Here is a 519,737-nt window from a genome sequence, read left to right as displayed (position 1 = left end):
CACATGTGCTGGTCCGCACGGCACCAGCCGGGACGGTGGGATGGGGGTGGCCCTACACTCTAAAGTCTAAACTCTCAAAGGAAGGAAGGGAAGGGATGGTGCGGGAGACAGTGGCCCCGTGTGCTGAGCTGGCAATTAATTATCTAAGTGGCCGGTGTCACAAAAGGAGTCTTAAGGGTGTTCAAAGAGACCCTTGTTTTGCTCAGAATTGAAAAAGGAATAGAGACCTTACCTTTGTATTTCTTTACTTCGCACCTACGGCAGAGAATAGATGCTTGTGAAAGCAGGTTTCTAAATTAAAAGCGAAAACAAAACGTACTTATCACTCAGTACCAGCAGCCCAGCACCAGCAAAACCTAAGCCACCAACTGCACTTCTCTTTGTGTGCCAAGTCGCCTGCTTAATAATTTAGTAGCAGCGATGCATCCGGCTGTGTTCTAAGCTTGAGATGTGTTGGAGAATAAATCATCTTCCCTCCTCTGGTGGCTATGACATGCAGAGGGATAAGAATGGGCTAGCAGAAGGGAAGCAGCGCACACCACAGGCAAATTACTGGGACGTTAGACTAGATAGCGATGAAGGGGAAAGAAAGATATGGATAGCTGGAGCCCTCGTGTGTATCTGGCCCAGGTTATAGAATGAAATAATGTTGGACTGTGGAAGACGCCTCCTGCAGGTGGTCCTGAGGAGAGGGAGCTTAGCAGAGTATCTGGGAGAGATGGGGGCGGGGCAGACACTGAGGGGAAAGATAGCAGTTCACGTGGATTTGAACAGTGGCTTCCATAATCCGCTGCATCAGGAACCCCCACTGTAGAAGCAGAGAAGGAAACAAACTAGAGAAGCAGGTGGCACAAAGCAGGCTCACATCCCTGCACATGGAAGGGGCACTTGGAATCCCTCTGATTTTGAAGGGACCATTGATGGCTCCTAAGAGGTTGGGTATGTGAACAAAGAGTGATGGTGCCCCTGTCTCTCTTTTTCTCCATCTCATTGAACCTACAAGAATGTACCTTAATAGGCAATGGACCCCAGGTTAGTGCTGGTCTCCACCCTTTTCTTCTGATTCTTTCAACATACCCTCCTACAAAATTCCTTGGACATTGCTTCATGGACCACCCTTGCCAGCGTCTTCAGAAAATTGGGGTCCATTTTGACCTGTTCTTACCTCAATCTGGAAAATGTTTTGGTGTTGGGATCCATCTGTGGAGTCTGTACAGAGGGAGTTCTAAATGAACCACTGTCAACATATACTTCTTTAGGGTATTTCAAGATGGCTGTTCAAAGGGGCTGTGGACCTGGGATAGCTCTGAAAAGCTGTTCTTTGTGGGTAACTTGCATCTCTAATGAAAGTATAGGGTAGTTGCACAGGAACTTTTCACAGGAAGAGGGAGGCCAGGGTGACACCTGGCCCAGAGTAACTTTCTGATGACTGTCACTTGGGGGAATTTACTTACCAGTCAGAGAAACTAACTTCCTTTGGTACCTTTTGCTCTCTCCTTTACAGTGACCTTAAGCTTCAGTTTCTACTGGCCAGGAATGCTGTTTTAGCTTCCACTGCCTAGCCTCCTTATTCCGAGTCTTGCTCTGGGCAGATGGCTCATGTTTCAGCACATTAGTAAATTCATAAGCGTTTTCTTGCCAGCCTGTTTATCACTAGTTAATTTTGTCAGTCAAAATTGCTGAAGCTTCAGAGGGAAAAGAGAACACAAGACTTGTTGCGGCCCGAGTTGCCACACGTTTGGGGGCCGGACCGCTCTATCAGTGTTGGAACCCGCACTGCCAAAAGCCTTGGGGGCTAAGTTGTTAGAGCCTGCACTGCCCCAAGCTGCTCCAGTCTGCTGGTCGGGGTTCAGCAAGAGAGAGAGTGAGGACAGACTTGAGGAATGGAGACCAGACAGAGTGTGATTCAATCCTGTTTATTCTTCAGTCTTTCTTCTTCTCTCCAAGTCCCAAGTCTTGAGTTCCTAGTCCCTAGTTCCTAGTCCCTAGTGCCTCCAAGTTCCAAGTTCTTTCTCCAAGTGCTAAGTGTCTACTACCTAATAATCTGCTGCAAGTTGTACTGAACTCTTCTGCCTACCTCTCACCTTTTATATGTCTCACTTCTAAGCCATGCCCTTAAGCCACGCCCTTAAGTCACGCCCTTAAGTCACACCCTTAGGTCTTATCTTAAGTCTCGCTCTAAATCACAGCTTTAAGTCTCACACACCCAAAGGAAAATCCTGGGTATCTAAAACAAGACATTATCAGAGTGTGCTCAGCTGTTGTAGGCTGATGTAATCAAGTCTGTTGTCAGGGTATATGGCTCAAGATGGCTGCAAGGATGATAGCTACCTTCTGTCGGCTCCCCACAAACACTTCCCTGCAATGTCACGTTCTAAATTCCACTGTAAGTACTGAGGCTCTAGTAATAAACCTGACTACACCATGTTATTAGGACACATGACCAAATTGTGGGTGTGGGGGGATATGATAAGTAACAGAAATGGAAGTCCCCCAGGGATAGGGTAGTGTGATGCCTAGCCTTACTCCCTTGAATGCATTTTCTTCCTGCCTGGCAGGTTTGACTTACTACCTGGGGGCCGGTGGCCTAGAATGGCTACTCCTCTCAATGCATATTCTCAGGTCATGGTCATCAGCAGGGAACCAGCTAGGCAAGAAGTCATTTCTAATGACATTGTTTTCCCTTTGACTTGACCAAGCAGCCTTAGGTCTAGATGTGCTGTCCAGACTAACACCACAACTTTGTTTTCTTTTCCTTGTGTAGCAGGGCAGGTAGAGATGAATGCTATGGGCTCATAAAATGCCTGGAGAAAAAGTTTGCTTAAGCTGAATAATAATAATAATAATAATAATAATAATAATAATAATAATAATAATAATAATAGAGTCATTTTTAATTGTCTGTGATAATAAGGGGTGATATATAACCTTACTAATTATTCTTAGTTTTCATTCTTCGCTCTGTACACCCTCAGGAGACAGATAGAGATTGATTAGCTACATACATGTGGGACGTAAAACCATGTCAGGAAGTTTGGTAAGGTAAAGCAGGTCGAGACCCAGAGACTCAGTGAGCACACACCTGAGGCTTAGGTGACTCCCAGCTCCCTGCCAGACTCCTGACTTGGAATACCTGCCATGTTTCTCACATAAAAAAGATGTGATCTGTGGTCATGTAGGCTCAAGACAGAGTTCTCTATGCTAATGAGGTACCTAGAAGCCTGGAGAGCATAGCCAATAAGCTTTCCCCCACCCCAGTCATGTATGTACACTAAACTCTTAGGTACATATTCCATTAGTGAATTGTTATTTTTAGGCAACATGACTCATTTTTCAAGAACTGGCTTTCTGTCTTCATGTACCAGTTCTATTTATAACAATTTGATTTAGTTCCGTTTAAACTTGTTTCAGTTCTCACTCACAAAACAGTCATGTCGTTGCCATGCGTGATGTTTTGCTATTTCATTAGACCATAACTTAAAATAATTTCCCCTAACAGGACACGAAGGACTTGAATATTCTATGTGTTTGCATTTCTGAGAAAAAAAAATCTAATCTTGTTAAACACAAATTGTGAAATTGTGTGGAAATCTCATTGTTGGTTGTGGACTGTGACAGTGGGCCTCAGCATCCCTGAGTGACTGTCACTTTTCCCACCCAGAAGCCAGTTGTTCTCGCCTCTACTTAACTCTAGTCCAAATTCTGACTTGTTTGACCAAAAGAATTGGCAAAAGCCCTGTGGCTCTGTTGCTCGGGATTTTAAAGGTGTATGTGTTCCTATTGTTTGCTTCATGGGCCCAATGCCAGCTAAAAAGTCCCAAGATATTATGATAGTTGGTCTCCACAGTCTGCCTGGTGGGACATAGAATCATCTAGGAAACACCTAAGTGTATGTGTTAGAACGTTTTTGTTTGACAGGGGTAGGGCCTTCTCTGATTGGTTGGCACAATTCCATATCCCAGACTGAATAACAAGGAAAATGAGGGACATGAGTAGGGCACCAGCATTTCTCTCTCTCTCTGCTTCCTGACTGTTGACTGTGGGTGCAGTGACCAGCAAGTTCATGTGTCTGCCATGCCTTTCCTGCTGTGATGGATTGTATCCCTTCTTAAACTATTAGCCTGATTAATTCTTTTTTATTGAAGCTGTGTTTGTCATGCGCTCAATCACAGTGAAGAGAAAAGTCACTAAATGAGACAGGCTACTGAATGGTGGAACTGTGTGTGGAAAGAGAGCCCTGGACAGTTTCCAGCCATTCAACCAAGGGCTCAACCACCTTGGGTCCAGACCTAGCTGAGCTTCCAGCTGAATGCAGCTACAGCAGTGACTTCAGCTGTCACCACCTTGTGTACAAGAGTCACCAGCTGAGCCCTTCAAACCTACATAATGACCAAAAAAAAAAAAAAAATGAGCAATGGTTATTTTAAGCAACTAAAATACAGAGTAGTACACAGCAATACCACTGACATAATTATTTTTCAGAGCCCTGTAGATATCTCTTCATCATGGCTGTGATCTGAAAAGGATTCGAGTGTATCCACTAAAGATTCATGTTTGGAGTCTTGCGCTTCCTAAGAGCAATGTGGGGCAATGGATTCTAGAACCCTCGAGAGCTGGAGCATAGTGAGACTCAATGACTCAAAGGGAAATATAAGACTCTAGTTTTCTTTCTCAGTCCTGTGGGAATGAAGTGAATGGTTTGCTCTAAGATTTCCTACCTCATCACAGGCCCAGAAAAAAAACACTACCCTCCATCTAGAGGCAGGACCCAAGTGTACCCTTTTATCTGTATAATTACTTCAAGCATTTTGGTATACTGATGGTCCGATGCCCCATCCTCTTGGAAACCATAGTAGTTTTTGTAAGGGGGGGTCACCTCACTCAATAGCTTTACTATACATGAATGATTTACAATGTCCATTTAAAAAAAACCCCACAGATATCACTATTTGGTTCTTTATAAAAATGTTACTGATGTAGTCTACAGGAGATTGAACCTTTCATCTTTCCATCAAGAAGACCTGAGGGGCTTATGAGGCTCCGCCCCTCCCTGAGGATCTATAAGCAATTAATGGTTGCTGAGGGAGGAAGAGACATTTTTGTCAGTGATGTGGCCACTGATAAGCCTATGTGCCTGTAAGTTACTTAAATTCAACTCACTGGGACACACACACACACACACACACACACACACACACACACACACACACTTTGCTCACCTCTACATTAGGCTACATTTTCCCTATTCTTCCTCCTCCTCTCTTATTTTCTGGGCTTCAGAGTTTCTTTGATGCTAGGCAGATGTTCCGGCACTGAGCCACTCCTGGGACCCACACATAATTCTTAGATTATGTCACTTAATCTTTAGTAGGTGTCCTAACTTCCTGCCCCAGCTCTGCACTGCAGTGGCACCCATCAACGCCACCATTGGTCAGTTCCCCTCCTCATTGTGCTCCCTGCTTACCATTTGTCCAACCTTATTGTGACCTGTCTTCTCTTGGCTTCTAGGCCACCGCCATGCTCTGTGGATGTTCCTACCTCCCAGGGTGTTCTTTATTCTCCTTTGCTGGGTCTTCTTCTGCCACCAGACTGGAGCTGCCATCTCTCCACCTCCCCTAGACACCCCTGCTCTACTACCCTCTGTACGTATTCTTCCTGATTCTTCTTCACGTGACTTTAAGTGCCACCTCTACAGACACTTGCAGATCTATTACCCTAGCCTTGACCTGCTGCTGAGCACAAAGTCTCTGCATTTGATTATCATCTTTCAGCTGCACACTTGGAAACATGGCCTCTATTTTAATGTTTTCTCCTACAACGGTTTCTCCTTTGGGCTTCCTTGGTGCTCCTCTTAATTTTCTGTCTTTGGTTCATAAACACATCAGCAGCATCGGCCTATTCTCCCTACACAGTAGATAACAAATCTTCTTTTCTCCACATCCACTGCCACCTACCTAAGCCAAGCCATCAAGAATGTTCATCATCTCCAATCCCTAGCTGCAGTATCACTTCCGCTCTCTACTCCCACCCCCTGCAACCACCACGGTGGGGCTTTCTAATTGGAATATTGCAGCTACTCCTGTGTCCTGCTGGTCATTTTCCATACAGTTGGCAGATGATATACTCAGAAAGGAAATGCCATCAGGTCACTTGTTGCTCAAGAAATCCTCGTGATACACATGGCCCCCATGCTCTGGCCCATGTCTGGCCCTCTTTAACTTCACCCCTGCCACCCTTCCTCTCACCACTCTGCTTCCTGCTGTCTTCCTTCTCCATTCCTTGAGCACTCCAAGCAACCTCCAGCTCTTTCATCTGGGTGAAGTCCCTTACTCTATGCACGACGTGTCTGAGAATCTTCCAGGGGTGCCATGGTGATGATGAGATAGGCTCACAGGTGTTTTCGTTTGTATCTTCTCTGTTCAGTGATGCTTTGATGAGTTATAACGTTCTAGTATCCTAGTTGCAGTTTTCTAGTACTTTGTAAATGTCCTGTTGGCCCCTTTAGCCTAACACCGCTGTTGAGGAGCATGGTGTCAACGTGATCTGCTTTGGTAATCTAGAAGCTCATAAGACGCAGCCTGGGCTTCGGTGTCTTTAAATTCCACTGTGATGTGATTTAGACATATTCTTTGCCTCCTGAAGGGCCTCTGGACTCCTCTCCAGGCTCACTTCTCAGCTCATGTGGCTGTTGGCAGAAGGTCACTTCCTTGGGGCTGTGTGACTGACGTTGTTAAATGAGTTTACGCAAAAGGGTGTGGATCTAGAGCTTCCATAGCAAGGGAACACTTGTGGTTTTTTTCAGATGCTCCCAGGCAAGCAGTGGACTTGAAAGACTTCACAGTGAAAGGAAGGAAGAACCCATATGCAAGAGCCAGCCATGGTGGAGCTTGCTTCTATCTCAGCATTGAGGAGGTGGAGACAGGCAGATGTAGCTTGGCCAGTGAGAGGCACTGTGCTGAGGAAAGGCACCTGAGATTGGTCTCTGGCCTCCACACACACATGTGCCTGCACATATGAGCACATCCCGATCTCAAGCATTGAGTACTCATTTTTAAATTAAGATCATCATTTTTAAATTAATATCATCATTACATGAATAGTGGTGGCCAGAAACCCAGGATCTGTGCTGTTTTTTTTTTTTTTTTTTTTCCTGAAAGCTGAAATCATGAAGAATATTCTTCATGGGAAGATCACGTTCCCTGTCTTCAGAACATTTTTCCAAACAAGCGTGAAATTTCCCTCTTGTTACCACGGTTCGCATGCATTTTGCTCTCATGAACAGTATTAATAAAGTGATATTCATAGTCTCTGCCCGGTATATCAGTTTGTAGCATCATCTCCAAACATGGCTTTGGTTTCAGCTCTGAGGTCACTGTAGATGGGGGATGCCAAAGGTTTTCTACAGAGAAACTGATGCCTGGGCTGGGGCACAAGAAGAAGGTCTCCCCAGACTGGGAGAAGAGGCTGAGGTACAGCAGAGCTCACAGCAAGGAAGGGATTTGTATATCACTGTGTGATGAACAGTAGACAACACCACTCAAGGGATACAGAGGAGGGGGCTTGAGGGAGGCCAAGCATTTTCTAACTACCTTGGTGATAGAATTTTTCCTTCCTATTGTCTCCATTACCTACATACTTAATTTTATGGGTCATCCTGCCCTATGATCCAGATTCCCTGTTCTAGACCTTGTTCCTAGTTGACTCTGAGTACACCGTTAAATCACATTACCACTGTGGCAGGGGCTGTTTATGAGAATGCCTTGGAGTCACCTGGGATTCCTTCTCCTTCTCTGTGAATTGTCATTATTCCCATGATTCCTAAATTAGTGTATCATCAAAGCCCAAGGCATTTGTTTCTGCCCTATTTTGACTTTCCCCAAATCATGTGCTTTAAGCTTTTTTTTTTTTTTTTTTTAGCTTGCTGTACATTTGAACTCTTTTTAAAAGCAAAATGATGGCCGAAAGCATCTAACTGCTTCTCTTTCTCCTCTCTCCCTCCTTCTTTCCCTTTCTCTTTTCCCTTCCTTTTCTCCCCTCCTCTTGTTTGCACCCCCTTTCTCATTCTCTCCTTCTTTCTCCCCCCTTTTCTTCCATTTTTATTTTATCTTCTCTCACTTCTTTTCCTCTTTGATAGTATATATTACTTTCTTTTTTAGAAAAATAATTTTTCTTGCTAATAGAGGTTATTTACCATTAAAGATCTTCAGAAAGGCCTGTCCTTTCCATCACACTGCCTGCAGGGGTCCAGTCTCTCTATGAACATACACTTCCAGAGACTTCTCCATGTCTCAGATCAGCTTTATTCTAGAACTGCTAGGAACTAGATTAGGGCTTACCATTTTTTTTTTTTTTTATGTATTTTTCTTTATTCATTTTCTCCTAGACAGGCCTCTGAGAAACAAGTCCAGCTCTCCAATTACATTGCAGGGTGACTCTAACTAACAATAGTGCTTCATATATTTCAGAACATTGACGAGACAGGTTTTTAACTGTTTTACCACAAAGAGTAAGGATGTAGTAATTACATTGAGTTGGTCATTTCTGTGTACACACACTGGAACGTGTTGTATTCTGTAACTGTACAGTTATGTTGACTAAACATTTTTTAAAGATTTATTTATTTTATATATGTGAATAATTTTGTCACTGTCTTCAGACACACCAGAAGAGAGCGTTGAACCCAATTACAGATGGTTGTGAGTCCCCATATGGTTGCTGGGAATTGAACGCAGGACCTCTGGAATAGTCAGTGCTCTTAACTGCTGAGCCATCTTTCCAGCCTGACTAAACTTCTTAAAATGCTATACTTTTTTGAGGGCTCACTTTCAGAGTCTATGCATATCTGAAGCAAATTTGTTTTGCCCCCATGTTTGACATATATTTCAGCTAACTGACATTTTGCTACAAAAATACTTTTCATCTTCATTGGAAGGCGCCGCCCACCCTACATGAGTGTGTGATGCAGTCCTGAGTGAATGTGTTTGGCTAACATGAGCACAGCCATGTCAAAGATACTAATGCCCAAATCCATGGAAAAGGAAAGGCTTTCCCTGGGTCAGGCCACAGGAATTTCAGGGCCTACAGGAACGATGAGGCCTTTCCCTAGTCCCAACATGGATGTTGACAGTGTGTACAGCAGCAATCGTCAAGCATAGCTGCCTTCCTGTAGATGACTATAACCTGAGTCTGCTCCTCTACACAGATCCCCTACTGAGATTAGCTAACCTGCCTCTTCTTTTTGTATGTAGTAAACTTTCTAGGTTTCTGGGCTGCTGGCACCTTGCTGTCAGAATGCACAGCCCATATGACCTCAGCTTTTCTCAATGCATGTCTCTGGTTTCTTCATTTCCCCTAGAACCAGCCAGATCAGTCCTAAAGCTGTTCAGGTCTCAGCTGGGGAAAACAGATGACATGGGTCTTGAGATCCTTCTAATGGATTTTTTTTTTTTTTTTTTTTTTTTTTTGGCCTGGTGAAAGGTTTCTTCATTCTCCAAGTTTGAAGAGTCAATGGAATGTGTCTGACCTGGTCTCTCTGCCACTGCTTTGTTGTCCTGCCTCATCAATCTCTTCCCATTTGGGTCTTCACTGGGTTTAACTATAGGTTCAAATGTCCCAGGAGGCTGCCACAGACCTTTTTCCTGTAACAGATTACTTCTTGCAACTCTTTATTTTAAGGGATTTGGGGAGGGTAGAAAGAGAGAGTAAACTCGTGAAATTAGCTCATTGTTTAAGCTTTGCTTCCCCAAGCTCTCTACTTAAACAAAAAGAAGGCACTAGAAGACAAAGGGCTGAGAGAGCCCTTAAGTTGGGGACACACAATGGTTCCCTGTGGCTTAAACAAATAAAGGTGGCATCAGCTTGATTTCCATATGCTCTTCCCTTAAGCAAACAAAGACATCACTTTTCTAGTTGAATGAGAAAGATTTAGAATTCTCTAGTATCTTTTGGACCATTTAGGTCAGAGGATGAAGGGCAGAGAAATAGATGGGCAACTGTCTGTCTGTCTGTCTGTCTGTCTGTCTGTCTCTATCTATCTATCATCTATCTATCTACATATGTGTATGTGTATATGTATATATAACTCTGTATGACTCACAATATATCCAGGACATGCCTGATACTGATAGATGAACATAACTTACTGTTCTTACATTCCAGAACAATTTGTAGTTGATGTGTGAATTGTATCCTTAACTAAATGATGATATTAGTTATTTAAGTATACAATACAGGAAAAAAATCACCTTATACTTATTTTGGTCAGGCATCCACTGAGACTGAAATTTCTCATCAAGTCTCTGGCAGAATTCCAGAGGGTTCTTACTCTAGTTAGCTTTATTATCACCTTGACAGTCTAGAGACATCTGAGAGGAAAGCCTCGATTGAAGGAATTTCCTAGAGTGTATAGCTTGTGGGCATGTCTATGGGGATTGTCTTGAGGGCTGAACCCCAAGTGTATGGCACTATTCCCTTAGTCCTGAGCCACAGAAGAAAGCTAACTAGGAGTTTGCTGTGAGAGTGTCAGCAAGCAGAATTCTTCTAGGGTTTTTTTTTTTTTTTTTTTTTTTTTTCCTTCTCTTTTTGATTCTCTATTTCACAGGGTCTAAAATCTTGAGGCTAGGCAGCCTGTCCTATCTGGGATATAGGCAAGCAAAGGTGGGTTGGAAAGCTGTATTGGGAAAGGATTGTATGTCCAATACAGCTTTCCAGTCACCACTGTCAGGGCACTCAGCAAGCTCACAGGTCACAATCTCTTCTAGGGGTTTTGCTTGAGTTTCTGCCCTGACTTCCCTCAGTGATGAACCTTAGGCCAAAACCAAACCTTTTCCTTCCCTATGTTGCTTTTGGTCATGGTGGTTTTTATAGGAACAGAATAAAACTAGAATAGATAGTGTGTGTGTGTGTGTGTGTGTGTGTGTGTAGAGAGAGAGAGAGTGTGTATATGTGTGTAGTATGTGTGTAGAGTATTGTAGTGAGTGTATAGTGTCTGTGTGTGTATTTAGTGTGTGTGTATAGTCTCTGTGTGTGTATGTGTGTGTGTGTAGAGAGAGTATGTGTATGTGTGTAGTATGTGTGTAGAGTATTGTAGTGAGTGTATAGTGTCTGTGTGTGTATATAGTGTGTGTGTATAGTCTCTCTGTGTGTGTGTATGTGTGTGTGTGTAGAGAATGTGTGTGTAGTATGTGTGTAGAGTATTGTAGTGAGTGTATAGTGTCTCTGTGTGTGTATGTAGTGTGTGTGTGTGTATAGTCTCTGTGTGTGTGTGTGTGTGTGTGTGTTCAGATGCTTACTAGTGGACTTTTGTCTGGGCAATTCTAGATGCTACTTGGAATGGATCTGCCACAGACATGCTTTTAGAGGTAGCAAAATTTATAACTACTATTTGCCCTGTTGGTGCTGTGACCCAATTATGACACAATTACAATGTGTGCTATTTCCTCATGTTAGCTGAGAGTCATAAGTCTGTCTTGTAGTTAGGTAAAGTCAAAGTGCAGGGGCCCAGGTATTGATTCCTTTGGCATAGTTTCAGTGAAACCTCATGACTTAGCTCAGCAGATCTGTTTTTTTTGCACATATGTCTGTCTGTCTGCATGTGTGCCACATGTGTGTGGGTGCCCACAGTGGCCAGAAGGAGCCACTACAACTGGAGTTATAGGTGGTTGTAAGCTGCTGGGAAACAAGTTTGACCCTCTGGAAGAACAGCGAATGCTCTGAGCCACTGAGCCATTCCTCCAGCCCCGTACAGCTAACTGTTTTCTCTCACAATGCTGGAGGTCAGAAATCCACCATCAAAGATGACCTGTGACTTCTTGGGCTCTGAGTGTCCCACCCTTCCTTACTGGCAGCCGTCAGCATGTGGCAGCCCTCATGACAATCTACCTCCATAGTTGCTTGGCCTTCTCTCAGTATGACTGAGTCTAGGGCCACATTTCTCTTCCTCATATGTAAGTACTCCAGTCACTAGACCAGGAAATGCCCAATGAGACATCATCTCAACTTGATCATGTCTGCAAGACCCAATTTCCAAATAAAGTCACCTAGGAGAAAATTCTGAGATATCCTAAATCACATTACAGACCAGACTCAGGAGGGAGGAAATCTCTCGTGCAAGTCTATTTAAACTTGCAGTGTCCAGGTAAATGGACAAAGGGAAAGCCTGCTCCACATTCCTCCTTCACATCTTGCAATCTTAGAACCAGCCAACCAAAAAGCAGTGATGCCTTCTCTTCATCTCCCAGAACGTTGTAAACCTCTGAATCCCTATTTGGTGTGGGTTAGTGGGACTAGACATCATGGCATTGCATGTTAATGTGTGGTGCCTCATCCCTCCCATCTTTCACCATGTAGCTTCATTGTAAGGGATTTGTGTTTGTCCTCCAAATTTCCTTCTAGAACACCTTGACCCTTAGGTCCAGCAAGTATTTTTCTACCAGCTGACAGCTCAGGGCATTTGTCCTAGGGATGGCCCTTATCTTCTTGGCCAGTGTCTGTGTAGCTCAATAAAGGCCCTTGTTTCTTAGCCCTCTGGGCCTCAAAAAACAGACAGACAGACAGACAGACAAACAGACAGACAAACAAACAAAAACCCATTCACGTATATTCTTGAAGGCACACAGTTCAACCTTCAACAACTACCGAAGTAACTCAAAAGCTAACTAGAATAGTAGAACATGATAAGTCTAGAGCATGATAAATCTTATTATTCTTTGACCAAAAATGTTGTGAAGTTATCTTAAGCTCATCAATAGCCTCACCTTTATGAAATGCAGAAGGACTTAGATTGCTGAAAAGTGGGGATGAAATGCTCTCACCTCAATTACACTCCTAGTGAAAACTTCAGGAGAAAATAGTAAAAGCTGAACAACAAAAGGGAAAACGAAGATGGAGAAATCTGTCACATGAGTATGAAAAAGTATAGCTCTCATCGAAGGGGGCCGGAGTTGTCTTGCTTGCTTGCTTGTTTTCATGTTACATTTTTTTTCCTTTTAGAGACAACATCTCACTGTGTAGACCAGGCTGGCCTCGGTCTCATAATGATCTGCCTGGCTCTGCCTCAAGAGTATTGAGATTAAAGTCATACATTCCTGGCCTAGTGTTATTACATCTTTTAAGATTTAAAAAAAAAATTCCTTATTAGTAGAAAATAATATTTGGAGAACAAATCTCTACTCTTCTAATTCTTTCCTTTTCCTTTTTATTTTATTTTATTTTTTTAGTTTGAGAGGTCCAAAGAACAAAAGGTAAAAAATATAACTTGTGTCTCCCCGATACTTTTTAGTTTCATGTATATGTTGAACTTAGGCATCACGTGACTTTTAGTTCTGACAAATGAGGTGTAAATCTTGTATTTTAATCCAGTGAGATGTGACCTGTGATCACATTCAGGTTTTTCTGCTATACTTTCTTGAAACTCTGAATCAAACATAGATACTACCATGGAGAAGAAATAAATGTCTGCAGATATAAAGAATTTAGCTGCTGGCTCTGACCTGTGTGTGTGTGTGTGTGTGTGTGTGTGTGTGTGTGTGTGTGTATGTGTGTGTGGTGTGATAAAAGATTAAGCCTTAAGCCCAGGGCTTGTGCATGCTTGACAAGTGCTGTACTGGAGACTTCTTTTACCCACAGTTTTATTTCTTATTTTGAGACAGCATCTCACTAAGTTTCCCAGTCTGGCCTTAGACTCACATCCCATGCTGTGAGCTCGCCATCCTCCTGCCTCAGCCTCTCTAGTGCTAGAATTTACAGGGGTATGGACCACACTATCCAGCTCAAATTAACATCTTACAGTAGGCTTAGAGCACGTCAAAAAGAGGACATTTCAGCAAGATGAAGGGCATTTAATGAAACTTCCAGGAACCTACAGAAAGCTTGCCCAACTGTTGGGGCACACACAATGAATGATTTCCAGGTAAAACAACAAGAGGTCCATATAGCCAGCTAAAAAAAATCAGAGATAAGGCCCAGAGAGAGTTAGGGATAGCATTATGGGATACAGCTCAGCAGACCTACCCAAGGATTAGTGTGAGTTAGAGAAGCGAGCCTCTGATTTCCTGTATGGCCGTGAAAAGGGTCTTGGTTTTTGGTAGAAGCACTGGTTGGAAGTAGACCAGAGACCCTGCAAAAGATGGGCATCTATTCTGCCATGCTCCCAGAATCCAGCCTCCTAACACGTGGCGTGGAACTCCATTAACCTGCACCACTCGGTCACATAGGATCCAGCCCCTCCCAAAGAGCACAGGTGGAGGGCGTGACTACAGGCTTCAGCATCAAGAGATTTCCATATTTATGAGTTACCTAAGGGTCAGAGGGTGTAGCCAATTACGTATTACTTTCCTCAGACCCTCCTTCCTTCTCCCTCTCTATTTAAGTCAGGCCCACCCTGGCTTTAGTGGGGGGAGAATATCCAGATTCAACTACCATCCACCATATCAATAAAGATCTTGGAACCCTGGACTTTCTCATGTTATTGGGGCCTGCCACCTTGCTGCCGTCCTGGAAGACTTCCCTGCTTTCCAGCCACGGGTTCCCGCAATTCCCTGGTATTGGTTAAGGGCCTAGATAGCATGGCATAGCATGTTAACCTGTGGGTCTTATCTGAGAAGAGCCAGTCATGTCTATATTGAAGGTTGATGTGGACTGTACCTGTTTCCTGGAGCTCATTTATCATGGTCTCTATGGTAGAGATCTACAGATCCCAGCTTGTCAAATTTCTTCTGAAATGACATGTACTACTTTCCTGGGTTTCTTATAATGAACAGATCAATTATAGATGTATATACATTCCATTTTTATAGAGTCATTTATAAAGATGTAGTTGGACACTGTAGTTGGATACACTATTTGTTTTGACAGTTGATTATAAGGGGTGTTTATAAAAGCATCAAAAGTGTTTTCCTATGTCAGGCTATTGCTAGCACTTGGAGGAGAACACAGTGCAAGACCCCTTATGAATTTACTTTTTAGGATGTTTTTGTTATTTTTATACATGCACATATGTGTGTGTGTGTGTGTGTGTGTGTGTGTGTGTGTGTGTGTGCAGGCATGTGGTGTATGTTTGTGTGCCACTTGTGCAGTACCCATAGAGTTGAAAAGAAGGCATTAAATCCCCTAGAGCTGCAGTTATAGGTGGTTGTGAGCCACCTGACAGGAGTCCTGGGAACCTAACATAGGTCCTCAGGAAGAATTGCATGCCTATTTAACCACTGAGCTATCTTATACACCCATGTGTTGCTAGTCTGGGTGAGCAGAATAAAACTAAAATACCAGAACATAGTACCTCATTTGTTTTCACCTGATGATTTATGCAAAGGCTGTTCTGTAACAATGACCCCAGTAACTAGGAAAAACTCAAAAAAGCATGCCACACCAACTAATTCCTAGTCATTACGGTTTGTATTTGGCTTGGAGATGCAGAATAAGAAAAGGAGAGTTGAAGGTGGAGCCAAGAGTACTAAGAAGTCCCTGGAGAAGAAAAGCACAGAGTCTGGGAGTCTATCTGGGTATCATACCCAGCTTTTTGCTATGCCAACAGCTGTGACTGCATTGCTTCATAAGAAACACATAAGAAAACAGATTTCCGTCCTTGCTCACATCATTGGATTCTTATTGGATTTCATGATGTTCACAACTAGTGATGGTGAGAAGTGCCATGCCATAGGGTATAGTGACTACCCAGTGTTGGTGCTCTTGGGACCAGTCCTCTATTCCTCATGTCATGACTGTGCTTTGACTCCTATTGTCATCTAGCTGGGTCCCAATTGTTCTATCAGAATTAACAGCCTGAATGTCCTCCTGGAGGACCTGTCCCTACTTACCTCATAAAGACCTTCTCTCCTCCTTATTCTGTTTCCTGCCTTGTTTTGCTAAATGCCATGCCTGTCTTGAGTTAGTTTGTCATCCACCCACCCCTGGCTTAAAGTATCAAGCAGTACCTCTGATGTGTCCACATCTAAAGAAGGCAGTGGGAGGTCTTTGACAGTCAGGTGAGACCCACCATGAATTAGATCTTTACCTTTCAGCTAAATCCTGTGAACTGAAATTCCCAGGAAAAGACAAAAAAAAAAAAAAAAAAAAAAAAAAAAAAACTGTGCCAGTGTTAAATACTTTAGAAAGTCTGAGTGACTTTAGTTTTTGTGGGGGTTGGAATGTTCCAGCTCTAGAGTCAAATGATCTGTATCTTTACCTATTTATTAGGATGAGGAGATGTCTCAGTGGGTAAGGGCACTTGTTACAGAAGTGTGAACATCTGAGTTCAATGTCCATCACCCACATAGAAAGTTAACTGTGGCCAAGGTGTGTGCAATAGCACCTGCACTGTTGGGGTGGACAGAAGAGGGTCACTGGGCTTGCTGGTGGCCAGTGTAGCCAAAATGGCAAGTTCCAGGTTCAGAGAGAGTTCAGCAAGAATAAGGCAGAAGGATGACAGAGCAGGACAACCAGTGTCTTCTTGTGACCTCCACATGCTGTCATACAAATGTACATACCCACATAGCAGAAAAAAAAAAAGTCACATATTGTTTACCTCTGTTTTTAACTAAGCATCCTTGTGACTACCAGACAAATTCCTTTTGGAGTGTATAGACTCCTAGCTTCCACAGGCCCAGTGCCTAAGAGTATCATCAGATAGTACCTGAGGCCCATAGCCGAGCCTTCCCCACTTTGCTCTAGCCAGCCCAGTATCCACTAATGTGTTAAAGCACGTCTTAGTTAGGGTTTTACTGCTGTGAACAGACACCATGACCAAGGCAAATCTTATAAAAACAACATTTAATTGGGGCTGGCTTATAGGTTCAGAGGTTCAGTCCAGTATCATCAAGGTTGGAGCATGGCAGCATCCAGGCAGGCATGGTGCAGACAGAGCTGAAAGTTCTCCATCTTCATCTGAAGGCTGCTAGCAGAATACTGACTATCAGGCAGCTAGGATGAGGGTTTTATAGCCCATACCCACAGTGACACACCTACTCCAGCAAGGCCACACCTACTCCAACAAGGCCACACCTACTCCAACAAGGCCACACCTACTCCAACAGGGCTACACCTCCTAATAGTGCCACTCACTGGGCTGAGCATATACAAACCATCACAAAACACGCTGATTTTTTACTTTGTTGTATAAAACCTTCATGAAACTGTTAGTATACTAGAAAACCATATTTGGGGCATTTGTTAAATGCCAAATTTGGGTAAATTTAACATGGTCACTCGTACGTGGCTCCAGAATCAACTATTTCCTGTCTCTTTTGAGATGAAAGCTACGTTTTTAATGGTCACAATTCTCTATATTATCCCCTTTGACCCTGTAGACATGGAAGCTTGTGGGGATTCTTACCTTTTCCACTTCATCAATTCAGTCCCAGTTTTGAAAGGTTTCTCTGTGGTTCTGTGCCTGCCCACATTTGGTAATTTCAGCCATGTACACAGATGGCAGCATACAGGGACCTTGTGGGAAGGGCTGTGGCCACGAAGCAGAGAGCAGAGAGCTCCTGTGGCAGCAAGTCTCTGACCCGAGTGCTCATTACAAGTCATGTCGAGGTCTTCTTAGGGGTGTGGGCTCCGACTCAGGGTTGACCTAAGATGATGTATTTCCAACAAGGTCCTGAGATGCTGCTGCTGTTGCTGTTATAGGACCCCGTTTTGAGAATTGCTGTTCTTTGACATCCCCTGTATCTGAGAGCAGTCTCGTAATCTGGCCCTAAGATAGATAATTTTTTTTTTTTTTTGATTTTTAGAGACAGGGTTTCTCTGTGTAACCATAATTTTTAATGGTCAGAGCATGGGCCCTGGCAACTCTAACAAACTGGGCTCAGACACCTGTTCTTTATCTCCCAATTAAGGAGATAAGCTATGGTAAGAAGCAGAGAAAGAAGATGTATTTATTGTGCCAACACTGGGAAATGGAAAAAATAAGGAAACTCTGTGACTTCGCACATCCATCATCAGGTTATTGGCATGTGGTTTAGGTTTAAATAGAGGGCAAAAAATATGTGTAAATAAACAGTCCTGGGCACAGTGTGGCTCCCCCATTGCTGACCCACCATTGTCTTAGCTTCAGTCTGCCCTGCAAGCTGATCTGGTAAGTTGTCAGAATCATGTGAAATATCTTCTGGAACACAACTCCCTCCTTGGTTGGTACCAGGCCTCAGCTAGTCCCGTTTCCCAACGTAAGATTTCCAGAGAAAGTTTGATCGCTGATGTGTACTGCTTCGGTAGTCTGATTGCTAAGGGAGGGATGCAAGCATCTCTCTTGAGAGTATTCTCTCTCTTGTCGGGTTGGTTACAGGAGCAGGGCCTTCTCTACATTTTGGAAGAGATTCTATGGTCTCTGTTGACCAAGTGGACCTCTTTATGTCTGTTTTCCACTGACCCTGTCCAGTGTTGTAGCCACAAATCATATGCACCTCTTTTTAAAAAATTCAAAGTAAAGATAAACAAGTTTAAAATTTCTTCCTCAGTTGCATGAGCCACACTTCAAGTGACCAATAATCATATATATTCAGTGGTTGTCATATTGTATGGCAAAGCTACAGAATGTTCTCATTGCAGACAGCCCTTCTGGAAAGCACTTTGCTATAGGAATTCCCAAAATTAAAAGAGCATCTCCCTTCCTATTATCCCTTTCTTCATCCTTCCTTCTCTTTCACTTCCCTTTCCTTACACCTTTACAAGAGACTCCTAAAACATTAAAGGCTATCATTGTTGCCCTTGGTGGCCTCGAAGAGGTTAAAGGTAAGTCCCTATTGCTGAAGATGCCATCCACTTCAGACACAGGACCCAAAAGGATCCAAGATATATCTGACCTGAAAGCCTTCTTCCTGAGGTCTAGTTTTCATGGTGTGTTGAAAGTTTCCAAGGGAGGGAGGCAGCCAATTATCCTCCCCAGCTCTGATGTTTATGAACTATAGCAATGACTAGCAGGGCCAGATATCCATAAGGATGAAATAGTGGCACACATACCTTGGTGATAACCAAACAGCTCTCTAATTGGACTTAAGACCACTCAAAAAGAGAGAAATCATTCCTGATACTGAAATCCTAGCCAACTACCCAGAATTGCTTGAGCAGCCATGTTGATTTTATGGTGTAGCTTCTCTGACATGTCTAGAAGACACAATCTCACAGCAAACCTCCTTTTCCTCTGAACACTGCAATTAGTTATCCAATATCAAATGGTCAGCTCTGAAAGCATACATATGAGTATTATTATATGGACTTAAAAGTATTTTATATATTTTAATAAAATTATATTTTATAAAATTTATATGTTTTTATATATGAAAAATATAAAATGTTTAATAACAATTAAAAGGTCAGAGGCCATGAATTTGAGAGGCAGCAAGGAGAGGAGTTACATGGGAAGGGCTAGAAGAAGGAAAGCGCAGAGGGAAATGAAATAATTACATTTTAATTTTAAAAATTTAAAGGCTGAAGCTTTAAAATTTAGTGTTTTAAAATTTGAACAGATAGTAAGTAAAAGAAGTCTTCCCTATATATTCCTTAAGCACAGAGAGATCTTAGTTTTATTTTTGTTGTGATAAAATACTCAGACAAAAAACAACTCAGTTGAGAAAAGGGTTTTAGTTCATCTGATTATTCCAAGTCAATCTGTCATTGTGGAGAAGTTAAGGCAGTAACTTCAAAAAGTTACTGGTATCTAGTTGAAAGCAGAGAGAAATGAATGCATACAGTTTCACTTGCTAGTTTTCTTGTGCTTGGCTCTGTATCTCAACCCTTACACAATTCAGGACCTTATACCTAGGGAATGGTGCCACCCACAATGGACTGGGTCTTCCCACCTCAATTGACTTAATTAAGACAACCTCCCAGAGACATCCTCAAAGGCCAGCCCAATGTAAAGAAGTCCTCATTGAGGCTGTCTTCTCTGGTGATTCTGGGCTGTCATTTAGAGCTAATAACTATCATACCAGGCAAGCCGAGCTTCCTTTTGACAGTTCCTTTTTTTTGAAGGGCTCCTGATTCGCCACCTGCCTCATTTATAGGGCTCAAGTAGAAAAGGTAAAAATATTTTTATGTTAATATGCTACTTACATTCACCAATGCCCTCAAAAACACCCCCACTGCTGGAAAGTAACTAATGTTCAGGCCTGGAATCATGAAACCACTCAAACAGGTAAGTTGTGTCTCCGACTGGTTGCTTCTTGGATGTAGGTCATATACTAGGGCTACCTGGGAAGTTCTGAACTCTCGATGCTTGATGCATAAATTAAGAAAATACCTTTTGTGATCCAGACTTCCGGGTAAAATGGTAGTCTAGAAGCTATCTCCATCGGACTCAATGCATCAAGTCAGAATAAGAAAAAAATAAACTCGATCCAAAGCCAGAGAGGAGAGCATGAGAAATTCATAAAGGCAATGTCACCAGGATCTTACTTTGGTCACTCTTCAGCAACCTGGTCCCTGTGAGCTCTGCTGGAAGAACTCACATGAGAAAGATGGTGGTATGAAAGGTGGATCAGAATCAAAGGGACAGAGAGTAAAGTGAAGGACAGGCAGTGAGGAGGACAATCGCCAAACGACCTGAATATAGGTCAGATTGTGCTGCTGTAATAAAGGCATGTAAGGTATGCTTTATTTCAGTTCTCAAGTCTCTCCAACAGACAAGATCTTCCTGAAGAATGTTTGCCTACCCAGGTGACTGACAGGCCCATGTGTACTGACTCCTCAGGGTGGGGACTATAGCATGCCTTTGTTTTAGTGCCAGAATGCCTTTGTCTAGAGTCTAGACTTTAGCCTGAAATCTTACAATTAGCTGCTAGTTTAGAATGCTATGTCTAGACCCAGGGCCAAAAATATGACTCAGACTCCATTCTTTTGACTAGTAAAATCCTGCACTTTCAGTTCTTGGTTTTATAAGATGTTAATTATGAGGGATGGGTCCATTCTCAATGATTTTCCAGCCTGCTGTTATCTAACTAGTTACTTAATATGTTACCTGAAAAGAGCAGAGATAATGTGGTTATCCATGGAAAGCCAGCAAAGTCCAAAATAGCTCTAGTCATGTAGCTCCAAGATGTAGGAGAGGCTCTTCCAAAAAGAAAGCCAGGCAGCCCTGATGGAAGAACACTGAGAGTCCCACTTTCAGGACAAGCCCCACAGTTTTTTATACGCCTCAAAATGAGCTGTAGTTGGTGAGACAGTGATTTTGCTAGTGGGAAATTAGTAACAGAGAGGATCCCTGTTCTCTCAGTTCCTTTCACTACAAGGATAAAGGCAGGGCACCCTATTGAGAAGAAATCTAGTGTTTGAAACTGATCTATGCTGGGAGCTTGAGCACAGGAACAAGTACTAGACAGGGGGCCTGAATTTGATTGGGCATAGCCCTGGAACATGAGGCAGCCCAGGGAGGCGTCCGGGAAGAATGGAAGAACAGTGTGGTTTGAATATGAAATGTCTCTCCCAGGTTTATGTGTTTGAATCCTTTGTCCCCAGATGGTGAGGCTGTGTGGAAGGGTTGTAGCATTTTGGGGATGTGGAGTCTTGATGGATGAAGTGGACCATAGGGACAAGCCTTGAGGTTTTATAGCCAGGCCTCACCTGACCCTAGATGCAATGTGACTAACCAGCCTTCCGATTTTGCAGCCATGCCTTTCCTTTCGGGATGGAAGGCACCTCCTCAAATCATAGGCAAGAACAAACACCTTAGAGTGTTTTGTTTGCTTGTTTTTTACCTTGTTACTTAGGCATTTTGTAACAGCAATAAGTAACACAGAGGGCCTACAACCGATAAGCTAAAACCTGCAGGCAGCAGGAGAGAAAGCTAGCCCTGCAGGCAGGAGCAGAGCTAACCACTCTGAGAATAAACCTGGAGTCCGATATCCCTTGTGTAGGTGATATCAGTAGGTGGGTCAGCCTCTGGGGAGGGGTGTGGGGGGCGAGGGGGTGTTCATTGGGAACTCTGGAGCCCCAGGGGTGTATTTGATCTTTCGGCAGGCAGATAAACACTGAGGCGGCCCTGAGAAGATAGGTCCTCCAGTTGTTCAGGTCTCAGTGTTGTGGTTGTTTCTCACACTGTCTATGGAATTGGGAAACATGCTCCAGCTACCCCTGGATGGTATGAGCGGAGAGTCTAAGGGGGAGCCTGCCCAGGCCACAGGGTGCAAAGCTCAGAGTAGCCAGCAGGGGCCTCTGATACACAAAGCAGGGAAACTACTCAAGTGAGGACAGATCTGGCAGATCCTAGACCCTTGTCAGACACAGGCTCAATGCTAAAGTAAGCCAGAGGAAGGACAGGCGCACACGTTTAACTGACACCCGGACCCCCCAGCAGATACCAGCAGCCTGCAGTTTGAGGGTCTCCCAAAGGAAGCTGCTCCATCATTTCATCTCCACACACTCCACCCCCGGCCCTCTGCGCCCCACCCCTTTGGGTTTTTTCATTTCTTAAAAAAAAAGATTGTTATACTTATAGCAGCAGTTTTGTTTTTATTAAAGTTTTGTATTCTTAAAGACATTCCCCTTCACACATTCATCTAAGTTTGTCATGTGTTATGATTTCATGGTAGGGCAATATTTTAAATTTTCTTTTCTTTCCTCATTGCCTCTATGCCTTTCCTTTTATCTCTCTAATGAGCTCTGTATTTAAAAACATGCTTTATTTTTACCCCACTTTTGATTTATCTAATTTTGTTTTTAAACCTTATTATTGAGAAGTCAGTTTTATCCCCTATCCGTCTCTTTCTTTATCTCTTCTCCCTTTCTAGTCCTCTCTCCACCATCCTTCCTACTACTCTTCTGCTTTATCCCGGAATCATGCTTAAATGCATTTTCCTTTTCCTGTGCCCACTTCCTTTGTCTTATCTACTTACTGTTTCTACATTTACCCTGACAGGGTCTCTCTACATGGCCCTGGCTGTCCTGGAACTCTCCATGTAGACCAGCTGGCCTCAAACATACACAGATCTGCCTGCCTCTGCCTTCATGTGCCTGAATTAGAGGTGTGTGCCATTATACCCAGCCTAGATAATTTTAAATTTCATAGTATAGTCTACATTAGTTTTCCTATTTTCTGGTTTATGTCCATTGGTGTATTAGGTACCTCTTTATTCTGTGACAAAACACCATGATGAAGACAACTTGTAAACTAAAGCATATTAACTGGGCTGTGGTTTCAGAGGGTTAGAGTCTATGATTGTGGAGCAAAGCTGAGAGCTCATGTCTTGGTATGAAAGTAGGAAGGGAGGGAGAGAGTGGGGAGGAGGGAGAGCAAAGGAACACTGAGAAGAGCTCTAGTCTTTTGACTCCTCAAAGCCTGCCCCCAGGGACATAGTTCCTCCAAGGCCACACATCTTAATGTTTTCTAAACAGTTCAGTTAACTGGGGACTAAGTACTCAAACACTCGATGGCTCCTATGACTCAAACCACCACAATTGATCGTATGTTAGTATGTTCGAAAGGATTCAGTTTGTTTCTTTCTTCGTGTAAGTTCGACGTTGCTGTTATAACAGTTCACCTTGTACTCAGTGACCCTAGGATTGAGGATGTGAAAAAAGGCTGCTCGAGGAGAAGTTCCTCAAATAAAGCCAGAAGAGATATTCAAACCAACCAGTGTACAAATTGCATCCCAGAGACACAAGAAATATGAAATGCCAAGGCACTGTAGCATCTATAAAAGGCCAGAATTTTTTAGCTACTAAGTTCAAAGTTTCTCACTGCAGAAGGAAAAATGTAAGAAAGGAAACTGATGCAGCCACCATGGGCCTCAGCTAGAGCTTCTTCCAAAAATCAAAAAAAGAATTACCTGTATGACTCAACTACAGCACTTTGATTTATACTCTAAGAACTCAAAGTCAGCATACCACAGAGACACTTGCATACCCAGGTTATTGCTGTTCTAGTCTCAAAGCCAAGGAACAGGAGCAGCCCAGATGTCTATCCAAAAAAAAAAAAAAAATTGATAAAATGAAGTATATATATACAGTGACATTTTCTTTAGATGTTAAGAAAACTGAAATCATAACATATGTGGAGAAATGGATAAAACTGGAGAAAGTATGTTAAGAAAAATAAACTGAACTTAGATAAATACAATTCTCATATGCAGACTCTAGGTTTAGATCTCTCTCTCTCTCTCTCTCTCTCTCTCTCTCTGTGTGTGTGTGTGTGTGTGTGTGTGTGAGAGAGAGAGAGAGAGAGAGAGAGAGAGAGAGAGAGAGAGAGCTATCAAGGCAAAAAGGAGACTGTGAGAGGTGAGAGAGCTTTAGGATCGGGGATTTAAAAATGAGAAAGCATATAGAATACCTGTGACCTGAAAGCAGACTGCGGGGGGAGGGGGGGTATTTGGAAGGAAGGAAAGAACCCCAAGAGGGAATGCAGACAAGAAGTAGTGGAAAGGGATGGACAGGAAAAAGTCTAATGATGTATATGCATGAAAGTGTTACAACAAAATTCATTACTTTGTATGCTAATTTTAAAAATCCTTTAAATGGAGTCCTGGTGGCTTACACTTTTAATCTTAGCATTTGGGATGTGAATTTCAGGGCAGCCAGAGCTATATAGTGGAGAGACCCTGCCTCAATACAACAAAAAACCTTCTAAATGGGATATATTATATATATACATAAATATGTGTATATATATATATATATATATATATATATATATATATATATATATATATGTAAAACTTTCTGATTTCTATTTTTTTGTTTCCATAAGTGCATGCAGAAACATAGAGATGGGACAAAAGAACTCTTTAGAAACAGTAATTGTCATGCCCCTTAAAAAAAAAACCCAAAACCAAAGACACAAACAAACAAACACACCCTCATGCTAGGGGCTGGGGTGGGGGTGGATGTTGCTAAAACTCCTCTCCTGGAGAAGACAGAAGACTCACCTCTCCTCCCAAGCTTCCAACCATAAAGCGAGGTATGAGTCCACCAAAGGTCACTCCGGGAACCAGTGACTATATTGGGCTAGCTTTCAGAACTAGGGGTGGGTTGGTTACTTACAGGGGTGTGAGCACTTCTCCAACTGGCTTGATCTGAAAAGCCTCATCCCAAGTAAGGGCTTTTCAGACCTGCCTAGCCCTGGTTCTAGCCTTCCTCAGCCTCTATAAACTCCAGGCCTGCTAAAGCCACATGCAATGGTGACAGATAATAAGGGCAGCTGGATTCTCAGGCAAGGGGCTCCTGCCTTACTTCACTGTTCTATGTGGGGTAGAGCAGGGCGGGGCGGGGCAGGGCAGAGGTGGACTGGGTCAATGAACCAAGCTGGGATGATGCTTTGCAAAGAAGGTGGTGCCACTGAACTCCCACAGATGTTGGCTGCTTGGCTCTGGGACAGTCATTTAAAGCAAGGCATTTGGCCTCTGAAGTCATAAGTCAATGATATCCAGAAAGTAGAAATATATCCTGGCAGAGGTACTTAGAGGCAAGGCTTTGTGAGACTAGCATTTGAGAAAGCCATACTGGTAGAATGCTAGGGTGATAACCTATGCTGCCTTGAGATTTGCATAAAAAGAAAACCATTGCCTGATGCAAACTCAATACCTTGAACTCTCAAATTGTCAGCCAAAATAAACCTCTTCTCATAATACAGGAAGTCTGCCTCAAGTACTTCATTGCAATAATCAAAAATGCAGTAAGACAACACTAATTTACAAAAAAAAAAAAAAAATGTTGGCTTATGCTCCCAACAGAATTGACATTCAACACCCAACACCTGACACAGCCTTAGAGGTTCTTTTCTACCTCCCTATTTTCTTAAGCCCCTTCCATGAGCAGTTAAGCCATCTGTTACTTCAGAAATTTTTTTTCCTGTGGTTAGTTGGAAACATATCACTGACACAGTCTATTTACTATTTTACTCCTTCCTTATCAATCCAAAAGGAATGTCCAAGAAATATCCAGTTTCCATCAGCTTGAGTGACTTTCCATGATTTGTGTCTTAGTTACTTTTGTATTGCTGTGAAGAGATACCTCGACCAAGGCAATTTAATAACAGAAAGCATTTAATTGGGGGGGGGTTGCTTACAGTTTCAGAGGGTACATCATGACTGTCATGTCATTGTGACAGACCCCCAGACCTTACCACAACTGACTCCATGATGGAAGTACCATTTAGGCCATAAAACTCAGCACATAGACAGCACTACCTGCCAAAGTGAAAACAAAGTCCTAATCCATCAAAGCCCATAGTTCTGGGAAAGTCTCTAAATATAGTAACCTTGCTTTTTGGCTTCTGTAGTTCCACTTCTAGCTGACTGCTTGTTGACTGAAGTATGTCAATCCACGATACAGGTTTTGTGCTTAAAATATCACCCTGAGAAAGGCTTGGTGCTACACCCCGTGTAATCACTAGCCAGCTAATAAAGAGTTTATACTGGTTTAAACTTGTATCCAAGCAGTCTTCTCAGGTAAGTACTCCACTACAACACTGAGTGTGGCAGCAGGCAAGTAGACATGGCATTCAAACAGCAGCTGACAACTTACATGTTAAGGCAACAACAAGGAAAATAAGAAAAGAGAGACTCGCTGGAAATGGCATAGGTTTTTTTTTTTTAAACCTCAAAGCTAACCCTGACTGTCTGCCTCCAGCGAGGCCACACCTCTAAATTCTTCCCAAACAGTTTCCCCAACTGTAGACCAAGCATTCAAATCTATGAGCCTATGGGGGTCATTTTCATTCAAACCACTGCACCTGGTAAGTGTGGGTAGATCTTCTAAATTGTCTTCCTTTCACTGCTGTTTACCCATCAGGCCAAGCCAGTACAAGCATATGTGTATTTAAAAACTGCAGTGGGAGCTCATTACGAATCCATTGACAATATATTTTGAGAATATTCTACAGATTTTACTGCCAATGAGCAGGTTTTCTTTACAAGAAAAAAACTCGCTGAACTTGGAGTCATTGCTTTCCTTCAGGCCTGACTTTGCCTAGAGAGAACATGGATGCATAATTGATTGATGGATAGCCACTTCCTCAATCACAAGCCTCCCCTGGGTATTATTAAACAAATAGCTACATTAGCCATTTTTGTGTTGGTATGGATTCTAATTTCATCTTTGCATTATATCAAAACTAGTGAACTTTTAGTGTTATAAAAAAAACCCAAAAACAAACAATTCAGACATTTTGGTAGTCATGAGACAGGAGAGAAACCTTAGGAAAGCAAAAAACCTAAGGCAGGTATGGTGGCACATGCCTCTAACTCCAGGACTTCTGAGTCTGAGGCAGGAGATTTAGCATAGACTATGATGAGGCTTGGATTAAAAGAGGACCCATTTCCCCTAAACAAAAAGCATAGCAGCTACCGTCACACTACCATCTCCACTGTTACAACCGCCACATTTGTCATCACCGCTATCACCATCACATGCCACCACCAAACAGTAAGCTCTAAAAAGGATTCTGCTAATTTCTCTTCTCTGTATTTAATGAACATTTAAATACTCTTGTCCCTGACTTGACTTCCCTAGTCTGGGGAAATCAAGTAGATAAAGGAGTCCTGAACTTCTCTATGCCAGTGTAGCTCATGAGATTCATCACAGGTGGTTGGCTTCCTCTTTGAACCATCAGAGCTACAGGAAATCTCAACACGTGGTTGGCTGAGAGCTACTTGTCATGGTGTGACCCCTGTGGACTCTGTTAGCCCTGGCAGTCTCTGCCTCCTGTTTATCTTCTCATCTATTCTCCAGAAGATAGTCTCCTTGGAGATTCTGTTCTTCCCCTGTAGGGAAGATTCTGTTCTTTCCCTTAACTCATATACATGATCTTAGAAAGGATACATGCCTCTGTAGCTATTGCCAAGCAATAAGCATATACCTATGTCCTCTTTATAATGAATAAATTTAGGCCTAGGGGGTCTGCAGAATGATAGAAGTAACTAACACAGATTGGTTTCTTTTTTTCTCTGTTTATGTGTATATGGTATATGCATGAGTGTATTCATGTTTGTGAGGGTCTCACATGTATGTGCAGGTGGGTGTGCATGTTATACATGTGAACGTAGTCCTAGATTGCCTGAGGCCTAGGTTCAACTGCTAGCACCAGAAAAAACAAAACAAAACAAAACAAAACAAAACAAAAAAAACAACTGATTATTTTGACCCTGGAACTGTTAAATTTATTCCTAAGAATGACATGGGAGTAAGATCTTTAAATACATTAGCAAACCCAACAGTAATAAAGATGAATTCCAGGCACAGAGGAAGCAAACAATAATTTGTTATTCTCTTACATCAAAACTCATGGAAGCCTCACTGTCTTCACACAGTTTAATTTCTGGATAGAAACCACCATCCTCTCTCTCGTCAAATAGAACATTTGAGTAGGCAGTGACCACATGGTCTAAGGCCTTCATTTGGGTGGTGGGGAGGACAGGTCAGGATTCCTTCCTTTAGCCTATAGCCCACTGATTCTTTTGAATTACGGTTGTAAAGGAGGGGACTTATGGCCATGAAGGCTTCATCTAGAGTTGAAATTTATAGTAGAAATGGTCTTTGTTTTTATTTAATGCACATCATAGAGTCTGGGTGAATTGCAAACCTACCCATTCCTGTTTTGAGGTATCAGAGAAAGAGTTATCAATTTGAGTAAGAAGAAACCTTGAAAAACTTACCTGCAGGAAGCTGGGGAGATGGCTCAGAAGTTAAAGGCCTTTCAGTGCAAGCAGCATGTGTGAGGACCAGAACTTGGCCCCCCCAGAATCCATGTAAATGCTAGGTGGACACAGGACCTTGTCAGTAATTCCAGCACTTAGAAGGCAGCCATCAATGATCCCTGGATCAAGTTGGTTACCTATCCTAGCTGTACCAGTGAGCCCTGGGCTTAATTGAGAGACCCTGCCTCAATGAATATGATGAGAGCACTCAAAGACCCAATGTCAGAACTCTACATTCACATGTATAACATGCACACCCACCTGCACACACATGTGAGACCCTCACAAACATGAATACACTCACGCATATACCATATACACATAAACAGAGAAAAAAAGAAATCAATCTGTGTTAGTTACTTCTATCATTGTAATAAAATAGCAAAAGCAACATAAGGGATGGGCTCACGATTCAAGACTGTGACCTACTGTAGAAGGGAGGTGAAGGTGGCAGAAGTTTGAAGCATCTGGTCACATTGCTTCCACAGTCGGGAAGAAGAGAGCAAAGAATACTTATTCTCAGCTATCTTCCTCCTTTTTTTGCAGTCCAGGGTCAAGTCAAGCCTAGGAATGGAGCAGCCTTCTGTCCTTTAGGGTGGATCTTTTCATCTTAAGTAACTTCATCAAGATAATCCCTCACAGACACAGAGGCCAACACAATCTAAATAATCCTCCACAGGTGTATTTGGAGACTTGCTTCCTAGTATTCCAGAACAGAGTTCCCCCAAGATTGAAACACTCCACCTGAGGGCATTGCTCTTTAGGACATGATGTAAACAACTCCAAATAGCTTCAGGAAGTCCCTAAAACTAACCAGATTCACCAGGCCTTTCCCTTTCCAAGAGTATAGAAGCAGTAAAGACTGCTGAGAGTCACTCTCAAACAAGACAGGCTGCAAAGAAGACACCCAGACAAGCCCAGCCACCTGGAAGAAGCAGAGACCAGCCAAGATTTCCAGAACACTCTCAGACAAGCTGAATTTCCTGGAAGAGGCCAAGACCAACTGATCCACCAGAAAGAGACCCTCTCCAACCTGTTGAGCTGCTTACATGTTGTGCAGTGGGCTCCACATTTCCAGCTTTTGTGAGTTGTCACCAATGCCTTTGGTAATACAGTCATCTTTGAGTCATTTCTGTTCCTGTAAGTTAACTCCTCACCTATATTCCTGTACTTAACCTCAAAAAAACAAAAACAAAACAAAACAAAACAAAAACAAAACAAAACAAAAAAACCCTCACTGGTTCACCACGCTGGATTTTGTTGATATCTGTACTTTGATCTGTTGTCAGTTCCCCATCTGGTGTGAGTAGATGTTTGCTCACATCTTCCCCAGCAATAGTGTCACACAACATTTAGGTAAATCCAAAGCCTGTCAAGACAACAGTCAACGCTAACCATCACACCACCTCTGACCATTTCTAAGCCGATACAAGGGAGAAATCAAGTGATATTGTTTGTGTCATAGGAGAATCAGGACAGTGACTGGTGTGCAACAAGGGGGAAACCATGGACTATTTGGGACCTCATTACTTCCTGGACTACTGTCCCAGTCAGTTTTCATTGTCAACTTGACACAGCCTAGAGTTACCTGAGAGGAGAGGCCTCAACTGAGTACTTTTTTCTATCAGTCTGCAGGTAGTCTGTGGAGCATTTTCTTGATTGCTGATTGGTGTGGGAGGGTCGAGTCCTCTGTGGATGGTGTCCTCTCTAGGCAGATGGACCTGTATTGTATAAGAAAGAGAGCTGAGCAAGCCAAGTGAAGCAAGCCAGCGAGCATCACTTGTCAATGGTCTCTGTTTCACTTCCTGCCTCCAGTTGAGCTTCCTTGCCTTGAGTTCCTGTCTTGCATTTCCCAGATGATGACTATAAAGTATAAGATGAAATAAATCTTCCCCAAGTTGCTTTGGTTATGTCATTTATCACAGCAACAGAAAGCAAACTGGGACGATGTTTGTAGGGGCCCAAATCCCGTGGGTGGCACCATCCCTCTTAAGTGGTTCTGGGCTACATCAGAAAGCTAGCTAAGCACGAATCTGGAGTGAGCCTGTAGCAGCATTCCTCCATGGTTTTCTGGATGTGAGTGAGTTTCCCCATTGGAGTAACACTGTGTGGAATAGCACTCTTGCCTTCAGGCTTCTTCCCTTGACTTTCTGCCTTGATTTCCCTCGATGATGGACTATGAACCTGGAAGCATGAGCCAGATAAATTCTTTGCTTCCCTAAATTGCTTTTGATAAGACTTTTTACCACAGCAAGAGAAAGCAAACTCAAACAACCACCTGCTAATGGCCAGTCATCCTAGGAGCAACAGGCTGCACAGTTTGTAGCTTATATGGATGATGGGCAGGGGCAATCTGACAATTCATCCTACCAGGTTGGTTTGGCCCAGAAATTACACACATAAATTGTGGAACTTTCTATGTAGCCAGCCAACCCATGTTAAAACAGCAAGGGGACATAAGAACTTTCTAGAAAAAATAGAGTTGCAACTTGAGAGCTGTATTTAGTTCCCTTTGAGAGTAAATGCAAGCAATTTGGGTATCACGTTCATCCAAGGCACAGTGAGTTCTAGTGCCTCTAAGTCACTGATTTGCATATGTCTTAGAAATGAATAGATTTCCTGGCCTAGATCTCAAATTTTTGTTTCTTCCAGATCCTTGGTTTCCTCCTGAGAAGTGTTTTAGCGTTTAGTTGGCTGATTAAATTCTGTCAGAAGTATAAAGAGGGTTTTAAAAATAGGAAGGAGTACCTTAAATTCAATTATGTGGTGACATAGGCGGGTCTCAACAGCTCACAATGCTACCACAGGAACACGTCCCAGCCTAGAGATGCCACCTCCAGGGAGGGAGCTTCTTAGAGTGTGGAGCCATTGGGGGTGATGGAATATATTCTCATGCCTGTAGGATGATGTGGACCACACATGGTGTTCTACCGCTGAAGGGGAAGGCCTCATTCTTCCTCCTTGCACAGCCCACCCTGGATTATGCTTGCTAACCTTTAAATCCACTTCCTGACTAAAAGGAATATTTTCAGTGGGCCTGTAAAATGTGGCTTTTATATGGAAACACAGTATGTCCTTTGAGCCTTGTGGATTAGTCAAGAGCCCATGTCTGAGGAGAGTGCTTTCCACAGGCTCAACCCCTGTGTGTCTGTATCTTCCTTGGGAGCTTTGCTCATCTAACACTTGGAAGTCACCATCTGAGCCCAGAAGCTGTGTAGATGTATGCTTGGGTGCCTTCTGCTCTTGTGTTGCAGACAAGAACACAAAGGAGCATATATAGTGTCTAATACACTTACTAGTCTACTCTGGGACGAGCTTTTTATTTCCTTTTCTGAGACATGACATCTTTGCTAGATAAATTTAAATCAAAGTGACACATTCAGTGCCAGGCATACCTATAACCTCAGAACTTAAGGAATGGAGGCAGGAGAATTACAAGTTGAAGGCTAGCTTGGACCACATAGCCAGTCCTAATATCAAAACCCAAAAGCTAGGGAGATACCTCAGGGATAGAATGCTCGCCCAGCAGGTTCAAGGCCCTGTGTTTGATCCCTGAGTATTGCAAGAAACACACAAAAAACATTAAAAAAAAACAAAACCATAAACCAAACCAAAACCAAACCCAGAAGATAGCATATTTATATTGGTAATTTAGCTATCCATGATCATAATGTACAAATACAGAATACAGATTCCTGAGCATCCATAATCATAATGTACAAATACAGGAAAGTACTTTTCCTGTATTCTGTTTCTTTCCCTTTTCATTTGTGACTAACATTTTTTCACCTTGATTTTCTTGTCATTTGTGACTAACATCTTTTCACCTTGAATGACCTTGCCAGTCTCCATCCAGAATGGTGGTTTTATCTTCTTCTTAAGCCATTTTCTTTGATCTAAGTGGGTTCTAATTTAAAAGTTGTCCATGAGTTGTGAGAGGGAGAGACTTCAGGAAGATTAAACGGTACAGCTGACGAAGAGCTGGATGCACAGGTTCTTGTCTACTTTCAGCCACTGATAAAGCTCAGTGGAAGCAGAAGGAGAAGATAATATTGAAATGGTGAAAATACAACACACCCATCTCTGTGTATGTTTTCTGATACACTAATGATAGTGTTGGGGCTGGGGTAAGACAAACGTGCCATTATGGCCTACACTAGTTAGGGCAGTAGCTCCCAAAGTGGGTTCGATCCCAATAGCAATTAGTATCTGGGAGTTGTGAGAAATGAGAATTCTCGGGTTATTCACAGGCCTGCTGAAATGTTTATTTAGTAAGTCTTCAGGCAGTTCTGTAGTGTGTTAAAGGCTTGAAAACACTAATATAGATAACAAGGTGGACAAATGCAGGCAAACTGAGCTTTTTTTTTTAATAGATGGAAATTGTATAGACTATTTAAACAACTGATGGTGACTACTTGTGGTGACAGCAGGAATTAGGCAGTGGGGCTGACATACAAGAGACCCATATCTAGGAGAAAAAGGACATTTTAAGTCTGAGGCATGAGGCAATTTGGTCCACACCCACTGTGGTGAGAGCAGGACAGACCGAGGAGTACAGTTTTCCCAGTTCATGTCTCAAGAAATCTCCCTCCTCTATCATAGCAGGGAGGTGGAATGCCTACCTTATCTTAAGAAAGAGAGGCATGGCACTGAAGAGTGCTTTGATTGTTTTTTCTAAAATAAGTACAAAATGCCAATTTTAGGCAAAAGCATTTTCATACACAAGCGCATTCATTTTCAAGATGACCAATAGGCACAGGCCAGATGTAGCCAAAAGCGCCTGCAGAGACTCTGAAATTTCTCATTTCGTATTACTCCAAGATCTGTGTGTGGGTTTGCCAGAACTCTGGGGCCGTTTATCCTAACAGCCTAGATGCTGCAGCAGCGCCAAATCAGCTTTAGATAAGTAGAATAAGCTGTCACTTAAAATGAAACAAACAAACAAAACAAAACAAAACAGAAACAAAAAAGTCTCAAGTCTCCTAGGCTGGCATCACACTCATTATAGCTGAGGATGATTTAGAACTCTTAATCCTCTTGCCTCTACTTCCAAAGCTATAGAATCACAGGCTTGTATCATCATGCCTAGCTTAAGAAAAACAAATTTAATGTATCTGTAGATGCATATGTTTATGTAAATTAAGTAAAAAAAAAACACTCAGTGGCTTGCCAAATTGTAATTTAAATCTTCCCCCATTCTTCTCTCTGTTACAAAAACACAAGCCAAGAATAAAACAAAATGAGAATAAATACTCTGTTTAAAATTTCTAGCACTTGGTAAGAATGTTTGCTATATTGAGGTTGAGTAAAACTACTTAAATGACTAGGTGACTGAGTGGTTTATTAAGGATATAATTATTAAATATTATCCTGATCATAACATTTCACCTGAAAAATGTTGGTTGAATTTCTTGTCCTTTGCTCTGTGTTCAGAAGCTAAGTAAAAAGTGCAGTGTGAGATCAGTTCTGCCCATGGCATAATTTATCCTGTACACTGCTGGCCTCCTGTCTGCACCAGCTTGGCTCCTGGCCTTTTAAATATCATGGTAATGCCCACATCTTTCAATGATATTCAGTAAACACAGTTTTTCTTTTTTACTTATCAGAAACAAGTTTACTTAATTTTCTTTATGCCTGTAGTCTTATAAAAATAGTTTGCTATCTCAATCATTAAAAAACATCTATTGGACAGTTTTGGTATTAGGTAGGCTCCCCCTCCTCTGTGTTTTGTGTGTGTGTGTATGTACGTGTGTGTATGTTTATGTGTGTGTGTGTTTGTGTGCATATTTACAGTTGTGTCAGTGTGAAACTTAAATCCAATATGGAAGTGAACTAATTCTTACAAAATACTTAACTGAGATGGGTTGGAACCACTGTTGGAGCATCCTATCAATCAGATAACCATCCCATTTTGAAAAGATGAAAATAAATTTTGATTAAAAACATCTTGCTCACTATCAGTTTCCCACCTTTACTTTTTCCCACCAATTGAATGTTTGCGTGAACAACTTGGGTGGCTTTCAGGCTGCTCCACTGATGATCAGTAACTAGAACTAGAGAACTACATACTGTTTCTAGTTCATGCCAAGACTCAAAAACTGACCAGACTTTCCTGATATTGTCAGCTACCATCTTTTTTTTTTTTTAATGTTTAGATTTTTTGCCTTTGAGACTTGAGTGCTTAAAATCAGTTCCAACTTGGTTTGCAATAGATGAGTCTCAGATTCCTAGTATGTAAAATTATGACTGTGTATCACCAATGCCTTCAGCAAAATGCTTTTGGGAACGTCCACCTAACACCTTTATTCCACTCTCATCCTCACATCTCTCCTCCACTTTGGGCATGTGCATGTGTACTGAGTTTTTCCTTATTACTCTCCACCTTATCCTTTGAGACAGCATCGCAGACTGAACTGGAAGCTCGTTGACTACCGGAAGCTTGTCTTTTTCTCATGTGTATACTGGAGATTCAAACTCAGGTCCTGCTTGTGCATCTGAGCCATCTCCCTAGCCCAGATCATTACACCTTTTTTGAAGGTAAATATAAAACATGCATGTACCAAAGTGTATATCCTCCTGGAGGTAAGACTACCCCTTTCCTTATGATAGGGCAGATGCCATGTTTCCAGCATGACTAGAGTGGACTCCTATTTGGTTTCAGATACACCAAAAGGCCACATAGGAAACTTCTAATGAAGGCAGGCATGCTGGCAGTGACCATATACAAACAGAGGCCAGACTGGGAAGGAAAGGCAGGTGTCTTCAGGCACCTCCTTACGGGGCCAGACAGGATGTGTTCACGAGGGTGCGTAGGTTCTAGCATGCACCTTTCCTTCGTTGGTAGAGGCCATGAGATGACAGCCTCCACAGTTACCAGAACCAGTCACGCCAGAGCACTGCAGTGAGGGGCTCTGTTGAAACCGTTGACGACGTGAAGTGTTAGGAATTGAAAAGAAGTCCTCTTTTTGATCTTTCTCTGCCACCTCAGCCTCTCTCAAGCAGCAGTACTGTCAGGAATGTGAAAATAGTTAAGATCAGCAATTTTGCCTCACAGGACAGCAGACTCACTGGAAGCCACACTCTCAACGGACACTGCAAGAAATAATTGTGCATGGTTGGAATCCAGGCAGGAGTATGCTAAATTCTCATTTCAGAGTTTCTGTATTGGCAGTCCTCATGGCTTTCCTCATGGGAAGTGGCTCAGCCTAGGATGGATGGAAAGGTAAATGGGTTCTCCCCCTTTCATTTTGATTCAGGATCTCACTATACTGCTTAGGCTAGCCTAGAACTTACTTAGTAGTTCCGACTAGCCTTGATCTCTGCCTTCCCGATTGCCACCCAAGCTCTGGGATTACAGCTGTGAGCCACAGTACCACGGGTTTATCGGGGGACTTTGGCTTTGAGACATTGAGAACTGAACTGTAATTTCTAAAAATTTTCACACAATGTGTGTTTTGAATCAAGTTTCTGTGGGCTGGGGATGTAGCTCCGTGTGCTGGCCTACCACACAGGGTCCTGGATTTCATCATCAGCGCTGTGGAAGAGAGAAATAAGGTGAAGTAAAGATGATTGATCACATGTCTTTTTGTTGATGACTTGGAAAACTAATATTTTCAACACCAACAGGCATAAGAGAATAGTCTAACCCATATCCAAGGTGTATTCATGAGACACACAATTATGGTAGCCAGACATCTTCAGATGTAAATGCAAAAAACAAAGCCAGGTACCTTCTATATCCCTACCATGGGAATACACATTTTAAGCAGTTAAGTTGTTGCTATGACTCAGAAGCCATCTTTCTTCCAGTTCCTATATAAGTTGTGCTGATTTTCAGGCCCAACGGCAGATCCTTTGGATCAGAATATGGCTTGTAACTGTGTGCTATGGTCTCTTTTGAGGAACTGGCTTTGCCCGAGATATATACTGCTTGCTTTTTTTGAGGTGGAGTCTCTGTGTAGCCCTTGAATTCAGACCATCCTGCCTCAGTTCCCTGACAGCTTGAATTCCAGACAGCATGGCCAGCTCAGAAAGGGTTTAATTTTCATGACTGAAACCTTCTAACATCAGGATTGAGAACTTGGGACCTGTTAAATACATCAGGACTCTGATGATCTTCCGTTTACACCCAGCAACAAGAAGGGATCCCGACAGAACACAATTTCACATGTCCTCTACCACAGGTAGAATTCTAGAATTCTGTGACATGACACAGACCCAGAAATCCCTTCAAACTTTACATGGACCCATTATTTGCCAGTTCATACCCATTACTTCCTACACATACCAGTCTTGCAGCTAAGTCCAGTCAGAAGAAGTAGAGGCTACACTTACCCATCCCCATAGAACTTACAGTCACTTACCTTCTGTGTGCTCCCCTGTTATAGAACAATGCCAGTCTAGCTGAGAAAGCAATACACTGTGTTTGAGGGAGGATACAGAACAGAGAAGTTTATTTTACACCATTCATCCAAGAAAACAATCTCCATAAACCAGTGCAAAATGTGCAACCAAATCAGTAAGTGTGTCTTAGCTCCGAGAGCCCAAATTGGTGATTTCCACTCCTGGTCCTTGGTTGACGCTGCCCCTTGGCTTGCAGCTCAGACAGAAACATTCAACCAGTCTGTAGCAGGTTATTTTTTACAATTCAAACCAGGATGTGTACAAGGGACTGGGAAAACCATACCGAATGGATGATAAGTGATCAGTGCTTAACGTAAATACAGGGGAGAGCACGGGCGGGCAAGAATCCACAGTTTCAATAAATACAAGTGTAACAAGCATGGGTGTATCTCAACTTGGAGTTATTCTGCATAATAATTCAGCGTCATAGAAAATCTAGCAGGGCGGTTGAGCAGTGATTGGCGAAATGTTCACAATAACTTGTGCCCTTGAGCCAGTCTGAGGTGAACCCATTCTGTGGTTTTCAATGCAGCAGTTCTCTGCTTCCTCATTCCCTGGCTATCCCTCCGGGAGGGGAGGGGAGGGGTAAAACTGGCTAGCTTGTTGGTGGCATCCTGTGAGGAAGGACATTTACTCAAGAGCCAGCTGTCAGGGTCCAGTGTACTCGATACCAAGTGGCAAATTGGGACTTCATTGACGACATCTGTGCAAAATGTGCTTCTCCTCATTTTCCAAGAAACCAGTGTCTGTAACTTCTGTCCAGAGCACAGTGATGGCCTCTGGGATCACTCCCTGTCACCACAAATGCCAAGCAACAAGAGCACATTTCAAGGACTCACACGCTGGGGAAGTTTCTGTCGTTTACTGCCTGGTACCTGGTGTCCTTATGGACAGTTAGCCAGGGCCTCCCTGTCAAAGGCCTTAGGCAGGTGAGAACTATTGCTTGAAAAACCAGAAAGAACCTAGTGGGAAAGAGATGGTCATAGTGAACATGTGTGAAGCAGGTTTCTTCCTCTAACACCTTATGCCCCCCACCCCCAGGTGAAGCCTTCAGGACTTTAGTGATGTGTCCTTGGGCAGAAAAATGTCATGTCATGCATTTGTTCCTGGTGGTCTTGCTCAGTGGTTTCCCAACTAATTATTAAATTCCCATCGTGCCCTGGGATTCACCCCTCCACCCCAGGAGACACTCAATACAATCTGTGGATCAGCTATTAAGCCAGAGCCCAGTGAAAGAAGACGCGAGGGAATTTCTCTGTCTCTGAAAGAAAAGTGAAGAAACAAAAGAGCCCCCTCAAATTAAATGATTTCCCAAGCCCAGTAACCTAGGACTCACTCCCAAACAAAACAAACCCAACACTTCCTGCCACCAGTGGATCCTCTCCTGTTTCCTCAAAGTCTCTGGTCATAAATTAGGGTATCTTCTGTGAAATAACTTAAAAAAAGGAGGAGGGACTGGAGTAAGTTGTGCCTGGCTTGGGCCAGTTAGCAGCCAGTTTTGTTCTAGAATCTCAGTCACTGTTCAAAAAAATGAAGCTTGAAAATTCATGTGGATGTTGGACGTCTTCACACGGAAGAGGAGACAGGAATGGGGTGGGCAGGTGAGAGGGGCCGGCTGGGAGGTAGGACCAAGGAAGTTGGGGAGCAAAGGAGGTGGCAGGGAGAGCCTAGGCCACCAGGACAGGATCAGAGGCCTGTGGACAGCACGGGAGAGACGGACGCTGCGGCTGTTGAGGGGCAGCCTGACTCCTGACTCGGGTGCGGCCGGGTCTCGTATTGCACAGAAAAGAAGGACTTGGGCCTCGGCAGGTGGCCTGGCCAATCATTAGTCCCCACACATGGGCAAGTTCACAAAGGTGAACACGTTGAACTCCGTCATGATGGAGAAGCAGAGGAACACGCCATACAGGAAGAGACATCCACAGCCCAGCTTCTTGTCCAGCTGCCACTTGTTCAGGTGAACACCAAACACCTGTAACATACAGACCAGGTCAGGGGGTGCCTGCAGGGTGGCATGGGGGAAGGTTGATGGGGGACGGGTCTGGGCCTAAAACATCCCCGGGAAGTAGGAACGTTAAGGAGAGGAAGCTAGAACATGTAGGCAGTGGTCATCATGTTAACAAAATTGACAGGTCCAAAACCTCAGAGTAGCCTAGGTTCCTTCCTGGGCTCCAGCCCCATAGTCCTCTGTGTGTGGGACTTGAGATCAGCCTCTTTCATCTTTCTAAGCCCTAGCTAATGTCTGAGGACAACTTCTATATCCCTAAGTCTGCCCTAGCCAATCCTCTACTATCCATGAATCTCTTCTATTGCCATGAATGGAGGTGAGGAAGTTGTCCACAAACTGCTGTTTCCAAATAATTATTTCTCTCCTCCCCCAAAACCAAGAGTAAAATCTCTTATTTCCCAACTGGCGTGGTGCTGCCCTGGTCACCTCCGATCTCTCTAGTTTTGTGTCCTGGTTCATCCTTAGAGTCTGCCACTGTACACTTGCTGTCTCCACAGCAATTTCAGCACCCTCACAGAGGATCTTTGCAACACTCGGTCTTTGAGGCTCTTGCATTCTGCAGCAGTCACCTACTGAAGAATGAGTTCTCTGCTGCGCCTGTTAGCCACATGTGGCTATATTCATCTATATTAACATTTAGATGAACTAAGATACAAAATGCACCCTCTCAGTTGCATTGACTTCATGTTAGGTGGTTAATGCTGCACAACCAGTTGTTATCCTGTGGTACATGTACAGCTGTTTCATTTGGGACAGTGTCAGAACCTTGACTGTGTTACTACCAGTAGCAGAAACACCTAATACCTTGCTGTAAACATTCTTATATTCTTTCTGTTCTATCTTATTTCCATGGGCACCCAACTTCCACAACTTTGCATACTTCTAGGTTCTAAAATGTTCGGGCACAGTGTGATGGTTTGAATAAAAATGGCTCCCAAAGGCTCATGTATTTGAACACTTGGTCCTCAGTTGGTGGGACTCTTTAGGGAGGATTAGGGGGCGTGGCCCTGTTGGAGGAAGTATGTTACTACAGATGAGCTTTAAGGTGTCAAAAGTCTAGGCCATCCCCACTGTCTGGCTCTCTCTTTACTTTGTGCTTATTAATCAGATATAAGTTCTCAGCTATTACTTCAGCACCATGCCTGTCTGCCTGCTACTATATTCCTCATCATGATGGTCATATACTCTAACCCTCTGGAACTGTGAGCCCCCAGTTGAATGCTTTATTTTTATAAGTTGCCTTGGTCATGATGTTTTGTCTTAGCAATAGAAAAGTAACTAAGACAACCAGAGCCTCATGGGCTTTGCCCATCTTGTCTCTCTCCTCCCTCTGGATGTTCTTTTCATTACATCTGTTACAGCTTCGGGGAAAGTCTCTGGTTTCTCTTTCATTTGGCATCCTTGATTGCTTGGCTAATCCAGGATCCTTCAGTCCAAATCACATGTCCACTTGCTCGTTCTGGATACGCACAGCTGGCGAACAATGCCCAGCCACATTGATAAGTGCTCACTGACCTTAGGCTGGTGATTAATGCTTTCAAGCTATCACTCTGGCCTTCCTGGGTCCTCAGATGGCTATGTTATATCTCACCTCAGTTCTGTGACAATCCCATCCCTACCTTCACTCACTTGCACTGAGCGAGGATGCCCTCCTATCCCCATTCACAGCCATTTTCACACATACATTGGATCCCATCTGTCATAGTGCTTAAAGCTGTCTCTCTGGCAGTTTTCCTCTCTTTCACTGATTGCTATGTTCCCTTCTCCACTCCTGGATTATTTCAATTGGTTGAGGGGAGTGCAGTCATTGTACCCTTTACTAGAAAATCAATACTTTTTATAATTTTTCCATTTTTCAGCACCCTAAACCAATAATCTTAAAGACAATTTGAGTTATGAACACAAGGTATCTACCTCTCATTCCATTCTTCATAGCTTGTTCCCCTTAACTTGTCCCACTGCAAACTACACTCACCAATCACCAATGGGACAAACACTATATGTAACTTTAATGGCCGATATTTGGGGTGTGTCTTGTTCAGAACAGTTGATCACTCTTTTTATCTTGAGCCCTCGTGTCTACTTGGCTACCAAGATGCTATATCTAATGTTTTCTTTCTCACCCAATGACTATGCTTTCTCTGTTTCTTGATTTTTCTTCCCACATAGGGTCACATTAAGTAGTTTAGGTTGGCCTTAAACACTTGATCCTTTAGCCCCAGTTTCCTAAAAACTTTCTGTGCCACTTCCTCTGGTTCCTTATTTGTTTCTTTAAGTATTTTATACTTATCATTTTGTTCTCCTAGCGTCTGAGCCCTCCATGATTCCAACCATGGGTCTCTGGTGTCTTCTGACAACATTCACTGTCTTGAGGAATCTCACAAACAGCAGAGCTTCTAACTATATCTATACTAAATCACCCTATTTAGGACATCTCTGCTAAATTTAGATTTCTATCTCCACGACCTCTCTTACTCTTTCTTCTTGGAGGTCTATCAGACATTTCAAATGCAAGATGTTTGAAATTTTGTATTCTTTCCAAGACTATTTTTCTCTCATCCACTCCATTTCTGTATCTGAACAAGTGGTTATAAAGCCTCTGATAGCCTTGCACAACTACAGAATATCCTAAGAAGACAGAGAAGGCCTACACGCATGTACTGTACTTCCATCTAGTGTAATCTACCGTTTATGTGGCATCAATAACCATGGGTTATTTAACTTCTCTAGGCATTATCCTTCCTCTGTAGAATGGAGTAGTAATAGTGACACCAGGGGGAGCTCCATATGGGAAAACATGCAAAGGACTGAGCACAGTGTGTGGCTATTAAGAGCATCATGACTTGGCTAGACCTAGTAGTGTGGGCTTGTAATCCCAGCTACCCAGGAGGCCAAGACAAGAGGATCACAAGCTCCATCCGTACAACTTACTATGACCCCACTTTGAAATGTTAAGTAAAAATAGAACAGTTCAGTGACAGCCCTTGCCTAGCATGTGCAAAGGCTCTGGGCTCAGTTCATAGAAAAAGAACAAAGTATAACTCCAAGTCATCCCACAGATGAGAAACTTCCTAACTATGAAAGGCTCAATTCTGTAAATGAACACTTGTATGTAAGGCAGTGTTTACTTTTGTAAAATCTTGACATTAGACCCACATTCTAAATTACTGCTCTTTCTTCTTACCTGACCTTATGGATCCTCATTTCTTGGCATATGTGTGTTAAAAACACACCAGGTGAGGTGCAATGACTTGGAGCACAGAGGGAAAAAATACACTGTGTTTCAATACTTACTAAGGTAAAAATTCAGCAGCCTATTTGTATGCTAGTGAATACTTCAGGTGGAAATGTATTGCTGCCAAACAGAAAGTCTAGTTGAGAATATTGAATTACACAAACAGATGTATTGACCAAGATGGTGGGTGCAGCATCATTAGAAGAGCCTTGCAATAAAATACACTCCTTGTCTCTGAAAATTGGTCAAAGACAAAGAATTATGGGGGTGTTTTACAATCTAGAAGGATCGATAACAAGGAATCTAATTTAGTACAAAAGAGAGAACACCTTTGCTGTGTGTGTGTATATGTGTGTTCATATGTGTGCAAGCACACGTGTGCAGTGCGTTTGCAGGTCTGTGCCTGTGTAGAAGCAGTGGGTGTTGCTGGGATGTCTTCCTTGATTACTTCTCCACCATATTTTTTGAGACAAGGTCTCTCACTGAAACTAGTGCTCACAGTTCCTCAGCGGAGCTGATTGACCATAGAGGCACTTGGGCCTGTCTGCCTCTGTCTCATAGTGCCAGGATTACAGGCATATGTTGCAATGCCTGGCTTTTCCGTAAATTCCGAGGAACATGAACTCAGGTCTACATCCTTCCACAAAGCAATTGACCCACACAGTCATACTGCCAGCCCAACTCTTGGCTTTTTATTGTCTGGCTGAGGACCCAACCTAGGGCATTCTAGGCAAGTGCTCTATCACTGAGCTACACCTACAAACACTCTAAAAGATTTTAGATTTGACATGAAACAGGACCATGCTTCTAAGAGGCTAACTTGTTTTAGGAATGGAGGAGCAATTCCAGCTGGCTACTAGAATTTTTCTGTTTTTTAGAAGAAACAGCCAAGAGATGGAACATCTGGATGTCCACCCCATTTAATGAAGGTCACATATCTGTGTTCCAAAGTAAGCAAGAGGAGGGGTTGAACATAACACCTCAGAGTGGGAAGAAGCCACAAACCTACCGTGACAAAGACGGAGGCCAGGAGCAAGCCCACAGAGTAGATGAGTCCTCTGCTATTCAGCCGAATCTGGGAGGAAGGAAGAACAGTATTAGGCTTTCTGCATCAGGCACCTGCTAAGGGCCATTCAAGCAAGCCCAAGGAGCAGTGGTTCCAAGTTTCTCCTCTAGAATGGAAGCAGACAGTGGCAGGGCAGCTGCACCCTGTTCTTGGGACATTTCCCAGACACACACGGTTGTCTTTGCCAGCTCCCAGCCCAATCCCGTCCCAACTGCAAGGCAGGGTCACAACCACATCAGCCCACAAACATTCAGACTTTCCATCATGCTGTAACTCTTGTCAACCACACTGTCCTGTTGGCTTCTGGTGACTTTTAGTTTTCTCAGAGTCATACTATTTTTTAGGGTGAAAGTGATGGGAAAATATGGATAAAGCTTATTTTTTTATTTTTCACATCAATTTTTTTTGGAGAGAGATGCTATGTGATTTACAACTAGGTTCAGAGTTCAACTAAACATGGCAGTCTATGGCTGGACCGCCACTTGAAAGGGAATGCTTTTCCTTCTCAGCACTTGGCATCTTCTACCTGACAGATGTGAAGCCAAAGCCAATGGAGATACCACCAAGTGTAGACACTTCGGCGACAAAACTTGCTGTGAAATCATCTGATCCCTTAAAGTCTTAGGATTTCTACTGCTGTAAAGAGACACCATGGCCATGCCAACTCTTATCAAGGAAAAAAAAAAAACCCAGTAAACATGGTGCTGGAGAAGAAGCTGAGAGTTCTATATGAAAAATATAAATGATAAAGTATCTATGTAAAAAATTTTCTCTATGACATGAAGATAGAGGTGGGGTGATCTGAGCAACGAACGAGGAGCAGCAAGAATGTGGAGGTGGGTAAAAAAGAGGGTTTAGTCAGGTAAGCATGCTCACATTACATGGCATGCCTGAGGAAAATGTCCTTATGAAACTCACCACCACATGAAATCAATGCATATTCATATATGTAAATATAAAACTATGCCTGCCTGCCTGCCTGCCCGCCCGTCTGTCTGTCTGTCTGCCTGCCTGCCCGCCCGTCTGTCTGTCTGTCTGTCTGTCTGTCTGTCCGTCTGCCTGACTGCCTGCCTGCCTGTCTACCTGTCTCACTTACATCACCCAGGTAACTCAGGTAGCTTTCTTTGCAGGCAGGAGGACTAAACTTTGGGGACCTGTATGCTAGACAAAAGGATCAAATTCTTGTCATTTCTACATTAGCTTTGCAAAAGCCTTTAGGCTTCAACTTTGTACAGAGCTGAGTTCTGTCACTCCCCTGGCCCCGGCCTCACAGAAGCGAGGCCCGGCAAGTTCAAATGTGGAGTCTTCATGGCAAGGATGATCTGACTGTGTGAAGCCTGTTTCAGATTGTTCGGTTCCGAAGTTTAGGGCTGTTTTCATTCCTTGTCTTCAGAAACACTCAACTTCCTCTTCCAATTCCTTTTTTTTGGCAAGTTGTGAGAGAAGAAACAGAAATCTGGCCGATTCCAAAGTCAACAGGCACGCAGCCCACATACATGCATATTTTCTAGTGTGGATGCACACAGAGACTCATTCATCCCGAGTTTCATGCATTTATGTTGCACATAAAAACAGTTCCTGGAGCCTCATGGCATTCAGGGATCCAAGAACCCAAGTATAAAATGATTCCATTTTTCCCATACAGGGGCCAGGGCATCTTTCTTGATGGTCTGAAGTCTTCGGTACCTAATCCGAGAATTCTCTTAGAAAAATAATAAAGGCTTTGTTTGTTGCTAACTTAATTACTATTGGGAGCACATGTGGCATATTGTCACCCCACCCCCATTTCCTCCCTTGTTTTCTCAGACAGACTCTCACTATTTAGCTCAGGCTGGACTTGCCTCAGCCTCCCGAAGGCTCTGGGTTTCCTTAGTAGGCAGTTCTAACACTTGTTTGGTTTTCAGGTGTATGTTACTAACCCGGGCTTTATGCTGAATGACATTAATAGAGTGAGCGTGTCTTTTGCTGAAGAATTTACTGGGGTGAAAAAGCATACCAGCCCCAGAAAAGAAAAGTTATCATCAACTTGCCTTCTTACCTGCCCTTGTCTCTAAAGGGCAGCCGCAAACACAGTGTACAGTCATTCTAGGGATCTCTTCACAGGGTAAGTGGGGATTTTGATTCCTTATTTGAAGGTGAGCTAACTTAGCAGCTTACATCCACAGTGAAAGGTCAAGTCTGTTCTTGGGTTTGGGCCTTAGACTCTCGACTTCCCTCCACCTGTCAGGCCAAAGGGAAAAGCCAAGGTCTTCTCACCTATGACTCCTCAGAAATTGCTACTTGGCTTTTCTTGTCTATCGGTTTTCCAAGCCCTGAGTAAATGAATCACAGAAGCCACAACAGCAGGTGGAACTGGCATTTTCCATCACTATCACAAAATATCTGCGACTAGTCTATTTTTATAAAGAGTAGATGTTTGTTCTACTGTTCTGGAGGCTGGAAAGTCTAAAAGCATGGCATCAGCAGTTGCTTGGCATCTGGTAAGGGGGTATCTTTGCTGTATTATGGTGTCTGTGTATGTATGTGTGTGTGTGTGTGTGTGTGTGTGTGTGTGTGTGTGTGTTTGCACGCGTGTGCATGTGTGTGCACTTGTACCAGCCTCTGTGTGCAGGTCATCAGATGATGAGATAGGGCAACCATTTCCTCAAGTCTTCAACAAAGACTGTTCAAGTTTTCCTTCTTTTTCTTTCTTTAACATTTTTCATGTAGTTTTTGTGCGTATGGGCATTTTGCCTGTGTGTATGTCCATGCATCATGTGTATGCAGTGCCCACTGAAGACAGAATAGGGTTTCAGATCCCCTGAGATTGGAGTTACAGAAGGTTATAAGACACCATGTGGGTACTGGGAATCAAACAAGGGTCCTCTTGAAGATCAGCCAGTGCTCTTAACTACGGAACCACTTCTCCAGTCCCCTTCTTTTTCTTATAAAAGCTACAAAGGCCGTCATCTTCTTGAACTTACCTAGTCCCATTACCTCTGAAAGGTCCCACTTCCAAACACCATTACCATATGACTTTTAGGATTACATTTCTAATGATAAGCATGTGGGGAACACATTCAAACCACTGCACTGATCATACACACCCCATTCCTGATTTCTAGGTGAGGACCAGCTACCACCAACATCCAATGCCTGCTCTGCATCTGCAGACTTCTTCCTATACTAACTCCAAGGCAGCTAATGCCCACAGTGACTCTCAGGAACAGGTGCAACCTCAGCTTGCCTGCCCCTCGGATGGGTCATTTGAGACAGGGCTGTCCAGTTTCCTGGAGCTCCCTTGTTGTCTATCAATGTTGAAATTTTCTCTCCTGGAAGGAGGAGGGTACCCAGGAAGAAAGCAATACTTAGAAGTCTGGGAGTGCTAAAACTCAGAAGGATGATAAGGCGTCTTTCTTCAGTATTATATAAGCGTAGGGGTTGCTGGAGAGAGGAGACTCTTCAGCCTGTCCAACTGCATGCATGTTTGGAGAACTACAGGGCTATGGTTTTTGTGGTCCATCAGTGGACTTTCAGTGATGCAGCTGTCCTTGATTCATCCACGCCTCTGTAAGTATCCCCTCACCCACACTCCTGTAAGCAACCTCAATGACTCAGTGGCTCATCAAGTTGGACTTTGGTGCAATTGTTACTTTGGTCTGTCATTGCTATTCTATCTGGAGTGAATAGAGTCTCCCCAAGAAAGTCTCACACAATGTCCCTCTGTAGGGATGTAGCTTTAGTTGTCTGTGTGATAACTGGATTGTTAATACAGCTGCTGTTGGCCGCTGCCTCATCCTGTCTCACTTTCCCACTCCCACAGTGGCATTTCCTGGCCTTTCTGAAGCAGCTCATCAGAATCTTGCCTCAGGATTGCATCATCTCTGGGTCACTTAACCTAATGAAAAGTGAGACTCCAGCAGTTTTCCATGTCAGCCTTTCTACAGTAGGATCTCTAACCATTGTTCCTTTCCCCAAACATCACTGGTATTTTCTAACACAAAGCTGGAATCCAAGAACAAAATTTATAGGTATGAGCGATACTACTATAGCTCACAGGGCCTCTATTACAACAACTGTGACTCATGGCATCCATTAAAATGCCACCACACTATCTCCAAGTTGTCTGTCCAGGTCATGTGAAAATGCAGCCAGTCCCTACCAGTGGCTATCTTCCTTAGTTTGCTGAATTCTATGGTGGAAATGCATCCACCTCAGCCAACAGGGCATTTCTGCCAGTGGGTTGAAGAGCTGCAAGTAGGGGCTACTTTCAAGCTCCAAAGAGCCAGGTGGGGTGCTGCAGTGCTATAGGGGTTCGGTTAGGGGTTTTTAAGAATGGGAAGGCTGGTTCTAGCAAACAGAGTCAGGTTCCAGATATTGGTGATTAGAATAGGAGTACTTGCCGAGAAAGGCAGACAAGAGTGACAGAGGAAGACATCAAGAACTGACTGGATTACTGATCCATCCCATCTCTGACGGGAGAGAGATGTAGCTCCTGCCCTCCGCTGGAGAGCAAAGAGAAAACACATCAGAAATGTCAGTCCTAGACTCTTCTAGAAGACTTCTGGAGAAGGTGGGGGTGGGGTGACAACTGGCCTTGGGGACTTGGGAAAGAAAGGCCTGAGGCCGTCTTCTGGCTCTGCTGACTCACTTTCTGCAGCCCCCTCCTTTCAGGGTGACCACTCCTCACGCTCCTTTGCCCCATGATTTTTTTTTTCTACACATTACTAGGACACGGCTCTGGCTTTCTTCTCTATCCACATCTATTTCCTTTATTAGCTTCAGCCTCTAAAGGCTGGTTTACTTCTACTTCTGGCAACTTGCACATAGTCCCAGCCACAAAGGCCCTCTGTGAAATTTCCACAAACTCCACACCAATCCACTGCTTCACATTTCCATGAAGATGACACTGAAGCCCATCAAACTTGACCCATCTTGATGGGGAATCTGTCCCATATTTTGTCCTCCCTCTCCACGAAGGGCACCCCAAATAGATTGTTTCCTTCACCATAGAACTGTTAGAAAACTTAACCACCTCTTCCTTTAAAAATCTAATTTATTCCCATTTATATGACAACCATGTCAAATCACCAGCATCTCATCTTTACCTTCTTACTTGCCATCTTCCTCTCTTATATATATTCCCAAGCAGTATGAAATGAAACCTTAAAATTCAAAGTGAGCACTTAACGGTACTTAACGGTAAAACCCAAACCTTTATAACGGCTGACACAGCATTGAGTGACCATGCCCTTGTCTCTCCCGGCTCCCTATCACTAACACTCAAGGGCCGGTGTGCAGCGCTTCTGTGCCTTTGGCTTAGCATCTCCTATTCTCTAGCTTTACAACTGATACTGACTGAGCTATTGGTCTCCCACTCTCTCCCTTGCATTAGAGTTACAGGCACTTAACTTAGCCTCACAGTGGGCAGAAGCATTTCCTTACCTTTCTGGCTTGGGGTCTGCCTGGTGCCATGCTTTAGCCAACAGGACACGAGTAGGTCTGACTTGATAGAAGCATATTTTTGAAATGTGTTTGCAGAGTTTGGCATGACTTCTTGTGTTCTTGCTTTTCATCACAAAAATGCATCTTAGGAGGCCACTGGTCCAACTAGAGTGAGAGACACTTGGAGCAGAGTCCTCTGAAGCTTGGAGCCAGGGCCTGATCATCCAAACACTTGTCAGCACACCAGTGCATGGGTGAGGGATGTTTATGGACAGATTTGTGCTACTGACTTTCAGGGCCTTTGTTACACAGCATCACGCTATTTTGTCTCCAGTGCATCTGCCTATCTGTCTTGCTGCCACTACTTTTGTCTGGTTCCAATTCCTTCTCTGTGTAATCCCCATAATCTTATTTCTTTCTTTACCTTTTGCTTTTAGATGGAGTCACATTGTATAGCCCTGGGTGACCCGAAACTCACTATGTAGATCGTGCTGGCCTCAAACTCACAGAAGTCTGCCTGCTTCTCCCCCCTGAATGCTGGAACTCAAGGCAGGCACCACTATGCCCTGCTTATAATCAATCTTTCTGAATGGCAACATGATCACACCTTTACCTCTCAAGTACCCAGGATTCATTCTGTTACTATAGTTTACAATGTTCATTGCCACATGGCTGCTCTGTCTTTACCTCAGCCATAGGAGCTTCCCTGGGTAGTATGGGATTCACTAGTGTGTCAAGACTTCTCCCATCTTGGTTTTTTACAAGCTGGTTTGTTTTCCCCCTGCTTGGGGACGTCTCCTCAATATGCTTGTTCAGATAATCCTAGACTCAGAAGAAATGCTACTTTCATAAGGGTGTTTCAGGTCCTCTGGTCCTGCCTCACACAGCTGTGCATTCTGCACAATTACCCTCAGAAGGGCAAGCGCCCATGCTGTTTTGGATTTGTTTGGATTTACTTGGCCCCTCCCACAGGCTGTCATTTCTGAAGCACAGGAATGTCTGGCTTGCTTACAATCTCAGTGCATAGTAGGTGTTCAGTTAATGCTTGCTACAAGAAAGAATGAGGTAGCTAGAAGGTCTTTTTACTTCTGTGCATCCTGGAGTAAGCTCAACTCTTGCATGAGAAAAGAACAGACTCTCTTCCTTCTATCATTGCTTTTGATGCTTTATTTTACGTTTCTAAAACCCTCACTTGGGAACCTGAGTTCTGCTCTCATTTCCTGCAGTCTGACTGCAGATTCCCTTAATTCTGGTAAATTTCACACATGGCTGTTCATCACTATAATGGTACAAGAAGCACTTACTGCCCAAACCTTGATGCTTAGGGTTATTTATTCAGGGCACTTGGGTAACTAGCTGGCTTCTGAATAAGCCATAGCATATAAGAAATGTCAAAATCTGTTAAAGTGCATTCTTTCCTCACTGTCAAATGTGTGAATCTAATGTCAGGCACAGAACAGATGCCTGGATGGTAATTATCCCATAATTATGACTCGGAAATCCCATCTGGACAAGATGGAAAAATTGCTTCAGAATTGTCGGCAGGTCTCTCCAGAGGTTGGGAGAGGCCATTAAACCCACACAGGCTGCTCGCTTCTGATGTCAGAGATGTGGAAAGATGTCCTGGGGGTTACTGTCATCCTAAACAGAAGGAGGCTCTTGAGGGTTCTTTCTGAAATGAAGCCTCTCTCTTGGGGACAACTCCGGGTAGAGATGAGAGCAGACCACATGCTTGTAACAAGTAAGTCATAAGTTTGCCTTTCCATGAACCTGCCATATTCCAAGACTCCTGCATCTCAGCACAAAGCTATACAGTGATGCCCCGGAACAGATGGACTTGGGGTACTGGCCACTTAAGGAATCTTATGAAAGTTAGGAAAAGACAGTGATAGAAGAAAGAAATCTTCATCATGAAAGGACCCAGAATATTCCAATCCTGAGACAAAAACCTATGATAGCAGTGGTTCTCAACCTTCCTAGTGCTGCAGCCTTTTAATACAGTCTCTCATGTTGTGGTGGTCCCCAACCATAAGATTATTTTCATTGCTACTTCATAACTGAAATTTTGCTAATGTTATAAATTGTAATGTAAATATTTTTGGAGATACAGGTTTTCTAAAGAGGCCACGACCCACAGTTTGAAAACCATTATACTACAGATCTATCACTCACTTAGCCAGGGGAGACCGTGAAGACCATCGCCCCCATAGTGTCTGTGGTGCATTGAGAATTGAATCTAGCATCAGGAGTGTTCTTCCTTTCTAGTTCCTTCTCTCTTCACACTACATATATGAAGCCACCTTATGTTTAACTCCATTCTGTCTTTAACAAAGATTCAAACTTAGGGACGCTCTAGTTTAGACTTCCACACCCATCACTACACCCCTCTGACCATCGCTGTGGCGCTATGTGCTTTTGCAATGATGTCTTTCCAGATGTGGAACGTAGCTACCCTGATCTTGATTCTCTGGTCTGCAGAATGAGACCAGAACTGCACTCCCCTTAGTGTGACATCTAGGCCCTCTACCCAGCTTAGGTCACTGGTGTAGTACCTGTCTCCCTCATCCCACATTCCCACAACCTGGATTTCCTTCTCTTCTTGAGTATGAGCTCCCTCAGTGCCTTTGCAGTAGTGGTTTTTCTTTCCCTACTACTTCTCTCTTCTTGAATATGAGCTCCCTCAGTGCCTTTGCAGTAGTGGTTTTTCTTTCCCTACTACTTCCTCTCCTTCTCTAGATATCCAACACTTGTACAGCTAGATGCTGACGAGCATAGGAGTGACGACCGATTCAGGCTTGGGAGATCATCCTTAACACCTAAGCTGATACCTGCAGGAATACCCAGAAAATGAAAGAACAGAAGCTTCTGGGTAGGGGGTATTCTCTTGTAGACCCCAGGCTTCTAGGCAACACAAGACCTGGCTTAGTAGGGCCAAATGCTATACCATTATTTTGGTCAAGCATCACCGCACAGAATATGTACAAGCACGTTCTCTGTGTTTCCCACAAATGAAAGTCCTCCCTTATCAAGATGCTTATCTGCTTGCAATTTGAGACAGAGCCTAAACTGGAAGCTTGTTCTAGAGGACTGGAGATGCAATAACTCTTTTTTAAAAACTCAGGATCAGTTCCATGAACACAAAAGATTTTACACAGCCAGAATATGGCAAAGCTCTCAGGAGCTATCCCACACAAAAGAACTGCTTGTCGATTCAGCCAAGGATATAAAACTGTTCTCTATTTAAACAAGGAAAATTTCTTGCCATATGTAAAGTGCTGAGGTGGTGTGGGAGACACTAAACTCAGGCTCCAGCATGGCCAGTGCTGTACAAAAAGGAGAAAAGAGACCATGTATGGCATGAGGCTGAGTGGGCAGTATATGCTGACAGAGTGTTTTCTCCATGGGAACACTTAGGTACAATTTGGGCATTTTGTTCATGAGAATTCGTTTCTCATTAAATGTCTACTTAAACTGAAAGCAAATGATTTGAGGAAAATTAAAAGTAGCACATTAAGCTTGGACCTAGGAGCTAAGCCTGGCTTGGTGATGACTCTACTAATTCAGCTCACAGTTTTCCTGATCTTGTTTCTGTCCCATTTACTGTCTTGATCTGACTCCAGATGAAGACTTTGCCATCACGAATGCTATTTCACTGTTGCGGAAGAGAGTTTTCTGGGATACATACTTTAGACACTACACAACTATAGCTTCTAGATACTTTTACCTTGTCAATAATATTGAAAAAAATAAGCTTACCAGACTTCTTTTGAACTTTTAAAGTTCAAAGTAAATCTCATTTTCAGTAAGAAGTAACGGCATACCCAGATAACCTATGTCCAGAAGAGAATGAATATGAACCCCAGGTTCTCTATATATACAAAATAAAATCCTGGTTTCCCCATAGCACATGAACATGAGCTTTCAAAAGAGAGGTCTTTTGAAAGGCCTTTGGATGCATGTATCTCTGGAATTAAATGAAGGTTTTCCTTGTACTGGCTGCTGAGACAGCTGCTTTTGGGTGCAATGCAACGTGATGCACCTTCTACACTCTGCCCTGTGTGCCTGGCTGCTGTTCAGAGATGCATGGCTGGGCTGTGGTTTCTCCTCCACGTAAGAATGGAAGAGCTCTTCCCCTCAGCACCAGTCATGGTTGTACAGTTTAACATAATGGCCAAAGGGAACCAATTATGTCACCATTAGATGGAAAACCTGAGCTTGGGTCACAAGGTTTGTTTTTATGATGTCACTTTGTCACTAGGTGTTGAGACCCAGAAAAAGTATAGCTGTGTAGATGTGAGAATGTCTTATTGTCCATTCTCTACACTGCTGGGGGAGTGTCAGAAGGAGAGGGAAGGTGGGTGATGACTAGGGGTTATCTGTGGTAGACAGGCTGCCTGACTGAGTTGCAGTTTTCAGGCCTGATGTCCATGTTTGGTCAGGAAGACTTCAAGATGGGTAGAAGGATCTAGTTTACTTCTGGGAAGCACTAGAGTTTTTTTTTTTTTCTCTTTAAAGATTTATTTACTTATTTTATATAATTGAGTACACTGTCTCTCTCTTCAGACACACCAGAAGAGAGCATCAGATCCCATTACAGATGAGTATGGGCCACCATGTGGTTGCTGGGAATTGAACTCAAGACCTCAGGAAGAGCAGTCAGTGTTCTTAACTGCTGAGCCACCTCTCTAGCCAAATTAGAGCTGTCTTAAAGATTTTATCTTCCATGACCATACCCTGTTATCCCAGAAACAAAACAAAACAAAACAAAACAAAACAAAATTTTGGCTTTTTTTCCTCATCTTACTGGATATTTATTTGTTTTGTTGATGTTTTCTTTTGTTTTGCTCTGAGGCAGGGGCAGGAAGGGAATATGAGGGAGGGCCAGTGGGTATCTGGGAGAAAATGAGTGAGATGAAAACATGGTCAAAATATATTGTATAAAAACAACTATTAATTAAAAAATTAAACATAAACAACACCTCCCACCCACCCCCCCATCAGAGAATGCTATGGTTGCAATTCAGGCGGTGTTCCTCAGTAGTTCACATGTAAATGGGGTGGTGCTGATGGGAATGGGGTGGACCTTAAAGGGTGTGCCCACGGACTGTCCTTAGGTCACCTAAGGCATGCCTGTGGAGGGCACTCTGAGGCAAAAGAAACATTTTTTTTCTCCCTAAGTTAGTTGTCTCTAATAGTATAGTAATATCATATCATATTACAGTTATGCAAAGCTGATAAATACAGTGGATTTTACAAACACCATTCACTGAGTCACTTGATGGGGTAAAGGTTTAGTTTTCAAGAATTGATATATATATTTTTAAAGTTATGTGAAAGTTTTTACATACTTTCACTCTTTTACTTTTGAAGATAAATTTAAGATCTTTTAAGTCTTATGCCTCTTATAAGTCTAGGAGAATGTATTAAAGGCCCTAAATATATGTATTGTGTTATGCACAGATGCTTCTTATATACATGTTTATTTATACACGTATATACACATTTATACAGTAGTTTTATTTAACCAAATATAAAATGACTATTTAAAAAAAAAACCCTTAACCTTAGCAGCTATTTAAGTGAGTCCTGCCTAGTGCAGAGTAGGTAAACACCAAGCCAACTGAGATATACCCCATTAGTGCACACCTTTGATCCCAGCACTCAGGAGACAGAGGCAGGCGGATCTTTGTGAGTTTGAGGCTAGCCTGGTCTACAGAGCGAGTTCCAGGACAGCCCAAGGGCTACACAGAGAAACCCTGTCTTGAGAAACCAAAACCAATCTCCCCCAAAAGATAAGAAATTGATTTTTTTAAAGAGTCATTTAGAGCACAATTTCTTTTCTTGTGGTTGCCTGGACTTCCAGTTCTCCCGAGAGGAGACCACAAGCTGTTGGAATTCAGATAAAGGTCATTTCTGTTTTCTTTTGACTTCTTCATAACATTGATAAGAGGGAGAGGGAGAGTGAAAGAAAGCAGAGCAAACAGGGAGCGTTGCGAATGCACTGCAGTAGGCCCATGTAGCTGGTGCTCAGCTGGGCAAAGGCGTGCCTTTATTGCTTTTCTTGCCAAGGAAGATCAATTACCAGTACATAGCCACTAATTTTTTCCTATAGAAGTCAAGTCACGTTATCTGCAGCACCTCTTCTTCGAGCAGAGTGAGTCGTTTCGTTTCGAGGCCAGGGATTAAGTAAAGACTGAACGGCAGGAACAGAGAGGTCCCACATCCGAGAATCATCTTGAAAAATAAATATTGTGCGGGGAGCAGTGGCGTATGTCTTTATATCCCAGCACTTTGGAGGCAGAGACAAGTGGATTTCTATGTGTTGGATGCCAACCTGATCTACACATAGATTTCTGGGTAAGCCAGGGCTATATAATGAGACCCTGTTTCCAAACAAAGGTTGGGTCAATCCTTAGCTAGTGTCAGTTGGAAAGAGTAGCAAATGCTGAGCCCACCCAGACCTGAGGGGCCTGCTGTTCAGGAAAGGGAAGTGTTTGATGAAAGCAGATGCAAATTAAGAAGCTCTAGAGGGGCTCTACTGTGATTAACACCGCCCCCCGCCCCAAGTATGTGTCTGCCACCCCTGCTGTGCTCTGAGGAAGATGGATGTGTGAAAGGCAGCTCCTATGGTAAATATATGCAGGTGGCAGGAAGCTGCCTTTAAACCTCAGGTATGACATCTGACTAATTAAAATAGGAAAGAGAAGCCAGGAATGATGCTGTAGGCTGGTGCTTTAGGCACTTAAGAGGCATAGGTGGGAGGATTTGGGGTTCAAAGCCAGCTTGGGTTACACAGTGAGACACTGACTAAAAATACCAAGAATTAGAGATGCAGTCCAGGGTCGAGCCCTTACCTAGTATGTACAAGGCTCTGGGCTTACTCTCCAGTGCTGGAAGATAATAAAGGGCAATTATCTAGTTATTTAAAATTAAAGTGTAATTTACTTGGAAATGTCATTAAGGCTATATTATTGTTTTATATTATCAGACTTATGTGCAATGTTTACTGACCTCTAAACCTATAGGTTGATATATAAAGGCATCTGAGGCTCACTCAAAGCCATGATAGTTGTCCCTGAACAGTGACATGGCCAAGTGCTTTCTGGGGAATCCAGATGCTACAATTCTAGGCCGCCTTTGAGGATGAATCTAACAGGATTCGAAGCAAAATGTGTTTGTTCTAATAAAAAATAAGAAAGGGCAACACATGAAATATCTGTGCAGTGGATCTCAGCTGTCTAAGACAAACTAGAAGGAGACAATAAGCCAAAATGCTAACAGCGGTCTTCTCCCGGCTACACTGTGGATAATTTAAATTTCATCCTCTGGAACTGCAGTGTCCCACAGGCAGCTTTAAGATCCATCTGGCTATATAAATTTAAAATAATTCAGATGGAATAAAGCTGGAAAAAAAAAATCCTTTATTTGCACCAGCCTTCCACCAAGTGCCTCTGTGTCACACAGCCAGGGGCTACTGCAGCAGCCAGTGCTGCTGTGTGGCATTGCCAATGCTGAAGAAAGGTCTGTTGTGACCTTCTATAAATCACACACATTGTTCATTCTGAGAAGATAAAGCAAACAAGGAAGTGAAGGTTCAGGTGAGCCAGTTGTAGACAAACCCAAGGAGGTGTCTTCAGCATCTGCAGACCTTGCAGTTTCAGGAAGTGACAAGCCAGACATAGTGAGTTTAAATACAGACAATACTATTGCTCCCAGCAGGAGAACAAGAATGATGTTAAGAGGGGCCCTGGGCCCTGTGTCACTCAGAAAAGATGCGAGGGTGTGGGGTTGGGGGGTGGGAGTGGGGAATGTTCCAGGTGGTGGCTATTAGTTTCTCCTCTCCTTCCTGGACAGACAGCTAAACAAATGAATGAGACCCTTCCTGCAACTTGGTGGACAAATAAGATTTACTTGGACAAAGGGATGGGGGACAGACCTGACAGTAGCCATCTCTGTACACTGTTTCCTGTCCTCTTACTTTCCCTACACCAGAGAAGGTCTCAAAGGTAGCAGAGCCTCATGATGGAATTTGCCACACCCCCAGGGATTCCTTTTAGAAATATTCATAGGTGCTGTCAGAGTGGGAATGCCTGCTGTGGAATTTTAGTAGGGAATTAGCCATTGTGGGGCCACCCGAGGGAAGTTTTTGAATTGTCTGCAGTATATGAATAGTACCTAGAGATACAACAAACAAATAAAACAACAGATAAAAAGTAACAACAAATAAAAGAGTAACTTGACCTGGATAACAGATGTTAACACATCAGACCTCTCAGGAAGCCTCAGCCAATATCTGCTCTTGGTATGCTTCTGGTTGACTGTGTTTTGTTCATGAGGAATAAAGGGGCATGTTGGGTAATGAGGTCTAGTTATTACAGTTGTTCTCAGAGTAGAAACGAACCTGCCTCACCAGTCCTCCATAAATGCTGCAGATTCCAGGGCACTTCTCTGCATAAGATGCCTCACACATGTCCCTGTAGATCACTTCGTAGGGAAAACCCTGGAAGCCTGTACCAGAGCTCTCTGGACACTAGGCACACTTTATTTTTCCTGTTGTTTATTTTTTTTTTCTCTATATCTTTTGCTGTAATTATCTTAGCTGGAAGTATAATCTGTTCTTGGTTCTTGTCAGTATTCTGGTAGATCATCAGACTTAAAGATGTTCAGGGATCCCTGGCAGTATATCTCACATAAAGGTTTTCCTTCAGGAATACAGGGGAAAAGGAACATTCAAAACAAGTCTGCCTTCTGTTTGGTCCTTACGTATTTTCCTGGCATCTGTCAGTATTCTTTCTGGCTTATGCATCAAATGCTTGTGAATATGGTTGGTGTGGGTCAGTCATAGGAGCTGACTGACAGCAATCTTCCTCATTGACCTGAAGAATTTAGAAGTGCTATTTGGAATCCGAGACCACACACCATGAAAATATAAGCATTCAAATTTCAGTTTCAGAAAAGTTCTGTGGCTACTTTTCTGCTACATCAGCATAGGAGCTATGACAGAGGCCATCTTTCCTTCCACACCAGCCTATACTTAAGTCTTGTTTGAGACAGAAAGTTTGCTGACCTCTGCTCTAGAGTCTTGTATGTCTTGACATGTGTAACTTTGCAAAATATGTACAAGAAGAATTTGCTTCCCCCACAACATTAATATTTTCATATCCCCTTTGCCAGGAGACAACAGCTTCAGGCCAAGGCCACTGAAAACCCAGTCTGTTTAGTCTCAACTTGGGGAGACATTATGGAAGAAAGCACTCACGTAGGATCCGTAATCCACAGCCAGAGTCTGTAGAGCCCAGGGAAGACCGAGCCCAATCAAGATGTCGAAGACATTGCTCCCGATGGAATTGGACACAGCCATATCCCCCATCCCTGCAAGGACAAGAGGGCATTAGTGAGGAAGGGGATGTTAGCAGGAGGCGACCACAGGGGACTCTCCTGAGTCTTTGGTCTGGCAGCAGGTAATAGTTTTACAGGACCATGTTCTTGATTTTCTCTTAGTCCATCACTGATACAAAAAATAACAATATAATTCAGAGGACCCACATTCTACTGATTGCCAACTTCACTTCCAATATGATGACAGGGTAAGTGATTGGGAAAATAAAAAGTATCCACATTTGGCTCCAAGAATACAGGAAGATCTGAGGCACCCCTTTCAGCAGGAGGAAACCCCACAGCATACACATGGCTCCACAACTTTGCCAACTTACACATTATAGCACCGTTTCCATCTGTCCTAGGATGAGTTCACTGCTTCTTAAGAACTCCCATTGTTTAAAAAAAAAAAAAAAATGCCTTCCAATGTTCGCTAGGCACATGAAAGAGAGTCAGTGCTGGGAAGGATGTCACTGTCTGGAGTGTCCGGCTGGTCAGGTAAGCTTTTGGTTTTGAAATGGGGAAGCATCTGTCCTATGCTGACAACTGCCATTTTGAAGTTGCTATATTATGAGTGAGTTTAATTATGGGGGGGGGAGGTGTCTATCTTTTATAAGCCACAGTTTCCTTATCCATGAAACGGAAGTACAATTGTCCCTACCTCTTGGAGTTGTTCAGTGAATTAAGTGTTTCACTTAAAGGGCCTCACTCAGTTCAGGTTAGCTAGGGATTTTTTTTTTTTTTTGCTATATTTATTACTATTTTTACAATTAATTAATGATAATAATGACCTGAAGTGTCTATGGGTACCTGGGCAAGCATCTGTGTCTTACAAGGAGATACCTTCTGCCTCTTTCCCTTATTCCTCTGACCTCAGGAAGCCTTCTGGCCAACTTGGCACTGAGGTTGCCATCCCCCATCTCTCCTAAGCAGGATCTGCTGCCCCCTCAGTTGCCACAGGGGACAGCTCCCACCAGAGCTTCCTTCTCTCCCTCCCTATCCCCGGTGTCCCTGGAGATCCCACCTTGTCTGGCTACAATGAGGCTGGCCATGCAGTCGGGCACGCTGGTTCCGGCAGCCAGGAAGGTGATCCCCATGATGACATCAGGGATCCCTAGGGTGTAGCCGATGATGGTAACCTTGGAGGAAGCAGGAAGAGGCAGTGAGCCAAAGGACACTGTGAGACTCTGATCAAGATACAGAAAAGTCTTTAATTTGGGCCATCTTAGGGGTTGGGGGTGGGGTAGTGTCTTTTCTGAATTTAATCCAAGATGGCATGAACATCTGAGCATCATGTGGATGAGAGCTGGACTGCAGGTCTTAGGCAGATGCTTTGACAGAACCTGAACGTTAAGTCTATCATTTGTATTATATAACCTTTCTGGTGATAACCATATATAACCTTTCTGGTGGTACTTCCACATTGGAAAACTATATTTTAAGGACTAAGACAACATTGAAACAAAATATTTGATCTCAAGATGGCCCTGAATAATCCAGGCTGCCAGGCTGCACAAGGAGTGTGGGCAGCAGGCTCACAGATCTGCAATGGGAACTGACAAGTCCTGAAAAGGGGACGGCTTACACCTGGTCTTGCTGGGGAGATCAGGACAAGCGTTTTCTATCCTCATCCCCTGGGAGTTGGGGTGATAACTGATTTTTCTTGCCAACTTGACACACTTGCGAAGTGGAATCTTAATTGAGGAACTTGCCTCCATGAGATTGTCCTGTGGGGACATTTTCTTGACTGATAATATAGGAGGGTCTTGTTCACTAGTAGTTCCTAGTAGGTGGGCCCAGGATGTATAAGAAAAGTAGCTAAATACGGGCTTGGAAGCAAGGCAGCAAGCAGCATTCTTCCATGATTCTGGCCTCCAAGTCCTGCTGTGAGTTTCTACCTGACTTCCCTTACAGCTGAACTGTAGTCTGGAAATACAAGATGAAACAAATGCTTTCCTTCTCAAATTGACTTTGGTTATGGTTGTTTATCATAGCAACAGAAATAGAAGAACATTTGGTAACCGTCGTTGCGTTGTCAACATCAACTTCTTCACCATAATTGCTTTTTTTTTTTTTTGTACATAGGCAGTGGATTAAATGTTCAGTTTTAACTTTTTTAATTCTCACAACTACTCGGTCTGAGTGCTCTGCTATTTCCATTCCTCAGATGAGGAAACTGAGGAACGGAGCGGCATCTGCCCAAGTCCCATGCTGCTGGCAAGTGGCAGAGAGGGTTCTGTTACAGACGGGTGGGCTTCTCTGCAAGGCAAACGCTCAGTTTACATGGGGGACAGATTGCAAAGGGCGGGCTACCATCAGCTGAGACATTGCCTAGGGATGCAGATGACTCCATGATTGTCCCCAAATTTCAAGAAAGGAAAACTGAGTAACAGGGAAGAGAGACGGTGAAAGAGTCAGGGCCCATTGCCAAGTAGGTAGGAAAAGAGACCGATCCTTTGTATGATGTGCGCTAAAGAAAATGGGTCTTGTAATACCTGGAATTCTTAGGCCATCCTAAGTTACCACTGGAACATTTATACTTTCTACAAAATCTGAGAATATGCAAACCACAGGTCACAGGGAGTCCATCCTTCTCACAGCACTTCTAGGCTGGTGGTGAAAGGGTGTGTGTGTGTGTGTGTGTGTGTGTGTGTGTGTGTGTTTTCAGTCCATTCAGATGCAAACCAGGAAAGACCCTCATTTCCATTCAGTGTTCAACATAGGGTGGCCTCAGGCTTCTGATATCTGTCTCCAGGGAGGAAAGGAGGATGCTGCAACACATTTTCTATGTTGGTGTTCTTAAGAGTCTTTGTAAAACAAAGCTGCAAAAGCCTAGTCTAGCTTTAGGTCCCCACAGGAGTATGGCCTGGCTCCATGGCGATTGGCCCACTGCTTTTACTGTTGCTAGGATGCTTAAGGTCCAGCCTGGGGTTCTGGGGGAACTGATGGGCTCAGGAAGCCTCTCCCAGGACCCTGGCTTCTCCTTAGGTTGTCACTCACTATCATGGGTTGTGGAATTTAGACTTTAAGGGTCAGGGACAGCAATCCTATCTCCCAAACCTGGGCTGGGGATGATACTCTGTCAAAGTGTCAATGAGTGAGAAGCCCCTGGTCATAATACTTCCAGTTTTAAAACTCCATTTACCCATGAGGTTGATGCCGATGGTAAGGTTAACTGTGACTTTATCACGCCAACTTTACAAGTTTTCCATCACCTCCAAAATAACCTTTCCAGATTTTTTTTCTTTTTGAGCTGTATGTTGAATATAAACTCCTGAATTTATATTGCGCTTCTGTCTAACACCCAAGTGAGGTTAATTTGGATTTGCATAATTTGTCATGGCTTTTAATTTCTGCCCAACTCCGAGTCTAATGGATTAGGTTTGCTCCCCGGTTAAAGAATATATAAACGAACTGTCTGCATTTCCAAAAATGACTCTGGGGCAGAGTGCTTTTGAGGCACCATATTCTAGCCCAGTCATTGGATCATTATTTTAGCTTGGAAGGGACCCTGGAGGAGTCACCTGGTGTATAATGGCATCCTTTACCTGTGACTCTGCTGCTGTTCCCTCCACTAGAGCTGGGGAATTTATTTTCCTGCTCAGAGATGCTGGGCTTGGCCACAGCGTGTGGAAAAGATGGTCTGAGAGGCTGGCTCCAGTGAAGACCCCAGGAGGCACCTCAGGTTTCCACTTACCCATCTCAGGGTAGCACCAGCCCAAAGGAAGCAAGTCAACACTATAGAGCAGATATGACCGCACCCCCCCTGCACTCCCCCCACCCCCTGCCTCCTACTCATATCAAAGGGATTACAATTGGAGCTGTAGCAATGCTGTTGTGCTGGCCACAGGCAAGGGTAATTAAATCAAGTCAGCCTAAGGGTATGTGGGCAGAATGAACGCTCGTGATTTTTAAACCGCCAAGCTAAGGTGTGGGTTGTTATGGAACTGACTGTAGTGATAACTGTGTGACTCCAACTCTTGTTCATTCCTGGTTCAGTGTCCATTTCTCTCTAGAGAGACCCAGCAATGCACTGGGCCCCTTAGACACTCACCATCCACACCATCATGTAGGAGAAGGCTGCGATCCATAGCGTAGAGGACGCGAATGTCACCATAAACCACTTCTCCCAGTGGGGTTTGTTACAGTTGGGGACAGTGAAGTACAAGACAAAACTCAGTGGCCAGGTGAACGCCCATTTCACAGTTTCCAGTTTGCCAGCTTAGGGGAGGGGAGGTAAACATAAAAAGAAAGGGGGAAAATTAGCTTTATTTCTCCAGAACTAGAACTAATCATGTATCTCTTTTCATAGAATACTTAAATGGTTTCTCACTGACACCCAAGCCTGATACATAAAACCAAATGGAAAAAGAAGTTATATACTGCCCACCTGCGTGTTAGCTGTGGTAAATAACTGAGTCACTTCATGGATTACTGGTCTGGAGGAGGCAGGTGGGGAAAAAAAAAGGAGGGCACTCACAACAGAGTGGTATGTGTGTGGGTGTGTAGGTGTGGGGGCTGGGAAGACAACCATTTTGTATCTGTTCTTCACAATTCCCAAACAGTGAGAGCAGACATAGCGCCACCTAAGGGAAGCTCTTAGCATTGCACCATAAACTGATAAGGGTTAGCAAATGAGCACTCACATACTTAAAAGGACAAGGTGGCGGGTCTGTCAGTGATGCCTGTCTCTGCCATCCTGGGTTGTCTGATTACTTTCATGCCAGACACACCCAGAAATGCCCATTTGGTTGACTATTCTGCAAGTAACCTCAGATTTGACAAATATATTAACTCAAATCCTTTAGTTTTTCAACTGCTAATTGGCCTGTGGAAAGAAATACATAGGCAGGTGTGAGATATCCATGTCAACTGAGATACAAAACATCTTCATCTTCCAGAAAGTTCTCTGTGCGGCCTTGTAGTCAGCCTTCACCCTGACCACCACAGATCAGCGTTGTTCATTCCCATCTTCAGAGGAATTAAACGACCGAGTGACCTTTCCATTTGCTCACCAGATGTTTGTTTTGAGATTGATTAAAGTGCCGTTAGTTTATTCTTTTAATTGCTGGCAATATGCTGACTTTGCTTCTCCATTCTCCTGGGGTTGAGCATTGGGTAGTGGCCAGTTGTAGATCATTATAATTAGAGCTCCTGTCAATACCCTTGTACGGGTCTTCTGGGGATCATGGCTTTGGTTTGGCTGAAGACCTGCGGGGGGAAACTGCTGAGCCATGACGTAGGTGTTTACTTTTTACTTTTTACTTTTTAAGGAACTAAAAATAGTTTTCAGTTGAGAAAATGTTGGCAGGTCTGTGGAGCATTTTTCTGGTTGTTATTGATGGGGGAGGGTCCAGCGCACTGAGGGCAGTCCCCCCCTGGGAGAGGTGATACCGGGTGTATTAGTAGTAGTCTGAGCAAGCCCTGGGGACAAAGCAGTAAAAAATGAGCCCCTCCCCGCATGGCTTCTGCTTTCAGGTTCCTGCTTTGGTTTGCCTTAATGATGGACTCTGACATGATTGTGACACGAAGTCAGTTAAAGCCCTTCTACACCAAGTTGGTTTTGGTTACTATTTTATCACAGTGATAGAAACCAACCTTAGCACAGTTACTCCAACTCACCAAACATTACTTTTGTTACTTGTGAACTGTGTGTCCAGTAACACCGAGACCACGGAGTTGCTGGGAGCATTAAAGATGAAATGGTATTAGTGAGACAGATGTGGTCTCCCCTTTCCCTGGCAGTACCAGGCAGGTCTTAAACATTGTTAAATGTCTGTTAAGATGACTCTCAGTGTCTGTGAAGCTCCCATTGTAAGCTTTCTTTCTAGGGTGCATTTTCCTGTGCATAAGCAAAGACAGGAGACAGGACAAGACAACGCCCACTGGAGCTACTGGATTCTCTGTGCCACCCTGGCTGCCTTGGGCTCCCAGGGCAGGCAGCAGGCTGCATCAGTTATTCTGACAAACGAGACACCTTGAGAGAACTTACACAGTCGATTTTGCTTTAGCTCCTGAAGAGACAGCTTGCAGTGGGGCTATCTCAATAGTTTGCACAGACATTTTGCTATTAACAACCTCCCTGAACTTCAGATGATAATGTAGCCATTTCTACCCAGGCAAAAGGCCTGCCGTGACTGGGACTAGCACAAACCCTTCTAATTGCATGCACGTTGGGCTGTGTTTGGTGCAGGTCCTTCCATTTGTGTGGGAGGAATGCTGTGATTATCCTCTGGCTGTATAAACAGATGCTATGGCTCAGTGAGTTGGCTGGAAGATATTCTCCTATGTGCCCTCTCCTGCGAAAGGCTTCTCTTAAGGGATCTTTTTTTTTTTGCCTCTACTAAGTATCATGGGGTGAGCTGGTAACAGGAAGTGGGAGACAGCAGAGCTCCAGCAGGAGTGGCATTGGTAGTGGAGCAGTCAGCAGGGCAAGAGGCTGCTGGGCAGCTGAAGAGGAGGCAGCGGAAGACTCTGAGAGAACAGGGAACATGGGGCACAGTGGGGATAGAGAAAATAAGATCTGAGGCTGACGAGGGATAGGAAGCTGGAAAGAGTCAGAGAAGAAACTCAAGGTTGCAGAAGAGTCCCAGTAAGCTGTCAACCCTGTAAGGGCCACGAATCTCAGACACCCATGTTGGAAAACTGTAACATTGGCCGCTGCTAAGGGCTGAGAAATCCTGACACTGAGGCCCATATAAGAAAGTGTCAACACTAGAGGGCGCTACTTGCAACTGCTTCCACCTGCCTGGTGTTGCTGGTCGCTGCTGCCAAGCACTAAAGAAATACAACAAGAGCAGCCAAAGATTAACACTGAAACTCTTCTCCAGGACTACCCATGATTCCTAGTCAGGAAGAGCAAGAGGATCCAGCCAGCTGCTTGGTAACATTATGACAGGAGCAACTTGTTGGCAACTTGTTGGCAAGTACCCCTAGTCAAAATCCCATAAATTAATCCTGATTCTTTCATCCTGGGGCCCAAACTTGACACCTGCCCAGGGCATTTCCTCCATGGCCGACCCCCTGCCAGGTGGCCTGGCTTCATAAAGGGACTCCCACATTAATGCCTACCTGACCTCCATCTGTTTGCTCTTGCTGGCAAAGAGAGTTTTAAGAACAAAAGTAGAACATTCCCTTGGTGTCTACCATCTTTAGAGTAACACCACACCTCCATTCTGTGACCAATGAAACCTGGCCTGCTCTGACCCCATCTACCCATTTTTCAGACATCTTAAGCATTCTTCTGCCTCAAGTAAGCTAAAAATATTAATAATACTAGTAATGAATATTAGCAATATGACAATTCACAGTATAATCAGAAATGCTGAAAAGTGGTTTTAAGACTCTAAGCGTAGTCCACTAATGAAGACAAAATATTATTAAGAAAGAGGGTCCTTTTCTATTGGGTGCTATGCATCTCGTTGGACTTAACATGGAGAAGGTGAAGGGGCAATGAGACTAGAGCCTGGCTAGATTGTGCAGCAAGATGGCAGCTGCATAGGTTGTTTCATCATGATGGGCTTCAAGTATTACAGGATTCAGAATAAGGCCAGATCTTTGAATTTCATGTGAGCCCTTCAGTTGGGCAGAGAGAGAGAGAGAGAGAGAGAGAGAGAGAGAGAGAGAGAGAGAGAGAGAGAGAGAGAGAGAGAGGCTGAAGATAGACTCCCAATCAAGGGTTACAAAGAATAGGAAAAGAAATGACCTCAACTTGGATCTCTAATATTCCTCAGAATCTAAGAACGAGAAGGAAGATGAGGTCATGACACAGGACTCTGAGAGAGCAGGAGGATGGAACTGATTAAATAAAGCTGCGCACAGTGTGAGCTTGTGCCAGCAAGGGCTGAGTCCCTCTCCGCTATTCTCAGCTGCTTCGGTTTGGCACTGGATTAGGAAGCCAGTCTCACCACCATGAAATTGTACAGTCACAGTTTGCGCCCTTGTTTCTTAGTAACATCAGCCCTGAAGGTGGGACTACAGAGAGTAGTGCCTAGAGTATGACTCTAACCCAAGGTAAGAGATTTAATTTCTTGAGCAAAGTGAGCAACACAGAAAAGGGGCTTTGAAAACGACTTTGAGGAGCGAAGAAGGCCGGCGCACATTTCAGCTTTGATGTCTGTTTCTGTGTCAGGGGTGGGCTGTTTCTTCTCCCAAGTTGGCAGCATCTCTGGATGTTTTCTATATGTTGTTCTATCACCGTTTGTTCAGAATAGAGCCCCAGGGGGTGCGTTTATCTGTTCACTTAGAGCATATGTGTTGGGTGCTGTCTAAGTCATTTTGTGCCAGGCCAGGTCACAACTGTGAAGTAAGAAGATGATTTCTTCCTGTGGCCATGACAATGACAGGGAGGCACAGCAGGATGGCAAGTGTCAGGGTCCTTTCAAAGGACTTGCTTTGGAGTTCTTTGGAGGGAAAAAGCAATTGTGCAATATTTCAGATCTATAGGTAAGCATTCACATCCGTTCTCATTGCATAGAAAACAAAAGCATACGTTTACAATAGAAAAAACATACATCTAGAAAAATACAATTTTATTTTGGTGGACATCCTTCATGTGTGTGTGTGTTTATGGAAATGTGTTTACCTACAAACAAATCTCTGTTTGCAAGTAGTAATTGTTTCTTCACTCAAGAATATATGTGTATTTATATGTAAGTATATAGATAGGTGATTATATATATAATGCATAAGTATTTAATGCATACATAAATTCTATATGCATATATAAACAGTTATATTAAAACAAGTGTAGGCTCTATACACATGATGGTCTTGAGGATATACATCCTGAATTGCTGTACAGAAGGATGGCTCAGGCGGGGCAGAGCAAGATTAAGTGAGAACGGAGTTCCGTTTCAGAGTGGAGCTTGATTTCAAACCTATGAGCTCTTTCTGTTATTTCCCGTTTAATATTTTCAGGCTGTAGATGGTGGCTGTGGTTGACCGCAATTAACCCTGAGTGAGCGAAACCACAGAAAGTGAAACCACAGATGAGGGGGTGCATTTTTTTCCCTATGGAGATAATCTACTAACAAGTGGTAATTTAACTTTGGCAGATATACAGGAATCTGGATGGGCACCTCTTTAATTAGATTTGGTAAGTGCCCATCAATGCTCCTGTTTTAGGGAAGGAGTGGGGAATCAGGAACAGTGCAGGTGGGAATTGTCCTTGATGCCTGCACCTCCCCCTAGATATAGGGAGGACAAAGCTCAGCAAGGCCTGGCATCCGAAAATGGCACAGGCCTGGGAACTCCAATGGCATCTGCCACGAAATGAGCTTTCAGGTTGATCATACTATACTTGCTCAGCTCAGGGGAACTGCACACACTAGTTAAGACTCAAATGACTCTGACTGTGAATTGGACCAGAGCAGTCTTCGTGAAACCAACCAAAACATTCTGAAGGTCTAGCAAAGACAGAATTCTTTGGGCTTGGCCCTCTTGTTCTGCTAATGGGTGGGGGTGAGATACATGGTTATGGGAATATTAAACATACAGGCCTGAAAGCTTTTGTCTTGCCTCTTGCCTTTCAGCACGTCAGGGAGTGTCCCTGGCCAGGCCCATGAGGTAAGGCCCCAAGGACCAGTTTCTGCATGGCTCCGTGTCTCTTGTGGATGCTGCTATGCAAGGAGCAGGATACTGAAGATGTAGGTAGGGGGAGTGTGAACACAGGAAGCAGGGAGGTGTCCCCCACAGCCATCTTGTACTGGGTGTTTCCAGCCTCGAAGAAACACCAGTGAAGTGGCTCTGCCCATGGGCACCACACTGCTTGTTGACATGGGTCATGTGCATGTCTACCTGAGAACAAGAGGTCCTGAAGTGTGACTAAGAGGCTAAGGGGGGGGGGGGGGGCCTTCACCCTCCAAATGCATTTGGTAACAGTGCTCACATTTCAATTCCTGGCCACGTGCCTGCATCTTTAGACCTTTCACAGCAGAGCCCTGCCCACGGCAGACACTTCGTACAAATATGTTTCTGCTTATAGAGACCCTTTGGAATTATCCCCAGAAACCTCCCTTCCTAAGCCCAAATCAAGGACGTCTTACAGGGTGGGTCGAACGGCGTGTAGGGGCCTTCGTCGTCATCTTCATCCTCCTCCTCCTCTTCGTCATTCTCATTGTTCTCATTGTCTTCATTCTCATTCTCTGTCTCATTGTCAGCCTCAGCAACTATGTCGTCTCTCCGGGTTCCGTTCACACCCCTGTCAGGGGCACTGCTGGGCCCTGTTCCGTTCTCTACCGTGTGCTTAATGGGGATTTTGATGGCCACTTCAGATTCCCCATTGGTATAAGCCCTGCTGTTTATCAGTCTTTGTCTCTAAAAATAGAAAGCGATCTGTCACTACAGTCAGAGGGACGGAAATTACCCAAACCAAAACTAGACCAGGTATGTCTTCCTCAGCACTGACAAAGAGGTACGACCAGAGGACTCAGGGCAAAGGGTTAGGGAATTTCTCAAAGCAGTAACAGATTTGTAGGGGTTGGTCTGGTGTTGCTATGTATTCAAATGGCTAAGTACTGGCCCCCAAGATCTGGTAACCCCTACCCCACGAAGAGATCCTTATCTACACCAGCTTTTGTTGTGTAAACCTACACTCTTCCCCAAGTAATCCCTGATTGGTCAGTAAAGATGCCTATGGCTTGGGCTGGGCAGAAGAGAGAGAGGAGGAGTGAAGATTAGAGGGCCTGGGGTCTCAGGCAGGGACCATGAGGAGAATGAGGAGGAAGGAGGAGGAAGTTGCCATGGGGTAGCTTGGCTTGTGAGCACATGGCCATGAGGGCTGGCCTGACGGAGTTGGAACAGCCCAGGTGGAACATGACAAATGATATCTTGGGGAATTACCATGGGAAAGCAGAGAAAATAGCATAGAGGCTTGATATCTGCTCAGCTCTAGTGTGCTGAAGTCTTTTATAAATACAAAGGTTTCTGTGCCTTTTCTATGGGAGCAATATGGCTGCTCTGAAGTGGGGTAGAAACCCTTAAATAGATGTTTAAAGACAACAAGGGGGTATAGCAAACTGCCATGATGATAATAACCATAACACAGATTTAGATGATTTCCCTTTGGGAAGGAAAATTAACCTTTTATGATCTGCTGGAACGTCTCAAATTGGGAAAATTTCTACATCTGGGGTGTGCAGTTTTTTGACATCTGTGTGCTATGACATTCTTTTTTTCTCCAGACTGTGGAAACCCTTGTTCTATGTTCAAGAAAGCTACTGCCCTTGCTTGGACTACTGTGTTGGTGAGGCTGCCACTCCAGGAAAAGGCAAGAGCCTGGGCTTGTTTTAAATTATGGTGACTTTTATTTAGCAACTTTGATACAAGTTTATGAGGAGATTTATTCAAGTGGAAGAAATCAGGTCAGGGCTGGGGATACAGCTTAGCTGGTAGAGTACTTATCTAGCAAAACTGAGATGCTGGGTACTCCATAAACTGAAAACTTAGCACATGCTTGAAGTCCCAGCACTCAGAAGTTTAAGATACTCATTGGCTATGTAGAAAGCTTGAGGCCTGGGCTGTGTGAGACCCTGTCTCAAAAAAGGTCAGTAGAGGGGACTAAGCTGTGTCCCTCAGTATGCAGTGGGAAGTGGGGGTGGGGTGGGGCATAGATCGGCGGGCAAAGGTGCTGAGTAAGGGCTGAAGGACAGACTTAGTTAAACTCTCACCTGGGTGCTGCATCTTTAAAATCATGAAGTCTCCCCTCTCCTCCCTCCCCCCCTCATGCCCCACCCCTCTCTGCTCTGCCCCGCCCCACTCTGCCTCCTCCCTTCTCTTCTCCTCCCATTATCCACTATGCTTTCCCAGATACCTCATTGATCAACATGCGACTGGCCATGGAGAGCCGGGTCTTGGGAGGAAAGTGGCTTGTGATCATAATTCGAAGGCCAGCCTCAGAGAAAGAAAGCTGGTGTGGGTAGGCAGACAGCAGCTCATCCACCATGATCACTGACGCTTTGCGGTGGAAGTTGGCTAGGGAAATGTGAAAGAGAACACACAGTAGCATGGAGCCCAGGAGAGAGGCATGGGCCCATTCCTCTTCCTTTAGCTTCTCTCCACCTCACTCCTTCACATCTTCGTACCTACTCATCCATCTATCTATTGGTCCGTCCATCCATCCATCCATCCATCCATCCACTTACCTCCCCTTCCTTTCCTTCTCTTCCTCTCCCTCCCCCTTTCCCTTCCCATCATCCTTTCTTCCCCCTTTCCTTTCCTTCCTTCTATCTATCCATAGAAGTTTGCAAAGATCAAAATTAGGGATCATATTTAAGTCACGGGTCATGTTTAATAATTCATTTGAAATGACTTGGGATTATTCAAACACCACTCATCAATATGGCAAGAATGAGCAGGGTAAGAGAATTCCTTCTTGGCCTCAAAGAGTTATTTCCCCAGCACTAAGATCTGGGTCACAGGAAAGACCCTAATAACCTTTGGTAAGTATCGTGTGCATGCATGGCAACCCAACGCATTGGTCCATGCCATAGAGCTGACTTGTGTTCCAGCTGGAGGCTATGGTGTGCATGCATCCTGTGAGCAGAGTGGATGGGGGGGTGTGAGCTGTCCACATATAGAGGACTAGTGTTCAGGAGGAGGCTTGAGACACGCCTTACAAAATATGAAGCATTCCACTGAGGCCTGAGCCCTCTCTCTTTGGAATAGCACTGCATACAAATCCCTCACAGGTACTTGGCTATAGCCACTTGTAGTTCTCACTCCCATTTTCTAGGCCATGAAACCATGAAAAGGTCTATCTATTGTCATCATCGTTGTTGTCGTAGTCATTATCATCATCATCATCATCATCATCACCACCACCACCATCATCATCATCATCATCATCATCATCATCATCATCATCTCTGCTCTATGGCAGATACTCTGTGTACCAAGCCACCTCCTCAGGCCCAGCATTAATAGCATTCAGCTTTTTTTGTGCTCCCTGCCCCACCACACGTTATAAAGTTCTCAGAAGAGAGAAACTAAAGAAAATCCTCCCACAGGATGGGAACGGTACTAAATAGCATCGAAGTCTTCCATCAAGCACACATACAGTCCTTCAGAAAACTATATCAAGTATCTCATTTCAAAATACAATAAATTATTGAGAGAGTCTAAAGCTAGAGATACAGTTGACAATAACCTGTACAGCTTACAGTTAAAAGAGAAGAATTTCTAAAGTTAAATGAAAAAAGGAAATACGTTCACGGCAAAAATTACATGATATTTTTCTATGTCCCGTACAAATAATGTTATTTATCAGAGAGTACCATGCTGCTTCTTCTAGGATAATATAAATAGCATGATGGTTTTATAAGAGCCTATTAAATAGAAGAATTACTTTGAAAACAAAGGTAATTTTCTTGCTCCTTCTGCAGTTTGGAACCTGCGTTAATGCAGTCTGGAAGAGAATTTGGGTATATGTGATAATAACCAGCAATGCCGCTTGCTCTGAAGCATTGTCTTATGCCCTTCTGCGTAGTTAACTGACTTCCTCATTACAGAAATGATGCCCATCCATTAGGCTCAGAGTGGCTAAGTAACTTTTCATGGTGGCACAGCCTTAATCCACTACCCCCAAACCCATGTTCTTCTCTCCTGGCCCTGCTGGTCCTATCTTCCCATATCACCTTCACAGATTGGGTTTCCTGGGCATTTCAATGGATCCAGGGATGGCACAGGAGGCAGGGCAGGAGAGCTGGCTGTCTGTTTTCTCAGGGCTCGTTAGACAGACTCACACTGTGGCGCCCGCCCTGGACTCAGGATCTGCTAGTTACCTTTCTTGAGTAGCACCACAGTGGCGTCACAGTTGCTGCTGTCGTCAATTTCAGTGTTGTTGGCCAATCCATTGACCATGTTGCCGGCACCTTTCGTCCTCCTTTCGAAGCACTGGTGTATGCATGCATTGTATCTGAGCAAGCAGTAAGCAGAGAGAGTCTGTCAGCACCCTCGCTCTCCTCTGCCTGACTCCACAGCCTCCTTTCTTCCTTTCTGGACACACCTGGTAAGGCCCCATGACCGAGCCTCATGGTCTACACGATACAGCTGGCTGGTTATCTAGACCTGCCTGTCTTTGGCTTCTTGCAGTGAGACATTTTGTTGCTAGAATCTCTGTTACTCTGTACCCTCACTTCAGGTCCAGTTGGCTTGTGGCCTTATGACAACATTCTGTGCTCCAGTGCTCCAGAGGGATGATGAGGAGACACTAAGAAGTGCTTCTGGCATGCCCTAGTAGACTAGCATCCAAGCAAAGCAGCGTTTGCAGGCTGCTAGGATGTTTTTTCGCAGGAAAATACTCTGAAGTGTCGCAGAGGAGATCTCAAAACACCAAGGCTGAAGGCAGGGATAGGAACAAGAGCACCTTGGGCCACTACTGCATGTTTCTCACTCAAGATCTTAATGCTCACTGGCCCTGGTATAGCCTCCTGAAGCTGCACCTCCAGCCCCACACAGAAATTCAGGCTGGGCCAGAAACCACTTAACACCTGCTTCATCTCTTCCTCATTCTTTTTGCTTCCAGACAGGAGACACCCCCTCTCCACAGGCCCCTCCCACTGCATTCCTGTGCCTGGATTTTCAGTCAGTGCCTCGTGGGGGCATTAACCATGGGAACTTCCTAGCTACATGGTCCAGACAGGGCGTAGAGTGGGGATGGGTGTTCTGCGTTTGAACCTTCTCTTCCATGGACTTCATCCTGAACACTCTTGGAGCCTGTGGCTGTTCCTTTTTGGCAAAGAGAGAACAGGGAACTAGTCAAGAGTGATAGATGTAGGCTCTGAAAAGGCACAGACAGTGAATCCTGGGAGATTCTTGGGATTTCAAAGTGGGAAAGAATTTGAACATCACTATTTTGTAGCATGTGCAAAATAATGGCTCCAGATGTTGCGCACCAATGGCTGCCACCACCAGAGGGAAAGGTGACCTAGACATGCCTCCTGATGGTATAACTGACATAGTATCGCCTGATGCAAATCAAATGCAGACATATAGGACACACAGAGACCAAGGGAACTGGCTTTGATAGATCATGGACTTGGAATGCAGTAATAATTTCCAAACCATAGGCATCTCTGTAGGCTAACAACTAAATTCTGCTGCAGAATAAATTGCAAGAACACACACACACACACACACACACTCACATTCACACTGCATGCATACACACACACACACACTCACATTCACACTGCATGCATACACACACACACACTCACATTCACACTGCATACACATACACATTTACACTGCATGCACACATACACACACACTCACATTCACACTGCATGCACACACACTCACATTCACACTGCATGCATACACACACATTTACACTGCATGCACACACACACATACACACACTCACATTCACACTGATTACACACACACACTCACATTCACACTGCATGCACAAACACACATTTACACCGAATACACACACACACACACACACAAAGAGGCCAGAGGAGCAATGATAGGCAGAAAGAACTACAAAGCATGCTGCTCCCAAGAATGAATTTAAACATCATTCATTTTGATTATCATTTGAAAAACATTTACAATATTTATGAGACCCTTAAAAAAACCTGAAAAGTAGGACAGATTAACACTTTTGGAAGTTGAAATACTGAGTGGGTATTTGGAATATTGAATTAGCATTCATTTTAGACGATACAATAGTAATTGTGGCTAGGATAAAGATGAGTCCTTTTAGAAACACATGTTAAAATCTTCAAGGACAAACCATGAAATGATGCCTGAGGTTTAAAATATGTGGAGGGAGGGAAACAGATCTACGAGGAGCAAGGTTGGGCTGCTGGTTTGGAGGCTGAAGGTGAATACAACGGGCTTGTCATTCTGTCAACTTTTGTTTGTATTCAACATTCATCTAATACAAAGGTTCTCAGCTCTCCAGGTTCAGTACAAATACCTTTCCTTATGACAGGGACAAAATCTGTGGCTTTTTGTTTCTTTCTTTCAAGGTCTTACTATGAAGCCCCATGGTAATCTGGAACACACTACTCTGGATTTGCAATCCTCCTGTCTCAGAAGAAGCAGTGCTTGTGCTATTTTAACTCAGAAACTATTTTCCCCATGAAGGTACTGACTTACATAAGGGTTTGCACTCAAAGTATAACAGCATCTTATTAATTTATTGGTATTTTAATATCATCTAGTGAAGGCTTTTAAAAAATTTAGTGTCCAGTGATGGCTCTTTTGAAACTAGATATTACATTGATAACTGTTTACATTCTGCTCTAATAAAAATCTTTGAAAATAGGAAGTATTATTATTGTTTTGCAGAGAAGAAGATCAAGATTAAAAATGGCTGAATAATTTAGCCACACTCCCAAGGCTAAATTACTAACCCTCAATGGCTGGGTGAGAGCTGCTCCTTGGGATGAATGGGAAGCACTTAACTCTTACCCCCAAGACCAAATAACCTCATCTACAAACTTCATCCCAGAGACGTGACCAGGATGAATAGAGGTAAATTCTTGCCAATATTGCAAGTGTGCCACATAGCCTGGATGGTTTCTACCTCTCTGGCAAGTCCAAAATGGCTTTTGGATTTTCAGACAGAATGCTTAAGTTATTTTAAAGCTATCTAGATCCCAGGAGGCAGCTGAAGAGTCTAATGTATGCTGTGTGGGGTTTTCTTTTTTTTTTCCATGGTCGTGGCTCTGTTTTATATTTTTAATTGAATGTTTTAAATTTTGTGCTTGCTCCCTGAAGCTATTTTATTGTGAAGCATGCAATTTTATAAATCAGATTTTATAAAAACCCAATGATTAGAGTCCCTGATTGCAGAGAGGGACAGCCTAAAGAGCAGAGATTTCAATTTAGAACTTAGGGTGGAATTTATGCAGAGGATTCCATGAGAGCTGTTATTCGCAGTTTTATTTGTGTCCTGCTGCTTTGAACATCTGGAATGGTGGGAAAGCCAAGGCCTCAGCAGAAACAATCTCCTTAGCTGCTATATATTTGGTGTGACTCAGGGTAGAGGCTCTCTTGTTACCTTAATATCCACTAGTCTGTTGTGCAGCTTGTGTGCTTTATGGTGACCGGGTGAGAGAGTGTTGTGGCTACAGAGAAACCTTGATGCCAATGTTCCTCAATTCCCCTTTCCTTTAGATTCCATCTGTGTTTGAAGACCGTGTCATTTTGCAAAACCTCCATTAAATTCAATATGGTACACACAACAGTCACAACTAGGATTTGAGAACCCAGATGCTCAGCACAGAGGAGACCCTGTGTGGCAATTCTGGAATCACTGAAGGATCAGGTTCTCTAAAGGGAACAAGTGGATTCTTGACTCTCGAAACCCAAACTTGGAGCTTCCAAAATAATTTTTTTTAAGAAGGTAGAATAATTAAGTAGAAGACAGGGAGAGAAGAGTTGAGAATCATTGAAGACATCCCACCGTGCACGGACTCCCTTCATAGGTTTGCCATTTGAAGCAAAGAAGAGCAAGATAGCTGTTCCAACTTAAACATTCTCTTCTGAGGCCAGAGGCTTTGGAAAGTCTTTGGGTCAGCTATGTTCTCAGTGCGAGACCACCAATTAGTAATTCCAGTGGAAGGTAATTGGTTACACAATGTGTGACTTCTCACTTCCCCATAAGTCTCTTTGTAACAATTCCAAGCCAGGATATGCTGCAGGGAGATCCTACTCTAGAAACGCCACATCCAGCAAGATTCAGAGCTGACCATTGGACAGCTCCTTCTCTAAACACTGGATGCCATGTTGAATAGATGGTCAGTGAGCTGCTTATGGCCCACCCTAGACCCCAGTCCAGCTAGCTCCTGATTTTGTTGCTAATGTGATGCTTGGCTGTATTTATACTGGTTTTTCTCAGCATGTCTCTCAGGCTCTGGTGTCCAAAATGAACGCTTTTCCACATCTTGTCAGAAAAAAAAAATACAGTGTTCATTCTAGACTGCTGTCTGGCATGTCCAAGCTGACAAGTGCTGAGATGTCTCTACTGTCCTTCCCCTAGAGATGGCTACCTATGCTGGAGGAATGTAGGAGATGGTTGAGTTTAAGAGACAGCTCAGCAGGGGAGGGGATTTACAGCTCTGTGAGCTACTCATCTTGGTGACTCTACATGGAGACCTAAACAGCACGTTCAAAAAAATGTGCTTTTATTTTGTTTATAGAACAGCAAGCAGGACTATCATTCTTGATATACAGAGTAATTCACCTTGACTCCAGAAGAAAGAAGTGGTAGCTTGAAAACACGAACAAGTTCTCAGCTGCTCTTTCCTTCCATAGCCGAAATGCAGTCCTGAGTTATGAGTTGCCCTCATAACTCAGGTCTTATAAATAGAACATGGCAAAAGTGATGGTGTGCATGTCTGAGGAGGGATTAGGAAAGGCATGGAGGGATGCCCTGTCCTCTGCCTCCCTCTCTGGAACCACCAGCTGTAGAGAGAACTTCTTATAAGTATCACCTGTCAATAAAAAAGCTGAGGACCAATGAGTCTAGGCAGGAAATAGGAGGTGGGACACTGGCAGGAAGAGGGAGGATTCTGGGAAGTGTGTGAGAATAACACGAGATGAGACAGGAGACAGACTGAGGAGGGAATGTAAACCAGCGGTTAGAGGATCTCAGAAAGACACTGAGGGAGATGCTGGAGAGACTAGAAGGAAGAGGTGGGCTGGGACTGAAGACAAGGTAACTAACCAAATGGTAGACACAGAATAGATTAAATGGTTAACGAGTTATGAGCTAGCCAGGGAATGAGCCAACGTTTATGGCCTAGGCATTTAATAATAACTAATTAGTCTCAGAGTTGTCATTCTGAGAGCAGGACTGGGAAGGAAAAATGGAATTTAATATTTCTCAACAACCAGCTCTGTAGGGAGCCACTCACACAGCCATAGGGAGAAGCTCATGTAGTGAGAAACAGCCCTCTAGCCAACATCCAGCATCTGCTTTCTAGCCACAAGAGTGGGCTATTCTCCATTATTACCAAGGAAGATTCACCCAGCCTTGGTCAATGTCACGGCTTCATCCCTAGCCAGTGTTCAACCTGTGACCTCATGAGAGATTCTGAGCCCCTCTCAGTGAAGCAGCTCTGGGATTTTTAATTCTCAGATAATACATATTTGTGGTTTTTTTTTTAAGCTAGTAAATTTTGGGACCGTTTGTTACACAGCGACAGATGACTGATACACCTGGACTAAGGAAGTTTCCATGGTTTCAGTCACTTTGCTAGCTCTCACCTCATCTTCCCTCACCCAGTACAGAAACACGACTTGTTGGATTTTACCTTTCTTCTAATAAAAGCTAGAAGCTCAGCTGTCAGACCCTGCATGTGCTTTACTTACTTCATGATGACGATATAGACGAGGTACATCAGCACTAGGACTAGAGATTCCCACCTGCACAGGAAGAAGTACAGTTAGAGAAGGCAAGCCCAGCAGTCTTGTCAAGCCAGTCACGTCAAGCCATGTCAGCCAGTGCTGGAAGCATCTGATGTCCATGGCCAGGATGACAAGGTGGACCAATTACACGCATTCCTAGTCTATGCAAGTGTTTCATGTCGCATAGGTCTGCTCTCCTCACCTGAGTGGAAGATGCCTCTCTGGTATTCATTTACCAGAAAGAGCTCTAAGAAAAGGGGCAGGCCTTTACATAAACATTCTAGCGCTTAATTGCTTATTGGGGTTACCCGGATCTACTTACAGAGAACAAAAACACCAGAGGAACTGACGGGCACTGGGCAGCAGTGGTGAGGGGCAGAGGTCTTGGCTACAGAGGTGTATTTCCAGAAAGAGGCAGGGAGAAGAAAGAGATTCAAAGAGATTCAAAGATAAGGAGAGTTGAGGAGAGAGTCTGGTAGTGGAGTGGAGAGAGAGAGAGAGAGAGAGAGAGAGAGAGAGAGAGAGAGAGAGAGAGAGAGAGAGGGAACACGAACCAACCCTTCTGGGTGGGAGAGTGTCAGCAGGAAGAGTGAGAATGAGTGAGAGGGGCCTGGGCATGGTGGACAGCAGCTGGTGCCTGTAACCCTCAAGAGTGCACTACATAGTGAGTTCTAGGTCAGCTTGGAGTATGCAGTGAGATCCTGCATCTAAAAGCAAAAATAGAAAATCCAAACCCAAGCATAGAAAGCACAAGAGAGGAAAGGAAGGAGAACAACCGAGAGACGGGCACTGTCCTCGTGCCTGTTAGGATCTCCATCCCTTCATTTTCTTTATTTAGTAACGTCCAGCCAAAGCGTATGGACTTGTGGTTTGGACCCCTGTTTAGCTGCAGGTTTAAACAACTTAAAGGAACATGTTTGGCTTGGAGAGAAGGGAAGGGAACTGGGGAGGTCTGAGGAGGAAGTTCCAGCTCCCTTAGCCTTTTGATCCCAGAGAAATTTCTGTTATATAAAGAATACACAGAGGTCTTAACGCTGTTCTGTTTAAAAAAGTGGAAAACATGGGAGGATTCAGGTAGGTTTGCCTTGGGAAGGGGCTAGAATACAGCCAGACACAACAGTCATTTGCACCAGCATGTTTACTGTGGTACATTATAGAAACCAGCCGGCTGCCCACCAGTAGAAGAATGGATACAGAAATTGTGGTGCATATATATGTATATCTATACACATACATACAATATGTACCATAGGCATATATTAGTTAGCCGTAAACATGAATGAAATTCTATTGTTTGCAGGAAAATAGATGAGACTAGAGGTCATACCGAGCAAAATAAGCCATATTCAGAAAGATAAATATCATGCTTTTCCTCATATGTGGAATAGAGATGAAAAATAAGACATAAAAGTAAAAGTGAAACTAACAGTTGGGAAGGGAGCAATGAGAGGCAGGAAGAGGCCAAGGTTATCACTGGATGAATGTGACCGAAGTATATGATGTGTATGTACCAGACAGAAAGTAATAACAAAGCCCATTGTTTTACACCACCAATACAGACTAACTGAAGTGGGCGGTCATGGAAACCCTGTGTCCATACAGAGTGCTCCCAGGCCTCCTTAAGATGACTTTGCTAGCATGGACTTATCCTTGTAGAAAGCACTTGGAGTGTGAGAGGCCTCAGGGCATCCAATTGTCCTAGGTTCAGCCATAGTTCTTGGCTTCAGTCTCCAGGAAGATGCCTCTACTCTGACCCCTGTTGCCTCACTCCAGAAGCAAGCACACATGTTAAGGGAACTTCATAGTTAAGTTCTTCCAAAGAAAGGTGCATTTGAGTGTCAGATCACTGGAAAAGAACCAAATTTAGTGGCCAGGTCTCTCTCCCTTCCCTTTCCTCTATCCCTTCTTCCTTCCTTCCTTCCTTCCTTCCTTCCTCCCTTCCTTCTTATTTAAAAATCCTTTTTGTCATATTGTATCCTAAGACTGCCCTCAAACTTGCAACCTTTCTCCCACAGCCTCTGGAGTGCTAAAATAACACGTGTGGACCATGTTGTCCAGCTTAGATCCACTACTTTCTAAACACTCTTTCAATCTTTCTTGGCCATTTTTCAGGATCACCCAAATGTAGGAATCCCCATTCCTACCTACATTGCTGGTTTCTTCTGTGGGCTTGCCAAGGCCTTTCCCACCCTGAACACACTGGACTGCTGAGGCCTCTGTGGTCTCTCTTGGCTCCTTTGTCAAGGTGATGATCAGGGGTCCTCATGGTTCCCTCTACATATCCCTTTTCTGCTGTGAGAATCTCAAAATGACCTCTGACAACATGTCCACTGCCTGTCCACTAGCCAGTGAGAACCTACAGGGCAGCACTGTCTGCAGGTATGTGCTGGATCCAGTTCGTAAGAGACCCCAGGTGGAGCAGATAGTATTCTCAGATATTCTGCCAGGGCTACTTCTGTCTCTTATAGTCACAACTTGAGGAACTCAAAGGAAGAAACCAGAACACCACTCTGAATATTTCAGTTTCTTCTTGAGCATTTGGAATTCTGACACATGTACTTCAGCTCCCTTCTGACACTGTGGTCTCAGCTGACCTGCTGTCATGGATCCACAGGCCTTGTCCTGTATGATGATCTAATAGATGTGTCCCTCATGTTTTCAGTTCTACTCGAAGTATTTTGAATATTACTTCCCTATCTCTTGCCCAGGAAGAGAACTCTACTGTACTGAGGCAACAACTGATCTCAAGAAAGGGGCACCCCACCTTCAGTTTCCAGGATCAATAACAATTGGTCTAAAGTTGTAATTGTTACTCCTGTCCCAGCCATCATGTTACTAAAGACATGTAAGATAAAAGTGTCTGAGAAAGGCATCTGAGTCTCTTATTCTTCCCTCTTGTATTTAATACAGACATGACGGCTAGACTCACAGTAGCCATTTTAGGACTATTATGAAAGGGCAGGAGAAACATCCCTGGTGTACCTCAGATACAAGATCATTGGTTTGTAAAATTTTCTTTTCCTAAAAGCATCCCAACTGATTGGTGGCTTCAACTCCTTGCTTGAACATAAACACATGGCACAACAAGCTTTAAGAATGGTCAAGGAATCTCATTCAGGTATGGTGGCAACACTTTTAAAAAATATAGTTAGCCCTGTTTATCTGCAGGTTCTACTTCTGTAAATCAACCAACTACAGGTTAAAAAATATTTTAAAAATTTTACCTGTACTGAACATATACTGATGCCTTAGGAAAACATTATTTCCATCATGGTTACTTTTAGCATCAACTTGACACAGTCTAGAATCACCTGAGAAGGATATCTAGGTGGGCATGCTGTGAGGAAGATGATCTAGATTAATGGGAAGAGATGCCCACTGTAAGTGGCACCATTCCCTAGGCAGTTGATACTGGACTGTATAAAATGGAAAAACTGAATTTAACACTGGAATGCAGCATTCATTTACTGCTCTCTGCTTCTGATGGTAAATACAATGTCATCAATTCTCTGAGGATTCTGCTGCTGTGACTTCTCTGCTAGTCTGTAGTAGAACTGTGAGCTAAAATAAACCCAATGATCCCCCAAGTTGCTTTTGTCAGGTTATTTTATCACAGCAGTAGGAAATTAAACTAAGACAATTCCATGAACAATCTAGTGCAGTGGTTTCCAACCTTTCTAATGCTATGACCCTTTAATATAGTTCCTCATGAACCCCAACCATAAAATTATTTTTGTCACTATTTCATAACTGCAATTTTGCTTGCTACTGTTATGAGTAATGATGTAAATGTCTGACATGCAGGATGGTCTTAGGCAGCCCCTGTGACCTCTCCCCAAAGGAGTTGAGACCCACAGGTTGAGAACTGTTGATCCAGTGTAACAATATATAATACATGAGAACACCTCAACCCTGCTACTCAAACAGCATTACAGTGCATTGGCTATTAATGATCTGGAGGTGTCTTAAAGCATACAGAAGAAGGTGTGTAAATACCATGACAGTTTACATACAGACTTGAACAACCATAGATTCTGGTATCATCTGCAGTCCCGAAACCAATTCTTTACAAATCCTGAGAGACCACTGCATTTGTTTTTGGCAATATTCATTTACTTAGGAGAGCTCTTGTTTCAAAATCAACAAAGTTGCAATCAGTTTCCTTCTGAACATATGAAGTGACTTGATTATCTGCCTTAACATCTTGAGGAGCTGCTGAACTATCTTGCAACAGTGAAATTCAGCTTATAAGGTATCACCAAACCCCTGCTGCAGCTTCACTGTGTATGCTGAAGAGTTTGGTTTTGAAGGGAAAGATAAGTTTCTGCCCACATCCTTCCAGATAAGTCAATGCTTAGTAGGTAGGAAAGCAGAAGCAAACAGTGAAAGGCATATTCAAGTTCAATATATTTTGCATATCCTAAAATGAGGAATTGAAATCTCTGGAATTCCCAGAGCAGCAAAGGGCCAGTAGAGCACAGTTTAATTTCCCAGTCTCACTCATATGAGAAATTCTCTCTGTCAGCTCATGCGTGCAATAACAGTGATTACACAACAGGCTGGCACTCAGAACGATGGGACTAAGTGCCCTGGGAGCCCTTAGCTCAGGTCTTTGGAAGCAAACACTGAGAGATTTTTGATTCTACCATCCCTCAGGACTAGCACCAAGTTGCATACCACTTGTGACATACATCTGTGGCCCTCCTGGCCCTGTCCATGCTCCTGATTACATGTGCAGGACTGTTGCTGCTCAGAATATAGACACTAAGGGCCTGTTTCTGTGCAGAATCTAGAATCTCTTATAAAAGGTTTTGGGCTCTAACCTAGAATTGGTTTACCTAACATCACAAGGAGGGGGGGGAGGGAGGGAGGGAGAGAGAAAAAAGAGAGAGAGAGAGAGAGAGAGAGAGAGAGAGAGAGAGAGAGACACCACTTGTGGTTGTTTGAATAGGAATGGCCCCTATAGGCTCATATGTTTGAATGTTTGGTCACTAGGGAGTGGTGCTACTTGAGAGGGATTAGGAGGCATGGCCTTGTTGGAGGAAGTGTCACTGGGTTTGGGCTTTGGAGTTTCTGAAGCTCAAGCCAGACCCAATGATTCTCTCTTCTCTTCTGTCTTCGGATTCTGATGTAGAACTCTCAGCTACCATGTCTGCCTGCATGCTTCCTGACATGACAATAATGGACTAAACCTCTGAAACTGTAAGCCAGCCTCAATTAAATACTTTCCCTTATAAGAGTTGCCCTGGCCATAGTGTTCCATCACTACTACAGAACAGTGACGAAGACGCCTTTGGAATGAGAAAAAAAATCACTCTCTTTTTCTGGCTCTACGACATGTTAGGTATCTCAAAGGGTTCTGTACCAACCAAAGCTGGTTCACCAGGCTGTCTGCATTCATCTGTCCCTGCTGTGGCTCTCATGTGGTAGTGCAGTCCTATGAGCTAGCACAAGTGAGTGCTCTCCAAGATGTCAGGTCCTCACCCTGAGATGGCCCTTCCCAGCAGTGGTGGACAGTGGCTGAGGTCAGCAGTGACCCTGATGTGCTGATTTTTAAAGAAAATAGAGATAGGTCTTACAGGAAGTCAACAACTTATCTCTACATACTGGCATAGCGCCCCATGACATTCCTTATCACTGAGGTAGGTCCTTGTTCCCCCCAAGTTTTAGAAGCCAGGGAGCTGCTCTCAGACAGAGGCACAGGTTTTATTCTAACCGGAATAGAATAAAAGCTGAGAATGTTTTCTGAAAGTGAAGTCACAGGAATTCTTTGTCTCTTTTTTATAGCTTATTCCTAACTCAAAGTAACGCCATGGAAGTTTCTAGCTACAGAGTCACTCCTATTTCTATGAAGTTTTTCATTCTCTTCTACTTATGTGGATCAAACATTTGGAAAAAAAAAAAAAAGCTGTAACAAGAAGGCATAGGACACCAAATTTCTATTTCCATTTCAAACACATTGGACTTGCTCAGAACTCATTTCAAGAATTCCAGTTTGGACAAAATGCAAATATCCCTCCATATATTCAACCGAATTAACACCTTCTATCTCAATCACCACAGACTCTCAGAGCCATGGGACTTCTTTTCGAGTCTCAGCAGCACTTTAACGGAGAACCAACTGTGCTGTGCTTAGATCCTAAGATGACACTGAGGCTTGGAATACTGAACTTGGTTTGCATCCTGCTACAGCTCAGGTCCAGAATATTCCCCCAAAGGCCCACATGTTGAAGGCTTGGCTCCCAGTTTGGTGTGAATGGGCATTGGTGTAAGCCTGAAGAGTCAGGGCCCAGCAGAAGGCCATCTGTAGGCATGTAACCATGAAGAAGACAGCAGGCCCCTCTTTCTACTACTTTCTGGTCATGGAATGAATGGTTTGGTTTTGCCAAACATTCCCTCTTACCATCGTGTGCCAGCAGAACAAGGACTAAAACCTTTCAAGCTAGGACCAAAAAATAAACTTTTTTCTCTATATAAGTTGATGACCTATGTTACTTTGTTATAGTAGTGGAAAGTTGACAGACACAGATATGAAAAGATGAGTCAAAACCACAACCATGGTCCAGCAACGGCTGACTGGAGAAAGACAAAGAAAATTTACAACATCTACCCTCTATAATAAAGATATCTAGATAGATATGAAGATATGAATCCCATAGACCCAACCCAAGGGAAATGCTTGGTAAAAGCTAATTTAATGTCTTTATTGAGAGAGATGGAGGATTCTAAGGAATCCTGGTTGTTTTAAGGTGTCATAAGACTTTTCTCCTTTTCTAAATTAGATTTACTTATTTGTGCGTGTTTATTTATTTGGCATGCACAGGCATGCCAGTACGGGTGTGGAGGTCAGAGGACAACTTGTGGGAGTGAATTCTCTCCTTGGATCATATGGGTTCCAGAGATTAAACCCAGGTTGTTGGCCATGGCAGCCAGTGCCTTTGCCTGCTGAGCCATTTTGCTGTCCCCATTCCCCCCCTCCCCCTTTTTTTTGTTTTTTTTGAGACAGGGTTTCTCTGTGTAGCTCTGGCTGTCCTGGAACTCACTCTGTAGACCAGAACTCAAACTCAGAAATCCGCCTGCCTCTGCCTCCCAAGTGCTGGGATTAAAGGCGTGCGCCACCACCGCCAGTCCCCCCCCCCTTCCCTTTCTAAACCATAACTCCATCCTGCAATGCATTTAGCTCTGCACCAGAAAAGGGGACAATTAGAAGGGAGAAAAGAGGAAAGAGGTACTTACCAAGAAACTTTTTCATCGTAAATGAACTGTGAAAAAAAAAAAATAAGAAAGGCAGTTAGCGGATCATGCACACATGTGCACATATAACCTTTGAACACGGAGTGCTGTCAGCGCTCACCTCTGGCATGGTGGCACTCATGGCTGTGATGGAATGTCAGGCACCTGGGGGAAAACTCTTTCTATAGTCTTTGGCGATTGATAGGATTGATAGTGAAAGGACAAGCTGTGCAAACATTGCTGTGGGGAGAAGCACCAGGTGATCCAGGCTGCCCTTCCATTTCTGTCTCCAGATAGTGGGACTGGGAAGGAAGACTGTTTTGTAAAACAAGACACACAGTGGGATTTAGGACTAGAAGGGCAGGGACTTTTGAATGTGGATCCCTTTGTTGCCACTAGTGACATTTCTGCACTTCTCAGTGCAGTGTGTCACCCATTCACAGACCCAACGTAAGCACTTGACCTCCCTTGCTCAACATTGTCCTTTTAACTGATTCCTTTTGTTAGATCACAACCAAAAGTAGGGGGATTAGCACCCCTCAGCATCTCACACAGAAAGTGACCCAGAGTCAAGTGATACAATGGAATGTGTTTGCAGATCCTGGGTCCTGTTGGCTGCCCATGTCCTGTGCTTTCTGTTAAGGAAGGAGGCTCGGGAAGGTCAGAAGCAGTGAGGGGAATAAGTGAGAAACTGAGATTTTATTCTTATCTGTTGGGATCAACAGAGCATCTGTAACAAAGTGTAACCAGTTAACCTCCAGCCCAGCACCCCCCTCCCCGCACCCCCCCCCCAATTCCCACTTGGGAAAACAAGATAAAATACAAGAAAACTGGCAAAGTCTGTCAATTTATATAGGGAAGCCAAATCCTGTAAAGCAGAAATAATTTGGGGCTTGTTCAACCCATTTGTGGGATTGATTCCAGGACACAGGCCGGGCTCTAATTTTGGCTCTCTTTTCTCGAGATGCCAATCTGCCCACATGACTCACAGGACCTACAAAGGATGTACCTGTTGTGGAGGTGGGAAGCCATGGAAAAGGTTACACAGCTTCTCTGGGCATGATGACCTTTGAGGAGCACTCCCTATGGAGGCAGAGGCCCCTGGTGACTCTAAGGCAGGAGCTGCAGGGTAACTAGGTAACCAGTGCGGGATCACCATACGGCAAGATGGTAAACATAGTTAACAATGTGGGCACGGCTTTGGTCTCCAGCAATTCTAATAATCTCCAGTTATGCTGGAACATAAAAGATATTGCAAAGACCCACCAGGAACTCTTCCTGTTGAGTTTAAAGGTCTGAGAGGTAGGATCCATGCTTGTAACTGCTTCTTTCTAAGAAGCTGGGTTTTTTTTTTTTTTTTTTTTTTTTTTGATTGTTGCTTCATGTTTTTGTTACTGTGTCTCTGCCATCAAGTTCAACAAGTTGACATTTGGATGAAAATGTCAAGTCAGAATGGGAAGAGCACTAGAAGCATCAAGGAGACACTCCTGGGATCGGGGCTGGATGGTGTACGGTCCTGCCCCCTTCCCTTGGGCTGGATGGTGTGGAGTCCAGCCCCCACCACAATGATTCATGGTTGTTTTACATAATTACTAGCATTAACAAATTGTTACCATGAAATAATGGAACGGAACCGATTATTTAAGATGGAAAACATTTTTATTAACTACCTAATTTAATATTAGTCTTAGCCATGGGGATGGAACAATTATTTCATAGTCACTCAAGAGAATATGAGACGCTAGGAGAGTTTAATTGACCAGGTCAATTTAATTCTCTTCCATCAGAGAAGGCAGGCAATGCCATTTATGAATGTAGCTTTTAGGGAGCCTGTAGTCTGTATGAGACTGTACATAGATGGGGGTGCAGATGCTACAAAAGGAGTCACTGGGAGTCGACTAGCTTTAGTACAGAGGCACAGGCATTCTTTGTGTGCTTTCTAGGAACAGCTATGGGCTGGTATACCTTTAACTATTGATTATTTAAAGAAAAAAATAAAGGCTTGTACAAAGATCCTCACTGTGGCTCGGATGTAAAACTTCACCTGCAGATGCGTATTCTTGAACACTTGGTTCCCAACTGGTATTTTGAGAGGGCTGTAAATTGAGCCTGTAAGGAAACTGGGGTGGAAACAGGCTTGTCCCTTGTGAAAAAGGAGGGGAGGGATTGATTTATGGTCTGTCTCAGAGCATCAGTGGGGACAGGGCTGGTAGGTGAGGGAGGCAGGATGGCCTGGTCATTCCTTTCTGGAAGACTGGAAATAAGGAAATAAACATGGATGGTGGAATGTTCCTTCAGAAGGACTGTGGCGGCATCCTGACGGAGGCCTAGAATCATTCCATGTGGAAAGTTAAAATGATAGATCTTTTTGCTTTTGCTTGAGACTGCTGTGGAAGATGAGTTTGTTATTCCTTACAGATATTATTTAATTTCATTATTTTAAGAGAAGTAATGCAGATATCTGTGTTTTTGTGCTCTGGCTGTAAGAGGGAACACCCTTTTCCTGCCCCCATGCTTTAGGCATAGCCACAACTGTAGAGGAAACCTGAAAAAAAAAAATCTTTCCTTAGTTCCATTTTCCTACCAGTAGGTGGTGCTCACATCCCACCCCTCCACCCTGGTTTAGGAAGCAAAGTTAAAATGAAGTGGTTGAAGCCTGATTTTTCAAGGCTCTGGTAAACCTGCGGGAAGGAGCTGAAGTACCTCAAGGCAGACAGCCCACCGAAGCACCTACAGCTGGCCCATAGCTGCATGTGGCAAGTGGTGGTGGTTACTGTTTGAAGTTCACTACGGGGGGATAAGTCATCTGTGTCAACACTGCATCTTCTATTGATTTGCAGCCAAGTGATGTCCTTTTGTCGCATTTGGAAGTAACCCAACCTTTTCCCAAGAGGAAGCAAGCCTTGGGTACTCTCTGTTGCATGTGTGATGGAGGCCAGGCACTGAGAGGGCTCACAGTTCCTAGAGGTACTGTCGCTGAGAGCTGGGCCTCAGATTTACTGGGCAAGCGCTATCCTAGGGTCCTGGCCTCTCTCTGATCTACATGCACTTCAGCCAAAGCTATACTTGGCTTTGCTCTTAGGTTTCCACATACTCCGCAGCTGGGCTAAATGTGAACAAACAGAAATGAATTTGACAAAAAAGTGCTCATATTTTTCGCCCTAGGCTTCTGAGAAGTGGTTGGGTACCATGGAAACGGGCTTGTCAATCCTGGTGTCTGCTCTAGAATTCTTCCAAACAAGTCAGGCTGACTTCAGGCAGGTGGATCTTTGGATGTCAGAGGATCTCGGGGAACGGCCAAGGGAATGGCTCCCTCAAGATGAAGAAACATGGCAAAGGCAAGTCAGGATGGCTTAGCTGTAATCAGGAGAGGAGGGTGCTCGCAAATTGCCTCCGTTTCACCACAGTCCCAGCGTTTGAATCCTATAAAGCTATAACCACAAAATGGGGACTGCTGCATTGCTGTGATTTCATAATCTATATCGTGATCACTGGCACTGCTAGAATTTTAAGCAGTGAAAGTGACCGGGGAAATCAAGAATATCATTTTCTTTCAAGAGGGCTGAATCTTAAAAAATCTTCCTTTCTTAACTACAAAATGAAGCTAGCCGCCCCCACAAATTCTTCTCATTCAACAGCATGGGGACCCCCTCAGATGCTCCGTATTTAGAACACCCACTTCTTCAGGTCTAGGATCAGGCAGTGCAAGTGGCTTAGTTAAGGGAAGGAATCCCTAAAAAGCTGGCTGGTATGTGCCCCACTGTGGTTTATGCTTTAAGGATAATGGGACATTGTAGAATGATTGTCGTTAGTGGTTGTATGGGGCAGGACAAGAAATTAAGAGCTCCAAAAGGACAGACTGTCTCATATAAACTCTATAAGGACCTGCTACAAGGAGGAAAAGGAGTCGGGGGCTGAGTCTATAGAATTCAGGAGACAAGGGTTGTTAAAATAAAGGGCTGGTCGCTGGGCAGCGCAAAAACAAATTCAATCACAAACTACGAATTTCAAGTCATTTTCCTTGTAAAAGCTGGTTGGCTCCTTACTAGCAAGCTGGCTTCTACAGGTCAGTTAAATATGTCCCTTCCTTGTTGACTGAGCAAATGCAAAGATGACCCCCATGGTCCCAGCATTCTCAGAATCACACAATTCCTTCCACACATCCACAGCAGGGACTGCAAAATCAGTTAAGCTTTGTGTGACCATAGTCAGTTTATTTCCGGACTTTAAAATTCTGTCATAGTCATTCCTCTGGGAGGCTTCTAGCTATCGTCCTTTATTCCCTCTTGGCCAGGAGAGCTGAAATTAAGTGGCAGTATAGTTGGAGCTAGGGAATGAAGAGAGATCAGTTAATTTCCATTGAAGAGTGGGATTAAGAGGGAGAGAGGTGACTGGCCTCTTCCAGAGAAAGCCATCTGGAAGGTCTAGGACATGACCATCAAGATTGCTTTTCTACCATAGGAGGAACAGGACAAAACCTCTCCCCGAGTATATAAGATTATTTGCCATGGTGGATAGCTTAAAGTGTCAACACACCACAACTTAGAATCACTTGGAAAGAGTCTTGAAGAATTGTCTACATTGGGTAGGCTTATGGGCATGTCTGTGGGGACTCTTTTAAGTTAACTGGTGTGGCAAGACCAAGCCCAGTATGAGTGGCAACATCCCCTAGGGAAAGAGTTTTAAACTGTGTAGGGGTAGAGGAACTGAGCTGAGCACATGCGAGCAAGGGGTTATATAGGCACTCATTGCTCTCTGCACATGGTCCTATGGCTACCGTGGCTGCAAACGACCATATGGTTACCATGGCTACTATGGCCTTCCAGATGGCCTTCTCTGTAGCCAGTCACCTCTCTTCCTCTTAATCCCATTCTTCACTGGAAATTAAATGATAAGGGACAGAAGGCTCCAGGAAAGTATCTTCTAAGGGTCATGTGTTAAAAGCTTGGTGTTTACGTTGGCACTATTAGAAGCCTAGTGAAATCTTTATGGAGTGGAGCCAAAGAAGTCTTTAGGCCTGTGGAGCTTCTCCTTGAAGGTGGCAGTGGGATATCTCTCTGTTCCTCTTCTCTTTCTTGTCCTTCTTGCTCATGAGGTGGGCACTTTGTCCTAGAATACACACCAGTTATAATGGGCTCAAAGCAACAGTGTTATTTGTTTTTAAAGTTAGGCTTCTGGGTCCATGAGCTAAACAAACCTTTCTATTTATGACTGCATAAAATATTTTGTCATGGCAACTACAAGGTGACTAATACAGTCGCTGGTCATCCCTGGCAAATGTGTGTCAGCTGTTTTCTCGCCTCCGTGGGATCTCTTCACCAAGGGGCTCTGCAAAGAGCTCGCCCAGTGATGGGAATGGAAGCGTTAACTTGAACTAGCTTCTTTTCTGTGCCTGCACAGTGAGTGGCCTGAGGACTGTGCCAACTGGGATCAAGGGTTTCCCTGCTCTATCATCTACAGACAGACTGCACTTTGAATTGGATTTCTGTAGCAGCCCAAGCTGTGGGGGAGCTATTCCACAGACTTTTCCATCTCCCATGAAGGCTCCGCCCTCTTCATGTTCCCAATCCCTGACTACGATTGAGATGAAGGGTAAAAATAAAGTATTTCCTTTTGGGCAGCTGTTAGCCTGATGATGTGATGGATCATTTGCATTTATGTAAATTTCACGATTATGTAAATTATAGCAACATTCTAATGCAAGAAACCTGACAGGCTGGCTGGAAATTTGGAAAAAGGGCAGGACTGTGTGGCTAGCTATACCCATGAACCAAGTGCTCCTGGGTGTCCGGGTGTGGAGGATAGGCCAAGGAGGGCTGTGCTGATCTGTGGACAGCTGTGGCGTAGTGAGCAGACACAAAAGGGGGCACTGCAAAGAGCACAGAATATTCTCAGGACTTAATAGTGGCATCTCTATTGCATTCAGGCATTGTCTAAGGCCCAATATTTCAATACAGAAGGTGTATGAGGCTAAAGGGATTCTCTACTCCTAAGGGAAGGGCAATGGGAAGAACTACTGTGCGTTTTTGAAAGAATGATTGGTTTAGACAATAATATATCATTATTGTCTTTCTTCTTTAAACAGACTAATCACAAAACAGTACAGAGGAAAATTTAGATGGAACCGAAGTACCAAAGAGAAATGATTTGGGGTCTGTTATTAACTATCTTTATTTTGGGATTGCATGTGGAATGCACATGCCCGTCTCCCATAGTTTTGCTTTCTGCTCTGTCTGTGTCCCATCTTCAGCTGCTACATCTCAGCTGTCTTGGAGTCAAAGCAATACATGAAGCTACTAACACTTTCCTGGCTGGGTTCATCACTCTCTGTTCTTTAGCACCAAGCAGTATCCTGGAGAACCTTCTGGAGAATCTGTCTTGGCTACTCTCTGGATCGCTAGGCCTCCTGGTTTGTCCTTGGGGCTCAATTGTGTGAGTCTTAAGAGGCTCTTAATGAGAAGATATATAGAAGTGGCATCTGGTCTCACTTAATCTAGACTTGCCCTGTGAGTGAATGGGTTCTCCTTGTACAACCTCAGGGAGTCAGCAGTTACTCTTGCCAAACATTTCAGAACTTAAAAAAAAAGCTAGTTAAATCAAATTGTTTAGGGAAGCTTGGTGATTACTTTGTGGGCCAGGGAAAGACTTTTTAACAGAGGTATTTTAAGTGGCCATGGCACATCCCTGTAGGAAGCGTCATATTACTTAAGGAAAACGGGAAGAAATTTTTTTTTTTTATTACTATAGCTGGGTTCACAAAATAGAGGGCTAGGAAAAATGTACTGACCAAAAGCTACAGAGAGTTTGTGAGTTTCAGTCTAAGACTGGGGTGTGGGATAGATGTAAGTGTGCTGGGTGCTAAGTGCTGCCCTGCTGGACTGAGGATGTATTTTATTCCTCACCTGGTCCACTGAGAGAATGACCCCAGATGGCAGGGATGGGAAGATGGCTCAGGTAAGGCACTTGCTGGTCAAACATAAGGACCTGAGTTTGGGTCTTCAGCACCCAAGTAAAAGCTAGAGGGAATAGCACATGTTTGTGGGTAGAGCCAAGTAAACCCTGGGCTCCCTGACCAGTTAGTCTAGTCAAAACAGAAAGCACCCTGTTCAGTGAGAGAACCTGTCTCAAAAAATATGAGAAAAGTGATTGAGGAAGACATCCCAACATCAGACTCATCAGACTTTAGTGTATACACACACCACACACACAGTACACACATGTAGACATACATAAACACAAACATACATACATATACATGGAATATACACACACACACTACACACACATACGCACATGTACACATACATAAACACAAACACACATACACATATGGAACACACACACACTCACACATACACATGGACAGACAGACAGATATGATGAGAATATTATCCATGCTCACTAACGGAAATCAGAACTGTAGACAAACTAAAGTTGTACAAGCTATCATGATCTTGTTTTTTTCAGAATTTCAGGATTGGCTTTGAAAATACCCATGGACATGGCAGAGAGCAGTGTCCCAAATGGTCTCCACCCACAGAAAGAAGTTACAGTTTTTAAAATACAGTGCCTGTGGTGAAGAATGAAGCAGGCTGAGATGCCATTTCCTGGTTTCCAAAACCCAAAGAATGGAAATCAGTGACTTCCAAATTTCAGATAAGAGTGCCAATTATTTTGGATGTTCATCAAAATTGAGGAATCTCACTTGTAATAAATTAATATTCAGCCCAGAAGACTCCCATCTTATCTGTTTTACTTCTCCTTAACAATAGACAAACGCAATTTTCCTCAAAGTCACACACACACAAAAACCCCATTTTGACAACCCATCTGTAAACACACAGCCCAAGTCTCCAGCTGATGGCAAAGAGTAATTTGATGCTGCAGTTTGTGGCTTGCTGAAGGAAACACGGGGATGCCCCAGCAGCCAGCGTGTTCAGCTGTCTCAGCTTTGTGATTTATGTACTGTAGCCTCAGGGCGGATGGTTGCTTGGCCCAAAGATCAAGTTCAGGAGGGTGTGTCCACCTGTGACCCACAGAAGCCAAGCCTCTTCATTTCTTCACACGTCATTAGCAGCAATTACATCTGCTTTATCTCAGGCAGGGCTGGATAAGTTGGACTGAAGACAAGTTCTTCCACACACTGTCCAGGAAGCATCTATGCTAAAAGCCGACACTAGCAAGACTGTTCTAAGGAGTGGATCTGGCTGAGCCTGTGTCTTGGGAGACCTCAACTGTCTCCTTTCCATGTCATTGCCTTGTGTTTGTGAGTCTAGTCATCTCTCTGAACTTCAGCACAGTGGACAGTTGCATTTGCTTATGGTTGGCATCCCCTATTCATCCATGTCTCTTAAAAAAATATAATTTTCAAAAGGCATGAGAAAAAGGCAGGATAGTGGAGTCCACGTGAGCAGTGTGTGTGGGTCCTTTGCAGGACAAAGCTAACCAGAAACTGTGTTTGGAAAGTCTGGGGTGACATTAAAAGAGTCTTCTTGGTTTGAAGTGACTAGTCCTTTTCTACAGAAAACAGCTGAGAATAAACACAAAGTTCATGGATGTCCTGAAGTCTATTGCTATGACCCTCATGGTGAACACAATTGTTTCTGATACGGGTCTGGCTTCTGCCAGAAATTCCTGTTTTAGCCCCAGAGCTCAGAGGGCACACTTGAGGACATATGTAGCTTAGTTTCAAGGACAAACCTTGTGATAGTCTCCAACCCCAAACAACCTACAGGAATGTGCTTTGTGAAGCAGGCCATCTAGTTCTGATACATAGATGAGAAAAGGAAAACCCAGAGAGAGGAGCTTCTCTAAGGTCAATGCCTCTAGTAAGAAGATATCATAGTCATGGTCTTCTAGACACTCAGAACCAATAGACATATACATGTCATCTGTATATATCATATTAATTATGAAGTATTGGCTCACATCTGCCACCTAAAAGATGATAGTATAGTTGGGGAGTAAGCCAAAAGACATGACAAGCAAAGAGTCGATGGGCCATTTCCCTCTTTGAGATGGAAGGCCCAAGAGCTGAAAGCACCAATGTCCAAGGGCACAGGAAGACAGATGACTCTGCTAAAGCAGGAAGAACACATTCACTATCCTCTGACATGTTCCATTTAGGTGCATGAGGTGCTGGCTGACACACACTCACCTTGGTGAGAGTGGTCTTCTGTTTTAATTCTATTGGTATAAATGTTTTGAGTATGGACAGAGCATATTATAGCTTGAACCTGAACTATCCCACATGTTTTGATCACTTGTTCTCTATATGGCTGAGGAAGTGAGGCCCAGCAGATGGAAATATGACACCAGAGTCAGGCCTTGGAGGGTAACAGCCTGGCCACTTGCTCCCATCTTGTTCTCTGTGTCTGAATCCATCATGATGTTGACACAGGCTCCCACCACCATGGTCATCCCTCCTGCCTTGCCATGCTGGCTTGAAACCCTCTGAAACTTTGAGCCAAAGCAAATCTTTCCACTTTTATGTTGTGTCTGTCAGGTATTGTGACAATGACACAGAAACACCCAGAAATAATGTACCACTGACTAGTCCAGCCAAGTTGACACAAAGAATTAACTGTCACCGGAGAAGACTGTCGTTAGGAGTCATGTCTCCTGATTCCTATTGGTTTCCTCTATTTGTGATCACCTACTCTTATGTGTTCTGTTTTGCTTCTTCTGCTCAGTTAAACAAGGGAAGAACATTGGAGGGGGTTCTTAGATGGCTCTGAGGATTTACTGGGGATAAGAGAGGGGAGGGTAGTACCTGACAGAAGTCCTTCCATGTTGTAATTTGACTCATCAAGACTGCAGCACAGCTGATATGTCCATTTAGGTTAGGACTGAAGCCCCAAGTGAAGTGGGGGCATCTTTACGAGGTGGAATCTACAGGAAAATTAGGTAAAAGGCATCGAGGGGAGTTGGAGGAAAAGGGTGACTCCAAGTCATTTCCAAGTTGGGTAGTCAGAATAGAAAGAAAAACTGTCTCTGCACAGAGACACAAACTTGCTCATTAGTCACTATGTCCTTGGGAGAAATGCCACGCTGACAAGTCTTACACTGTCCTGTGTGGTATCCGGGCAAGACGGAACTAAAATGGTAAAAACAACTTACCACAATGAGTGCGACCACAGACAGCGTGTAGTAGATGGAATCCCTCAGCAGGCACCAGGAGGAAAGCGCCACGACCTAAAGAGTAAGGGGGACAAACAGGAAACAGGCTGTCAGGCTACTCAAACAAGACAGTGGGACCCTTGCCAGCACTTGTCCTGCATGGAGACCCAGAGAGAAGAGAAAGGCTGCCTTTCCCCTTTCAACTTCAGTAGAGTCATCTGTATTTCTTGGCCAGCAATAAACCAGAGACGGAGACTCAAGTCTGTCTGCTGTCTGGCCCTGATCAATCTGCCTATCAGCTGGGATCTATCGAAGGGCTTTAGATGTATTAGAATGGATCTTTGAAAAGCAGACACAGCAGGTGGACTGACAGGAAATGACTCATTATGAAAAATGGGAGGGCTCAAGAGACTTGTGCCACCGTGATTTAGGTCTGGCCTCTGGAAAGAAGAGAAGGAAAGCCAGCGTCTCAGGCTGATGGGTTGTTCTGGAACTGTGTGGCCAAGGTCAAGGTGGGGCCCCGGGCAAAGATGTTCACTATAGGTGTCTTACATCTTTTGTGAAAAAAGTAACAGGTTTGAACTTATGCTTTAGTCAACATGGGATGAGCATCTGGACTGGGTGGCTGCTATACTTCAGAAGGCAGATAGGCCCCTGTAGACCCTCCAGCTTCTTTTATCTACTATGCAGCTAGATCTGTTAGTAACTGACCACACTTAACCAGAATTTAAAAATAGAAATTAAAAATACAGAAAAGGAGTCTTGTTGAAATAACCACAGCTGGAAAGCCAGGACATCACAGGCAGATGTGGGCAAGCCATTTTCCCCCTGTAAATCCTTCAAAGTATCTTTTTAGGGGACTTCTAGCTCTACCTTGGCAGACGTGTACAGAGAAACATGGGAAAGCCCACAGAACCATGTCGGCAGTGGGCGGATTATTCCCTTCTCCAGAAGAGTATCACTTAACTCGTGGTCGCAGGACATTTGTTTGGCTGCTTTTATTCTGGGACTAGTAAGTAAAAACAGACACCACCAATGTGAACACTCCCAGGTAGGCCACTGAGAGGAACGTGCTATACCAGTACACCTGAAAAAGGGATCCCCAAAGTGAGGTGCTCTCTTACACCTCTGCTGACCCCAACTGTTTGGGTCAGCATCAAAGACCAGGCAAAGTAAAGAGAGAGAAGGCTTTTTATATTCAAGTAATACAAAAGCTAGGGCAGCCTCTTCCCATTAGTACACTCTTCCACTTAGTATACTGACATGTAGCTATTTCCATAGCTAATTTTCCTCATTAGGTTTTGTATTGGCTGATTTAAGTTAATGATGACAGGGCTGTCCAGCAGAGACTCACTCCGTGGCAATTGCTGCAGAATAATTCCAGAGTTTTCTTTACCCTTTCATCATTCTCCCTGAGACTGTGGCCTCTTGAAGCTCTGCTCATCACTCACCATGGACGGAATAGAATAAATTGAACTAAACTGCTCATTTGTCAGCGGGTTGCAAAAGGTCTTGGGTATTTATTCAGTTTATTATAATCGGGCAAACGAATTTACAGCTTGAGACAAATATCAGTTATGAACTTCTTTTTGTGAACTGCTTGGGCTTTGAGATGGCAGATTGAACTCAAGCTACAGCCTTTGCTCTTTCTTATTATACTGTGACCATACGACAATCCAGATATTTTTAAAATGAGCCATAAACTCACAAGTCACAAAAGAATAGAGATGATCTGTGAGCAACACAGATCTGAAAAGCAGAGGAATAATTGGTTTCTCATCCCGCTTTGTAGAAAATTCAGAAGTCAGGCCACAGATAGACCTTGAAATAAGACAACTAAAAGACTATTTAAGAATGTCATTCCCAGACTTCCTCCCTCACTTTAACAGCCTGGATACTATCTATCCCTCATCTTAACAAAACTAAGAGCGGCAGCGCCCGAGTGACAGCAGTTCAGGAAACAGGTACACAGGGAGGAGATGACCAAGCACATGGTCCACGAGCAACTTCCAGAAGTTGAGGACTTCATTTTCAGAGTCAAAAGACTCTCCAGTATGTAACACAACAGACAACGACAAAACAAAAATATAATCCAAATTATTCACTTAGATTAACTCTACAAATGTGTGGTCACAAAACTTCACAGCAGTTGGCCAAGAACAGGCTTTAGAATTGAGACAGAGAAAGATGAAGGAGGAAGGGGGGGCAGAGGGGGGAAGGGGAAGGGGTGAAAGGGGGAAGGAGGGAGAGAAATAGGGGGAGGGCTGGAAAGGGAGAGGAAGGCAGAAGGGTAGGGAGATAGAAAGATAGGGAGGTAGGGAGTAGGTAGGTAGGTAGATATAAAGGATCAAAATCAGTTTGACACCTGATTTCTCAACAAAGACATGGGAAACCATAAGGAACTGTATAATGTCTTTAAAATTAGAGAGAGAGAGAGAGAGAGAGAGAGAGAGAGAGAGAGAGAGAGAGAGAGATTATTTTACCTGAAAGTTGGTTTGTACAACAAATTTATTAGTTAAAAGTGAGAGAAGAATAAATGTAAAGTTTAGTTCCCTTAAGAATTTGTCCCTGATGCTTCATTACTAACCAGACATTCCCAGAGGGCACACTTCTTCAAAATAAGAATTACATAGAGAATGTGTTACAAAAGACCATGAACTTAGCAACTAGATTCTGTAATAAGTAGGGAAGGATATTTCTAGAATGATGGCAAAGAAAAATTATAGCAGGAAGATAAAATGTAAAATTTAAAAAAAAATTGCTTCAAGTTTAGAAGGTGCCTAGCCAGATTGGAGAAGATTGGAAGACACCAGAAGAAATGTGCCACAAGGAAAAAAGACAACATTCCTGATAATTTGGAACACACACACACACACACACACACACACACACACACACACGGAGGTTTGAGAGTTCTAGGAACAGAAGGTAGAAAACTCAGCACTCGAGCAAAACCAAAATCAAGGCCATTGTAGCTGAGTGTGGTGGTGTAATCCCTTCACTTGGGAAGCTGAGGCTGGAGGACTGTGAGTTTAAAGCCAGTCTGGGCTATGTGGTAAGACCCTATCTGCAAAAGAATTCAAACTTAAGCCAAACAGAAATAAATAGACAGTCATAAACTACTAGGAAAAAAGAACTGTCCCCGAAAGGTTATTAATGCATGTTATAAGTTGTAAAGAGTGGATGCACAGTTGTGATGAAATCAAGTAGATGGTTGTATAATCAAAGGTTTGATTCAAGTCTTTGAGGACAACACTGGGACTGCTGGGGCTGATGGCTCCTCTTCCATGCCATAAAGTCAATACAGAACACTTTTGACTGAAACTCAGTAGCTGTCACCTCAGCATGGTATTTAGAGATTTCATAGCCAATATCAAGAACAGCCACATTAGTGGGAAATTTGTTCTGATGGGGCTGGAAGATGGCTATTTTCCATACAGAGTTGTCAATAACTGGTTCCCTGCTTAAACACTCTGCATATATAACCTTAATAAAAACAGGAACGTGTAATATAAATTGCCCACTGAGATGTACTGACGCAGGAAATGAACCGTACACTGAGTCCAGATGTCAAATTTGAGCAGACTCTAATACGTTTTCTCTCATTATGAATTGTCTTTAGCATCTGGACTGTGGACAAAATTCAGGCCCAGATTAAGATGTAACATGTTATAAAACCAATTTCCCTGCCACAGAGTGGGTGAACTTGGAGCACAGTCAAAAGGAGTCAAACCAGGAAATAATCTCTCTCCTCAGGAGGGAACTGAGAGAAGGTTTATATCCAAACCTTCCACTCCGGATACAGTGAAGGCTCTATTAGAGACTCCTGTCCTTTCTGTCTAACTTTCTGATACCATCATTCACTGACAATGACCATATTTATCCAACTCTGCAACCAAGGGATGGAAATGGCTATTTTATACAATCTGCACACCAACCTAGTGTGCTAGAGTTTGTTTTCTTTTTTCTCTATTTGTTTGTTTAATCACTTTATCCAGTCTGCAGCCCCTCCTCTCCTCTCCTCTCCTCTCCTCTCCTCTCCTCTCCTCTCCTCTCCTCTCCTCTCCTCTTCGTCCTACCTTCACACCCCCCATTTTCTTATTGCCCCTCCCCTTCTCCTTAAAGAAGGGAAGTCCCCCAACCTGGTTCCAACCTACCCTGGCACATTACATCTCAGCAGGACTAAGTGTATCCTCTTCTACTGAAGCCAGACTAGGTAGCCCAGCTAGGGCAAAGGGATACAAAGGCAGGCCACAGAGTATGAGTCAGAGACAGCCCCCACCCCCTCCACCATTCTAATTGCTGGGGGACCCACATGAAGACCAAGCTGTGCATCTGTTACATATATATAGGGGGACCTAGGTCCAGTCCATGCATGTACTTTGGTTGGTGGTTCAGTTGCTTTGAATCCCCAGGGTCCCAGGTTAGTTGGCTCTGTAGGTCTTCTTGTGGTGTCTCTGACCCCTCCAACTCTCTCAATCCTTCTCCCACTCTTCCATGAGACTTCCTGAGCTCTACCTAATGTTTGGCTTTGGGTCTCTGCATCTGTTTCCATCAGCTGCTGGATGAAGCCTCTCAGATCACAGTTGTGCTAGGCTCCTGTCTGCAAGCATAGCAGAGTACCATTAGTAGCGTCAGGGCCTGACTCTTCCCTTGCTCTCTCTTACCAGCTATTGGAGCTTTGAGAAACTGAGGGATTTGACCAAGGTTGTGCCAGTAGAATTAGGGGAGAATTAAAATCCAAATGGAGGAAGTTTAAGTTGTAAGTCCTCTGCACAGCGTGCTATACAGTACCTCACAGGAAGCAAAGCTTAAAAGAACAGATGCCCCTTGAATTGCCTCCTGTGGAGAGGGGGTTGCCTTCCTCCATTACTTTACACTGTTAGGACAAGAGTCTTGGAAATGTAGCTAAGAGACAGACGCTAGAGCTTAAGAGACAAAACAGCATAGTTCAGTTTAGAAATAAGGTGCTTCAGGGAGATACAGGTTGAATGATCAAAGCATACGGATGGCAGGTATGGGTGGGCATGTACTAGGAGGGAGAAAGTTAGTTAAATGCACATGGCAACTACTGGTCCATCTGTCTACTTCTCAAAAACAAAACCTCTGCCATTGCTTGGTAATGGTTTCATTTTCTGTAAACATGGCTACATAAACCCTATAGAGTCCGCACAATTCCCTGTGCTCCTCAGGGGAGGATGGAGGTGGTATCCATCTGACTCACGCCCTGAACATATTTCCTAGTGGAGACGGACACATTGGTACCCCTGAGCTAAAAGAGAAGATTTTGTGCATCTGTCTGCAGGTGTCACCCAAGCCAAGCAGAGTGACAAGTGGCTGTCACACAAGGATGAAAAGGAGGCGAGACAAATCATCCTGGTGAAGAGTCCAGAACAAGACCCTGGGAGAAAACTGACAGTGAGTAATGCTGCCCTTGTCCTCATTAATCAGTGGTACAGATGGCGGGGATTGCAAAAGAACATCCAATGGCAAACTCCTTTGAAACCTGGCTAGAGGCTCTGCCCCACCCCCATAGCTGGAGGAATCCCTCCCAGCTGGAATTTCATCTTGATATTTCCTTGCTATTTCTGGAGTGCATTTCACACATTCTTGACTGAATATGCAGCTTCAATTCCCTTCTTATAATTCCATTTCATTTCAGAGTGGTATAAATGAGAAAAAAAAATCATACCTCCCAAACAGAGAAAAACATAATCTTCTCTCTTTTGGGATTCTGGATTCATCACAGAGGTTAAAAGCAATTTTTTACAATAAATAAAATTATGCATATGATTATACATAGTAACTCTCCACATATCTATATATATTATAAAAACAGAATATCTTTGTAAATATAAAGTATATGTGCATATAATTCAATATCCTATGTATGATTTTTTTTCTTGATGATATTTTAAAAAGCTAAATCCTCTTATTTTGTGAGCACTTTCCTCTTTTAAAAAACGATCAAAGCAGACAAAACACCACATTAATTGTACAACATGAAGTTGCTGTTGTCTCAGAGAAATACTATTTCACACAAACCTCATGGGAAAAAAGATTAGGAAGACCATAATATGGGTTTCATTCCAAGCTGACATAAGTTTTACAGCCAATTTCTATCTCAGCAAACACAGCCACACAGTCTGGAACTAAGACAGGGCTCTGGGAGCCCCTGAAACAGTGTAGAGACACAGGCACTTATGTCTAGACAGAAGACAGCCTGGTGTAGCTTTTTCCTCTACCTGGAAGTTTTGGCACTCTTCAAGTTTGCTGCTAGTATTTCTATGGAGTGGAAAACTACTGGAATCTAAAAGGTCTCAAGCTTTCTAGACATTTGTTATGTCATGATATTTTTTTCAAAATATATGAGCTTCTGAGTATTTTTTCTTGTCTTTTTATTTGTATGTGTGTGTTCATGTGTGCGAGTGCGTGCTTGTGTTCCTCTGTCACAAGCCACCTTACTTTTTGAGACAGCGTTTCTCACTGAAACTGAAGCTGAGTAGCCAGACTGACTGCCCAGCAGTCTCCCGCTATCCTCCTGACTCTGCTTCCAAGAGCTGCTGTTACACGCATACACTGCCTAGCTGTGCTGCTCCCCTGGGTTCTGGAGATGCACACCCAGGTTGTCATACTTGTGCAGGAAGTACTTTCCCCACCAAGCCATCTCTCCATCCTATGAATTTTGGCCTATTTATTAATTTTCACAATAGGAACATAAAATAAACTCACATTTTTTTTTCTAAGAAAACTCATTTTGAGCTCTAGTTTACACAAGAAAAACAGTAGACAAGTCAACAAGTTGCTGCCCATTTAAAGAGGCCACCTCAGGACGATGCGCACAGAGAATAAGCTTCTGAATGATCTCCCTCCAGCATGCATTATGTGTTTTTGTGATAAATGTAAACCTGTCTGCTATTTCAGAGTTCACCTTCACTCCAGGATGTACACAGTTCGCTCTGCTTCAGCTAGTCTATGGGGTTGTTTCCCTGGGACCCTTTGCCCATTCAAGGACCAGGTGTAGGGGCATCTGCCGTCACAGTCAGACACAGATTTATCAGCACTTAGCCTGGTATTTGTTAGTTCTAGGTACTTGATACAAGTTTCCTGAATAAAAGTAGCATCTTTAGGGTATGTTCATTAACCCACATTTGTTAAGTGAAAGAAACAGAACTGCAAGTATTGCACATGGGAAGATGACTTAGAAAACATTTTTGGGAGGTTGGGGAAGTAGGGCAGGTAGCAGAAGGAAAAAAAAGGAAGTTACAGAAGTGGGCAAGCAAGGCTCAGCCCCAGGGGGAGCTAGGCAGAGAAAACGCTGGGCTACTTATCTTCTCACGCTCAGTCATTCAAGGGCTAAATTTCCTAATACTGTTTAACCCAGAAGGGTCAAAAATACAGTGGCAAGGGAGAGCCCTCAGGAAAAGAAATGTAGGTTTACAGTTGGAGATCAGGTCAGGGGAATCGCACTGTTAAGATAACGGGTTATGGGAAGAATACTGGCTGTGTCTCCTCTAATTGAAAATGTGAATTTACACCAGAATTCAATGAGTGCGCGCACACACACACACACACACACACACACACACACACACACACACACTAGACAACTTCTTTGTAATCAAGATCAAGTCTTTTATGAGAGGAGTTAACTGCTCCAGAGTCCGGCTGGATGGGGAAAGAGGTTGAAGGTACCTGCAGTGACTGTAATGCAGCACGAGAGCATCCACGTTCCCATGGCTGACTATGCCACGGGTGCTATCTTCTTCATAATGAGATGAAGTGCTGGACATGGGTGGCTAGTAGAAACAAGGATGTAATTTCTTCTCATCAAAGTTTATGACCCTCTTTTACCTTTTGGAGATGGAAGCCTTGAGGTTGGTCTCCTTAGTTGTAGGTGTTTGGAGATATAATTGTCTCTTCACTAAAAAAGGAGGTGGGGGCTAGAAATCATGTGTCTCTTGGTCCATTTTCACTCTACCGATAGGAACTCAGGTAGGAGAAGCTGAGATTAACTAAGGGAAAATCGATTGTTTTGGAGCTGTTGTTAGCAGTTATCCTGCAGGCCATTGCAGAATCATCAGAGTCTGCCTCTAACTGGCATGGCCAGGCAATGTATACGCATTTACAGTGTCTGCTAGAGGACAGTGGGTTCCAAAGTTAGAATTATAGATAGAAATGAAAAACACAGAGAGTAAGGAGCTAGAGAGAGAACCACAGCCCTTCAGCCCCTTTCCCTGACCAGTAGGGTCTGGATATGATACACTGGGCAAAGCAAGCTAACTAGGATCTTCAAGTTGGCGATTGACACTCTCTCTCTCTCTCTCTCTCTCTCTCTCTCTCTCTCTGTGTGTGTGTGTGTAGAATGACACTACAAATGAGAGGCTCTGCTTGTATAGGGGTTTTTTACTTCATCTGTTGTAAGTATCAGTCCTGCCTGGGAGACATCTCTTTTTACTGTATATAGAACCAAGTAAGAAAATTCCTGCTCCTTCATAAGCTCCCTTCACTGAAAGAGAACAGGAAAAAAAAATCCAGACTAGAACTTATTTAAAAATGGACACCCTTCAAATTAGCACCAGATATATTTTACAGAAATGTATTCTCATTTACATAATATAATATATTCTCATTTACATAACATAATAGGACAGTCTCAAATTTGAGGGATCATTTTGGTGCTCTGGTCTGTAACAGGTCAGCAGAGGGCTTGGCCTCCAGGATGGCCTGGAGCTCCTATGCATTTGAAGTGGAGTAAAATGGAGCATCCATCCATATCATGTGACTTCATTAATTAGACGGCACAACCACACACAGGATGCGAGTTTAAGTTCCTAGAAATTGGGCCTTCCCTCAAATGATACACGATCTTACAGATCTTACATTAGCATTCACTGTCTAACACATTATCAGATTAGGGGAGGGGACTTTCTTTGGTATTAGATGGTGGATAAAGAAATCTTGGAGGAACTGAAGGTCCTCTTACCCCTACTTGCTCTGAAAAGTAATAGCCTAGAACAAATGAGACAGAAATAAAAGAGAAGCAGCTATCATTTTCAGAACACAAGCTTGGATATGGATTTGAATTTGGAATTGGAAATCTCCATTTCACATCCGGAAAAATCCAAGGTTCTCTGATTTCATCATTTAAAGCACCAAGTGGGCTTTGTGTATATTTGCCGTAGTGTTTGCCAAAGGGTGGGCTTGTTGCCATATTAGGTGGTAATCTGACTTAAAACGGAGTCTGTGTTTAAGGAATAAATGTGATTGATCGCAATGCTCAACTCAAACTCTTCTGGTGTTTGAACGCCGGGTAGGAGGGAGGCATCTATCTATCCTCCCTGGGGTGAGGACTCGGGCTGTGTTCCTCAGAGGTGTATGGTGATATTTTTATAACAAACAATACCAGTTGCTCTGTCTGTGGCTCATCTGGCTCCAGTTGAATTGCAGCCAGTCTATTTTAAGTACATTTTGTGACTCAGGGTGGGGAGAGCAGGTGAAGCTCATGAATCAGTCTTGCAGCCAGGCCTAATTGAACCCAAGGACATTTTATAATGTGGGCTTGGAGGACATTATCCCCTCACATTAAACGAATTGAGAATTCAAACACAGTGGTGTGTCAGGAACATCCGGGCTTGGTCTGTATTAAATAATTGGGCAGAAACTTGAGGGAACTGGGTGACGAATGCAACCAATAAATAAATCATCTACAAAACACCCCAAATAAAACTCAAACCTAAAACCAAAACAACAAACAACAAGCCAAAACCAAAACCAAAAGTGTCCCCCGAAAGAGCTGAATGCTTTTTAAACAATAACACACCGAGGCATTGTGTTATCTAACTGATAACAGTTATAAATGAAGTCTATATAGGTAGAGAGTAGCTAGCATCTTTCCACAGAACTGTAACTGCAATCAAACGGCAGGCAGAAAGTCCAGTAATAGGAATAAGTGGCTTCTATTATAATTATAATGTGTCAAAGAAGATGAGATCCCGAGACAGTGTCCTTCCCCCTCTTACTCTATCATTTTCAAAGCATGTGGTTGCACAACCTGTGTCTCTCCCCACTATTTTCCATTACAGTGCTACGTGACCAGTAGCATACAAATTGTTTATCTCTTGGATCACTTCAGTTTCCCATCTGGAGTGGTAATATTCACCTGCATTAGATCCATAGCAATGTGTGAGAACCCACAAAAGAGTGGATGAGATGTTCCTAAGTTGTGGAAAGAAAGAAATCTTGTATATGGATATATTAGGAGAAAAGAACATTTGCAAAAAGAGGTCTTAATTATAGTTCCCTGTGGGTTTGAGTTCTTCCCGCTGCTGGGCATGGCTGGCCAGTAGGAAGGTGAAACGCTGGGAGTTCGACTGCATTTGTCCCATGCTGGGCACTGGGCTTTAAGGGAAGTGCCTGGACACCGCTCAGGGGGTGGGAAAATGCAGTCTAAGGTGTGGAAAGCTGAAGTTAGGGTTCCCAGACCCCTAGGCACGCAGTCATCCCTGGGGTGCTGTACAGAGGAGTCAGAAATGAAGGATCTGCTCCCAAACTCCTGGCATCACTAAGTTGTGAGGAGTTGGGAAGCGGAGGGTGTGGGCTGAGGACTGCATTTAGCTGGGGGCTGAGGGGGAATTGGGAGCTCCAGTTTAGCTTAGTGGTGAAGGTATCGAACAGTTGTCTAGAAGCACAGATGGGCCTTCTACAGGAGATTTCGACAACGCTTTGTAGACAGTCTTCTCCATGCTCCCCACATGTGGTTCTTGATAAAAGACAGTCTATGGTTCTAAACTGTTTATTGACTATTCATTGTGGAAAATGGATGCATACCAGCTTCTCAAGGTGGACCAGAGATTAAATACCTTCAGCAGGGAGGAATATCTAGGTGCTTATTGGCTAAACTCTCAGGGCCTCTAGGTACCTCATTAGCATGGAGAACTCTGTTCTGGGTCTATGTGACCACAGGTCATGTTTCCTTATGTGGGAAGTGTGGCACATGTTCCAGGCCAGGAATCTGGCAGGAAGCATGGAGGGCCATTTCAGGTGTGTACCCACTGAATTTCTGGGGTCTCAGAACCCCTCTGCCTTACCAAGCTTCCTAGCATCATTTACATCACAGTTCTCTATCTCCTTTCCAGAAAATATGACCTCTCTGAATGATGTGAGTTCTTTGGGGATCTGGTATATTAGGCTGTTTTCAAAGAGATCAGACTCTTCCCTGTACTGTAATGGTTAACATTAAAAATTGCTTCTTAGGGGCTGTAGCAATGGCTCAGCAGTTAAGAGAACTGACTGCTCATGCAGGCCTGGGTTCCATTCTGAGCACCCACATGGTCAGCCTCAGCTGTCTGTAATTCCGACTCCAGGCTATCCAACACCTTCTTCTGCAGGTGTTACCTTCTATAGGTACTTATTGCATGCACGTGATTCAAAGACATATATGCAGGCAAAACATATACGCAAAATAAATATAAATAAATCCTTTAAAAAAAATCCCTGCTTCTTATATGCCAATCACTGTCATGTTTTTTTTCCCTCAATTTTGTTTTTTAACATTGTCATTTAAGGATGACTAGGCTGACACTTGAGGTTCACGCTGAGCCAGGTCTAGATAGCTGCAACCCACCTGGTCAGTCCCTTGGTAGTAAGTACACATTTTACTACATTGTAGAAGGCATTTGTATCTGTTAGATAACAGCAACTTCTATGTCTACTGAAGTCCTCTGAAACAAGATGAGGAAGGCCTTTTAGTTGAGCCTCAGAAGGACCTTAGTCAGAAGACAAGACATTTCAAACAAGATAGAAGAATAAAGTTAGAACAACTAAATGTATTTGCTTTCAGAAAAACAACAAAAAATTTAAAAAGCACCTTTAAATATAGATGTATATGTATATGTGTGTGTGTATGTATGTATGTATGTATGTATATATGTATGTAAATTATCTTTAATCCTGGAGACAAAATGAACAGCGGCAGGTGGATCTCTGTGAATTTGAGGCCAGCCTGGTCTACATAGTGAGTGGCAGGAAAGGCCAGGGCTATGTAGGGAGACTGTCTTAGGAACCAAACCAAAGCAAATCAAACCAAACAGGTCACTGCCACATGTGACAGGCAGGGCCAGCTCTCCAGCTCTCATGGCCTCAGAAGTAGCTCTCCTGCTACCGCAGGCAGAAAGGGGAAAGGAAGGGGGATATATAGTTTTTTTTATATAATATTAATTTCAAAATTAAATTATAATTTAAAAATATGTGCAATTATGATTAGAAAAAAACACCTCAAGTGGCTGGAAAGAAGACTCAGTTACTAAAAGCATGCACTGATCTCACAGAGAAGCAGAGTTCAGGTCTCTCAGACATCTGCTATCATGTGCACATACCCCCACACAGACACACTAATCCTCTAATCCTGGCGTTATGCATATATATAACTGAATTTAACAAGAGCAATAGTCTTCCTGGTCCACCACATCTTGCTCACTGAGGGTAACTACTCAGTATAGTAGTTACTATATCACTTAAATATCACTTAAAGTTAAGTATCACTTAAAGGGTTTCCATGCTTACCGTGGGTTATCGCTCTGCATTGGCTACTTAAGGTGTCACCAAACTGACCCTAAATAACTTGCTCCTTTCTTTTTATCTGGTTTTCTCATTGAAGAACACAAGAAAATGACACACAGTGCCAGCAGGACTGAGGCATAGTGGCAGTCGCAGGGAAACACAGGGCCAGATTCCGCAGCACAAAGTAAATGTCACAGGTAACACTTATGAGTTGTCTGGGCTTGGGAAAGCTATCATTTCATGTCTTGGTATCCTATTTTCATCATCCACAAGAGTGGAATAATGACATTAATAGGTCCCCCATCACAGGCTCTTGTGAGGATCAAGTGCAATGACATATAATAGCTCCAGAACGTTTCCCAGCATGCTATGCCTATATGACCATATGTAACCACGTAGAACCATATAGGCATCTCCATTGTCTCTGTGTCTCTTGTCACTCTTCCATCTTCCTTCCCTGGACATTTAAAATTTATTCCCTAAGGGTCCTTTTGAGGATTTTAGTCTTATATTAAAAATTAAACAGACACATTTAAAACTAAATGGTATTTGGTGTTCTACAGTGAAATACACCCAGTTCTTAATTAACCTCTCCAGTGGCCCAGAATGATATATACACTTGTAATTATTTTCATTTTGGGATCGTTTAGTTTCAGTTTATATAATGCCAAATCAAAAGCTCTTAAAAACTCCTGATTTAGCCCCTTCAGTGATCTGTTGAATCCTACCATGAGAAATAAAGACTTGGGTAAGTTATATTATACACCATTCCCTCTCATACATTTAACATTTGGCTGTGCTGGTTACTAAAGCTTCTATATATTTGATGGTTCTGCTTCTATTTCACATTCCATTAGTCTTCTGTAACACCCCCCATAATCTTTTATTGTTATGTTGTAGCTTCCTTTCCTTTTTTCTTTTCTCACAGAAGATGGGAACACTCCCTCCTGTGCCACCTACTTGGTAGTGTTGTGGGTCTCACCAACAGCACCAATAGTTACAATGGCAGTGGTTATATATATATATGCATATGCATGTACTAAGAAGTGGTGTTTGAGATATATATATATATATATATATATATATATATATATATATGCTTGTGTGTGTATGTATATCATATACATGTACTAAGAAGTGTAAAGTGGGAGCTTCTCTGCCTTGGCCTTGCATATGTACAGACTACATACAGACCTAGACTCCTTCAGGAGTTAGGCAGGTTGCTGGCTCTGTAAAGGTTCATACGGTAGGTCTCTTTGTGGACAATCACTTATTTAAATTGGCGTATAGACACACTTCTTGTGAATGCACACATGTTCTGGACCGTGGCCTGTGCCATCTTCCATGTCATCAAGATCAGGGATGACTGTTCCAAAATGGTAGTCAATACCCTAGCAGGTTACACTATCAAAGTGAGTCTGATGCTCAATATAATAACTGTGTAAAAAGAGAAGCTCTTTTACCTTTTCACACTGAACTCTCCTTCAGAAGATGTTTAAGCAGTGACATCTCATATATGTATTGCGCATGACTCAGTGGTTACCAAAACAATCACCAGGAGTGCTGACTTCCTTGTAGCAACTGCCAGAGCACTCCTGGCTTCTGTCACTGTTCATTATGGCTATTACATCTTTTCTCATTGCAGTAGTCACCACCCTTGCAAGGGTTCCTATCCCGAACAAACACATCCTCAGATTATTCACGTGACCTTCCACTGTCCCACTCTGAAAGATCACATTTCTCTTCTCTATTTTCCACAGAGTGCCAGGTGCCGGGATGTGGAACACATTGCAACATAGCCCAGAAGCACACTGAACTCCAGACTTCAGAGAACAGACAGACAGACAACAGGGATGACAGTCACATGATTCAGAGGGACTATAGTCTCACTCCTTCACTCCTCCCTTGTTTAACCACACTGTTCCCACTGTACTTTCTGGAACATCTCTTGATTCCACAAGTAGTTGGAACAAGGATGTTTAGATCACCGTCTTTCTGCTCTCCTCTTATCCCATGGTGTCTGATGCAGTGCGGACTGGCCTCACACTGGCTATGTTGCTGAGGATAATTGTGACCTTCTGAGTTTTCTATCTCTATTTCCTGAGTGCTAGGATTTCAGACATGTATCACCATGTCCAGTTTTAGGACTGAACCCAGGGCTTCATGTACACCAAGCAAAAAGTCTACATTCTTAGTTACACGCGTAGTCCCCACTTTCTTCTTTTAAAATTCTCTCATGTATAATTACATTGACTTTTGCATTGTCAACACTATTTTTTTTTAATTTTAAAAGTCTCCTTTATACTCTCCATGATTTCTGTAAAAATTAAAAACAGCAGCTGATTCCTATTTTATGGCTTCAATACGTTTGTGGAGTTCTCTGAAGACACTAATTAAAATGTTAAAAAAATATTTCTATCACCAGAATTACCTTTGGTTACTTTGTGGACAGCTGTTCTGCTTATCCATTTTGGTCATCATTTGGGGAAGGATCCTCAAATATCTGCCAACCTCAGAAAGCATTTGTATAGGTATAAATGTACAGAGAACAGTAGTGGAAGCTTACCTGCTTGGCTTTGTACGGACTAACTTCTCCTCATCAAGAGGCTCCTTATGACCTTGGGCATCGGAAAGGTCCAGAGAACCCTCAGACTTAGTCAACTACTTTCCTTGGAACACCTTTATTGGATTTAGAATGATTTTCTGGAGGTACTGTCTAGGGAAAGTCAGTAGTCACTTGATATGGGGAAGAAATGACTGACTCACCTATTCTATGGAAAAGGTGACTTTTTGATTAGTAGAGTTTGTCAGATGTTGTGCAATTACACTTTTTGAGGAGAGAATGCAACAACCGCCTAGGCTTCTCAGGCAGCCTCAGAGTCCTAAGCTGCCATGAAAGTAATCTGATCTTCAGAGCAACCATGGTGTGAGATGGTCTAAGACACAAGAAAAGGCCACCTGTAGGCATGGAAGATGAGTGCTACTGGCTCCTAACATTGTGGTCATCCCAGTCCACTTGTCATTCACCTAATATGCTGAGATTTTTGATAGAGTTGCTGGACATTATGGAGCAGGTATCATTATCTTGCTACGCTCTGTCAACAGTTTGGGACCATAGACCCACTGAACTGAATTAAATCACTCTTATTTTCTACTACTAAGTTTTGTGTGGCCATTTACACAAGAGACACCCAAGGCCCACTAATAATCCTTCAGTTAATTAACCTAATTCCTTCTTCTCTAACAAGAGAATTATCTTACCCCTTTTTAGTCCATGCTTGATGTTCCATGAGTGTGTCTAAAAATCATGTCTCATGTCCCTCTTCCCTTTCAAACATTTTCCTGTAAGAGCTTAGGGTTGATAATTTCTGGGCTCCTGGTCACATCTTTTTTCTGTCCTCTAGAAGTTCATTAAGTTCTTCAGGTCACTATGGAACGCCTTCCTCGCCTCTTAGATGACGGCGGATTAACCCACTCTGTGACATGCTGTTGTTTCAAAGAACTTGTAGACATGGGTGGTAAATGTCCCTTGTGAGAAGCAACAGTGAATTACTTCAGAAGAAGAGAGGAATTCTTCAAAGTGGGACATTTCACAGCATCTTTGAGTTAGATGTAGGCTGTCTGGGAGACAGGACACATGTCCCGGTATGAAAAGTCAAAGGCTTTCTAATCCCTCACCTTGGGACTATGAGAAGATACATTTTCTTCTATTTTAGTTGAACATTCTTTTGTTCAGTAATTGACTTTTCAGCAGAAATTTTGAACTTCAGCTTCTAGGCTACAAAAATGTACCCACATGAAATCTGTAACTTAAATGAGTCATAAAAAATGTATGTGTTTATACCCCCAACATATAGAGAACATCTTCCCCATGTAACCACAGCCCTGATTTCTAGCCCCACAGAGCAGCCTCACTCTCTGAGAACTTGACACAACTGCGATCGATTCTACAGTGTTCACACGTCCCTGTCTGCTTCGTTCACTCTGCGCCCTTGACCTTCATCTCCTCTGAGCTCTGTGACAATGATTTGTTTCCTCTTATTGCTGAGCCGTATTCCATTTGTCTGCTGATTTACTGGCCAATGGGAAGTTCAAGAGGCAGCAGTTTGGGAAAACTGCTATTAACATTGTGGAATAAATCTTTTAAAAAACTTCTATCGAATCTGTTGACAATTTCATACTTGAATGAAGCGCATTCTGATTACAGCGACTCCTCCAGCCTCTCCCTCTTCCCCCATCTATCCCCTCTCTTATGTCTTCAGTGGTTTCTGATTTTTTTTTTAGATTCATTGAGTTAAACCAGGATCCTCTGCATGTTGATATGTTTGGAACCACCATTGGTGTCTGGAGCCTGATGGGGTCTTCCATGGATACACAACTGAAGACAACGACCTCACTTTCTCAGGACCCTGGTATTTCAGCAGGATGGGTGGGATCCCATGAGCTCCTTCCTATTCCATTACTGACTGTTCAGAGGAGAATCCTGGCTCTGTAAAACCCATCAAAACCCCATGGCTGAGGTGGTCTTAGGCCCTAAGAATGGAGTTACTACTGTTGTTTAGTGAAACTGTCAGGGCTTCAAACGGCCTTTTAACTATTTATGTTTATAACCATAGGCAATATTGCAGCCAGCTTTAACTAGGAATTATAAAATTGTAACAAAAGTTGGCAAACGCAGAGACACATGGCTGCTCAAGGTGGAATAAATGGACATTATGAGGATGCTTTAGATCCAATTTAAAAAAAATACTCTGTGTTTCCCTGTAAGAGTTTTGGAGTCTTCTCCGACAGAATTTCTGGGCAACTGAAATGTGTAAATGAATCTCTTTTTTCTTGATTTTTCAACAAACATAGAATTCTGGCTTTCAGGAGTTGTGGGGAAGATATTAAGCTTATCAAAAGTGTCCTATGAAAATCAAAACCCAGATTGCCAAACTGGAAAACTTGACTCCAGAATGTCTTGAAAATAAGCATTTTGGAGAGATAGGCAGTCTCCCTTTAAATGGCAGATAAACACTGCATAAAGCCAGGAACTGAAATGCTTCTCCTTTGACTATCATGTCTCAGCCTTTGGGAATGGCCATGCCCGGAAAACCAAGTGCTGAGGAGGCAGCTTGAAAGGAAGCGAAGGTACAGGAAGCCTTTTCTCTCCTTTATAAACACACAGACTCTTTTATAGCAGATATACAATTTGTTGAACAACTTCCTTTAGAACATGAGTAGTAGTGGCAGCAGCAGCAGCAGCAGCAGACACATTTAATGAATTTGAATGCCAGGCACTTTCTAAAGATGTTTCCCTGCATGCTTTACCTAACTGAATTCTCATGCAGCTCTTCTGAGATATGTACTTGCTGTTCAGCTAAATTGTATCTCCCCAAAACCTAGAAGAGCGTGGCCTCACTTAACAGGGAAACTGTATTTGGAGACAAGGTCTTGAAATATGGAGTGGAATGAGATGTGGTCCTTAGAACAGACCCTAACACAAAGACTGGCATCTTTGGGGAAAATGGAGCTTAGTATGCAATGATATCCAAAAGGAGACTTGGTGAAGATGCCTAGATATGGTGGCTATTGCTATACCTAGGAGAAAGACCTCAGAAGACCCCCTCAGCACTGTGACTCAGCTTTTCAGCTTTCCAACTGTCAGAGAAAAACCAAACCAAACCAAACCAAACCAAACCAAACCAAACCAAACCTTTCTGCTGGTTCAGCCTCATACCCATGGTCCCTTGTTCTGCTGGCCCTAGCTGACTGGTGCAGTGAATATATGCTATAATCTCTACTTTACAGATGGGGACAATAGAAGATTACAGTAACTGGCTGGAATTGTATGGCCAAGACCAGAGCCAGCTGAGTGACAGAGAAGCCAATTCTCTAAACCAGAGGTTCTCAACTTGTGGGTTGAATGACCTTCTCACAGGGGTCACCTAAGACCATTGGAAAACACAGATATGTATATTACAATTCATAATAGTAGCAAAATTATAGTTATAAAGTAGCAACAAAAATAATTTTATGGTTGGGGGTCAGCACAACATGAGGAACTATACTAAAGGGTAGCAGCCTTAGGAAGGTTGAGAACCACTGTCCTAAACAGATAAAAATTCCTTCCCAATCTCACCCAATTAAATGGAAAGTGTGTCCCTACTTAATATGTAATTATACCCCATTGGGCAGATAATCCTGTGTAAGTCAGGCAGTCTGCAAGGCTCAGTTAGTAAGCAGAGTCCAAGAAGGTGCAGATAATGGTGAGTGTTTTGTGAAAGATTGCCTAAGATAGTTTCACCACACTAGACCTATTAGCAAGGATGCCTAACCTACGACATGATTGCCCCTTATCCCTGCCATGGAGCTCAGTGGTGTACAAGCAGGGTCTGTCTGATGTCTCCTAAGGGGAGAGGTGTCTGCTGCAGTCAGCTAAGCTTCTGACCCCAGAAGCTGAGGATGTGTTTGTTTCATGGTGACAAGCACTTTGCAGAAGTCCCTAAATAGTTATAAGGGTCCTTATAAGGGAGAGGGATGAGGGGCTGAGGGAGTGGCAGGAGGTGTGGTGATGGTGGCAAGAGGCTCAGGTGACATAAGGAAGGGCCCATGCTCAAGGAACCTAGGCAGCCCCTAGGAGCTGAGAAAGGCAGTGTCCCTTTGATGCTTCCAGAAGGAACTCAGCCTTTCCAGCATCTTGTTTGTCTTTTCATCTCTAGAACTGTGAGAACATCAGCTTGGGTTGTTTGAAGTGATTAAGCTTTTGCTAATGTGTAGCAGAGGCAAAGGGAAAGCTCCACACCTGTCCTGACGAGGAAGTCATACCAGGGATTAGATGCTGCCCGGATCCACCAGCTCCAAGCTGACAGATGCTGAGATTTGGTATAAAAATGTCCTGCTGTCCTAATGTCCAGAGGGGGCACTGAAGCCTTACATATGAGGCTGTGTCTTTAATAGGTCTACTGAATGCTCTAATTGTTCCCACAGTGCTGGTAGGTGCTCATGGCTAACTCATTTTCCACAAAGGGACTAGCAGCTTAGGACATGCTTCTCCAAGTCCCATAGCTGAGAGGGGATACTGAGAACCACATGTGCCAAAGTCTGGAGCCAATTTTTTTAAAAGCTTAGAGAAATATTGGGATAAAGTTGGGGAGATGGCTCAGCAGTTAAGAATGCATAATGCTCTTGCAAAGGTCCCGAATTCAGTTCCTAGACTCATGCCAGGCAGCTCACAAACCCCTGTAACTCCAGCTCCAAGGAACCCGATGGCCCTGGCATCCATGGGCACCTGTATTCACATGCACAAACCCACACATGGACTTGCACACTTATACATAATTTAAAACAAAATAGATCTTTAAAAAATTAGAATATATGATTTATCGTCTTAACCATTTTAATTGTTGTTACAACCAAATAGATGTGTATTTATACACACACACATATATATACATATTTTCCTTTTAAATTTACTTATAACTTTTTTCAGACATGTATATCTTGCATTCATGTTCTTTCACATGGCCACGCCCCTTTCATGCCCCTCCTTCTCCTGTTACTTCTGTTATCCTAGTCAGCTTTATTTCTACTTTCATGTCATATACATATTTGATTTTATAGCTCTCTATAAAAATCTAGGCATCACCAAGGAAAACATACTAGACATATGAAGACATACATTTGTCTTTCTGAATCTAATTTAATTTACTTAATGTGATTATTGTCAGCTCCATCCTGCCAGGGACATCATCCATTCTTCTTCATGGCAGACAAGAATTCTATTGTGTACACATATTACAGTTTCTTTATCTGTTCCTCCATGGATGGACACCTAAGTTGATTCTGTAACTTAGCTTTTATGAACTATGCTGCAGTTAACATCAAAGGCACCAAAGATATTACATCTCTTCAGCTTTTCCTTATAAAAATGTCTGCTGGTAGTAACTATCGCTCCCATCGTTACCATCTGCTTAACTAGAATTCCCCGTTCCTGAAAACAAATTTTAGTATCAAGATAGTTTTTTTTTTGTTTTGTTTTGAGAATTGTATATTGCAGAATGATCAGCCTTGGTGTATCTACTCAACAAGCAAGCTGGGCAGACCTGCTCAAACCTCTGAGGTCCGGGAATTCCATCTGGAGGCAGCGAAGACACAGCATCAGAGGATTGTCAATTTGCTCTTCCCCCCACTCCTCTTCTAATATCTCAACGCCCATAATCAGCTTGAAGAAGCTAATGAAGAGTCAGTGCCCCTATTCCCTGGGCTTTGGGACTAAGGTGGTAAATGTTGGACTGTCTTTCAAGGGAAAAGTAGTGGTTTTGTGGGAATAGAGAGGATTAGCTAGGGGTTAATTGCATAGCCATAACCGATTAGTAGAAATCTGTATAATTAATATCAAGATGAAGATATAAATTCTTAAATGGCACCAATTTACTTTGTTTACAAATTTTAAGGTTTTCATTGGCATGAGCTTCTTAGTGATATAAGAGTGAGATGAATATTGTTACTCTCATAGGCATTGTACCAGTATAACACATTTAGGAATACAAAGCTTAGACCCAGTCCTTCTTTAACTTTTTAAAACTGATTTGAGATGGTCAGCCTGTGAGTTAAGGGACTATAGCAAATTCATGACTTGGAGTTTATTATAAGGGTGTTCTCTATGTTTTATTTAGAAATAGCTGAGTGGAGTTAACAGGCAACAGTCCAGATTACCTTACATGGATAGTTGGTTTTCAAAACATCAGAAATCCTTAGAATTGACATGACAAACATTTCAGTATTAATGTTCATTTTCATTAGAGACCTGTCTGCTCCGGACAGCTTCCTATATTGAATTCTAAGAAGAAATTGAGCATCCTTGGAGTTACTCCAGTTGTGGTGAGACAGCCACTAGGCAAGAATTGCCACTTTCCTTCTACAGACAAATTATTGTCCAGAAAAGGACACACTTGCAGAATAGTCGACTGATTATATCTGCCTAGACAGAGTAATCAGCCCTTAATAATTCTGCAGCACTAAGGTCTGTCAGATGATCCTGGGCCAGAAGGCAGAAGAACAGATGCTCCAACATTTTGAAGTAGAGCGAGTGTCCAGGTGTTCAGAGGTCTCTATAAATTGGCTAAGTTTTAGAAGCTATGCTTTGTGCTTCCCACAATTATAGTTAACTCAGTCATTCTGGATTTCTGACGGGGTTGAAAACTTATAGCTATTTACCTCAAGAGAAAAGATTTGAGTGGATGGTCGTCAGCTGACATTCATCCTAAAGCCAGGTTCAGAACTAAATGTTTTAGTTAGGATAGATGACAGAGGTGCTGGTTAGTCAACAAAAGGATGGACTGGGTATTAGGACTATCTTGTACCTCACTGGTACAAATTGGCATAATTATGCTCTAATTGTATTTTGAGAGAAAAGTTTCATTTTAACAGGAAGGGTGACGTGTAGGAGGAGCTAAGGTAGGAGGAGTACTGAGAGGAAGAAAAGGAGTAAGAAGAGGAGAAGAAGAAGGAGAGGAGAAGCTAGGTGATGAAAGAGAGAAAGATGGGTGAGACAGGGAGGCAGATATTCATGACCAGTCAAAGATAGTTGTTATATCTAGGTTGGTCAGTGGGTTACACCTCTGATTGAACAATTCCAAACTTATAAAGCTTATGATTAACATTATTTTAAAAAATGTATAAATGCAAAAAAGGAAAAGGGGGCATGGGATAGGGATTTTCTAAGGGGTGGGGATGGGGAAAGGGGATGGCATTTGAAGTGTAAATAAAATATCTAATAAAAAAAAAAGAATTCCCCGTTCCCCACTAATCCAATGTCCTGACAACCATCATACTCTCCACCTCTAACCTTGACTGCCCAAGTACCCCGTGTAAGTAGAAACATACAGTATTTGTCCTTCTATATCTGGCATATTTCACTCAGCATAATGGCCCCCAAATTCCTCCATGCAAAAACCCAAGCTTGCAACATTTGTATTTCCCCTCACTAGCCTTCAAGGGAGCTTTAGCCTGGATTAGGGTCATGTCCTTCCATGACATCTCAGCATTCGTGGCTCAGATTTACAAAAGTGTGGCACTCCTGCTTGGTCTTAAACAATACTGTAATGTCGAATTATGAGACCAAAGTGTGGCTAGGAAGTCCCTGCACTGTCCGTGGAGGAGCTTACTTAGTAATTACAAGTGAGTGACAGACATTTGCAAAATTAAAAAAAAAATTAGTTTTACTGTCCCTTGAGGCGTTGCAGGCATGGCTGCTGTGTCACGTGAGCATCAGTAGGTGGCAGGGAGGAGAGAGGCTATGTCTACCCTCAGTGTTCTGACTACGAACATCTGAATGATTAGTAGCCTAGCATTCCCTTAAAAAAAAGTGAGCCTGAGATCACCACCAGTCTGGCATCATGCAGGCCCCAGTGGCTTCCAGGACCAGGAGCAGGCCAGATAATAGAAGGAACCCCGTCTGGGGCCTGAGGTCCCAAGCAGGAGTGAGCCAGAGAGAGATGACCCTCGCATGGTCGTCGGCCACATGGGGAAGTTATGCAAGGAGTGAGCCTGAGATGACCACCAGACCAGTGCTATGGGGCCTGGACAGGGAGCTAGCCTGAGATGAACACTAGTCAGGCACCACACAAGCCTGGGGGTGGGTGGCAGACTACTATGTTCAAGATGACCTCTTCCCAGTGTCTTAATACACTAGCAGGTCATAGCACTCCTGGGACAACCCCAGACCCAGAGATCCCAGCTGCCACTAAGAGGAGCAAGTAAGTGGTGGAGAGATGGAGAGAAACAGAAGGATGTGGGCACAATGAAGAGAGGCAGAACTGGGACTTGAGGGTAGTGAGGAATAGCCTGATGTGAGTAGCCAGTAATGCCACCTGGGACCATGGTGGGGTCCTGGCCCGGGCTGCCACTGGGGTCATGTCTAGGTCTAGTGGTCCTCCAGCACCAAAGGCCAGGTGGACATCCCTGGTCTGGGCTGTGACCCATGTTAATGTCTAAAGGCTGGATAGAACTGGCCCTACCCCTTAACTGGGCATCATGGGACAGCTGGTCCTGGGGCACATGAGAGCTGGAGAGTTGAACCCACCCCTAGCCAGCTACAGTACTTGGGAGAGCAGGTACTGTACATTGGGGGAATTGTGTGTGAGCTGGCCTTGAGGATAGAAGTGTAGGTGACCTGGCCCTACCACCTGTCTCTCATTTGGTAAGCTAGATGAGGGAGAGATAGCCTCCTCCCCACTGCCCCTTACCATCTGTGGCAGGTGAGAGACCAGGGTCATGAGAGCAGAGAAGCTGGTCCTGCCTTTCACCAGCTGCAGCACTTGGGAGAGTGGGCCCTGTCCCTCACTAGGGCAGCATAACAGAACTGACTCTGTGGCAGGGACATGCCTGAGCTGTCCCCACCACTTGCGTGGCATGCAGTGACATGGGCGAGGGAGAGATGGTATTCCTTTACCCCTTGCCACATACAGCAGGCAAGGGATCTATCTGGTCCTGAGGTCATAAGAGTGGGAGGGCTAGCCCTGCCCATCACCTGCTATAGCACTTAAGAGAGCAGGTCCTGCACTTTGCCTAGGTAACATAGTAAGCTGGCCCTGGATGTGGGGGTTGTGGGTGAGCCAGTCCCGAGACCATGGGTGTGGGAGAGCTGGGCTTCCTCCTGTCTGCTAGGCAGTGGCACGGATGAGGGAGAGACACTGTCCTTCCCTCTCCTCCCGTATCCCTTGCCATCTATGGCAGGCAGAAGAGCTGGTCCTCACTGACTGTAACACTCAGGAAAGTGGGCCAAGCACCTTGCCTAGGCAGCAGGGTAGAGCTGGCCCTGGGAGCAGAGGATGCTGATGAACTGGTTCTGAAGGCATGAGAGTGGGAGAGCCATCAGGCTGACCAGGTCAGATACCTTTCAGGCCCAGGTCCAGAGCTTTGATTTGGCACACTCTAACATCTACTCCAACAGCGAACTGCTGGAGTGCATAAAGAGGCTGGTCCTACAGATCCAAAGCTACAGAATCTACATGACACAGGGCAACAGGATATCCAAGAGGAGCCCCAGTGAGGATCCAGTATTGATAGAGTAGCAGAAGCCAGAGGCCTCAAACTAGACCAAGGAGTCATTGCAATGAACATTTGCAAGAGACATGTGGACAAAAGAGTATATACTGTGTGGGATGTATGATATATATATATATCTCCCACACAGTATATTTTCTCTGTTGGGGGTGGGGTTGTGAGAGTGGAGAGTGGGTATGAGGGGAGGGGAAGATAGATGAGCAGGATTGGGGTATATTATGTGAAATTCACAAAGAACCAATAAATAGTAAAAAAAAAATTCAGTCTCCATAATTTACATCATCTCCCTTTCCACATTAGGTACCAACACCAAGTCACACAGAATGCTGCTTCCAGCACATTTCTTTCCTTCTGTTCTTCCTGATCATGGGAAGGTGAGAGAGGGAAGCATTATCATTCTACAAACTGAAAGCTGATGTTTTGGCTTTATTTTATATCTTCTGTGATGCCTATGTTCTCAGGAGAGTTTGTAAAAACATTTTGAATCACCACTCACTACTTTTAAAGTCACTGGCATCTGTATCCCACACACATACCCACAGGGCCATGCCAATTATGTTCTACATAATGACGGGGTTGTTCATGTAATTGGTTTCAGTCCTGGGTAGAGAGCATGTCGCTTCCACACATTTGAGCCCATGGCAGCTCAAGGGCCAGAATGAACTTCTACAATGCTGCTCAAACAACACTCCCATGGAGAACTCTCCCTTCTTGCTGTTCTGAATGTAGAAGATATGTTTTCCTTGGAGCATGCCTCTCTGTCTGACCTACGAATAGTCAGTCGCTTTACTGGAGCCTAACTTGACACTTGAAATCCTTTAGAGTAGTGCAAGCTATGACAACTGTGCTACATAAGAAAATATTGGGTTTTATATATTACCAAGACATATGAAAAAAGGGTGTCTGCCATCTGGTTGCAGGAAAGGACACCCTGCTTTTGGAGAGGACATAGTTTTCCAATATCCAGGTTCTAATGTAGAATTAGAATCTATGCTTTTTAAATTTCTCAAATGGTCTCTCCTTGATCCTGACTTGTTACTCATTTTTGTTGTCAGAGTCCTTTTCCAAAGCCAGGTTACCTGGCCATTGTAAGTGGCAGAGAACCTGAGGATTCTCAACATTAATTTTCTACTCAGTTCTCTGGTCATTGAAATAATGGAAATCAAATGTGGTAGGACAGGTGGAATAGTTTATTGGCTCCTGTTCATCACTTCTCTTGTTGATACCCATGTGATTATGGAACAAGGACATTCTGCATCACACGCTGCCTTTGTCCTATTTTCCAGCTCTGTCTGACACATAACCCCTGTCGTCTCCTCCAACGCCAGCAGTGTAACTTTAACATACAGGATAGAACCTTGTGTGAACCTTAGCCAAGTGGCTTTCCAGAGTCTCCTGTGATTTACAGGAACTTCTGCTATCATTTATCAGTCATTTCTAATTAGTCTTATCCAAGTATGTTCTTAAGTTACTTGTCTGAATTATAGGATGTTAGAATTCATTAGAATGTTATGGGGATATATGTCTGTATGTGCAGCTTAATATCTTTGTTGACCTTCCTGGTACTATGTAGCTCACTCAGTCAACTTGAAGGGCCTCTCTTAGCATCTGTTGGCAGGTCTGATGCTAGCAAACTCTCGGCCTTATCTAGGAAAGTCATTACATTCTTGAAAGAGAGTTTTGTTGCAGACCATACCTGATTGGCAGTTTCTTTCAGCCCTTTGAATATCCTATCCCTCTCCTTTCTAATCTACAAGGTTCTGTGAGAAATAACCCACCAGCAGGCTTATGGAAGTGCCCCTGTATACGACGAGTCACTCTTTGCCCACTGCTTGAAAGAGTCTTTATTTTAAATTTTTAATTCATAATCAGCTTCGTTTCTATTTTATTCCACAGAACTCTAAATGTATTTGGACTTTAACACATTTTCATATGAAACACAGTTAAGAAACATTTGATAATTGCAGATTTAATAATCTAAATCCCAGTGTAAAAACTGTCAGTCCTCATAGAGTATGTCACACTGAATACAACCTCAGCAGGTGCAGTCTTGTCCTGTGCCAGCTCAGCTTCCTGTCAGAGTCATAAAATACCAGAGGAGAGTCAGCTGAAAAGAGACATTTGTTTTTGGTTCACAGGGTTAGAGAGTTCAGTCTATGACCCCTGTCCCCCTTTCTTTGGGCCCTTGACCAAGCGGCACATCACAGGGGGACGGGTGATAGGGCAAAGCCACTTACCTCTTGATAAGCTTAGAGCAGAAAGAGAAGGAGGGACTAAGGTCTCAACATCACTTTTCAGGTATATCAACATATATGATGACGTCACTTCCTCTGAGCAGAACCTCAGTTAAAGAGTCACAAACCTTCCAACAGTGCCAATAGCTGGAAATCAAGCCCTTATGAGCTATTGATCTGAACCATACTACTAGGAAAATTATAGTAAATAATCATCTAACAGACACTTGTGGCTGGGATGTAGCTGAGTTGGCAGAGTGCTTATCTTCCATGCATGAATTACTGGGCCCGATCCCTAGTTAATTTATTTTTCATTGCTGCAATTCAAACGCAGGGCCTTTCAATGCTAGCCAAGTGCTCTACCACTGAGCTACATCTCAGTCTGATTTGATTAGTTATATAACCACTAATTATTAAAACTCACCGAATTTATATACATACTTCTTCAAGTTTAAAAGAAATTTAGACATTATTCAAGTTCTCCCTTTGATTTGTCTATAATGCAGATATCGGTGCACTCGATATGGTAGACGTTTCTTAGATTTTCTTCATTCTTTTCCTTTTTGCATGGCACTAGGATTGAACCAGGACCTCACACATGTTGGACAACACATGTCTGAGCTATATTCTAAATGCTCTTTTTAAGCTTTTTGTTTTGAGACAGTGCCTCACTAAATTCATGAGCAGAGCCTTGAACTTGTTCTGTAGCAGAGATAAGTATTGAACTTGCCATCCTCCTGCCCCAGTCTCCCCAGTAGTACAGGCAGGTGCCACCAGCTCTCTTTTTCCTTTTTGCCCTTTATTTCCATCATCTCAAATGACCTCTCCTCTGCTTAGGACAACTTCCTATTAATTCCCTCTAGGGAACACACACACACACATACACTGCCTGTTTCTGTTTACATCATTTTCTTGCCTTTGTTGACTTCTGTATTCTCAGTACCTTGATAATGGTCATTTTGAATTCTTTTAAAAAAATTACTACTTTTCTTATTTTTTGAGATTATAATACAATCACATTACTTCCCCTTTTCTTTCCTCCAATCTAAGCAGTTCCACATACCCATTCTTGCTCTCTTTCAAATTCATGACTTTTTTACTCATTGTTATTATATGCACATACACACATATATGTGTGTGTGTGTGTATATATATATATATATATATATATATATATATATGCATAAACATATATTTCTAAATATAGCTAATTTGGAGACTGCCATTTCCCTAGGATCTATTTCAGAGATTAGTTCTGTTCCTTTGACTGGGTCGTGCTCTGCATTTTTTTCCTGAAACTCACTGAGAGTTACACCATGAGACCAGGCTGGATTTGAACTCAGAAACTCAAGCACGTCAGTCACCAGAGGGCAGGCACTAAAGCTGTGTGCCACCACACGCTTGCTGTGTTCTGCATTTTAAAAATTATCTTTTAATGGTTTGTTGAGATATGGACCTGAAGCAAAGCTGCTTGTTCCCAGGCTATGGGCTGTTTTCACCAAAGGGAATAGGATCATCAATCCCCTGCAGGAGAGATTCTGAATGTCTCCTGTATCTTCTCTGTGCTTCTGGGTCTATTCACCAGCTAGTTGCAGAGCTCAGCTTGTTTCTACTCAAGTGCTCCCTCTAGTGTCAGTTGTGATAATAATATTTCTCTGGTGGTGTGGACCATGAAAGGGCTTGCCACTGTTCTCTGAGGTCCTCAAGCACCTGTAGCATGCTGTCATCTTTCTTCTTCAGTGCTCTGTGCCAGGCAAGGCAGAAACAAAATTCCCAGGCAGCTCCCAACGGCCAATTCTGGATGTCCTACCCTCTTCTCCCTCTTAGGGGAGGAGCCATGACTGTGCATTCTGTTCCATTTTAGCACAGTTCTGCCAGGAGGATGGAATTTGGTGCCTTAAGTGTTGTAGAATTTCTTACCTCCCCCACTGTGCTTCTCTTTGGGCTCCTGCCCACATAGGGTTACATTTTTAGTGAATTTTGAGAAGTGATTTTTGAGTGATTTCACAGAAGAGGTCTGGTCCATATCTTGTTATGGAGTCCAGTGGGGAAGGAAGGAGCATGGGAGGTTTCCCATTTATTCCACCTTGTTCATGAATTACTTAGTGAACATTTGTCAAGGGAAGCCACTGTGGTTGCTCCCAGATCCACTAACTAATAAAGTAGGGTAGCGGAGTAATGTTGGTCAGACATGTCACATTCTTCAGTCGTTGCCTAATATGTTAATTGTTTTGGATTTTTTTGTTATTTCTCTTGACTTCTAAAATATTTACCAGTTTTCCAACCTGCACCCTTTCCTGTATCCCCATGCTACAAGTAAACGAAAGACTCAATGCATTTTTATGTCCATAAAAGGGGTAAGTAGGCAGATTTCCTAAATAGACAATGGTCAAAAATTGTCTCAGGCCGTTGAACTATGGAATGAATTGAAGGACTTTATTCTCTCATAAAATCCCAATTGTTCAACGTAGGAGATATGATGGTAGTAGGAAAATACAGAAGAGAGAACATCTAGAACAACAATAACAACAAAACATACAATTGCTAAAATGTGAAGAAATGGTAAGTGGGAAAGGTTCTTGGTGTAATTAATTATGATAGCACGTAGAAGAACTTAGGTGAGTCTACCCAAAAGGGAGGTGGATCAATGGATGGCACAGATCCCTAAGTGTGCCTTTTGTTTTGCTAGATCTTGGTTAAGCGTTTTGCATTCAGATGCCTCTCGGATAAAACTCACTCCTTATTTTCAGATAATAAGGATGTTTGATATACTAGACTCTGATGGGCTTAAGCTGCAGCCCTCCACAAGGTCAGGCATTTCACACCAATTCATAAAACCGCAAGGAAGAGTTTTCAATAGAAGTTGAGGGGACCTTGTTCTTGTCCAACTCTTCCAAGACTGTCTATGGGATTTTTTTGAAGTATTTAACTGGCTGTATATAATAGCACACATTTATACTACACTGATCAAATGGGCATATTGATAGTATCTGTAATACCCAGCACTTTCTCAGCAGAACTAGGGGACTGTGAAAACTAATTTTTTTCCTACATTATTTATTTTTTATTCTGGAATTTGGTGGATAATATCCTTAGGAGGTGCAGTAAGACCACCAGAGTAATTTCACATAAATACTTTAAATTGTAGTATAAGCAGCGAGGTAGCACTGAGGAATAAAATTTAGGAGAGAGACTATGCTTATGTGTTCTCGAGAAGACCCATTTAGACCCCAATTCAGAAATATCCAATTGCTATTGAAATGAGTTGTAGGTATTGTAAAGATGGATTTGAATCTGTCTAATTCAATGTCCAATTTGGGGGTTCCTTACTACGAAAATGAAATAAAAATAGATATTTCTCAACTGAAACAGAACAATTCACCTCCTTTGGGACTGACATGACCACATTGAGTTCAAGTCCTTGCTATGGAGTCTGGCATGTAGTTTTCTTTCTTAGTCCTGATGCATGTGAAATGACCTTGGTGACTATTACTATCTAAAAATCAACACTTTACAAATCCAAACAATACTGAAGTATAACTACTAAAATAAATTCAAAGGTATCCTGCAAAGTTGTGGTCAGCTGTACAAAACGGAAGGAACATTATATTTTTAAAAAAGGACTCTTATGGATGAATAGAAAGAAAATGAAAATTGGAATAGATCTCAAATGCTGTAAGAGTGTGTGCTACATTGAAAATCTTAGTAGGATGAGGTGGCAAATTGGGAGTGCTTAGAGAAGCTATGTATTTTGGGAAGTCACATACTTGCATTCACTTGTGGCCAGCTGTTCCTGAATAAATATACTCCCTAGGGGATAAATGACATAGTGTATTGTTTGTGTTCATGTTGGCTCCCATAAAGAATGAAACTATAGAGACTTAGTGTTATTATTGCAGCTGCTACTGACAGCTGCAACCCCATCCCTTAGCAAAGGGTTGACAGGTGGGACTGACCTAAGATGGATGTAAATGGGGACTTTCTTAGTAAATTCAGATCCTGTGAGTTTTTCCAGTGAACTGATAGTGTTATGTGAGATTGACAAAAATTGGATGATGTTAAAATATGACATGAGCGGGCTTTTAATATTGTCTCATCAAGTAACAGGGTATATAATAACATCTCACTGCAAAGGGAGTCATTGATGAATATTTCTTCTCTGAAAACTCCAGATGGGGAACAAACATCATAATTTTATTTACAATCCTGAAGCATATGTCCTGGCTCTGTCTACTAGATTGCTGAAATAATACAAGATTTTTTTCAAGATTGTACCATCTAAAACCGTGGTTCTTAACCTGTGAGGGTCACATATCAGATATCCTGTATACCAGACATTTACATTACAATTCACAACAGAAGCAAAATTACAGTTACAGAGTAGGAACAAAAATAATCTTATAGTTGGGGTCACTATAGCATGAGGAACTGTATTAAAGGGTCTCAGCATTAGGAAGGCTGAGAACCACTGCTCTAGAGGAAGATTCTCTTTTTTATGCATCTCTTGAATCTCATATGCCTTGCCTTGAGACAGACATAGGATGCAACAAACTAGTGGGTAGCAATCCTAGAGTCTTTGTTTTCGGAAGCCTTATGTGTCTAATTTTATCCTAGGGCCACGTTTTAACATCATGTGAGCCAGCTTGGGTTAGCCGGTTGGAGAAAGTGAGACACCAATATATTTCAGTAAACCCAGACAGCAACATCCCAGATCAGATGTGTCATACTCTGATCTGAGCTCAGATCTCTCACCCATGAAATTATAAGCAAAATGATATGGTGGTTCTTTGATGTCATGGAATCTTGGAGCAGTTTGTTACATAGCAACAGATACATGATACTTCAGAACTCATTCCCTGAGTTTGAAGTCTACCAGTGGGAGCTATAATTGATCATCTGCTCACTTTCCTTCCCTAACAACTGCATAATTTGTGTAACACAATGCAGTGGACTGAATTATAGGATGCGATTCCCACTGTACCAGGGATTTACATCACAGTCTAGGTAACTTTGTAATTCTTCTTATGTAATACAGAATGCTCCTTCTTATACCTTGACTTTGGGCATGGCATTATGGCTACTTTGATGTGAGCAGACATGATGCTTGCCAGCTCTGAATCTAGCATTAAACAACTTGGCATGTTTCACTTAGATTTTTTTTTTTTTTTTTGTCATTGAGATCTTCCCCTGAGTATCTGCTTCTACTTCAAACTAACACCAAAATGAGTTGTAGATGAGGAATAAATGCTTTTGTTTTGTGTAACTGAGATTTAGGGGCTGTTTGTTATATAGCTAACTGATACATACCACTTTATTTTTTTTCTTAACAAACATGTCTGAATATGCTTCTCAGATAAATTGACAGCTAGTGGACTACTCTAGGCTTGGGTTCTAGGATACTGGACTCAGGGATCCTTTTCTACAAAGTAGTGATTGAATGATTGTGTAAAAATGACTTCTAAGACCAAGGCTTGATCAAACAAAGAAGAGAGAACAATCAAAACATCAGAGAGGATACGATTCATGGAAAGCCAAGGGCCATGCAAAATTCATCAAAATAAAAGCTTAGAGGCACCCGGGCAAAAGCATTTCTTAAATAAAAGCAATAGGAGGTGAGATCTAAAATGATTTCTGGTTTATGCTATGGTTTATTTCTGGTTTATTTTACATGAGAAGGAATAATCAGGCTAGTTTGCCAAGAGGCATTTGTGGAGAATGAAGTTTGATCTTCAACTCCCTACCCTCTTTCTGAGTCACAGGGGTATGGGATTTGTCTAGACACTGGGTGTTTATGCCTGACAGTACATAGCTCAGTTCTCTGTGGGTTATACAGGTGCATCCCTGTCCCCAGGGATATATTATTGTTCTTCTTCTGTAGATATTTTAATCATTCTAGGTATGTCCAATTTTACCCACCACTGGAAAACCCACAATAATGTGTGTGACGCAGTTGTACCGTGGGACATTTTGTAATGCTGACATTGTCTACACTGTGATGTTTAGTATGGTAGCCACTGGTCATACATGGTTATGAGCACTTGAAGGAAAATTTTTTTTGAATGCTCAAAGAACTCGATTTTTAATTCCATGTGGTTTTCATTCTTTTAAATTTGAATGGCTATGAGCAGCTAGTGGCTTCCACTTTGGACAGCATAATTCTACAGGTCATTACATACCCCTAATAAGCATAGCCAGTGTAATACCTAAAGCTATTGGGAGGTTAAACCTATGCAAGATAATCTACAGGGTTTATGGTTGCCTTATCGTCTCTCCAGGACAAATACACTGCGCACTGACAACTGGTGCACCAAGTTCCCAAGTGCTGAGGGCCAATTTTGAGAAATACTTTATGGTGTGAAAGTTATAACATCAAAATAAATAGATGTTAGCAGTACAATGTTGTGGTGCTATGTTTTCCAACTCTCTTGGGAAAGGTACCCAGTGGCCAGTGTACACATTAGCTAAAGGAATCTCCTTTTCTTGCTCAACTAAAGACTCTGAATTCAAGTCACCACATTTGGAAATTTTTAATGTTTAAAACCAAAACCACCCTCACCCTAAAAAAACCCACCACTGAACTCATATGAACTTATCCTAATGCTCCAGGGATGGAAAATATTCTTGCATGGCTGGAATGTCAAGTCTTCCCTATGCCTTAGACCACAGTTTCCCCAAAGCATAGAGTGCTGTGAAAGTCCTCCTTATGCTCTCCAAATTGTACACAGAGAATGAAAACTCAACAGGCCACAGATTTTCCTGCTCTCTTTGATCAGAGACTCATCATTCAAGGCTCTAAATAGTGGCCACTAGTGTGGCGACAAATGGAAAATATCTTTCCATAGTGTCCCACCTCCTAAAGAGATGCTCTGGATTCTGCCCTGTCTCTACCCCCTTTGTCTGCCCCATCTGAATCTGTTTATGTCTGCTAGACTTTCTGTTCTCAGAAGTTTCATCCTTGATGGCCCAATGCTTGCTCCTTTGTTGAGTCTGTGTTCATTCAAGCTAGCTTATTGCCCCCTTGACACAACTTTTTCAGACCCTCCCTCCAGGTCCCCATATGCCACCAAGCCACTCTGACTATTCCTGTAGAGTTTCTTGACCCCCAAGTGCTCTCAGCACAGGTGTAGTGTGTTCTGGCACTTACATACTTTCCTTCTGGTTCACTTATCTGGCTCTCTTTCTGAGTCCCTGACTTTGCAAGTGCTTAAGAATTCCCCAAGGAGTTTCTGAAGGCCCTCACCTTCTGGTATCTCACTTTATGTTGTTTCAGAGAACCAAACATGATTTTGACATCAGGTAAGTGGGATAATGCTTAGGACTGCTTTGCATTGGTATTTCAAGATTTTAAGGTCTACTGGTAATCATCTGCAAGCGGACCAGCTAGGAGGAGTGTCTCTGGGAAAAGAACAAGTGGAACAAGGGGCTCTGCAGAAAGAGGAGACAGCAGAAGACTGGGGTGGCCCTCTACACTGACTGTGATGTGGGTAACATGGGCTATAGCTGCATCAGCATTGTCTGGAAAATAGTTAGAAATGCAGAATTTCAGGCCTCACTCCAGACCTACTAAATCAGAAGCTGCAAGTCCCTCAGGTCCTAGATGATGGGCTTCTATACTACCATTGAGAAAAAAATTGAAGTGCATTAGGTGTGGCATGAATGTCTCAAAGGGACTCATTGTAAGAGGGTGGATTTGCTTTGACTCACAGTATCAATGTTTTTGGAACATGACTGCTTGGCTCCATATGCTTGAGTGATACACTAAGATGCTAGGAATGTGTGGTGGAGGGGAGTGGTTTGTCTTCTGCCTGATCAGGTATTAGAGAGCAAGATAATAAGTGATCAGGGCGAATACAATTCCCAGGACCTGTCCCCAGTGACTTCCTTCCAGCTAGGTTCAACCTTTCAAAGGTTTCACCACCTCCCCAAACTCCATAACCCAAAGTCTATAAATAATCAAAACATGAGCCTGTAGGGGGAAATTTCTGATTCAAATAATAGCAAAAACTAAATAAGCACTTGGCAGTACACAAAAGATGTGAACCCCACTAAAGAGAGGGATGCCTCACTGAACACATTTGGGATTTGATATTATTTCTTAAGGGCCCAGCACATGCTGAACAAAAGTATCTGGATTTAGATTTTTACCTAGACAAACAAAGTATTTGTGGTAAGAACCAAGCCAGAAAACTCATAAACAACCCGAGGAAATTATGTATAATGGAAGAGGGATACTGTGATGGGCAGGCGAGGGTAAGTAAGACAGCCAGGGGGAAATGAGGGTCTATCTAGTGGGTTGAGGATGTCAACTCTGGAAATTCACTTCAGAATCCTCTACTGCTGCTGTCAAGTGGACAGATAAGAAGTTGATGAAAAAGATATAAAATACGGGGGATTTCTTTGTGTTTGCTAGAAATTATGTTATTTGCTTAATTTTTTGCTATTTTCAGATCCTCTAAGTGCATGGTATGGAAAATGAGCCCTCAGCTGGCCACAGAAGAGAGAGAAGAGAAAAATCTAAACAGATGTAAACACTGCCAGTAGCACTAGGCAGTTCACAAAGTTTTACTTCTCAAGTAGACACATTTGCTGAGCTAGTGAGATTTTTATTCTGCAGGAAGTAAGCAGCAAGTCCCTTGAAAACTGTCTGTGCCTTGCCATTGCCTCTTTGGCAGAGGGAATGAGAACTGGGACAGCTTGCCAGTTTTGTGTCTGCTTTTGCAAGGCAGACTTGAAATGCAGCTAGAGATACAGCTTCTTAGAGTGCCACAAACACCCACTGTCCTTTCTGATCTCACAGGTCTTCCCTGTGATGGAAGTCTAAGATCTACTTCTCAGGCATAGAACACATTAGGTTCTCCATTCAACTTCTCTACAAATATGGACAGGAGACTTGAAAAATGCCTCAATAGGTGGAATCTTGGATGATGTCCTATTGATGCAATGAGTGGGCATCTCATTGACATCTTTAGACAGCTGGTGTGAGCATTGTGCTTCCTGCTCCTAATGAACCTTGTCACCAGGCTGTAATGTCAAACTGTAGAGGGATGCCTTTTAACCACCCCCACCAACAATATTGAGGCTGTCACCACGTATTATGTTTCCTTTAACAGAGCTCTGCCAAATATCTGGGTTTTAAAAGAGCCTTGAACTTGAGAGGCTCAAGTGAAGTTATAATTTCTTCAAGCTTTTCCTAGGTCAAAGAGGATCAATAGTATGATAACCTACAGGACTCCATGACTATCATTATTTTATACCAAGATAACAAAAACTATGGTTTAATCTCATTTCTAGAGTGTGGGACACTGCCCTGTTAAAAATAGCTGCAGAACAGTATGGCCAATAAGGCAGGAGGTACAGGTATCATGGTCTTGTTCTGGGAAATAGGAGTCATCTGATTAGGATGACTGAGAGATTCTGACTGTTGCATTAACACTGAGGTTTGTGGAGTAAGTGGTCCAAGAAAAAAAAAAAAAACTGGCCACATTCTCCTGGAAATGCAAAGGAAAACCTGTGGGTGGGTGGGTTGGGATAGGTCTTTGGGTCTTCTTAGTGTGTCCCAGAGAATTTTCTTTTGTTTACCGAACCCGAAGGTATGTCCTCACCTTTCCCACTCTGCTCTTCTTAACTAAGATTTTCTCTGGCCACTTAATTTAATTTGTAAGTTTCTACCCTCACTGCTAGCGCAAGGTTGACTTGGTTTTTAAAAGCCATTCATTATCTTGAACAGATCTTCCTTCTGGCAGTTCTCGGTGACTTAAACAGCACTCCCTGGTCAAGGATGAAGCGTTCGTTACATGGACCTGTTGCTCAGCACTAAACGGAGAGGTTATAGCCCTTATTTCTGTAGAAACCTAAGCAATATTGTGCAAAGCCTGCCCCAAAGCAGCTGGATTTTTAACTGTGTTGCTTTTCCTGCTGTGGAACTTTAAACACATCACTCCAGAATCACTTCAGTGACATGAAGTAACCACCATAGTTCCACAGGGATAGCTTGTCTCTGCTATAGGTGGCTTGAGGATTGGGACCTGAAGTCAGATGATAATTGCTTATTCTCACGTATGGTTTCTGGGGTGGAACCATTTGGTTGGGGACATAATAGGCTTCCCCAGACTAACACTTTGGGTATTGGTAAGGTCTACCTATTATGATGACCTCAGGGGGAAAGAGGAAAAGGGAAAGAAGAGAGGGAGAGAGTGCCTCAGGGAGAGAGGGAGGGAACAAATGACACACACACACACACACACACACACACACACACACACACATACACACAAGGCACACAAGGGAAACCCAGTGAGGGAGTCATGTAGTATCCTATCTGCCTCAGGTTTGCCAGAAGAGACCCAGTGAGCCCATGCCAGTAGGAGAGGTCAAGATACGCAGAAAGATTTGCTGCCATATTTTGAGGTAGCACAGGTGAGCAGAAGTGGGTGCTGGGCAACAATACTAGAGAGGCAGTTCTGGCCCTCCTCTAACCACGTTTACAGCTGGTAGGCAAGTATGTAGATCTACACTCTACTCTCAACTAGTAAAAATAATGACCAGACTTCCTGAATTTCAGGACAGAGCTTGGCATGCTTTGTTTCCAAGGATCACAAGACTAAAAGGCTGTTCTTGAAAATTAGCTCGTCTTCATGATTTTAACTACTTGATCTATATCACGTCCCCTTCCCACCACTCCTGACACAGAGGTAGTGTTTCTATGCACCATTTTTCAGAATGAGGAAACACAAACACAAGACCTGGGCTTCAAAAGTATGTTCTTAATATTTCTTGCACAGGTAAGATTAGGAAATCAATTATGCCCTTTTAAAATGGGTATGCTGAAGTCTTCTAATCTCAGGAAAGCTCCAGGTTGTGGCTATATTTGTAAAAAGGGTCTTGAAAGAGGTAATCAAGTTAAAGGAGATAATATAACTAGTGTCCTAATAAGAGATTAAGGCAGAGGGTCATCCAAAAGGAAGACATCTAGGCAAAGCAAAAAGACTGTCTCCTAGATGCCGAGGGGAGGCCTGGAACAGGCCAATCCTTGTCAGGCCGTGGAAGGGTATCCTGGTTCTTGAGTTGGGGGTTTGGCCATGCCCCCAGAACCCAGGCTCCTGACACGAGGTCTGGTCTCCATTCAGTCTGCACCCTTCAGTCACTAGGACACAGGTGAAAAGAGTGATAAACAGGACCCAGGCCCTAGAGAGATTTACATACTAATGAGGTATCTGAAGGCCAGAAGGTGGAGCCAATTAAGCATTCCTCCCCAGCCCCTCCTCCTCTCTCCCTCCCTATTTAACTCAGATCTGCCCTGGGTTTTTGGGGGCTGCATCCAGATCCATCCACCATCTGTCATGCCAATAAACCCGTTTTAGAAACCCATGGACTTTCTCGGCCGAGCCATGAGGAACTGTGGAGAGGCCTTTAGTGAGCCGCCGGGCAAAACTTCCCACTGGAGAAACCCAGAGCATTCCCAGCCAACTACCCACAGCATGGAGTGAGGAACCCTGGTTCTTCAGCCATTTTTACTTACAGCAATCCTAGAGTCATCTTTAGCTAATAATTCTAGACTGCAGAAGAGGGAGGAGGCAATTTCTGTTCTATAAGCCATCCTGACTGTGGTATTTTGCTGTGGTGGTCACAGCTGACCTTGCAGTAATGATGTGGACTTAGAGAGCAGGCTACGTGCCTTGGGTCTATGCCCTTGCCCATCATCCTGTTGCAGCAGTTAGAAGCAGGTCTCCATTAGTGACTACACTCACAACTTTTCCCATACTAGTAACAAACTTATTTTACATCAGGCTGGCATTACTGCCCTGCAACTCTCATGGGTACCTACCATGAGAGTTGCAGGGCAGTAATGAGTAGTCAATGTTCATTTGATAGTACCCTGCAGAGGAACTAGGAACATTTCTTTGGTTCCACTGTCCTGGAAGTTTCTGACCCAACATCCCTGAGATGTTCTATGGACATGTTGTCCTTACTCATCGGTGGAAACTGGTAGACACACCTTGACACAGAGCCTTTCAGGCATATTTCATGGCTGTCTAGATTCTCAAACTCATGAAACTTCAGAATTTGGATGAAGTGGGCCCAGAAGCTATTCTCCTGAGGAAGCTACAGAGGCAGATTCATGTTGAGCTTTGTCCATGAGCTCCTGAGCTCTGAAGGGTGGGACTATGTCTGTGTGGTTTGATATGCAATCTCAATGTGATAGTCACATATCCATGTGTACAAAAAGCTTATGAGGTCAGGAGGCCTATCTGCTTTCATTACAAGTAGATACTCAATAAGACAATGTAGGCAAGGGAGAGTAGGTGCTTGGTTCATTGAACTCTTGTGTATGGGGAACTCATGGCTTTTGCAGAAAATGTTTATTCTTTCCCTCCCTCCCTCCCTCCCTCCCTCCCTCCCTCCCTCCCTCCCTCCCTCCGTCCTCCCCTTACTTCCAAAAGCCCAGAAGGGACTATGAGGCTGCCCAAGCAGGACCTTGGACAGAGCCAGGTTCCTTTTCATGTCTGAGGTAGTCTTTGGTTGAGTGAATGAGATGAAAAGGACTCCTGACAGCCTTAAGAGTGTGGCTCACCATCCTTGGATCACAACTCCTCAATGACTCCTACACCTTCCCATGCCTTTGTGGGAGGAGTGGTAATTTATACTTTCTGTGGTTTATTTCCTCAAGGGTGGTTTTTGAACATAGAAACATTTCATTCAAAGCCAGTTTGGTGCTTATTTGGTGGCTCTGGAATGAGTGAATTGATACAGATAAACTGTCTCAGGTAGATAGACAATGGGTCCAGAGAGTGAGGAGGTCCAGCTCTTGTTAAATACCATCAACTCTTCATCTAGCACCCAATAAGCTTCCCCCTTCCCAGGTACCCATGAATGCATAGCATCCTTGGATGTCTCTATCCAGAGTGTGGTACCACAGCCACAGTAGGCATGAGAGTGTGATAAACAAGCCATCACATGGATAGACTAACTGCTGAACTGCAGGGATATATATGGTCAACAGTAGTCTCCACCTGTGATCCTCTCAGTTGAGGAGGGAACCTTACTGGGTCACACACTTTTAGGGAGGTCCATAGTCACAGACTACAAAGTCAACAATGTAAGGTCATGGTAGTTTGGGCCAAATGCAGGCTAGACTTGTTCCAGAGCTCTGTTGGCTTGACTGGAGCTCCTGAGCCTATATCATGGCTTTACTTGATTTCCCCCTTCTTCCCTTTATAGGCATTGATTCCTAAAATATATCTTGCACCATCAACTCTGTCTCAGCATCTTTTTCTAGAAACATTACCCACTGGGAATCTAGAATCCATACGTTTTACATTTTTGGGACTGGTTTGGGCCCTTGCCTAATTTTCAAAACAAGAAAACCCAAACAAACAATAACAAAATCAACCAGAAAAGACATTAAATCATAGGCTGGGAAAGATCCCTTATCTCATGGAGGTCTGTTCAAGGAGGAAGCTAAATTCCAGAGTCTATGAAATTAAAGCTTAAAAGATTATGGTTTAAACAAGAGATTATGGCTTAGATGATAAGCAAACAGAAGAGATTTACTAATCACACACAAACACACACACACACACACACCACCACCACCACCACCACCACCACCACCACCACCACCACCACCACCACCACACCATTTCTAGTTGGGTTGTCAATTCAGTGTGGATCTTCCTCAGCTGCTCTCTAATACAGCTCATTATTCATTCCAAGTCATGATGTTCTTGGCAAACTAATCCAGGTCACAGGCCTGCTTGGGGACAGAGGCAAGGCCTCAGGAGCTGTAAAGTTGCTGCCATTTTAATCCAAATCCACAGAGCCTCCACAGGGGCCTCAGCATCACGGATTGCACATTCTCTGTTTGACAATTAAGGCAGAGGGTTTGCTAAAGAGAGTCTGCTGTGCAAGTGACACTTGTTTGTTTGCCTTGTGCCGCAGCCCATCTTGGTGGCCCAGATTAACAGGTGCAAAGTGGGCAAGAAAGACTAGGATGAGAGCAGGTTTCTACCAGCCTCTGTAGTGAGGACCAATGTCAGAGAAATGGGTCTATGGCACTGTGCAACAGTTTTGGTTGGGCTGGGCCCTGCAGGAGGTATCTTCCAGGAGAAAGAGACTGCATGGACAGGCAAATAAGAGGTCATTGGCACTGAGTAGTTCCTGGCTATGTAATGCCAATGTAAGTACTTCGCATGTATTCTCTTACAGAATCATTGTGATAGTCCCACAAAGTAAGGTTATTATTATTAGCCTATGATATAGATGGTCCAACTGATGCAGAGAGAAGTTAAGTAATTTGATCAATGTCATATCGGCAGCAGGCGGCACAGATGAGCCTCCGTCCCAGTATTTAGGCTTCAGATCCCAAGCTCTACATCATGCTGTCAATCACCATCTTTCCAAGGTGTCGATTCCTGTAATTCTACTGAAGCACATCAAAATACAAGATCTAATTTCATGCTTTGCCGCAGACCCGTGTGAGGGTCACCAGATTGAGGGAGGGGGGATCACAGACAGGTTGAGTGTGATGGAAGCATCTTAGATGGAATGCTAAATTCCAAGTTTTAGTCTAAACTCTAAGAAATCCTGGTTATATTCCAAGCCACTCACCCATGAGAGGAGTTCCTGGTCCCCCAAGTATAATTACAACTCTTGGACCATTAGGCCCTGCTCTGTAACCTACTCATGGGAAATACTTGATTGCCTCAAACATTGTGGTGGGTTTCAGAAATAGTAACCATGGTGGTCAGTCAAAGTCCACTGGAAATTTGAGAGGCTTATTCTCTTTGCTGGTACATATGGAAAGGTGATCATTAATGGTGAGCCTTAGTGAGCTACCTGCTGTGGCTTTGCTGTCATCAGTATCTGTATTACAAAATTACCTGTAATTTTGGGATAGACAATTTTAAACAGATATTCAACACACTCAGATTGGATCCACTGTCATCTTACCATTGGAACTCCTGGTCAGATTTGTGGGCACATACAAATCTGGGTATGTGGGTAGGCAGATCTCTCACTGTGTGAGAGGGTCAAGGTTTAAGAAGATGTCAATTGCCAAGACAAGGGTATTTTCAAAGGATGGGTACAAAATGAGAATAGGGTGGCATATGGGAAGAATATCTGGAGATCGGAAATGTTCAAAAGCTCCCATGGGCTGAGTATAAGAACCAAGGGAGCCTGCAGCTTGATAAAAGGGTCTTTCATGTGATTTTTGGAAAGAGATGGGCCTCTCTCTGGGATCAATGCTTGTGATTACATATCAAGAGGACAATATCCTCCAGGTTTGAACCACCTTGGAATAGAGACTAAACAGAGACAAAAGTCTTGAGGTCAGATGCCAAAAATGTAGTTAAGAGAAATGAGTCAGGGATCACTTCCCTCTGGAGGGATAAAGAAGAGTCTGAGTAAACTGAGGTTTGCCTTTTATGATCGATTAAACAAGGAATGGAAAGAGTCTGCTTCAGCAGAGAAAACAGAAACATTTCCTGTTGTATATATTTAGCACAAATACCTAGAAGTTCCTCATGAGAATCTGTTTGCCTTCTACTCTGGGTGTGAGCGGGCCCTTGCTAGTTTAAGGGCAGTGGTGATGTGTTCTACTTTTGACTCCAAGCAACATTTTGGTAGGTGAATGGCACAGAGAACAAGGGGACAAGAAAAGAAAATAAATATTTAAAAATTGTAATCTAAGTATCACTGAGTGGTAAGTCATTAAGGATGGATGGTCCCATGGCCATCAGTCAGTCATCAAGTAGACCTCAGGCTGCATAGACATTGGGGAGATATTGGAAATAACTTTGATGAACAACAGGAAACAACCAATGACCAGCCTGTCACATAAAGATAGAATGCCTACAGTACTCAAACCGATCATTTATATTATATTGTTTAGAATGTTATATTATATTGTTTAGAATTTAGAATAATGGTACTAATATAGAGAAAAATAAGGCAGAGCAAGGAGGCTTGGAATTCTATGTGGGAGTTCAAGAACCTGTGAGTAGAGGCCATGAAAGATGCTGAGACAGTTGGAAAGGTCCAAGAAATGGGAAGGAATGAGTGTGTAGGTGTCTAGAGAAAGAAAGAAGAGCAGATGCTAATGATTGAATGTACAGCATACCTAGGAGGTAGCAAAGAGGTCAGTGAGGCTGGAGGAATTAGAGTGAGGGCTATGCTACCCCTCTGAATGTGTGGAATCAGGTTCCATTTCTGACATATCTGCTAAAACAATGCATCTATTCCTAAATTAATTAATCATAAAATCTGATCTTAGGCCAATCTGCAGAGGTTCAAAGTATAACAACTCTTCAGAGTCCCTCAGAGATCAGTTTGGCTTCTACTCTGGGTGTGATGGGACCATGCTTCTTTAAGGAGAGTGGTGACATGCTCTCATGCTCTACTTTTGACAACGTCACTTTGGCAAGCTGATAGGACATAGAGAGCAGGGCGATGAGGAAAGAAAAGGGGGGAGACCATTTAGGGGCTTCTGAGTCATACAAGACAGAGGCCAGAGTGGCAGCAGCAGAGGGGCTGAGAATGGTAGGATTTTAGTGTATTTTGAAGGTAGATTCAGTAGGACTTCCAGATGATTTTGATATGGGGCATAGAGTTAAACATGAATGACTGCAGGGCTCTTTGGAGTCTCAAAAGGATAAACTCCTTACTTAAAAGACCTCAGGAGAAGCAGATTTCAGGAAAAAGTCACAAGTCACAAGGTTTAGCAAACTTGGGATGTCAAGTAGAAGACAGAAGACGTGGCTGAAATCATCAACGTAAAGGTGGCTGTTTGCTGGCTTCCTAAAATGAACTCTGTGGTGGGCAGATGAGGAAGAATAAAGCAAGGGGACTGTGAGGGAGCCATGAGGGCGGGGAGGACAGTGTGGACCCTGGAGTCCAACTGCCATGTCCTGTGCTGCTGGTCCATGGGTGAAAAGGCTCAGAATCAGCACGAGGTTTAGTCAGCAGGGTCTCTGGTCGAAGTTGTTGTGATAGAGTGAAGAGCTCCATCCCGTCTGCAGAGGAGTTATACTATCCTGGGAGACAACTTCATAGGCTGGACCCACACATCTCTGTTAACTCCCAAGATGCTCCCTATTAGAAGTTCCATCTTGGGGAAACTCTGGTTAAATAAAGAGCATGCAAAGAGGAATGACCAGGAATGACCTGCTGAAACTGTTTAAGGTCCAAAGCCTTCTGAAGAAGTGTTTACTTTGACCAAAGGCGCTGCTGTAACCAACCAGGTGTGTATTATCATTTTGATGAATCCACCCACTGGCTACTGATGAAAGAGGAGATGCTCAGTTACAGATGGGCCCCTGTGTGGCAAGAGTGCTGGGTGAGGAGTCAGAACCCTGGTGGAGTTACCAAATTGATTCCTATTTTTAACAAATCTCTTAATAGGATATAGCAGCTTCCCTTTATTCTGTCCCAAGAACCATGCCAGTGACAACCTTAACCTTTACAATAATGACTGAGAAAGGGGCAAAGGCATGAGGACTCTTGCAGTGGAGATCGACTGCACCAGATCCATCTTTTAGCCTAAGTTTGGTTCATTAATCTACTGAATTTAAAACACTGTGTGCTGGTGGGACTTGTCTTCAATGCTTCTTTATGAGACAGCTACTTAGATATAGGTCTTCGACATAGTTCAAAAGCAAAGGGGGTTGAATTTGTAGCTTTGTGTAATGAAAGCAAGTATTCCCCCAATAAGCTATATTCCTAATCCAACTTTCCTAGTAGCCTTCCTCTACTCAAAGGATAAACAGGCTGAGAAAGAAATTAGGGAAATGACACCCTTCACAATAGTCACAAATAATATAAAATACCTTGGTGTGAATCTAACCAAGCAAGTGAAAGATCTGTATGATAAGAACTTCAAGTCTCTGAAGAAAGACATCGAAGAAGATCTCAGAAGATGGAAAGATCTCCCATGCTCCTGGATTGGCAGGATTAATATAGTAAAAATGACCATCTTGCCAAAAGCAATCTACAGATTCAATGCAATCCCCATCAAAATTCCAACTCAATGCTTCTTAGAGATAGAAAGAACAATTTGCAAATTCATGTAGAATAACAAAAAACCCAGGATAACAAAAACTATTCTCAACAACAAAAGAACTTCTGGGGGAATCACCATCTCTGACTTAAAGCTGTACTGCAGAGCAGTAGTGATAAAAACTGCATGGTATTGGTACAGAGACAGGCAGGAAAATCAATGGAATAGAACTGAAGACCCATAAATGAACCCACATACCTATGGTCACTTGATCTTTGACAAAGGAGCTAAAACTGTCTAATGAAAAAAAGGACAGCATTTTCAACAAATGGTGCTGGTTCACCTGGAGGTCAGCATGTAGAAGAATGCAAATTGATCCATTCTTATCCCCTTGTATAAAGCTCAAGTCTAAGTGGATAAAGGACCTTCACATAAAAGCAGATACACTGAAACTAATAGAAGGTGGGAAAGAGCATGGAATACTTGGGCACAGGGGAAAAGTTCTTGAACAGAACACCAATGGCTTATGCGCTAAGATCAAGAATTGACAAATGGGACCTCATAAAATTGAAAAGCCTTTGTAAGGCAAAGGACACTGTCAATAGGCAACCAACCAATTGAGAAAAGAGTTAATCCAATCACAAAAGAACACACATGGCATTTACTCACTGATAAATGGATGTTAGCCCAAAAGCTTGGAATAGCCAAGACTCAACACACAGACCACATGAAGCTCATGAAGAAGAAAGACCAAGTGTGGATGCCTTAGTCCTACTTAGAAAGAGTAACAAAAATACTCAAGGGAGTAAATATGGAAACAAAGTGTGGCGCAGAAACTGAAGGAGGAGCCATCTGGAGACCATTCCACCATTCCCAGGTACAGTTACCAAAGGTAGACACTGATGTGGATGGCAGGAAGTGCATGCTGACAAAAGCCTGATATAGCTGTCTCCTTAGAGGTCTGCCAAAGGCTGACACATTCAGAGGTGGATGCTCACAGCTAACCACTGATCTAATCAAGGATTTCCCAATGGAGAAGTTAGAGAGAAGACTGACGGAGCAGAAAGGGTTTGTGGCCCCATGGGGAGAGCAACAATACCAACCAATCAGAGCTCCCCAAGGTCCAAACCACCAGCCTGGGAGCACATAGGGAGGGACCCATGATTCCATCTGTACATGAAGGGGAGGATGGCCTTGTCTGGCATAGGTGAAAGAGGAGATTCTTGGTCCCATGAAGGATGAACACTGAGTGTGTGTGGAATTCGAGGGTGGGGAGGTGGAAGTGGGGGATAGGTGGGGGCACATCCTCATAGAAACATGAGGAGGGGAGATGGGATAGGAGGTTCCTGGGTGGTAGGGGGAAGGGAGGTTAGGGGATAAAATCTGAAATGTAAATATAATATCCAATAAAAAAAGAAAAAAAGAAACTAAAAAAATTAATTTAAAAAATAATCTCAGACATTTAGACAAAGGAATAATGCTGTTACTAAAACTAAAAAAACCCCACAGAAAACCAAACCAAACCAAACCAAACCAACCAACCAACCAACCAACCTACCAACAACAACAACAAAAAAAACATACCACAGCTTCTTCACCCCTGGAGAGAGAGAGTATCTTAGTTGCTTTCCTGTTGTTTTTTTAATAAAATATCCTGAAAGAAATAACTAAGAAAAGGTTTATTATCTTGCAGCTTAAGGCTATAACCTATTGTGATGGGAGAGTCAAGTCATCAGGAACTGGAAATACTTGGTCACATGACATCCATGACCAGGAAGAAGGAAGCAACGAATGAGTGCACTTACTTTATTCTTGTCTCCCTTTAGACAATCCAGAATCCCAGTCTTCCTTGCTACCTATAGTGGGTGAGTCATCCCGCTTCAACTAAACAAAGTCAAAATAACCTTAGAGGTATGTCTAGAGGCCTGTCTGCTAGCTGACTCTGGATTTCATGAAGCAGACAATAAAGATCAACCATCCCAGAGAATGTCTGTAAGGTACACGTTACGTTCTATTTCCCGGAGTTCTATGAGATCAAGTTGGTGGTGAATAGGGTTCTGCTTCTAGGGAATATGACATTGGACATGGATTAAGGAGTTCAAGATGTGGTTTTTCTGTGGCCAACCTTAGCAGAAGTCAGACAGGTTAACTCCCAATAGCCTGTGGCCCAAGTGGTATAGAAGGCCAGCCCAGCCCTCCTATTCTCTCTGAGTACAAGAGGAATGATCCAGATCATCTCTAAGGTTTGCTTTTAGAATCTTCTATAAGAGACTTGGAAGTTTATTATCTCAGTGGTTCTCCATTGTAGGGAAAAAGACCTTTAGTAAAACTCAGCACAAAAGTCAGAAAGAAAAAAAAGAAGGGGAGACTGAAGAAGAAGGAAGAGGAGATGAAAGGAAGAGATGGGGAGGGGAAGGAAAGAAAGAAAAAGGAAAAGTAGACAAGATAGGAACTTCCAGAAAAATCCCTGTCATTGGAATTAGATTAAGGGGCTCATGAGGAATACAAATGGGCAGTTCCTCCCTGTTTTCCCTCATATACAGATCAAAATCAGCACATTGACCCAGTGAGCACAGTTAGAGGATTAATGGCTATGACTCAGAGGGACAAATTCTGTTTCAACGTGACAGGAAACACTACAAAATCCAGGTCTCTGCTATCACACTCGCAGGGATATAGAGACTTCAATCCAAAGTCTTAATTTCAAAGGTTTGTTTTATTTTGTTTGAGAGGAGAAAAAAAAACCCACTCCCATTTTCCCATTATTATAATAAACACAAAGACAACTGGCAAAGACAAGAAACTTTACATAATCTACTTGAAACAAGGCTAAGATTCACAAGTAACAAAATGATTGTATTGAAATTTAATCTTACAAAATAAGTGAACAAGTTTCCTAAACAACTTAGGATGGAGGAAGAACCACACCCTGCCAGGAACAAGGAACACATCAAGTACTGATTGTCCCTTGATGTCACTTCCCCATAGATTAGTAGAAAAGGAGATGGGATGTCATTGACCCCTCCTCCAGCTTCATAGAGAGTTTGGGGGAAAAGCAAGGGTTTCATCTGGTTTTCCAAGCCTTTGTCCTAACCCTCTAATGCTTTTTCTGAAGGGATGGGACACTGTGTTGCCATCCTTGATCTCTTTGCCTCCCTGTTCATCAGTGCATCTGGGTGTGAAGTGTGTGCCCTCTCCAACATATTCATTTCATGCAATGTTGCGTGCCTATGCAATACTGCTTCTCTATGCAATGCTGCATGTTTTGTGCAATGCTGCCTCTCTGTGCAACGCTGCATCTCTGCCAGACTGTCAGCTTCTTTGTGCAGTCAGGTTACATTTCCAGCTGTTATAACCTCCAACAAATTGCTACAAACAGGAGAGAGAAGCTAGTGTAACTGAAGGGAAGAGATGCTACCGCTAAGCATGGAAAGGTGGATGGGCCACCCAGCTTTCAAAACTGGTCAGTTCATTAGAGAATGCTGAGTATGTTCACAGCACGGTGTCCCTATAGAATGTGCCAAGAGCAGTGACTAGGGTAAAGAACATTGTACTTAGGTCAGCGAGATCCATCACACACGATGTTCTTTTGGTACACAGAATAGCGTTATTCATTGTGACCTGGGGATTCCCCAGGAACAGCTAAATCATATACAAACAGTGGAGCTAACCTTCAAAGAAAGTTGTGGACTTTGTTATGCTTCTGCTGTGTATGCTCCATGGGAACGCAGCAGCACATGGAGGTGCCAGTGAGCCAGCTTAGCTCCTTCTGCAGCTGCCTTGGGATCTTGAGGTCTCCCTCACTCACTAAGCTATAACTTGGTGAGCTTCTGTGAGTGCTGAGTTAAGTATGACCACTGCGTAGTTACATGTTTTTCTCTGAACCCTTACTCATGCATCACCATCACCAAAGGGTGCCAATAGCAGCAGCAGAGATATTATCATCTACATTCAAACAGGAAAATAAAACTGAAGATTGATACTGGCCTTTGAGGACGAGATTACCTCTTGCTGGTGAAATCAGAGAAAGTCTTTTGCAAGAGGTAATGTTGAACATAGTCTTGAGGAGCTGAAATCACAGTTACAGCATTGGGGGTGTGAGGCAGAGTGAGGAGGGCTTGTGTCCTGACTGTAGGACGCTAGAGGAGAGGCTAAAGACTTAGGTCTCTAAATAGACACTCCATGAATAGGAGCAGCCTACACTGTAGGGAAAAATCTTCCTAGAAAAAAGCCAGCACATGGGCGAGCAAAGCTGATGATGACTCCTTGCAGGAGTGTGGGGCTGGCTGCCTTTTTCTCTCAATGCCAGTCAACGTGGATTGTGAAGCATCAGAAGAACCCATGGGTTGCTATTGTATTCCAACAGGAAAGCTATATTTTACTTTAAACAGGAAGGAAAGAAAAGAGCTCTTTTGTGAGAAAGTTTAGTTGGAAAGTCCTGATTGGAAACAGAATTATTTGGTAGCAGCTTTAAGGGATCTTAAAAATAAATTGCAAGACGGGGGACTGGAAATAAAAGAAATGTAAAAACCTTTAAACACTAGGGAGCTGTAGGTGATGGGATGAGCAATGAGCTCTAACTGGAGTCGATCAATCAGACACTTTACACAAATGGTACAAGGCATCTCCTTGCTTGGTTGTTTCACATTCAGAATCAGAAGATGCTAGTCCCCATCCAAGGCTATTCTAAGATCAAGAGAAAGTCAACATGGCCTCTTGTTCCATCCTGGTATGGATGCTTATTAAAAGTTGGATGCTCCAGGCAGTAATGATTAGAGGTAGGAGGACTGTGTGCATGAAATCGGTATGTGTGTGTGTGTGTGTGTGTGTGTGTGTGTGTGTATACATGTAAGATTCTAATTTTACTATCTTCAGACCACTTCTCTTTGAAGTTTCTTCAGTGGTCTTAATCAGCAGCTTCTTCTTCTTCTTCTTCTTCTTCTTCTTCTTCTTCTTCTTCTTCTTCTTCTTCTCCTTCTCCTTCTCCTCCTCCTCCTCCTTCTCCTCTTCTCCTTCTCTTCTTCTCCTCCTCCTCTTCTTCTCCTTCTTTTCCTCCTCCTCCTCTTCCTCCTCCTCCTCCTTCTCCTCCTCCTCCTCCTCCCCTCCTCCTCCTCTTCTTTTTCTTCCTCCTTCTCCTCCTCCTCCTCTTCCTCCTCCTCCTTTGGTAGTTTTAATAATTAAACCCAGGGCCTTGTGCATGATAAGCAAGTACTTGATCACTGAGCCATACTCCCAGCTTTGGATTTCCTTTTTAACCTCCACATCACAAGCAGCAGGCCATGAGAAGTCTGTCCTTTCTTTAGTCACTGTTACAGACCTGAGTGTTAGAACGGGCTCTCAGTAAATCCTCACTGATTAAGTGATTAGACCATTTGGTGCTGTCTGGGATATGTGAAGATCTCTTCCTGCCTTGGCAACATAAAGGCACTATAGCCTCAAGCTCTCCTTGGGAACCCTCACAACCCTCACAGAACAAAGGGGTTCAGTGTAGTCCACAAACAACAGGGACAACAGCTGGCTCAGCCATCTTTCTATGCATTAGGCACAGTGGGAACCTGAGTACCAGGACAGATGCAGTTGGCAGCTCAGAAGAGTCACAGGAATTTTATGGGTCATGTGTATAACTAGCTTCAAAACGCACTTACTTTCACAATGCACAAAGAATTTAAGAAATACTAAAAAAACAAAAGAAAAATAAAACTCAAAGAAAACTATATATTCAAACTCTTAAAATCTATAGAAAGTCTCATTTTTCTCCCCCTGATGACAGAAAGTTTTCCTGCTTTCATACAACAAGCCAAGTGGTTTGACAATAGCCAGCCTGCTGGTAAACAGGCCTTCAGACTCAGTGAAGGATTTAATCACATATATGAAGCCACTATTTCTGGTGCCTATTGATCTTTTCTCTGATGGGGCCCACTTGCTACAGGAGTGCTAAGAGCAGGCAAACAACCTCAGAAATACCCGATACCGAGTCCATTCCACATTGATTTCTTTTCTTTGGGAATGAAGAGAAATTTGGCGATGTAAAATTGTACATATATCATTATTCTCAGCAAGGCTGCCTGAAACCTTTTCTTTGTTTCCTGTGCCTCTCAGAGAGGGATATCATACCCTGCTAGGTTCATCTCTTCAGTGGGCAGGTGTCATGCTGTAGTCAGAACCACTTAGAGCAAAGCCTGATCAGAATTTAAACCCAATCCCAAAGACTTAGCAAGTCATGTCAAGCTGGGGCCAAATCAAAGCCAGAGATCAATTATGTGTAGGATCCCTGTGTCTCACACTCATACTTGAGGGTTTACTGAGTAAACACCATTTCTTTGACTAGGGCCATTACAAGATTATAAAGAGACAAGAGATCCCCATGACCAAGGCAACTTTTTAAAAGGACATTTCATTGGGGCTGTCTCACAGTTTTAGAGGTTCAGTCCATTATCATCAATGCAGGAAGCATGGCAGCATCCAGGCAGGCATGGCGTTGGAGAAGAAGCTGAGAATTCTGTATCTTGTTCCGAAGGGAACCAGTAGAAGACTCTCTACTGTGCTGGGCAGAGCTTCAAAGCCCACCCCCACAGTGATGCACTTCCTCCAACAAGGCCACACTTCCTAACAGTGCTACTTCCCATGGGCCAAACATATGCCAAAAGACAGAACCCCCAAAACCTAACTGCACATATACCATAGCTATATGAAGTTTTTCCTGAGAAACAGTCTTAGGTGAACTACAGTGAGAGTGTGGTAACCCCCAGGGCTGGATGACGCTCCTAGTGATAGGAACTTCTGGAAGGATATGTTAACTGGCCTTCAACTAACCACTCATCTTTTTGCCAGGTATCACCCTGTGGAGAGAGTGGGGAACCCACTGTTCCTTCTGCCATCAGTACTAGACATGCTTATATAATGCCCCAAATTAACCTGTAAGCTTCATCTGCCCAGGGTCCAGGTAACTTCCTAGAATGCTGGGAATTGTAGTTCTTGGAAAATAACAAAGCCTCCTGGGAAAGTATGGAGGCCTTGTCTTTATAAGTATAGGCTTGTCTTTATAAGTCTCTGCAACATGTGACTCAGGGTCATTCTCAGCTGGGAAACTTCAGAGAATGATCCTGATCAAAGTCCACCCCTTGGCCAATGTTTAATATTTAATTAAGCTTGTTTTAAATTTGACCTAAAATGATGGAATTGTTTTTTCCCTCTGGCTAATCTCAGGATTAACACTTACTGTGTTACAGAACAGGGAATAGGGATTCTGTATATATGGAGAGAGAGGGATTGGGAAGAGTGAAAGAGGAAGGGAGAGATTGTGTGTGTGAGGGGGAAGTGTTTAGGTCATGCTATGCTTAGCATAGGGGATCACTTTAGGACAAATAGAGAAGGGTGTCAGTGGCCTGGATTCTAGGGTTGTTCAGACTTGCATGTGAAGCTTGAATTGGACCCTGCTATTTTCCAAGAACTACAATTCCCAGCATTCCAGGGAGTTACCTGGTCCCTGGGCAGATGAGGCTTACAGATTGATTTGGGGTAGTACATAAGCATGCTCAGCACTGTGGGAGAAGGAACAGTGGGTTCAATGTCCTGGGTGACACTGAAAAGCAGGTGGACTTCAGTTTTGTAAGAAAATCCTCAAGAATCTATCTGGATAGAGAAGATCAATGGCTTCCTAAAGTCCTATCATTATAGCAAGGGCATTGTGGGGGCTTGGTGATGAGTGGGTGGGTGAGAATGCTCCCAGACCAACCACTGCCACTGCCACTGCCACTGCCACTGCCACTGCCACTGCCACTGCCACTGCCAAGTTCTCTGTTTCTTCCTGTGCAAAATGTGTGTAATGACAGGACTGTCCTCAAGGGCTTCTAGAAAGATCCAATGAAAGACTCTATGAAAACAGCACAGTACTGCAGCATACAACAGCCCCCAATGTGTGGTATAAGTAATTGTATTTTTAAATAACATTGCTAATCTGGCTATTTCAATTTTCATTACTAGTATAAAATATGAATAAAACTTACCTGCTTTTAATCACACTTCGATAGTCTTATTTAAAGTAAATTGTGTTAAGTACAATCTAGATATATACACCCACATAGCGATATGATTTCATGAAACAAGTTATTCATGTGGAACACTGACCCTATTGTTCTGGTTAAAAAAAGCTAATTCACCCCCACCCTCCAGGAAATACTCAAGTACTTCATACTTCGTGAACTCTAACTTGAAGGATGCTCAAATAGTCTATAGTTGTATTGTAAACCAAATACTCTGCAGTCTACAATCTCTGGGACCATAAAGAGTCGGATCAAACCTGGGTTCCTGTTGAGTAACAGGGTGGTACTTTTGACTTCTTTGGTTTTGGGGAAGCTGGGATTTCAACTCTGCTGTAAGATTACAGGAGTAAGAGAGGGTATAGATAGCTGGGCTTTGGGTGTGTCTCCTTTTTCTGCCAATCCAAGGTGGAGGAGTTCCCATTCAGTCCTTGCCTTTTGTTAGGTCAGGATTAGGTATCCTCAGAGCAGAGCCACAGATCTGGGCATCAAAGAGATGGGGGATGCCTGAGCGGGCTCCTAAGAAATACTGAAAATGGAGAGGCAAGACCTCTAGGCAAGGTGCCCTGTGTAAGAGCTGCTCTAAATCCCTTAGACAAGTTCCCACACTGGGCAGGAAGGCCAGGCCAAATGGCTGGGATGATGAAGAAGAGACAGAATTTCAGCTGCAGAGAATCTTGATGAGCTACGTTGTGCAGTGAAGGAAGACTGAGATGGAGCATTACCATAAGACCAGAGAAGCCTTGCAGAGGCCTGATGCCATGCTCATGTCTATGCATGTGTTTGTGTTCACACTTAAGATCTACAGAGCTACTATCAACCCGAATGCACAGACACTGGGGCCGGTCATATGTGTGTGTGGTGCTCGGCTTTGCTATTACTTGCTATAGGTTTCTGAATAACTCCCCCCCTTGTCTGGAAACCTCATTTTCTCATGCTTTCTGCTAGTTACTTTTCTCACTGCTTTGACCAACCAAATACACAACAGAAGCAATGTAGGCTGGATTTATTTGGGCTCATGGTTGAGGGGCTACAGTTTATCATGGCAAGGAAGATATGACATAGTTTAGCTCTTGTCTATGGTGATGGGAACCTGATGTCCAGCTTATTACATGACATGGACCAAGAAACAGAGAGCTTGGGTGAGAGGCCAAGGCTACTCCTTCTAATGTCCACTACCACGAGTGACCCACTTCCTCCTGCTAAGCCCAACCTCCTAAGAGGTTTCACAATCTCTCCAAGTGGTGCCGCCAGCTGGGGACCAAATGTTCAAACACTTGAGTTTGAAGAGGTCATTCCACACTCAAATCATAACAGCCCTTAAGATGTGAGGACAGGACTCTCTGTTTGGTACTGAGCCGATTGTTTATAGTCCTTCCCCACCAGGCTGCAGTGGTGGAGAACTGCACCTATTCTATTTTTATTGTTTTTCACTTAATAGTCAAGGGAAGCTAAGTGATAATGGGGTCAAGCAACTTCCACAGGTCACGCAGTCAAGATTCAGGGAGGGCAGAATTAGGAGGAGTCAGCCATAAGAACCATATAAAAACCCTGGCTCAGTGCTTGTAAGTTCAATACGAGATGACTGATATTTACAATCATTCTCTCTGCTGAGGGCCAGAATTGGAGCCATACATCTTAAATATTTGCTTCCATTAAAACTGGGAGAGTCACATTTCATTAGAATGCATCTTCATTTATGAGAGATGACGGGTGAGCAGAATTCCTTTATTTTATTGTCAGAGAAATTAAGAAAATATATTTTAGCTCGATATTCTTATTATTTTTTTGTATATGTAATGGTAGAGCTGGTTTTTTATGGTGTTGAAGAATGGTCTTGAGATCCTTGAGAGATTTCAAAAGAATACGAAGCTCCTTATTTGGGGTTCCTCCTGGGGCCTAAGTGCCCGCTGAGAATTTATGAAGGTTTAGGGAATGCTGTGTTCTTGTCTGTGTATGGTTCATCTAGGCTGAGCTGGTGGAGTCAACAGCTAGGGTTCCAGTCCAGGCAAAGCTGGGGTGGGGGAGGGTTGCCCTTCTCCCCACTTCCATAAAAGTAACTATTATTTTGATTTGGTTTACCACTTTCCTCCAAGAGCAGTGAGGCATTCCCTCAGCAAGACTCCACTGGGCCTGAGACTTCACAGTGAGCATGGGCCAAAGCATCCCAGGACTGTGGAAGAAATATGGATCTGAGAAAGAAACTACATTTCACCAGGGGCCTCCAAGGGCTTAGCCTTCCTAGCTCATCTGAAAAAAATCACCTGTCTGCTCCATTCTAGTCTTTTTGCCGTGTTCCCAGAACAGAGTTGACTCTCCTAAGAGACTGTCCACTGGCAAGAAGAGCTGAATAAATGAATCCTGGCCACCATCATTAACACAAGGTGGGGACTCCGATCTTTGTGACAGACTTTCAAAGCACCAGAATGTAGCAGAATTAGGTATCAATATCAGAAAAGGCTTCAAAAATCCCTTTTATCCACTGCCATATTTCAATTGTGCTTACATTCCACCACTGGGGCACATATAAATGAAGCTCAGGATGGAGTCCGAGTTCTAAAACGAACTGTGATGTGATCTTGTTTTTCACTCAGAGATGACTGGCCACCTGGGTAGCCAGCCTCAGCATTTTCGGCAGGAGGTTTCCCAACAAAGAGGTTCAAGGGCACCCCAGACAAATTATCTTCTAGACCATGGAGAAGTGCACGACAGTCTAGGACATCCCTTCCTTCATGAAATGTGCGCTCTGGAGACCCTACATGGAGGCCCCTCTGCACCGTTTTGAGCCACTGACTTCTGTTTGCTCTTCAGAGATTAAGAACACACACACATTCTGTGATTCTACTGCTAAGTTCTGCATCCTAGTTCTGCTTTTCCTGAATGTGCGGCCTGGGGCAAGTTTCTCTTCCTCCCTCTCTGTTTTCTTATCTGTAAAATGAGAAAAACACAGTATCTCCATCATGGGATCGATCTAAGGATGCAATGAGTTAATGCACATCATTCTGCATTAACTCCACTGAGATTCCCCCAAAAGATTAGCGATTAACACAAAAGATGTTCTTAATTTACAATAAAAACAGATAATAATGTGGAGCAGAAGACAGTTGTATATTGTTTTTTAAAAAGGAAAAATAAATGATCCAGTGGGGAGGCAGGACACGTGTCTTGGGAAGCTGCATGCTGCAATAATCAAAGACAGCCAGAGTGGAAACAAAAATCAGGTTTACTGCATCGTGACAGAGATCCGAGAAAGATCTGAGAAGGCCATGGGGTAATGACTAGCCATTCTGCCTCATCCCCAGTCTCCACACTGCTGGCTACTACACCACATGCCCTAGTTCTAATTTTCCATGTTCCAACTGCAGCTCCAACTTCATCTAAGAGGAAAAAGTCGCAAACAAATGAAGCATACTCAGACCATATTTCTTCCTCATCTCCCAAGGAGTGGCAACTTGTGCATGTCTCCCTACAGGAAGAGGGCAGACCTCCTCCTCTCAGCCATGTACAAGCAAAGTGGCCCCATTGTTGGGTCTGGGCAGGAGAGAATGTCTTGCTTTGCTGGCAAAAATTAGATATTTGGTTAACAAAGGCCACTGTCCATGTGTTCTACACACGAGCCAGAAAGGCTAATGAACAAACAGCACTTATTTCTCCTCACATGAAGAGTCAGGATCAGGTCCAGGATTAAGATTTCCATTTAAATGTAGAGGTGGCTCTACACTTAAGAAGGAAGGAAAGGCTGTTAGGTAGGGATGGGGGGCATATATGATTTTCTTCCCGTATGCCAATGAGTTTGGAATCTCCATTAACAATGAGAATTAGCAATGAGAATAACTGTTCTAGAAAAGGTTTTCCCACATTAAAAAAGCAAAACCAGAAAGCTCATAGAACTTCTCTTGGTTTTTCTCTGCTGCTTCTGCATTTTAAAATTACAAGTTGAGTCCTTATTGTCTGATGTTACAGACGGTCTGGAGGTCAGAGAACCTAGAATAAAGATAGCCTGGTGGTACTGCAGTCATGTATGAGATGGTGAACCAGGTAAGATTTATTTGGACATGTAAGTGTCTGGGGCAGGGCAGAGAATGGATAGGTCAGGTGACATTGTAGTCAATGTGTAGATGACAATTGTTCATTTCCGGCTTTGCCAAACCATGATTGGTAGGAGTCTGTGAAACTTTGTCGATTTGGAATTCATGAACACTGATTTTTTGAGATGGGCAGTGCTACTCAGGGTCTGTACGGAAGCAATCAGCCAGCATTTTGACTACAAAGTCAATGGGTGTCATATCTCTTTGATAGCAGGGTTGTTTAGTGATACCCAAGTTGTTTAATGGCTACCAAGTAAAAATGACTAGGCAGTTGCAAATAGATGATGGAGTTTTTAGTTAAATATGTGGGGTTTGTACTTAAAATTAAGTTAAAAGTTAATTTGTCTATGGGTGGGGCCTCATGCAGGCCACTAACGAATGACAAGTGCAGGAGTTTGGTTATCCAGTACCAAGTGGTCATCCCTGAAATCACGTGAGGGAACATGGATCAGACTTAATAGGCTGTATTTATATATTTAGGCATTAATATAAATATAATAATTGAAGAAAAAACAAGATGTGAATTGAGAGGGAACATTGAGAGATATATGGGAGGGGAGGGAAGGGAAGGGGGAGCTATGTATTTTAATTGAAAAAATTTAAAGGATAATAATTTAAAAAGTAAAAGTTAATTTTTGATTAATAAATACATTTTGCTATTTCAGTGACCCTCCCGAGTTTCTGGATCTGACAGAGAACTGCTGACTTCACAATATGTTCAGTGAAGACAGACTCTCATTTCTCATGGCCAATTTATCACCACTAATAGAGTCGATAAATATTCTGCAGCCCACTTACACTGTTCAAGCTAACAGTCCTGGTGTCCTGTATGATTTATTGCTTTCCTTCATTGCCACTTTCAACGCATCGCCCTCTTAGTGTCACCTTTGGGAAGTCCTCTAAGTCTAGCACCCACCGCTCGCTCTCTCTCCAGCTGTAGAATCAATCCACTCAAAACCCATGGTATTCTTACTGATTTCCCTGCTACCACATTTTCTCCATAGATCTATCTAAGTGACTAGACTGGTTGGTCAGAGAGTTCAAGGCATCTGCCTATCTCTACATTTTCCTCTCCCCAGTATTGGGGTCACAGATGCATACTGCCATACCTAGCTTTATATGGATGTTTGGGTTCCAAATTTATTTCCTCATGCATGCATGGCAAGTACTTTATGAACTGATCCATCTCCTCAGGACCCATTCTAGTATTACCTCAGGAGGCAGGCAGAGATGCCTCTGGGGGAAGTCACAGACTAACATTCTTACTCTCTCTTCATAGATCAGAGAGCCTTGTGTCTTTGTAGTCAGTCACTTCATGCATTTCAGTGTTGCAGTAACTACTGGCCATGCGTCATTTTAGAAGCCCTGGCATATTATTTTCTTGCTCTGCCTCGTGAGGCTAGGACACCAGCATTTTAGAGTATTTCCAGGGACTACAGTGGTATGTCTGTTCACATGGTATGTTCGCTCCATTCAAAGTGACTCAGATTCAGAGTGTCATCTGAGTCAATCCATATTTTAAGTGATATTGTTTTCTTTAGAGTGGGAGGGAGTATTCTGTATTGCATCAATTAGTGTTTGCGGTAGTGATCTTCCTGGGAGTTCTTTATAGGCTAGCATCTTTCCTACTCGTGTATACTCTCAACCTTCCTGCTCCGTTTTGTTTGTTTAATATCATTGACTCATAATTGATAGTACATATCTTCTTCCTACCTCCCAAACCAAATGTAATACCCCATCTTCTTCCCCCCCCCCCGCCTCGTACCGTACTGACTGGTTAGTCATATTTGTTGGGATATTTAATAATATCCTATATCCTGTATCCTCTCCCTCTCCCTCTCCCTCTCCCTCTCCCTCTCCCTCTCCCTCTCCCTCTCCCTCTCCCTCTCCCTCTCCCTCTCCCTCTCCCTTCTCCCCCTCCCCCCCTCTCTCCATACCGACTGGTTAGTCATATTTGTTGGGATATTTAATAATATCCTATATCCTGTAGCCAAATTCTAGGATGCAGTTCTTTTCACTGGCACCTCTCTGGTACTTAGAATAACGGTCAGCATGTAGGAGACACTCAGCAAAACCTGTTAAATCAAGAGCTTACTGAGCTGGAGTATTAGTTCAGTGATCTGAGGCTCACTCTGGGTTCATTTTTCAATGGACTGGTGCTCTGACTTTAAATCCACAGATGCCAGATAATATTATATATAAACAGATACATACTTTCAACCCTCAGGTGTTGGACTGTGGATCCTTCTCAGGCATTTTGATTGTAGCTGCTTGCACTCAAATCACAAAATCTGATTTGTTATGTCAAAGCTCACACAGCCCTCCATATATATGATCCACCACTATGTGTGGTAGTGAGAGGAAGTGAGACCACAATGTGGTGTGGAGACTAACGGGAGCTAATGGGGCAGGCTCAGTCTTGCTGTGCACACTCTCAGGACTTGCTAATGTCCATGTTCCCCTGTGCCAGGGAGCTTCCCTGTGTCCTTTTACTGAGGTGAAGTTACAAGCCCATGGTCAGAATGTTTTACTTCTGTTGCTGTGTGGGCCTGCTGGTGCATAAGACATATAGAAAATGAAGAAACTTCCCAAGAGCCAGGGTACCTGGATCCCTCAGGCAGATTTATTTCTGAGCTAGGAGACTTTACACAGCCAAGGCACGTGAGCTCAGTTGGTGTTGTACAGACATCCAGGTGAGGGTGAAGGAGGCAACTATGCCCACAGTTCCTAGTCAACCTGCTTATGCCCTCTGCTTCCTATGGGTTTCATGATTAAAAAGGCATTAATCTGTGAACGAGTGTTGGGATGGCTGTCATATGCCTGGCAGCTTAGGGTGTGAGACTTCTTATCTTAATGGACTCACTGTAAAAACTGGAGAAAGAACTTGACATTTCTATACCACGGGCTGGACCCTGCAGCCCCAAAGCTCACTAGTGTGGTGAGGTTATTAAACATTTTTGAGTCTCAGTTTTCTCTTTTGAAAATAGTGTTCTCTTCCGAGTTATTTAAGGACAAAAAAAAAAATAGTGAATATATCTAAAAATTCATGAACAGTGTCCAGTGCATGATCAGCGTGTATGATTGCTACATAGGTTGGGGTTTTGGCATGAATATAAAAGATGAGCTGAGCATCGGTGCCCCACCCCCTCTGCTTTCTGATTGTGGATACAATATGGCCAACTATACTATGCTTCTGCTAACATTATTTCCTTGTCACAATGGGCTATACTCTTAAACTGAGACTCAAACCCTTCCTTTCTTAAATTGCTTCTGTTAGGTCTTTTTCTTTGTCCTGTGGTGATGGAGAGAAGGTTCTGGGATCCCCTTGGATTGGCAGTTAGCCAGCCCTTATTATGGTCTTTCCAAGGAGGCAGGCAGTGACCTGGAACTCACTTTCCAGGAGCCATGTGAGGCTTAACATGGAAAGAATGCTCACCCCACCTTCCAGGGACTTTAGCCTTTCACTTCACATTTCCCAAAATATGCATCTTGGATCTCGATTCTTGCTAATTTTACTTTGCTGGGCACAAGGGCACTGACCTTATCGTTTTCTTTGGCACAGTTGGAGAGTGTGGTTTCTGAGTACCTCCCTTGTAAACCCAAATGGGAGCAACAGCACTAATAAAACATCTCTATGACCATGCTAAATCATTTCTAATGACCCTGCTCTCTATTGATTTGGAAATTAAAACTAATTGGACAGAAGGACTCAGAGGAGTGGTTGAGTGCCATGATTTACAGACTGCCAGGACAGGAGAGGAAGGAGAGAACAACAGCCAAGTGGGAGCATGGATGGACAGAGATTTGAATAGACTTTTTACTAAGGAAGATGGTAAAAGATGCTCAGAGCCACGCCTCTAAATGCAAACTGAAGGCACAGAGAGAGGGGCTTATCATATGCACCAGAATGATTACAGTCACAACTGTAAAACTGTTCATACCAAGTCCTGGTGATGATGCAAATAACTGAGATCTCACTGGGTAGGGTAGGGATGGAATGTGGGTACCCCTATGAAAAGCAGCTTAGAAGCTTTTGATTAAAAAAGCAAGCAACAAATATGCCATGATAGTCTGAATGTGAAATGTCTCCCAAGGGCTCATGGTTTCAACACTTGGTCTCTATGTGGGTAGCACTAGTTTGGGAGGGTCTAGAAATTCTAGGGGTGACATCCATCTGGAAAGTATAGGTCACTGGGCAGGTTCTTAGGTGTGTATTGTCCCTGTTCCCTTCTAGACTCATTCTCTGATTCCTGCATGTCAAGAAATAAAGAAGAGTCTCTACCATATGTTCCTATTGCTATGATGGCCTGCTTGACTACATGTGGTTAAGTTATAAACTCTGAAACCATGACTCAAAATAAATAAAATAACTGTTGCCAGTTATTTGGCCATAGTAACACAAAGGCTTATCTGTCTGTCTATCTATCTATCTACCTACCTACCTATCATCTATCTATCTATCTATCTATCTACCTACCTACATACCTGCCTACCTATCAACTACCTACCTATGATCTATCTATCTATCTATCTATCTATCTATCTATCTATCTATCTATCATCTATTTACCTATCATCTATCTACCTACATACCTACCTATCAACTACCTACCTAAGATCTATCTATCTATCTATCTATCTATCTATCTATCCATCCATTCTCCCACCCACCCATCCATCTCTTGTTACAGTAAACCCCCTTGGTTATGTGATCAGAAATGACAGTATAAATCCATATAAATACCAACCACAGCACTGTGTGAGACCAGTTCAGAAAGAAAACTAGGAAGATAGCTTAAGATACAGTTCAGGCTCAGCCTTTTCATCACGACTCTGTACTGTATGCTATGTATGATAAGGAAAGACCAGAAGCTATGCTTTTGATATGGAATAGATTAGATTCTTATCTCTAGAGAGATAACTCTAACTCTAGTTAGAATAGTTGGTCAAATCTAATGGGGCCCCCCAGATTTTTGTTCGATTATGTTAAGTAGGGGCTTCACAGTGGAGTGGGCAAGGTGACATTTTCTTTTTCTTTTGGCCCATGTGGTATGTGTGTATGAGGCCTGGAACAGCTATAGTCATTTATTTATTTATTTATTTATTTATTTATTTATTTATTTATTTATGCCATGAAAGAAAACTAATCTGAGGAAGAGGACAGAGATGATTAGAGACAGGAGGACAATAGGGCCAGAGCCTTGCTCAAACTATACACTTTCCTGTATAGTTCTCTCAGTAAATTCTCTTTACTTATGATGTAATTAAACTTGTAATTGAAACCTAAACCCTCTGCACTCATCTGCACGTGGAACTGAATATGAATCTGATGTCAAGAGACAGGAAAAGTCTGGGAAAGGATGGTACCACCAGAATCAGACAACAGACACCTCTCCAGGACACAGCCTGCTGTATGACTGTGGCATCACAGAAGGGCTCCTCATGCTGAAGGGGGCTCTCTGCTCCCCTACCCAGAGCTAGCACTGGTTTGAGTAGAGCTGAGCCTGAAGATGGGGATTTTGCAGTTTAAACCACTCACTCTGATCTAATTGGTCTGGGCCTAGGGTCTGGGTCTGTATTCTGCCTTCTATTGCTGGCAGCCTGCAAGAACTGCAGGGAAACCTCTACTTTCTGAGGTAGTAGAATCCAGGTGCTAGATTTCTCCACAGCCCAATCTTTGCCTAGGTCTACCCCTGCACCTTGCAAGCTGCTTTCTTGCCTCTGACAGGACCAAACATGAATTCATCCTACCCTAGGGGAGGCCTCAGATCCTTAGTTCTCCTGGGGTCATTCTAGCTTCATTTTGTCCCATTCTCTCCCTATTTACAGTGGATAGTTGGCCTCCAACACCAGATTTGGAATAGGTGGGGTACGGTTTTAATTCATAGTTCATAGTCCCTAGCCAGTTGGAGGAATCAGAATTGATTCCCAGAACTGAAACATAACAGAAGATGTGTTTGGTTTCATCTAGAGAGCAGTAACCTGGGAATTAGTGCACACAGGAGATTGTGGGTTTCCCTTTACGTTCATCAGCCCAAATCTCCATTATTGGTGAGGCTAAAGTTCAGCCATGGAAGATGTTTTTGGATTAAAATAGAAGTTTCTAGATGTTCCTCAGTTGTGCTGAGTGCTTCCATCATCCATTACGGGTTGCCACTATCATGTTGATATGACCACTCCTTGCATTGCTTCAAGTCCTGCACCCCAAACTTCTGCCGGACACACAAAATCTCAGCCTCATAACTGAGAACACATCAGTTGTATCTGGAAGCTCTATAACCAGAGGCTCCCCATATGGGTTATGTAGCCAGTAGATGTGTCGATTCTAGTCTTAACCACCTCAGTAGACCCTTCCCTTCCAAATCTCTAGGTTTCATTTCACAGCCTGTTGAGAAGGATAATACTGTCCTGTACCTTTAAAACTCAGTGAGTGCATCTGTATGAATACTCACAGGGCACTGTTGGATGTGGTGTCTGAATAAGCTTACTGAATAGCAGCTACTATGGTTATTTTTTTTTTCCAATCCTGGGATGGTTTTTAGTATGAATTGTGAAGCATCTAGTTTTAAGTGAAAGGTTTTCTATTTAATGAAGCTATGACCTCAGGCAGAATTAACTATCAGTCACTATTAATTTGTACTTTTCTCCCCAGAGGTTACAGCACACCACATGCTGTATATATCTTATTTCCTTTAAATACCTTATTAAAAATTATAGATATGGATCTGTGTCAGTACAGTGTTTGCCCAGTGTGTTTGATGCCTTGGGTTTGATCCCTAGCACCAAATGAATAAAAATTTAAGAAAGGTTTAAAAAGGTTTTTTTTTTTTTTTTTTTTTTTTTTTAACAATTTTTCATTTTCCAAAAGGGATCCAACTTTCAATTATGTCAATTTAGCCAATTAGATACCTTGGCTGCTAAAGGCCCCCCTCACAAGTGTGAGGACCTGAGTTTGGGTCGTCACTGTGTGTCACAGTGCATATCTGTAATCTCAACATTAGGAGAACAGAGGCAGACAGTCCTACTGAGTTGATGAGCTCTGGGTTTAGTAAGAAAAATCAAAGGGAGAGTGATTGGGACCCCTGATATTGACCTTCGACTTCCACACATACCAGACATGTGTATACACCCATACAAACATATATATAAAATCACATGTGCACACACATCCACACACAAAACATTATTATTTATACAAAATAGTCTAAAATGGTAAATATACACAAGAAATAACATACATTTACATATTACAAAAATGTTTTAAAACATTATATAATGTACAAGTAGCACTGCATGAATATTATACCTTGGTAAATCTTAAGATTTTTCTGTCTTTTATGCAAATTTACCGATTATATCATAAGAATAATAGTTTAAGCAAATTCATACTAAATTGATGTACTTGAAAGGAGGATCGGTCACTTTCGGAAAATGAAAAAAACAAAAATAACCTTTAAAAACCTTTCCTAAAAATGTATTTATTTAGGGCTAGGGATCAAACCCAAGGCATCAAACACATTAGGCAAACAATGTACTGCCACAGACCCATATCTATAATTCCTTAATTGTTCATTTCATTCTCATGTTTGTACCCATCAGTGTACAGTGAAGACGGGGTCTAAACAGTTAGCTTATTTTGAAGCCTTAGTTTTGCGTTCTCAACACATACACTATGGGCCTATTCCCATTGTCCCACCTTTACCATCTCAGGTCCTTCTAGTAGGCAACTCTGGCATCTCTTTGCCTGGGGTTTTCCCTGGGTCCCAAGGTCCACCCTGACTCTGGCCACTGAATAAGCTGAAATGCTGATGGATTCATGTTTCTTGAAGAGTGGGATGAGATGTGGAAGTTGGTGGATGAGCACCCCAGCTCTCTTGCCTCATCTATGAAACCACCGAACACCCATGAAACAGTTCCCACCGATGAATCAAGTCCCAGTTGCTGCTGGTGACAACTTGCTCATTAATGCTTTTGTCTGCAGCTTTCTCTTTCCTGTATCACCGCCTCAATGTCTTGCTAGTGTTCCCTGGAGCAACCTTTCAAATTAACTACTTGCACTTGACTACTTGCCTAGCGTCTTCTTCTGGAATATTCAAATGAAGTCAAGCTTCAACTGGGATGTATAACCTCTTGGTGTTGCTCTGTTTTGTGAAAACGAGCCAGCTTAGACAAGGTACTATCTGAAGAAAGGCAAACCTAGCCAAGATTAGATGGACTTCACCAAAGAACATCAGGGACACTTTAAGGATGCCAGAAGCCAACATGGGAGCTTTTTATAACAAACCGGAGCCATCTGCCAGCCTGTAATAACCAAAATATGAAAGTCCTAATCTGGGATACAGTTAAACTGTTTACTTTCTGTTTGTGGTTATGTATTTAAAGCTTAACATGCTCTGAATGGTGGATTTAAATTCATAAGCACATTGTTTTACAAAATTGGCACTGAGTCCTTTTAATGCAATCTGCAAAATGGAAGGTTGCGTCAAGACCTGGATATTTTCACTTCATTGTTATTCTCCTTTGTTCTTAAGGAAAAACTGGGAGGACCAGAGCTCTGTAAATGTCTTGTGGGATACCCAGAACCACTCTCGAAGCCACTTTCTAAGAAGCAATTTCCTCCTGTCCCATAAAAACTCCACAAAGCACCTCAGGCGATCACTGAGGACATCGGGTATGTTTGCAAACTGCAAATACAGCAGACATTCAATTACACTGAATTCATCAAAACCCTAATTGAGACAGGAGCTCAAACCCTACAGCTTAATTACTTTAATTTTAGATGGGTGACAGACTTTCTCATGTCCTTTATGCTAAAATGCTTTAGAGAGAGGCCCATGGGTGCTTGCTGCAATTCTCCCAGCCGAGACAAAGTGCAGAACAACATAAATAATAATGCTAAGTGAGACCCGTGATTAGATTTATTAATCATTCAATTCCTGATTTCTGTCCTTTGCTGTGACATTCCATGGCACCAGCCCTGCTGTCTGGGAATGTGAGGCTGGACAACTCCCACTTCTTGCTGATTGCTTTCTCTCCCACTCAAGAGACTACCTAGGTCCACTCAGACTCTGTACCATCTGGCTGGGCAGGTGCTAGTGTGGAAGATCTTGATTTCCGACTACCAGTTGGCAATTCTTGTTTTAAAGTTTCAATATCGGTAAACTGAACCAAATATCCATGTAGATGTACAAACAAGGTGTTTTGTTGCTGTTGAAAAGAGAACAGGATCTCAGCTGGGACCCGGATATCAGCACCACTCAAAACTCAAGCGCAAGAAATCTTGAACTGACAGCCCTGGCACCAGAACACTGTTTTTTACTCTTGTTGGTGATTTATCCAAAGTTGTGCAGATGCAGTGTCTGAGTCATCTTGCAGAAGAATGTATCTAGATCACATTGCCTTTTTGTGACTTTTCCAACTGTTCTGAACATTTTCTAAGGTTTTATAAAAAAACAAACAAACAAATGTTGCTATTGATTACCTGCAAAAAATGCACTTTAGACATATTTAACAACTCAACATATTTAAGACTTTCAAAGTAAAATTGGCCAGTGGTAAAAACATTTTAGGAAGGTATTTATAATTTTATATGTATATATTCACTTTCAACTGAAATAAAAAAGCACTAAGAATTGAAAAAAAAAAAAGAGACTATCACAACCTAGGACTAAGCACTACTCCTCTGATGTCATTATGCTAACCCATCATTTGTTTTCCTTTACAAGACCTTCTGCCTGCCCCTCTGCTCCCCATCCTGTCTCTGATGGGAGCCGTAGATACCCCTGTCAATTATTCCATCAATGGAGTGGTCAAACCTTCCCAGTGATGTAGCATAGAATCTGGTAGTGAGGACCTCAGGATGAATATCCCAAGAGTTGATAAAAGCGTCTAACTTGTTTTGACCTTCCTTGCAGACCAAGAACTATTATTATTGTTAAACATGATAGGTTTCATCACCATGGCAACACTCTGAAGTAGATGTGCTTATACCCATTCTATAGATGAGAAGGATCAAACTTCCATAGCTAAAATAACTTCTCCAAAATTCCCCAGCTAGCAAATGGCAAAGTAAGAATGCAATCCAGGTTTATCTGATTCTTTGGCCCACATTCCTCCCCAAATACAATTCTGTGGCTTCTGCAAAGATGTGAGGGAATCTACAAAAACAGCAAGTGGAGGGCTTTGGAAATCTCCAAGTAGGCGCAGGATTTAAAAAAAGAAGAAAAAGAAAAGAAAGAAAAAGAAGGAAGGATATAGCTAGGATCACACTTGTGGCTATTCCCAGGAGAAGCTCTGGTTGTCACCTTTCTCTAGTGGGGCTGTGAGACCAGCCAGCAAAGACCTGGAGAAGGTAGAAAGATGGATGCCAACAACCTGTGTGGCAGCCATGAGCAGGTGTCCTAGCCAAGCTGATGAGCGGCACTGCTGATGAATTACACACTACGAACACACTGCATTTCATTTCATAAGTAATTAGCTGTGTGGCACTGAGTAGACATCACCCAGCCATTTGTTTCACTTCTTTACATTGTCTCTTCCCCTTCGGGCTTGATTCAGAATCAAGCTGCAGGTACAAATGACTAATGAACTAATGACAACACTAATAACGGCCCGGCTAATAATCATACCGCTAATGGTGACAATGCTAATTAAGAAAGTGCTAACAGCAACAGCATCCACTGGTGTGACTATTCATCTCTGGACGGCAACGATGAGCTGGTCAGGCAGGGTAGAGCCAGGGGAGAGTAACAGCAGTAAAGGCAGGCATGCGGCTCATTTTTTTTTTTTTTTTGTCACTAACTACCTATGTAGGAGAACTCAGGAACACTACAGTGTGGCCCCATTAACTTTAATACAATGGGGTCATGGAGAAAGCAGAAAATATTTAGCCTAGTGAGTGAGCCAGACCCCAGTCATCATGAGCAAAAATCCAGGAGCCTCTTATCAGAGCTAGCCTGTCCACCAGGGAATCCTGGAGCTGATGGTTGATAAGATCAAAATGTCCTTCTGCTTGTTGCTCGGATGGAACAAACACAGCAGGCAGAGAAGGCAGATCAGTTGGCATGGAAGTAGAGACCACTAAAGTGGACTGTGGAGAATAGCAGTGAACTCTATGGGAACTCCTGAGTGTTCATTTGAGAGACGGACATCATGGCATGCTTAGCGGCCTCTGAGAGGCACAGAGGCCTAACACACGTGGGAGAGAAGGTCACCAGGATCAGATTTTATACCAGTTAGTCACTTTAACCAGGGCACAGCACAGACTACACAGAGGTTCCTGATCAGGTGAAGTGATTTTGAATCCCTCAATATTATAAGTAGAGTTACAGCTAGAACAGTAGAAATAGGTTTTTCTAGAAAATATTGAGTCTTAGGTGTTTTGGCAGAGAACTGATGATCTCATTTCTAATGACTATTTCTCTGAGGTAACTTGGCTCTGAGAGCCACAGGGAAGCTGTATGCCCCATGAACCTTCAGCCTCTAACCTTGGCTGCCCAATAGTCTTATACTCTGGTGACTTCTGAACAAATTCCTGAGACTATTACAGAGACAACAACGTTCTAAAAGGACAGTGGCCCTGCCAGGATGCCTCCTGACATTAGAATAGTCTCTCCTTAGGTTGACTCAGGACTTCAAGTCTCCTCTAGACTACAAAAGCTTCAGCCTTCAGGAAGAAAAGCGACATCCTGAACTGTGACAATGATGAATTCTTTAAGTAGATAAAAATTGCCTCTTTTCTGCCCTGCCTTTCTCATTTATCTCATTTTATCTGAGGCACCACACAGTCTAGTGTAGATCAGTAGCTCTCAAAAGGAGGTATGTGGGGGTGCACTTTCAAGCTCACAGTTAACACTGTTAGGCTTGCTAATTCCCTATGTGGAACTGGGGTTCAATAATCCATCAACCTGGAAACCAAATAACAGTGGCTTCAGAATGGAGATCTCCAATCACACTGCCCAAGGCTCCACTGTGGGTGAATTCCGACATAACAATTCCTGCCTTGGCTCCATACTTTCATCTTCTCCATGTCATGTACAACCATCACAAACCCTAACCCCAGTCCTACCTGCCCTGCAAAGAGCCCACAGACGCCAATGATGCACAGGATGTTGAACACAGCAGAGCCCACGATGGTGCCAACTCCCACATCGCCCTTCGTAATGAAGACTCCTGGAACACAAACCAACACCAATCTGGCTGTAGTGGTCCAGCTGCATTCCAAGGACATTTGAAGGCCATTTCTGAGTTCTAGACTATGCTCAGGATCCAGAGGAAATAGGCAAGCTTTGGAGGGAGTTTCTGAATCCAGAGGCTAGACTTTCTCTTAGTAGTACTGTCCCTGGGTCTAAGAAAAGTTCACACACAGTAAAAGCAGTGAATGACTAGAGCAGAATGAAAGGTTTTGCTTGGGGTTTAGGAACTTAATATTTTGTAAGTGGGAGACAACTCAAATCTGAAGGCCTTCTTTCCCAGAACCCCTTTCTCTCATACAGGAAAGAGTTGAGACATCCTCCTAGCATCACTTACCTATGACCGATGTGAACAGCTCCGGGGCCGAGCTACCTGCTGCCATGAATGTGGCTCCTGCCACATCTTCACTGAGGTGGAGGCGCTGCATGGGGACAAAGACAAGATGGGTGAGGTGGGATTTTACCTTGGGATACACATGAGTGTGGCTCTAGAGGTCTTAAGCACGGGGACTTCAGGACTCAGGGGTTGAGCTCAGTCCCTCTCACTGTCCCTCCATTCAGAGCTTGGCTGCTTCTGCTCTCTGCTCAGCATCTCCACTTGCAAGATCAGCAGGGATTACATGACTCCATTAGCCAACGTCTAGACATTTAGGGCTCTGTAACCCAAATGTATCAAGCAGCTATTGATAACCAGGAGGGTGGAGTAGCAAGCTGAGAGCATCCTGGGCAGTGGTGGGTAGTCATTGTCTTTCTAATGGCAGCTATGTTCAGCTCCCTCGATGTCTGCAGACACTGATTTTGGAAGAGATGTGTGTAATCTAGAGTTGCATGCAAACACCATGGTTGTTGCAGTACTTTGAATAACTTGAAGCTCACAGCAGCCAGTTTGCAAGAGGTAAGTAGACCCATGGAGTCACCCAAGCGCACTCCAAACCCTTGACCTTCAAACTCTGGGTGGTACAGCAGGAGAGAAAACTTGAGACAGAGTAAAAAATGAGGCAGCCCATTTCTCCCAAATCTTTGGGGACAGTTCCCCATTTCTCAAGTTGCCCTGTTTGTTAAACTGGAAGGTGATTTTCAAGAACACAAGAAGAATGGACATGAGAGGCTGGTTGGTGTGTTTAGCTTTCCGGCATTCCACCATGGCCCAGAAAGTAAGCTGCCAGCTGTTGGGAAGCAGCCAGTTCCCTTCGGGTGTCAGGGCAGAGACTTCAGTTTCCAGCGCCAGCCTTTTTTCTCTCTTTCTCAGCAGCACCAGTGGCTGCACTTCCATGCTTGACCACACAGAGGCAGTATAGCCTTGGAGGTCCCTATGATAGAGGCATGCTCTTTGGGATCCTGGGTGCCTTGGCTCTACACTCACAGTTGAGGTTCCCATAGGGTACTGAGGAGACCCTGAGATGGTACCTCAGCACTAAAAGCCTTGGCTGGTGGAGAAGCCCCAGCACTGGAATCTCAATGGATAGGGATGGCTGGAAGGCAACCTGAGCCAGGAATCAGCTCCTAGGAATGCCTTGAGTTGCTGTGCTTCCCTCCCAAGATTTATGGGCTGGTATTAATTGTTGCTTATGAAGCTTGGCCTTATAGTCCAGTTTCACTCTTGCTTCCATGACTCCTTCCTTTCCTTCCCCCTTTATACCTAAATCACTCCAGCCTGGCAATACCACACTGGCTTCTTAGAATCACCAGTCACAAGGTCTTCTTGCTTCTGCATTGCTAGTGGCTATGAGGAGAGCCAGGGAGAATGTTCCTTAGCTTCACCCTGAGTGGAGAATAATTCACCACAGATGGACACCCTGGGCTGTCCATGAACAACAGGTCTTGTCGTTCTCATTTAGATCCAGTGGCTCAGGTGTTTTCTGTTTTTTTTTTTTTTTTTTTTTTTTTTTTTTTTTTTCCTGAAATGTTTTTTCAGTGAGCCCTTTCCTTCAGGCTTGGCTCCTTTGGTCCACCCATACACACAGCCCTGTACTGGCACCATGGCAGAATCTATCATTTGATTCCTTCTCTCTGCACCAAGTCCCCACTGGGTTCATCCAACTTTCTATGAACACAGTGAACCTTTGAGATCAGTGGGGTTGGTCATTCTCAAATCCAAGCGGCGTTCAAATTTCATATAAAATACTGCAGTGTTTGCATATAACAAATACATTTTCCCATATTCTGTCAATCATCTCTAGATTGCTAATAATCCCTAACACAATGTAAATGCCATGTAACAAGCTCTATGGTCTGGGGCATAACAATAAGGAAGACCTTCTGTATCTGCTCCATACTGATCCAAATTTTAAAAAAAATGTTTGATCTCCTGGGCATAGTGGTAGATGCCTTTAATCCCAGCACTCAGGCACAGGCAGACAGATCTGTGAATTCAAGGCCAGCCTGATCTATAAAGTGAGTTCCAGGAAAGCCAGTGCTACACAGAGAGACCCTGTCTTGAAAAACCAAACCAACCAACTAAACAAACAAACCCCAACCCCCAAACCCCAAAACAACTATAACAAAAGGAGTTTGATCAGTTTGATCCAAGGTTGAATGCCTGGCTGTGGAACTTATATGGAGAAGGTGGAATATTGTGGTATACTCAGTGGTTTCTAAGCCTATGGATGACCAGAGCCAGGCTGTGCATTCCCTAGTTTCCTTCCTAGCCTTTGGCAAGCAGCTTGGCTGGGGTAGAGCCTAGCTCTGTGTTACAGTACTTAGGGTTCATCCACAGCCCAGGAGGCCCCACTATGGCTTTTATGACTTCCACATGGCCCTAAGACTTTCCTACTCTTGACAGCTGATATTCCTGTGCAAGTATAAGCTTCTGACCAACCTGGGCCTGCTACCTCATGACAAGGAATGCCAGCTTCCTCTTTGCTTGTTGGATGTCTCTGAAACATCTCTTTTCTGCCTTTGCTTCAGTGTAGCAGAGTCTGAGTCTGTCTATTTACTGTAGACAAAGGACTCTAACACCTTTTTATGTTCCCTCATGGAACCACATGGCTGTCTAATAGTTAGTGATTCACCTAATCTGTTGCTGCCATACTGGGTTATCATATTGGCACTCCTTTCTATTTTCTGCTCAACATTTTTCATGGCTTGAATGTGACACCCATTCCAAGCTATGATTTATTGAGCAATATGGGTTTCTTTCTAGAATCATTTTTTACCAAAGTCTAAACAACTTCTTCTTGAACATCTCTGTTTAGCTCAAGTTAGTCTGGGAGCAAGTACTGAGCATACAGCATCACTTCTCTTCAATGAGATTAGGGAAAGAAAAGAGAGTTTAGAGAGTCCTAGGCTAGGAAATCTTGTTAGGCTGCAAGGGGGTGGTCCTGCATTATCATCCCCCATTTCTTCCTGTGAAAGAATGGAACTTCAGGGAGAGTTGTCCACAGGCTCTTAGAAGACATAAACACAACATCTCTGAGATACAAACTCTGTCACCATTCTACAGGCATGCCATTAGTCCAGCAACTAGGATGGCTTTAAGTACATGGAGCTATACTCAGAGATATGAATGTGGCATGGCATGATTTCTTGTCATTTACTTTGCTCCTAAAACTGGACTTGGTTTGGAACAGAGAACATTCTGGGAAGGGAGGCCCTTCATCTGTATTCTTCCTCCCTGGATAGCTGTGGACCCTAGAGGTAGAGCCAGTTTTGACACAAACCTGTTGTAAGTAATTGCAGAGTTGCAACAGGTATAAAGATGACCTAGTGGTTAAGCTCAGACTGACCTGGGTTCAGGTATTGATTCCTTTCCTAAACAGCTGTATGACCTGGAATGGGATACTCTGAGTCTCTTGATTCCTAGAGGGAAGCTAACTGTGGTCACCTGGTAGAATCCTAGATGTGGTTAAAGAGAGGATGGGCACATTCACCCCACACTGACTTAGCAACACAGCCAGCTTAATGCACCCTGGGACCCAGTCAAAACAGCAACTTTACCCTATCAAACATTTTCTTTCCTTCTTAATTTCTGGTAAAGACTAACTCTCTCTTCTGTTCTGCCAGCTATTTGGTGGCTTATTCTCTAGAAGGATGTGCATGTTCTCAAAAGTTCTCTGTGTTTCCTTAATGGAGGGTACAGGTTGATGCCTGTATTTATATTTCTGGGATACAATAAACACCTTTGTTATTAACAACAAAAACATTGCATGAGAAAAGGCAGAGCCATTTTGCTTTGTGTAAGTGTGAAGTACCAACAGGTAGTGAGTGGGCCCTGTGTGTCCCCCTGTCACTGACTCACTAATCCGTCTTCATACTGAACGTACACAACCTTTTTCTTCATCATTTCCCTCTGAGGAGTAAACTCTGACAGATACTTACATAACACTGACATTGTACTAGGAATTGTCTAGATATGGTTTGAACTTTACAGTTCTACGCTACTTTAAGAAGGGAGTTGACCATCTGAGGGTTTGTAAACAACCTGCCACAGATACTGAAGGATCACAAGTGCCCCCACCAAGGGCTGAACATTTCTTGCCTTTGACACAAGTTGAGCCTGTTCCTAGGCTGGATCACTGTGACACTCATGTCCCCTCTAGAATACTGTGCATTTCAGGTGCCACGTTACTTTCTTTGCTCTACTGTCACTGCAAAGAGGAACACACTTCCATGACCTTTTTTTAGGGTCAGTGTGCAATGACTGCTTATCTCTAAGTACAAAATGAACAAACATTCAAGGCATGGAAGAAACTGCACAGGTTAATAATCTCCCAAGTGTGGCTTGCAGACCAGCATCCTCAGCATTATGTGAGACCAGATTAGAAATATAGATTCTGGCCACATCCTCTGTTGGTGGTTGGAACCTAGTGACTTAGGTACTGTGGGGAGAGCAAGAAGGGGCCACAAAGCTTGGTGGCTACTGGACTTCCTGGAAACTCAGATAATTCATTAAAAACAGTAGATAAAACACAAATTTTTCTTTTAAAAGAAATTGCACGTAAGAAAAACAGATCTCAGGACAGCGGGATGAAAGTGAAGAGGAACGAGAGCTTTCTAGGTAGGGTGAACATCAATGAAATCTTTTTAGGTTCATTTGTTTATTGTGTGTATGAGTGTGCATGTGAGTGTGTGAGTATGTGCAAGTGTGTGTGCGAACATTTAGTGAAGATGCCAAGACACACACATGGAGGTCAGAGGACAGCTTGTTGGAGTCTGTTTTCTCCTTCCACCGTAGACGACCTGAGGGTTGAACTCAGGTCATCAGGCTTGGCGGCCAGTGCTTGATCCATCTTGCCGATCCCTGAATATCTGTTTTTAAACTTGCTGTTCACCGGCATTAGCTATGATAATTGGTACAATGCGAAACAAATACTCTTTGCCCAACTCTCTTGCCCCAGAGCCTGCCAGGCATCCACCCAGAGTACAAATAGAGAGTGAGTGTGAGGGAGGCATATGGTAGTAGTAGGTTCTTACCCCAACAGGACTTCAAAAGAAAGAAATGAAGGAAAGAGAGGTAGAAGGAATAATAAGGAACAAGAAGAAGCAGAACTGAAAAGGGGGAGGAGGGATCAAGCCCAACATCTTGATGATACTCCAGGCCTGGGGTGTTGACTACAGGTTTAATACACAGGCACCAGAATTATTTAAAAAATGATGTGCATCTACAAAGAACACACAGCTTTGGTCTTGTCACTATTCCCTAAGCAACATAGAACAACATCTGTCTCCACAGAACTTACGTCATGGTGGTGAAATACACAGGAAGATCTATGTAGGTTGCTTGCAAACACTACACTTTACTACATGTGTTTTACATGCTGGAGCGTCCACAAATTTTGTTGCTGCAGGACAGTCTGGAACTATTTCCATGGATATGCAGAGAAGACTGTAACACTAGCAGTAATGATGGATGCAGTTGGGAGAGCTGGCGATGTGGGTTAAATCCTAGCCATCCACCAGGTTTTGAAATGTTATGCAGACTGACTAAGCCAATACCATCTGCCCTCAGGCATTCAGGTACTTACATCTATGACTCTCCAGGACCTTGGAGATGAGGCTAGAACATGCCAGGGTAGAGTCCCCATCCCAGGCCTCTCTCAGGCACACTGGGAATATACCTCCACATACCTCACAGATCTTTTCCAAGGATGGGACGAAGAAGTCATCACACACGATGGCCAGTGCATAGAACATGTACATGGCCTGGAAGAAAGGAGAGGAGAAAGAGTTGAGTCAGGTAGAGCTAAGGGCAAAGGTTGATCATCTTTTCCTTCAATTAGTATCTTCTCTTATCATACATTTAGCTTCTTATTCAGAGTAAGAACAAAGTCTTTGCAATTCCTGAAAGACCTTAACTTTGCTTTAGCTTTGCCTTTGACCTTACTACCTACTAATCGTCTCTTGTCCCCCTTCTGACACACCAAGAAGACCATGGGCACTTGCCTTAGGGCCTTTGCACTTGGTTCTTCTATCCAGAGCAGAAGAGTATATCTTCTCCTCAGATATGCCATTGTTTCACTCCACTATGCTTTTTAAATGCCAACCCGACTCCCTGACCACTGTTCCCTCTGTATCCTCTCATCTTGTCTTTTTTTTTGGGTAGATTATAGGTTAACTCCATCAGTCTGTTGCAAGTTTCCATTATGAAGACATGAACTTCCTCTTGTAATTACTATTACATCTTCAGAAGTCATCCATGGCTGGCCTGGAAGCACTAGTAGCTGAGCTGATCATGTCCCAGTGAGCTTACTTACTATATGGTTCCTGCAGGATAGCCTGTGCAAACTTGCTTCTACATTGGGGTCAGCTATCACTAGGGCATCCCTAGAATTTCATCTTCTAATTAGAGATTGTCCTTTCCTTTATTCAAGGTATTATCTAGAAGAATGACCATTTGTTTGGGTTCTAGTGTTGAGTGACTACCCATCATGCACCTTTCACTTCTTCAGGGGACCCCAGCACCCTCCCATATACACAGTGCCTCAGATAGAAGGTGTCTCACCTTTTCTCCAGGATTACATATGGATTGGTCAATTGGTGTATAGTATTCCTAGTGGAGATGGCTATTGGTTCAGAAGTAGGCATGTGACTTAGACCCACTCAATCAGATAAAAGGAAAGAGTTATCAACTTTCCAAAGAGAGACATTTCTCACTCTCTGTTGCTAGCTGTGGAGAAGAAGTGTGAGATTCTTAGACTTAGAGTGAAGTTGATTCTGATTTGGAAAGCAGCAGAGTCCTCAATGTCTTATGGAGTCACAGATCATCTGGTATTAGAGTCCACCATGCCCCTGGACTCCAAAGCATGCCAGCAGCCTTGCTGGGAAAGTTTGACTTGGAATATTCCAGTATCTGTAGTCTAAAGTGTTTACAAGTACTGGCTCGATCTCCAGCATTCTCACTGGTATATTTATTACTATCTTCTATCATATTTTCCTACTGATTACTATTCCACAGCATGGGCCCCAGTTACACAGGGCACAGCCTAAGACCCAGGCCAGGAACCAGAATATACCATTTCTTGTCACAAAGTGATCCATGAGTAAGAGGGCCAGGCAGCGGTTAACAGACTATAAATACCCCTCAAGCCTGTAGCTGCCAGAGAGTGCAGTCATACATAGGGAGAGCCTGATAATAGTGATACCACATTAAGAAGCTGAACCAAGAGGAGCAACAGGTACATATGCACACCCATACACACACATGCACACCTACACCTACATCCATATACATGCACACACACATTCAAGCATGTAGGCGTGCGCACATGCGCGTGCGCACACACACACACACACACACACACACACACACACACACACCAACATCATTCGAACACTGATCTCAACTCAGTTTGAAACCAAGTGAATGTTCCAATTTCATGAGCCAACGCTCTGCCTTTTGCACTTAGCCTATTAGAGGAGTTTCTGCTGCTTACAGCTTTCTTTCCTGAGGTCTTTGCCACAGTCCTAGCTGGAAATGATCTCAGGCTTTTGACTCTTGGCCAGTGCACTAATTTAGTCCCCTGGCTTCCCTTGTATGCACTTGACTTTTTTCCATGTGTATGCGTTCCTTCTCTCCCACAGGACAGGGAGAGTCTCAAGTACAGTGCAACACTCTATTTTGTGGAAATGTTACACAAAAGCACAAAGATGAAGTGTTCCAAACTGCAGACTATGCTAAATTATCAAAACCCACCAAAATACACCACAGGGGATGGTTAGATCGGCCATGACTCATCATTCCATGCAACACTGTCAAGAGAGACTGCGTGGATAGGTATTTAGTGATGAGAAAATATATCTGCACTACACTATTCTATGAAAACATTCAAAACTTGTCTGTCTTTTTTTTAACTTGTTTAGGTGTGTGTGTGTAGACTGACTCACACACATAAGAACATTTGCATATGAGTCTGTCATGCTGTCAAAGTAAAAGCCATGTTTCTTAACCAGAATGAATCTGCCTATCTTATAATCATAAGTCATATTTTCCCTTTAACCATAAATTTCCATTTCATGTGTGATTTATGTTGACTGTAGGAAATTTTGGAGGTAAATTTTTTTATATATACTTTGCTGGCCTCTGAGAAGCCAGGAAGAGTAGCATCCAGAAAAGGCTCTAAAATAATTTTTTATTGCTTGATATATTCATAATCTATATAAATCATCTACCCATAGCATTTTTGAATATGTCAAACAAAAAAATGCTGTATTATACAGCTCTGTGGATCAGCCAGAAATACCTCCCCAAACTGTAATAGACTCAAACCCTCTTTTGCTGTGTGACTTAGCTGATCCAATGAAATGCAGGTTTTAACATCATCCTTGAAAGGACATCCAAATTAAGTAATTGAAATACAGAGCAACACATCTGTGGATTAACCAAGATCTAAATAAGCTGTCCATCATTGACATAGTCAGCTCATTGGAACAGCTGGCACTGCTTGGAAGTCCATGCAACCTTTCAGTAAGAGCATGTTCCCATATTAAGTATTGATCTTGTTGCAAGACCAGAACCTCCATCCAATACTCTAACCCTGAGCTGGGATGAGAAATGAACAGATCTGCCAAACTCTCTGTGCTTTTGAGGGTGGTGAGTATGGAAAACCACACTGATTTTAGTTCATAAGACATGGGGAGGTGAGGTGGAGATATCCACTGTCAATCAGACACCCCATGACCAAGCACACTGGGAGATGCTATGAAGCCTGTGAGATGTATAGAGGCCCCTTGGCTGCTGTAGGGCACTTTCTGGCATCTGTGGAGCAGGAATGAGGAAGAGGCTGCTTCTATCACTATAATCCTCTGTAAATCTCTCCCATGAGACTCACAGAAAAGCAGGTTCCCACCAAGAAAATAAAATGCACAAACTAAAAGAACAGAGGACTCAAAACAAAGGCTCAAAGTCCAGATGGCGCAGGACTCTTACAGAAGGTGGAGCATCTATGCGACTGGCAGAAATTAAGGCACTTTCTGATTCATTTGCACTCTCCTACATTTCCAAAGGATAGAGGGTATCATTGAAGAGGAGAAGAACAAAATTTTTCTCTGTTGGGAGTTTGCACTGCAGGTCCTTTACAGATCCATCTCTCTTAGTTCTTCTGGTACTTGTGTGAGGCAAGCAGTCCCTGAGTCTGTTTCTCAGACAATGCAGGGAGAAATGACAATCATATGACAAGGCTTAGATTGAACCTCAGGACCTTCTCCATCCTTCTCTGAGCCCATCTTTCTCTACACAGGTCTGATCTCACTCATGGGTGCTTCTAATTTTTAGCTTGCCTTCTGCTTTTCTGTCTCTTCCAACCTTGCGGAGAGAGGAACATGAGTCCCAGCCGTCTATTTTAGGGCCACCTGTCTGGGTCGCTGACACTCTTTCATTTACAAGGTTTTCTGTAAAATAGAAGACAGATCTGAAATCTGAACAAGCCAATGTGAGGCCCAGGGTAGAGGTGATGGGCGTTTCTAGAGAAGGAGCAGGTCATCTCTGGAACTTTAGCTTGAATCTGAAGTTCACAGGGTCTTCTCTTTTATGGAGCTCAGGAGAGCTGTCAGAGTAGGAATCTGCACATTTGCATTGTTTGTACACCATTGGGAGTATGAATGGGTTTTGCTCATGAGTCTAGACTCCCTTTTCCTTAATGGCAGTCACATCCACCATGTATTTATATCTGCCATGTTCCAGGCTGGGCTGGCACAGAATGACTTCTATGATGTGGATGATTCCACCCCATCTAATATCCTTGCCAATATCTAGCAGAAGAAATGCCTGTAGCATCGGAGAACATGCAGAAAGGTAAAGGGGCACATTAACTCTCAAATGTGACCCTTCCACATTCTGTAAATTCAAGTGACTCTTCTAACATTATGAAGCCTCCAAGGTGGGAGTAATCAGGGTCCATGCAGGTGGCTCACCATGTTGTTTTGGGGAACATGTGGGGAAAAAATGGGAAAAGATGCCTGGGTGAAGAGACACATCTCAGAATTTATTCTTACTGTTGCAACAGTGGCCATGCTGTGGGGACATAGGTGAGCCAGCCCACTGGAGGAAAAGACACAGGCAGCAGCACCCTTTACTCTACTTATTCTTGCTGAGCCTGCCAGAGATCAGGTGACAAAAGGATAAGTCTCCAGTAAAGACCAGCTGCAACTGGCCAAGCCCAACCCAAGTTCAACAAATCAACTAAACCCAAGGACATTTGAGTCAAGTGATTGTTTTTGTATGTGGCAATCGAGACACAGAAAAGTTAACAACGATAGTCACAATGACTAATAACTCAGAAGGCAGACATTCAAATTTCTTAAGTGACAAAATGACACAGAAGAACTTCCAAGGGCAGGGAGGACCACAACCGTTCCTCTCTACTGACGGACTCTTCATATGCTAAAAGAATATACTACTCAGAGACCACCAAGAAAAAGAAATGAATTTATGCCAAGAATGTCAAACTTTAGTCTTTAAAGCACTCTTTGTTCATTAATTCAATAGTATTGTGTCAAGGCACCAACTCAAAGCCAGATAACCTGGTAGGAAGGAGTTCTAAGAGTTAATAAGTCACTGTCATTGGACAAACAAGAATGATTTGAGGTCTAGTTTGGAGAGCTGAAGACAAGTGGCTTCCTAAAAAGCTGAGATCATAGGATTGAGTTCTGTAACTGGTGGCTGCCTAACCAGGGGCCATTCATTTTGTTAATCTCACAAATATAACTTCAATGTTGTGTCAAATAATACCTTCTTATCTCTTCTAGCATCCCTAGAACTAGTTATGGCTGTTTCAGTCAATGAGACTAAGGCACAGATCCAAGTCAACTCATCTTTTCTTCTTGCTTTGAATTTTAATTTGATCTCTGCAATGGCAGTAGCCATTGTATAGCTCTGAGGTAACAAGTAGAATAGTATATACCAATATGGTAAGGGTAGCCAAGACCCAAGAGCACTTTCCCAAGTTTCCACTGGAACTGATGCGTAAAACCCTACCCCTTTGTACTTATTATGTGAGAGATGGAAAGCCCTTTGTTTTAGTGTCTGTTAGTTGAGGTTTCCACCCTTGACCCATGTCTCTAATGTATATGGTGGATACATGTTCCATTGAGCAGGGGAAGTAAAGGAGGCTAGAAAAGGCCTCATCAGAGAGGTAGCTCTTGAGCTGAAACGTAAAGATAAGTACTGTCTCATTAGATGATTTCTAAGTTGATTGGGACTCATAAAAATAGAACTGGAGGTTAAAGAGACCACTCAGTGCATTTGTTAAACAAGTGTGAGGGACTAGGTTTAGAGTTCACATAAAAAGTCAGGCATGGCATGTAAGTCACGTTGTGAGGGTAGAGGAGTGGATAGGGCTGTGGATAGGGGTGAGGGAGAAAAATCACTGGGGGTTCTTGCTGACAGCCAGCTTAGCTGCATGATCACTGAGAAATTCAGTTCAAGGGAATAAGGTGGAGAGTGATAGAGCAGACCACCTGACATCCTCCTCTGGCCTCGGCGTGTGTGTACCTGTATGCACATGTGAGCACACACATACTCATACACCCACTTATTCACAAACATATTCACATCCACACCCCTATGTATGTATGCACATGTACACACACACACACACACACACACACACCATACAAACAGCTGCGGCATCATAAACAATGAAAAACTTAAGATTTTGGCTACAGTGGTTAAACTTAAAAAAATGCCCAATATAACCAGAAATATTTGTGGATTGTGACTTAATGGAGGTGAACAGGCTGTAGCTGAAATGTTGATATCCATAAATGTTTCCGAATCATGGAGAAAATGTATTTGAGCAGCGTGCCCTTCACCCTGCTGTTTTATGTGGTGTCTACAGTCAGCAGATTTCACAGATAATTTCCTTTTACTACATCATCTTCCCTCCTGTCTCTGTCTTTCGATTCCATGAATGAAGAGCCGGGGAATCCTTTATAGGGAGGGTCTAAGGATCTAAACCTCCCAGGAACTGTGGTCCACAAATAAAAAGGTAGATCTTTTTTTTTCATCTCTTACAACATTTTAAGTGCTCATAGGATTGGGTTTTGAAAAATAAAATTACTGTGTTTAAAAGTATTTTCTTGGGTTTGGGGAGATGTCTCAGTCAGTAAAGTGCCTACTGTGTAAACCTGAGTTCAGAACCCTAGCAAGTATATAAAGATCAGTCATGGCAGTGCATGACTGTTATTCCATTGGGGTCGGGTGATGGGGGTGGGGAGAAGGGTAGATTCCTTGGGCTTCACAGATCACCAGCCTAGCAGAATCAGCGAGCCTTGCACTCAGTGCCCTTGCCTTGCATATCTACATTCGTATGTGCACACACTCAAATGCCCATGTACATATACTATATGCATGCATATACAAATAGTTAAAGAAATCAAATTATACTCTCATAACAAGCTTTGTGTCTCTTGGCCCATGAAGCTATAGCAGAACTGATCCTGTGTCTACTGTTGACTCACGGACACCCTAGTGACACAGAGAAAAATATTTAGCCTTATAGCACAGATGCAAGTTTCAAATAAGATGACTAGAGAAAAGGTTTGCAGGGATGAGGAATTTATCTGATGTTTCTTCTCCATCTTGCTATATTATTCAAGTAAAATTTGAAACACTACTAATTTTTCAATATCAAAACCTGCTTCAGTTGTGGAAAAAAAATGCTCAATAATTAGCCCTCTGTGGAGTCCCCAAGCAATAACTTGTGGGAGCTGTTGTATCAGCGCCTAGCTTCCTCAGTTCTGGGGAAGGTGACTGGGTGGCCAGTTCCCAGCTGTATGGGGTGTCACATGCCCAGAGGGTTGTGTGCCTGTTTATGTGTCATTCTTCAACATCCTTCCTTTCTTTGCCCCACTTCCCAGTCCCCAGTGACGTCAGCTTCCACCTCAATAATCATTTATATTTAACTCTTTGTTTCAAGGTTGTTTCTGAACAGCCCAAATTAAAGCAAAAGGGAAGCGAGGTAAGGGAGAATGTGTGAGGAATAAGAGCCAAGATGAAGTCAGGATGGACCACTTTCAGAAACAATGGCCATCATCAAGTCCAGAGGGCTTGTCTGAACGTCACTCACCATCATTAGACAGCTGGCATTAGGAAGGTCTTTAGGGACATTATAGGTCCTTGGATTCTTGTAATTTTAATTCTTATTAAAAAATAGATTTTTTTCATATTTGATCTCAGTTTCCAAATCCCCAATTTCTCCCACATTCTTCCCATCTCTCTACCCACAGATACTTATATCCCTCTTTTCTGTTTCTCATTAGAAAACAAACAAGCAAGCAAACAAACAAACAAACCAAAATTACACTGAACAAAACAAAAAGAGAGCTAAGGAAAAAGCATAAAAACCACATTCAGACACATACAACTGCACACATAGAACTTCCATGAAAATATTACATTGGGGACCAAAATATTTAAGCAAAAGACCTGTAAGGTAAATAAAGGTGGGTTTGGGCTTAGATGCTAATGAAAAGGATTATATATTGACACTTGCCCCATTAACACAAATTCTATGAAAATATTTTGAGAAAATTTCAGTATGCCTAGATGTCCTAGATGTCTTCTGGGACATCTTAAGGGTAGAAAACTTTCCTGGCATGTACAAGACTGTGGTTTGAATCCCCAGCCCAATGATGAGTGAATGAATTGAAATAAACAAGCAAACAGCCAACAAGCTGTTCAGTAGTATTTGAGGCTGTTCAGATTCACAGATTCACAAGTCATTTGTTGTAGAACCTGGAGACTTTGCTATCTCTGATGAGATAATTCAGTAGAGGAAGAATCTGTTGAACAGCTCCACATTTGTGAGTTTCCTTCTGTCTTCTCTCTTTGCTTATCTTACTCCACATGACTTTGTTTGTGCTGCCTAAACCCTAATCTATTGGCTCTTTTGTCCTTGAGGAAGGAATTTACTTCTCCTACTGCCCTTGCTGGACATCCTTTGCTGAAGGGAGCTCTGGCAACAGTTCGGTAAACCTGGGCTGGTGCAGATGGTGACATGGGTTTGTACAGTTCTCTGTGTGTCAGCCATACTCTTTTACAACATGTAGGAAGAGATACTGAACATCTTCAGTCAGGGACTTGCCTCAGGCTATACAGCTAGCATGAGACAGAGCCAGGGTGTGAACATCCTGAGTATACACACTCAGTCACACGGCCATAGGGCATCTCAAGAAGAGGACTGGCTACCATTGCTTCTGTCCCCCTGCCTGAAATTAAATTCCCTCTGTGGAGATCTCCCTTTAAGATAGGAACCCTAAGCTAGGTCAATAAGCACCCAACTTCCCAAGGATGTTTCATTATTTTTTTTGTTTTTAATTACATTTCTTTTCTTGATCAACATATTGTATTGATAATGTAAAGTATAATGTGTGATAATGTAAAGTATAATGTGTGTGTGTGTCTGTGTGTGTGTATGTTTTACTGGGATGATTAGCACATGGCTGGAAACTGCTCTAACACTAAGCTAAATCCAAAGCCTCAATATGGTATTTTGATTCATGTATGTGCTGGGTAATCACAAATACACATACAATTGGCATAACCATCATGCTACACTTTTGTTATTTAATATTGTGAATACATCACAAATGATCTCTCCTATTTGGCATATACAACATATTGTTGTTTCTGGTCTCCTGCCTATATACTGTTTTTCTAGCTGCTCAAAGGAGTTTAGCATTTTCCTCCTCTGTGAGTGTAGATGGAAAGTCACAGTAGTAACAGCAAAATCTGGATATAGGTTTTCAGTGGACATCTTAGACATTTCTCACTACTGGGAAGTAAGCTTTACACTGTCCCCTGTAACACTGCTCCTTCCAAAATATGGTGTAGGAGATGTATGATAGATTTTCTATCTAATATGTGAATCAAAGGTCACAGGTAAATTTATTGCTGTCTCATGTGTATAAGAGTCTCCAGAAAAAGACATATGAAATGTGGGCTCCCTAGTAGATTCTAGAGGATCTGATCTGTGAAGCCTGGGCTGAGAATCTGCATTGGTAACAAGCTGAATGAAGGTAGTTCTGATGCAGGTAGTTCAAGGGAACACAGTGTATTCTCTGTTTCTAAAGGATCCCAGGACTCTCTGTGATTAAAGGTCTCCGGGTGAACCCTCTTTCTGGCACTCACCACATTGGAGTAACTCCCTTCCTGGTGCTCCCACATGGTCCAGGTCAAGGTGAAAGTTTACTACTACTGCAAAGTTTTGGATACCCAAGCAATTTTTGCTGGTCCCCTTATCACTGCAGGACCCTACCAGACCCTTAAAAGCCAGGATAGAACAGGGATAAAATGTCCAATCTTTCTTTCCACCTCCCTTTTCCCATCCTGTCTTTCACTGTGTAAAGACTTGGAACCCATGTTAATTGGCATCATTATGGTGATGGCTAGATGCCCCAGCAGACTGGCACCCTGAACTTAGGATTGAACAGCTATTTCAAAACAATAAGAACCTTTTCAGGATAAAACCACCTCCTTAACTATGTGTATTTTTTAATATGTTCAACTTAGTCCCATGGATGTGATGACAATAGTATTGAAGGTTACTACATTGGATCACCTCGGGAATATACCTGGATCCTTCCTGAGATGGATACAAAGAATTAGCAAACTGGATGTATGGGCAGGAGGTTCAGTCTTGAGCTATGAGTGTAAATGAATAAAAGCCAACAGGTCTGGTTTATGTGGGGCATAAACTCTCACTTTCACTTGGTTGCTTACCAACTAGTCTTTCAAATTAAGCCAGACCCACACTTTCTCTTACAGCGCTTCCAACTTCACACTTCAGTGACAATGTATTAGAATAATTGCCAGATAATTACTATGGACTTTTAAGTAGGAGATCCAAAACCTCTCTTGTCAGGCAATTAGCTTGACTGGGCACATGGACTTCTTTTTCTTCTGTAGTTGATGTTAGCTAGATTAAAATTCAGGGAGACTCCAGGGAAACCAGCTAGTTAGGGTATGGCTACTGTTCTTACTATGTCTTTGCAATCTGTCTGGCTAGTGTGACCTTAAGAAGCAATCATGGTTCAAGAAAAAAGTGGTCCCAAACTTCTGTACTTCAACCCGCTTTGTTGTTAGAGAAGCACTTCAAGGTGTTCTCATGGTGACAAAGAATGGACTTGCTGTAGTTTGTAGATGCTAAAGACAGCATTAGGAGACATGACTGCAATGTGGAACAGTAACATTTAATCAGTCATTCAGTTACTTTCCCCAGAGCTTAGAGAAAGCAAGAATCGGTGTTGAAAATAGGAACCCAGAAGACCATCTGAAGGCACACAGAGGTAGAGCATACAAGGGTCCAAGAGAAAGGAATGTCGAGGCTAGAAAGGTTATGAAGTTTACTGGAAGAGAAAGGTTATGAAGCATACTGGAAGAGAATTGTATCTTTGAGTTTTTAAAGTTCCTGTTTATACAACACAAAGTCAGAATAGAGAGAATTTGCTTCCTGATTACTGCTCTTCCTCACTGTAAGGAACTAAAGAAAGAATCAAAGATACCATAGTTGTGAAGCAGGATACCACAGTCACAAAGATAGAAGCAAAAGCCTGGGTCATACTTCAGGTGTGTGATACTAGGTGAGTAATTTAACATTACTAGGCTTTTACTTTTTGCCTTGTCTGTAAAAATGAGAGGAATAATATTATTTGCCTTGTTTGGTGGTTTTGAAACTAGATAATGCATGTAAAATTTTTAGCATAATAGCGAGAATGCTACAAGCATCAAAACATGCTAGACAGCGTTGTTGATGGGGGAAGGTCATTATTATCTTAATCGATATATTAGAGAAGTGGAGCCCACAACCTTGAAGGGACTTGGAGAAGTGTTCATATTCTCCCTTACACTCTCTTTCCTCACAAGGAAAGACTTCACAAGGAAAGAGGCTTATCACTCTCTGGATGTGGTGGCTACTTCCAAAGAAGCAACCACACCAGATGATTTGCCAAAGAGTTTGGTTTCCTTTTCCTCCTTTGTCTCATTAGAGTTGATGGCTATCCAAAGAAGCCCAGCCCAAGTTTCACATTCCAATAGACACATGATTGAGGGGTCCCCAGTGGTCAATGGAGATGGCCAACTCAATGGTAAAATCCAACCCATCCTGGATCCAATGTTAATTGCCAGTGAGAAACAGATGGTGTCTAAGTCTACATCCATCTGCTCCACATCTGTGGGATCTTTTCCCAGAGGAGAAGAAAGGGCTGTGGCCAATTTCTATTTTGCTCCAAAAAAAAGATTGGACTACTGCATTGAAGAAACCATCTTCCTTGTCATGATAAGATTTTCTCTAATCTACATAACCACAAAACACTAGGTCAGATGTGTAAGCAAAGTCAGTGGGACACAAGTCGCCACCACAGCTCAAGAAACTTACAGTGAGGGAGGAAAGAATGTGAGTATGCTGGTTTACCAGTTTGTAACATGTTCCTTGCCCTATATCCCCTTATTGCATATAATTTTGATAATTAAGGAGCTTGGGTGGGAAAATTATTTTATTTTATTGTTGATACTAATGATACTTTAAAAACATGAAATAAGAATCTCCCTTCTTTGAAACAGTCTACTAATTGATGGAAGAAGAATGGTTGGCATGACTACTGAAGGGAATATTGATCTTACTGGGTTCTGATCAACTGGGAACTTTGGTTCCATTGTATTATTTAATGGACACCAAAGGTTCCTTTTCTCAATTACATTTTCTCAGCAAGTTTGCACAGACAGGGACTGATGCCTTTGACTGTGGCTCTTGGGTGACAATGGGTGACAGATGGGTGATAATTCAAGCCTTGAAAAGTTGTATGCTGTGTGGAGTGGCTGTACTTCTTGGCCTGTTTCAGATAATGAATCCTCACCTCACATGTGGTTTTGTCTTTCCACCTGAGACTTCCTCTAGTACTTTAGAATGTCCCTCAGCTTATTCCCAGGGAAGCCTAAAAGTGACCAGAACTTATGGTCAATTATCTGCAAAAGTGATGCAGGAGTCAGGGACTCAGTGGCCCAATCTTCCTTGTACTCTATGGGTAAGGTCCAAGTTGTGGCGTGCAGTGTGCCCCACAGAGTCCTCAGTGGGCTTGAGTCCAGTTGCCCACAGTGAGGAAGAGAGTTGACTTCTCTTTTTTTGGCTCCTCTTTCCTTTATTTCTTTGCCATCTTTCCATTATGCTTGCCATTTTGATTCATGGAGATTAGTTCAAATAAACAACTGTGGTGGTGTGCTGTAGCAGATATCATGAAGCCAATCACCAAATTTTCAAGACTTTTGTTAGTTGGTATAGCATTGGTACCTTAAAACACGCATGTGGAATTTACACCCTGGGAATTTATCAACACTAATAACTAGGGCTTTTATGAAAGAATTAGCTTTTAAGGAGAGAGCTTGTATGCATGTATTTACTACCACACTGCTATCTTTATCTAAGTCCTTGTTTAGAGCTTTCAAATAAAAGAGTGTTGGGAGTAAGTGAAGTCACTTTGCAGGAGAGAATTAGAAGTTTCCAAAGTTATTACAAACATTTCTTCATGGATTAAAGATTAATGATTCTAAGTGCATCTAGCAGTAGAAGACTGTTGGTTCTTTGATTTAGAATTAAGTGAGCAGGGAGATAAATTAAAAAGAAGAGATAGAAGCTAGGAGGTCTTGCTGCTAGATTATCATTCTCAAAGGAAACATGTATGACCTTGAATTACACAAAGACTAATTAGATTATTAAACAGAGGAAAAAGGAAATACCAGAAAAGGAAAAAGAAACGATTGGTAAAACAAATCACACCATGCAAACTGGAACAATAAAATAAAATGAAAATTTTTACTTTTCAGAAGACCCTAAGAAAATGAAAGGGAAGGCCATAGAGTGGGAGAAAATACTCATGAAATGTGTGTATCATGATACTTATAGTCACTACCCAGGAAAGACCAGTGATGAGTCCAAAGGAAACCAACACAGTGAAAAGTAAGCCAAACATTTCATCAGATACTCCCTGTTAGAAGACAAATAGATAAGCAAGAAGCTCACGAAGACACATCCAGCATCATCAGTTATCAGGGAAATGCAAACAAAACCCACACATAGCTACTGTTAGAGACTCAAATAACATCAGCAAGGCTAACAAGACTGGGGCAAGGCAGCACACACAGGACTGTGAGCTGGAGGAGAGCCGGCTAATAGCAAAACAAACAAGCTCAAATAAACATCTAAACAAATAAACAAACAACTAATCATAAAATCATGTCAAGTGTTTGTGAGAATCGGGGTCAGTTTGAATTCTTGGATGTCACTAACTTAAGTGTACAAACGTTTAGTCACTTTGTTTGGAAGAAGAGGTTTGGCAGCTTCTCATAAAATTCAATATATATATATATATATATATATATATATATATATATATATATATATATATCTCAATATTTACACCAAAGACAGGAAAACATTTGCGCATGAATGTTCATAGCAGGCTTTCATACTCTAGATGTCTTCCAATGAGTGCATGAACAGGCACACTTCAACACACATACGTAAGTGAACCTGCGCAGCAATTAAACGTTCTTCTGCTACACAACACATACACACAACTAAATGGCTGGATCTCAAATGTAAGGAAATGTATCCAAATCCCATATTCATGGTATGACAACACTGAAAATTTATAATGCCATGTAATATTCCTGAAGTGGAAACTTAAGGGTTCTTTGGAAAGTCAGTTATGTTGGATGGTATTTTATTGGGGCAAACATGTGAAGGAACATTTTGTTGAAGCAGACACAGGTGAAAGCTATTCTGCTAAAGCAAGCAGGTGAAAGGACACATGATGAAGGATTCTTCACTAATGATACACATGTATTGGTCCACCTTACATGGAGTAGTTGAGCTCCATTTGTTGGGACACCATAGACGGAAATGCACCAAAGAACCTCTGGTGGTGTGCTGAGGCCTCTTGCTGCTTCCACATACTCAGGTCAATTGGCAGAGTGATGACAACTGAGACAGACTCAAGTGCTGAGGCAAGATCCATGGAGGACATGTGATGTTTGGAGGGAGTATAAATAGGACACCATGGACGGCGATGGAAGATGATCTTGCTTGCTTGCTTGCTTGCTTGCTTGCACAGCTAAATGCTTCTTGGCCTCACATCTTCATTGATCTTCACTTTGCTGAGAGGTACAGGCAAGAACTTTTCCTAGAGTTCCTGTTGGCCACTATATCCCGGCCCAAGCTGACGCTCCAGTCTGAGGGTCGGGGTTCAGCAAGAGAGAGAGAGTGAGGATGGACTCGAAGAATGGAGACCAGACAGAGTGTGTTTCAATCCCGTTTATTCTTCAGTCTCTCTTCCTAGTCCAAGTCCCAAGTCTTGAGTTCCTAGTTCCTAGTTGTACTCAATGTTGTACTCAATCTGTTCTCTTCAGAGTGTCTAATGTCTACTCCTACTCCTTGTGTCTGAATCTCTGTTACTCCAAATTGTTCTCTCTAAAGTGTCTGATTCTCTCATGTCTCTTCTGTCTGCCTCTCGCCTTTATATGTCTCACTTCTAAGCCATGCCTCTAAGTCACACCTTTAATCATGCCCTTAGGTCTTGTCTCTAAATCTGATCTCTAAGTCACACCTTTAAGTCACACACCTTTAATCTCACACACCTTTAATCTCACACACCCAAGGAAAGTCCTGGGTATCTAAAGTAAGATGTTATCAGAGTGTGCTCAGCTGTTGTAGGCTATTGTAATCCAAGTCTCATGTCAGGGTATATGGCTCAAGATGGCTGCAAAGCTGATAGCCGCTTTCTTCTCCCAACACCTGGCCCCTCTTGCTAATTTGTCCTGAGGCTGAGGCCTGGCTGTCTCTGCTAGGTAGGGCCACAACTGCTGATTCCTGTTTGCTCCCCAGACACTACCAAACTGGACTGCTGGTATATCCAAGAAGTGTTTGTGAGTGGATCGAGCTGCTACTGCTGACCTGTGAATTAAACTGCTAATTTCCTGACAACGCAGATGAAACCACTTCTAAAAAGGTCTACTTCCCCTGTATCCTTTCTTTTGCACTACCTCTGATGGGTGGTGGGCTAGAAATGAGGTTAAAGTATTTAAGAATGGTCATTAAAAATAGGTGTTGAAAAAAATTAAAGTTACACATTTCACTAAAAAACCAACATCAGTCAAACTACAAGAAACCAGAGGACAAACACCAAATGGGTCTTCAAAACTGCTAAGGTCACAAAAACATAGACCTAAGATCTGTCATGGATTAAAGGAAATGGATTAAATTAAACTGACTTAAGTGCATTATGGAATCTTGGGTTGGAATAGAAAGGTAGATCAATGGGGAAACTGATGAGAGCTGAACATGGTCTGTAGGTCATTCCAGAGTATTATAGCAAAGTCAGTTCACAATTTTGATTATGATACAATGCTTAAGATGTTAACATTTGGAGAGTGTAAGTGAAGGGTATATAGGCATTTTCTAAACTATTTTCAATATTTCTAAAATGTTTAAAATAAACTATTTTTTTTGTAGAAAATTATAACTCAAGCTGATTGGAAATTAGTATGTTAGTGTTTCTCAAACCGACCCAGAGAACCTGATGGTTCTCCAAACCACCTGGGATAAGGAAATGATAAAGCCTGCATTCTCCATACTCATTCACCTTCTGTCCTTTATCCATGATAATTTGCTTATGATCCTTTCTAATGTGTTAGCTATACATGCATTTATGTATTGTATCTCAATGGCTTTGTAACAAAGGGCAAATACTAGCTATAATATCTCTTAAATTTTACAAGGTATTATATTAAAAAAAAAACATTCCAGTTTGGTCTATCTTTTTGAGAACTTTGATTTTTGATGCCAGAAAATACACAGCACATACTGTCTGTGCAGTAAGAGGGAACTACTACTACTCGGAGGTTAGATTATACTAGTCACTGGCAATGCTGAAAAGTAGTCCAAACCAGGTATCATCATATCAGAAACTTGGCAGAGACTCACTTGTTGAAGTGAGTTACTGAGCTGTTAAGTGGGGAAATTGCCTTTAAAGAGCCATACTGGCCACCACAGCAGCATTTCTACACTCTAGCTAATAACAATGCCTCCTTCTCAATTTGACATCATTATTTGGGATTTGCCAGAAGAAAACCCACACTTATTAAATTACTTAACTCAATGGTGAAATTATTCAGCTGACTCTGAATAACTCTGAATTCTCTACTAGTTTGGATGATAGGGTAAAGAAGAAGACAATTTAACAAGACAAACTGATTATTAACACTGTGAAAAATTTCCCAGTAGACTACTTTGTTAGCAAGCAAATAATTTTATTTTGGATTTTCTTTATGCCTAAAACACACTTGGAAATATACAAGTGTGATGGTCAGCTATTTTTTTTGTCAACTTGACCCAAATTAGAGTGAACTGGGAAGAAGGAACATTAGGGAAAGTGAATTGAGAAATTGCCTCCCAGACTGGCCTGTAGGCAAGCGTGTAGGGCGTTCCCTTGATTAATGATTGACATGGGAAAGGCCAGTCCAAATTTGGGTGGATCCAAATCCTAGGAAAGTGCTCTTAGGTTGTATGAGAATTTTATAAGGCTGTATACTCAATCCATAAGAAACAAGTCAATAAATAGTGGTCTTCCATGGTTTCTCTTTGGTTCCCATTTTGAGTTTCTGTTCCTATTTCCTTTAGTGATAGATTGTGACCTGTGATGTGAAAGGCAAATAAACTCTTTCCCCTTTCCAAGTTGCTTCTGGTCATGGTATTTATTGCAGTTATATAAAGCTGGATCAAAGCTGGGCCTGTGTGCTAGGCAGACACTCTCCCCTTGAGAGCTGTACTTCTTGTCCCAACAGGGAAGTTTCAGTGTCCCTAACCACTAAATATGACAGTATTTGGTGATGGGCTCTTTAGGAAGTGATTAAGTCATAAGGAAGAATTCATCAAGAATGGGACTAGTGTTCTTATAAAATGAAAAAATGGACATGCTCTAATTATGGAGGGAGAAGGAAATAAATACAGAGAGAGAGGGGGGTGGGGTAAATGACTGTAAGAATGTCTGAAAAAGTCATAAGGAATCACACTATTAACTATATATTTAAAAACACCTATAATACATATAATTTGGGTATAAATATACATATATAGTTTAAATGAAATGTTCTCATCTAGGCCAATAATGCTCCCTCCAAGAACCAAAAACTACCTAACAAAACCCAACATCAGGCATGAGAAGCATTCTTTTGAGTTCAGGATTGTTTAAGAGACTTCCAAAACATTACAAGCCATTGCTATTGCTCTTGATTGCCCTCTCCAAGTAGAGACAGAAGGTAATTCCCTATTGCTGAAGATACCATATGCTTCAGAAACAGGGCCCAAAGGCCCTGACCTAGAACTGACTTCAATACTTCCTCTCTGAGGACTAGCTTTAATGTACCAGAAGGTACCTTGCAAGCTTCCAAAAGAGGGAAGCAACTAACAGTCATATGATGCTTCTGAACTACACCAATAACCAGCATAGTGCAATGACCCTAAGGGTGTATTAGTGGTATGTATATCTTGGTGATAACTAACAGCTTTTTAATTGGATTTAAGACCTGCTCACCAAGAGGGAAATCATATCTGGTACTGGAAACCTTGACTACCCAGGGCTAGTGAAGTCATGGATCTTGGAGACGAACATAAAATTGTAATTCTGTTAAACAAGCATTATCTCTAACTATATTCCAAGTATTCATCTTTTAGGCCACAGACAAATGTAGTCTTCACCTCTCATCAAGAAAATGTCTTATTGCAACCAATGGAGACCATCACATAAAAAACTCATGAAAAAAAAAAAAAAAAACAATCAAAGTGCTTTGTTGTGGAGCCTCATCCCAATGGATACATCTACAGTATCTCTGCATCTAAGGTTCAGGGGTCATTCTTGAAGAGGGGGTAGAAAGATTATAAAAGACAGAGTATCACAAAGTTTGCTGTAAGACTGTACTTCCTAGTGACGTCAGAGAAGCTATACAAATAAAGTTTCACCAACATGACTGCCTGAACATGAGCTGAACAAGGACAACAGTCATGCCAAAATGGACTAGGCAAGCTCAGGAGGCCTCCACCCTATACAAGAAACTATAGTCAACTAAGAAATGCTGAGTGTTGGAGAAATAGTCTTGTCTAGGGAAGAACACAGCACTTGGTTATCAAACACCAAATGCTCAGCCTTGAAAACAGACATACAAGTAACACTATGTGGAGTTAGCAGGTTGTATTTTTGTATTTAGGAATATATATTATATATATGAATATATATACATATATATTCACACACACACACACACACACACACACACACACACACACACACACAAACAATTAATGGAGAAAAGAGGCCATGTATTTGAATGGGAGCAAGAACAGATATATGGGAGGGTTATGAGGGAGAAAAGAAAAAGAAAATGTTACTGCATTATAATATAAAAAAATCATTAAAAAGGAGTTTTAATGCTAAAACAGCTGCCTTGCTTTCTCTACCAAATGAGATCACATCTATGTGCCTTTTCTGTTCCAGAAAGCCCTCAGAAGACAGAATTCGATGGTACCTTAATCTTGAACTTCCCAGCTTTCTCACTGTGAGGACTGAATTTCTGTTATTTATAAAATACCAATCTAAACTATTTTGTTACTGGGATATGGCAAGCCTTTTTGCACATCTCTGTGATGACTAGCATCTTCTTGATCAGGACTGTTGAGACTTTTGTGATGGTATTTGTCACAGGGAAGTCCTTTAACACTGAGAGCCATTCATTATCTCTCTCCAATTCTTTACAAGATGAATTTTGGAGATTATTTCCCCACTCATAAGTAAAAAACCAGGTTTTAAAAATGATATTCTGCCCCACACTGTCCTCTTCATTTTTATAAGTGAGAAGCTGAGGCCCACTGACAAGGGCTTGGTACTCCCAAGGGGAGGAAACCCGCTATTGGAACTATTGCAGGTTTCCTTATTGCTCTAGACAAGTTGGTTTTACAGTTCTGTGTAATTTGGCAATGATCTGCTGCCACCCTCAGTTAGCCCTCCAACTGTTTCCTTCCTGTTGTTGAGACTAACCAACAGAGGAAAAAATATGGCTATTCTTCCTGTAGAATTCAATGGATTGGAAATGGATAATGCAATTTATCATCCATCAATCCTCTCTGTTTCTATTTTTCCTTTCAGAAATGTCAAGTCACCCCCAGGGCCTCTGAAATAATCTGCTCTTGCTCCCAGCACAGAGCATCTCTGGGATCCCAGGACATTCATTGTTATTTGATGTCTCTTTGGCAGGTGACTTATTTATGACTAGCAAATAACAGGTTCTCATGAGTTACTGAGCCGAAGAATAAGAAAATTCTACTGTTTTCCTCAGGAATGCTCCGTTCTTTTTTTTTTTTTCTTTTTTGTGTGTGTGGAGGGGTGGTGGAATACATTAATGCTGTTCATCAGTGAGTGATAGCTCACTCAAAATCAATTTTACAAGCTGTTAAGAATTAAAAGAACAATAACCACTCCTTTATCAACGAGAACAAGGGTAACCAAGAGCACTGTCTTAGCAGAGCTGGGACAGCATCTCCAAGTCCTACCTACCATGGGTAGGACTCTTCTGTCCTGCTCTTCCATTCTCCCTATGGACCGTGTGGATGGCTTTGCCAGTGTTGGGTGGTTGCACTTCCTGCTTAGCTGTTCAGTTTCTCTGCTGGGCTCTCTACTTCTTTTCTCCAGTTGCTCAATAAGCTGATGTTCAGCACCCAGCAAGGGGAAAGCACCATTTTGGGCTTACTAAACTTACTTTATTTTTCTCCTTTGTTGCCCTTAGGGCCTTGGAGATGTTATCCTGGGTAAGAAAAAGGAAGGGAAGAAAGGCCTACCCTTCAAGAATTTCTTGTACTATGTAAGGTATATCATTATAGGCCTTGCACGGGTTCATAGGCTTAACAACTGTCCTTTTAAATAGACATCATCATCTAGCACTGTCATAGAAATGGAGAAACTGAAACTTTCGGAGATGATGTCACTTGTGCAGATGATGTCATTTGTCACCAGGAAGTGAACTCAAAGCCTCATGTGACTTGTAGCACCACAGCATTCTTCCTCCTCTACTTCCTCTTCTCCCCCAAACTCTGCAGGAAACACATGTAGAGCAAAGCCACCAAAGGGAAATAAAACGTGCTCTCTCTAGCATTCCTTTACTTTGGATTTGCTGCTTGCATGGGCTCCCGGGCTACAATCATGGATGGTGGAAATGTTCATCTCTGGGTTGTTTTCATTCAGATCATATTGTTGTCCCTCAAACCATTACTCTTTGCATTCAGTGCCTTAGAGTTGCTTTCTGCTCTTAAAAAAAAAAAAAAAAACCATTTTCCTTTTTTCTTAAACCCTACTGCCTTGTAATGAGAACTTTCTGCTACTCGTAGACCATCTCAGCCTGCTACTCTGACCCACATTCTCTGAAGCTTCATCCAAAGACATGCAAACTGCTTCCCCCCTTTTTTGTATTCATCTTAAAAATATTTCCCCTGTGTACATTTCTGTAAACAGTTGCAGACTGACATTTATGTTTCAAGCGTCCACTGACTCTCAGGCTCAGGTGTTGCTTTTGACTTCATAACACAGCTCAGAAGGACTGGAGTCTCTGGTTCAAGGGCCAGCAGAGTCAATGAAATGCTTCTATCAGCATTAGTTTTACATACCCTTCCTATAAGCCTGTTATTAGTAATTGAGTATCATGACGCCAAAGGCATTCTGAGGAGGATTGAAGTCTAAAAACCTGGATAATTATTTGGTAGTCGAATGGCATCGCAGCAGCAGAATGGGTTTAATGGTTCCCCCAGGTAGATCAGTAAACAGCAATAGAACAGGATCTATTTTTTTTTGTAGGCCTTTGTAGGTTTGACCTGCAAAGACAACAAGAGAAGCAAGGCTGGATGGAGGTGGAGATCTGGGCATGTTGGAGGAGCGATGCTCACCTTGGTCCTTCCTTCTGCTGGACACTGACTTAGAGGTGACTACCCTGGCTGAAGCTGGAGAATGGGTTGGTCTTGACTGGTTTTCTAGGGAGAAGAACTTTCCTAGAAACAGACTAGTGGTAAGATTCAGAAAGGGACAAAAAATATGGTTACTTTAGGGTCAGATTTGGAAGGAAATCTCTTAGGCAAGAAGTAACTAAGGTGAAAATAGTTTGTAGGCAAATATAAGTACAAGCAGCACACGAAGAGCATTGTGCAGAGTCAGCAAAAAGCAACTTCCAAAGTTTTGTGTTTTATTTTTAAGAAGCGTTTTGGCTCTGAGGAGATTTTGATATAGTTTGAACCCCAGGAACAGATCTGGCAGCTGAGATCAGCTTTTCTGGTCCTCTGGGGGCAAGAAGAGAAGGAGGATGAAGGTAATGAGGGGCCTCTAAAATCAATTTAAGGGCGTAGGAAGGATGAAGGTCTACAGTGTGCTCCATAGGAGGTGAGGAACAGAAGTGCCTTCTGTGGGTGTGCATCCTCCCCAGGAGCCAAAGGAACACCTTCCCTCAGGTGCCTCCTGCAGAGGGGGAATGTGTGTTCTCTGGGAGAGGCTGGGCATGTTACAGCAATTTCATCAAGGAACTTTTCTATGGCCAACTTTTCTAAGGCCTCATGAGTATGGATGGATTGCAGGGGCAAGTGTGAGGATAATTTTAAAACAATGTCACTTTTGCTTTGACTTCTGAGGATATCGTTCTACTTGGTAGTCATCTTTTCAGTTTCATGAGTTCTTCCTCCATAGGCATCTTGCCATTCATCATACCTAGGACAATCATCTTCACAGGCATACCTCAGCAGATCTTGTTATTAATATTTGCTGGGTCCTTGTGTCACTGCTCTCTTTGCTGTGACAAGATTCCTGGCAGACGTGGAAAAAGAAGAAATGTGGAACCTGAGAGCCAGCTGGTGGTACTGTTGAGGAGGTTCTACAGTCTTTGAGACAATGGACCTCACTGTCAGTGAGGGACCACTCACCGCACTCACTGAGGGAGGGCCTTGAAGTTTTTCTTCCCAAATCTCTGCATCCTCATCTGGCTACCGCATGGGGAGCTCTCCCAAGCTTCTGTCACCACAGAGCCATTCTATCACATAAACTGAAAGTGTCACCCCAACAACGAGCTGAAATAAGTCTTTCCATCATTGTTCTGTAGGGCCTTTTGGCACAGCAGCATATGATGGCCATGAGGTGAAGGTCTGAGGTAGGATGAGCAAGATCCTTGACTCCTATACCCTGCCTTTCCCGGTTGTTTGGTCTGATGTTTCAACTTCAATTATTCTTTTACCCTCCATTTAAAAACCATGGGAGTGAAGGGGAACTTTCCTAAATGGATACATGAAAGGACTGGGCAGCTAAGAAGCCACAGAAGCCATGGACTGACCCTTTAACTGACTCCACTGGACTCCTTCGCTATGGCCCTGTGAGACCAAGCCACTGGTAGTTGAGTTTCCAGTTGCATACAGCCTGAGCAACTCTCAAGACAGTCTGCTTGCCACTGCATGTCCTCCTTCCTCTCCACTTGCTCTCAGACCTCACAGCCCACTTGGGACCACTTTACTTTCTGCCCCACCCCCTTCAGCCTCATTTTCTCTTAATTACTATCTTGCTTTAATTTTTTTCAATATTGCTCCTTAATTGGTCACAGCTATGAAGGCATTTCCTGTCTCAAATAGACTAAGGGGCACTTTTCCTACCCAGGTGTAACAGAATAGCCCAGCAGGACACAAATTGAAGGGCAGTAGCTATATCTTATGTAAAGGCAGAAGACATTGTATGGGGCCTAAACCTGTGACATCATTCTGCTAGGGTTTAAATGGAAATAAAAACAAGAATGCATCTTTCCTTGTGTACATGAAAATCTTCATCTCTAACACACACACACACACACACACACACACACACACACACACACACACACACACTCAGTCCTTCTCCAGTGGTGATTTTGTTGTTGTGAGATGTACACCAAGAAGGTGAACTGTAAAATTCCTTTGAAACTACTGCTTTGTAGTCTTCCAGACTCAATCTTCTTCTCTTTTGAGATCTGTTAGGTTCTAGAGCACTTAGCAGGTTTCAACTCCAGGACACTATGTGTGCTGCTTGGTGTTCTGAAATGACTGTGAGCAAATCAAATGGTTTTCTTCTAACATGTTCCACTTTTGGTGCCTATTTGTTTTTTTAGGGTCTTGCCTTGGTTGTCCCAGCACTTGCAGTGTAGCCAAGGATAGCTCAAACATATGCTGATCCTCATGGTTTAGCCCCCGGAGTCCAGGGAATCATAGGCATGCACCATAACACAAGGTTTATTTGTTCCTTTTAAAGAACCAACAAAAGATACACAAGGAAGAAAAAAAAATGAGTGAGGAAAAAGGAAATTGCTGTAATTCATGGGCTCCATCTAGAAAAGTAGTGGGGAACTAACTTTTGGAAAAATTGCAAGACCAAATTCAGTAATTGCTGTCTCAGTGACTGAAAGCTTTGTTTGTATTCCTCTCAGACACAATTTTCCTTGATAAGTGGGGCAAACAATAATTGTGACCAACAACAAGGTAAGATGTTTGAAAGAAGATATCAAGTGAATGCCATGGATGTGAGGGCAATCTGGCTGTGACAGTCACTACATTGATTGCCCAACTTGATTCTGCTGACTTGGCTAGCTAGGCAGGTGTCCTGGTCACTCCTCGTTCATCCCTTTTGAAGATGTGAATTCAGTGGATGAGGAGGACCATCTTCTATGGGAGAGGACCAGTCTTGGGCCAAGAGCATATGATTAGCTTGGCTCTCCTGATAGAACTTCCAAATAGGCTCTCAAAAGACTCATGAGTCAAACTAGTTATTCTAGAAGGTTGTTCAATTTTCTCACATTTCCTGTTTTGCTCTTTCTTCGTATGTTGTATGTATGGTGTATGTATACGTGTTCCTGTGCATACAAATGTATGTGCATATGTGGGCAGAAGAATGTGTCTGTGGAAGCCAGAGATCCATTCTTCATGTCTTCCTCTATTGTTCTTCAACTTCCCTTATATTTTTTTTGAGATAGTCTTTTAACTGATATTAGAACTCATCAATTCTTATCAATTTGGCTAAAACTGGCTGACCAGTGAGCTCTTGGAATTTGCCTTTATGCTCTGGGTGACAGACATGTTCACCTCTGTCTATAATTTTATGTTAGTGCTGGGAAATCCAAACCTAGGTCTTCCTGCTTCCGAAGCAAGCATTTTACCACCCAAGCCATCTCCCCAAGTCCATGTTTTATTTTTCAAAATGTGTTTGGAAGTCATATTTTGATGGCCTGTCTCATGCCATCTGAAACAACCTAATCACCTGACATTTCCTCAAGGGAAAAGAATCTTTAGGAGTCAGTGGTTTTGAGGTTGGGCTAGACAGATGGCTCACTGGGTAAAATGCTTGCCTTGCAAGCATGAGGATCTGAGTTCTAGCTCCCAGAACCTATATAAAGCTGAGCATGGTCATGCTGCTATGCCATCCCAGCACACTTACAACAAGAGAAGCTGAAGATAGGAGATGTCCCAGAAGTGGCAGGCCAATTAGCCTTGTGTATGCAGTGTCTAATGAGAGAAAGCCCCTACCTTAAACAAGGGGTTAAGCAAGGAGTGACACTTGTGGTTGTACTCTGACTGCCCCAGCATGGCACAACATGCATCTCTGTTTCTGTACATATTATATATACATGTACATTATAACACACACACACACACACACACACACACACACACACACACACACACACACACAAACAAACTTCTGGCCATGAAGGACTCTTAGCTCTGCTGTGTCAACTTTTGCCATAGGAGAATAGTACATTTCATTCAGACAGATTCACTTTGGATTGTTAATTTGAAATCCAGTTGAGGTAGAGACCTATTTAGCTATCTATCATGTTCTTGTGCTCCTTTAAATATGGCATAAAGATCTCAGTGAGAAATAGTTACCCAAACACACAAAAGAAGGTCCAGCATCCTTTACAGTTAGGAGCTGTCATATGACTGAGTTACAATCAGTCAAAAATGAGCTAACAGAAGTGATGGGTGACTCCAGGCTTGGTCCATAAAGTGATCTTTCATATCATATACTTTCATGTTTTACTCCTAATAGCAGAAAATGCCTAAAAGTGCTACAGTAGTGAGCTAATCCTATTGTCTTGACCTGAAACCACCTTCATAGAATATAAGAATGAAAGAAGAATAATTTCAAAGCACCAAACATAGCTGGGAATTCCTTTTATATGGTGTTGGGAGGGTCGGGGATGAACTATGCCATAATTCCAATATTGGTTATTTTGCTAAAGTCTGCAATGATAGCTACAAAGATGCCCTGATTCTAGGCCGAGCCCAAAGGAGACCACTCTAATTAGAGACAGTTGAGAGCTATAGCCAGGGCTGAGGGTTATTAGAAATCATGAATCTTTCTCTTGCCTGGGCTCTGGGACATCATCAAAGGAACTGCACTTTCAGCATCTGCATCTGCTACAGGCTCAGGGCAGGGGAGGGTTAGGAGGTTGTTGTTTTTGGCCTGGTCATTCACTCAGCTGCTGTTGAGTACAGGCAATTCTTCACTCGAAAGAAAAGAGGGTCGAGTCTGACAGGGGCCATGTGGCTGCAGTCACCTGGGAGACCCTGGTTCCTTGTATTGCATTGCATTCATTTTCTCACAGCTTTACTGGGTTATAGTAGACATGCTTTAACTGTAACTATATAACTTTGATTTTTAATAAACTTATAGGATAACAAAACTATGACCACAGTCCTAGAATATTTCTACCAGTTCTCCAATTTCCCCACATCTATTTGCAATAATTATTACTTCTAGCCTCAGCTTCAGGTAACCACTGAAATGCTTTCTCTCATTTCTTTTCTAGAAAAAAAATTCAATCACTAGAATCATGTGTATTGTAACTTGGCTTCTTTAACTTAGTTCAAAGCTTATTCATGCATGATGCATCAGGCTTCTAGTCGGACTCTTGGGCATAGAATGAAACTGATATGGTCCATATTATAAAGGAAATTATGACTAATGGGGAGGGAGACATCAATTTAAAAAATTCTACAAAACATGTATAAGTTCACATAGTAATCATAGTCACCACAAGACAGGTATAGGATGCTACCAGCTCATACCAATAATGGGTATGTCTGGACTTGGATAGTCAGGGGTGGCTTCAGGGAAGGGGCAAACTCTCAGCTGAGATCTTAGAAATGAGAAATAGATAGCATTCCAGAAAAAAATAAGTATCAGAAGAAATATAAGGACAGGGGTGTCCATACTCAGTTTCAGACATAGCAGGTAAGTGGAGAGAGAAGGAATGGGGGGTGCTATCTTAACCTGATACCCTGATAGACTCAGGAGTGTGACTTGAACCAGAGCTGCCCCACCTGAAGGTGAGGTGAGTACAGTAGACTCAGAAAGAGCCCTAGTGCACAGATAGAAGGAGAAGAAAGAAATAGAGTTAAGAGACACTTGGCTCTCCCAGTGTCATTCATGCATGTCTCCTTGAGATCTTGCTGAGGATTAGGGTAAAGCCTGAAATTTTGTATTCTATTTAGCATTCAGATAACTGTGGTCTGGGAACCACTGAGAAAATCAACATGAGAAAATGTTGGTATTGTGGCTAAATCAATATCTAAAGATAGATGTTAATATTATAGATGGTAACCAGGTTTCTTGGTTCTGTGGCTGTAAGATGGGAAGTTTCAGAGCATAAGGAAGCTGTAAAGGGACCAGGCCAGGCGAGAAGGCAGATGGATGGAGTGTTGTACAGTTACCACATAGAGTATCAGAAAACTGCCAAGTTGAAAAGTACTTTAAAAATCACTAGTATGGTTGGGTGGAGCAGTAAGTACATGCTTACAAGTTAAGATAGTAGAGTCCCATTGAAACTTTAAAATGAATGAATGAGTGAGTGAAGGAATGAATGAAATAACTAGTCTGACATTTCAGAAAATCAAGGTAGGTTTTCCCAACAACTATGATAATCCATTCTTAACATTCCATGAAGCTACTTTGATGGGTGGGCAGGTCAGGTGGAGGAAGAGAAAGGAGGAGGTGTGGCCAGCATGTCTTTTGTCCTTCTGGCTGAGAGTTTTGTTTGATCCATTGATGAGATTTGTCTTTATAATCTATGACTTTAAAACACCAGTAGCAAAACCCAGATGATGGCAGGAAGCACTGAAGGGTGGGTTGTATTGGTGACAGTAAAAATGGAACTTGCCTATTTCAAGTCTCTTCCATGACCCTGAAAAGGAACATGCCCCCAGACCTGTCTTTGCTCTTGGCCCAGAGTGGAAGAAATACTGCATAATATAACTCAGCAGGGGACAAGAGACTTATAAATATACCAGGGGAACAGGGGAGGGTTGGCATAGCATTGTGACCCAGACTCTTACCCATCCCCCTGTCTCAAGGAGGCCTCCTAACATCACTTTCCTTTCAGGCTGACCTAGTTGTTTGATTCCTTTCAACTTCACATTTGAACAAGGGGGGAAAAAAAGCAGCCATTTTATCTGATCTTAATTAAACAAGATCTGCACAAGGGATAACATCTCTGTGCAAATCGGGAAGCCAGGCCAGCTGGCTCCAGGGGGAGGACCTCTGAAGAGTGAAGAGGAGCCCTGCAGAAGCCAGGAGCTGAGTACTCACTTATCCACATGGGCTCTGGGAATTCCTTTCTTCCCATTTGCGTGTGTTCACACAAGCTCTCTTCGCTGCTTGCTAATTCAGGATCTGCTCCTACAGATTTCCCTCTCATTACAGAGCCTCTCCCTATCTACACAGTAAGCTTCCTGAGTTAAAAGATTCTGCTTGCATTTCCCATAAGGATTTCCCACTCCTCACCCCTCAGAACTAGTAAGCAGTAAAAGCCAGACAATAGGGCTGCGCTGTTCTTAAACCCCACATGATCTTTCTTCTATCAGATCTTTGAAAAAAAAATTCTGAAGCACCCATCCACTTTTACTTTTTTTTTTAAATTAATTTTTGGGTCTGGTTCTAAGAACAGCAGCTACATCTCTTCCCCATGCTTCTCATCTCCTCTTAAGTCTCCCTGTTAGTGCTCACAAGGAAGTGAATCTGAGGTCAGAGTTGAAGTGCATAGTGTGCCTTGAAATGACCCTCATTTGCAACGTTCTACTCAAGGTTCATTTTGCTAACTGTCTGTATATGGTGGAAAGAGGGAAGGAAGCCAAGTCTGAGCTTTGGCTTGGGCACATCAATCTATTTTTTTTGTTAACTTTTTGCACCGATGTACATCAGAAGCTAATTTCAAAGTGTGCTATTATGCTTTGCTAAGAAATATCCTACATCTGGAGGATCAGACTTGACACTTCCCAATGTCTCTTCCCATTGTCTTTAGCCCTATGAATTTTAGTCTAGTGTGAGAGGGATGACACTAAGAGATTGTCCTTCCCACTTCCATGCAGAAGTGTCAGAATTCCAGCAGACCCTTTTGTGCTTCCTCTGTGTTTCCCTTCAACTTAGTCATTGATTCTACTATGACATAGCAGATACCAGACTTTCAAAATCAAGACAGGATATAAAATACCTTCCCCTGGATGGTCCATTTCTTATCTCCCATGGGTCTCTTAGAGGGCCAAATGCAAACTGAGGTATTTCGGGCCAAATGCAAACCGAGGTATTTCAGAGCTCTTTGTTGATATTCCTACTTTACTTCATGTTCTAGCTTATGCAGTCTAACACTTTCAAACATGGAAAACTAGATGTTTAAAGGGTGGTTTTGATTTTGGGAAGGAGCCCCAAACCCTTTGGAGGTAAAGGACTTGAGTCATTGGTGGTTAAAATGAGGAATGAGATTTTCCTTGGTTGAAAAGAAAGCATGACTGTAGTAACAATGTGCTTGACTTTCTGATGAGTCTCAGAGATGGCAGAATGCTTCACTTGATAAAAAGGAGCTGAAGAGGTGTTCTGGATGATCACAACACAGGAGTAAACCTGTGACATCTTGCAACAGTGCACAAAGGCTGCCCAGTTCATCGGCTGTACCAGGCAGTAATTGATTTTGCTGTTGAAAGTTTTGCTATGCTCTTTGCAAAGAGCTCATGTACAACTTTTAGGGAATCAGAGTTGCAGGCATGTCAAGCATCATCTAGCATGTAGCATGTTAGGCTTCATCTCACCACCTTGATGAAGAGTTCCCATTTACCCAGCCAGGTTAGATCATTCCCACTGTGTAATCCTGCAAAAGAGACCTGCCATATAGCCTCCTTTGTCAACAGCATTCTGCGTCAGTCTGTAGTTTTTCTAGCCTTTGTATCCCTAACTCTGTTATAGTGTGGCTCATTATAGGACTCCAATACATGCACATAGAATGAAGGACAAATGGTCTGGGTCCTGCTAGAGGTTCAACGTCATATCCTAGCATCCTCGACTATTTCAACGTTGTTCATGATACTGAATTTCAAACTAGAACTCCTAATCCCTAAGAAAGTCACCAGTATATACTTTTCTCCTCTTTGTGCTAGACCACTTCTCAGAGGGTCATTCATGAGGCTGAGCTACCTATTCACAAAATCTTGTCACTGTCATGCACTTTATATATAAATCTGGACTATAGTTCATCTAACAGAACTTTTGCTTTTAACCCATGTCATGGTGAAAGTGACAAAAACTTGCTGGCTCATTTGAAGACCAAGATCAAGATAATTATAACAAAAATCCCATGTATCTAACACTTACTTTATCTCAGGCATGGGTAAGTTCCTTACTTACAAACTTTCCTCAATCCCTTAAAGCTCACAGTAGGTTCCATTATCTCTTTTCTGTGGATAAGAAAAATTGAACTGGTGGGACATCAGTAATTCTCATGGTTTACCCTGCTGTGGATGACAGTCACACCAAACTTGTTTGACCTTACATAGTGCCCAACTCCTGTTATATGTTGGTATTCCAAGGATAATCTGTTTTTCTCTCCCCTAGGCTAATTATGAAGGACTCTTACAATCCAATTCTCTTTCTGCTATAGTTTGAATATAGATAGTATTCATTAGTGGTCTATATGTAAAGGCCTAGTCCACAGGAGAATGGTAATGGGATATGCCATGGATTTTAAGAAGAGGGCCTTTGTGGAAGCTCCTTAGGTCATTGGAGGCTGTGCTCATGGACCTCTGTCTTGTTCTGCTTCTTAGCTCATGATAATAATAATAATAATAATAATAATAATAATAATAATAATAAATAAAAAATTAGTTATTATTTTAAGTTTGTTTTTAAAAATGTCTTTAGGAGTTTTAACAACATTTTGTTGTTGCTAGATATTTAAGACATTATCTGTTTTTATATTTCAAATATAGATTTCTGGGTTTTCATTAAAACATCAAGTTATTGATCTGCTTTTGATGGCATGTACAAGGAAGGATGGGTTAAAAAGATAAGATGTTGATCAAGATATTACTTGTTTTCTGTAAACTTGTCAGCATTTAAAGTTCATAGAGAATTGAGCCTTAATAGAATTTCAATTTATTTATTTTGTCAAACTTTACATGTTCTTGAACAGATAAATTTTGAATCACTATTTATTCGTTTCAACTGGTATATTTGACCTTTTGGGTATTTTACTTGGAGGCCAGAGTCAAGGTGAATAAAGGACTAAGAGGACAGCCAATATTTTGTTCATTGACACAGGCCAGTACGATTACAGTGGGCAATTGGAACACAAGTAAAGAGCCTTACGACTCTGGTAAATGGCCTGTCCTCTTAACCAGAGTGGACATGGAGACACCAGAAGTTAGTGTCTTTCAAGTGGGCATCTTCCAAAGAGTAGGGTCATTGTAGAGGAAAGATTCTCAGAGCTTAAAATGCAACAGCCTGGTCAAAAAAAAAAAAAAAAAAAAAAAAAAAAAAAGCCTGAGCCATCCCTTTAGGTGATATAACTGGTAGGGAAAAAAACCCCAAAAGAGCCTAGGCCCCAAATTCCTAAAGCTCACCAAACAACCTAAATTATGAAAAAAAAGAGGTTAATTTTTGGCCACCATGATATGACCTGAAATGCTCATCAGAAATTATAACTAAATGGTAAAGTAATTAGTGTTACAAATAGATTTCTATTAGTCAGCCTCACACTAGGCTTCTCCTCCTCATTTGGTTCAGTGCTGGGGGCCAGCACCCCTTAAGACCCACAAAGGCTGTCCATCAAGTAGACAAGTTTAGCTTATTTAAAAAGGACCACACATAGTATTATATATGCTAATATCTACAAAATTCTAGGCAGTTATTTACAGGGTTCACATGACTGAGATAAAGCTTTACACACAGCAAAATAATAATAATAAAAAAACAAACATAACTAAACAAGAAATAAAAACCAGTTCAGGACTTAAGCTTTCTCTTCTGAGGGAACTTTCAGGATCAGTCTCAGGGATGTAAATCTATAAACCCAGGACTTGGAGCTTCTGCTCCTTCTTCTGGCTCTTTCTCAAAGGAAGTGACCCAGTCACACTTAGATCCACCCTACCCAGGCCCTACCATGCTAGCCCTCTCCTGACTACCATCAAACTCCTTTAAAGGTATTCTATCCTTCTGTTAAAACTCATTTGTCTGACTGAATAAATAAGAGTCCAGTTCTCTGCTTAATGTTTCTAATATACAGGAAGCATCTCTATCATAGTTGGATCTCTCACACTCATCTATAGGCTTCACCTACACTGTCTTTTACCCTGTAATTGTAACATAGTACAATTCATCCCTTTCAAACTTTTGGCAGCATTCTTACACATGCCAAGTCACAGAGGGACCCCAGAACACCGTATCTTTCTCTTGTCTTCATTCTTTCTTGTTTCATGGGGCTTTGGGGAACTTAAACTGTTACACACACACACACACACACACACACACACACACACACACACACAGCCTCCTGCCTTTCTTTTGTCTTCCCTAACAGGAAGAACATTTCCTCCATCACCAGCCTTCCATTCTAGTTTTGCTCATCACCAGCTGTTCAAGTCATTATTTAGTGTGTGTGGCCATGGCTGGACTTGGTAACCATCTAATGGGACTGGTTGTTTTGACCCTTGCCTTTTCCAGTGGCTAGTCATGCTTACGTCTTTCACAATTAAACAAATTTAACATGAAATGGTTATCAATACAGCCTATGGAGATATGGGTTGGTACCCTACTGAAACACTGATCATCTTGGCAGAAACCTCTTTACAGGGCTGTTCTTTAAATCCCTTAGGGGACATCAATGGTTGGTTCTACATTTCTGGGTTATTGAAAGCATCCCATAGTTCAATCTTGTTATTGCTGCCAAGATAAATCCTAAGAACCATATATACCCAGGCCTGTTTTTGCCTCAATGCTGACTGGGCAAGAACATAAGCCCTGGTAGATACCCTTACCCAAATCATATTTAGCATTCATATCATTATATTTCTGTTTGTCTTAAACCAAAACAAACAAACAAACAAACAAACAAACAGTATTTATTTCACTATTGATAGATTTTTGCCTTATTTCATCAAAGATGCATAAATGGGGATTTATAAAACAAATTTTATGCCTAAAGGGCATCTTTACAACTCATAACTGAAGTAATTATACTACCCAAACTTTCTTTTTCTTTCTTTCAAGTGTGTGTGTGTGTGTGTGTGTATTGCAATATAGCTTATGTGGCTGCATGGAGAGACCAGAGGTTGAATTCTGAATATATCCCTTAATCGATCATCTATCTTATTTTCTATTGAGACCGTTCTGTCACTAACCATTAAGCTTGCTGTTTTGTCAGAGAGACTAGCCAGCAAGACCCAGCATCTGCCTATGACCACCCTCTAAGGACCTCCAAGCACCATTACAGCTATATGGCATAGTGTCTGGTCTTTACATGGGCTCTAGTGATCAAAACTCAGGTCTTCTTACACAGCAAGTACTTTATCCATGGAGCCATCTTACAACCCCATCCAAGAACATCCAATAACATGAGAGTAGTTATTTCACTTACATGGTAGTTTTAGTTTAGATTTGCCAGCTCTGATCTGCTGACTGTGGCTCCTGGTGGAACTTGTGCCTTGCTAAAGAAGAATGCTTGTTTCTCGTCAACAAATCTGGATAAGTACCATCGGATCTCCAAAGTATCACCAATTGTACAGAGGATTTGGGTGGGGGGAAGGAATTAAAGGAAGATTTGACTGCTGTGATTAAAATAAAGTCTGGTTGTGGTGATCTTGTTACTCCCCTTTCTGGGACTGCTTACAGCCATCTAGCTAGTTCTTATATTTACTTGGTCCTTACATTTTGATCTACTCATCATGCTTTCCTCCCTAAGTTTTAATAGTTCTATTACCAAGTGATGCTTCAACAAGGCTTTCAGCCTCTACCTTCAGAAGCCCCAATTCCATCAATGTCCTAGATTAAGCAACATAGAACATCTACCCAAATCATTTATAAGTGTTTTTCTCCTTTCATGGCACCCCACCCCCAAGCCTTTAGTACAATAACAAATGACAGGTATGCAGTGTCTGTGTGTCTCTCTTTCTAAGCCTGAAGAAACTACTGAAGAAAAGATCTCCAGCCAACCAGTGGGGATTGCAGGACTGAGAAACTAGAAGGGAAATAATTTCCTCTCAGGGAACGTCAACTGTGCATGATGTGTCCAAGTGCAGCCAATCAAAATGAACCAGGACTTCGTACTACAGAAAAGCTGGCCAGTAAACCCAGTCTTAAAGCAGAATTGAATGTTGGTTAGTTAGCATCTGCACGCTGGGAACGGCATGCCATGCCATGCCACCTTAACCCAAAGAAGATAGTTCCCAAATCAAAACAGCCACAATCCGTCATCTTATACTGACAATTCTGTCAGTGCCTGGCCACTGTGTTCTAGCAGTGTACACAATAGGCTGGCCTCACAGCTGAATTCATTCACTGTCTGTCAGTCCCGGCCACAATCATCCCTCTGTAGTTTACTGTTGAGCTAAGACCATTGCCTTTCTTACTTAAAGAGTGGTGAATCGAAATTATCAGCTTTGTGCCTCTTGCATTTTGTGGCCATTAAAATGGAGACTCTTGAACAGAAAGACTGAGGTAACAAGGTGGTCCATCTGCTAACGCCGAAGGCTGAGACTCTAATGGGTGGGTATGCATGCAGTGTAGATACATTACAGAGTTGATTTATGCCTCTAGCAGGATGCAGTAGGATGGCTCTAGATTTTTCCCACGCTGCAAAACACCCTGATATTTATGCCTCATAACCTGTTTGTGCAGCAAATCATTAATGCCTCTGGCTTGAAGTTTTGGATCATGATTGTCCTTGAATAACACAGGAAGTGAAATTGGGAATAAAGGGAACTATGTATTTTCAGTGTCTAATAAACACTTAGAAGCACAGTCTCTAGGACTTCATATCTTAAAGTTTCTGAATAGACTTAGGGGGCAATTTTTACTTTGGTTTCAATGTTCCACACCTGAGGTATGTTTCTTTTTCTGGGCACCATGTTTGGATACTGCCTGATCCTTTCATCTCTCCACGGTTTTCCGTGCCTCTTTTCACCTGGCTGCAGGTGGTAGTATGAATACTGCTATTACTGTGAAGTAGTTCATTATTGATTGGCAGCTATGTTGCTGGGAGTGGTTTCCTGGATCTTCATATGTTGCTGTTATGGGTTGAGATTTCTATTAGGATGTATGCTGTTGGGAGGCAGTAACTGGGGGATGTCCTTCCTCTTTCTATTCTTGCTCCTAGAACATACAGGCAAGCCCAGGAGCCTATGAATGGTAGACATACCACAGAGAATGCTGCAGCTGCTAATCTCAAACCAAGAGAGTGTGGTAGGACCTGGAGCAGGATCAAGAGCATCCAATGTCACAGGCGAGAAGCCTATCTGATCTCTGCTCAAATGGAACAACCAACCAACTGAAAACCAAAACAGTACCCCCCAAAACAACTCAGGTTATATTTTTATTTGAATCTCCTTCTGGAAATAACACATACAGTCTCTCTGTGTTTATTAAGAGCCTTCCTAAATCCAAGGTGCTTGGGGTTTGTGGTTCTGGTTGGAGAAGGACTAGGAAGGGAGATGAGGGCAGCCACACTGATTCTTTTTTTTTTTTTTTCCCCACGAGACGTGGGAGGAGGCGAGCGGGAGCGAGCAGGATTCGAACAAACGGGTCAGAGAGAGAGAGCGCGTGCAGAGAGACCTGCGCCCTCTGCAGGCAGATGCCTTATGGGCTGCGCCACCGCCGGTTTGCTACACCTATTCTTGATACATGTGAATAAATGAATTTGGCCACTGGTATGGGCTTGGGAGGTGATGGAGGAGGTACTGCCATGGGGCAGATACTTTTTAAAGTTCAAACTTGGAGGAGGCTGGAGAGATGGCTCCATGGTTGAGAACAATGCTTGCTCTTCTTGCAGAGGACTCAGGTTTGGTTGCCAGCATGCACAGCTTACAATGGCTTATAACTCCAGCTGCAGAGTAGTCACCATTCTCTTCTGGATGCGGTGGGCACTTGTACTCACATGTGCACAAACAGATACGGTGTGTGCATGCATGTACAAACATGCACACTCACAATTAAAAACGTTTTAACCTTTACTATAAAAGGGCAAAAGGAAGGAAGAAAAAAAAAAAAGGAGAAAGAAGCCAGAATTGCCAGGATGGCTAGGGCAGGAGACCCATTTTCCAGAGCAAAAAACATGAGCCAGGGACCCTGGGGCTTTAAAGAAGCTCTAGCATATACTCTGGAGGTGGGAGGCTGGGGCAGCCTGAGTACAGCTATTATTGTAAAGTCTTTCACGCAGGCTGTTCTTTGCTGTATAAAAGGATTCCATCATAGGCTTTAGCCTAAAAGGTTTAAGCAAAATGTGTTCCCTATAAAGGAAGTATAGAGAAAAAAGCTGCTTCTAAATCAGAAGAACATATGAGCTGTTTGTGCGTGAGGTTTTTAAAGGAGCTGCCTCCCAAGTCTTCACCTTCCTCTGCAGTTCATAATGAGGATAGTTTTGGAAAGTTTTCTCACAAGAAGCAGGGAGGGGATAACATTAGTTTTAAACTTGCTTCAAGGCCTATATATTGTAAATCAGTTTTAAGTGACATATTATTAAAATAGATTTTCTCTTCCTTAAATCCACGTAATTGTTCTTTGATGACTGTGACAAATCTCCAAACACTGTCCAGTTAAGGGAGGAAACACCAGTGATGTGCTGTCTCTCCCTCCCCTCAATTTCCTTTTCCATTGCTGAGAATGATTTTGAAACTGAAGTGCATCAAAGGTAAACTTGCCCATTTATGCATCAGTGATTAAAGTGCAGAGTGGAAAGTCAGGAAACTGGCTTCGCCCAGCTTTCACGCAGTATTAGCACATCCACATAGAACCCACGTGATATGGATTCCTCACCATGGCATTGGCTATATCCCTCCCAGGCTAGAATTCAGGTTGTATATGAGGGAGTTCATGTAACTGGCCTCTGTAGAACCTTTTAAAATGAACTGTTTGCAATTTAGGGCAGATGGAAGAACTCATTTGCATATAAGATGGGTGCTCAGGCAACTCACTGTATGTGCTGAGGGCCTCCCTTAGCTGTGAGCAGCTCAGGTTGTGCAAGAAAGAATCCTCATGGGAGCACTGCTTGGTGAGTTCCTTCCTGCCTAAAGAGCCACATCTTTTAGAGCGTATTTCTAGAGCTTAGGAGACCCTGCTCTAGTGTGACTCTGTGCCCCTCAGGTAAACCATCAGGCCTCTGAGCCTTTGGTGTTCAATCTGTAATGGATCAGGGGCTAACAGCAGACATGTCCATGGGGCCAGCTGTGCTTTCAGGAGAGATGTCGGTCAGCTATCATCATTGTACATAGGTGGGCTGTGGAATCACAGCACATGGCCCAGATGTTCCACTATGTACCTGCCCAGCTGGATGTGACGTACCCCTGCCTGTGGCATGATCTTTTACCCAAGGCTGTTGTCCAGAGGTGACAAGGGGTGGGAAGCAAACAAGACCCTTTGTATCTGTCTATGTCTATCATGATAGCAGAAATGTATTGGGCTATTTTCATGTTTCCTTTAAAATTAGAAGGGGCATATTGATCATTTTACAAATTGACAGCGTGAATGAATTCATACTAGTATACTCTGAATACTCCTATGTAATTAGCAACCAAAGCAGCAGCACATGGCCAAGGGCCCTATATCAGTTACCAATACCTGAGGCTTGCCATCTTCTTAACTGTTCTGTTTAGCTCCAGGATGTCTCCCAAAGGCCCTATGTTAAAGTCTTGGTCCCCAGCTTAATGCTACTAGAGGGATGGTGGAGACTTTGGGAGGTGGATCTAGTAACCTATCTTCTAATCACTGAAGGTATACTTTCAAAGGAAGCTGTGGGGTCCTAGTACATCTGGAACATTAGGTACAGCACATGCCCCCACCAGGGTGTGTTGTCTTCCATGTCTTTATTCATTAATCTCAGAATGAAACCTCCAAAACTATGAGCCGAGACAAGCCTTTTTACTTTGCAAGTTGTCTCTGCTTTTGCAGTTACAGAACCATGACAACTGTGCTGCCTTCTGTCACCGCTCTAAGTCCTGCCTGTTTGTATGTGTTACTATAGCTGAATCATATAGTCTGGACTCTTCTGTGCCTGCCACAATACTGTGTGGGATTCAACTATCTTTTATGTTATTGATTAGTATCACTGTGTAGTGTTTATGTGAACATACTATGGCTTATCATTTTCATTACTTTTGTATAGTGTTCTGGCTACTACGAGCATTATTACCTTGACTATTCTAATATTTTGAGTATGCCTATATGCACACTACTATTGATGTACAGAAACGGAGTTGCTGTATCATAAAGTATGCATAAGTTCAGTTTACACTGCCAAATGATTTTTCAGAGTGACCCATTAATATTCTACTACCAACAGATAAGATCCTTGTCAATACTTGATATTGACTGTTTTTATTTTATCTATCAGTATTTTTTTAAGGAATCCTTATTTTGTGCTTGATACCTATGTGTCTTTTGTTTCACTAACATCCCAAGAAAATACTTTGGGAAGTGTTGGTTTACACTGATAATGAAGCTTTGGCTTCTCCTGTAATCTATAGACTTTCTGGGGGAACTCCAGCTTATTTGGAGTGAGTCAGAGGTTGCTACACAGATGCTGAGAATAATTGAACCACTTTCTTGGGTGTCAGAAGAGAGTCTTTATACTTCAGTGAGATTGAAGATTGCTGCTTCCAGTTTCAGACTGCAAATTGCTTCATGGAATAGTACCCCATGAGATGACGGGTCTGGTCATAGGTGGAAGTGACCTTATGCTTCCCTAGGAAAAGCTGTAAGAAGACAAATGCTAGCTCTCAAGTTTGGACACATTGTCTGAAATAACTGCCAACATTCTATATTTGCAGAAAACTGGCACTTGTAAATACCAAGCTGTGCTATTTATGTAGCTGTTGCTCATCAATATATGTGGGGATTCTGTAATTATCAGGAGTGCTTCAAACAGCTTCCGGAACCTCCGACAAGTGAGTCTAAGAGAGAATTGGCTGAGCCCTGTAGACACCATCACCCTGGCTTCTTGGTCTTTCATGTAGCTTACCTACTCAGATATGAGTCAAGGCTTTGGGCAGAGCCAAAGTCTGGTAGGCAACTGGGGTTCAGACTGGTAATTCTCCTCCCTGGAATGCAAGTGAGCCAAAAAAAAAAAAAAAAAAAAAAAAAAAAAAAGCATCTGCTCTACCCCATCTCGCTCAATTTCTCTGTGCTTTAGTTTCTATCTCTGTAGTTATAAGGACCAAGTCATGTCTGCACAACAGGAAGAAATGATTTGACCTACCAGAGCCTTAATTATGCCTTTGAAAAATGTCATAAGCAGCGGGATAGGACAACAGGCACCCATGTCTTTGCCTGGAGATCTGAAACCTCCTGCTGATAACATTTCCTCTTCTAACCGGGAGAGGCAAGACTCATTGACAGAGAGGATTGTGTCATAGGTCCATTTTTTTGGTCTGTATTCTCCCCTACTCACTCATTTATAATGACCTCTGTTGATATTTCTTTATTTGATTGTACTTGAGGTATTGACACATGTGATTCCATTAGGCACATTCGTTTTTCTTCTACCCTCCCTTATAAGTATCTCATAGGAGAGATAAATTTCTAATTATTGGCTTGTTTGTTTATTCTGGAAACTTTAGGACACCTTCTGATGTATTGTTAGGTCCTTTGTGGCTGTTGAGTGAAACCGAAGACACATGGTTTAGACGGAGTTCATAGAGGGACAATAAACATGTAGCCCTTTCTGATCACCTCCCATCCTGATGCCTATGCACCAGTATGAAGATGATAGAACTGGAACTGCAGTATGTGAATCAGTAAGGTCACAGGCAATGAGAGTGAAACATTGGCCAGCATTTTGCTTCTTGCTTTCAAGACTATTATTATTTTTGGCAATGGTTCTTATATGTGACAAAAGTCCTGCTCATTACACAGTACAGCTAAGAGCCTTTGCTCTGCTTGTACTGCTTGCTTCAGGGCCTTGGGAATGTGTCCATCTACTCAGCAAAAAAGGCATAGGGCCTTCCTCTGGGTGTGCTGGCTGGACTTGAGTGCTTAAGATCTCTGATGATGCCTGGAGAGTTGGGGTTGGGCAATATGAAGTCCCTTATGTTTGTAGGACTCCAGCCTCTTGAGAAGCTGTGCTCTGGTGAATCCTACCAGGTCGTAGTTGTCTAATAATGGGATATTTAGGTGACTAGAACCGTTCTTTTTCAACTGTATAAACCATGAATGGAGTTTGACTGGGCCTTGAGAATATTTTCATTATTTTAGAGAAAGAGAAACCAAGATTCTAAAGGGCAGGAGTCTTGATCATAGTCATGGAACTGGCCAGTGGGAACAGAAGACCCATCACCATAAGCTATCACAGAAAACAACACAACTAATATCCTCACAACCATGTTTTTTCTCTTCTAGTGAATGGGCTTACTACCAGACCTGTACCCCAAAGATAATAGAATGAGACCCTTAAAAAGGACACTCAGTTGATTTGAAGACATTTCATGGATATATATATATATATATATATATATCCATATATATATATATAAAATATTTATATATATATAAAATCAATCATGGATATATAGCTCAGTAGAGGAATGTTTTCTTAATATGTATGAGGTTTTGAATTTGATTCTAGTACCCCCCCCACAGAGAGAGAGAGAGAGACAGAGAGACAGAGAGACAGAGACAGTGAGACAGTGAGACAGTGAGACAGTGAGACAGTGAGACAGTGAGACAGTGAGACAGTGAGACAGTGAGACAGTGAGACAGTGAGACAGTGAGACAGTGAGACTGTGAGACTGTGAGACAGAGAGAAAGAGACTAATTCTTTCCTGGATGCTCAGCAGATGTAATTTTGTTGTATTTTGTTAATAGACAAATAAGATGGAAAACAATGTCTGTCTGCTCACAACTTACAGTTCAGGACACCTTCTTCCTTCTCTTTTCATGCTGTGTCTCCATGCCAACACAATGTCTAAACCAAGTCCATATGAACATATTCACAGAACAGCTTTCTACTTCCTTTCTGACACTCCTTCTGGTGAGGGCCCGCATATCTTATGAGGAATGCCACAGCACATCATGTCTTTAGTCATGCTGGGCTTTTTCTGGTTTGAACAGATTTCTTCCCAAATTGACTTGTCTATTTACTATAGGAAAGGACATAGAGAATTTTCTGTTGTTGTTGTTGTTGTCTTGCCATTTTTAGCATAGAAAGTTTGGATTCCTTTGCCACTAGGGCAAAGAGTAGGGGCAAGTGTTTGACTGTTGATGAGGGTTCTCATGAAGCCAAGAATTGGGTCTTGTGTCACAAAGTGCACACGATAGCGCTCAGAGTTAAAGGGCAATCAAAGGAATGGATGTTGCCCAGGTGTCTAAGGTAGGACAAAAAGAACGAGTCTGGAATAATGGAAGGTCAAGGAACTATAAATGAAGTTGGAGCCCTGGGCCAGACCAGATCACATAGTTCTGATTCTTAGGAATGCTTTTAAAGTGCACAGGATTTCTTTGTGAAATATGGACACGAGGGCAAGAACTATCTCACTGTAGCCCAGAAGAGATGTCAGTGGCCTGAACATGGGCCAGGCTAATAGAAATAAAGAGATGGGAACGATACATAGAACTTACTGTTTTGTGGGAAGACAGGAAGGAAATCAATCCTGATTCATAAGTTTCCAGCCTGAGCAACCCAATGCTGAGATGGCAAGGCTAAAGCATAGAGTTTTGCAGGGAGAATAAAAGCTTTTTTTGTCTTTTAAACCTTACAGTTCCATTTCAGATAATATCCTGACTCCATCTGGATCTGCAGATCCAGGAAAAATTATTTGTGTTGCCAAGGGAAACATACACACACACACACACACACATACACACACACCCTCATATATGTACGTATAGAATTATTTTTTATACACTAAAATTATTGTCTGTGTGTTTCACAAAAAGGTTACAGTACCATAGATGGACATGTATGTACATGTGACATGCAAAATCTTCTAAGCACAAGCCTAACATTATCCTCTACGACCTCTCTGTTAGAGGACAGTAAGTTGTTTTTCCCCAAGCAGACTGTAAAACCAAGGTGATGAAATCAAATAAACTTGGCCCTGAGTCCAGAAAAGGATGGGCGGGCTCAGAAGCCGCCAGAATGGCTGATTCTGTTACAGCTTTGGATGCTGAGAAACATTATGGTAACTGCCAAAAATATACCTCTGCCTAATCCCCATGGTCACAGCAAGGAAAGGCAGTTCTAACAAGCTCTAGCAGGGAGGGAAGTCTGCAGGCTTCCACCTTTGTGCATAAAAAAACAGCAATCAGCACGCTAATGAAGTAGCTGGCAAGATGGATCCCATGATTACCTTTGGAATCACAGGGGAAGCAGCGGGGAGTCAGCCTGTCAGTAGTCTCAGGATAAGTCAGGAGAGGCAAGGATGGGTCTGACAGTGAGGGCCACCTTTGGACCTAATTAGCATGTATGCTTGGCGGTTTCTAGTCAAATTAAAGAACATGCCATCAAGGGATCTACCTGCAAATGGCTTCGGAAGTGGTCAAAGGAACCTTGGGAAATAAGTCTCTCCAACTAAGAGTGCCATCCCTAGTCAAGTGTATGGATGCTGATCATGACAGTGAACAAGGGAGTCCTATCTTAGGCCCCATCCCATGGCAGTGGAAGAATTAATAGTAGACAGATACTCCCAATGTCCTCCCCCCCCCCCTCAACACCTTAGGATATAGTTCCTAATTCCTCAAGAAAAGATGAACATACTAAAGGACATTCTTTAACACATGAGATCCCCAGGAATGGGAAACTGCCATCTATAGTGTTAACGGTCAGACAGAGATCGAGTAGCATAGCACTCTGACCCTCACTCAAATACTGCATATGATGGTAGAAAAAAGTGGTTATTTTCCGAGTTACAAAGTAAGACACAGGGCTGGAGGAAGTGCACTGAAGGGAACAGGTGGTTTAGAATGAGGTGAGATTCTTACTATTCGCAGCTCATGGATTAGGAGAGGAAATGTGTGGGTTGAATGGAAGAGAAGCTGTCTGGGAGGGGATGGCCAGCAAGACATCACATCACACACCTGAAGAGGGTGTTGACAGCTCTTCCGTCTGCATCTGCGTGTTTGTGTCAGAACTAGGGAACTGCAGACTCCCTGCCACTCACTTGATGAAAGGCATGCCATCTTTTCCTTCTTCTCTACCGCTAAGACAGTGTGGAGGGTGAGAACCTGCCCAAACAACTGGCCTCAAGGGATTCCAGGACATATCAGTTGCATCTGAGTATTCTCTGACTCTATACTTAGGACACATGGAGACAGGAAGATCTGGAGGAAGTCACCTGCCTGGGTTCTCTGGGCTGTACTCAGAGTGTGGGACAGGTATTGGTTCTATTCCTGTTTGGACAGCTCTGTTAGAATGATCTGGAATATGTTGTAGCAGGTTTTATCTTCAGTCATCACCATCTTTGGACAGTCATGTTTCTGAGCTTCTCAGCACAATATTAATGGTCCATTTGCATAAGGGCTTTGGAGCCTGCCTACCTACCCTAGCTGTGGGGCTGAGTGGGAATGCAAGGAGGTAAGGCAGCTTCAATAGGTGGGTGACATGGATATCAGTGGTCCATTCCCCTCATACCCAGTTTGGGACAAATGAGATTGGTGCCCTTTAACTCCTGTAATTCCAGCTTTCCAACAGGATGGCCCTCCAGCTGGTCTGCTCAGGAATGTCTGGCTTTACTGTATCCTTTCTTGGTTGCCACCACTCTATGCCTTCTCCTGGAAGGACACTTTCTGGGGCCATACATCCCCAAGGAAATGCCTACCCTGGATTCCTCATCTTAGGGCTCTTGGCTGCAGGAGCTCTTCTTCCCTGCAAATCTGGAAGAATAAATGATGCCTGGGCAAATGAACTTTGAAACACATTCTCCCTTTGGGTTCCTGAGGGGTACAGAAAATTCTTTGCTATGTGGTCAGTCATAGTAGAAACCATTACTTGTACTATGTTTCACACCAGGGCAGTGGGGGTGGGTAAAGAAAAGATAGAACAAAAACCACAGCTCCTGCTGGATAACATGTTTTAAAATCTCAAGGCCTATAAACATGAGGTCTTATACTGAGGTTTTCCAGAGAACAGAAGAGTCAAGAATTTACTGTCAATAAACAAAAACTATGGGGCACAGCATTGAAAACAGATGGGTGTTTTCTCATAAATTACAGAATTTGATTATTCTATTCAAAGTGAATTTTTTAAAATATCTGCTAAAGGCTAATTCTTTAAGTGATGAAATATGATAAGGCCATATGTCAGCACTCCATTGTTGGTGTAGTGTTTGTGTTCATATTTTTCTGTGGGAAACAGCACTTCTATACACTGGAGTCGACAGAGAACTATTGTATAACTTCTGTCAGGATTGGCCATAGCATCGCAGGGGTACAGAGAGAAATCAAGTTTATTTACTAAGCAATAGTACGTAAGACATAAAACACTTCAGTGGGAAGCAGGTAGACTAAGCAGCACAGTAGTCAGATGATATGAAGGAGAGCAGTTACCAGGCTACAGGTGTCTGCTCTGTGTTTATAAATGTGTGGTATTGTGCAAGCTCCTTACTGCAGAAGAATGAGCTAACAACCATTTATTTTCTTTCTCCTGCCTCCACCTGGGCTCGCAGAAAATGAAGTTTAAAGCTATGTCTCTCTCAAAGTTCACTTCTCTGAGTGCTTTTTTTCTGTGTTGCCTTGGGGTCAGGACCTGAACTGAAGCAGAGAGAAAGAGAGAGAGAGAGAGAAAGAGAGGGAGAGGGAGAGGGAGAGGGAGAGGGAGAGGGAGAGGGAGAGGGAGAGGGAGAGGGAGAGGGAGAGGGAGAGGGAGAGGGAGAGGGAGAGGGAGAGGGAGAGGGAGAGGGAGAAAGAAGAGAGAGATATATCAATTTATAGCAGACCCATTTCTCTTGTGACAGGGGAGTGGGGCTGGCAAAAAACTGTATCAAGATTAATATATGGAAGAAGTCACTTTGCAGAGGGGGACTGGCAGTCTTCCCTTTACCCCTGCGTCACCTAGGGAAAAAAGTTCATGAACTACAAAGCAAAAAGGCAAGGGGAGGGGGTAGTTTAAAAAACAAACAAACAAACAAACAAACCCCATAAAACCCCACAAACCCCCACAAACCCCCATAAAACCTGAAAGACCATATACAGAAATGCCAGAGGCTTTGGGGCATATTCCTCAGCCACTAGCCCACTTCTACTTTGGAGGGCAGTCTCCCTCCTTAGTGAGATGTCTCTATTTCTATTCCAAGGCTAACTTAAAAGGCATGGCTGTTTCCTCTGTCTCTCCTGGTGGCTGCTGGGATTTCCACTTAGTCTGTACTAGCCCATTACTAGTGTTTTTCTTTCGAACTTTAATAAAATTGCCCCCGAGCTCCTTTTGAGTCCATTCTCAATTATTTTATTAATGACGCTTAGAAGCCACAGGGGGAACCCTAGGGCATGTTGTGGGACAATCAATTTCTGTATCTCATAGTCGGAGAGGGTGGGTTGTGGTAATCTGCATAAAAATAGTAGGTCATACCCTTTGGGCTGGAGCCTTAGAAGCAGGACTGGATACTAAATTCCAACATATGTTACTGAATGGTGGGGCTAGGAGGTAGGGGTAGCGGGTAGAGGATGGGAGGTGGAGGAGTGGGGTTCCCAGGAAATGGGAATTGGAGAGCTGGGAAGCGGTCTGGGAAAAGCCTGATAGTAAAGGCTGATAGTGAGATACTGGGGTGGTGGCAAGAGCTTATTCTGCTGGGTCACAGGAGGAGACAAGGTAGAACGTGCACCTTGTTTAGTGCAACTGAGGCACTGTGGAACTGAAATATTTATCTATTACCAAAGCCCTTTTCAAAGGGCTACTTCCAGGGCTGTTGATTTTCTGGAACTTACTTAGAAGCTGTCCTGAATCCTAGAAGATTGGGATTTAGGTGCCAGAAAAGATCAGAGTTGCAGGGTTAGGTATGTGGTGGGAATTAGTGATTGGGAGAGCACACTCAACTAGCAGTACTTAGAAGATATAGGTAGGGGGCGCGCTCTAGCCAGTGTCAGACAATCTGCCAAGTGTCGCACAGTGTTCACAGCTATCCTCCAACACAGCCTAAGGAAGTGAGTGTCACATCTGTCTCCAGTGACAGACAAGGAAACTGAGGGTCTGCAAAAGCAAAACCCAGTTTGTCCAGGATCCCCAGCTGGTAAGTAGAAAGGCAAGGACCGAGTCTCAGGTAGGCTTCACTGAAAGTATAATCTCTCACCACCATGCTTTGTTATCAGCTCAGGGAGTCTGGGGAATGGACCCTGTAGGACGACTCTGGGGAGACAAAGGCCCAGTGACTTGATGTGGGTCCTGCTGAATTAAGACTCAAGAGCAAGGATGGGGGGGGGGCGGGATGGCAAGAGCCGTTGCCCTCCTTGTGCTAATCCTCTCTGGACACCAGTGTTAGCTCCGTGTTGACGCTGACAAATTAAGGCCCTGCTCAACACTTTTCCAAGAGTAAACAGCAAATTCCACATGCTGTTTTAATCATTTTTCTCGTCCAGGGCAGAATCCCTTAACTAAACATGTCTGTCTAGAGAGTGAGTTGTGGCTGGAACCTTTCTGACCAGACCACGCAGGTTCTCCTCCGTTTCAAAACTCCCTTTGACTAAATGTATTCCTAAGTAGTTTATTAGTCCTACCAATAGGATTGCGCTCCAAGTTTCTTTTGGAATAGCTGGTTGCTACTGTGTAGAAATGCTACCCAGTTTTGCAGGTTGATTTTTGTAAGCTGCAACTTTTGAACTCATTCGTTTGCTTTCCAAGGTTTTCTGGTGAAGTCTTTAGGGTTTTCTGCAGAGCAGCAGATACTTCTATTTTGTCCTTTTGTCCTTTTTGGTTAATAATGATTAAAATGTTAAAAGGCTGAATGAATGGGTTTATTTATTTATACTTTTGGTGGTACTGAGGGTGGAACCCAGGGCCTTGTGGACACTCAGCAAACATTCTACTTCTGAGATACACACACGACTCCTAAATAATTATACTTGAGTATTCTCAAAACAAAGAATTGAAGTATGTAAAGTGACAGCTATATTAATTAGCTCACTTTCGATCATTCTGTAATGTGTCAAAAGTATAGAATGACTCATAGATATATACACTTAATTACTATTTGTCAATTAAAAAAAAATTAACCTCCTTCCCTGAAAATGGCAATACCTCTTGCTTCTGAGGCCTAGGCTTGAAAGAAAGGTCCGTGCGGAAAGATTTGCTGTGACACCTTGTTCTGTTGCTCACAGGCATAGTAGCTTTGCCTGAATGGAGCTTGCTCTTGCTGTCTGGCAGGAGATGCACTATTACAGGTTATACCACAGAGGTTTTATCACCTTCCAAAGGGCATGAACAAAAGAGAGGGTAAGACCTAAGATTCTTTTTTTATTGGATATTATATTTACATTTCAGATTTTATCCCCTTACCCCACTTCTCCCCACCACCTAGAAACCTCCTATCCCATCCCCCTTCCTCATGCTTCTATGAGGCTGTGCCCCCACCTACCCCCTACTCCCACCTCCCCACCCTCACATTGCCCCCTACTCGGTGTTCGTCCTTCATGGGACCAAGAATCTCTTCTCCCACTTATGCCCGACAAGGCCATCCTCCCCTACATATATAGCTGGAGTCATGGGTCCCTCCCTATGTGCTCCCAGGCTGGTGGTTTAGACCCTTGGGGAGCTCTGGTTGGTTGGTATAGTTGCTCTCCTTATGGGGTCCCAGACCCTTTCTGCTCCTTTAGTCTTCTCTCTAACTTCTCCATTGGAAAACCCTTGATCATATCAGTGGTTAGCTGTGAGCATCGTCCTCTGAGTGTGTCAGTCTCTAGCAACCTCTAAGGAGACAGCTGTATCAGGTTCTTGTCAGCATGCACTTCCAGCCATCCACATCAGTGTCTAGCTTAGGTGACTGTACATGGGATTGATACCCAGGTGGGATAAGACCTGAGATTCTAACCCTCACAGAATACCTATCGTGTGCTTGGAGACATAGGGTATTTGTTCCAAAAACTAAATATTCGATACCACACATTCCCTATTTCCTATTTCTGTCTCTCTAGTACCTTACATCCTGGTTTTTGTAAGCCTGATGGTTAGGTGGTACCACCTTTGGACCCTTCCTCCTGGGATGACCAAGCTCAGGACTCTCCCTTGAAAGGACCAAGTAGAAAAGCAGAGCCTCTTTGTTAGGGAGAGATCTAACCTGATCATGTTAAGCAGAAAACATGGGAAGGGAGGCTAGATGCTGCATTAGAATTCACATCTAGGATGTCCAGGGCAACAGCTAGCCATATATGGGTTTTCACATTTATGCTAGTTAAAACTAAGTAAAACAGACAAACAAAAACCCAGCTACTCACTCACATTAGCTATACTTCAAGGGCTCAGTAGCCATGTGTGGTCAGTGGCTACCATAGAGAGCACAGATACACTTTGTACCAGAGTTCTGTTGAACAACAAAATGATAGATTTGAGAAGACATGTGAGCTTTGATAAATCCTTTAAAGTGCTAGGGGAACTGGAAGATGAGGAAGGAGCCATCTCTACCACATGCTAGAACCCTAGCTATTCTGCTCCCTCCCTGATAACTGGTTGATGTCATCTCAAAAGCTATCTGGGCCCAGAGGAACATGTTTTGGGAAACCATCCTTCAGATACTAAAATAAACAGCAGAAATAACTGTGAATGCCATGTATTTACAAGTCCCTTCCATAGCAAAGTTGTTTCCTTTCCCCAAAGAATGAAAGAAGTATAAGGTAGGAATAAGGCTATTCTTGTTGGGGACCAGAGTCCCTTGAGAGGCTCCTCCATCTTTCAACTTTTTCAAGAATGAAGCTCAGTCCATCTGTGCATTTGATTTGGCAGGTAGCCAAGGGTGGGATAGGGCTATAACTTTCTCTTCTGGTGCTGTGTCATCCCCCGGGCTTCTGGAAAGAAGTTTATTGATTAAGAGCTTGTGACCTGACCTAGAAGAGGCAAATTTAAAATTTAAGTGGGCTGGTGATCATTGCCAGGTGAGAAAAAATGTGAGCTGGGCCCATGGAAGCCTACCGAGAGGTTGTGAAAAGTGTTGGGAAGTAGTGAGCAATCAGGGCAGGCAGGCAGAAGAACACACCAGGAAGCCAAGGCCGGAATGGAATCAGAGTCACACATCTTCAGAAAGAGCACAGGTTGCGTGGGAAGATGAGAAGCACATCACCTAAGCTGGGGTGCGAATGCTGAACACCGAGGAAACTAGCTACGAGAGTGAAATCAGAGGGAGATATGTGGATGTTCCCTACCATTATTCAATAACATTCCATCACATCTATCCTGGAGGTTCCTTCTACTGACAAATATTTCCTCTACACCTTTGGAGAACAAGGTAAGGTCCCAGTAGAATCCTATGGTTGGAACTAGCCCATTCTTCAACTTAGAAGCTAGTGAAGGAATAAGGGAGAATGGAGATGGACCCATATAGTGTGGGTTTCCCAGATTCGCAGACAATATTAACTTCCTGAGCTAAAGGATGGAGAAAAAAAAATGTGGACAGCAGGTGAATGTGGCAATGGAGACCACCACCTTTAGACTCAAACCTGTGAAACATCACATGGGTAGGACAAAGGAGTAATATCAGTGGTTTTCCTTGCCATTCCTGGAGGGCCTTCATCTGCAGAAGTCTTGGCTTGATGGACCAGCACAAGATCCTGTATTGACTTCCAGGATGGTCTGCTGTGTATGGAACCGACACCCTTTATTATGAGCTCCTAAAGGGCATTGGGCACTGGAATGAGGATAAGGAGAATCCAGTACTGGATGGAATAGGCTAAGGCAGAAGGAGAGAGATCCATCCCCTCTAGGGAACACACATCCATTTTGCTGTCTTGAGAGGCCAGCTAGAAGGGTGCAGATGGCAGTTTTTCAATTAAGATTTAAGTATAGATTATCTTCTATAGGTTCATGTCTTTGAATACTTGGTTCCCAGCTAGTGGTGCTATTTTGGAAGGTTGTGGAAACTTTGGGAGGTGTGGCCTACTTGGGAAATGTTAATCAATGGGGGTATGCCTTCCAGAGTTACACAAGGGCCCTAGTTCCCCAGTATCTGTCTATCTCTGCCCCCCACCTCTCTTCTACCATGATATTATAAGCTGACCCTTCATTCCATCTCCTATCTTCCTTGCTATGATAGCCTAGGCCTCTGAAACTGTCAGCTATTTGTTTCTCTCTGGTATTTGGTCACAGTGATGACAACACTGAATAGTGTACAGCCTAGCAGCTCTGTGGAGGAAAGTTCCTTTCTGGGCATCTCCTGAGATTCCTATGAAACTCCTGGAATACGTCCAGGTTTAGACTATGAAAACTCTCAGGAGAAGCATTCTCAATGATGTGTCCTTTTGGTTGCTTGTGTTTTACAGCCCTTGGGCTCACACCCAGCACCTTGCTTTACTACCGAGCAGTTCCCACAGTCCATTCATTGCGGCTCCCATCGCCCACTCATTATGGTTTTCATCCTGGGTAATCCAGCTGCCAGGTACAGGCTACCGGATGAGTTTGAAACCCCATTCTCAGTCTCACTTAATAAAAAGTTGCCTTAAATAAGGGACAGAATCACTTTCCCATGTGTGATACTTCACACACACACACACACAGAGAGAGGGGGGGAGGAAGAGGGAGAGGGAGAGAAGAGAGAGAGGGAGGGAGAGAGGGAGAGAGGGAGAGAGAGAGAGAGAGAGAGAGAGAGAGAGAGAGAGAGAGAGAGAAAGAAAACTGTGTGGAAAGAGGAGCTACATTAAAAGGGGGAAACAGAGCCTTAACACTTATTATGGGTACTTTTGAAAGCTGACAAGGTATGCCGAGGAGTTTAATCCACTAAAGATAGCTTCCCAAATTCATTTTGAGAATCTCCAGTATTGATTATTTACAGCTTTTCTCCCTCTCCTGGCAGAGAAAAAAATGCGTGGTTTGGGTTGATCATCCCAGAGATTCAGCTTTCCATGTCAGGCAGGATAATTATCAAAAATTTGTCAGATATTTATAAACCACAAACAATCTCAGCCCTAGAAAATAATCCACAGGCTTCTCCCTCTATTTGGGGCAGGCTCAATGAGTTCACAAAGGACACAGATTTCTTCAGACACAGGAAATCCTACTTCTAACACCTCAGCATTAGGGAAGACAGAATAACAAAGGGTTTTAAGACACATGTGCTCTCTTAGGGATATTCACTGTTGACTAGAACTGTAAAGATGCTGGATTTGCCCACTTGCAGGGGAGGCATACACACACACACACACACACACACACACACACATACACACACACACACACACACACACACACACACACACACATACACACACACACACACACACACACACAGTTGAAAGAAATAGAAATGCTTTTTGAAGTGCAATCTCAGGGTTTAGGTATTCTAAACCAAAAGTATCCAAGGGGGAAATAAGAGTTGCAGTATTCAGCAACTGAGCCAAAAAGGGCTGTCTAGTGTTCCACAAATCATGCAAGAAAGAGAAGTATTTTCAGGGCAGAACAATAGAAACAAGTTCAAAGAGCTAAGATTTATAAGTTTGCTCTGTTATATGTGTGTATGTGTATGTGTGTGTGTGTGTGTGTGTGTGTGTGTGTGTGTGTGTGCCTTTGATCTCATCTGCATCTGCAGACTTGTACCAACTTGGTCCAAAGACTACAGACATTGTGTAGAAACCAAATGCCTATGGTATAGTGCAATAGGCAGTGTGGGTTTGGGTACAAGTGATTATAGGTATGAGTGGGTTTCACAAGAGGACCTGAAAGCACATGCTACTCTGCCTAAGACCCATGATTTTGGCTAGTTAACTTGATGAAAAGAACAGTCTTCTATAGCCTTATCTCTATGACAGACAAAGGTGACAGGATATGCTTACTGGGACACATTGGCAGAAGACAAGACTTCTCCAACGTGGATTGGGGCACACTAGGCTCTGATACTTTCAGATGGATTCACATTAGGCTTGGAGTATTCTTCTTCATATCTGGGACTCCTAGGAGACTCTCCCGCATGTCCTTGGACTTTTTCTTGTGACCATGCTAGAACAATTCTCAACTTGCAGGAGAGAGGTCTACTCTAATACCTAACCCTAAGCAAGGAGATAGAGTTAATGGGTAGGGGGATGGACAGTTCCAGTACAACCTCTAAGTCACCATGGTAACTTCCATGTGAGTTCCATGACCTCTCCACCATCTCACCTGTGCACTCACTACTTACCCACATCCTTCAGTTCTGCTTCCTCTAGGTGCTTTGAATCCCTACACCCCCATTACCCAACCATATCATGATTTCCTTATTGTGTCTAAAGTTATACCCATTCTTCTTCCTAAGCCTCCTTTAGTAACTCCTTGTCCACTCTTCAAGACCAGCAGCACCTTGGCCCCCACGTGTGCCTCTGCCGAGCTCCCCCAGCAAGCATAACAGATCATGGTTAGTACTTTGAACATGTCAGGTTCCATCCATGGGAGTTCTCCTCACAACATACTGACTTCCAGCAGGGTAAAGCCACCCAGAAGGGACCAGCCAAGTGCTACCAAACTGCTAGCTCAGGGCATCCTCCTAGATGTGCGAGTCCTTTAATTTCTTACAGTCTTGACTTGTGTGTTCATCAGTTACCACTGGACCCTAGAATACTGTTTTCCCTTACAGCAATTATTCTTACATCCCAAGGTGTTCACTGAAAATTTTCTGAGCAAGTTAAGTTTACTGGGTAATATGTAAAGTAAATGGGGCTAAGAGGATTGGTCCTGAATTGAGCAAGCAATGACTACACAACTCATGTTGTTCAGTGAGCTGAATGTAATGGAAAGGTCTCCCCTCATGAGGCATCTTCTCAGAGTCTCCAGTGGGTCGGAAGTGCTCCTTGACATTGCAGCTGTATCAACAGGGCATTTCTCCAGTCATATAGAAAGACTCTCCCCTTATCCTAACTATCTGCCTCTGCCCTGTGCTACACCCATGCGGAACATAGGTAGCAAGCTCAAGGTTAATCCATTAGGGTCTCCTCCTTCCAAGATTAGGGTCCTTGGAAGGAGACTGTGAAGATCTTGGTAGCCAGCTTGAGATTAAATATTAGTTACTTTTCTGTTGTGATAAAAGACCACAACTGAAGGTAAATTAATGAAGAAAGAGTTGATTTGGGCTTATGTTTTCTCAAAGAGAATCTGTAAAGGCAGAAGGTGCCCAGAGCAGGAAGTTGAGAGATTACATCCTCAACCACAGATAGGAAGCAGAGAGAATGAACTCTCAAAGCCCACCACCAGTGATGCACTTCCCCTCACAAGGCTCTACTTCCTAACAGTGCCACCAACTATAGGATCCATGTGTTCATATATATGTGAGCCCAAGGAGGTACATTTCTTATTCGAACAACCACAAGCTATGTGGGTAGATAACTCTTCTACTCTATGCATCGTAGAGCAGGGGCTTGAAAGGATGGGCACTGACCTTGATCTCTGAATTTCTTGCCTAAATTCAGAAGTGCAGGGCCCAGGACAGGGCCAAAAAAAGTATTCTATATTAGGGACTACAAAGTGTTCATCTGTGGACTCATGTCTATTCTTGTAATGACGACGTGTCTACTGTAATAGTACGTGTTGTCCACTTTGTTTTCACGTTGCCTGAAATTACTGACACAGGAAACAGGAGCTTTTCTGAGTGACCTGTCTGGCCTTGTAAAGGGCAAAGAAAATTAAGGACCCCTGGCCTTCAGCTGGGAAGGTAGAGTTAGAGAGGAGGGCCCTGCCATATTCAGCTAGCAGCAGCACTGTGGGAAGATGAAAACCCTCGCTATTTGGCCCAAGACCAGGAATCTCATATCTCACATGTCAAAGCAGCAGGATTCTGTTAGCTGCTGGGGAAGTCTGGATCCCAGTCAGTGCCTGGGTTGCCTCATCCCTGTGACAGTGTAGCCTCTGTGGTGCCAAAGATGGCATCCACATTAATTGCTCAGTGTACAACGACTCTCTGGAAGGGCAGGGAGGACTGCCAGCTTTCCAGGATTCTTATTTATTTGGTGATTTTAGAGACAATTTTTGCTAAAAGAAAACATTTCATGCTTTTTGTCCCCAGGTGGGAGTGCAGTAGAAAAAGAGCTGAAGGGTTGATTGCTTTTTCCTGGAAGGAGGTCAGCTTAAGTGACTCAAGGGTCTAGAGAAGTGAACCATCTTGTCAGAAACCATGTGCAAAACAAAGACTTCAGAGTCTCAAACTTGTGCCTGATGTGAATCCAGAGCCCAGAATATGCCTACAGATAACTTGTAGGTATAGATCGAAAATCAGTTGCTAGGTCCTCTTTCTTGGACCATTGTGGGCTTGTGACTACAACTGATACAGCCGAAATGATAGTGTGGCTCCTGAGGTCAAGTTTTAAAGCTCACAATACTTCCTCCTTGCTGGCCTTAGTCATTCCCATGCTGGAGTCCAGGATTCCATGTGGAATCTCAACTTTCAGAGGCACTGCAGAGAACTTTGCACTTTCTCCACTGCATAGAACACATGAAAGACGAAGGAGCTTTGCTTGATGGTTCTAGAGGTGCCCAGCAAAGCTCATCCCACAGACCTGAGCATGAAGAAGCCCTCTCAAAGCGTACCGTGTAGTCCAAGCCAACCAAGTTAACTTGTGCCAGTCACAACATGAAGAAGGATTCCTTCCATGCTCTTTGTGAATGGTTGACACAGAGAGCCCAAGAACAATGAATGTGAACAGGATTCACTAGGTTTAGGGAGTTTATTTCATAGCAACAAATAAAAATAAAGAAGATGGCAGTAAGAATGTTTTGAGGCAGTAACATGCCTGGTCTAGACTTTGGCTGGAGTTTTCTTGTTCTGAGGCCACTTTCTTAGATATATCTACACACACACACACACACACACACACACACACACACACACTCATACCCAAAAATAAACAAACAACCCCCCAAAAACCTCTCCAAATGGGAACAGGTGAAGAAAAGCCCTTAGAGCCACCGTGTCTTAGACAATGATATAGGACAATGGTGTGAACTACAAAATCAGAGGAAGGCACAAGCTATAGTTGATCACCTATTAACAGCTTGGCACTAAGTGTCATTCACTGGGTTAATCTGATAACTGAGCAAATACTCTGTCCCTACTATGTGCCAAGAAGGGGTGTGAAAATGAAGCCAGGTACTAAACAAAGACCCTATTCTTATAGGGCTTATGTCCCCATAGGGAAGCTATCAGGCAATGAAATAACCAGATAATGCAACAGATTACGTGGAAGAAAATAAAGCATAGTAAAGGGGAACACTATGACACATGGGTCACCTAGTTGCAGAGTTGCTTCACTTTTTCCTTGAATGTCCCTGTGCGAGCATAGGGAGGATCAGGTTACTTAGGAGAAAATGTGACTTGAGAGTTCACTTTTGGGCACTAAAACAAAAGAAGACACTAGACAGATGTTAGCAGCCAGTCTTTTAGAGACAGCACATTTGGAGATGGTCTGTTATCAGGTAGGTGGGTAGGCAGGAATGGAGCGTCTGGGGGCATTTTTGCTGTCTGCCTACCTCTGTTCTTCAAGTCCTGCAGGCAAAAGCACAAGAGGGGCTACTTACACAGAGCACGTGGAGGACCACCGCTCCTTGTCGTCGGTCTTCATTGGAGAAGATGTCCCTGGGGAATTCATGCAGGGCTAGAACAGAGAGAGAACCAGCTCAGTACAGATGACCTTTTCAGTACAGCTGATCTAGGACAGTGCCACTAACCCTCACTCCTACCGATTCTGGGTCTATGAACTTGTATAAGAAGAAAACAAACCAAACTAAAAGACTTCAAGCTCATGAGCCTCTAACTAGAACTTGGCATTTCCTTCAAACAAGAAGTGACAAACTATGGTAGTGTGAGCATGACCTCAGCCCCAGCTGCCAATGCAAATTTTCATCTAGAGTTGTGCCTTGGTGTCCATGAGAGATTGAATCTGGGATCCCTAGGACATCATATTGGCATGCTTGGGTCTCTTCTGGAAAATGGCATGGTATTTGCATATCACGACCCATAACTTTTCCTACAATGTAAATGGCATGTAAATAGTTATCATGCTGTATTGTTTAGGGAATGATAAAGTCTGCACACAGGAACAATTAAAAATATTTCAGCAGTAGTTGGTTGATCTGTGGTACAGAATACATGGATATGGAGAGTGTTCTAGCCCACTCCACTCTATTGATGCAGCTCTGCCACATGACTTTAGTGCTATGGTAGTTTGTAGGACATCACTTGTGATCTTAAGTTTAAATATGGAACTGAATATGGTGGCACACACTTTGAAGCATCTTGGAGAATTCAGCAGATCTCTTGAGAAGGTTAGCCTGATCTACATAGTGAGTTCTAGGCCACTTAGGGCTACATAAGTCACACTTACATAAACAATACAAAATAAAACAATAACAAAAAAGCAAAAGTTAAATGAGGAAGCACGGAGCTAGTATTACAAACTTGTTTTCTAATATTCGAATATATTCTTATTCAATATGACCAGTTTTTATTTGTAATCTTACACACTTTGTCATATGCAGTGAAAAGGGCTTTTCTGAGCAGGGCAATCAGGCTTCACCTCCTAGGCTGGTGAAGAGGCTACCCCAAGCTTCCATTTACTGTCTCACTTCCCTCTCACATTCCTACTGGCTTGGGGCACTCCACCACCTCCATCCTGCTCTGGAGCTGTGCTCTTCTTTCTGACCTGACCTACATTTGCCATGAGACTGTGTAATTCAGGAAGCTGCAGACACCCTGCCTGCCCTTATCCAGCCTTTGGCAGATATCACCAGCTAATGAAAGCATCTCCCTTGGAGTTTGGTGAGGTCTCCTACTGTTTCTCTAGTGGGCAGTCAAGGTAATCATCACCAGAGGGCAGGGACTGTATACCAGGTATCATCAACATAGGCTTGCCACTCATCTTGTTTCGAGTTCTCTCCAAAGAAGAGTTAAAGACAAGGATTTAGGGTTGTGTAGTTTATCCGGGATATGGCTGCGGTGTACACAGTGAGTAAAGAAGGTGATGAGGCCAGGGAGGTAGGATAATCTAAGATGACTATGGTAGATGCCAGGGCCCAGTCTTGCAGGGAAACCCTCAGGATCTCAGGATCGTGGCTCACTAGCTAGGGGATTTGTCCTAGATGCAAGCCACTGGCCACTTCTTATAAATATGTAGTTTTCTGTTTCCAAGATAGCACCACAGCAAGACAGCCTGTGGGCATGGGTCTGAAGTATATTTGAGCCAGAGAGTATATCTGTGCACATCTGTATAGAGAGTAAAGCTCACCTTTTAAAGTACAGTAAGGAGAAGAGTTAAAAGTACTGATTATGTATTTGAAATCTGTCCATTCTCTCATTATCTTCCTTATAGTATCTATATAGATAAGAGATATCAATTAACTTGGATGAATCAATCATTTCATGATGTACATCCAGCCCCCCACTGGCAGTGGTGCAAAAGCTTCACACATTCAGTAGAAACTATTCTCTGAATTTTGAGTGTTAGTTAGGTCCAGAGCTATCAATATGTGGTAAAGGACTCTCCAGGAGGCCTAACCACAGGGGAATGTCAGTGTTCTGAGCATGTTTGAAGTAGGCTGGGTCAGGTTGGGACTGTGGCAAGCTAAGTATACTAGATATACAACCAAAGATGGGTTACTGGATCATAACCTCATTGTATGTTAAGGTGTGTGTGTGTGTGTGTGTGTGTGTATGTGTGTAGAAAAGATAAAGGTACTTTTGAGCTTAAACACATATAATTAACTTAATACATATGATAAACAAACGCATAACTTTTACATTTGTGTATGTCAATGATATTGCAGTGAAGTTGGTTTTTGTTTTGTTTTACTAGGTTTGTCTATAAGTTGCTAGTAAGTCACAATTACCACTGTAGCCTATCCTTAGGATGATGAATTGGGAGGTTAGGAATGACAAGAATGTCTTGGGCACTTCAAGTATGTTTCTTTAAGGACACCCTTTTAAACATACCACACTGAAGTCTCCTGATTAATGACAAGCAACAGGGAGCTTGGTAGACCACAGAGAAGCTACAATGCAGAAACTACAATGTAGAAATGTCAATGAGAGGATAAAAGTCCACAAAATAAGCTGAAAGTTGATACCAAACCCTGGGCTCTGCAATGCTGCCAACTATTTTATCAAACCATCTCAAGCCAGCACCTTCCCTTTATCAGCCCAGTATCTCTGGTTTGCAGTACCTTTGTTGGTTTGAATATCATGGAGGGAGCTCTCCAGGACTCCTAGGAGGAAACCATTTGCTTTGATGCCTCTTTGTCAATGACAGTGTCTGCATGGAGGATTGCTGATGCCATCCTCAGTTCTGACCTTTGACCTTCATTTTTGAGCTTTCCCAAGGTGGAGGGAGTTGAGCCTCAATAATTACCCTCTAGTTTCCTTTTTCCTTATCCCCTAAAATTATAATAACCGTGAGTCACAAACTATGAAAGAAGTTTCTTTACTCCCACTATCCAAACTCAGGAGATTGGGAAGAGAAAAGGGAGAGGCAAAGCTCTTCAAAGATGTCTTGTCCCATGTCTTTTGGCATAGTGACTGGCTATCATGTTTTCTGCTTGCCCAGACCTGGGGCTCCAGTTTTGGGCTCTGAAGAGTTGACAATCGCCGTTCATACCACTGCAGCTTCTCCTATTGCTTCAGTTTTCTTCCTTAGACTTATTTTGCTTTGTATAAAGTCTTTGGCAGCGGGGGTTTGTGTTAGGTTAGCTAGGGATAAATCCAGATGAGCCAAGACCATGGCTCTGGGGACAGGAGGGAGGACCAAAGGCATGAGAGGATGATGGTAGTGCACATCTATAATCACTGGCCTCATCTCGCCATAATCCCATCATCCCTTTTAATTCCCACAAAAGCCACTAATTGCATTCCGTACATAAGAAAGTTAAGGAACAAAAACATCGGGTTGCATATGTGGAGACTCACAGCTGTAATTCTTCAGGTTAGGGTCATACCCCAGTTAATTTAGAGCCAAAATATCCCAAAGGGCTGTCTTCTCCATGTCTGACACTTAGGGTATTACCCCGTGCTCTCTTTCTTCTCACAACTTCCTCCTTCATCAGGTCTGAGCTGATGTAAATTCTGTTGTTATATCAGTAGAGGGTAACATGAGGCTTGATTCTCCATCGACTTTTCTATCCTCAGTGTCACTGACACAAGATGTTTCATCACTGGCTAGTTGGGTTTAAGGGTCACAACTTATGGGTCCTCTAACTCTCAGATTGATAGGATGTCAAGTCAACTTACTGTTTACAACAGCTTTCAGAGAAGAGTAAAAAAGCCAGTTGATTACCCTGAGAAGCAACCAAAAGAATCACATGTGGGAGCTGTTGAGTAAGACTCCCAACTCACTGGAGACTAGAGACATACAGAGGTGGTGAAGGTCATTTTGTCATAAATGTGTGGCAACCATCTATTTCCTTAACTCTCTGCCCAGCATAAATAATAAGGATTTAATCAAGAACAGGTTTAGGGCAGCATTTGGAGGGGGTTAGGGTTGCATAGAAGACACCATGGGAAAGGAAGAAGTAGGTGTGAGTTTGCATCTGTCATGTGTCCACGCCAGCATCAGCTTGTCCATAGTACCTTCATTTCCACATGGATGTGGTAAAAGAGCAGAGTGGGACAGCTTCATCAAAGGCTCCATGTCATTAAGATAGAACTTTGGTTTTTGAATACTTAGCATTTTGATTTTAAGTCTCCTTGAAAGTCATCAAATAGCTACTGGTGAGTAAATGTTCAGTGAAAATAAGTATGTCAGAGTGCTTTGCTTTGGACACTGGAAGAGTATACTAGTGGTCTCTATGCATAGCCAACAACACATGGATCTGCCTGAAAATCCTGGGCAAAGCCAGGCTGGAGACTATATCCTGAGTGGAGTAGGACCCAAAGACATGATTACACATCAGCAAAGTTCTGAAGGGAAACCCAGGTCCTGGACACACATGATAGAACTGAGATGTAAATGCAGAAATGAGTTCACTGTTTCATTTCTTTCACATGCAGAGGTCTTCCACCTTCTCTACTAGGAATTGGTATCATGGTAGTATACTGAGCCTCATCTCTGATCTATTACCAGTTGTGAGCTTCTAGCTCTTGGTTAAAGATGTCTTTCCTTTTAGAACACCTAATTGGTCATGAGAAAAATGTATAAAAATTCTCGGTGAAGCAGTGGCTGACATAATTCCATTACAACACACACCAGAGTCTGGGAGCAGAGCAACTTGGTAGTGGTAGAGTTTCCTTGATAAAATGATGTGATTTTCCCATGGTGAGATGAAGTAGGGGTGTGATTTGGAAAAGGCTGGGGAATGCAGAGGTGACTCAATCAAATGCTTTCAAAATAACTTGTTTCAAGATCAACCATAAGAAAATCTTTTTTTTGATAGTAGTAATGTAAAAACAACCAGGTTAGATATTCTCCCAGGATGCTTTACCTGATATCAATCACACACATGATCACATGCTGACTATAGCCTGTGTTGATTTGAATAGGAATGGCCTCCGGAGACTCATGTGTTTGAATGCTTGCCCCATGAAGTGTGGCACTATTAGGAAGTGTGGCCTTGTTGGAATAGGTGTATCTTTGGTAGAGGAAGGGCATCTCGATGGAGAGAGATTTGAGGTCTCGTATGTTCAAGGTATGCCCAGTGTGGCTCATTGTCTCTTCCTGCTGCCTACAGATCCAGATATAGAACTCTCAGCTACATCTCTAGCACCATGTCTGCCTGTAAGCCACCATGGCTCTCACCATGATGATAACAGACTAAACGTCTGAACTGTAAGCCAGTTAAATGTTTTCCTTTATAAGAGTTGTTGTGGCCATGGTGTTTTTTTTCACAGCAATAGAAATTCTAAGACATAGCTCTTCTCTGTAAACACACTTTGGGCTAATAATGACATTATTATGGTGGTCTCAAGATTACTCTTCTATCTCTTACAAAAAATGAGACCTTGCATTCTACCATTTCGTCTACCAACTTGTTCACAGATCAAGTAGAACATGCTTGAGTTACCATCTGTGGAGTCAAAGGGGCCAGAGACTCAGAGGTTGTTCACTGCTTAGTATGATCCCGAGGCACTGCTTACTCAATACTCTTGACTAATCTTGTACTGGTCAAGGTAATCATTTTTCAGGGTTAAAAAGAAAGCCTTAGTCAGAGTCACAGATGATAAATATAAACGCCATCTACATATTGGTTTCACTCTTCCCAGGGCCTGCTGCAGTTTGTGACAAAAGAATACCACAGGCTACAAGGCTCAAATGAGAGATGTTTGCTTCTCCCAGCTCTGGAGGATGGGCTCCTGGTATGGAGGAGTTAATTGGTCAATTGCTCATAAGGGCATCTTCCCAGAATACAGCAATTCACCTTCTGACTGTATGTTTGCACACCAGATTGGAGTAAGCATGGGTCTCTGCTTAGGTACATATTTATCTACACATGCTAGAAACTGACTCTATTGAACTAGATCCCACTCGTTGGTTTTAGGATCGGAATTGTTATGAAGCTGAGCCTGGCTTTGAACATACCATGCAGTCAGAGTTGGCCTTAACTTGTTAATTCTCCTCCTTTAGCTTTCCTTGTAAGATTACAAACATGAACCACCATGTCAGCCTCTTTCCCTCTTCATACGGGCCACCAATCTCATCTTGAATATTCTATCTTATGACTCATCTCATCTTAATTATCTTCCAAAAGCTTCACCTGTGAACGCCACCACACTGGTAGAACCTTTAATATATAGATGTGGGAGGGGGACACAAACATGTGACATATAGTCTATGGCTTATCACGAAGCTCTTTTGTATAAGAACTAGAAAAACAGAATTTTCAATGTATCCATAAGGATACAAAGGTATAGACACATAGAGCCAGATATTTATATATACATATTGGCTTTGACCCACACTAGTAAAGCATGGAGGACAGGAGACAGAAGGGAGAATCTTTGACTGAGCTTAAAGTCAAATTAAAGTGCCATTGAAACTTTCCTTTTGACTCCAGTACAGAGCAGTCCACAGACTAGGACTTCTTACATAGTCATCTAGAGTTCAACAAGCTTTTAAACATTTGATTCCACCATGCCAGAAGCTGCTTGGACTCATTTGCAAATGGCAGTGTCAGATATCCCTGGCTGCACACACTGAACAAGGAAAAATGATTGTCACCAGAGGCCCATCATTTTGTTTTATTTTACGGGAGGGAGGGCAATCCCCAACACTATCCTTTGTCTCGGTTTGCCTACTGACTAGTAGAATGGTGGCCTCTAAGAGATCTCTATATAGCTCCCTCTGGTCCTAGCACATAGTATGATATAGAGATTAATGCAGATGCCTAGTGTCAGTGAAGCAGATGAAGAACTCTGAAAAGAGAAGCTGTTGGTCATGGTGTAGGGAGAGAGTAGGTTAGCTTTGCCTCACTGGCCAAATGATTCAGGGAAGAGTGGACAACAGCAGCTAAGCACCTTCCACAGACACAAGGCAAACTCTCCATGTGGACAATGCTCTGGAGCCTTGCACATACGAGTGTGGGAAATGGTGTTTACAGAATAGCTAGAGTTTTCCACAAGGAGCACAGTGCTACACTCCGCTGGAAGGCTCTGCCGGTAGTCCCTAGCCTCAGTTCCCTCATTTGTAAATAGAAGACCAGACAGTGTAGACACTCCAGGACCCTACCCCCTACTAGACATCACATGATGGTGCGTTTCTCATGCCAAATGCCGAAGAACAGAGACCATTTCTTGTGCATAGAGGTATGATACTCATTGCCTGACAACATGACAGAGAGCTATAGTTTTCATAAGCATCCACAGAATGGAATGGAGACCAGGGTTCAATCCCATCCATGCTTCATAGAGCCAGCTCCCCTTCATTAGTAGGAGGGCACATCAGCATCATCTTTGTGTAATTTCTGTGCTGAGTTTAAGCAATGTATGTGAAATACCTACCATCAAACTTGCTGGGTCTATTTAGCCTATTCGTAATACAATGATAACACAAGTTGCTGGTGTGGCATGAGGCAGAGGGTGTAGTCATCTTTGGCCTTGGTATGGAAATCCACCTATTACTAGCTCCAGCTTGCCTTTCAAGCTTGCTCATCCTTGTTTCCAAGGATGGAAGTTGGTCCATGAGAGGTGTGCATATGTTTCCTGTGTTCTAGTTGTGGGGACCCCATGGCCCATGTGTCATGCAGGTTTAGCTTCACCCAGCTGAGAGCTTCCCCCTACATAGCTTCTGACTATTTCAGCTCCTCTCTTTTTTCCTTGCAATTTTCCTTCCAGTATATCCTGCCAGTCCGGGGACCAGCAACAGCATCAATGCTGTTCCCATGGAAACTACAGGGACCCGAATGGAGTGGATCCCTCTTTCCATGGCAACAGCAATCAGTGTCCTTCTGTCTGTCTCCTGGCCACATTCATTCTCAGGCCTAAGAGTGATACATCTAAATGGAGGAGTACAAAGGGATAGAAAGGATTTTGTTTTGTTTGAAAGAAAAAAAAATCAGTTTGGACACGATCGCCATCTTTAGACAACCTGGTCATATTTTGATCAAGAAATAGCCTAGGATAGACATGGACCTCCCAGGTTAAATTTGAATCAAACGTTTAATTAAGAGCTTGTTGTACTCTAGAAGGGGGAGAAGAGACTCATATATACACTCGCCTGCAAGCCACTTGGTATGTTCTAGTGATGTAGCTTTGGTGAATTGTCACCTATGATCAGATGGGGCTTTTGGTGATGCCTAAGTGAAATTCATGTTCCTGTAGTAACCACATTAACTTCATTCGCTCATCAAGCTTGATTAAGACACAACTGTTTATTTGGTCTGTTGCCATCTCTTTCTGGGCAGATAGGTAGAAATAGACTTTCTAGGCAGTCCCACAAAATGGAAGATCCTTTTATCATGTCTGGGCAAATAGAATCATGGCTTCTGCACTCATCCAAATACCAGACTCTTGTAAACAGTCTTCTCATGATGAAACACTCAGTGCTAATTCATTGATTACCCACCAAAGTGAGGTCCGAACACTGCCCGACTCTTTCATGCAGCGGTGGGTGACTACACTATTGGCTCAGACACTTTTGTCTGTCTTAATGATTGTCCTTCCTTAACCCAGTAAAACCTACGACTCCCACTTTTCCTGAATGGAACATTCTGGATTCTGCCAGGTGTGGTATTTACTTGGCATTGCACAAAGCCTTGTCTGACTCTTTCTGTAGCCCCATTGTGCCATGGCAGCATCTATTAAATGATTTTTTAGCCACATTGTATTTCTTGCTTATGAATGTATACCTTCACTTCAGGGACACTGTGAGCTTTCCTGAGGACAGGAACCCTGCCATTTCTCACTCTATTGCCAACACCCACCAGGCAAGGATCCATAGAAATGAACTAAATGTCAAGTGGATGTACGTGTGAATAAACAGGGCCCTTTCCCAGGAGGTGGCTTTTGTATAAACACAGGACAGAATTACTAACTGGGAAATGTTGTTGGAAGGGACATTTCAGTAAAACTCTCAACAACTCCATCCCATCCCCACTGCCCATTAGAACTGTTCATAAATATCCCTTTTCTTTCTGTTCCAGAGACTTGGAAGGGGGCCTTTCTACAATCCCTTCAAGGGTGGGCGTGACCAGGAAACTAGTCTGGCTGGTGAAATAGGAGCACAGTTCCAGTTGTATGTGGTGTTGAAAGTCAGTGCTCAGCTCACTAGCTTGCATTGTCTTGGTGATCTTGAAAGCACAGCAGGATGAATCTTCTATTCAGCTGGACCTGCTTGTGACATTTAAGAGTCCCCATTCCCCTCATGCACACATTTTGTCTAAGCAGCATGCATAAAAGTAACAACTTGCTTTTCATCCTTGCAGAAGTTTTGGAGCTCCTCATTACCGAGAATATCCTAACCTGTTGTGAGTAGCTCGAAGTTAATAAGGCACTTTTTTTTTTTTCTAGGTAAGATCTTGGCTGGCAGAAAAATTTGGCTGTTTTCTTGTCTCCTTTACTGGACTGGGGAAAGTGGTTAGATTATAGAATATTTATTCTTCTTAGTCTCCCTAGTGCTTAGCAGATTCACTTTAGAAATCAACACAGTTCTCATAAACAAGGGTTCCCGAACAAAATAACTCATGAGAGAACCTGTGTGAAAGGACCTGCAGTCTGAACATTCTTTATTTGAAATGCTAAGGAGCCACAAAGCCACAAATTAGGACTTCAGAATAGTCACCTACGTATAATGAGATACCTTGATGTTAGAACCCGAATCAGAACACAAAATCCACTTACTGTTTTATAAGCATCTTATATATCATGGAACAATTTTTTTTTGAGGGAGTTCATTTGGCTTATTTATTTGCAGTGGACTTTTGTATAATTTTATAGGAACAGCACTTTGTGCAGACTTTGTCGGTGCAACTTGCTTGCTAAGAGTCCCATTGGGAGTCATGGAACAAGTTTTATAAAGTATTTTAAATGGGTGTGTGAAAACCAAAGTTCATAGTGGGAAAATTTCCACGTCATGTTATTGCTTAAAAGCTTTCAGATTTGGTGCTTGGATTATATGTGTTCCGCCTGTCTATACACAAATGCATTTTCTGACTGTTTAGACTCTGTGGGTGTATTAGAGACATTTTGATGTATTTTTTGTGTATATAGGTGGGAGGTGTATGTGTGTGTGCGTACTTATATGCATGTGGAGCCCAGAGAATAACTTTGAGTGTTATTTCTCAGAGACCAGCTACATTATTTTGTTTGTTTGTTTGTTTGTTTGGTTGGTTGGTTGGCTGGCTGGTTTGTCTTGAGACTGAGTCTCTTGCTGACATGAAATTTGCCAGGAAAGCTAGGCTGATTAGACAGCGAGGCCCAGGGATCACCTGCTTCTGTCTCTTCAAAGCTGGGTTTCATATACACACTACTATACTCAGATTTTTTTATGTGGGTTTTGGGGAATCTAGCTAAAGTCCTTGTGTTTGCAGGGCTTTTCACTGAATGAAAACCTTTCATTATGACTCTAGTTTCTTATTCTCAGGTTAAGCAGGCTCTAGGAATGAGCACAGGAGGGAAAGACTCCAGCAAAGCATGATACTGGATACCTAGGGGCCAAAGTTTATTCTAAGATCTTTGGAATTTGTGTTTGGTTCTAAGGACCAGGACTTAATTGCTTTTTATTAAGACACTGTTACCATGTAAATGTGTATCAAGTTAGCATTCTAAGGAAACCTAGTTTCAAAGAAGCAAAGGATTCAAGGTCTTCATCATTGGTGCTGGGTGGAGACATGGTCAAGTTGAGAAAAAATGTGTGCTTAAGTCTTGAATTCAGCCTGGTAAGTGCAGTGCCCTGAATTTAAGGACCAAACTAACCTTCAAACATCCATATCAAACAGATTATATTGATGTATCTATCTACCTTGATCTATCTAGTCCTCATCCTCAAATCACATCACTAGCTGTGGTCTGGGAAACCTTCGTTGGTCTTTTTTTTTTTTTTTTTTTTTTCTTCATGGTGCTGAAGCTGACTTAACACTCATTACAATTTGGTTTCCACTTTAGAGTTCTTCTCATGTACACATTGGCAGGAGATTTTAAATAACTGTCCCACAAGCTTTTCTCTTGGAAAGGAACAAACATTCTTTGGAACTGAAGAACCTTGATCATTCATTACATAGATATTTGGCCTGGCAGAGCAATGAAATATAATTTGATGAACAAGAAACATATTTTTAAATAATAATATAAAAAACCATGGCATTAGTGCTGCCTGTATCTCTGAACCAGCGGCTACTGCAGAAAATATTGTGATCTCATGAGTAATGCACTGTTAGAAGACCACAAACATGGTAGCAGAAAGGAGGTGACAGCTTGCATCTCATTGATTATGAGGGACTGTCAAGCTTGTGTCCATAAAGAATTCTCATTAAAGAAAATAAAATATTAAAGGGAAATATGGCTGTAAAATTCAGAACTGTGTGTCTTTCTTGGACTTCTTTGTTCCTTAAGAGATTCTTTGGTGCCAACGTCAAAGACAATGTTTAAATGGATGACCCAGAGCCCAGTCTGAGTTCTGTGTCCTTGCTGTTCTTACATTTGCTTGATGATCTAGAGACACTCAGACCAAGAAGTTGATGTACCCATAAACCTGCCTAATGATTCTTTATAAAGGTCCACTATGGTTAGAAAGTGCCCAGTCCCTCACTACTGTTGGAAAGGAGAAAGTTGATTTCTTTTTTTTTTTTAAAGAAAAGCATGCTTAAAATAGTTCTTTTAGAATGTAATACCACTCTGCAGGAATCCACATTTAACATTTCCCCTCTTTAAGCATTTGATTTATAAAAGATGAAGTGCGCATGTTAAGTGACTGGAGGTTTCAAAACCAGTGACATTTTTAAATGTTAAATCGCCAAATCTCAGAGCTAAGAGTAACCTTTAGTGTTCTATCGGTCTACAGACGGGAAAGTAAGAACCAAAAAATTTGGTGAGAAGCATAAAGGTTTCTCTCTGTCTCCTTTCAAAGCCTGCTCTTTCTGTTTCTCCATGCTATTTCAGGGATAGAAAACAAAGCTCGGCTATTACTATCAATTGACTAGCAGTGACTGCTGAGCATGTGTGATAGATCCAGTCAATTTACACTATCTTCTGTGGTTATGAGAATGGAAATGAGGACACGTATGCTATTTTACACTGAGGATGTGTAGACAGAGTCCTAAACTGCAGGGATGATTGGCATTAGTCCTGATAACAGTGACTCCTGGCACTTCTTTGGTTCTGCAGTTTTAGAAAGGACAGTCTACTTAATAGGAGAGAAAAGCTGAAAGGTGTTTTGATGTGATTCCTAGAAATACCAAGTATATTCAAGTATATGGAATATGTTATTGCTACCCATAAATAGTTGCTTGAAATTTATGACAATAAATGTCTAGAAAACTTACATTCCATTAGAGAAAGACAATAATCAGTGAATTAAGTTGTATTTACACCTTAATTTTGTACTTGGCATCCTATGACTTGGCATCCTTCATGGTAACATTTAGTTGCTACCCACAGGAGGTCATCTTCCCCCTTCTATCAACTATTACATATCTCTTGACCACTTGCGCACACTTGTGGATGAAAACACTCAAGAATCTACTACTCAAATGTGGGATTCCTCTTAGAATAGATTTGAATTCAAGCACTTTTTTCTCTCTTAGATAAGTAAGTTTCTGTGTTCAAAGTCTACATTTCAAATACCATAGGTCTACTTGTTAGAAAACACCTGTCAATCAATATAATTGAATACTAAGAGAAGATAGTAATTAACCGAACTACCAAGAGTAGGAACCAATGACAAAAGAAATGCTTTGGGAAGGCCATGTCTAGTCACAGCATGGGGTAGACAAGATCAAAAGAGGAGGGTTTAGAATCTACTTGATGTGTGGCTAGTATGTTTTGGTTATATGTGCATCTTCAGAGGTGATGTATTGAGGAGACTTTGGGTTCTGTTATCTTCTCTCAAAGAGTGAAGAATTTTGTTCTAACAGGAAGGTGGATGAGTAGAGGTCTGGCTCTTCTGGTAGTTTTTGGATTATAGGCTTTGGTAAAATCTCTAGAGGGTCATATCTAGTTTTAGTATAGATGCTTTTCTAACAAGTCTGTTCCAATCATGCTCTTGAGTCATTGTGAGATTCTGAAGGAAAGTTTAAGCTATTAAGAGACTTCAGTTTGAGAACTTACTACTTTTGTCTGCCCAGGCTATTAGTCTTTCAAATGCTGCTTCTTTCCACTTCCCCTGGCTGCTTGAAACTTCTATAAGATGCTTGGAAATTCCCTGGCAGTTCAGGGGTCCATGTATAAGGACTGGAGAATATGCTTATTCTAGAACTCTGTTTTGTGACTTTTCTGACATTTTCTGACATTTCCCTGAACTGACAACAGTCGTGGGAGCTCCAAACTATAATTTCCGGTGTTTTGACTCAGTTAAGATGACTGCTCTCTGCTTGAGTTTGGTACCTCACAGACCAGACATAGTGGGGGAACCTCCAAAGGGGAAAGGCCAACTGATACTCCAACCAGACACAACTTCCTGCTTTCAGGTTTCCTATTCCTGCTTTTTAAAAATTTACCATCAAGACCATTTAAACAATGATCATTTCAGCAAGTGTTCATAATGGCGTCTAACAGGAGTTGATCTGCTATTATCCATGTACCATGACTGCAAATCAAAGGCCCAGATTCTATTCTTCATCTTTACATGCTGCAAATCAATTTACAATAAAACAAATATACCTAAGGCTCCGAATGTACTTAATGTGGCTAATAAAACTCTGTTATTAGCCACAATAAGTCATCTGTGAAACTAATGCTGCTTGGAGTAACTCTATGACTCAATACTAAGTAAGGCTGTAGAGGCATAGGGGAAGTGATGTTGATGTGAGGCTGCCAAGATGGGATTGGAGGCATGGGCGATAATCTAGTTTCATACTGCATTATATGGCTAAACTTACGACTAGACAGAAGCAACACTTGGTTTGGAGGTTGGGGTGGGGTCCTACAGGAAGAGACACTGCAGCTCTCCAAAGCTTTTGGCTATAAATATTTCAAGGTCAAGCCACCCCAAGAAGCATCTGTGGAAATTCTGATGTCTTTGACAGGCAATGCCCCAAGGCTTTAGATACAAGATCATATGTTCAAAGGCAAAACAGTATTGGCTACCATCTATAGCTAAGGAAACAGAGTTGAGCTCTTTTGGAATCTGGAGGCTGTCTTCCATGTTTCCTGTAAGTGTCATATTTTGATGTCCCAGGTGAGGCTGGCAAATTGAAATTCACAGCAATAGAAGGCAGGTGTTTAATAAATGCTTTTCAAGTCCAGACAAATCTGTGAAGCCTTATACAAAGGAAGCAGAGACAGGAAGCAAATGACAAAGTCTAGCTGTTACATAAAACGTATAAGGGTGTAAATGTTTGAATTATTGTAAAGAAAAATTCTGTCTCATTCTTGATTTAGTTGAGACATAGGTAATAAATATGACCATTTTTTTTTGTTGTTGTTCAAAGGAAAGAGGAAAAGACAGCACAAAGTGGAAGGGAAAAGTTTCATATTATCTTTGTGTCAGAGACTCTCTCTCCCTTTACACTGACCTTTGGGTTCTGTCAGAACTTAGGGGTTTGTGTCACTGGCTGTTTTTGTGTCTTTCTCTATGGTTATGTTTCATTGAAGAGCTGGCTTCAGTTGAAGATGGATTTTAGGAAAGCAATTAAAATTTTTATTTTGAGGAAAAAAATCATGTCGAGGTCATGGTAGCTCTATATCCTTGGAGATATAATAACCTAGGTCATGATGTAACAGATGTCATATGCTAATGTGTACATATTACCACCATGAGCCAGGATAGATCTCAAGCCCAGTACAGTAAGGCTGATCAAAGAAATAAACTCCCATGTAGGTTCAGCATCTAAGAACCACTTTTATATTGTCTTTGAAGATGCTGGACTGCATCATGTATTAGTTACCTCTCCATTGCTGTGACAAAATGCCAAACAGAAATGACTTAGAGGATAATATATTTATTTATTTTTATTATCGTTTCAGAGAGTCTCAGTTCACCATGCTGGGGAAGGCATTGTGGTGGAAGCTTATGGGACCCCTCATACAGTGGTGGCCTGGGAAGCAGGGAGAACAGGCCAGAACTAGGAGCTGGTGAAGCATTCAGATGCCCATTCCAGTGATCTATTTAAAATATCCAGACCCTAATTCCCAGAGGTTCTGCAGCCTTCAATAGAACACCATAAGCTAAGATGGGAAGCATTCAAAACATGAACCTGTAGGGCGTCCTTTCAGTTTGAACCATGCCACGGTCATCATGTGTCATGCTGGTATATTTGAGTTTATGAAGGAGGAAGACTAAAGCAGCACAGCCAATTTCCAAAGGATAGAAGAGAATTCCATATCATTATTTCTTATCATTTCTTATGAACATTAAGTTTCAGGGCATTTCATTTAGCTCTATTGAGAAACTAAAATTACTATTTCAAAATACAAGTACTTCCTTTTTATTTATTCATTTTTTTTTAAAAAAAAATAGGGTCTCTGTATGAAGCCCTGACTATTCTGGAACCCATTTTGTAGAGAAGGCTGGCTTCAAACTCATAGAGATCTACCTGCCTCTGCATCCAAAATTCTGGAATTAAAGGCATGTGTCACCACCCCAGGTTTAGAGCTGCTCTTAAAATATAAATAGCATATTCTGTGAGAGAGCCTAATACTTACCTTTTCTTTCATAGTTCAGATAAACAGAATCAAAACATCAAATATGTCTGCATAAATGCTTGTATCTCCTAGGTGACAATCAGATGAGGAGAAGGGAAAGGGCCTTCTTTTTATTTGATGATAGAGAAGAACCAGGTACCCCCTTTCTCTTTGTGTTTCCTAAAACATAAGAGTTCACCAAGAACTGAAAGTATGTTTCTGGGATCAGGTCTCCTACACCAGGCACTTCCTTTTCTCCCACTGCAGTGGCTTCTTCAAAACCCACATGCCTGAGTTTGCATTTCTCCAGACTTCGGGAAATAAGCAAAGGTCTGTACAAATCCTACTGCCCTCGTGTTTCCTAAAGCAAAAGAGGTCATCAAGAACCCAAAACACATATAGAGTGACAGTAAATTTCATTAAAATCTAACATGAAATCCAACATTAAATTGGTCTATGTCCTGATTAGTCTTCTATGAAGTCTCAGCTAGAGAGACACACGCCTATGGCGTGTAAATTCTTGGGCATTGATCCTCACTGCATATCTTGAGCATGTGTATCTATCTGTTCTTTCCTCTCTCTCTTTTTCCTTCTTTCCTTCTCCTTTCTCTTCTAATGGATATAAGGTAGTACTAGCTATTCTCAAACTCTCTATGTAATTAGGATAAGTCCAAGCTTCTGATATTCTTAAAATCTGGGACTAGAGTGTACTGGATACAGTACTAGTGGTTGATCCCAGGGCTCTGTTTGCCAGGCAAACCTTTACCATCTGAGCTACACTCATGTCCCTTGTAGTGAATTTCTTTATCTTACTTAGTGTCATCTATTCAGATAGAATGGTCCTAGCCTCTTTCACTCTCAAAAGAACTGATTGGGAGTTTTTCCTCTACTTTAAATGCTGGCAATGTCCTCTTTGTCTTGCCATTTGTCCTGTGCTGAGCAAAAGCAAGGAGTTGACTGAGAATCTCTATTGCTTGACATCTCTTTGATGAAAAGCATGCTGGCACCTTGTGCAGTGACACTTTCTGTGCTCAGGACCTCATATTATCATTGGACACTTAGGGGTCATGGGATGCCAGCTTCTCACTCAAGCTCTGGCACAGCAGAACGCTGGCTTTATACAGCTATTGTTCCTAAAATCCCCATGAGACAAAATCAGGTACTGAATTAGCTCCGTCATGTTCCCAAGGATGCTCTTGCCCACCCAAGAACAACAGTCCCAGGGCCCCTCTGAACTAAGAGTCCCCTCTATGACACACTGCTTGGTATAGCGCCCTCCCTGACTTCCTCCAGCCCTTGGTCCCAGGCTTATTTTTTACTCATTTTTCTAGGCTACAATTTCAACATCACTTTCTCATGAACGCCCACTTCCAGGCTCACGTAGAAAGCACATAGACACTGCTTCTTCCTCCAACACTTCCTTGTTCAGCACAGAAGAAATTTGTGCTAAACTACTGAAAAGATCAGGACACAAAACCTTATGCAAGTAGGCTTATAAGTGGGTGGTGGATCCAAACTTGTTCTCTGAACCCTGGGATATGGACATAGAACTCCACGTTTTTTCTTTAAGAAGTTCCCAGGTGAGTCATACACACCACTCCGTGGCCCATCATTTCCTAAGGGGTGTCTGTCTATTTGTATTCAGTAGGAGACCATTCTTTCTGTCCAGCCTCACGCATGCCTCTGTGTCTTTGCTGTACTGAAATGGGTTGGCTGGTATTTAGGGCAGACGGATGCTAGACTGGACTTGTGTTAGGAAACTTGTCAGTGAGAAGGAGGGAGGCCTAGGGATGAGGCATGGAGTGGAATAGCCACAGAAACAACTACAAACACGGCCAAAGTTTCCATTCCTTGTGCCAGCTAGAGGAAGCTAGGGGTGTCCCAGAGGCATGTCTGAGAGGCAGCTAAGGAATTGCCTTCTCACAGCACTTCCATGGTCTTGAACACATTCCATGTATTTCTGTGTTCACTCAGCACATCCTTTGTCTCAGGCCCTGGTCTTCCTGGAAATTTCAGATCTGGATAGTTAGAGTTCTGCACATTGGAAACAGGTACACTCCACTCAGGTGACAATAAGGTACGTAGCTCTGATCTAGAAGAAGGTAGGGTATTTCTTTGGATATTAGAACCACATGGGATGCAAGAACTTGGCAACTTGAGTTTAGCAGTGGAAACTTTGAAATTTATGTTGACTCTTTCCAAATACCAGAAAGGCAAGTGGCAGAGAAAAGGTGTGGGCCTCAAGTGAACGGTCAAGGGCAAGGCTAGGCATGTCCAAGAGAGGGAAGCCTGCCAAATTTGTTCCACATAAAAGGTATGGACCACACACATTTTGGCCAGCCTTGCTTTCCCAAGGGAAACTGTCCTGCCATAAAATGATTGGAATCAGCTCTTTTAATGCCCTCATATTTTAATAAGCCTGACTGAATAGCTGAGTGGCTACGTCCATGCTGGCAATGTTTTATACAGGAGAAGCTGTTCATGTTTGACCAGTTACATTAGCTAGTGTATCTACCCCTCTTCCTTATCCCTCTATAAAACATGTGTAAGACCTGGTATTGTATATGGCTTGGAAAGGAATGGGAGCTCTCATAGAATGGTGAATGATGTTTCTCTGTAAAAGTGGCAAGAGCTCATATGATTCATCCAAATAACAGTAAGACTACAACAGGTCTGTTTGATCTTGCAGTAGAGGTTGCTGGTGCCTTCCCAGAAATCCTTCAGTGACCGATGCCCTGCCACCCAATGCTTGGATGCTGTCTGCTAATAGTTCTGGGCAGACTTTTCTTCAATTAATTGCCCTCAGCTTATATATTCTACTTCACCCAGAAATTCCTACAAAATGAAGTCCTTGCTTCAAGAATGTGGTGTGGCCAATATGGTGTGGCTAATGCAATGGTGTAAAGGACAGTTCATGCCTCGAGGTTGGACACTCTGTGATTGCAGCCCCCTTCCTGGTCTTTATGAACCCAACCTGACATAACTCCTCCAGTTGACATTTATAAAATGTGTCAGAAGTGGTCCTATGGCTACTTAGGGCTAACCAGAGCAAGCTTTGTCTCCACATTTCTTCCAAATCATTGGGGCCCAGAATTGGTCCAGTGGTTCTAGCTCTTTCTGTTCCAATCTAAATTCCCAGTCTGAGAACAGCTGCCATCCAGGCTGTATCCTTGAAACTGACAGCACAGATTAAAAACCACCGGATTTTTCATTAAGAAACAAGTGTTTTAGAGATGTCCCAGTTATTGCTGATCATTCCACAGTCTCTTATCCTTAGTACATTGCTCAAGTCTTTGTATTCATCACTTACTACTGAACAGAGTTTTTCTTACGTGGGTTGAGAGATGCACCAACTATGGTTATAAAAATAATGATTTAGAGGATAGTTTATTATGTCCAGTTATCAGAATAATAGTATTATACTTTCCCCTAGGGCCTATGACCTAGTCAGCCATGGGTTTTTGGCCCAGAAATGGTATCAGACATTGTTTGTATCTTGTATATTGGGCTTTAAATCTAATCATACAGTGGTTGGTTAGTCCCCTTACATTGGTGCTACTATTATACAAGTGTACATATGTCCCCAAGCCAGTTGCTACTGTAGCTCACGGCTGGGTAAGACTGTTGATGGCTTTATTTCCTAGCAGTATATTCAGAAACTTACAGAATTTTGAAATTCTAGCCAGTAGAGATGAATGATCCAGGTTGGTACTCAATTGATTTCTCCATGTCCTATAACTCAAGTATATGTCTTTAGCGATAGAATATCATTTGTCTTAGTTGGGATTATTGTTGCTGTTGAGTCATCCGTGACCAAAGTAACGTGGAGAGGAAAGGGTTTATTTGGCTTACACTTGATCATTGTAGTTCATCATGGAGGGAAGCCATGACAGGAACTCAAACAGGAACCTGGTACTGGAGCTGATTCAGAGATGAGGAAGAGATGCTGCTTACTGTCTTGCTTCCCATAGTTTGCTCACCCTGCTTTCTTATAGAACCCAGGACCACTATCCTAGGAACAGTACCACCTACAATGGACTAGGCCTTCCCGCATCAATAACTAAATAAGGAAATGCCCCACAGACTTGCCAACAGCTTGATCTTAATTTTCTTAATTGAGGTTGTCCCCTCACCATTCACAATGGACTGGTCACTGCCCCATCAATGACCAATGACTGGAAAAGAGGTTTGGGGATTTTCATAGTAGAAGGGGCAGAAAGATTTTAAGTAACAGAGGGAGAAAACAGCTGCAGTAAAATGAAACAAGTTTGTCAGACATGATAGCACTGTTGAGCACATAAGCTCACACTGTGGCTATGACTACATGCATGAGATCTTCAAGCCACCAAAAATCCTAGCACAGACAGTAAAAGCTCATGAAGGTCCATATCTAAGTAGATACTAGCAATTGATGGTTACCAGGAGAGGGAGAGTCAGTTATTTTTCAGAGAGGCAAACCCTGAGAAACATGGGTAGCCTTACCAGTAGATGGACCCATACTCATGTATATATAGACATCCTTAAATGACGTACATTGCATACACTGCACAGTGAATTAAAGTACTCTAGCCCAGTGATTCACAACCTTCCTAAAGCTGCAACCCTTTAATACAGTTCTTCATATTGTGGTGACCTCCAGCCATAGAATTCTTTCACTGCTTCTTTATAACTGTAATGTTGCAATTGTTATGAGTCATGATTTAAATATAAGATAAGTGGGATATCAGATATGTGACCTCCCTGCCCCCAGCAAAGGGGTCATGACCCACAGGTTGAGAACTGTTGCTGTAGCTACTTTTTTGAAAAGTAAGAAAATATGCTGTCTTTTCCTCACAAAAAGTCTATAACAGCTAGATTTGGGTATGATTTTTGTTTCCAAAGTTGTCCCTTGAAGTCTGAACAGGAATTGTGAGTGGAGGGGGTTTGTTCATATTTTAATAAGAAGTTTCTTTTCTGCTGGGTGATAGTGGTGCGTGCCTTTAATCTCAGCACCCTGGAGGCAGAAGCAGGTAGATCTCTGGGAGCTTGAGGCCAGCCTGTCTACAGAGTGAGTACTAGGACAGCCAGGGATATACAGAGAAACCCTGTCTTAAAAAAAACCAAAATAATTTTTTTTTCTTCTCCATGTGAGTCCATCACTTAGAAGGGAATTAACTTAGATACAACTTGTTGAGACACCCCACATATTCAAATCTGAGAAGTTTTCTTCCTTTGTGTTTTGTGATTTTTTTTTTTTTTAGGTCTGTGATCTGATGAAGGAGTCCCATGAAAAACACCCAACTTTTTGAGGTAAATCTTTCTTTTCTTTTCCTTTCTTTTCTTCTCTTTTCTTTCCTCTCCTTTTCTTTCTTCCCACCTCCTTTCATATTTTGTTTCCTTTCAAAAACAGAAAATGTTTAATTCTGTTTCCATGAGTATGATGCCAGTTGGGCAGGGGTTACAGATAGGTAGCTTTGGGATCTAGACATTCATGGTACACCACCAGCATCTCTGCTGATCACATGCACACAATGGCTGAGGTTGACCAACCCCTCCACCCCCAATGTGCTCAGTAAAATCCAGCTATAGATGCTCTTCATGCAAATCTGTACACTCAGGCCCTAGGGAGGCTGCTAGGTCCTGACAAGAAAGAGGGCTATTTTAATCAGGAATGCAATAAGCAAGGCTATGGGCCCCAGAGCCAAAAGCTACATTATACGGCAAGCACACTCAAGATAGAGCTTTCCAAAGAGGTAAAGAATGGTGTGGTCAATCATTTATGGTATGCATCTAGAAAGTCTATTTTGGTTCTGGTGTTTCTGGGTGTACTATATATACTAGGTCATCTTCCTCTTGGGGGAGGGGCAGTGAATGAATTGACAGTTGCCTGAGGGATTTGTTTCTCTGTAGCCTATCTGCATCTCAACTCAGATTCCCATCCTCCACCCCAACAATCTGTCATTCTTTTCAGCATAATGTGCTCTGGTCTCTTCCTTCCCTATACCCACCCCTGCCCCTTCTATTACACCAGTGCTTCTCATATCTGGGCTATTCTACTCCTTCATCCTTAAGCTGGTCTTAAGAGTACAGAAAGAAGCCAATAGATGGCAACTGAAGGAGACAACATTTGATTATTGTTTAGTGTCATTTTAGTTGTTATTTTATTCTTTCCATAGAAGTTTTACAGTGTCTATGCTATACAGTGTGGCCTACTTATCTTTAGGTAAAGAGTTGGTGTTTCCCCTGCTTCCTGCTTGCTTGTCGTTTTTACATTTTTTTCTTACATCTATCACAACACTATATATACCTTGCAAGTATGCACATTAGACCACAGGCTTCAGACACCCCCAACTAAGATGTCAGGGTTGGGATCTTGATGAGTACTATCCGTCATATGACCAGCTCAGGGGAATGGTACTGACAGTCACTGGGACAGTGGGCAAAGAAATGTCTCACACCTGGAAGACTTTGCCATCTAGCTGGTCACCTGGTCAGCTTGTGCAGCTTTCTGTCACCGTGGCAACGAAGCCAGGACCAATCCATTTAAATCAGAGAGCTACCATCAGACCCCTAGGCAGTCTCAAGGTCAGAAATAATTCTATGCCTCAATTCAGACACTGGCAGTCAGAAATAGAAGATGTTATTGGAAAGATTAGAAATACTTGAGAGTGGACCAGGTGGCGCTGAGGGGAGGGAGTGGGGGACGGATATGACTAAGCCATACTGTGTACATGTTTGAATTTTTCAAAAGAGAAAATACAATACAAAAAGAAAGAAACGCCACACTCGCAGTTGCTTCATAAACTGCAGGGCTGTGCAAATCTTATCATTACAGTTGGACACAGGTAATACCTTTAAGCAATGAAGGGTGGCTTGGTGGGAAGCTAAATCACTGCTCTGTGTACCAATGTTGCATAATGGGAGGCAATGTGAGAACAAACTTTCCAAAAATGTTGATAGTTTTATGATGGTGTTTTAATAGTATTATAAAATATTCATATTATTTACTGGAGATATATAATAAGTTCACTTTTAAAATCTATTTAAAATGAATTCAACAAATATTAAGTATATAATTTTCTAGGAATCCATGACTAAAATGACCAATGGGGTCAAGAACCCTGGCTTCAGTAGGAAAGGGTCAAATTTTCATAACACGTGCAGAGGCAGAATGTATGTTCCTACCGTACTGACAACTCCTCAGAACTCTCTGCTTTTAGAATGGGAAACATGGGTGACCTTAAGACCAACCCTGTGTTGAGTAGGTTTCATAGGCAGAGCCTGGTACCTAGCCAGTCATAAGTTGCCTTAACACATTCTTTATAAACCCTGGAAGACAAATAGAGCTGTTATCACTGCAAGATGTACAAATTATACTGAGAAAGGTAAATAACTTGACCAAGATCACATAGCTCCCAGACTAGAATCAGACTGAAAATCAGGTCTGGCAGGCTATTGCCAAGACTATTGATTGCTCTCCGCAAAGATGGCAGGACAACACTTACAAATCTCAATGAACCTAGATGTCAAGCTAGTGCATAATTATAACTCCACTTTCACTGACTGGTGTTTATGGTACTCTGTACCTTATAAGAGAAGAAAGGTAACCACCAACCTAGTTACCAATCCTGTTATCTACAACAGAAACCTCCTTCATGAAACACTAGGGCAATAGTGGACCACATATTGCAGACTAACCGACCTCTCCCTGATTGGATTTAAGGCCCACTCCATGAGATGGAAGTCATGATTGACATTCCTTGGTTACAAGAATCTGAGAATAGTTAGGTCATTGAATCAGAAAAAAATCAAATGCTGTCATTCTCCTAAAGGAATGTAACAATAAAATGATTCCTAATGACATTCTGCTAATTCCATAGATCAGTGTCACACTCAGCCATCTTCAGAGAAGCTTTTTTTCCCCTGCAGTAGATGGAAACCAACAATGGGACCCATAGCTGGATAATGTGCAGAGAATGAGATTTTGATACACTCAGTCCTATATAGAATGTCCTTATCAAATCTCTCACCTCAGGGCTCAGGGAACTATGCAGAAGAGGTGGAAAGATGGTAAGAGCCAGAGAAATGGTAAGAGCTGGAAGGGACTGAAGACACCAAGGCAACAGTGTGTTTGAGACACAACAGGGATAATGTACATATGAACTCACAGAGACTGTGGCAGCATAAACTGGGCCTGGGCAGGTTCAAGCCAGATACTAAAGTCCAGGAGAAGCTGAAGCCGAGCAAAAGCTCAGTCTCCATCCAGCTATCTTTTACCATCAAGAACAAAGACTGGCCATCTTTATTTTTCCTGAAGGTCATTAATACATCAAAGGGCACTGGAGACAATAGGCACTTCTGTCCTACAAACTCATGAGCACAGAGAGAAACAAAGGTTGCTCATACAAAGATGAAGGGAACCATCTTTGTCCAGGTTAGATATAGACTCCATATCTAACAAGGGGGAATCAACACATAGGAAAACACAGTGACTAACAGAAACCAGGACGAGAAAACACACATGCAAAGGGCAGGGAAGAGCTAACAACCATCACATTTCATTCTGCCTGAAAGCCATCTAGGGGCTAGATAATGGGTTTAGGGTAAAACAGAGCCCTGGTACCACGATGCAAAGATGAAAGTGAGAATTCAAGGACAAGATCAATATATCAACTGAGTCACTCATGTGCAGCAAAAGGGTAAAAGACAAAACTGAGCTTTATTAATACTTAATATTTGAAAATATGAATGGAAAACTTTCTGTTCTGTAACTTGGATGGCACATATCATATACTGAAACATGCTGCATCATATATATATATAATGTTAAGCAAAAAATTAAAATATTGAACAGTTCAACAACCCAGAATTGATTATCACACAACTTTATACATATAAAAATTTTTACTATATCTACTTATGCAATTTAATAGTTTAAATAATATTTTAAACTATTAATCAGATTTGCTAAACATCATTTACAGAAATGGTCAAAAGGAGGATAGGGGAGAAGTAGTGGGCTTCCCCAAAGCTAGTTCTTCATATCCACACAATTCATATATGTGAAGTTCTCAAGGAAGTGCAAAGAGCAGAACATAGAGACAAACAGGTACCCAGTCACAGAGCCCTGTCACTCTGTAAAGAGCACATGCATGAGTCCTATATCTTCTAGGGAAATGGGTCTGGGTGGGGAATAACAAACTGAGGGACAGTGTGCTGAATATCAGTGTGTGTTTCAAGGCACAGTCACCTTAGCATCCTCAACTTAAGAGCTTAACTCGTCATTATTATTGTCTTTAGCATCTGTCCACATCAGGTCTTTTCAGAGTCTCAGACACAATCATACTTAAAATAGTTTCTAAAGGTTTTTAGTTCTATAATGATAACATGAGGTAGGGGAATCTGGGTATTTTTCTGCCAGGAAGCCAATTGTTTTGACACCACAAAAGCATAAGGAGCTCTGGAGATATAGCCTGCCTCTCTAGGGTTTTACTCAAGGAACAATGGGAAAAAATGTTTCAACTGTCTGATTTCTCACAGGTCTGAGAAGAATTTCTGTCTTGGGGAGTCTAGCTGGGGCTACCATCGCAGTTTCACAGGGCCATGGGCTGTTCATAGAGGGGCTACCCTGAAGCTATAGATGGGTTTCCCTAGCACTACTGCTGAGAGTGACAGATGGAAGGGAATGTGACTCTGAAGTTAGTTTGGGTGGGCTGGAAATAGCTCATATGGCCAGTCTGAGAAAAACTATAGTTAGAACACAGGCTCTGCAAATTTATATCCTGGGTGGTAACTAATTCTGGAAGACACAGACATGCAAGCATGTGCACATATGTGAATCAACACACACATACACACACACACACACACACACACACACACACACACACACCCACATACACACCATGAACTTCCTCTATCCCAAAGACATTCTCTACTTTCTTCTGCTCCAAACCTAATGATGGATTCAGAAAGAAAATGGAACAATATTCAGTTCTGTTATCTAGCATGGCAAAAGTCACAGACTATCCCAGAGAGATGCCTACTTATGCTAACCTTTGGGTTTTCAACTAGTGTACCACATACTATAAAAAACACTCTGACCTAGTTTTCTCTGAAAACAATGTGAGTTTCCTTCACATTGATGGCAGCTCAGGACCTGGAGGTCATCAGGCAACACCAAAGCCCCCACACCAAGTAAACTTTCAGTGACAAGTACCTTGGACCTGGAATTGTGGCTTCTGGCAGATGTCATCCTGGAACATTCTAAATTCCCTAAGCCCATTTGAAAGTGTAAACTGGGGAACATCCTTTAAGAGGGAGAATTATGCATATATTTAGAGTAGTATTTTACAAATTACAGGTGCTTAGTAAATACAGATCAGCAACTGAACATGAAGTCTATAAGGATGCATCAAATGTATTATTGTGGTATTTGTCTAATTTCTCTTAAGTCATGGTCTATTTTATTCTACAGTAGTAATGAAAAGAAAATATATACCATAAAATAAAATGTAACTCTTGCCATTAAAATGTGTTGTCTCAAGTCAGGATTCTAAAATGTGAAGATCACCATACATTAAAAATAATTCATATGGGGGTGACAGGTCTGCTATAGCTTGGGTATGGGGTGTCCCTTAAAGGCTCAGGTGTGCAACACTTGCTCAAATACTGGTGCTATAAGGAAGCAATGGAACTTTTAGAGCAGGAGCCTAGTGGAAGGAAGTTAGATCAATGGGGACCTATCCTTCAAGGACATATAGGGGCCCTGGCTTCTTTCTAGTTCTCTCTTTGCTTCTTAGCTGTCCTGAGAACATGTTTTTCTACCACAATGATCTTCCTCATCACATCCCTGCAAAATGATGAGCAAAGCAACCATGTACTGCTATTCCTGAAATGTCTAGTTAAAAAGAAACATTTCTTTCTTTTCAGTTGATTTTTCTCAAGTATTTGGAGAGCAGGTTGAGACAAGGTCAGCCACATACAAAAGAGGCCCTGGTTGTTTACTGTTCCCCGTGAGTGGACTTTAAAAATCTCCTGATTCTCTTCCTCATCAAATGATGACCTTCCCTTGTTTCAGGAAATTACAGGTAGTAGTTTGAAATGTACAGATTGTACTAGGCCATATATCTTCCCCACAGATGCTAAGAATGGCTTACATATTCCTTTCTTGAATGCAAAGAAGGGGAAAAAAAAGCAACTAGACAGTACAGATGTTTAAGTTCTGGTATTTATCTCAGCAAGCCTAGCTCCAACAAGCTACTGTACCCACTGAAAATGAAGCTGAAAAGCAACCAGGTCAAATTCCCAACTGCACTTATCCATAGGAACTCCAGAAACAGGAAGTCTAGGAAAAGACCATATCCTGCTAACACATGTAAAGGGGAACTGAGGTAGGAATTCCAGATGTGTGCACCTTTGGGACACTGTTAGGCTTGGTAAAGCTGGCTCCAGTTCTTCCTTCCTAACAGAAAGCAACTTCTTATATCTGTCTCTTGGCCTCCTGAAGGGGGTGGGGAAACAGAGTTTCTGACATGAGGTTTGCTCATAAAAGCATTTCCCTAGTTGTTTTTCATTTTGTAATCGATGGATTTTTATTCTGAACTTATCAACCCAGGCCTTTGAGTGTTTCATTCAGAAAGAAGCTGTGGTCCTTGGAGGTGAGCAGGGAGCCTGCTAGGATGAAACATTCAACTTGGTGTTCCAAAGCACACACCCTCCAGCTTCATTTGACCCAGAGAGACAACCTGATTCCTGTCTTATGTCCCATGACTAAAGAGCAAACATGGAACAGATGCCAAGCTAATTTATAACTTTCACATCACACAGGGCTAGCCAATGCTGCTCTTGCATAGAGGAGTCTTCCTTGACCATCCCCACTGGGCTTTGGAAATCGGGGTACAATGTAAGAGTCTGCTTGGATTGTGGTGTCATAAACACAAGGAGAGAACTATGAGCATGTATCCCAATCCCAATTTGGCTCACACTGAAGGAAATATTCCACAGATAAACTTTAATAGGGGTATAGGGGGAAACAAACTGAGGAAAAGAAATATGATAATACATTAGAAGCAGCAGCGAACCACAAAGATCCACCTAGGGAGATTGACAGCAGAGCTTGATGACTTTCTGGTGGTATCAGTACCTTGGAGATCAGCAAATATTTCTGCATGAAGCAGTGTCTTCCCTTGTGAGGCCATTGGGCAACTGGTATTGTGCACAGGCCTTTGTCTCTTTATGTCTCAATGGTTTTTGTGAGGTATATGGGTTTTAATAAACTCAAATTGAATTTTTCCATGGCTCATAATATGGACAGTATTATATCCTTATAACATGGAGCAACAACAGCCTGGGATTTAGTACATCAAGACCTTTGGGTCCCTCCACGCATAAGAATCTGAGGATGATACATGAAACATGGGTTTTCCTTGGGAAGTGTTTGTTTTGCTTAGTCAAAGAGGCAAAGGGTATTTTACTTTAGGACTGCAAAAATTCTGGTGTTATCATTGTGATTATCATTATTTAGAAGCACCAGTTCAGATGTAAGAAAGCCAGTGAAGTCAAAGTGTATCAAGGAAAAAGGAGCATCATAGATGAAGATAATGGGCTGTGGTAGTTAGAGAACACAGGTGCTAATCCCACAGGAAACAGAGAGCCACCCTGTATCCCTAGAAAGAAGCCTAGATCCAGGCAAAGCTGAAGTTTAGCAGTGGAACACTTGCCTACCATGTGGGAGACCATGGTAAGAAAGGGTAAGAAACCAGTTCCCTATGGTACTGGTGCCTCCTAGCCTAGTTCAATTCAAGAGAAGTTATTATTTTCTGTGTCCTGGGCAGTTGGTTCTGTAAAAGATGAAATGAAATTTCACAAGGAAATAGTGATTCATATTCACCTACTAGGTCTTCCAAACTTTCCAATGAAGAGGGCATTATGATTCCCATTTTATAGATGATAGAAGGAAGCTTATGAATTTTAATAACTGTTCAAGAAATTGAAACTCCCACCCAATCTTTTCATGCTTGACTGACCTGGGTCAATATGTATGTGTATGTGTATGAATCTTCATTCTCCCATTGGGCAAGACTTCATGATACTGATACAAGTTGACCATATCTCCGGCAAAGGCTGACAGATGTCTGTTCCTTAATCCCTACCCAGTACCACACCACTAACAGTTCTACAGAGACCAGTGTGCCTGGCAGACAGTGAGTTCCTTCTTCAGCCAAAGCCTACACGATACCTCACCTCTTCATTCTTAATGTTTGGTCTCCATGATGAAGCCATTGGGTAGACAAGGCATTCATAAGTAGGGGAGACAAAAACACATCCCTTCAGATGGTGTTAGGCAAAGATAGAGGGGAGAAAAACAAAAACTCCAACGTGTGCTTCTAAAGGAGAGACTCTGGGTGGAATCTAGGGCCATGATTCTTAAGTGAGAGCTTGGGTCCTAAGTCCATATGACCCACAGAATTACAGCATTTTGTCCTAGTTGATTTCACCACCAGACAGATATTGACTTTTGGAAACGTTCCCTTCCTTTAAAAAATGCCCATTCAAAAATATGAGATATGACTGAGGATCCCTTTCCAGGTCAAGATACAAAACACTGCCACATTCCCAATTCTCTGGCAGTCAATTCCTCGCCCTTGGCAAATGCTGATCTGTTTTCTCATTCTTATAACTTCAGAACCTAATTTATTATGTTAATGATTGTTTTCAGGTCTTATGAATTATGTTTCCTCAATTAGTGCCATGCCTGCAGAGGAGAATCTTCTTTCCTGGTCAACAAGGGCATGCCAAGTCTAAGAATGCAGTTGGGGGAGGTGGTGAGTGAGCCTGGGCAGTGCTTGGAGATTGTGCTGTTATCTCCCTCCACCTGCCCATGACTCATGGCCAGCCAATCTCTTTCCCCACATTTCTGTACCTGCTTATGCCAGACTCCAGGAAGGTAAGAACATCTACAGATGGTAGCATCCAAGGTCCTAGATGGCTCAAGACCTGGAGGTCACCCTAAAAGTGGCTTTGAGGTACAATAATGAAAGTCAATGAATGTTCACTTGCACAGAGTGGACTTTGTCTCACCTCTTTCTTATATAGAGAGGGCACTCTTTCTCTTTGTGTTGGAGTTCTAACAAGCAATATATGGAAGATAGAGAAGGTGTTTTCTAGAAGTGGATGGAGTTGAATGGTTTAATCCCAGAACTGTGAATCAGAGGTCTCTCTAGCTTGGAGGGCTGCACAGCCAATTAAAAAAAAAGTGTTTGTCTATTTTGGTAGACATTTTATGAGTGCATGCATTTATACAGAATAAGTAATTTGTGTTTTAGAAAAGTAATCTGGAACAGTGAGAAGAAATGAAGACCCCCCCCCCCCCCAGTCACCCAATCCTAGTCCAGATACAAGCAAGATGCTGTATCCTAAGAGTCCTGGCATGCATATTGTTATGTGTATCAAGCACTTGGGCATAATATAACTGCCTTTCTTTACACACAAATGGTGGCTAATTAAATACAGCAGTCTGCATGATGCTACTTTCACTCTGTATATCTTAGAAATCTCTCCACATGTGCCTGCAGATTCTGCTGCCTCATTTACTTACTGGACATAAGGATGACTAGTTTAATAATGCCAGCATGATGCACATCTATCCTGCTGCTAGCTACTTGATTTAGAAACAGAGTTGCCCTATCGTCCTGTGTATAATGGGATAAGTACTTCAGTATGGGAGTTGATAAAGAAAAGCAATGGACATTTTGGATGTTTTTGACAAAATATCATGCAGGTTGAGTAACCCTTCTCTAAACTTCTTGGGACCAGAAGGACTTCAAATTTGGTTTTTCTTGGGTTATGGAATAATGAGGCATCAAGGGACAGGACTCAAGTCTAATTACAGAACTGATTTAGGCTTCACATATACCTTATATACATAGCCTGAAGGTAATTTTAAATACTGCTTTTAGGGCATCTGTGCTTTGGTTGAAAAATCCCACAAGAGGTCAGGTATAGAATTTTCCAGTTCCAGTGTTATGTTAGCTTCAATGAAGTTTCAAAGTTGGTAGTAGTTTAGATTTTGGTGTTTTGGGTTAGGTGTGTTCTCTTTGACCATCTAAATGGCTTATCCTCATCTTTTAATACCCACTAGCAATGCATGGTGTCTGATCCTAGACTTTTGCAAATATATTGAGTAACTTTGTAAACCTGATTGTGAATATAAAAAAAAAAAAAAACAAAAAACAAAACTAGTGCCAGTAGCTGTACTTTCCTTTCTAACAGATAAGAACAGGTATCTTTCAGTATGCTTTAACATCTCTCTTTTATTGAGGTAGGATCTCACTCTGTGGCCTAGGTTGGCATCAAGTTCATGACCTTCCTGCTTTAGACTACTGAGTGCTGGGTTTGCAAAGTGCAATATCTATGTCGTCTATGTCTATGTCTATGTCTATGTCTATGTCTATGTCTATGTCTATGTCAATGTCTATGTCTATATCTCCAGATCCCCAAACATATACTTTATTTTTATTTTTCTTTCTATAATTTATATTTATTCATGTTACATTCTAATTGCAGCCCCTCTTCATACAGTGGAATCATACAGTGTTTATCTTTATGTAACTGGCTTTTTTTTTTTTTTTTATTTAGCAGAATGACAGAGTTCTTTTGTATTATAGCATGGACCACAAATTCTTCCCCCTTTTAGGTTTACATGGGTATACTGTATTTTGCTAATCATTCATCAATCTTTAAACATTTTATATTTTTCTTCCTCTTTTCGGTATTCTTTGCTTTGCATATTTTTGAGGCGAGGACTTACTATATACCCTGGCTGACTTTAAACTCACTATGTTATCCAGGCTAGCCCCACAATCTTCCCGACTCAGCCTCGCAAGTCCTAAATTCATGATTATGTCCCCCCTCCCCTGCCTGGCTTGATTCTACCTCTAGGGTATTGTAAATAATGATTTTATAAACACAGTACCACAGATATTTCTTCACGACCCTGCTTTTAATTCATTTGGATATATAACCCAAACTGGAAAGTCTATGTTAAATCATAACTCTATGATTAATTTTTCAGTATGTGTTAACACCATTTTATTTCTGGCTAAATCTTAAACACTACCTTACCTCTGTTCCCAGGAAGCCTCTCCTGAATAGTTAAGACTGGCAATTGAATTTTTCCCTTAAGAAAATGCTACTCCCTCTGATAGCCTGGGCTCTTACCTTAAAAATGTAACCCCAGGAGGGCCAGAAACCAGCCCTATTAACTAAGCCTCCAAAGTCTGTAGACCCTGATCTTCCAAAGCTCCTGATGAAGGAACCATAGAGGCTGGTCCTTGGGGGCACATGGTTGAGCCTCCTGACTGTGTAGACTGGCTAGTTTCTCCCCTGACCGTAGCTGCAGCCCCTCTGATGTCTACAGAAAGGGAGGCAAATACATCATTTAACACGTGCTCAAGAAAAACAGCTGGTGCCACCGACAAAATGCTGAAGATCTCCCAAGCACATTCTAAACCCTAATTTTCAAAGCTTGGTTAAAAATCTACATACACAACCCTATAAGCCACTGGAATGTGAAAGTCAGATTCTGTGTCCAGGATTCTTAACTGGCAGCTGCCAAAATTATTTTCCATTTATTTCAGTTGCAAAGTAAAAAAAAAAAAAAAATTAGTTGATTTTACGTACTTTGTGCATCTAATTCCCTCAAATAGCAACATACTACTCTCTCTTGAGTGTTGCCTAAAACACCTGTTTCTGTTTTCTGTTTGGACAACTCACCACAGGTAAGGGTGGTTTCTCATCCATATTTTATTCCTAAGTTCCCATCATGATGCCCTGATGTAATAAGTGGCATCTTCAGTGAACACAAGGCCATAAAAACTTTTATGAGTTCAACCACATAATGAACAGCTATGAGAATGAACATGTATAATGTTGCTATCCAGATCCCAGGGTTCCTAAATTAAACAGGATTGTCATTGTGCATCAGTGGAATTCTACTGGAATGTTCTTTCACGATGACAGTCAGTTGTGCTGTTTCCATCCTTTCTCGAGGAAAATAAAGTGAGAAAGAATGAATCTTCCAGAAATATATGTACATGACTAATGAATCCAACTCCTCGTGGAGTTTAGTAACCAAAGGGACACAGATAAGAAAACAGTTAATTTATATACTTTCAATTTTATAAGGCCACCACATGTAGAATGGCATTCCCAATTGAATGTGATGATAGACATACAGAAAATATAGAATATTCTAGGGTCTTCTGTGAGAAGAGTCTTAGAGGTAAAACATATTACTACTTGTCTAACAAAGGCCCAGAACCATTTCTCAGCCAGGAAGTAAGACACTGTAGTTCTCAATTATGGTTACTGAAATAGTATACCTCAAATTGAACATATTTTCCCTTAAAACAAAAACTGAAATTTGGGATGCTGTATGTCCTGTGATGCTAACATAGTTTGGTTTTATTGCTGTGAACAGACACGACGACCAAGGCAGCTCTTATAAAGGACAACATTCAATTGGGGCTGGTTTACAGGTTCAGAGGTTCAGTCTACTATCATCAAGATGGGAGCATGGCAGTGCCCAGGCAGGCATAGTGCTGGAGGAACTGAGAGTTCTATATCTTGTTCCAAAGGAAAGCAGGAGAAAACTGGCTTCTGCAAAGCCCACCCCCAGAGTGAAACACTTCCTCCAACAAGGTCACACCTACTCCAACAAGGCCACACCTCCTAATACCACTCCCTGGGACAAGTATATTCAAACTGCCACAGTAAGATTTCTAAAAAAATCAACAAAAGTCAATTTTTGAAGTTCTAAGAGTACTATTAAAAATAAGCCCTATGCCCACATACAACTACCCCACAGAATTCTCAATAATAGCCTTTGTTCTTCTTCAAATGATCCTAAAGAGGACAGTGGCTGTTTTAGCTTGTTCATCTTTCATTACAAATACCCAAGTCCCTTGGCACCTAGGAATTACAATGATCTACTGCATATCATCATGTCCTGAACATGATGATGATTAAAATCTTTTCAGATTTTAATCTGAAAGACAAGTATGATCATAATGCTGTTAATAACTCAACTATTTTCATATTTTCTTAGCCGGATTCTATATTAAGTTCATTATGTACATCTTCTAATGTTTCACAGCTACCATAATGAAGTATATCTCATGGAAGTCCCTATTGACAGCACAAAGAACTAAATCTCAGTGTATTTGCCTATATCCTTTGTGAAAAAATGTTTGAGTCAAATATCCTTAGAATTTTTTTTTTCATTATCCTTTTAACCCTGAGGGTAGCCAGGGCTGTCAAGGTCTTGAGATCATGTATGTATGTAGGTGTCCATGGTTGTCATAGAATTATCTGAGTTTTCTCTTGAGGGCAATGAGACAAACCAGAAAAACTGGGAGTTAATATCCCTAGATGTAGCCCAGTGACAGATGGGCTAAGAATTTGAGGATAAAAACCTACAGCCTACTTCATGTACTCCATCTCCTTGAGCTTTTTAGGGGGACTGAGTGCTAATTATCCATGACAAAAGCCTGCTTGCTACCATACCACATCCTTTCCTCACCAATAACCCATCGAAGTTTCCTGGATCACTTCCCAAATAAGCCACTACCATATAATTCTCTGCTCAGGGTCTGCCTCTTAGGAAAACCATTGGAAGACAGTGTCAAGAAGAGCAGTGCATCCATATATCTCTTCCCACTCCAGATCTGCGAGAAGAGAGAACGTAAAGTCTAGGAAGCCCTGAAGGAGATGCAAAGAGAACCTTTAGATAAGCTGTCTCCTCCCAGGAATATAGATGCATGCCAACTACAAAGCAAGCTGTAAAGCCACATGCAAAATGGATGAAAGGAAAGATGCTGGCAGCAAATGTCCAGCCTGAGAACTTGTTGAACCTTGGATGTTCCCAACGACAGCATATGACTAAATGAAAGAAAAGAAGCTGCTGCATGTGTGGATGTGAGCACTTCTAATGCAAGTCTAAGATGACAGGTATTACGATCCTCTGACCTCTTTCAACTTCCCACTTGGGAGTGACTAGTCACTGAACCAGGCCTGTGGTCTATTAGAAACCTAATGTATTCTACATCACTCTAGAGACCCGAGACATGCTAAGAGTGGTTTTTTTTTTTTCAGTTCTAGAGAGGGAATAAAGTTATCAGCCAAAACATGGACAGTGTTTTGCTTCCCCAAAACAACTGGTATGGGGCCAGCAAGGCTTCTAGTCATTTATCCAACCCAATGGAATTCACTGATGACGAGCGACTGTGCCAGAGATGGGGCTATACTTAGGAGACATGGCTTTGGGACAAACTCTTGTCTTCAATATTCTTGCTTTTCAGTTCCTCATAATACACAGTAGCCGTGACTTAGCCTCAGGGGAATAGAAGACCTTCATGGCTATCTGAAACTGTGCTCTCTGCATGCATTACTATGATAGTGCGATTAAAAATTAGGTACATTGAAGTATAAGAATAACTGGCAATAGAACAGAATAATTGTTATAATACATCATAATAACATTATATTATTGGGGTATCTTTTCCCAAGTACTTGTGTTTAACGAAAGTGCCTTATAGCTTCAATTTGGAATATCTGAATTGCCATCATAATTAATCTTGTGCTTTGGGGTCATTTTAAAGTAAAATAAGGATTACTTAAACACAAATGCTATAATACCTCAACAGTTACTCTGGTGGCCAGAAGGCTAATAGGCGGTCTGCCCACATAGCACAGATGGCTATCCTGGACAAAAGTGTAATTTCACATCCCAGGTGGGACAGAGTGTTATGGTGTCAGACTGCAGCATAACACGCACATTACAGTTTAAAATAAATTACTTACTGTTTTCTAGAGTTTTCCATTTGACCACGGGTAGCTGAAACCATGGGGAACTAAGCTGCAGTTATGTGAGGATGACAAAATGTGGAGAAGCAACACAGTTTTGAGTGCACTGATAACCTATCAAACACAGAGGGGCAGGTATGTTTTTATTTTTCAGAGCATAAGAACTTTTGTGGGGCTTAGTACCCAAGTATCGTTATAAAAGTGAGCTGATCTATGAAAACCTTTGGAGAAGAATCAGTTCAGATTCTGCTGCTGACATGTCCATTCTAATCCCACAGGGGCTAAGAAAAACACAGGTCCTGGAGGCATTTAGCTATAGGAACATTCCAGTTTTCTGAACTAGACTAGTCACGCTGCAATGGATTCAGGCCTGTGCTTTCACAGGCCTTTTCAAAAACTCCCTCCGAGGAGGTCAGAGTTCAGAAAATCTCACCCACCCAAAGAAGGGGATGTGTGTGAACTCTCAAGGCTATTCTCCCTGTTAGATAAAAGCAGAAAAACTACAGCATGAAGGGTCATGCTGAGAGAACAGCAGCAAAGCATTTTGCCAGCTGATTTACAGACCCGAGTTAGGTCAGAAGGCCACTTTTGAAATAAAAATAGAGTCCTAAAGTGGCGTTGGGTGTCCTGGGAAATCAGTGAGGCCCTGAGCTTGCACTTCATTTCTCTCAGGGGGAAAGAGAAGCTGCAGTGTTTATCAATTTCAGGAAGGCTGGGACAGGACCAGAGCAGCAATACAAGGTTGCACATGCCCCTTCCCCTGCTCCAGATACTGATGGCAGTCTCTGGATTCAGATCACATCCTCCAATAAAATCCTTAGGAATAATCAAGATGACAGATGGGAATAAATGAGAATGATCAAGGACTCTTGGCTGGCAGCATGGATGAGATTTTTGAAGGTCTCTAAGGGGGGTGTAGAATCTATGTCCAGGGACCTGTGTGTTCCATTTTCCTACCGAGCTTCTCATCAGTTGTACAGGCTGCCTCTGGTGAGAGTGACAGCCACATTCTGTCCTCTCAAACCCTGTGTTAGGAAATCTAATTCCTCTTTGCATTAAATCTAAATGATTTTGTGCTACAGAGTATAGATAGTAAAGACAGAGTTTATGCCAGTGTCTCTTGAGATATGGTTAGGTCACATCCTAAAAAGCTCACAAAGTATAAATACCATACACGAGGGAATATGCTTTTAATACATGTGGCTACTAACCACCATAGCCTTTTGTATGTGTCTTTCATTCAGGAAACCAGAACACTGGGGTGTGTAGAGAGAAATGCACCATCACTGCCTCCGCCGGGATCATCTGAGTATTTAAATTGGGTACTGCTTTTTCCTCTTCCTCAGGGTTAAGCCTCTGTAGGCAGCCACCTCTTTCTGCTGTGCATCTCAGCACATCCTCAGCACTAACCCTTCATTAGGTATCTGATTTGTACACATTTTTTTCCTACCACTCGGTGTCTTGCTTTTTTTAGTGTCTCTTAGTATTATTTTTCACAGGCAAAAGTTTTAATTTTAATAAAGTTTAACTTACCATTTCCCCTTCATAAAGGATGCTTTCAGTGCTACAGATAAACCATTAGAAATCCAAGGTCCCTCAGACTTTCCCCCATGTTACCTTATATTTTGTACCTGGGTCTATATTTCGTATTACTTTGCATGAACAATAAATCACCTGCTAAATGAGGTTACTGGGATTCCTCATATTTTTGTATTTAACTAATTTCACCTAAGGTCAATCCGACTTCTTTTTTTTTTTTTTTTTTTTTTTTTAAATTACTAACATTTTGGATAAATACCAACTCCTCCTCCCAATGAACCTCTGGGTGCATTTACAGAAGCAGCTGCAAGACCAGCAAGAAAATGGCTGTCCATGGGCTACATGGGTCTGAGGGAACAGTGAGAGCACTGTGGTAAGGAGGTGGGGCTGAGCTTTCCCAAGCAATTTTTCTGTTTTTCCAGACACTTTGCTAAACAACTCTTCCTATTGTCTTGGTCCAGCCTGTTTCTGTAACTATAGGGATGGTTCATTGAGCCAGTTTTGGACAATTTACTTTGTTCTACTCTTCGGCCTGACTTAATGCTGGAATTTAAATAACATGCAAAGACATTTCACTATAGAGTAGGGCGAAATGTTCTTCCTGCAAATGTTTTTAGGTCTTTTCATAAGTCCATCCATCGTCCAAGGTTTTAATTAAATTGGAAATAGGATTTAAAATAAGTCTTGTCTTCTATCCAAGAATATCTATTCATTAAAGACTTTATATTTAGATATACATTGGAAGTTTCTCTTTTCATAGGTGGTACATGATTAAAGTCAATTCTACTATTTTATTATAGATATATGCTATACAAATAAAATTATATATATTCACTTTCAACTTTTGGAAGCTTCTGTTTTCTACATACTTGTCTTTGATTATTGATACTTTCTTATGTATTTCAAAAGATTATCAATTGATGCTCATAGTTTCCTAGTTCTGTCATCATGTTATCTGCAAATAAATGTAATCCTGTGTGCAATGCTATACAGTAGAACATTTAGACATTAAAGAAAACAAAAACTGATGGTAGCCATGTTCTGTGTTGACTGTGACTTGTACAGGCCATGTTTATTTACCTCCTGTCACTTGTGCTATTCCTCCTACTTTCAGAGAGTTGACATCATGGGAGATATTCTACCCTGAAACCTCAAGTACTTTGCAAACACCAAAATCACAAAAGCATAGGTCACAATGGTGGTTAGTAAGGAAGCTTTAAGGGCTGTTGATTAAAGGGCCCACGGTTCAGTTAGGCAGAAGGCTAAGTTCTGTGGCTTGATTCTGCAGCATGGTGGCTATAGCTAATAATAATATACTGTAATATATAATACAGAACAAATAATTATAAGTTGGGATGGTTAATATACCATGAACTTGAAAACTGTGACGGTTTGTTGATAGATTCTAAATACTCTGACCACAATAAGTGAGAGTGTGGAGGTAATAGACTTTTATTAGCTCAGTTTAATCTTTCCATAATGTGTATATCTATTAAAGTAGTCCACAAATACTATACATAACATAAAAATCAAAGTTTTTTAAAAAGCACACTTCCTCTAGGAAAGTATCTAGTTGTTTTCTCTAGAGTCCCATCTTTTTGCTGTATTCCACTGCTTGATATCTTATTATTATTCAAGCTTTGCATCCTTGAAAAAAACCCCTACTTGCTGACAAGGAAAGTCTTTAATGTACTACCAAATACGGTTAGTATTCCTTTGACAATGTGGAAACTTCAGCAATTTTTCCTTTTAAGGTAGTCTGAAGGATTCTAAAATCTGGCTGTGCTGTCATCTTGTTCTGGGACTCTGAAACACTTTCTATCCTTCTGTGTATAACAGGTACAGGGGCACAGGAGGGACCTTCCTGATAACTTGAAACCATGTGACACAGGCATTATCCTGCTTTAAAATGGGGCCTCCCTAGGTCTTCCTAGGCAATTTTCCTGTTTGCTGGTTGCTGCGATTACAGGCATGTGACCCCATACCCAGAGGAGCCTCCTGATTGTTTTGTCCTGATTTGGACTGTGGGTATTTTAGAAGTAACTGACACCAGATCCACATTGGCTTCAGAAGAAATGTCAGTCTCCAGACACCACTGAGGCTTCACGAAGGGAGCTCCCTCAAGACCCATGTAGAGAAAGACAAGTAGAAAATCTCCTCAGACAGTTTAATTAAGTTGAATAACTTCCACTGTTCAGGAAAATAAACCAAACCAATTTTCTCTATTAGGAAAAATGACAATTCAGCATCCAGACAGATTGCTGAATTAATAAAAGTTCATTAGGAAATCCATCTTTTAATTAGAAGTTCCTACAGACTAAGTCACCAAATTAAGAACTAATCTGATTATGAAGGACAGTGAGTAGCCATGAGAGCAAAGGCTAGAGCTATCCCAATTCCTCCTACTCTGAGATGGGCATTGACTTGAGATATTGTTCAGCACCTTCAAAGAAGCTGTCACACAGGTGACAAGGGTTCCCCTGAGACAGACTGGTCCGAGTGAAAGAAACCATCTGAACACACTATGAGACAATATCATGTCTGGAGTTGAGCCACCAGGGTTCAGATGGTAGCTCCCCAGCTCAGTCACCCTGTGATGTTGGTAAGTGATTTACCCAAGTGACTTCAGCAATGGGAATGTGAACTGCACAGTTGCACGCAATGGATTACATGCGATGGAAAGAGAAAGTCATACTGGTGAGTGAACACAGTTGCAGAAGTGCCTCCAAGGACAGCTGCTATTACCCCTGCTAAAGCTGCTATTATTGTTACAATTACTTCGTTGCAGTAACAGAGGGGATGGTTGGGAACTAGTAGTCAAGGGCTCTGCCCTGAGTCAATTCTATTATTCCCAAGCTTCATTTTTTTAAATGTGTAAATTAAACACATAATATATAGCTCATTCTTTGGAATAAAAAACACATGTGTTAGAATACTCATGAGTCACACAGATATAAGCTTCATGCTCTGTTGAATGTATGACTATAGAAAAGCTGACCCTTAACCAATGTTTTGCTGCCTACAGTTTCAGTTATCTGTGGTCACGACAGTCTGACAATATTAAATGGAAGATTTATGAGATAAACAATTCATCAGATCTAAACTACAACTTTGAAGTGGCCTGGCTCATCATTTATTCCAGGCTATCCATGCTATATGTGGTACCCATCCACTCGTCACTAGGTAGACATCTCCGATATCAGATCCACTGTTGCAGAATTGTAGTGGATATACCCAGAGTACTCAAACAGAACATATTATCTACATATGAGATAGTTTGGGTTCTCAACTAAAACTCTAATTTATCCACAATCTCTAAAGCAATATTTTTGGTTTTAAAAGTAGCAAAGTTGGGTTTCTGGGGGAGGGGGTGGTCAGTAAAATAGGCAGAGGTCAGAAGGACCAACTCTGAAGCTAGATGCAGCAAGAACATCTAATCGAGTTTTGTCCAGCATCCCTCTAGTGACCACAGGGCTTGGTGGCCAACAAGTGTTCTGTTCAATGGGCTCAAGAATACTTGCAGTCATTAGAAGCAGCTTCCTTTACCTTTTACTTTTACTGACTCCAGTACTGCAAAGACAAATGTGGTGGTTTGAATATACTTGGCCCAGAGAGCATTTGGCCTTGTTGAAGGAAGTGTATCACTGTGGGGATGGGCTTAGAGACCCTTCTCCTAGGTGCCTGAGGACCCCGAGTCTTCTCCTGACTGCCTTAGGATCAAATGTCAAACTCTTTGCTCATTCTCCAGCACAGTGTCTACCTGGATGCCACAATGTTTCCCGTCATGATGATAATGGACTGAACCTCAGAACCTGTAAGTCAGCCCCAATTAAATGCTGTCCTTTATAAGAATTGCCTTAGTCATGGTGTCTCTCCAAACAATGAAAACCCTAACTAAGACAACATGTAAAAATTAAGCTGGCAAGGAACTGCTGGAGGTCTGGGAAGCCTAGATGTCCATGGATACAAACATGTGTGATGGGAAGGGGGCAGTGAGCAGTAGGAGAGGGACATCCATTCACAGTCATCTTCTAGTAGGGGTCCTATAGTTCTTGGGTCAGTCAAATTAGGAAGCTTTGTTTTCAGTTACCTAGGAAATGCTAATGTTTTGAGAGAACCAGGAATTCATAGGACCATAAAGAACTGTGTGCCATAGCCTTAGTGCAGTGAGAGCCCCCAGAAGCAAGTGGATCAGGTAATCTTGTATTTGCCGTTCTGAATAGCAAGATGACCTGTTTAAAACAAAGTAGAGTAGAGAGTGAGGACTGATAGTCAAGGTTGTCTTCTGCTCTCCACATGCCATGAACTCATGCACAGCTACACACACACACACACACACACACACACACAGAGAGAGAGAGAGAGAGAGAGAGAGAGAGAGAGAGAGAGAGAGAGAGAGAGAGATGTGCACACAAAAGAGAGATGTGCACACAAAATGCTTAACTAATAGGAATAAAACCAGAACAGTAAATTAAAATTCTGCAAATTTTGAGTAGTTTTAAAAATCACAAGAGAACTCAGTATTTAAAGAACTACATAGCAACATTCTTTGTAAAGCAATCATTTCTCTGTTGGGCTGAGATTTGCATACTATTCTTTTAATTATATAAGTAAGTAATTGGTACTGGGCATTGAATCCCAAGGCTGGTTATGATAGGCAACCTCTTCCACTGAGCTGTATTGCCAGCCCTTTAGTTACTTTTTATTTGGGGACAGGGCTTTGCTACATTGTCCGTGAATTCACTTTGCAACTCAGGCAGTCCTTGAACTTAGAATCCCCCTATCTCAGCTTCCCATGTAAGTAGGATTATAGACCTATACCACGGGGACTAGCTCTAGTTGTGTGTTTTTGATTTTCAACTGTTGGATTAGTTTTACACATACAGGTTGAAATTTGGGTGTGGGAGACACACTGGTCATACCAATTCAGTTACAAATAAAAAACTATTTATTATTGTACATGTATTTGGTGTATGTATGTGGGTGTGTGCATGTCATTCCACGCATGTGGATGTTGGAGTACAGCTCTGTGTTCTCTGTTCTCTTCTTCCACCTTTATGGGTTAGTTTTACTGTGTCAGCTCTATTGGCCATGCATTTTGGTTATTCTTGATGGTACCTCTGTTCTTGGGTTGTAAGTTGCAATGGTCCAGAGGACTCTCAGTCCAGAGGGACTGGCTTCCTAGGCCAGGTCAAAGCCTTCAACACCACCCAACATTTTCAGTCTCCTGAACCAGACTCTCAAGGCTTGACCTATAACTAGAACTCCCACTGGTCACATCTGCACTTCAACCGTATTCATACTTAGATTGTGTAAGTGACAGTGTACTCCAAATTACCCCCGAAACCTGCCCTTTTAACCAGATTTTTGCCACTCTATAGCTCAAAGAATACATGCCAGTCCACTAAACCATTAAGCCAAACCTCAGCTGTTCTTGTCTTTCCTTTTGGTTATTCTGTTCTATTATCATCAAGTTTTCTGTTTGATTTAAAAATCCATTGAATAGCCGAGGATGTATAGTTCAGTGGTAACATGCTTGCTTCACATGCACAAAGGGCTGGGTTTTCATCTCCAGTAATATGCATACAGACATACACAGACAGACATACACAGACACACATCCACACAAACATGCACATATGTCACACACACACACTGCAAATCTGTTCTTTGCCTCCCACCTCCCCCATCATTACCAGCAGGTCCCTGGACCACTGAAGTGGCTTTTAAATTGCTGCCCTGGCTTTCACCTTTGGCCTCTACAATCCATTTTCTCATCCAGCAGCCAGAGTAATCTTTCAAAATACAAATCAACTCATGTCACTTCTCTTCTTAAAAACACACCATGCCACCCTGCTTATTTCTCTCACTGCAATTACCACAGCCTGTAATTACCCTGATGATTTGTTTCCATATCTACTGACTGTCTCCTCCGACTAGAGTGCAAACTCAGAGGTCGGGGGTTCTATATTATTTCCTCAACACGCCCAGTGCAAGGCCTGAAGCACAGTAGACAATCCATATCATATTTTGGAAAAAATTAATGAACACTTCTCAGGTCGGAGGACTCATCATTTCATTTTAGGTCTAGGGAAGTTTCTTGTCAGCAGAAATCTTCCCGTGTTCAAAAAGACAAGATGTGCTTTAAATAGGTACCAGTCCTGGCAGAAGCCAGGCACCGAAGGAACGGTATCTCTGCAGAACCTTTCATCGCCCTCAGAAACTGAAAGCCCCTAAATATAGGCCGGCCATTAAAGATTCATGAGGGCATGCTGTGATTTATCAGAGCCGTGGAAATCGAGACTTCCATCATAGCGGGTACTTTGACATTTGTTCCTAATCAACGCATGCACATATTTTATTACCTTTTGAGGGAAGTTTGACCAGGGGAATATTCTAGAAGCATGAGAGAGGCTTCCCTCAGAGCAGGGATAATGCTTTGTTCTCCAATCCAAACACCAAACAGCTACACACCTTCTCCCCTGGACATCAGCTAGAAGGAGGTGGTTTTTTTTTCTCTTTGGTGTATTTCACCGAATCAAACTACTGGCCCAAGGGACTATGGAAAGGTATAGGTGTGGAGAGTATTGAATTAAAGTAATAATATGATTTGACCTTTTACAGAAATTTAGTTCAGATTTATTATTTGGGCTTCTGTACTTTTGACAAACCAAACTTCCACATGTATGATAAAAACGTGCCTGTACTTCCATGAACAAATCACAGAATCAGATCGAAGGCTTATATTCAGTCTGCATTACAAGAGACCTTACACTTCTTATAAGGAAAACAAAACCAAATAAATTGGCTAAGGGGGGCATGGCCACCTGAATTATGGGGTTACCAGGGTGCTTTTCTTGAGTATACCCAGCAAGTCCAGTTTAATTGTCCCAGGATGCAGCCTGGGCTTCAGTGGGTTATTTTTAAAGCCTGCCATTGATTCTAAAGCACTCTAATGCTAGAAAGCATCAGCCCAGAGAAAGGAGAGCTGGATCCTATTACACCCTGAGATGGGCAGCTAGGCAGCGACTTCGCTTGTGCATTTCCTGACATCTGTGACGAGGGGGAAACATGCTGAGCCATGCCAATTTCATTTTCTGCTTAGAGCACACCACAAGTTGGCCTGCAGAGATAAGATGTCCCATTTTGCTAGAAGACCTCAGACTCCCGTGTAAATCTCATTGCTCTCCGACCTCCCATGCATGCACATGTGCGTGCGCACACACACATACACAGAGTAACCTAACTGGAGGGTTTCATGGCTTCATCTTTATAGAGAGTATAGGCTTTCCTATTTCTCAGGACACCAATACACTTGAAAGCTTGCAAAAAAAAAAAAAAAAAAAAAAAAAAAAAAAAGAGGTTTAGTTTTAGTTTCCGAGACAAAGGAACTGTGTGCTCAGATTGTGTTAGAATTGTGGTTAATTGTAATAATATTAAAGCTAAATATTAAATGATACAATCAGACCTACGTTGAAAAATTAGAGAGAGTAAGTGAATAACCACGCACTAACTTCAAAGTCTTTCCTGTCTAAGATACTCCAATCTTTGTGAGACATGCAGGAATAGATTGGGACACACACACACACACACACATCTATGCAAGACTATGTCTATGTGTGCACACATGTAGCTATGTGTATATGCATGCATGTGTTTGAGTTGAGGATTCAGGAACCCAAAGGAGGGAAAGCAAGGGGAAGGTGAGCCACTGCGCCACAGCCATGTGGCAAGAGAGCCAAAGCTTCCCTAGGCTCTGAGATGAGACTGAAAAGTCCCCTCCTGTTCCTGCTGCCAGCAGGGGGTCATTCCAGGGGCCAGACAAGCTCTGTCAGCTCCGATGATGAAAAACTTTCCATGGCACCTTTTCACAGGTTCTATTGACCTTTTTACAGGTCAATAAAAACCATTAACTTCCCCGAGGCCTCGGTGACAGTGCAGGGAGATTTCATTCTCAGTGTTTCTCAAGCCAGCAGTGGGTGTTCAGGGCTGGGAATGCTAAGTGTGAACACATTTCCACTATCAACAGGGCTTTAATGGTGGGGGGAAAGGTGTCAGGCTGTATCTGTATTTCTATTTAGGGTCCCTTCAAGGTCCTGGGAGAGTAGGTGATATGGGAAGTGTAGTCTGTGTTGGGCTCTCTCCTCACAAGACCTCAAACCAGCAAAGAGGAGCCTGTTAGATCCTTCGTCTCTCATTTCATAGACCTCAGTCCACATTCCAATAGTCTCTACGAGTCAAGTTTTCTTCTGAATTTATCTATCCAAATATTCAGTGTGGAAGAGGCTCTTGTTTGCTAAGCCCTAGCTAACCTTTAGCCAGGATGGTCACTAGGTCAGGTTGTACACTAGGTGTTCAATCAATGTCCATGCCATGCCCAGACTGAGCCCACTAGTGTGTGTGTCTGATGGTCCACACCTCAGATTCTGTCTCACCGGCGACATCCTCTCATTGATGCTTTACATTCACTTGGAGGGCTGCGCTAAGACAGGGCTGCACTAAGACAACTCAGTGACTGTAGCACGTCCAGAGAACATTCTCCCAGAAATGCATCGTAAGGAAAAATGGATTAGTACGGGCGCACAGAGTTTAGGATGGGGAAAATCTAGGAATCACCTCAGTGCCTCAGAGGAGGAGCCAAGATAAAGATGGAACACCAGGAAATGGTCCAGTTATTAAAAGTTATAAGACATTTTTCTTTCTTTTCAGAAGGAAAAGGGTTCATAGCGTATAGCTAGTTGAACATCAAATCTTACACAGAAACTTTTGGACAACCTGATGGATGGTACTTAGTCTACTGCAAACAAAGGTCCTATTGTCTTTGATCAAGAAGTCCTAAGAGCCAGGTGAGTATTTTGTGAAGGCAAGACATATTTTAAAGGCTTAGGTATGTCTTAGACCCAGGGCATCCTGGCTTCACTGCTACAGGAAATAAATTGGCAACTCCAGCTCGAATAGTTGGGAGTGGGGCAAAGAACCCTGCTTTTTTCCCCCCCTCCACTCTAGATTTGTCTCTCTGATGGCAAATCTGAGATATCTAGTGGTCTGACTCCACAAGGGCCCTCATCTCTGATCATCTGTAAAGAGTCACTGTTCTCTCTCACAATTCCTACTGCTGCTGATCTGGGCTCCCACTGCTGAGGTTCTGTCTATATACCTGGCATACTTAAATAAATACAACAAAGCAAAAAGCCTTGGGTACCTATGAGGCTAGAGGCTGGCTGCTTCCAAGGGGTAGAGTTGACTCTGGGCTTCTGTTCTCAAAGCTCAGTAGAGATTTGTGTTTGCACAAGTGTCTTTTCTCTTCTTGAACACAAGAAAAACGAGGGTGCTGATGCCAGTCCTATCTCTAGGTTCCTGGGGGAGAAGAGCAGATATGTTGTATCATCACCCTGCATCTGAAACTGTCCCCAGCATGTCAGTGTTTTTACCTCTCTCTGTGCAGGTGGTCTCCTTTGTTGTCCCCATGCCAACAGGAAAGGCCCAGGAATTAGCACTGTCTGGAGGTGGTGGCTGTAGTGGGTTGAATAGGTTTAACCCTCACAAACTCATGTATTTGAAAGGTTGGCCAATGGGAAGTGGCACTATTAAGAGGTGTGGCCTTATTAGAGGAGGTGTGGTCTTGTTAGAGGAAGTATATCACTGTGGGCTTGGAGGTCATATATATGCTTATGCTCTGCCAGTCTCCTCCTCGATGCCTTCAGATCAAGATGTAGACCTCTCAACTCCTCCAGTACCATATCTGCCTGGATGCTGCCATGATTCCCATCATGACAATAATGAACTAACCCTTTGAAGCTGTAAACCAGTCCCAATTAAATATCCTTTATAAGAGTCGCCTTGATCATGGTGTCTCTTCATAGCAATGGAAACCCTCACAAAGACAGTGGGCAAATATCCTAGCTCCCTCAACCCTCAGTGGAATAAGAGGTATGTTTCACTCTGTTTCCTGGTCTCCATTCCTGTTCACCAAAGAAGCAACTGGGCATATAAAGTGACATTCGCTGACTGCTTTGTCCTACCTGAGTCAGCTCCTCCATATCTGTACCTAAACCCAATGCCAGGGGTTTAATCCCAACTCATGCAGAAGTAACAGGACCCCACTTCTATAGCTTCATTCACTACATATTTACTACATATTGCCTACATATTCATAAACAAGCACTATGAGATTACCATATTTTCACAAACATTTTATCTTTTGATTGTCTGATACTTAATGCACAGTATTAAATGTTGATTGTTTTTCTTGTGGCAAACTTACTCCTCGAGTTATTGCAGTAATGGTGGCACCTTTAGAAGGTAATTAGGGTTAGAAGACTTCAGGAAGGTAGAATTAGTGGCTGTATGGAATTCAGAGCCTGTGTACCTCCCGGATGTCATGTATGAACTTGTCAGCCTTCCTACATCATGATGCAGCACAAATGCCCCCACCAGGTGCTGATATCATGCTCTTAGTCATCTCATCTTCCAGAACCATGAGAGAAATGCAGTTTTGATTGTTCATAGTTTGCCCAGTCTGTGGTCATCTGTCAGAGCAGCAACAAACATCCCAAAGCACCATTTCTTTTGGTTGAGATTTTCCTCATGCTATGTGATAAAGGGAATTGACATTTTTCTTCCATGAATTCTTCCCATGCATAGATTTAGGCTAACCCTCAAATCTATCACAGAGCTGCATGGATAAAGCTCTACAAATGTGGCTGTTGGTCTAGGCTTCTACACAGGTGCCAGTCATCCAAGCCAATAAGCAACAAACCACAAATTCTTTAATTCTTTCTTTCTTTCTTTCTCTCTCTTTTTCTCTTTCTCTCTCTTTCTCTTTTTTCTCTTTCTCTTTCTTTCTTTCTTTCTTTCTTTTCTTTTTGTTTCTTTTCTTTTTTCTTTCTGTTGTCTCCATGCTCTGTAGCAGAGACTCACAATGGTGTTTCTTTCCCTTGGGAATATTCTTGACCCCGTGAAGAAGAAACCAAGGCCAGACTCTGGGCAGAAGAGGCAGAATTTGTTATGATACCTTGATAAGAGTTGTACCAGGCAGATACAGAGTTTCAAATTAAACTGCTAGGGATATACAGGCCTGATAGACCAGTTTTTTTTCTCTTCTCCTCCCCATCCCCCCTCCCTTTCTTTCTTCATGCCTCCCTTCTTTGATTTGTTTGCATGTTATAGGCAAATAATTCTAATACTGACCTAAATCCCTAACCTTAAAAAATTTTTTTTGAAATAGGGTTTAGCTACATTGCTCAGGTTGCCATTGAGTTTCAAGTAGGTACCCTGTATTCACAGATAGGAAAAAAATTATTCTTTGCCCAGAAACTCCTTGCCAATGGCTTGGGGCTTAAATATTAAAGCTTTTTCTTGGGATTAATAAAGATGGGAATATGCCAGATATGGCTCCTCCATGAACTGCCTGATGCTATATAAAGAGATGCTGCAAAGGGCAGTCAGAAAAGTGTCTGAACTAAGAGAAAATGAATAATGTAGGACTTACTAACATCTGGCCCCAGACCTTAGGGAAACCCTAATGCAATAACATCAGAAATGCCAACTCTACAGTCTCTCATTTTTATTATAACTCTAGATGTGAAAGAAAGGATTTGTGAGGACAGGGTTCTGGTTTTATTTCCACTGGTGTGACCTGGGTAAATCCCTTGACCTCTCTAAGACTTAACCTTAAAATGAAAGAGAAATACTGGGTCATTTTCAAGGACCATTTTTTTTTTTTTGCATGATACAAATTTAAAGATAAAAATTACTTATGTCCTACTTTCTGAAAACTCAAACTGAGAATGCTTTATTGAATTATGTGAAAGAAAATATGGATTCTCACCATTTGGAAGGTTGGTTCTACTGAATAGAAGAATGCTAAATGAAAAAGTCAACGCTTTTTTTTTTTTTTTTTTTTTTTTTTTTTTTTGCCTAGGATGTGTTAATAGCAGGATGCCTTTGGGAAGTGGTATAATGGGAAAAGCTTACAAGGTCCCTAAGCTGGAATGTGAAGCCAGACAAGCTCTAATATCTGTATAGCTCTCTCCTCATGGCACCATGTCCCAACCTACAGTTCTTTTCAAGACTCTTCTTCCCTGGCCTGGGATACTGGCCTGGTTTGCATCTCATCTGAAGAAGGGTAAATACATCAACTCTATAGCTGAAAATTTCCCAGGGAAAGAACCTTGGGAGTGACTGCTGCTTGGTGGTCATTGAGAGTGAAAGCTTCACTAGTGGGCTCAGCAACTGTAAGATTTTGGGGCTAGGGGGCTGCAGCTGAGCCAGAGTGTGGGTTGGGGCTCGGTAATACATTTGTTCTCTTGACTGTTGTAGAAATTCTAGGTTGTACAAACTCTGTACTTACATAACATATTTTCATCCATAGTTTTTGCACACCTGGGTTGGTAAGATTGGGCTACAGAGCTTTTTAAACCTGGGTTTCAACTTGGGAAGGTGTTCTAGACTTGCAAACCTAGGTTCCTATTGGAAGGGTAGTAACAAGCACCTGCCTTCTCTTTTTTCCATAGACTCTTCTTCAAAGGCTACTTAAATGCCTTTTTCTAAACAATGATCCTGCAAAGCTAAGAAAAGGGTTTTATTGATACAGAGGGAAGATTCCTATAAGAGATCTCACTCCTGGTCACCCAGAGAATTAACTGGCTGGGATGCACCTGATTTACTTCATTGTACACTACAAATACACGGGTCACTCAAAACGCAAAAATGTCTGACACTAGCTGTACCTCTTGGCTTCCATGGGTACCCAGTTCATGACACTTAAGGAACCAACTAAAAATATTATCAAGGTACTTGTAATTTCATTCTTCTAATCAAGTAGGTCTCATGGTGTAGTCCTTATTTTCACATGGGCCCCCAGAAGCTGTCCCTAAAACAGGGAGCTTACTTGAGGGTGAATTCAGGTAAGTCCAGTCAGGAAGGTGGGGAAGGAAGGCAAGATAGCCATGCAGGGCCTGTTTGTGAGTTTCATGTCACTAGGCAACTTGGTCTCAATCCCACAATGATCCTCTGAAAGATGCCATGGAGTCAACTGTGGATTGCTCCATGACAAAAAGGACAGGAAGCTGGCATTTATTCATTCTTATCTCTCATTAGTTGAAGATTGCTTCTGAGATACTTATTCTCAGGCATTTTTAGCTTGTTCTAAATTCACACTGAGCAAATTCCATGGCGAGTAACCAGCAGGAAGAACAGAGATGTAAGAAAGCTTATGTACATTTATGAAGAATACCCATAGGTAACCTCAGTGTAGCTTTAGGAGATAGGGTCCAGTCATTGGCATCATTTAATATAATCCACAACCTCACATTCTACGTGGTAGATTTATCCATCTACCTAATTTATAATCATCAGAAATAAGCATTATAAAGCTAATTAACCCACTGAAAACACTAACCTAGGCTTAATGAAAAATAGTCAATAGAAAACCTCACAGTTACTTTTCCCTGTCTGGATCTGGCATTTTCAGTTGTCCACCTGAAACCCATCTCTCCCCTTGCTCCTTTCTGACAACATCCAGTGTTGCCCAGTCAATCTGTTTTTCTCAGGATCAGAAGGTCACCAGTCCTGGTCCATAGTAACATCTCTACGTTTTGCGCAAATGATTGGCTTGGGCAAGGACTTGTCACTATAAAGGGAGTGTTTTTAAGGAGGGTGGCACCGAAACATGGAAGTCCATGTTGCTACTAAGAACACATATAACAAGATGTAGGATGGGAGGAATTCTGACAGTGACACACTGTCTTTTATACTCTCTGTTTATATGTCCACCGCTGGTTATATGTGAGTCATACTAATATTAACAAAACTAGTACAAACTAGCATTTTCTGGAGACTATGCTCTTTAGCCAAAGTTCACTCACCCTGCACTTGTACATTTGGTTTGTAGAATTTATATGTGGGATCTTACGCATATCCCAATTATTTCCCCCCATCCACCTGCAGGCTTGAGAGATGGCCTAGAATGTTCACTCTTCATTATGCTCTGTGGATACACCTACAACCCTTTGGCCTTTTGAAAATCTGATAATCATACATTTTATGTCTTTGCTGGAGTCTTTCATGGCTTGACTTTTCTAAATCTCTATCACTTGCAAAAATGTTGAGCTTGCTGGGGTCAAGTGTAGATATGCTATCATAGAGGACTCCACTCTAAGGGCATTAGTTGCATTTTTGAAGCAGTTTTTCAACAGTACCACATTATCAGTGATAGTCCCATCTATAGCATATTGTGTGTCTGGTCAATATAAGATCCTGCAAATGCTATGCTGAAATCAAGAACGGTGCTATCTATCTCATCGTCCTGGATTACCTGCTTGCAAACCATTTAAAACAAGAAATTATCACCAGTGATGCCCTTAATAAAACTTCTATATGGATCAGGTTTATACATTTGAAACTATAAGGATATGTGTTCCTCTTCGATAGCTTGATGACAGAGAACTCCACAGATGGATAGGAGGTGAACAAGACCATCTGTGTAGCCCCTCCTGTCAACAACAGGCTGCAACCATTCAACTACACCAGGCTTGTCTCTAAACTACTTGCTTTGAGTGTGCATCTCAACCTAAGCATCTCTGCCTCCTGACCTGAATTGGTACATATGCTAATGCTATGGAGGCCAGGTAGCTTCAAGGACAACCCATTAAAATTTTGTAACAATCACCTAAAATAAATTGGAGATAGTTGAAGATAAGACGTTTGTAAAATACAAAAAAAAAATGGCTTTTGTCTGTGGGGTTATTAATCTTTTGTTCAAATAAAATACTTTATAGGGGAGAGGTAGGTATAGACATATTTTTAAAGTCACACAGGGTAGCTTGTGTTCTCTCTTGGCTCTTTCCTGGTATTTTTATTTCCATGTTTCCCTTTACGTCATTGGTGGGCAGACCCTGCAAGTGGTCTTGGATGTGTGTGAGAATGTATAAGAGTCCTGTATATGAAGCAGGGAAGCACATGCTAAAAAACAGCAAGCAAGGCTAAGAGGGAGCCTGGGAATACTAGAGCAAACTTGGTAAGCATGCACTACTTCTGTCCATAGGACGTAGTCTTTTTGAGTTCTTGGCAGCGTTTCATTTAGGATCAGAAGTCAAGGGTTTCCTGAACTTGATTGGGTTTCCAAAGGACTTCAGTGGCTGGATGGTCTTTGTGTCTATCAATAGAGTTTCTTCTCTCAATGGCCAGAAGAAGTGTGTGGGAAAGCAAATCTTTCTCTAGATAATGCTTTGTGGAAAGTCAAAAAGTATAGTGACCCATAGGCCCCTCATCAGAGGGTATCTGGTTTCTTTTGCCTGTTTCTCAGCTCTGTTCAGCTTTTCAACTATCCCCAAGGAAATTAGAGTATTGCTTCCCTCTCAATAGTATCCATGTCGCTCCCATTTCACACACACACACACACACACACACACACACACACACACGTGCATGCACGCACACATACACACACATTTACGCATGCATGCATGTGCACATATTCCCACGTTTGCTACCTTTTTTCCATTTTGAAAATTTCGCCAATAATGAAATGTGACAATTGGGGCAGACATACTTCTAGAAGCTGATGGCAAGAAAGCAGGTTTCAATGTGAACCTTTGATAAATGTCTCCCATCCCCCAGGGAAATTTTAACTCTTCTCTGTACAAAGCATGCCATCTCTTCCCTAGGGCTCTTCAGATGCGAGTCTGTGGCTGCAGCAGCCCCAGTGTATATCCAGGATAAACCCTGGGCATCTTATCTCTCACACCCAATGCTTCCCAGGAGTGGGGCTCGGTTTCTTTTGACTTACGTTCTTGTGCTTGAGCTATGTATGGCCTGGACATCTGAAAACAGCCACAGAGAAAATCCTGTCTTACAATGTGTGGACAGACTGAGGCAGGCTAGAAAAACAAGCAAGGAAGGAGGGAGACTCTAGAGAAACACTTCCATCTTTCACTCAGTTGGGGTAGGGAAGCCCATTCAAGTACTACTGTGAGATAAAACAGAGACAAATTTGATCGCCTTTTCACAGTCTTGGGACCGATGCCAGTTGTGCGACAAGAATTGTGTTGTCCACTCCTCAGACAATTGTTCTGGAAAGAAGGAAGAAAATACCATCACGGAGAGATAGAGGCTACAAAACCAGTGACTGGAGGAGTGTTTTTTATTAGCATCTCAAAAGGTCATCTCCATGATGACCTTGTGATTGCCCCACACCTACATGTATTTACAGCCAACACCAACTTGTCTCTGCCATGGGGAGCTGCTATCAAACTGTTCACTTGTTGTGGCAAAAAGCAGCAGATTAGTTCAAGTACCTGAGCTCTCCAGCTTCAGCTGGAGCTGATTTGCTCCAGCCACCTCTTCACTGCATCACACGGCACAGCCAACACTAGCAATAGAAATAAAGAGCTGGCTCTGCTTGTAGGTGCCAGTCATGAAGCAGAAAGCCCACCTACCCCACTGCTGAGTAAGGTGAGGATGGCCATTTATGGTTATGTAGGATATGCAATGAGCAAAGGTCCCTAGCCTAAGAGGTGACTGAGTGCTGGGATCCTACCATAATCTCTGTTTGTCATATAATCTGCTGGAAGGCAGATTATATGTATTTCCTTTAGGGTTTTAGTAAATACCTTCAAAATATAGCATATATATTTCAGAGAAGGCCTAAGTCATAAGTCCTAGTTTTAATTGCGTTTAGCTAACTAAACATACTCACCTATTCACCACTGGGGTAAAACATGAAATGCTATCAGAACCTCAAAGGGGTCCCCTCCAATGGGCACCCTTTCAAAAGTTTTGAAACAAGATACCATATGCTTATTATGCTATTGCCTATGGGGCTGTGAGCACCATAAGGACACCTGTTTTCTTTGGGTCTGCACATAAGCACCCTATGGAACAGCAGAGTCTAGTGAAAGTGGTCAGTCCTCAGGAATTTAGCTTATGTTTAAGAAATACAATTGTGTGCTGAAAAATGTCTCAAGAGCGGGAGTTTCCTCAGTCTCCTTTCTCTGGTCCCTCTGCCAGCTTCTCTTTCTTAGAGAACATACCACATAATATCATGATCATGGCAGGAGAGATAGGACAAGAATGAAAATCGCATTGCTAAAGGAGCAGGATAGGCAGAAGGTGTAATAGGCCAGAGAACATCCCATCCCATGTGGAAAGCTGTCTTGAGCTTGGATGTTGCCAATCAGCCAAGCTGGAATGGTGGAAGGAAGTCTTGTCTGGTGGGTGAAAGGGATTGCCATCAAGGCCTCTGAAGTATCCTCATATAACTTCTTGTGGGCAGAAGGAAAGGGTGTGCTGTGGTCAGAGCCAGGATCTTTGAGACACGATGCTCTCTCATATCAACAATGGCCTCTCACCAATACACCCTATGCCCTTCTCTCCAAAAACTGTAAATGTCTTTATGTGTGAAGCACATTGCTTTGTTCATTGGGAAAAAGTTGGGAACTCTCAGGGAACAATTGTATGAATTACAGTAGCAGGGTTTTTTTGTGTGTTTTGTTGTTGTTGTTGTTTTAAAGGAATTCCATTTTTCATTATTTTCTACCTGATACACCTTTCCCAAAGGTTTCAAGAAAAAGGGCACCTGGGATGCCTAATGAGCGACCAGCCACTGTTTGACCAGGATTGGACAGACCTCCAGCAGCTGAATGGCATGTGTGGTGTCACACCAGAGAATCTACAGCAGGAAGTGTTCCTTCTTTTTGCCCTAAATGCCAAGAGCATGCTCTAGTGACAGATCTACAGATACAACTGCCCATAAGGAAGTTTTGTCATTTTGTCTGTCATGTGCTTTATAGTCCATGGAATGTTCACACTTAATGACTGCAAAAGTGGCAACTTCAGTGCCAGAGTGTGGGCCTGGGCCAAGGCACTTCCAGGACAAGGCTCACACCTAGAATTCCATCGGATTGATTTTCATCAGAATCAGACTGAATCGGTCAGAACTGGTTCACCCCGGGGGGGGGGGGCGGGGTGGGGGGAGGGGGTGGCTTCACACCAGGGACACCTGTCTCACTATAACTAGGAGGATATTTCTTATAGCCCAGAGTGGACAGTAGGCTCTCTCCTAGCAAAGCTGCTTAGTCCTTAAAATGCAAGGAGTTGGTTTTCAGCCAGCCAGCAGCAGGGGGTGGTAGAGACAGAATTAAGCAGGGCATTCTGCCCAGTGCTAGCCAGAATCCCATCTGCCCGAGCAATAACTTATTCAACATGGCAGCTTTGGTTGGAGCTTCTCTCTGTCTAACTCCCTCTGCTGCCTGCTCTCTTCTTTCTGGTCATCAGTCACCTGACAAACTACTTGAGTCCTGATCTCTGAAGCTGTTTTCAGGGACTTCTGAACAAAACGGACAGGATCCTTATAATGTATTCAACTCTGAGCTGCACCCCAGGAGGCGCAGAGGAGTTGCCATTTGGCTGCATTCCTCCTCCCAGGAAGTGTGGATTTCTTTTTCTTTATGAGGAGAAAAGAAGAAAATGGCTCCAAGGCCTATATTCTCTAAAATATTAACAATCCATAGAATGCTGACTAGGTGCCAGGACTTGGCTTAGCTGCTTTGCACAATGTTATGGTTTGAGTGGATTCCCAAGAAACCTATTGGAAACTTAATCCCAATGTAACAGTGTTAGAAGGTGTTTATATAAAGAAAGCTTCACTTCCTCTCTGCCTCCTTCTCCCTTCCCTCTATCTTCTTTCATTCCTACCTCACCATCTTCTTATCCTCTCTTGCTCTCTTCTCTTCAGTCACGGAAGATACAGCAGGAAGCCCTTTGCCATATACCAGCCCCTTGATTTTGGATTTCTCAGTTGCTAGAATTGTGAGGGAATATATTTCTTTCTTTCTTTCTTTCTTTTTTTAATAGATACCCTGATCTGTGGTATTCTGTTATAGCAGTGAGCAGTGAGAAGATGACTAACACACACACACACACAGAGAGACACACACACACACACAGACACACACACACACAGAGAGAGAGAGAGAGAGAGAGAGAGAGAGAGAGAGAGAGAGAGAGAGAGAGAGAGAATATCTCATGAATTCCAGCTTCCCGGGAAGACAGATACAAGTAGTACTTCCCTGTGGAAAGAGATGACTGACTTTTGAATGTTATACTACTATATAGTAGGGTTCACATTTCAGTCATAGGTGACCTGTACCCAATCTCACAGCTCCTGAGTAGGTGAGACCTTGTCACTATTGCCTCTGCATTAGGAATCTAGGCTGATAAGGGAGCCCGTTAGCACACTACCTGTGGAAGCCTCAATTCACTCATACGTACAGGGCTCTTAACACATCTCTCCATCCCATGTACCTCAGAAAGGCTTGCCCTCAACTAACAATATAAGGTTTATACTCATTGCCACCAAATCTCATCTTTTAAGACATAGCTCATTTCAGGATGTCAGCCTTTTGTGACCCTATTTCATCTCTCATATAATTAAGTCAGAGTGAGTTAGCTGGGATTTCTGCAAAATCCATGTACCGTAGATTAAAGTCACCAAGCTCATGGTGTTTAGTGGGGATAGTTCAGTTCTGGCCAGTGATTCAGGGACAGAAATGATATACATGCCTTCTTGGTCTAATTTCCCTTGTCATCTGATTCTCCATTTTCTCTCGATTTCCCTCTTTGTTAAGCATAAGGGAATCCCTGAGGAGCCAGCAAAATGGCAAGCTGAAGGTACAAGGCTCTCAGGCTTCTGAGTCACTGTGTGGATAGGTGCTTACTGAATACTGTGTAGTCATGGAACTTTGCAAGAGTGATAGGTAGACGTCTCTGTTAATAAAAAACTAAAATGTATTAAACCACCTATGATTAGCATGGATCAACAAGGCACATTTTGTTTGTCCTTCATTCTAGGTTTATGGTGTCTATAAGGTGGGTTTTTATGGTTTCAGAGACTTGACGCTAATCATTTAGGAGATGCTGGGAACCATAGGGAACCACCAGACTTGGCAGAGGTAGCATGAGCAAATGGCAGATGTGGGCTGCAGCTTACAATAGACAGTGTGAGCTCATGCAAAGGTCTTTTGGCAAAGGCTTCCCTGTCTATTTGTTCACCTGACAATTGCCATAAGCAATTAACAGATCCCAATAGGACCTAATCAAAAATAAATAAATGAAGCCACGTTGAGTCCAGAGAGTTCTGTGGACTTGCTCAAAGCCCCACAGTAGGCTGACTGCAAAGCTAAGTGACATCTTTAGGTTTTGTGGGTGACTCAAGGTCGCTTGAAGAACATTCCCCCTTCTGACATTTACTGCTAAAATGGTTCGTCCAAGTCACCTGAATCCTTTAAGTACACGCAGTGGCTTTCCTTTCAGAGTAATTCCCTAGAACTCTAACAGCCATGAAAACAAAGGCCTGTCTCCTGGCAATGGCTTCGGCCCATGACCAAGCCTAAGACCTGCCTAAATGCCACCAGTGGACAGAGAATTAACATATTTCCTTATTGCTAGGAAACAGAAGTTCAGTAATTATATTACACCTAATAAGAGACCTGGGTTTCCAGACTTTTCCATTGCTAATATCTGCAAATATTAGCTTTCCCGTTGAAGCAGCCTGCTTTCAACCTCTTGTACTTTCAACGTTTAATTAAAAGTCTCCCGGAACTCATTATTTTCTGCCCTCCGAAAGCTGGCTAAGCACAAGCATTCTTTGCCATTGTAGCTCTTTCCTCTCCGAGGTTCTTTCGTGTAAGTCACTGAAGCCACGCTCTGAAACCCAGAGTCTGGGCAGTTTTATCAGAGTTCTGGTGCTAGCATATGCCAGAGATAAGGGCTGAACACCCGCATGGCTCACCTGGACAAAGGGGACAAAGATAACAGTTCAGTTCCTCTTAGTACCTTGAAAGGATGGGATGAGATCCCACGACCTGGCACACAGCACACAGTCAGTAGGGGTGGCACTTCTGCTTTTTTTTTTTTTTTTTTTTTTCTATATCTACTATAGAAATACAACTCCAGGAAAGGAACTTTTTGCAGGCAGTTTCAGGGGGTATTGTTGAGAGACTTATCACATTCCATTCCCTTTACTATTTCAGTACACAGCTGCCCAACTTCTGCTTGCAAGCTCCTGCTTCTGTCTTAAGGGCCCCATTCTGGCTTTGAGACTTGGCTTTCTCTGTCGCCAGAAATGTCAGGGCTTCATTTCTCATGGGTAACCAAGTTCTCAGAAGAATTAAACTCCAGCCATCTATATTATGAGGTTGATAATGTGACCTTTCCACATGTTCTTTGCTTTGTCTCATATTCTCTTCCCTTGACCAACACTCACTGACATATGACATACACAACATGAGTTTTTGACCTTGGCTGTGTCTGCTTTCCAGATATCTTAAACAGGAATGATACTGGTGCATGCATATGTATCTATTTATTCTAGACTGGACTCTGAGTCAGATCTGTGAATTCTGCTTCTACTCTGCTTCAACATAAGAACTTTTCTTCTATCTGGATTCAAAAAGTCTATACTGTTGACAGCAGAATGTTTCAGGTGGACATTAAGTCAGTACATGTAGCTGGGATATGAGCAAGGACATTGGCTCCATGACAGTCATGGAGTAAAAGGACAGAGGTTATGAGAACTGACCATGGCAAATGGTCACATTACACATAATACTAGGTCAGATGTTATTATAAGGCAATAAAACAAACATGGGGTTATCGACAAGGTCAGTTCTAGCTAATGGTAAATACAGAGTATATTAAATCATCTTTGTGCTTTTTGGTAATAAAAAGAAGTCTCAGGAATGGTGAGATGGCTCAGAGAGCAAACACATTTGCTACTAAGCCTGATGGCTTGAGTTAAATCCCCAGACCCCACAGAATAGAAAGACAAAATGGATTCCTGGAAGTCATCTACTCACCTCCACTTGTGTGCCTTATCATGTGCCCACTCCTAATAAATGAATAAAATCTCATTTTAAACAATGAATGATATTGCTAATAAAATAAAAAATATATGTATTATGTACATATAACAGAAAAGAAGAACAATCTAAACTCGGTAAGGTAAGTATATATAATAATTAAATTCCAGGTAAGAATGGAAAGAAATTTTAAGAGTTAGGGAAGAAATCAATAAAATTGAAAATAGAAAAATAGTTCAATAAAATCAAGAGCCTTATGAAAAGATCAATAAAATTTATAGTTCTATCTAGTTGAAAATACAAAATATTAGAAAATACAAAGTATTGGAATCAAAAAATAAATGAAGAGCCACACCATAATTAAGATAATAATGAAAGAATATTATCATAATCCTATGCACATAAAGTTGAACACTCAGATAAAATAAACCAAAAAGACAAATCTACCAAAAACTCAATCAAGAGGTAAATAATATGGATAGGTTTATATCACTGCAGAAATAAAATCAATAATCAGTATTCTAAAAGAGGAATTAATAATCTTGGAAGGGGTACAGAACTCAGGTGAATGCTCTGTAAGCATTGAGTTGTACAAGGATTTGATGAAGGATTATATCAGTTCTATGTAGTCTTTTCCAGAAAGTGGAAAGAGGGGATGGATACCTCTTACCTGTATCATAAGCTCAGTATTTTCCTAGTAACAAAAGCAGATGGGGAAATTCAAGTTTCCTACAAAGCAGTATCTCCTGATATTGGTTGCAAAAACTCCTCAATAAAATAAAAGCAAATGAAATTCAACAATATAGAAAAATTAAAATAATGGCTGAGAGGTGTTCCAAATCTGCAAAGACAAATCAATGCTCAAAATCAATTAATATACCTTATGATGTCAATAGGGTAAAGAAAAAAAATATGATCATCTCAACAGGTGCAGAAAAACTTTTGGAAAACTAGAAATATAAAGGAATGTGTTAAACATCCTATAAAAATCTATAGCTACTATTGTATTTATCATAGCTCTTCAGGCAGCCACTTAGGTGAAGGAGGAAGGCCATTCTGTAGGGGATGTGAGAGCAGCTGCTTGTCTATACTGTCTGCTATGGTGGAGATGCAGAGAGGTACATGAGTAGCTTACTGTCGACACCAGCCCCCAACTCAGAGATAGTGACTTGAAAATCAGGTCTCACTGTAATAAAAGCCTTTTAAAGATTTCTGTCTCTCTGTCTCTGTCTCTGTCTCTGTCTGTCTATCTGTCTGTCTGTCTGTCTGTCTCTCTCAGTGTGTGTGTGTGTGTATGTATGTGTGTGTGTGTGTGTGTATGTGTGTGTGTGTATGCACACTCATGAATGCTTTTGTGCACATTTGAGTATGGGTGCCCACTGAGGGCAGAAGAAGACATCACATCTTCTGAAGCTGGAGTTACAGGCAGTTATAAGCCACCTGATGTGGGTGCTAGGAACTAAACTGAGGTCTTCTCGAAGAGCAATGAATGCTCTTAGCATCTGAGCCTTCTTTCCAGTCCCAAGGCCACCTTATAAAGTTCCATTACTCAAAAATCATTTCACTCTAGCTCTTATCAAATGCCTCTTGTATCTGGGAAGACATACATTTTCTCCGTGGCTGAGGTCCAGGTGTCCAAACTCTGGGGACATGTAGAACTCTGCTTACTTTCTTCCCTCTAAACACAGGCTTACAGATTCATCTCTGAATCAAGGAGCACATTGGGTATATCCATGCCAGAGCCTTGTAGAGAAAACCCTGGCTGGCTGGAGTGCATGGACTATTATGCTAAAACCACAGATGGCTGCAGCAATGGCTTAACCTGTTCGCCTCCATTACAGACCATCTGTGATGGCCAACTTGATATACTTGGGAAGAGGGAACCTCAAATGAGGGACTGCCTCAATCAGGTTGGTCCTTAAGCCTTTGCAGGGACATTTTCTTGATTGCTATGGATGTAGATTGACCCTGAAGACTAGTGGCAGTATCATCCCTACTAGGCAAGGCAGACCAGGGCTGTGTAAGAAAGGTAATTGAATGTGACTCAGGGAACAAGCCAGTAAGTAGGGTTCCTCCAAATATCTGCTTCAAGCTCCTGAATTAGATTCCTACCTTGGCTTCCATATATGGTGGGAGATATCTATATCTACATCATCTACATCTATCTGTCTGTCTGTCTATCTATCTATCTATCTATCTATCTATCTATCTCCTGTAAGCTAAAATAAACCCTCTCCTCCTCAAGTTGTTAATGATCAGTATTTTATCACAGCAACAGAAAACAAACACTGTTTTACATTTACTTTTGGAGTGTTTTACATCACTCCAAAAGAGAGATGGGAGCATCTTATCATAGTTTGAAAATATCCAAAGCTGGACTCACTGGATCAGGTGATGAATACACATCTATTGAAGGGGTAGAGAGCTCCTGTAAGTAGAATGATGGAAAGATAACCCCTTGGCTACTGCCAGAAAAACTAGGCTGTTCAATCGTTCTAAGATAGGAGATGACATTACTACGTGGCATTGACAAGATGGAATGCAGACTTTCCTTTCTGATGCACAGTTGTCATTTTCTTCAACCTGCACATATAATTTTCTAATTAGGCATTTGTTTAGATTTCATTTTTTTTCTAGTAAAAATTAAAAGAGGGTTTTAATTGTAAATACTTTTAGGTAAGACTGTAAAATCCCTTTAAACTATAATTAGTCAAGAATAAATAAGCAGCCAGAGACACCTGTGTGGCTCACTAAAGCATGTGGAGCAACAGAGAGACTAGTAGTTCCCACACTACGATATAGGTACTATGAACAGCTGGCCTCTGCATCTTTGTAAACAAATCATGGGTTCCCCTGAAAATGTCATTTGTCACAGTAAAGACCAGGCTTCTATAAAGTTCTCCATCATATCCAGCACTGGAAATGTCATTCCTACACTATAAATGTTTGCGGAGGTGGGGGAGGGGAACTGGACTGAGGTAACCCAAGGCATATTTTCTAATTACTTTCTATTAAGTGCTCAGTCACAGGCTTTCTTCTTCATACTTTGTTCAGCATTCTGCTCCTCTCTGTAAAGCACTCCAGACCCTCCCAATGGGTGATCACAAGGAGTCAATGGTATCCAGGTTTGTAGGCTTGTATGGGAGAAGCAAGTTCTGAGATTCCTTAGTTTCTCTGCACACAAAGAATATCATATATAAGGATTTCTGCCTTTCACTTTCTCTATTTGGATACATTGGTACCAGAGTTCTTGTTGTCTCTGGGAGGAACTGTCAGCCTCAGGGTCAGCAATCCCTAAAGATAATGAACAATTTTCCCAGAAGTGAACTCGTTAAATACAAATCAACCAACCCTGAGCTCACACCCCAACCACTTTCTTCCTGGCTTTTCACATTTCATCTTGGGCTACTATCCACCTGTTCTGAACTAGATACCAAAAGTCCTATGGTTTAGTCCTATGCCCCAGAGTTACAGTAGTTGTTTATGTTACAACCCTTCGCCTGCCCATTCTATCTCATCTGTTTTTTTTTTTTTGTTTTTTTTTTTTTTTTTTGTTTTGTTTTGTTTTGTTTTTTTCCCATGAACACCACGGTAAAGGCTTTCCCCACTGTTCTTCCTATTGACCAACTCTGGTTCTGCCATGTGTGGCCCCAAATGGCCCATGCCATTCTTGGAACTGTGAGTAACAAACTATTTGTTCAGTGGTGGTCATCCTATTTGTTGGCTTGCCATGCCTTGGATTTCCTATTAACACAATGTGCTTCAAGACAAAATTGCCATCTGAGTCACTCACTGTTCTGGTTATGTTTCAATTGTTGTGATAAATCCCATGACCAAATGCAGCATGGGATGGGGGGTATTTTAGTTTACAGTTGTGTTCCATCATAAATGAAAGCCAGTGTAGAACTCAGGCAGGGCTTGAACTAAAACAGAGACCATGGAGGAACGGTGCTTACTGGCTTGCTAACCATGGCCTACTCAGTTCACTTTCTTATGCATCCCAGGACCACCTGCCTTGAGCTGGTACTCTACACATAGTGGGATCTCTCCCACATCAATCATTAATCATGGAAATGCCCACAGAACTGCCCAAAGACCAGACTAATGGAGACACTCTCTCCATTGACGTGCCTTCTTCTCAAACAATCCAACATCAAGTTGACAAACCATAAGCCAGCACACTCACCAGACTCCATAGCATGCCCACCCCAGGGCCAGCAGAAACATTTTCATGGCTTCATTTTTTTTTATATTTCTTTTCAAAGAGGAACACCAACCATTGTGACTGATGAATCAAAAGAATCAACGCAATGAAGATAAAAGTTTAATAGTCTGCATAATGTAGAAAATTTACCTAAAGTGACCCAAGTTTAGCCATTGCCTGATTCAAATAAAAATTCTCAGTGGGTTTTCCCTATGGAGCATTCATTAAAACCATTGCAAGTATGATTTCTGAGGATCTGTGGATTTTGTAAGCTCATTAGTTTGTGGGAGAGCATTCTGTGATTTGACCCAGTTTCAATTCCCAAACTCTGAAAATAAAACATAAATGTTTTATGCACAAGAATTTGGTCATCTATCATTAGTCTGCTGAAAAAGAAGACGGGTGCTACTGTCCCACATAGAACCTGAAATGTTCTAGGTGATGTATCCTAAAGAGGAGGCAGAGTCCATTAAGTCTTGAAGGAGGCAATTTCCTGGAGAGAGAGCTGTTTGCATCCGAGAAAACATCTGGCCTTTAATTGAAACTACCTGAAAAATGGAGCTACACCACGGACTTTTAAGTTACAGAAGAGGACAATTACAACCACCGTCATCTGCAGAAGAATCATGGGGAACTCTAAACATTTCCTGTGAATTTTTACGTTTCACAATTTACAGCAGTAAATTTATAGCAGAGTTTTAATATGGTTCAGTGAACATGTGCTAAATAATAATGTATCTGGCTATGAAAAGCAAGCAAAGTGGTCTTCCTAGCCAAGGTCACACAGCCGAACAGTTCTCTCTGTGGCAACCACGCCATGTTTTCTATCTAGTGAGAAGAGATTCCAAGCTTAGGATGGAAGGTCTCTGGCTGTCCTTGTTGGCTTTTGTTGCTAATTTTATTATGAATGTCTTAGGGCTTGAGAAAGGCAAGGTAGCTGTGGAAACTGATATTGGGTTGAAATTCTCCATGGGGGTCCTCAAATGCACAGGGAACACCGAGAATAAGCTCATCAGGCCAACTGAAAGATGAGCAGGGAATAAACCATGGAATAGTCAAGAAATATTTGGGGATGTTGTTTTTCTGCTCTGATGAATTGGGCCTTTGAAATTTTCACTGTTTGGTAGGATGGTTGCTAAGAGAACATATAAATATCATGTTGTGAAAATGATGTAGAATAATTGTTCTCACAATACCTGTCTTGGAGTTTGGCTTTTGCTAAAGGCTGAAGAGTGCAAACATCTTTGACATTTCTGTGACCTCAGTCACTGCTCCCTCTTGGCACTGCATGACTTTTGTTTAGTTCAAGCAGGTACCAGGTGAAGCAGGGATTTTAATGCATCTCCCCTCAGACAGCTCCCTGTCACAGCTTGATCCCATAGACCTCAGTGTTGACAGCAGAATGCCATGTGATGCCCAGCTGGACACAGAGAGAAATATCCCTGAATTCAGACAGCAGACTCTGTGAGCAAATGATTATTTGACGGCATTTGCCTTCTTATGTTTGTTTAAAACAAGTCATTTCTTGAATGAACTGCCAACTTCCTATTTCTAGTCTGAGACCCACTGCTGACTGGAACTGTGTTGCACCTTCCTTCTTCTCAGTTTCTTCATGGGCAGCTTCAGGGGAATCAAAGCAAGGAGGCTCCAGCATCTCACCTTGAAGTGAGATGCTGACACACATCTCACCCATGGGCTAAGGGTCAAGAAGCCCATGTGCCCATGGATGTGGCATTTCTCCCCATGCTTGAGTGGGTGGGCTTTACTGCCAGCTCAGGGACTCCCTAGTGGTCTTGCTGATCATTCCCTAAACTTCACTTCCATCCCAAATGACGCTTCCAGAAGACTAACATTGCCTCCTGCTCCCTCTTTTCCTTGAGATCAAACAATACAGTGGTTTGCCAGTTCTCCATGCCTACCTCAGCTCCTGCTGCCCTTTATAGGCAGTTCCCTAATAAAACCCTAATATAGTTCATCTGGTATTTGTATCTGCTCCTTAGAGGACCCAAACTTACAGAATAGATGGTCTTACAATGCCAGATAAAGACCAGACAAAAGGCACAGCTAACGTCCTCAGTACCCCTTTCTACTGGACAACCAGTCAGTTAAAACCTTCACTAATTGTAGTAAGATGGTTCTATGGCCCTACCCCCAAAGTTAGCAGTAATGCCTTCATTTGTTTCTAGCAGTGATAGCATAGCTGGGCTGAGGGTCTGAGGATAGGCATAAGTAAAGGGTATAATCTTGTGGAGACTTGACTACTGACCAGGCACTAGTGGTGTGAGACAGTGCTCTTTCGCTTGCTCCCTCCTTCCCTCACTCCCTTCCCTCCCTCCCTCCTTCCCTTTATCCCTTCTTTCCTTTGTATGTATGTGTACATGTACATGTGTGTCTAGGTGTGCATGTGCATCTGTGAGTGTACACATGCAAATGCATTGTGTATCCACATCTGAGCATACAGGCATTACACATGGCTTGCACATGTATAGGTTCACGTGTGTGTATGCCTCTCTCTCTCTCTCTCTCTCTCTCTCTCTCTCTCTCTCTCTCTGTGTGTGTGTGTGTGTGTGTGTGTGTGTGTGTGTGTGTGTGTATTGTGTTGTCACCACCTGAGGCAGGAGCATCTCGAGGGAGAAGAGCTGCCAACATGGATCAGCTGTGCTTTTATGCACTACTTTCCTCATTATCGTTCTCCCTGAAGGCTACAAAAACCCTTCAGCACAGGTTTAGGTTTTAATTTCCACCCAAATGAATTGAAAGAACAGCCCCTCCTTCCTTGTTACTCTCCCTTCCCACCAATACCTCATCTTCTGCTCTATCCACTCTTGCTCTCCCTCACCCTGATCTTGCCTCTTTCCTCTATATTCCTTTTTGGCAATAGACTCCTGGTCTTATTGCAATGGCACATAAGCTGAACTGGGGGTGGGGGTGGGAGTGGGGTCTTCTCTTACTTACCTTCTCAGCTTCAGTGCTCCCCAACGCACTCAGGGTGCTTTTGGTCATGCCTGTAAAGCTACTGCTCACAGAGACCCCCAGTCTAAAGGTGAGCTTTACCTTAGCTATGGCTGAATCTCAGCTGACAGGATTCATATAGTGTGAGGGGAGGTGAAGTGAGACTATATACCTTCTTTTCTCCAACAAGCTTCAGCTCCCACAGCATCCTTGCATGATGCCCCCAGGCTGCTGAAAGGTGGCTCTCTCACTGTCCTTGACCCCATTTAAACACTGTCTGCCTACCTAAGTTGTACACACAGGTGTTTCTGAACCTCTAGAGCAATGGGTCTCAACCTCCCTAACACTGCAACCCTTTAATCCAGTTCCTCATGTTATGGTGACCCCCAACCATAAAATTATTTTCATTGCTACTTCATATCTGTAATTTTGCTACTGTTATGAAGCATAATGTAAATACCTATTTTCTGATGGTCGTAGGAGAGTTCCCCTCTCCCAAAGAGATTGTGAGCCACACATTGAGAACTGCTGCTCTAGAGGTGAGTGATTGGCTGCAAGGAAATTCTCCATGCTTTGGGGGTAACATAATTTGAAATCAAATGATGAGTTTCTAACCAGGGTCATGGAAGATGCGTTATATGGGTCAGTCAGAAATAAAGACAGAGAGGCTGGACAGCTGATCACCAATGACCACAGAGTTCCAGTGCCCTCAGATGAAGCATATGTAGACCTGAAGGCCAAGGGCAGTGTGTATTTAGCAGGTCAGCAGGGTGCTGAAGGCAATATTCCGAGAACCTTACTGTCAAGAAAAGGAAGCAGCATACTAAAAGGGCACAGCAAATTCCAATCTAATTCCCATAGTCCTACCTGTGAGCATGCCTCTTTCCTAGGCTGAATTATAGTTAAGAAAGAACAAAGGCCTGGAGCCTGGGAAACAGCAACGAGGGTGGCACAGTAAGTTCTACCTGGGCATTTAATTTACATGAAATTCTGTATGGCTTTTTTCTCTCTACTTTTCCACCATAAATACAAGGGTCATAACACTGCAAATATTGCTTTGGATAACCCTGAGCCAAGATTAAATTCTCTTTTCTTGGAAGTTGTCAGGTTGAGCACAGGAAATTGTCATGTTTATATTTCAAAAGGGATCAAATATTGACCGCTTTCTTTGGGTCAGCTTAATAGAGACAAAAGTGGACAGACAGGGTAGAGGACAGGGAGGTGCTTGCTTTTGTCAATTGTCCACATCTCTCCCTGCATTCAGTAATCTTCAGAGAAATGAAACTTTCTGATAATGACTACAGCTTATAAGTGGGGCAGTCATTTCAGAATTTTTTTTTTAAGCAAAACAGTGTATTTCCAGGCTCAGCTAGATGTCCCGGTAAGTAAAGACACCAGGCAAGCCTGACAGCTTGAGTTCAATCCCTGAACTCACATGCTGGAAGAAGTAAACCACTCCTGCAAGCTGTCCTCTGACCTCCACACAAGGATCGTGGCAGGTATACAGCACCATGAAAAAAACAAATAAGCAAATATGTACAATAACATTTACAATGAAATTATGTATTTCTCTTTAAAATTCCAGGTTGTAGAGGGAGGTGAAGAAAACACTGGAGAGAAGATAGCACCATGTGATCAGTCTAGCTGAGGGGAACAACAGCTGATACTCAGGACCTTGTCTGATCTATAAATCTCCCCAGGGTTCACTTAAGGGTTTACATACACTAAAGGTATTTTGTGCTCCAAGTCTGTATTGCACGAACAAAGCTCTCTCATAGCCACCACTTGAGCTGGGCACACAATAGCTCAATTTTAAGACATGAAGAGATGCACACAAGTAGGTTCCAAGTTGCCCAAGACCATATGACTCAGGCATGATGGTATATGGAAGGAGTCAGAACTCAAAACTTCAGGCTAGGGTTTCCTTATCTCTGTCTCCTAGGTAAAGCCCACAGATGGTCTAAGCCACCCCTACCCACTCGAGGAAAGAATTCAGATGAGAGATGCAACTGTAGCTTAGTCATCTCTGCTGACAGGAAAGCACCATCTGCTGGCAAATGCCAGAGGTAAGACTCTATCATCTAGGAGTCAAAGTTCTTCCACATCCTGTTTTCAGACTGGGAATTTTTCAGCCCTTGCTGGTTTAGTGGTGCCCTTGTAAGCTAAGTTCTTCTGACACAAGTATGGTCAACACTCTGGAGAATAGTTGAACTTGGCTGGCTGGAACATCATGATTGTGAAAAGATGAAATGTAAGCCAGGAACTTGGATAAGATAGCCAAAGGATTTTGGACTATCTTAAGCCTTTTAATACATTACATGAACTTTCTTATCAGCCATGATAGGCAGAAGAAAACATTTGAAATAGACTCAGTAGACTGCACCTCATTGCTATAGCTGGCTTACGTGATGTCCCGCTATTGTAATTGGTAAATATTCTGACTTATGATTCTTTCTTTGACGATAAAAGCTACTGTAACCTCTTCCGTCAGAGAACATGTTAAGTAAGGATAACTTGGGTCTATGTTCTTGGATTTTGATAACTCAAATTTGATCCCAAATAAACTCTTATTTCTTTATTTCCTGGAGCCTGAGTCAGATGGTTACTTTCGAGAGGTCAAGGTTTCCTGCTAGCTACTCAATGCACAGGACTTGCAGTCTGCCAAATAAATTCCTGGAGTCTAAGCCTGCCGACAGCTCAAGCAGCAACAGACAAGAAGGAGGGCTACCTTTCAGTGATGTGAAAACTGCTGTTGTAGGCAAATCATAAGACAGCAGAAGGAAAAGTTGCAGCCATGCTTTGGGGGGCTCATGTGCATGTGCAAACCTGCTATTCCTCCTTACCCTTACTCAAGTGTTAACGCTCACCTTGACCACAATTCTTCCTTTAGCCATAAACCTAACCCTTCACCTAATCCCAGCCCTTATTCTAAACCTAATCCTCACCGTAGGCTTCTGCCAATGTCGGTAGAATTAAAAGAGTGGCTAAGTAATGTGCGCTAGACACAGCACAATACCAGGAACATGCCAGTGCTAGACCCCAGATGTGTTTCTGCAAATACACAGGATTAGCAGTACATCTCATACATGTATCAACAGCTTTTTACATGTGGATGGGAATGTCTTAGTCACTGTTCTGTTGCTGTGAAGACACATAGCGACCATGGCAACTCTTACAAGGCAAGACATTTAACTGGGAGCGTGCTTACAATTTCAAAGGCTTAGGCCATTATCATTGTGGTGGGGAGTGTGGTGGCAGGCATGGTGCTGGAGTAGTAGTTGAAAGCTACACTCTGATCCATAGGCAGACAGGGGTGGGACTGGGTTTGACATGGGCTTTTGAAACCTCAAAGCCCATCATTATTGACACACTACCTCCAACAAGGCCACACCCCCTAATCCATCTAATCCTACCAAAGAGTTTTACTTCCTCATGGCTAAGCATTCAAATATTCATGGCCTGGGGGGGGGGGGGCATTCTTATTCAAATTACCACAAGATAGCAAAATTTTTGCTGACCCCTAAAATATGGCCACTGAAATTAAAGGTGTGCTTGAATGCACAAGCCTACCTTTTGCTGAGAACATGAACTGCCCTCCGGAAAACAAAAATGTCCTCTGATGGAAGATGGGACTCTCTTTCTAGGGAACTTGACAGATCTCACAGGACCATGATGAGATTAGATTCCCACCCTTGAAGACCTCTCTGCCTCTGGTAAATACATCCTTCCAAGAAACATCATTGTCTTCTTTAGGATTTTTTCAGAATGGGGCATGTGAGAAAGAGAGACATGAAGAAGGGTGGGGCTTTTAGCAAAAAGCAACATCAGGAATAACCCCATGAATGTCCTATGTAGCAGCCCATTTCCCAGTAATTCAACTGGGACCAGAGCTACATACTGCCTGCCCCTGAGTGGAATACTGTAACACATGTGCCATCCTAAAACCTAGAAAACAAAGTCAGTTAATTTTTAGTGGTGCTGGGTTATGTCTTCACTTGATAGGTTCAGTACATTGTTCTTCAGTCCTCTAGCTGGTACTTCTGATGAGATGCCCCTAAACTTAAGTGAAGAAGTATCCTTACTCATCTGAGAAAAATAACACAGTGCACTGATATTCCCACATGCAGCCTGGAGGTGTGGTTATTTACTAACCTCAGCCACAAGCACTGCCTTTAGTGCTCTCTTCATAGAGGGGTCTCTTTGGTGCCAGCCCTACTCTATTTTATATGCAGGCTTCTGAGAGACTGTTCCCCAAACTCATGTCCAGACTGAACTCATTCAAGTCCCTATGTGGGTAGGTATATGTGTGCATGTATATGCACACACACCCATGCACTTAGATAGACATGCATACAAAAACCATATGTATACACATATATACTAATGCTCATAGTACAGATATAAACAAATAACTGCACATAAACTCAAGAGCCATGAGCAGACTGGTTCTTGACTGAATATACACAGAGACAAATACATGCGATGTGTCTTCTCCTTCTTTTTATCTCCCATCCTAATTTGGAGCCCAAATTGCCTCTTTGCCTTATCCTTAACACCTGGTTAGTCTTTTTATTCCCTTATCCTTTTCACCTAGAAATCCTGCTTTCCCTTTGTCTTTCTGTTCTTTCCCCCAATCCAATCAACAGCATAGCTTCTAATCCAGCTCTTCGCTTCCTTCCCTAGTCTTCACTTCCTTCCCAGAGCCTGGCAACCACTTGGACAGCAGCGGGGCCTCCTGAACCATTCCCCTATGCCTGACCTCATTTCTTTTTGAAATCATGCCATCACAGAGACCAGTGAAAATCCAAGTAGCCTAACCTGTATGGACAGGAATACAGCAACAACTCACAGAATTGCACATGCCTTTCTCTCTCAGCACAGCAATCACATTTTCAGGAGTTTATCCAGAAGATGAATATCCACACAGTGGAATAATTTATCACAGCATTATTTGTGATAGAAAATTATTGGAAGTAACCAAAATTCTCATTGCTAGGAGATAGGTTAAGGGCATAATTTAATGCAGTATTGACTTTAGAAATGTATTTTTCCCAAAGAATAAAATTAAGATTAACCCCCCTTAAGTTATAAACCATTGAATTTAAATTTTCATATTTATAACCACTGGCATAAATAATATATTTCATCATTTCTTAATTAAATACATTGAATCTATAGCAGGCCATAGTCTAAAAGAGAAGAGACAGAAAGAAATATCACATTTTTATATTAAGTTACTGTTGTTAGTATTGTTACTATGGAGTCATCTGGGAAGACTCTATGCATATTATAGGATAGAGTGAACAAGTGCATATATGAAGCATTTGTTCATATCTTAATACTTTTGAATCAATATAGAACAGGAGAGAAGAGAGAATAACATTTAATTTTTAATTTTTTAAATTTTTGTTAATGATATAAATTTTTCAGTTTTTAAAAAGTAGATATCCCTAAGACTCTCCACTCAAATGTCCTGAAGTGAGAACATTCCTACAGCCATGAGTACAGTAAACACCTGGACTTTAGTTTTCAAGGTCGATTTCCAGTGAAGACTTTGGGTTATTCTGAGAAGTTAACTCCAAGCCTAGATCAGAAAAGCACAGAGGAAGGCAGAAAACTTGGATGTATTCAAAGCCAAAGAGGGGTACAGAAGCTGTCTTTGAAGGGCTCCTTTTGGCCCAATCTGGGGCAATGTAAGTACAAAGAAGCCTAACAATGTCCTTGAATTGGAGTATAGTGTAGCAAATAAAAGATGAGCCCATGAGTCTACAACAATGATTTTAAGGGGGTTGGTGGGAGATTTTTCTCTACAGAAGAATTTCAAGCAGCAAATGGATGAAAGTACTGTAGAATTGCCCTTAATTAAAAAGGTTCAAATGCATCTTTAAAGTGGAGAGATTATGGCAACACAGCCAAGTGAACCACTTAGCACAGCAATTTGGAGACAAAATAGGCATCATGAGTCCCTTACTATGGTATAACAGGAAAGATGTGCTCTCTTTTACACAGTCATTTAGCCAAAAATATTTAACACACTCTTAACTGTGAGGGACTATGTATATATCAATACTATGGGATGCTCTACAAGCTAACTTTCTGCTAGTTCTTTGTTTGTTTGTGATGCTGGGGATCAAACCCACATGTTCCATTTGTTTGACAAGTGCTGTATCACCACTGACCTACATCTATCCCCCAACTTTCAAACATAATATTAATTTGAATCAGGATCTTACTGGATTGTGTGGTTTGAGACTGCAGACTGGGACCACCGCACCATGCTTCAACATGGTAATGTCAAAAACAAAACAAAAGAGAACAAACAAACAACAAAAAAATAAACAAGAAAAAATGGGAGCCCAGCCTACATTAAAAGAGATAAAAGCCAGTGTCCCAAATGTAATGTGTCTTTCTTGACCAACTCTAGACTGAGAGCAAGAGAGCTAAGAAGTTAATTTAGATAAATCTGGACAAGGCATTGGTCCTCTAGGAAATCCAGTCCAGAATGCATCTAAAATGTCAGAAAGCAGATACAATATACTATCAAATATTTATTTCCACAGGCGTGACAATCCACAATGTGCTTATGTGTGACAATGTCCTTTCTTTCTATTAATGAATACTCAAGCATTTAGTCATGATGCCTATAACATACTTTCAAAACTTCTGAAAAATAAAAAGATAAATATAATCTAGTCTGGTATCTGCTAACAAGTTGGGAATCCATGTGTGAGGCATACAGCTATTTACCGGAAGACTTTTGTGGACCGGAAGTTTCCGAGTGAAGAGGTGGAGCCAGTGCTAGTGCAGAGCCTTTGCTCTTTAACAGAGGAAATGATGACCCTGTGTATTTCATCTATTTTTGGCTCTCACCTGTGTGACTTCTTACTTCTATGCATCCCCCTTGTACCATTTTGCCCCAGCCACACCCAGCAGGCTGCTGTTTCTCACCACACCATGCCCATCTTTCTGTCTCTCCCATGGCTCAGCTATTTGCATCCACCATTAAAATTTCTTCCTTTTCCTACTGTCTCTCTTCATTTGGACTCACCCCAGACAAAAGTCTCCACGAGACCAATGCCTTTCCTGTATATCACTGCAACACCCTCCTCTCCCTGCTCAGGCACTTGCTGCTGTTATGTCAGGGACTAGTTTGTGTTTTGAAATAAACTATGAACATACTCAACAATGTCATCCTTCAGTAACCAGTAAGTGCTCCGGGTAGAACTTGCTTGCATTTTTGATTGTATTATTACTGTGTTGTACACTCTGTGGGACTCACATGACAATCACCTATAGACACTGGGCCCTGTCTGCACACAATGTCTGGCCATTCTGTTCAGCAGCTGCTCAAAAGTGACCTTCAAATAATGAGAGAATAAGAGACTCCTGATTCTTTGGCCCAGGATGGGACAATTCCAAGTTGTGTTCATCACAGTCTCTTAGAAGTCCCCAAAGGGATTGAGACTCAGCTGCCTATTGGGAAACCCTTGTCCCCAAATATAAATATATATATTTGCAAACATAATTGTATCATTTCTCTTTGCTCCTCCGGCCCATCAAAACACCTGGGTTGAGGGGTGTTCTTCTTCTGATTATTCTTTGGGAAAGAAGCAAGCTACAAGTCTGTAGGTGGCTCAACTGAATTTTCTTTTGTCCTATTGACCTCAGCATCTCTTTCAGCCTCAGAGGCCCTTTATCACTTGGCACTATTGTTGGCTGCTAACTTTCAGTTTCCATGGCTGGGACTGCACGGGCTAGGCAGCAAAAGCTGGAGGAAGAAAGATGTTTGGCTTCTCAAGTGTTTCTCTCACATGGAGTCTGGCTGACCTGCACATAGCAGAAGAAATAGAATACTCTCTTATCTGCTAAAGTAACTTCCTTGTGGCCCATAACACATAACTGTTCTTGGCCATTTTAGCTGAATGTAGAGCAAAAGCCTCTGTTGTAATTTCCCTCCCCATGTTCTATGAACTATGTCCATGGTTCATTTGCTAATATACCCATTTTATAAATGAGGACACTGAAGCCAGAGGATTTGAAGTGATATGGCCGGTAAGCAGGCCTTTGTGGGTAGGAGATGACAAGAGTTATCAACCACCACTATTTAATGACACAACAGTATTCTACTTAGATCTGTAGGCAAAAGCAGTTGCTGACATTTCCCCTGTGGAGTCTCATATGCCCCTCAGTTCTATGGAGCTTTATAAGAAGTGAGAAATTCCTCTTGATTGCTAAAATAATTCTTGCTTGCAATGGGAACTCTCTGCTTAAGCATTTTAAACTTTCTTAGGAATGTGTTGTTGCTCATTAGATTGCTTGGGGGCGCTTTTAAAGCTCCGTGCTAGGACTCACTGCAGACCAGTTAGTTATCTTTCTTGCTCTGAAGAGGGACCAGAGGAATCAGTAGTTTTTTTTTTAATTCTCCCGGTGTCCTAATTGTGCAGCCAGGGTTTGTGATTACTGTCAGCACTTTCACCAAAGCTGCCTGGACAGGCACAGGATTAGATCTGATTAAGAGCTGTCTGCAAAGGATGTTGAACTCTGGAGGGGAGACCCCATCAGAACCCAGGCCCCTGCAGGCACACTAAGCATAAGCGTCCCATTTCTTTCTGGAATACTCTGGCCCTACCCATCAAAATCTCCTCTTTTCTGATACATGATAGATATATTTATCATATCTGATAAGTGCTCAATATAGGCAAATGCTTCCTGGGTCTTTCAGCTCCTCTCCTCATGTTCCAATTGTGAACATTATAAAAGACACCTCCCCCCAAAAGTAATTTAGTATAGCAGTTGCATACTTAGAATTGGGACTATATTGCTGTGGTTCTGTTCTGAGCCCTGTCATAAAGTGCTTGGATGTGAGAGACAACTTTGACTTGCCAACAGTCAGTTTGATCCAGTCTATACATGATCTCTGGCCAGTGAACATGCTCAGTAGTACACTAAGAATTAGAATTACTTTTAGAATTAGAATTACTTTTAATTAATTGGGGCAATTCCTGTTTCCTTGTCTCTGTATGAGAAAAGACCAAGTCGTGTTCCTCACAGATGCCCAGAGGTTCTGAGAGGACTGAGCCCCAGCTACCTACTGCAGGAATTCCTCCCTGAAGTCAGTGCATCTTGATCTGCTTTCTTGTCTCTATTCCTGCATCCTTCACCTGCCTCCTGGAATGGTTTCCTAGTTCAGGCAAGAAGGAAACTGAAGTAAACATCTTAGCCTGTTGACCTCTATCATTAACAACACATGAACCTGAACTGAGAGATGTATGCACATTACCACTTCCCAACATGGAAGAAACAATAGAGAGTGGCTATTGGGAAGATCCAATTTAGCAAGCTCCATTCCTAGTTCCTTCCAGTTCTCTCCCCCAAGGTAACCTGAAGGACAGAAGAACTGACCTATCTGAGAGATGGACAGTGGCTCTCAGCTTCTGAGATTTATTTAATTTATATATATATATATATACTCTATGTCATGAGTATGCATGTCAGAAGAGGGCATCAGATCCCATTATAAATGGTTGTGAGCCATCATGTGGTTGCTGGGAATTGAACTCAGAACCTCTGGAAGAGCAGTCAGTACTCTTGATTGCTGGAGCCATCTTCTCTCCAAGTTCTGCATCCCAAGTGCTGGGTCATTGCCTCTTTCTAATGTATAAGAGTATACTGTAGGGGGCTGGAGAGATGGCTCAGAGCAGTAAATTTCTGGTTTGAAACACACCTGGTGCATTGAAGTCATTATTTTATGGCATGTTGGCATCATTAGACTCTGGCCAATGGGAATTGCTCCAAGTTGGCTCCTGAGTCCTTGCCAAACCAGACTTCAATGAGTGTTTTCTTGTTTCATTTGACAGTGTTTCACCTTGCATACATCTTATCTCAGCCCTCAAGTCAACCATTTCTCCAGTGATTTCTGGTTCCTTTTAGATGAAATAGTCTATACATAAGGGTCTCTTAAAAGTCATTGTGATGAGCACTTAAGAACTCTTTCAGAGTAAACAATCCATGGCTGTAAGCAGGATACTTTCTTGTGTTTTTATTTGATGATTTCTTCCTGTTTTCTGTTTTAAGAAATACTTACTTATCTAGATTTTTAAGTTTTTTTTTTTTTTAAACCAGTATTGTAACTTCTCACTGATGTTTTATTCTACTTTCTGGGAGATTTGGGCTTTATGTTGCCACTGTGCTATGGGAGCTTTTGCTATTTTTTTATTTTCATGGGTTCTATTGCATTCTCTGCTTGTTCTTTTTTTTTTATATATATCATGCTGTTCTTGTTCCACACTATAATAACTTCTATTAGGCCCACAATTATCGCTTATCATTTTCTTCCTTTCCTTCTCCTCCTTCTCCCTTCCCTTCTCTCATTTACCATTTTCTTGATTATTCTGTGTGTCATCACACCATCTCTGTTACCTACAAATTTCTTTCTATCTTGCTTTTCTGATTCTCCCTTCAAATGCCTGGTGATTCTTTGCAGATCACTTATGTTTGGGAGATGGGCTAAAGTGCTGACCGAAAGCTCTGTTTCTATGGAGGAAGAACCTGTCTTCCAGTAGGCTTTTTTTTTTTTTTTTTTTTTCCTTTTAACCCATTGTCTGGTTTTTATTATGGACGAGATTTCAAACAAGGATCTGTCTTTCTGGGGACTTCCAAGGCCAATGTTATGTGTGCCTCTTCTCCCAAGATGATCAGTTCCTACCCATCATTTTATTTATGGGGAGCCTAGGTCTAGCTTGTACTTCAGGGTGCCATGCTGCCACCTCACCACACAGAATGAAAATAATTTTCTCTCATTTTTGTAGATGTCATGCCTCACCCAGCTCTCTCACTCTGCCTCATACCTGAGTCAGAATGTTCCTGGGTCATATCAGAGGAGACATTGTTACAGATCTCCTGAGGTTAGGGTGGGGCTGGCCTTCTGATTATATAACAAGCCAGAGGGAAGCTAAAAGTCTATCATTGTTCGTAATGGAAAATCAACTGATCCTTGTGTTCTAATCTCTAACCAAGTCTTTGTCCTGATTGAAGAGACTTTCTGCAATTAATCAGCTTACCTCTAGCTGGTCCTCCCCTCTTCTAAACATCTTGTGAAAGCAGATTTCAACTGTGTCTAGCCCACTGATGAGGTATGATGCTTCCCTCCCATTGACATTCTTTGAAGATGAGTAGATATTGTTCTTCTCACAGAACTGCCATAACAATGAGAACCCAGACTCAGAAAAACATGGATACATGCTACTTCGGTGGCTAGAATATAATCAAAACCACACTATTGAACCTATTGCCAATAGCCCACTGCCACTAAATTGGTATTGATATCATAGCTTACAGAGTGGACATGGCATGCTAGTGCTAAAACTGGAAACTGGAAGAAGCTGCTACTAGAACCAGTCCCACCTCCCTTTCTCCTGTCCTTATAGGTACAGATAAGAATATCTATCTGATTGGCAAAGGTCAAGTGTTCTCATCCTGGGGAGCTAGAAGCTCAGCACTGGCCTTTTATGTGCTTTTTGAATGTTGGTGACTAATTAAGTGCTTTACCAGGTCAATTACAGTAGGAAGCCCCTTCACTTGGCAGAAATGAATTCAGATGGTGGTGAGCAATACAATGAAAGTGGGCAATATGGCTGGAGCTGTCTTATAAAGTTGCTTTGAGAACTCAAGAGTATATGGGTGCAAGATGAGCTTACGGATAACTGGAATGTGATTTAACGAAGGTTCAGAAGGAGTTCTGGGTGCTGTTATAGTCAACTTTAACTGTCACCATGACAAAGTCCGGAGTCATCTGAAAGGAGAGCTTCACTTGAAGAATCTCCTAGATCAGATTGGTCTGTGGTCTGTGGTAGAGAATTGTATTGATTTTGAATTGGTATAGGAGGTCCCAGCCCACAGCGGGAGTTACAACCCCTAGGCTCATGAACCTGTTCTGTATAAGAAAGCCAGTTGAGCATAAGACCACCTAGCAGCCAGCTATCAACATTCTCTATAGTTCCTGCTGTACTTTCTCTGGCTATGAAATGAGTTCCTTGGTTGGAGGTAATATTGTATGGGATAGCAAGAAGGCTTGCCTCCAAGTTCCTGCCTTGTGTGTCTTCTCGCCTTTCCTCAATGGCAGACTGTGATATGGAACTGCAAGAAGAAATAAACCTCTTCCTCCTGTAAGAGGAGGTCACATGATTTTGGTCACAGCATTTTATCATAGCAGCAGAATGAAACTAGAATAGCGCTACAGCAGAGTCTCCTCAACTGGAGCCATAAAGGACCCCTGTTGTCACTGAGCATCATCTCATGGACAAGAATCTGTGAGAAATAGACGTTGTCAGGCAAGTGTGCCAAAGTAAAGACATGTGTCCAAGGGACTACTGGGGCTTTCCGGGCTTAGCTAGGTAATATGGTAGCTTCTTGACCCTTTGTTTTAAATCCTTCAAAACCAGTGTTTGTCACATAAAAACATTTGTCTTAGTTCTGAATCATTTTTATGCAAATAGCTCATCTCACTAGTGAATTCCAAAATGGCAGACATGGGAACTGTAACAGCCCTGGATCCCTCCTGCTTGACTAGATACAGTGTTGGCAGATGCTGCCCATGGCAGATACTTCAGGACACAAATAAAATTAGAATTTCTTTTCATGCATGAGATGCATTTCCTTCCACTGCTCCAGTAGAACACTTCATAATTACCTAGGGTAGCCTGTCTACACTGAATGTTCTCCCAGAGGCAAGTAAAGCCAAGTGGGTAAATGAGTTAGCCATTCTGTCATCCAGGAGTTGCTTGGTAAAATGGTGCTTAGGAGTGCTTGTTTCAGCTTTGTCGCCAGGATCTCCTGTGTAAAGATTGTGAAAGGGAAACCTCTAGGTGTTCAATAAATTTGTCAATAGCTTCCAAAATGGATGTGGAAAACTTTCTAGAAGATATATATATATATATATATATATATATATATATATATATATATGTATGTATGTATGTATGTATGTATATATATATATATATACACACACACACACACACACACACAATTAGAGTACTTCCTGTTGTATATTCCATATATGGCTCTTATTTTAGAAAATCCTGGACAAATCCTCTTACCATGGCAGGACCATGTGCAGATGGCTCTCGTTGCGTTATAGAAATGGGTAGACACAGTCTCAGCCCATTATGACATGGGGTACTGAGTCAGCTTCCTGAGATCACTATCACACATCACCACAAACACCAGACAAGAATCCTCTTACATTTCTGGAGCCTGAAGTGGGAGAATCTATCTTCTCTTCCTTGGGTGTTGGGGGTTCTTGGTTTATGAAGCATCTTTGTTTCTACCTTCCTGTGACCTTGTCTTTGTGTGTCAGCTCACCTTGGGTCTGCCTCTTTTAGGGAAATGTGTGAAACTACTTGATGCTCAGCCAAATAATCTAGGGGGGTGTGTGTGTGTTGCATATAATATGTTCTGGGAATGGAAACTACCCCTTGCATAAGTGTGTCAAGAACCCACACAGAGCTATACCCCCAGATCCTTCTAAGACTATATTACCTACACCATCTGGTATGTAAGTTAACATTAATTTGCTATAGAAGATGATGTTAGGAAGTATATCTTTGTAAGGATTCTATTTCAGCTTAACACAGGTGTGATCTTAACTAAAAATAGATACTATTAACCTGTAAGAATAAATATAAAATATACTCAAGAGTTCAAATAATCATTTATTTTGAAAAAAGCAATGTACTTAATCTTAGCTCTTGGCACCCAAAAAGGAAATGAAAACATGCTGGGATGTGCTGCGTCATTTATGAGTTATCTGAGTATGAGGTATATGAGAGACAATGTTAAACCAAGAAGTCACTGATCTAGAAAAGAACATCTAGGAGGGTGATTATTCTTTTTCTGTTTTAAGAAGAAAGGCTATCTCTTCTGGGAAGTCTGAGATAAACTATTTGAAAAGCAAACATAACACTATGATCTTATTGCCATGAGAAAACTGATATGAAGATTTGGAGAACCCTCTACGAGTCTCGCTCCATTAAAAACTATGCAACAGTCTACTGTGCTAGTCTTCTGTTTTTCTGCTGAGTTTCCCATGTCAGGAACAACTCCCCACTCACTATCATAGTTAGTAGTTCTACAGTTCAGAGGATGGGTGGACTGTATTTGCTGACCTATCATTTGATGCACTTTGGTCCAATTAAATAATTCACACATCTTTCATGAGCATCCTGGTACATAAATGGAATCTCAATGCCTGTGACCTATTTAAGAAGCTGAATTCCTGGGTCAGAAGGCATGCACGTCTGTAAGGCTCTTGATCCATATAGGTGTGTTGTTTTTCAAATATTCTGAGCTTCTGAGCAGCACAGGACACTCCCCTTTTCTCTAGAGCATCATTTCTGAATCACTGCTAAGTCCACAAAGGATGTGAGACCTCTTGTCATTTCAACATGCTTTTCAAAACCAGTGAGACCAAAGTTTCTAAGCTGTGCTGATTTTTCCATGGGCATTCTTTCAAAATTTGTAGCTTGTTATGTGGATATGTACTTTGTGTCTTAATGTTTTTCTTATTTATTTGTACCTTTTCCAACATGAAGCTTGTCTGTTAATTCTGTCTGTACTACAGAGAAAATGCTAAACTGTAACAAACTTATACTTATTAATCGTTTCCATTTTGCTCTCATTCAATGCACTTACTTTTAGCAATTCCATCACAGAGCTTTTCTAGAATAACCTTTTTCAGGAACTAAAGTAGAATAGCACCAAGCCTTTTGGTTTTCCTTATGTTTAACTGCCTTAAACAGGAAGCTGAAAATGTGGTCATCAGGATTATAGTTGGATCTTGTGTGTCCCTCAGAACCCATGTGCTTGATCCCCAGGGTGGGTGGCTTTGAAGGTAGTTGAACCTTTAGGAGGTAGAATCTAATGGTCTTTTACTATGACATGGTATGCTGTCTCACTGCAAGGCAAAGGCATACAGCCAATTAATTATGCATCAAAACCTTTAAAATTGAAAGCCAAAATACATCGTTTCATCCTTAAATTTATAAACCAAAATACATCTTTAGTTATTGCAGGTGCATGTTGTACTGATGAGAAACTGGATCCAGTCTGTATTGTAAAGTCGGGTAGAGTATCTAGAGGCTAGAACATTGAACTTGAAGCATCTTCCCAGATAGACTCCTTGAGAGGTACTCCTTGAAATTAACTTTTCTTATTAAAGAGAAGAGATTCCTATCATTTTCTCGAAATTCCTCCCACCCACCCCCATCACAGAGACAAAAACTCCCAATGCTCGAGGTCACTCATTTACTTATGCAGCAAACACCTAGTGTATCTCATGAAACACTTTAAACCACAAAACCACGCATGCTCTTTCTTTTGTAACCACTTGCAGATCTAGGACAGTTCTAGCAGAATGCTAGTTCTGGCGCTAAACTTCCATTCTTGATGATTTAGAACAAAGGGAGGCAAAAGGGAACATTACTTCCGGCACTAAACAGATGGTGGGCATGTCCCAGGTGGCCACTAATTAGAGCACTCCCAGAAAGACAGTACATTTCAGTAGCAAGTTGGGATGCTCTGGCCTATCTCGTTCCTGAGTTTCCAGTTCTGATTATTATTATAATATTTATCCTGAAAACACTGCACTGTGTTCAACAGAGACACATCAAAGAGATTGATGTCTAAAAAATATCAGTTGTCCAGAGCCTAGGCATTTAGGCAATCAGGGAGTGATTGGCAAATGGTCTGGTTGATATTTACATATGGAGACATATGGGGTGGAGGGTCCAGGTCATTCGAGGACAACACGTCCCCTCCTCTTCTCTACTGCATTTGACTGGGATGCGCTGCAGGAGAGCCTGGGAGCATTTCATAAGGACATGCACCTGATTTTAGATTTTGTTGTTTCTCTTCCTCATGTTCAGTTTGGCATTTCTTCTACAAGGGAAACTGAACTGGTACAATCTTTTCCATCCCTTCCCCCAGTTCGGCCTTATAGAAGGGTTTTCTCCAGGAGTCTGGTTCTGTCTCACTATATCAATAGAACGTTTTCTTTCTTATCTGTGCCCTTCCCTCTGTCTGAATAATTTCATTAGGGCTTAATTTCATTAGGTTTTAAACAAAGATGCATTTAATGAGTCTGAATAAAAATGGCAGGAGGTAAATTCACGGGTCAGATGTGTGAAATTCTTAGAGTTACTGGGGTTTGAAGTTTGCCTAGTGCAAACCTAGGTTGTTGTGTAAGGGAGAGCTCAAAGTTCTGTGAAAGCTCTGTTAAAATACCCGGAGAATGCTCTTGTTCCTCTTTTGCTGTCTTGCTCGTTCTCTCCTTCCCTTTCCCTCTCTCTCCAGGTGCTCATAGCTGGCCTCTACTCCTTTACTTCCCCCCACTTCTCTCTCTGTTTTTATCTGCCTCTAATACCCTCTTAACTCCCTTCCCCATGCCCTGGATAAACTCTATTCTATACTATTAAAAAAAATACATGGAGAACACACACTGAGTTATAGAGTCACGTGGGAGCTACTTAGGAATCTTTCTTAAGCTCACACTGTAAGGTTCTCATCCCATGGCGGGTTCTGGAAAGAGCATAGTGTTCAACAAATATGTAAGTAACAAAATTCAACTATTTTGGAAGCAGCAAAGAAAAATCCAATGTCCCCATGTCCTACGTTAGAGAGTGCAGCCATTGGAGATGAATGTGCTGGAGGCAGCTACACTGAAATGCTTGTATTTCCAAAGCATAACTCACAATTAGTCAAACCAACAGAGAGGTGGTCATATCTAGGAAAGGGAAGCACATGAAACACTTTGTGATGTCCTTGTCCTCCCTGTTGGTTTGCCTCAAGTCATTCCTCTGTCAGCCTTGCTTGGCAGACTCTTCTGACCGCCAGCGCTTTCCATTGCTTAAGAAATCCAACTCACTTACTTCTGCTGGTGCTTAAAACGTCCCAACCCCAGAATCAAAACAATGGATCATCAGTCTGCTAGGTGATGTTGAAAACAAAGTCTAAATATGATCTTCAAGTCCAAATATTGACTACATTGTCCTGCCAATTACGAAGATACTGTAGGATTCTGAAGACTTGTACTAGAAAAAGAATAAAAAGGCATCAATGCATAAAGTCATTGTTTCCCCCACACTCTCTACTGTAGCAAAAACCCAAGGAAAAGACGTTTCCAGATCCACAGTAGATGGGCTCAACTTGGGATTATTAGGGTAGACTTATCACCTATGGAAGAGATGGGAATAGGGGCTTCCTGAAGCAATGGTTTGCCCAAGACTCATGTCATTCCTACCACACTGTGCCAGGGGCCCAACAGACTTCCTCTACACGAGCCAGTGAATGAGTCATGGTTGCTTTGAATGTCATAGAAGAATATGTCCATTTGTCAGGGAGGACAGGTATACAGGAGACAAATCAGAAGTCACATGGTTATACCAAAGAACTGAGGAATGCCTATAAGGACTATGTGGCCTTTCTTGAGACTCCATTTCAGAATGACAAGGATGTTTCTAGAAATACATTCTACCTCCCCTTCACTATCAAATGAAGACTCACTAACATAGTGAGTAAAAAGCCTCTACTTCATTAGCACCTTTGTCTAAATCATTAGTTAGCATTTGTTACTATTGCTATTTTGAAGCTGATATCTTGCATAGGTGAGCATGTGAAAAACATCTGCAGGCGAAAGGGGTAGGTTTGTGGGCAGAGGTGTTTCTGCTGATACCTTGTGACACCTTAAAGTTCTGGGATGCATTAAGGTACTTACTTGTTTTCAGCATTTACTGAACATCTATTGTGTACCAGGAAATGGTCAGACTGAAGTAAACTTCGATATGGTTAAGCACAGGTGCGAGGGTCATGGCCAAAGGCAAGTAGTGTGAACATGTTAGAGGAAAGATCACAAAAGCTTTTACTCATGTGAACCTCTGGTCAAAAACCATAGCAAAGGCCAGTCCCATTTCCTTGGGGGAAATAGTCTATATTTTATTTGCCATGTTGTCAGGATGGATTTTATGCTTGGAGGATTTCTTAAATCTTGAGACCATCACTCTTTATCCAGTACTTCGCTTCTAGGAATCTTTCCCAATGACACAGAGGAAAGTGGAGCCACCAATTTTGACACAAGGACACAATCAGATTGCTACTTATATTAAGAATCAGAAGAAAACCTTGACATAAAAATTGGGGCAACTATGATGTAGTCAATAAAAACATGAAAAGAAAGATGCAGCCTATAAAAGCGAGAATTAAAGAATCATGAGCAAGGGAGAAGAGATGACAATGAGTTGAGTGCTTGTGTGAGCACAAGAATAAAGACTTGGATTCAGATCCCCAGCCACTAAGAAAAAAAAAAAAAAAAAAAACTGGGCACAGAGAGGTCTACTTGGAATCTTAGTACTGGTGATGTGGAGACAAGAGGAGCTATCTCTGGGTCCTCTTAGGGGCTCACTGGATCGCCAGTCTAGCTGAATCAATGAGCTCTAGGCTCGGGAGGAGACCCCATCTCAAAATACAAGTTGAGAACAATGGAGGAAGACATCCCGATGTTGACCCCTCCATGCTTGTGCACACATGTAAATGCAACACACACAAACACATACACACATAGTCATGCACAGAGAGAGAATCATGAAAATGAGAATAAATGTACCAAATGCTATTAGTATACCTGAGCCATAAAAGTGCCACTTTTCTTTACATTTGTAATATTTTATGATCTTTGTCCAATCAGTGTGCATTTGTTTTATACTTAGAAGTATAATATAAAAAAATCTCCAATTTCTGAGATATTGGTAATCAACATTTTCCTCTACTTTTTTAAGGTACTGACAGCTGGCCTTCCCTGCCATTCTTAGAAGTGGTTTTGCAAACAGTAGTTATTTTTTAACGTGTTACAGGATGTTCGAAGGAGGTCCTGGTTTTGAAAGTTTATTCCTATACGCAAACCTGGACTTGACAGCAGCCTTTGTTCTTGGTATACCCCAATTCTCACTAGAGTGAAAAAGAAGTGTCAGGACTTCCCTTCTATGGACACCCTTTGCCAAGTCTATAGCAGTGTCCAGGTGGGCAGAACGCAGATACAGTGATGGAGTCTACTGGGAAATGGGCAAGTGAACTCAGCAGACAGTTCTCAAAGCAAGAACAGACAGATAATAAGTACAGGAAAAGATGTTCACAACATCCTCAGCCATCATGAGGTGTGATGGAAAACTATGCTGAGATCCCATCTCATACTAGTTAGAAAACAAACAAAACCCAATGCTGGCAAAGATGCTGGGGAGAAAGAAACCGACACTACTCTGAGGGATATAAGCAATCAGCATAAAGGTTCCACAGCACAGTGACAAAAAGAAGTAGCAGGTTGATCAGGCTATTCCACTTCTGTATATATCCAAGTGAATTCAAGTCAGTATACTACAGAGATGTTTGCACACTAATGCTTGCTATGGCACCCTTGTAGTAGCCAAAAAAAAAAAAAAAGTATAAATATAAATGCCTCCAACAAATGATCAGATTTTTAAAAAATGTAAGGTGTGTGTGTGTGTGTGTGTGTGTGTGTACATATGTATGTACATACAATCCAGTTTTATTTGAACATAAATAATGGAATTATGTTATTTTCAGGAATATGACAGAACTGAAATCACTACATTACGTGAAATTAGATGCAGAAAGACAAGAACTGCATGTTTTCTCTCATACTCAGAATGTATATTAAAAACTAATGAAAGTAGGTGAATAATTTGAAAATAAGGGGGACACCAGGATGGAGAGACTAAAGGGGGAGAATACCATACTATGATCAAATACATTATATACATATATGAACATGTCATAATGAAGCCTAGTTTTAAACATTTACTTATGCATCAATGATATATTTTAAGAAGAAGCATGCTCTTGCCATTATATCTTTACCAAAATACAGAATATTCATTGATAAAATGGAATATATATATACATATATATATATATATATATATATATATATATATATATTTGTGAAGCAAGAGAACAACCTAGCACACAATGGCAATGATCATTATCATTGTTGGTCTTATATAGACTTTTATTTTTTTTATTTTATGCTTGTGATTAATCAAAGGTAAAAAAACAAATCTCTTAAAATAGACACTTGTGTGGTTCATCCACTTTCCTTGAAGCTCTTCCTCTGCTAATCCTTCCTGCAGTTCTCTGAAGCCAGGGCAGCTTTGTTGTTATTTTCCTTTCTGGGTTTTTGACATGAAAGCCAGCTCCACCCTGCCAGGTGGCCTCCCCCAATGCCTGGAGCAGCTGGAACAGGCTCCATTAGAGCATAGCCTGTCCCTTCCTCAACTCCCAGGAGACAAACAGAAATGAGGACACAGCTTTGGAATAACAGGAAAATGAAAATGACAAATCTCTTCCATCCAAAGGACATTTCCAACTCTCCAGAAATTTCTCACCTCCCCTTATTTTAATTGCTCACCCCTCAAACTCTCCTTTTTCTTAGCCTCGAACTTTCCGCTCTCAGTGCTGCTGTGGAAGATCCCCCAGCATGTCCTACTTTTATACATATGTGCTCTAAAAAGAATGGATGCTGGTGCTTGAGAGCCTCCATCATCCCTTTACCATCAAATCCGCTGAGTTCTACTTGCCTGTGCAGTTTCCAGAAACTGACCTGGTGGTCACAGGTAATAGGCATTGCAAAGGCTAGCAAGCATGGGATGAACTCATGAGCCTAAATAAAACAAACATACCTGACTAGTAAAAGTATCTTGCTAAGGACAACTCACTGGTTGGTAGAAACTGTCTAGTTGACCTCGCTGAATCAATAGGAAAAGGTACCATGATTGATCGTTTGATGTCTGATGCCACTCACTGCTCTTGGGAGAAGGGCAAGTGAATGTAGGTTGCCATCCCTTACTGGATCTTCCTTCTTCCTTTCCAAGTCTTGTACTGATGATATATTTATAATTTGGTACCTTTGTCACAGAGGTGGGGCACTTCTGTACTATACACTAGAGTTAGAAAATGCCTAACTTCATGTGGGCACTTGGATGTAAATGACATAGCCCTTCATCCTTCCACTGGAAGACTGCAGGGCTGACCTGGCCACTGAGGTCACGAAGAAGGCTGTGACCACAACTTAACCCTCAGCCCCTCACATGTATGTAATTTTCCTTCTCGTTTTGTTCCTCCTCTTTTCTTGCCGCATTCCTGTACTCTATGCCTACTCACCCCACTGCTCAATACTGCAATGGTTTCATCCCCTGCTAGATGAAAAAAATTTCTTGTAGGAAGAAGTCAAATCCTGCTTGGTCAAAATCACCGTCAAGGTTCTCCCATCTAAATACTAACCAGGCACAGCCCTATTTAGCTTCAGAGATCGGATGTATTTGGGGTAGTTTGGCTGCAGTAGAGCTGGCATGGTTCTTAATAAGCATTTGTGCATTGAACTGAACTGACTCTCCAGATGAAGACTGAAAACTCAATTATTTTAGCTTTGCATAGATAGTAAAGGAAGAGAGAGGCAGAAGAGCTATAAAATCCAACTCCGAGTTCCTCAATTCTAAATCAACTTTGCTAATCCTCTGTAATTTCACAATTGCTCTCACACACAAGTACAAGAATACTTATGAAATATTTCTAAGAAGAAATCTTCCAGATGGGCTATGATTTGATCCCGGCAGTCAAGTTCTCTTTATGCACCATTTCTTCTTCCTTCCCTCCCTTTCCTTTCTCTCCACTCCCCGCCCCCACGCCAGACAAACATTTAAGAACACTAGGCATTCTGCTAAAATACTGAGACCTTTGGGTGCAGCATCCCAATGTTCTGAAAGTTAAGTAAGCCTCTTAGACTGAATTCTAAGGACTTTTCAAAGCAATCAAATAAGAGAGGAAGGGTAGATACAAGATTTTAGCAGGTTCCCCGAAGCAATTCAAAATCAGATTTTCAGAAGTTCCATTTTGAAATCCATTTGCTGACAGAGTCTTTATTAATATAATCTTTCAGCACAGGAAATCATTCATTGAACAAACCTGAATGCATTTCCAAATCCATGTGTTAAAACCACTTCATTATTCTACCCAAAGTTGCCTCTACAAAAAACAAAACAAAACAAACAAACAAAAAAAAAAAAACAAAAAAACCCCCCAAAAAACCTTAAACCACACTTTCATGTTATCCTAGCCAGTATGAATATCTCTATTAGCTTGGGAACTGTGTTCTGATAGGTAGATTTTTTTTTGAATAGAAATAAAAATATAATTCTTCAAAACTTCCTGCTTTGTAATTTTTGTCTTAAGCTGATTAGAAACCATGCTATTGGTAATTACACAGGAATTAGGTGATCTGTGTTGGGGTGGTGGTTAAGGAAATGTAGAGGAGACAGCGACAGCAACTGGGAGCCAGACTCAGTTCTGCTTCCGTGAGACCACTTCCAAGCTGCTTCTCTGGCTTTTTAAAGCTTCAGCAATTCTTCCACCTATGGTTTGGTCACTAGCAGCAATTTGCCTATTTCTCCATTCTGTGCCTTAAAATGAAAACATACCAGTAGCACATAAGATGATGCTCAAGAATATTCCTTTTTCTGAGACTTTGAACTTTGACCCCCTAGCTGTTAAGTTTTAATTTACAGAGGCAATGTGCACATGGAGAGAGCTGAGACTGATTGGCGTACATGTGTGTATGTCTGGCTTTCCTGGAGAACTATTAGAAGAAAGATGGAAAGAGTAGGTTCCAAGGCCTCAGTTCAGTCACACCAATTGAATGAAGGAAACTTTTTTTTACCGTAGCTGAAATGTACAGAGGATGCCAGGGACTCTGTGACCAAAGACCATGAAGAAACACACTGGATCATGGAATCAAGACAACAAACACATTGAGGTTGATGCCATACACAAACTGATCCCCAACTTTCAGCTAGAAGCTATTCAATGTGCAGAAGACTCTTGGTCACCCTATGTGTACCAACTAGTGGTCCCTGGGAAAGGTTGGGAAGGCTGTCCTTACTGTCTGTCTGCTCTACATACACTAAGAATTTTATAGGAAGAAATTAAGGTTCTTAGTTTTATCTTTCATTTTATATGTATTAGTGTTTTACTTATCTCTCTGTCAATATGTCTGTCTGTCTGTCTGTACCACGTGAGTGCATGCTCCCCTCATAAGGCGATCATGATGGAGGATGGTATCAGATCCCATGGAGCTGGATTCATAGGTGGGGTTTTAAGTCACCCTGTGGATTCTGGGAACCAAATTCTGGTCTTCTGCTGGAACAGTATGCATTTTTAACTGCCAAGCCATCTCTCTAGCCTCAGGATTAGGGCTCTTAAAAAAAAAAAAAAAACTATTTCCCCACTGACAGGCTTAGGAGAAACAAAGACCACTGTTCTTCCATGTTAGGTGAAAGAAGCCACTCACCTGAGAAGAGCCCATCTCCTGTGCAGGTGTCCTTCACTTCTTCAGCCATGCCAAGGCTCAGGTGAACAGTGGCATGCACAGAAGGAGATGACCTCAGAAGAGCAACAGACTACCCCTGACTGGCCACCACCAGCAGCCATGCTGGATCATACTGAAGTCTGCATGGAACTTGACTGAAATCTATGTTTGGAACACCAATAAGAGGCTTCAATTTACAAATGTACAAATGTAAATTACAAAATTTACAAAGGAACAGAAAGAACTACTATTAAATGACTACACCCCTAAGGCCACAGGTACTTCCTCTCTTGGTAATGTTCAAAGCTATGTTCACAAAGTACTTAACACTCAGTGACTCTCTAATCATTTTCCTACTTACTTATGGGACCATGACAACTGGATAAAGCAAACTTTAAAAATTATATTTTGATCCACTGTCATAAGAACTTAAGGATTTCTAAAACTAGGTGGTGAGCTTGTCTATCCCAACAGTCAAATGATTGTGAGCTCACAAAATTGAACTACAGAAGAAATTACAGCTTACTGTGTTAATCAATGCAATCTCAGCTTCCATGGGCATACCTGGCATGTGCTTGTGTTGTTAGAAATACCTGATTGGCAAAACTGAATTCTGAATTGAGATTTGGATTTTTTCTTCTGTGATAATGTGACACAGTGCTGGTTTGCTTTGCTTTAGGCTAGATACGCAGTCTTGGCCATTTCCCATAGGTGCTTTGCACTTCAGGTTTCTTACATGTGAAGCAAGCATTGCCTCCAGCAGTGTTTTCTACCTAACTTGATGTTCAGACCAAAGCTTGCAGGGGCCTCTTTCCTGTAGGGATACATAGGAAAGCTGAGTATATGAGCTCTCATCCACTGGGCTATAGCAGTTACTTATAAGACTGTTTTGACTGTGACATTCCACTGCTAACAATAGATTGGAAAAATTACTGCGGTCTTTTGTTCCTATAGGCTCTATAACATGATTATATATAATCCTTTAAGGTTTATTATGGCTATACTTGTGTGAGTGTGTGTGTGTGTGTGTGCATATATAGGCATGTTCACATATGTAGATGTTCATATGTCCTACCTTTCTCTCTGCTTATCTGTCTTTCTCTGCATCTGTCTTTCTATCTTTCTCTGTTTGTCTTTGTCTCTCTCTGGATAGCGTGACCCAGGGGTCTCTATATTTACCTTTTGAATTTGGGGATTACATGGAAGCTTCCACTCAGCATGTTCTTTGGTCCCAGAGATCCAACAAATTCTTGTCTTTATGTTTGTAAGGTAAGGGCTTTTCCCACAGCCTTACACTGTTAGTCTTATAGCTCCAAAAATAAAACAGTATCTTTGCTTCCCCAGGCCAGCATACATGCTGTTCCCTTGATCTAGAATGTTCTTTCCTGCCCACTCACTGCTGCACCTCTGCCAGACTAATTTCTTCTCAAAGTTATTTCCTCAGGAAGACCACCTGCCACCTTCAGGTGAGTCTGAGCCCTGGTACTGGTTCTCACAGTACTCTGCCCTTTTAATGATGGTACCTTTTGCATGGTCATAATTAAGTAAATCAATGTAATTATTGGTCTGACGTCTGTTCCTCTTGCTAAATTACCATCTTCTCATCTCCCTGAGAATGAAGAGGCAGTCTGTGTCTATGTCCTCAAAGCTGAACTCATGCTCTAATGACTATTTCCTGAAGAAATAAATGAATGAATGACAAAGTAACAGGCACTCAGGAGGCTGAGCAGAAAGATCACAAGTTAAAATTTGCCTGGGTTTAAGCCAAAGTTGGCTACCTAATGAGAGTTCTACTTCAAAATGAAAAGTCAAAGACAAAACAAAAAGCCAAAGATATAGCTCAGCAGTAGAGTGTGGGTAAATAGTAGCACATGCATGACCCCAGACACTCATCAGTCACAAACATACAGACACATAGACACAGACACACAGAAACACAGATCCAGACACACACATACAGACACACACAAAGGGGGGGGGGAAGAAATTGAGAAAGGACCATAAAAGACACTGCATAAGGGTTGCACAAGATTACTATGAGAATTCCATCGTACTCAGCCTATGATGTTGGACAAACCTATGGTTTCTAGTGACTCATTTATCTTAGAAAAGGAGAAAAAACCCACCACTAGCTCTTTTATAGAGCTCACTGTCTGTCCTATATATCTCAAAGTGATAGTCCAAGTGGTCCCTCTGAAGCATCTCAAATGACCCCGGGATACATTCTGGGTTACATAGTATGAGAGTCTTCAAGCACATGTGTTACATGCATTTACAGTGATTAAAATGAAATAAAAGCAAAATTCAATTCACTCATACTAGCCCTTCCTTTAGGTCTCAAGAGTCACCTGGGTGTAGTTGTTACCATACTGCCCACAGTGACAGGATCATGTCTACCAGTGCACTGGACCAGTGTTCTGGGCCCTCCACAGCTCTGCACATTCTATGGTTTGGGTCATCCATATTGTTCCCTATTTGGGTTTTTCTTCTCTCTAACACAATACCTGCACCTTTTTTACAGCCACATACTCACCATTTATCATTTCTAAAATGGTAGAAACAAAGTTTTTTAAATTGTTCATTTGTCAAGCAAACAACGTTCTCTAGCCTTTCCTTCTGCCCAGCAAATTTAAATACCGTATCTTCGTCACCATTTTCATATTCTTTGCTGACAGCAGCTTGCATTCAAGGTTGGTCCCCTCATTACTGTCTTTCTGTTACTGGGCTGTCTCATCTGCCTTCTCTTTGAGGATACAGTCTCATTTTTGAGATGTCTTGACTATGTGGAGTCCACATAGTCATATTTGGTGGCTTCTTGGCATCCCTATCCTTCTGAGACCATATTTGGTTCCCTTTTTAAAATTTTTGAGACACGATCACATATAGACCAGGCTAGCCTTGAACTTCTCATCCTTTTGCCTCTACCTCCTGAGTGTTGGATTGACTGATATGCATTACTATGCCTACTGTTATGCAGCGCTGAGAATCAGCCTAGGGTTTCCTGTAAGACAGAATCACTGTACCAGCTAAGCTCCATTCTCAGGGCTCTGGTTAGGTTCTTTTGGAGGCCCTGGGTTGTTGAGCCACTGCTGTAGTATGTGCATTCATCTCTCACAGTCACACGATGATGGGGAATGGCTAGAGAGAGAAAAACCTAGCAAATCCGCTTTCCTGGACTGTGCCTTCTTCATTTACTGGCTTATTCTGTCTGAGATCATCATGGATTTGATTATTTTGTGATCATTTCTTTCAAGGCTTCTGTCTAATCTTTAGATTAGAGCTTTAGAGCAGTAATTCTTTCTTTCCTCTTTCATAACATTACATTAAAAAGGGATTTCTGCCTTACCTAAGGGTTGTAACTTGTCCCCATGTAGCCTCTGTCTTAGCTTTGGTTCTCCAACAAGCAGACACCAAGGCAAAGATTTATAGGCAAACAATGTGGAATCAGAGAGTAAGAAAAACCACCAGGAAGCGGAAGGACAAGAATGCAAAGTGAAGGCAGTCAATGAAAGGCGTGTCAGGAAACCAGCTCCCACATGCAGGGCCAAACTCCATATGGAAAGGATGTCACTCAGATGAAGGGAGCTGTACTACACACCAACTACCATGGGCAGCCAAGTAGGGTGATTCCTGGGCCCAGCTGTATTTTTTCACATCCCATTGGACAGGCATAGTATCTTAGTCACAAAAAACTATCAAAGGAGAGCAGCTCTGTATGCATGGAAAAATAGAAAAATGAATCCCATGGATATGTACAATTAATACATGCGAATGAAAAGAAATGCAAGTGCTATGAGCCAGGACATGGATGGAGATTCCCTGAAGTGATAAGGGTAAGAGGCTCTGTCTACCGCCTTGACTGTACTATGGCACTGTCAACCAGGCTTCTCATCTACCTGTATTGGGAATGCTTGGGGAAATACAAGCTTTCCATTGACTAATGAAAGGACAAAAGTAGAGGATCTACAAAGTACTGAAGATTCTGTAACTTCTCTGAGTCTTTGGACTATTTTCCATCAGGTATTCAAGTGGATACCTTGTACTGTCTCTCACCTGGCAGTAAGCCATCAGATATAACAAGCTTCTTGACCTATAACTCATTTGAGTATCTGGGTTCCCCTGATACTTCAGGAGAGTTTGAATGCAGTCTGTTTTCACCATGGAGAATACCCTGAGAGATGACAGAAACTAAAGCCATCTGTGGTACCTCTGTGGACTCCAGGAAACTGTATGACAATCTCCAGAAAAGGCAGCTAAGGTCATTTTCTCTTTTGGACCTTAGATCTGAAAGAAGAACATTTGCTATATGACAGAAATGTTCTAAACACTCAACACCCACCAGCCTACGCATCTGCACACCAATCCCTATGAAATAGGACTAAAAGTTGGAAAACCAAGTCATAGGTTTAAATATTTGTCCGATCCCCAGGTGCCAGCCAATATTAACAAATTATAAACATTACATAATCATCTTAATAAACTAATAAAAATACATGATAAAATCAATAAAAATTCTCAATAATCTAGGAACAGAGGGGAACTCCTCCACTTGATAAACAATAACTACAAAACATTCCTACAGCGCTGGGCAGTGGTGGTGGGCACCTTTAATCCCAGTGCTTGGGAGGCAGAGGAGGCGGATTTCTGAGTTCGAGGCCAGCCTGGTCTACAGAGTGAGTTCCAGGACAGCCAGGGCTATACAGAGAAACCCTGTCTCAAAAAAAAAAAAAAAAAAAAATCCAACTAACCAATCAACCAACAAACAAACAAACAAAAAAATTCCTACAGCATATATCTTATTTAAGAGCTAAAGGTAGGATCCATTTCTCAAAACAAATAGGCAAGATAAGGCTATCTATTCTTTCTACTTCTGCTAAAATGTATATAATCTCAAAATTATGCAACCTCTATTTAGTGCAGTAAGGCATGAAAATAAGTAAAATTAGATTAATATATAGGATATATATATATACTACATATATATGTAGTATAGAAAATAGGATAATAAAAATTAGAAGGACAAAATGGAAAACTTTCATTATTCACAGACATTGTAGCCCTTCGTATAGAAAACTTAATGCAGTGAATGTAAGTCTATTCGAAGTAACACATGAATTTGGGAGGTTACAGAATACAAATTAAATATGTAAAATCCCCTGTGCCTTAAAGGCTATCAACTACCAAAATTTAAAATGAAAATGTCAAAACTAAAAGAAAAAAGTTTAACAGCCAATATGTTTTATCACTAAAATTATATATAAGGGATGATCCTGATAAAAATGGTATACAAAAATCTGTACACTAAAAATTATAAAAGACTGCTTGGAGATGCTAAACACCTGAACAACTAAAGAGCTGTGCCATACTTAAGTGTCAGAAGGCTCAAAATTAGGGTGCTTTCAATCCTCTCTAATTTGATTTATATATTCAAGACACCCCAATCAAAATCCCAAGAGGCTCCTTTTCTTAAAAAGAAGAAAAGAACCAGTCCCTTCCACTTAAATTAAATGATGAGACAAATCAACAAGTTTTAATCAATTTCATCATAAGCCGAAAGAAAAGGATTCTCAGAGGAGGGGAGAGAAGGCTCCAAACATCAAAATAAGTGAAACATAAAGGTTTGAGAGAAAGGACAAGACAGAAGAATCACACAACACCTAGAGTCTAATAAAACTGTGTAAGATGTTGATCGACACCACCCTCTGCACACAAGGTTGGCACTTTTCCTTGCTCTTTGACAGAGAACAACCATGATTCTTACTTCCTGTTTAGCTTCTTTCTGGGATCCCACTTCCTGTTGCTACCTCACATCCTCCTGAAGCAAAGGTACAGTGTAACATTTCCATTTCTGCAGGCTCTCACATGATGTCAAGACTTACCAGCCCTTTGAACATCACAATGATGGTTTCAAAGTAGGTTATTTCCTGGAAGCTTCCAACTTATATAACAGATGAAAGGGTCTGGCTATTTTTGCAAGCCTTTAACTTTACAACCTTCACCTGGCATCCTTTATCATTTTAATTCCCACTATAAAGAAAAGGCACAGCATTTCCCTTTATAACTACCTGCAGTTTGAGAAAGGCCAACATTTTTAAGGTAAAAAGAAGCAAGGCATAGGGAAAAAAGCTTTTGAAAACAACCAACGCTTGCCTAATAATTTGTTTGTAGGATTTTATTTTCCTCAAAATTTGTAAACCCTGCTAAACTTCCGAGTCTTGTTTGCTTTCCAACTGCTGTGGTTTCCAATTATTCTCCTTCCTTGATCAGAGGGTTGGGCTTTGATATGCCTTCTCAGAGGGTATCTTATTCTGTTGGCAAGAATCTAACTGGTTATGATGAAAACAAATCTTATTTTGAATGAATAAAAGCATATGGCTTGTAGGAGAAGTTCTGGTAGTGAGAAAAAGGAAATAGAGAGTTTAAAGTTTCCAAATCTATAAATTAAAAATAGGCCAGGTGTGGGAGGAGGGAAAATATGAGAGGTACACCTAGACTGTTCTTAAATTGAGACCTAAGTAATTGATTCTACAGGTTGGGTTGAAATGTATAGAAAGATGCAAATGTTTACTAGCATGTTTTATAGATGTATATGTGTTGTCTGTGCTTGTATGTCATGTTAATGACATGTTGTTGTCTAGCATGTAGTCATGTTAGTGGACATTTTCTCAATTACTGTTCAGTCCAATATCTTCTAAATTAATCCTCCCTGTATTAGACACTTAGCCTGGTGTACATATTCTTTAGAGATCAGTTCTATTGACCAGGATGAAAATGCAAAAGAAAAACCATCCATTGTCAAAGCTGGCAAGTAGGGATATATGAGCCTACATGCATGGCCCCAAGTTCTTCCCTGACAAGTCACCATGATTTATCATGCCTACATAGATTTTAGACACTATAAAGGATTCTGGCAAACTAAAGTGTCAGTTAAGATTATAGTCCATCAGCTAAACCTCTCCTAAGAAGCAGAGGAGTAATTAGATATGTACTCGTGAGCAAAGGCTGAGCAGAAGATACTCATGAGGACTACATTTTAGTCTAACCAAAGTTATGGACAATGGAAAGCTCTTATGATTTCCTTGAAGCTTCTGTAGCATGCAGTGCTCACACTGTGGGCATAACCACTGTGGTATGTGGTATTCATGATGCTGGCAGTCTGTATTGAGATGGTTGTATGTGCAAAACACACACTGGAATTTGAACCCTAGAGATCAAAAGAGAACTTAAAAATATCATTAACAAATTTTATACTAGTTTCATGTCAAAATGAAGTACTTTCAACAATGAGTAAAATCAAATATTCTGTTCAAGTGAGTTCCATTTCTTGCCTTTTATTTTATTTAAAGTAGCTATTAGGAAATGTAAAAGTACATTACATGTCTCGCATTCTATCTCCTGGACAGAGCTGTCTTGAATGGTAAGGATGGATAGCTCCTGTGACGTCACTACTTAGTCTATTCTAAAAGTAACACAAAGAGCATTCGCATTACTCCCCTAAGAGTCAATGTTCACATGTATAAGAAGTCTAATCCCCCCAAAGCCATGCTACTCCACATTTCTCTTTTCAGAGCTATAAACAGTTATCTTCATGGCTTGCTATACAACTTCTTCAGTGACTACTGATTGCCAACGATCACTAAGGCTGCTGTTGTTACCAAAATATCATTCTCATCCTTTAAAACTAACAAATCATTTTGGAGGTTAGGAGTGGGAATATTTGTGGGGGGGGTAATAGATAGACCCCAAATTATCACCCCAAACTATAAGCTCATGCCTTGTCACCCGCTTGCCACATTCCAGTGCTCTAAACACATTGATTTTTCAACATTCCCAAAATACATTGCAACTTTCATGCTTCCGCATCCCTTTTCACATATTTTCTACTTCTGTAACTTCCTTTTTCTGTCTGTAAAAATGCCTACACATATATTAACATAACACAGACACCCCCTCATTTGCAGAATAAACTTGCTGTGCTCTGGTAGTTTTCTTGTTTTTACTTTTTAATGACTGTGATACAACTAAGTTTCACTGTAATTATTTGATCATGTAAACAGAGCCCGGGTCATGTAATCTGTACCATCCTCTGTGCTCCGAACACTATAGAACCAACAATCAGTGTTGTGCTGGTCTGACTCTGTGTGCACATATGTGTCCATGCATGTGTCTATGTCGACACTTGCAAACACATACACGCAGGAAGGAGAAATCTAAGAGAGTTATATTCCAGATATTTTGGTGCATAGCTACCACTAGATTGATAATGGGTGATGTTTAAAAAATACAGTAAAATATATAGACAAAGTTTTTATCATAACCATTTGTAAATGAACACTTCAGTAGGTTTAACCGTATTCACATTTTGCAACACATTCCTAGACGTTTTCATCTCTCAGAACTGAAACTCTAGGTCCATCAAACTGTAACTCCTCATGATTCTTTCTTCAAACTCCTGGCAACCAGCATTCAACATCTCTGTGAGCGGAGCAACACAAAGTACCTCTTATAAGAGAAACCATATAGTATTCCCCTTTTCACGACTGACTTATTCTCCAAGGTTCATATACATTGCCACACATATCAGAACATTCTTGTCTAGAGACACTACAACTGTTTTTTATTCCCCCATCATTGGACATGAGAACTACTGTGAAAGGTGCCTCTGTGGATGTGAGGATGCAGGTAAAAGCTAGAGTCCCTGTCTTCAATTTTTGAGGAATATGCCTGGAGGTAGAGTTGCTAGACCATCAGGCAGTTCCATTTTGAATTTTTGAGAAATTCCAATAGTGACATCATTGTACATCTCTTTTCCCATTACAAGTGTGTTCCAATTTATCTACACTTGCCAGTAATTTTTCTTTTCTTTTCTTTCTTTTTTTTGTGATATATGAGCCATGCCCCTGGTGTAAGATGACTGTTGCATTGGAACTTGCCCAAAGACTTTTGGCCCTAAGCACCTCTTTATACACTTTCTGGTAACCTGTAGATCATCTTGGGAAAAATGTTAATCAAAGTCCTTTGTCCACTTTACATTGAGTTACTATGATTTGCTTATAATATTTAGATTTTTAGAAGTGCTTTTTATAGTCTAGATATAAACTACTCATCAGATAAATCTGAAATACTTTTCTTTTTGCTCTATTTGTAATATCATTTAATTAATGAAGGCTTTAAACTTTGATATGATTCAGTTTTTCTGTTTTGACTTCAATTGTCTATATTTTGGCTTTATATCTGAGAAATCACTGTTAAGTCCAATAACCCAATGTCATGAGCTTTCTGTTAGTGTTTTATTTTAAGTCTTATGCTTTGAGTCTGTTTCTTCAGTTTGTTGCTTTGAGACAGTATGCTTGAGTATGTAGCCTAGCAAAGCCTTTAGCTCATAACTCTCCTCCCTCTGCCTCCAGAGTCCCAGAATCACAGGAATGCACCACTGTGCCAGTTATTTTCTGTAGTTTTAAACCTTGGACTCTGGCCCCTTATTTTGAGCTAGTTTTTAAATATGGTGCATAGATTTTATTCTTTTGTGTGCACACAAAATTTTCCCAACATTATTTGTTAAATATTTTCCTTTTCCTTTCTCATGGTCTTGGCACCCTGTTGAAAACCATTTGCTCATACGTGTGACACCATATGCCTGAATGTCTGTTTGGTACCATTGAGCCACATGTCAGTCTTTTTAGTCCTGCCATGTTCTCTGGACCCCTGTGGCTCTGGCAAAATTTGAAACCAGTCAGCATGAAACCTCCACTTTGTCATGATGGTTATAGCTATTTGGGATCCATTTAAGACTCTACATGAATTTTATAATATGTTTTTCTATTTATGGAAAATATTGTGACTGTTATAGATTGCATGAAATATTAAGAATACTTTTAATAGGCTGTCATTTTAGTAATATTCTATTTATGCCTTATAAATTTTCTTTTGGAAATAGTTTGGATTATATTTAATGTAATTGCTTTCTTGGATTGCTTTTCAGATTATTTACCAGTGGTTTATAGAATTGATTTTTGTGTGTTGATTATATGTGTCGGTGTATATAATCTTAGGGGGTTTAAAATACAGGATCACGTTTCCCACAGAATAATTTTTATCAGTACATTTAAATTTGGATTTTAAAATAATTGCCTGATTGCTCTGCCAGGCCTTTCAAGGCTATTCTGAATACAAATGGCATCCTGATCATGTTCCCTGCTTTAGACAGCAGTCAACTTTCAATCTTCCACCACTGTGTATGCTAACTTTGGATATTGATGAGCTTTTTATATTTTCTTATTATAAGTTTTTATAAGCATTGGGCAGGTATCATGTAAATTTGTTTACAATCCAGTGAAAATTCATTCAACAAACAAAAACTTATTGGGCCTATTGTGACTGAATCACTTTATCAAAACATCTTCTTTGCTCAAATATAACTGATGATGTGATGAGAAGTGAGAGATAAACATAAAGCATGGCATATTTTGGTTTTGTCATAAACAGAACCAAATAACCTGGATAACATAAGAAGAGCTCCCCACTTTAGATCACAAACTCTTCTTCCCTTGACATGGATAGTCTTTGATTAGCATCACAAGGTCACATGTCACAGTGGAGTCTTTATCTGATAATTATTTCACAGGGAACATTCACATTTTAGAGTTATAAATTTTTAATATTTTTTTTGCTGGTACTGGAGACTAAACCAGGGTTTTTATGCTCACTAAGTGGGCACTCTACCCCAACACCACACCCACCTTTATCACTTGAAATGGTGCATGGCACACCTGTATGGTAAGGAGCAATGGCTGAGAAACTTGTGCTCTGACTTAAGGATGGCATTCAAGGATAATTCAAAGGGGGTCCTTTCCCTCGAAGTCAGAGATGACCAACAATTTCAATGGCCCTGAGGATGTTCCATTCAGTTCTAATTGTGGATGTTGGAGATCATCTTCATTTCAGAATGTAACTAGCTGGGAAAATCTGGGTACACTGGGGAAAGGATCCTCATCATTTCATCAAGGAAGGGTTGAACTCAGCCTCTACCCTCAAAGAAGATCACAGAAAATGATAGGATTCAGTGTTACTCACTTTGAGGGCATTTATAGCATACTGAAACATTGTAAGTTATCACCCAACATTCATGTGACTTGAAGGCCTGAAATAGAGGTCACTAGGTGTGGCTGTTGCTTATCACACACACACACACACACACACACACACACACACACACACACACACACACCACAGCTTTACCTAGGGAAACTGTTGAAACATGGACCTTAAGTCCTTTTCTAACCTCTAGACACGTAAATTCCATGGATCTTTCTATCCTTAGGATATTTGTTAGGTAACTGCTCTGAGTTAGAACTATATGGCAAATGATGAGATGTTCCAGCCCTGTACTCATACAGTTCAATTGTTCCAAGAGAGACAGATTGAATGCACTCACCAGAGCCTAAAACCTCCATTCCCTTTTCCATGCATTGGAGTGGCAGCACCACCACATGCCGGGTGACCCATGACTCATATAGCAAATGCAGACTTTCTCAGTATGTCCTCAAACTTAGCCTCAGATGTGAGTCTTAGAGAGTGGAGGGGTGATTCTTGGCAGATCCAAAACCATGACACAAACAACAAAAGAAAACCTTCTGCATTTTTTTCTGAGACATGCCTCTAGACACACAGCCTGGTAAAAATCTTCTTGGTAATCAGCAATACCTTCCTAAAGATGGAGGTCAGCTCCCTTTGCTAGAACGGCCAGATGTACTGTGGCTTGGCCCATTGTTCCTTATACTTGGAGGGGAATCTAGATCTAAAATCTACTGGGGGTTGGCTACAGAACACACTGTAGGGCACTTATCCCAGGGGTTCTGATTCAGGAACTGAGATTTGAATCTTCAACAGACTACTGGTTGTCGCCTGTGCTGCCAACGGATGACTCCAATCTGCGAAGTATTGGTTGTGATTTTATATTTATACACATAAAGAAAACTGAATAATGGGACACAATACCTTGGAAAGAATGCAAGCAATTCTTTATCAGACTAGGGAGTCTGTTAACATTCTTCAGTTAACAGGTTCGGACTCATGGTTGGGAAGCATGTTGACTCGTCAACAATCCTTCAATCTTGTAGTCACTAATGAGCCTTGTTGTGATGTTTTGTGTTGGCTGTCAACACTAAAGGGATCAAAGGCCGTCTAGAATATGCTTTGGGGTTGTGTTTAGGAAAGTACTTCCAGAGAAGATTTGTGTATGGGTCAGTAAACTGAGTGCGAAAGCTCTGCCACAAGCCCATCCTGTAGGTCCAAGTGGGATAGAGCAGCTGTACAAGAGGGAAGCTCATGTATGTTCAAGGCCCTTTGGAGCACGTTTGAATTGTGCTGGTGTTGTGTTACCTGTGTACATCAAATTCCAGATCCATCGGGCTCTGAGCCTGGGTTTGGACCAGCAACTCTTCAAGGAGCTCCCAGACCTTCAGCCTTTAACTGAGGCTGCATCTTTGGTCTGCTTTATTTTGAGATTCCCAGCTTCTTACACTGAGTAGCTACTGGCTTACTAGATTTTATTGCATACAGGCAGCCATTGTAAGATGGTTCAGACTTAATCATATGAGATAGTCTAATAAATTCCCTCTTATAGTTATATATATTCTATTGATTCTGTTCCTCAGGAGAACCCTGACTAATATGTTCACTATAGCCCGAAGATATTGTGGGATATAAAAATAAAAAAAAAAAAAAACATTTGGAGCTTGACATAGGAAGCTCAGGGACTTGTGGATGTGGCAGAGCCTCCCTCATATCAGTTAAATAAGACAACCTGGGGTTATATGCTAGGTGAACAGTGACAGCAATATACCATGGACGCATTCCCCTCCTGTGCATATCTAAAGGCTTTATTGGTAAGGACTACTGCAAGCAAATATGCAGTGCCCAGGCCTAGGGGAGAAGCCCATCCAAAGATGCATGACCTCAGTGAGTATCAGTTCTCATTAGTTACAAAGTCAAACTAAGAGAGATCCCAGGAGAGTCACTGGGGACACTTACCACCCTCTCTTCAATTAACCAGACTGTCTTTCTGAGGTTACTTGTAGGGCTTACAAAACTCATATGACATCATATTGGAATGAATTTAGCAAGGCTTGAAGCTTCCTATCTTCATTCATACTTTTAATTTAAAGAATATTTTGCATTTTAGATGAATGAAAAAATGGGCAGTAACACGAGTCTATTAAGTGGCAACAGTAAGATCTACATCGTGGCTACATGGATATTAGTGAAGTGCTCCCACTTTGACTGAAAATTCTCACAACCAAATAATGATAGAAAAGGAAGCCTGTAGTTTAGGAGCAGAGAGTAAAGAACTTAGAGCATGTAACAAGAGCTCAAAAGAAAAGAGATGTAGGAAAAATCATGAGTGTGGTTTTGTCCTATTGATTAAATTTTCAGAACTATCTTTGGTTAGAAATCCAACAATAAACAAAACAAATCCCTGGGTTTGTCACAGAGAGGAGGAGAGGCAGGAAATGCACAAATAAATATCTGAGATGCTGAGCATGATGTCATCAGTAGAACAGTATAACTGAACTCGAGATGCTCATTCTCTCACAGAAACAGCATCTGAGCATCAGTACAGGAAGGAAAGTAGCTTTGCAAGGGTTGAGAATTCCAGAACAGAGACAATAGTACCAGGGTACAGAGTAAGATCCATTTGTGAGGATCAGAAAGACAGGTTCGAGTTGTCTGAGCCAACTTCTACTCAAACCCAAGCAGTATAGGCTAGTCATCCTCTCCAATATAGAATAAGACTATATTAAGTACCTTACTTTGCCAATAGGCCAGCCCCTAGAAACTCAGGCTCCTGGGTGGCTCTGCAACTCTAAGCTTAAGACATGTTCTAGCAATGGGTAAAACCCCATTTACTCCAAGAGTCAAGTTCCTCTGGAACCAGCCCCACTACTGGTTCTGTTCCTGCAAAACCAGTCTTCAATATCACACAGTATAGATGCATAGATGCATTTCTGCAACCCAAGGTTCCAGGCTCACACCAATAGATAGCCCACATGTTTTCACATACTCCACCCATGCTCATATGGCACTGGTAGATGAACCTCAATATCCCCTGCAGATACAAGTTCTAGCCAGTCCCTGTGCCTCCAATATTTAGGCTGGCCTTCCAGCTGCAGTGGTTACAATAAACTTGGTTGTAGGCCTGGTCTCTATATTCCCAGACTCCAGGCTATCTCCATGCTTGGCATACTCAAGGGCTTCAGAAGAAAGAAAGCCTTCATAGACCCTGCCAAAATTCCTTCCTTGAATCTTTATCATCATCGTCATCGTCATTGTTGTCGTCCCTGTCACTGTTGTTGGAGACAGAGTCTTTCTCTATAGCCCTGGATGTCCTAGAATCCACTATGCTGACAAGGCTTACTTTGAGCTAATAGAGATACTCCTGCCTCTGCTTCCTAAGTGCTGGAATTAAAAACATGTACCATGCCCAGCCCCAGAATATGTAAACCAGTTGATTGGTCAAGGGTTTTCACTATCAGTGGTAGTCTGTAAAGACTAGGCTAGGAGCTAGCAATAAACAAAACACAAAGAAAATGATAAGTTCAACTAAGAGTCTTGAAAAATCAAAACATCAAGAAAACACTGAAAGTAAGAATTACAGTGACTGAAATGAGAGATTCCATAGTTTTGTTTTTTTTTGTTTTTTTTTTTTTTGTTTGTTTTTTTTTTTTTACCCCCGCTGAGTTGATCAAGCAAAAGGCAGAATGAGTGAGCCGGAAGATGGGTTAGCTAAAATCTCAGTCAGAGAAACAAAAAGAAAGACAATGAAAAAGGTTTTAAAAGGCCTGTGAGAATCATAGACACTGTCAAGCAAACCAGTAGTAGTACCAGTGCCTCAGTAGTATGTGAATTCTATCAGTTCCAGAAGGCTTAGAAAAAGACAAAGTGACTGAAATGACATTGAAAGAAAGAGTAATGAAGGCTTGTACAATCTGTAAAGAGAACACCCATTTAAATCCATAAAACCCAAAGAATACAGAGAAGATTAAATATAAAGAGATATTTCTCAACACTGGTTATATTAAAAATTTTCAAAAAGCAACAACAAAAAGAATTTTGAAGCCGGGTAGTGGTGGCGCACACCTTTAATCCCAGCACTTGGGAGGCAGGGACAGGCAGATTTCTGAGTTCAAGGCCAGCCTGGTCTACAGAGTGAGTTCCAGGACAGCCAGGGCTACACAGAGAAACCCTGTCTCGAAAAACAAAAAAAACAAAAAAAAAAAAAAAAAGAAAAGAAAGAATTTTGAAAATAGAAGAGAAAAAGTGCATTATATACATGAGGGAACTTCTTTAAGACTATAAACAGATTTTTCAGTAGGAATGTTGAGTGCCAGGAAAGTATGGGAAAAAATATTTAAACCACCGAAACAAAACCAGCCACCAGCCATGCATTCCTTATCTAGTAACGCTGCCCTCCAGAAGTGGACAAGAATGACTTTCCCAGGCAAACAGAGATGGTATAAGTTCATTAACACTAGACATTTTAAAAATAGTTCTTAAAATTGAAGCAAAAGGACAGAGACAACTGGAAAGCATATAAAAGCACAAAACTCAACAGGAAAGTTAGAATCAGATCAGGATGTGTCAACATTGTAATGGTAGCAAATCAACCACTTTATGTCTATTATAGAAGTTAGATGATAAAGGCTGAGAGAGTGTCTCAGTAGTAAAGTGCTTACACAGATAGCATGGCCAAATCTCTCTGTTAACCCTTAGCCCCTAACACTGAGAAAAGGTTAAAATGTAACTATTTTTAAAAATGCATGAAATTACTTGGTGATATATACATGGCATATAAATGATATAAACTACTGTATCAATAATGAATGTTGGAGGAGGAGAAGTGAAAAGAATTTTATTTTTTATGTAATCCAGGTATGTTGTGGTCAGATTAAGACAGATTGAATAACCATATATGTTTGTAAGTTTCATGGTATCCATAAACAATAAAGAGAAAGGAACCAATGCATATCATTTTAAAAGCCACCACATTGCTAAGACAAGCAGGGAGGGAAAGATGAAACAGAAGCCTCTGTGAAGTAGTACATCCTTTTGCACAGTGCTTATCTAAATGTGGATGTACTGAATTTTCCAACCAACAGACATAGAATGGATGGGCTTTTCCCTCAATAAGTACTTTTTAGTTTTAATTAAAATATAATATGTCATCTTACCTTTCCCTTTCCTCCCTTCAATCCCTTCCATGTCTCCCCACCAGACACAACTCAAGTTGATGATCTCTCTTTTTTAATTATTAAAAAATGCCATAAGAGATTTAGATTAACTTTAATGATATACAAAGACTGAAATAGAAGGTAATGAAAAAATATTCTATATGAATGGCAATTAGAGAAAACCTGGCAATACCTCAGACAGAGTTGACCTTAAGTCAGAAAGAACTGTAAGGGATAAAGAAAGCCATTACCTAATGATATGAGTTGATTTGTCAAGACTCTACAGCAATTATAAGTACCTATATACCCAATAAAAAGCTTTTAAATGTGTACAACATATTATTAGAACTAAGGACAAAATGGGGACAGTAAAATAATAGTGTGGGAATTGAATAACTTTCTTTTAACAACAGATAGATCAATAAGACAGAAAATCAATATAAAAACAATGGACTTAAACAACACTAGAGACCAAAATCACTCAATGTGTATAATACACACACACACACACACACACACACACACACACACACACATATATATATATACATATATATATAACACTTAACAGCAACAGAATACTCCATCTACCCATCTACCTACCTACCTACCTACCTACCTACCTTATTTTTTTTTAATTTATTTTTGAGACAGGGGTTCTCTGTGTGGCCTTGGCTGTCCTGAAATTCACTCTGTAGACCAGGCTGGCTTTGAACATCAGAGATATACCTGCCTCTGCCTCCTGACTAATGAGATTAAAGTTGTGTGTCACCATCCCTGGCTTAAAATACATATTTATTTTAAGCACATATAGAAAAGTTTTCAAGAAAACAGCATGTGTTAGGCCACAAAGTCTTAACAAATTCAAGGAGACTAAATTCATATCAAGTATCTTTTCAACCACAGTGAAACTGAAAATGTAAAACAAGAGAAATTGGAAAATACACAAATATGTGAAAATTAAACAACACACTGCAGAGCAACCCATGGGCCAAGGAAGAAATCAAAGCACATCTCAAAACAAATGAAAAATGGAAGCATAAAATACCCAAAACGATGGCATGCGGCAAAACTGGCTCTATGAGAGACATTCACAGTGATGGGGAAAAGTTTGAAAATAACCAGCTTCTCTTTACACCTCAAGGAACCAGAAAGAAGGAAACTTAGACCTCAGCAGCACAAGGGAAAAATGATGGAATTCTAAATAGAAAAGTATAGAACAGAAAATATAAAGGCCATATAAGTGATTACTGAAATTAGAGAGGTTTTTTTTTTTTTGGTTGGTTTTTTTGTTTGTTTGTTTTTGTTTTTTGTTTTTTGTTTTTTTTTTTTTAAGAAGATGTTAGCAGGTGTTAGGCAAACTAAGAAACAAAAGAGAAGAACCTACTAAAATTATTAATGAGCAGAAGGACATTATAGCTGACACAGCAGAAATACCTGAGGGATTAGAATAAGTAAATATATAAGCAGAAGTTGCATTAGGAAGCAAATTTTGCTTAGCACATGGGAAATCAATGAAAACAAAACATTCAGCAAAATTAAAATTCTTTCACAATAGAAATGTTCAGTAGGTTAGGCCTTAACAGAAATGTCATCAACATAAAAAGGAAACCTCTTAAAAACTCCAAAGTGACTTCATATGCAATGGGGGAAAGCTGTTTTAACCTCATCCTTTGGTTACAAAGCAACTCTTACCAATTCTGTTAACACAGCACTAGAAGTTACATTCAAAACTATTAGAAAATAAACAATAAGTTAAATGTTTCAAAATTTAAAAAAGGAAGAAATTACGTTGTTTGTTTTTATAGATACAATAATTTTATTTATAGAATATCTTAGCCACTCTACCAAAAATGATTCACAAGTCAATTTAGTAAACTTCTAGGGTATGTATGCATATGTGTATATGTATATATGTATATTTATATATTTAATATATATTTCACATACAGAACAAGCCAATACCATTTCTACATACTAAGAACAAGTTATCTGAGGGTAAAATCAATAACAGAACATATTTATAATAACATAGAAATACTTAGAAATAAACTTATTCGAGGTGGTATCTATACATAGAAAGCTTTGACACTGAGTGGAATTAAGGCATAAACAGAAATATATTCCCTGTTTTTTTTTGAAAGAATTGGTTTTGTTAAAGTGCCATACTAGCCAAAGCAATTAAAGATTGGATAAAATTCTTATCAAAATTACAGTGGAATTTTTCAGAGAAATGGGGAAAAAATCAACCGTAAGATCCATTAAAAACTCTACAAGCAATCATGAAGAATAACAGCAAAGCTAGAGACATCATGCTACCTGATTTAAATATGTACCATGTGAGCCAGGTTCAGAGAAACCAGGAACTGAGATAAAAATAGACATTAGAAGACAGTAGATGCAGAAATAAAGGCTGGCATATACAGTTAATTGAACTTTGATGTAGTTGTCAAGAGCATACAAGAAAGGGTCATCATCTAGTCGATGATGTTAGAAACAACAGATACCCACATGGTGAAGATTCAAGCTGGATCACCATCATATACTACCTTAAAAAGTCAGGGGAGAGTGTGGTAGAGACTCGGATCTAAAACTAGAAGATTATTAGAAGCACAGATGGGGGAAAGTTCCTTGATATCGGTCTAGGCAATGAATTTTTGGCAATAACCTCCCAAATATGTACCATGAAAGTAAAAGCTGACACATAAGCATTCAGCTTTGGGAGGTAAAGCAAGCGGTATTGGAAGAAACAGGTCAAAACAGAAAGAGTCTCCCAGGTTTCCAGCTGCAGAGCCAGTTGACACATGGGACAGCCATGCAAATATACCAAGTTTTCTTGCAATGAAACCCAAAACAATGTATATGTCAAGCAAAACATGCAACATGACAACCCGAAGACTGATGGTGGGTGGACATGAAGCAACAGCAAGTGCACATGGATTGCCATGCATAACTACACACATATCAGGCAATTATGCAAAGGACATATTCTACAGGAACATGTAAAAGCAGAGAATGGGACACTCTGCCCCATCCCAGTCTTTTTAGGTAACTCAAGGGCATCCACAAAACTATCAGGTTTCTTGTCCTGAAGCAGGAGATTCCGTTGAAAACATCCAAGACCTACAATGCAACAACAGTTGTCTGAAGTGATATCCATAGGAAATGGACTGGCTTAGCCAGGCAGCATAGACAAATATGTATATCACTATGATCACCTCCCATTTATAGCCTGGCCTTTTGGGAGGGTATTGATCAGGACTGCCAGAAAAGATAAATTCATTCCAATTAGACTTGGGAGTTGACCACTTGTGCTTTGAGAATCAGGCTGGAGTCACTCTCAAAGGAGATCATCCCCCTTCTTCTATTCAGACAGAGCCTCTGTCAGAAACAGACAGAAAATATACTCTGGCAGCTGCGTCTGTGGCAATTGTACAGAGCTAGATGCTCATAATTCTGTAGGCTCCACAATAGAGACACCAGGCAGCCACATTAGATTGTAGCCAATACATGGTAAGGCCAGAGCAAACTGCCGCTTCACGCCAGCCAAGCTGCACTAGCCTCCTGCTGGAGTCCCCAAGGATACACAGGCCATGTTTGTTTCACACATCAATTTCTATATGGGAGAATATGGACAGTGAAAGAAAATTCAACCCAGACTTGCTGCCTCTCTTCCCTCACACTGATGTAATTTGGTCATCCAGTTTCAATGTATTCTGTAACTTTTGGTGTTGTTTTGAAAGGGAGGGGATAGGGGAGGAGCATATGAGAATAGCAGGTGTGTAGGTTCTGCAGTACCAGGGGCTCTTAGGATTTGAGATAAGTTCTCTGCTTTGTCTGCTGTGTGTCTAGGGCCTCTCTTATAATAACTAATTTTTATTAATAAAAGTAGACTCATTCTTCCAAGTGGAGTAGTAAGCAACTCTAATAGATGACTGACGTTGACTTTTTCTTTTCTGCCTTTATCTCTAATGCTTTCACTGCCTTCCCCTCAATGCCTCAGCACAGGTTTGGATTGAAGGCATTCATTCACTGAGCAATGGTCCTGAGAAGAGCCGTCTCAAGAGCGTGGATGAGTCACAGAACGACTCTATCTCCTTCTTGACAATATTCACGACGAACAAAATTCTGCACTCATCCAGCCTTATGGTGACTAGAGAGTCAAGCAGGCTCTTAAGCTGGGAACACAGAAATAAGTGTCAGAGGTTGACACACTGAAGCAGAGTTCAAAAGGAACACGCCTGTTCCTACAGTAGCATTGGCTGCATCTGTTCTCCATTCCTCGGACAGTGTTCTCTGACGGGAACATTGCTCCTGACATCCATGTGGATGTCTGCCACGTGTCAATTCTTGGCTAGGGACCAGGAAGCATTCTTAGCATGTCAACATCTTGGTAAAATTCTCAGCAATTTATGACTCATTACATGTGAATATGCTGTGAATTTTCCTGATTGACCCACGTTCCAGGGCTGCAACCTCGGTAGAGGAATAGGGGTAGAAACGCACAATCCAGAAGCCTGACATTGCACAGGGCATGGTCTGAGTTTGGGGAAAGGTCTAATGACCTGATGACTATTGATGATGATATTATGATTGAAACTATGTAGGCTATTTAGGGGGTGGGAGAAGAAAAGAGTCTGAAGAGCAAAATAAAGTGAGTTATTTGTTCACAAGCATCAGAACAATTGAGAATGAGCAACTTTCCCATCTTTTCAGAAGACCGCCTAGCAACATTGTTATCTTTTTATCCCGGGAGTCGGTTGTGGTGTGGTCCTTGCTCGGCTTCCTCCAATAGTCACCTGGTAAGTATTACTGTAGATTCTGGCCTGTGTCACTTTCATCTTTCAAAGTCTCTCTTTATCCCCAGATCATCAATTAATCCACAGCTCTCAAAATGTTTTTTTTAAAACTTGCAAGCACAGATTTGCACATTATTATACAATCATCTGCCTTCTTTACTAAGCTGCAAAGAATGAGTTTGTTTACGCTTACTGTTACCTCCTAGCGATAAGTAGCAAACTTCACATATGGCGAGATGCTTCATAAAGATGAGCTCATGACCTAATAGATGCATGAACAAATACATAGAGAATATTCACCAGATTGTGTCGGGAATATGGAATTCTTACTCACAGGCTTATTACCAATTCTATGAAAATACCTATAAAGTACTTTATACATATTTGGAACAAATATTTTTTAAAAAATCATATTCTCTCATTCTCTCTGCCAGTCCTTAATCTATAGCTGAAGGTATAAGGGGGAAAATCGAATTGTGGTATATGCATTGATGCTGCTGCTGTCATTGTCAGTTTTGGTGGCCTGAGGGGCAGTGGGGAGGTTTGTGCAGGGATTTAATTATTTCTGAGACTATTTTCAGTAGAACCAGAGAGTAGCTGTGTTGTGTGAAGCATCTGGCGGTTCCTGACTCTCTTCTAGATGGTAAAGGTAACTGTGGGTGGACTGATAACTTAGCCAACTTTCACCCTCACCCAAGAGCCCACAGGATGCATTCACCAACACAAACAGCAACACACTCAGTTCAGGCTTACCACCAACTGATGAGACTGGGACTCACCACATCCCTTCATCACAAAACAGCATAAAGTGGCTCCTCACCAATCGTGGAGTCATCATCAAACTCAGGATGATAATGTCTGCCACATATTGAAAAAGAGTTTCTCACTTCAGCTGTCACCCTTAATAAGGATCATGAATCAGGAACATGTGGGGGTGCTCCTCAGGCAGTTTTAGGGAAGAGTCAGATGCCCCAGTGGTTTCAAGCATATGCTACAGAGTTAAACCACAAATGTCCATCCGAAAGGCACTAGAAAATCAAGTCAACAAGACTTGCACTGCATGGAACACAACTCTGAACCATCATTTTTGTTTCTGTCATGTACAACAGATGGGAGGTTCAACTTACCCATCCACAGCCACTGTAACCTGGGTTCGAGAACAGCCATATAATAAATTGAGGCTCTTCATGGTGTGTGTAGAGATGCCAGGCTATAGTTAGCTCCCTCCATTGCTGCTTTGTTTTGTTTTGGAGTTAAGGATCTACCTCTCTATGTTAGGTACTATTCATTAGAAAAGTTATTGATCCTTCTAGCCCAAAGATCAAATCCTTTAACAGGAAAGCAGAGAGATAAGGAAACTAAGTGCTTGCCAAATGAAGAAAGGCAGAACTTTAGGACTTGCATGTCTCATTACTAGATCCCCCAGGGACATCCTGCTTGGTCTTGAGCACTCATTTTAGGTGGAAGGTAAAGGAGAGAACAGACATTTAAACCATATTAAAGGAAATAACAATACAAGAGACCTTCAGCCAAATGACTCATTTAGTCCCAAATTCAAACCTGAATTTCTCCATTGGTTCAATTTGTTCCTTCATTTTCTGGGCAAACACTGCCAACTGTGTTGTCTATGCTTAAGCAGATCACATCCACCTTCATCACCATCAGTTAGCTTGGCTTTATTTTCTGTGAAGGGTAATCCCAGCCAACGACTCCAGGTTTAAAAAGGGAGTCCAGCTTTGGTCACTGACAGCTTCCAGGCCAAATTTATTTCTCCTCTCCTAACAACAATGACCCAGAAAACTCTATTTAGACTTTATATAGGCCAAGTTGTGCAGGTTCTTGGGACCATGCATGTCCAGCAAACTCTGGCTTGAGCAGCTGAACTCAAATGGTAAGCATATTCTTGATCTGTTCTGTCCTGTCTTTTCTAGAAAGTTCTTTTTCTTTGGCAGCACGCTCTATCAGAAAACTCCAGCCACACAGAGTGAAGTGAGAGGCTCCACACAGAAATGATTCTTTACTTCCAGACTCAAATTTGTTCTACCAAGGGAGGAAACCCTTCAGGCTTGTGGTCCGGTGGAGCTCAGGGGGAGGCTACCTACCTGCCACTGGAGCAAGACAGCAATGAAAGTACAGACACAGAAATGGGTGGCTAAGGCTGTGCCCCAAGACTTTTCATAAAAGAGTGTAGGTGTGTGGATTTAGACAAAGGCTGTGCTTTGCTGTCCATGGTCTTTGCTTTTGCTTTACTTCAATGACAGATGTTTAAGAACAGCTCAGAACTGGGGAAACTCTGGGCAACAGACATTTATCCTCAGTGTGTGTTGATATAAGATGACCAGGATCCAAACCCATGTAAGGTCAAAGCATTGAGGGTCTTTTCACATTTGTCACAGACTGACATTATTTACCAGGAAGAAAATTCAAAGATTTTAAAGGGCACATTAAACAAATTTTGAAAAAACAAATGTTTATATCCATGTAACCATCACCCAAGAAACAGAACATTCCTACCACCCTGTGACATTTCTGTGTAACTCATGAAGTCCTGATGCCTATCACTGTAGCTTAAATTGATTGTTTATGTGAGATAGTCTCCTGTAGCCCAAGTAGGCCTCCTAGGCTGTGTCCCTAAGAAAGACCTTGAACTTCTGATCCCCGAGCCTACACATCCCTAATTCGAGGATTACAAGCATGCACCACCTTACCAGTTCATACCCTCTTGCTAATCAAACCTAGAGCCTTATGCATGCTAAGCAAGCATTCTACCAATTAGCTAATTCCTAGCCCACAACAGCTTAGTTTAGTCTATTATGGGATGCACCCAAATGGAACCACATGCAGTATACTTTGAGGCATTGTGCATCCGTTCAGTTTATTGTATTTGCAGTCCAGCCATGTGCTACTGCGGCCATTTGCACCCATTCCTTTTGATTATTATGCTCCACACTTGTGCAGCATAATCTATCACTACCTCTTCACAACAAGGGCACCTTGCCTCTGGCCCATAAAATCATCTCAAGTCAAAAGGAGATGAAATACCTTCAGAGGTGCCTACATTGGAAACACATTCAGGCACCTATGCTACATTCAGATTTCTGTGTGATCAAAGTTATTCCCCTACACCACCCACACACACCAAAATGCCCATCTTGGCTCAGGGAAAAATGTGTAGCACAGTGCCACTAATAAATAATTCTTTTATCACTAGAATCCCAAGTAGGCTGCCCTGGCAAATCCTGTAGAGTCCATGAATGTGTTTCTCCCAAGCTTTTCACAGGCCATGTGATGGACAGGCCTGTGGCATTTCCTTTGCTAACACTGGACTGTGAGGCTGGACTGCATAATTAACACCCATGGTTATTTCTCAATGCTTGCACCTGCCTCTCTTAATTTAATTATCTCTCCATTTCTACAATTGACTGCACACTGGTGATGGCTCCACCTGGCCATGCCTGCCCTGAATCTCCACTCGCCTGCAGGACTTTTCATCCAGAAATAATTAGGAACACAGGGTCCTCTGTCTCGTGGCCAACTCAGCCGTGAACACTCCTAGACCAAGAGGGAAGTTTTATCTCCAACAAATGGAAGTCAGCTCACAGCCGTGTTAAAGGGACAGGGTTGACATCCAAGTATTTTTGCCTTGCTCGCAGCTACTGAAGAAAACGTAGTGATGACCTTTCAGAATGCTTGGAACACTTTGGTTCTGGGAATATCCTTTTCCCTAAGCTGGCTCGTGGTAGAGAGGAAAATGACTTGAAATCATCTTCCCAGCAAACCCACTGCAATAAGCCACCATGAACATCCACTCTGGGGATATGCAACAACAAAGCAGACAGCAATCTAGAGAAAACTCTGGGGTCTCATTTATAGCTCTCAGCTCACCCTTGCAGCTAGTCTTTATGTTTCTAATAATATTCACCCAAGCACTAACAAAGGGGCAAGTCCAAAAGACGTACAGCTCTCCATTTGCACTTGTCTTTATCTTTTTGGCTTCTTGTTGACTGTGGCCACTGAAATGGTCACACTGAAATAGTGTCCTAAAATTGGCAGTCTCAGTAACAGAAAATAAAATTATAAGTAAGATAATAAAATTATAAGAACTCTTAGGTGGGCTAAGCAGTGTCCTCCACAAGGCTTGCCGATATTCCTACCTCTCACCCCTGCATAGCATCTAGTGTGTCCTTTTGTGAGAGTACCTACTCTTGATCACTCATGCCTGCCTGCATATACCTATACACAGCGGTGCATACTCACTTTCATACTCATAAATACATACCATACATAAATGCATATGTAAATATAAATGCAAATAAAGGTAAAATGATTGGGCTTTCATTATCAGATCTGAATGAGAAGGCCAGACTGTATTCAACACCCTTTCTTCACTTAAATTTCTCTCCAGACACCCAAAAGAACTTTCTAGGCAGAGGTAAGAACTTTGGAGATCAGGTATCATTCTCACAGTCCTTCTTTGCTCCCATGGCAAATTATGGATCACTTCAGCAACGTGGGAAAAAATACTCTAGAACACCTTGATATCCTTTGCTAGGCTCCTGTGATTTTCAAACATGTCTGAACATTCTCTGAAGAATGTGCAGAGCCCCAACCCATGGACACCTCAGTATGCCCTCTCATCTTCTGCTAGCCAGAGGCCCAGCCAAGGAGGCTGAGGATAAATAAATGTTGATTCCTGGTTTGACATACAGTTTCATTTCCAAGCCTCCACAAGGAGGTGGCCACAACAGGCTGCCCATGATTTATAATGGCTGTCACGGAGCTGGACATGGTGCTTCCTCCCCTCATATACTGAGGCTATCTGCCAAACAAATGCAATAGCATCACGAACTCTGTAACCTGTCTGGATGCAATCTGTCTTCCTGGATCAGAGGCCTTGACTGTAAGTTTTCTCTTCAGTCTCTGCCCACCTTTCCTCTATGCTGGGCAACTTCTCTTTATGGGTAAGGAGTGTAGGCTCTGGAAGGCTGGCAGGTAAGCTTGCAAGGTAACTCCAGCCCCATCCAGTTTTCTTTCTCCACCTACTTCACTGAACACTCTGTACCACAGGATTGATGTGGACTGTTCATCTGCTGAAGCATACTCTGTTCCAACTTCACAGAGCCCTTGGAAAAAAAATCCAAGCCATGGTGTCCAAGAATCTGGAGTTTCAAAGAGTTGTCCCAGTCACAGACTCTGAAAGAGGGTTTCGGTATAGGTGATGACTTTGCCAAGTAATGGCATACGAACACAGAGATGGGGAAGTGATACTGGGAAGGATAGACATCCAGTCAGGCATGTGTCCCAGAATCATGTAGTACAATAGAAAAAAGTTAACTTCTAGCAAGTGACTCAGGGAAAATGCAAGCCTGAAAGTGCCATGTATCTCAGACATTATCTTACTCAAGTGGTGAACATCTATCTTTACCCTTCTGCCACCATATGGCTGCCTCAAGAAGTATATTCTCCTCTTATTTCTGGTTTACTACAAAGACAGCCAAGGTACTTTGAACTGGTCTGTTGGTTTAAATAAGAATAGCTCCCATATATTCATATATTTGAATAGTTACTTGGTCCCCAATTGGTAGAACTGTTTGGGAAGAATTAGGAGGTGTGGCCTTGGAGGAGGAGGAAGGGGGAGGTGTATTATGGGATGAGGGAGTAGGGGAGCTTTGAGCTTTTAAAAGCCCACACCATCCTCAATTAGCCCCCTTTTATGCTTCCTTGCAGATAAGGATATAAGCTCTCAGCTATTGCCCCAGTACCTGCCTGCCACCATGCTTTCTATGATACTATGATAACGAGCATATTCTTACTCCCCGAAGCAGTATGCAAGCCCCCAGTAAACTCTTTCTTCATGATGTCTCTCCATAGCAATATAGAACTAAGACAGGTGGCCAGAGGAAGCCACCAGGCCAAGGACTGCTGGTGTCCTGAGGTATGGTTGAAGGAGATCCACAGGACTGTGGTAGTTCTTGAGTCTGATGTCTGCTCACTAAGCAGAGCTGTGACAGTCATATGTCTGACCTTCTGTAACACACACCTGTGTTCTCATCTAGAAAACAGCACCAGCATACCTCTTCCATGTGGACGGACGACAGATGACTGTGAACCCACAAATAAAAAAAGCATGGTAAGATTGCTAACTGCTCAAAGCTGCAGGGGTGCTGGGTGCCCACCACAGGCTCCAAGGAATACAAAATGCAAGCATTGACTTTCTGTGTCTTATAACATGGCCTTAAGAAGAGGTTCATTCAACAATCAGGATTCCACTCAACTGAGAACATAATAAAAGGGTACTCACCATAATTTTCAAAGAGCTAAGAACCTGTTCACTGCTCAGCCTGCTTTTTGAAGACCTCAGGTGAATACACCCTGGAATCCATTAGGGTTCCAGCTCAGAAAAACCATACCACTATAGCAGGGTTATGTTTACTCATGTATAACCAGAAAGAAAAGGCCCTTGAGTGGCATGGGGACAACAGTCCATCCTGATCTCTCTCAGTCCACTCCAGAGTGATATTTTGAGGTTAGATAAGCGGATAACCTGGGAGGCTTTGCTGGTTTTGAAGCACGACTGAGAGTCTTTGCTTTGCTCTCAGACTGAAGGATAAGTATCACTTTATATTTACCTAGGCTGAGTGTGTATGTGTGTGTGTGTGTGTGTGTGTGTGTGTGTGTGTGTGTATGTGTAAAGTAGCTCAATGTGTAGAGGTTAGCCAGGACAGGAGGCTATGTAGCTCAGGATCCCACAGACAGCTTCTGAGGCCCCTTCCTTACTAAGTCCTTAAGTAAAGACATTTTAGCATCAAAGCAGTCATGCTTCCTTAGAAAACAATGGTGTGAAAATCTGATTCCAATAGGCAGTCAACAACTACATGGATGAATAATTATTTAAGTTGGGAACCAAACCCACCTTCGAGATTCTAAAAGAAGCTGGGACTAAGCCCAAGAGGGATCTTGGATGGCCAGATAGACAACACTCTTCTACACACACCACTCTCACACACCTCATACAGCTTCATACCAGCTTTAAAATGATGTTGGCAGACACTTCCACACCCAGGAGTCCACCCTCTCCAAAAAATGACACCTAGTTGGAGATAAAGGTCTTCTTCCACCTTCACATCTGTCTAGTAAACAGCTTTCTCACCTAGGACATGGGGCCTGGGATCTATATGATGATAACTTGAATGTTCCCTAGTACTGTTCAAATTTTAAAGTCCAAATTCATAGTCATTATAATCAGATTATTCATGAGACCCCAGAAGTCAGAAACTACCATCCTAGTCTCAAACAATAACTGGGACAGAAACCGAGAGAATACAGATCTGTTACAAGGGGCATAGGAGGTATATAGGCTGTTTTTATAAATATGACAAAAATAGATTCTCTCTTAAGTGATAAATCTTGGTATCCCTGGGCATGGGTTAGATGTGGTTCTTCACATATAAAATCTGTTGTTGAGAGTCACCATCTTTAGGCCAAAGCTCATTTTACCCAAGAGGCATTTCTGGACCCTTAGCCTTGATCCTCATTGTTCTTTGCTGTCTGGTGTTCTTCCAATGAAGAGGTCAGGTCTTGAGACTTGGAATGGCTTTTAAAACTTCCTCCATGCCGGGGGCTGCCCACATTCTTCTCTAAGAATCGGGAGTCCTCTTTTTCCTCGTCCCAGTCCTTTGCATCTTCCATCCCCATCCCCTCTCTTATTCCAGTCACCTTTGATTTTCTAAACTTTTGACAGCATAAGCCAATGTAGTGCTTAATTTCTCACAGACTAGTAATGCCCACCCAGCTTCCCAGCCAGGTGGAAGATGAGTTCAGCCTCAGTATGGTTCTGCAGTTGCAGAAGAGGTGGCAGTGGGGCTGATGTTGGCCCGCAGGACCAGGAACATTCCAGTAAAGGTCTGGTTTCCTTTGGGTCTGCCAAGGGAGAAACTGGGTTGTATAAGTCAGAGTCTCCTGAAGAGCAGTAACAAACCAAAACCAGCCCGAAAGCATCCTCGTGAAAGGATGAAATGAGGTGAGGGCAGAGAGCCAGCCTGCATGCTCCTTAACCCCATGATCCAGAGATTCCAGAGTAACAGTCTTTTAATCAAAAGAGACCCCAAAGATCACAAAAGTTTAAGGTGTATACTTGTACTAGCACTACCCACCAGCCTGTTACCACCCAGCTTATATACCCTCCCTGTGTAGCTCATTTTCCTTGTGGTCTCATCCAGCCCCAGGCCGCCACAGGAAATGGTGAATCAGAAGAACTTTCCATAGACAGGCACAAATATTTGCCCTCTGATGCCATCTGATGAAATCTCAACTTCTGCCCACTGGAGCAATAGGATTTACTGCTTGCTCTGTGTCCTTGGCTTGGCACTGAACAGGTGGAGGGTAAGCTTTGCCTTGTATATTTTCAAGTTTCTCTCTGGAGTTGCCCCACTCCCTTCCTGTTCTAACTGCCTCCCTCTGCCACTGAGGTGGCCTGGGGAGGTCAGGGAGGAAGCTTTCTCCCAGGACTCTCCCTCCAGCTAGACAAGATTCTTGGTAGAGATGTTGGATGCATCTCCAAGGATTGGTTCATGTGATGGTGTGCTGATTTGTTCCTCTGTTCTGTGATGTTTGCCCATTTTGGTTAAAAAAATCAAAAACAAAAAAAAAAAAAAGTGAGACAAAGAGTGATATACAGGAGCTATTGCATACAGAGCTAAGGAGAAAGAACCATCCACATGAACCACATCCACCAACTGTTTTCAGATTTCGACTCTTCCTTAAAATCATTCCTTACACCCAGATGGATGGCACAGCTGATTCAGATATGGCCCCAAGTGCCAGTGTGGGTGGCCCAGAGACATCTTTGCCCCATCTGTGCCTCTGGATGGTTCGCTTGTTCACAACACTTACTTTCAGTTTCCCCAGAGCCTCACTCCCATGTCTCCTCCCCCCAGTTTGAAGCACATAAGAAATAGACACGACAGGGCTCAAGAACTTAACCATCAAGGCTTGGATCTTCCTACCCAGCATAAACAGAGAAAAAGAGGAAGGAGGAAAGGAAGGGAGGAAGGAGGAAGGCAAGGAGGGAGGGAGGGAGGGCGGGAGGGAGGAAGACACAAAGGGAGGGAGGTAGGGAGGGAGGCAGGTAGAGAGGGAGGGAGGGAGGAAAGAAGGAAGGAAGGAAGGAAGGAAGGGAGGGAGGGAGGGAGGGAGGAAGGAAAGGAGGGAGGAAGGGAGGAAGGAAGAAAGGAAGGGAGGGAGGGAAGAAGGGAGGGAGGGAGAAAGGGAGGGAGGGAGGGAAGGAAGGGAGAGAGGAAGGAAAGGAGTGAGGAAGGGAGAAAGGAAGGGAGGAAGAGGAGGAGGAGTCAAAGCTTTTCACTTGTATTGAGAGTGTAGGGAATATTGCAGGGGAACTCCCCTACATTTGAGTGAAAGATGGTTGAATTTACTTGTGATTAATGCTAGTCACCTGGTTGAGTTCTGCTCTTGTCTCACAACCAGTCAGACAATGCCTGATGAAGTACCCTCTCAGAACCTTACTACTCTACTCAAACACTGTCTCACACATCAGTGTATGTCTCTTCCAAAGACAGGCCTGAAGTACATTCCAGAATATTCATTTTATGCTCAGGACTCTTGCTCTATTCTGCTTGGTCCAGCACTCAAAAGGCAGCACGGCGGACCCTGTTGGTACACTGCTGTTGCTCCTCTGCCTTTGCTTTTTCAATGCTTGCCAGTATTCAGCATCAGCATCTCCTTGCCCTAATGTGCAAGAGGCAGAAGGAATCAATACTCCTATCCTACCTTTCTGCAGCCTTGATCAAGAGTTAATGACAGCTGCCACAGTAGCCACAACCACCCCACCTCCTTGGGGGAGTGAATATGTAGGAATACATTTTACTGAATCCCCCAGCAGGGTGACTGTCAGTTCAGGGGCTTCCAGGACTTCCTTCTTTCTCCTGCTTCATCTCCCATGTAGATGATCTAGCCTCAAATCCTTGCTCAGAATCTGCTTCTAAGAGAACCCACACCAAGACAGGCCTTGGGAAAAAGATGGACAGAGTCCAAGCTCTAGGCGTATCCCTGAGCCTCCACATTCATTAATTTTATATCACTGTGACCAAAACATTTGACAGAAACGACTCAAGAGAGGATGGATTTACTTTTGGATTGTCATCTCAGGGAGCTCATTTGGTCTGTGAGTGTTTGGCCACATGTGCTCAGGCTGAACCTCATAGCAGTGGGAGCATCTGTCAAAGAAGAACCGCTCAGTCACAGCCAACAAGAGCAAAGCAGAGAGAATGACGAGGTGGGGTGGGGGAAATGACCAGAGATGCTGTACCTTTAAGGACTCACCTCACCGCATACACCCATTCTTCCCTTCCCTTCCCTTCCCTTCCCTTCCCTTCCCTTCCCTTCCCTTCCCTTCCCTTCCCTTCCCTTCCCTTCCCTTCCCTTCCCTTCCCTTCCCTTCCCTTTCTTTCTTTCTTTCTTTCTTTCTTTCTTTCTTTCTTTCTTTTTTGATTTTAAGACAAAGTCTCATGCATCCCAGTCTGGTCTTGGACTTACTGTGTAACCAAGATAACCTTTAAATCCTGTCCCTCTTGTCTGCACATCCTTAGTGCTAGGATTACAGGTACACATCACCAAGCATAGTTGTATGAGTGTATAGTACATGGCTTATGTGGTACTGGGGATCAAACTCAAAATTTTGTGCATGCCAGGCAAGGACTCTACCAATTAAACTAGATCTTTAGCTTCCCAGTATATTATAAAAGTAGGCTGTACTTCCCAAGCTTCCAGAATCTTCCTGAAGAGTTGTAGGAGACTGGGACCAAGTATTCCAAACATAGCCATGTAGAGAACATTTCAGATTCAAGTCAAAATAGCTTCGGGATCATCATCTACAAATAAGGATCTAAACCCTTCCTATCTCAAGCATAGGCTGAGGGGTAGAACCAGTGTCATGATCTTCCAAGATGCCAGGAGCCTGGTGCTGGCTCACTGTGAGAAGCATGCAATGGTCCAGCTATATGTTGCCAGAATGAAATCTTTACTCTGCTCCCCGGACCTAAACTCTACTCTTTTCATTTGCACATCTTTCCCTCCTGCTGGGCCAAGCTAGGCTAGCTGCAGAGTTTTACTCCAACTAATATGTAGGCCAAGGAATTACAATATCCTGGCACAAGGGTGTGATTTGAAAAACCACAAATAATTTCTCCAAATTTTGACAAGGCAGGAAGCTGACAGATACGCCTTACAGGGAATCCCCTATCAGTGGCTTGGCCAGCTCCACCTCACGGAGCTGTGGCATTTGCCGACCTTCTCATTGCTGTTCCACCATCGCAAAGACGTTTCTCAAGATCCTTCCACAGAGACTCCAGGTTCCTAGAAAGTCACCTTTAGGATCAACCTTTGTTCCTCTCAGTAAACACAATGACTTTCCCATCTGCTAGATCTCAAATAAGACACAATATACAATAATGGAAATCATGGCCCTCAATCAATTGACAAATATTTACGATGATCCACGTGGCACTAAAGATTATGAGGGAAATAACAGGGAGATTTACACACCCACTGCAATGACTTACACATCGAACCATTGTGGACTTTTTTTGAATGCTTATTTTTTTTTGAGTGCTTATTTTTGTTCTGATTTAATTTTTCATTGAGGCATAATTTGCCCACAGGAAAACATGTAGTTTTCCAGTATAAGTTAAATAGAATTTGTCAAATATAAATTTCTTGGTGAACTACAACCCACAAGGCTAAAGAACAGTTCTGCACTCAACTGTGTTTGTTTTGTGTCCCTTCAAGTCAGCCAGCCAGATACCATGCCCTTGAATGTCCAAACATTTTAGTATATTTCCTAGGAATGAGGCCATTCCCTTCCACAACTAAGACAGACTTGTCAAAACATGGAACAGGGATAGCATTACTACTTATCTAATCTTCAGAGCTTCCTCATTGTGCTCATTATGACACTAATAATTTTTGTAGGAAAAATAATAATTTATGGATTTGGATTCCACCAGTCACATGTTGTACTTAAGTGTCCCCCCATCTCCTTAGCTATCTCATCTCCCCCAGTCTGGGGCAGTTCCTGGGTCTTGTGGTACTTTTCATGTCCTCCTTCCCCAGTTTGGATGGCTACAAACTGGAACTTTGCTAGCGTGTCTCAATCTGAGCTTGCCTGATGATAGCTTGCAATTAGTTTCAAGCTACACATGTTAGACAGAAGAAGCCACAAGTGATGCCATGGCTGTTCCAGACACATTGTTCACCTCCATCAGGCAGCACATTCCTGTGTCTGCCTTCGCTGACTATGTCAACAACAAACACTCACAAGGAGTGGGAGTTAGCTGGGCTATGAAGCATGGATCCCCTTGTAATCACTGACTATTCTGTGGAAATCCACTTTGAGAATATGCTAATGTCTTGTTTACCAATTTGTTAGAACTAGGTTTAGGATTCATTTACACTGTTTGTTTGAAATAATTACAATTTTGTATTGCTTTATGACAGGAATATGTTCTTTTAAAGGTACCCTTAAGGACTGAGGTGTAGATCAGTGGTAGGGTACTTGCTTAGTATTCATGAGAACCCTAGTTCAACGTTTAGCACAAAAAAGGAAGGAGAAAAAAACAAAGGAAGGAAGGAGGAAGAGAGGAAAGAAGGAAGGAAAGAGAGAGAGAGAGGACAGGCAGGCAGACATGCTTAATTAATTTATTGCACAAGCCTCAGGAGCACTTACAGAAACAGATGATACATAACTAGACACTTGGAATATATGGTATATAGCTCCATGCATATACAAATAAGACATATACATATATAATAGCTTTTGGAGCAAAAGACACATATACACACACACAAACACACACACACACACGCAGACATATGCACACACTCACAAATACACTATCCTAGGGTCATGATAAACAAAAGCACACAAGGTTAAATCAAGCACAACAGAAAATGATGCAACCAAGAGTCAAAGCAAACATTAGATATATGCAGCTCCTGCCAGAGTACCATGGCATGCTATTTTATAGTGACTTCTTTCTATAAATAGAAGGACCGTGATTTAAGAAATAAGTTTGAAACTTTTAACTGTCATTTACTAGCACCAAGTGCTTTGTTCTGTACGTAACAGCATGCCATGCTTTTACACACTTGGCAGCTCAGGGATCTGTATCTCCATCACTGCAAGCAAGTGTGCTATACTAACCTGTTATGATGACTATGAATATCAGCAGCAGGGATCTTTCAAACCCATTATAATTCTATGGAATCATTATGACTATGTAGCCCATCAGAGACTGAGACATCATGTGGAAGATATTCCTTGGACCTTCAATGCTCCCAAAGGTGCATGTGTGGAAGGTTTGGTCCCTTGGGTGGTGCTTTAGAGAGGTGCACCACTGAAGGCATTAAGGTATAAGGGTTACTAGGCAGTCTATAGGACATCAGGAATGTGCCTCAAGGGAGACCTGGGGGCGGCAGCAGTCTTTTCCTCTTTTACTTCTACCAAACGACACCATTGCTATCTCACATGCCTATCAATGGTCCCAAGCAATGGACAAACCTGATAAGGGACTGGAACCATTAGTGCTATGGAACAAAACAAAACTTTCTCTTTATAAGTTAGTCATCTCATGGGTGGGGCTTTTTGGGTTTGTTTTTTTGTTTGTTTTTTTTTGTTTGGTTTTTTTTTTTTTTTTTTTTTTTTGCGTGTTAGAAAGCTGACGGCCTGCTAAATGGTCATTATATTATTCAACTTCCGTCATTTCCTCTACTCATCCTGTCTGTTTCGTCCTCCTTCTTGCTCTTTCTCTTTCCCTCCCCCATTCCTTCCAAAGCATACTCATAAATTCTGGTTTTATTCTCTGAATTATAAGCTGCTAATATCTTTCTTTATCTGTTTTATATTAAAATCATCTCAGATTTGGCCAAAGACAGCCCTTTAAATAAACTCCTATGCCCTTTTGACACAGTGAAACTATAAAATTCTCTGGGATCCCAAGGGAACACAGGTCTTATTTCTGCTTTGGAATCGATGTGAGTGTCCTTCAGTGCCTGTCTTTAATTAAGACATTATTTGCTGTACTGATTTATATTGGAGAAAATGGTTGCCATGGCTGTTTGTTACACAAAAAAGAGGTGAAGCCAACAGGAGCTTGGTAGTAAGGAGGAAATGGGGATAGCCTCTATGAGGACCCAGGAAGGAGACTCAATGCCAGAACCTCAGCTGGGCTCCGCAGACACTATGGGAAGGGCCACCAACAATGTAAACAGAGGGCATACAGCCAACTCCAAAGTCTTTGAACCAGGCAGAGAAACTTCAAGGGACTGAGACCCCTCCAAGGGCACATGCCAAGAGGTATGATGGGAAGCCAAGATCAAAGGAAGAAAGATGATACCAATACAAGAACATGGAAGTAGAGCGCCAGATTCCCAGGGAAATCTTCTGACCCTGCTTTGCTTCTCCTGACCTTATTTATTCCATTTTGTACTCTGGCTCTACCTGGCTCCATTCACCGTCACCAATCGCTAGACTGCCCCACATGTGTAGATCAGCCATGATTGTTCTCAGGATCAAAGCTACTCCAATCCCTCTAACAAGTTTTGTTGACTTACTACACCAAGGCGTTAGGGACTCTGTACAAACACTGTCTCTCACACACAGGCCTATCCTTATTCTGCACCCAGAAATTACCACTTTGAAAACTACATTTGTTGCCATTTATCCCAGCGTTGTACATCCATAAATACTTACACAGATGAGCAAAAGTAAGTAGACTCAGCAGGTTGCAGGTTACCAGTTGTGTTCATTGTGTGTGTGTGTGTGTGTGTGTGTGTGTGTGTGCATGTGTGAGGGAGGGTATAGTGATAATAATTAAGTCACAAAGTTGAGGTTGAGTTGGGGCATGAGAAGAAGAGAGAGTAGTGGAGGTTACATAAATATAGCACCCTTGTTGTATTCTCAAAAAATACAAATATAAATGTTGAAAAGGGTGCATATTTTAGCTTTCCAATTGCATGTTTGTGCCTCATATGGTTTAAAATGATGCACCTCTTCAAGCAGGGACTGGTGGTTCATGTGTGTGATCTCAGCTACTCAGGAGGCTGAGGCAGTATGAACAGTCTGAACACAAGTTCAAGACCTATCTACTTCAGAACCAGTTCAAGACCAGCTGGGTGACTTAGAAAGTCTGCTTCAAGATGAAAGGTTTAGAAGGAGGTGCTTCTGGGGATAAGCTCAGTAGTAGAGCACCTGCCTAGCCCGTGTGTGGACTTTGGCTCAATCCTTCATATCACAACAGACAGGCAAACATAATGATGTCTCACCGAATCTCATAAAATATAGAGCCTGTCATCTAACAGACATCAACAGTGGCAATTAGCCAATTATTGCCAAGAATCATTCCCAAATAGAACTGCTTTCTTAGACAAATATGGCCCCCACACTAACTGCAAATGGTACCAGATACCACCTGACACCTTCCAGCCTTTGGGACGTTTCAAAAACAAAACTATCACTTATCTCTTGACTCTGGTCTGCAAGGGCAACATCAGTTAGACCTCTTTCCTTCTTCGGTTGCTTCTCGAAGGAGGTGTGGCTCAGCAGGGTGGGAAAACCAGAAGCCAGTGCACAAAGCTAGTTGAAAGCCTGGGCAACGAATCAGACACTGACTCTTTCCACCCTTTCTGAGCCAACGATAGGCTCTGCTTCACCGTAGTTAAAACCCGATGCCACGATTTTCTCCGTTTGTCATGGAAACAGCTGCCCTTTTTCTATTCTAGGCCTCCAGATTTTGATTTTGGAATGAACTTCTCTTTAAGAAGCCAATTTGTTCCCAAAACCTCTGTGTAGCAGAATCGTCAGGTAGCAAGAGCAAAGAACTCTGTTCATGCAATCCCATTTCTTGTCTTCCGGCTACCCAACATGGTAGACAGAGAGCTGTTTAAAAGTCAATGCTAATTAAATACATTTCAAGACATAGTCTTCTAGCCACACTGTCCATGTGTCAAGTGTATAATAGATACAGTGGCAAATGGCAATAAAATTAAACAGGACAGAGAATATATATGATGTTGTAAGAAACTCTATTGGATATTGGAGCTAAGCCTGGGTTTGAGCCACCCAGTGATTTCTCAGAATGTAGTTTCCGCATGGCCATGGGTGGTGGTAGGTCCAGGACATGTACAGCTGAGGTTGAGGTTGAGGGGACAGCAGGCTTTGACCCTTTTTTTTTCAACTGACCACCTACCCTCCAAAGATGCCCCACTCTTCATTTCTTAGCAAGGTAAAACTTGCTTCTACATGCTGCTGCATCACTAGCCCCTGAGTTACCCATAATTACTAAGCAAGCCCATTTAAATCTACCAAAATCCTCCAGGGACAACATACCTGTTCATATTTCTCAAGGTTTCACAAACAGAGAAAGGAAGGGTTGGGGAGGCTTCTTCGGGAGATGATGCATTTGATGATTACAATTTTGTTTTGTTTTTAGGGACACGAAAAAAAACTTTAGATAAGCTTTAGTTACTAAGAACAAATGGAGACCTGTTGAGGAATAGGGTCTAGAACCCACAAATATATATATATATATATATATATATATATATATATATATATATATATATATATATATATATAATTTAATGGAGAAACCACAAGAGAATAAAATTCTCCTGGGGCCTTCTCTCTGTATGAAAGTAATTCTCTTTAGAGATAATTACCAGCTTACTTGTGCCATAGGCAGGAAGGATTTAAAATCATCACCGTCAGGTTCACTTGCAGACGAAATGACTTTCAGAGCAGTGAGGCAAAGATGAACTTGACGTTCATCACTGGTACAGGAGGGGACTGAGTGTCTCCAAAGAAGTTAATCTTTTTTTTTTTTCTTTGCCATTGAAAACCAGGATCTTCAGCAATGGGACAGGGGAATCAACACCTCCATACTCACCCTGACCATTACCAGCAAAGGAGAAAAAAAAAAAAGGCTTTGTCAAATAGTATTATAACAGCTTGAAAAAGTTAGAAGGGGTCATGGGGTGAGTTAATCATAAGGGGTGGGCAGGTAGGAAGATAGATTTCCTGTTCCAGTGAAGCCCCTGCCAAACCTAGAAGAGGTTAGCAAAGGGAGAGTTATTTTTAAGACTTGCAAAGTTTGAATTGGCTTAAATATAGTCCTAGCCTGGAGGCAAGGAGAAAAACCAGATAATAAACAATACCTGGACCCACGTGTCAGAGGAAAGTCAAGAAGGAAAAAAAAAAAAAAAGGTCTTCAGTTTTCACGAATCAGTATCCTAAACCAGAAAATGGATGCTTGTTGCCCCTGGAGCCTTAGGGTAGAGGGTGGTAACAGTGTCAGCCCCTCCCACCATCATCGGCAATTATAAAAATAGCCTTGGAAACAAACCTGAAACCTAGTGGTTGCTTACTCTTACGTAAAGTGTGAACAAAAGTACTAGAGTTCTGATCATTTGTTAACTATGATTTTCTACATAGCAAATTCAAAAATGGCTCTAAATTACCATTCCAGCATAGCTTTGCCTTGGATACCCCCAGAGACCCTCCCTTATAGAAACCTAATTGCAGCTAGCACCAAGAATGAATGGTGAAGAATGGGGGAAACTAAAGGAACACCCAAGAGTAGGGACACTTCGAACCTGGCCATCAGTTCATTTTCTGCAAAAGCTATTGTAGCTTTGCCACAGCTGGGGATATGAACTAGGAGTGCTGATCAGGCTCCTGTGAAGGGCTAATGAAGACTCAGACTCCCATGCTCCCCCCAGAATTCCCACTTTGGTAGGTCTGGGTTGGGGGCTTAAGAATCTACATTTCCTACACGCTCCCATAGGAAGCTAATGATGGAGTCATTGAACCATTCATTCTTTGAGATAAACTGCTTGAACGACTCCCAATGTTCCTAGAACGTGGTTTAAAAGGAAGTCAAACTGAAGTGGTCAATGTGATCAAATCTGTCCTTGGAGCCAAGTGCCCAGGATGCATCTGTCATCACCCATTCCAGCGGTATGGCTCCATGAAGAAGCCGTGTTGAGAGTGTCATTCTAAATACAGTGTGCGCTGCACCTGCAACTGAGCTGCCCCTGCCCCAACCCCCGCCCTGCTCCCGCCCTGTCCTCTGCTCTGAGATCTCCTTTCTGTGGTCTTTAGGGAAGCTGTACATCACAGCCCTGGGTTAACTTACAAATTGGGCTGTGCTTTCTTCTGCCTTCTTTTTACATCTACTGCTGCACACCCTTGCAGCTGCTGATTGGCAGGTTCTTGGCCCTGTAGACAATAGCACAGCCCAAAGAAAACCAGGGTCTGGGTAAGTTTCCCAAGCCAACCCTGGAGATGCTGAGGCAACAATGGTTTAAAAGTAAACGGTTCTAGAGGAAGCCGGGAGCCATGCATGGACACTGGGGCTGGTATATCATGCCAGAGATCTGTTCTCTATTAACTTTTGGACAAAAGTTGTTCAGGAGCCCATATCCCTATAGGCCAGAGGAAGCAAAGTTTTACTGCACCTTAAGGCTCCCCCTAAGACTTGGCTGGGCTCTCCTTAAAAACTGAAACCATTTGCCTTCAAGCCTACCCACCTAATCTGGAATCTGTCTCTCCCTAGGACACTAAGCCTCATTACTCCAGAGAAAATGGCATCTTCAAAACTGGACCCAATGGGCCCTCTCAAGTTACAAACTGACCCCTGAGTTGTTTTCATTCACCAGGAACTATTTTTCCTGGCATATGTATAACACACAAAGGAAAAAAAAAAAACCTTTGCTTTTTTTTTTTTTTTTTAAAAAGCATCCACTACAAAACAAGTGATTGTTAAGGCTCCAAGCTGTCTGTTGTAATTATCTAACATGCTCTAAAAACAATAAGCCACATGAGGGTGTGTGTTCTTTGGCCTTAGCTTCTCTCCTGGGGTTGATCCCAGTGGACTTTGTTCCTTCCATGGGTTCTGACATGCCACAAAGCACCCTGAATGGGCATTCCCAGCCAGCACATGCTGGCTGGGTTCCTTGATTCTCTCTTTTGGAATCATGAGAGCACTTGAAACTCAAAAAGATAGTAAGATTCTCTAGCAAACAGTTATCTTATCCTTTTACATTGTAAATAAGTTATCAGTTCTTGATGATCCTAAGAAGACAAGCAAGCTTTCACTAGAACTTAGGTATATGATCAGACATTATGGTACAGATCTCCAGTACCAACACTCTGGAAGTAGAGGCAGAAGAAACGTAAGTTCAGTGCCAGCCTGAACTCCAGACTCTTTCTCTATAATGGAAAAATAAATAAATAAAACCTTAAATACTGAGCAAAGGGTAGTGCGTTTGAAGGGACACATGGGCATTTGACAGGTGATTGCTGCCCCGTGGGACTACTCCTGAGCCTGGTTCTCCATCTTATCATCAGTTCTTGGCTCCAGATAGGAAGGGAAGGGATGTTATTGAAGGGTCAGAGAGATGAACCACGGAATGTAAAAATGGTTGTCTGTCTAGAGAGCTCAGTGCCAGGAAGACTTCCGTGGGTGCGACCTCCGACTGATGGCAGTGGCAGCTCAAGTCTGAGTTTCTTTGGGTGACAGGTGGGAAGAAGCCCCAGGGGTTAATTCCTTTCACAACAGTCAGAGCAACCTTGTTGAAGAATTTCCAGTTTTGTTTTTTTGAGGCCAGGGTCTCACTAAGTAGCCCAGGCCCAACTTAAATGCTTGATCTTCCTGCCTCAGTCTCCCAAGTGTTGTCATCACCTGGCTGGAGAATCATCATTTCCATTTGCCACCGGAAAACATTGAGCCCAAACCAATTAAGGATCTTTGTGGTCCCTCGCCCAGCAAGCAGCATGGTAGAACTCAAATTAAGATGACTTTAACTCAGAAGCCCTTTCTCCGAACCCCTGAAATGATACATATTATAAAAATGCCCTGGAGATGATGAAGCCAAAGGGAGGGTGACTACCCCAAAACCAGAAATGCTAATTAACATGACATTTCTACAAGGCTTCAGTTAAATGGGATTTTCCAGGTATATAAAGCTTACCTTTAATTAAGAATCAACTCCTTTTTTAGTCCAGAGATTTTTAATGGAAAATTTCCAAAAGTAATTATGCTTTTTTTCCTTGTCTTAAATACACATGAACTAGAATTTAAGATTTCTAAAAATAGCCCCTGATATTAATGAGTATCAAGTTAAGTAAGGTACTGCGGGTAAAAGTTTTAGTCTGTGACACAGGCAGAGTGACTCCTGATGGCTAGACTTGTTAGCTTTCTCAGCCTACTATTTTTCTGGAATATTTTATTGGAGTAATTTTCACATTTTTCTAAGTTCTACCACCTCTTAGATTTTATGATGACATTATAAAATACTTGTATAATATATTCATCCATGTACACATCAATAAACCTATTATTTTAAAACACATTTAAAAATATATTACAGGGGCCATTGAGATGGCTCAGCAGGTAAGGGCGCCTGCTTTGAAACCTTGGCATTTAGAGTTCCATTCCTGGTACCCATCTAAAAGTGGACCTCCACAAGGCTGACCTTTGAACTCTACACATGGGTATTATAAGATGTGCCCTCTATCCCCAACAACACTACATAAAACTTGAAAAACACATTTCAGGCATCATCTATGTACTTGTCCCTGAATACTTCAGGACACACATCATTTGTTTGTAGTATTTGTTTAAACAAATACGATTAAAGGTACATAATGAAATGCATAGATCTCAAGTATGCATTCACTTGATCTGGCAAGTAAATACCCTGCCTACCCTAAAGCCTTGTCTACTCACTGACTCACTGGGAGGCTCCTTACCCTTTTCTAGCAGACACACTCACTCTTCCTGGGATACTCACTTTTTAGCTTTTCATGTTATAGTCAGCTGTAACTTGACAGGAAAACTCAATGTGTTCTCAATCTTGTGACTTTGTGCTATCTGCAGTTATTTTATTAAGGATAACGGGGGCAAATCCAAAGCCACTTTTGGGAAAGTGCATGAGTATGAGTGTTCTTTTCATTTTCAACAAATGTTTGGAAGCCTCTGGGAGAGCCAGCACCCTCATTTCCATATAAGTGCAATGTTGTTGAATTGTTCCAAAACTGGGCCAGCTCTGCTATCTGCAAAAGAACAGAACCCTCCCACCAATTAGCGTTTCAATATAGTTTTGAGGAACTGGATGAGTAAAGAAGACGTCTCACTCAACAAATCATCTGCTGTAATAATGATGTTTTCACGTTGCTATGTCGAGACATTTGGTTCAGATATTGTTGTGTCATGTCAAGGTGGTTTTAGCCACTGGGGCATTGAGATACAGGTTCAAATGTGAACCTTGCATATTGATACACTAGCATGTTGAGATGTTAAAACGTCACAAGGACAGATGCTGATGTGACATCTGAGCTAACATGTTGAGTCATTCACAGGGCAAGATGTTGGGACATTGTTAAATTGAAGTTCTGAGACATCCACAGGCATCGAGTGCTCATATTCAGGTTTGGAGATGTTTTTAATGTTGACTTGTAGACATGTTCACATGTGGAGAGGTTTATATCTTCTCACACAAGTGCTAGACATTGAACCATTTCAGACAAGATGTAAATTCTCATTCCTTCTCCCTAATAGCTGTCAAATATTCTTCCACATCCCTTCTCCTGCAGCAAACAAGCACTAAATCTTTGGAGATTTTTTTTTTTGGCTACCATCTTTAATATGCCAATTAAACGAACGAATAATAGTAAAAAGAAGAAAAGAATTAATAAAAATGGTCACATTGAGTAGAGGTACAAGGTGATTTTAATGACATGTGTCTCCTACCAACTTCATCTTTAGGGTCTTGACACAAAGTGTAGATTTAAATATAGGGCCAGAGTTATACATAGCTACATGGTTCATGATAAGAGGAGGGCTCACCCCATCATTGATCCATCATTATCTGTGCTCTATTCTTTCCTGAAAGGTGGTTGGTCAGATAGGTTGTATATCTCTTTCCTAGGGACAATCTCCCTTTCCCCAGATGCTGACAAGGGCAATAGCACCATCTTCTTCCCTCAGTAGCTCACTTCTGAGACTCTATGATCCTCCAGAGCCTGGACATACTGTGAAGGCAACATCTGTCTGGCCAGACTCCAACTTGGAGTAGAATCTACCCTTATACAGTCTCTCTCCTCTATCAACTGGCACACCATGTAGGCATTTGCCAAGTCTTTGCTATTGGTCTGTATTATTGATAGAATTTTTAAAAAAATATATACTAAATAAAACTTTGGCTGAAATTTTAAAAATTAAAAATAGTGAATGTAAGAGCAGGGTGGAAAACAACCCTGCTAGGTTAGCTGAGTAAGAGGACAAGTGTCTGAGTCGTGGTGAGTGGTGGACACTGCATAGAGAAGTCTAAGTCATCACTAAAAGGTACCGGAGGTGACAACTACCAAGCTCAGCATCAAAATAATTAGCATGGCCATTTGGCAAAAACATTGCTTGAAAATGCAGCCAAGAATCTTCTGGTGTAATTCTCTCACTGGATCTGAAGGGTACCTGAAAGGCTCTGCCTACCACCAAAGCATGAGGCAACAATGAGTGGCTATCATTAATTTATAACAAACAGCATTTGGGCATTTTATGGCATATTACAGTATGACTGACATCCCCAAATACTGTACATGCACATCAGCAATTCACAATGTCCTCGCTCCCCCCACCACCCCATCTCCCTACTAAATACTGCAAGAAAGAAACCCAAGATCCTTCTACTAGCTGCCTCTTTATTTATTGTGCTGATAACCAGACTTCAATAAAAATACCTTTTTGTGCTCTGTGTATTTTATTAGCCTAGGTACTTAAAATGAATTCTCTCTCTCTCTCTTCCTTCCTTTCTTTAAACCTGCTCAGGTGTTCAGCATCCCTGGAAATGGAGGACTAGAATTACTAAAGGACCAGGTCAGCACTACTGAAGGTCTCTGGAGGGCCCCAGAGCACTGGGTCAGAGAAAGCAGAGGTGAGACTCAATCTGGATTCCAGGAAGTAGTACTTGTTTGTCTTAGCAGATGTTTCTTGCAGAGCTCATAAATTAAGACGAGTTATTTTCGGACATGTCATCTTTGCTAGCCCATTTTCTCCCTGTCTTGTTTTATTGGATTTTAATCAGGAGCTATCTTGTGAAGTGGTCTGAACTGTCATAAATGCAACACAAGGACTGAACTAGTGGGTGGAGTCTCCAAACAGAACAGAAACTGAAGCCTGTGACAGCTGCACTCTCCATTCTGTGATGAGAACCACATGTGGTGATCCCTCTGGCCATTTAGGATGTCCTAACTATGCTGGGCCTGGGGACCTGCAGTGGAGCAAATAGGCTGTGGGGATTAGTTTTTTACCAACTTGTCACACATTTAGACATATCTGGAATGGGAATCTCAATTGAGAGATTACCTCCATCAGACTGTTCTGTGGACACAATTATGAGACATTTTTTGATTGATTCATGATTGATATGGGAGGGTCTAGCCCTCTGTGGGTGGTACCACCATGGGAAGGTGGTCTTGGGTTCTGTAAGAAAACAAACTGTGCAAGCCAGTCAGCAGTGCTCCTCCATTGTCTCTGCTGCAGTTCCTGCCTCCAGGTTCCTGCCTTGAGCTCGCCCCTTGACTTCCCTTCATGAATGACTGTAAGATGTCATCTGAAATAAACCCTTTCTTTCCCAAGTTATTTTGGGACACGTAGTTTATCACAGCAGTAGAACGCCAAACTAGGACAAAGGCCTTGGGAATGTGGCCAGGGTCATACTAGATCAAGACTGAAAAGAGATAATTCCTTGTCATAGAAGGGAGCCTCATTTGCAACATTTATACAACTGCCCCCCAGGAAGAGAAGGTGAACGACTCGACTCGTTGCTGCCCTACTTAGAGGGAGATTGGAGAGTTCTGTACACACATTACAAGGAACTAATCTCTGATCAAGAAGACAGGCCGCCAAGCAACTGCATACATCTTTTCATGCCACTGACCCCTCATTGACTTTTACCTGCAAAACTGAAGCCATTCAGACAGCTCCATGGTTAAAAGCTGACTCCTGACCTAGGAAGCGCTAGGAATTTGGACAAAGTAACTTCATTTATTTATATTACGCAATTGTCCTGATTCAGCTCTCATCGTCGTATTGGAGCAAACCGTATGAAACATGTCAGTAAGGAGGTCAGATAACCTGAATTTAAATATGTATTTATGTAAAAATTGTATATTTATGACATGAAAGCAGAGAGTGACTGTCTGGGGGTGAGGGAGGAAGGAACCAATGAAGAAAAAAAGGTGATAGGGTGAGCACCAGCAGAGGGACATGATGCCCATGCATGGAAACACTCTAATGAAGCATATTACTCCTGCGTGGTAACTTGGAAAAGAATTCAAATGACCGTTTAGACTAGGGACAGATACACAGAGACCTGTATTTCTTGTCATTCTCCTGCCTTTGAGGCTAGAAGTGGAGTGTGTGCATAAATATTGTTGAATAAATAAATGGTAAGCAGAAAAACAGGAAGTCATTTGCTAGTCTATTTGCATTATTTTCATCATATCATTGATTGTTTTGTGTGTCTGAGAAAAGTCACCAAAGCACTAAATATCCAACTAGCTATTTATATGCCCATCCTTTATTGACTGTATACTATGGGTTAGGTATGCTTGTAGGTATTATTTCTATATAATGAACTGCAGCCATTGTAAGTTTCCTTTTGACACCCCACAGCAGGACCCCAATATAATTACTGGTTTGTTTTCTGCTTTAGTAGCTCAGCTTACTTACAAATGTAATCACCACACGGGGTGCATTCGTTTGTGTCTTGTTTCTTTCACTCAGCATGGTGTTCTCTGGGATCCTTTATGTCTTGGTTCCTTGCTGCATAATACTCCCATTGCACAGATACATCCTTATTTGCTCATTCATTTCCTAAAGTGGCTTCTTCATATTTTACATTTCCATTGACAAGACATTCCAGTTGCTCCATATCTTTGCCAACATTTGGTAGTGTCATCTTTTAAATTTGAGCTATTCATGTAAGTATATAGTAGTATCTCATGGTATTTTTTTTTAATTTTCATTTTCCAATGACTACTGATTAGATGTTAAGCATTCTCCACAAGCTTATTGAGTGATGTATGTTTATGAGTCTGGTTGATGATATAAAGCCTCCTACACAGAGCAGACACCCAATCTTAGCTTTTACCTCCTTTTCACGCTCTTTGTAGCCAAGCAGTATTTAAGATGAAAACTCTTTGTACATGAGAACCATGCTTTTATATTATTGGCATAATATCTGACACATGGAAGGTGTTCAATTGAACTCTGCTGGGGAAAAAAAAGGAACAAATTCTAGTTAATTGTAGAATATAATTTAATGACATTCTTGGGTCCTATTGAAGAGAGCTGAGCTGTAAGCTTCTCTATGCTGATTGGTTCAAGACTGATTATTTTTTTAATTGCTATAATTAAACTGTCTCTTTCTTTATTTCAGATCTCCAATTTCCCTCTGCCTGTAGATGACCTACCTTCCAAACAGGCAATTTGAATTGACTATGAGCTTGTTCATAAGCTGACAAGTTTGTTTAGACTTCTAAATTCACAACTGAATAAATAAATGCAAATGAGTATGGGTTGGGGCCTTGTGGACTCTGATATAACCTCTTTCTCACCAGGCTGGGAACTCACAGGTTGAAACAGGGGCAAGAACAAGTGAAGTAATTCAGCAACGTGGCCAGTACTGTGAAGAAAGTGGGGTCTGGGTTCAAATCCTAACCCTTCTGCTTACTACTTCTCAGGTTTAGGAAACTCCTGATTTTCACCCAGGTTCACATTCCTCATTTCAAAACCATGGAAACAGGCTGGAGAAGAAGTTCAGGGATAAAGAGCAGGCCTAGCATAAACAGGCCCTATTTCAAGCTCCAAAAACCTCCTCTTATCTCTAAACAGCTGGTATCACCATCTCCCAGTTGTTGAGTTGTAAGACTAAAGTTCAAACTCTCTCTGAAGAACTGATCTTTATCAGTATAGCCCCCACACAGTGGTACTTCGTCCCCACTTCAATGGGAGTCATTGATTGATTAAGTAGATGCACAGCAAGTTGACACCTTGTCTCAGTAAGTGTGAGCCTAACTGATTTCAGCTATAAAAAATTCTACAACAGACCAGGCAAATGCTGACCCCATATCGATTTCTGGTTCTATCCCTGTTCCTAACTGTATCCCTATCTTTTTCACAGGCCTCTCCTGAGTGCTGCTCCCAACAAACCACATGCCATGAATCACTGCCACCGAATTTACAACTGGAAATCCCACATAAGATACCCGAAAATATCTGAGACACAATTTCTTTTATGATTCATTGATGATAATGAAGGTAATATTTTTTTTGAAGTCATGCTTTCTTACTTCAGGAGTTGCAAAGGATCAAAGCTAAAATAAAATTTCATACTTTCTGTGTCTTTTGAAACCCATGGAGTCTATGACTGTTATTATGTTCAGTCTACCTTAAACCAATCACCTGGGCAAAGTGAAATAAATGAGCCATCAAATAGGAGGCATTTCCTGAAACCTTGGTGGGGGGGGTGTACAGAGAAGAATTCACAAAAACAAATTTCCTATATGTCAGTGATGTAAAAGCATTGGAAAATATTCCAGGGAAGAAATTTCAAGGAAATCTGAGGGCAGTAAATGGTACTAGTGCCACACACATGTGGGATGACAACAAGCTTAGCCACCGAGCTTTGGACATATAGCAGACACTGAAGATGTTCTCCAAGCTGACTGATCTCCAGCAATATAAGGGTAAGAGGACAGAGGAAGTTAGGAAGAGAGGGATAGTCATGAAGTTTCATGGATGAGATAATTTATCATCTTCAAAGGTTGCCTAAGATTCTGAAGAGTAGAGATGAGATGGAAGAAATATCAAGAATGTCCATTTGGGAGAAAGTTGATAAGGGAGGGGAGGATGATCCCATACATGTTGCCTGAGAAGACTGGAAGATCTAAAGGATAAAGACACCTTTGGATGGAATTGACAGAAAACCAGTGGGAGATTCTCATAGTATAGAATTAGGTTTCTGGGAAAGACTAAGATGATCTGAGCAATGAGGAACAACTCTTCTCATCTTGCCCCCAAGAAACTCAGTGGGGACCATTCCTGAACTAGGACTGTTGATGGCCAAATCAACAAATACAAATACCAAGGAATTCAAGAGAGGAAAATGCCAATGACTAATGGGATATGTAACTGGATCATGGGGGAACCTCAATGGCATTAATATGCATAAAATTCACAAGAGGAAAGCAAGAATCCAGGGTCTGGGGAGAGGTGAATGGAAAAACAGTCTAGTGATTCTACCATTCCTTGCAATTTTCTCCAGCTGATGTAAAGCATTATAAATGGATTCAAACTTCATGAAAATCAAAGAACTGTCCTGTCTGATTCTAAATGATTCTGAGCCAATCATTTAGCTTCATTCTTCCAACACATGCACATGAAAGCAGAAGCATACCAAACACTGGCCTCAGTTGATGTCCTCAATTTAACCAGTTTACATAGGCTTTCAACTAGTGTCCATCAACTACCAATGTCTACCAGAAGCTCAAAGAGGTTTAAGCCAAATTATGAGTATATGTATTTAAAAAATTAATATTTTCTAAACATAGTACCATGACTAATAGTAGTTAAAAGAGAAAAAAATGAAAGAATAATGGAAAAATAAGATAGGATATTGTCTTACCCAGGGTTTTACTGCTGTGAACAGACACCATGACCAAGGAAACTCTTATAAGGACAACATTTAATTGGGACTGGCTTACAGGTTCAGAGGTTTGGTTCATTATCATCAAGGCAGGAGCATGGCAGTGTCCAGGCAGCCATGGTGCAGAAGAAGCTGAGAGCTTTACATCTTCATCTGAAGGCTTCTAGAAGACTGGATCCAAGCAGCTAGAACCATGGTCTTAAAGCCTACACCCAAGTGACACACCTACTCCAATAAGGCCACACCTATTCCAACAAGAGAACATATCCAAATAGTGCCACTCCCTGGGCCAAGCATATTCATACCACCACAGATACCAAGAAAGAAAAGAGAATTTAGATAGAATTAAATTGAACAGTAATTTTATAAGGTAACTGGACTTTTCCACAAAATTCTTTTATAACCAAATGGCCTCTTTTTAAAAATCAGCTACAGAAGAAATGAAAATCCACAATAAAACTGTATTTCCCACTTTTCATTTATAGCCCCCAGCGATAAATTCATTGCTTACAAATTGCAGAGCTGGTTACTCTCTGGCTTGAGAGAGAACTACAGCAGCCAAGAACCCCACTACGCTGTCCTCTGCTTGGCTCCTGAGTATCTCAGAGAGGGCTCAAGGCATGTTCTTCACCTTCCTGGGCTTGTACTTGGGCCTCACATCTACTAGGATTAGTTTTGTGACAGGAACAGGACAGTCATAGACAATTCCAGCTATGCGAATAGTAACATGTGCCACACAGTCATAAACTATATTAGCAAAGAACTGGCTATGCAAGATCAGAGGGTAGTAAAATTAAAGGAGCCTGGATGTCAAAAATGAAGACTGTTTAACTGTCATTTCAATCTATATTTGGGTTCTCCTAAAACAGGATTTAGAGACTTAAGGCATCTGGTTATACTGAGGCATAATAGCAAGGGTGGGATAGGGACAAGAGAACCTACAAAGGGTAATAGACCAACCCAGTTACTATTGTGGTCAACTGGCCTCAGCTAAGAACTCTAGAAAACCAGATTAAGCATGTACCCTTATGGCCAGGCCACCCAGAGGGCATTTCATACTGCCTCTCATTAGTTCTTGGTTGAAGACTAGTCTTGTGTCTATCTACTCACCTGGTGGAATTCCTAGTCTGCTTTGTACAGCAGACAGAGTAGTCCTTCCATATATTTCAAAACCTCCTAAACCACAGGCAGAAAGCCTCAGGATTGGGCAGTAAAAAGCCTGGGAAATACCCACTTAAGAAGGCTTGATGGGTATGAAGTGACTAAGGACAGTGTTTAAGACACATTCCATCTTCCTTGTAAGGAAACACATGACCTGTGTGTTTGCTCATCAAAGGCACACAGATGGTGAGAGGATGATACAAAGGCAGGGGCTGGCAATGAGGCAGATGTTCTAAAGGTCTCCCTAGGTGGAATCAATGCAGGATTGCTGGCTTGTTGCTATGGGGACTTAGAACCCAATCTCTTGAGGAAATGACATTATATATTGCTATGGGGGATGGAGAGTTGGTTCGGCAGTTAAGAGTGGATACCAAGCTTGCAGAGGACTCACAGTTTAATTCTCAGCACCCATATCAAGCAACTCACAACGGCCTGTAACTGTAGCTCAAGGGGATCTGACATCTCTGGCCTGTTCAGGGACCTGCATTTTCTCTTGTCACATCTTGGGGGAGTGAGGAAGAAAAGGTGTTCTGGATGCCCTGGGATTCTAGCAAAAGTTTGAACACTGAGCAGAGGAGTAAGTCTGCCTTGGAGAAACCAGAGCCTCAGTGCTACAGCAGCCTGCAGAAAGAAAGATATCGTCAAGTGAATACTTAGAGCAGAACTGGGGTGTGACCACACTAACAGCAAAGGGGAGATACTTGTCAGAGATAAAACAAAGTGTGTGGGGGTGTGTGACATGCAAAGGCTAGAACATTCTGTGTCTCTTCTGTACCACAGCAGAACCTTTCTCAAACAGTGGAAATATTTTGGATCTGTATTGTCCAACATAGTGACAGTTCATCTCCTGTTACTGCCCGATCACTTCTCTGATATGATGGAGTGCTTTGAGGGGAGTCTATCTGAAAGCATTAAAATGAACAGGGTGGAAACTTCCAATCATCCAGAAATTCCCAGCCCTCCTTGAAGAAAGGGAATCACTCTCCTGAGGCCCATCTGAAGTGTGAAATGCTTTTTGCCAGCCCATAAAGAATGTTTGGACTGCCACAGTGTGAAACCAAAACCCCACATTGGGGAGTCCTTGGCTTCTAGCAGAGCTTGAACAGATGTCCTGGGAGAAGCAAGGTCAATTACCACCTTGTTGTGACCTGCCAGAGGAGCTGTCTCTCATCAATTGGCAACCCTACCACAGAATGCAAGCCAATGATGGCATGCCTCTTGACTGAATTGTAGAGAAATGTTCTGTTCTGTACTAGGAGGGTTTGAAGACAAAGTTCCAAGTACCCTGATACCTAACCGCATTACAGACTTTATATCCTTTTATCTTAATTATAACCCCAAGGGATAGGTCTGGCCACCTTCACTTTGAGGATGCAAAAGTATACTGCATTTCAGAGATGATCTGAGATAGGATTTAAGCTGACTGATCTCCAACTGCATATGGCCTCCTGCAATGCGACACATCTCCCTAAACATTTGACTTTTGATGCAATAACATCATCTTTTGTTCTGAACATACTGTTGTAGGCATAGCCCAGAATCTATTTGAATAAATCTTAAAAATTAATTGGTCAAAGCCATTCCCATAAAACTCCTAATTTCCAGGTTTACTTTACTGTGTTCACTGATTTCTAGACTTTAATTTTCAGAGAGATTTTGAGTTCACGGAACAATTGAACAGAATTCACAATCTTCCCAAGTGTATTCCTCTCTCTCTCCCCTTGATGAAGTTTTGTTTTTTGTTTTTTTTTTTTTTTTTTTTTTTTTTAACAAGTGGTTAGCCAATACTGCTGATAAACTGTGGCCCCTGGTTTATATCAGAGTTCATCACTAATGTGTTCTCAGAGATGTTATAATGTGTAAGGCCATGAACCCACCATTAAAGTATTGTATAGACTACTTCTCTTTCCCTAAAATTCCTCTGTGCCCCCTTTCTTATCTCCCCCCCAAACTCAAGGTAATCACGGATCCCTTCTTTTTAATAGTCTGGCCTATACTGTGCACTTGGAGTCAGGCAATGCATAACCTCTTCAGACTGGCAGATTTTACTTAGAGGTATGCACTAAAATTACCTGTGTCTTTTCATGACTTGACTCTATCTTATGAATGAACCACATTTCATTCATTACACATCTATTGAGGGTGTCCTGGTTGGTTGCAGTTTGGATTGAGGCATTGTCTAGTGCCAGGTTTTGTTGTTGTTATTTGTTTGGTTTGTTTTGTTTTTGGTCTATTCTGTTCTTTAGCCACATATAGTGACAACTTGATGTTTGTCACTTTGTATTGGAGCTGGGCATTAGTTTCCTGACTGTTCTCCCCTTATCAGGCAGCTCCCTCTGCATATGAACATTAGAATCATTCTGTTAGTATCCAGAAATTTTTCTGGGTGTGAATTGGGGTTTCTCTGAATCTACTTGTCAATATGGGAAACACTGTAAAGTTATAAAGCAGGTAATTCTATCCACAAGTGTAAAAGTTAGCATTCAGAATGCTGGCTTAGAAACAAAATCATTGTTCCAACAAGAAACCCAGTCGTGTTTGCATCTTAACCATATCATTAAAATAAAATAAAATAAAATAAAATAAATGAGGTAGTCAAAAATTAAGAGAAGTTAAAAAGCAAACAAACTTTTTAAAAGGTGAGATTGCTGTACACTCTGCTGTGGTCTTCACTTGTGCACTGCTCCTACATAACTATTCATGGCCCTGCCTATCCGCTGAAGGAGGAAGGATCCATAAGCATCTGCTCCCTCTAGCCGGGATACCAACACTCAGAAGGGAAGTCTACCACGATCCCTTCTTGTCTCAGTGATTGGAGCTTATTACTAACATGGTGGGAAAGGAGATATCAAAATTCCTCTGTGTCAGTACTAGTCATAGTGAGGTCCATGATAAATACAACCCCACGGCTTTGGGAAATATGGATAGATCCACACCAAATATGTTCCCAGATTTTTACCAAGGACGCAAAACCTGAACACTCACATCCTAGCCTGTTTTCCTTTACAGCCTCTCTCCATGGTGTGTTTTATTGAACATATCCAACATTATCTCCCGACATTGCCCACCCTTTCTACTGTAGGTAGAACTCACCATACATTCTGAGCACAACAGAATTATTCTCACCCAGTGGCATCTATGCCAGGGAAACACTTACCCTTTTTCTCCCTGTCTGAATAATTTCAGAAATGCCATAGAGCACTTATCCTCCATGGAGTCTCTTCAGCTGTCAGAGGAACAAGGATGTATATACTTCTGCAGGGCCCAACACAATGTCTACCATAACAATGACACATGACAGACTATTTCCTACCAATGCTGACATTTGCTGAGCACTTTTGGGTATAAGCCTAATTGCTTCACATGTTAATTGTACAATCACACTCCCCCAATACCTTGGTTCTAATGCTTCTTTCATTTTACAAGTGGAGGCATTGAGACTAGATAAGGTACGCTGACTCTTCCCAAGTTGCACAGTTAAAATGGTAAAGCCAAAACTCAAACTGGGATTATGTAGGTACGACAGAGTTACACCATTTTAACAACTGTCAACCTGAATGTGGCCTACCCTAAACTGCCACTAGTTCAGAACAGATCAGGCTGCAACTCAGATCAGGCTTTGTTACGCTCCCTCCACAGGCACATTTGCCTTTCTCACCTTCTATACATTCATTAGGGACCTCCTCAGATGTCACATGTCCTAAGAAGTCACATTCACCAGCAGACTTAACATTTCTTTCTTTTTTTTTTTTTTTTAAATCTCAACAGATACAAAGATAAAAATAAAAATAACTTCTTTTTGCCAACAGGAACACATTCTTAACACTTGGTACACATATTTCCACACTGCACAAAAATAGTTACTGTAAACATGTTCCCATGTCACTCAACATTAACAGCTTAATTTGTGATTGCCCAACCTTCCAATGCATGGGTATTATAATGGAATATGATTTTAATCATCAGATCTTTCTAAAGATTAACATGGCCAGCTCAGCAGAAATTTGTCATGACAGATACCAATGGGCAAAGTTTTGGAACCCTGGCAGAGTGCAGGTCCGTGGCTCTACACCAGTTTCCCACAGTGCCTAGGCAAGATGTAAAGATTGGTTTATTAATGGACCCTCATTGGACAATGGCCCAGTCATCTTTACTACTGCCAATATTTATTTTCTGGCATGGATTTTAAGCTCTAGAACAGAAGGATAATCAGCTTAACTTACCATATTTACCATATTACTGCATTGTTTAACTATTTAAAGGCTAACTGTGGAAACAAACAGATATAGGTTCCTAATACTTGGTTCTTGTAAGCACAAATTAAAGTTGGTACTCCACATTCAATTTCCACATCAGGACTAAAGTCCCAATAACACCAGTAACAATAATCAGTGCTTTATAAAAATGTGATGCTTGAACACTCACCACCCCATTTGATTTTCAAAAATACTGCAAACACAGATATTAGAGATAGGAAACAGAAGCTCAGAAAGCCTCTGGGGTTTAGGCCCTGTGGCTCCGGGGAAGTTAACACTGAAGTCTTGGTGTTGTGTTTTATAACAGCAGTATAACACAGTATAATTGTAGTGAGGGAAGAGGAGGGAGTGCCTTGGTGGGTCCATGCTGAGGAGCCCCCTAAACAATCACACCATATGACAGGCCTGGTGTAAAAGGAAGTTTACTGGGGGAAGGGAAGGAAATCTGAAAATGCATAGAGGCAGGGAAAAGGGAGAGGGGAAGGACAGACACAGAGGAAGAAAGGAAGAAAGGAAGAGAGGAAGAAAGAGGAGAGGCTGGCCAGGAATGTGTGGGGACAGAGAAAGAAAAAATGAGTAAGAAGGGTAAGAGACAGAGAGAGTATGGTAACCAGTGGTCTTCACCTATGCCTGGCTTGTACCTGGTAGGCTGAGGCACAGCTGTTGCTAGGTAGCTGTTGGGTGGCTACCTAGCAACAGCTCAAGCCAACACTCAAGCCTCCAACCTAAACACTAATTACATCATGCTGCCTGTCTAACATCCCTGCTCCACAGACAGTGAAACACTCCTGGGTAAGGGTTCCATAATGAAAGCAAGTGATATCCATTTACCTACAAGATGCAGATACGGCACTCCTTTGCATTATAGGCAGCCTTCCAGAGAAGGTTCTGCCAATCATTCTAGAATATGGGTATCCAACATTTGAGACTGCAACATGACACTTGTTTACAAATGTGTTGGGCTACATCTGAAGGCTTAAGACAACTGTTCTAGAATATGCTGCAAGAAAACCCAGACGCATTTGAGTTAAGCTGTGCATGCAAACTGGGAAATATTTCTTCTCAGACATAACTCCTCAAGTTCCCAGTTTATAATCTCTCCAAGACAGCTTCATTTGTCGCACAGCATGGTGCCTCTGTAGCAAGAGCTACATCTGGGGCACAGATACCTCAGAAATGCAGATGGGCAATCACAGTTAGAAACAGCTACATCTGTGGTCAGAAATGGAGACAATGAAAAGAACATAATGATTGGAATTAAGAACCTTTAATCCTAGACAACCTGCCCTTTGAAGGGAGTACATGGAATAAAGACTTCAGGTTCATTTGCAGAATGCAGAATTTGGCTAGATTACATCAAAAGATCTGTAATCTGTGCATGTGGAATGAGAAATGATTTCTATCTAAGGTAATATAAAAATGTGCTAAATTTTATGCCAGGGTTTCTGGTATCTGGAAGTTATATGCAGTTGTTGGGTGAAGGAGTAGATATTCTCTTTATATCCTGGTTCCTTTAGAATGCTTTGAATGTGACATTAGAAATATTTAAATATTTAACCATAAGTGGACCATGTCCCTCAGTCTTTTAGGACAGATTTTATGTGAAGACCATAGAACTCTTTATTAGCTAGATTCCAGAATGTACTCTGAAGGGGACAAAGTAGAACCAGTACTATGATTCTCCCACAACTGTTGAATATTTTGTAAACTACTGCCTGAACTTCAATTCTAGAAACCCTGATCTGTATGCCTGGGATAGATCCCAGAAACTGTACTTAAGAAGCAACTCCCCAGCTGATTGTCACAGATCTCTGTGAGCATCTCTGAACAAGATAAAGATCTTAAAGCAGCTGCTAACCTTAAATAATTCATTGGAAAGTTTCAGTGCAGGAAAGCTGAAAACTCCCCGTGCCCAGACCCCACCAAGACCAGAGGAATCAGCCACCACCCTGGATTTGATGTGCTTGCCGTACAGAGTACTGGGGAATGTATAGAGCCAGCAAGTTAAGTGTCTCTTACTTGATCCCTGGTTCTATCATTCACTTGTACTAATCATCTTGTGCCAGAGTCTGTTCTGTCATAATAAGGGACCAGAAAGACCTAATTCATTTGCTGTGGAAAACATTCTGTAGGTGTATACTTGAATTTTCTTTTGTTATTGTAACATCCCACCAAGGAGAAATGCTATTCAATGGTACTTTCTACACTAGAGATTTTGTTATACACAGAAAGTCTACATGGCAAGATAAGAAAGAGAGATCTCTATGCTCTAATTTCTGGGTGTATGTTAGTACATTACTAGGTTATCCCCAGCCTTTTAAAAGGGGAACTGGCAATGCCTGGTCATTGAATTCTGTTCTGTTCTTTTCTCACCTCACTCTATCTATCTGCCCATTGCTATGAGAGAACATAAATAGGACAGTGGGACATTAAAAAAAGAATGCCCATGCTGTTCAGCCAGAGGTATTTGTATGAATTTGCTACAATTGCTGCAACTCAGTAATATAGACTGTGTGGCTTCAAGAACAGATACCCATTGCCTCATGGATTCTTGAGGCAACCATCCAGGATCAAGGGGCAGGTAGCACTAATCCATCCAAGGTCTATGAGAGACACTTCGTTTCAGCTTCTTCCCAGATTCCAGCAGTTTGTTGCCAACCTTCATATCCCTGGATTATAGACACCTCACACAAATGTCTGAGTGGATCCTCACATTCTCAGCTGTGGTTAACAAAAGACAAGACCCACTAAATGGAAACATTTGCTTTATTGGGACAATATATACTTGTTAGCTGGAACTGAGAAATGAGTGGTGGTTAAGAAGAAACTAGAGCATCATAGAGGTGAAATCTCTGGGAAATATTATTTGGAGTCATCACATAAACTGGAGCATCACAGTGGTCCAGAAGGGGCCAAGACCGCATCTCATGATGGCAGGCACACTTGATAAAGTGTAAGAGTTTCCCACATGGTACTTGTTCTAAAGGCATGAAGGGGTCATGGAGAATTTCTCAGGCTTGGCTTGGCTAAAACAGCTAAAACAGTACTTCATCCAATACCTCTTGCTTCAGAAACTACCAGAAGGAAATCCTTTAGAGATCACATGAAACTCGCTCTCTTTCTACAATGTGTCTGTGTCCTCCCCTGCTTCCTTTTGTACTTCTGGCTAAGCAGGATTTATCAAACAGTAAGAAAAGTGTTTCTAACCTTGGGCTGCTTTTGGGTGACTTGCTACTGGCTTGAAATATGGGGAGACTGTCTTGAATTTAGTGTTTGCCCCTAGTTCCCTCTTGGTTTCTGGACCTCAGCCCCTAGTCTTGGCAAACCCTGTAGCCCTGGGTTAAGAACACATTTCTGCCCAGCAGGTATACCAGGGCGGGCCCTCTCTAAAACATCATGTGGGCAGCAAAGTGAAATGAAACTCCAACCGTTATTTAACAATTTCTGTCTCTTCCAACACGGACATATATTAGGTTAACTTTTTCCTAATGTGTTCCTTTTACTTTTCCAAACAAAACAGGACATAGAAGTTTAGGACAGCTAAGTACGTGAAATGACTTTTTAAAGGCTCTCCCACAGATTGTTGTATAGACTCAGTGGTAGTTATAAATACGTTTTGTCATGGATTCTTCACTGAATGTGTTTATTTAGTCCTTTCTGAAGAACATGCTACATGGAGGAGGGGAAAAAATCAAATAGATACCTGGAGACAAAAGCTAATGGCCCCCTGCTTAACTGTGACTTCCTGAATAGGAATGAAGACTAGACTCAAACATCCACATGCAGCTACAGCCCGAGGCATTTCTCATGGGAATACACCAGGGAAGCTACAACGGGAAGCTCAGAGAGCATTCGAGAGTAATTACAAACAGGTTTATGGGGAGCTCAGTACCCAAGAATGCCTTTCCACAATTCAGTAAGTTTATGGCTCTTTCAGAGCTTGGCAAATATCCCTGAGTGGAGGAGAAGCTATCCCCTTCAAAATACAGAAAATGCCTTGTGAATAAAAAATGACATCACCATAGCAACACATAGATGTTTCCACTCAAAGTGGGCCTTCTAGGTCTGGCCTTAAAAAGACAGTGGAGAAGCCTTTGAAGAGGATAGACAAGGCCCATGCCTCAGATTTAATAGTTGTCAAGGGGCCTGCTACAGATCCATAAAACAATGGTGGAAACAAGAGCTCTCGGGAACTAGGGGCTTGTTCCACACACAGAAGTCAAGTATACCACCATAAGGAATGTAGGCAATCGTCATAGCTATTGTATGAAGGACCATTATTACTCCCACGGTCTTGAAATAAACTGAAAGCCTCCAAAGGTCAGCATGTTGTCCAAGGTTACAGCTGCATGTGAAAGAACCAGGTTCCTACACTGCTATAAACCCCAGGAGACAAATTCAAACTCCTCTTGCTTCTCCACACTTAGCCTTAACAACTGGCTTAACGGTAAACAGCCAATGAGCCCAAGCTGGGGATCCACCAGGAAGGCTCAATCCCAGGTACCAAAATGGCATCCTGCTTGCCATAAAGTTTGCTTTTCAAGTAGCCTCATGGAGAATACATAGCCTGTGGAATCTCTAGTTTGGGAACTGAGGGTGTCTTGTGTTCCTTCCTAAGATTACCTGAGGGCTTATGACACTCCAAAAAGTTTCAAGTAAAGAAAACTGATATGCAGCTGGCCAACTAGCCCTGAAGGTCCTTAGCCCTGTTATATTAGTCAGACTGTGGGAGGCCAGACCCAAATTAATATCTGGCCATGCTAGAGGCTTCCCTGGCCACATTACATAGCAAAACTGGCAGGTCAGGAGAGATCTTGGCTTAACCAAGAACTAACTAGTAAGTGGGAAGAAACTCCATTTTACACAATTTCATTTCACTAAAGCTAAGAATGTATAGTTACTGTCTTCTTATAAAGCTATAAAGCTGTAGTTGAACCTACAGAATGGCTCTTCTGACTATTTGCTGAGACGTAAAACTCTGGGTCTGATGAATGTCAATATGATGGTCATATATTTGTAAGTATTTTATAATAGTTTATAAAATACTTAAAGCTATAGATGAAAGTATTTGCATATTTTAGAATACTTCATAAGGTTAAAAGGTTTGTGGTATTGGTGACTTCCTAATATATAATTTTCAAAAAACATCTAAGAGGTCCTAATGAATTTAATGGAATGACCCAACTATGAGTTTGTTCTTCATTCATCCCTTTGTGATTAGGTTTTTCTGCTCTTCTTACCAGTAGATGGTGCCATCTCTTGACCTTGGACTGTCCTTGTGCTTTGATTCAACCATGAAAATCACTGAAAATGATACTACTTCATTTTCCTGGGTCAGGATTCAGGGACCGTGTGCACTTCCCATCTCTGCACCACCCCTTTCAATGAATGTGAGAAAGACACTGCAGATGGAGTAGGAATACAAAACCTAGCCAACAGTGAATCAACCTCAGGTCATGTAAAACCATCCTAATTCTTCTAACTCACTGATTACCCTTAATGATCATACCCATACAAACAAGCTCTGTTGAGATCAAATGATCCTGTCCAGCTCAGCTGACTCATGGATCCATGTACCATAGTAGACATTGATAGACTGAAGCAACCAAGTTTAAGTATATTTGTTATACAGCTATAGCTAACTGATACAACAGGTTTCCTAGAGTATGAATGAATGCTTTGTTTCTCAACACATTCATGGGGCAGACAGGAGTTTGTTCTGTTCTAGTGTATATTCTTTATAAAAAACATACTACTATGTCTGATATTTTAATATGTGTTAGGTGCTAGAGTAAACACTTCTTCTGCTCCATTTCCTTTTTTAATTCTGGAAGCAAAATATTCTCCATAGCCACATAGCCACATTGAGATTTAATATTCTCATATTAGAGACTTGGAGAGGTTAAGTGGGCAAAAGTCACATGATATGTGACATCAAAAAAGTGAATCTAAAGCCAACTTATCTCAAGTTCACATACTTAGAAAGTTCTGTCTCTAATTAGTAATAATTAACTAATTAATTATGCTATGCAAGGTTTGAAAAGTTATACAGCAGGGCAGTGGTGGCGCACGCCTTTAATCCCAGCACTTGGGAGGCAGAGGCAGGCAGATTTCTGAGTTCGAGGCCAGCCTGGTCTACAGAGTGAGTTCCAGGACAGCCAGGGCTACACAGAGAAACCCTGTCTCGAAAAACCAAAAAAAAAAAAAAAAAAAAAAAAAAAAAAGTTTATACAATGACTAGACAGCAAGTTCATGTGTGTTTTACCAGTAGGAGGATCTAAGAGTAACCAGTCTTTCAAATTCCCCCACTGCAAGGGCATAAGCAGAGACTACCCACTTCTTTCTGGTACCCAGGAAGGAGAGCTATTTATCCCATACAAACATCAGTAGATGAGCCTAGGTTAGGCTTAGAAAGCTTAATCTATAAGTCAGATAGTCAATATTTCAGCTGTTACAGTCCATATAGTCTCGTTCTACCACACTATGAGCCACAGAAACACACAAATGAGAGGGGGTGACTGAACTTACCCTACAAAAAGCAGCATTTACTCTACAATAGCAGATATGGCTTGTTAAGACATAGTTGCAGGACTGAACAGGGGAGGAGAAATATATGGAAATGTTAGTGCTCTTATTCCCTGGAGTCAGGAAACAATAATAAAAGTCTATTAAAAGTGTCTTAATATTAATAGCATCTGAATCATCAACCCTTTTTATAATATGAGAGATGACTAATTGTTTCTTAATGAATGGACTCATCTTGAGTTATTTGCCATATATGAGCTCCCAGCTCAGAATTGAGAACATACGAGGCCATATATTGGTGCATAAGAACATCCTGCCTTGAGAAAAAAAATGAAGAGAGATGATGGGAGGTAAGTCAACCATCCAACACAGGTGTCATTTGTGGTCTATTGTGTCAATGCTCATTCACAATAACATTTAATTGATGGTGATTCAGGCTTCAGAAACAGGTGTGAGCAAACTTCTGAATTCCTTCACCAAGTGATTTTTTTTTGACATCTTTATACTACACATTTTTTTTTTTCAAAACTACTGGCCTGTAGAGTGAAGCTCAAGACTAAAGAAAACTGCCTATCACAGGTATTCTCAGTAATCATTGTCAATCAAATCAGTCAAATGATAACTCCAGGAACTCCCTTGCAGCCATATGGAGCTGACCATTGCTTATCTAGGCAGGATCAAGCATCAGACACTCAGACAAGCATGGACTCCCCATCAATGAAGACCTCAGCTATTACTCTTTTGTGTACAAAAGTAGGGTGAATGGACAGAGATTTACTATAAAGGTCCTTTAAAAAGCTTGAATATAATTAATTCATCACCATCTTCAGCTGAGTGCAGTCTTGTCTATTAGCTAAGAATGAAAACCTATCCATTGGAAGTGCAAGGGACTGAAAGGCTTTGGATATCAGTCACTTCCTTCTTAATACCTAAGTTTGATATAAGCAGACATGGAGGGCTTTGTTTCTTACTGGAAATAGCACTGTCAAAATGGTAGCCACTAACTATACATAGTCATGCAAATCAAAATTAAGTAAGATTTAAATTTTAATTCATTGCTCATATTAGTCCCATTTCAAGCTACATCACTATATAGTACAGACAGAGAAAATGTCTGTCACAGAAATTCCAAACAGAGTATTCTAGTTTAGAATAAGGCAGTGGAGGCTATTATGTTCTGTGCATAGTTTGGAAACACTATAAAGCTGCCATCAGAGAAATGGACTCTCTACTTTTGTGCATGGTCCCTGGTTTGGAGGGTACACTGGCCCATGTGAAGACCAGAAGAACAGTACCTACAAACACCTGGCAAATGGCAGGTAGAGATCAGTGAACAAACATCCCAGCTGCCATGGGGTCTAGCTTGGTCACTCTGAGTGACATATTCTCTTGAGGCTTCTAGAGTTGCCTGGTAACAGCAAACTCAGGTTGCCCATGTGATCGCCTGCTGGCTCATATTCCCCTTACTGGCTCAACTTGGGTTAGTTCTGAGGGAACCTAACTAAAACAATTATGTCAGTAAGACAGTCACATTTATCTTGGCACTGAATGTTGCTGTCTGAGACCTAGCTAATTTTACTGGTAAAAATGACCATCATTTGTGGAATTAGCATAAAAGATCTCAGGGAAAAAAAGTATGTCTTTAACTGTCTTACTGTGTATATATATACTTTCTATATTTTCTGTGCTTTGCAACACTCTTGTACTTTTTTTTTTACTGTGTTGATATTTTTCAGCTTGATCATTTGCTTAATTGCCAGTTCTACTTTTAGAACATTTAGCTGTTTCCAAAAATCAAGCCACTCTTCAGTGACATCTGGCCCCCATTGAGAATACTGAAAAGAACATGTCCCGGACTCTGAAAGCAATTCCCACAGTCCAGCTCTCAGACCCTTTAGCCAATAGCAAGTCATTAGAATAAATGGAGCCCAGCCATGGAGGACAGGGCCGCTCACTTCCCTTATTTCCTGTGTGACTTCTAAAACCCAATTTCTTCACGGTCAGGTCTATCTGCCCATTTCTCTCACTGCCTTTTTGTTCAGATATGGTTCGCATCCCATACAATTCAACCACCCAAAGTACATGGTTTGGTAAGTTTTCAGTGTATTCATGGGGTTGGTTTGATACTTGTTACTGAAAATGTTAGTGGCAGGGAATTTCGTTTACTCTTTAGAGCCACTCTCTTAGCCTCCGTTGGCTTTTAGAATACGATTCACTGGGTGTGTTGTTTCATTGTAGGTGGTTTCAGGCAGTGTGGTTGCACATATTCCGTATCTAAGCATCAAAGTCACATGCACTGAAGGTTAATTAGCTACCAATGAAAAATGACAAAATTTAAGCAATAATCATATTAGTACTTCTTCCTTTCCACTTTTATAAATTAACACTCTCTGGTGTTCAATCACATCCAAGAGTTTTACTGCAAAAAGAAAAATAGCAAGACTTACCAGTAACATTTTATTTGCTCATCAAAATTCAAATTCACATACAACAGCATATTCCTTTTCAAAATTTTTCTTTTGAGTTCCCTCTCTGGTCAACAATTCCTGACACTTTCCACAGGGCTCTTCTATACCTTCTCCTCAAACCTCACACATCTGGGGTCATTTAAACCACCATCCAAATATGCTTCAGAGACCATTGTTGGAGAAGCCTGGTGGTTGTGGAAGGGTACATTAGTACAGACAAACATTAGACTCAAATAGGGAATAAAAAACAGCAATGTTTCTATAATCTGCATGTAACCCACATGAATATTGTAATATCAAGGGTCTCAGGTGCCGGAGTTCTGTTTTGCTACTGCCAAGGCAAAAAAATTACAACCTTGAACTATCATGGGTACCAACACTGTATATTAGTTAGACAAGATAAAGCAAACACAGGACCAATAAGCATGATTTTAACCACAAACTAATTGATCTTGGTTTTTAATCTATGAAGGAGAACAAAAATTTAGATGGAATGTTATATTTTCCTAAATATATGAAACATGAAAATAGTATATATTAGATCATCTTCATGTCTGTAAGATAGACTGTAACAACTAATTGTATGACTTCAGGTATATGAAAACTTATGTGGTGAGCTATGGAATGGCTTCTACATGCCCAGTAAGCTATAAGAGTAATGATTATCTGTGTCTATTGATAAAAAAAAAGCCACATTTGCAGAACTAATGTCGGTCAATAAAAAGACAAAAGGCTAAAAGACAGTTATTCAGGGGAACAAAGGTATTCTGTATTAAAGTAGATATTCCGTATTTTTTAAATAAGCAAAACAAGTCATTTTCCCACTTCTGGGCACTACTGTGCTTCATCTATTTGTACAAAACTTCTGCTAAGAGTTACCTATCTGATCTGTCTCCAGCTCTCCTGGAATCCCTTTCTGTAACCATTCTAGTCTATAGTTTGCTTTTATTAGCACCACATCATGTTCTCATCCATCTTGTCAATGGCCTTTAGTTACCTGAAAGGTCAGTAGTTAGCACTCTGCTGCCTGCTCTCTTCCTGCCTAGGTAGTCAGCTTCAAGGACCACATCTCTGGCTCTTCTCAGTTACTTTGATTGACTCTCTGTGGTGCCCGGGCTGAGTCCTGGGTCAATCCCTGTCCACACTTTCCCATAGGAACTTTCCATAGCTATAAGAGCTGATTTCTGCCACAGTCTCCTGTTCCATCTTCAGCTCTGACCTGTCATCTGACATGATCTCGCTCCAGATGAACATTTCTCATAATTATCTGCCTTTTATGGCCTCAACCTCCATGAACTTCTAGAACATAACTCCAGAACAGACATCTGCTCTCCCTACGGAACTTACTTTCACCAGCCTTCTCAACTATTTTTGTACCTGCTCAGATCAAGAACCTGTGACTGCCCTAAGGACTCCTCACCCGTGCCTATTCTTTCAGGATGTTGTCATAGCTTCATATTGCTCCTAGAATTTAATGGCTTCCGATGCTCTCCCTTGTCGCAAACCCATTGTGAGCCATGACTTCTTAAGAGGATCTTAAGCTTTCCTCTTGCCCTTTGTACTTTTTTTCAATCTAGTATTCTAGTTGACCCTTTAGAAACCCTAGCCTAGTCATGTCAGTTCTTGAGGTTAAAAAAGACTCTAACTCAGCTGTACTGTCTGGCCTCAGTGGAAGAAGAAGAAGCACCTAATCCTGCAGAGACTTGATGTGTCAGGATAGAGGGATACCCAGGGGTGGCCTCCACTCTCTTAGAGGAGAAGGGAAAGGGGCAGGGGGGAGAGCCTGAGGGGGAGACAGTAATCAGGATGTAAAGTGAATAAAAATGTAATAAGTAGAAAAGAAAGGAAGGAAGGAAGGAAGGAAGGAAGGAAGGAAGGAAGGAAGGAAGAAAGGAAGGACTTCCCGACCCAGCCACCGGTCTGTTGCTGCTGCTGCTGCTGCTGCTGCTGCTGCTGCTGCTGCTGCTGCTGCTGCTGCTACTGCTGCATGTGTGCGACCCACTGGCAGCATGGAACATCCCGCTTCACGGCTCTGTTACCACAGAGTTTGTTCCCACAAGGTATCAGTCTTGTTTCATCTTTTATGTCTTCCTCAATTTGAAGTTGTTCAAATGCCATGTTCTCAGAGTTTTACCTTGACTTAAACTGGCAACCCCAATGCATCTCTGTCCTTGTTAACTGCCCCTCCACATATTATCTGTGCTTTTCTAACACCCTTTCTGTTTATTGTCCCAGTAACTTTATTTCTCGGTATTTGTCTTTTTCGCTATCTTTTAGCTTGGATGGAACCTCCACGTATGGAGGGACTCTACTTTTGTTTCTTGCCCTATTGTCACAGAAGGCACAGTGAGTGGCCTCCAGTGACTACACAATTCAATGAGTGAATGAATATATTTGTACAAAATCTCATAGAAAGTGTACAAAATGACGCATAGACACATTCAGAACTAAACACATTAGAACTAAAGATGGTGGGCTGAGAATGTGATAGGTCTTGAGATTGGGAACATGTCAACCCACATGAGTTCATTCCTAATGTTATATGTTCTTGTGTATAGAGCAGACACTCAAACAAGCAGACAGTCAGTCTGTCCCGAGTGAGTGCTACTTGGACTGAGGAAATAAAGGACTCTACTTAATTCCAAAGTGATGGACAATGTTAACACCAAGACTCAGCAGGAAGGGTAAAGATTAGTTATGAGTCACTTTTTATGTTGTTGTAATAAAATATCATGACTAAGAAGAAAGCTTATCTGGGCTAAGAGTTTCAGACGGCTAAAGTCCATAATGGTGGGGAAAGTATGGCAATAGGCAGACATGGTTATAAAGACCTAGAAGCTGTGAACTCACATCTCAACCACACACAGAAGTAGATTAAGAGAGCAGGAAGTGGGGCAAGGCTATAAAGTATCAAATCTGCTACCAGTAATGCACTTTCTCCAGCAAGATGTCCTAAGAGTTCCAATCCCTCTCTAAACACTTGGGGGCCAAGTATTTAAATGTATGAACTTATGGGGGATTTTTCTCATTTAAAATATTACAATGGCAAAACACTGATGTCTTCTTATTTATCCCACTGTAGTGTTCATAGGTAAGAAGCTGTGTGGTATATATCAATGTTATCTTATATGCTCATCACAAGCATCTTCACCTGGGGGACTTAAGCATGGGTCTTTTTTTTTTTTTTTTAGTAACCTGTTTGGAAAAAGAATGAATGTAGCTATTGGGTGCTCCAACAATAACTGAATCCTGTTGAATATTTTAAAAACAGCCACTGGTCAAGCTGACTGTTTAAGCTGCAGTGGTTCTTCCTAGCTTAGCCGCCATGTTCCGCAGCCGGAGACCACATGTGTGCCGCAGCTAGAAATGGCCAGGGACAATGGCCCTGCCACCCACAGGATGCCAGTGTGGAAGATGTCTCTACCAATCTTCCACACTGTCTTCACAATGCTTGGCTTAGCCCAGACCACCCTGCCATCCACGCAGGCCCAGTAGGAATGAGACTCTAATACTTAGATTATCCAAAGGCTTTAGATATTTGGTAATGCTCAATAACAAGTCCACACAATCAGAGGTGTAACCCAATATCCAACCTAGATATATCAACTACCTTTGACTGCTAGTGACAGGTGCATGTCCACTTCCATGTTCCCCTCTCTCTGGTGCTCTATCCCCTAGCTGCTTCTCTTCCTTCTCCTCTTCCTCTCCTTACTCCTCCTTTTCCTCTCCCTATTCCTCCCATCTTACCTCCTCCCAAGTAGCGGGAAAAATATCTCGCTATAGAATCCTGCCATGGACTACAAATGGACAAAGTCCACAAGGAACATGTTAACGTCTGGCAAGCTCATGGTTTTCCCACTAGTCCAGCATTCTGCCAAATATAACAGGAGAGAGCTCTAAAAAGGCTCCTGCCACAGTGTGAAACAGAATATAGCAAACCACCCCAAGACTTGGTAGTTAAATATTAATGAGAATTAAAATAAAATTAAAGAAATACAAAGGCATAACTCAAAATAAGTATGGTGAACACCAAACTTCTGGAAGGGACAGATCACATCTCTTTCTGGCACAAAATCTTGTTTTAATTTTTAAACAGTACTTAATTATTTGCAAGATTATTTTCCTTTGTCTTTAAAACAAAGACTCTAGTTCTGTAAACCAAAGAAAACAAGCCTTGTTCTTTACTTTTTTAAAGAAAAGAAAAAAAGGGGGAAAGAACATGTTGTAAATTCTTCCTTTGTCCCTCCAGATCTCTGCCCCTTCTCTGGGCCACAGGAAACCTAGCCTGACCCCTTGTCCTTTGGGGACTAGGTGAATGTCAGATCAAATAGTAGGAGGAATGATCAGGCCTCTTTTGCTGGTTCTTTCCCAGCTGTTGACTGCTCTTAGGTGCCTAATATAAGCAACTCGCACCATGTTGCCTCCCATCTCCTTCCTTTATTCCTGTAGGAATAGGCACCTGTAGGCACCAGGTCCTAATAATGTTCTTCTGGCTATTCAAATCTCTTCTCTCCCACGTCTAATTATGGTAAATGGCTTTTTCATGACCCCCTTCCCCTTCTGAGTTTCCCACCATGCTTCCCAGAGTCTGGATGAAGGAAGAATTATGTGCTAACAGAATAATTCACTCAGAAGCAAATACTGGCCTAGAGCCCTAGTAGCTGCCTCTTCTCCCATGGGAATGGTCAAGATGGCAGAGGGCACTGACGGAGATTGACATCCATTCTGACTCAGCTTGGGGTTGCTCACTTGTGTCAGCTCTCAGAGTTGTAAACTAGATTTTGTCTCTTTGTGGGATGACCCCATTCTGACCTCAAGGCTGCCCAGAGTATTTTAGGAATGCAGAAAAAAAAAATGATCAGCATGAGTAAGAATGAGATGATGTCACCTCATGAAAAAAACTCCACTTTCCGTTCACCTCCAAGCTGTCATCACAGAAAAGCTGTATTATTGAATATCAGCTTCTAGAGTAAAGACTGCAAACTGAAGACTCCACCAGGTTTAACTCCCTGTACCAGTCTGAGGGATTTCCCAAGGATGGCAGGTGTCACAATATTAATCCAAACACCATAGTATATTAAATTCCTTGAGAAACTATCAGGTTCTTGGCTTTTCAATTCAGCAACTTAATTGGGTATTCTGTAGACATAGTTCAAGAAAATCACATTCCCTCATCAACAATTTGACTTGCTATGACTCTGTTAATGGGTATAGATGTGAAAATGTCATGTTGTAGAGTCCTGAGATGACAGAGACCAATGCAGTCCTGGCCACAGTACCAGGCTGCATGGACTAGGGCATGTAGTGGGGGTGTCATGAAATCTTAGTGTACACCTCTAGGAAATTACCTTTCTTAAAGACAGAATTTCTTGTTCATTAACTGGGGTAATAGTCAATTTATAACCAATGCCAACAAACTTATAATTTAAACAAGAGATATATCTGTGGCTCTATCTCTCTACAGGTAAGAAAGATATTGAAGTTCAAATGACTTCATGTGGATGTGAGTGCATTTTAAGCATCAAGATGTATGGCATTTGGGACAATTCCTCCTGTTTTAGTCAAAGAAAAAAGGCTGTCAGGTTCTCTCTCAGATGTCCATTTATAGCCTTCCATAGACTAGAGATGGTGGTCTAGAAATCTCAAATGACAGAAATAATAGGAATATTTAATGGCTTGGGAAAAACATTTTTCACTATGAAGTATCCCAAGGTCATACTAGCTCATAGGTTCCATGCCAGTGTCTCTGGATTCTTATTCTACTGCAGGCATTATGCTTGGAGCTCTTTATGTGTGGCCTGGTTTATCCCTCAATGACCTAGGCAGACACTCTTCCAGTTTATGACAGGCCAGGAAGTAAATATTATTAACTTAGTAGATTTTTAAAATGCCAATGATGGTGTTGATTCTAATGTCACCTGAATGTCTTGCAGAGCTACACCAAGAACTTATTTATTTAAAGGAAGCAGAGTTTTAAGGGAACAATTCTTCAGTTACCTTGACAGACAAAGGGGTAGCACTTCATTAACCTCTTGGGTGTAATTTCTAGCCCTTCTGTGACAAAAGGTGCCATTCACTGTAAAAATTATAGCGAAGTTCCTTTATCTCCTATTCACCTCCAGGTGAACCAACTGCATGTGTGATTTATGGCGAAGGCATCATGAGCAGAAAGCTACAAACAAGCCGGCTTCATGGTACAAAGTGGCCTGAATGTCCAGGGACCTCCATGTCATCTCCACAGGGCCTGATTTCATTGACTCTAAAGGTCTACTTATATTTAATAATATCTCAGATAAAAGCAATATGACAAATTCTGCCAGAAAGAACTCACAGCTAAATGTCTTGGTCCTAGGAAAATCTCCCCTTCCAGGTTGGTCTATTTCAAAGCTTCTGTGTCACCAAGCCTCTTGCACTTTAACCCCAGTTATCACTCATATAGTTAAACTCTACTCTGGGTCATTCTGCTTATAAAGCATCCTTGCTCAAACACAGAAAAGCTTAAAGAAAAAAAGAGGATTGTATTTATCCTCAAAGGAGAACTTGGTCACCCAAAACGGGCTCCTTTTTGCCCACATCTGTGTTTTTTCATCAGCTCTAGCTGACAAGGAGAGCTAATCCCAGCCAGCTTAGAGAAGAAGAGCTTAACACAGCCACAGTGTTCTGTGAGCTTAAGGCTGCTGCGTCCAGGTGATATGTGGATGGCACCTCCTGACTGCTCCCAGTAGACACAAGGAATTCAAAAGAATAATATACAGTGATAGTAACAAAATTTGCCACACTCAAAGTAGATCTCACAGGACTGGTAAAGTCCAGATTGCAGGGAACAATTCCAGATCACTGAGAGTCAAAAATATCCTTAGAAGGAAAAGACAAGATGGGGTGACTGGGAAGACCAATAGGAGCATGCCATCATGAATGGGCTCACATCACATGAGCCAAACTGACACAATCTGAGCTCTTAAAGAACAATGATGAGAATGGATTTTGAGAAGGGGAGAATAATAAGAAAAACTCCAGGACCTACAGTGATACTTAAACTGGAAAAGCTCTATACTGAAGAAGAATACCAGCTGGTGTAGAACTGACTATTGTGTTTTATAAAAAAATAAAAATAAAAATAAGGAGAGAAGGAATATGTTTGGTGGATGTGCAGTCAGGTGTGGGGGAAGGGGGTGCCTCTGTGTGCCCATGTTGAGGCATCCCTTCCCCCCTGAGGGACCAGCCACATGAAAAGTATAGTATAGAATAGAGTTTATTCAAGGCATAGGGAGGGGAGTTGAGGGAGTAGAGACAGAGAAAAGCAGAGAGACAGAGAAAAACAGACAGACAAAGGAGGGAGAGGGAGGGGAGTGGGAGGGAGAGAGAGGGAGGGAGAGGGAGAGGGAGAGGGAGAGGGAGGGAGAGGGAGGCAGATGGAGGGAGGGAGAGGGAGGGAGAGGGAGGAAGGGAGAGAGGGAGAAGAGGGGAGGAGTAGAGGCTGGCCATGAGCATATGGAGAGAGAGGGGGAGAAGAATGGAGAAAGAAAGAGGGAACAGGAGCAAGAGGACAGAGCAAGAACAAGAGAGCAAGAGACAGAGGAGGGGGCAAGCAGTTCCTTTTATGGTGAGTCAGGAATACCTGGCTGTTGCCAGGTAACTGTGGGGTGGAGCCTAAACTAAATGCCAACACTGACTGAATATGAAAACCACTGTTTACACTACTATAATAACTGAGAAAGGTGAGCATGACCCAAGGGTACTAAGCCATGGGATAAAAGGTCATTGGGAAGCAGGTCATATGCAGCAAAGCAACCGTTCTGTAATGGTACCCTGACCAAGTGTCCAAGCTAGAAGGAAACCCTGATGATACATGATCCTGACGGGACATAACTTCTTATAAAAATTTTAAACCTGCAACATATCAGGGAGGTACCATGAGACAGTCAGAGCTTGGCATTCTACCCATCAGCAGGTCTGGATCTGCCAAAATATCAGTGATATAAAAGAGAAGGAAAAAGCTTGCTATCCCAACATAACAGAGCACTATAGGACTCATGAGTGGATTCTGTTTTGAAAAAACACATCTAAGAAAGGCTTTGGAAGACAATTGGAAGGAATATGAATAGGGTATACATTAGATATTATTGACATTAACACTCACCAAAAATAGAACTACTTTTATTTAACATATTAAAATTTTACCTTTAGCATATCATTTTAATTGCTATAAACACATTTGAATGCAGCCAATTTCTTATAATCCCGAGGAGTTGGGTCATTTTAGATGATCTGTATTGATTTCCAAGCCTACAAGTTCAAGTGGCTTTTAAATGTCCAAGATATTTTTTTCAAGAATGGCATTGTGTAAAGTGAGTTTCCTTAGATGTCTCTTCTCTCCTTCACTTATTTTCCTATTCTTCCTGCTCTTTGCTTCCTCAGTGCCAACAACAGCGCTGAGTACATAGACAACGTCCACATGATAAGTTAGTTATTATTCCTCCTGCTTCCAACACTCAGGTCTCAAGTTGGCGTGGAACTGATATTCTGTGCGAAACTTCAAGATAACCATCCCCTTTCTTTAGTGTGATAATGTCAGTATTTAGGAATGTTCCTTAGGAGGTCAGGCTGATATTTTATTAACATTGTTTTCTTAATATGTGTGTTTTATGTATGTATGTTAACAAAAGCATGTTTTATTAATTAGTTAGCATACAAAGTAATGGTTTTAATTATGCTTTAAGTTAATTATTTATTTACTTTTTGGCAATCTGATACATGGGTACAATGAGTTTTAGACATTTTCACCCCCCATTATCCTGCTTCAACTCCCTTTTCCTCCCGAAACCCTTTCCCCCAACAAGGTCCAATTCTATGCTCACAATTTTTGGATGTGTGTAACATAGCAAGTTTAACAAAAGTTTTGTATATGAGCGTGAATGGGGGGTTATTTGCTAAGGCATGGGAAATATCAGTATCTATGCCACTTTCCTTCCTCCAGGCACTGTCAACTATCCTTAGGGAGGGGTGTAACTTCACAAGCCCTTCCCACTTCCATAATAAATGCTGAGCAGTCCAGCCATGTACATGTAACCACCCATGGCTGCAGAGAGTTCATGAGTGCATTGACCATGTCACGTCCAAAGGACACCTTCACAGTCCTCCTCCCCACCATCAAGCTCTTGTGTCTTTGTCCCCTTTCTACAATGTTTCCTGTATCTTAGGAAAGCAGTGTGATATAGAAGTCCCATAGAGGGATGGAGATCCCACTGTCAATTGTTCTCTGTACTTTGGCCTAGCCACAGACTACTGCAGAAGAGGAGGAGGAGGAGCAGGAGGAGAAAGAGGAGGAAGAGGAGAGAAGGAGGTACAGCACCAGCTGCTGTTTCTCTAATGAGAAGACTGAGAGCTCAGTATAATTATGACATTTTCTTATGTTATCATATACTTGGCACAGATGTTAAAATGTTGCCAAGCAAAGGGCCATAATGTCTATCCTCAATGTGTTTTCAAACAAAGTTAAATATGGGTCATGACACCTATCTGCAATGTACTTTCTAGTACATTTAAATATATGTAATATACACATAATGATATGGAAAATACACGTATGTCAGCATTCACTTGCTTATATAGTAATAATATGTGGTATAATGTCGCGCCTATGTATATGTAACACAAAGTATGGACACAGAAAGATCAAGCAAATGTATAAGATGTTGACACTAAGACAGAAATACACCCTATCAAAAGGCCACAAAAGGCCAGCCTACTGAAGGTATATAATGGCTGTAGCATAAATCAAGCAGTGGACCACATCTGTCCCAGAAAAATATGTCAGTGCTCAAACCCAAGGGCTCTGGAGTAACAGCTCAGCAACAATCTCCTAAATGAGGTAGAAATAATCTCTTAAGTTTCACTCAGGCATCCCCTCATGTTAATTTCATAACTCGACCTTTATGATGTTAGCAAATTACCATATTTTGATGGAAACAGAAACACATGCCACATGCGCACCAATTCTCTAAACAATGAAGCTTGGCCCTGTCTGTGCTCAACTGAAACAGAGCCACAGGATACCTGTCATGCAGGACACAGGACAGAAGTGTTCCTTTAGCCCTGCTTTTATTGAAGCACATTTGGCTCCAAATGCAGCCCTGACGTCCAACAGATTTAAATAGACATAATTATAGGTGAGCAAGCTGTATGGGCCCCATTTTGATCTGTGTTGTAGCAATCCACATGAGACACTGGCCCAAAACTCTCCTGGCAGTCCATAAAAGCTCTGGTGATTTTACCGTAGTACAGGGAGAAGCTGATGAGTAGGTGGTGTGAATATCCTATAACCCCACAATCAATAAGACACATGTCAGCTGCTATACACCAGTGGACTTAACTCTTTTCAAATACTGACCTATTATGTACTATTCAGTGAATAGCATCCCTCTAACCCTGCTCCTTGCCATTTCTTACTTTGCTTCCCTGCTCCAAAGCTCCACCCCATCACCACCTCCCCAAGAGTCCGTCATCACCTTGCTCTTTTCCATCTAGGACAGTTTCTATCGGTCAAGGTTTATGCTATATTGTTGCGAGACACTTTAAATAGAACTATGCCTTCCAAAACCCTGTTCTTCAGGGCAAGGAGGCTATTTATCTCTGCAACCCCCTACATGTCTCCCAGAGCCATGCAGAGGGTACTAGCAAGTGCATCTAAAAGACTCTATTGGGGTTTGAGAGGATCGGAGCTGTCTACATGAGTATGAGTGAGCACAGAAACTGAGAAGGCAGTTCATAGACTGTACTGTCTTTGAACCACACCCAAGTTTCAAGGGCAGGGCTGTGGAACAGTAAGACACCTGAGGCTCTGGTTTATTTATGAGTCAGTTCTGTTGGAAAGTGCTTGGGGCTGGCTGTCTGTCTGTCTGTCTCTCTCTCTCTCTCTCTCTCTCTCTCTCTCTCTCTCTCTCTCTCATGTGTGTGTGTCTGTGTGTCTGTGTGTATTGGAAGTGCATGCATGTGTGCACATGTGGATGTAAGCCTGAGGTCAATATTGGGTGTCTTCCTCAACCCCTCTCCATCATATTTGTTTACGTATTTAGAGTCAGAACCTCACACGGAACCTGGAGCTCACAGGCTAAGCTAGACTGACTGACCAGCAAGCTTCGGAGTTCCTTTTATCTCTGCCTATCCAGCCCTGGGGTAACAGTCATGTACTGTTATGCCTGGCTTTTATGTGAGAACTGAAAATACAAAATCAGGTCCTTATGCTTATGAAGCAAGTACTTCATTAATTGAGTCATTTCTCCAGCCCCAGGACACACTTTAAAGAACATACATACATGCACAGACATACACACACACACACACAGACACACAGACACACACACACACACACACACACACACACACACACACACACACACGGGGGGGGGGGGAGAAGAATTGACCTATTCTGACTACTGATCTCCCCTACATGGTCATAAGACAGGACAATCCATGATACTGTGAGATTTATTTTGTTCTTGTTTCTATTTCCCCAAATGCAGCTGAGTCTTACCTTCAAAATTCATAGTAATAGCTAGGGAAGGAAGTGGCAGTATGAGGCTAATATTCTAACAAACCAAAGAAGATAACCTGACATATGTTAGGAGGTGGTTCCTATACCCCTAAGACCAGGTCCCTCTGTCTGAGGTCTGGACAGCGCCTGAAAAGGGGAATAAACTACTGGAGTAGACGGTCTAAAGGAGAATGGAATCCATCATTTAGCCTGAGGCAGCCATTCTACATGAAGCTAGACAAAATACTTTGCTCCCCTTGTAGGTAGGTTATTGCAGGTGAATGGTCCTAGGGTAGAACTCTGGGACACGGACATGACTGGCCTCCTTGTTAGCCTATCTCTGAGACATGACAGGCATCCCTTCAGCCTTCTGCCCTTTTCTCAGTCACCTGTCTGTGTACATGTCTGTGACTCCTTTCTATACATCTATCTGTCCACCCATGGAATCCCACAAGAATCCAGTGTACCCAGAGGAAGCTGGGGAAAGAGAGGGTCTTCAAAGAGAGGAAGGTTAGTATCTCTTACTCTTGACCCCACACCTGGTGGTAACGGCGGCAGCAGACCTTGATAAATAGGTCTTAAAGAAGCTAATGGAGTGCTTCTGGAATTTCACAAACATCCATTGCAGAGATGAGGACATAATGTGGCTTCTGCAGCCCAAGTGCCAGTGTTTCTCCAGGCATTAGCCGTTCTCAGATGACATCTGTTCATCACAGTTAATTCTTTCCACCCCCGCCTACCTGCAAAGACAGTGCGATGGAATACCTTGGCTTCAGAGCCACTGAACAGACCCTGGGACAAATATTTAGTGCAAGTATATTATTCAAAATGTGGTGAGGGGAAGAAGGGATTAAGATGGGGAATGTTGGTCAATAAAATGTGCTACACAGCAGGTTACCACCAGAGGAGACTGGAACCTAACTCTGCTGAGGAACTCTAGGGGTTGATGTGACCTCACACCTGAGACTTTCCTACCCGGGGAGAGGGGCTACTTCCTGAAGGGTATGGCGGGGGCTGCTATGGCAAAGCAGAGAGATCAATAGACTCTGACCTCTGGAGAAAGCCTTTTAGTAAAGGAATACAGATGGGACCAGATGGCACCTGTCCAGAGTGCACTGAAGAGGTAAGAACAAGGAACCATAGGCAAGACACAGCCAGTGTCTGCTCCCCACATGTCCCAGAATGCAGCTGTTACTGGATCACCTTTTAAACAAAAGGCTTTAAGCTTCTCAGAATAGAGTAGTATTACAAATCCAAGGCGTGCACATTTACCCAAGGAAGTAGCTCAATTTGGACAAAATTGGTATTGGTAGAAAACCAAAGACAGCACTCAAAGGAGTCTAGACCTGTCTACAGCTCAGAGGATGGGCATGCATCCTGGCCATCTTCCTTGTCTGCTGTCTAAGGGAGCTCTTCTTCTTTGGCGTGCACTTGGGGACTCAGATTTGTCTGACCATTTAGGAGTGAGGAGGAGGTCTTGTACGGGTGCCCCACAAGCCATGATACAATTGTATCCAGAGTTCTCTTTCCCCTTCACCTCTTTTCTGTGGCTGCAGCAGGGTTGCTGGGGAGCCACTATAGGAAGCAGGGGAGAAATGAAAGCATCATTTACCAATGGAGGAGAAATGGAAACAGGAGGAGGATCCTGATACCCATGAATGAGCACATCAACACATTGGGAGCTCTCGTGGAAATCAAGGAAACCGTTAGGTAAAAACCACAAACATAATACACACCAATAAAACCCAGAAATTCGGGGACAGTTGAAATCTGCCTGCTCAGCCAAGGCCCTGACATTGTTCTCATTCTCTCCCCTGCAGCTGCTACCTCAGCTCAGGCTACCTTCCTCCACCTGCAGCCATCCTGACCTCCAATCTCTGTCCTTCTATTGAGGGTAGAGGGACACAAGATGACTTCACTTTCTGGTTGATTTACAGCTCCCCTCTTCAGAACTTAATCTCAGAATTTTTGAGCTGCCAGACATTTTAAAAATTGCATTTTTTTTCATTTGACTGATTTATGAGCCGTAGCTCAAATTAAATAGGAAAGCCCAGTCCTGTCAAATGGACCACTGGATCTTCAACCGTCCTGTGAGGAGTAGCCACTGATGTTTTACAGCCTGGTGAACCAATGTGACTGTAGGCCAACCTTCTTTCACATTCAGTGTCAATTCCATGGACCTGCTTGTCTTCCTTGGGGCTTTGATAGCACGCGTTTGGAAAATTTAGAAACAGGTGTGGAGACAAGGCTAAAGTAGGTCTGAGGACAGCAACCCCAAGGACCCTTTTTTTGTAAAGGTAGCAAACTGGGGCAGATGGCCTCTGAGAGCTGGGACAGAAAGTGGTATGTCCCAGAAGCAGAGATTTGACTGCCATCCTGCTGGCTCAGTGACCTGTAAGATCAAAGCGGATTTCTTCTTCAGCACTTTCCTCTGAGGTTGCCTATGCTGAAATGCCAAGACAGGCGGTTAGCATTTGCAGATGACAGGACGATACCACCCATCTCTGTATTGCAGACATCATGGTAAATTCCACATCTGACACACCAAGCCTCCAGCCTGCAATCAGTATAACCCTTGTCCAGACACACCAGCAGGCCAAGGCATGGTAGACACCAAGGTGTGTTATGACAAGCCTCTGCTCATTCTTCTCCTGGGAGACAGTGAGGCCAGGCAGCACGCTGAGGAGGCCAGGATTCCAAGATGCTTAGCCAAGAACCTTCTAGGGTACCTCCTTACTATCTAGCAGCAAGGAGATCTGTACTGCCGAGTGAGGTCACTCAAGTGTCCAGAACCTCAGGAAAGGGTTTATAATAGAAACAGACACCTTTAGGCCAATCATACTTTTAATGATACTTCATTTGAAACTACTGTCCCAATGAAGCGGGTCTGCAGGCCACAGATATTATGGCAAAGCCACAGATGAACCTGGAGACAGAGTGTCCAGAGGAAAAGCTTTTATTGTCTACCAGAAAGGAGCACTTAGGTGCTTCACATGTGAGCTAAGTCACTAGAATGGCCAGCTTATGAGTTACATCAGAGGCATGTGTCCCCATACCCAGTAGCTGAAGGTCTATAATTCAGCCCAGGTGTGCACCATTGTTGCCCCTTGGCCCAGGCAATGGAAACATATCATCCCAGCTGGGCAGGCAGGGTAGCACTAGCTTCAAAAAAAAAAAAAAAAAAAAAAAAAAAAAAAACCCTAAAGGGCTAAACTGGTCTGTGTAGCTCCTCCCTGGCACTGTCTAGAAAAGGGAAGAAGAAAGAGTCAAGCACAAGAAAAAACATGTCATCACAGCCTGTCAAACCTCTTCTGAAACAGGAAGCTGGTACCTGTCTCTTTGCAATAAGCAGCAAAATACCGAAGCTATATATACTCTATGCTGTGGAATCTTGGTTGCATTTTAAAATCTGACTTGTTAAACTAACACAAAAACAAAAACAAACAACCCCCACACTCCAAAACAAACAAACATATAAAAAACAAAACAAACCACCCCCCCCCCCAAATAAAATATAAAGAAAAGACAGAGGAGAGGCAAGGTCAAGCCTTGTAGCTGGAATGGTATTACCATGAGGCTGGAATCTGACTTTGGTGGTGGTGGTGGTGATATTCCAACATCACTTAGATACATAGACACCAGTACATAAACAGGAGGAGCCAGCCACTCACTGGTGTGTTTCATAATGCATGCAAGAACTTGTGAATGTGTAAAAACTCAGCAATTCCATCCTCTCAGAACCCTGGTGAGAGTGGCTCAGTAATTTGTGCAACATAGATGGAGTAAATAGAGGAGAGAGAGAGAGAGAGAGAGAGAGAGAGAGAGAGAGAGAGAGAGAGATATATATGTGTATGTATGTATGAGTTTGCATGTACATAAGTATATGTGTGTGTGTGTGCACATGTATTTCTGTGTGTATGTGTGTGCATACACATGTATTTGTGTGAGTGTATATGTGAGTCTGTGAGTCCAAATACATGTATGTGCATGTGCAAATGTGAGTATGCATGTGCATACCCATGTATATGAGGATTCTCTCTCCTCTGTAGGAATTTGTGTGGACCAGAGGTTAACTGGGATCTTTCATTGCTTCTCTATTTTTTTTTTTTTTTGAGGCAAGACTTCTTTTGGAACCTGAAGCTCACTCTTTTGGCTAGACTGACTGGCTAGGGAGCCCCTGGGACCTGCCTGTCTCCAGCCTCCAGCGTTGGGATTACAGGCTTGCCTTGCTGTGCCTGGAGGAGTCTGCATGAGTTCTGGGAATCTGAATTCACTTCCTCATGTTTCAACAGCAAACAACACCCTTCCCACTGAGACCTCACCCTGCACCCTAACCCAGAAGGAGTTCAATTTTATGCTTTATGTGGCTTGGTTTGATTTCTTTTTTAGGATAAGTATGTGTGCTTAAATGACTCAGCTAATTTAAATCAACCATATAAATATAAAATCTAAAGACATTAAATGGTTTCAAGCTTACATATACCTAGGGCTCTGAACAGTTTTCTAAAATTCTCCTTTATACATGTCCCCACTCTGGGGTGACCTGTTGATAATTCCTGGCACACTCATATGGCATACACACACACACACACACACACACACACACACACACACACACACACACACACCTTTTGAGATAAAATCACACCATGTAGCCTTGACTGACCTGAAACTCGACATATAGACCATGCTGGTCTTGAACTCACACAGATTGGCCTGTACCTGCCTCCTGGGTGCTAGGATCAAAGATGTGCTATTAGACCCAGCCCTGTATAACCTTTCTTAGAAACATAAATAAAGCCTTTCGGTACGGTGAAACAAGAGCTCTGTGTCTTTCACTCCTACAGAACACTTCTACGACAGTGATCTAACAGAGAAAGGCCCACTCCAACTTAAAAAAATCACACTAGCACATTAATAAACCCAGCAAGAGCCATTTTGGTTCACAGCAAAATATCCCATTCCATGGAGTCACTGTGACAGGCTCACTTCCATTCACTATTCCAGGGTTTCAATGAATTTGAGGGCCAGCAAGACAGTTCAGGAAGAAAAGTGATTGTCTTGCAAACAGATGGGTGAGAGTTCAGTCATCAGAACCTAAGTCAAAAAATAAAAATAAGACAGTTTTCCAGCAATCATGTGTGTCTGCAAGGCTCCATCCCTTCCTAAGGAATGAGTTTGAATGGTTGTCAGAAGTGAGACAAATATATATATATATATGCATATATGTATGTATATGTGTATATATGAAAAAAAGCTAGGAGTGATAGCATGTGCTTGTAATCCTATTAGGGAAACAGATCAGGGTCCCCCAGGCACACTGGGCAACTAGCCTAGCCTGTTTGATAAGGTCTATGCCTGTGAGAGACTGTCTCATAGAAAAATATGGACAGCATCTTAGGAATGGCCCTTAAGGTTATTCTCTGCCATCTATACCTGAATGCACACCTGCAAATGCATGTATCCTTGCATTCACACAACACATGGACACCCCCAAATGAAGACTGAATGTCAAGGTGAGCAAGAAACTACATAGCTCTGTGACAGAGGAACAAGAGAGAAAGTGCATAGGACAAAAAGGATCCCCATTATGGCAGATGGATATGGGCCTTAGATTACATACCTAAAGTGGTAAGGTGTTATGGATGGTGCTTTATTTGTGCAATCATTTTGAAAGATGTATTTTAATGAGTGCAGGAAGCAAAACGAACTCTTTGTAGATGCAAGGTGTGAAAGCTGCACGCATGTGCAAGAGCACTTGCACACACTGCCCTGACTTTATGACATTCGCCTCTTTAGAGGAGGACCATTTTCCTCCCAGGTGAATGCTAAATGAACTGTTTTCCTTTGAAGATTCTTGCTGACTAAAAATGGCCTTCCACAAGCAGTTTTTCCTTACTCCAAACCTTGTAGCCATCCCATCCTCCTCTGGGCCCTGTCCAAGCTCAACTTGGAGACCTCTAATAAAAGTAATTATTTCTCTCCCCGGCTTCATAGCATGTGGTTGCTAAGGCTAAACTCTCATATCTTCATGCCTTCTTGCATAGGGAAGAAATGCCTGGCCCCATAAAACCTCAAGGAATGTGGGGCCATTGAGTATATCAAGCTGTGAGTTACTGCCTTATCCTGATTTCCTGTATGTGGCCCTGAAAAGATCCACCAGGCAAAGGGAACCTCCGGAGCATACCCTGCTGGTTGAAACTGCCCATTGCAAGTGTAGAATCCTGTATCTGGAGCCTTTACATGTGTGCTTTAGGTTGATGCAGTAAAACCTCATTTAACTGAGCTCAAAGTGATACATATATGTAAGCAACCATATATTGAAGATTCAAAGGAATTGGGGAGGAAATGAAGAAGGGAAAGGAAAACAGAAGCTTTCAAGAAGACTCCCAGAAAAACTAAGAACCACCTAGAATGATCTCAAAAAAGCATTTCCTCAGATTTCAAGCACCCTGGCTGTCCTTGGAATTTGCATTTGTCCTTCCCCAAAAAAGAATATACATAGCTAAAGAAACAGGTAGCTCAAGAAAGAGGGAAACATGCTCATACACAACATCTGGTCTATTCACAACATCTGGCCTATTCACAACATCTGGCCTATAGACAACATCTGGAAAGTATGACTCACAAGTAAATCATGGAAGGGAATAGAGAGAGAGCTATGCTGGACTCTGTTTCTGCTCCTGCTGTCTGAGCCATTGCAGCATAGACAACAGATGTCTCCAGCCAGGGCTTCCTGGGGCATATATATGTATGTGTGTGTGTGTATATATATATATATATATATATATATATATATATATATATATATATATCTGAGGCAGTATTCTTCATACCCAAGTAGCCATAGGTCAGTCCTAGTCCTAGAGTACCCTTGGCCACATGGAGAACCATGTAGCCTGCTCATGGCCCACTCATTACTATCCTGTAGTGGCTTATTGATTTTTATTTCATACACCATATTTAACAAAGGAAGAGAGAATATTTACTGAATACACAGTAGTCTACACTTTTCAACATTTACTGTATGCATGGTCACCTGGAACAGTTCAGAACAAACTGTCAGCTTCAGGGGCCTAAGCATAGACTGAGCTTCTTTACAGGCAGTTGGCTAAAATAGTCTTAGTGGCAAGAGTCCAGACTCTGATGAAAAGATGTCACAAGGCACAGAGGGAAAGCAAGGGCCCCTGGGTTTGAAAAACTGAAGAGTGGGTGATCATATGTCAACAGCCTCTGATTACATAGTTGGAAAATAGCCTCATTCTAGTCAGGCCCCTGGGGTTAGGCAGGGCTAGGAGTCCAGAGGCAGGTTGGATGTTGGGTACTGAACATTAAGATGAACAATGTTCTGCTACCTAACATTGTTTAGTGACCCAGACTTGCTTCCAGGGTCCAGGATAGTTCATAAGGCACAGGAGGGAAGTTCTGCCTTCCTGGGGTGGCGGTGGGCATGTCTTTTGTCTTCCCACAAGATCATGCATCTCTTTGTGTATGGCTAAGAAGGAAGGACAAAAGGCTGTCTGTAGTATTTTTACACACATACAAAAAGAATCTAGAAAGAAAGACCTTCTATTCTGTGGAGGTTGTTGCTCATGCATTCTCTGCAAAGGGAAGGGAAGACACTAAGCTGGAGTTTTGTTTGCTCTCCACCAAAAGAGGAAAAGGAAGCCCTATTTTCCAAAATTCACTGTGTAAATGGAACACCTGTGGATTGGAATTTAGTAGATCTAGGTGGCTGGGACCAATAACTACATTTTTTTTAGATTATTTATTCTATGTGTATGAGTGGTTCATCTGCACAAATGTATGTATAACACATGTGCACCTGATATGTGTGAAGGTCAGAAGAGGCTGTTGTCAGGTCACCTGGATGGTTTTGAATCACTAGGTGGGTGCTAGGAATTGAACCCCTGTCCTCTGCGAGAGCAGCAAGTGTTATTAACCACTGGGCCATCTCTCCAACCCTAGGACCTGCATTTATAAAGCACTCCCGGGTGCTACTGGCACTGCTGGGCTGATCACTGGACTAAATGGAGTAGCAGGGCACCAGAAGGCTAAGAAAGGACCAAGCCACCTCATTCAGCCCTTAATCCATGTTAATTAATGGAATTTTGACACTCTCTGGTCAAGTACAGAGCATGTGGCAGACAGACCTAAGGATCGTATTCAGAGAAATGGAGAAACTGGGTGCAGCACTGCAGTTAGGAAGTGGGAGGGGCCAGAGTTACCATACATTTGCCTGTCCTCATATTTCTGAGGAACTCAAGATGGATCTTGACAAGAGCAGGAAGGGGCTGTGGACAATTTAAAGACAAACCTAGAAAGCAGTAGAAATGATAGCAAGAGAACAGGGGATCCCAGCATAGGATTATACAACAATACAGTAACTGTATCCTCAACCAAACCCATGGCTTCAGTGTACCACTACAATGTCAATGCACATTTGGCAGACACTGTGTGATCCAGAAGACAAGAATGGATAGAATCTGTTTTAGAAAGATATGGATCATACACTTATCTCTTTGTAAAGGCTGTGTGCTCTGGTGAGATGCTATATTTCATTCATTCAATTATATTCAACAAACAGTCTTTGAGCTCTTCCACATACAAGGAACTGCACTATCAACAGCAGCCACTTAAGTTGAAATGATTTCTCCGTGATGCTGGATAAATGAGATGCTTAAGTCAGAATGCAGGCTCCTTAATAGTGAAAGAAAGCCACTAGTGCAGCCTGCTTACCATTCTTACATTATGAGTTGCAAATGGCATCACTGTTTTTGGGTCACTGTAATAACAAATAGCTCAATAAATCAAGGATAAAATCTATCTTAAGAGGCCCTCAGCCAAATGCATAACAGTGGGGCTTGTGGTGATCTGTCTTTCTAGCATCTGCTCCCTGATGGCAACACAGATGTCACCTGACCCCCACCCAGTGTCTTGGGGACTACAAAGGCAGAGTGATAATTTAGATTCTAGATTTTCATAATATAACATACAGAAAAATCAAAGTTGCATGTTTATTTTTTCCCGTTTCCCCTAAACCAAGCTGGGTCTAAGTTGGAGCGTTCTTTTTACAAGGATGATTTGAGCGATATTCACAAATGTGGGGTTCAAAGACTCAAAAGCCACAGAGTAGGTAACACCAATGTTGGCCAATAAATTTTTCAAGAGGCCTTTGCCTTCTACAGTATCTTTATCAGTTCATTAGAAAAACTCACAGCAATAAGGTTGGACACCATTAATATGCCACATCCTTGTGGGAAAAGACTCGCCCCTCTCTGTTTCCTAAGGTTCACCCCAGGACCTCAGTGTCACCTAGATACTAACTCAATGTTGGAAAATAAAGGTCATAACCCGGTTTTTAAATGCCTTTGTTTCCATTAAAATCAAGCACATGAAAATGTCAAGTAGACTCATTATCCATGGAGAATCTATTGTAAGGGCACTAGTGCATACGTGAAATTGCAGATAGTACCAAATTTTATATTATTGTGCATATATTACATTGGGAGAACATGGCTTATATATATTAAGTGTACTAAGCTATAAAAACAATTACTAATAAAAAGATTAATTACAGTGATATAATAAAAATGGGAGTATGTTCTCTCAAATATCACCTCTCAACATACAACTGTTCCCATAAGTCAGGAGTTCTTATGTTTTCATTTAATGAAAAAAAAATTGACAACTTTTGCCAACATAGTGTGCTGGTGGAACATTATCACACGAAGCAGTGGAATGAAGATAAACATTTCGATATTATTGCAGTCAATCTGATTCCCGAGTCGAGGTGACTAAGTGCCTACAGGGAAGGCAGCGTATACAGCATAGATACATACATTAGATACAAGGGTGAATCACATGCAGGAGATCTCTCTTAAGGAGAGGGACAGACAGATATGTTCTCACACTGAGACTTAGAACATCACTTAATTTTAAAGTTATAAAATTTTGGAATTTCCCATTTATGTTTTCAGAATTCAGTTAATTGTGGGTAACTGATGTCACACATGTTGAAACCATGGGTGATAGAGGACTACTATATTTCTTTGATGACTTAAGCAAGCCAGCATCTGCTTGGGCAAAACAGACAAATGGTAAGCTCTGAGGATCTGGGGCTTTATGCTATATGCCTTTGAGGCTTTGACTGGCTCTCCTCAGTGAGATGCTTCAGAGCATCTTAATCTAGATCTGAAAGCATGTGGAAGTCTATGTCCTAGACAGGGACATGAATTCACACCTTCCTGGACAGGCCTGTCTCCAAGCATGTTTTACAGAATCCTGGATTCCTGAGGGGTTAACAGAGATTAACAGAAAGATGTTCCATTGGTTTGAGAACGGGAAACTTAAAAAGGATCAGACAGATCTGTCACTGGGGCTCTCAGAAGCTTTGAAAGTGAAATGGCATCAGATCTCCCACAAGATATGATGGTCTGTGTTCTCTAAGTGGGGTGAATGATAGAAGTTTCTTCCCTGGGCTTTATCCAAAGTCACTGCTAAAGGAAACACATTTTCAGTCTCCACCTGCCACATCTAATTTTCAGTCAAGTGTTATTAGTTATTCAATTAAAAAAATCAACGAATCTTTGAACAGGATCCTTCTTGATAGCTAAACACAAACAATTCTTCATCCAAGGATCTGCCCTCCACTGTCCCCAACTGATTCACATCGTAGCTCACAGGACCAATAAATGCTGAGATTTCAAGTAGGTCCTACCTACAATAGTCATTTATAGTCATTATGCTATATTATATATGTTTCATTCATTCATTCCATTACCAAATACCTCACTTGAACCCATCCCATGCCAAGGTCTGATCTAGGCCCTGGAAGGAGGGGTGGGGAAAAGAATACATGCTAGACAATGACCCAACTCTCAAAGGGCTTTCCACTTGGATAGCTCTATACAAAGAGTTTTACAAATGAGATGTCTATTTTTCCTAAATTTTATCCTTCTTCTCCATATAAGCTTTTCCGTCTATTTGAGGACATTTTTATGTATCTTCTTAAAAAAAATCAAAGCATTCCCTTTCACACTAACAGGAGCCTTAACAAATCATTTAGTTCACTGGTGTATCTCATACATAAAATACCTGCTTCAGAGGAGAGGTCCCCGAAGTATGTCAGGTATTTCAGGTCCACTAGGCACTATTCAATATTAGGCACAATTATAAATGTTATCTCATTAGTTCTTTAGAGTAAGCTCACTGTAAAACTGGAAGACCATCTGAGTCCTGGACAAGGTAGTGTCAAATCTAGTCACATTAATGTAGTATCTGTGCCAAAATGTCCTTTAAATTTTTCTCCATGGCTTTACTATGCCCTACACCTCAATTCAACCAACACCTTCATCAGATGTTCAGAAGTCTTCTAGTCCTTGGAAGCCTCAGCTCTAAGAAGAAAGATCAGTCAAGAGTCCTCAGGAAACACCCCATGGGCACAGTTGCTATGCAGTGTCCTATGAGACTCAAGCTATATTAATACAGATAACAAGAGTAAGGACCATAAAGGGGTCCAATTGACCTCAAACAATATAGGCTATTTACAGTGTACTCGGTTGCCTCCCCAAACTTGAAAGTGAATCCTATTGCTGAAGACATCATGTATTAAAAACATAAGTCTTGGAAGAATTGAGCTCTCAACTATCCTAGAAGTCTCCTTCCTGAGGGTTGCCTTTCAGTGTATCTATGAATGTGATAGATAAACTGCAAACAGAGGAAATCAATCAATAGAGTACCCCACTGTAAAGCCTGAAACTCATGATAATGCCTGGTCCTCAAGATATTTCCACTAGTGCAGTAGTGGAATTTATATTTTGTGGATAACCAAAGGTTATCTGATTAGACTTAAAAGCCTACTCATTAGGATGGAATTCATGCCTGTTACTGTAAACCTAGGCAACTACCATTGGCTGGAGAGGCTTTGGGCCCTAAAGAAGAACCTACAGCTGTCATTTTCTGGAACCCAAATAATTCCTAGCTGTATTCTAAATATTTATCCTTATACACATATGTAAGTATAGCTCTCACCCCTTATCAAAGAAGCTTCTTTTAGAAGCAGACAGCGAGTATTTGAAGAGGTCTTTAACTGGTCAAAATGCAGCGAACAAGTGAACTCGGAGTAGCCAATCCCAACTGGTACCTACAATGCAATGCCTACACCCAAGGCTCAAGTAACATCATGGAAGAAGGAGAGAAACACTATGAGAGCCAGAGGACCAGGATATTTGCTGCTAGATAATATCTTCTATACATGACATGGAAGCTTCCCCATTGAAATCTTAAGAATATGATCACCTAAACTAGACACATTGATGAAGAGCTAAAGGCAAACAATGACTGCCAAGAGAGGGAGAATTCATTTTCTCCAGGGATGGATCCCCAGGTAGGGTATCTAGTCTCAAGTAGTCATCTCTAAACACATTTACACACGAGCAACACTAAGTGGACACTATAAGCGCTCTCTCTCTCTCTCCCTCCCTCTCTCTCTGTCTCTCTCTGTCTCTGTCTCTCTCTCTCTCTCTCTCTCTCTCTCTCTCTGTCTCTCTCTCTCTCTCTGTGTGTGTGTGACAATAATAATTGAAGAAGTTATGAATTTGACAAGGGCTCAAGGGAGAGTGGGAAGAGTTGGAGGGGTAAGAAGGAAGGGCAAAAATGTAAATACAGTACTCATGTATGCAATTCTTATAAGAATAAAAAAATTGGAAAAAGGAGGACAAAGAATGGGGATCAAGGAAGAGCAGCACCCCAAGTTATATCATGGAACCCATTCTTTAACAGGTGCAGCCACTTTCCACAAACCCTTTATTCACTAAGTGGTTTGTGTACCAGAACCACACATGATGGGTGCTAAATGGTACTCAAAGAGGCCAGAAACTAGAAAATTTCAGGAATGGTACTAGAGTTGGGATCTTAACTAGTCCTACAGGCTTATGTTTTAAAGGGCTGTGACACTATAGGCAGTGGGACCTTTGGGAAGTCAGGCACAGTTACCTACAGTTAGGTCATTGAGCAATGTCTTGGAATGAGATGTTGGGTACTTCCACTGTTTTCTAACTACTCTGGTGGGAGTCTCCCCACCGTGATGTTCTACTTCATCATAGGCACACAGTCAACAAAGCCAACTTAGAGAGACTGAAATTTCTGAAATGGTGAACCAAAATAAATCTTTGTTTCCTCTTTATTTTTTAAAAAAAAAAACAACTCTGTCATTGTTTTTAGTTTTTCTTTTCTTCTTTTAAAAATATTTATTTAGGATATATATATGTATATACATATATATATATATATATACATATATATGAATATTTATTTAGGATATATATATATATATATATATATATATATATATATATATATGAATGAATGCCCTGACTTCATGTGTATCTGCACACTATGCACACTAGAAGAGGGCAGCAGACCCATTACAGATGGTTGTAAGCCACCATGAGGTTGCTGGAAATTGAACTCAGGTCCTCTGGTAAAGCAGCCAGTGCTCTTAACCACTGAGCCATCTCTCTAGCCCTGATTTTCTTTCTTATAAGCAGCTTATCTCAGATATTTTGTCATAGTAACAGAAAACTGACTAACACAAATAAGACTTTCAGAGTTGGTCAACAAAACCTATAATCTTCTCAAGTGTTGTCATGGGCAAGGCTAGACTGCAATATTCTCATTTCTACCAGAAAAACTGAGACCATCAGGAAGGCCTGAAAATAGAATGGAAAACAGGAAAAAAAAAAGATGAAAACAAAAAACAAAACAATCAAAAACCTACCTCTGGGGAAAAGAATACAATTCTGTAGAAAGAAATGTAACATTTGAGAGTTACCAACTCAATGGGGCCCAAGGGACCATGCTTCTCCAGGGATGTGATAGCCCCTCATCATGTTGATCTTCAACAGAAAGCTGCTAACAACCCACACAAATCATATGTGAACAAACAATTACAGGCAGACAACTAGAAGAGGTAAATTTAGAAGCACAACTGTCGTGTTGCTTTCAAAAAATAAAGGAGGAAAAGTCAGCTCCTAAAATACAGATGGAGCCAAAATATTCTGGCCCAGGTTTGTCTGTGGTGTGCAGATTATCTAACCAGCCAGGCAGTGAGCATGCCCACAAACAAACTCCTACCACTTCTTCTCATAGCCCATCTTCCCCCAGACATACTGTTCATTTGTTACTTTGGTAGCTAGTGTTTCCTGACACACTTCCTCCCTTGTAAAATGCTTTGTCATTAACTTTAAATAAAGGGATTTTCATTCTCATTTTCTTTCAAGAACAGAAATAAAAACACAAGAATGGACAGCTCAGAGCCTCACAGTCTCCTTCCTTAGCTCTTTCAGGGTATACAGGGTTACCTGGACCATTCAGGGCAGCTGGATGATGGAGAGTAGTAGACAACTATGGTAGGGAGGTTCTCAAGGAATGAATGGGATTTCTGTCTATGTCACAAAAAACAAAAACAAACAAACAAACAAAAACAAACAAACAAACAAAAAAACCTAAAGCACTGGGGGCCCAGGGAGTGGAGACTAATACCTGCAGTTCTCTCCATGGTGACCTTGAAGACCCCAAAGAAGCTAAATTCCAGAAGAATGAGAAAATAAAATTACCATAGCTTTCTTAATGGGGGACACAGTTCAGTCCAGGCATGACAGGACACTGACTCTTCCTTCAGGCCACTAGTGAAAATCGTCAGCCCTAGCATGCATGCATGTAATAGGCTCATGGGTGATAACATCCTTCTTGGGACAACTTCAGGTAAAAGGAAGTGGCCCCACGGTGTGGAGGGTCACAGCTTACACAATCCTAATGAACTTTATGAAAAGGCCTACCAAGTCATAAACAGAAAATTAGACAGGTCTTGACAGGGTGCCTAAGACAAACTTCCCAGTAAAAGAGTCAGCATGATATGTGAGAAATTTCACTTTTGCAAACAGGCTGGCCTTGAACTCATAAAATCTGCCTCCAGAGTAGGTGGAATGACATACCACCATACCTTGCTTACGTCATCTGCTTAGGAACACAAATTGCCCACAGGTATTTCAATGAAATGAACAGAGTCAGGTAGTTTGAAGAACATTACAACCATCCCATGCCTTGGGAAAGTAAAAGGTATCTTTAATGTTACAGGGGACCTTCTGAGAAACTTATAAAACCTTAGCTATTTTAAAGTGCTGAATTTTGAAGAGAAATGAAGGAAGACATGATTGGTCCCTTTTGGTGATAACTGATTTTAAAACTCTGCTGAGGGCTAGAGAAATGGCTCAGTGGTTAAGAGCACTGACTTCTCTTCCAGAGGCCCTGAGTTCTATTCCCAGCAACCATATAGTGGCTTACAACCATCTGTAATGGGATCTGATGCCCTCTTCTGGTTGTGTCTGAAGACAGCTACACTATATACATATACATAAAATAAATAAGCAATTCTTTAAAAAAAAACAACTTTGCTTCGTAAGGCACTGTATTCAGTTTAAATGAGAAACACAATAGATATTAACTCAAGACATTGATGGCCACATCTTGAAGGAGCTTAGAGATGCTGTCCCTCACAGCTACCTGTAGTTCTATGAAGTACTAGATGTCCTGGTGAATGTAATTCTCAAGTTTTTGTAAATGCAAGAAATCAGGAGTGGATGCTCTGCTCAGCAGCCACCGGGTCAGAGAATTGGTGACAAGGCTGTCCACATCTGGTGGTGACAACACAAAAGGGGAAATTGACACCACAAACAGCCTTTGCTAACACACAGGAGCAACCTTTTACAGCATGTTTACACTCAACTCTTAAAGTGGTCCTCTCCCTTCCCACAACTTTGAGCAGACACAAGGAGCCCCACTTTTACTTGTATTATTCCCTGGAGGGTGATCTTGGTTACAGTGAAAAAGACCACCAACCTAAGATGGAAAGGGTGGGTTTATTCTCTGGCTGCACAACTGTATTCAGACCTTAGACAGGCTGTTGACATGTTTGGTCTAAATCTCCTCACTTGAAAACTTAGGATGATGGTGAGAATATTAATGCTCACAGCTAAGAACAGACACTAACCTTCATATGGATTGCTGGGCTGCGTGTAAGTAAGATACATATCAGGCAAAAAATGAGCCAGAGAGCTTTGCTGTAACATGAGGGGAGAATCACAGCATGTTAATGCTAGTGAAGCAAGATAACATTTATATTGATTTGAAAATGACATCAAAATCAGTTGTCACCTATGTATACATTCACATGAGGTTAAAACATATTAAATACAAGCTAGATGCCTTCAAAACCAGAGGATGATTTCTTCTTAAGGTCAAAGATCTGGGCAGTTAAATATAAAAGATAAAAATTTGGACTGAAGGATTTTGTTTCGTGATAGTAGAAAAAAGATTAAATACAGAGACCAATCTATAAAACCAAACCCCAAAGCTTACTGAGTAGCAGTCGATATGAAGCCACAAAGAAATCTGACCTCTGATGGCTCAATGAACATAACTTTGTTTCATGCACATATGATTTCAAACATCATATAAAATTATCTTCAGACATGATCAAAACCTGCATATGAACATGAACAAACACCACAAGCATGCACAAATACCCAACAACACAAACATAATTTTTAAAAAATAAAGCAAATTTGGTCAATAGGGGCCAGAGTCTAGAGAATGGTAAATGGAGTACCATGTCATAGCTGCTGTCACCATGGTGATCTTGTCTGTAGAAAGGAAGACAGCAACTGCTAACAGCCAAACAGCAAACAGACCATAAATCTAATAATCACTGTGGTATAAACCTTATGTCTGCCTCTAAGTCACAAACAAGGTAAAAAAAATCTAGAGATTGAGTCACAGAAAGAGCAATATCCCTCTTGTCCCTTCTCCTGTGATAATAACTTCTAGGGAAGCAAGATGTGAACAGTCACTATAGCTGAAGAGAGTGACAGGTGGTGGGGATCCTTTGTTGGCCATGGAGGCTCCTCAGCTCAGTGGGCATATGAGTGCATCAGACACTGTGGCTACAGAACAAACCAACCAAGTTGACAGCACCAAAGATCCAAAGTCCTGTTTCATTATTCTCTTTTCTGGTCCTCAGAGTACTAGGGGCTCTTCTGCACAGCTCCCACACAGGGTCTCTTCTGAAGTTGCTATCAGACAGTCACCATGGCTGCGTCATCCAGGAAGGGTCTTTACTCACGAGTTCAGTTGTTGAGCCAGCTGGGACTGCTGACTGGAGAACTTGCATGTGGTTTTCCCTGACACCTTGGCTTCCTCCCAGCTCGGTGGCCAGATTCCAAGATCAACTCATTCCCAAGGAAGAGAACCTAATGGAGGCTTCACTGCCTGCGATACTCAGATATAGAAGGTACACAGCCTCTGCCACATATCAGACACAAGTCACAATGGCTCGCTACATTCATGGAGGTAGCCAATAGGCCAAGAAGCCTCAGTGTTAGTGGGCATAATTGAAAATACCATGAGGTACAATCCCTCCCTGGAGACTGACTCCAATTCCTCTGAGGGATCCACACACCCACTCCTAGCCTGGGGATTCCCTCCTCTGTGCCAAGCTTTGGGCTAAAGAGCATTTGCTAAGATAGGTGTGCTCTGCCTTTGGAAGTCTTTAGAAAAGGAAAAATCACAGAAGAGCCAAAACAACAGGAGTGCAGGGCTCCTTCCTTTAAACATACCAACTCTCTTTGAAAAATGATTTAGTATGAAAGACAAATTCCATTTCACACAAGGCAGAGCCTGCTGAGAGATTAAAGTGTTGCCTGAAGATATGTATCCATTTGCTTTGAACTATTGAGCCAGAAAAGCCTGTGTGTGACCCTGAAATCTCATTCCCACCAAGGGTCACGAGGTAGGCAGGGTGTCTGTAGCAATACCATGTCACTAACATAGATTAGTCCTCAAGGAGTCTTCTCACTGAGTATATGTAAATCCTAGGCTTAGGTCCCAAGAATACTTCTAGACATGACTTGCTTACTTTCCTGGATTGCAAAATAAAAATATCTGCTGTGTCGGCAGCTAATTCTCTTTTTTTCTGACAGAAGAACCTGAGGTAGGAGTCTCTCATAACTTCCATTTTTGCAATTTTGATGAGTTTGGAGCTTCCTCGGAAGTCCTCACACATCTGACGTTGTGTAAAGGGACAGAGGTGGTAAAAGAGAGAATGAGGAAGGTGAGAAATACTTCAGCATTTTCATGAAAGCCCCCCTCCCCTTTCACAGACCTGAGTGTACTGATAATTGTGAGCCTCCATCAGTAACTGTGCCAACACACTATGAAAACTAGCAGGGCAAGCCTGTGCTCCTGCCTTTAGAGAGACAAACAAGTAGGCACATTCAGAGGAAGGAGATGGAGCACTACAAAATCTCTAGGATTTGGCCATGCTTCCCAGGCTATCAGGACATGTGAGGAGACTAAAGAAGCAGATCGGCCAGTGGTTGCTGGAGTCCTATTCACCCTTAGCTCTTGAAAACACACTGGCCCAACTTTAAACCACCAGAGCCTTAGTACTCCTTCCATCAAGGCATAACTATTAAAAGCTGGTCTCTTTCCCTGCTGGGTGGAAGAACTCTAAGGTGTGTCTCCTCTGCTCAGCCTGTGGACTCTTATAAGCACCTCAATCCCATTTCTGGCTTCTACTTCCTTGTGGGCTAGGATTTCAGCATATGAACTTAGGAGAGACATAAACATTTGGATGACAGCCCATTTCCTCCTCTGAGTATTGACATGGATGCCTGTCCTTTGAATGTCACCTCAGTCAGATCACATGAAAAGAGAAAACCCATGTCCCCAAACATAGAAGTTACTGACTTTCTATTTTTTTCCATTGCATGTTGCATTTTAACCTCAGGCTGACTTATTAAAATGAATTATTTAATGCTGAATTAGAAGTAGCCACATAACTGTTCCCCTCCCTCTGCCAGGAGATTTAATCCAGTGGCCCTGGTTTCAGGCAAGATACCTGCTCCTTTGCTAGAAAAGGCTACTCAGATGTAGAAGGTACTCAGCCTTTGCCACATATCAGACACAAGTCACAATGGGTAGCTACATTCATGGAGGTAGCCAATAGGCCAAGAAGCCTCAGAACTCTATGTTGCTAGCCTAGAAAAGAAGAGTTTCTTTAGGATGTCTAAAATCTCTTAGCACCTGTTGGCTCAGCTTAGCAGTTCCCAGGGGGACACAATCTCTCAATAGTTATCACTGCAAGTCTACAATTGTGTGAAATGCTACAATTTTACAGGTTATTTATATGAAAAATTCCACCCCTAATCTCCCCTTTTAGTTTTAAGAATCTTGCCTTTATTTTTTTCTCAAACATTTTATTATGGACATTTGCAAACATCTAGAAAGACAGGGAGAATTTTAGAATGAACAGCCACAGACCCAGCATGGAAGTGTCATAATTCCTACTTTATTTTACCAGTTTTTCCCATGTAACCAGGCCTGCCTCCATTCATTGATCTAAAAACTGATGCATTCCCTCATGTGATCCCGACATTTTGGGAGGCAGAGATTACAGAATCCGAAATTTAAGCCAGGTTGGGCTACATACTGAGATGGAACATTAACCAAACTAAAACTGTACTCCCTCCCATGCATAGGCTAAATAATATATCCCTAACTAAAGTTTATTATTTCCCTTCTTTTGGGGGCTACATGTATCCACAGAACAAAGTTTGTAAGTCTAAAGTGTACCATCAGTCCATCAGTGAGCTGAAAACAACTATACACCTGTGTGTCCAACTACTATGAAGCTAACAGTGCAACATGATCTCAGGAAAGTTCTCAAATGCAGTTTCTAGAACTATCCCAGCCCAACTCACCTCCCTACAACCACGCATCTGATTCCTATTACCATAGAACAGTTCATGCTTGTTCTAGAAGCATGCTGTAAGTATGATATAAGGCTTCTTAGCACACAGCCTTTGAGAGTCATCCATATTTTGGAGCATAGATACATTCTTGATTATATGTACATACATGTAAACATCAATACTTATAGATAGATAGCACATACACAATGATGAAATCTTTGGGTAAATGTTTATGTATTGTCACGTTTCTCTCTGGGAAAAGCCTTGCAAATTTCGGTCTTTTTTTTTTTTTTTGTCAGATACTTATACTTTTGTGGTATCTGAAAATTTTATCAAGAAAAGAAACTTAGCGAAGACCAGGTACTCATAATTCTCCCCTTCATATTTCTCCAAAGTTGAACTGTGGACTTGACTAGGAAGGGAGTGGGGTGAGGAGAGGTCTTTTTGGTTCTTAAAAGCTTTTTGCTAGTCCTGTTTCTCCAGGTATGATTAAAGAAATCTAGCTATAGTAAGTACGGGGGTGGTGAGCTAAGAGATTGGAGAGAGTGGTTTGACCCACTGTCTATATAGCCACATGATTCTGCTATAGAAACTGCTGGGAGGCAAGAGGCCTATGCAGCATCATCCTTCAAATTTTTGGCAGATTCATTATTACAGTCATAGCATCAGAGAGAAAGGAATTCTACAACTGTCTCCACCAAGATATAGATACTTAGGGTAAGAAAAACAGTCCTTTGCCTTAAAGTGAGAATTGTATGTAAGGCCTTCAAATGGAGTAAGAATCTTTTATTTCCAACAAGTTCTGTCCCTGAAAAATCCCTTAGGTGTCATTTACTTCTTTATGTTCCAATTTTTTTGTCCATTTGATGGCAATTTTTAGTAGATAATTTATGATTTTTAAATGACCCATACAAAGATAGCACATAAACACTGCCTTAGCTGTCAAGCACCTCAAGCTTACTTTAGGCTCCCCTAGAAGCAGATGCTAAGCTAAGGAGCTGAGTGTGTTTATTTAGGCAGTTATCCCAGGAAACACCAGTAGGGAATGAACAAGTAATACAGGGAAGGGAAGGTACCCAATGCACTATGTATGTCTTTAGATGTCGCCACCAGTAGGGGATTAGCTACGGAGATAGCTAGGGAGATGTTTCAGTGCTTAGAAACACTTGTTGCTCTTACAGAGGACATGAGTTCAACTCTGCAGTCCCACAGAGTGACTCTGCCCACTCATAACTGATAAGTCATAACTCAGGGCATCCAATACCTTCTTTTGATCTTTATGGGCACCAGACACATACTTAATGGCCCCATTAAAAGTACTCATACAAATAAAAAATGAAATAAGTAAGTCATAAAAGAATGTTTGACAAAAAACCCAGCCCTTTACACCACAGGATATCAGAAAGAGAAGGTGGCATCTGCAAACCAAGGAAGAGTACCCTCACCAAACCCCAAACCTGCTATGCCTCTTCTTTTTACTTTCCAGGTCCTAGAAATGAGAACAACAAATTTCTTTCCTTTAGAGCCAACTGGTCTGCAGAGTTTTGTTATAGCAACCACATGAGCTAAAACAAAGGGAAGCAGAGTCGTGCACAGAAAACTCCCTACATCACTTGCACCTGCTCACCACGGTTCAACCCTTGTTCATCCACTGGGATTCATTCTGTACACACAACCTAAGCATATTCCATCTAAAACTCTGAATCACCATCAATGGTGGTCGATCTCTGGATTTGCTCAGGGCAAATCAACTAGATTTTGTTCTATGTGGAATTCCTATTTCTCTATAAAAGGTACATTTAGTGACTTATGTTTATACCAATAGGCTGTTCTTGTGCCCTGCACAAATACATGAGCAGTTAAAGCTATTTCTACTTTATTCCTAGATTTTTATATTAATACTTGTCAAATTCACTTTACTCTTCTCATGTCCCCAAGTTAAAGAATCAGTAGCAGGAATAGTAACCACAGTCTTTTATGTGTCACTCATTGAGCCCGTGTGTGGGATCTCTTAGTGTGTGCTCAGGAAACAGCCATCCATTCAAGACTGAGCATGTGCTGAGTGCAAAGTACTTGGTGCCCTTTATAAACTCAACTGCTGTGAATCGTTTCTACTGCTCTGAAGAGGAATCTGAGTCCCTGAGATGATAGCTAGCTGGTTTGCATGAGTGTCAATGTCAGAATCCTGCCCAGGTTTACAGGACTCAAGCCTATATTCCTAATTCTGCCCAGGAGTTATAAAATGTGACCACCCCTTATATTCAGGTATCCTCCTGACCACAAGACAAATGAATAGCAAAACCACTAACAAATACAACTTACTCTTGGACTCCCAGACCTCTGCTTCTTCCAACATGATCTGCTACAGACAGTAATCTGTAGCTTGTCATGTTTCCTGTGTTCATTCTTTACCCCTATTCCCAGTAGTGTGTAGTATCCTGAGTATGAGCTCAGGGTCTTGATAAAGATGGATAAGACATTATACTGGCATCAAATCATTTTTTGTTCTGTTTCTAAAAGGGGGCTGCTGCTATTTAATTCGGGGCTTTTTATTTTCTTATCATAGAAATGAATGGGAACCTAATAGGAAGCTCACAGGCAACCATACAACAAACTGGACATATTCATATTTAAATGGACTCCTGGGAGTGCAGTGTGAGCACTATTTGAAACTTAGGTAAAGCCTGATCCTGAGTAGCCCATATAGGAACCATTAGCCTACTGGCCACAGGAATACCACTGAGGGGAGTCTCTGTGTCTGAAATCACATGGTGTATAACTCAGCTCTTTGTGTACCTTGGGCAGGCAGCCTAAACTGGTTTTTGGAGCATAGAGAAACTGCAGGGAGGCTTTGAGGGAAGAAGCTCAGTCTCACCTTCTTCCAGGTTTAGAACATTACATTCTAAGTCAAATTTGTGTCAGGGAGAGCTGTTTGGGCCCTAAGGCCCTGCCCTGGCACCCATACCTAAGCCCTCCCAGTTTCTGAGCATAGGGATGGACATAGACTTCACATCTTCCCAAGGGACTCCCAAGAGCTAGATCAAGGGACTTCATACCTGAGTACCTTGAGCAAGCCCTGGAAAACTTGTGAAAAATCCTAATGTCTGGGCTTCTTTCAAGAAGTTCTGACCTAATGGGTCTCATATCTGGCCAAGAATTGATCACTTCTGGCAAGCCCCCAAGGCCTTCACTGCTTACGATCCTAAGGTATCTGAGAAAGAACACTTGGATGAAGACAAATCAGTGCTCTTTTAGCAATCCAGACTTGCAGGTATGACTTAAAAGCTGCTTATACACATCAACAAAGCTAGGGGAATCAGCCTATCACAGGATATTCTGGTCCTTGTTTTAGCCCCTTCTAGTGGTGGATATACCACAGAGGATCCCTCATACATACACAGTTAAATTCTACTCAGGATTTATAAGGTGACCTGTGCAAAAAGAGAATTTATGAGTGTGAGATTCAAAAGAGTAACAAAGATATATATATATATATATATATATATATATATATATATATCTGCTACAGAAATGACAGAGGAGAGAGAAATAAGACCCAGAATGCTAAAGACATGAACTAGTATTTACTCATTGGCCAGGAGGGAGACATGCTATAGGCGACATGGATATAGCCAAGGGTACAACACAGCCAGGAAGCAGTTTATTGAATCCAAAAGTAGGTGATGCCCACTACTCTGTTCCTGTTCTTATGGTCTCTTCACAGGGTAAGGATGTTGCCTACTGCTCTGGAGATGCCCAAGAGATAAGCTTTAGGGAAACTGTCCATGTGTGACATGGGCGAATATACCTGAATCCGACCCTCCATTGAAGCTTCACTCTCAGGCCCAAGGGAGAAACAAATTCAGAGAGTAATGATTACAGGAAAGCAGAAGCCATGAATTGAGGAGCCAGTCCAGAACAATGGTTCTCAAGTATTTCTAGAGAGTGGAAACGTGTTCCCGAAATTTGAAACATATTCCCAATTCAAGAACAGAGAAATATTGAAGGACAGGGAGGTTTACGTTATGAGTTGAATAGAGGAGACAGGAAAGGAAACGTAGTTCGCCATCCTTCTACCACTGAGGATTATATTAGATATATTTAATGTGGCATAGGAATGATCGGGGTCAGGAACAGAGAGGAAGTTAAGAGGTTCATTCTTGGTTTAACCTCCTTTTCAGGCTACGTGAGACTTCAGTGTCAGGGTCTAGCACAGGGAGAATAAGAAACACTTCTGTGAAAGGCCAGAGAATAATTAATTTTGGCTTTGTATACCTTGTAGTCTGCAACTACTCAGTTAAGCCTTAACAGACAAGAGTAGGCGTTGACCATGCATAAACGGATGTGTTTCTTATAAATGTGATGTGTTTCTTACAAAACTTTATCATAAAATGTAGTTGACAGGGCCCTATTACCCAAGGGCTCTTGTTTGTTGAGACTGACTTTAAGGAAAAGGATTTGAAAGAGACTAGGAGTAGTAATCCCTTGAATTCTCCTCACAGTTGTGAGTCTGGACTTTGAATAATTTATTATTTACTTATTAAATGGGTATTATAGGCTAGTCATCCATGAGCTGGAAGTCGGATCTCAATGAATTTTTTTTCCAAGGGCCAAACTGTTCCAGTAAGCTAATGAACATGAAATACTCTGAATATCCAAACATGCTTTACAAATAGACTCCCAAAAGCCTTACATCAAAGGATGGTTTATCAGCCTTTGCCTGCCTTTCAGAAGAATTCCAGACACTACTTACCAGATTAGGTTAGAGAATGGTATATTAAAAAAAGAGAAAGATCTCAATTAAATATCTTGAAGATCTGAAAGGATGTCAAAGTCAAAAGCTGGCCCTTTCCCAGCAGAGCCCAAGTCTTTTAAATTTGTAATGACTACAGAGTAGAAAGTCTCCCACCTCTTTTCATCCTGTTTGTTCCCAAACTGGCCTCTTTGGCCTCCTCAAGTCAGAAGTCTCCTGAATAGTCCCTCTATCTCTTGTCTTCTTGCTGCTTGATCTGTGAGAGTGATGTGCCTTGCTGACCTGAAAATTCTAGTCACCCTTCAAGCAATCCTAATACTGTGGTTATGTTCTAATAAGTCTGCAGGACAGTATACTGACTATAAATGGTTCCTGTCAGCCTGACTTCTTTTTCATTTCTGGTAAAGAAGATAAAGGGAGAGGCAACTCATTATGTACAGACAATGACCATGGAGGACCCAACAGGTCTGAAGTTCACACCAATAGTGATTGTACAATCTATGAAGGTGGCTCTTTAAGTGGCCCCTTACATGAAGCAATGAAGCTCAGAGAATTTGGAAACCTCATGTAACATCAAAGAGGTGAAAAAGATAGACCGGGATTTATAATTTCCACCAGAACTCAGATTCTCCCCATACATTTAATGATCCCACCTACCTGAAAACAACTATCATTTTATTCTGGTGAAAATATGTAATTTGCACCTGGGTAAATTTCTTCCTCAGTGATAAAAGTAAAAATATTCTCCCAGGGTGAAAGGAGAATCATCAGTTGATCAGGAGAAGACTGTCATGATGAAACCAAGGGCTGAAGCTGAGTTTGGAAGACATTAATTTGAATTATGATTTTTCTACAGTGACATGCATTGCTTTTTGTCCTACTTAGGGGTACTATTGCTATGATAACATACTATGACCAGAAGCAAGTTGAGGAGGGTTTATTTGGCTTACAGTTCCATATGTCCATCAATCACTAAAAACTGTCCTACTGGCTTGCCTACAGACTAATCTTGTAAAGATATTTTCTCAACCAAGGCTCCCTCCACTCCAATATGTGTCATGTTAACATAAAGCTAGCCAGCACACCATTGTTATAAAAAGCATTAAAAAAAAGTAGTTTTTCTTAACTTTGGAAGAAATTAATGTAGTAGGATTCAGATAGCTATTCACCAGACTTGTTTCTTTTTTCTACATGCTGCTAATATTCATACTGTATGTAACCTTCCTTGTCATGTGACTGAATTCTGGCCTGGAGAATTTGAGCAGAGATGACCAATCCTGCTATGCCCAATCTCCATGGTTTGAATCCTCAACTTGAAGAAACTTCACATGAGGTCTTGGAAGCCACATTTGGGGACACAAAAACCTTTCGGCAATAGGACCAGAAGGTCATGGATCACTTCTTATGACAAAGTCAATTAGGGAGCAGAATTATGCTTAAGAAAGAAATGTCTCTGGTGTAAAGCCCCAAATTCTGATAGCAGCTATTACTCCATCCAACTAATTCAGCAGAAAAGTTTGACAAAAATTAAAAAGCACATCACATTAGTTTCTAATTTTCTCTGTGTAGGAATGTAAGCAGCTGTTATTTTTTGAATCATTAAGAAAACTGTAGCCACAATGCTAGAAAGATGGTTCACTGGGGCAAGAGCTTGTTATATAAGCATTAGGACCTGGGTTTGAATCCCCAGCACCCATGTGAGAGCCAGGCATTGTCAACCTGGAAACCCAGCACTGGGACTAGAGACAGGAGGAGCCTGGGGAATTCTCTGGCAACCTAGTCTAGTAAAATGGCTTCCACTTCAGTGAGAGACCCTATCTCAAGGGAATATGGTAGAGAGTGATTGGGCAACACACACACACACACACACACACACACACACACACACACACGGGGGAAGGGAGGGAAGGAGAAAGAGACAGAGAGAGACAGAGAGATACAGAGAGAGACAGAGAGAGAGAAACATCTGCAAAAATAATTAAAGTTGTTTGAACTTGAGCAATAATGTATGGATTTTCAGCCTTTAAACTTTATTTTTTTTCTGGGTTCAATACAGCAATGATAACACTGAAGTAGTTATAATTGCTTATTCCTAATTTTTTATGTATTTGATAGAAATATATTCAATGTATTCTTTTGAACTTTTATCTGTTCAGACTTACAAAGTTACAAGGTAACTGCCAGAAAAACATAAGCTTGTATTTGAGTCAGCATTAAGTTCCCATTTGTCCAACCTAGATAATGTGAGGGTCAGGTTGTCTGTGCATATCTGCACAGTGAGTATCTATGGTGGGGGAGCCCCACTTGGCTTCTAAGTCCCATCACCTTTGGGTCAGTTGTTTATTCCCATCTGAATATTGATCTTTCATGTAAAAGATTACAAACTGTGGCTTTTCATGCTTTGTACATTGGTCATATCCAGTCCTGGATTAAACTAGTCAACTCAGATGTTATTGTTTCTTGATATGCTGTTCAGTCAGAACCTTGTATGGATTTTGCCCATTTATGTCTAAGTTCTTGTTGTCTCCCACCATACCTACTCCCTGAACCCACGTCATCTTGTTTCCTTTGGCCCCCATCTGCTATTCCAATTCCCATTTAACTCTCAGGTTATATAATTTCTGATCAGTCCACAAACAATTGATCTCTTGACACATTCCCTTAAGACAGTCTCTTGCCAACCTCAGCTTGGCCTTGCAACATAGGTCAAGGTGTCTTTCTTTCCTCCACAAACCTTAGATCCAACTAAGCCAAGGGACAGAGTGAGCCATGAGCTGATCCTCTGTCTGAAGGGCCTTACACCAAAGCCTGTCTCTTTCACTACTTTTCTCCTTCCAATGTTTGAGAGAAATGCCTTAAGAAAAGATCCATTTCCATAAAATATCAAAGAACTGAGAACAAGGGGAAGATAGAAGTTTCTGGAGGCATACTGAAAAGTGTATAAATAAAATCTTGTCAAGTGTACACAAGATTATTATAAAAAATGCATTTCTGCTGCTGTTGTCCACCGCCCTCAAGATTACATTTAGCTAACTTAATTTTCTGTGGATCAAATTTATTCAAAGTGAAATTTTTCTTAATAGATCATCTGAGTAAACAATTTCAAGTGTTATTTGCCAAAAACGCAATATGTTTCCAGACTTCAGATGAAATCGGCAGTGTCAGGCTAAGAAAACAGCCTCGAAAATTCACAGCGAGCTGGAACAATTGTGTGAAAAAATTGGAGCCTGGAGGTCAGTCGTTTTACTCAGTTCTGGAGGGAAAAAAATGATAGGTTTCCACTAAAACCAGGGGTGACTAAATATGCCATTTTGTAAAAACCAAAAATGCCTAAAATAATATATTCATAAAGTGGCAAGTATCATATAAAGAGTAAGACACCCCAATGCTGAAAGACCAGTTATATATAACATCTATTTCATAAGAGGTCATGTACTCTGTTTCTTCTGGCCTGCAAATGGGGTGTTCTAGGCTGTTAACCTTTGGGGAGAAGGAAAGATAAGCAGAGGGAAAAGCGGAGGAGGGGGAGAGGTGAGAAAGGGGTGGGGGAGGAGGGAAAAGAAGGTCAAGATTTCGTGGAACTATACAAATGCAAGGAAGTTATTAAGAGAAGCAAGGGGCTGACTTGGAGTAGAATTTTGAGTCTTTATTCTTCAAATTTCTCTGAATTAGTGGGTTTGTGTAATGGAAGGGAGGAAAGCTGGCATTCTATTTCATAGCTGAAGAAATGGACCGCTGAGACACAAGCAGCTCCATAACACCAGGGGGGAAGTAAATGCCCCAATTCTACGTCCAGATCCTGAATCTATAGGCTTCCTCTAACAGCATCTAAAACAGAGTCTCCAAGGACACAGTCTTGGAACTGAAAACTTGAAACTGACAACATAAGCAGTAACGGACTGAGCTTTGGGACAAATGTTACATCAACTCCTGCCCATGACCTTGACACCATGGTTCACATGGCTACAGCTCAGCTGGCACCCAGCATGCTCAAGTGTCTATACAAACAATCACCTCTCCATGGACAGAGAGAACCATCGTCTCTATCAATGCAGAGGCACTCTGGCATCACAAATAGAAAGGGAATAAGTCCCAAAACCACAGGCTCCCTTCTTAGCCCCTACATTAAGACTTCTGAGAGCAGACACCACTGTATTCAACCAGCACAATGATATTCACTGTGTTCAGAATCTCTTAAAGGAAACTGAACAATGATGGGTGAATGGACCTGCCACAGCTCACTCCAGCTAAACTCAGACATAGAGATGAACACAGCAGTGTCCCGTTCTGACACACAGTTTCATTTCCCATGGTTTCTTGCAGTCAACCATGGTCTAAAAATATTAAATGGAAAATTTCAGATATGAGCAATGCATAACTCTTACATGACTTTTATTATAGTGTATTGATATAATTGTTCTATTTTATTAGCAGTCCTTATTCATCTCCATTAAAGATTATTATAGAATGTATATATAAGAAATACACACACATATACACATATATTACAGCAGGGCTCAGTGTTCTCTGTGGTTTCAGACATCCACTAGGGGTCTTCAGACATAGCCCCACAGAATGGGAGTTGACAGCACTATTAAATTAATAACATTAAATCACAGCCTTACCTGTGATTTGGCTTTTAATTTTGGTCTCATACATCTATCTCTTCATCTTGGGAAGGCACTAGGCCAGGTAGCTCATGCATTTCTGGCATGTTTTGATCACATCATTATTAGTGGTCAGCAGAGGTGATGGTGTTTATTACCATCTTCAAAGCTTGTGTTACGGATAATGGTACTTGCTTTTCACCGTCCAGCTGACCAGCTGCTCATCTCTGGACCACTAGAGAATGTGAGCAGTTGACAGACTAAGACTGGCCATCTCTGGTGGGGAGGTGGCTATGGAATTGTGGCTCTATGGAATCTTGCATCATAACTCATCTGAAATGGAAACAGGAACACCTTCAAGGTGACATGGGAAGTTTGCAAGTCAACTCTTACTATACAACTATCACACAAGGGGCCATAAACTATATATACTTTATGACTTCAGTACCAATTCTCACTCATGAAAGGTCAGAATGATTGCCATAATTTCTAAGGAACTGACTGCCTAAGAGAATCTGATTATATTGCCCAAAACCCATAGGTTCCAAGCTAGAATTCAAACTTGTGTGTAACTCCAAGATCTAGGTTAGAAGGTTGGAAACAGAGATCACAGATACACACATCCACCCTTCATTCTTGAGATGTCTAAAAGTGAACTAGTAATGTGTCCAGAATATGTCCAGAGGCCACTGAAAGTTTTAGATCAGCCTGTCCAGTAATCTCTTCCATGCTGATAAACATGTTGCAGGACCTGTACTGTCCAGTTATAACAGCTGCCAATCACACGCAGCAATTGAATATCTGACAGATAGATAATACAACTGAACATCTGGAGTATCTGCATGTTTTATTTTATGTTATTTTGGTTCACTTAATTGTAATGAATTTTATGTGCAAGGGTATTGATCTACAGATGTGCCTCTGTGCCATAGTCCTGGTGCATGGAAAGGCCAGAAGAAGGTACTGGATTTCCAGAACTGGAGTCACAGGTATGTAAGTGCTGGGAATTAAGATCACAGTCTTCTAGAAGAATAACCGGTACTCTTTATCAATGAGCCATCTCACTAGCCCTATTCATTTGATTTGAATTGTCACTGAATATTATCATCCAGGGTATTATTTCACAGCAACAGCATTCAGGCTAGGAGTGGTCCCCACAGTTTGGAAAAGGAGGGGCTCTTGAAGAATGCGAGTCCCAACATGTTAGAATGTGAACAGGACTCTCTGCCTTAGGCACGCTCATTTTCCCTACAGTCTGGTTCTGAGTCACGGTCCCAAATTGAATCCTAGTCCTTTTTAGTCTACAGTTGAGTAAAGTAAGAGTGTCAATTCCGGCACCGTATTTCTTTGCAACCATTATTTTTAAGGTTTTGTTAACATATATTAATTGTACCTAGTAGTGGGTTTAATAATGACATTTCCATACATGCAGATCATAGTCTTCTCTGTGTCGTGTGCCTGAGCTCTCTTCCACTGCCACCTATCCAGCTTCATCCTAAAACCGTTCATCTCTTCTTCTCTGTACCCTCCTTTAGCAACTCCACTAGATGCTAAGCTTATGCTTTTGCTTGTTTGTTTTATCTATCACCCCAGGCATTTTTATTGCTACTTATGAAGTCAAATCATTTCTTCCACCGGAACGGTATCCAACGTACTTGAAATGTCTCCACCTATCTCTGTAAGGAAGCAATTTCTAATAGAGTGAGCAATGCCACTAATAGCAGGGCTGCCTACCTTCTCATCACAAAGAAAGCCATACCAGCAGGAAATAGAACCATCTAATTTCCACTACCCCTGAGACAAACTCAATGAAGGGTATTCACCACAATGTCTCCTTTAACTCCACTTCTCCCACCTCAAATGCAAAAGTGGGATGTCCACTACTATAATTCCTGTCTCTCTATATCCCACATATCATTTGCCTATTAATTGAAGAAATGAGTTGAAAAGCTGTTTGACTACCAGACAAGATCACCAAGAGTCCATGGAATAGAACCTGCACATTCTCTCTCCTGCCTGTTCAGGCCAGTCCTTGATATGTCTGTGCTTCTGGGGTTATACACAACTATCCACTCAACTAGGGAATTCAACCCCTTCATGGCCATTTTCATTTATAATTAAATGTAGCTTCTACATACTTAACTGACTTTTGAAAATGGTCCTTGTGAGCTATTGATAATAGCACACAGTAACCATAAGCCCTGCTAACTGAGGACCATAGGTTATATAGTATTTTGACGGTAGACATACAAGTATCTAGTCTTCATTCTTTCCATTTCTGTTTAAGAAACTACTATTAAGATGCTTGGTATAGTAGGGAAAGGTCCTTCTACTCATCTTTCCAAAAGAGAGTAGACATACATGGCTTCTTGAAACACTTTCCATATCAAAAGATCTAAGGTCCTTGGGAACACATTGACAACTGCTTATCCACACTAAAGATGAGATAGGTCATTAGATACAGGAACTTCACATTGTTAGAATCAAATGTGAGTTCCTGATATATACATCCTAAACATCTTTAAAATCTGTCCGGATTCGACCTTAAAGAAGAGACACTCCTCAATTATGGCTCATCCTCAGGCATAATTGAGGAACATGGAAGCCATTGTGAGGACATAGCCACCACTGTTACCTGGTTCTGTGCAGTTCTTGATGCTCCGGAGACCTGAATCTTCAGAAGTCAGTGTATCATTCACTTGCATCAGCTTCCTCCCCACCATCCATTTTCTATCGTCCCCGATGAGATCCATGAGGTCAAGTTCTAGAGAGGAAAAAAAAAATCACTACGCATCACTTACAACTGAATGTCCGTCTTTACCCACACTGGGAGTCTGTGCATTAATGAGCTATTATTTTTCTCTGTACTGCATGAATGCCTTTAAGATGTCTTGAATCTAACCGTCTGAGGGCATCCTCTGACTGTTGAATCCTATTGGGCCCAACAAAAGCAGTCTTTTATCCAATAACAGGAAGGAACTTATATCTAAATATTTCATTGTCTGAGCTGGATGATAGTGAGGGATGCATTCTAAACTGGATCCCAGAGTTTCTCGCAGTGTGAATAAACAAATGTTATCTACAAGATAAATCTCTTATAAAATATATTTGGTTGATGGCTGCCTCTTTTCTTTCTCAATCCCCTACACCCAATGACATGCTAAAACATGTTTAACAACCAATAATAATGAGGGAGACAGTCTAGACTTATAATCATTAGATGATTTCCATGATATTAATACCCTCACAAGAGCCCAATTCAAGCGACAAATATAATTCTATTAAGAACTGATCTGGGAAGAGATACAGACTACGGACTCTATTGGGTCTGTGTGAGCTACTTTAGCCTACTAATGTCTACATCTCCACCATCTTTGCTTAAATTGTCCCGCACGTAAACCAACTGCAGTTAAACATATGCTCAAAATCTGATTCTTGGAGGTTAACCGAAGCTAAGGCATCATTTCACCATCCCCAAAGCAGCAGCCTATAAAAGCCCCAGCACAAGATTTCATAAAATACGAGGTGAATGGAAAAGAAGGGTACAGAAGGCATGCGAGAAGGTGAACAATGCCTGGGTCTCTGGATGGGATGACTGTAGAAAGATGAGAATGCCAGCACAAAGAACAGAGAGGAAAGGGCACATGAGGGAAGAAGCTCTCCACCCTGATTAGGGAATGTCAAGTCTGAAGTTTCTGCTGATAAGATTATCAGCTTGGAAATTATATAGCTTCTTGGTAATGATACCACAGGCAAGAGAGCTAGTTCAAAAGAGATCCCAAACAGGGAAGGGATATAGTCCAGATAGATTCTCTGTAGGTTTTAGAGTAAGAGGGAGACTCTATACACACACACACACACACACACACACACACACACACACACACACACATCTCTGTGTGTAGTGATGACCACTGAGAAAAAAATATATAAAAAGAAAATCTTGGAAGACCTAAAAATTTCTCCAGAGAGCAGGAGGTGAAACAAATTCAACAAAGAATCATGAGGTGGGGAATGGGGGAGGTGGAGAAGGGAGTATGGTGAGGTGGGGAGGGAGGAGGCGGAGAAGAGGGTATGGTGAGGTGGGGAGAGGGGAGGCAGAGAAGAAAGTATGGTGTAATAAAAAGCAGAAAGAAAGAATCCAAGGAAGAAAAATTAACAGTCTTGAACACCATGGACAAATCCAGCAAGACAAAGACAGAGAAATGAAAGCTTGAGTTTTGCATGACGGGCTTTTTGAGGATAGAGGTGGTCAGACATAGGAGCTCTTTCTAGTGGCCTGGAATAGGGAAAGAAACTATTGAAGATTATCAGCTCTGAAATGTCTAGAATAGCTCTGGCTAGAAAAATGACTGAACTGTGTTTTTGTTTGTTTGTTGAGAAAGAACGTAAGGTTTGGTGGGTAGAAAGGGACAGAGGCTATGGAAGGACTTGGGGAGGGGAGAAGAATATAATCAAAATATATTTAAATTTTAAAAAATGTCTTAAGTAATAAATATTTTAAAAATAAGAAAAATGGTTCTAAATACAAGACAAGGGCCATCATTTTTGTGCCCCACAGACAATAGAGTGTACCCAGCCACACAATATAGAGCTAAAGGCCACCATCTTCTAGCCTCTATTTTTATAGTGATTGTCAATTTTCCAAACAATTTTACCTTCATTATTCTCACAATGCTACATAGGAGAGTATGAACATTATCTCTCCAGTACCAAACTGCTATAAAATCACAGAAATAGTCTGTAAGCTCAAGCTGAAATCACCATTTCCACCTTATACATGGACAAGTTAGGGTCCTAGACTTTTCTGAAAAGTGCAGTGTTCATCTGCATCTCACTTCAAAAAGCTACAGATAGCATCAGCAGCTAGCAAATTTAGCTTTTTCCCAAATGAAGCCCCAATCCTGAATCTAGAATTGTCAAGGTCTCTAACTAGAACTTATGTATCCAGTCAGAAAAACACCCGTAGTCAGAGAAGAGGCGAAACTGCCCAACAGACAATCATTGCAATTACAAAATGTAAAGACCCTCCATTGTAGCTGTGTGTATTAGCTTGGCTAAAATTCAAAAGAACATGTAAGAAAGGGTTTCAAAGTTCAATCACGTTATCTGGATAGCTTGTTTAGCCTAAATGGTTGATCTTACGACTAAAAATGATGCTAAGGAAAGAAAACAAACAAACAAACAAAAGCAAAGAAACAAAGCCCCCAAACTCCAAGAACTCACGAAGAAAGAATAAGGTCAGTGGTCACAAACTCCAATAATCAGTCTTAAAACATAAATGTGCCATGTTAAAGACTATCAAAACTGTGGGCAGTGGAGCTCTCTTTGTCCCAGGCGAGGTGTCAGGAACAGCTTCTAAGATGAAGAACTGAGCATCACTGGCTTGCAGATGTATTCTCAGGAAGAATGTGCCAGGGAACAGAGAAGTAAGGTAGGGAAGGTCTGCTTCAAGCCAGTTGCCAAAATAACTGAGGAGCACTGGGCCCCTTTGATAGCATTATAAGTCAGAGGAAAGGCATCTCAGATACTCAAGATGTGAGGGAGCAGGATGCTGGTCTATTCACTCCTCCTCGTTCATGACTTTAAGGCTAGTCCCAGAAACATTCATTCTCCAACTTTTCTTTTGATTTATTTTTTATTTTTTTTAAAGTGTGTGTGTGTGTGTGTGTGTGTGTGTGTGTGTTGTGTAGGTATGTACAGCATTTCAGTGAACATGCCCATGAAGAGCAGAACTGGGATTCTAGCCTGTTGTGAGCCACCAGATGTGGGAGCTAAGAGCTGAACTCAGGTCCTCTGCAGAAGCAGTACGTGCTCTTAACTTCTCCACCATCTCCTCATCCTCCTCTCTAGCTTTTATAACCTATGACTTGCAGCTCCAAATTAAGCTCTAGTGCACAGTAAAGACCTTGGACAATGAGATGCAGGTTTTCTGGAAGGTGTACAGTGCCAGTAAGCAATAGAGTTCAGAACAACAGATATAGGCAGAGTACTAAATATCTGCCAGTTTACATGGTATCTAAAGAAATAATTATGCTATGGCTGGCAGAATAGCCATTCTACTGTCTGTTCTCACAGTGTGGGTCAGAGGAGGGTGCTCCATGGACCTACAATCTTATGGTTCAAACAGACCCTGAAGACTTGCAAAGAAACAAAAGTATTCTTTCCAATGACTTGCAAAGCTTTTTTGCCAAGTTTCCATGGATCTGTGACTCTAAGAGAAAAGCTGATACCAATTAAGAGATGTAAAAGCAAAGCCAGCTATTGTAGCAGAAAATTAGAGGATTTTTTAACATAATGATTCAATATCTTCAGGAATTAGACACTATTAAGGCAGCACCTCAGCCTTCCAAAACCTACAGACTTTTATCTCAACAAAAACAGACATGACCACTGAATGCTGATATAACAATGATGTACAGAGTCTGAGAAAATGTTAATATTAATAATAATACCAGTAGTAACGACATTCTGTGAGAACCAAGTTTAATAGTGTTGTAGTTCAGTTTGGTTTCCTCAAAAATCTCCTAGTAGAAGAGAAAGTTTCATGGCCTCTTTACCTCTGTAGCTAATTAAATGTAGTTAAAGAAGAAGTGCCTTGCCTAAAATTATAGGCAATCTAAGGCCATATTGAACACTTCCAATAGATTTTGCCATTCTGCTTATTGAGCATCTATTATGTGCAAACAGCTTTTTTAAGTATGTTTTACATCCATAATAAATCTATGTGGAACCACTGCCTCTGCTTTTGCACACAAGGAAATGAAGTGGATGCATTCCCTGGTTAAGCACCTTGCCAGCATCACACAGTGAGCAAGTAACAGAAGAAAAATCTGAATCCAGGCTTGATGGCTTCAAAGGCCACCTTCCTGGCAGATCCTTAGATGGAAGAAGCTCACCCTGGTTACAATGCACAGCTGATAATAAGACAGACTGGGAAAAGGGCCTCCACCTTAAACTAGGTGGGGAGTGAAAAACCATCTCCATACATCTATTAACCAGTCCCCAGAAACTACTATGAAGATAGGCAGCACAGCTGGAAAGCTTCACAGACCAAAGACTCAAACACTTGTAGTCTCACTCTATGCACAGCTCTCTGCTCGGTAGCTTCTAGAACCTGGCTATCTGTGACATGGGCTGCTGCAGTCTTGCATTTAGAGAGAATCGGCAAAGGGTGGGCAGTGGGGGTGGTAGAAGGCAGGGGAAGATGAAGCATATGTGCAAAGGGTGCCCACACTTGCACTTTGCATTGTTCTCTCTTAACTCACCTCCCTGGCTCCTTGGACTTCTCTGCTACAGGAAAGAGGTTGCTCCGCAAAGCTACACTAGAGCAATGTCAACAAAAACACTTGGCCCTAATTCACAGCATTCTTGGCTTCTCAACTGCCAGGCCCTGAAAGTTGCATGTTGGCCTAATTAGTCAGGGAAAGGGGAGGAGGCAGGGGGTAAAGGGGGTGGGGGAAGCAGCAGGCTTCCGTGTCACATGTCACCAGTAGAGGAAGCTTGTAGGGCTGTGGTCTCTGAGCAGAAAGGACAAGAGGGGGGCACAGAGATGTTGTGGGCTGCTGCTGTCAGAGGAGGAAACTTGGTTCTCAACTTGAGATCCAAGCTGCATGCACTGAGGAAGCAAAGTAAGTGGAGGCTGGGTGCCAAGTTTCCATTACAGAGCTGTGTGTTCACCCTTTTGCACTCTAGCACGCCCTGCTCCCCCTTCCTCTCACTCTCTGTCCCTCTCCTGTTCTCCTTCCCATACCCAAAGCATGCAGACCCCAAGGATTTCAGATACCAGTGATGAATCTTCTTGGAAACCCCATGACCCAGATCCTCAGTTCACAACCCCGACTCCTAACACTCTATCTCTTGTCTGCTAGCCTGATGCACAGGTCTTCTAACCCTTCTCAGATATTGGTCTTAGGCTCAGAAAAGTGATGGGGTTGTTTGATCTCTGCTAAGGGATTAACTCCTCTGACACCTGAACAAATTGAAGACTGCAGTGAAGGTGGAAATGTAGGAGAGGGAGGGGTCAGTGAGAGTGGTCAAGGAAATAAATCTGATCAAAGTACACACACACACAGACACACACACACAGAGACACACACACACACACAGACACACACACACACACAGACACACACACACACACAGACACACACACACAGAGACACACACACGGAAAACATCACAATAAAACATTACTTTGTGCAATTAATATGTTAGTAAAAATGGAAAATAGAAGAATGTAAAATGCAGCTTGTGTGTCCCTCACCTATGCACCAAGTTCCCTTCCTGTGCCATGTCACCACATTCTGTTACACTTTTTCTCCATCCGTCGATCAGCCGACCTAGAACCCAAGTCCATATCTGAGTCCATAGTACATTTTCCCACTTTGTCCCAGAGTGCTAGGAGCCAGTGAGAATGGACTCACAGTTACAGACAGTCCCCCTTTGAGAGCACATACAACTCTATCCTCTTGAGGACTGGGATGCTGTCCTGGAGTGGAAAGCCAGCATTCCCAAGTGTCCCAAATACCATGTCAACAGCCCCTCCCTCGAAGGTGCAGAAACTAAGTTCTGCAATCCCTTGCATCATTCAAGAAGAAAGGAGCAAAAAAACAGCCCAGGACAAAAGGTTCAAACTGATGATGATGGCCACTGACAGACTCTAGGCTGGCCCTGCACTGGCCTCACCAAGGCTATAAATACCCACCCTGCAGTTTACACAGCTGCCTCCACTCTGTGTACTTCAGGTCTTCACCCCAGGGTTGGAGGTTGAGTTTGTATAAGCCAGCAGCCAGCAGACCTCCTTCTGCAGTCTCCAGTGATCAGCACTACTACCCACACAATGTCCCTTTTCTGGCCCACCATTTGTATCCCAAGAGGGTGGCCAGACAATTTTTATTTTCTAAAAGTGAAAGGGTTTTATACCTGAGGATTTTTTTTTTCTGTCGAATTTTTTTAATGCTTTATTCTTATTTCTTAAATCAGCTTACAAAGTAGCAGGTTTCCGTAGGCGGCTTCTATACATATTCATTGGGGCCAATTCTCTCCTCTCCCCACTGTATCCTTCCCTTTCCATTTTGTTTCTGTATCTACCCCATCTCCAATACAAAGTCCTTCAGAGATTCCAAATAAGAACTTCCCGCTGCATTGCATTGCTTCTTGGTCCTTGGGAAGGAACGCAATGTGTAACAAGGCCCAACTCACCAAAGTGAGCCCTCAAAAGGCAGCAGAAAGAAAGAAAGACATTGAGGCTAAGTGGACTGTCTACTGGTGTTTGTTTGTTTGTTTTTTATCAAATATGTGCAAGCTTCCAGAAAGGGTTCTGGGGAGATGCCAGGTATCTTAGAGAAGAACTCCAAACCCTAGGGAAGCCATGGATTCTATTAGCTTCTCTTCCTCAGGCTATGTGCACATTGTATCTGGGAGATGAGAAGATCCTAAGAATCTGATGGGCTGAGTCACACCTCCAGTGTCCCCCATCAGCTCTGGCACTCTAAGGCAGCAGCTTTCATGGTTGATGAAACTTCTTCCTATAAGTCTCCACTCCAACAGAAAACTTATGTTGAATTTGAATACAGTTAAGGGTCTCAGTCCTTTTGAAGAAGTTCCCTTTTGCTCAGAGTAGAGGGAGCAGATAATCAACCCATACCAGTCACCATCCCACTTAGAGTGGGATGCTGGGATTCAGGAGCATTTTTAGATCCTCCTTAAGGCTGGATATTGGATTCTGTATCTAATACTCATGTTGCATCCTGACCATACCAGCTATGCAGTCTTCTCCCAGATGGTGAGAGGCTGTCCTCTCAGCACCAGAGCAAAAGGGGTTGATAGGCCTGTTGGAACCTGGCATTTCTGCAGGTATAGGAACAGAACCCAACCACAGTAGAATCAAGTCTTGGTGGAGACAGGGAGGATGAGGACCTAAGCAAGCTGCTAGGCCCAGGGCTCTCCTGTGAAATGGATGGTACACAGCCACATCATAGAAACTGTGCCCCTTCCTAGACAAGATTGAAAGCTCACCATAGTGAATGAAAGAAAGGAAAGGTCCAAATTTTTTCCTACTACACACCAAAATATTTTAACTTCTAGCCCAGCCTGATACTGACCACTCCATTGTCCCACATTACATATGCACACCAATTCACCAATCCTCAGGGAGTCAGGCATGGGAAAAAGCAAGTTCGATGAGTCCCTAACAAGGACAAATGGACTGCCCCAGAGTTTGATACTAAAGGCATGAGAAAAAGTTCAAATTGCTTCTAAGGAAGCTGGGAATGCCAAGGTAGGGTAGCTGTGAGATTGATGCAGGGATGAAGATTCCAAAATCCTTTCTCCATGACATGGACTCGACTACTAGATATAGCAAATAGGATTGTTCTAATGACCCATGCATCCTGCCCAGAGCCCAATTTCCTCTTGATGGTCCATTGACATGTCAAGGATCCAAGCTCAGCACCAATACCTTACTTTCTTATTAGTCTCTCAGACCATTTTTTTTAAACCTTTCTAGATGGTAACTAGCCTTTTAAAAAAATAACTAGTGAGTTAGGGCCAGTAAGATGGCGCCATGGGTAAGAGTTCTTGCCACACAGCCTGATGACTTGAGTCTGAGCCCTGGAACCTATCTGGTGGGAGGAGAAAACTAACTCCTACAAGCCTTGCTCTAATTCTGATTTCTGTGCATGTTCCATAAGTATCATACAAATGCAATCTTGAGTGCAGAGGCACAATAAGTATAGGTAAAAATTATTTTTAAATATGAAGTGTGCATTTTTCTATTATAAAATGACAACTACGATAAATATGCAACAATTTTCTGGGAAGGAGATGATTACCAGGTAAGTCCTCTCCTAGCCAATATTTTTAGAGAGCACACATAGACATTCACAGACAAACATGTATCTTTCCAAATGACATTTGAATAACTAGTGAGAAAGTTGTTGCTTTCCTAAAGTAACTTGCTCTATGACAAGACCATCAGAAAAGCAATTATTAAGACATTTTGGGTCCTCCTTACCAGAAGATAAAGATCAGTAGATTATAAAACAGTCTGTATGTCCAAGCCAGAAGAAATTAGGTAGAATTGTATGATCTACTTAAAAACATTCCAAAACAAGGAGTTTTGAACGCATGTACTAAGAGTGCATAAATGTACCACCTAAAAAAAAGCCTAGCAGATTAATTAGCTGGGCCAGGATGAGGATTCTTTGCATAACTAGCTATGATTGAAAAGTCAGTGTCTTCACTTAGTAGATCTCACTTATAGTGGGATCCTGCCATCTAGGCCTGTGTGTCTTGCTGTCTTATCTAAGCCATTACGCTTCAATACTAAATGAAATGCAAAATAGTCAGATTTTCAAGCACATGTTTCTGGAAAGTCACACGTTCAAAGATGATTAAGTGTGTTGAGTCATGTCTACTCAATAAAACAATGTTCATTCGTGTTGTGGTATTCATTAAAATCTAAATAGTTTGTTCTATGAAAAAACATAATTTTAAAGTCACATTCTTATTTTTATTTTTACCTCTTAAATCTATGTTTCTGGATATTATAGTGTCTAAAGTTATATTATATAAGTGTTCTTCTTTTAAATGTAAAATAGAAATCCAAAATTAGGTACAAGGCCCCAATAAAATACATCATTTTTTACACATAATAAAGTATTAAAGACACGGGATTCACATTGTTCAGAATTTGCAGATTCCAGTTTCAAATGACTCCATCCAGCCCAGCTAAGCCACACTCTGCTGGTGTGCCCCCTGTGACTGTATTTTCCATTCAGCAAATACCTTTGACTCCTGCAAACCTGACTAATATGTTCCTTCATTTTTCTTAAAAACTCACATTTTACTTCCAATTGAATAGAATTTGACCATACTACATCACTTGGCTCCTCAAAAGCACAGCCTTTCCCATCATCTGTGCTTGAATAAACACTCCAATTTATTTCTGGGTACAAGTACAAAATTGCCTACATCTCCTCTCAGGCTACATCATCCTGCTGTTGCAGAAGAGACTGAACAGAGACTAAGACCCCCCCCCCCCACCTCATCCTGGGTTCTTCTTAAGTCACATGAATAATGAAAACATCAGGAGAGAGTCTGGCTGAGGCAGGAGAAATAAAAGGCATTTTTTTCTCTCTGTGGTCCTAAGGATAAGGATTCTCCTTGGGGATGATGGGGGATGATGGGGACCAAGGATGAAGAGACAGGCATTAATAGTGAGAAGGAACAGTTCATAGCTTCTCAAAGAATAAAAAATATGTCTCTGAATGATGGTTGCATGAGTGACAGCCATGTATATTTTTTATCACCCACTTAGGTAATAGGCTTCCTGGCATGGTTATCCTTTTCTCTTTGGTTCCTCAGAAGGTCTTTGAACAGACGGATTTGATAAATCTCTACTGAGAAATTTATAATGCTAGCTACACTGAATTTTGTTTCTTCTCCCCCACAACCCCTTTGCATCTCTTCTCCCTTAATTTGAATCATCTTAAGATTTCCAGTCTGAACCCCAAAGCAACCCTTCACCACATCTACTCTACTTATTCTGACAGGAAGTTCTATCCATCCCTGAAGCCTACACAGAACTTGTAGGTTAACTACAATAATTTGAATGTCCCCGTAAAGCTTCACCTTTGGGAGGTGAGGCCTAGTGGGATGCATCCCTTAAAGAAGACTTGGGATGCTGGTCCCCTCTTCTCTCTCTTTCTTACTCTTCTCAGCTACCATGAGTGAGCAGCTTTGCTCTTCCATGTCTGCCCTGCCATGATGCTAGGCCTCACTACAGTTCCAAAGCAATTAGGCAATTGATAATGCCAAGTTCCAAACGTAGGAGGCACAATAAACCTTTCCTCTCCACAAGTTCATTATCTCCATTGTTTTGTTATAGTTGTGGAAAACTGATGAACATATTAATAAAAGGCCATCATCTCTTGGGCCATGATGAGTGGTTCTGACAAATGGCTGTAACTGAACCAGACCTGTCAAGCAAGAGTTCACAGGAATGAGATTCACCCATTCTCTCCCAGCAAATGTGAACCTGGAGCTAGGAAAGCCAAAGCTTTTAATTATAAGGACACATCAGGCACACAAAGGTGACCAGAGACAACATCAAGAGGCAAGCAGCCAAGGCCCAGATGACATCATGTGTTGACTTGGACAGATGAATCCAAGATGATCATGAGCTTTTTAGTCCCGTGCTGCAATGACTTCTGTCGGCAGCCAGAGCCAGTCTAGGTGGGTTTTTCTGAAATAGCAATGGAAAGATTTCCATCTGATCTATGACTCATTTTTCCTAAAATCCCACCTCATGTAAAATCTGATGAAATCTGTAAGAATAAACTAGCACTGCTTTCATCCAAACCAGCTTGCCTTCCCTCTACATCCACCATGGTATAGAGAGCTGCTTTTTTTTTTTTTTTTTTTTTTTTTTTTTTTTTTTTTTTGAACAAATATCCCTCATGCTGTCATGCAGAGTGAGCCTTTCAGCTGCCATCTATAAAACAAAGGAACAGATCTGCAAGAGCACTGGGCTACTGTGGAGATTAAGATGGCCACAGAGCATAAAGAGATCAATTCCAGGCAACAGGTGGTGAAGCTGGGCCACTGAAAATGAATCCTGTTAGTCAAAGCACAGCTCCCCAAATGCAACCAGCCTTGGCAGCTGATGGCCAGGGGCCAGCACCTTCAACTGATTAAAGGCCTCAAATACCATAGTGGTAGGGCAGGAATGCTTCTGATGGAAATTCAGTGCTGGCAACAGTGGGAGGTATCCTGGCTTGGGTTCCCCAAAAGCCAACTTTAAGAAGACAAAGACCTGGATGTCAACAGTTTGTTTTGAGGGGGAGAGAGAAGATGCTGATGGAGAATGGAAGGCAAGACAGAGTGGGGGATGGGGAATGTACCATGATACACCTTGGAGGCCCTTATTCCTATCGAGGCCCACTGGACATTCTGTGCTATGTCCAGAAAGCCCTCCCAAACTGTCTATCTGAAGAAGGAGTGCTGTGTTGCTACTGTTCCACTACTTTAGAGTTGCCCCTAAAAACACAAACTCCACAAATTCCAGCCTTTATTTTGAATGTGTCAAGCCAGCTTCTGAATCTCAGGGATACCCCAGCTTGAAAGGGTTTCAGAATGAAACAAAGCATATCTTGTCATTTCAATGGGCACCTGAATTCAAAGTGACCTGACTGCTACAGCTGTGGCTAGAACCCAAGGAGAGCAGACGGGGTGTCTAGAGGGAATCCAAATGATGTCATGACCAAAAGTAACCTTGGCCTTGCCTTTCATCCAAAGTCACTTGAAGCAAACAGGAAGATGTGTGCAGAAGCAAATGGGTTCAGAGCTGTGGTGGACATTCTAACGACGTTTTCCTCTGTTCTCTCTTACCATGGAACATGACTCCAGAAGAGAAACAACCCCTTTGCCACCTCCCCAAGAGGCCAGGACAATGGAGGAGGCTGATGGCACACTTTCTCTTGCAACACAAAGTCACTTCACTCTCACTGTGTGCTGTTCTTTGGGTCATGCTCACACCTATCCAAGCTGGAAACTGAAGCCAGGAACAGGATTACACTAAGGGCGAATGGAAAAACAAGATCCACTTCAGGCCCTGCTGTCTCAGGCCCTTCCAGAGGAAAGGCAAGCTGGAGAAAGAGGACACTACAGAGCCTGACAGTGAGTGACAGGCTGGGGAAGGTGGGGTGCTACCCACATACCTCCTGACCTGCAAGCAGGATTGACTGGATCTCATCATTTCCCATGCTGACTTTCAGAGGACCCCTCCATTTCCACTGTTTCTCAGAATTCCACCAAGCAGCACAGACCTCTGAGGCAGGCTTCCAGTGACTTCCCCTTGGAAAACACTCATTGAAAATTAAACTCAATTACTTAGGATTGGGTTTCTGCCACATGCACCTAGCTGTGGGCTCCGTGTCCCACTCAGTACAGTTTGTTCTTTTCACACTGCCTGCTCCCTGCTTTCTAGCTCACATTCTGTCCCCCAAAGCTATACTGGGCCAGTCCTTTCTGAATGCTATGAGATACTCTGTCCGTTATAGCGATTCTGGCAATGAACAGGGCATATTGTCTCTTCTAGAATTATTTATTGTCTCTCCATGGTAGAAAGATAAATGGATGGTAGCAGCACAGGTGTGTGTCAGGCACGGACTGGGGTTGGTACTTGGTGAGCCCCATGGTAGATATCATCAACAGTCTTTTTCTCAAGATCACGTCCACCCATCCCTATTGTACCAGCAGGAGGTCATAGAGATGGAGTGAGTGGCTTGCCTTAACTTCATAGTTGGGCTACTATTGTTTGAATAGCAGGAAGTTGAGTGTGACATGTCTCTGGTCTGGGAGAGATAAGTAACCACCAGTGAGACATGAAGGGAAATTTGGTAATAGCTTCTAAGAAGGACAAAAGGTCCTCTTGCTTTTCACAAAGAACTGTCAAAGTCATACATTGCTTTTTATGTGAAGAGGTGAGATCTGGAACCATGGCAGTCTCTTTGCCACCATGAAAGAAATGGTTTTGAGATGAAGCAAACACAAGGGAAAGGAAAAAAATATGAAACTGGGTTCTGGTTGTGACCATGGATCTGTTCACTACTGGAGCCTTGATAACCCCATACTCAATTAAAAAAATCATCTGTGATAGAATCACCAGGCCAATAAAGCATTTTAGTTGTTTTGTTCTGACTATACAAAGTGACATGTCTTCTGCCATAGCATAGCACTGCCGTGAACCAGAAGACTCTGTTTCCTGTCTGGCATCTGCCTCTTTCTGGTCTGTGACCTTACTGCCAAAGGAAATCCTGAGAAGCTGACCTTTCATGTGTGAACTATTCCACAGATATACCTGCCAAGACAAGAAGAGGTTTCATAAAGGTAGTAAACTCTCACTGCAAAGTTTCTCTCCTTCTCAGAGCCTACACCTATCTGGTCAAATTGTGCCCATCTGCTGGGTGAGAAAGAGTGCCTTGTCCATCAGGGCCATCTAGCAGGCAGCTTAACACCATGGCAGAGGAGGAGAGAAGGAGGCAGCAGAATAGGAGAGAAGGAGGCTGGAAAGGGATGCTCTCTGAGAGCCACATTTGCCTCAGAGATGTTCACTGAAGCCATAGTAGTGTTATGAATGTCACTATCTGTTTTCTGTGGCAGCATGAAGCAAAGGTTGAGGCACACGAAGGGCTGGAGGCATCTGAGGGGCTGGAGAAAGTCATTCCTTGCTGTCTCTTACTCCCAAAGCCACCCTGATCTGTGTCTGCAGTTTGCCCCTCTGTACTGATGACAGGCATGACAGAAAGGCGCTCTCCAAGTCAGGGAGTGTCTCTCCCTTGGCAGAGGAGTTTCTCATGGGAGGGCAGAGAGCATATACAGCAAATAAAGCCATGAGCAGTGCTGTCCCTTGGGCATCTTCAAAGGTCCAGAGAGGTCAGGGGTCTCATAACTCTTTGATGAGAAGCAGTAAACCAGAAAGCTATCTTCCTCTGAAGCAACCAGATCAGCTCTTTCCACAGAGTTATACAGAAGACACACAAGTTGTGAACTGAGAATATTTTGTTGTTGTTTTAATCACAGGTTCTTTGTGTCCAGTTTATTCCACTTAGCTTTCCAATCAGTGCTGCTCTTTCTATCATTTCTTCTAAATACAACACAGATACAGTGATGTCTCCTCCTTCAGTGATGTCTCCTCTGTGAGGTGATATGCAGAACACCACGCAAAGATATATGCATGTTTTTCCTTTTAACATTTGTCATTCTAGCTATGCCCACATCATGCCAGACATAGTCAAGGATGGACATTCCCATTGCTTTTCAGCATCTCAACATGACATTAACATTGTGATGTGAGGATTGTTACTGCTACTCCAGAAATGGAAAAGAAATGTCTTGGAGTTGAGTCTAACAACTTGTCAAAGATCATAAACTACATGTTGAATGAGTGTTGTAGGTAGACTACCAGCAACACTGAATCTAAGATCAGCCTGATAGTAGTCCTGGCAGATTTAAGGTGATCACTCCATGTTCTCAGTGTTTGTAGGAGTGGAGCGTGGCCTGGATCCACCACTTTATCTCCAACCCAAGCATCTTTTATTAGTATTTTAGTCCTTTATACTCCAGACATTTGAACTCTGACCCACCTCACTAATATTGTCTTCCCCTTAGTGTTTGCATCTGAAACAAGGAGGGCCTGGGTTGTTTTTATAGATATGATAGGAGATTTTACAATAAAGAAGGAAAAATAGTAAAGCTAGAGGCACAGCAAACGTTGGTGGCAGAATCTCCCTGGTGGGCATCTGAATGGCACTCGATATTTTAGAATATGTATGGTTTTAAGTAAAATGTTGGAGACAATGCTGCTAAGGTTTCATTAGTGCATTAATATTGATAATCCCCATTTTGCAGTCTCGGAAAGTAAAGCAAGCATCATGGCCAAGTTCAGTGTGCACAATGAGCCGTTCCAGGTGAGGCCATGCCTGGCTATGTGGTCAGTGCACTCGTCACTTGGCTGATTCTTAAGCACAACAGTGTACTGCCATTCAGAGGAGCTTTTAAGATCATAATTACTCTGCCCCAGGGCCTTGTGACAATATGCTGGTACCCACTGTAGCCAAGTACTCTGAACATATCACAAAGGCACATCAGGAAGTGGGGAGAAGCCTGCTCCAGAACCATACCTACTCAAGTCCTTACTCCAGGGACACCTCAACTCTCCCAGCATCTCATGCTGTACCTTGGCTTCAGGCCCTCTTCCAGAGGAGTTTGTCCTGTCTTCTCATTAGAGGTGTTGGAGGGCTTAATCCCTAGTAGCAAGACCTCATGGATAAAATTCTTCTCTGGACTGAGCCATGAAATAACCTGGCTCATGGGCAAACATTCTCTGTGCACCTCTATGTGATCTCATGTGTACCTCATGAGATCACTGCGCTTGATCATGGTTGTGTAGGCTCTACCCCAGCTTGTTTTTCTCTGGAGATCTCTCAAAATTTTGCACCAAGCGAGAAAGTTACAGGAAAGCAAAAGCACATTCATATCTTCTTCCTCCTCCCTGCTTCTTGGACTGGTCCTCCTTGTATCCAGTTATCATCAGAAAAGACCTCAGCATTTGTTCTGTTCCACAGCTTTTCCATAGGCAGGAAGAGCTCATGGGATAGGAAGCAACCAGCTGGAGAGGAGCTGCATACTGGCATGGGTCTCCAAGAGCCTGAACACTGGCCCCAGTGTGGTCTCAAGGAAAATAGTTAAAGATGCAGGTAGCATTACAGACAGGGACCTTCCCAAGTGTGTGTATCAGGAATGCAGGAGTGCAGAGGGCTCCTGGCCTAGGCTCAGATTCTGAGCGGCCTGTAAGGTACAGGTGGAGAGCAAAGGGAATATACTCTCACAGCAGTAATAAGAATCACACCTACAGCTCTGGCTTGATACTCTCCGGCATCACTCAGGAGACAAACCTCTGTGTATATCTATGAAGGAATATAGATTGAATAATTGAAAAAGAAAGCCATGGAAGCCACACCTTAAATGTGGCCACTTCCATCTCATGGAATGGCATTGTGGGTGACTACAAAGGAGAAAGTGAGCTGAACACCAACACTCACTCCTCTCTGCCTCTTGACTCTAGATGCATGAGTAGCTGCCTCATGCCACTGTGGTACCCCTGCCTCGATGGACTCTATCCCCAAAACAGAGTCCACATGAACATTTTCCCCTAGGTTGATCTTTCCGGGTATTTTGTCACATCAGGAGAAAAGTAATACAGGTACATTTCCTGAAGTAATTTGGGTATATTGCTTCCTTCCACAGACTGACAGTCTACAACTCTTGCAGGACTCTATTCCGCAAAGGGGTATAACTCAGACCTCAAAGTTCCCACAATGGCCTGCAAGTGCAGCAAGCAGAGGAAACCTTTAGATAATAACTTCTCCAAGAAGAGTCATTTTTTAAAAAATGAGGTCATTTTCACTCCTTTTTGCAGGTGTACTTAGGGCTCAAGGGTTGATATTAAGCCTTCAGAGGAAAATAAGACATTTCTACCAGAAGAAGCAGGCAGGACAAAAACTGCAGGCATCCAATGAGCCCCCTGGCTACTCCAGAATCAATTGCATTGCCTATTTCTCTCAGCTGTAGCTCAGGGGAGGCACAATTAAGGAAACCTTTGTTCAGCTCAGACTATGAATTTTTAAAAACAGTTCTGCCCATGGTTATAAACATATCTTCGAATGGCTCACAGGATGGGAAAAAGGGAAAGCCCAGCTCCAAGACTCACCACACTTGTTCTAAAATTTCTCTTTAAAAACCTATTTTTGAAAATGATGCTTACATGAAAAAAAGAACGAAAAAGACCCAAATGATTTTTTTCCCAAAGTTGAGTTCTAACTATGATGCCAGATAAGTCATCAGAAGTGCAAACCTGGGGAAGCTCTAGTAGAGTAGAATTCTGGAGCTAAGATGGTCCTTAGGGAGAGCCTCTAGCAAACATATTAAAAGGGAATACCAAACAGGTGAAATTAATTCTCATATTTATTTTTTTAGTCTGGCATACCCCAAATACTATCCTCTCAATGTGTAGTAATCATAAAAGCCATATTATCAACTTTACATAGGTATGATTTACTATATAAATTATGAACTTATAAAATTCACTCACGAGAATTTCACTCGTGTGAAAGCAAGTAAACCCTTCTCAAAAAGGTATTTACAGAGTTACTAATTCAAGAATACTTTCATCATGGCAAAAGGGTACTTTGGACCTAGCAGCAATCCCTCTTTGTCACATGCATGTGTACCCTAAGGTGACCACTAACCTGCCTCTTGAGCTCACAGATGTGCCTAACACTGGACATGGCTTACTCTTCATCATGATTTCTGGGGACTGGCTGATTCAACATAGCAATTTAACGTAGCATAATGTGTTCAAGGTTTGCCTATGTCACCTCTACACTCCTTTAAGTTACTGAATCCATCCATGAATAAGAAGTCACTTGTGAGATACTTTACATTCTCATTTTGAATGAAGCTTCCAAAGCAAATGTCTGATGGTCCAGCTGAAGCCCACATGCTCCATACTGAGTACACACAGCCAGTCTCTTTCCCCGTCCCCATATATATATATATGTATGGCAATAGTAAAAGCTCTGAAAAGACATTTGCTTGTCCACAGGCACATGCCTGCTGGTGGCTACATCTGACTTTGAATCTACATGTCCAAGGTCCCATCCTATGCAATATGCTCCATCCTCACACACACTGGAGTCACATGGAGAAGACAAAGATGAAAACCCATCTAAAGGCCCATTATTCTCCCTGAGAAGCATTCTACATCATGGCTGTCATTCTGTTTTTATCCAAGGCTCAGGCCCTGAGATGAGGTAGAGATTGCTCACAATCATCCTAAAGCAGTGGTCCTCAAGCTTCCTAAAGCTGCCACCCTTTCCTCATGCTGTGGTGATTCCCCATTCCCCAAGCAAAAAAAAAAAAAAAAAAAATATTACACTGCTACTTCAGAACTGTAATTTTGCTACTGTTATGAATGGTAATGAAACTATCTGATATACAAGATATCTGATATGTGACTCCCAAAGGTGTTGAGGCCCACAGGTTAAGAACCACTGCCCTAAAGAGAGCTCCATAGGAAGAGCTGAAAGAAAAAGAGGAGTGAAAGAGGGGAAGGGGAGAAGGAGGAGGAAGAAGAGAGGAGGGAACAGAAGGAAGGCCTCTCCATCCTTCAGACAGTTGAATCGCAATACTGTCTGCTACTGATGGGCACCAAAGGTTAAACTAATCATTCAGCACAAAGAAATAACTGAAGTCCTTAGGCAGAAAGAAAATACACATAGCCCTTGCTTTAGAGGGTAGTCATGGAAACCAGATGCAAATACACCTGGGCATGGGAAGCACAGTGGGTAATCACCAATGAACTTCCATCCCTCGGAAACATTAATGCCCCATGAATCCCCTCTCAGTGGATCAAAGGCATTTACTCTTCCTGGAAAAGAACAGATATATCCTTTCTTCAGCATATAAGAATAATTAGTAGTGACAGCTGATACTTATATGGTAGTAATTATGTATCAAATAGTCTTCTGAATGGTTTGCATATGTTAGCTTTAGATACAGTACATGGCTTGTCACAACCCTATATGGGAAATGTAATCAGTATTATTGTTGCTTGACTACTTTATGATCTGTATTTAAAGAGGAAAATTGTTCAGCACAGAAAGGTTAAGTAACCTCTTGAAAGTCACAGAGCTGTTAAGTGACACAACCCACATTTGATCCTGGGCGTTTGTCTTTAGAATTCAAGTTTCTGATAACAAGGCTGCTTTTGAAAAGATTAGACCATACTGGGCCCTAACCTCACCCCCAAGAAGTTTTCCCCTTCGTGACAGAACCCAGAGAGTTTCTAATGCATGTGAGTGCCTTCCTGAGCCATCCAGATCCAACCATTTGTGGCCACCCTGCCTATACAGCATGAGTCAGAAAGACATGAAAATTCCTTCCTTTTGTTTATGAATTTTTACTTGTCATCGCTTGTCTGAGCCACGGGGTGCTGGTTTTATTAGACTGGAAGGAGCTGCTGAGTCTGTCACTGAGGAATGAGGAGACTCCACAATGCTTAGATCCATTGCTTTTATCCCCAAACCATGCCCTGAACCTGTGCCTGAGATGCTTTCTCAGAAATCCTCCTTTGGCGCAGCCTGGCAGATGGCTTCCCTACCAAAGGTGAGATCTCTCTGCTCCAGTTTCAGCTCAGGGAAGAGTAAAGGAGTCAGACCTGGTGGTGAAGGCTAATAACTCCTGCTACTTGGGAAGGTGAGGCGACAGGACAACAAAGCCCAGGCCTGCATGGACTACAGAGTGAGTTCAAGGCCAGGTTGGTTAGCTTGATAAGAGCCAGTTTCAAAATAAAAGCTCAATGGTAGAATGTTTGCAGAGCAAGCATGACGTTCTGGGTTCATTCACCATATAGGAAAAAATGATTAAGACTAAAAGGGGTTCTCGGGATTTATTCACGATCCTCTGGGGGACAGACAGAAGCAGATGGGTTCTAATGTCACATCATTTGTGGAGAGACAGCAGGATGCCTAGGGAATATTACCCCATTAGAAGCTACCCATAGTCAGACTAGATATAGGCATGAACATGTTTTCTTTGCCCATACAATATAAAAACAACTCCCCTCCAAAAAAAAATCCCCAAGTTTATACTAGAAGCAATTTCAGCTTGAGAACCAAGAAGACATGGCAACATGGTCCAGAGTTCATACCACATGGAACTGAGAACATGGGCCGTGTATTGGATGAGAAAAGCCGTAAGCTCGTAGAGTCCCAGCCACTCCCTCTCACTGCTCAGGAGGCCATGGGAGCCAGACACAGCACATACACATTGCAGCTAGCCATGGGAGAGCTCAGCTGATCAGGTCTCCTTTCTCTTTCATGTTAGCTCCACTGATACCACAGCAGGAGCAGACCCATGCAGACCCTTTTCACCTGCTAGGGCTTCCCTTAACACTCACACCTCCTCCTTTGGCCCAGAATGGAAGATCACGCTTTCCTCTCCGGCATGCATGCTTGGTTTCTCATCTACTCTAGCAGCTTGGAAAGGCAGTCCTTCCTTCACCTTTACTCAGCTCCCTTCCTGCAGGACTGAGCCATTGAAAGAGAAGCAAAGGACATGTGAGCTCACACAGATCCTCAAAGCTCAAACCTGTGCCAGGACCCCAGAAGGGCATGGTTGGTATACCCCTGATTCCTACAAGCAAAGATGCTGATGACGCCAAATTAACACTATGAAACAATCAGAGAGGTGAGTGTCAGACTACAGGGAAGGATATGGAAAACCTAGAGTGTTCTGACCTGACTGCCAAGATGGCTAAGGCCCCAAGGATAGAAGCATGCAGTGTCAAAGTGACACCTGGCAAGGAAGTCATTTATGTGTGCTACATAGGCATAAACCCCTTATTGCATGACTCTCCTCCCCTGAGCTGAAAAGGCCCTGACAATGGCTGGTTGCTGTGACCAAGAGTGGTAGGGATGTCATTGACCCTCAGCATTTGGATACCACTGTTGAAATTAGCACAATATGGTCCATACCTTGGGATATCCCAACAAGTCCCTAAGGGATGTAAAACTTAGTTACAGCCCCTCCCTCCAATTACCTACAGAAACAGGCAGATGAGTCCATAGGCTACCTGGGACAATGGCCAACACCTTCTATAAATGGCACTATTCCAGATGCAGCCGCAGGGAGACACATGAGAAACAGAGCCATTGCTTAATCCTGTGGGAAGACCAAGCATCCAGGAATTGCTCCACATGTTGCCACATGATTGACCTTGCCTGACTCTTAGAGGCAAAGTACCTATTGCATAATGACAGAACTCTAAGCACATACATTGCTCTGACTGGGACACTGAAAGAGTGAGTGCCACTTGTGCATATTGCTTTGGAGTGTGGTTACAAAGTTGTGCCCACAGTTAGATAGAAGCTAACCCATCCCCAGACTGGAAGACCCAAAGAAATATATCACAGGAACTTCAAAGTGATTGAAAAAATCCATAGAGTTGCTGGCTGCTAGTTTCCACAGTGGAGTGGGATACTGTCTCATTCAAATGAACACACCAAAACAATTCAAAGGCAATGAGCAGGGGTTTCTGGGAACTGTGCCACCCCATTATATCTGTAGGCATTTTTAAAGCTAGAAGCAAGGTAACCTGGGATGAAAGATGAACTCTGAGCATCCACTCATCTGAAATGATGAAACTGAACCACTCTGCCAGCTAGCTGGTTTCAACAGAAAACAAAAATTATTAAAATCAGCTTCTGAGTTAATTAGCATCTATTACCAGGGACAGATTACTGTCCGGTCACCACCATTCCTTTTTCTTTTTGTTCCAAGCTTTGGTAGCAAAGATCTTGCTACCAGTAGCTGCTAGGACCCTCCATAGTTGAGGGTCTCCTCAACACAAAAGGCATCTGAATTCTTCCTGCCTTCCATCTGCCCTTCTGCTCTAGGAAACTATTTGGCTCCATCTCAAAGGCACTTATTTTGGCCCTGACACCTCTTTAATCTTGGATCCATGGCTGTCTGGAGTAACATTTGCTCTGGCTGACATGGCCCGCTATATCCAGAGTAATGATGCTCTCCCGTAATGGTTGTAAAAGATAACAAGGAATTTATTAGGAGTTACACATAGCACTCTATGCTGTCTTTGATGGAATCAACCAGTGCCATAAATTACAAATCCACAAAGCTGGCTGCAGCCACTAGGCATGTTGCCTAGGTATAGAGAAAGGCCATTGGGGGCTGTGTACATGGCATTAACAGTTCAGAACATGGAAAATCTGAGTGATTTCCTATAGCAAGGGAGGTGGGACTAGCTTGACTCTCTGCTGGCTATCTGGGAAAAACATCCCTCTGAGACAGATGCTGGAGAAGAACCCTCTGTGGATGCCCATGTTACTTCTGTTCCATTCCATTCTGACCTTGCTTCCCAACTCTGAGACCTGCACTATAAAGCCTATCCCCAGAATCTGTGAATTAAAAGGAGAAGGCTTCATGAAGGGATGGGGTTGAAAAAAAGGCATTCCCAAGCTGTAGGGAGCTGGTTTGGTGGGAAAATCCCCCATCTTCTTTGTCTTGCAATGAGATAATCTTGAATCTAATTGAAGCAGATCCCACTAGAGTTTAATCTCAGTATCCACTGTTATAGCTTAAGAGGATAGCATTCAGGGCTGAGGGGATAGCTCAGTAAGTTAAATGCTGGCCTTGAAAGCATGGGAACCCAAGCTTATATTCCAGCACCTATATAAAAAACAGTATAAAACCATGTGTTTGCAAGGACAGTGTCAGAGAGGCAGAGACAGGTGAATCCCTGGAGCTCCCCGGGCAGCTTGCTAGAGTCAATGGTAAATCTTGTCTCAAAGAATAAGGTAAAGAGGAATCATGGAAGACACCTGAACTTGATCTTTTCACATGTGGGTATGTGATACATACACACACACACACACACACACACACACACACACACACGTGGCAAGCATGTGAACATCTGTGCATGCATATATGTGTACAGGGAACATGTATCTGTATGCATATGTGTGTGTGCGCATGTGTGCATGTGTGTATACACATATGTGCACACATATCATATACATGCATGCAAGCAGATGTACACACACTTGTCACGCACATGCACTTGTGTGTGTGTATGTGTGTATCACATACTCACATGTTTTTTAAAAAGGTATTTATTTATTTGCCCTTCTGCCTCACTTACCTCATTTCCACTGTCTGCTTCCTGGGTAATCTCCTTGTACTAAAGCACTTATTGAGTGTCTGTTTGTAGGGAAACCCAAGCCAAGACATTGGCTAAACATGCAGGATATAAATTCACAGGTTCTTGTTTTGCTTTGCTGTCTGTGGCTTATTCTTTGGGGATTACTTTAGCTCTCCTTTACTAACCCTAATATAGAAATAATGGGTCTAAGAAAATGCCAAGAGGAAGAGAGCTCTCTACAGCAATGAGGGATCACACTGGCCTAAAAGCTACCTGCCAGCAGGATTCCATGGATTCTTTAGGGTAATTTTCCTTATTTATTTATTTATTTATTTATTTATTTATTTATTTATTTTCCTTACTTTTGCTTTATGGAGTCAGATGGAATTTCTATTCTAAGCACCATTCAACACCTTCAAAGACAGCAACATGTTATAAGGTACAGACACTAGATAGGCTATCAATTGGTGATGCCTGTAATGGTACCAAAATAGGAGACTGGAAGCCATAAGCAAAGCAGTTACAATTAATTCCACATGGAAAAGTGTAAAGAATTTGAGACCAGATAAATAAATTAATTAAAATTCAATTCTAATGTATGAAGATATGAGATCTTGGGTACTTTTATTTTCCTCCCTTGGCTTTAGTTTCCTCTGTGAAGTTAATAACTCCTAACTATAAGGCTATTGTTAGGACCATGTAGGATAATACGCAGAAGCCCCCAGCATAATCTTTGCTCAATGAGTGTTTAGTTCCCTTCACACTGAAAGCCAGAGAGATCATTTAAAATGAATTTCCAATCTTGTAAACAAATGCATTATTTGCCTACACAACTTATAAGCATTTAATGGTGAAGGATTGTTTTTGGTTTTTATTTTGTTGGTTGGTTGTTTTAGGATTTTTTTTTTTCCCTCTAAGATGAACTCTTCCCTCTGGCCACACCTCTATTCTGGTCGGTGGAGTCCTGAAGTGGAATTTAACCCTCCAGGCAAAGACATCTGATCCTAAGTAAATCCAAACACACCCTGTAGACCATGGTAGCCATAATTCCTAGGTCAATTAAAAACACTAAGGAAAGATGGCGCTGAGAAATAGGGCTGGCTTTGATGAAAAACACTGCTTTGAATAATTAACCAGCAGCAATGCAAGTTTAGACCCTGTCCATTAGTTGATTGTCCTATTTAGAAAATGGGACTGTAGCCCAATCTCAGGAGACGATGCTCCTAACATGTATCTCCACCATCAGGATACTGGAAACTTGTGCAAGCAAAGAGCAACTTTAAAACCTTCTGCAAACGGTATAAGCAGTGGTTTGGAAAATATGCTGCAAAGTTAGCTGCCAAAAACCAAAAATGAGAGCAATTTCAGGCACTTTCAGTTGCCAGAAAATATACCAGAGGCCAGCTCGGAGCCCAGTGTAGAATAGAGCCTGGGCACATGGCTGTTGAATGACTCAGGGCTTGCTGGCCAAGCACATCTCCCTCACATGCTCAGACTGTGTACAGGATAGCATTAGAGGAATGCTCTCAGGAAAGGAGCCTTCACAGTGCAAATGAGGAGCAAGGGATATAGAGGGGCAGGAGGGGAGTCTGGCTCCCCAGAGAACACACTCGGTATATGCAGCCCTCATTTTGCTGTCCAGAAAGTCTCCAGTGTCGGATGCTGTGTCTAGTTAAATCACAGTGGTACCCCAACGCCACAGTTTGAGTTTCACTCCTACTGTCCCTCACCCAAAAGCCCAGCATTTGCTGCTACCTCCAATCATCATTCAAAGAGTGGGTGCCCACACATCTAACTTCTCAACATTGCTCTTGAAGTGTCTCTGCATCAGCTGACTCCCTCCCACAGGGCAGCAGATCATGAAGCTGGGTTTTCTCCCATCTTCCCGGCCTCGAGACATTTTTGCAAGATGGATAATCCAAAGAAGAAGATATTGCCCACAAGACAGAAGTGAGGCAAAGCAGTGGAAAGTCGTGCCACGGAAGGGAAAGTGGCCACAGGTGATGGAGCTGCGGAAGACGCAGCCACCCACGGGAATGATGACGTGTTGTGGTCAGCAAGGCTACACTGCAGCAACAGAAACTCGAAAAGGCAAAGTTATCAACCCACCCAAAGAAAGCAGCCGTGAGGAAAAAGAGTGCTGTGTCTGGGGAACTCTCGGAAATGTTTTGTGTAACTAAAAGCACAAAAAGCAAACTGACACACGGAGTATGAGCACCAGCAGAAGCATCTGAACAAACGATGGATGTTGGCTCCAAGCTGTAAGCACTACTCAGATGACTCTTGGTTATTGTTGTCTGTTCTTTTACTTTTTTTTTTTTTTTTTGGTGTTTTTAAGCAATTTTTTTATTTTGCAAAAACATAAAAGATACTCGATCCTCAATATTTCAAGTGTTAAATAAATTAACTCACGTTAAATATATTAACTAAACATTTTTTAATATTTTACTTTACTATGCATTTATAACCAATGCTAAAAGCCTTTTTTGTTGTTATTTCATTCTGTGCTAGGGATGGAACCGAGAGTCTCATGCATGCCAGACAAGTGTTCGCTCTCCCACTGGCTTATACACCATATATCTACGAGGAGTGTGGAATGTTGGGCTCATAGAGTTAATTCTCTGTATATGAAGAAGTCCATAAGGAAGACAAATATCAATATCCTGCTTAGATGCTGCTTCAGATTTCTGGCTCCAATCATGAAGAAAGATGCCAGAACCAGGTTCAGGTTTTTTTCCCAAGCCCCTCTGCTTTCCTCAATTTGTGGGATTCTGCTGTGTTTCTGAGCAAAAGTGGACTGGCAGGCAAGAAACAAAAGTATCCAGTACACAGCTTATAAAGCCTTACCATGACTTGAACAGTCCCTGGTAAGCTGGGTTTGCCCACTTCTCTCAAGCGCCTGTGTAGCATATGAGACTTACCATCTCTGCCTACAAAAGCGGTAAGTGAGACACAAAGTAACTGAGACACAAGCTTCGAACCACACAGTTAGGAAAAGCAGAGATAGACCTGATGGCCAATAGAAACAAACATGTACAGATGCAAGCACGACATAGAACCTTCCATCACCTAGTATTAGTCAAGCTTTTTTTTAAAAAAAAAAAAAAAAAAAATATATATATATATATATATATATATATATATATATAATCCCACATGCATCAAAAATATCTTTGAAACACATAATCAGTACAGAATTATTACCAAAATATTCTTATTCTTAAAAGTCTGACGGGCATATTGCAATCTGGATTCCTCAGTTCAAGTTCTCATTCCGTTACACGTGACTGTTGGCTGCTACACCACACGGAGCTGGGAGCTGTCTGCTGCCGCCAGCATTGAACATTTCAGTGGCTGGGAGCCTCATATTTTTAGCCACAAAATTATTACTTGTGGATTATACCCTTCCCTCTTAAAGAGTGTTCTGAGAAAGTCACAGATCTCTAGAAAGTGCTGAAGACGTTCAGAAATTGGATTTGAATTCTTTTTTGTCCCCCTCCTTAATTTCCCTTTCATCAGACAAACACTGAAGAGAAGTAACTGAAGAGAGCGATTCTGGTATGGAAGGTCAGAGTTAGATGAAGGATAAGGAAAGGTTGCTGTTTGCTTGCATGCATTTATGTTCACTGTGTGTGCCTGGAGCCCACAGAAAGGGAAGGAGAGATCCCCAGAACTAGAGTTATAGATGGTTGTGAATCACTGTGTGGATGCTGGGAACTGAACCCAGGTCCTCTGGAAGAGCAACCAGTGCTCTTAACCATGGAGACAACCTACCAGCTTAAGGAAATGTGTTTATCTTTAACTTGTCTTGACATGTTATATCACTCAGAAGTTCAGGTAAAATACATATTAAAAAGAATAATATGATCAATGTTGCCTTCTCTTGATTTTAAAAGAGATACTTATTTGATATTTAATACCTATATTTCTTTTCTGGTTTTGATAGCCTGATTCTACTTACTAGTACCCCTGCTTGGCAGAAAGAGAGGAAGAAGCAGGAGGGGGTGGAGGAGGTAGAAATAGAGAAGGGAGAGGAGATAAGAAAAAAAAATTGAATTTCCAAAATGTCGTTTTGCAATTTATTTTGCAAATCACATCTTTTATTCTTTGCTTATCTGTGGGGTAAAGCCCACTAATAAATTTAATAAGGATATTTCACACTACTGATAAAAATCTCATTAGTGCATATTCCTTCAAGTGTTCGATTTCCTTGTGGATCACACTTGCAGCGTCTTCTTCTCTAGAACAACTCCAGTTCTGCCTGGGTCCCCTACTGCACTGGTAAAGATCTCTGTGCATCACCATATCTATGTGCCACCGTTCTTTAATATTGGCCATCTCTGTTGACTAAATGTACTGAGAAGAGTGCGTATTTCATTGCTCTGCAGGAAGAACTAGGTTTGGTTTTGATGACTCTTAAGTTCTGCTATTTAACTGGCTGCACTTGCACAGGTTAGTTCTTCCCTTTGAATGTCTCTGGGTTTATCTGATTGTTCTTGCCTCTAACTTCTTACAGCGAATAACCAACTCATTTATTTTTAGTCTTTCTTTTCTGTGGCATAGTACACTACAGTTGTGTGCTATAGAATAGCATCTCAGGCAACAACAGACCCCATTTGGCGCAGTCCCCTAAAATTATAAAGGATCTGGGCAAGTCATGAAGACAGTCCAGTGCTTCACAAATTAATTGTGGTGCTCTTTATAGAAGGAAGCCTGCTGTGCTGACCGGTGCAGAGAGGCATAGAGTGTACAGCTAGGCACAGTGCCTGCCCCTGGTAATGATAATGGATCACATCACTAATTTCCCTATTTGTCGTACTGAAGAGTTTTTGACTTTTAAATTTGCATACAAAACATTAGATACCATGATGGCACTCTCAGAGTATGTCTTAGCAGATTCTCTTCCACACTTATCTTCTGACTTCCACCCCACTGTTAACCCCAGCCAGATCTCTCCATGTCAAATGTGTTCTTTAGCTCCCAGCACCTTTCTCACCAGTTCTTTTCACTGTGTCTTCATCTCCATTCTAGTTCTCATAGGCCTTACCCACACCTTGATCCATATATATGTATATATATCCATATATATATATATATATATATATATATATATGGATAAATATGTGTATACACACACACATACATTAGAAGTTATCTACATATTAGAGAGACCAAGTGGTTTTTGTCTTTGAGTTTAGATTACCTTGCTTAATATAATACTTTCTAGACATATTGTCCTGAAATCTCCATAATTTTATTTTCCTTTACAGTTTATAAAATTCTGTTGTATATATGTTCTGATCTTCATTACTAATTCATCTGTTGATGGGCATCTACACTGATTCTATGTACTTGCTATTGTGAATGAAGCAAATGTGAACATGGATGTGCAAGTATCTCCATGATAGGACATAGATACCTTTAGGTACAGCCCCAGGAATGGTGGGATTGGGTCATATGGCAGTTCTAGCTTTAAAATTCTTTTGAGAATTCTCCATCCTGACTTGCTCAGTGGCTGCCCCAGTTTTCACTCCCACCAGCAGTGAATAAGGTTTCCTTTCTCCTACATCACTGCCAGCATTTATTGTCAGGTTTCTTGGTGATAGTCATTCTGACTAGAGTAAGGTCTCAAAGTTGTTTTAATTTACACTTCCCCAATAGCTGGAGATGTTGAACATTAAAACAAAACATAAAAAAAAATCCTACTCGGCCATTTGTGATTCTTCTTTTGGAAACTGACACTCTAAAGGGTTAACTATAAAACATCTAGGAGAAAGGAAGGGATTCCCCACAAGAGGCTGTCTGTTGCTTCCCCTGGAGACTTTAGACTATTGGTGCTGTGTGGTCCTAGGCTAGAGAGAGAGAGAGAGAGAGAGAGAGAGAGAGAGAGAGAGAGAGAGAGAGAGTGTTTTGGCTCGGAGGAAAATCATTTTAAAACAGTAATAAGAATATAAAGAAAGCATTTTTAGGCCAGACATAGTGGTATAGTCCTATAATGTCATACTTAAAAGGTGAAGGCAGGATCTTGACTTTGAGAAGAGCCCAAGCTACAGGGCTGGAGGAGAAAGGAGTATTTTTTAAAAACCACCAGGTGTTTGTGTTCTAAATATCATTACAAAAGACCAACAATCTTAGAAGATGAGGTTTATAAGTTATTGTAGCCAGGAATGATTCTTTCTTCTAAGTTCAGCACAGATTAAAAGTGGAACACCATAAAGCTGTCTGCACTGGACAGCCAGTGCCGACTCACTGGCCAGCACAGAGAAGCTTCTGGTTTTGAAATTTTGGGGGAGCCCCATATTCAGTGCCACATGTTACTGTGGGAAATTAGAGTCTCCTCTCAGGTTTCTTAGTCTCATTAATAAGATAATTTAAGAGCAGACCCAGAGATAAAGATAAAGGAAAATTAGAGTTTGAAAGACAAATCCTGGGCCTGTCAAGCTGTAAATCTTAGAAGCTGCCTGGAAGAGGAAGATACAGAAGAGAAGAGAAACCCATGTGGTAAGTAGCCACATCTTGGTCAGGAAGGGGATAGCTTCAGAGAAAAAGGATGAGCAAGCCCAGTTCAGAAAGCATGCACATGCTATGGTTAGGATCTAAAAGAAAGTGATAGAAAAGAAGAAAGCAGAAAAAGCATGTCAGGAAAGAATAATAGCTTAATCCAGCTTGCATGTCAGTGGCTCTGAGGGTACCTTTTCTGAAGTATATTATCTCATTAAAAGAATAATTATTCCTCCTGTCTCTTTGGCACACCTTAAGGTGATTCAGCTTTCCTGAAGTGACTGACTCTGGGCCCCGTGATCAAGGGATCCAGCTGGATTAACACTTTTATCAGTACCTGAAAATGTTTCGTTTCTACTCAGTGCCAGAAGTATATCCCATTCTTTTAACCATAACACCTTAATGAGCTGCAACAGAGCCTTGACTAAGTCTACTCCAACATTCCTTGATCTGAAGAGGAAACTCATCATTAGGAGAGCTGCTAAAACTCAGAGTAAATAGAATCCTTCTCCATCATGAAAATCCAGAATGGATTTATGTCTGGCCTGGAGTTTCAGTCATAACCTTAGGTATAGCCTCCATGCAGGGGAGGATCTCATTTAGGGGGAGATTAAAAAAAAATAGAATTACCTTCTGCCATTCCTTGCTTCTCGTAAGGACATTCTTGAACTGCTGCCCCTAACCTACCTAGTCAATTTCTACCTCCTGTCCTTATTACTTCCAGGCTTGCATGCTTTATTAGTGGTAAGCACCTACATAGGGACATGGTTTCCTTTATCTTTTGTATTGTATTTTTACTGAACCTTTTCTGTTTATATATTAATGACAGTGTTACATCTGCCTACAATATTCAGTACAGTAACACGCTCTGCATATCAGCTACATGTATCAAAAGGTCATTCCATCTGGGTTTGTGTAACACTGATATTCATGATACTCATGACATCAAAAAAATCACCATTTCTCAGAAGGGGTACCAAGCATTAGGTGATACATGTCTATAAGATACAATGTAGAATCGTAGAACAGAACATACATCATGTATTAAGACTATAAGTGTCTCTCTGTGGTCAAATAATCTAGTTACTGGGATGCTGAAACTTGCTTTTTAAAAGACTTACATAATGGCCAAGTGTATAGAGAATTCTTATGTATGTTGGATTCTTAATTGTTGAGAGTTATGTGTCATATATCCATCAGATCAAACTTTTGCTCAGATATTATATATCATTAGTGGATATTTTCACTTCTTGATTATTCAGGTACAGAGGAGGTTGTATCAAACACCCCTCAGTATTGAAAATGTCTAAGTTTGTCTCTATTTGTGATAGTTTCAGTCTTTGAATTATATCTTGAGATGATTATATTAACTTCTTAGAATATTTAAATTACTATATTATCTATCACTAATTATTAAACCTTTACTTGAATTCCCTTGGTCCTTAAAACTCCTTTATAGCAATGTTGTAAATAACATAATAAATTTTTGTTTTTCTATGATTCAGTTTGACAACTGCCCTAAGTTTAGTCAATTTACATTTAGTATTCATTTGAATTTGCTTTTACCTTCTGATTTTTAAAAAATATAATCTACTTTCTTTAAGATTTGTTTATTTATTATGTACACAGTATTCTGCATGAATGTATGCCTGTATGCCAGAAGAGGGCATCAGATCCTAGTATAGATGGTTATGAGCCACTATGTGGTTGTTGGGAATTGAACTCAGGACCTCTGGAAAAGCACTGAGTGCCCTTAACCACTGAGCCATCTCCCCAGCCCTTATCTTCTGATTTTATATCTTCACATTTTCTTATCCTCTATTTCTTCTTATCATTAGTTTTGCTCTCTTCTTTGGACCAACAAGATTTCTTATGTCAGGTGTGCTCTTCTCATTTGGAAGTCACATTCCCCGTTCTTACTACTTTAGAAACTCCTCATAATTTTAATGTACACATATACATTTATATTTTTATGAAAATATCTACTCTCTCTACTTTAAAACAGAAGAATATAATGTTTTAATTCTGACCTTATATCCAAATTAATTATATCAACATTATTGTTCTAAGCAGTTTTAAGATGTTTATGTGTTTATTTATGCTATTGGATGAAGTTCTTTATAATTCTGAGAACCTTAGATGTGTGGGACTTATTATAATGTTCAGGTCTTGCCATGGGGTCTCTAGAGTCATAAAAATAGAGTAAAGAAGAATTTCAAACCCAATATTTTTGAAACAAACTCTTCCATTCCCAAGCAGCGCCCAGGTCAAAAGAGTTTCCCAAAATTAGTAAGAGAAATTGGCCTTTCTCTTACTAATGAAAAGGTCCCTCTCTCAGATGAGTGTCTTGTATCTAGTCCTTTAACCTGTGAGCACTCCTAACCTTACCTTTTATCATTAGTCATTTAATTAAAGGTCCATCTCTTGTCTACTGACAAGATGCCATTAGGAATGAGGTGGTTCATGCCAACATGTTCTCTCCACCAATTCTGGTCTTTTGGGTTGGTTTCAGGTCCAGAGATATCTTTTCCTTCTTTACAGCTTATTCCTACCCCTGCTGTGATACTCTTGAGTATTTCTTGTTCTTGAATCAGAAGGAATTCTAGCATGTCTTGTCTATGGAGCATCACATAGTTGTCACAATGACTTTACAAAAGATTTGGTCAGTAACATCATTCCCTACTTTCTTAAAATCCTCAAGGATCCCCCTTCAACCTGACAAAGACACTTGATTACTTATCGCAACTTAGAACTGTTTCCGCTTGCCTTCCCCCCTTCTTATCCCAGGCTACTCTGGGCTTTATCTGCTTCCTGCTAACACAGGTCTCCCATACTCAGTCTCTCTACTGCACCAAGCCTCCTCAACCCAGTGTCCCTGGCAAAAGCCACCACCTTGCCTTTATGTATATCGTTTCTACTCATTCCTCAGAAACCTTGTCCCAACAACTGCTTCCTCAGGGAAGTTTCATTCTGGCCCCAGACTAAACTGGGGTTTCCTTTTGCGTAGTCATATACTATTCTCTTTTTAGAACTTCTCTCTGTTTATGATTATACACTTAACAGTGTAAGTTTCTAATTGATGTCCGTCTTCATGCCCAATATCATCATCTCCAGTAGCATGTGGCTTGTGGTCCTCAGAAAGCATTAAAGGAATGCTTACAGAGCTAAGATGAGTGCTGAAGCCAGTAAAGTGACACACTAGTGGATGGAGGGATGAAGGCCAGGCCCAGGTAATGATAATAGAATGAGAGAAAAGATCAGATAAGAGCAGAAGGAATTGAAGTGCTTGGTCAATCAAAGAACAGGATGATACAATATTTTTTTAAAGGAGCCCATTTCACTGGAAGGGATTTAGTTATGGTCATTTTACCCCTGCTGAGGATGAAGTGCAAAAAGATCAGGTACAAAATCCAATGGTCATTAGAAATGCAGACATCATGTTCTGAAACTATTTAGATATTTCTAAATGTGCTGTTCCCACACCTCCCAGCAAACACCATAGCAGCCATGGATGTGCGGCTCTTTGAGCTGTATGACCCTCTTCACCCTGGCTCACAGGATGGATGCTCTAAGGCTAGTTATACTCGGTATCTTATGTATTTCATATATACATAGACCTTATAACAACAATCTAGACTCATTAATACAAACCTTGGGAAAGTATGCAAGGTAAATCCAGTAATTTTTCTTCTAAAATAACTCTTCAAGTTACTTAAAGCATATGCCCTTACCACAGTATTCAAGAAGAGTTCAAGGTAAGCCTAGGCTACATAGTAGCACCATCAGCTACTGGAGCGAGACACAAAGAATATCAAAGTTTTTATGTTTAAAAACATTATTTCTGCTTATATATTTAAAAATACAAAGGTAGTTTCTGAGCATATTTGCTGGATTTTACTGAGGGAAAAAATTCATGCTTCAATAGAAAAATCATGTATTGTTGACAGTACATTTTCCAAATTATATGATTATAACTTTTCATTACCCTTGAGCTATTTTACAACATTGTAAATTGATGACGCAAAATAATTACCTGGACTTGCTAATTTCATAAAGTACATTTAATTAACTTTCCCCCCCCCACTGAAGAAGAAAGCAATTTTGCCTGCATTTGCACACTGTTGTCACTCTCCCTGGGCTGTAACCACCTGCTTTTTGGACTGTTTTTAGGACATGTCTGTATCGCGTTACCAGCTTCCTCATAGATATTGGATGTCTGTAGGCAGACTATGGTTCAACATTTCTGAAAATTATCATTTGGCAAGGAGTGGGGGAATGTGTCCCTCCCCCACCCCATCTCCCTGAGTGAGTACTAACTGGCAGTGCCCCTCCCCCCCCACCCCCATCTCATCTAACTGGCAAACACTGCCATGTGTGGGAAATGTCAGCTGCAATCCCAGCTGCTTTGGGTACTGTTTTGAGAAAAGAGTGAAAATTTGCTTTTTTTTCCATTGCCCAGACTTCTATTGTCCAAACCCCAATCTATGTGGGGCATCTCAAACACAATACAAGCAAGCCTGGTCTCATCTCACACCTCTTGCCTCAGTGACTGTGTAAGTGAATGAATGAAGCTGAAACCCAGACAAACCCTGAGGTTTTCATTTACTCCTGGGGGGGGGGGGCGGGGGCACACAGACTGACTCCAGGTAGTGCCAACACCCCTCCCTTTGAGTTGTAAATCAATCTTCTTCTTGGATGTGGGTGCAGTATATTCATTCACAATTCCATATGTCACCTCACCTCCTCTTGCTTGTCCACAAAATTATTATTAGTCTCAAAACCAAAACTCCCTGTGAGCATGGGAGTCTGCAGGGAGATCTGATCACACTGTGGCTGGGAGATAAGCTGAAACCAATCACTTTTTTTCCAAAGCACCTGTCCAGGAACCCTGGAGGTATACTGGGCCAATCAAAGGGAGCCATTCAAACTGGCTACCTCCTGGGATCAAGTTCACTTGTTATTCTGCATTTCTACAGCTCTAATATTAATTTCTTGCACCCCTTTGCCACAGAGACAAAAAGCAGCCTCTCTGCAGTAAAATGACCCCCAATATCTGGGAAGGATTGATTCACTATTCATCACTGTTTTCCTAAATATGCCAAGATTCTGAAGTGAATTCAGAGCCACCAGCCTGGAAGGAATATCTCCAAGTCAGACAAGAGGGCCAAAAGCTAAAGTTTTCATCCTAAGCACCACCAATGTCATGATTGCTTCTTACAAGCCATTCTTACCAATTCATGGGTGCTGGCTTTGGGGAATGCTCTTGGGCATGCTCAGAGAGTACTTCTTGCTGTTTTAGAACTCAGACCCAGATGCCTAATCTGGTGTGTGTGTGAAATCAGTACATTTTTTTCTAATCAACAGCCTGACCCCAAGAATGGAGTGACAGAGTTGCTTGAAGAGGATCCAGGCCATTTGCAGAAAATGGTCCAAGGCCAGAGAGAGGAACTGCCGTTGGAAAATTCACGTCTGGAGACACCTGAGGACATCCTCTCCCCAGCTCTGCCTGGTATTCACACAACCCTGGTGTCCCATAGTAGGCAAATTAAGCCAGGACATATGACTAAGCTTTGATGGGCCTCAAACAGGGCCTAAGCTGGGTCCCACCCAACTGCCATGTCTGCATAGCTGCTTTGCCCACTTGCCTAGGGTTCTTGGCTACAGAAGGTGTTTCCCCTAAACTTACTGAATGGTACCATATAAACTGGTCAGTCCAGGGAATTCATAAAGTGATTTACAAGAATAATAAGGTAAACCTAAGACAGGCCAAGACCACAGGGGCCCCTGTACTCACAACAGTTAGAAACTAGAATCAATTCCTTGTCCAAGCATCACTCTGGTACCATCAGTGGCTGCTCATGGCTTCCAGCTACCTTTGTCTTCCAGAGAATCTCCCTTTTTTCAGAGGCTATACACCTGCCATCCCTCCCATGCCAGGAATAGCCAGGGACTAGGGACTAGGGACTAGGGACTAGGGACTAGGGACTAGGGACTAGGGACTAGGGACTAGGGACTAGGGACTAGGGACTAGGGACTACAGACTACGGACTACGGACTAGGGATTAGGGACTAGTTAGTGCTGATCTGGGGAATACAAAAGTTGGCCCTTTACTTCAAAGATCGGATCAACTCTGTGATGTCCTTGTGTTCTAGGGTTCCCGGTCAGATTGATTAGACTCCAGCCGAGACAACATTCCCAGCTGCCTCTTCTGCTTCCAACTGTCAAAAAATATAGTAGTGCTAACCAGAGGCAGAGATGACTTCCTGGGAGGAAGTCGGGTGCTACCCTATTGTTTTACTACCCCAGTGGGTGGGGGTGGGGGCAAATGACTGCATCCAGAACCTGTATGTCCCACCTACATCTAGTTTGGTTCACTATAAAAAGGGTTTACATGTCTCTGGAGTTCCCAGTAACTTAGGATGTGGAACCTCTGGGTAAGCTGTCTATGTCCACAATGCAAAATATACATTACTGAGCCTTTGCTCCTCTGCCCAGTGACAGGACAGGGTAGCTTTGAGGGGCCATGAACTATTCAACATATCAAGAACCTCAGACCTCCTCTGGATACAGCTGCAATGAGAAACAGAAATCTATAAACCTCTGTTTCCATCCATAATGATGTAAGCTCAACTGGCCATGTCAGTTCTTGCACAGCCAACCAGAAACTGTGTGGGTCTAGGATGAATTTCAGGGGAAATGGAAGAAATGATGCTTTACTAATATATGGATTTATCGATACACAGAACCTTGCAAGCACTTGTTTAGGAGATACTAATTGAAGGGGACCTAATAAACCAGCCTTTTTATACCTTGTAACAATCTTCTTTGTTAGGCTCTTGGTGTTGAGCCAGTCAGTGTGAAGACACAGCCAGAGAGCAGAGATGTAGGTCAACCTTAAACCATTTTCCACACCATCACCTTACACAGTCCAAGGAGTGGCCTGAAACCAAGATGGAGGCTTCCCAGCCCTGAGCATTCGAGTTTTCAAGGAGAGGAGACTGTCCAGGGTCAGAAGATAAAGAAGAAGGTGGAATGAAACACACTTCACCCACTTTCCTTGGGTCTAAATGCTAAAGCCAGCCAGTTTGGGACCTCTCCCAGGATAGCTTTGTGTGCTAGAGCCCAAGACTCATATCAAAGCTGCCTGCAAGGGATCTCACACCATGTCCAGCCACTTGTCTATCTACTACTCAGAGCACAGTTATTGGTAGAGATACTAGTGGGCTCCTTCCAGCCAGAGACAGGGAGCCTCCAGGTCTGGCTGGGAGCAAGACTCTGTACAAGCACGGGGCATGTAGAAAGGCATTATGGGTATTGCCTCCACTTGTAGAGAGACTGCACCACCAGGTACCAGCAGCTGCTATGGTGTTGCACAGGGCATTGGGGCTGGGCCACATGGCTTTTCGGCTCTTCCCTTCCATCCCATATCCTGTGATCTCAGACCAGATCCGCAAACCTCTGATCAACAGGCATCGTGAGAAAAGTATGACAGGAATATTACCACAAGCAAACCAATTGCCTGCCAGCATGAAGAGCCTGGGACATCCCAGCCCTCCACAGGTATCTAGGGAGTTCTCATGGTGCTACTCGCACCTGAGCAGAAATGAATGGAAGAGAGAGGGGGCCAGCATTCCAAGGGACACTGTTCTCTAGCAGTTTAACAAGTGTCTCAAACAAATGTCTTTCCCACCAGCAGCACCCTCCCTGTCCAGTGTATATCAGGGCCTAAGGTGAGGAGCAAGCCCTCACTCTATCTCAAAGCTACCCTAGAAGCAGATGCTAGTGACAAGATCCTCCAGTCACAGAGGGTGTGGCTAGAAAGAGGACACTGGACTGGAGAATGAGCTACCCTGTTATTTCTACCTCAGGGTGTCTGGTCCTCACACTACTTATTATGAGTTTAGAACCTCTCTACCCCTGCACAGAGATGATAGGAGAAAGGCTGGCACTTACAGGGCAAACCCCAACACAGTCATTTTGAGAAGACCAGTTCTTGCTGTTCCCTTTAAATAAGCATTTCTCCAAAGACCCGTGGCTATTGCAATCATAATTTCTCTGGGATGATTAATGCCTTCTCCCCACTGTAATTCTCCTGTCTGCTTTACTACTACCACAGGGTAAGAGGTGTGCGCCTGTTGTGTATGTGTCTGTGTACATGTGCATCTGTGTCTGGGTGTGTTTGCTCATGAACATGTGTGTTTATGCAAAAATAGGAAAAGAACATCAGTAACAGTAATAATCATGTTTTTGCCTCCAAAAGGCAAGCCATGTGCCTCTTGTGTATCCCATGTCTAAGCTCCTCCTTGTATGGTGCTGGGCAACATCAATGAAGGAAAAGATACCATGGTGTTAGCTCTTACTGTCCCCTCCAAAGGCTTTGATCTTCTCTTGACTGTAGTTTACCCATGAGGCTTTATATCCAGCAAATGTGACAGGAACTGCAACCCACTTCCTTGCTTTTGCTCACTGTGATGGTTTGAATATGCCCATGTGAAGTGGCACTATTAGGAGGTGTGGCTTTGTTGGAATAGGTGTGGCCTTGTTGGAGGAAATGCATCGCTGTGTAGGTGGGCTTTGAGGTCTCCTGGTGTTCAAGTTCTTCCCAGTGCAGAAGAGATTCTCCTCTTGACTGTCTGCAGAAACCAGTCCTTCTCACGGCTGCCTTCAGATCAAGATGTAGAACTCTTGCTCCTTAAGCACCATGTCTGCCTGCACACTGCCATGCTTCCCGCCATGATGATAATGGACTAAACCTCTGAAACTGTACGCTAGCCCATATTCAATGTTTGTCTTTGTAAGAGTTGCCCTGGTCACAGTGTCTCTTCACAGCAATGAAAACTAAGCAGGAACCTCCTCTGTGGAGTGGGACTGCTGAGGTGCAACATCAGAGTGTGAGTATGGTTGTACTCTGTAGAGATGTGTAGTCATGCAGACATGTGACCATGGAAAGGCGTGTGCAAGAATGCTCCGAGTAGCACAACTCATAACAAACCACAGGAGGTCACCAGCTGCTCATCTCACAAGTAAATGACAATGATCAGGAATCACCTACCACCAATGAGAATATGGATGACTCTCCCATGCATGAAACTCAGCAAAGGAGCACTCACAGGTTACACTGAAGTAACACAATACTGGGAAGAAGAAACTTATGCCTGGTGTGTTCAGTGTGCACACTTGAAGGGTACTTGGTTTATGAAAATGCATCTATGCACTTATGCTAGGTATATTTCCTGTGTGCACATAACATGACATATTACACACATATGTATTCTCTCCTCTCCCCTGCCCTCTCCACCCTGAGCAGTTTTAAAGAAACAGAATGAATCATGCTCTCCCTTCTCTGAAGCTGTCCTTGTCACTTCCTATTTGGGTTGAAAATAGAAAAGGCACAGGAAACATTCAGTAGTTCAGGCTTTTATAGAATCTACCCAAAGGAAACCCAGCTGAAGCTAAGTGCTTTCAGCAGAGGGAGAGGTGCAGGCTGGAGGGACTGATGGAAGAGGCAGAACCAAGAGTCCTCTGTAAGAGCAGCACATCTGTCCTCCCCAACCAACTCCCAGCCAAAGTCAGCCATGCTTAACATGTAGACAATGTTCTGTTCTGTTCTCATATGACCAGAGAGGGATAGCAGTCGCTCCTCAGTATCCATGGTGGATTGGTTCCAGGACCCCCTGCAGGTACTAAGAGCCAAAGGAAGGGCCAAATCCTTTACATATAACATTTCCCCGTAAAATTTGTCACTGTATTACTTATGACACTGAGTACAATAAATGATGTAGAAAACACTGGATATTCTATATTAAAAGTAGTATCCATATACTTTGGCAAAGACATGTTTTGGATCTTTTCTAAACCATAGATGGTTGAATCCATGGACATGGACATAGATAGGCCAGCTGCACTACACAAGGAGCACATGTGGAAGATCTACTTCATGCCCCATGTTCCAGCCTGGTCTTCTCATGGTATAGGTACCTGAGGCTGGGCCAGCATATGGCATGAATAGACTGATCCCAGAGAGCAATTCCCTCAGACTATAAAGGGACCCCATACCAGGTCTTCTCAGAAGGCAACGCCCATGAAATCCCTTTTAAAATGACTTGCAAATGGCAAAGTGGCTAAACTCAGACTGAGGATGGAGAACAATGCCAAGTGACCCTGCTGTCCCTGCCCATTGTCCCCATCTAACTCTATGTCTGTCCCTATACCTGCCTGCCCCAGCAGCAACAGGCACTTGTGTTCCTAGGCTTCAGACCACAGAAAGATTTTCACTTTGAGTAGGAAGCGGGGCAAGTGAATGAATATGTAGTTCTTGAGACTCAGACATTACAGGACATTCAGGAAAAAGGACACATGTACAACTGGCAAGTGCTGTGTTATAAAGACTGCATGTGGCAGATGTCTTCTGTGTGGCCATTATGTATCCTTGCCAGCATTTCATGCCAAGAGCGATACAGTTAATATTTTTTAAAGTTAATCTCACCATTTAGAATCGTTTGGAGCTAAGCAGGTTCCCTAACACCTAGAAATGAAGAGAAAGACTTGGTCTGTTCAATGTTCTACAGAAAGTCTGATTTATTACAAAACTTCCTTTACTGGTAATTGACCATCCTTGCCAGTGTTTGGACGTGGTTTGTCCTCTGAGAGCTCATGTGTCAGACTCCTGGTCTCCAGGTTGGTGATATTAGGAGACAATGGGAACTTTAAGAGATAGTCAGGTTCTTGGAATGGCTACCCTTGCAAATGTTTATGGAGCTCCTGATGGTTTTATAGGATGGTCTGTTATAAACACAGCAAGACTGACCCCATCTTGCTCTTTGGCTTCTTGCCTTACTCTGTGGTCTCTTCCTCTTGAGTGCATATCTGCCATGACATCCTGAAGCTAAGGACTGTTTACCAGAGATAAAACTATGCTGCTTGGACTTTAAGCCTTCCAAACTTAGGGTAAACAACTCATTTTTTCTTATAAAGTACCAAGCCTTGGGTGTTTTTTTATAGCAAAACAAAAGAGACTAACAAAATAATATAACCCCCAAGGAATATTCTCTCTTCTACACATGTGTTCCCATCTGACAGTTGATCTACCTGACAGGGGATCTATTGAACTTTCAGTGTGTCCTGGATGCATATTTGAAGATTTGTCCTTATCTAGGAATCTTATAAAATGGAGGATAGATGTATATAATGAAATATGGCCGGGCGGTGGTGGCACACGCCTTTAATCCCAGCACTTGGGAGGCAGAGGCAGGTGGATTTCTGAGTTCGAGGCCAGCCTGGTCTACAGAATGAGGTCCAGGACAGCCAGGGCTACACAGAGAAACCCTATCTCGAAAAAAAAAAAAAAGAAGAAGAAAGAAAGAAAGAAAGAAAGAAAGAAAGAAAGAAAGAAAGGCAGACAGAAAGAAAGAAAGAAAGAAAGAAAGAAAGAAAGAAAGAAAGAAAGAAAGAAAGAAAGAAAGAAAGAAAGGCAGACAGAAAGAAAGAAAGAAAGAAAGAAAGAAAGAAAGAAAGAAAGAAAGAAAGAAAGAAAGAAAAAAGAAATATGGACTGGTAGGTCTTTCAACCCCTAGCAGGATGGAGAGTTCACGATTCTCCAGGCAACAGCTTCTTGCCTCTCCTGGGATACTTTGTGTTACTGACCTATATGTATCTCTATCAATACCTATATTCAGAGTCACAACACCTCTCTCTATCACAATAAACACTGGGTCCTGAGAAGAAGAAAACAGGATTTCACTGTAATATTCTATTTAGACCAGCCATAGTACTCGTTGTAAGCATCCTATATAAGGCAGCAGACCCTGATTCCTAGGTCAATCTCTCCAGAACATGGGCCTCCAAAGCCTTATACACTACGATTAGGATGAGCAGTAAAAAGGTGAGCTAATGAGCCAAGGAGGATTTTTATCAGGGGTCATCTGGCCAATGCTTTCTCCATCCGCAAGTGGAAAAATCCACTCATTTCACTTCTCCCTGTAGATCAGCTTGCTAAAGACTGCAGACCAAAGGCACAGGAAGAGATTTCAGTGCTAACCTTGGTGATCTTACTACTTGGCGTTACCCGGAAAAACTGTTCTTATACATATATGCTAAGAGCTCTGCACAGGGGTGTTCAGCCAGCACCCATGCCACTTGGGATTGGGAAAATAATAAAAATAACTCAAATGTTCACCATGATGGGAAGAACTAAAAACCAAAATAATCTGTTATTTCCATATGAATGAGGCAGATATTAGTGAAGAACATCAAAATCACAGTAGGCATTGCAAATGGCAGGAATTTAACTCAGGGAATTGGCCTTCTAAGGGAGAGCATGATAAAAGAGGGTGGCACATCCTATCAGCAGGAAAAAACTGTCAGTGTGTCTGCTGCGGTGAGAGAGGTAAACAGAGAAGGTGCTTTATCATGTGCTGTTCTCATTGCTGTGGCAAAATATCTGATGAGAAACAACTTAAGGGAAGGCTGATGTTTACTTGCAGTTCAAGGGGGGGTATGTCATGATGGGAACGCATGCTGGCCAGAGCAGGGGGTGACTGGTCCATTATCTGCAGCCAGGAAGCAATGATACACGCTCCTGTTCAGCCATCTTCCCCCATTTATGCAGTCTAGGACCTACCCCACCCCATGCAATGATACCTCCCACACTTAAGGTAAGTCTTTCCATTTCAATTAATATAATCTAGATAACCATTCACAGGCATCTACAGGGGCTTGTTTCCATGGTTATTCTAGATGCTGTCAAGTTGGCAATCATTAACTATTAGAACGTTACAGAAACTCAGAAAACAAGCTAGGGCTGTCTAAGATAAAGAGAGTCACAGCCACTGCCAGGGATATTCCTTTAAGAAGAGTAGAAAGAAATGGAGGGACTGAGAAAGAAAGGACCTTCCTTCTCCCCAATTCTATACTTTATGCTGGACAAATCTACCTAGAAGATGGAAGTCAAAGGTGCTAGGGAATGCAGCTTCCTGCATAGATTAGTGCAGAGGAAGACAAAAGGCACATTTGATGATGCATAGGACAAAACTCAGGGAAACCACTCTGACACTGAAAAGGCAATGTGTTTAAAAACTCTGAATAACAAAAACTGAATAACAATAAGTAACATACCAAATGAAATGCACAGATTGCTACTGTCAAAATACAAAGAAACACCATGTGTTTATTATAAATAAATACATTGTATATAAATCAGGACATACCCAATGGATTATGGTGTGTTTTCTTCATTGTAGCATGTGCAGGTGGTAATGGATACTCAGTCACATGACTGTGTTTCTAAACACACAGACACAGACAAACACACACTTGCACATGTTTAATGAGTACAATTTATATTTGTTGATTAAATATTTTAATAAAAAAAAAATATCATACAGAAACAGTGTGTCGGATCCCAACCCTGACATTCAGGCTCATTCTTTAGGGGACTTGATATTTGGCATTAGAAGCCTTTAGTTTGCAGAGATCTATCTTCCCATTGTATTCTGAGTCTCTTTAGAATAAATGCTGTGTCTAAGTACCACCATGGGATCAAGGCTGAGTGGTGCTACTCCACAGTCAGCTTAACGACATTAATGACCAAGCCTTCTCCCCTACAGAAGTAAACTGCTAGAGAAGGGTGTCAAAAAGACTGGAGTTGAGTTACAAAATAAAGTAAAGACCACAGTCGATGTCTCACAGCATTCTGTTGGCACTTCCTGCTTGTTGTCATTTAATTTGTCACCTAATATTCTTTCAAATCTATAGATATTCTGCATGCACCTTGACCCTACAATCTATGTAATGAGTTGAGCATTAACAATGTAGGCAGGGCTGACTGATGAGGCCTCAGATGCAGGCAACATGGTTCCTCTTTTATGTTATGGGCAAGGAGGGAGCTAGAAAAAGATATTCAGCATAAGAATGTCCCTGCCTCTAACACAGCTCTGCTTCAGGATATTGTGTAATGTGGCTAACAATCAGGAGGGAGGTAATCAGGGGCATCTAGGTGATAAGATCTAAACCCTGATGAAAGATGGTAAGAGTATACACAAGAGATAGCTGGAAGAGAGAGGGGGAGGGGCAAGCTGTGATGGACAGAAACAGGATCAGAGACCGGCTTCCAGTGTGATATACTAAAGACACAGAAATCTAAGACACTTGAATATTAAACTCAGGTAACAAAACAGGAAAGGAACCCAATTTAAGAGACCATCTCAGAAGTTTTTCTTTAGCAATATTCATACTTAGAGATAAAGACACACAGTTTATAAGTGAAAACTCAGGTTTACCCTACACCTTTCAAAGATCCAGAGCCCCTGACTAAAAGTCTATAGAGAAGGTCAAGAGGATACACAGAAAGAATGGCAAGTAGACATGCAAAGAATGACCCTTCCTGAGTGTCTGGAGATCTAGCCCAGGGTCTCCACCTAATGGCCACCTAGGCTTGACATCCTGACCATGCATGCTTATGCCAGGGAATCTTATGGTCCTGATGGAACGCTAATGTCTTTGGATGTATCAAAGGATCTAAGAAATGAGTCAAGTATTTGGTGGGTAGAAAGCACTTAAAGAATGGGGAATGGGAACTTCTCAGTGGTATCTAACTCAGTGTGAGAGGTTCCCGATAACAAATGGCTATGGTGACTCCCAAGCTGACATGACATACTTCAAGTGACAGCTAGGGTTGGATAAACAGACACTTTACAACACCCTCCGCTGGGACAGACAGTGATGACTCCTTATCATGTATGACCCCTTATCATGCATGCAAATTAACAAACATCTGTCCATCAATTCACAATGCTTAGTGGCTCTTGCAGAAATGAGCAAGGATAAAAACTCAGGCCTCTCCTAGACTTAGACTGGAATGATTCCCCATGAGAATGCTCCTTCCTTTTGTCTCAGAACTTGGCTCCCAGCTGGCTGGTGTCTATCACCATGGGGATTGGGATCAAAACCCAGGGACGCATTTCAAAATAAATGCCACACGAATAAATGGTAGCCCAATCATGGCTGTTTTTTCTCCTCCAGATCCCTCAGAAATACTTGGTCTAGTGCCTCATCTCAAGATGTACTTGTGAGCCTACAGCTCCCTTAAGGTCAGCAAAGGAGCCATTCCTGGGAAATTCAAGAGTTAATCCTATTATCTCAGAAGTAAAGAGACCCATTCTCCTTTTTACCTGAAGCAGGACCACGTTTTTCCTCTTGGTATCATTAAACCCTCAACAAAGACACAGGTATTTTGTCTAACAGAGACGTGTTTGAATCTTAGCAGATATAATGTAGCTTATTAGGCCAGCCTGAAGTACAGTCATTATGCTAGTAAGTTTTGTTACTGTGACAAGTTACCTGAGGCCAACCACTTAAATGGAGGAGAGGCTTACTTTACCTTGCAGTTATAAAATTTTCACTCCATAATCTCTTAGACCTGTTGCTTTGGGTTTATGTCATCATAGCCTGAATACCTTCAATGGAGGATATTTTTCATGGCAGATACAAAACAAAAGGAGAGACCAGAGGGCATTGGTCCTGGGATCTCCTTCCTGAGGATTCCCCCACCCCCACGACTTAACTTTCTTCTATTATGTTCTACTGTCTAAAGCTTCCAGTCTTCCAAAAGGACCAGAAGCCTGAACCAAACCTTCAAAATATGAGCCTCTGCAGTCTAGTCTAGATCAAAACTATAAAAGCCACACAGGGATAAAACATATGCTTGTTGGAATTGGGGGGGGGGGCATAAGTCAAAATTCTATTCTCCTGACTTATCTAGAACACTTCTTATACTTCTCTGATGCAACACAAAACCATGGAGAACAGAACCGCCTAGGTCTCCACAGAGACTCAACAGGCCAGGGAGGAACAAGAACTTGAATTATGAACAGAGCTCCCAGGGGATCCCAGGAGATGCAAGCTGCTGTTCCTGGAATCTCACTTTGAAACCCACTGACTTATACAATGAGCGAAAATTAATGACATATGGAAGTAACCCATTGAGCCATACAATCTCAATGGCCCTGTGAAAACAATAGAAAAATCACACATACAAGAATAATTCTCATGAAATAGAAGTGAATGATGAAGCAGGGCATGCCTGAGAGCAAAATACTGCTCTGGCTATAAATTCACCTGAGACAGAAGCTTATTTCCAACATCATCCAGGAGGCTGGTAGATTCAAATTAAAGGAAGAATTTGAGCAACGTAGTGTTGTGAATGTGAAGACAGCTTAACACAGAGCTTCACATTTTATGGATGAGAAAACTAAGGACATAACAGACCTTAAAGAATACTTCCAGAAAAAGGACAGAACCTCCTGCCTCCACTCTCTCTGTCCAGTACTTCTGTTCTGGGCAATGTCACTGAGTTTGTGGGCCAAGTTTCCTATCCCTGGATGTTTCTGTGACAGACACTATAAAGATGGAAGAGAACTATCCTGGCCAGTTCTGCACAATGTCAACACAAAAGATTTCATTCCTCAAGTCTCCTAAAAGAAAACTGTCTTTCATGCTGACCCTTGGAATGTTCATCAGGAAAGATCACCAGGCAAATGTGCTTCCTGTCTCCCATTCCTCTCCCACCCTAATCATACCCCACTTCCTTAAAGATAAAGATCGAGGGGGGAAAAGCCATCAACGGACACTGAAAGCACCCAGAAACCCACATGAGCATCCGACCTGTCAGGACAAGATACATCCATTTATGTTTCTCTTGGCTCAAGACTAAAAGATGATGTTTTTGCCATCTTAGGCAAAAGAACGACTGTCCAGATCTGTCTTAGAAGGGACCTTCTTCTCTTCCCTGAGGACTGCTGTCTTTACTTTAACTAACACTGATGGTTTGTACAACCATGGGGAGCCTGCAGACAACATTCTCCCAACCCCAGCTCATCATGGCTCTTTGCAAAATTGAGGCAAGGGTTAAAATGCTTTTCCTTCTGATGTGATCATCAAAGAAGCAGTTAGTGTGTGAAGAAGCCAAAGCAGCCTTCAAGGGGAGATGATAAGGGAGGCAGAGTGGCTACTGGAAAGGGGAAGTATGTCACATGGTGCACTGGAAGGAGATGCCTCTGCCTGATACCAACAAGCCTCATGCCTTGTCTCCCACATTGGTTGCTTAGCCTTCACTCTGGCCCACCTTGCTCTACTCCTATCTCCATCTGCTGGAGAGTATCTAGAGATGTCTACTGAAGAACAGTCCTAGGGAGAAGTATAAACTGAGGTTGAAGAAACACTTGACAGTAGTTACACAGGAAACTGAGCAGCCATTCCAAAACTCTATGGTGGATGGCCTAGCTGAGCAAATTATATACTGTGTGAAAGTTTTGTAACCTATTAATACCATCAATAGCATGCCTGAGTTGTGTAGGCCTGTGGAATTACTGCAAACACAATGACAAGGGGAAAGTGGAAGGGACTCAAACAGGGCCATAACAATAATAGTGGTGTCTAATAATAGCAATGAAACACCTCAACAATTGATTCAATTTAAAGATCCAATCATAGATAATTATGACCAATCTATTGAATGAAATAACCAGTCTGTGGTATGGAAATTGTTATTTTAAAGTATTTATCTTATTATTTATTTGAGTGGGGAAGTGACTTTTCTCAGGGAACTGGTATTCTAATTTGGAGAAGGTAACAACTGAAGGAAGAAATAGATATATAAATAACCTTCAAATTGTTACATGGAGATGCTAAGACAAAAGCTCCATGCAATGTACACATAGTCAACCATGTAGACTTCTGGTATCTGCATTTAAGAGTTAGATTGTGGTCAGTATTTAATCCCCAGAGTATAGGAGTTTCTACTGCTGCTCCCAAAAAAAAAAAAAAATGTCATAAATTTTGTGCCTTTAAATAGTCCCCAATTTTACAGTTCTGAGACACAGACTCCAAAACACCTCTCAACATGCCCAATGCTATGTGCTTTCTAGAAGCTATACAACAGAATCGTTTGTCTCCTGTAGCTCCCGGATGCTGCCTGCACTGCTTGGTTTGTGGTCCCCTTCAATTTACAAGGCAGGAGTCACATCAGTCAGATTTTTATATGGGTCACCATACCCCCTTCTCTTCATACCCAGCATCTCCTTCTTCTCTTCCACTGAGAAGCTGTCATGACATCAGACCATCCTGGTGATAACAGTAGTTCAGATCAACTACCAACCTTTATTCCACCTGTAAACTTCATTCCTCCTTAACTGCCATGCACATGACAAAATGACAGAGTCTAGAGATTGGGGCACAGACATCCATAAAGGATAATTATTGCACCTATCATGCCAGGTGTGATGGGTAATCTTTAGTTATCAATTCAACTGTATGGGGCTTTTTTTGCTTTTTGTTTGTTTGTTTCTGTTTCTTTTGGTTTGTGTGTATGTGTGTGTGTGTGTGTGTGTGTGTGTGTGTGTGTGTGTGTGTGAGAGAGAGAGAGAGAGAGAGAGAGAGAGAGCGAGCTAGCTTGAGACAGGGTCTGACCATGCAGCCATGGCTGGCCTACTGTACACTATATAGACCAGGTTAGCCATAAACTCACAGAGACTGGCCTGCTTCTACCTCCCTAATGCTGGGGTGAGGGATGTGTGCTACCATTCCTGGATATCTTGAATATGTCTTAAATCAGCCACAATACAGGCTTCTGAGCAATCCTATGAGGAGCTTTCTAGATTCAATGATTTGAAGTGTGGAGACAGTTGAGAAAATTGTTTATAGACAAAGGAAAGCTTTCCTGTTCACCTACTTTCTTTCGGTCTTGATGGCAAGTTCATCTCTTCTGTGATTGCTACTGCTGCATTCATCCATTGATACTAGAATAAGCTTCTTCAAGCTTGCAGTGTAGACTAATGAGCAGCGATTCTTCAAGAATCCTCCAGGCCTTTAGCACCAGAATCATGACTACTAAGACACCTAGAACTGTGGACTGAACAACTACTGGGTTCTTGGCCTATCCAGGCTGTCCAGTATGAGACAGCCATCATTGCACTGCCCAGATCATGGGATGTGACAAGTGGTCCATGAAGAACACACTGACCCCCAGGTATAAGCACCAAGCATATGTGTATGTGCGCCACATAAATCATGTGCATGTGCATGTGTATACATACATGTATAATAATAATAATATTAATAATTATATTTCTTTTTTCCTATCATTCCTATTCCACTGGAGAACCCTGAAGACAACACTGGGATAACCTCTTGTCCAGGTCCTCAAGTAAGAATGTCTCTGTCTTCAGAGATACTTAGAATAGGTTTTCAATTTGTGGATTGTGACCCCTTTAGGGGTTGCACATCAGATATCCTCCATATCAAATATTTACATTAGGATTCATAACAGCAACAAAATTATAGTTATAAAGTAACAATGAGACAATGTTACGGTTGGGGGTCACCACGGCACGAGGAACTCTGCTAAAGGGTCACAGCATTAGGAAGGTTAAGAACTACTGGAATAGGGGAACCATCCAAACAGTTTTTAATCATTGAGCATAAATTCAAAATGACCACTGTCTACCTACCAGACTCTAGCAAGTGACAGTAACTTGGATGAGAGCGGTCATGCCTCCCCTGTGGAGATAATTTTCTATCTAATGAGCAGACATTTCCAAGCTGAAATCTGAAGAGGCATTCTGGAATATAATAACAGCTAGCTAGTAGCAAACAATCCACATTTCTCCATATTCCCAGTGAATGGAATATAGAAAAACATAAAAAGATGCTGAGTATGAATGTCCTGAGACATAAAAATGGGATGTGACAGGTAGACCATGGAGAACACAGTGACCCCCAGGTATAAGCACCAACTCGGGGGGTGGGGGGGAGATGGCTTTGCTACTTAAAGGGACTGATTTCAAGGGCATCTCCATTCCCATCAGCACAGCATTTTAGAGTCATCTATTTAGAGACCCCATTTCCTGGAAATGCAAATCAACCAGACAGAAAACAAGATGCTGATATATTGCTTTCCAGAGGCAAATAGAAAAGAGGTGAAGTGCAGAGCACCAAGGAGCTGTAAAACAGGGAAAATGTGAATTTTTCATATGCTGTCTCTAGATTAAAAACTAGGAAGAGGAGCATGGAGAGATGGGTGGGGTTGGAGAGATGCCTCAGCAGTTAGGAGTACTGTCTGTTCTTCCAAAGGTCCAGAGTTCAACTCCCAGCAACCACATGGTGGCTTACAACCATCTATGATGTGATCTGATGCCCTCTTCTGGCAGATTGATTACTCATATACAATCAATCAATCAATCAATCAATAAATTTTTAAAAATAACTAGGAAGAGTTAGTCTTTTGATGAAATAAAGAGAATAAAGTCCCACCATATGTTCAAAGCACCAGGCAGCTAGGCCAGCACCACACCCATCAACCAGCTCTGCAGTGTCGCTGATGTTCATGGTAACTGACCATTGGAGCTGTGTGAGAGTGGAGGACACTGGAGGAACAAGAGGGCTTTTCAAGTCTGCCCTGAACTTCCTCTGTCAGAGGAAAACAGCCTTGAAACTCCTGAAAACTCCAAACATCCTAAAAAGGAAAATGATATTTCCCACAAAGATGTATTTATTATATAGAAAGAAACTTTCAGAGAGAACCTAAATGCAACCTCAGTGTTGCGTAAGAAACATGGGCTATAGGAAAGAAAATTCAACTACTAAACAGCAAAGCTAAGATTATAATAAAGTTGGCTAATGCAGAGGTGGACAAGACATAAGACTGTTAAAAAATGCAACCATAAAGCATAAAGAGAAATGAAAGATGGTAAACAGAAGCAATAGTTGTGCTGAAAATCCAATCACCAAGGAAAAATAATGATGCAAAAACTAATAGAAAGTGACCAGAGAAAAACTAGAGTTGAGGTAGTGGAAAAGTCTTTAATCCCAGTACTCAGGAAGTAGTAGAGGCAGGTGGATCTCTGAGTATCTGAGAGTAGCCTGGTCTACATAATGAGTTTGGGGCTAGCCAGGGCTACATAGTGAGATTATACTCCTTCCCCCAAAAGAGTAGCAAAGATGATTGACATGGAAAACAAACAAATGGTTTTCTGAATTATAAATAGTTCAGGATTTTAAAATTTTAAGCCGATGAGAAACCACATGGTCATATTCTCCACACAAAATTGAGAGAAAATTAGAACTTAGAAAAAAATATATATATACCATGACAACTAGAAATCATAAATAATTACAGATGAAATAAAATGGCAATAATGTATATATAGCATAAGTCTGATTACCTACAAAGTCAATGTACCACTAACCAAGACAAATAAAGACAGCACTCATAATTCAGTATATTAGACGATGAAGGGATTAAGAGTAGATTTTAAGGAAATATGACAGCTGAAGTCGAGTCTGCAAAACGGGAAAAGCAAAGCTGGTCGATATAAGCAGTCAATCAAAAAATGAAGACAGACAGTCAAATAGTGTCCGGCTGAATCAAGGAAAGCAGAAAGGTTTGTCTCACTGCTGAGAGACGGTCATACAGAAACTACCACAACAGCTAAAGCAAATAAATGTATAGTTCTGTTCATTTAAAAAATCTTAATGAAATTGACAGTTCTTTGGACAAACAGAAATCTTCCACGTAGGAAACTACGGATGGAAGACACTATAGTTTCTAGATAATCGCTACCAAAGAAGGTTAGAGGACAAGCTCATTCTACCTAGCAAGCTAGTTTCCACACTTGACAACATATACTATAACATAAAGAAACATGGAAGCTATCAAGTCATTTTGTAAAGTTAATGTTATTATGACACCCAAATCTAGCAAATAAATGTACATTCATGTACGAGAAGATTCTTTCATAGAAAGTCCAAACAAATCAAATCCAAAGAAATAAACCTATGCCATCCACGGACATCTAGTCTTGGCACACTGTGAATATGTACTTATACCATGTTGTACCGAACACTTCAATGGGCATTAACTAGGCATTTACTAGCATTCAATATCCATGCCTGATCACAAACATCAGAGGAACTAGAACTGCAAAGAAAATAACAAGTAAATAGATATCCAGTAGCAAACTAGTCTGAAAGTTCTCTGCTAGCAAATTATTACAATAAATAATGTTATTGTTTTGTATAATACATTAATTTTATTATTTTTGTGTGATTTTTATTGAAAAATCCATACAATATATTTTGACCATGTTTTCTCCTCTTCCAGTTCCTCCCAGGTCCTCCCCATCTTTCTACCTACCCAACTTTATGTTCTTTTCTTCTCTCTCCTTCAAACAAATAAACACAAAACAAGAAATACACACACACATACACAACCTACACAAAAACAGAAGTCAAAACAAGCAAAACAAAAGACTGATAAGACCAAAAATACTGAAACAAAGCAAAATGGGACAAAAAAGTTTACAAAAACACTATTGAGTTTATTTTGTATCAGTCAATTACTCCTCTGCACATGGCCTGCCCTAGAGTGTGGTTACTGTAGACTGTGGTTACTCTACCCAGGGAAACTTCATCAGTGCAAACTAAGTTTTTGGTTTGCCAGTGGGTATCAATAGCTTCTTGGGTGTGGGTAAGAGTCCGTGTATGCATCCCCTTCTCAGTGCTGACACCCAGTCTGGCTTGAAGCTACACAGTCCCTGTGTATGCTGCCACAGCTCTCTGTGAGTTCATAGGCTCATCAGCCCTGTGTGTGGAGGACACTGTTTCCTTAGGGTCATCCAGTCACACTTGGGTCCTACCCTTTTTCTGGCTCCTCTTTCCAATAGATCCCTGAGCTTGGAAGGAAAGGCTTTGAGGAAGGCTTTCCTGTTAGGACTGGATGCCTCCAAAGCTTCGCTCTTCATGCATCATCAATCTGCGGCTCTGTTCATTACTCCCCATCTACTTCAAGAAGTTGTTTCTCTGATGAGGGCTGAGTTGGACACTGATCTATGGGCTTAACGAAATCTCTGTAGAAGCCATTCCATCTATCACCATTTTTCTTTAGTGGGATGATTATATTTATATAATTTTTAAGTTTTACGAATACGATGCAGAGCCTGGAGGGATAGCTAGTGATTAAGAGTGCACATCGTTCCTGCGGAGGACATGAGTCCAGCTCCCAGCATCCATTGCTGGTGGCTCACCGCCTTCTATAAGTCTAGTCCCAGAGCCTAGGATGCTCTCTTCTGGCCTCCATGGGACCTCCACACGCATGGCATACACTCACACAGACACACATACACATGGATAAAAATAAATCTTACAAGAGAATTAAATGTCATGAAGAAATATTTTAAATGTCTAAGGAATGAAACAATAGCCCTGATAAATAATGCACAGCAGGATGACAAATGTAGCAAAGAAAAGGGGAAGGTAATCATGATTGCGGCCCCAACTTCCTTAAAGCCTGATCAAACAAAACAGCACAGCAGGGGAGAGAGAAGTCTGCAGTGTAAAATGCCATTTTTTCCACACACTATTTATAGATTTGCCCAATCCTAGAGGGATTTCATGGAAATTTCACAGCAATTCTAAAGTTCACTTAGAAAGATAAATGGATGATAATAGCAAATGATTTTGTTTTTTTTTTTTTTTTTCAAAACAAGAGGACGGGTGCCTCACCCTGCCAGATAATTAACATGCTAATAAAGTACAGCAATAATTAATGGGTAAATGGAGTAAAATAAATGTCATAAAAACAGCCAGTGTCACAGGATAAGAACACACACGTGCCCATGCGATGCGACAAGCGTGTGGGCCGAGACGCTTCTGTGAGCAGTGTTGGGATTAATGGGTGAGTCTATGCATCTGCATATGACTTCATTTCAACCACAATAAACCACATAGGAAGGAAGAAAAGACAGGAAAGATTGTATGGAATAAATACACGACTGAGATCCCTAATGTAAGAATAAAATACCAAAAATACAAGCAAAACAAAAGGGTTTAAACTGGATGAAAATAGTATCAATATAGCATAAAGAGGCTCTGAGAGGATGAAATACAGAACACCTATAAGAATCTTTGCTTCTAGTGTGAATTTGAATTTTACCCATTTCAACTCAAAACAGAGTGACTGACCTAAGAAAGACAGACATTGTGGGGACATAATGAAACATCAAGTGAATCGGTTTCTGATAAGATGGGACTTCTTGTCTCTGCGTTATCGCTGCCAGTGTCACAGGCATGTTTGTTACATTTTCGTATTGGTACTTTGTCACGTATTTGCTTTGATGAGACTGAGAAATAAAGTGTTCTGAACTCAAGTCATCATTCAGGAAAAAAAGAAAAAGAAAGAAAACTCTTACCCATTACCTTTTCAAAACTATTATCTCCCTAGATAGAAACACGAACTTGTAATCCTGAAGGAAATATATATATATATATATATATATATATATATATATATATATATGTGTGTGTATATATATATATGAATATATAAAAACATATATGAGTATTTATTCATATATATAATTATTTTCTCAAAAGAAAGTTGAGATTATACATCAATCTTTTTCATAAGGAAAGATTATATAAATGGGTGAAAGAAAGAATAGGAAGGCAAATTAAGGTGGTGAGAGTCCACTCTTCTAGAGTGAATTGAGTGGAGCTATGAGGTGCCGGGAGGCAAGCTTAGGAGCACTTGCCTAGCATTCATAAGAGGCTGTGGGTTTGATTCCCAGTGCTGGGGACATGCACCATACAATAATTGTAACCCTTGCTTTTGGCAAGGCGACATCGAATCCAAACCTGTGAAGCTGTGAGGATTTCAAACCTGTCCACATTCCTGGAAGGCCACAGAGCAGTAACTGAGAGCCTTTCTCAAGGATGTGTCCATTAACAAGGAAAGGATACTTCTAAGAATTCAGTCAAAGAAACTGTTAGATACTGGCAAAGATTTCTGCACAAGAATCTCACCACAGAGGGCCCATGGAAAACACCTCACTGTCAAATAGAATCCCTAAAAATGTCAGGTATAGGGGTGCACACTTCTAATTCCAGCCATCAGGAGGCAGAGGCAGGGATTTCTCTATGCATTTGAGACTAGTCCAATTTACACAGCAAATTCTAAACCAGCCAGGGTTGCAGAATGAGATCCTGTTTCAAAAAAAAAAAAAAAAAAATGTTGTCAAATAGAAACCCAAATGAATCTGGTATGATATGGTATAATCAAAGGAGACAGTAGAGTGTGTGATGGGATTTTGAATCAGACAGGCTGGATTCTAATCTATGTTGGTTATATAGAAACTCTGAGCTTCAATAATTTATGTCAAGTTTGTGTCCTTTTTTTGTTTTGTTTTTGTTTTGTTTTGCTTATACAACATAGAGAGAATATTTCCTATTCCATAGTGTCATTGGAGGAGGGCAATGAAGTTAAGAGAGACAAGGTACCTGGAAGTGTGCCAGGACCTGCTAAGTGCTCCACAAACAATGCTTTCCATAATATTAACAAACGTGCAATGAGTTTTATTATGGACATACACAGCTATAATCCCAGTATTTGGGAGGCCGAGGTAAGAGGATCACAAGTTTGGAACTAACCAGTAAGGCTTTTTCTCACACTCAAAATGTAACTCTATTATCATTATGCTGACGTTAAAATTATATCTTAAGTTTAGTATCATGAAGAAATGCTGTTGACAAGTGAAAAGAAAGGCTCCTTCAAGTCCAATCTTTTCTAGCAGATAGAAAAGCAGGAGCACTTCCCAACTCATTCTGTGGGCCAGTATTACTCTGACAGCAAAACCAGACAGTCAGTACCAAGAAAGAAAATCACAGACTATTTTCTCATGTGATCATAAACACAGAAGTCCTCAGTAAAATCGTAACCAAATCAAATCCAGGAGATATAAACTGCAAAACATTTCTTGAGCTACTGTGGCTTACCCTTGGCTCTATGTTCAAAAGTCATTCCACACAATCCATTCTGTATAACCACTGCCTGTTGTCTAGAGAAAAACCAGAGGAGCAATTAATTCTTACAGAGTGGGCATTTGACAGACTTCAATACCTATCCCTGATTAAAAAAGAATAAAAAGCCTCTTGTCAAATGAAAACCAGACATGAAATTCCATCACATCACAAAAGATGACTATGAAAAAAAAACTACAGCAAGTATCATGCTTGATGGTTTATGACTAAGCATCCCCACCTAACACCATGGACAGGGCATGGGTGACTGTTCAAATGACCCCTATACTACAGAGCTCAGCCTATGTGATAAGGTATGAAAAACAAATTCCCCTCCCCCCCCAGAACTGCATGTTTATAGACTCTCCATTCATAAACAAAATAAAAGTGACTCAAGTGCTTTACGACAGATAGTAGAATAAACCATTAAATATCTGCACATGTATTATTACTCAGCCAAAAGAAGTGAAGGAGTGGGAGTAAGCTCCTGATTCAGAAGACAACTTAGGTGAGGTCATGATATTAAGCAAAAGAAACTAACTATTTGAGTGTTGGATTTCCTTTGCAAAACATTGGTTTTTAACAAACAAAGATAATTACTTTCTCTTTTGAAACAAGCCTCCCTATTTAGCCTCAACTATCCTTGAACGCACGATCTTTCTGTCTACACATCCCTAGTGATACCACTACAGATGTGGGTTGCTACATTTGACTAGATTCTTTTATTTATCTGACATTAATTCATTTATGTATTCACTCTATATCCCAATTGCAGCCACCCTCTCCCAGTTCCCCCCTCACTCTGTGAAAGCCCTGCCCACATCAGGTACCAACCCACTCTGGCACATCAAGTCACTGCAAGACTAGGTGCATCCTCTCCCATTAAGGCCAGACAAGGCAGCCAGTTAGGGAAACAGGATCTACAGGCAGGCAACCAAGTCAGAGACAGCCCCTCACTCCAGTTGTCAGAAGACCTGCATTAAGGCCAAACTACACTTCTGCTACAATCTAAGGAAGGCCTAAGTCCAGCCCATATATGATCTTTGGTTGGTGGTTTAGTCTCTAGGAGCCCCCAAGGGTCCGGGTCAATTGATTCTGTCAGTCTTATGGAGTCCCTATTCCTTCCAGGTCTGTCAACCCTTCCCCAACTGTTCCCCAAGACTCTCTGAGCTCCATCCAATATTTGGTTGTGGGTCTCTGCATTTGTTTCTTGATTGAAGCCTGTCAGAGGACAATCATGCTATGCTCCTGTTGGCAAGCATAACAGAGTATCATTCATTAATAGTGTCAGGGATTGGTGCTTGCTCATGATATGAGTCTCTAGTTGAGCCTGTCATTGGTTACTCATTCCCTCCGTCTCTGATCCATCTTTGTGCCTGTAGTTCTTGTGGGCAGGACACAGTTTGGGGTCGAAGGTTTTATGGGTGGGTTTCTGTACTTATCCCTCCACTGGAAGTTCTGGCTACATTCTTAAAAATCAAATCCCCTGCTGACAGAGGAATGGACAGGGTAATGGATGAGAAAGAACAAAGGTGACTACAAGGGGGTAATTCAAAGGAGTTCTGCAGAGATGGTGATATACTATCTGTATTCTGACTATCAGTTTTTACTGCATACAATTTTAAATTAAATTAAAAGTTAGATTATTTTTCAATTAAAACAGTTTAGGGGCCAGCAAGGTGGTTCAGTGGGTAAAGGTTCTTGCTTCTAAGCCTGTTAGCCTGAGTTTGATTCCTGGGACCGATCCATATGGTGAAAGTAAAGTCTTGCAGTTGTCCTTTGACTTCTCTACCTATGCTGTGGCATGAACACACACACACACACACACACACACACATGCACACACACACACGGAAGGAAGGAGTTTAATTTATAAAAAAATTAAAATCTAAATTATATATCAACATTATATATAGTTTGATCTCAACTTTGACATATTGAAGGGGGAAATAACACCACAATATTTGAAAATAATGGGACTGGTCTAAATTGGTGCCTAGATTTGTTTAAAGTTGATGAAGCAAATTTAATCTCTGTATATACCCCAAAACCATACTCAGGATTTTAAACATCAACAGGAAATCCCACTCTGAAGACTGTAGGTTTAACTTTCAAATCCTAGGTTGCTAAGGTTCTAGGAAGCTCTCCTTAGCAACCAGCACTCAGATCAATGTCCAGAAATGCTACAGCAAGGATGAAACAACATTGGGAAGTTATAAGCTCAAACACCGTTGACAAGGAAAAGACGTCCATGGTCACTCACTTTCCAAAGAACCTTTTACCCTACTGATTCCATAGAGACAGAGAGAAGTAAAACTATGATTCCAACTCTCAGAAAACAAGGAGTGCCCCGAGGGCCAGTGTCCAGCCTCGGCACACAGCTCTTCCCTTGCTACACAAAGCAGCTAATCCTGAAACCCCGCGTTCCCTCCCATGGGTTGGTTCTCCTAAATGTCACACATTTTCCCAGGAAGATTCCAGCACTTCAGTAACATTTCAAAATGTGAGATAGTTCACCAAAAGTTGGTCTTTGTTGATTATATTCCTCCCTTAACTTTGTGCTGTGTTTTAGGTGTTTTGTTGTTGTTGTGGTGGTGGTGATGGTTTTTTTTTTTTTTTTTTACCCCAAGCAAAGGGTGAAATTCAAAATTGTCTTTCATGTCACTTCTAACAAAATCAGAGGTTCAGACCCAATGGCCCCTAAGAGTGCCTCCTTGTCTAATACTTTAGAAAGCAAATACAGAGGCAAGCAGTGTGGAAGCTTCATGGCGAAATTGCCTGAATGAGAAGAAGCCATTTTTGGGCATCCTCCATTCAGAAATATTGTGCAAATGGCAGAAAGTAATTATCCATGAAGGAAGCCATCAGCAAGCCATGCACAGCCCTCCCCTGGTATTCACTTGAGATTTCATACTTTAGAGTGGTAATTCTACAAACATAGGAGGCTGTCCACATCTACACTCTCAAATGTAAATGGCCTTGGTGATCCTTTCTCTGCCCCAATGTATAATCAAAATTTTGTGTAAAATATGGGATTCTTGGTGGTTATTACCCTTCATCAATGTTCATTCTTAACATTTTGGTTTTTAAGTTGACTTTATTTGAATATAGTTTATTTCCAACTGCTTAATGACATTGGCCCTTTGGCACTAAAAGGTATAGATGGTGTTGTCTTAAGAGGGTCGTTGCTCCATTACCTTAACTGTGGCGGTAGATACATAAACCCACATGAGTTATAAAGTTATGTAGAACCCAACACATGTACCCACACACACGAAAGCACACATGCACTGACTGGAAGAGAGTCAATCTGAATAAGAGAGGCAACTTGGAATGATGCCACCATCATTTTGATAATATTATGCCATGGTTTTGCAAAATATTACAGTGATGTTAACTAGAAAACATGTACAGTAAGTCTCTGTATTTGGTTTCCCACCTATATGTGAATCCTTAATTTACTCAATAAAATATTTCCAATTAAAAAGATTGTCTATTCCTTTACTCCACCCCACCCTTAGTTTCCTTACGTATAGCAGCTGAAGTTGAAAAGGAAGAAGAGGGAATGAAGGTAGGAAGGTGACTTAGATAATTTGGGATGGTCTGGGTTCTGTCATTAAATACATTACTGACCTGTGTCACAGTCATTGTTGGGAGGACCTACATCCTTGAGTCAAAGAAAAGTGCTTTTTCTGAAGAAAGCCTCTGCTCTCACTGGACTCCCTGACAGAACAGGTCTCCCTGCAGATGGCAGCACACAGTGACGTGATCCTTCTCTAGAAAATCTGATGGACCCATGACAAAGATGGGAAATTAAGCAGGCCAGTGATATGGCCCAGTCAGGGGAGTTCTTGGGGACACTCACCAACAAGACCTTTCTCTGCTATTGTAATCGTTTGCAACAGCCCCACCTAAACACAAGGCACATGCAAACACACAAGTTCTCCTATCAATTAAAGGCACTGATTAGAAAAATGCAACAACATAGATGGACAAGAACTACCCTGCTACTTATAGAAGGAGTCCTTAGGAGGAAAAGGAAACTTCAGAACTAATGCATGGGTTTAGAAGAAGAAGAAGGGATGATGCATGTGGATGAAGAAAGATGCAGCTATGAAAGGAACTCAGAGGAAAACCAGCTCTTGGCAATTAGAGCTGTGACTGCCTGCAGAAGTAAAAGCCAGTGTCAGAGCAGGAAACCTGGACCACAAGATGGTCCAGTGGGTAAAATGCCTTCCTGTGCAAGCCTGGTGACATGAGTGAGGTCCTCAGACCCTACTAAAGGCAGAAGCAGAAAACTGATTCCACCAGGTTACCCTGTGACCTCCACACACATGCTTCTGACACATCACACACACAAACATACACACACATACATGCACATGCAAATACATGCAAACACATGTGCACATGCACACATACACACACATACAGGTATGCAGGCACATGTGCACGCACAAACACACCACACACACACACACACACATACACTCACACTAATGAATAATTAAATAATTTTTTAAGTGAGAGGAAAATTATTGATTATGAAAACTTGTGGAAGGGCTGGAGAGATGGCTCAGAGATTAAAAACACTGGCTGCTCTGCCAGAGGACCTGGGTTTGATCCCTAGCTCCTACATAACAGCTCATAACCTTCTGTAACTCCAGTCCTAGAGGAGCCAACATTCTCTCCTAGCCTCCTCAGGCACTAGAAACACTTATAGTACACAGACATACATGTAGTCAAAATACCCACATGTGTTAATATAGATAAATAAATAAACAAACAAACATCAGAGCAAAAGTCTAGGACAACTACATGTGACTATAGACTTGCCCTTGAAAGGCAAGGCAGAAGGATCTTGAGTTCAAGGCCAGCCTGACCTGTATAACAAAACTTATCTCAAAATAGAACAACAACAAAAAGAACCATCAGTTAAAAAAAAAGGTGAAAGTAGAGAGAAAAGACAGACTAGGAGGTACTCTCAGGAACTCAAGTGAACAAGGATGGGGACATCATAGAGAGAAAGTCCCTAGGCCTGAGTGACATGCACTTGCAGATTTGAAGACTAAGAGACTGAATAGACAGATTCCCACAATAGTCTTATAACATCACTGACACGAAGAGCAAATAGCACCTGAGGAGCAGAGCAAATCACATGCATGTCTTAGAAAAAAAGGAGATGGAGTCTAAAAGCAATTAAAAAAAAAAAAAAAAACAGGATAGCATCAGACTTCTTAGAGGCATCATTAAAGAAAAATATCCAAGAGACATCTTCAGATCCACAGGGAAGATAAGGTCCATTCTAAATTCTTTTCCTTTTATCTTAGATTTAAGGCTAGCCTCAAAACCATAACCCTCCTGCTTCTGCCCTCTCAAGTTCTGGATTACAGGTGTGTAAAATAAATTATGAGCCCAATCTATCTGACAGGTGGGGTTAATAGAAGGATTATAACTTCAAACATACAAGGTGTCAAACCTGGGCTTTCTCTGCCTTATTACAGGGACACCTGGAGTATGTGCTATCCAAAACAACAAGTGCAGGGGTGTACCAAAAGAGACATACACATGACTTCTGGGAAGACAGCTTCCAGGGCAGAGCAGAGAGATGTGCACAGCACAGAGCTGAAGGAAGGCGTCAAGATAACAGCTGGACAGCAAGATAATCAAAGGACCCGACCAGACAAGAAAAGGCCAGATGAAGCTAAATGGAGATCACCTCCGAGAGAGCCCCCGATGAAGAACTTAATGTCGGCATGCACATGGGGATAAGATAAGGCTGAGAGAATAGAGTTTAGGCTGAAATTGTAGCAAAGGTTTAGCAAACTAAATAGAAGAGAGTTGACTTACACTCAGAACTGAAAACATGAGTTCAGCATGTTTTACAGCTCAGCAACAAGGAGCCTTTACCTGGTCACCATACAGTGATCATTGCATATTAACCTAGCCCAGTGAGGCTCAGACTTGGTTACACACTGGCACCAACACTTAACAGGAATCCTGATGCCCACACCATTCTCTGTAGCCGTCCATTAGTATCTCTGGGTAAGATTCAGACACAAGTGAAGCTCAGAGTTCCCCAGGTGACACTGCAGAGAAGACTGGGGAACAGGAGCCCACCACAGAGATCATTTTCGCCTTCGGCTCTACTCATCTGTGTTAATAATTCCGATCTTCAACTGATAGCTTCATGTCCCACCAGCTCACTAAGTCAAACTATCCAAAAATGAACACTTCACATTCTATTTGGAAAATGACATTATCGACATCGCGGTGTCAGTGCGTAATGGCAGTCTGCTCACTGTGGCCCCTTTGTTCTTTCGTGTCCTCCGTAGGTTCAAATTCTGGTGGCAGACCAGGACATCAGAGTAAAAATGCTTTTTTCCAAGCCAGAACAAAGCAGCAATGTAGAGGGGGAAATGAAGAGGAACATTGTCAATACTGCAAAAGCTACGAATGGGAAATTCCCCAAACTGGGTCGCAGCCGAGCTGATTTTATTTGCTCACCCTGCCTGGAACACATAGCTACTGCTGAGCAAAGAAAATGGATGCTAGATTGCATGGTTTAAATGGGCAACTGGCACTGGTCTTTTCTGATCCCTAGAGCTCCCTTCTAATCCTGAACTCCAAACTTCACAGGGTCACAGCCAACCAGCTCCATGGTCCACATGTGGGTTCAAGTCCACTGTGTTTTTACATAGGGCTCAAAAATATATGTGGCTGTTCTAGGCCCATGAGCATGTACATGGCTCAAAGGGGGAAAAACAACTTAGCCACACAGCTTCTATATTATAGTTAACTACATTTGAACCCATCTAACTTTTGCCAATCTAATTATTTAAAAAAAAAAAAAAAGACATCATCTTGATTATTTTTAAGTTCCAATTTCCCACTTGATAATTAAGGTTGGAAAATGTTATTTGTGGCTATTGGCCACCTGCAGTTAGTTGTATCTCTGTCAGTTGCCTGCCTGCTCTTATTTTTGAGAAGTTTTCTAGGAATTTGCTTAACTCCACCCCTCCCCCTCTTATCTTCTACTTTCCCTTTGTTTCCCAGGCTCCAGAACCTCCAAAGCACCACATGCTGCCCCAGGACACAGTGCATGTCTCATTCATATCTCCAACAATTCTTCAAAAGTAACTACACTGTCCCTCCTCTCACAAAGCCCAAAGATAGATACTGAGTATCCATCTCAGACGCCACTGTCAGCCCAACAACTAACAATGCCTGATTAAAGAGGGCATACCGTGCAAAGATCCCCTGGGCTCCTGGAAAGGACTCCTCCCAAGGAATTCACTGAGAGGAACTTCACAAAAAGACAGCTAACAAAGATGGTGATGGGGTAGGGAAGCCATCAAAGGAATGTGATACCCAAGACTAGCAACAGTGAGGAGCATGGCCAATCCCACAGCAGAAGTGGATAGAGAGAAGAGCACTTGAAATGCTGGAAGCTCATCACCCCTTGGCTCACAGCAAACCTTGCATCCTCAGTACTTCTCATTCTCAGATCCTACATGACAGACCCTTGTTTGAAACTATTTGCAAGCAATGGATAAGACTGGCTGTCAAATAAACTCTACAGAATCAGAACCTGGCAGCCATCAGCCTGAAAGCCTCAAATTACTCTCCTGAGATCACAACCCGCTTGCAATGTGACTTCACAGATATTTTTGGAACCCCTAGACCTCAGTTTACCCACTAGGATCATCTGTGCAGTATCCTTCCATCCAAACACATACACAGAGATGCTCCTTGTGTGCAAGGAACACTTCTTATAGAAGCAAGAGCTGCCAAAGTCCTGCACTATCAGCCAGCTTCCACCAGGCCTTGGAATGCTCAGCAAATAGTTAGTTTTGCAATTCTTTTGGCTTTGCCAACCCTCCAGGGGGAAAAAAAATATCTTCCCACAAGGATTCAAGGCTTGCAAGGAGAGGAAATCTTTGAGAAAAATCTGGGTTGATGAGCAGCTAAGAAAAGGCAGGAGGAAAGAAACACTTCTATATATGTTTGTGCAGAAAATAGAAAAGGTTGAAAGCAACGTGTTTCTAAAATACTGCTTCTATGAAACCAACCTTCTGTTACTCCTTACTCCTCGGCTGACTGAAAAAGGCAGGGTGATTCCCTGTCTTGTGTTCACATCCTCTCTGCCAATGCTGGAAAATATAGCCGTATGCAGCTTTGACACAAGCATGCCCCGGTTCAAATCCTACCACTATCCAACTGAAACCAGGCACAGCCTGCCACTTTTCTTCAGTTCAGTGCTCTCCAAAGAAAAATGGGCAACCATGTCTAATTTACAGGACTAGAAATTATGAAAGTACACACATGTCAGCAAGCAGGGACCTAAAACATGGTAGGGGTTTTTGTTCTGGTTTTGTCTTGATCATGGGCATTAAAGTTCAGAAACCAAAAAGGCTTATTTTTCTATAACAAATATATTTTGAGCTCCTGCTATGGGCTGAGTGAAAGGGGTGACATGTCAGAATAGATCACAGGGTCTCCAATCTCCTGGAGCTCAGAATCTGATGAGCAGGAATGTTACTCAAACACTGACCAAACAAATAGATAGCTGCCGACTTTGATAAATATAGTCAACAGAAAGCAGTGTTTGCAGAGGGACACCATGAGGAGTCTAATATAGTCCAGAAGCTCTTGGCCTGGTGGTGAAGGATTAGTTAGTTGTGGTGGACACAGCAGTACAGAGGTCCTGCACATGTGAGAAATCTGGGACCAGAAAGGTCACAGCCTTGTCAAGCAAGAAAAGTCCAAGTAAAATCAGAAAAGAGAAGACCAAGGGAGGGGATATGGAGCTAGGGGATCTGAAGGCTGCACCCCAAGCCCCCTGATGAGTGGGAGTTCATGGAAGCAAAGATGGACTCTCAGGTTTGCAGTTCAAAACCCTACTGTAGCTCCTTCATCAGAGGTTACCCTCCATCTCAATACCAAATAAGATGAATTGCAATTAACTTTCATGACTGGAAGCCATTCCAAAGATATTATACGAGTACACGAATTTACAGTATATATTTACATAGGTGTACATACAAACATCTGCATGCAAATGCATATTATATACTTCCTTTATTCAACCACTGGCCACTTTGGAACATGCCTTCAGTCACTCCTAAGTTACAATCCCTTCAGATCTCCAGATTTTCTCCAAATACATCAATCATCATCTCTCCCATTAAACTGAGAAAGTGGAGACTCTATGTCCCCACTTTTTCAACCTGGGTGGCATTGTTTCTGCCTTAACTAGCAGAAGACCACAGTGGCATAAGTGCTCTGTGGCTTCTGAAGCCAGAGCCTAAAATGCAAGCACTTCTGCCTTGTTGGCAGTGATGCTGTCTTAGAACCTGGCTGCCATGCTCTGAGGAGTTCAAGCCGAGCCCCCTGGAAAGGCCATGTGTTAGTCCGAGTCAACATCCACATCAGCCCTTATACATGGGTGCGATGTCATCTTGGATGATTCCAGAGCCGACTGGCAAGTCACCCAGACTTGCAATCTTCTCAGCCATGGCCTGTGACCTAATGGAGTAGATAGAGAAAAGCCATCCTGAACACACTCATCCAAATTCCTGAGCCTAAGTACCCATGAGCAGGAAAGGTAACAGCTGTTTTAAATCAAGTTTATATGGCAATAATAACTGACATATAAAATATATATCCATGTGTCCATACACACACATGCATGCACACACAAATGTGTGTATTTCTGTGTGTCCAAATATGTTTTTTCTTAGTTACACCCCTTAGAACTTCCTAGATATATGTACAAAAGTGTGTGTGTGTGTGTGTGTGTGTGTGTGTGTGTGTGTAAATATGGGTTTTTATTTTACCCTTACTTCTGGAGAAAGATGGCCATGGAGTCAATACATACAAAAGTAATCTGTTCTCATTGGAAGAATAAATGAAAACCTTCATTAGCAAATCTAACACCTTATTTAAATTGGCTTTGAACACAGAGATCAAAAAGGAGATCTCCATCAGCAACCACTAAATAGGGCACCTGGGTTTTGTGTCTCCCCTGCTGAAGGCTCACAGCACTGAAAACAGTGTTTGCCGATGAGGTAAATGCACATAAAGTATGCTTGGCACAGAGCCTAGCACTTGGGATGCCCAAACTGTAGTTGTTATTATTATTGCTTTTGTTGTAGTTAGAATTAAGAATTCTCCTCATTCCAGCACTAACTCTTCCTGACCTAAATTAAACAATCCTCATGTCCTAGCTACACAGAAGGAGGAAAAAAAAAAAAACATTATAGTATTCTTTTCTATACTTCAAACCAAATACAGAGCTTTGTAAAACAGAAGCAAACTTTTCAGCATATTACCAAATCTGGATTTACTTAGAAATCAAGAGAGAGATCCTGAATTCCATGATTAAAAATGTTAGACATTATGTAACGTAACAGCCACACACCTCTATTTGGACTTTCTTATAAAAAGAACAAACTGCCCTTTTTATAAGAAAGCAAAAAGAACAAGGTGGTGTGAGAATCATGGGAAACAAGGCTCTGAGGGGTTATCCAGTTATCTTTAACAATTACCACATGCTTTTAAAGATAAAAATTACCTTTGGTCATTAGGAAGGTACCCCCATATGACCATATGAACACCACAGTACTACACCCTGAAGCAAGAAACACAGCTGGGAACAGAGAGTCAGGTCACCTCAGGCTGATTTCTTACCTCCATTCCTCAACTCCTATGTGACTTCACTCAGTCACCCTTTGTGAGTCCAAATGCTTTTAAAATGAGGCAGAACTCTGAGCCTTTTCTTTTGCCCATGATAAAGGGATATTATATAGAATGGCCCCAAAATTTTCAGGGTAAAAGTCTCCACTCTGATGTTTATAAAAACTAAATGGCAATTCCCTAGGCAAAAATACCATTGGAAGAGCTCCATAAAGTAATTAATCTGTTTAAAATTATCTCGAAAGAAGACTATGGCTTGCTGCTCCAACACGGCTCTGCCTCACCTATTGAAAACACAAGCATCTAATGCAAGAAAAGGGGATTAGAGACCGAATTAAGACTAGCCAGTCATAGAGTTGGGGGTCGGGCTGTAAACAGAGCCTGGGTAGCAGGTCATTAGCACCATTGGGTTTTCTCAACTAAGTCTTCTTGCTGTGAATGGAGGTTTTCATAAAGTAGGCACTAACAGACAGGCTAGAGAAGAAATGAGCAAGAGAAAGAGAAGAAAAAGAGAAGGAACCAGATAGGGGCATGTTATGGAATGACATCTGAGTCAGTAGCACCTGAATAGAAACCTCAAGGAAACTACCTCAAAATGAAAAGTGTAGTCATCTGGTTCCACGTTCACCATGCATGACGCCATATCAGCCCAGAAGCCCAGATATGTCAGCATCTGGTGGAGACAGGAACTGAAACCCCCCTGCAATTGATCCACTTAACCCTGTGGGTCACATTCAATATGGGGGAGGGGGGGAATGTCTTTTAGGTCCTCAAAAGTGCTGGGAAGCCTGTCACTCACAGGGCTCCAACCTGTAGGGAAACGGCCACCGAGTAATTGACTTGGAATAACTCTTGCCAGTGGAAGCATGAGCTATCTGTTGGCTTCCACCCGCCCTCTTAGTGACAATCAGTGGATACTGCTTAGCAGGTCTGAATCCGCACTTGGAAAAGTCTCACTTCAGTCAAACCACACAGCCCCTTCCCTCAGCTCAGCACCCAGGGCCAGAAGATCAGAGATTCAGAAGCAATGGTAGAGAGTCATGGAGTCTAAAGGCTTTGCTGAAGACCAGAGCTGCCTCTCTCCCATTGCCATATATGATGAAGTCCGCAGAGAGATCTGCTAAGTTCAGAATGACCCCCGAGTTTCACCATGAGGCACCACACCAGCCAATGTGAGGGAAATCCCTTTCTTGATTGATGGCACCTTTTAAAATGTCACCATCGCTATCAAAATGCTTTTATTGTGTGCTTCAAAGCACCCCGTATTAGATCTGTGTCTATCTTAACAGTACAGAGCATATCTCTAACCGTTTTACTCCACAAACATTTATTTCTCTGCTTCCCCACAAACCCTGATACTTGAAAAGCTAGGATACAAAATCATTTTACAACCGTTATTCTCCCAAGTCTTTCCTTTCTGCGGTGTATGTTTTGCTTTTTTTTACACAGCTGCACCCCAGAGTCCAAATTGTTTCCAATGGACAACTGTTCTGAGCACATTTCTCCTCAATGTCTGTTTTAGCTCCAGAAAAGCCAAGGGCAAAGATAAAACCAAAGAATCGTGTGTGTGTGTGTGTGTGTGTGTGTGTGTGTGTGTGTGTGTGTGTGTGTACAAGTGTGTATGCACCACCAGCCAAAGCACCAAGGAAAAAAGTGGACAGCATGGAGTGGTCCGCCCCCAGCATCAAGTCTGTGGAAGAAAGCAAACCGGCCCTGAGAAATGAATCCATGTGTTCCTGCTGATAAGCCCTTTTAAGAGAACAAGCCCATTCCTAACCCCTGGCTTGGTAGCTATCACTTTCTCCTATCCGAAGTTCCCAGCACCTGTTCTTGGATCGCAAAGATGGCAAGGAGCATTCTCTACTGCCCACCCCACCTGTTCTGTGTGGAGAACACGTGGAGAACCGGCTATGAGCTGGTCAGCCTGCCCTGCAATCCCTCAGCAAGTACAGGTGGTTGGTTACCTGCACAGGTACTGATTGCTGTCACAACAACTTTATTACTGGCCTTGGCGGCGAAAGGGTTCCTGCTTAGGGTGAGACTCCCTGTCACCACCGCCACTACCATCTAGGCTGTGGGAAAGGGGCAGAAGGCAAAAGGTAGAGGTCTTCTTGGTGCCCAAGGGGTCACTCCACCGCTGCAGTCCTAGAGCCCAAACCCCTTCCTCCTTAGCCCTTCAAGAGACCGGAGTGTCCCCGTGCCTGTTCAGTGTGGCCGGAACCAGCGCGCAGCTCGCCGGGCGCCGAGCCCCGAGAGCCCGAACCGCTGGAGCCGCAGCGCCCACTCGGGGCAGGCGGCGAGCACTCACCCTTCTGCTCTCGCAGGCTCGACAGCGACCAGAGCAGCAGCGCCACCGAGGCCAGAAAGCAGAGCTGGCTCAGCAGAAGGTCCCTCCGCCGGCGGCGGCTGCGGCGGCGCGCGCGGTCCTGGTCGCCCGGCGGCCGCATCCTCGGACGGCCAGGCGGCGTCCCTGGCGGGCGGCGTCCGCTCGGGTCGCGGGCGGCCGCGGCGGGGACGGCGGCGGGAGGCAGCCCTGCGCGCAGCAGCCGCGCGTCCTCGCTGCGTTCCCACCCGGCCGCCGCCTCCTGCTCTTTCTCCTCCCGGCCGCTGCCAGTCTCCACGCCGTCGCCCTTGTAGCTATCGCTCAGTCCCTCCTCCCCCGCCTCCTCCTCCTCCTCCTCGCCGCTCGCCCGCGCCGCCGCCTCCCTGCGCTCCGGGTCCCTCTCCTGCTCGCGCGCCATGGCTCCCACGCTCCGCGCCCGCGTTCGGCCTGGGGCGGCGGCGGCGGGGGCGGCCGGGAGGCGGGGGCGGCGGGGGCGGTGGAGGAGGAGCGGGGAAGGACCGGCGAGAGGAGGGCCGGCCGCTGGCCACCCGGAGCAGGCCCTGGCCTCAGGCTGCGGGAGTGCGTCTCGGGGTCGCACTCCAATGTCCACGCGGGGGGTTGGGAGGAAGGGGGTCGGAGACTTAGAGCCGATCGGCGGCTGGAGCGCGCCAACAGCAAGAACGAGCGCAGCTTCCCGTACCCCACGGTGGGTCGGCGGCAGGGGGGCAGCGCACAGGCGGGGGACAGCGCCTGGGATGCTATGAGTCGCTGGCCAGCACTGAGGGGAGGGGGCGCAGGGAGGAGACTGGGCTGTGGAGGGAGCCTGGTGTACAGCCCTTCAACCCTTTGGTGCCCAGAGAAAGAGGTGCTGCGGTGCGGGAGATCACCAAGGAGGATTGGCCTGAAACTTTCAGAGAAAAGGAGGGTTTCCTTGGCCCTCTTCCATCCGCTGCCTTCAGCTAGAGCATTGGAGAGTGTGCTAGGTGGCCAGTACTTAGCCACTGGTCCTGCCTCCTACCGCTGGCCTCGGGGTTCCCCTCTGCCCCCTGGTGGGGATCCCGGTGAGCCAGGCTCTAGTCCTGAAACTGACCTCCTGGGGGCTTTTGGCTTATTAGGTGTATCCTGGCTCCCTCCTCTGGCTCAGGTTCACATTTCGCTCTCTGAGGAGCTAAAGCAAGTCCAGTGTGTGGCTGAAGCTAAAGGGGCCCTGGGAAGATCCCTGGGAAGGAGGCTCTTGGATCATCAGTTTACCCTACCCCAAGATGAGAGCCCTAGACCCCACCTCCTAAATTCGAGTTCTTCTGCCCCTGCCTATTGGAGATGTAGAGGCTGACCTCCCCAACCCAATCTGCAGTAGGTACCATTGAAAGGGACACCTGGTGACCCCAGGCATAGCTCACTCTTTGGGGCTTGAACTGCCCTAGCCTCATCTGAGGTGCCTACCTGCGGGATGGGAAACACACAACCCCAGTGGAAGGGAAAAAGAGATGTGTTTGCAAAGGTGCTGAAAACTTAAGTCTTATTCCAAAAGGATGGCCCTAGAAATCAGATATATTTTTGGATGGCTGTGTGCAGAAGCTCCTGGACCTGAGCAATCTAGCCCTCGGGAGTTGAGAGGAAGTGGGGAACCTCCGTAGAGGCATCTCTCTGCCTAGGTTACAAAGAACCCACAGAATCAGCTGTTGGTGACCTTTCAGCCCCATATAGTGTCAGATGTCCCCTGACAACATCTGGAGACATGGAAAGTGGTCCTAGGTGCTTTACTTCCTGCTGAAGAGCAGACTTGGCTTCCCAAGTGTGTGTTTATCCCTCCCACTCCCATGCAGGCTGCCTGGCGCAGGGGACACCATCCCTGCAATACCTAGGTGAGTCTTTGCTTAGGTTGCCAAGTACCAAAGGAGGAATTCAAACTCTTCAAGTCCATCCAGGTTGGAACAACACGGAGAATTCTCCAATTCTGTCGCCACTATCAAGCCTTGTGAGACCCTTGAGAAATTCAGAGTGATTAGGAGGAGAAAGACTAGGAAAAGGCAGTCATGTAGCGTCTCTATGGAAGGCTGGGAGATGGGGATGTGGCATATGCTGAGTTAGGGAATGAACACTAACTCATCGTGGGGCGGAAACCATCGTAGAAGGAATTGTGCGAGCTGGGGGCTGGCGGAGGGTGTGTGAGGAAAGGGAGAGGACAGTAGGGAAGACTAGAAACTGATGATTCTCTGGAAGACAGTGTAGACTCCCATGGCTAGTTAGTCTTTGTTTTTAGAAGTCTCAGGGTAAGAGGGGATGATGAGGTAAAGCACAGAGCAAGATCAATAGCTTCTGGAAACGGCTGAACATCACGGGGATCTCTGGTCCCCCTTCTGACAGTTACCTTAGCTCAGACAGGCTCCCTAATTCCTATGGTGAGGGCATCTCTGCAGGAATTTACCAAGGATCAGGGAGGTCCTTTATCTCTCCCTCCACCATCAGGTAAGTATAGAATAAAGCAATCTCTTGGTGCCCTATCAGAACCAAAGAGGAACACAGCAGCCTTAATTTTACTTATTTATTTATTTATTTATTTATTTATTTATTTATATGTTATCTGCCTGACTCAGTGTTTGGGAAACAAACGTTTGAAAGGAGCAGGACCCAGAATGAAGAATGTATTTATGATCTTTCAGTATCAGGAAGTTCACAGATTCCACCATGGCTGCTGCCTTTTATCCCCTGGTCTGTTTCACGTTTGGTCTCACAGCATATGCTTCAAGATGAAAATCCCACACCTATAGTTCTATCCCAGAGGGAGCTTGCTTGGGAAAAAGAGCATGACCCTTGGGGGCATTGGACTCTTTCTCCTTCCAAGAATGAAGTAGGTGTGCTTATGGAGTACCCCCATGTCGGCTGGAGGCAGGGCTCCCCCTCTCTGCTCCAGCCTTTACTTCCATCGGCACTTGACTTGTAGTTGTGTGCAGCATTTATGTAGGAAATAGAAACAACTCATGTTTTCACAGCCCTGCCATTGCACCACCACCAACCACAAAAATCAAAAGCCTTCCCAGGAAACTGAGCATGTGCGGATACACTTCTGTGATCCCAGCTCCTGAGAGGTTGAGACAGAAGGGTGGCAAATCTGAAGTCTATCTGGGCTATAAACATAGTTCCAGGACACCCTAGCTACATAGTGAAACTATCTCAAACCAAACACCAACAACGAACAACAGTGACAAACAACAGTCCCCCTCTCCTGTGATAACACTGACTTGCTATCTTTCATCAACCGGTGAGGTGGGGCCTCCCCTGTGTCAAGACAAGGCACATCTTTGGGCACTCCTGCAGTCTTTCCAGCTCTCTGATTTCCCCTCACCCACAGTGCCCAGACCTGACAGGGCAGTCTCCACAACAAAGCAATGTCTCCATAACACCAAACAGTTGCCAGTTGTGTCAAACAGACAAGCCAGGGTTTTGAAGAGAGAGGAGGGGGAGGAGGAACTAAAAGTAGTCACCTATCTGATGAAGTGGCTCCCTGCCATGCCATTCAGTAACACACAACATTCTTCCAAGCAAGGGAAGATACTAGCTATCTGTGGGGAACATTTTAGCACAATGAACCACTGTGGATAGAAAGGGAAAGTGGGGAAAGAAAATCTTCCTGGGAAAGATCTTGGATGTAGGATCTTCTATGGGTCTTGGGAGTTACAGATATTTGATTGATATGTTTATTGTATGGGTAGGAGTGACCACTGCCCTTCACCTGTAGGTTGTATGTGTTCTTCCTATTGCTTGTCACACACAGCTTTGGGTAAGACCCCACCTTTACTCAAGAAGACGTCACACTTTTCTTGGCTACTGTCTGGTGCTTGTGCGGCAGCATTTCTAATTACAAAAAAAAACTCCTCTGGGACATGTCCACACTACCTTGAGTGTGCACATCGAGAGTGGGTGTCTACAGTGCGGGCTCCTCCTGTGTTAGGTGTTCAGCTTACTACTGGAGTTAAAAGATGCCTCTTAGTGTGCCATTATTTTTAAATGTTAATTATTTTTTCATTCTTTCCCCAAATCGTATGCATTTGTTTGGTGAATTTTGACTTACCACATGGATGACTATAGTTTTCTTCCCATGGTTTATGGCTCAATCCATATATATATATATATATATATATATATATATATACACACACATACATATATACACACACACATACATACACACACACACACACACACAGCAGAATGTACACAGAATGTATACTTGCACTCTGCCAAATAAGTACCAAGATTGGGCCTGGAACATTCTTCCCCACCATCTCTTTTGAAAACAACAATCCTTCCATATGACAACCTTTCTGTACAGTCCTGTCACTTTAGGTCACTGTTACCTGTCCTTGAACTTCCAGTCACTCAGTTTTGTCTCCATGAGAACTGTCCACACCAACATACGTGTATTTGTTCTTTTGCATGTTGTGTGGGTATAGAGGGCTTTCCCCCCTCTACCTGATGCTTCAGTTCCCTCCCAAGTTCAGTTTGAGCCAAGAATAATCAAACCACTGCCTCTGGACTAGAGACAAATGACCTCCTGGGCTAGCTAGTTCTGTAAGGAACTTCAGCTGAAATTGAAAGCAGTCATAGGCGGCTTCTCAAACCTGTTGTACCATGTGAGGACTGACAGCAGGGTGACTTCAGTTACCCACATCAACAGATGGATTAGGGGAGATGGGTGTATCATGTTTTTAAAGATGAACATAGAAGAACTCTCAAGAAGAATGTAAAATTTACAAGTTGCTTTTCAGGGGAAAAAAAATCAGTACAGCCATTTTCCCTGTATTTTTCCTACCTCTTTTATTCTAAGAGAGGGGTTAGGGGAGGGAACTAGGACAGATGCCTCCAGGAAAAAATGTACACTTGGTTACATTTTTTAATTTTTTAATGGGTTACATTTAACAATGGGTTAAATGTAACCCATTGTTAGCTGGTGTTACAAGCCCATGGGGACAAATCAGAGACGTCCTTGGCCAGCCTCACTCTGCACAGTGGGCCCAGGCCTAGTCAGCTGTATTAGTCTCCAGCTTCATGGGATTCTTCAGTATTAAGGCAGAGACCCATGTTGTAAGAAAGGAACAGTTTGGTGGGTGCTTTGGGTGGAGTCTGGAGAAAAATCTGAAAAGGAAAGCTCCATTACCTAGCTCCAACTTGTCAATATGATCAATTGGCTTGTTTTGAGTGTTTGGAAGAACTATGGACCACACACCAGCACACTCTATGGAGATGCTGTGTTTCTTGTTTCACCTGAGTATGATTATGATTAAAAACAAGTCCCATAAAATAATCCAGAGACAAGGGAATAAGAGATTAAAATGTTCAGTCTTCACAAGGCAAAAATCAAGCACTCACAATTTGAGCGCTTTGATTGCTCTACCAAGACCATTTAGAAGGAAAACACCAATTTCTCTGCTTTTTGTCTGCATAAACTCAGCAGACATGATGCTAAGTGTGCAGAGAGGGCTAGGGAGGGCCCCAGCACATACTGTGTCCTCCAAATATTGGATTTACGAGTCCCTGGTTTTTCAGGCACATTTTTTTTAAACATAGTCCTGCCTCGGTCCTCTGAGTGCTATGGCTGCAGATGTGAGCCTCTGTGCCCAGCTAAAAATCTCAAGCTTTTAATCAAGATTTAAAAAAAAAAATCAAAACCTCATCCTGATGTGTTATGATATAAATTAGGAGCCATAATGTGAACTGCATAATCTTATTCCTTAAAGTTCAGCAAGCTCACCCTCTCTCCCTATCTATGTGAGCATGTGTGTGTGGTGTGTATATAAAAACATTCCTAACATCATGAACAGGTTGATTAAATTGTATATACTTAATTTTTGTCCTCTAAAAGTTTAAAACAAAGATATATATATATATATATATATATATATATATCACATATATATCTGATATATCTATATCTGATATATATAGATATATCAGATATACTATAGAATATAAATTTAGGTATTTAACGGTGGGACACAGGATTTGAATGAGAATTAATTGACACAGAAGTGATTTTTCACTTTTTTACTTAAATGCTCCTATAGTTTTGAAATTCTTCTCCCATCAATATGTCCTAGTTTTTAGTTTACAAAATGAAGAAAATCAAAAGAATTGGTTCACAGGCAAGCAGTTAGCCGTTGACTTAAATTAGACAGCTAACATGGTTTCACTTGGCAGGACAGCAGAAGACTAGGTGGGGACTCTGGACCAGCCTTCCAAAGCCAACGACTTTCTCTCTCTGACTTAGCTGGGTTGCTCTGTGGCCAGTAGCTCCATTCTAAGAGGCCGCAGGGTGTCAAACAGTTGAGCGGCCCACCCAGGAGGTCAGCCAGGCTTCAGAGATCAGGAAGCTGAACTTCTGATTGGAATCCCAACACAGATTTAAGGTGTAATCGATTTCTTCCCTGGGTCTCAGTTTCCCCACTGATAATTAGACCACCACAGGCCTTCTTTAGTAAAACATTTTGCAGCAGTGAAACATTTTTGGAAACGCAGAACTTTCAAAGCAAGGGAGTGCCAAAGCCAATCGCCTCTGGCACAGCCCTGGGTTATTTTAAGGAGTATAATCACTGCAAAGTGCTCTTAACAGAGACTTCGGAATTCATTTCAACTCAAGCCCAGCACAGCTTTCAGGTATCTGAGAGTTGTAAATACACAACTTACCCAAAGTCTTCATCATGAGGGACACCAGAAGACAGTGGGCTGGCTCCACATCATCCTGTGCTGTCTCAGTTTTTGCTTTTTTTTTTTTTTTTTATTTCATTCATAGGTTACCAGCCTCTCAATTGACTCAAATCAGATGCAGCAGGCCTGGAAATGCTGTGGTGGAGCGCCCCCTGCTGCCAGTGGCAACCACAGTTCCTCCTCCGGAGATCTGCATTCCTAGAGGTTCAAGCATCTGTCCTAAACTGGCTTAGCCTAAGGAGGAGTGGAATCCAGGCTCCTTGGTTTTCACATTGCCTTTAAGGCAAAGTTAAATGACTTGACATCACAGGCAGCCTTTCAGGGGCCCCAGAGTCTGCTTCATTGCCAACATTTCCTCATATGTTTATGATCAAGCCATACTGGGGTACTTAATGTTTCCCTCATTTAAAATAAAATTCCTTTCAAGACGGCATCTCAGGACTAATGAGGATCAACAATTAGAGGCATCACCTGGGAGACTGTTAGAAGTGACTCTTGGGCTTGCCATCTTTATATTTAGCAAAACACAGTAGATTCTTTTACACATTAAAGATCAAGAAGCATGGATTTGATTCATATATACCCATGGATTAGATGAATAGGGCTTTGTAAGTGTTCTAGTTCATTCTGCGTTGCTACAATATAAACGCCAGAGGCTACAAAAGTTACAAAGTGACTTGTTTGGTTCCAAGTATGTGACTGTGTGGCATCATGGTGGAGAGGCAAAAAGAAAACTAACCAGGTGAAGAGGTCAAATATGCAGGCTGACTTCCTTTTATAAGCACTTACTCTGAGGGCACTAATCTAATCCCACAGGAGCCAGAGTAACTGATTATAAGGTAGTTGATACCCGCCATGCCCTCCACTGCAACGTCCTTTCATCTCAGGATCATCACATAAACCAAGCTTCTAACACATTAGCTTTTGAGAACACAGGCTCAGATCATAGCCAAGCCATACCAATAACTGCCCATGTCCATGTCTCATGAAAGAGTACATGGAGCATTCTATTATTCCAGGTCTCTACATTGCATTTGTATCTGGAAATCTATTAAATATGGGAAATCAACAAAATCAAATTCCTGGTGTTTAAGCTCTTAGAGTGATCTATAGGAAATAGATCACTATAGGAAGTCCCCGAGAAAGAATTCAAGCTTCAGCATCAAATGTGTAGGATTAAACAGTCAGGGCTTCTATTCCACACAACATCGAGAAGAAAAATGTCTTAAGTAAAATCCCACATCCGTTGTAAACCATGTTAGTTCGACAGCAACACTGTTGTGTAATGCATTTCAAACACAAAGCAGGGAGTAACCTAGACTTTGAAAAAGTATCCTGAGACTTTGAGAATACAATGCTGCCTCCACATTCTCCTCAGTTTCTCAGTGTGCTCCGACCCTTAGTCTACATTGGTCATAGTCTCATTAAACCAAACCCCAAACTATCAATTTTTAAGTTATAATAGCAAAAAATTCTAAAGGAATAAAGCCCATTGAGATGGTGAAAATGAGCAGGGCCACTTACGGCTTGGTTTTTGCTTTTGGTTTGGGGTTGGAGCTGTTTTCAGACTCACAGAAGTAGTTTTACAAAGATTTGCTGACAGCTCTTCATCGGTGTTCATGTCAAGACTTGCACGACCTTGGGTATCCTTAGCATCATGATCAAAGCACTTAAACAGGCATAGATGCAACACTACTTGATAAACTGTGCCCTTATTTAAAGTCATCATCCTTTTTCTTCTTCCCTCCGTTGTCCTGACTCAGTATCCTGCCAAGGATCCCCCATTTCATTTAGATCTATTTCTCCTTAGTTTTCTCCACTACATGATGATTCTTTCATCTTTGTCTCTTGGCTTTGACACATCTGATGCACACTGAGAGCTTATTTTGTAGACTTAGTTTAAGTTTTTCTGCTGTATTCTTATGATTTGTCTGATATTGTGCATGCTGGGCAGTAAAAGATGTGTCCTTCTCAGTGCATCCTTTAGAAGAGCTTCTGATGCCACCATGATGTCTATAATTGGTGATATCAGTCTTGATCACTGGGTGTAAATATCTGAGGGTAGACAACTCGAAGCTGCATATATCTTGGTTTTCATCAAAATTCTACCCAGTCCTTTTAGTAGCTTTGGTGGTTTTGTTTTTTCCCCACAAGGATGACTAATGTAAAGATTCATATGTTTAGTGAAATTACTTGCCATGTTCCTAAACTGGTGAATGACTAACAGAGGGTGTGTGTGTGTGTGTGTGTGTGTGTGTGTGTGTGTGTGTGTGATTTCCAATTCATGAATATAAATCTACCAGCCAACCTCTCTGGGATTACAAGACTTTTGAGTTGTATCTGTAGAGTAACGTTAGATAATGTTAGATGCCATTTGGAGAGGAAAACCACACAACAATCCACATGCCAACTCTACTGTTAGCAAAATACATAAATCAAAAGAATCAATTATTTATAATCAAATAGGTTTTCACCTGTAACATTTCAATCAACAAATTCTATAAATATTACAATCTTTTGGTGTGTCATATGTTTTTGATGACTTTAGGGGCTCCAAGAAGACGTCCTTGGTCAGGTCTATTGTATATTGTGACGTTGATAATGTGCTATTTCAAAAAATGTCATGGTGCTCAACTGTTTTGGTTTGTTCTTAAAACATGAACTGTGCTCTCTGTATATTTAAGAGAAACTTCGAGGCACTGAAATTATGATGCCTGTGTGCTCACAACAGCAAATTCTCCAAGTCCCCACTAAGCAACAGCCTTATCACCTGGACTGTGAGAGGCTGATTGCCAAGATGGCCACAGCTCTGCAAAGCCTTGGGTGGAAGACCGCAGTTCACCTCTTTTTCAAAGTCCCTCAAGTTTCTACTAAGAATAAAGTGACTGTGTCCTAAAATATCTCTCTTTGTAGCAACAGGGAGGACTTAGGAAAACAGAATCCGCTTTGGCAGACTTCTGAAAAACCGATGAAAGATTTCCATCAATGCACGAAGCGTTTATTCAAGTAGAAGTGGCTTAACTGGGGGAAAGAAGAGTGAGTTTGGTAAGAGTTTCCCTTGCCCCATTTGTACTAGCACTTTCTGCCTTCACAGAAACCTTTGACAACCAATCATCTGTGAACAATTGCAGTGTAAAACCAGTATCAGACATAAGAAGAGGCAGACATCAGACTGCACACGTCAGATGGGTCTTGGAAAAATTCTTCTTTTCTTTAACCTGACTCAGAGCTCAACCAATACAGATTGCCCTTTGCTTGTGGGAATTTGTTGGAACTAATCAACAGCAATTGTTTAACAACATGCCCAAGGCAGTGAATAACAGATGGAACAAAGTAGGCTAGCCAAAACTTTAAAAATAAGAACTAGACAAAGAGATGTCCATGGGGTGGGGGTGGGAGGTTGAAAACGTCAACCTAAATGGGAATATAGAAAGCTTCAGGTATGTCCATGATGAGTAAAGAACGGAGACTATCCCAAGCTTCCTCTCCTGACTGATGGACTTGAGTTGTATAAACATGAAGGAAAAGCAAGCCTAGGTATGACTGCTCTGAATAGCCATAGCATCACCTGCCTGGAAAGGTCAGCCTCAGCTCCAGAATGAAAAAGTAATAATTATTATCGTGAAAAAAACATAACCACATTGAGGTGTGAGACTCATGAGTTGCAGTAAGCGCACAGTCAAACTCAAGTTCAGCATAGCCCCTGACTACAATGGTACCATGTAAACCTTTAGTGTCTCTAGGCAACAACAACTGTAGCCAGATACAGAGTGAAGGAGTGCATAGCACTAGAAAATAGAGAACTTGAGGCCACAAAAGTAGACATTTTAGGTGGGGTGATAAATAGCCGAAGTGTGTGTCTGAATGCAAGTGAAATTGCTTTACAATAAACTTAAAATTCTCTATGATAACTATAATAACTACATTATTAGTACACACTCCATGATGACCATAAGACATAAATCTGCAATGCGTAGGTCAATGAGAAAGTAAAAAGAATCCAAGTTCAGCACCACAGAAATTGCCAAGTCAGGAGGGTAGACAAGAAAGGAGTGAAGATCCAACAAACAACTGGAAAGCAATTGACAAAGAGGGAGACTTTGCCTATTGTCAAACCTCAATGTAAATGAATGAATGAAAGGCTCCAATTCAAAGACACAGAACTAATAATAAGAAGCAAGGCCCTGGGCTGCAGAGATGGCTCAGCTGTTAGGAAAAAAACAAAAGGCTAGGCTCACAAACACCACCCTCCCCCCTCCAAAAGAACCAGGCCCAACTAAATGTTGCTGACAGGAGACACGCTTTTAAGAACAACACATTGGGTAGAACTGAAAGAGAGAGAAAAAGGACTCTTGCAGACAGTAATCAAGAGAGAGCCAAGAATGACGTGTATTGGATGAAATGTACTTCAAGATTTTACAAAAGAGAAAGAAGGCCTGAATATTCATCATCCAGAAGATGTAATAGTTGTAAATATAGATGCAAACAGTATCTGAGTACCTACATATTCAAATATTAATCAGCATGAAGGAAGAAAAAATTCAATAAAGGGACTTTAATATCTCATTTTGTACAGTGGGTAGTTTAACAAGATAAGAGTAAGGAAGGAAACATTGGGCTAGAAATGTCTTTATACAGACAAAATGACCCTAAGAACATGTATGGAACACTCTACTCCTCACTAACAGAATACATACTCTTTTCAAGCATGTATAGAATGTCCCTCAGGAGAGACCGTATGTTAGGACACAAAACATTCATAAGCAAATTCAAAATTGACTCATGTTGAGAATTATTCCCAGCTACACTAGTATGAAAGTACAAGTCAGTCATGAGAAAAATATCAGAAAGAAGTTAAATATGTAAAATTCAACATGTTCCTCAACAACAAATGGAGAACAAAGAAGTGGAAAATTAAAATTATCTTTAGATAAATAACACTGGGAACTCAATAGCCAGATCTGTATGACGCAGCAACAATTATTCCCAGAGACCAAGTGCATGGTGGTTAATGCCCCCATTAACAGGGAAAGCTTCCAAGTACATAGTCTAATACTGAACCTCAAGGTGCTAGGAGAACTTGGGCAAGCCAAAGCAAATGTTAGCAGAATGAGGGAGTTAATAAATATAAGAACAGAAGTAAATCAAGAACAGAAAAAGCATTAAGAAGTCAGAGAAAGCAAGAGCATTTCTCTTAAAGCATACAACAAACGTATACATAGTAAGGACAGAATGTAAAGGCCAAAGGCTCCCACACCTAAAACCTCAAGTGGAAACACACAAAGACACTTTGGAAATAGGAAAGAGCACAAGGGACTGCTGTGAACAAGGACGGGCCAAACCATGAATAACTGAGGGTAGATGTTTTGCTTTTTTTTTTTTTTTTTTTTTTTTAAATAGCCTACCAAGATTGAATCAAGAGAAAAAAAATTAAAATTTTAGGTGGAATAGAAACAAAGACATTGAAGAAGTAGCTAAGGTCATCTAATAAAGGAAAAATAAGGTCACAAAGGATTTATCTCTAAATTCTATCAAGCATCCAAAGGGAATGTATTAAACCTTCCAAAAATAGAGCAAAAGGGAATGCCTCTCAACACATTTTATGTGGCCACTCTCACCTTGACATCTGATCCAGAGATACCACAAGCAAAGAAAATGGCAAGCCAGTAAATCTAATAAACAATGATGCAAAGATCCTTAATTAATGTTAGCAACAGAACTCTGCAATGCAGAGTCACTGTGGGGGTGCAAATTAATATAGCCATTATGGAAAACAGTTTGAAGGTTCCTCAAAAATGTAAAACTAGAACTGCCATCTGACCCAGCTATTTTTGGCCGTACACCCAGAGCACTCCATACCCTACCAGCCGCATGTTTGCTGCTCGGGGCGGGTTTGGGGTGGGGGGAGGAGGAACCAAAGTACTTGTCTACCAATAGAAGAATGAATAATGAGAACTCATATGCACATAAAGGGTAATACTACTCAGCTCACAGTATTTGCAGGAAATGGATGGGCTTAGAACATGTCATATTTAGTGATATCACTCAAGCGTAAAGGGAAAAAAAGTCCCACTGCCAACCTGGGTCTGCTTTCCTGTCAGGATATCCAGGCACTGTTGTGCACTGACCAGGATGGACTGGGAGCCATGAAGTTTTAGCCAGGTGGGCAGGTTAGACAAGATCTCAGTTGGCATGAGTACGGGAAAAACAGTCTTCTCTGGAGATCGTTTCCAGTGGAATAGCTCTCTTCATTAGGGGGTGTGAGGAACAAGAGCTATATAAATCTTGGGGAATGGGAAGGGTGTTTTCAGGGTGAGTGTTCATTGGCTGGGGCAGAGATGCAGAGGAATGCTTAATTTGCATGAGGAGGAATTCCAGGTCTGGCCACCCAGCTATATCACCATCTCAAGCATCAGTGGGGGTCTGAAGGCCTTCATTCACAAAGACAAGAGCAAGGAGGAAGCTGTCCTACTCCTGCCGGTCTCAGGTTGAGATTTCCAAGGTTTGGACACATCTCAGCCTCACTCTTGCTCAAGACTGGCTCCCCAAGTCTTATGGCTTTCCAGCCCCGGCCCCACGTGCCACATGTTCTCCCTCATAAGCAGACCATAGTCTACAATTTATTCATGTACATATGTTATTGACTGTGTGGCCAGGTGTAACATTGCATGTTGCAAAGAGAACAAGAAAGGGCGATGAGGAAGGACAGGGTGCAGATGGAAGACTCCTGACTTGTGGAAAGAATAAAAAGCTAGCTGTCTTTCCAACTCGGCAAAGAAGTGGTTTCATGTTTTGTGATGTATAAGTGTATAAAAATGGAGCAAAGTTCCATGACTTCAGGATGGCTGTTCTAACTGTAGAAAAGCTTTGGATCTGGGCAAGTACTCAATTAAAAGCCTATGATATCTGCCTGTGTGATTTTTTTCACAAAAGCTTTTTGCAATAAAGTGATTTTTATTAAACACACACACACACTACCAGGTGGAACTGACTTCTGGGCATGTGTGGCTGGTAAGCATAAGCAAATTAGTCAATACACATACATGCTATTAGCATAATTATTTAAAACCCACATTACTACCTTAGTTAACTTAGAGCAACTGACAAAAAAGTTCAGTAGCATCAAGAAAAGTTCCTCAACCTGAGGAAGAATTCTACTAAAAGTCTGCAAATAACTTCTAATCAGGCAAGAAAAGGAAACAAGAGTTTCCAAACTGGGAAGGAAATATTGAAATTATCAGTGTGTATAGATGGCAGGAACCAATGCATAGAAATCTCCAAACACACACACGCATGCACATGTACATGCACACACATACACATGCACTCATACATACATGTACACACACACAATACACACACACACACTCACACACACACACACACACACACACACACACATATACCTATCACTACTAGTAGTAAATTAACCAGGTAAATGTGTAGGACATAAAATAGCCTACAAAAGTAGTAGCATTTCTATACACAATCAACAATCTAGCTAAAAGGAAAATTTTTTAATTACTTTACTCTTGTTTTTGTAGATTTTATTTTGAGAATATTTTTGAGACCTTGCCAAAAGCTTTATTCTATAAAAGCACAATAAAAAAAAACTGCATGAAATTAAAAAGCTGCTTCAGATAAGGAAACAACATGAGGAGACAACCTACGAATTGGGAGAAATATTTACAAGCCATACAATAAAGGGTTAATATCCAGAATTTATTTTTAAAAGCTATATAGTTTGTCAGGGAAAATTTGTTTTTTAAGTAGTTCCTGTAAACTTTTTCTTTTTTTACAAAATAGATACAAAACTGGTAAGTGCGTTTATGATTAGCTGGTCAACATTATTAATCATCGGGAAAATGCAACTCAAGACCATTATGAACGATGGCTCCCCATCGCATAACTTATGGGTATTATGGCAGTGTTAAGCTTAACCAAACAATTAGGGTGGTGGCTGTCAACAAAAATAAGAGATAAAAAATAGTTATTACATCTCTCTGTGTGTGTGCATGTGCATGTGCACATGTGCATATTACTCAATAAAAATACAACCTTCTCCGCTCATATAATTTTAGTTGTACATATATATTTTCATGCCTGGACATTTGTTGTTGGATAACATTGGTGTGCCCTTCTCTGGAGAAAACTATTTCTCCTGTTCTCAGCAGCAGGTGGGAGTGCATGGAAAGGGGGAAATGTAAAGAAGAAATTACATAATTCTATTATAATCTCAAAAAAATATAAAGAGTTAATGAGCTACACAGAAAGAGTAATCCTAGCAGGCTATTGGTAGAGATATAAATGGTGTCTCCATTATAGAGAACATTGTAGTTTCCCACAGAATTAATAGAATGAGCAATGAATCAGCTACTAGTACCCTTACTACATACTCAAAGAAAAAATCACCACCTCAAAAGGAAATCTGTCTGCCCATATAATTATATCTGGTATCATTGTAGCTTCATTCACAAGAACTAATATTTGTAAACAACCCTACTGTCTATAAATGGATGAGTGAATAAATGTTAAACAATATTCATATATATATATATATATATATATATATATATATATATATACACAGTTTCCCTTTGTGCAGATTAGATAATTAATCGGTCAGAAAATATTGAATGAAAATTTTCAAGAAAAACATCATAACTGTTTGAATTGTCTGCTGTGCCAAGTAGATGCTGGAGTTTTATATCATTTTTTTATCTAGTAGGAACACAACTTATTGTGTTGTTCAAAATATCTATGTAGTTCACACTATCTGCCTATTGGTCACTTAGTGGTCATCTCTGTCACTGGTAGTCCTGCATACAATAGATATACAATGTATACATATAGTCCACAACTATTAAGAACTACTATACATAGTTTTCAGCACTATTGTGGTTTCAGGTACTGAAGGTGGTCTTGGAATGTACCCTTAGCTGTTGAGGGGTGGCCAAATATATATGTATATGTGTGTGTGCATACAATGAATATTACTTGGCAGGATATCCTTCCATTTGTAGTAATATTGTTGGACCCAGAGGTTATTGTGCAGAATAAAAGAAGCCAGACTCCAAAGGGGAGAAAGCCATATCTTTTTAATGCATGTTTACATGCACTTGCATGTTTCAGAATTTCAAAAGTAAGGTGCCAATTACATAGAGTTATAGAATTAAAAAACAGTCGCCAGAGGTGGAAGGCAGCAGAGAAATGTGGAGATGTGTAAGGATCACAAATAGGGAGCACTCCTGATGGCCAGACTCAATGACACCATAGTGTCCTCAGAATTTTATTTAAAGGGACACCTTAAATAAAGTTCTTCTGTGTTCTTGTCACACAATAACAGAACTACGATAGCCAGAATTTCAGTTCTTCCTAATGTGATCTAATTTTACAAATCAAGCCCAAATTAAATCTACATAGTTATTTTGCAGCTATAAAGGAACTAATTCTCAAGCTATTTTGAAAGCTAAAAGGTCCAGAAAAGGCAGCCAGCTGTTGATACTCAATCTGGGTAGTGAAGGGCTACAAAGTCAAAGAACCCACAGTACCTGAGTGGAAGAGCTGCAATTATCATACAAGAATCCACACAACATGGTGCTGGCAAAGGAATAAGGAGATCAATAGAATGTAACAAAGAAGCCATAAATAGATCTACATAAATAGACTCAACAGGTCTCTGAGAGAAGGGCAAAGGTAGGCCAGTGGAGAAAGGATTGTGTTTTCAATAGTGTTTAAATAGCAGGACATCCAAGTAAAAATAGGTGAATTGGAACAAGGACCTCAGTCTTCTCATAAAAATTAATTCCAAAACGATTATCAGCATTTTCTGCTGCTGTATCTGAATAGCACAGACCAGATAAATTATAAACCACGGCAGTATCTTTAATGTGCTGTTTTGGAAGCCTAGAAACATGAGAACACTTCACTATGGTCTGCAGAGGGTCTTTGTACTGAATCAGCCTTGGCAGGAAACAAATAAGAGAAAATTCGAGCATGCCCTTCTCAGGAACCCACTCCTACAAGCAGCATAATCTACTCACTGAGGCAATACCCTTGTGACCTAATCACCATTTAAAGATGCTGCCTCTTAGTCCCTCTAGGACAGCAGTGAAATGTCAACATCAATTTTAGGATATCCAAAGCAGGGCAATCGCCTAAATGTAAATTTAATAACTATAAACACTTAGAAGGAATCACAAGAGAAAGTTTATGTGACCCAAGGGATAGTGACCACTGCTCACATAGAATGTCACAAGTATGATTCAGGAAAGAAATAGTTGATAAGCTGAACTTCATTAAAATGGGAAACTTCTGCTTTGTCAAGAGAATGAGACACTAAGCCACATTTGGGGAGGACATATCTGATAAAGAAGTGTGGCCTAGCCCTGTGTTGTGGTACACACATGTAAAACTGAGGAACTTTAATTTGAGGCCAACTGGGGCCACACAGCAAGTTCCTGTCTCAAGAAAAAGAAAAAGAAGAAGAGGAAAGGGAGGAAACAGGAAGAGAGAAAAAGAAACAGGAGGAGGAAGGGGAGAATCACAGTCTCAAATATACAAACTCTTAAAACTCAACAGTAAGAAATAATATTTTTTAAATGGACAACAAACTTGACCAGATCCCTTACCAAAGATACACAGATGTAAATTATGCATACAAAATGGATTGACTATCATTTGTCATTATAAAACTGCAAATTAAAACAATAGGAAACTACCATAAGCTGTTGGAATGGCTCAAATAAAATATCTCAAAGTCAATGCCAAACACCGATAATAACAATAGGAACCATTAGCTCTCATCCATCAGTGGTGTGAATACAAAATGGCATGGCCCCACGGAGGGACCGCTGAGCAGTTCTAAGCAAAACTGAAAATATTCATCACAAATAATTTTGGAAATTGTAAGCTCTTGTTAGTTACTTGCCACTGTAACAAGAAACACCTGGCAGATACAGCTGTTAAGAGAAAGGGGCTTATTTTGGCTCATAGTTTAAGAAAGCACAATGTATCATTGTATCATTGTAGTGCAGGCATGGCTGAGTGTGTGTGTAACTGTAATGTGTAGCCACTGCTTCTCACATAGTCCTGACCCTGGCATAGAAAGAACTAGACCAGACCTGAAGGGAGATACAACCTTCAAAGGCCTGCCCCTAATGGTCTACACGCTCCAACTAGACATGGTACCCCAGTGGTTCCACAGCCTTCTCAAACAGAACCACCATGTGGGGAGCAGTTGTTCAAACACATGAGCCTGCGAGGTGCATTTTAAAGCCAACCCACAACACCACCTTAGAGTTTACCTAAGTGAGTCAAATGCCAATGCCCACCTCAAACTTACACACGAAGGTTTGATGGCAGTGCTACTCAAAACTGTCAAAACGTGGGAGCAATTGCAGTTATCTTCTGTACCAGTGAAGTGGATAAATAAAGCATAGCAGGTCCAGACAGTGGAACATTGTTCTGTACATAAAGCAATTGAGTGATCAAATAGTGGGAAGACATACAGGAAACTCAGCTATGTTCCCAAGTGAAAGCAGGCAGTCTGAAAGAGCCACATATGACAGTCTTGGAAAGGCAAAGCTACACAGACAGTAAAAAGATTAGTGGTTGTCAGTGGAGCACGAAAGAATTTTAGGGCAGAGAATCTACTTTGCTTGATGCAATAGTGGTGACTCATGTCATTACACATTTGTCTGAATCCGTGGGATGAACAGTACCGAGAGTGAACTCAGATATAATAAACACTAGGCTGCATTAGATGTGTCAATGTAGGTTCATCAAATGCTAGAAATGTACTCTTCTGCTACAAGACTTCCACTGTAAGGGAAGACTCGCACATCAGAGGGAAGGGGCTATGTGTGCATTCTCTTTGCCTTCTACTCATTTTTTCTCCCATCTAAACAGCTCTGAAAATTAAGGTCTACCAATGAAGTATAATGTCAACTGACCTGCTAACGTGGAAGGGGAAATCTCACAGGGCCCCACCCACAGACAAGGAACTATGGACTACTGAGCAATGCTGAGAGTGGGAGACTTCTCCAGAGAAGAGCTTCCTAACTGATTATCCACTACCAAATGGTCTGCCCTAAAATCATGTACATACAGATAACACTAAAGAGACCAAGCACATTGGGTTTATATATTTAGGCATATTATCAGTTAAAGAAGAAGAGCCAGTGTTTTGAGAGGGAGCAGGGGAGAGGAAACGTGAATATCTTTTCATTTCTAAAATTAATAAAAATGAATAAGTTTTATTATTTTTGAAGATTCTGTGGTTGTAGGAAGGACCGAACTAGCCAAAACCAACCTGAAAACTAAATAATTGGAGAACTCACACTTCCTAATTTGAAAAGTTACTACAAAGCTACAGTAATCGACACTGTGGTACTGGCCAAATTGTAGGCATACCATTCAATGCAATGTAGTTAAGAGTCCATAAATAAGTTCACATATGTAAAATGAATTAATTTCATTAAAAGTATCAACTGTCCAGTGAATAAAGAAGAGCCTTTGGAACAAATGGAACTGGAATGGCTGTATACTGAAAGTGGGTGAATGAAACCAAACCAGATGCAATAACCACCTCAAAATTAATCAGACTCGAATAAAAGAGACAAGAAGATATAAGTCTTTGGAAAAAATATATAACTACAAATCTTTTGTAACAATAATTTCTTAGGTAATACCTGTGTTAGTCACTCTTCTGTTGCTGTGATGAAAGTTTGACCAAAACCAAACTGGGGGAGGAAGAGTTAATCTGAGTTAAACATCTAGATAAAAATCTATCATCGAGGAAAGTCAGGCAGCAACTCAAAGCAGGAACCACAGTGGAACTCTGCTTATTGGCTCCCCCTCTAGCTTGCTCTCAGGCTCATATTTAGCTAGTTTTCCTGAAAATACCTGCCTAGGGATGGTATCACCCACAGTGGGCTAGGTTCTCCCATGTCAATTGGCAACCAAAACCACGGCCACAGATATGCCCATAGGCCAATCTGATCCAGGCAGTCTTCAACTGAAGTTTTCTTTAGATGACTCTAACTGTGTCAATTTGACAATCAAGACTAACGAGGGCAACGCCAAAGCACAGGCAGTGTAAAAAGTGGTTAGTTGTGCTTTACCAAAATGGACAATTCTGTTTTAGAAGATACTATCAAGACAACCTTACAGAATTGGAAAATATTTCTAAGTTCTATCACTAAGAAGGGACTAGTATCTATAATATGTTTAAAAAAATACTGTTCAATTGTTGGGCCTAACTCGAGGTCTAATCTCCATTCCACCTTCACCCTTCAGTCATGTACAGTACACAGGTGGAGGGCATGAACAGGCCCTAGAGAGATTTACATACTAATGAGGTACCTGAAGGCCAGAGGTGGAGCCATTAAACATTCCTCCCCAGCCCCTCCCCCTTCGCCCCTCCCCTTTTAACTCAGGTCGATCCTGGGTTTGAGGGGGTATGCATCCAGATCCATCCACCGTCTGCCATGTGAATAAACCGGTTTTGGAAACCCAAGGACTTCCTCGTGTGTTGGGGCCGCGCTGCTCCGCGCCGCTATGAGGAGCTGTGAGGAGCCAGGGAGAGGCTTTTAGTTAATGAGCAGCCGCTGGGCCCAACTTCCAGCTGGAGGAACCCAGAGCGTTCCCAGCCGAGTACCCACAGCATGGCGGGAGGAACCCTGGGATCCCAAGCTTTTTTTTCCCCAACATTCAATCTTTAAAAGATAACCTCCCAAAAGGGGGATTTTAAAATAGATATTTCAGTATATCTATATTTAAATGAGAATGTGTCTCATCCCTCCCCACAAAGCTCAGGCATCTTTGCATAAAAATGGCAACAACATTGTAAGAATCAAAGGTGGTAGAAGAATGTGACAAAGCAGTGTTTTCCAGGTGTGATAGCACAGTTTCACACATGACCTCGAAGCAGCTGGGACAGCTGGAAGCACTAGGATGGAATCAGAGCATTTACAAAGAGTACGTGGAGTCATAAGGGAAGAGTGGTGATGATGGGAGGTGGGTACCAGAGAGGTCAGAGGACGAAGAGTGAGGATGGAGTTGATCAAAAATTTTTGTTTATGTATCAAGTTATTAAAGAATAACTACAATCCTAGTGGAAATGGACAAAAGAAAAATTAAATACCATGGTCTGCTACGAAAAAAAACAACTCAGTGTCATAAATGTCTCAACCCCTGGGGTGGCTATGATCAAACCACAATCACAAGTGCTCCAAGGAGGCAGAGAAACTGGAATCCTCTCTTCTATTGTATATCTCAGATCTCCTGATATAGTAAATGTAGGAAGATCCAATGCCAGAGAACTTTCAGTCCTGAGTACAGCTAAGATATTGTATGTAAACTCATCTGAAAGGACAAGTCATTGTTGCAGAGGAAGGTACAAATCACCTAATTATACACAAGCTGATGCATGGATAAAGAAAATGTAGATTATCCTGTAGTGGTGTATTGTTAACTTGCACTGAGCTCTTGGTGGGTTGTGTTTCTAGCCACCCACCAGAGCTCTCTGGATTCACGAATGAAACATACGTACACACACACACACACACACACACACACACACACACATCTCGTCCTCCAATAAGGCCATACCTCCTAATAGTGCCACTTCCCATGAGCTAAGCATATTCAAACCACCACACCAGGTCTGCATCTGTTCTATTTCTGCATACATGTATACATGCACATTTATTACATGAAAACGTTTTTTTTTTTTTTTTTACATGAGAAGTAATAGAGTAGAGTGGTTGCAATGTAGTCTAAAGCCAGCCCGGCTGACCACAACTCCACTACATACCTAGTAGCATAACTCTAAGCAAATCTTTGCTATTCAGGAACCAAAGGTTTCCATGTTTGAATGATGAGATAATGATGTTACCTACTGATGGAGTTGTAAAGATTAAATAAGATATAAACATTTCTAACTGAGCCTGGCACATGGCGACTGAGTTCATCCTCTCAGCAGCCTTGTAAGAAGGCAGGTGCAGTGGTGTGCACCTGCAATCCCAGCAGGGGAGGAGGAGACAACAGACTCCCTGGAGCTCACTGGCCTGCCAGCCTGGATGAAGCCATGAGCCCTGAGTTCACTGTAGGTCTCAACTCAAAAAATAAGATGGAGAATAATAGAAGATACTAGATATAGACATCTAGCCTTTCTACATGTGACCCACACATATGTACACATGCACACATACACATGCCCACACCTGCACTCAAACCATACATCACACACACACACACACACACACAGACAGTATTAAAACTTGTTAAAACATCTCAGTTAATTATAACACATAGTTCTTTAAATAATGATTGATTATTTCATATGATAATGATTTAAAATGTTGATTACTAAGTTGAAATTTTTTTCAATAGAATTCTGCTGTAATATCCTAATTAACCAGTTTAGTCACTTTCTATCCCTGTGCCTTTGGAAGTGTGGCTTAAGCCTTTCTTCAGCTTGGTTCATTCATGTATGAAATGAGAACAGTTAGAGCCCCGACCTCAACGTGCTGTGAGCAAAGTTAGATTAATGCATAAAAACACTCAATGCAGTGTCAACCCTGTGATAAATATCTAATACAAGGTCTCCATTGTCAGTAATTGTACTTATACAATGCATGTAATCTTAAGAGACTTTAATAAACATGTATCATAGCTTCATCAGTTTTCTGAGAGCCTTTCTTCTTCCCATGAGACCGAGATCATTCTTTACCAAGTGTGCCTCCTGCCATCCATCTGGCTGTTTTCTCATTCCCAGCTGTTAGATTGACACACTCTGCCAGGTCTTCATTTGTCAACAGTCTTGTGGACATCCTCAGCCACCACCACCACCCCTCCCCCTACTGCTGCCCTTAGCTTCTTACAAAGCATGCAATTTCCTTGAGGTCTGTGGTTTCACTTAGCAATTGAACTGCACTGGATGTACATCCAACTCTTAGGAGTTCACACACATGACTCAATCACCCAGGACCCAAGCAGACTGAGAACTTTGTAGCGGTTCTTTGGCTACTTTGTGAGGTCCTCTTTCTTCCACCCTTCTCCACACCTTTTCTTCTACCCTTTTAACCTCCTAACACTAGATAGGACAGAAAAAAGGATAGGCAGGAAGGGAAGGTCCTTAACTACTCAACAAACCACAACCAACAGCAACAACGTAGTCAGTTGCTATGGACAATCTAAAGTAGCCTCATATACCACACTTCGGATTAAAACAAAAACATAGTTTTATAATATTTCTGCCTTTTTAAAGAAACTAATATCCCCACTACAGAACTTAGTTGGATGAGCATAGGTGAATGCAAATTTTCAGTGGTTAGGGGTGCCTCTGGGGACACTTTATTTTTAAATAGCTATTTTCCTGCCGTGTGTGTGTGTGTGTGTGTGTGTGTGTGTGTGTGTGTGTGTGTGTGTATTGTATTGAAGTGATTCCAGCTGTCCCAGTTGAAACCAAGTCTCCAGTGCTACTGATATTGAACATGACAATAGCCAGGGCTCATTTTACCTCCTCACTATTCTCTCATTCTCTCAAGGTATATCAGAGGGGGAACATCCAACATCACGTGCGGCCAAATTCAACAGGACTAGATGCTAAATCAGTCTTTGCAATCAAGGCAAACAAAGATCATAAAAATTTAAATAAACTTCTATCACAGACAAATAAATCAGAAACCTCGACTCAAAACAATCCAGTCAGCAGTGTAATTGTACTGGTTAGAATTTTGAGTATCAGGTTTTAAAAGTCTGATCATCCTGGACTCTCAACCGCCACAGTTTATTCTGTCCGTTATACTGTGCAGAGCAATAGTACATGGATTTCTCCCATTCATTGACACGTGCAAACACCTGGCTGGACCGGGTAGCACATGTGACATTGCCACCAGGTTAATTGTTTTGTTTTGTTTTTTTTTTTTTTAATCCAGAACCTGAGGACTTTATCAGTATCAATACAAAACCCCCTGTTGCTGAAGCAATCTACAAACGTAAAACTGTTCTGAGACAGAGGTAAGATGGTGACATTTATGCAGACATAGGCAAAGATACAGGCATATATGCCAGAGTTGATTCTATATGAATTTTTCATTTTGTAAAAATACTAGGAAAAAAGTCTGTCTCCATCATGAGCACAGAAACAGTAAGAGAGATGCTAGCATTGCTCTTCCCGACTCCATCTACTTACATACAGCAAAACACAATGTTAAAGCAGGAAGGGCTTCGGTTTGCCCTTTTGTTTCTTTCCATGCAGCCTTATAAGCCGGTTGGGAATGTCTCCTGCCAGCCTCTGGCAAGGCTCCATTGAGCCTCTTGTGTACCATGCTGTCTGCTGGTGGCTAAAGAATGCTGACCATAGCTCTACTCTCTAGCTAGTGATTTCCCTTCATCTCCCTCTGCTTTATTAATTTTTGAACACAAAACTGAGAGGTGTACCTAGAATCCGGCATGCTGCCGAGAGGTGAACCTTTGCATTGACGACCTGCTTCCCTGGCTGGAGTGGCCTGTGGGTTTCCAGTTCTAACATTCTCTTTGGAAAATCATAATAGTTTCTCTATAGCCAGTTAACAGGCGGGGAGGGAGGAGATTTCAGTGGTGTAGCTACTGGTAAAAGGCTCAAGCTCCTTTCAAGGGGTCACACTCCATAAATGGCTCATAAGAAAGTAGAAACGAAGCTATTTGAAGAACAAGGTTATTAGTGGTAGTAGGAGAGGGACAAGATGGCTGATAGAGGGGTGAGGCTATGACAGAAATACATTATAATCACCTATGAAAATAGCATAAAAACTATTTACATAAAATTAACATATGCTAATAAAAATTAAAACCTCAATAATGAATTGTAACATTTTTCTCTCATAATAACTAAGTGGATCCATACTCCACCCTAAGCTACCCTAGCATGTGTATTTACATTTGGAAATAGAAATACAGATAATAAGAAAGCTAAACAACATGCTTTCTTTTCATTGCTGCCATTGTTTCCAATGGGATAGAAGTGTTGCTTACACCATCATAAGATTGTGGTGAACAGATTATTATTAGGTTGCAAAACAGACTGATAAAGCAGGGAACAGATTGATTTCCAAAGGCTGAGATCCAGCAAAGCCAAATGATAGGTCAGGATATAACACTGAGGCCAAAGCTGAAATGTAAATGATCCTGAAACTTTGTGCCAAAATTTAGGTTAAATCAATTTGGACTGAAGCTGTAGTTCAGTGGTAGGGTATGTATGGAACATACACACATACATAGGGCTTTGGTGTTGAGCCTCTATGCTTGTACACACACACACACACACACACACACACACACACACACAAACACAATCCTCAGGCATGCATGCAACTCCCCCAATAAAACTAAACAAATACCAGAGACTCAGAAATCACATAGAAATTTAATATGATTTTTAAATAATTTTAATTTATGACCTGAAAATTTTTACAGCTTTATTAAAATCTTTCTGCAATTGATTTCCAACTTGATTTCTAAGTTTATTTTATGTGAATTCTACTCCTTTTAATTTATTACGAAATATTTTATGGTCTAGTGTGGTAAAAAATGTCAAATGAGCTAGAGAAGAAAGTACATATTCTGCAATTATTTAATGAAATATTCTATAAATATCAAGTTGACTGATGACCCTATTCAAGTCAGTCATATTCTGTCTGATGTCCTGTGTCCTCTGTGATTTTTCTCTATTTTCCTCTATAGTCCTAAAAGTTTTGCTTTACTTTTTTTTTTTTTAAATTTGCCCTGTTGATGGGTGAATACAGACATACTTCTTAGGGAATTTGTCCATTTATTGTTTTGAGTGTCCTTATAATATTGAATGATTTTTCTTACCCTAAAGACAAATGCATTCAAAATTAACAATCACTTCTGCCTCCTTGATTGTGTTAATGTGAATTATCATTTTATATCCTTGTACTTTTAGCCTATATGACTCTTCATATTTAAAGAGAGCTTCGGTAGACAATGCATGTTTGCGTTTTGCTTTTTAAAACAACCCAATTTAGTTAGTAAACAGTGTAGTCTCATATCCTAATTATTGATATAGTTATATTACTATCTTCTGAGCTTGTCAGTATTTTATTGCAAGCATTCACTGTACAGATTGCTATGTTTATAAGGATCTGTTTATGGAAGCATGTGACATGTGTTAACCACATTATTCTCATCTCATTTCTTATTCCACGAGTTCCCTTCCTCTCCCTGGTGTTCCAGACATTTTTTTTCATGTTATAGATACATAAAATTTTGCATAAGCATATAAAATATAGATCCCACAAATGAGAAAAAACATGGAATATTTGACAGTTTGACTCTGTCTTTACTTCACTTATAGCAATCCTTAGTTGCAATATCCTGCAAACAACTTAATTCCATTCTTCTTTATGGATGAAAAATTCCATTAGATACCACATTTTTGTCCATTTCTCTCGACAGACATTCAGGATGGTTCTATAACTTGGATATCACGAACAGTGCTACAATGTTTGTCAAAGTTCAAGTGCTATTGTGGTATGCTCATTAGAGTCCTCTGGGTGAGTGATCAGGAAATCTGGGTCATATGGTAGATATATTTTGGGTTTTTAGGGGGATCACCACAATAAGTTCACAGTGGTTGAACTAATTCACACCCCCTTTCATTAGCCTCATTGTCTGAGTTCTATGACTCATTACTACATAGTGTTTTGAATTTCTGGTGTTTTCTAGACAATATCCACCCTCTCTCGGGTATACAGTTAGCACAGATTCTCTCCCATTGCAGTTTGTCTCTTCACTCAATGGTTTCCTTTGCTGTGCTTTGATGCTATTAAACTTCTTACTTTAATGCTCTCTAATTTCTCAGTTGTTAGTATTATTCCCAGAATTCTTTTTTTTCTTTGAAAGTCCTTACCTATGGCTATATTTTGAAGTATTTTTTCCATCTATTTTTCTCTAACAGTTGTAGAATTTCAGGTTTTACATGACATATTTTGATTGTTCAGAGTTGATTTTCATACAGGGTGAGAGATACAAATCTGGTGTCATCATTTTCTTTGTGGATAACCAGTTTCCCTAGTACCATTTACTGAAGGGACTGTCTTTCTCCAATATGTGCTTTTGGCACCTTAGTCAAGAATTGAGTAGATGTAGCCACGTGAGCCTGTATATGTATGTCTTTTATTCTATACTATTGTTCTACGTGTCTATTCTTGTTACTCTGGCTCTGTAGTATGATTTGAAAGCAGATATCCTGCTAACTCCTGCTCTGTTCTTTTGCTTGAGATAGCGTTGACTCTCTTGGGAAGTCTGTGCTTCCATACTTTGAGGTATTGTTGAGGATATTATGAATGAAGTTGTTTTCCTAATTTCTTTTTAGTGTGTTTGTTACTGACTGCTATGTAACAAGGTTTCTAGTCTCGTTATGCTGATTGTATCCTGCCAAATTTCTGGAAATATTTATCAGTTCTAAGAGTTCTGCAGTGGAACGTTTGAGTTTCTTAGGTGCAGGGTCACATTATTTACAAGTAAATAATATGACCAAGTAAGGAGTCTTGAACACAAAACTGAGTAAATAATACTCAAGTAAACATACAACAAGTAGATAATACAACAAGTAAATAATACTCCTTCCTCTTCTCTTTGTATTCTTTTTATTTATTCATTCTCTTCTCTTGTTGCTTTAAGGCTTCAGGTAATATTTTGAATAATAGTGAAGAACATAGGTACCCTTGTCTTATTCCTAAATTGGAAAAGCTTTGAGATTTTCCTCCATTTGATACAATGTTTGCTGGTTTGTTGTATATGATTGTTGTTACTTGAGCTTTGTTTCCCTTTCTGCTCCTACTTTCTTTAAAGCTTTTATTAAAAGTGATATTGGATTTTTGTCAAAGCCTCTTCTGCATTTATTAGAATTATTGCGTAATTTCTGAAAGGAAGCCAATTTGATCATGGTGAATGGTACATTAGATGGATTGTTGAATTTGATTTGCAAATAGTCAGTTGAGAAATTGCATCTATGTTCTTAAGGGAGACTGGCCAATTATTTATTTATTTATTTATTTATTTATTTATTTATTTTTGCCTTTTTCTGGTTTCTGTAGTAGATAAAGCAAATGAAGAAGTTCTTAGTAAAAGGTTTGCCTTAATTTCTCTCATTTGTTGATTTTATATTATTTGGAAGTCTCTCTACCTTTCATCTGTTTGATTATTATTCTAGTGAAATTTATTATTTCCTGTAGCCTGACAGTCACATCTAGATGTATTATATTGCTCTCAGGGGAGTTTCAGACTGAAATGCAATAATTTAAAAAATACCATAACTTCAAATTTAAGATCTTAACTATTATCCATTCTCAAACTGTCCAATTTTACTATACCATTTTGGTTTTTTATAATTATTGAACTAACGTACTAGTTACTGATGAGGAGACTTGAAGGAGACAGATTTGATGGTCATATATCAAGACAGCATAGATATTCAAAAGAGATGGAAATGGGGATATATCTAAATAAGCAGTAACAAAATACTCTCAGCAACAATATTATAAAGTACCATGTTGAAAGAGAATGAGCAATATGTTCAGTTTTAAAAGCCCATTAACAGAACATAATATTAAAGGAGATAGAAATAGGTTTTTGTTTTTAAGGATGCAAATATGTGGATTTCAGAGCAGAGACGGGGTCAAGACATTTTGGGCTAGAAATGGGTTTTAACAACAGATTAACAAAGTTTTCAAGCCTTTGGATAAAACAACCAGAGAGAAATGTGGGCAAGGGGAGGCAGGGAGAGAAGAGGGAAAAGGGCAGGCAGGTGGGTACCATAGCTTTTATAGGGGGTGAATAGAGATGATCTCCTGTTATCATGGTTAACATCAAAACAATGAAAAGGATATTAAGCTGTTGGCATCCTTACCTTTTGCTACTGAAGAGGCTAGCTAGGACAGAATTTGTGTTTTTATTTTCTTGAACTTGTATACTCCACAATACATCTCTCCTCTTATTTAGATGTATTTGGCTTCTAATCCCAGTATTTACAGTCTTTAGTGTAAGAGTGTTATATCTGCCCATTCTCACTGAAGGTTTTTATACATTTATTCTGCATGTGTAAAGGGTAGCATGATAATCTGACATGTGCGCAAAGTGGAGATCATACCAGGTGATCAGCATTTCCATTTGCTTGAATATCTAGCACCTGTTTGTGTGGAGGACTTTCAAACTCTTTCAGTTATCTAACAAATGCTTGATTAATTAGATAATTATCTTCCTCATAGGATAAATTATTATAACTATAAAAGGTGTTTTTGTAGTGTGACTCCCCCCAGCTCCTGCCCAAATTGTCTCCATATGTTGTTCTTTCCTCCCTGTATCTGTTTCTGCTTCTTATTGATGGCATCAAGGCTTGAGAATTTAACTCGGTGGTAGAGTGTTCATCTGGCAAGGCTGAGGCCCTTGATACAGTGCCCCAAAACAAAGAGGAAAACAAAGCAGGTACAAGGGGCATCTGCAACACCAACAGATCAGGACTCGGACTAGTCCATGTGACTCATCATGATTCATAACTCCTCCAAGCACCAGTTTCCAAATCTGGTCATGTTTTGAGGTTCTAAGTGAACCTGAATTTTAGGGAGATATTATTTACTACAGACAAACACCATTAGGATTATTGAAGTAAATTATAGGACTATTCTTCCTCTCTCTCTCTCTCTCTCTCTCTCTCTCTCTCTCTCTCTCTCTCTCTCTCTCTCTCTCTCAAAAAAAAAAAAAAAAATCTGCCTTTATCCCAAGCCAACTTGCTTGAATTGTAGCTAGACTTGAGAACACTGTCTTTCTTTTCCAAGGAACCCTAAAAAGATGATGTGAAGTTCTCAGGCACACTATAACTTACAAGAAATATTCTTGATTTTATTCATAAGAATAAATCTATATAAATTAGGTATAAATAAGTCAAGAGTTCTTAGGGAGTGTTACTATTAACTTGAATGTGGACATTGGAAGTGAGCTGTCAAATGTTCTTTCATGAGTACAAAGTTCACTTAAGTTTTCTGCTGATACTTTGTTTTGTTTTTATTCTTTGTTTTGATACGATGTCTTGCTAAGTAGCTTAGGATGTCTTTGAACTCACAATTCCCCTCTGTCTGCCTTCCTTGTGCCAAGATTACAGATAGGATACCACCCTGGCTAGTTTGATACATTCTAGCAAGCTTTGTCTGTAAGTTCCATTACTTAAATTAAAAAAAAAAAAAAGGTGTGATCCCAGTACAGATTTAATCTGCTTGTATTGCTGCTT

General features: G+C 42.0%; 1 protein-coding gene and 1 non-coding gene across 3 annotated transcripts; one reads left to right on the top strand and one right to left on the bottom strand.

The window, feature by feature from the left end:
- Positions 1-37,043: 37,043 nt before the first annotated feature.
- On the bottom strand, positions 37,044-489,887 carry Slc24a3 (solute carrier family 24 member 3). 2 transcript variants are annotated; one of them, XM_034495053.2, is made up of 17 exons: positions 489,725-489,887; positions 421,719-421,847; positions 225,661-225,737; positions 170,079-170,153; positions 164,350-164,434; positions 163,889-163,992; positions 94,857-94,931; positions 84,741-84,766; positions 77,469-77,522; positions 71,915-72,048; positions 69,946-70,106; positions 68,180-68,450; positions 62,188-62,354; positions 59,158-59,272; positions 58,015-58,127; positions 43,275-43,340; positions 37,044-38,994 (listed from the first exon to the last, which is right to left on the bottom strand). In XM_034495053.2, the coding sequence occupies exons 1-17, from the start codon at positions 489,861-489,863 to the stop codon at positions 38,848-38,850; spliced, it is 1,938 nt and encodes a 645-aa protein (XP_034350944.1). In that variant the 5' UTR covers positions 489,864-489,887; the 3' UTR covers positions 37,044-38,847. The 2 variants fall into 2 exon arrangements, with proteins under 2 accessions (XP_034350944.1, XP_076786015.1); XM_076929900.1 differs by lacking the exon at positions 489,725-489,887 and adding an exon at positions 426,352-426,460.
- Positions 117,622-117,752, top strand: LOC117704771 (small nucleolar RNA SNORA17). Its single transcript, XR_004606301.1, has one exon. It is a non-coding gene; the product is annotated as a small nucleolar RNA SNORA17 (small nucleolar RNA).
- Positions 489,888-519,737: the final 29,850 nt, after the last annotated feature.

This window comes from Arvicanthis niloticus, chromosome 2, assembly GCF_011762505.2.
Source record: "Arvicanthis niloticus isolate mArvNil1 chromosome 2, mArvNil1.pat.X, whole genome shotgun sequence".
Taxonomy (NCBI): Eukaryota; Metazoa; Chordata; class Mammalia; order Rodentia; family Muridae; genus Arvicanthis; species Arvicanthis niloticus.
This window is presented reverse-complemented; position numbering and strand designations above follow the sequence as displayed.

Bases quoted from the DNA above. Each gene is read 5' to 3' on its own strand.
- Slc24a3 (XM_034495053.2), bottom strand. From the start codon at position 489,863: ATGCGGCCGCCGGGCGACCAGGACCGCGCGCGCCGCCGCAGCCGCCGC. The intron at 70,107-71,914 runs GTAACTAGCAGA...ACATTTCCCTAG, and splicing joins TGTGGTGCTACTCAAGAAAG to CCAACTTCCACCGCAAAGCG. The intron at 62,355-68,179 runs GTAAGACGTCCT...CCCTCCCCTAAG, and splicing joins CACGCCGTTCGACCCACCCT to CTGGCAAACTGGAAACTGTG.